We start from the raw sequence: 576,716 nt of genomic DNA on the forward strand, positions 1-576,716 counted from the left end.
GCCAGAGAAATGGAGTAACACTGTTTGGAGAATAATATAACTTTCAAGAGTTTGCTTGTTGTTGATAATGCTCCTGGATTTCCTCCTTTTACTGATAATCTCCATCCTGATATCAAAGTCGCGTTTCTCCCTCCAAAAATTCCCCCTTTGGTCCAATCAGGGAGTTATAGAAGCTGTTAAGGCTTACTGTCCCAGGAAGGCCTTTGTGCAGACTAAGGCTGCAATCAAAGAGGACACTGGAAAGACCTGATGGGGCCCGACTGCTCAGTGCCTGGTGGGTTAAATGTTAGAGCATTGTCCTGTTGTATCAGGGTTGAGGGCTTGATCCCCAGTGGGAGTATATATAGGAGTCAACCAGTGAATGCATGAAAGAATGTAACAGCAAATAAATGTTTCTCTCTCTTCCTCCCTCTCTCTTTTTCTCTCTCTCAAAAACCAACTAAGAAAAAAGAAAACACATGCAATTCTGGAAGAATTACAACATCTGTGACTGTATAAACAGCCTCGCTTGGGCTTGGGGTGATGTCACCAAGGAATGTATAAATGGCATCTGGAAGAAGACACTCAAGGGATTCAGGACTTCAAAGCACTCGCCACGGATGAGGAGGCTGCAAAAAACAACAAGACTGTGGTTGAGAATGCAAACAACTTTATCCTAGGTGTGGATGAGAACGACACTGAGAAGTTTCTGCAGGTGGTTCCAGAGGAAATGACTAATGAGGAGTTGTCAGAACTGGAACAGGAAAGCACAGCTAAAGAAGAGAAGGGAGAGGGAACGGAGAAGGGCCCTAAGAGGAGGGAAGGGCTTAAGCAGTGTTTTCAGACTTTAACAAACTCCTTAAAAAGTTTGAAAACATGGACCACAACACCAAAAGGTTTTCATTAGTAGAGAGCAATGGTTATGTTATCTACTTTCAAGCAAATCTATGATGGGGGAAAAAAATAAAGCAAACCACTATGCTGTACACCTGAAACAAAGATAGTATTAAATGTCAACTCTAATTGAAAAGAAAAGAAACCCTCAAAATTTTTCAAAAAGTTAAAACAGTGATAAAGTTACAGTAAGCTAAGCCTAGTTTGTTATTTTTTATTGAATGAAAATATTTTTAAATTTAATGTAGCTTAAGTGTACAGTGTTTATAAGGTCTACACTATACAGTAACATCCTGCACCTTCACTTTCACTTGCTTCTCACTCACTGACCCACCCAGAGCAACATTCAGTCCTACAATGTCTATTCATGGGAAGTTCCAAATAGAGGTGTATGGTTTTTTAAAGTCTTTTAAACACATTTTTTTTTTACTGTAACTTTTTAATATTTAGATACACAAATACTCACCATTGTGTTACACTTGCCTATAGTATTTAGTACAGACAGGTTTGTGGCCCAGTAGCATTAGGTTAGTCCACAGAGCCCAGGTGTATGGTAGGCTAGACCATCTAGGTTTGCTTCATTGCACTCTGTGATGTTTGCACAATGACAAAGCTGACTGACAATGCATTTCTCAGAATGTATCCCCATCTTTAAGCAACTCTCTATTGTATTTCCAACTTACAGATGGGCACACTGAGGGAATTGACTTGGTAAGATTCAAAGCTGGTAATGGTGGAGAAATTATTTAAATCCAGGTCTGGTCTGTCTCGTATGCTTCTGGTTAATATTCAACCCCAAAGAAGTAAAACTGACAAAAGAGGTGTTGTTTTTTTTTTCAATAGAAAGTATGGTATACATTATGAATGGGTAGAGAAAGAGATAGATATAAAGGGGGAGAGAGAGAAAAAAAAAAAGAGAAACTTTTACTTTTTACCTTCTCTATATAAGTTGTGCTTTTTTCTTCGGCCATGATGGACCCTGGACGGTCCATGACAGGGGTGTTACAATGAAAAAAGCATAAAAATGATCACTGGTTCTGAGCTCTCAGCTATTGAGATAATGTGGCACATGGTTCCTACACCTTCCTTTCCCCCCACTTGGCTCTCTGAGGCCTCACAATCTCTGGGGTTCATTCACATTCTCCCGTGGCCACCATAAGCACTGCTCTACCAGTTCTGCAGCTCCTGGCAGTGAAGATGGGCACTGAACAAGAGAACAACAGAGCAAATAATGACACAGCAGGAACAATGGCAGAATCAAATGAAGGACAGAAATTCTATTGGGAAATGTTGGAACTTTTGCTGTGATGTGTTTGAGATCACACCTCCTCCTTTATACCCTGTTTTTTTTGAAAAAGAAAAAAAAAAAACACAAAAAAACAAAACTCTAAGTAAAACCTAGCTTGTTTTAGTGGATTATTTAGGACAAAAACAGAAAATTCAAAAGTTTGTTAGGAGAGAGGCAGATTATGTAAATGAGAGTAGCAAAGTAGAACCAATGAGGAATGGTAGAGACGGTGGCAAAATGAAGAGTCCAGGGCAAAATCTACACATGCACATCCAACACGGCGCATTAGCAATTGTCCCAAGGCTGAGTTTGTTACTTCAGCTTTAAGGAAACTCAAAGAAGTGCTGAGCAGGACTGCCAGGTAGACGGGAGATGATCACAAAGATAGTGAGCAGAGCAGACCCTGGGCAAAGAGGCAAGTAAAACCAGAATGTCACAGGCATGAGCTCTGAGGAAAGGAAGGTGAGACCTTCAGAAACAGACACTGGTCCTTACACTGCTTCGTTTGTGTCACAGAGAAAAAACTTTATTTTTGAGAGAGGGATGGAGAAAATCACCTTTGGGCTACCCAAATCATCAGTGAAATTTACCAAGTTCACCCTATGGCCACAGGGGTGGGGTGGAGGTGGGATGGGGGGTGGATTTCCTGTGTGGCCAGCAAGGGTCTGAGTATGACTTATCATGTAGCATCCACAGGGGCTCTGGACTCTGCAGAACTGCAATGGGAGGGTTTTAGGTCTTCCCAACTGGTGGGATTGGCTAAGGTCCAAGCCAATAATAGCTACATCTCCAAGGTGAATAGCCAACATCTGGGTTACATTTATAACCCCAATGTTCCAGGAAGATGGAAGCATAAGTTATGTGGGTGCTGAGTGAGAGACCCTCGGAAGGGCACCTGTGTGATGCACTTAAAAAGATTCTCCCTTTCTGGCAGCCAGCCCGTCAGCATGGGAAGCTCAGGGCCATGCCTCTGTCCCACCTCAGGGATGCTTCCTTCTCTGGGGCATTTGGGTGGCTAAGAATCAACCTGCACCCCCCAGGACTTTCCCTATGTGTACACTGGCTGATGGGGTGCAAGTAGATCCTTAGCCACCCAGACACAAAGTCAGTATGCCTGGGAAGTGAGAGGCGGGAGCAAGAACTCTAACTGGGCCTAGAGTTGTCCTCAGGAAGTCAAATCAGCTCCGTGTAGGAATCAGGGGTCAGGGGCCTGCAGGGAATACAGAGGAGGGAGATGGATGACACTGCGGCTTGGGACCTTGATTCTTACTCTGCCTCTCTTGTACACCTACCTGCAGGAGCCAGGCTCCCTCTCTCCTTGTACTCACCTTCAAGAGGCAGCTCTACAGGTCAGGGCTTCCTCGCTGCGAGTGAAGCCTTCTTCAGCTGATCTCAGGTGCCAGGTAAGTTGGGGTGGGGGAGCATGAATGAATTTAAGAAACCTTATTTTTGCTTTGGATTACAGTTCTCAAATGCAGCCAATACGGTATTTCAATTCGCAGCATTTTTCAAAGCGGTGAGAACCCTTAGAGAAGGAGTCTTAACTGGCACCTCTGAAATTCTGAAAAGATATACATACATAGATGTTAAAAAGTCTTAGTTTCAGCATTAAAAATGTGTTATCTGCTGTAATTCAGAAACATTTGAAATGTTGGTTGGGCTGGTTATGTTGTCCGCAAGGAGTCTGTTTGCATGCCAGACAGTGGAGGCTCCTGGGAAATAACTCACCAGAAGTGCGGAAAGCGTGCAGCAGATAGGCTTGGCCTAACAGGGACAGCTTCACTGTAAGGCTGTGAGTCAATGTTTGTGTTTACATCAAAAGAGCCTTCACTGTCTTAGGTTGAAGAACAAAGAAGAGATCCTAATCCTTAAGGAGGAAAAAAGTTGCTAAGCCAATCTGAGCTATTTAAAAAAAAAAAAAAAAGTTGGTAAGATATTCATACATAAGGACCAACTTTTAAAGAGCCAATGATCAAAAGACATGTTGAAGTTGTAACACCCTGAACTTCAGCATATGATCTGATTTTGGAAACAGGGTTGTTGTGGATGTGCTTACTTAAAATGAGGTCACACTGGAGTAGAGTGGACTTCTAAGCCAATATGACTGGTTTAGGAAGAGCAGAGACTAACCAAGAGAAAAATGCCATATGACTACAGAAGCATCGTTGGAGTGAAGTAGCTACAAGGCAAGAAATATCGAGGACTGATAGACACCACCAGAATTTGGGAAGAGGCAAGGGTCATAGGGGAATATGGCCCTCCATTGACCTTGATTTTGGTCTCCTAGCCTCCAGAACTTGAGACAATATATTTTTGTTGTTTTAAGCCATTGTGTCAACTCTAGGAAACTAATACAAGTATCTTCAAGTCTCCTACTTTATCCGATTTGTTGCCCCCACCCCTCAAAAATCTATGTTATAAGCTTAATCATTTTGAGGATTCACTATAGTAAAATTTCCTAGAAGATTTTCATTTGAAAAGAGAACTGATGGGAGATGGCAATAAGTGAGTCTATAATGGTGGAGTTTTGCACGTGGAGGAAGGGCAATAGCAGAGCCCTGTGAGCCTGTAAGTGCACTTTCAAATGATAAGAAAGGTTCCAATACTAAATTTCAGGGTTCCTTTGGGATTTTTAGAGATGTCTCAGGAGCTATTGCAGAAAAGGGGGTGGGTGACAAGAGAAAGGCTGAGGCGCTGGGCTCTGAGAGCCCACTCCAGCTGCAACCAGAATAGCTCTCTTTTATGTTTTGGGATTCCATATAAGATTCATTGGGGAGGGGGGGAAGAGTCCTTGTGTTAAAAGAGATTGGCACTATTTAACTCACACTAGGACTACTCATGATTTTTCCCTTTGCTATTTCTGCAAAATGTGCCCACTTACATATATGTTAACCTATACATGTAAGTTACATATATGTTACATATATGAGAGCTGCCAAGAATCGAAGGAGAGGACACAGGTACACACAGGAGACACCAGCATCATCCCCCTCTTTTGTTTGTAATTATTCCGATGGATGTAAGGGGACAGATAGACTGTTTTTCTTTATCGTCTTCTTTCTAAAACTGAGAATCAAGGTCTTCATGATTCAAAAATCTGCCAAAGACTTTTTAAAGTAAAAGTCAAACTATCTAGTTTATTCAAGTTGTTGATTTATTGGCTGTCTTTCTTGTTGTTTACTTTTTGCCATTGGGTAAACAGAGGATGCTATCAGAAAGTATTTGCATTCATATGATTGAGGCAGAAGCAAGACTTGAATACAAACAAATTTGTGGCTGATGTTGGCGGAGCATATGTGTGGGAAAGAGTGGCTTTTAATTCTCTGCAATTGTAAAAGTATAAATACAATTTTTACACTGTTGTGTCCCTTTACCCTTTCACCTGCATTATCTCATTGGAAACTCATATACATCCTGGGAGGTTTGCAGCCTGGTTTTCCTTTCACCATCCCACAGATGGGCTCAGAAAATCAAATTTTCAGGGCTTGAGGCTGGTTAGTGAGGGGAAGCGGGGACCACCACCCATGTACCCTTGCTCTGTACTGTTAGTAAGTGGTGGGTTTCTTTTCTTTCCCTCTCTTCCTTCCTGTCTCTTTTCATCCCTTCCTTCTTCTTTTCTCTCTTTTTTTTTTTCTTCCTTTCAAGAGGGGTGAGGTTTAGTGAGGAATCTTAAAATAAATATCTAAAAAGGACTTTCAGGCCTACTTTATCTCCACCACTTCTACCATAAAATCATAAGTCAGAGTCTGCTTTTGTCCTGTCTTTGAGATAAGCAACAAGTCCCAGGAAACAAATGGTGAATGCCACCATCAATTCTGCTAAAAAAATTATCCAGTTAAGCATTCGAATCTCAAAATGCTCTCCAAATCATGATAGCTAATCTTTCATCTACCCACTCTCTTCTTTCAGTCAAGAGTCTCAGCCAGTCAACACAAGTGCACGCCGAGCTCGCAAGCACCGCGGAGGGGTAGGAGGGCAGGTGGGTAGCAGCTCAGGGTATCCCAGGAGAACAGATTTTGGAATGCCACAGCCATTTCCTTTCCTTTCTTTCTTCTTCCTTTGTCTTCCCCTCCCCTCAGCCCCCATGGAAACTGCCTTTTCAAGTCCTGGGTCCAGGTTGGACACATTGAAAGGGAACAGATGAACGTGGGCTGGCTGGTGGAGGAAGGAGGGAAATAATTTTTACTAGTATGGGCCGCTTTAAAGAAATCAGGGACAGAGAAACTTTGTAGCTCCCGGAAAACCACCACATCGGAGTCCAGGTTCCAAACCAGGGTGTGTGTGTGTGTGTGTGTGTGTGTGTGTGTGTGTGTCTGTCTTTGCTTTTAGGTCCTTTATAAAGGGGCCCTTGGGGACCGCAAGCTGTGCAGTGGGACTTCCCACTTCCCAGATTTTGGCCCCAAGGGCAGATAGATGAGTTGGGCGGAAAGGAATACCAAAGATCTTCCAAAAGCATCCTCAGGTGATGAGAGAGAGAGAGAAAGGGAGAGAGGGAGAGAGGTTCACGGTTGGCCTTGGAAAATGTAAAAGTAGAGGGGGAGCCTTTGGGGGTGTCCTCAGAGAGGCTTTAAAAGAAAAAAGGGGGCACAAACTGGAAGAGAGAAAAAAAAAGGGGGGAGCGGAGAGGCGGAGTGTGAGCCCAGGGAGCGGGCAGGACGCAGCCCCCGAGGTGGAAGCCGGCGAGGGCGCCCCGGCGGGGCCGCTCGCAGAGGCGGGGAGGGCGGCCGTGACATCACGCCCGGGCCCCCTTCCCCTCGCCGGGTGGGTGGGGCCTCGGCGCGCCGAGCGGGCGGGCGCGGGGTCAAGGAGGGGGAAGAGGAGGAGCGGGCATGAATGTGTCTGTGTGAGCGCCGCGGGGAGAGGCGGAGGAGGCGGAGGAGGCGCAGGGGGGCGGCAGCGCGCGTGGCTGGGCGCCCAGGCTCCCCCCCCCCCCCCCCCCCAAGCCCCCGACCCGGGCCGCCGCCTCCGCGCCAGCACCGCCCGCACCGCGGCAGGAACCCGCTCCGGGCGCGGGGAGGACGAGGCTCGGCCTGGAAGGAGCGAGAAAGCAAAAGTAAGGCGAGCTGCACTCCTAAGTTTTCCCAACTTCGCCCCCCGCGGCGGCGGGCATCCAGCGGCTCCGCAGAAAGAAAGGGACGGGGCGGGGGCCTGGGCGGAGGGAGAGGGAGCGCGGGGGTGAGGGGGAGAGTCCCGCAACATCTGCTCAAACTTGGGGGAGGAGGAGCGCGGGCTGCTGGAGGAGGAGGAGGAGGAGGAGGAGGAGGAGGAGGAGGAGGAGGAGGAGGAGGAGGAGGAGGAGGAGGAGGAGGAGGAGGAGGGAAGGAGAGAGCCGGAGGGAGGGGCGCGCAGAGCCGCCGAGGGACAACTTTTCCGCCGCGTGAGTGAGTAGCGCGGGGCCGGGCCGGGGGCTCCCTCTCCCGCGCGGGGCTCCGGGACGGGACGGGGACGGGACCTTCTCGGAGAAAGTCGATTGGATGCCAGGAGGGGCGCCCGGCGGGGGCTTTTCTTTCTCTCTCTTTTCCCTCCTTCCCGCGGGCTCACCAAATCAGAGCTGTCACTCGGGGCCTGTGAGTCAGGGGGGATCGGGTTACACGAGCCCTGAACCCGATGCCGGCGCGGCGGCGCGGGCGGAGGGAGCGGGCAGGGCTGCTCCTCGGCGCGCTCCACGCTCGCGGTCGCGCACACTCGCCGCCCCGACGACTCGCCCTCCCCGGGCCGCCCGCGCCGCCCCGCCGGCCGCCCGCACCCCCTCCGGGCCCGGCCCCGCCGACCGCTGCGGGAGCCCCGGCGGCCGGCACCCTGCGCCCCGCGGAGCCCGGAGCCCGGCGCCCGGCGCCGGCCGCCCGCGCCCGGGACGCGGGTCCGGGGGAAGTTGGGGGACTTGACAGCCGCCGCCGCCGCAGGTACGTCCCGCCCGAAGTTCTTTGTTCCGCGGGCCCCGCACGGGGGAGCCGGCTCCTCCCGCGGCCGCGCCGGCGCTGCCAGGTCCGGAGGGTCTCCAATCGGGGGACGGGATAGAAGTGAAAATGGCTGTCAAAGGCGCCCAGCTTTACCGAGCAACGGGGAAGGCTCTCCTCCGCTTCCTCCTCCTCCTCCTCGGAGCTCCCTTCTCCAAGGGTCTGACCCCCGGGCCGTCCGGAGACGGACTGGAGGATCGCGCATCCCGGAGGGGGACGAAGTTTGCAGCAGTTGCATGGGCGCTCCTCACCCCCGACTCCCCATCTCAGGGGTGAAAAGGAACCACGTTAGACCCCGAAGCTGGGGCGCCCGGCTGCGCACCGCCTCGCCCCCCTCGGGTGCCCGGCGCGGCGGGCGGGCGGGCGGGCGGCGGGGCGCGTGGGGGGCTCGCGGCGGCTGCGGGGCTCCCTCCCGCCCGCGCCTCCTTCCCGAGGGCGGGGGAGCGGTGTGATAGGGGAAAAGTGAAAGTTGTACCATCTGCAGATGATTTGGGATGCCTTCATTTCTTCTTTTCTCAGGGACAGCGCGCGCACACACACACACACACACACACACACAATAAAAAGAAAGGGAAGAGAGATGAAACTGTTAGAAGCTGCAGGGCGTCAGTGCGGGGTGGCGGGGGGATGCACAGAACCGTGCCCCCTGCAAGAATCACTTAAGCGGCCGCGTTTTCACAGAGTCGCGTGTATGCACCGCTCTGCAGGGGACAGTTACTTTCTGGAGTTAGGAGGGGACATGGGCGGGCGGAGGGAAGAGGGAGTAAATATTTCCCCCAAACTTGGAGACTCCGTGAAGCGACTTGGAAAGCGGATTGCCAGTTGCCAAAGCACCCCTGCACGCCCGGGCCTCTTCCCCTGCCCTGGACTCTGAGCTCCTGGGCCTGGTTGCACCTGCTCCAGGAGATGCCCGGGAGGAGAAGTGGGACTCCCTTGCAGACCCCTCGTAGAAGGAGGATGAGGGAGGCATCCAGCCTCCTTGCAGCTCTCCTGCCTCCCTCCTCCAACTTCTCATCGCCCTGGCGTGCAGTGGCCCACTAGATGCTGGCCTTGGGTACAGTGCTCGTGGCCCTCTGCCAGTTTATATGTACATGTATTTATGTAAAACATTTTCTCCCAGCTCTTTGCCAGCTGTTCCACATTTTCCAGCTGCCATTTCAGTTTGGAAATGATGGACTGTCCACATCTCCGAGTACAAGGGCCCTTTAGTGGGAGCTTTGGGGACAAAGTAGAATTTTTTTCCTCCCACCTTCTACGTGTTCTTCTAGCTGGGCTAACGATCAAACTAACATGAGACAAATTAACAGGGGGCGGGGGATGTCCAAATTTATTACATATGTATATTCAAGGGTGCCATGGGATAGGAGACCCAAGGAGGCACGAGGCAGTGGAGGTTTCTATGCCATTCTGGACAAAGGAGAGGGAGGCAGGGGACCGGAATTTCAAAAGCAAAGCAGGCCATTTACAGGTAGATGAGAAAGAGCCAACATGTGGTAAACAAATTCTTGCTGGGCCACCCAGAGACAATTGGACATAGAGGAATATCCAAAAAACAGGCTTTGCTGTATTTTCCTCTGTCGACCACATTTACTTTATATGATGATGCTACGGTGATGCTTCTATCCCGTAAGCAGGTTTTTCCATCTGAATTCCTTTAGGCAGGCAAGTGGGAGGGTCAAAGGTTTTTTTTTTTTTTTTTTTTTTTTTTCTGGGCCTTTCATTTCTTTGTAACCAACTTAAACATCAATATCCCAAAAGGCATATTTTATAGTGGTAAAACTTTGGTCTCTCTCAGAGGGATGGAGGGCTGGCTACTGGGAAAAGGCAGTGCCATATGCTGGACTGATATTATTAGTTCCAAAAAACACCTTCTGCTTTCCTTTCCTCCTCCCCAATCCGTCTTTCCAGGGCACTTTGCTGGAAAGTCACAATAATTAGGCTTCCCCCCCACCATGTGATTTTGTGCAGAATTTGGATGAAGCCATTTTTTTTTTTTTTTTTTTTTTTTTTTTTTTTTTTTTTTTTAGATTCCTGAAGTATGTGTCTCGTGGAAATAAATTAACTTTTAAAAAGAATTGTAGCTTGAGTGGGTTGGGCATGGCTGATGGGGTGGGGGGGAGGGCAGAGAGCTCTGCCTTGGCTAACTGAAATGATTTCATTTTAGTCTAAGGCAGGAACTATTCATCCTTCCCATGTTGTGCTTATTGTGTTGTTTGATGTCTTAGCATATTATAGACTGAAATTGTCAAGAATTGGCCGAAAGTATTAATTTTGAGTATTTATGTAATTGCTCTGTAATTTGAATAGGTGCCTTATTGATTGATTCCTGTAATTATTTCATTTAGGTTTTAAATTAAAAATTAATAATAGTCTGACAGTTTCTTAATTACATGTGTCAAGATTATTTTGAAAGAGGAAAATGCTATGTTTTAAAGTAGTGAAATAACCTAAAAATCTCTCTTTTTTTTTTTTTTCCTAAGGCATAACAGTATTTCAGTTGTGGGGATGTAAGGCAGTAGTGATCGGTCTTCGTGTAAACTGTGTGAAGTATGGAAATAATTTGTTTATGTTAGGAAATATTGGTCTTAACAACCTGGTATGCAAACACTTTGGCCCCTTGGACTATAGTCAGACCTAAAACAAACATGAAATAATATGTAAATTAGTTGTAACAGCATACGTATAAAGAGAAGAGAATTTATATTATACTAAAAGCTATTTAATTAAAAACTCCCTGCCTAAGGGAGTATCCTTTCAGGGCATATAATTCTTAAAGTCAGCCTAGGGAAGCTTTGGTTTAAGATGCCATAATGAGTTGAATGAATGTGAGAGGTGTCTTATGAAACACTTTAAAAGGTATAGGTTATATTATTATTAATAGTAGGTCCCACTCAGATACCTACCAATTCCCAGTCCCTTTAACGAGTTTGTATTTCTTGATTAAGCCCTGTATAAACACATTTTATTGTATGTCTGGTTTGCAAAAGAACTACACACAGAAATGAGAAAAGGAGTACTGATGAAAAATGACTTTGTTGAGTTATTTCATTACTTCTTGAATGAAAGAGTCATTAATTTATCAGTTTGATCCCCACGCCTAAAAGTTTAACTTTCCTTTGTTTCGAGGCCAGTTTTCTTAAGCATCTGCCTGTTGTAAGGGTTTCAGCCTTCTGTGTTTTCTTAACCAGCGAGAGGTCCTTCCTTCTGTGTAAGGTATCCTACCCTCTAAGATTGGCCTGCCCTCATCTTTTTGAAGTTAGGGTTCGGGAGTTTATGAAAGGAAACAATTTAATAATGATCATTGTTCTGTGCACTCACTCCATCTGGACAGTAATGTGCTAGGAAAAACCAGTCTTGAAGGAGAAGTGAATCAATGAGTCATGAAATCCTCAAGAAAAACCTTAGTAATGGAATGTTAATGCTTTTAGACTATAGTAGATTATCTTAAAAGTCAGACTTTTCTTCTTTATGCAATTGTTGTAAATCCCCGAGCTAAAGAATTCTTTGAAGGCGGTTTTAGTTTTGCTGGCATTCAGAGTCTATAGTCAATCTGATTTGTTTTGGAAGAGTCAAGAAATTTTCTGCCAACTTATATAGGAGAGGCAATTAAAATGCCGAAGTGATAGAGAGGCAGTGTGTATGTATTTCATTTGGTAAGCAAAGGATCCCCTCCAGGTTGTCTTTTAATTAAAGTCGAGCAGAGAAGTCGCTGCCCTTCACTTCATGTTGTCATTTTTTTCCTAGATGAAAATTGATTTGTTCTAAGTTTCAAAGCGAAGAGATGGAGACAGAATAAACAACCAACAACAGGGCAGGGGCCCTGCTGCAAACTTTTTCAAGTACTCTCAGTGTATTTTTCATCTTTACTTTTATTTGATGGGCCTGTGAAATAGAGCTGTAGACCGGTGGAGACTTTAAATGAAATTTCACACTTTGATGATTTTTTTTTTCTCAAACTTTGATATATTGACAGCAAAAGGAGCTGCATGCTTTTATATAACTTGAGCAGTAACGCCAAGCAGCAGTCAAACGTCTCTCTGCATTTGTGTTTAACTGCAGAAGAAAAACATGTCCATGGGCAGCCGAGGTTCTTATCAACCCCTAATCCCAGATCCCAGAAAACCTTAAGGGCATGCCTCAGATCTTGCTGAAATCACTGTAGACTCTCACAGTTTGCAGATTAAATATGCTATGTGTTCCTGGCTCCAGCAACAGTTTTATGAGCTCGCTAAGCTTCCTGTTTTAAGATCCGTTTCTCAAGTTTTTAGGAGCTGCTAAAGGCAATACTGTCTGGAGTAAGTGGTGTTTGTTCATTTAGAGACACTCGAGATGTTTCATCCTTTCTTTAAAAATTGCTGGAATTATTATTTTTTAATTGAAGGGCTTGCTGTGCGCGGATGAGAGAGGGGAGCTGATTGAAAGAAATCAGATGTTAAATATGTTAGTGAGTGCATTTCATTGTAAATGTTACATGGTGCTGTAATTGTCTTAAGGCGCTTTTCCTTTTCCTGGCCCTTAAAATGAGACTTTTTCCACTTGAAATTATAAATGCACCATAGTTTAGTGCCACATTTTTAAGCTACTCATAATCACTTTTAATAATTATTATTATTTTTGCATGTGAAACTATTTTTGTTCTGGGTGTGCCTATTTCCACCAGACAAAACACCCCAGAAAAATCTGTGGCTCTCTAAAGAAAGTGAATGAACAAGCCATTACATAGTTAAAGGTGGAGTTGGAACATTTCAGCACCTCCTGAAAGGTAATATTGTATTGAGCTCCACATCTTCATCTGCAGCACCTATAGTTGTGTCCTAAACGGTGCTTTTGCATTTTGCATAAGAGTCATAATTAAAAAAAAGAAATACTTACATCATCGTCCAACAACATGCCATGTAATTCCCAGGAGAACTGGAGCCAATTTTGTGCTTAAAGGTTATTCAATGAATGAAATTGTGAAAGCCCATTTGTCAAAGTACTGCCCGGGTTCTGTTAGTTTTCAGTCCCCAAATTCATTGTCTGCCCCAGCCCAGCCATTAGTCATCAGTGTATTAGTGCTGCCTCCGGGCCATGCTGCCCAGCACTTCTTCACACCATTATAGCTTTGAAAGTGTACTCTGTTGACTTGTAGAATTACTGCTCTGATTTCCGCTTGGCTGGGTTTGAGGTAAGTCCCCTCCCTACCTTCTAGCTGACTGTAATCCTTGCTTTCTTTTAAAGCTCCTTTCCAGAGATTTAGGGGAAAACTTTCTTAAGGGGCCCGGTTGGCATCACACTGTGGTTTTGTCATGGAATGGACTGTACATATAAATTGTACCTGCAGTAAATTGGATTGATTGCTGGCCTGAAACAGCTAGTGGTTCTTTTCTTTTTTTGGAGGAAGGGGGTGACACTGTGTGTGTGTGTGTGTGTGAGTGAGCGAGTGAGAGAGAGAGAGAGAGAGAGAATGTTTTAAACATAAGCATTTGACTATATTTGAGTAATCTTGATGCCACAAAATTAAATTAAATAATGGGAAATAAGTGTAATTTTATTGGAATACCTTCAGAATGTACTGTGACATCTTATTTCTTATTTTCATGTGAAAGTTTTTAGCATAGCTACTTTGACTTTTCTTGAAGATTACGTAAAATTCCTAACAATATTCCAGAGTGTTTTGCATGATAGACTATTAATTTTTACAAAAAAAAAAAAAAAATAGATGGGAAACTCACAATTTAGATGAACGGTGACTTTGAAATTGCGGTAGTGAAGGAATGAGGCAGTTAACCTTATTATTGATTTCATTTTGTGATTTTTTTTTAAAAGAATAATTTAGTTTCAAGAGAGTTATTTGTAAAAACAGAAGAGAGAGAAAAAAAAGAGTTATCTATGTGTAAAGAAACCTCAGCCAGCTGCTTAAGAACGAAGCCTTAATGAACTAAAATATATGGAAAGCTGAATGGAGTGGCCAGAAGTGTGGACCAGGCCACACCACCGCAGGACAACATCTGCTGTCTGAGCCCTGGCTGTTCAAATGAGATTGCATGCCAAAGTGTTTCATTGGGAGGGTGTGCAGTTTGCTATAGTTTACACTGGCATTTTGTGCAGGACTGGGGGAGGGGTGAAAGAAAAGATAACTGAAGAATTCTGTCTTTGAATAAGCAAAGTTTATAGGCTTAGTAGACCGGAAGTAATTTTTCACTGAATGGGCCTTAATCTAAAATTCTTAAATTTTGAAAAATGTGCTTTTTAAATGGCAACTGAGGTTCAAGAATCACAAGTTTAAATATTGGGATGGTAAAGTATGCGGATAGTACTTAACAGAATAATACCTTAATACATTTGGGATATCTCCAGTTGACTTTAACACCCAGCAGGAATGGTCTAATATCTGTGATGGCTTAAAAGTAAAATTATTAACCATAGAACATGCACTCTACCCCCTTAAGCTCGATTGTAAAAGACACACGTGATTCTAGGAACCAAAAGTTATATGAATAATTTTTAAATTTAGTTTTTTTCCCCTTCTGAACATGTGTGAAAACTTTTAATTCCTGTAAAGTTCAGTGAAATGAGACCTTTGATCCTTCATGGCGGTTTTTTTGATTTGTGGCTCTGCACTGTGATTTCACGAGCTTAGCTGATTTTAGATTGATCACTGACAGAGATCTAATTTTCTGAGTCCAGGATTGTCTCCAGCAAACCCTAAGAAAGTGGGGGTGCCAGCTTGCTCCACGTTACTGCCCGTCCCCTAATGGCACCTGCTGTGCATGGCGCTTCCTGCTAAGCCTAAGAGTACACTGGGCTGGTGGTGTACAGGTTAGCAAAACTTAGAAATGGCAACAACTATTACATACAGACCCCTACTCCCATCAATGTTTCTCCTAAAGTATTCCTGGCAGTAGAGAAAGAGTAGCTGATAATCTTTTTTAATTCCATATAGCAGAAAAGTAACTCTGGCACACAAAATGTCACTTGTGATTTCAATTGTAATAGCAATTACTTCACATCAGCTAAGCTTTTCAGTGGTTGGAGTTCAATATGTGGGTTTCTTAAGAGTTTTGATGTAGTTAATTTACTTAAAACCAAATTTACTTCATCCTTAGCCAGGTAATTATTTCCCCTTCAAGGAATTCCATTTGGGTATTGATCACGAATACTGCTTTATCAAATATCAAAAGCTTCAGAAATGTGGGAAAGATGGAAAACAAAATGCAGCAGATTTGGGAAACTCTCTAGACTACCAAGGCTTTAGGCTTTACTTAATATTGGGGGCGGGGGGGGGGGGAATCAAATATAAAGGAAAATCTTTGTGCATAAAAATAACTGTAGTTACACATTTGTGACAATCTCATTAAGAACTTACCATGTCTTGCAGAAAAGAGAGGCAGTGCAGAGAGGGAAGGGAGAAGAAGCCTCAGAACCTTAGATATCTTAGGAACTGTTGGTGTGTCACAGGGGTTATGCATTACCTAATTGATTTTAAGTTAAAAAATTATTTTCTTTGAGCAGAAGGAACCATCAACCACATGAGACAGCGATAAAAGGTTAACTCTCATGCATGACTGTATTAAATCCACTGAAGTATTTTTAAACTCCCTAAATTTTGTTCATCGAAGCTCAAACTTTCAGAATTGCTCAAAAGTTCCAATCAGCATTGGGTTTGTGCTTTCTTATGTTTAGAAATTTCTCTCCCTAAACGATACGTTGTCTTTAAGAACTGAGCTCTAATAATATAGGATGGTATAACTATCTAACAGAAATTTTACCTGAAGGATTTCTTAAGAGCAGTACCTTGAAGTAGCAGCAAGTCTGTAGTAATAAAGTACGAGTGAAATGTCATTCCTCAGGGATACAGAGAGCGCGCCCCCGCCACCCCCCAACCCCTATCCAATCCTTTCATAGGCTGGTGCCTTCTGGATTTTTAAAGCATCAATACATTCAGCTTATAAGCATGTAGGCAGGTGGAAGTAAGTGTAATTTCTTCCAAACAAAGGCCTTATTCCACTTGAGCAGCAGTTCCCTAAGTTGCACAGAACAATTTCTTACTTCAGGCTCCATCACTGTGCTGTTAAAAGCTCTGCTCTGCCTCCTGGAATGCCTCCTCTTTCTGATCCCTCATTGGCAGTAGTTGTTTTAACCTATCGGAAACTGATCGGGTTACCATTAATCAGGCTTTTAACCTAGTTGTTTTAAGTCTTTAAAAACACATTAAGAAGAAAAAAAATTCAAACAGAGATTTTGCCCAAATTTAAGCAACTTAAAAATAAACCAACCGGCTTAGGGACGTAAATGAAGTAGTCTGCTGTTCACAAAGCATGCACTCATATTTATAATCACTGTCTCATTTCCCCTTAGATTAGAAAGTCATTTTATACGGTGCAAACGTCATTGTAAATGGTGGTTTGAGTCCTGGTGCTTTCTCTTAAAAATCTTAAGCAGGGTAAAGGAATCCAGCTTCGACCTGGATCCCAGGATTCACTGCAGAGACCTGCCAGGCCAGGGGAAAAGGCAGATTTCTGCAACTTTCCAGAATTTGGGTTCTTTTCATTCTCCATATTTACTACTAAAAGCCTCATGATGAAGGTTGGACTTCGGAGAGGCACGGAGGTGTGTGCGTGTGCCTTACCCATTCACTACACCCGAATCTGTTAGAAAAGCTGAAGAAACAGTGTTTGGGAGCCAGGTTAGTGGACGGTGCGTTACAAGTTTAGTGAGTGAAGACTCCAAGCGATCCCAATGTTTTACTGTCCTGCAACACCCGGGGGAGCATGGCAGAGGATCTGGAAAGCTGCACCTCTGTATTCCGCTGGCAAAACAGCTGTGCGAACGGGAGCAGGGCTGCCTGGGATCACTGTCTGCTGGCCACGCCGCCGGGCCCTGATTGGAATATTCCCGCCGAGCAGATAACCGGGGCGATGGGAATGATAAGGGCGGCTTCTTGGGCTGCAGAGGCCCTGCGGGGGTCCGATGGTGCTGCTCTGGTTTGCACAGTCAGGGGACGGCTGCTGGAATGCAGAGGGGAACCCGGCTGGCCGCGCCCGGGGCCCCATCCCCGGCAGCTTCAGGGGAGCCAGGCGTGTGCGCGCTGCGCCGGGCGCGGGGCCTGAGCTGCCGCCCGGGCCGCCCCGCCGCCGGGAACGCAGTGGGGACACCGGGGCGCGGAGCACAGGTCCGTGCGGCCGGGCGCCCGACTCAGACCCGGAGGGCTGGCCGCCGCGGCGGGGCGGTGCCAGGGTGTGAAGATCGGTCTCTAGAACCGCAGGAGGGACCGCACGTGCAGGGAGCCCGCGCTCAGACAAAACCCCCAGCCCCGCAGCCTGAGAAAGGACGTGATCCCAGGGGACTTCTATGCGCACACAAAAGTTTCTGTGTGGGTTCATTCCCCCCCCCCCCCTCTTTCTTTCCCTAGTGGCAGCTCTAAAGAGAGGGCCTCCTTAGGCTTTCTGGGTGAAAGGGGCCCACAAGAATCCACGAGTTTGGAAAATGTTGCTTTGGATGCCTTCTTGTGCAGGAGGGCGAAGCAAGTTCAGATTCACAACTTAGACAAGACCCACCTGCAGGCAGGTTGCTACGAGGAGAAGGATGGGATTTAAAACAGGCTCCGGAATTCACTGTGCCCAGGGTTTAGGCCTTCAGGAAATTACAAAAGGTCCGGGGAGCATTGCGTGGGGGAAAAGCCATGACTGCTTTCAGGAAAAAAGAATCTTCGCCCCTCCATTTCCCTATGAGGCTGCAGGCTTTAGCAGGCATACACTATTAGCACGGTTTTCCTAGGTTGCAGGCTTTTTTTTTTTTTTTTTTTTTTTTTTTTAATAATAGTGGAACTGCTGGGTTTCAACCATTAGCTACAGCTTTCTTTCTTTTTCTTCATCAGCATAAACTATCCAGAGGCATGCCAGCAAACCTTGCACGTAATGTTTCAGCGGTGAAAGGGATTGGAGGAGAACAGTGTGGAGTTGTGAGAAAAGGAACCGTGGTTGGGAGAAGGTCTCATTTCATTCACGTTTAAAAATCTGTTGCATTTTCCTCAGAGGAAGATCTTTGAAGTGAAGCAGAACTGAAATGTTTTTCCTTGATCATTATGTTCTAAATAAATGGTATTTTATTGTTTAGGAAATTCCAGGTTTTAAAAGTAGTACTTTGGGCTATTTCCCCAATTACATATGCTTTAGGATTCCATCAGGAATTTTTACAGGCCACTTCTATACCTCAGGCTTTTGTGTATCAGCTCAGGACTTAGTTTCTCAACTTGGCTAATAATTCTATGGAAAAAAAACCCAAAACAAAACACACCAAAAAACCCACCACTGCAGCTAGAAGCAGATTCTCTTTTCTGCTCACCACGTCTTGGCGCAGAGTGTTGATGCGGTGTCAGAGTCTAGTATGTTAAAACTTTCTCCTTTGTAACTGACAGGGACAAAGTTGTGGTTTTTATCAGTAAAATAAACTGATATAATTTATAGGGACATACAGGAAGCAGCTGTCTGCCTTGGCAAGTTGCCATTTTTATAGCCCCTGTTTCAAACACAAGCCACACTTTTAAATAATTAGTTACTTACTAATGAGATCCAAAAATTAAGTCGTCAAAATAGGAAAAGAAGGTCAACTCTTGAGTGACTACAGGGCCTGTTTTTTAAAAAAAATCTATTTCAGAGGAGGGGTGGAAGGTAGGAATGGGTATTCTGGGGGGACCATTAATTAGTGTGATTTCAGTCAGTGCCTGGGGCTCTACCTCTTCTCCCCGGAGTCCCTCTGTGCAGTGATGAGTATTTGGAGGGTTTATTACTTTGTTAAAATGAAGTCCTTTGCTTGGGGTAAAACCCAACAACTCCAAAAACCAAGTTTGTCAAGGATCTAAAGTGATTGTCTCCTCACTGCTGTTAATTAGCTCTGTCCTCTAAGGCAGAGGCTGATGTCTTACCAGGAATCCCATCTCTTGGAGGGTTTTTCTGGCCCATTGGCTTGTTTCTGTTTGCAAGTTTGAATTGAGTAAACTCCATTCATATTCAACCAATAAAACTGTGTTTCGAGGGGGGAAAATTGTAGTAAATGGCCTGCTTATCCAAAATGATTGAGAATGGAGTGTTTTGACTAATTAAATATTCCTGTTAACATGTTTAGCTTTTGCGTCACTACCAGTTTTCAAAGAAACAGTGGATTAAAGACATATAGTAAACCAGTGGCGTTTGAGATTTAAGACATCAGCTCGGGACTTAGGAACCATCTGTGCCATGGGGTCCTCACTAGATCCTGTATCCACTCAGTACACTTTCTTATGGGTCTGCGGGGCTGGAAAGATGGCCAAGGCTTTCTGTCCTCATGGAGCTTACTGTCTGGAGGCGGGATGGATTTTCAGCAAAAATTCCAGGAGAAGAGTTCATTGTGATGGGTGTTGGCCTAGACTCAAGGAGGATGGCGGCATTCAGTTGGGGTGCAGTTCATTGACTATTTAGCTTATGCAGTCAGCCAGGACTTCAATTGGGACCTATTGCACCGAGTACGTAAGCAGTGAACAAAAGTCTGTAGAGCAGTTTGTTGTCTACAAGCTTGAGTGAGCCTGATCATCACCAGTGCTGGTTAAAATGCAGGCTCCCTGGTGCCACCCTCCCAGGTCTAAGGGATTGGACCTGGCAGTCTGAATGTTTCATAAGCATTGCAGAGGGCAGGTTCCAGTGGCTCTTGTACCACTCTGAGAAACAGTGCTGTGGCTGGGGTTGAATTGTTCTTGTGGGATACTTTAAAGATGATGTTTAAATCAATTTTGGAGGAGTGTTATGAAATTAAAGAATTTGTTAGAGCTAGAGGGGGCCATCAAGAATTTCTCCTTCCGGGATCTTTATCTGGATTCATGGAAAAGTCGGGAGGGTCCGTGTTCCCTGGGAAATTAAGTGTACACTTTCGTGTTTAAGAATATTCTTCTAGGGAGAGGATCCATGACTTAAAATATATATATATTATTGATTTATTGATTTATTTTTATTTATTTATTTTTTTACAGAGAGGAAGGGAGAGGGATAGTTAGAAACATCCATGAGAGAGAAACATCTATCAGCCACCTCATGCACACCCCCTACTGGGTATGTGCCCGCAACCAAGGTGCATGCCCTTGACCGGAATCGAATCTGGGACCCTTGAGTCTGCAGGCTGAGGCTCTATCCACTGAGCCAAACCAGGCAGGGCAAGGATCCATAACTTTTAACATATTCTTAAAGAGGACTGCACCTCCACCCGCAAGGCTAAGTCCTACTCTGTGATCCTGTCATGTGACAGATGGGAAACCAGGCACTGAACAACTCCATTCCAGTAGCCAGTAAGGAGGCCTCACCCTGGACTTGTGCAAAGTGGCAGTCCTGGGAAAGGCCGTTCTGAGCTCCTTCACACTGTTGTACTTTGATGGGGTTTTCTGAGGGCTGTTTCTGAATTTGCAGTGGTTCTTACAGTTGTCATGTAAATTTCACTTTGTACTTTTTTTTTTTTTTATTCCAGAAAAGTTATTCTTGAATATCTTGTGTGTTTTACAATGAATGACATTGGGTAATGAAGGAAAAGAAGTGGAAGTTAGTGGAAAAGCTGGTATGAGGCTCTGAATCTTAAAAGTGTTCTAGTTCCTTGAATTCCAGATTTCTTGTGCAATAAAGAATGTGCAGTTCCCTTGCAAATCTGAGTTCAGGATAACTTACATATATCATCTGCTGTTTTGACTCTTTTCCTTGGTTAGGCAGTTGCTTATTTTATTTCACTAATCATTTTGGCTGATCATTTTTGCTAAATGTAGAAAATAAGCAAGTGACTCAACTGAAGAAATGCCCACCATGAGAGTTACAATCTAGATAGCTGGAAGAAAACATTCTAGAGAATGTTGTCATCTTTTCCTGTATTCTTGTATTTCATGGCTCAGGGGCAAGAAAAAAAGAAAAAAAGAAAGAACATGACACCAAATTGAGTGAAAGTTGATGAATGATGAGTTAGGGCGATTTATCACATGAATGAAGCCAGTGAAAGGCCAACTAACTGAGCTTGCCTTTAGCTGAGTTTTAATATTTCTTAAGTGGTTCCAGTCTTTTCTGTTGGCAGTCTTTTGACTTTCTGTGGGATCGAGAGCGATATTGTTCTATTACCTTTGTTGGTTTTAAAAATATAAAGAACTAAAATGAATTGTAATGGTCTTATGTTTTAAGAAAGCTTAAAGAATATGGTTTACCTAACAAATTGGGATCAAGAAGCATATTGCAATTTAAACATCTCAGTGAGAGGAAGCAAAAATCACTGGCTTCTTGACCCGAATTATCCTCTGATTCAAAACATTGAGTAGGGCTTGGATTTGAGAAATTGCTGCACTGTCTTTAAACACATCTCATTAGTTAAAAGCCTTCCCCTGCTTGGAAAGCTGTCCTAATGCCCCTTCTTATAAAAGTTGGCCACCTGAAGAGACATTTGTAGATGCGGCTTAAAAGAGTAATGTGACACTTGGGTTTCACACTATAAACACAGCTGTAAATGGAGATATTTTGATCATTTAATAACAAATGCCCAGTAGGAATTTGGGGAAAAGTCCCACATTATGGACATTGCCCTCTGTTCTCCTTTTTGCATGTGCAGACAATACGACTGGCTTGTTCATAAAACTTTGATGAATTTTTTTGCAAGAGAACACGTAGGGAAGGCTCATCCATATTTTGAACTTGCTAACACGGTAGGCACCTCCTTCGGAGACGGGCAAAGTGGGCTTCTGAGCGAGTGGTTTCCCCCCTCGTATTTGAAGCTGATGACGCTGTTGTGTCATTCAGGTGTTCCTGGTACCGGAGAGCTGAAGTAATGAGAAGGCACCATGGAGGCCCAGTCCCACAGCTCCCTGACCACTGAGAAGAAGAAAGTGGAGAATTCCGTAGTAAAATGCTCCACTCGAACAGATGTCAGCGAGAAAGCCGTGGCCTCCAGCACTACTTCCAATGGTAAGCAGCCTCGGGGATTACCAGCAGCCAACCCTACCGTCATTTTTATGTTCTCTGCATTCCTTGTGAATTGAGTCTCTGCACCTGGACCAGTGTTTATTCTAGAAGGGGCTAAAGAAAGCAGATGGGATTGAAGAGTGTGTGTGTGTGTGTGTGTGTGTGTGTGTGGAGTGGGTGGGTGGTTGGGTGTGCAGGATGGGCAGGCTTTTGTAATCTCTTATTTTGACACCAAAACAGCATGTTTTCTTTCTAATTTTCTAATTTGAGATGTATAGGTGATGGGTTGTTTATCATAGAAAGTTCCTGTTGGGGCATTTTGGAAATCATCTTAATTCGTCTGGCGGGAGTTCAGGATCCTTTTCATTTCACATGGAAAAGACTACACTCCACAAAAAAGTTAGCAGTTATTACAAAAGACACACAAGTTGCCTTGTCAAAATTAGTGACGGGATCCCCTTACCCTCAACGCTTAAGTGTAGTCTGCTTTCAAGGAGTTTAGAAGTTAATGGTTGAGCCTCACGGTAATATTAATATCTGAGATACAGGTTTTGCTGTTGGCTTATAAAATCAATTTTCCTAATTTGTGTTCAGAGATATAGAATAGAGATCACCGTGTCTACATGCTATATTAATATTTTAAGCTAAGTGTTCAGAGGCATTTCAAGTCAAGCACGGAGCATTGAAAATGAATTCCAGAGCCCCTTCTGGGAAAAACAGGTCAATAGTCACCTTGGCTTTCTTTCCCCGATTTTCCACTTTGGAGGCCATTCCTACCTTTGCAGTTTGGGGAGTTAATAGCTACCCTGGCCTCCCTGAACTGCATGCTGCTTTTCCACATGCCCTGGTTGGCCTGCTCTCCCTTTCTTGGACACCGCATATGTGGGCACACTGATCTGCATGAGCTAACCTGCTACCTTCCTCTCGGTGGGCTTATGTTTTATTGATTCCTAGAAAGATTTTACTAGGCTGATTTACAATATTTTGACATACAATTGGAGAAGTCAGAATCATAGACTCCAAGGGTGGAGATCTGGTGAAAACACTGCACCTTCCTGCCCTGACTGTGGCACTGCCTGAGGTGGCACACCGAGGAGCTTACCCTGCTCTCTGTGTCCGTCCTCGTCCATGGTGAGTAAGTTCTACCCAGGTGTCCTCCTTCGCAGATGCCATCAGTGGGCATGGCTGGCTTGACTGGGTGAGGAGAGGGGCTGGTTGGCTGGTGTTCAACCTGCTGGCCTCTGAGTCCTGCATTGAATTGATCCTTAGGGGGATATACTGATGTCTTTATTAAAATAATGAGTTTACTGTACGTACACATGAAAATACGCCTGCACTTCTCCCTTTATTTTTGGTGTTTCAAATCAGAACTGGAGCTTATTTTAATTGAGCCCGGTATTTGCATTATTCTTCCAATGTAGTTATAGAAAAAAAAAAAAAAAAATCATGTGGCTTTTGTTCCCCCGTGCCCCTCTGGAATTTTTAAAAGTTAGACAAATTTATTATTTCAGAAGTAGCATCAGTCCATGCAGTGCTGCTTATTTGGTAAATTTAATCGTGTTTTTATAGGAATGAGCACTTTCTGTGCTTTACGGGAAACATCGACTTGGGTATCTTTTTTTTTCGGTGGTGGGGGAGGGTTTGATCATCTTTATTTTTCTCTTCCCACGACCAGTTAAAAAAATATAATCAAGGTACAAGGATCTTAGAGTGCAAAGAGGGCCGCAGCCCTGCTCGGGCTTAGCTTTCGTATTTCCAGGGAGGCACGGGCAGGGATAACAGGCTTGTTGAAAAGCCAGCATTACAAAATACAGAGAGTCTTGTTTTCCTTGACATTTCCAAATGAGAGCCCCAAACAAGTCCCGCTACTATTACTACATAACTTTAAAAGTGCTGTACAGGTGCACGGCTATCAATATGGCGTAGAAATGGCTGTTCGTTAGGGAATTGGTATCTACACAGGGAAAGGCTGGTGTGTGTGGGGGGGTGCTTGGTGTGGTGTCCCGGCCTGTCATGATGGAAGTGCTGTGGCATAGCTCCCTCTCCCCGGACCCGGCTGAAGCTTCCTCTTCAGGGAGAACTAGAGGTGAGGAGTGTGGAGGGCAAAGGGGTAAATACAGCTGGAGCTCTAGTAGGCACAGAGGGCATGTGGGGCAAGAAGGAGCACACCCCTTGGACCTACAGACACACACAGACCCTGCTGACACCTGATCTCAAGAGGCAACAGGTGGGTCAAACTCAAAGACTCAGCAGATAAAATGCTTTGACTCGCCAGACCTGCCCAGGTGAGGGGGCCTTGGGAAGAGAGCAAGGCCCATGGCTGTGTCCTCCAAGGCCTCTTGCCCTGAACTGGCCTGCTCTGGGGAGAGGACACCTGGGAGGCAGCTGCTCTGGGTTGCTTGTAGCCAGGCTTTGGTGAAGGAGAATTTTATCACAATGAGAAAAGCATATGTGTGGGCATCTTTGAGAACCTTCCATAAATTCCTCCCTTGGGACTTCAGAAGATATTGTAGTTACCTCTGAGAATACGTCCCATTGGGCAGCTCCTTTGTGTACAGGAGTGGGTGGGTGGGTGGTTGGAGGGGATCTGTTATCTAGCCAGGTGTCATTGTCTAATTCTTTCTGCACCTTCCTGGGAGTGGGAGCCCCAGGGAGCAGGGCATAGCCAGAGCGACCAGGCAGGCTGACACATGCGCAAAGGGGAACCAGAATCAGAGCTGATGTTGATGCCATTTCTCAGCAAAGTGGAGAATGGCCTTGCAGAACCTAGGAGGGAGCAAGGGAGACTTGGGGGCCCTCCTCCTGCCTCAGGGCAGCCCCTACAAGGCAGTGAGGCTGGAGGTGGTGTTTGTGTTCAGGGTGTCCTCTTGGGACTTGGGTAAGGTGACAAGACGTCTGGCTCTTGGGGGGACAGTCCCGATTTTTAACAATTTGTCCCGTGTCTCGCAGAGTTTTAAAAAAGTCCCTATTTTTGGAAAGAATGCACACAAAGCTAGGGAACTGCAGGAGGATGGGAAGGGAATATAGGGTTTTCGGCTGCCATGTGGCTATTTAGACAAGATATGAGTTTTATATTATTTTTGTTAATTTTATGTTAAACTTTAATAATGACAAATAATTGTTGAGAACTGATTATCAAAGTTCATATTGTTGATCAGTTATTAGAAATGAGGAATATGCACTGTCCTTACCAGGAACTAATGCTGAGACTGAAAGCGTTTTTTTTTCTCCTACAGTTAATAAAGTGTGGACATCAGAGAAATCACAATTAAGTGTTGAGACATTGAAAACCATTTTATATGTGAAATATAATTTTACAAATTCTTGTGAAACACTTCATGACCTTTTAAACAACGAATGCAAAACAATAAAATAATACTATACATAATTTTTATTTATATTTGTAAACAGTACTTATGTTGACATTTAAAAAAATATGTTACAATACTATTTTTGCGTTCTATGACAATTTCTGTTGCTCCACATAGACCAAATTTTCAATCAAGAACACCCTCCACCCCCATCAATGGTGTCCGGATTTACCAATGTTACAATCTGTTCACCTTAGACTTGGTGACACCTTCTGGGGCTTCTGGGGCCTCCACGACCACGGAGATGGTACCAAAGGACTCGGGGAACTTGATCTGGGTGTCCTCCTCCTCCTCCTCCTCCTCCTCCGGCTCCTGGCAGCACTTGCTGCAGCGGCAGCAGCAGCAGTTCCTCATGCAACAGCCGGTGGCCAGGGAGATGGCAGCGTCCCAGGGCTTCAGCGAGCGCAGGCACAGGGGCAGGAAGCTCCAGGTCTGGAACACCTCGGGCAGGACGCGGGGGCAGTGGGCCTGCAGGAGCTTGAGCAGCAGCACTAGAAGGATCACGAGGATGCTGGGCACTCCTATCCCCACCAGCGCCGGCCAGCCAGCCAGCGAGAGGCCGAACACGGACAGCGGGAACAGGAAGAACAAGGTGACCAGGTAGAAGACGGCAAACCAGCGGTACTTGGCTGAGATGTCGCCCAGTCCCTTGGCCAGGCGGATGGGCAGGCGGCTGAACGGGATTGGGTACCACAGAAGGATCCCCGTGATGTTGAAGAAAAAGTGGCACAGGGCGATCTGGAGCGAGCTCTTCAAGGTCTTGCCTGGACTGGCCAAGGCGGCCATGATAGCGGTGGTGGTGGTGCCGATGTTGGCCCCCAGCGTGAGTGGGTACGCCCTCTCAATACTGATCACACCCACAGCAATCAGTGGGGTCAGAGTAGACGTGAACACCGAGCTGCTCTGCACGACGAAGGTCATGCCTGCCCCCACTAGGATAGCCAGGTAGCCAGTCAGCCAGGAAAAGGGGAAAGGGAAATCCGTGTTGATGGTCTTCTTGATGACAACAGCTACTTGCCCCTTAAGCACAGAGGACAGGAGCTTGACGATCATGAGCAGACAGCCACAGAGCACCGCCAGGGAGGTGATCAGAAGGAGGATGCCAACAACCACATCTAGGAGGTTGGCATTCACAAAGAGGTGCTGGCACTGGGCGATATTCTCCTGGCTGGTCACGTTCTTGATGGTCCAGGTGTGAAAACCGTCTGTCCAACAGAGGTCGGGCGAGGTGCAGTTCTGGATCGAGGGGACGGTGACATTCATCTGGGTCACGCGGGTCAACGTTTTGCACCAAATCTTGATCAGACTCTTGTTCTTAGCTGCTGGGTCGTTCACGGCAACCTGGTTGATAACCTTCTTATCCAGCTGGATAATTAGCTTTGTGAGGGGTTTCGTGATAACCTTCAGCAGTTCCGGGGCATCTTCTCCACTTTGGAAGTTGAAGGAGTCCACTATCAGGTTGGTCAGGGCCTCCAGGTAGTGGGTGGAGACCTCCACGGGCAGGAGCACCAGCACGGAGAGCCAGTTGAAGAAGTCGTGGATGGTGGCCCCTGCAAAAGCCCTTCTGAACACATCCCGGTCTCCGACCTGCATGAGCGCCACCAGGGTGTTGGTGATCGAGGTCCCGATGTTGGCTCCCATGACGAAGGGGATGGCAGTCCGCACCGACAGCAGTGAGGAGGCCACCATGCTGACAAGGATGGAGGTGGAGGTGCTGGAGCTCTGCACCAAGGCAGTCACCAGCACCCCGATCATCAGTCCCGCCAGGGGGTTGGACATGATGGAGTTGTTGCTGAAGAACGTCCCAGCCATTTTCCCTCCAACCAGCTGGAAGGCACTGCTGAGAACATCCAAGGAGCACACGAACAGGTAGAGGAAGCCCAGGAGCAGAAGGAGCCTCCCGACCCCTTTCAGGATGGACAGAATCTTCCCTTTGGTGTCTCTCTCTGACCACTTGGTCCCCTCAGGCTGAAGCTCGGGCAGGTCCCAGGGGTCTTCGACGTGGGTGGGCTCCTCCCTCTGGGTGGCGGTGGAGTGGTATGGCTGAAGCTCAATCTTGGTTTTCGTGGTCCCTGCGACACCTGGCCAAACAAACAACAAAGGTCAAGGAGAAAGGCGGGGGATCAGCCCGGCCCCTCTTGGGGTGCCCACAAGAGGCCCCTTGGGGTTGGATGAGCGGCACTTACTTTTGTTGGGCTCTTTTCCTTTTCCATCTGTGGGGGGCTGTCGGCTGGTGATGCCTCTGATGTACTCATCTGGGTTGGGCTCGGCCTTTTTCACCTGGGCCCAAGGAGCCATGGTAGTTCTGACCATCTTCCAAGAGGCTGAAATCCTCTCAGTTCTGTTCTCAGTAGAGTCTGGGTCCAGCAGGCCTTGCAGGTTGCAATCTGGAAGAGCTGCTCTCTGAGGAAGGAGAGGCCAGAATGAGACAGGAGATAGTGTTGACCGCACTATGTGAGCCCTTTTATATGTAGTCAGCCCAGCTCCTCCTTAGGGCGGAACTCCCTAAGCCTATTATTGGAGCCCGTCCTAGGGTGGATTTGATCCTCTCCTCAGGCTTAGAAATCTGACTTTGGGGCTAATTTTGGGGCTGTTCATAAGCTCCTCTCTTGCTCTGAGGACCCTATCTGATCAGGCTAGTCTGGCTCACACACATGTGCTATGGGTAAGGTGACCAGATTTTAACATTGGTAAAGCTGGACACCATTGACCGGGAAAGGGGGGTTGGGTGGGTTCTTGATTAAAAATGTCGTCTATTTGGAGCAACAAAAATTGTCATAGAACGGCAAAATAGTATTGTAACATATTTTTTAAAATTTCAATGTAAGTATAATTTACAAATATAATAAATAAATAAAAATTATGTATAGTCATAAGTGTCCCTGTCAAGGCCGGCACTAGATTTTTTTGCTGCCACTATAAAATATAAATAATACGAGTCCTTTCTGCTAAATTCAAGACAATTCTAACACGCATGTGGAGGAATAGTGCCTGAAACCAATCATTGTCTCACTAATAGAAAGATGTAAAAGGCTGGTCAACCTTGAAGCTCTGAAAGGTCAGAGCCAACTATTCCCTATCTAATTGAGACAAGGGTACCTGAGGCAACTTTCCCCATCTTGTAATCATGTAAATCCTTACTGATATGATAATCTGCTTATTACCTGCCTAAGGGCTATGGGTGTTTCCCAAAGCTGCTTAAGGGTAATGGGTGGATCCCATAGCTTCAATAAAAAGGATAGCAAGGCCAGAGCCCAGTTGTAATCTTCCCACTCGAGGTTGACTCCCGCCTGCCCCCCCATTTTTCCAAATTAACTCTTTTCCAGTCTCTCTTCATTTTAGTGTGTGGCTTTCTTCAGAAACCGGACACTGAGTGGGCCCTGAACCAAGTAGGTTGTGTTAAGGGATCCCACAGAATAGAAAAAGCAAGAATAAGGGAAAAAATTCAGAAGAAAGAACTGAGGTGGAACTGGCCCTAAAAGATATTGAAACATACTAAAGGACCACAGTTATCAAAACAGTATGCTGAAAGGGAACAGGAAGGAAAAAGGGGCTGGGAGTGGGGGTGGGGTGGGGAGACAAATCAAACCCAGTAAGACAACAGCCTAAAAGCAACAAGATGGATTAATTGAATAAAATAGCCCAGAAACAGTCCCTGCTAAAATATAATAAAGAAGGCATGTCAGCCCTAGCTGGTTTGGCTCCGTGGACAGAGCATTGGCCTGTGGACTGAAGAGCCCCAGGTTTGATTCCAATTAAGGGCACATATCCAGGTTGTAGGCTGCAGGTGCGGGAGGCAGCTGATCAATGATTTTTCTCATTATTGATGTTTCTGTCTCTCTCTCCCACTCTCTTCCTCTGTGAAATCAATAAAATCATGTTTTTTTTAAAAAGAAGCACAACACTATTTTTACCCTTTGGCCTGGTCATTATACTTACAGAGAGACCCACATCAGGAAAAGATCTAAAATGTCTGTATAAAATATTCATCATAATAATATACGATAATAACCTGAAAGCTTATTGTTTCATAGAAGATCAAATACCTTCCACTGGGAATGCAAGCACCCTTTTCTCTCTTGCGCTGGCTTGGTTATCCTTATAACTTATGTGAGTGAGTGTGAATGTGCATTGAGTGTGAGTGTGCATGAGGGTGTGTGGATGTGTGAGGGAACAGGTGAGAAGGAAGGAGTGTGAGTGGGTGGGGGACGTGGAATGGGCAGCCCCTCTGAACCACTGTTCTTCCTGTGAATTTCAGCAGAGGAACAGCAGCGGTCTGCTCTCCTGAAGGTGCTGTGGCTTCTGCCACTCCTGCACCCACACACTTCCTCAGGACGTGTTTGGTGCTGCCGCCATGGTCTTCAGCCACTCTGGGCAGGGGTTGCCATTAGGAACCCGTGTAGGGTGACGAGGAACAGGATTAGCCCAGCAGTCCTGGGGCAGCCAGGAAAGCACTCACAAGCATTAGCCAAAGAAGGAGCAGTTATGTTTTATAAAGTTAGCCCAATAGTCTGAACTAACCACAGAACTGGTTTCTGAATCCCATGCCACTGGCTTCCCCCTTGACCAGTCTGTACCCTTGAAACACACATGCCCTCCCAAAGGGGTGTAAACCCTATCCCTATTGGCGGCAAATGCTCTTTAGTCATGTTTGCAGGGCACTTACATAAAGGATAGCTGTCCTAGAACTCCTAGTAATTCTTTTTTTTTTTTTAAATACATTTTATTGATTTTTTTTACAGAGAGGAAGGGAGAGGGATAAAGAGTTAGAAACATCGATTCAGCTGCCACCTGCACACTCCCTCCTGGGGATGTGCCTGCAACCAAGGTACACGCCCTTGACCGGAATTGAACCTGGGACCCTTCAGTCCGCAGGCCGTGCTCTAGCCACTGAGCCAAACCAAACCAGTGAGGGCATCCTGGCAATTCTTGCCATTTTTTCAGTGTTCCTGTTTCTTCTAAAGGATTTACTGCTTTTTATATTCGGATGATGTAAAGACCCAATCTAAATAAAAGAAAGATAGTTTTGTTTTTAAGCATGAATTGCAACCCTCCTGGAAAGTTAAAAAAATAACAGCAAAGGAATTTGGTGATGGGAAAAGTAAAATAAAGGAATATAAATCTCTTATCTCTGTGATTGTTTTAGGTAAGCGATTCAGTGACCTTTTTAACAGAGTCCTAGGCAGGTTTCATCTAACTAGCTCAGTCTCTTTACAGCTTAAGCGTTATGCTCATGGGATGGGGTAGCCCAGCCTTTTCTTTGTCTGCAAGCTTCTACCTAGTGCAAACTTTCCTCTGCACCCAGATGTGTGACCCACAGCTAGTGTGTGGGCTTTGGGTCTGTGCCCCGTTTGGGTTTTAGAGCTCATGGGAGGGGACTTTCAAAGGTTGACATACTGTGTGTGTCGCTGGCTGGCGGCTGCCATTGCCATGGACATTGGTCCATCCATCTGTTTGCCTCTGTCTCCCTTTCTGTCTCTCCCCCCCCTCCCCCCCCCCCCCCCCCCCCCCCCCCGCCTCCAGACATCTCAGAAGTGCTTGGATTCCTGTAATAAGATTATTCACAAAAAGGAAATGAAAATGGTTTGGATCCGATAGAGGTAGTTCTGGTTGCTAGTTGCCAGGAGGTTCTTAGGCTTCCTTCACAAAGCTCTGAAATTCAGTAATTTATGATTGAGCTATGAAAAATGAAGTCGGCACCAAGAACCAAACAAATGTATTGTATGAATTTTCTCTCCTATCCACAATTTCATGATGAAAATACAGCAAACAAAAACGTTTGTTATTGGTGCTGTGTTAGGTTGACTTAATTAACTTCCCAGCCTTTATTGTGCTGAAGTTTGTACCTGATTGTGAGCTTTCCAGCCAAACATGCACATTCCAATGCATGTCCTTACAGATCTGTTTTCTTTCTTTTCTCAACTAAGTATCTGCTCTAGAATAACATTCATACAGAGTTTTGTTTAAACACACAGAACCAAAAGGTATGGTTCAAAAACCTTGAACAGCATTTTAAGTAACCATTTGCCTCTTAACAGTGAACTTTAAAATAACACAAAAACTATGTTCCAAGTTTTCTATGGAAAAAAAAAAAGAAGACACATTTGAGTTTTGTATATAAAGCATTTAGTACTCTTACTCAGAAACCAAAATGTGTGATTGATGTGCCATAGTTAGATTTTAAGCTTTACTGTTATTTATTGAGGATAAGTGACAAAAGAGAAGACATTTGATTTTCTGTATGTTTAAGTACGATTGTGATTAAGTGGCCATTTTTGGAATCTAAAATGGTGTCTTTTACATATAAAGTGCACAGTAAGATGTTTAGTGTTATTGGTTACTTAAAAAAATCTGGTAATACCCCAATCTTATAAGTAAAATGCCTTAATAATCTGTTTCTGGTACAGATTTCTAAGCTACATGTTGTGTTTTATAAGGTATAAAAGATTTTTAATATGGATCCTTTAAACATTATCCTATAAAATTTTCTCCAATGTCTTGTAAATATTGACTTTTCAGTTTGAAGTGCTCTGTCTCATTTTTAGCCTATGGATATATTTTGAAGGAGTAAGCTGATATTTTTTATTTCAATTGTACTTAATCAGTAGCATTCAGAATGTTGGCAAAACAGCTGTAATTTTTTTTCACCTACAGACTCTGGTATTCAGTTAACAGAACAACAATTATTTCATAGAAGTTGTATCAGAGAAAACTGAAGGTGAAAGAACTACCATCCCCATATATAATTAATTTGTCTGGGCAACAGTACAGAACCTGGTTTAAATTTCCATGCCAATTTACAACCCCCATATCAGGCAAGGTTAATGCCTATTGAAAATATCGCCAGGACAGGGCTATCTGAAGACACATTTGGTCGTGTGCTAACTATACAAGAAAAGATACTGTACAGTTTAAAAACAAATCTTACACAACCTTACATGTCCGTTTTGTTTTTTTTTCTTTAAAAGGAGTGAATGAGTATGGGGGGGGGGGGCAGGGGGGTGGTTAAATGCTTTATAGACAAGAAAAAAACTGCACCAGAGCCACCTTAGTCTTGGTCATCATCTTCTTCATCTTCACCTTCCTCCTCCTCCTCATCCTTCTTTTTCTTGCTTTTTTTCAGCCTTGATGACTCTCTTTTTGCTGCATCAGGCTCTCCTTTAACTCGCCATGCAGCAGTCTCTTTTCCGTATTTCTCCTTCATCTTAGCGGGCTTCTTTTCGCCGGGCTGCTTGTTACCTGCAGCGGTGGGATTCCTCATCTCTCCCAGCTTCTTGGCAGCATCACCAATGGACAGGCCGGGATGCTCTCCTTTGATTTTTGGGCGATCCTCAGCACAAAACAAGAAAAAGGCCAAAGGAGGCCTTGATGACATTGGGGGATCCTTGAACTTCTTTTTGTTTCTCCTTGAGGGAATGTACATTTTCATTTGCTTCATAACAGGCCTTGTCCTCCTTTGCTATGTTGCCTTCACATTTTCCTCTGTCTTAGCAGACACGGTCTTCCACGTCTCTGAGCACTTCTGAAGACTCTCAAAGGTTGACGAAAGCATCTGGGTGCTGTTTTTTGTGCTCCTTCCCGCAAGTTTGCACAAAGAAAGCAAACGATGACATTTTGCCTCTTGGTTTTTTAGCACCTCCGTTGGCCATGTTTAGTGACTTTTACTCAGTGGGCACAGAGTTGACCAGTACCCGGCTCGCACTTGCCTGGGCGGTCTCTGTGGAGCTCAGTGCACTGCAATGGCTGTGAGAGCTGGAGCCAGACTCAGCCTCCTCACTCTCCTCGCTCTGTCTCATATTTGTTATTTATGATTTCTTTTACAATAGAAAGAAGGAAAATAATAATAAACAGCATGTAGGCCATGGTCTTGGATATCTTTTATCAGATCTGAAAGTTATTGGGAACTATCAACTTAAAGTGATAGACAGCTGAAAGGATTGTCATAATGCAACATGAAACCAAAGTTGATAGATTAATAACAGAGAGGAACTGCCCTGTTCATTTTGATTCTTTCAAAGAAGGACTTGGATTTTCTCTGCTTAAAAATTTTTGAGTTTTTTTTTTCTTTCTAATCCTCACCTGAGGATACATTTTTATTGATTTTGAGAGAGAGAGAGAGAGAGAGAGAGAGAGAGAGAGAGAAACATTGATGTGAAAGAAATGTTAATGTGAAAGAGAAACATCAATTGGCTGCCTCCCACCTGCATTCAGATCAGTTTAGGATTCAATCCCGGGTTTAGGAATGTGCCCTGACTGGGATTGAACCTGCAAGCTTTTGGTGTACGGGATGATGGATGACTCTCCCATCAATTGAACCACCTAGCCAGGGGCTTTTTTTTTTTTTAAGGATTGTAAGGGGAAAGTGGTATGAATGATCTGTAAACAGTAAGAACATAATACTTTGTTTCTCCTTGAACTTCTGATTTGCTTTCAAACTGCCTAATACACAGTTGTTCATTGTGATGGTGATTTCTGTTGGCCTCCAGGCTGGGAGTAAGAAGGCTTAGTTCTGTTGTAGTTCATACCATATAGACAGTAGGTTTTGAGTTTTTGGTTTCTTGTCCCTTTAGGTGTTCAGTCCTTTTTTTTTTTTTTTTTTCTTGCCACATCCCATTTCCTGGCATGTGACAGTTGGATGGAAAGGGCTGTCAGATAAAATAGGTTTCACTCTGTAGGGTCCTGGTTAGGAGCACCCACCGGCTTTGATGTCTGAAAGCTTTGGATTGAGTTCTGGCAACACCCAGGATTAGTTCTGTGAGCCGGGGACATTACCTTCCCACGGTCTTGGTTTCTTCACCTACTTACCAAGGTAAAGAGTTCCACCCACTTCATCAGCTCCAGGAAGATTATGAGGCAATCATTGCCGGTACTATCCTAACAGCACCTCACGTGGTGAGATCTTAGCAAATGTCAGCCACTGTTATGAGGAGAAGTCCTGTGGATAAGTTAAATGTTATAAATCCAAACCAAAAGGATTATGTTTTTTTTTGTGTGTGTGTGTGTTTTTTTTTGTTTTTTTTTTTAAAGGACACATTGGTTTTTAAATTAAGGAAAAATCTTTGGCAAAATTAGTTCTGAATTTGCTGGACTCTGAAAAGTAGTTCAAGATGTTTCACAAATTCCAAACATGACCAGATCTGCATGTCTTCCGAGATGTATCAACATTTCTCTACCTTCTGAATGCCTTTTTAAATCAGAAAATAGGGGAGATAATGTTCAGAGAATTTATTTTTACTTTTTTAACCTTGAAAACTAATGTTGAGTATATGTCTTTGCATTAGAAACAGCACACGCATATCCCTTTTCTTGATTGTTTTTCTGGGGTAAACTGTTTCCTTTCAGGTCAGCGACAACCCTTCACAGAGTGGTTGTGTTGGATTAAAATCAGATTTTATTCTTTTAAAAAGATACTTAACATTTTAAACCAATGAACTGATAATGAATAATCTGCTTTGCCTAAAAATCCTTGCTCTAATAATCTGCTTCACCTAAAAAACCCTTGCTCTCTTGAGCTCCAAACTCCCATGTCCCTGAACCCTGGCAACCTCTGTATTCTTATTTAGGCTGAGTATATGGCCTTTTCTGTGGTCACCCAGCCTTGAAACCGCAGTCACCTTTGACCCCTGCCTCTCATGCTTCCCATGTACGAACCAGTTTTGAGGTCCTGGTAGATTTTTCCTCTGTAATCACCCATGTGTCCCTTAAGGACAGCTACTGCACTGTGCTATTTAAAACCTTACTACCTCATTCCTAGACAATTATGGTAAAGCAACCTTTCTATCCCAGCAATTTTCAACCTTTTTCATCTCATGGCACACATACACGAATTACTAAAATTCCCTGGCACACCAGAAATATATTCTTTGTTGATCTGACAGTGGATTTTGATTCACTGGATAGCTATTGTGTTGGTTATTGTCATTTTTTTATTTGACAATCTAAGGGAAAAAGGTCAGTGCTCCTGACTAAATAGTCAGGTATTGCATGTTTTAAGAATTCTTGCAGCTCAAAGGTTCTCTCCAGTCACCTTGTGTTTGTTCTCTCCTATTCTCTTTGATCACATTTGCCCCTGCCATAGGCATTCTTTTACTATTCTGCTTATGCCACACCCCTTCTCTAGAACCTTCAGTGATGCCCAGCTACTTCCGAAATCTGACCTCGGTCTGACATTGCAGTTTGATATGCTGCCACTAGAATGTTCCATCCATAACCTATTGTTTGCTAACTTGTGGGACTTTTTGCCTTTGTTCATATTGCTCCTATCTAGAACAAGTGTTTTTCCTAACATCAGTGCATGTTTAAATTGTTCTCAAAAGGTAACTATGTCCTCAACCTCTTTTTTTCCATATAGTTTTGGGTCCTTTTGGGACTTACCTAATAACACTTGATTTTTTTTTTTTTTTAATTCTAATTCCTAGATTATTTTTTAGAGAAGTTTTAGGTTTATAGAAAAAAGCAGCAGACATTATAGGGTTCCTATATACCCTTTTCTTCATCCCCACAACCTTTTTCTCTGTTTTGAATGTTTGCGTTAGTGTGGTACATTTTTACAATTGATGAATGAATATGGATACACTATTATTAACTTAAGTCCATAGTTTTCATTAGGGTTCACTCTTTGTGTTGTACATTCTATGGTTTTGACAGATATATAATGTCATGTAGTTGCCATTACACTATCATACAGAATAATTTCACTGCCCTAAAAATTCCCTGTGCTTCATTTATTCATCTCTCTCTCCGTCACAATACTTAATTTTTATATTTTAGGTAGGATTTTTGGAGAGAAGCACTTGGTTTGTCTTTTCCTCATGCCAATTCCTACCTCCCATTCAGTATTTTGTGCTGGGAGGTTCTCAGCAGACACTCAATAAAGCCTGCCAGAACTTGACTCGGCTCAGTGTAGGCAGGTGGCCATGTGGAGCACAGCAGAAGTGTTAAATATTCATGCCAAGGTTTGAATTTTCGCTCTACTGCTTCATTGCTGTGTGGTCTTGGGCTAATGACTTAACATCTCCGAGACTGGTAAAGTGAGTACTCAAGCCCGTTAGCTATTAGTAGTAACTCGGGGCCCAGTGCACTTGCTGATGGTGCTGGCCTGGCTCACACCTGCTGACGGCATAGAGCAATTGGGGCTAGCACCAGCAGCAGGTGGGAGGGGGCCGGCCCTGTCAGTGGTTGTGAATGGCAGGCAGCTGCTGCCCTGATTGCCCCTCAGGAGCAGGGGAGGTGGAGAAGCCCTCAGAAGCGATCGGGCTGGTAGCTGCCACTGCACCCATTGCCAGCCCCAAGCAATCGGGACTGGTGCCAGGTGCCAGCAGCAGGTTTGAGCGGTGGCTCCAAGTGGGGCCAGTGCCAGCAGTGGGTGCAAGTGGTGGCTCTGGCACAGGCAGTGGGTGCAAGCGGGGCTGTCGCCAGCAGTCGATTCGAGAGGTGGCTGCTGGCCCCGATTGCCCCTCAGGAGCAGGGGGAAGAGGAGAACCACTGATGGTACCAAGCAATCTCGGCCAGTGTCAGGAACCAGCAGTGGGTGAAAGTGGGGCCAGCGCTGGCAATAGGTGTAAGTGCTGGATTGGGTGGGATTGCAACGCACGGGAGCAAAGAATTTTCAGTAACCACCCTGATGACAGTGACTGGTGCCCTGCCTTGGTCTGGTGCCCTCACTCACATGCTCCACCATCCAGCCACGGCTAATGCCCACCATGTTCTGCGCACGCCCCCTGGTGGTCAGCGCATGTCATAGTGACCGGTTATTCGGTTGTTCCGCTGTTTGGTCTATTTACATATTAGCCTTTTATTATATAGATAGTAATAACGTCTACTGGATATAATTTGGTATGATTTAATTCACTGATATATTAAATCTCACTCCTTTTGGTACAATATCATTTGTTAACAATCTGTAAGTGATTAAGCTGAAATCTGAGAGAATTAGTGGGGTTGGCTAATAGTCCTTAAAATGTGGCAGTCATCAAGATGTAGTTTAACAGGTAAGTTGATAATAGGAGCTGGGATCAGGAAATAGTACTTCAAACCACTAGCCCTGAAATTAGCATGAGTTTAGATTTAATGATTATTTTTAGGGTGTACTTCCCATTCATTGTCCTTTCAGGTTGAAATCAGTCATTCTTAAGACTCCTTTTTTCTCTTGTATACAGCTATTGTGTTTTTACTCTAAAAATCACTTGTTGGGTGCTCAGATAAATCAGGAAAAAAAAAATATTCCCAAATTTCATTTTCTTATTTTTTTTTTTTTATTGTTGTTGTTAATCCTCACCTGAGGATATTTTTCCATTGATTTTTAGAGAGAGTGGAAGGGAGGGGGAGAGACAGAGAGAGACATCTATGTGAGGGAGGACCATTGGTTAGTTGTAGGGGATTGCGCCTGCAAATGATTTATGAGGTGCATGCCCTTGACCAGAATCGAACCCATGACCGCTTCAGCCTGAGGACTGACACTCTCTTCACTGAGCCAAACCAGCCAGGGCTGTTTCCCAAACTCTGGAGTAAAAAAGAAGCCACAGTCTGATGTGTTCTGTTTGTGGAAAGTTTCTGGGTTGCCCTTGATTGCTTGTGATCATGTGATGTGGGTAATTCATATTTTCAGAAACAAACTGGTCAGAATCAAAAATAGCAACCGAAGAGTGGGAGCCCCGGGGGCAAGATGGTGCTTGTGGGAGGACAGTCTCCCTCCGGGCATGGCCTTCCATCTTTGCACCACTTTGAGCCCCAGGTTCGGAGGGGGGAGGTGGAGCTTGCTCACACCCTAGGGGGCTAAAGTACATGCGGGGAGCACTGGGAAGCATGAGGGTCCCAGGCAGAGGAGAAGAAGGCGAGGCGAGAGCGAAAGCAAAAACCCTCTCATCTTGTTTACATGGAAATCTTTCCCGGTAGATCAGTTGGAATTTTTATTTATTTTAACAGAATTACGAACAACATAATTTATTCTTTTTGGTGTAGAGAGCTATGAGTTTTGACAAATCCAAGAAGGCATGTAACCACCACCACAACCAAACAGAATGGCTTCCAGCACCTCTACAATTTCAGCAAATACTTATTTTTTAAACTCGGTACGGTAATACAGGAAGCATGAGTCACCAGTAATATTAGAAAGCATTAGCACTTCGGTTAGTATCTGACAGTATTGGACTTTGAGTTTTTAAAAAAATTCATGATTTTTTTAGGTCTTACCAGAACTTACTTTCCCCCCTCCTTCCTATTTACATAGTTCCTGTAAATATTACATTACATTACAACTAAAATACACTTGAAACACTGCTTGGAAATATACGATTTAGTGTCTGCCAGCCTGAATCTTTTTTTTGTGTCCAATCAATGTATTGTTGTTTTGTTTTTTTAGGCCAATTTAAAATGCCAGTTTATACTTAAAACTACAAGGCAGCCATATTAATGAGGGCTTTTTTGTTGTTGTTTTGCTACTATGAATTAATTGCACAAGAGGTAGAAATCAGGACGTTTAACGCATCTTAACCTAGAGGAAAGACATCAAAGGTTTAAATCTTCCTTTTTTTTTTTTTTTATAACATTCTTTTCCCCTTTATTTTTATAGACAGGACTTCATTTCAGTTAGGGGACATTTATATATAAAAGTTATTCCTAGTCTGACTTAGGGTGCTGTTTTTTTTCTTTCTTGCCTCCCCCCTCCTTTCTTTGACTCTTCTCTCTTCTATTTTTTTCCCCCTTTAGTGCTAGAAAGTTGAGTTCCATCCCAATTATTAAATCTTAGGAGACCATTCCCACATGGTTCCGTAAATGGTAGCTTCATTCCGGGTTCTTTCATCTCTTCCCCTGCTCTCTGGCTTGACAGTTGAAAAGGTCTGACTGTGCCACACAATGGTCTGATTGGTTTCTCTGGGGGAGACTTTCCCTGCCTCATCATTCGCCAGGCAGGTGGACCAGAAAGTCTCTTGATTCTTTTGTTGCCTCTCAAAGTCCAAGGTCTTTGACTGAATAAATCCGCCGTCATGGGATAATTTGCTAAAAGGGGACTGAAAGATGTGAGAGAAAAGCCTCGCGACTTGGGTGCTGCATTAATGAAATAACTGGGCCTTGGAGTTTGCAATTGAAAAATCACCAGGAATGCGATGGGTGGAGCCGGGCTCCTTTTATTTCCCCTGTAATAAACTTTTAGTTCTGTCATTTAAAGCATGCGTAGCCCTTTGCTCACCGGCTTGGCCTGAGTCTGTTTGCGGTCTGTACCCATGTGTAAGGGGACAGCCCTGTCCGGCGGAGTGCTGTTTGGGGGCTGTATCTAGTTAGTCATTAGATTATTACTAGCGGATGGGAAGAATTCCATATGACAGGACTAAGGTTGAGTTAACACAGGACGAAAAGTAATTTACAGATAGGCTGTCCCCAGCCATCTTTGTAGCCTCTGATAAGGTTTCATTTCAGAATGGATAGGCGACATTTCCACTTACCGGCCCATTCTGAGACACCTGTGATAACAGCTTCTGGATCCTAATTGAAATTGGTTTCAAAATGGATTTTCACTTTTCTCTGTCTGTGGGAAATATTGAACAGACTCGGAGCTGCCACGGAGAACCCTGGACCTTGGAAAATGGAGCGGGAGGCCAGGATCATCTTTCATAACAGTGTCGATGATATGACAGTTTTGTTATCTATCTTATTAATGAAATCATTGATCACCTGATGAGGAGGATAATAAACTACGTCTCACCAGTGTTCACAAAGCTCATTTGGATTCGCATTACAAATAAGGAGGGGGGAAAACCCAAACATCCACAAAACTAAAGTAGTGAAGGTCAATTAAAACTTTTCATTCCCTCAGTGACTATTTCAAATCACAACATTCTGGGTAATGGCAGTCTAAGTATTTTAAAATGATGGAAGCCAGTGTTATATACAAGGACCTATATTTTTTGGCCACGTGGAGTGACTAGCATGGTTAGTAAAGACTCATTCAGTGAATCAGAAGGAGAAGGGGAAGTTCTGAACTGTATAAATGCTTTGTGTTGGGGAGAATGAGAAAAAAATACCCCCAGATTCTCTCTTCCCTCCCATGGTGAAGGGATGGGGGGCTTGCCCTGGTAGGTATGGGGGTGAGGAGTGGGTAAGGAAGACCAAAACGGGAAGAAAAGTAGCACATTGTCTACTCCTCTCTTAAAGTGCTCTGGGAATCCTAGTAAGAGCTGGGTTTGCATTTAAAGAGGTGGCTCTATTGTTTGGTGTTGGGCTGCTCTGGAATGCGCTCTCCACTGCTCTCCAAGGAGAGAAAGAGCTGCTGGTGACCTCTCACGTTTCATGGGGAATTGTATGCCTAGGTGTTTCTCTATTCTCAGTGCCAGCGAGGATCAGCCCAGTCCCATCGGAGCTTTAAAGAGGAGCTGTGATCAAAGGGTCTAATGATGTCACGGATCTCTGGTGATTGATTAGGACTATAAGTTCCGGAGAATTCTGCCTTTCTTATAATGTCACATTCATTGGTGTCCACCATTAGGGTAACTACCGCTTAATCCAAGGAATTATAAAAATAAACACTATACAAAGTACTGTATTTTTCTTCTGGATCGATGTCTATTTTTAAGTTTATTGGAGCCGTGCCTGCATTTTATAAGCAACCTTTCTCTCTAAGTATGTTGTAAAGAAATAAGAAATTTTTTTATATAAACGGGATAAGTATTTTGGAATTCTACATAAAAATTGGGAAAATGTACAGCAGTGAAAACATTTACATTGTTTTCAAAACAATTTAATCATATACAGGTAGTTATGCATTAGGTAATCATTAGATGGATTTAAATGCTGTATTACCTTGGAAATTTATGATTTTAGGACTTTCAAAAACCTTTTAAATTATTTTTATGGAAATTTTTAACATTTTTCCCTTTGCCATTCAAAAATAAAAACAAATATGCTCGGTAACGAGAGGTGACACATCCAACAATCACGGAAGATGCACCTTGGAAGGAAATAATATAAAACAGGAGTGAGCAAAAGATCTCTTTCTGGAAGCACTCTTGACTGCACTGCAACCATTGGCTCACATCCCCTTAGAGTAGGGATTGATTGCAGAAGCATTGGAACAAATTCTGTGTTGGAAGGCACATATCCCAAGAAAGAAAAGCTGAATGGAAAATAGAAAAGGTGAATTATTACATAGTTATTGTTACCTCCTAGGGTTTGCTGTTGGTTGTCAAAGATTATTGCTTCAGGCTTGCTTATAGCTAATTCTTTTCACGGAAAACTTCATTTTGAGAACCGCCCTCTGAGTAGAACTGATAAATGCGATTATAGTGTAGGGTGAGTATCGAAAGGGAGGAGATCATGCAAATGAGCACTTGAGAGAAGATGGTGACGCAATTATGAATACTCGGTTTTAATGGATGCCCAAGAGTCTCCTTTCTCAGAATATTTTTGTTCTATTGGCAGTGATAAGAAAAATAATCCCCGACCCTTTCCTATATCTGGAAAAGAACTTCCAGAAAGAATATACCAATGTCACGGTTAAAATAATGGAACTTCCAGCAAGGAAAACATTGTCGAATATTCAGTTGAAAATTTCTTCCAAGCATTTAAAAACTAGAAAAAACACACAGTGGCCCATTTCACATTAAGTTAAAGTCAAATCTGTCTTAAGAAACTAATGTTTCTAGGCTTGTTTTCAAATGCTGGCAAATTTCAGGGCAATAGAAAAATTCCTCTCCTATAAATGTTGACAGCAGTTCTGGTGGAGGCTAACAGTGTTTTATAAATAGAGTTTACTTAGCAAAAACCATATGTATGCCTAGTGAAATAACCTCACGTTTATTTATGTTTTGATTTATAGGAAACATGTGCCCCTTGACAAAGCCTTTGGGCTCTTTTCCGCAATTAAAAGGAATCATGCTTGAAAAAAAAAAAAAAGCTACCATCTTAATGGGAAACTTTTTCACATAAATTCAAAGCATTTTCTTTGATCAGTTTCACACAAACTGAGAATATTTTCATCTACAGTTTGACTCAACAAAACTGGGTGCATTGAAAAAAAACAACGATGCTTATAAATATGTTCTCTCAAACATGTATCAGCACCTAACATATTGGTTGAAAATTGGGGGGATCCAAGGATTAAAAAGGCTCGGTAATTAATATGTGAGAGGCAGTGTGCAAGTTTTGCAGCAGGACAATTTCTATTGTTGCTTGCCACCAGTGCTGGTGTAGCATGAGGTAGTATTCCTGTTTGGATTGCTGATTTTTTATTTTTTATTTTTATTTTTATTTTTTTTCATTTAGACTGAAGAGGGGGAACATGCCCTATATGTGCCTGTTGCTTCATCTGGCTATCTTGGAAAAATCTATACTTTGATTCTCTTTTCAACAACCACAGATAATAAGAAAAGAGAGATAAGAAGGTTGTTTGCAAATCTCTCCCTTTTTCATTTTTGTTTTTTAGAAGAAAAATTTAGTTAAAAATAACAGCCTTTTGTTTATTACTCTTTCAAAAAGTTTAAGGTTGAGAGAAAGTTGTTGAAAAGAAAAAAATTCTTGCTTACTTTAAGAAAGAAGAGGTGATATTAGCTGGGACCAGGCTACAAAATATTGTCTTCACACTCCTGGGGGGGTGAGTGGATCTAGGGGCAGGGAGCCAGTCATGTTTAAATATATAAACTTCACGCACCATTGGTAAATTAGTGATCCAAGTACAAATCTCACATATATGTGCTAGTATAATTTTATATCTTGTTTTACTGTTTTAGGGGACAATGCTTTTTTTTTTTTTTAAATATATTTTATTGATTTTGTACAGAGAGGAAGGGAGAGAGATAGAGAGCTAGAAACATCGATGAGAGAGAGTCATCAATCAGCTGCCTCTTGCACACCCCCTACTGGGGATGTGCCCACAACCAAGGCACATGCCCTTGACCGGAATCGAACCCTGGGCCCTTCAGTCCCCAAGCCGACGCTCTATCCATTGAGCCAAACCGGTTTCGGCGGACAATGCTTTTTTATTTTTAAATATGAGTAAGAGGTATGTGCTTAAAAAGCAAGAGGGTTCTATTTTTACAGACAATCTTGCTCATGAAGGTGATGTTAGTTTCTAAGCTTTAGAACAGCCTGGCTCCTGCCTCCACGAAGTCAGAACAAGTATCTTTTTCTTTTTAAACTAATAAATTGTTTTCATTTACAGTTGACCTTTAATATTATATTAGTTTTAGGTGTACAGCAGTGATTAGACATTTATATAGCTTAGAAAATGATAAGTCTTGTGCTCACCTGGCACTATACATAGTTATTACAATATTATTGACTATATTCTTCATGCCGTATTTTACATCCTTGTGATTATTTTGTAACTATTACCAATTTGTTTGTTTTGTTTTGTTAATCCTCACCCAAGGATATTTTTCCCATTTACTTACTATTATTATTATTATTATTATTATTATTATTATTATTATTTTAGAGAATGGAAGGGATGGGAGAGAGAGAAAGAAAAAGAGAAATGACATGGACATGGACAATAGGGTGTGAAGGCCTGAGGTAGGGGGGCCCGAGCAGGCCCGAAGAGGTCAATGGGGGAAAAGAGGGGACATATATAATACTTTCGAAAATCAAGATTAAAAAAAAAATAATCGTATGTTATATGCATATATCTATCTTTGGTTAAAAACTACTGAAGATTTTCTTTAGGCCAAAATGTGGTCTTACACTGTTAAGTCAGAAACTTCCCAGGTGTCTGGCTGGTGTGTCTCAGTGATTGAGTGTCAGCCCATGAGTCAAGAGGTCACTGGTTCTATTCCCTCCAACCAGTCTGCTAATGTTTCTCTCTCATTGATGTTCCTAACTCTTTTTCATTCTTCCTTCTTCTCTCTCTGAAAATCAATAAAAACATCCTATATAATAAAAGGCTAATGTGCAAATTGTCCCTTCCACCAGGAGTTTGACCAGGGGCAGAGCCGGCTGGCCAACTGCTTGTTGCCCCTCCTCTCAGGGGCCCAACCCCATGGGCCTGATCAGGGCAGGCTGGCTGGACCCCACTTGTGCATGAATTTGTGCACTGGGCATCTATAATAGTGTGTGTGTGTGTGTGTGTGTGTGTGTGTGTGTGTGTGTGTGTGTATATATATATATATATATATATATATATAGTTTTTATTTATATATATATAGTTTTTATTTTACTTTAAACATTCCAAGTATTTTGGAGGGCAGTCTGTAGCTGTCCATTTCAGATGCAAATGCAGGAAGGTTTTTGCCCAACTTTGACTAAATTGCTGATAATTTCAGGCAGTTGCCACAAAGGCAACAGATTGATTGAAATCTGGGATGTGTGCGTCCTGGATTTGGACCCGGTGTCACACATCGCCAACCTGACTTCTGTACGTGTCTTCTGGGAGTTACGTGGGCATAGGGTGTGTTTGGGACTGCTAGAGGCATTTTGACATTTGTGTGACTAACTCTTCCCAGACCATGGACCTCTTTGAATCTCTTCAACATCCTCATAGAGTGCTCTGCATAGTTTTCCATTTGGCATCTGGTTTGGTGTAGTTATATTTCATCACAACTCCACTGAGAGCGTTTGCAAATTTCTTTGATGCTAATTTAGTTGCTTTAAACTCTTTGGAAGGGAAAAAAAGAAACAAAACCAAGAGTACAATAAACTTTGATGACCAGATTCCTAAACATTGAACTGCTCAAGTAACCCACACTTATCATTAGTTATTGAGAATGGAATTTATAGGAGGAACCTGGGAAGCGGTGTTACTGTTGCTGTTCAGGTACACGGGGAAGGGTGCAGAGCCAGAGGCCAGAGAACCCTTGTGGATTTGGGTGAATGCTGCACCTTCCAGGACATCTTGAGAAGAGGCTGCGATGTTTAAGCAAGATGAGGTGGTTCCTTTTGCAGAAAATTTTAAAATAATGCCATTTAGAAAGCATTTCAGTGAAAAGGGAACCTAAAGGAGTACAAGGCATGAAGTGCACTTCTTCCTTAACCAGCATCAAGACAACCTACTCTCCGTAGTCTGAGACTTTAGAACTACCCATGTTATTTCAGCTTTACTCTCTCGTAAGCTTTTATTTTATTCTTTTTTTTTAAAGTAATTTATGCTCATTGGGAAATTAAGAAATGCATCACGAAAAGCCTGAACATGCCCATGAATCTCACCTCCTAGGGATAACCTTCGTTAAGATTTTGTTATGTATTTAGATGTTCTCTCTCTTCATTTTCTTGCCTACATGTTTAGGTAACCATATGGTGGGAGCATTATCCATATCATGTCCTACTCTTCTCCAACTTCATTTTAATGGTAATGTAATCTATTCAGCCAGTCCTCATTGGACATTTTATGTTTTTCGTTTCTTTTTCCAATTGTAAATAAGGATGTGATGAAAATCCAAAAAGTCCCCCAAGAAACCAAAAACACCTTTGCAACTTAAAGAAATCTTAACATATTAGCTGCAAGAAATGTAGTAATTTATATTTCCATGAGATGTTCATGAGTGTTCATTTTCAGAGATACTTGTCAATATTAGTGATATATTTTGAAGAAAATATGATAGGTGAAAACTGCACCCCGTTTTTAAAATTTTTAATGGAAGTCCTATATAATAAAAGCGTAATATGCTAAGTGTCCGGTCTTCTGCTTGTCCATTCAACCAATCAAAGTATAATATGCTAAGGCTGATCAACACTTGCTGTGATGTGCACTGACCACCAGGAGGCAGACAGTCCAATTGATAGGTTTGCTTGCTGCTGGGGCCAGCTAATCAGGACTGAGCGAGATGGACTGGACTTGCCCTGGAGCCCTCCTGTGGTCCCTCACCCGTTAGCCAATCTCTGGCATTCCTCCCTAGCTTCAATTGTGCACTAGTGGGGTCTCTTGGCCTGGCTTGTGCCCTCTCACAAGCGATCTGGGCTAAGGGGACCCCCCCCCTTCCGCCTCCAGTGCACGAATTTTGTGTACCAGGCCTCTAGTATAATATAGAAAGAGTGCACATAACATATGTGAACAGCTTGATGACTTTTTCTAAAGTGAACACATCATGTAAACAGCAGCCCGATCAAGAAGAAAGCATACTAGTCCCTGGAAAGGCCCTTTCATTCCCTGGCCAGTTACTCCCTCCTGTTCCAGGGCTTGCTCTGTTCATTCTACTACCAATGAGCCTTTGGTGGTTTCCAGTGTTGGCTGTTAACCACCCTACACTGATGATGATTCCTAATAGTTTTAGCTGATGATAATCCCTAATAGTTTCTCCAGGTGGTTGTACAGATTTGCTCCTCATTCTTGTCAACACTAGGTCTTTTCTATTATTTAATTCTGGTTTTAATTTGTCCTTGATGACTAAGTGTATTAAACATCTTTTTAGATACTTATTGATCATTTGGACATACTCCTTTGTGAAGTGTCCATTGAAGTTTTTATATATTTTTTATTTTTGAGTTTTACTTATTTACTTATTTTTGGTTAATATTCACCTGAGGATATTTTTCCATTGATTTTTAGACAGAGTGGAAGGGAGGGGAAAAGACAGAGAGAGACATTTGAGTATGGGGCTAGTGATCGAGCCTGCAACCGAGGTACATGCCCTTGACAGGAATCAAACCTGGGACCCTTTAGTCTGAGGGTAGACCTTCCAACCGTTGAGCAAAAACTGCTAGGGCTATGTTTTTTATTTTTAATGACAGAAACAAACAAACAAACAAAATATAAAACCACAGTTTCTAGAAAGAACCACTCATTCTTGTACCTCTCTTGGGACTCAATCTTGGTCTCCCTTTGGGCCTTGTGTTTTAGAGCAGGCTCTCTGAAGCCATCCTCATTGGTGACAGGTTTGTTCAAGGGGGTTTTCAGCAGAGTACCTGTGGGCATGGGGTGATTATAGGTATAAACTTGGACAGAAGAGTTGATCTTTGACTTCTTGACAATTCCTTTTTTGAGCGTAGGAGTCAATTCTAGCCACCAGATCATGGTTGTGGTTGGTCTGAGGGGCCATTATCAATGTTCTTCAAGACAACCCCTTTGCAACTGGCTGGGGCCAGCACCACCTTCCAGGGTTTCATAAACTTGCTAATTTTAACAGCAGCCACTTGAACCTAAGCAGAAAAGGAAAGAACCATATTTCCTCTAACCTTTCATATCAGGGGAAAGGTAATCTCTGAAGTCTTTTTTTTTTTTTTTTTTTAAGTACAAACACACACACACACACACACACACACACACACACACACACACTAGAGGCCCAGTGAACAAAATTCCTGTGGGATCGAGCCTAAACCGGCAGTCGGACATCCCTTTTGAAATCTCATGCACCCTGCTGACTTACAGAGAATTGTTTGTTTTTTGTGTAGGACCCTCCCCCTCCTCCCGCCCCCAAATCAGAACTTGGGTCTCAGGACACCAAAAAGAATGCCTATTTTTGACACTGCCCTGCCTTCATATATTTTCTAGCTTCTTTTTCTGAACTATTTTATTCTATTGACCTGTCTGTTCTTTAAGCAGTACTATTCTCCATCAGATGTTTTAAACCTACACATTTTATCTGATGGTACACATTGTTTATTAAATGCTCTTTTAAAATGCTCCTTCCCTCTTTTTCAGTTTTTGTCTTCTAGATGAACTTTAGGAATATCTTTCTGCAATTCTGTTGTTTATGAATTCATTTATATGTAGTAAAGGCATAAAAACATGGGTGGATACAAAATTTTCAGTAATAGTGTTTGCCTATAGAGGGATGTAGGAAAGGAATAAAATGGGAGAGCATTCATATGTACCCGTACCATATTCATTAAAGAGAAATATGGCACAATTTAATATGTTAACTCTGGGCAGTGGTTATCTCAATGTCACTTATAATATTCTCTGACATAGGTCATGATTAAAAGATGCCACTTTGGAATTTCGTTTGGAATTATAGTCTGTCAGCTTAACCAGGCCGTATTGTAATTATATTTGCTATAAGAAACAGTCTCAATTGTTTTCTGCCACATTCTCACAAAGTTACTCTCTCCTCAGGCATACATCAAAGTACACACAAATGCACACTCACTTTGGTGTCCTGCGTTCATATTCAGAAGTGATTTAAAAAATAAAAATAAAATCTGTCACTTATAAGAAAATATGTAGGAAATAACGGTGGGGAAGACCTAACAGGTGTTTGCTTTATTTTTACCTTTTATAATTTAACATGTTCTGCAAGCAATTTAGTTTTTTCTTTTGTCTAATCTGTTTTGAATTGAAAGGTTCAAGTACACCAATAAGCAATATAAATACTACCTACATTCTCCCAGGAAAAAAACTCTGCTCTGGCGTCTCTGCATTTTTATCAAGTCCCGGCAGCTGCTCTCCATATTCTTGGATAGCAGTGTCTGTTACGTAGTGGCCTTTTCTACTGAGATAATCAACATGCAAGCGTCAAGAATTAGGAGTGGTTTGAGGGTCTTTGTTATTTGTTTATTTGTTTATTGTTGCTGTTATTAAAGGCCATTGATTGTGACAATAATGGCCAAAGGAATACTGGCTCACACTTTTGTTTTTTTTTAATACTTTAAATTTTTCAAATTCATTTTAGAGAGAGAGAAAAAGGGACAGGGATAGAGAGAAACATTGACAAGAGAAAAAGATCATTGATCCAGCTGATTGGCTGCCTGCTGTGCACCCCGTGCTGGGGATTGAGCCCGAAATCCAGGCATGTACCATGGCTTGGAATCGAACCTTGACCTCTTGGTTCTTACATCAATCAATGCTCAACTACTGAGCCACACAGGCTGGGTGGCACTCTTGTTTTTGATCTTAAGTTACCTTCAAATTGGAGTAACCTTCATTGACTAATAACTTGGAAGCACTGGATTTAAATTGATTCTGGTCTTGGCCAAATGAAAGAGAGGGGTCTGAGAAGGATATGTCTTGGTTCTGTGTGTGGCATATGGCTTATTGCAGGAGTATGAAGTAGAACTCATAAAGATAAAATAATCACAAATGACTTTAAGACTCCAAGTAGCAGAATACACATCCCTTTGAAGACAGGAAGTGTTGCCATCAAAGGTATAATTCTACTAGTTTCTTAAGCCTCAACTTCATACACTTGAAATCATGCCCACAGTCTACTGCCTAAAGCTTTTGGAAATAATTGAGAGACATTTGTTTATTTCCCAAATTTCAGATCATCCAGCATTTTGCTTGCCTTTTGTCCGGGGAGATACACATTCACCATAGCAATGCCAATAAGTACAGAAAATTTGCCAGCTCACAGAGAAATTTGAACTTCCTTCTTTTTCCACAGGAGTGTCTTGGGGAAATTATGCATACAATAGAACTTTTCATGTTTAGACTTTGCCCAGGGTATTTCTGTTTATTAAGAACCTTTTTTTTTTCCCCTCTTAAGTTTACTCAAATGAAACAGAGCTTAGGAAAAGATTGGGGACAGAATGCAGGAGAAGGACGTTTAGAAAACCCTGGATCATTATATTTTTCAATGATTTTCTCTCATCATTGATGTTTCTATCTCTCTCTCCCTCTCCCTTCCTTTCTGAAATCAATAGTGTGTGTGTGTGTGTGTGTGTGTGTGTGTGTGTGTGTGTGTAGAAGTCTAAGTTTCCTTTTTACTGATGTGCTGCCCATAGTCAACAAACACCACCGAGACTCTGCTAAATGTCAGACACTGTATCTGATTCTAAAGATTAATTCATGTGGGGCTTGCTTTCAAGATACTTGCAATGGATGAATAAACCCAAATTACAGTGCACTTGTTAGGTGCAGTATCATAGAAGAGGTAACACTTGAGTTAGACCTTTTTGCTGGGAGTGTGGGGTGGGTTCCCAGGTGGCGATTGGAGGTGCTCCTGCCATGGGGGGAGGGGAGGAGGCATACATGACCAGCTGCAGGGGTAGGCAGCACCTGCCGGGCTGGCCCTCTGCCCTGTTTGGCGAGACAGTGGGCTTGAAGCAGGGGGAGCAGTGGTTGCCCCCCCACGCCCCACTCTGCCCGTGTTGTGGGCTGAGGAAAATTAGAATTCCAACATGCTTTCTGTAAACTTGTTAGGATTAGATATCTTGCTGTTGCCTCTTATTTTTCTTGCATACTAATGTCTATATATTAACAATGGAAAATTTTCATCTGCTCCAAAGCAGGCTGGTGGCCTGAAAATCATTTTCAGAAATTTTAGAAATGTTAGTAACTCAACTTTGTGGTGAATAGTGAAAACCACATCTAACATTTAGACCAAGTTGTACATTTTCAAAGGACTGGCGCTTCTTGCATGTCTCACAGGCTATTTCTAACTCGGTTCTTTGTCTTTGCAGTGTATTCTTTGTGTGTGTGTGTGTGTGTGTGTGTGTGTGTGTGTGTGTGTGTTGTTTTTCTTTTTTGGTTATTTGCTGATTGCTTTATAGATGCCATCTATAGTAAACTTAGGAAAGAAAAAATGCTTTCTCATTCTAATTGGCAATGAGATTGTCCCCAGTCTTTTCCATAGTAAAACAAAACAAAACTAAACAAAACAAAAACAAAAAAAAACTTTCTGAAAGAGGTTTGAGAAATTTAAGCTGTACGTTTTTGATGACAATGATTGTGTTTCATCTGATTGTGTCTGAACTATCATGGTCTCCGGTTTTCTATGCAAAAGACTTAATCTGCCTATGGTGTGTGTGTGTGTGTGTGTGTGTGTGTGTGTGTGTGTGTGTGTGGCATGTCTTAAGGGAGTCTCAAAGTTAGACCAGAGCAATACACTGATTTTTAAATATTTTTAAAGATTTAGATATTATAGTCTTGATATCGTTAAAGAGACTACAGCCATTTGCCTCGAAGGCCATGATTCCATGTTTTGCCAAACCACCATGAATAAGGTAGAGGATTTTTGGAAAACAAACAAAACTTGTCCTGGCCTGTGAGTACAGCAATGCAATCCTCCCACATCCCCAAGTCAGAACCCCCAGGATTGGCACTGCAACTGATGTCTCAGGGCAGCTACTCAGATGGAAAATGGAATTGGCAGGAATGTCAGCCCAGCGGGCGTGGTCCTGACCTGTGCAGGCTTCCTGCTCCCAGTAGTCCAGCCTCAGCTCCCTGCTATCCTCTCCGAGGCCTCTCTCCTGGCCCTTCCTCCCCTTGCTCACATTTCCCATCACATTTCCTTTTTTTTTTCTTCTTCTTCAAAGAACGTATTGCTCTATACAGTTATTTTCCTTTATGTTTGCCTGTTTACTTTCTGTCTCTTCACCAGGATCTAAGAACCAAGAGCCTCTCCTGTCTCCTTCATTCTGAACCTCTGCTCGGAACAGAGGCCAAAACAGTGTGGATCTCAATAAATATGTGTTGATCTGAAAATGACCTTAAGCTGGGGCTGGAGGGATTTGGGAGAATTTTCACTTCTTTTAGAGGATAGAATTCTACAGGTTATGGTGGGTTCCATTTAATTTATGGAGATGTTTGTGCCATACCTTTTGGAAGCTACACCTTTACTTACTAAAATCTCTCCTATTACCTCCTACATCTTATCTTTGCCATCTTGACTAGTTATCTTGGAAATGTCAGTGTAGGCTTCATGACAGTCATTTGGAGCAAAAGCATTCTGTAAACACGGAGTGAGTCTTCAGGAGTCCTTCCAGTTCTGTGACACCCGGTCAGAGATAGTAAAAAATCTGAGTCAGGAGCTCCCTTTCATGGCTGGGATGGTGAAGCCTGATATTGTTGTTAGGCCTACGCGTAGAGCTAGCCTCTTGCCCATGGGAACATTGATGTGGTAAATCTAGAGATGACCAAAGCCCGCATTCTTTCTTCTCTGGCTACTTGGTGCTCCAGTAGCAGAATATTTCTTTTTGCTTTGTTGGGTTTAAGGCTGTCCAGTGGACAAATACCTCTTCTCTCTAGTGAGCTACTAGTTTTAATTTTGGTTGTCTTTGGTTGTCTCCGTTGGTTAGTAGGAGGATTAAAATAAGAAAAGGGCCCCCAGTGTAAGATCCCTTTATTCTCCAGAAAGGAGCTACATCTCAGCAGAAGAATCTTCCTCACTTGGCTACACCTTCCTTTGGTGTAGATGAGGTGCAGCCTGTTGATTGCCAGGTCTGTATGGGTGCATTAGATTAAGCCTAAAAACGGAGTAATGGTTACACAAGCACTCATTCAGCTGCATAGACATTGGATAGTTGCTGATAGGCTGTGAAGATGATTTTCTAGATGAAAGGTCAACTAAACTTTATGACATTAAAGAAGAATGTGTGATGGAGAACTATTGGTATAAATGGGTTCTACTTCCAGCCAGACTTGGATGTAACTGAGTTCAGATCCTGCCATTGGTAGCAGGGACTATGAAGGCCCGAAGAAAGATACTTTGTAGACCTCAGTTTCCATATTTGTAAAGTAGGGATCATGATACTTTCCAGTGGCTGCTATGAGGAGTAAAAGAATGACATGCATTCTCATTAACTATCAACTCCATGTTCAATCCCCTTCTTTTGGAAAATGTTTCTATGGCTTCTTTCCATTTTTGTTCCAATGTTTCCAATCAATGTTAATAGTTTGGTAAAATAGATTTTTTCATTTTTTTCTTTTCTCCAATTCTCCCCCCCCCCCCTTCTATTATTTTTTTCTCCCTCAATTAGAAAGATCCAACATTTTCTGACATCTCATGAGACATGAAGCCACTTCAAGAATGATCTCTTATCTAATCTAGAATACCAGGAGTCTTCAGAGGGAAATTGGAATCTTTGTGTCAGAAGCAACATTGTCATAAGTCGGGGGGCAAAGATGAACCATAGTGTTAACTTGGATTAACAAAGGTCAATTTATATAAATGAGATGTTTACTGCTTTTAGAAGTGAATACTGGCCAGTGCTTTTGAGTAACATACTTCTTTGGTTGCCCCATTTAAACATAGACTTTTTAAAAGGTTTTATAGGGGAGGTACATCTTCTTTAATGAAATATTGATTAAGATTCCTTTGTAGGAAAATATTTAACCTCTTTATAATTGACTTTCCCTTTCCCTCCACAATTTTTGAAACTCTTATTTAATGCTTTGATAATTGTTAGTTAAAATAGGAAGAGCTGGGTCACAGCTATGCTTCTTTACCAGTTCTTGCTGAGATTTACAGTGTGTCTACATTTAGATATAGCTCCTTTTCAAAATATCTCCCTTAACTTTTTAGGATGAGGAAATATCTTCAATCATAACTGCATACATGAGGCAGCATTGTTTTCTGGAACAACTTGGGGACCTGCCTTATCCATATGTGTGTGATTTTGTGTTACTAAGGGTGAGAAACCACTTCTGCTTTTCTAACCATTAATTTTTGTGTTTACCTTTGTTTAGTTTACTAGAGACACTTCTTTACTTGGACAGTCTGGCAATAAAAGCCATGTTGGAAAAAAGATGAAGATAGAAGTAAATTCAGTTACTCCATTCTAGCTAGAAAATGACATTGTGTCTGTTCTCTTGGCCTATGTGTCCTGGAGGACACCAGACTTACTGAATGCCTATTGATGCATCCATCCTTCCATCATCCTTCATCAATCCATCCATGATTAGTTTCTTCAGTAAATAGTTTCCAAAAATGTCCTATATACCAAACACTGTTAAGTACGGAGGGATAAATCACACAAACAATTTCTGCCCTCAGGGAATGTATAGTCTGTGTACAAATGGGTGGTGGCTTAGACTGCATTGTGTAATAGTGGCAGTGGGGGATAAAAGAAGTGGAATGCATTAGAGACCTATTAGATTCAATATGGCAAGTTTAATAATTTACTAGAACTGTGAGGATGAAGAAGGGAGAATCAAGGATGTTTTCTCATCCTCTAGCTTGGTTTCTTGGGTAGATGATGGTGTCCTCCACTGAGACCGGAACCAGGAGCAAGTCTGGAGACTATTACAGCCTTAAAATCGCAGGTTAAGTTTGAGGGCATCCAGGTGATTGGAACCTTAAAAAAGAGGCAGAAAAGAGGCCTGGTTGGAAATGTGAATGGTAATTGGGAAGGCACAAGGTCACAGAAGCTGAGCCAGAAGGGATGGCTGCAGGCCTGAACACCGTGGGGTACAGTGCCTAATGCACAGACCCAGGAAGAAACATTGAATTTCTCAAGGAACTTGGCTAAATGATCCACAGAAAAGATTCACAGTGATTTAGGTTCTTTGCCAATTTTGTATTTCTGAAGAGGGAGGGAGGGAATAAGTGTATCTGGGGCAGGGAATAGGAGACTTCAGGTATATCTGTTTTATTTCCTTAAAACCATCTGAAGCAAATATGGGAACATGTTAAAGAAATTGCTTAAATCTGGGTTGTATGTAAAATAGAGAACTATCACATCATGTTTAGGACTTTTCTGTACAGGTGGCTATTTCATCATTGGACATTTTAAGAAAGGAAGAAAAATAAGATGGGATGTGAATGTGCTGAATACCTATTTAGTTTAGCCCCAGGAATGGATGGAAACCAGATGGAAACACAATGCAGTCTAAGCCACCACCCATTTGTACACAGATGGGTAATAATCACTAGGAATACATTAATAATAAATAAAATGTTTGAAAATAAATAGCAAATTACAAGGGATGGGATGGGCTAGACAGCCAAACACCTATCTGCTTTTGGAAACCTGGCCTTTGGTGGAGCAAGGGCCCAGAGCAAATCCATTCTCAGTGGGGTCTTTACTTTTCACTCACCTTTTGCTACCAATGGAATTCCTGAGTAATTGGAGTCAGGAGCTTTTTGTTTTTCCTTGGAGTGGTGATCAAAGGTGTTTCCATCCCAATGAGAGCAGGATGCTGCTCCTCAGGGGTCACAGACAGGAGAAAGGGGTGAGGGGCACTGTGGGTCCGGGAGATAGACGCTTCCTCCAGGGATTTAAAAAAAAAATCCTTTTGAATGGGCTTATTGTTTATAAGAACAGCTCCTTAATGGAAAAACAAAAAGGCAAGGGTTCTGTAGCACGCTCTCTGCTTTCCTGTGCTGACCTCACTGCTTATTTGATTTATCAAGTCGTGCTCTGCTCTGTGACCTTTCTCTAGCTCTTTCTCTAGGGTATCCATTTACTTTATTTAGAAACATAATATTTTTAAAAAGCTGGAGCTAGTCAAAAAATCCTCACCTTTTTGATGTGGCCATTTCCCCATCGTTTGAAACCTTAAACTTTCCTAGAGCCACAGTGCTGACTTGCAGTGCCCGAATCTATAAGTCTTTCAGGGCCCTGGCTCTTGCTCCCTGATGGGTGGGTGGTCCTCACATGGTGGGGGCGGGGGGGCGGTATATGAAGTTGGGAGGATTGGGGTTGGGGTTGGAGGAGGTTGCGGGAGACAGATCTGCTCCTCCCCAGGCCAGTTTATACACACGTGTCAGAGAACTTGGTGCTGTGTGGTACAGAAGGGACTGCAAAAGGCGCTCAGCTTAAGGAAGGAGGTGATTGGATTGGGGCCAAGGGAAGTGGGGGGCGTGGGAAGGCTGGTGGAGGGGTGGCCCTGGAGTGGGACTGTGTGCATGGCCTGGTGTGGCTACCTGAAGAAATTGAAGAGATGGCAGGGAGGGAATAAAGGTGCCTTGGTGTTGCCCTCTATTTTAATACAGCTGTGGAATTATTCCTGGGCCTTGCTTTTCCACATTCAACATTCTGAATGCATGGTATGCAATCTTTCTAAGAATTTTTTAAAGGTAATTTTTAAATTAGGGTGTTTTTTTTATTTTTTTTTTTATTTTTTTTTTTTATTTTACATTTGTCAGTCTACCTTTCTCTTGCTCTCTCTCTCTCTCTCTCTCTCTCTCTTTTTTTTTTTTTTATAACATGTAATGATACAAAGATTAACTATAGAGTTTAAAGACCAATAAGTGGATACTAGACAATTTCATCACTTTCACGCGTGAGCTATTTAAAGTGTTAGCTTATTTTCTTTAGAATGCCCACCTATCTGTTTTTCTAGGTTTGTGAGTTCGTTTGTAGTTTCTTTATCTTAAAACTCAGTGGCTATCAGAGGTGATCACAGACCTCTTGTTTGGAAAATTGCTTCTAGGAATGTGGAACTGACCAAAGCTTGGAGATGACAATAACAGATATCTTAAAGGGCAGTTTAGTTCCTGCTATTACAATTTCTTGGCTGGATATTCCCTTCTTTTTTCTTTAGAGGAACTTTAGGATCTTGTTATTGAACTTTGCCTCACCCAAGGAAAGCACAACATCAACAGAAGTAATAATACCTCTGTAAATTGTGATTGGAATGACATTAAATCTATTTATTATTTTGGGGCTAGTTAACATTTTTATGAAGTGCAATTTGCCTCTTGTGAAGTATGGTATTGTTTTCAGTGGAAGTGGGATTGTTGGGGTGCCCTGAGGAAAAGAATTTCCTAAGGTCCCGAGGGGGAGGATGGGGTTTTGTGGAAATCTTTATTGATCATGTAAAATTAAGGGGATCCCCCTCCAAGCCATCCTGCCACGGGAAAAGTCCAACCATCTCTTCAGCAGGGCCAGAATTGGGCCTGCAGTTCCGTATTGAAGTCCTGTTCAGTCCAGCATCTGGCTAGCTTGGCCTGTGCTCCCAGCTGCGGTCCATGGCCATGCGGCTGCTTAAGACCACATGGCTGTGGAGAGAACAAGCACATGCCCGGGTGAGTTCGGGTCATGGAACAAGAGTGAGCAAGGGAGGCTGAGAGTGAATGAGAGAACAGGAGAGAGCAAGAAGAGGGAACTCTTCGGATATTTTAATTTCCCAAGATTTCGTGTGGTGGATCCACCCTTCTAGCTAATGTTGTTTTTCCCCAGGCCAGACCCTGACTTGGCTGTGTATGCCTCCCCCTCCCCCTTTAAAGGGTCCCTCCCCCCAGTGATGGGCAGGGAATGGACCAGTGGTTCCTTGGGGAGCCTGAAGCTGTCGCTTTCTGGTGAAGCTGCACGGGGACCACATCTGGCCTCCCCTTGGCTCTTTTTCCATTATTACTATTAGTAAACTAGCTAATCACAAGGGTAAGAACATAAATAGTCAGATGGGATTTTTTTGTGATTGTCAGAAAGCTTTTTATTTTTAATGCCTTCACATAGGTGGCATGTATTTCTTGTGTGTTTATTCTTAGAATGTTTGCTTGAATTAAGAGTGCCCCTTTGCAGTTTAATTGGGAGACAGAGGTGGGATGGAAGTGGACATGAGGACTTTGCACCCAGCTGGCCTGGTTTTCATACTGGCTTCGTCATTTGCTGCCAGTGTGATTTTGGGCAAGATATGTAATCCTTCTGAGTATCTGTTTTCCCTCCTATAAAATGCAGGTAATAATGCTTTCTATTTTTTAGGGTTGTTGTGAAAATTAAATGAGCTAATGTGTTAAGGGCTTACCACCATTTCTGGGAGTTAATATATGTTTAAAATATCTCTTTTTATTAACTAGTAATTGCTGATAAATAGTATATTGATTTCTGGGTTACATCTAGATTAGACTATAATACTATCTGCCGATAATATTTTCTTTCCCTCCCAATTGCTATATACTTGATTTCTGTGTTCTATCACATCAAACTGCCTTCAAATTCCTAGATATTAGTGATTAATTCTGATGATTACTAAATTGGCTGTTACTTTAATAATTTTATTATTATTTTTATCATGTTAGGGAACTGTCTTCCGAGGTTTGTACTTTTTCTTTAATAAAAAAAATGCGTGTTGATTTTTATTGGATAACTTTTCACAATTTTTTGTTTTTGTGATGTATGACTTTTCTCCCTTGACCTACTGATGATCTTTATGTGTTTTCTATATATCTTTTTTTTAAAATTTTTATTTAGATTACTTAAACTCATCTCCCCAGCGCTCTCTGCCTCTGGCAACCACCAATTTGTTCTCCACCTATGCTGTTGGTTTGTTCTTAGATTCCACATATAAGATAGAGCACAAGGTTTTTTACTTTCTCTTTCTGACTTATTTCACTTAGCATAATGCCTTAGAGATTCATCCATATTCTCACAAATGACCAGATTTCATTCTTTTTTAATGGCTGAATAATATTTCATTATATATATTTCTTTATCTATCATCCATAGATGGACACTTAGGTTGTTTTTATATCTTGACTATTGTAAATAATGCTGCAATGAACATGGGGTACATATAGCTTTTTAAGTTTGTGTTTTCATTTTCATTTGATAAATAACCACAATTCCACAACTGGAATTGATTAATCAGATGGTAGTTCTATTTTTATTTTTTTCAGGAACCTCCATATTGTTTTCCATAGTGGCTGCACCAATTTATATTCTCACCAACAGTACATAAGGTTCCCCTTTTCTTTACATTCTTGCCAGCACTTGTTAATTCTTGTCCCTTTGATAATAGCCATTCTAACAAGTGTGAGCTGATAACTCATTGGAGGTTTAATTTGTATTTCCCTACTGGTTGAGTACCTTTTCGTGTACCTATTAGCCATCTGTATGTCTTCTTTGGGAAAGTGTATTTTCAGAGCCTCTGCCTAATTTTTAATCAGTGTTTGTTTGTTTGTTTGTTTTTCCATTGAGTTGTATGAATTCTTTCTATATTTAAAAAATTCATCCTTTATCAAACATATGATTCGCAAATATTTTCTCCATTTGGTGGGTTACCTTTTCATTTTGTTAGTGGTTGCCTTCACTGTGCAGTAGCATGTTAGCTTTTTAGAAGCTTGATGCAGTTTATTGATTGTAGTTGACTCGTTTCTTTTTGCTTTTGGTGTCAGATTTAAAAAATCCTTGCCAAGACTTTTGTTAAGGAGCTTACCACCTGTGTTTTCTTCTAGGAATTTCATGGTTTCAGGTCTTAGGTTCAGGTCTTTAATCCACTTTGAGCTAATTTTTGTGTATGGTTTAAGATAAGGGTCAAGCTTCATTCTCTGGCATGCGGCTCTCCACATATAAATGTTCCCAACACCATTTATTGAAGACTTCCCTTTCTCCAGCATATGTTCTTAGGTACTTTATCATAACATGGCATTACCTTAGCAGTGGCCGAGGACATTTAAAGTATCCTTTCCCCAGTAAATCAAGAGCTTCATTGTCTTTTCTGTAGCTTTTTTGAGAACCTGCCTTGTGCCAGGCCCTGTGCTGGCCACGATTAGGGATGCTAATCGAGATGGAAAGGACAGAGTTTAAAAAAATTCAAACTTGGATTGGGCAACCTTTATAACCAATGTAATGGTGGAGACAGAAGAGAGAATGATCAGTTACTTCATGGGAAGGTATTGTCAGAGGTGCTAAGATTGGACTTTGGTTTCCGATACAAGCTTCTGTAGCATGAAGTCCTAGTTCCAATGCGCCAAGTCAATTGAAGGTGGAATTTCATAACCAGGTGGCTGATGATATGGTTGGGCTTGTCTGATTATTTGCTTAACGCAAGGTGACAGTGAGGCTAAGTTCTTAGTCCCTGCTCCAGTTAGGTTTTGCCAGGAGCACACCAGCCAGCTGTCACCGAAACGGCTGCCATCACCCAGAGAGGAGACAAGCTCAGGGCACCCCAACGGCAGGGAGAAGTCAAGCGCTCCAGAGTGTGTGTGTAGAGATGGTCAGCCCAAGAAAGCATGCCTCACATTCTGTTACCTGAGTATTTTTGTTGTTGTTGTTTTAAATTACAATCTTTCATCCTGGATATGAATTGCCCCATTGCCAGCTGGAGAGCACCACTGCTTGGTCAAAAAGACAGTGCACTTGTGCCCCTGTGGCAGCACATCTGTAACCGCACCAGATTGCGCAAGACAAACTGCAGTGCATTTGGGTGGCTGCAGAAGGGGATGAATAAAGCGTTGGGCTTCCCTAGTGCTGCAAGACAGAAGCTCCTGTGTAGCATCTGAGAAGTACACAGAAAGTACCTCTGAGCATCCTGCTGTAATGATTAGAAAAAGATGGCTTCACGTGTGGGGTTCAAATTACCACTATAAAGGCTTCTGAGCATGTTTCTGAATCATCTCTGAGTGGCTGCCAGAAAAGGATGCGGGAGAACATGTATGAGTAATATGGAATGAGAAAGCAGCCAGAGAGATGGAAGCAGTTCTACATTACTTCCCCTGAGTCTGAAAAAAAAAAAAAAAAAAAAAAAAAAAAAAAATATATATATATATATATATATATATATATATATATATATATATATGGCTGAATTACAACTAGAATACCACTTGTAGGTTTGAAAACGTGTGGATCTCGCTCTCTTAAAACTTCAGATTTGTATATTCAACTACTTAGACATTTCTGTTGCATTATACCAATATAACAGATGTCATCCTAAACATGTCATTGAAGAACTGATGAGATTTCCAGCCTCTTCCAATCTGCTCATCCCACCTTTTCAGTTCATGGAACTGCCATCCTTCCAGCTGTTCAGGCCCAACATCTTGGACCCTTGTGGGCTCTACCTTCCTAAACCTCGGCCCGCTCCTTGTCTTCCTAGGAGCCACCTTCAACTCCTCCTAGGATTTCACCAATAGCTGCCTGCCTCCTGCCTGGATCTTAACTTCCCTACTGTCTCTGTCAACATGGAGCCAGAGGGAGCCTTTAAAATGTAGATTAGATTGTGTCACTCTTCTGCTGTGAACTCACCATTTCACTTGGACCCAAATCCAGGGCCCTGCCTGCTCTCTCTCTCTCCCCCCTCCCCCCCACTCCCTCTGCTTAAGCCACACTCTGCTTTGGGATGTTTTCCAAATACACCAGGAAAGCCCTTGCCTTGGGGCCTCTTGTTCTGGCTGTTCATTCTTCCTCCCTATCTCTTCCAACTCCCTTATCTCCTGCAGTTCTGGGCCCTAATGTCAGTTTTTCAGTGAGTCCACCAGTATCACCTTATTGCCTCCTGCCTTCCTCCCACCTTCCCCCTTTCTCCCCATTGCCTGTCTCTACTTACATCACCCCACTTTTTATTTTTTCGTAGCTCTTGCTACCCTCTCACGGATGTTGCCTGTTTCCTCTGCTGATGGGGGTTTGTGTCTATTTTCTTGCCTGGTATAGTAGCTCAAGTGCCTGAAACAGGGTCTAGTTACTAATTTCTAGTACATAGTAAGAGCTTACTACATATTTGCTGCATGAATGAAGGGGCCCTGATTCAATCAGATGGGGCCCATCTGATTGCTAAAGGAATAGCTCTCCTTTCTTCTTGAGAGGGGAGATGAGTTCCTTGGAGATCAAAGGCAAGGCCTTTTTGTCGTATTGTTTTACCGTAGGTGGTGAGAGCAGGCTGTCTTTTCAAAGACCCATATTCCAGGATGCTCAGTACCTGCCTTCCACAGTGCTGGTAGCTGCCAAAGGGGCTTGCACATGGGACTGTGGAATTAAGCACATGCATCTTAGTCACCTGCAGTTTGACCACTTATCAGTGCTTTGGGTAATACACATTTTTGCCCTGTCTCCTACCAGGCAGTCGGACATCCCTCTCACAATCCAGGACTGCTGGCTCCCAACTGCTTGCCTGCCTGCCTTCCTGATTGCCCCTAACTAATTCTGCCTGCCAGCCTGATCACCCCCTAAGCACTTCCATGCCAGCCTGACTGATGCCTAACTGCTCCCCTGCCAGCCTGTTTGCCCCTAACTGCCCTCCCTTCAGGCCTGGTCACCCCTAATTGCCCCTCCTCTACAGGCCTGGCCCTCCCCAACTGCTCTCCCCTATAGGCCTGGGTACCCCCCAACTGCCCTTCCCTGCAGGCCAAGTCGCCCCCAACTTCCTTCCTCTGCTGGCCTGGTCACTCCAACTACCCTCCCCTGCTGGCCTGATTACCTATAACTGCTCTCCCATGCAGGCCTGGTCCCTCCCAAATGTCCTCCCCTGCTGGCCATCTTGTGGCAGCCATCTTGTGTCCACAGGGGGTCAGTCATCTTTGACCACATGGGGGCAACCATCTTGTGTGTTGGAGTGACAGTCAATTTTCATATTACTCTTTTATTAGATAGGATAGAGCCCTGGTGCACTGGAGGGGGCCAGCTGGTTTGCTCTGAAGGGTGTTCCAGATCAGGGTGGGGGGATTCCCTTGGGATGTGGTGCAGCCTGGGTGAGGGGTCTGTGATGGTTTGCAGGCCAGCCATGCCCTCTGGCAACCCAAGTGGAGGTATTGGTATCTGGGATTTATTTATCTTCTATAATTGAAACTTTGTAGCTTTGAGTGGAAGCCCACTACCAGGTTGTGCAGAAAGCTTGGCTTCCTCCATTGCTGGGGAAACCCAAGCCTCTTGCTCTCTCTGTGGCTGCAGCCATCTTGGTTGGGTTAATTTGCATAGTCACTCCTGATTGGCTGGTGGGCATGGCTTGAGGGTGAAGTGGAGGTGTTGTCAATTTGCATATTACTCTTTTATTAGATAGAATATGCCTGTGTGTTTAAGGGTAGAGAAGAAATTATGTACTTAGGATTCTTAGCTCCATGGACTGGTTTAGATCCTGGATAAGGGTAGAGAAGTTTTAGAAACCTGAGCTGACATCTGTTTTCATGAAGGAGTTTTATGTGATCCATGGGCCTGAACAGTATTTGTCAAGACCTAGGGGCCAAGTAGTGCACAGAATGTGGAGGCGGTCCCTGTACTTCAGCTGGGAACCAGCTCCCTCTGGCACCAGGTGAAACTTGGAGGATATTTTTGGTCAGCACCAACATGTGTGGGGTACAAATAGTGAGGTTTGAATAAATGTTAAATCCAGTTGAAATAGGATTTCATGATGGACTGGTCCGGTCATCTATCCCTTTGCTGGTCTCTGTGCCTGATTTCAATGATCTTGTTGGCTAACCTGTGTGACCATTCTCCTCCATTCTACTGTTGTGACTTGGAGTGCAGTCGGCAAGTTCAGAGCTGCCAGAGTCAGAAGGTGCCTCTGGGCCTGTTCTGTCCAGGGTAGAGTACGTGTGCTGTGGGACTCAGACCTGGGTCTCGTCTGACCCTGCTGTGTGACCTTGGGAGACGCTCTTACCCTCTCTAACCTTTGCTCTTCTCATTGGCAAAATGGAAATAATAAGATTGTGGTGAGGATTTAAGGAAATCAAAAGATGTGAAGGATTGCACAGTGTGACACTTAGTAGCTAATGGTGTTGCTGTTACTATTATCATTTATCCCAGTATGCAAATTAGAATCCACTGACTCCCATGGAGCAGTTTTGCTTTTCTGTAGAAGTTTGTGTAAGGTAACTCATTTCCTGCTCACCAAAGTTTTCTGAGGGAAGCTATTATCGCCTCCATTTTTCTACATGAAGAAACTGAGGCCCAAAGGGGTGCCGTTTGTTTCCTCAGCTCACACAGCTGGACTGAGGTGTGGAAGGTGAGCATTTTGGGGAACTGGTGCAGGGCATTGCATGTCTGCTGGCATCCCTGGTAAATGGTAGCACTTAGAAACATTTACCACTCAGTTGGTTACAGACACACAGGTGCATGGAATGTCACATATGTGGTGTGTTTTTGATCAGCCGGTCTCAGGTCTCTCTAGGAACTTAATGGACTCAAAAAAAAAAAAAATTGCCTGGGGTAGGATCAGCCTCTAAGGTAGGAGGCTGAACCTGATATAAATCAGGCAGGAAAGATGATCCCACATCTGTACAGACATACTGCATGTCAGCATGGGGCGAGCGGTGCTACTGAGCATTAACATCTATAGAACCCTTCTCATGTGTGCCCCTTAATCCTCTCGGCAAGCCCGCTGCCACCGCCGCGCCTCACAGATGAGGAAGCAGCGCCGGGAGTTCAGGGGCTCTGTACTGAGTGTAGTGAGTGAGGGGCCAGGCCTTGAACCCTTGCAGCCAGACTCCACGCCCCGTGCTGTCACCCTCTGTGCGGCCCTGGGGGGCCGGCTGATGAGCACGGTTCATCAAAAACGAGCTGTGAACCGGCAGATGAAAGAAGAGGTCTGTGAAACACGTGGAGGCTCTTTTGTGAACCAGAATGTACTTAAGTTGTTTTCTCTGCGTGTCAGCAAAGAGCCACCAGGAACTGTCTCCCGGGTCGTCTGGCAGGGGCTGATTTAGGGGGATTTGCTCAACTCCACCAGCTGGTGAGCAGCACAGAGCTTTTAACATTTCAGGGGGAGGGAATGAATAAGCAGGTGTTAGGGATGAAGCCAGCCAAGTCCGTGGGATTGGCTGGAAGGTGAATTCTGTCGAAAGAAGTTTTGACATACAGCGCAGACATCTCTAGACCCAATTATGAACCTGAGAGTACCCTGTAAACAAATGTCAGGAAATCAAATTTGTTGGTCAGTTCCCCATTTCTCACAGATAAGACTTGTCAAAAGAAATCTTTATTTGTATTATGGCAGATAAGGGAGGTTACCTGGTTTAGATGGAATAAGTCAGATGGAAAAGAAAAACCAGTTGCCCAGATATTATCAGGGGACAGGCATCCTTCATCGATTTAAAACGTCATAAAATTGTCATCTGGAATGTTTGAACAGTCAGAATGTTTATATTTTATATTATATTGTAACTATTAATGCCTCATACATATTAGTGAATCCGTTATTCCATAAAATACATGAAACCATACTACGCTTAACATTTTTGTTTGTTAACTCTCCAATGCTATCAGGAATCTGCTTTACATTGCCTTTTTTTGTCCTTTGGGAGAAATAGAAAGTAGGGATATTTTTGAAGAATTGACAGAGTAAGGCAAGATTTCTATAATACCTCAGCAAAAGCCAAGTGGCAGTCAGTGGTCAAGTGTGTGTCCCTTATTTCATGACCGAAAATACAAAGTTGTGAGAACGGAAATGAACAAGTGCTGCTTTTTCTCTCAGGTTCTACAGCAGTCACTCCTGTTTCTCATCTCCCCGAGTCACATCTACATGGGCTTGAACACAGCCCCTTCCTGAGAGTCAGTAGTGGCTGTATTTTTTTCTTAAATATATTTTATTGATTTTTTACAGAGAGGAAGGAAGAAGGATAGAGAGCTAGAAATATCGATGAGAGAGAACCATCGACCAGCTGCCTCCTGCACATCCCCTACTGGGGATGTGCCAGCAACCGATGTACATGCCATTGACCCGAATCGAACCTGGGACCTTTCAGTCCGCAGAACGATGCTCTATCCACTGAGCCAAACTAGTTTTGGCTCATTGGCTGTATTTTGGTTGATCATGTCCCTTAAGGATTTCCTGAGGGCTCTCTGCTCTGGGGATCCATGACTCAGAAATCCCGCTGTGCTCCGGAGAGGAGCCTGGCTTGCCATGCCCTTGTCAGTCTTCTGGCAGGCCCAACTTGGAATGCAAATGAGGAAAGGGAGGGAGAACCGGGAGCAAAAGGTTGGAGAACATTGTAATATTTACTTCTAAATCAGAATGAAAGGACAGCGTTCCACAGAAGGGGAAACAGACTGCGAAGTTATCATCCAGCTCCGTGTGGGACACTCAGCCATTCCTGCTGCTAGATTTATTGTAGAGACTGGAAAGTAACATCAGAGCAATTTTTAAACTCCCTTTTCAGAAACTAGAATCACACTCGGGCCATAGCAGTAGTTAACATTGCTTGGGATGTGAGGGAAGACTGGACAGAAAAGCTCTCAGCGTGTGTGTCAGGCTTTTCAGCTGATTCCTCGAGAAGACTGCTCACCTGTGCATCTGCTCGGCCAATCCAGCCTGGAGCTCCTGAAGGTTTCACCTCCCCAGATGAGAGGGGCACCAGGCAATTCCCCAGCACCTACAGGGCCGCTACCCTGCAGCAGGATGCAAAATGAAAATGCAGCTGTTGTCACTTGCAGAGAGACTAACAAGTGGCTGACAGCGGTGTACCCTCCGGAGTGTGAGGTGCGGCCTGGGTCACTACAGGGCTGGAGGGCTGGACTCCTGGGTCAGTCGTCTTGACTCGCTCTGACTGCTGTTTCCTAGCTGTGGGATTTTGAATAAGATGCTTTACCTCTCTGAGCCTCTGTTTCCATGGCTTTAAAATGTGACATAATATTCATAGTTCACAAGGTTGCTGCATGGTGAAGGCAGAGCTCTTGGCAGTGGCCTGTTAAAGACAAGGTTGTGTGTGTGTGTGTGTGTGTGTGTGTGTGTGTGTGTGTGTGTGTGATGGTCTTTGCTGCAGAGAGGAGAAGGAGAAACAAATGAATCCTCACAGGTTCTATTTTGTCTGGGGAATTAGGGTTAAACTGGGTGTGAGCTCACAGAATGTCTCTAACTTCCTTCCCATACCCATGGGGATTCAGAAAGGAAAAAAAAAATACTCAAGCAAATACTTGATTGTGGAAATTGTGGGGAGGGTTCTGGCATCTCCTTTATTTACCACTAACTCATGTGTCAAAAGGCCAAGAGATTTCTAAAGAGTCGGTATGTTCTGTGGAAGAGCTATATACTATTTAAGCATGAAACAGCTCTGAAAAGACACATTTATTTCCAAATTAAACAATTTTAAGACTTTTTAAAAGACAAATGTCAGGCCCTAACTGGTTTGGCTTAGTGGATAGAGCGTCGGCCTGTGGACTGAAAGGTCCCAGATTCGATTCTGGTCAAGGGCATGTACCTTGGTTGCGGGCACATCCCCAGTAGGAGGCATGCAAGCGGCAGCTGATTGATGTTTCTCTCTCGTTGATGTTTCTAGCTCTCTATCCCTCTCCCTTCCTCTCTGTAAAAAATTAATAAAAAATATATTTAAAAAAAGAAAGAAAAATGTCAGAAAATGCAGTTAATAAAAGATAATAAAATATACTCATCATAATCGACTTTCCAGAGATAAGCACTACTGCTAACATTTTGGTATATGCTTTCTCTCCTCTTCCCTCCTAGCCCTTCTCTCTGCTATGTGGATATTATTAATCTCCCATCATTGGTCATTTACAAGCTTTACCCCCTCTATTATAAGTAATGTTTCGGTGAATATCCTTGTAACTAAGTCTTTGCATGGAACCTAAATTCCTTCTTTGGAAATGTACCCAGCAACAGGAGTGTTGGGTAAGCTGGTATATACATTTAAAACCTGTCATACAGGTCACCAAGCTGGTGTACTGATTTGTCTGTGTACAAAATGTACTGCTTTACTCTGCTGATCATATTGTATTTTCCTTTACTCAGCCTTTGCCAACACTTCCTGATTTGGTACCAAGGCAAACAACAACAACAACAAAACCTCCAAAATACCCAGTGTAATATTTCAATTTTCACTTCTTTCACTCTGTAATGAAATAAAAACTAGTTTTCACTTTCTTCTGGCGCATTATTAAATTTCTTCTTCAATGAATTGCCTGTTGATGCCCCATCACCCCTATCTTGGGAATTCTTTTTGTTATAGAGTAACATTTTGTTTCATATTTCAAATATTTAAATAGATTTGTATTTAACCTAAAACACACAGCTGTGAGTTTCCTGTTTAAGAAAAATAATAGCACTTGTGAATGAGAGCATAAGAGACCAATCTGAAGAGGTTGACCTTGAGCAACCGGCTGGAAGCTTTTAGAACTGACACCACATCTTACTGAAGGAAATATGCATGCAGGAAAGTGCACATGTCATAAGTTGTACACTTCCATGAGTTTTATAAACCAAACATATTTATGAAATCAGCATTAAGCTCCAGAAACAGACTATCACTAACAGTTTCAAAGTCACCCCCAGCCCCCAGCCCTTCCCTGGGCAAGGGTACCCGCCTAGGTTAGTTGTGGCTGTTTTTGTACTTTACAAATCCATTCTCCTTTTGTATCTGGCAAACTTCTCTTTTTCTCTACTTTCTGCCTAAGACATTCACCTACATTTTGTGCGGTTATAAGCGTTCATTCTCCTTGCTGTGTGATATCCCACTGTATGAATATGCCACACTTTATGATGGACATTTGTAGTTTCAAATTTTTGGTTGCAAATAGTGCTGCTATAAGGTACCTCTGGTTTTGAGAATAGAACTGACATTTTAGCAAAAGTTCACGTGCCCACAATCTCCTTCTGACCTCTCTCCGAACATCTCTTGAGCCAAGTAAAACACAGCAAGGGCCAGCAGTGCAGTGCAATGCCTGTAATTTGTCTTTCCTTGGTTTTACTTTCAGTAAGGATGAAAGTAATGAAGTTCTCTAAGGGTTTGAGTACTGATTCAGGCCGCACTGTCACGTGAAGAATTGTATTTTACATTATATTTTCTTCTCTATCAGTTCTTGATTCATCCTAATAAATTGAAGGTTCAGATTGTCTTTGGAGGGGTTTATTAACTTAGTGGTTATACAAGCAGCCCTCTTAGGTTTACTAGTTTAATGGAAACCACATCTTTGGGCTAAGGAACTGGATTAAGGCCATATGTGTACGTGAGTTGATGTTGAGAGATGTACCAAATCTGGATCACACTGCTGTATGATTTTTTTGTAGAATTAAAGAAAACGTATTAAAAATTATAGCTGTCTTTTACCAGCTTTATGTCTGATTTTTTTCTTCCTCTCTCTTTGGTTGACATGAGTTTTGAAGTTCTACCCCCTTCACTTATCAGCCTGTGGCAAATGCAGTCCTCACCAGAGTGAAGATGAAAGGCTGAGAGTTAAAAAAAAACGAAAACAAAAAACAAAACAAAACAAAAACAAAAAACATGTGCAACATAAAAATGCTCTATCTGTAAAGAATTGGCAGGGTTACTATTTTCTCTTTCTCTCCTTCTTCATCTCCTTTCTCCCTCCCTACCTCTTTCTGTCCCCCTCCCCTATATGTGTAGGGAAAAGGCTAAATTCTTACATTTGTATTCTTCAATCCATCAAGTGTGTATACATCTATTTAAAAGTCACTAATACTTTCCCAAACATATCTAACCTGATAGTTCATAGTATCAAGGAAGGCCAGATATTTGCTGATACATTTCCAATTTTATTGGTATTTCTGTAAACTGTGGATCACTTTATACTTTGCTCTAAAATAGGCTAAATATTAATCTCCACAGCAACTTCCATGAGGTGAGTATTGAACACATGAAAAGCGTTAACCTATTTGAACAGAGGAAACACAGATGCTGGGAGAGAGGAAGTCTGTGGTGTAGTAGTTCCTGTCCATTTTCCTTGCCCTTTACTTGTTTGCTTATTCTCATTCTCATTGCTTGATTGTCCTTAATATTTTATTTGCCATTAAAGGATAGCAGCCTTAAGTTTATGAATAGGAGGATATATAAATTGCATATTTCAAGATATTTATTAAAAAGTAATTAAATAAAAAGACTCCATGAAAACCCTGATGCTTTTTCAAGTTATTTTAACTCTTAATAACCTTCAAATAGGAACAGTTCACCTTGGATAAGGAAGTGGTATTGGGTGGGACTGGGGCAACCTCAGAGGATGGGAATTTTACTAAAACGTTTGGGAGTTTCAATAAAGCTAAAAGTTTTTGGACCGGTTTGCTATACCTGCCAAGGACTGCAATCTATTGAATAGGTTTTAATTCCTTCATCATTTCATTATTTATTTCTCTTGCACTAATAAAACTGCTCCTGTAATGTACTTTCATTACATAAAAACTAAGCCTTTTTTTGTTTTGTTTAAAGATTCCTTCAGTTGATTGAAACATGGGAATATACAACTATATTAAAACCCCACCTTTGAAACCTTATCTGCTTAGTGCAGGGGTATATACAGGATTGTTTAAATGATTACTTTTCTGCTTGTGTTATTAAATTAAAATTTATATTTGCACACAAACTTTGATTTTTTTATACCCTACAATGAATGTTGAGCTTATCTTGATAGATTTATTAAAAAATAACCACATTTACAAAGGACTGTTTACTCACATTTGGAGCGATTTAAATTTAAACGGTAGAGGCCATTGAATTGGCCAAAACACAATTCTTGGAAACATTACAGACAACTTCAGGAGGTAGGTACAAGCCACACAAGGTCTGGAGAGACACTGGGTCAGAGATCTTAGGAGTTGCTCAATGGTTCTGATGTATACGGAAGAAAGCTGGTGTATTGGATGGAAGTGGTGTTGGTTCAATAAAGGCTTCATTGGAGAAAAGGTAAATCAGAGAGGGGCAGCTGCATGGCACAGGTGAATTGGTGATGGGGATGAGAATTCTTTTCTGGCATTGGAAGAGATGTGATGGTCAAAGTGGGCTGGAAGAGCACTCTCTAATGTGGGGTGGGGTGGGGTGGGGGAAGGAGGAGCAGAATGAAAGGAAATTCAGGTGTGTAGAGATACATGCCTGTCTTGTTTTTATTCCGAATAATTTATGAGGCCCTTAGCCAGGAATATTGGCCTGAATATTGCAGAAAGCGGTTATGGTTGTAAAGAATCAGTGTTTGGATAGAAGATCCATAATTTAGAAATACCATTGTTATTTGACAGGAAAAGACAGGTTTGTGGTGTAGATTTGAAAATTAGGTTGAAAATAGAAAAGAAAAAAAAAGTGTTTATATCTGTCTCTCCTGGACCTTAAGCAAGAGTCAATAATGCACAGGAAGGAAGACACATAAGGATGAGTTTCCTTCACGCACTGCTTTGTGAGTCTGGGCTACTTGAGGGCTAAGGGGCAGCAAAGTCTCTCCGAGGGAGCCAAGAGCGCAGTCTCCATGGTTGCTAATATTCTGCTGAATGAATGGTGAAATGCTTTCTTTTTATAGGGAGAGAGGGAATTGCTCTTGCTATCTGGATCGAACTAGGATTTTTGCCCCTTACACATTAAAGGACTAGATTAAAGAGACCTAATAGAATTAATAAAATTGTCCAGCATAATAAAATTGCCTGGATTATGTGTTTGGGTCGCTGTCTTCTCCAGCTCTTCTTGAGGGCTTTGGAGCTGGACTGGGCAATGAGATGAGTGAGGATGGAAGAATTTTAATGTCTGAATGGCTTGGCAGTAAACTTAAATTTCTTGCCAAGAAATAGGAATTTCTACTTGTGTCAGCAAGATGTGAGTTAAAAAATAAAGAAAAGTTAAAAAAAAAACAACCCACAAAAAACCCCATATGGAAGTCTCAGTTATTAATATTGTGTTGTTGAGTTGAACGAGGTGTTAGGTGAGGGACGATCAATCTCATTAAAAATCTGAATTTGAGGGGACTCACCTAAGACTTTACCAAACTGGATCTTGTCCAAACCTACTCTGTGACTGACTATCTGGTCTACACTCCTGTATTCAACATCTGAAGATGAGCCCTTTGCCTCCCAATAGCCTAATCCCGTGGTCGGCAAACCGCGGCTCGAGAACCACATGAGGCTCGAGAACCACGGTTTGCCGCTCTGTTGACTAATGAGTTTGCCGACCACTGGTCTACTCCAATGTTGACTATTGACGACCCAGTCTTCTGCACCAACCCTGTGATCCATTCTTCCCTTCTCAGCTAGTTTCACATATAGAGAAATTACAGTTATAAGGCCTGGAAGAGCAGCAATCTTTTTGCCGTAACTCCTCTCAGAAAGTCAGATTTGGTGCTAGGACACATGGAAACTTGACATGGTGCATCCATGTGAACCAAGGGTAGAGAATGGCAGACCTGGGTAGTTTGCATTCTCTGTGTTGATTCTGACAGCCTTAATCCTTCTGAGCTCAATTTTTCATCCAAGGCCCAGAAACTCTCTCTTGGAACCCTGACTACATTTGGCCAGGAGAGTCTTGGTTTGGTGGGAAGAGAAAGACTCAAAACTTTAGTCTGGCATCCCTATTAACAAAAATACACGCTGGTCTGGTTCATCCTATCTTCAAACACAGATCTTTTGGGATTCTTCTGGCTCAATGGCCGGCACTTTCCTTGTACTTGAAACGAGGCGCATTGAATAGCCTGCTGTGTGGGAAATGGCCTTTGTCACCTTCAACTTCCAGAGAGCGTGGCACTTTGAACATAAGTGTGTACTTGTTTGTTTTGTGACTGTTCTTAAACAGACAGACAACCCAAACAACTGCAAACACAACCGGAGCTGGATAAGAAGGCAGATCTTTAGTCATGTACTTCGGATTTTATATTTAAATTTTATTATTTACCCTGTGCATAGCACAGAGGAAACAGGAAACATTTTCTACCTCTGAGTAATGATAAAAGCCAAACATTCTCCCCTTGTCACCATATAAATGGGTAGGTTTGAGTTATAAGGAACTGGTTTGATCCCCAACTTAATGATTTCAAACTTTGGGGAAGTTAATTTCGCTAAGTCTGTTTCATCCATAAAATTCAGTGATTTTACTACCTGCTTCACAGTTATCTTAACATTTAGAAGCATCAATACGAAGTACTGTGAAAATGGTGTTGCCTTAATTTTGGTCTATATTTCCCAGGTATGCTTTATTGTTTTAACGATGGGTGTACTTAGCATGTCCTGAGATAGGTAAGTTGAGGATGGCACCCTTTTTGGTAAATATTTACAGCTAATAAATATTTTTGGACTTATGTGGGCCGTTTGGTAACTATTCAACACAGCACTTGAAACAGCCACGGACAATACAAACATGAATGAACTTGGCTATGTTCCAATAAAACTTCATAGACACTGAAATTTGAATTTCATGTACTTTTTATAATTTACGAAATAGTCTTCTTTTGGTTACTTTTCGGCCATTAAAAATGTAAAATCCATTCTCAGCTCATAGACTATACAAAAACAGGCAGTGGCTGTAGATTGCCAACAATCACCCTAGCAGAATTTGCTTAATCTTTTTTTATAGTAAATACTGTTTATGCAGAAATATTAAAATGGATTTCTTGGGAAGATTCAAGTGTCTTAAGTCATTGTAGAAAATCAAGTAGAGGGCAGTTTAATATTGTGCTTATTTCAAGGGGGCATACTTGTCTGGTAAATGCTGTTTATGACTCAAAATAAAGAGGTGGGTGAAAGAGATGACCAGTTGTAATTATAGGTCTTTCGCTTGGATCCTTTTTCTGGTTGTGAAACAGCCGTTATTCTCTCCCAAGCTATCTGGCCTGGTTCTTGGTGAAGATGTACATCCATTCATCCCCTAGAGGATTCAGAGCACTTTTTTCTACATCATCCCATCTTTTTCTAGGACATCAATGAGAATTTGAGTGGAGTACATGATGGATGTCTCATCTTATACAAGAGAAAGCAGCAGCCCAAAGAAATTCTGTGACTTGCCTGAGGTTCAGTCAACATTAGCCATAGGACCAGGCCTGGAAACTCAGCCTTCCGACTTCCGGCCCAGGACACTTGCACCCCACTAGCCTGCTTTGTGTTATTATTAAATAGATGACAATAGTGGTAGTACCTGGCATTCATAAATATAGCGTTTATATCAAAAGATCCTGCCCAGCCTGCCGTGGTTCGGTGGTTGATCATTGACCTGTGAATCAGGAAGTCACCATTTGATTCCTGGTCAGGGCACATGCATGGGTAGTGGGCTCAATCCCTAGCAAGGGGTGTGCACAAGGCAGCTAGTCAATAATTCCCTCTGATCGTTGATGTTTCTATCTTTCTCTCCCGTTCCCTTCCCCTCTAAAATCAATAAAAACATATTTTAAAAAAGGTACTTTTCATAATACTATTTTATTTAATACTCAGAAAATTCTGTCAATAAGAGGGATAAGTTTCATCATCCCCCTGCTACATAAAATGACAATATGGCCAAAATTGGTTTGGCTCAGTGGATAGAGCTTCGGTCTGTGGACTGAAGGGTCCCAGGTCCAATTTCTGTCAGGGGCATGTACATTGGTTGCTGGCATAGCCCCAGTGCGGGGTGTGCAAGAGGCAACTGGTTGATGTTTCTCTCTCATCGATGTTTCTAGCTTTCTATCCCTCTCCCTTCTCTCTGTAAAAAAATCAATAAAATATATTTTTAAAAATAAATAAAATGACAATATGATATAGCTTAAATTACCCTGGGTCATACACCCACTCAATGCTAGAGAGAAGTCTGGGACCTAGGTTTTCAAACTCCTTTTTTATTATACCTTACTGCCTTATAATAAGGAGTGGAGGTGATGTCATTAATACCCAAACATTAAAAAATAAATTGAAAAATAACATGCGGCCCTGTCTCGGCCCCTGGCAGCGATTTTTAGTGGAGATTTGTATTATGGGAATTTTTGCTCTCAAAATGCTGCCTGCGCCTCCTGTAAAGGGTTGAATTAAGTGACTTTATTTTTGGTAAGTGGCCCGTGTAAGTTTATTCTTTATTTATTTTGGTTCTTTTTGCTTCGGCTCCTTTGGCGAAATGAAGCACTGCTGTATTTTTATTGCGTTACCCCACCATTAAAGGGAACGGGAAAGACGCTTGTTATTTTAACATTGCATGGGTAGAAATATATCTGGCACTTTTAGGAACAGTTAACAATTCCTAATAGTGCATTTTAAGAAGTAATCTGGTTTTCTGGTTTTTGTTCTTGAGTGGGGAAAAAAAAGGAGAGAGAGAGAGAAAACTTTGTTCCATTTGCCAAAGTTTGATAATCATCTTCCATGGGGGAGAAGGTTGCTGCTGAGTGGGTTGCTGGTTTTATGGACTCATTCTGCATTCCTTTCCAGCCTGCGGGAGGGGTGCATCCTCCCGGGGCAGCCTGACGGGCCTCTCATTTGTTGGTAAATAATCCTAGCAAAGCTGCTCCCGAGAGCAAGTTTTCTCCCTTTCTCTTTGTGCTTCTTTAACTATTGGACATATGTCCCTTTCAATAAACCCTGTATGGCTTTAACTGTTGGAACTCCAGTTTAATTTGAACACAAACCAAATACTCAGACTGCTTCTTGCATATAAGCCTACAACCCAGTCTCCCAGAAAATAGTGTGAAATACCCTTTGCAAAATGGCTATTCAGAAACTACAAGCAACATACAAAGATTACAGGTAGTGGGAGGGAAGGGTTTGGAGGAGGAGTGGTAAAAAAGTAATTTAGCCTGAGCATGAGCAGTGTTATGTACACGGCAAGATCCTGAACATTACTGAGATCCAAACTTGGCAATAACAACGACTGAAGCAGAATCAGAACTTCAGAGGAGTTTCTAAACCGTGTTTCATAACTCTAGATTAAAGTTTACAATGAAGTTCATTTGAAAACACTTCGCAGTAGCCTTTCCCAATAACCTTTATAGGGAGAGGTAGAGTAATTTTAACAGTGAAGCGAATCTTCACGTACAGAAAAGCACAAGCAAATCAGTGCTCTGCGGGCTTCTGTGCAGGAGATACTTTGCAAGGGTTGCTCGTCATTTATCGTAGATGAGAAAGTGGTGCTGATCAAGTAGGAGTTGAAGCTGGTTGCTTAAACTTGTTCAGCCTCAGGATATTTACCTAAATAACTGGAACCGTGGAGATATTGCATACTTAATAGGCCTGTGAGCATTTGAGTGGATTAGTTAAGACGCATGGAACATAGAGCACACGGCCTGGCATTTAATTGGGTATATGCTCAATAAATACAAGCGATATCCAAGGTATGCTCATGATATTTTCTTATGTAGTTTCCCTCTGAAACCATTCAGGGGTGGTTAGTAAAAGCTGAGTTACCAAGTTTTGTGGGGAGGGAGGTGAGGGAGCCGAGGTATTCCTCTGGGGGAGGCACTTGTGTACAGAGACAAAATAGTTAAAATAACATATGATTTTTAAATAAGAAAATATATTGAAATCTCTACAAAGCCCAGCATCAATGTCAGGTATTCCTAATATGTGTAAAAATAGCCTACCAGGTACTTAGACTTTATAGGGGTGTAATAATTTATAACAAGACTTCAGGATGTAAATTTGTGAGATAAATTTTCAGTTGATGTGTGCTTAATGTGGACTTCTCTAGAGAATCCTTGTAAAGGTCATACTTACCATAACATTAAAATAAAAGTAAGTTAGATAAGCTATTGCTGCAATCTAAAATGATTGGGAAATAGAGAAACAAAGAAAAAGATACAGAAATGTTTTCATGCTATTTTGGAACATTTCTTTAAAGTTCTTCTTTTTTTTAATTTAGGAATTTTGTATAGAAATAATTACATACTTCTCTTTTTCTCACCTTTCCAACCTCCAAAAGTTTGGATCATTAAAAAATTTGGAGGTGTGGTAGTCTAGTGGGTAGGTGAGGGGACTCTGGATTCTAATTCAGGCTCGGCCACTTTCTAGCTGTGTTTGCTTAGACAAGTACATCTTGTATTTATAATGAGGATCACAATCATACTTAGCTCATAGGATTGGCATGTAAGGCTTTAGAACAAACAGTACTTGGCACTCAGCCCAGTTCTTTCCTATGTTCATTAAAATCGTTGAATGTACTATATTTAATGACATTTCATCATATAATATGATAATGGGCATTTATTTTGCTAACTTTTTTTTATTATAAATAACACTGTGATGAACATCTTTGAATATAAATTAGTATCTTTGCTAATTTTTTTTTCTTTAAGATCTATCCTGGAAGTGGAATCATTTGATATACCTAGCCAATTATGGGAATACTTTAATAGTCTAAGCAAGTGACTATCTCTCGGTACTCTCTCTAAAACTCAATTGTTATTTTACAGTTTGCTACTGGTTTTTGTACAGCCCATTAAGAATGATTATTTACGTTTTTAGTTTTATTTTTTAAAAACATATTTTTATTGATTTCAGAGAGAGAGAGAGAAACATCAACGATGATAGAGAATCATTGGCTGCCTCCTGCACCCTCTCCCCCCTCCCCCTCCCCCCCTCACTGGGGATGTGCCCACAACCAAGACACATGCCCTTGACTGGAATGGAACCTGGGACACTTCAGTTCATAGACAGACATTCTACCCATGGAGCCACATCAGCCAGGGCGGTTCTTTACATTTTAAAATGTGACATGAAAATTATGTGAAATTCTAGTTTTAGTGTCTGTAGTGAAAGGTTTGTTAGAACACAGCCATGCTCCTTGGGTTAGGTCTTGCCCTATGGTTGCTTTCAGTTGAAAGCAGCAGAGTTGGGTGGTTGTGAAGTTCACAGACCTGTGTTTTAGGGCATTGACCAAAATTCAAATTCAAATTTATTTAAAAAATTTTTTTATCACTGAGTAGGAAGGGCTGATAGCCAAATATTTAAATGTGGGCTTTAGGGTCTGACTGCCTGGCTTCCATACTTTGCCAGGGAACCAGTGGGGTAAGCTGGATAAGTGACCCAGATTTTCTGTGCCAAAGTTTTCTTCTCTGGCAAATAAGCATAAGGACAATGTTTTTTGAAGTCCTTCTTACCTCATAGTAACTGAACGTTAGCTGTCGTTTATTGGTCCATGGCTAACACATTGAGTTGGCAGGCTTTTGAAAAAAGAGATGGCTAGGAAAATGGCTGAGTCTAAATCACTTGCATGTTAGAAAGGTAGATGAGTTTGGACTTTGGTTTCCACCGTTGCTTTTACCGGGACTCCTTGAAAATCAAAATACATCCACTGGTGTTGGGATGTTAGGTTCTCCTCGATGTGCCTAGGGAGTTGGAACAAGGGCGAAAGAAAGGTCTGGGTGTGTGCTGGTTCCCTGTTTCCCTGCAGGGGAAGGTAGGTGGCTATTGCTGTCCTACCCAGCTGGCCCGGGGAGAGCAGAGCAGCTGGAGTACCAGCGCATCCTGTCTGGGCTGTGACCATGAAGATGGGCTTTTTGGGGAGGTCAGGTTTCGTCGTGGCTCTTCCTGCTTCACTCGTAGACAGTATCTGAGCCATGTTGTGCAAACAGCTTGCAGAGTTGCAGACTTTTGCCATTGTAACTGGAAGAAAGCCATCCCATGCCTTACCTGTATAACATGATGAAGAATCAAAATGTGTGATTGTATGGGTTTCTCAAATGCACATTTCATAGGTGAAAGTGGGTGGTGGCTAGAGGGGTCCCCTGTTGTAGAAACCTGACCAGGCAGCACCCCGTGTTGTCCTGAGCTGAGCCAGCAGATGTGAGCCCCACTCACCAGCTCTAATCCTGTCACCAGCTCATTAGGTACCGTGAGGGTTTGATTTCTATAATGGAATAAGTATAATCTTTAAAACTTAAAAAAATAAAACAAAAACACACACACATCGCTGTATGCTTGGGCTTCCTCATTGCCTAATCGTCTAAAAACAAAAACCATGCCACAGGAACACACCAGCTGAAGCCAGTTTAGTTTGTGTTCCCTCCTGCAATCCAGAACATGGTGGAAAGGCTAGGACATTGGACAGTGATGTGGTGAGGGGAGGGGTGTGAACCCAGGGGCCACCTTTTTTTGAAAGTGATGCCAGCAGAAGCTATTGTCGAGATTTACTCCTGTGTATCTTTAAAGATAGAAAGGGCAGGCTCTTTCCTTCCTCCCTCTGACCCTGAGCTCTGGTAGGTCTCCTCTGAGGATGCCGCAGGCTGCAGCACCCTGGACACCAGCCTTGTGAGGGGACATTTCCGTGTTTCTGTTAAACTGTTGGCTGTAGGTCTGTCTCATTGTGGAATATTAACTGCTCAGGTCTGTGTGCAAAGTGAGGAGGAGAGACTCTTCATTCTCTGCTTACAAAAGACTGAAATTAAGTTCTCAGAGAAATCTCAAATATCAAAATGTTCATGAGGCTGTCATTCACAGATAGGCATAAATGCACTATTAGGCAGACGGGGGAAAAATTTGCCCTCCTGAGAATTTATTGTACTGCCTTTGATGTCACTAATTAACTCACTGTGTAAGCAGTGACTGGTTACTAATAGCAGGCTAATAGAAAAGCTCCATGACAGTTTTTAGAATTCTTAATTCAAGGAAGGGTCTTTCTAAGCTCGGGGGACAAATAGGGGCTATCTCCTCCTATCTTTTACAGGGAAACCTGAAGTCGGGACCCTCAGGGTCCTGTTTCCTCCCTACCCTCACCCCCAAGTACAGGTGGGATTTGCTTTCTGTCTGGGATTTTGAAAGATGGTTGGGTTTGTTCTTGGACTTAAATGCCCTAATGTGTAGGGGAATGTTTGACCAAGCCACAATAATTCTTTGCTGTCCATGTCATCAATGCCCAGAAGCATCCTCTCAAAGGTGGGGGTACAGATGGAAGCAGGGTTGTAGACATCTGATTTGTGAGGGTTCCGAGGCCTAAGGAAAGTAAATGAAAGCCCTACAGGCTGCAGGGCATGCCCGGTGAGGCTGCAGACAAGCAGACAGTGTTATCAATTCCTGATTTTCCAGATGGGCAAGGAGCAGAGCCCTCATGGTATTATCTTTTCAAAAAAGGCAGGAGGCTGCTTGCTCTGCATACCATTACAGCCCTCTGCTTCGGTCCCTGGGGTCACAGCCATTTCGGGTTTTGCATTTGAGTTTATCTAAATTCTCATCTTGCTTTCTCTGCCTCCTCTCTTCTGGTCCCAGGGAACCCCTTTTGAAGTTGAATGGAGCTCTGTAAATTGAGTAGTGGGGAGTGAGCTGAGAAATTAGCCTTGGATCGAGCACTAACCTGAACTTTGGAGCAAATAGTTTCCGGCGAGGGGCCAGTGGGGAATTAGTCTAGACCAGTGGTCGGCAAACTCATTAGAGCCAAATATCAACAGTACAACGATTGCAATTTCTTTTCAGAGCCAGATTTTTTTAAGCTTCTTCTAACTCAACTTCTTCACTTCAAAATATACTCACCCAGGTAGTATTTTGTGGAAGAGCCACACTCAAGGAGCCAAAGAGCCACATGTGGCTTGCAAGTTGCAGTTTGCCAACCACGGGTCTAGATTATATTTGATTCTTTGGCCAAAGAGCTTCAGAAATGTTAAAATAACTAAGATACTCCTAAGACTGAAGAAGGGCGTATTTTTCTGTCCTTTCACCTTCAGACCGCCAGGTGAATGAAAATAGGAAGAGAGTGCCCCGCTGTCATCTTTGAAGGAGGGTTTCCACTTGAATTTCTCCAGAGCTTCAGGTCCTGTTGCAGCCCTCGTGTCCTAGGCTCCTCAGGGTGGTGGAAAGGTTGCAGACAAAGCAAAGTGCTTTTTTCTCAACCCTCGGGACCACGCCCTCTGTCATCAGTCATTGGCAATAGAAGAAGTATGTGTAGCTTCAGAAGGGCCATGTCTCACGCCAAAGTGTTGGAAATGTTCTCAGAGAAAGCATTGCTCCCTATCTCCCTGTGGAAGCCAAGCTCTAGCCTTCCTCGAGTAGCCCCTGGTTTAGGCGTAATTGCAGTCACATGGAAAGAGGCAAGAGTCTTCTTCTAGAAACCACAGGAACTTCATTCCCACTCCCTAGCACAGTTCTACAACGTATTCTCAGTCTCTTCTATTTTTCACTTCTGGTCTCTCTTTGGTTGAAGTTATGAGAATTCTGAATCAGGGAGATGAGAACTTGGATTCCATTTTTTTCTTTTCTTCAAAGAACATCAAAATGTGAAACACCAAAGAAATAAAAGCTGGCAAGATGCAACAAATGAATAATAGGAAGAAGAAAAGAAAAGAAAGAATGCTCTTTGCAAGCACAGCAAGGCAGTTTTCTGGGAAGGAAGCAGAAAAAGGCGAAGGTGGGGCTTCAGGCTTGTGGGGTCACCTTAAGAACTGCAGTAACACTCAGCAGCCATTGGCTGAGCCTCAGTGTGCTGTGGGGCCGGGGTGCAGCCCTGTGTAGAGCAAATGTGTGTCTTCATGTCCCCGAGGATAGGATGCTCTGGGACTGAGATCCTGAGGTTGGATGTCTCACCGTAGATTTATCGTTTGTGCTGGGTGCTTTCCAGGAGTGGACCAAAACTTAATGGGAGAGGATTGGAGTTTTGAAAATGTCTGTGCATATATGTGTAGTTATTCTTGTTTCATGCGTGGTGGAGGTGCTGGTGAAGGCTGGGAATAAAAACTACCTCAGGTGCCATCCCCAAACCTGCCCAGGATCAGACCTCTTGCCCCGTTAACAGGGCTGTGTGGCTTCAGTAAGGCGTGGGTGGCATTCTTCTTGCATCACCTACTTGCCTGGAAGTGGTTACTGGCTTCTGAACGGGGAATTGGACCTAACACCTTGCCCTCCACGGCCTTGGGTTGTGAGGAAGAGAGATGATAATAAATGATTAAACTCTCCATATTGGCAAAGGATTGTTTCTATTTTAAGTGTGTGTGTGTGTGTGTGTGTGTGTGTGTGTGTGAAGCTTGCTGGTGCGGGGTCATGAATAGTCCTCTGCATATCGATAGTCTCAGACCCCTGATTTAATGTATTTAAGATGACTTTATATCATTCAGTTTGGAAATGATTAGGTTTCACAGACTCCGACCTTCCTAAACATGGAAATACTATTTCCCCCCTTACAATTCCATTCGGCTAGAAATCTGAGTATCCCCCCCCCCCCCAAACCCCCACCACTCTTAACATTTTGTTGCCTTCTCCCCACCCCCATTCTCCCTTCATTTTGGCTCACCGAAATCTGAGTGCCACTTTTCTGGGAAAGCCTGATATTCTGACTTCAGTTTTGTAATTTAATGATGGAGAGTTTCCTTAGTAAACCAAATTTAGAGTCCTAGAATGCTTATCTTATATCCAGACCTTGAACATAAAAGGCATTTTATACCCGCAATTGTTCATTTAATGAGCAATTGCAGAGTGCAGGCCGGTTAAGGGATTGAGCTATATGCACTATTATTGCAAGAAGTATTCCGAAATACCAGAAATAGGACGTAAGCTCTGATCAGGGAGACTGCGAGCACAATTACCTTCTTTTCAAATCCTTCTGTGACACTGCGGGAGGAAAAAGGACTTTGAAACTTGAAAGGAAAGAGCTTGCTTTCAACCTCAAAAGCTAGGAGGAAAGGGCTCTGAAATTTGCTCAGAATTCCCAATTCACCATTAGCCTGTTTCTTCCTTTAGCCTCAAGGCATTCTCCGCTTTTTGAAAAGATGTTAAGAAATTCAGTCACAATAGAGAGCCTAGTTTTGAACATGTTTCACTCGGTCCATTGAGGTCTGGGCTCCAGCCTTTGTGTGGGGTGAATTGAGCTGAGCGGTTAGCTGGTAGGAGAGAGGTGAATGAGGAGTCTCTGTGCAGTCGCAAATTCTGGTAAAGAAAGAAGCTCCCCCCCCCTGCTTTATTTTACAATATGCATTCCTGTAATACTCGGCTAGTGGCAATATGTGGAGTTGAGCCCGTTCTTAAGTCAATACTGAGTACTTGGTTTATAGCAACTCTTGTTAAGTTTGTCTTGTAATTGAAGCTGTTGTTGACCTTGCTTGGGGACCATTTGTAAAACCGTTTATTTAGCATAAACTGAAATAATAAACCCTCCTTCTCTCGGGCTGATTGTGATAGGGTGACATTAGTTTGATTTAATGATTAGCCGCCTGACCCTTCTCCTGGAGAGATCGGCTTGAATAGAGAGAGTTCACTTAGAAGCACTCCGAAAGAATACTAATGAGCTTGTTAAATTTAGCATGGCTCCAACCATTTCTAATTCCTCTAATGGGAGAAGCACTGCCCGGGAGTGGAAGAGGGAGGCAGGGAGACACAGCATGTTCCTTAGAGGGTCTGCACAGTCAGAGCAAGCCCGCCAAGAGAAGTTTGCAGAAAGTAGCTAACCAGAGCCTGGGGCCTGAGTTGTAAGTATTGTCGCTTCTCTTACACTCTTGTCTTCTGCATCTTGGGGAAAGAAAGGAGTAAGGGTGTTAAAATGGGGTTTCAGGGATCAGCTTAAAATCCAGGTTAATTTTTAAAAAGGTGAACACTTGTACCGGGAGCTCCTTCCCAATCAGCTAATTTTATTAGGGTGACAGGAGGTGTTCCTAGTTAGTGATGCGGAGCAGGGTTTTATTTTTATGTCGGAAGGATCCTTTGATACTTTTCTCCCGAGTCTTAGGCGAATATGCACTTGTTTCCTGGGTCGCAGTGAGAAATCATGAGGAGTCTGTGAGCAGTGCAGGGGAGGAGCGTGTGTTCTAGACAGGATTACTTTCTTCTGAATCTTTGTTGTCAACAGGCTAAGCAGTGTCTGCAATGGAGCAACTTTGGAGTTCTCAGAGTCTATGGCCCCGAGTGTCTGGCTCGATGTCAGTAGTTGCCTTTGGATGAGTTTGGAAAATCTGGGGCAGTTTCTAAATGTGATGTTTGGGCAGCTCTCCATTTGGGGCAGGAATCAGTTCACTTCCACTTAAGCACGCGTATACAGAAAGAAGGAGGTAAAAGACTGGGATTATGGTGACAGTATTTGAAATAATGTTCCTCCCCGCCCCCCCCCCCCCCCCCCCCAAACTGCATGCTTTGGTGTGAGCCCTGAGCATGCAACAGTTGAACACAGAGAAACCAAACAGCCGCCTTGTGTTTGGCTGCGAAAGTCCATTGGCAGATGCTCCTGGAGCAGGGGGCTGTTTGCTTACATTTCTGCAGCCGACTTCTGCTTGTTGCCATGGTGGACAGTATGTTTCTGTCAATAATTTGGCCTGGTGTGGCTGTCTGCACTGACTCTCAAACTTTATTGAACAGCTCGGTTCAACTGAACGAGATTAGACAGCTTTGGTCTTTTGGCTTGCTGAAGTGGTTGCTAAATTTATAAGAGTAGGCAGCAATATTGCTTGGAAGGCTTCCCTTTCACCGTGGAGAGTGTGCTTTTTAAGTCCCGTCGCTGTTTGTATTCCGGAGCGTGTGTACTGTCAAGTTTTCATCTGAAAGCCCGTCAGAAGCAACTCAGCGCACGAGGTGCACTTCATGAAACAGTTGTCTACTGGAATGTTTTGGAGAGAGAGGGCAGGTAAAAATGCGGTAGCCTTAATGGTTATTGTAAAAGTAAGTCTAGTGAAAATTTCCACATTAAAAAAACTCTTGCCTGATTATTTTTTTATTTAACTGAAGGGAATTAGTTAATTTTTTTCTGCATTAAATATTTGAACATTGCTTATTTCTTTTTATAACTTAATATCCACACATGTTGGCTGAACTCTCATTAAGAAAATAATTCATTTTTATAAAGTTAACTACTTGTGAAAAAAAAGGATCATTTAGCTAAAAAGACACCCTTATTTTCTCTCCCCCTGCAAATTCCTTCTCCCAAGGGGCTGGGGGGAGGGAGGAGGACTCTAAACAGACCATGCCACATTTGCAGTTACTCATGAAGTTGGATTCAAGTCCTCGTCATAAAGGCATGGTTTCTAAAAGGAACGCCCTCAATTTAGCGGTACAGTTTTAAGAGGAGAAGAGTTCATTTCTTCTAGGAAGAGTAAGTCCAGGGAATCCTTTTTAAATCTGGAAGAGATTAGTAGGGCTTGGTTATTCATCTTGCCCAGAGAATGCTAATTAGGAGTCTCAGCCGCTGTTGGTAAGGGCTTTCTAGTTTTCCAAATGAAGGTCCATTCTATAAGCGTCTGCACCTCAGCGTTACAAGTTCAGGTTGAAATTTGAAATAAAGGTTTTATGCAGGCAGAAATTAGTGGAAAATATGACTCAAGCCATTTGTAAGTTATAGAAAATTTCATAAAACTGACGGAGAGTTTTAGTGTTTTTGACACCCTTTTGCTTTTACATGACTGTGAGTCCTTATTCTATAGTTTGCAATTTTACTGCTAACCAAGTACAAGGGTGGATAGTACTAATCAGAAGGAAAAGAAAAATGTAGGATTTTTTTGTAGTTTGTTTTTAAGTAAGCAAAAGCATGGTTTAAATTGCTTTTGTAAAGATCAATGTGTGAGAATGTGGTATTACATCTATTTTTTAGTAGTTATTTGATAGATTAAACTCTTTATTTATCCCCTAATTACAAGGTTCGGGGTGAGGATCTGCACACAATCATGTTTCACAGTTACCCCTTCGTAGTCAGCAAATTCACTGACAACTAAAGTGTACCTCATGGTTTTTATACTGTTTTGCAAGTTATTTGCTATACTGAAAATAATGCATAGCTTATTTCTTAAAGTCCTGGACATAGGCAGAAAGAGTTCTGGCTCGAGGTAGTTTAAGTCCTTACTCAACACAAAACAGTGGTGCTTACTTTAGTTTGTATTCTCGTGCTTGTCTGTGTTGATAACTAGCTGTATTTCCTTCCAAATTTGTATGAAGAACAGACTGCTAAAGCACACTATTGCTGGTTTTAGGGCTTCTCACCTAAACATATTTGCTTTATGAAATACTTTGAAGATAAGTTCAAAATCTGTCCATGTAAAATTTATTATTATTTATATGCAACTATAGCAACTATAGTTTCTTTTTGTTGTTGTTTTTCAAATAGAGTTTCTTACCTTTTTTTTTTTTTTTTCTTTTTCCTTTTTTTTTCATTTCGGGAGTTTTCAGATTAGGCGCCTTAACAGCGCCTGAACAGCTTTGCTTCCACTGTTGGTTAAATGCAGAGCTTGTTTGGTGTATGCCGTTTCAGAGGATGTGTATGGTTCTAGCAGATGAATTGGTTCACTTGTTGAGGGTTCAGATTGCCAGTTTGGTCTCGTTTTATGCCTTGTTTCTTTGATCTGCTATTATGGAAAGGTCATCCAATCACATTTGTAGAGAACCCTACTGGATAGATGGAAAGTTCTTACAGATCAAAGGAAACCAGAAGTATTAGGGAGCTGGGAATCTCTTCGGGCTGTTGTGGTTTTCTTTTTTTCTTTTTTTCATGTTTAAAGCAATGTCTGGACCCCACCAGAGTATGTACATATCAGCGGAATGGGCGCCTCCCTCACGCCTAGAGCCATCTCACACTTGAACTTTCACCTTCATTCCCTTTTCCTTCTAGTTATCAGCTCTGTTCTATGGTTAGATGCGCCATGCATGGGGCCCCGGGGGTTTCCAGGATCGGCACCTTTATCCTTTGGAACAGTGGGTTTTCTGTACCATTTCTGGCTCTATTAAATCTCTCATTGGGTTACAAATCTGACTTAAAAAACGAAAACACAAGAATGTCTGGATCCCTTTCTAACAGGTCATCCTCTGAGGTACAGAGGCTCTTTGACCCCAGGATTACCCAGAGCCTCCGTGGGCATCCAAGCCCCTGTTACCCCAGAGGCCTGGCTAGATGAGGGGAAGCTGTTCACCAAGCATGTCAAACTCACGGCCAGCCCACAGCCCTAGGCTGGCAAAATGTCCAGCTCCGGTGGGACTCGCAGGAGCATTGGCAAGTCCCCAAGGAAGAGCCTCCCTGGCAGACTCCGCGGTGAGCCTGTGATGATAATTTGCTTGCTCTCCCCCCATCTCCATTTAATTAGCTCCTTTCTGGCTCCCCTTCATCCCTCCATTTGTGTTTTGGACCCTCATTCACAAGCAGTTTTGTCTGAAGACCATCCCATCGTGGTGCAGCTTTTCAAAGTTGCCAGGATGAGAAATGGGCTTCTTTTCTGGAGGGAGACCTAAGGGATGACTGTGTTTGAATTGCTCCTTCACATGGTCACAGAGCTTTTGTGTTCCTTCTTTCTGCAGAGGATGAAAGTCCTGGACAGACCTATCACAGAGAGAGAAGAAACGCAGTCACCATGCAGCCGCAGAGCGTCCAGGGGCTTGGCAAGATCAGCGAGGAGCCTGCCACCTCCAGCGACGAGAGGGGCTCGCTGATCAAGAAGGAGATCCATGGGTCCCTGCCCCACCTGGCCGAGCCCTCCATCCCGTACCGCGGGGCTGTGTTCGCCATGGACCCCAGGAACGGTTACATGGAACCTCACTACCGTAAGTGGGTCCTGCCTCATGGCCTGTGGTCCAGAGCCAGGGGTGGCTCTGTGGCTCTGTGTGTGTGTGTGTGTGTGTGTGTGTGTGTGTGTGTGTGCGCGTGCACATGCGCTTTATGAATTATTTGGCTTACCATTGATTTATACAGATGTTTCATTAGCTCCCCACTTGTCTTCTCCCATATCCTTCCCATTCTTTTTTAGGGAGAGTCGTTTCCTTATATCCCCAAGTAACTTCAGGCATCCGTGGGGTGGTCTTCTGGAGGGTGTCCATCTATGGCTCACTCACAGGGACCTTTCTTGGGGACTGGCACCCAACTTTCTTTCCCCAAAGTCTCCTAGACTTTGCAGGAGGAAAATTGGTTGCTGTGGGAGTTATTAAAGTGCGCTGATTAGCTGAAATCTTCAACAGCAGCAGTTCTTGATTTCCGTGAATTTTTGCTTAATTGTTAAGGAGGAACCCACCTCTTTCAACAAATCAGAGAACCAACCTCTTTCAACAAAGCAGATTTCCTTAACATAGAAGATTTTTGTACACGCTCTACTTTCTTCCCTGGCCGTTCCACCAGAAACACCGGCAATTCCCTTTTTCAGCACCAATCAAGTGGACTCTCAACACAGATACACCATGGTTTTCTCCAAAGGCAGACACTGGGAAGGAAAAGACTGTGCTGAGTTTATTTCCGGCCTGTTTCTCGTTAAGAAATATAATTTGGTCGGGGAGTAATGAAGTTAGTATGGAGGTGCCAAAGCTTGCAGCTCCTGATTACAGATTTATCACCTTGCCAGGATGCGGGCTTGCCATTTAACCTTCCCGGCTCCAATTCCAGATGATCCATTGAGCTCCCGAGTGAGGGACTGGTTCTTGTTTCCCCTTTTCCACATCATTCAGAAATTTTAGTGTTTTAAGGCAAAAGGTCATTAGCCAGATGACTGATTATTGAGGACAGCTGATTAGTGCACATTTTCCTGCTCAAGAAAGTGCCCAGGATAAAAGCTAATTCCATCCCTTCGTTAGTTGACTTGCAGTGGAGGGGGACGGTCCCTCATCAGGGTGCAGATCAAAGGGCCTCGCACAACCTGAAGTTTCAGCAACTGCCCTCCCCCAATATTGTTGGTAAAGATGGGAGATACATTTTCCCCCCCTCCCAGTGGAGAGAGGATTTTTTAAAAAGTGGTCAGACGTGTGGGAGAAAAGGTTTTATGGATTCTTAGAAAGTTCACAACTTCTCAGTTTAAAAAGTGCCTGCCAAGCCTATTGCTGCAGTTTTTATGTTCACAGCTTCGGGAGTCGGGAGGGGTGGTGTGCGTGATCCTGTCATTCTTTCATTCAAGGGTTATTTCGTTTCATTTTATTTTAGAAATAACAGTTTGAAATGGTATTGGTAGGGTTTTTATCTGAGCACATTTCTGTTTTATACATTTTTTTTTTGTGTGTGTGTGTGTGTGTGTGTGTGTGTGTGTGTGTGTGTGTTTTAGGGCTTTCTATTAGAGATCATCCATGCGGAAAATGTGAGGGACTCTACAAACTTTCTGCTTTCCACCCCGATAGTGCACTAGATTGTTATGGATAAGTCTGGATTGTTAGCCATAAGCTCCTTGTATTGTTTTTATCCTTATGTGTGAACAAAACTTTCCCCATCTGACGCTTTGTTTTCTGATCCAGATGCCCTCTAATGAGTGTGGTATTAATTGGTCAGGGCAGCTGAGAGAACTGCTTTTTTGGTTGACAGAAGCAGGCAGATGACGTTAACTTTCTCTGTGCCATTCACCTTGCAGCTTGCTCTTGATCCATTTGTTCTAACAGTTTGCCCATTGAATCCTCTCCCCGTCATTTGAGGGTCCAGGAACTCCGCAGACCAGGGAATCTCCTCGCCTCTCAGGGGTCTGTGTGTGCACCCCACCTCCTAAGCCCCCAGGGTAATATTAACTAGCATTGGGCACGGGGCAGCTCGTAGTGGGCTTGGGACCGCTTATTGTCCCTCTGTTTATATGACATAGCATCAATAGGTTGGTTATTCTTTAGCTTTTCCCACAGTATTGTTCAAATCGCTATTAAAATTACATGATAACTTACAAGCACTTGCTATTTTGACCCACCACTGCAATTTACTCTTTAAATTGGTCATAAATTAATGGTATCATTGCATCATTAATATGGACAGGGAGTCCTAGAGATTCCACAGATTGGCTGAGCACTCAGGGGATTTGAGTTTAAGTTCCAGCTTTGCCATTATTGACTGTGTGACCATGGCCAAGTGTGCTGACCTTTCTAGGAATCATTTCCTAACTGTTGATATGTGACTGCCTGCCCTATGGTGTTCTCTTGAGAATTACGTGAGCCAGTGCAAATAAAGTATTTAATAAAATCACTGGCTCATGGTGCCTCAAAAGTATTATGGTAGTTGTCCTGTGTTGGCTCTTCCTCCTCCTCCTTCTTCTTTTTCTCCTCCTCCTCCTCCTTCACCTCTATCTTCTCTACCTATTCCTATTTCCTCCTTCTTCATTTTGTTCCATCATCATCGTCTTCATCTGTGCATGATGAGTTCATTCTCCAAACCAAGTTATTTTTGTCGGTGTTGCAGTTGTGTTTGGTTCAGGGTAGACTGGCTTTTCCCTACCAGACCTGTTCCCCTGCCTCCCTGAGGTCAGTGTCTCCTGTGAACACAGATTAGAGATGGAGTGGTTGGTTTATAAATTTAGGAAAAGGGATGACATGGCCTGAAACTGTGCTCTGTGGCCTTCTGAACATAACCATTCCTCATGCAACTTGAGTAGATTGATTAAAATTTCCCCTCTATTTTTTAAGTAAAGAAGTTTTAAAGCTTTTAAATGCATTTGAGAAGTTTTAACGTGTTAAACTATCAACAGAAAGTGTTTTATGTAACAAACTTAATACATGTGGAAAATGAAAGGAACAATATTATTTATTTATAGTAAACAATTTAAAGATGTCCTAAACTAAGTCTCAAAGAGTGAGGTAAGATATGACTTTACCTTTTCTAGACCCTTGTTGGCTTATTTAATCTTCTACTATTATAAAGAGTATCTTTTAGGTACTTTTTAATAAAGGCTGTTAGATTTTATCTAGACTGAATTATCCAAGTAAAGCTAATAACTAATATGATGCTGCTGAGATTGATACATCACATCTTCTAAGAAACTTTTAGTGTATGAGAAAAGTACCACCTTTTAAAAATGAGATGTAAGCCCTGGCCAGGTGGCTCAGTTGGTCGGAGTGTCATCTTGTACACCAAAAGGTTGCAGGTTCAATTCCCCGTCAGGGCACATACCTAGGTTGCGGGTTTGATTCCTGGTTGGGGTGCATACCGGAGGCAAGCAATTGATGTTTCTCTCTCCCTCCCTCTCTAAAAATCAATGAGAACTTATCCTTGGATAGAGGATTAAAAAAATAACAGATAAATTAAATAACACGAGATATCGAAATTTGATCACGTTTCTTTACCTTGCCTCAGCCCTGCAGCACTGTCCGTAACACAAATTCATTGCAGACCTTCAGCAGCTCCAGGTTCAAAACACCTTTTTGGCCATTCCCTTTTCCTTTGAGTCCTGAGCCAGCTCCACCAGTGCTGTGGGAGAGAAAAGACTTCTCATACAGTGTCGCTGGGTATCTGACCATTCACAGAAATTCCTTCATTTCTCTGTGGTTGGAAAATGCAAACTTTCCAAGATGCCTAATTTGTGCTTCTATATATACACTAACTTTGTATTTCTAATGTGTGGGCAGGATTCCTGTAAGGCCGGAAAAAGGAACATCATTTTTTTTCCCCTCAGAAGGACATCTGTAAAATTTTTATTGCACAGGACTTTATTATACTTGGGCATGCAAAGTTGCATCTTCACAAATTGCACTTAGGTAAGATTCAAAGTATTTTAGGTTTTGTGGGTTTGACTTTAAAAAAGGAAAAGAAAACCCAGGGATAGTGGGTACTTCAAACATTTGCAACATGTGTTTGGAATAAAATCCTTGTGGGGGCATTGGGGGTTATTCTCTCATGAAGGGAGCTGCGGATGGGCTGTATATCAAGGCCAGAAAGTAGACTTTCAGGCTGCGTGGCTGAGACATGGTGTGGTGCTGACAGGCTCACGGCTGCAGGATCACTGGCGCTTGATAATTGGGGAGAGCGTAGGGGGTGGGGGGTGGGAAAGAGGCCCGATTTGTGGGACCTGAGCTGCTTGTATTGGAGTCAGGATAAGGAACCCCATCTCCTTCCCAGGGATTTCCCGGCAGTTGTCTTCTGCTTCTGTTCCATCTGCAGCTAGATATTTCAAATCACCATCGTCCTCTGCTTTCACTTACTGCCATGCATTTATTCTATAAACTTGTGAGGCAGGTGACATAATAGTTAAGGCATTCCCTTACCCTGGGTGACACTGAAGTTTTATACTCCTCCCTGTTACAGGAAACATGTGTTCCACTGTCTTCTGTCTTAACCTAACTGCGAAGAGTAGAGTTTTCTAAAAGTCCCTGCAGGGGTCTTTGTGGGGAGGTTCTTGGATTCACGAGCCATGTCTTCTAGGATCCCTGCTGGTTTTGTTCATGGAGGGGAAGAAAGATGCCCCCTTTCCTAAAATTTCAAGTCTCTCAATTTTATAGTTGTGTGAAGGCTGCTTTTTTACTTCTGCCCCCAACTACTCCCAAGCAGTCATTCCTCCTGGAAAATATGATTCATCCTTCCATGCCAGTGCCGTGATTGAAAACATTCCACTGGTATTCTTGCTTATGCCTCCCAGCTCAGATGACAAAACTTATTAGTGGCTAATTAGCAACACTGGAGGAAGTGGCTTAAAGAAAAGAAACTGGATTTTTAATTGCTTGCATTTATTTTCTGTGGAAAGCTGATGTCCTGAGCCCACTTGCATCCTTACGTGCTTAGGGAAAGTTCATATGAGATCTGTACCCCTACCTATCTGTCTTTATACTAGGTGACTTCCTACACTCCTTAGAAATGCATCTTCTAAATGAGTCGCAGAGAAGATGTGTATTTTACATATTTAATAGGTGCACCTGCTCACATCTCTCTTACTATCAGAGTGTCACGAGGAGACTGAGAGAGACAGAAATGCCTACAAGGCACAGATGAATAGTTTGGTGTTGAGCACACTGCAGAGGCAGTGAGGCATCTCAGCACACAGCTCCGCTCTTACCCGGCTTTCTTTGCTTCTTGGAGAGCAGTTGATGAGCCCATCGGGAGTGTTTTGGCTCCTCTCTCTCCCCGCTCCCCCCCCCCCCCCGCCCCCAACAGGAGACTGTTTAACCTGAAAGACTGATGTTGGATCATACTCTGGGGGCTTTCTAGGTATCTCGCTTCCTCGGTTGTTAGTCTTGACTTGCAGGGGGAACTGGAGTGGGAAATGCAAACAAGTCTCTGAACCTTTGCAAACGTGTTATTTGTGAGCTTAAGAGTAACTCCCTGCTTATTCTTGTCTTTCTCTTAGAAATTTGATATAATAATCCAGGCTTTCTTTCAACAACACTGAGGTAATGTTTAAAGACTAGAAGTAGTGAGCTACTTCCATAAATTTTTTTTTAAAGAATTACAATGCAAGGTAACTGCAAGAAAGTGGAAGAAATTGAGGGATAATTCTTTTAAAAAATATATTTTATTTTATTTTATTTTATTTTATTTATTGATATTTATTTGTTTTTTTTACAGAGAAGAAGGGAGAGGGCTAGAGATTTAGAAACATCGATGAGAGAGAAACATCGATCAGCTGCCTCCTACACACTCTCTACTGGGGATGTGCCCACAACCAAGGTACATGCTCTTGACCAGAATCAAACCTGGGACCCTTCAGTCCACAGGTCGACGCTCTATTCACTGGGCCAAACCGGTTAGGGCTGAAGGATAGTTCTTAGGTTTCCAGTTTACTCTTGCCAGTGAATGTTGACAACCCTTGTACCTACTGTTACTGTGACTGTTCATATTGATCTTGGGAGATAGTAAATGAACTTGGGAACTAAGGGTAAGAAAAGCACAGCAGCATTTGGAAAAAAAAAATAGTTACTGACTTTATCCATTAAACACTGGGGATATATTTAATAGAGAGGGCAAGAGAGAAGCTTGAAGGCCACATTAGGAGAGGAATAGAGAGAAAAAGCTAAGGGAGACCAAGCTCTAGAGAAAATCAGTTGGCCTGTTGGTGCACTGGCCCAGCCTTTTCTTTCACTGCCGCCTAACTCAGTCAGGCTCCCTCTGACAGCTTCTCAGGCCGCCCGGCTCCTCCTGGGGCTTCTTCTAGAATCATCTTTTAACATTCCTCCTCGCCTTCAAACCCTATTAATTCTTCAAGCCCAATCTATACACCATTCCCTTGAATGTTTTCTTTAAGTTCCATTTTACCAGGCTATTTTCTTATCTTGACACCAAGTAGATGTGTAAGTCTCACCTTTAAACATATCATAGCTATGTCCTTGTATGTTGATCTTTAGGTTGTATATTGATCTTTGGTATCATGGGCTTTTAGCAGGAGCGGCGCCAAGGTGTCGCTCCTGCTAAAAGCCCATGATACCAAACCTACCCTGTTTCCCCGAAAATAAGACAGTGTCTTATATTAATTTTTGCTCCCAAAGATGTGTTAGGTCTTATTTTCAGGGGGTGTCATATTTTTCTATGAAGAAGAATGCGGTACACATTTATTGTTAAATGAAAATAAAGGAAATTTATTACCTGTATACGGTACGGTAGTACAGTAGTTGTCAACACAAACCAGACAAACTGTAAATCCTACAGTATCAAGAATTTACTCCTTTATTCAATGACAATCATGTCATCATCTTCTGGAACATCATCATAACAATCCAATTCCTGAATTTCCTGGTGAATTTCTTGTGACTCCATTTCTTTCAGAATCAGTGAACCAAATCTCTCATGTTTAGCCTAGGGGGGGCCTTATTTTCAGGGGGATGCCTTATATTTCACTCAGAAGGAAACCTGTAAGTAGGTCTTATTTTCAGAGGATGTCTTATTTTCGGGGAAACACTGTAGATTTAATACCAGATCTAATCCCAGTTCCAGCTTCTCCGAGAAACGTAATCTTAATTAATTAGTATGGAATATTCTGGTCAAGCAAAGTAAGATAATCTGTCTGGTGAGCCCACTCAATGCCCCATAGAAAGAAGAGACAATCTATATGGTAAAAACCCTTCCCCTTCCCATCTCCCAAAGAAAAGGGGTCCTGGCCCCAAAACTGTCCCCCCCCCTTTTTTTCCTCTTACTAATAGCTCCCTTGCCCCCTATCCATCCCCACTTTTCTTCCTATGAAATTTTTTCATTTTATCCAACTCCGTGGAGCATCCTTTTTGTTTGCAGGGGTCCTCAAACTTTTTAAAGTGGGGGCCAGATCACGGTCCCTCAGAGAGCTGGAGGGCCGGACTATATGAACTACTAATTCCTACTGTAACACCTCGGCTGTGCTCACTGCCCAAAAACCCTGGCGGGCCGGATCAGACTCCTCTGCGGGCCGCATGTGGCCCGCGGGCCATAGTTTGAAGACCCCTGCATGGGATACTGCTCAATTCATTAATTGCTTGACAAAGCCAGTTAGATCTTCCAATGTATTTGGTTGAATCTTGTTTTTAACAGCATACTGTGGTAGTCCAGGGCACTACTGAGCTCTTATATGTCCACCAGGATTCTCAGGGCAGGACCAGGAAGGCACATTTATGCCACCTCAGAGCAGAGAAGGGCAAGCTGCTCGGTTGCTGGACCTCAGTTACACCAGAGAGGAAGTGTGTCCAGAGCCTGCTGGTCAGAGGTGGCTACTTGGTATCTGAAGAGATTGTTGCTTCTGCCTCCATTTGACCAGTTAGTCATTGTATGCAGCCTAGTATCCAAATGCAGTCACTCAGTCCTTTCTAAAAGTAGGCAGGGCTTATAGTATTTATGGCACATTTATGCATTTCTAAACTGTACATTTTAAAACAACAAAAATATTTGCTTGGATGTACATATAGACATTGAACCCTGCTAGGATTCTCACACGTGGTTGACTGTTACTTTGGAGTAAGTCGGCACTTTACTCACAGACATGAATGAGGACCTTCATTTGCGATGTCCTGGGGTTGGGTTAGCACGGGAGGGCCACCTCTTGCCTGTTTTGACACCCATCTGAAATTGAACAGGTAGGTATTTCTCATATAGTTAAGGTGAGCATATTTCTTTCCCTTCTTCCAAATTTTAGTGATTTGTCTTATCTTCAAGGCAATTCAGGAATTTGGTAGTAACTATTCAGCTTGTGAGTGTCCAAGTGTGCAAGGTCACAGGAGACTTCGTCAACAAGTTGATTGGGGATCATGAATCCAGGGGTTTAAATATCCCATGCCACCCTCTTCCTTTCTAATCTGGCACCCACTCAATGCAAGGTGCTTATAGTTTCTTTTCTTTCCCCCATCCCTCTCCTTCTTGTCTTTCTTCCTTCCTTTGTAGACTAAACCTCCAGAAACACAGCACGCTGCTGTTTCATAATCATGTGCTAATAGCTTTCCATCCCATTTTCTAACAGAGGCAACGTTATTCCTGGCTCCTCGTTCTTTTTCTTGTATAATTAAAGAACGTTACCTTTGATGTCTCTGGAAAGCGGCATCTCCGGTCTCACTTGAGCTCTCTTGATCTGTACCCATACATTTGTGCTGTGTTGTCATACTTCTCAGGAAAAGGGCTATACTTTCTCGGTGTCTTTCATAATTTGGTTTAATATAGGGTAACCAATCAAGCACTTTATTGCTCTATTCTTCCTATTTCTTTTTTCCCCCAAACAATATATTTTATTGATTTTTTACAGAGAGGAAGGGAGAGAGGTAGAGAGTTAGAAACATTGATGAGAGAGAAGCATGGATCAGCTGCCTCCTGCATGCCCCATACTGGGGATGTGTCCGCAACCAAAGTACATGCCCCTGAACCGGAACTGAACCTGGGACCCTCCATCCACTGAGCCAAACCTGCCAGGGCTATTCTTCCTATTTCTGATAGAGTTTGGATTCTTTGAAAAGTATTCAACTTCCTCCGTCTTGGTAGCTTTTACACTTGGGTCTCTACTTTGGGTTTCTCCCACCATGAATTGTTCTTATCTTCATGATGTCTTCCTTCCTTTTTGGGGCTCCAGGCTTTTTATTGACCTCAGGTTTTGATAAGTTTCTTCCTCTTGGAACAAAATGAGGAAAAATCTAAATGCATTCAGCCATTCATCTGTCAGTCATTGTTACTTGAGCATGTGCTTACTGAATGTCTTCTAAGTGTCCATCAGTATTGGACAGAAAGAGCGAGGCCCTTGCTTCCATGGACATCCGGGCTGGTGGGACCCTGAGACCTGGAGTGCAAAGGTCCATGTAAAGGCCCAGTCAGAAGAGACGGAAGCAGGGTCCTTTGGGAGCAGGTCGCACATATGCCTGGTTCAGACTCAATGAGTCCAGCGGCTTCCTGGAGGAAGTGACCCCCTGGCAGAGAGGTAGAGAGAGGAATGTTGGCAAAGGCCTGGAGGACAAAGGAAAATCTGACACCTGTGAGGACCTGAGAGGTCTGGGCTCTTTGATGGGAGGGTGGAGCTCAGGGAAGGGAGTGGCAGGAGACAGGATCTTTAATTTTATTTTTAAATATGTGTTGATTGATTTCATAGGAAGGGAGAGGGAGAGAACTATAGATTGGCTACCTCCTTCTTGGGATCGGGCCTGCAACCCAGGTGTGTGCCCTTGATTGGAATCAAACCCAGGACCCTTCAGTCCACAGGCCGTCGACGCTCTCTTCGCTGAGCCAAACCTGCTAGGGCAGGACAGGGTATTTTTTAAAGAATGCAGGCCGGCCTGTTTCAGGGGGAGCGGGTCCTCTTCTGCACCAGTACATGGTGACCCCCGAGATGTGTTCCATGGCTTTGGAATGTTTAAAGCAGATTTTTGCGTAGCTGTTTCCCATCACTGCCCAGAGTTTTTTGTCGCAGAGTTTAATTCACCTCCTTACTCAGATTTGTCACCCACATCCCCTCCGCACATCATTGGCTCTCAGGGGCTGCTGCTTCCCCTGAGTAGCGTGTCACATTTTCCCTGGAAGACAACAAAATCCACTTCTACTTGTCCTCCAACTGCTGAGCTTTTCTGTGAGATCACCCTGACAATCGCTGTATCTTGATTTTGAAATACAAATCCCTAACATGGGAGAATAAATGTGGCTTCATTCCCAATGAATTAAGAGTGTTCTGTATCGAGACACATTTTTAACTCCAAAGTAGAATATTCATGATTTTAAAAACCTTGAGTTTAATCTTATTGGAAAACTCTCAGATGCCCTAACCTTAGTCAAGGCAGAGAAATTGTGCGATGGCCCAAGGGTGAGGTTGTTGCTTGGGACCGGAAACAACAAAGTGAAATTCAGCCGGGAAATCCAGTAGCTGTTACCCTGGGGGGAAGTAGGAACAAAGACTTCCAGTGATGGGATTAGCCCCAAATCTGGCCTGAACTGGAAGAGTCTTAAGGGAGATGGTACTACGCCCCCCAGCCGCAGGAGGAGATATGCCCTCTCTGTGGGGGGCTGCAAAGCTAATCAGCTGATATTGTGCAGGGCCCAGGAGACCCCTCTGGGAAGCTGGGCGTTTACTTGCCCACTGAGTGGGACGCAAATCTGCATGCTGACCTCACTCCTGATTTGTGAGTAGAATAAAAGGAGGTGTGTTTCCTGCTTTAGAGAGGAGCAGAGAAGTGCCCATGGCAGGTGCTAGGAAACAGGACACGACCTCCTTTTTCAGCGTGCTTTTGTGGAATAAACCTGCTTTCCAACTCAGCAAGATTTCACGTTTTCACCCCCATCCCTGTTTTTCCCTTTACGTAAGGAGTGTCATGGGATGTCACTGCCCTGCTCCTCACCCCAAGAGGTCACTGTTTGCCAAGACCAGTCAGGTCCTGTTCTCCTCGGGGACACACAACAATACCGAGGACACACAACAAAACGGGGGCAGAGATGTTCTGGAGGCTGCAGAGCTGGTGGTCTGAGCCTGCTAAACAGATGCTATGCGAGGGATGCTCAGGGAGAGTGAAAGACCTTAGTTAGAATGGGCGGGGAAGGGCATTGCAAAGAGATGTCTTTATAGTCAAGACCCAAGTGACAAAAAGAGCCCATCCTGGGAGGATTCCACTTGAAGAATGTAAATTTTGTTTTTTGAGTGGCCATGCCCAGGAGCAGAGCGAAGGCTAGTTTGATGGGCTGGTGAGGGGGTGAGATCAGGTTGGGGGTAACTTGTGGGCCAATGGAAAGCCAATAGAGTGAGTGCTATGAGTTGATTTTGATTGGAGAAACATCACTGTGTGTGGATTGTTCGGAAGAGTAGAATTAGGGTGGTTACTCACCAGGTTTTTGCAGTAGCCCAGGTGGGAAAGGGTCCTCTTCCAGAAATTGTAGCCAGCAGAAACGAGCCTCTGTTGCCACATACGAAGCTACCCGCTTTGCTCTTGAATTCGTTAAATTCACACACATCTTTATGGGAGATGTCTTGAGGTCCCCCATTGACAGGTGAGGACATGGAGGACCAGTAGGGCTAAGCAAGTTGTCCATTATTTTGTGGTTTAGAAATGACTGAGCCAGTGTTTGAACTCACATAGCTTGGCTCCAGAGCTCAACTTCCTAACCCATGCCCAGAACTGCCGAGACTTCAAAGTGGCGGTCCCCGTCTGTGCAGGGGCTTGGCCATGTGGGCATTGGTTTAAGCTCATTAGGGGGTGAGCTTGGGAACTTGGTGGTAACCGGGTGTTGATGTTCAGTGGTGATGGCAAGGGCTGGGAGGGCCCACGGAGGGCAGGTGCCTGTCGCTCAGGTCTCCAGACATCCATTAGCGGAAGACATGGGTATGCTTGGTGCCACCTCTGCAGTCGCTGTGCCCCAGGCATTGCTCCTTGGGAGGGAAGGAGACAGTGCTTCCAGATTGATGCTCTTAAAGAACTGGAAGTTACCTATGGCTTAGTTACGTGTGAGGAACTTAGTTAAGTGTGTGAGGAAACAGTGCCAGGCGCTGGGCTATTGACCCCATTCCATGATTTCATTTAAACTTTTGCACAAAACCATTTGGCAATTGAGTTAACTGGGCTTAGGGGTGTCAAACTCAATCAGAGAAGGGGCCAAAATCTAAAATCCAGCCTAAATCGCGGTCCGAATGGTTTACTGAACAGTCATAAACTGACAATGTCATAAACTGACAGCGGAGTGCAGTGATGACAGCGAGGTGCGGGCCACATTGCAAGGCCTGGCGGGCTGGATTTGGCCCGCGGGCCTTGTGTTTGACACATGTGCCAGTGTCGGTTTGAGTCTGGATTCCAAGGCCAAGGTTTGGGAGCATGTGAGGGAGGCCTCTTGTGCTTTGCTCTTCTACTTGTCTTGTTAAACTACCCCTCCCTCCATACAGTCACGAGCTTTCACACGTCACCAGCATAATATAGTTTGTGGCCCCAACCTAGCTCTTGTTTGGGGAGAGTGACCCCTCACCTGTTTCTCTCAGTGACATACAGGGCATCAGATAACCTTGCTCCGCACTTCCACCCCGCCAGGGGTAGAATTGGCAGAGACAGAGCACCCCTTTTATTTATAAGTATCTTTGGAATGTTATTGGGGAGCTGGAGGAGGGAATACAAACAGACTTTTTTGCCCAAAAGTATCTTGGCATCCCACTAATATGGGCAGGGCAGTTCCTGGTCTCCAGGCTTTGGTATCTCCGATAAACTGAAAGAACCTTGGGGAGAAGCAGTTAGGCATGATTAAGGGGCTGGAGGCATGATTTATGAGGGAAGATGAAAAAGACTGAATATGAATAACAGGAAGAGTGCAGGCTAAGGAGACACATGGCAACTCTCAACGAATAACTTAAGCCAGCGATTTTTAGCCGGTGTAATGCAAGGATTTTAAAAACACGCAAGACTTGCCCTAACTGGTTTGGCTCAGTGGATAGAGTCTCGGCCTGAAGACTGAAAGGTCCCAGGTTCAATTCCAGTCAAGGGCATGTACCTTGGTTACGGGCACATCCCCAGTAGGGGGTATGCAGGAGGCAGCTGATCTGTGTTTCTAACTCTCTATCCCTCTCCCTTCTTTTCTGTAAAAAATCAGTAAAATAAATAAATTTTTAAAAATTAAAAAAAAAATTAAAAAGAAAACATGTAAGACTTGACTATTTAGTCAGGGACACTTAACCTTTCTCCCTTAGATTGTCAAATAAGATGACAACAACCAACACAACATAACTGTTTGGTGGGAATGAATAAAAATTATACCTATTTTTGTTGTTGTTGGATTTGTTGGTATGCTGCAGAATTTTAGTAATTAGCTTATGTATGCCATGAGATGAAGAAGGCTAAAAATTGCTGACTTAAGGAAGTAGATGCTAAGGAGGGAATGGACAGAAGACAGTCAAGGGACAGACAGTGGGATCCCTTTCTCTCAGGGACCCGCATGAAGGGCTGGTGTTCACTGTAAAGACTGATGTGCACTGTCCCACTCCCTCTGCATACCTTTATCTGACCTGAGATGTGTCGGGATCTGGTTAGGAAGACATAGGTTGTATCAAAGCCCCAGCTGTATCAGAAAAATAGGAAACGTTGATATTGAGACTTTTAAGAGTGATTACAGATCCCCTAAGATATTTATAACTAGAAGAGCCTAAAAGTTATGGAAAGTTATTACAAGGCATTTGGAGAGGGCAGAGGGATGGCTTCTTCGATATGTTTATTGACTCCCCAACATTGACAGTGTCACACACAAGGAGAAACAGAAATTATGACCTTGGCTCCTCATTTTATATTTTAGGGAGAGACTGCACGGAATAACACGTGAAAGCAATTAAGAAACCTATCAACAAGTATGAAGTAACAGGATGAAAGGCATGACCTGGGGCTGGGGAGGGCAGTTTCTGATTCCAAGGGGCTTTTACAATAGGGCTCTGACTCCATGGCGGATTTCAATCCAGTATGAAATTTCTCCTAATTAACATTTCCCTTCTTCTCTCCAAAGAGCAAATTTATGGACTCCCAGAAATTCACAGAACACATCCACCGATGCTGCATTTTCTTTCTGCTTGATCCATTCCAGCTGTTATTAACTTTAATGTCTGACTTTCATTAATTTATGAGGACTTCTGAACTGCAGTCTGAATACTCCTCTTGAGTTTTAGACTCCTGGGGGGCAAATTTCACATCAGTTGATCATGACCCTGGCTAATATTTTGGCCAAGCATGCACATTTATTGCTGTTTCACAATCTTCCCAGGGCCCTCTGGTGATGTGTGCTCGAATGTGCTGTCCTGGCACCTGGCGTGTGCGCAGTTAGGTCAATGCTGACTTCACTGCACTCCTCTCCCCTCTCCCCACCTGATTGATTAAACCTGAGCTACCTCCGCTTGTCTCTTTTGGCGTGTAGTTCCTGCCTGTACAGTTTAAATTCAAACCTCATAATAGATTTTCTGGATTTTCACAGGCCTGTCCTATGATCTAGGGCAGGTAAAAGTTGTGGTATTTTTGTGTACCATAGAGGCTGCTGAAAATTCACTTTTCCTCTCTTCTCTTTCTGCTGATGGTTCACAATAACAAGGAACTGAGTCTGGGGCATGAAACATTCAGGTGCAGTTTTTGTTCATTCATGCTTGATTTTTCTTAGCTGTCTCTCCTTTTCATGTTTACTATCTATCGTATTGATGGCCATGTACTCTTGTTCCTCCGGGAGCACAACAAGAATACTGAAATAGCCCAGTAAAGATGGGAAGGCAGTGGTCAGCACTTGGTACTCTTTACCCAACGGAGGAAACGAGTTTGGAGATCTATCTTACATTTTCCTTTTGGGAATCTACTTCAATAGGACATTCTAAAAAAAAATTCTCTCTTCTTGAAAACAGTGCAACTTTTTTCCTTTGGTGCCAGTCACCTGCTATTAATTTTTAGATTTTTCTGAAGCCCCTCTTTCATAACGGGCTACCAGGTTAGCATGACTCTAAGGGTGTGTTTTTGTTTTTTGTTTTTTTTTGCTGCTGCTTTCTGTCATGAAGATTAAGATTCCAATTAGAAGCTCTGTTAAACAGCTTGATAGCAGAGCTGTGATTGGCCCCTCCTCTAGAAGAGTCAGGATCCTGCAGGGTGATGATGTGTGGAAGTGTGAGCTCTCCTGCCATGTGAATTCCTCCCGATATGAGCGGGTGGATCAAGGTTTGAATTTAGACTGGCTGAGAAACTCTGCAGGCTGTGTTGTGTGATTGAGTTTTAAAATTAAGGAACATGTAGCCATCAGCAATACCAATGATGGTGTGTGGCGTTTCCTTATACTTATCCTTATTTCGCTAGAACTTGACTAAGGTAAACCATTTCAGAGTACCTGCTTTGTTTTGAGTGACAAGGAGCCAAGGTAGAATTGGAAGCATTCCGAGAAGTTGGAGCTTTGCTTTTTTTCCCACCAAGGCATAGGTAATGCTTTCCTGTTGCTATTGCTTTTGTATTTTTAAGGAATTTAATTCTTTAAAATAAATAGTCCTAACATTATTTCCTTTTAGATAAAATTAATATCCAAAGTGGCCTTTTTGTGTTCTGAAATCGTAGGAGAGGCTTTAGGCACCAGGGGTCATGACAGTGGGTCCTGGTGATAGGCACAGAATTAAAGAGGTTGATTCTTGGTAAGATGGTAAGTGAAATTGCCTGTGTTTTTCTTTTTTTTTTTTAAAGCATGTTTTATTATTATTGATTTCAGAGAAGGGAGAGGGAAAGAGAGAGGGAAACATCAATGATGACCCTCACTGGGGATCAAGCCCGCAACCTGGGCATGTGCCCTGACCGGAAATTGAACCATGACCTCCTGGTTCAGAGGTTGATGTTCAACCACTGCCTCTCCTGTGTTCCTTTAGAGCTCCTCCTCCTTTTTGTAGTCTCAGTTAAATGCTTTCCACATTCAACCTGTTACTGTTGGCTCTTCTCTGCCAAGTGATGGCAGGTGTAGATGAACCATTAGAGATAATGCTCTGAGCGTGCCAAAATGGAACAAGTGAAGCTGTGAGCCTCCAACCCACCAAGGGTTCTAGAGGGATTTTACTAGGATTCCACCCCCAGAGGGATATTCCAAACTGGGAAAGCTGGAGCACATGCAAGCACAGTTCTCTCTTTGAAACTGATTTATAAAAACGGATCAGGAAAAACAGATTTGCAAAAGCTGAACCTTCTTTTTATTTATACATGTGGTGATTATTTAGTGACTCATTGGTTATTTTCCTTTGAAGAGTCAAAAAGAAACCTTGAAATTCTCTTTGTAATTTAAGAGTTTCTTGTATTTTTATTGAAGTTATGTGTATGAGAAACACACTCATTTCAGCCGTTCATGAATTTAGTGTAGACAGCTAAAGTCGCTTTGTCCATCGTTCCTGTGTCAGCCCCAGTCCCAAGTATAATTTTCCCTATTTCTGTTTTAGGTTTTGTCTTTTTTTTTTTTTTTTAATAGAAAGTTCAAAATATGCTTATATATTTGTTTCCTGACATATCAAGTCTAGATATTGTTACAATACAATTTATTGACTCTCCAGTATGAGAGTTAACCTTCAGTTTTCTAACACTGTGCCCTCCACTTCTTTCATTATTGATATTATGTTATTATTTGTCTAATGATTATTTTTATCACTTTAAAGTATGTCTTAAAACTCTAAACCTTTTGATTTTTCAGTTCAGAAGACAAGGATATTAGGTCACCCTGCCCATTCCATCTTCTGGAGCCAAGTTTTTCTATTATAGTGTCACAGTTGTTAATATTTCCATGGTATCTTGCAACCAGAACTTCATCAGTCATGTTTCTGTACGTAGGCTGACTCTAAAAGTTAAAAGCACTGAATTCTTAGCATTGAAGTAGAATGTTAGGATCACACCTACTTCTTTGAGGGTCCAGCATTTTAATTCTTAGATCATCCGATGGTGATGGGTCTAGCATTAAGAACAAGTGTTTTATATATTCTTATCCTTTCTTAATTGCTTGCATACCTTCTCAATTGCATTTTTGTAGTTGCTTTGGTTTTTCCTCTATTATTTGCCTTTATACACTTTTTAAAAAATTAATTTTTATTGATTTCAGAGAGCAAGGAAGAGGGAGAGATAGAAACATCCATGATGAGATAGAATCATTGACCAGCTGCGTCCTGCAAACCCCACACTGGGGATCAGGCCGCAACCTGGGCATGTACCCTAAACAGAATAGAACCGTGACCTCTTGCTTCCTAGGTTGACAATCAACCACTGAGCCATGCTTGCTGGGCCCTTTATATTATTGTTATGTATTTTTTTTCTTCCAACTTCCTAACTATATTTTTTACACTTACGGGAAAGCACCCATCTTTCTTGGGCATTTCATTCTCTTAAGCAATCTGGATCTGGTGTCTCAGGACATCCCCTTACCGTCATCCTGACTGGAAATACTGTTTCCTGGATCTTAAATGACTTTGGCATTCTTAGCTTATCTTTTTTCTTTTTTAACTTATCTTTGATGTTGAAAGTATTACAGATGCCCTGTTCCACCCCCCCCTTTTAAATCCCCCCATCCCCTGTCCCAGGCCTTCACCACACTGTGCTTTTTCCTTTTATTCTATTGGAGAACATCAAGTAACTTTCCAACAAGGAAGGAGGTATACTTTCTGAGTTCTTACATATATGATGATATCTTTTTTTAAAAATGTGATAATAGCTTTATTCTGCCCTTGCTTTTGTTTGATAGTTTAGCTAGGAGTCTAGCTTCAAAAAACCACCCTCACCTCAAGATCTTTGAAGACCTTACTACATTTTCTGTTAACATCCAAAATTATAGATGAGATGTCTGATGCCCCTTTGATTTCAATTCCTTTTAGATGGTTCCTTATTTTTCCCCCTGAAAACTTTTGATCCTAAAAGCAATAGGTATTTAAAATTTTATTTTATTTTCATTCATTTTGCTTATCACCTGTGAAGATACATTTTTTTGTCTCTGGGGATGAGTTTTAATTCTATTATATTTTTATCATTTACCTGCCCTGGTTCCTCTGTTCTTCCTTTCTAAGACTTTGCTTCATTGAATATTAGGTCTCCTGGGTTATTCCTCAGTGTCTCTCATCTTTTCTCTCACATTCTTTCCCTGGTTGCTTTTGGTTCTGTGTTCTGGGAAATTTTTGTGAATTCATTTTTTAGTGCTTTTAGTGATATTTTAATTTCAGCAATCATTTTTAATTTTTAGGCATTAAAAAAACCTCTCATATAGCTCCCCCTTTTTTTGGGTGGCATTTGAACATAATACAGTTGACCCATGAACAATTCAGGTGTTAGGGAAGCTGATCCCTCCCAACACAGTTGAAAATCCATGTATAACTTTTGAATTCCCAAAACTTAACTACTTAATAGCCTACCATGGACTAGAAGCCTTACCAATAACATCAACAATTAGCATATATTTTGTATGCTGTATATATTATATACCATATTTTTATAAAAAAAAAAAATAAGCTGGAAGAGAAAATATTATTAAGAGAATCCTAAGGAAGATAAAATACATTTACAGTGTTGAAAAATCTGCATAAAAAGTGGACTTGTGCAGTTCAAACACCTGTTGTTCAAGAGTCAGCTGTATTTTCTCAAAACCTTTCAAAAGTTTCCTTGGGGCCATTTTTTTCCCTCAGGCCTATTTTTTTCTATTTTCTTTTGGTCATACTCATTTATGTCCTCTGTCTCTTTATAAGCCTGGTGATGTTGGGTGTTCATTTATATTAAAGCCGAGAAAAGGTTGCTGTCCTAGGTTTTCCTCTGCTCAGTCTTATGTTTGGTATCCTAACAGAATGTGTTTACTGGCAAGATTTCCTTTAGGGAAATAAGCTGGGGCCCTCCATATGCCAGGAAAAGAATGGCTTGATTCTGGGGAGCAGTGGGAACCAGCATGGCTCAGGCACCAATCAGGGCTTGCACCCACCTGTCAGACATTGGTGGTGAGCACTGGTAAGGCACACATGGTGAATGCCTTTGAGTGAGAAACCTGGGAATGGGTAAAAGTTCCAAATTCCCCGCTCAATTCACTTTTCCAGGGTATGATGATGTTGCTGTGCAGTGGGGCAGGAGACAGGCAACGAGACTGGCATAGAGGTTCCATGTAAATATTTGTCCAGTCCACAGCTTCTTGGGTAGACTTGGTTGATAACTCTTTTTTTGTTCCCTTAAAGAATAGTCTAGTCTGCTGCTTCCCCACATGTTTCAGTTATAAATCAAGTCTTAGCCACTTCACATGGGTTCACATATTTTATTCTGATTTTATTTATTTCATTGACTGTTAAAAGAGTTCAAACTCTGGAGCCAGACTATCTGGGTTCAAATCCTGGTTCTGCCACTTCTAACAATGTGCTCATGGGCAAATTATTTGGCCTTTCTGGGCCTCTGTGTTCTCATTTTTACAATTGGGTAATAGCAGCACCTGCTTTCTAGGCTTGTTTTGAGGATTGAATTATTTAATACAAATTGAGCTCTTAGAAACATCTAGCACAAAGTAAGTACTCGGTATATTTTATTATTTTTGTTGGTATTTTGATCATTACTACACCATCAACTTCCATCATTGTATTTCAGAGAGGTCTGCAGGAGGACGTGAGAAATAGCTCGGCTCAGGCTGCCATCTTGAATTGGAAATGACAAATTGAATAGTTTCCATTTGGGGCATATTCCAGAAAGATTTAGAGTTCATTAAACTGAGAATCCAGTCTCAGCTCTGTTGCTTTCTCACAGTGTGTGTGACCTCCAGCAATCGCCTAACTCTGGTTTCCTCGTCTTTAAAATGGGGGCAGTGATGGCAACCTCACCGGGGAACCAGGAACTGAATGGGAGAACCTGCTAAACCACCCAGCAAATCGGCTTCCCTTCTGTGAATAACCAAGCACTGTCACAGTTCCTTTCACCTCCCTGATGCTTTGCATCTCCTACTGAAGGAAGATACACACACAGGAGAGTGTGGCTTGTGCGCTGCCATTTGCACATTTAGGATGGCTTTGGATGCTGCTAATGCTTCTGTGTAATCTTCCTTACTTTCAGCTTTTAGAATGTAGTTTATTCACTTTATGATTTTATAGATTTGAGAACCTTTGAAAATAATGGAATTTAACCCTAAGAACGAGGAAAAGCCCTACCTGGATAAAAACTAGGTATGGTCGTTGTGTCATATTTTATGGAGTAACATACAAAGACTATGTAGTACAACTTCCAGAAGGCAGCTACCAGCCCAGCCAAAAATATTTACTCCTTCCTGCTCGAAGAGCTAGTCATTCGTCTTTGGAGAAAAGTTTCCCTACTTTATTTTTTTACCCAAGTTTGCTTTTTTTTTTTTTTTTTTAAAGCAACTAGTATAGTGGTTCAGTAGAAATTGAAATTAAGTAGTTCAGCTGTGGCTAATGCATAACAAACAGTTAAAATGGATGATAATGTCCTATGTTTTAAATGGAGTGCCCATTTACTGCAGACTTGCTGCATGGCAACGTTTTCCCATCTATATATGTCTATGTTTGTGTGTGTGTGTGTGTGTGTGTGTGTCTTTAGTTTATTTCTTTTTTTCATTTTAGATATGTTTTAATGAAATTGGCTAATAAACTGTTTTAATTTATTTTTAATATGGTTCATTTGAATGCCCCTGCACTGTTAGAAATTACAAACTTGAAGAAATAAATAGTATTATATAAAACATATATTAATTAGGTTATTTTCAACCTGCCACAAGTATTATTAGGGCTAAAAGATTTTAAGTTGGCGCTGTATTAAATACCTGGACTGTTCCACGGCAGAAGTTGGCTGCGTTTAGGAGATGGGCCTAGAGAATGTGGAGATGCACACGTGCTGTAGAGAAGGCACCGCAGCCTGCAAACAGTTTTACAAGTCAGATCTCGTTGAGAAGAGGGAGGTGAGCAGATTTATGAGCTTTAAATCCACTCTGCCCACCGCCCATGAAGTACATGTCAGAGCGTTCCTTTTTCGAATCACGCACCCCTGAAGAATGTGTAATGGGCTGTAGTGTCAGGGAGAAACATCTTCACCCCAGCTTGGGCAGGAGAGCAGGAGGCAGTGTGTCTGCTCGGAGCCTGGGAACAGTGGTCTACCTCCTGCAGGGCCCCTCGGGCCCATGTTGAAAAGGCTTCTTACCAGAAGGGGCTGCCTGCAATCGCGAACCATGTCAGAAGTGGGAAGATAGGCTGTCGATCAGAGAACAGGACCGTGTGGTGGAAAGCCAGTGAAAAATTGAAAAGCTGAAAATCCAAAGGGAAAGAATTGGAATAGGCCCAGGGTTGCTGAGGCCACACAGCGTTGGGGTGGGGAGTGTCAGGAGATGTGGCTCAAGCTAAGGCTGGCTCTGGACCGATCCTCATCACTGTGTGTGTGTGTGTGTGTGTGTGTGTGTGTGTGTGTGTGTGTGTGATCCTTACTTTTTGGGGGGGCTAGAGGAAGTCCTCTGAGCCAGAACCAAGAAGGCCACAGCTTCTCAGCCCCTCTGACTGACCCTTCCCCTTTTCTGAATGAATGGATTTTGTAGCCCAGACCCGAACACAGACCAGAAGAAAGCTGTAGCGGCAGTTACAGAATTGCAGGCTCATTTCACGTGAGGTGTATTAATCAAGTTCCATGAGATCATTCCTGTGTTTTTAAGTTATCACCGCTATGCAGCTTTTGGGTCTTAGCTCCCAGTGCCATGGAGCCCCATTGTAACGCTCCACCACGTAAATGTGGTCTAGTTACACTCTCAAAAATAAGAGCCTTGTCTCCTGAGGACCCGCTCCATATTACGGGTGGAGTATAATCCTTAACATTGTTTTTCTTTGCTTTCAAATGGCTGGGGACAGTGAGTCCGGAGTGAGAACTCCCTTTGTTTCATGTCGTGTGCATGGCAGGGGAAGAACGTTAGCAGGGCAGAAAATGAAGAAAGACATAAAAGGATCTCAGCTCAAGGAGGTCAGATCCATCAGAGGCTTAGCGTTGCTTTCAAAGATGCCTGGGACAGGTGGCAGTTCGAGACAATCACAGCAGCCGCACCCGCTGGAGCCGAGATAAGGGATTTCTGCGGAAGCCTGCTATCTGGTGCCCGTTGGCTTTGATGTAACTCTGCTTGCGAGACTTTGGGGAGCAGGTGACTGCCTTCCCCTGCGATAGGCTGCTGTTGTTCAGTCCGTTAAGGTCTCATTACAGAGCTCCGGGAGGATTAGTCCTCTTCAGGGTTTACATGGCGTGGTTTTGTCCAGAGGCCCAGCCCGAGACCGTGGGGCCACCTGCACCGCCCCCTGCGTTCCCTCTACCCGGGCCAGGTTGCTGACGTAGAAGCAGCAAACCTTGGCTTCACGTTCTGGTCATGGCTGAGTGTTTGTCCTGCTGCAGCAAACCTGTAGCACGAAGTCGCCTGCTTCTGTTATTCATGCATCCCGCCCATCAGTGTTTTTTAGTGTGTGTGTATATATATATATATATATATATATATATATATATATATATATATATATGCTTTTTTAAAAATATATATTTTATTGATTTTTTACAGAGAGGAAAGGAGAGGGATAGAGAGCTAGAAACACTGATGAGAGAGAAACATCGACCAGCTGCCTTCTGCACACCCCCTACTGGGGATGTGCCCGCAACCAGTGTACATGCCCTTGACCGAAATCTAACCCGGGACCTTTCAGTCCGCAGACCGACGCTTTGTCCACTGAGCCAAACTGGTTTCAGCTATTATATATCCTTTTTCACTGGACTCCCTGTCAACTCTCTCTCTTTAGAAAGAAATAATGATGTCGCTTGGCTGCAGAATGGGTGGGTGAGTTCTTTTAACCCGTTCCTCTTAAAAACAGTTTGTAAGGAAGATTCCACAGGTGCACCCAGGAAAACATCCATGTGCATAAATTGCATATTTTTTGGAGCACTAAATTAAAAATATATTTTTTAATAAGCAAATCAAACTTAAGATTTATTGGATTTGCTGTTTTAAGTAATCCTGTTAGATAAAGGGAAGGTGCTGATTTTTTATATCTGCCTTATTGGACACTACAGCAGTTGCAACAACTGAACACAACTGTCTCCTGAATTTGAGAAATAAACTTTGCCCGGACACTTTAAAGTTTTGGCTGAACAAAGCATTTCGTAGACTCCTAAGTGTCATTTGAAGGGGCAAAGTGGGGAACTTCGAGGCATGCCTTTGAGGAAGCAAGTGAAGGTGTGGCTCTTGGCCCCTTGCAGCTTCCTGTACTGGAGGGTGTGTGCTGGGCTGTAGTGACAGGGAGAAATACCTTCAGTCCAGCGTGGGCAGAATAGCAGTGGTAGTGTGTCCGCTCAGGGTCTGGGAGCAGTGGTCTACCTTTTGAACGGCCCCTCTGGTCTAAGTTGAAAGGCTTCTTACTAGAAGGGCTGCCTGGGAATTAGCAGTGGGACGTGGGGGCTTCTCCTCCCTCAGTCAGGGGTTCAGGGGTTTGTGTCAGTGACTGAAAGGAGTTAACACCCCACTGTGTAGTATCTCTGGTGTGAGTCGAGTTCTTCACAGGAGGGGTACTTGGGTTGGAGCAATCACCGTAACTGGCCATCACTCCAAGAGTAAGCACCGTCCACATGCTAATTTTGTGCAGGTCGGATTCTGCAAATTGGAAATAATTTTTAAAATAGCAACGGAAGCAAGCTAAGCCCCAGCAGTCAACTTAGTGAAGGAAGAGAATCCTATCTAATAAAAGGGTAATATGCAAATTACAAATCACTCCATCACAAAGATGGCAATGCCCAGTCCTCTCAGCCCCGCCAGAATCCCCCAGTCTAGGGGGGAGGCGGGAAGGTGGGGCACAGCGGCTGCTGAGAGCAGGCAGAGTGAGCTGCCTGGTGGAATGCCTCTGGCCAGGCCCAGGTGCAGAACGTTTGTGTAGTTGCCTTGACAATGAGGCAAGTGTTCCACGTCCGGGCATGGATGGGCCTCTGGGCCTCAGAGAGCCTTTGGGCAGTGGCCCAGAGCTGCCGGGCCCTCCAGAGAGCTACTGGTGCACGGATTCATGCGCAGGGCTACTAATGTTGTTGTATGGGCCACCGTATGACAACATGGGGATAAGCATATGCTGTAAGCATTAAACTTCTGCCAGGGACTGTTTTGTTGTGTGTTTATGTTGGTTGCAGTGTACTCGGGGATCAAAAGGAAAGCCACCCCCCAAGACAGTGTTTTCTGGAGGTTGACTGTTTTCCTCTGACAAGTGAGTGTTTAATGGAAGGTGAGACAGTGGGAAGAAGTGGTTTGGGGGTTACACAGAGAATGATGACTTGTGTGGGCTTCAGCACCCTGTCTTTGAGGGTGACTCTTGAAACTGTAGCATCAGAACTAACCGTGTGGTGCTTGTTTGGCTGTGTAGAATCCTGGACTTCACCCAGGACCTCCTGAATTAGAATTTTTGGGAACTAAGTTTGGGATCCTGTGTTTTTAATCAGTTTTTGTACAATAGTGTGTGAGAACACTGCTTTAAGAATTAAAGGTAGATGTCGATCTCAATTCCTTTAAATTGCCAATTGGTAAACACTCAGATTTTTTTTTTTGGTCTCAAAATGAACCTATTAATCTGCACACCTGATTGTTATACATTACATTCCTATTTGAATTACACTTTATTGTTGATAGTTGTTTAAGTAGAAATTCGAATACTTGTGAAATCAACTTCCTTTCCTTATAAGGTAAGGAAGGTGAGATAAATTATTTGATACCAACAGAGAATTTTTATTTATTAGTTCTTCTGTATTGTGTCTAAATTGAATTAGCAATAGGCAGTAAGGATAATTTGTACAATTATGTGTTGTATATCTAAATTTCTGTTTAGGGAATAGAAATATACACTCTTGTATGTATTTATATATATATATATATATATATATATATATATATATATATATAGTTAAATGTATTTTGTCAACAAAACACAGACAGTTCTAGAAAATACCGTCATTTGCTAGAATACCCATCAAACTTATGAATTATTTTGTTGTTGTTTATTTTTTGATTAAGACTTGCATTTGTTTTAAAGAAAGTTCCTAATTTTGAGATTACCAGATTCAGGATGTAGAAATGTGTATTGTCTTGATTATTTCCAGAAATGGGAAAATATAGGCATGGTTGCTGAAAAAAGTTGGTTTGGCCTCTCCCATGAGCCCATGAAAATGGAAGCTGTTAATTGAAGAGCTGATTAATGCATACTCCAGTCATTTATATTTAAAATAAATGCCACAATGGATTTTCCAGTAGATTTTCCTACATAAAAATCAAGAGTGGGGACCCTTTTTTCTGCCAGAGGCCATTTGGATATTTATAACAATTTGGGGGCCACACAAAATTATCCCTAAAAATTAGCCTGCTATATTTAGTAAAACATTTAATTAACTCACCCCTAATGCCTTGGCAGGGCCAGACCAAATGATTTCGCAGGCCTTATATGCTCTCTGGGCTGGGTGTTCCCCACCCCTAATAAATGCTAACGCTTTATTAACATTTGTAATAAACACGTCTGAACAGTAGAGGCGTGAAATAAGAAGTTTGGAATAGTACAAGTTCAGTGTTTAATATCCAAATCTACCCATTTGCCCATTTTGGTTGTAAGGTCTTGGTTGTTCCTAGTACAAATGTTTTCTATTCAGTCATCTCTCTCCCTGCTGCATGTTTCTGCGGAAGGAAATATGGGTGCTGATGATACGGTGGCTTGGAGGGAAAGAAGGTCTGATTTTGGGACCAGAAAGAACAGGATTCAACTTTCAGCTATTTGCTTGTTGGGGTATCTTGTGTAAGTCACTCCATATCTCAGTTTTCTAACTGAGATCAGGTGCCTACTTCAGAGGCTGGTGGGAAGGACAGAGCGGGTCTGCAAGACCTTATTGGTATGAAGCACCTACCATTCCTTAGTGATTACGTTTGTAGATGACAAATACAGTTAACACTGCTGTATGGTGTATGAGGGTAAATCCGGAAAGTTTTCATCACAAGAAAAAAATTGTTTTGTAACTATATGCATAGAGAGATGTTAACAATTATCTCACAATATATGTATGTCAAGATATTATGCAGTACCCCATAAACTTATACAGAACTGTATGTCTATTATCTTAGTAAACCTTAAAAAAAAAAAAAAAAGAAAAGAAAAGAAAAGAAAAGAAAAAGGAGCAGGTTAGTTTCCTGTCCCAGCAGGATTTCTTTTGGCCGGTTTGATCAGATGTACAGACCTTACGTTTTTTCTCTAATAAAAATCATAGAGAACCTGATTTTATGTGGTTGGAAAAAGTATGCAAAAGCCAGGACTTTCTCTATAAAATATTTTAAGTTAAAAAAAAAAAAGACACTCGTGGTATTTTTATGTGGCTTATTTTCATCTAATAGCGTTTTCATTTTGATAGTTTTTTGACGGTCACTAATTTCTTGTCTTTGTGCCATGATGTTGGAGAGAACTTGCGTGCGTGGCTTGAAAGATGCCCGCGTGCAGGAAATACAGCCACGTCCGCGGGCAGCGGGCTTGCCTGCCTGCCCTCTGTTACTGGCCTCACCAACCATCCACTAAACGTGAGTGCTCAGGACCTTTTTATTTGAAGATATGGGCCATATATAAATTACAAACTAACATTCGGAAATCTAAGTTGCCCTGCTGAGTTTCCAGCCTCAGGGAAAAGAAGAGGCACCTGCTGCCTCTGGTGTTGTGTTCTGATTGGACTGGAACGATTGGAATTCTAGCAGGGCCACAGCTAGGATTCAATGAGTATCCCTGTGCTCCCAGATGCTCACGCCCACCTAGGTGTGGGTGACTGTTGGCACAGGAGGAAGAAGCGGAAATGTAGGGTAGTGCAGCCCTTACAATAAGGTGATCAGACATCTTCTTTCCAAATATCTGCCTCGGGACGCGGGACAAATTGTTAAAAATTGGGACTGTCCCACCAAAAGCCGGACGTCTGGTCACCTTACATTAAAAGAGCAGACTTGGAGACCAGAAGCTCTCAGGAAGTTCCCCTTCTTGGATCTATGTGTCCCTCCAAACCCTTCAGAAGGAAGGGAAGGCAGGAGGGGCCGTGGGGATCCATGGAGACTGTGTGTGTCATCAACCATGCATATAAGTGGGTGGCAGTTGGCATTTGTTGACTAAAACAACAGACACTGGTATTACTTTTTATTTCTGTATGGGGAGAGAGGAAAAACGCAATCTGGTTGGCATTATTTGTTGTATTTTGTGTGTGTGTGTGTGTGTGTGTGTGTGTGTGTGTGTGCTTCCTACCTTTTCTACTCTGAGCTTGTGACAACCTACCTGCTGGGCCAGTGGTTCTCAGTGTGTGGTCCCTGGGACCAGCAGCCTCTGCATCCCAGGTAACTTGCTAGAAATACAGATTCTGGGGCCCACGGGTCCATTTTACCAAGTTCTCTAAGTGAGACAGATGCAACTGAAGTTTGAGAATCACTGTGTTCGAGTACATTGTGGAATGATTCGGATCCATCCTAAGATTGGGATCCCAGGAGCAGGGAAAGGGCTGTGATGAGCTTGGGAGGGGGAAGGAGTATCACTTCTCTGGTTTCCTCTGACTGCCTCGGGCCAGATTAAACCCTGCAGTAACTGGTGAGAGGGTGATTCAGAGATGGGAGCCAGTGTTTGCTTAGGTCCCTCCCTTATTAATCGATTTTCTTTCTGATCTGGAGTTGTATATCTTTTGAAATGGGCCTGTTGAGCACTCAAGTTTGCAAGCTGCAATGCAAGAACAACAGCAGAAAGTCCTTAAGAGAAATTGATAATTGTTTATCCTCCAATTATGGATTCATGGAACCTTGTGAATTGAAAAATAAAGTATTTGCAGGATTAAATCAGAACAGCAGATGTAGAGACTGTCTTGAACTCCGAGTTAAGTAAAGGACAATAGCCACTGAGCCTAGGTATCCAATTTCAGTTCTTCCTTACGTTCTTCGAAATACAGTTTTGGCCTCTTAATTTAAAGAAATGAAAGAATCCAGACACTTTGTTTTTCTACAAGGCATCAAGGAGAGAGGGTAATAAACAGTACCTGGCTGATGTATTTTAATAAATACCGGTTTACTGCATGCCGCAACAGAGAGCAAACACATGCAATTACTTGCAAATTTCTTCGGTGTTTGTGCTTATAAATCTCTGCCTAAACCTTCCCAGCTGGGAGCTCAGTTAGTCTTTCTGCTGTGGAACCGGGGCTTTGTTCTGCTGTTCAGCCTCAGCACGGTCTGGAATAATTCAGAAACATATTAGAGAGATTGCTGCTCCCAAAAGGCATAAGGAAATAACCTTCCCTCTCGGCCTTAGGGAAATCAGCCCAATCAGAGTTCGGGCAGATTTCTCGATTAAACAAAGAACTAACTGTGCACAAATTGCACCTTAACAATTTGTAAGGAGTCCACCTTAGAAATGTCTTGCAGATGGAGAGCTGATATTTTTTTAATCAGGGCAGTGGGGCTGCTAAATTCAAAATGTCACCAGCATTTTCCCTCCGCTCAACAATTAGCATCCCCCCCAAATTAAATTGGAAGTTGCATTCATAAGCAGTCTTCAGCTTTGGACCCACTGCCCTGGGTTGTGGAGCACAGATGGAAACCACTCTCTCTGTCCGTGCGAAGGCAGGCTCAGGGCGCGCGTGTGCGTGTCTGTGAGTGTGTCCGTGTGTCTGTGAGTGTGCACGGATGACTCAATCCATCTGGAACACATCCCAGGGAGCTTTGGGCTGTCAATTTCCATTTTGGCGAATTTCGTATTGGGAACCAAAAAGGGGGTAGAAAGTTATTGCACTTAATGTTGTTATGACTTTATGTGCTCCTAGTCAAATTATTCCGAAATCAAAATCAGGCTGCTGTAGTGCTGTGGAGCATTGTTTAGACTAGGTCTTTTTGGAAAATATTGAGAAGATTTTTGCTGATTATAAGAGATGCTTGTGCCAAACCACCACCCTTATTCAATTTTTAGGAAAATGACTGTTTTGGATGGGAAATCTGGGCATATTGGAAGCTCTGCCAGTTCTATATCCATCCTACTTGCAGTTGTTGTTTTTTGTGAAGAGACCCATGTGTAGCTAAAAACTAATAGTCACTCCTAAGCCATAATTCTTATAGTACGGACCTCGCTAACCCCTGTACTGAATTTCAGAAGAGGGCAACACCATTAGGTGAGGTTTGGTGACCTCATCCAGATCCTATGTAGACAGCCCCACCTCCTTAGCCCAGCAGAACCACCAGGGATGCTAATTGGTGTGGTTCACCTGGTTCTGAGTTCTGAGTTCTATTTTTGTGAAAAGAAACTCTACAGCCCATCGATTCCATAGAAACTCTTGAGATTCCCCCACATGAATCAAAAGGCAGTCTGGGAAAAACACTTTGAGTTATGGACTCTTCCTGATTTAGAAATGGTTTTCCTCAAATGTTCCTTTTGGTTTTCTTTCATTTACACAGACATGCAGGCTTTGGGCAGATTCATCAACAAGGCCCCTCTCCTTAATAAAAGTCTGAAGGAAAGAAGCCCGCACAGAAGCCTGAACACCTGGGTGCTGGCCAGCACATGTGTAGAGACCCATGTCTGAGCCTCTCTCGCCTCCTGTCTGAGCCTCTCTCGCCTCCCGAGAGAAGCTGAGAGCAGCCCCGCTTACCTTGTGCCTGTAGGGGGGTCTATTTGAGAGGGCTGATTGGAAGGCCCTTGCAATCCCTGTAAATGGGGGCTGGCCACAGTTGGTTTTGGATGCCAGTTTCCTTTTCAGAGCTTTGGGACACTTTCAGAATGTTGACTTTGCAGTTTTTATTTCAAAGCAGTGGTCAGTTTGGTTTGGATGCATGTCTGCCCCACCCATTGTCAGGGCCTTAAAACAGTGATGACAGTCTGTCAGTCCATGCCCACAATACCAAATGGGGTCGGTTAAACTGGTGAGAACTTCACTGTGGAACTCAGAAGTGCTGGGACCAGGGGTCAGTTTGGGGAGTAGCCGCGGGTGAAGGGGCAGGGATATTTGGCCTGTGCATAGTGAAGCCTCGGTAGAATTTTACAAGGCCCATTTTGAGTCATGTCTCTGTTCGTTCCTGGCTCTGTCATCGTGGATGGTTGATAGGTTTCCTGTAAACTTCAGGTTCATCACCTGGAAATTGGGAAGAAGATGTGTATTGTCCTCCAGGCCTTCTGTGAGGGGTCAGATCCGTGCGGGAGGAGTTAATGGGCCAGATTTCCCAGACACAAGTGGGAATGAGGTTCTTGGGGGTAATGCTGAAACAAGCATTTCAGCAGCCCCGGGAGGGAGGATGGGAGGTGGGAAAGGCTTTGTTTGTGTGACGTTACAGTCCTCGGGTTGCAGTGTCCCATTTCCCCCACGCCAGTCCTGGAAAAGGAGCAGCTGGGTGGCTCAGCAAAGCTGGAGGCAAGGTCAGTGCTCAGAGCTTCTCTTCCATGTTGCAGCTGGGTAGAGTCCAGCGTCCAAGCTCATTAGAGGCCATTAGAGTCTATTGTGGATGTCCACATGGCCAGGAGACACGTGGGCACAGAGGAGCGTGCCCTTGCAACGGAGTCAAAGGAGCCAGTGGCCTGGATCCAAGAGAGCTCGCTTTCTTTGTTTAAAAGTTTGCATGTTTAGGTTTCCAGCACTTGCAGTGGCCATACCCATTCTGATCACTGACTTCCTTCAAGGTGTGATTGACGGGTCAAACCGGTAGGCACCTTCCCAGGTCACTTAGCCCTTACCGGGCATGCATCTAAACCGCCTTGTCCAGTCCCTCCCCCCATCAACCAGCGGGGACCAGACTTGTTTGTTGAATGCAGTGTTTTGGCAAAGCTGTATAAATGGCATGCCTGTATGATTTGGTCTCCCCTTCACTCCTCTCCTCTTAAATAATAGCCAGGTTATTACAACGGCATCAACATGAGATGATGAATAGAAAAGCCTAATCCTTGGACTCCGTGACATAACACTATTGGCAGTGGAAGCTCTTTTGGGGGAAAAGCTGACACATGAAAAAAAAAAAAAAAATAAAATAAAAAGGTGAACGGAACCTTCGGGTGAATATCATTAAGGATATTAAATTTTAGGGGGAATGAAAATATCTGGTCTCAGGTTATACGCATTACCAGAAGTTACTTTCTATAACTGGCAGCTTCAGCCTGACACTTCACTGGCTTCCCTCTCCAGCAGAAACGGGCATCCAGCACGTCCAAACTCCTCTCTGTAATGAGTCCTGCCTGGTGTGTTTTAAAGCTCGAGATTCAGTTGCCTTCTTTCCTGCACCCATTTCATTGCGTCTGCTCGCACCCCTCCGATGGGAAAGCATTCTCATATTTTTGTTAAAACCGAGTAGCAGCTATTAGCGTTCAAGTGGCTTGCTGCTCTTCGAATGTTACTGAAAGGCATTTGGTACTCGGTACTGCAACATGTAAAACTCTACCTGTCAGAGGGCTGACGGCGGCGTTATAAACAAAGGACCCGGCCATATAAGGGTGCACCTATGTGCTGGGAGAGAAAACATTGCTTAAAAAGGCATTCCTGGATCAGAAGGCCCTTCCTCTGGCCGTCCTCTCTCTTTCCGATGCTAGTTGCCTCTCTTCTCTCTCCTCCCTCCTGTCCTGACCACCCTGTGGAGTGCAGTCTGGGCAACCCATGTTCCTAGCCACAGTCATTTTTAAATGCCAACACCAAAATCTAGTATTGCATGGAAGACCTGGGAATCTCTCCAGAATAGGGAACTCTGGTTGGTTGGTTGGTTGGTTGGTTGAGCATCACCCACGATGGAAAATGTGCATCTGCATGTTGGAGCCTTCCTTTCAGCCCTGGAGGAAAACCACTTTTTTTGTTCACAGTGACATCTGTCTGGGGGTGGCCTACCATCGCTCAGGGGGAGAGCCTGGGTAACTTGATAGACTGGTGAGAATTTCTGTCCGTTGATGGAAGAGACTTCCACACAGCACAGTCCCTGCTGCGAGACTGTGGCCGGAACTCTTACTAAATTTGGGGATGTTGAAAGAGATGTTTACCTGTGGTTATGGATTCTGTTAGTGTTTTGATATGTTTTGTATGAATATTCCTGAAGACCTGTGGCAGGATGACCCACCTCACAGACAAGAAACCAAGTTCGGTTTGAAAAATGCGTGGGCCCATCAAGTAGCTGGGGCAGCCTCCCCTGTCTTTCCAGAGACCTGTCTAGCATTTTTACAAGTGTTCATATAATAATGAAAGCAAGCCGGTACATTCTATGAACAGGTTAAAAAAGTACCTGGCATAGTTGGAAAAAGGAAGAAAAACTTCAGTTTAATTCCGTTCTTTGCCAAGCTAAAACTTGAGCCAGATCCCCTGGGCTTTGATGAAGATGTTACGTTTATTTATTTATTTATTCATCTCGTCTCAAAGGCTCAGAATTTCTCAGGATCGGTGTGGTTTACAAGTTCTTCATCTGACACTTGCCCAGTGTCCTTCATGCGTATGAGCCAACACCCACATCTCATCACATCCAGTTAATCCCCGAAGCTTGCGTGTTGCTTTTTCACCTGGTCTGAGAGGTTGTAACTGTCACTTCAGTAGGGGCCTGCACCTGAGGGCGGGTCACGCAGAAGCAGGTCTTACCTGAGCTCTTGGTGCCTGTGACATTTCTGAGACCCTGTGGTTTCTGTGAAGGCAGGCTTTACAGAAACTTGCGTTAAAGAAAAGGATTTCTTTTTTAAAAAAAAAAATTAGATAAGTTTATTGGGGAAACATTAGTTAATATGAAAAGGATTTTTTCCTTTTTCTACCTTGTTGCTTTAGAAAAATTTCAAAACAACTCTTAGGTGTTGGGACAGTGTAACGGTGGTCCCCTCTGCGCTGGCTGTGCCATCAGCGGGAGACTCTTCATTGATAGTGCGTTCTTCCTCAGACATTTTGAGGGGAAACCCCAAACAGCCCACAGCAATCTTTATTTCAGTGCTGTGTTTAATGTAGGAAGAACCTCTGTGCCATGCTCTTCCCACTCTCAGGTGAGATGAGAAATAATTCAGGGCATAAAACTTCCTAAGGTATAACGTGGACCACCAGAAAATGACCCCACTTTTGCGAGGTTGGTTCCCTGGGACTCTCTGCAGGGAGCTGGGGGGCACCTCCACCACACGTGCTTAGCAGCCGTCGGAGGTCTGATGGGGTTCATGCACCATCTCCATCGCCTTCCTTGAACCGCCAGGCACATGGAAGAAAGAGAGAGAAGCTGTATCTATGGCATCCCCTTTGGAGGAATGACATGCAGGATAGTTTGAAGTTTATAAAATGTAGGAAAATTACCTGTGGCCCATTGGAGAAAAGGGGCTTGCATTTTTATCTTAAGCATTTTTTTTCCTATTCTTTCCTATGTATTTCATCATTTAAAACCCTATGTTGTTTCTTAAATTATGCCTCTCTCCAGCACATGGATGCACATCTACACCGATAGATCTCTGAAAAGAGTTAATGCCTTTCAGGCAAGAGCCCCTGGCTGAAACATGACTGTAGGGTCCTTGGGCCTTCACAGTACAGGTGTGTCTCTTAGAGATGGCTGAAGGACACCTTTCTTCTTCTTTAGACCTCTTTGCCCTAATGATCAACTCACTGCTACACACAGCTTTGCAATTCAGAAAGCACTTCCTTATTTCTTATTCATCAAACTGCATACCCATCATTCCTCTGACTCCTTTTTTTTTTTTTTTTTTAACTGAATATCTCTTCTCTCCGGTCCAGGCTGGGGTGCATGAGCTCTGTTTCTCCATCTGTAACATGGGGACAACACCAGTACCCTCTTTCATAGGCTTAACAAGAGCCCTTAGACTCTTCTGGCACTCAGGAAAAGTCAGGCATCGTTCTTCTTCATTGTTATTGGTTGAAAGAATGTTAGCCGGTTAGAATGGTCAGGTCATATAACCAAATAATGCTAACTATTGTAGGTCACTGAGGAACTGAACCCAAGGCTTTTTGTTCCTGAGCAGCTGATGTGCCCTGGTTGACTTCCTTGCCTATGGCAGTAGCAGGCACAGTTTTCTGGTGCTCAGCTTTACTGGTGAGGCATAGTCCATTTGGAGAGAAAAGGCTTGGTTTCCAGAAAAGGTTCATCTCTCCATCGAGGCCAGATGAATGATCAGGCCTGCCAGAGGGAGTGGGGTAACGTTTCTTCGGTCAGTGTTGGTGGCTGTCAGGCTCTGGAGCTCCTTCTCCTCCGCCGTCATCCATGGTGGCTTCACATTCCCTTGTTCCCCTCAGCCTCATATTTCCTGCTCTCCAAGGCATTATGCACCAGAGCCAGTGCTAGGATGGCCATGCTGTGCATCTTACCATTATGTCCTCTATGCCAGTCTATGCCCGTGGTTTACCCGGTTTGCTGATCATGCTGGCAATCGCATTGTGCGCTGTACTCAAACCTGAAACCCAGACCACCTGCTGCCTGCTCTTTTCCCTGGACTCCAGCGTGTGAGCTGCTGAAGGGGCGCAGTGTGGGGGCCTGGGCCAGTGGAGATGCTCCTTAATCCCATGGATACTTAGCGGTGCTCTTGAACTCTGTTTCTTCTTGCTGGGTCTCATGCACCTGACATTGACTTCCAAACATTTTCTACCTTCCTCAGGCCTTCCCTCCTCCCACCGTTAGAAAAACAGAAAGTGTCTTCAAGTGCTCACTTCCATCCTATTTTTGCTTGCATTATGGTAACTGTCTCTGGGCTTTCTATCTCCAGTCTGTCTGGTGCTGCCTTATTAATCTTCTCTAAATGCCCCTCAGAGCATGTTATCCTTCTGCTTGATGACTGTGGCTCCCTGTTGACCCTTCCTCCCAGCTCTTGATCTCACCTCTGACTGCCTGCCATTGGCCCCTGTGGAAACCCTCTGCCTTAATCAGACGTTTCAGCTTGTTCTAGGTCAGCTTCCCCACACCGGTGTGCCCTCCGGTCCTGCTGCCTCAGGTGCACGCCCTGCCCGTGTTGGGCCTCAGGCCAGGATTCCTCCCAGAGCTTTTCCTACAGAGCTTAGTTAGGAAAATAGTCGATGGACCACTAGTGTCATTACTTATTCATTATGTATTTAAGCCAACGATGAGGTGAGTCCTCAGTAATTTTTAATAATCCTTTTCCTACTATGAATAATAGAAAGTAGAGAGGAAAATTGGGGCTTAGAGGTGATAAATTACTTTCCAAAGTTTGCATAATGGGTGGCAGAGCTGAGATTAAAACCCAAGTCTGACTGATTTCCAAAGTTTGTGTTGATCTACCCGCCCTCCACCCCAATCTCACTTGTTACCAGCCGGAAGCTGTCTGGTGAGGAAAATGCTAAGTAAAGCATTCATTGAGTAAACTGATATCACTCTTTAGGAACTCATCTATTAAAACAAACAAAACCTGTCTGTGCTATTATTTATTTATTTAACTGCAAGCCTCCACTCTTCTGTCTGATCACTTAAAGGTGGTAAATGGCTTACTTCTCTGTAAATAAAAATATGTTTTGATTGTAGTTTTAATAATATCCTAAGATAATTGGCAACACTAGCATTCACAAAGCTGATGATTTAGTTTTATGTGCTTTGTAGATATCACGAAAGCAAGCATGTTTGACCTGAGTTTGCTTTGAATTACCTGCTTTACTCTGGCTCTCCCTTCATACTTCACTGGACTTCATACTTTTTTTTTTATTATGTAATTAATTATCTATGTGATGACTTGATGTCTGTCTGTCTTCTAACTGCACGAGGTCAGGGGCCATGTCCCTGCTGCTGTGGCTATGTCGTGAGCATACAGCACAATGCCCAGCACACAGTAGGCATTCAATATGTATTTGCTGACATCTGAATAAATGAATGAATGAATGTATGAATGAGTGGAAGTGCACCTTTATTCAGGTGTCCTTGCAGAACAGTTGGTTGTAAGAGGAATTTTTAAATCACATCCTATGTAATAAAGATGGAATATGCAGATTGGTCATCACTCCAACACACAAGATGGTCACCCCCATGTGATCAAAGATGGCTGGCAGGGGAGGGCAGATGTGGGCAATCAAGCCAGCAGGGGAGGGCTGTTGGGAGGGACCAAGCCTGCAAGGGAGGGCAGTTGGGGGTGATTAGGCCTGCAGGGGAGGGCAGTCAGGGGCAATCAGGCCTGCAGGGGAGGACAGTTAGGGGTGACCAGGCCTGCAGGGGAGGACAGTTATGGGTGACCAGGCCTGCAGGGGAGGACAGTTATGGGTGACCAGGTGGCAGGGGAGGGCAGTTGGGGCAATCGGGAGGGCAGGGGAACAATTAGGTGTTGATCAAGCTGGCAGGGAGTGGTTAGGGGGTGTTCAAGCTGGCAGGCAGAAGCGGTTCGTGGCAATCAGGCAGGCAGACAGGTGAGCGGTTGGAAACCAGCAGTCCTGGGTTGTGAGAGGGGTCCCAGATTGGAGAGGGGGTAGGCTGGGATGAGGGACACTACAACCCCCCCCCCCCCCACACACACACACACACATGCACCAGGCCTCTAGTTGTATTATAAAACTGAACACTGATTTATGAGGAGAAACTTCCAATAAGCTTTGGAAATGTCTGAGGAAAGAATTAAGACAGAGGTTGTTTCCTCTCTTTGTTATAACCTTTTTTTGTGAGATTCTCCCACTGGCCTCTTTATGTTTCCTTGGCCGCCTTCAGGCATCAAATATGGTTCTTGCTGGTCTAAGTAAAACAAGACCATTCATAAGAAATATATACATATTCCTCACATTTAATTCCATTCATAGGAAAACAACTTGGTTTCCAAAATAGGAATATCCAGCATCCTGCAACAAAGTATTCTTAATTTACTGTTTTCTCCCTTAATGTTCCCGCATGTCCAGGTGACATTAAAGTCTTTTTTTTTCAAGTGGAAAAGCTGTTCAGAATGACTGCTAATTCTGCTAATTTTAGAGCACTGTTTCTGTTCAACAATAAGCCACTTAGATCTAGGATATGGGGTTTGCATCTTTATCGCTAGGCATCTCTTCATCTCATTTGTTGATTCTTTATTGCTCTGAAACCTCTTATTCAACAGTGTTAGCTTCAGTTCCAGGAAACAGGTTACTCTGGATAAAATCCATTTCCACTCTGCTGTGTTTTGTTCATTATTTTCACTGTCAGCTCAGAACGCTCCACTGGAAAACTCCAGTGCCCTGTTGGTTTTTCTATCGTCATCTCGGTTTCTAATTTTGTGGATTCAGATGCAGCCCATTATGCTGTTCTTCATTACAGTCTCGAGGCCATTTTCCTCTTGTGGCTCTCTGGTGTGTATCAGCCAAAACATCGGCTAGATCTTGTTACAGCTCGTGGGGTCTGTGTGCGCCTTAAATTTCCCAAGGTGCCAGACTTCCAGAAATTCTGCTTTCCAGGACACGGGATAGCCTGTCCGGGGAAGCAGGTTGTTCCTCGCCTAGCTCTCAGGGGCGCTGCAGTTGCTGTGACAAACCACAGATGTGCTTGTGGACACTGTCAGTTACCTTGGATTGGACCCATGGATGGGATTAAAGCAAGGTGCTGCTTTTATGCTTGGAAAAGAATAGATTGGTGGGGGGGGGGGGAAAGGGAAGAGTGGAGGCAGGATTAGGTGTCTTCAAACACTTAAGGAGCCATCACAAAGGAAATCAGCAGCATTCAATGTAGGTGGTTTCAGAACACGGAGCTAGGACTGGAGGATGGGTAACGGAGCTAGGACTGGAGGATGGGTAACGTTGGAGAGAGGCAACCTTGCCATCATGGAGGGGAGTGAACAGGTTCTTCGGCCACCAGGGTTGGGTGGGTGGCAGGTACTGTGTGAGGGATTCTTGTAAGGCGAGATTGCAGTAAATACTTAGATAACTCTTTAAAAAAAAATTTAAAATCTTTATTGTTTAAAGTATTACATAAATCTCCTTTTTTCCCCCATTGACCTTTTCCCGGCCACTCCCACCCCTGAGCACATACCCTCACCCAGTGTGCCCATGGGCTGTGCTCATATGCATTCATGCAAGTCCTTTGGTTGATCTCTTACCACCATCTCCCCCCCCCGGGGGGCCCCCCCCCCCACTCCCTCTTAGGTTGGACAGTCTGTTCAATGCTTCTGTGTCTCTGGCTCTATTTTTGTTCAGCAGTTTATGTTGATCATTATATTTCCACAAATGAGTGAGAACATGTGCTATTTATATTTCTCCGGCTGGTTATTTTGCTTAGCATAATGCTCTGCAGTTTCATCCATGCTGTTGCAAATGGTAAGAGTTTCCTTCCTTTTTTTTTTTTTTTTTTTTTTTTTACAGCAGTGTAGTGGTCCATTGTGTAGATATACCACAGTTTTTTAACTCTTAAGGTACCTTCCATCTCTGAAATCCCATGATTTTATTACAAGGGTGGGCAAAAGTAGTTTTACAGTTGTGAGTATGTGAAAGACAGTTTATTCTTGTATTATTATTTATCAGTTGTATCATTTTTTATTAGAAACAACTATAAACCTACTTTTCCCCACCCTGTATACTTAGGGAAGTCACTTTAAGACAGTTCCTCCCTCCCTGCCTCCCTCTCTCCCTCTCTCTTCCCTCCCTCCCTCCCTTCCTTCCTTTTTCCCTTCTTTTTTATTTTGTGGAGCAGGGATTGTGGATTATTTTTTTGTCGTCCAAATTAAATGAGAAGTCTTATCATGGGCCATTTCTAGTCAAACTTTAAGTTGTGTGTGTGATGAGGAAAGAATATTTCAGAATTCAATGCACTGTAGGCAAGGTTGGTTATTTTTAAAAACAGCCAACAAAATGAAAACAAAACACCCTTCGGCTTGCTAACACAGAGGAGCAGTTCATTGAGCAGGCAGCCAGAGATGCCACGTGTCCCCAGAGACCGGTGCCCACAGCATTTCTCCGCTCTCAGCGGTGGTGACAGTTCCCTGCTCCTCTGGAATGTACAGGAAATGAAAGCTCCACACCCTCCCATTCACAAAATCCCTGGAAGAGAGCCTCCTGCCCTCCTCTGCGCTCCTTGGCCAGCTCCTGCTCTGTGCCTGGCCCCTCTGCCTCTCTGCTCCCACCTCCCACCCCAGGGCCGTCCTCAGGCTGCAAACTGTGAGGAGCCCCAGGGACCGTGCTCTGCCTGCTGCCTCAGCCCTGTGACTGTCGTTCCATGACCCATTTCTTATGCCAGACTCATTCTCCTGAATCTAATACACTCCGCATTCATGCTCAAGTTCACTCATGACTGGGTGCCACTGCGTTTTTGTTATCCTGATGCTTTTGTGTTTCCTTTGTCTCTTCAGGACGCCTTACTATTTGTTTATCACTATGAGTTAGTAGTTCTCAGATTTTTGGCAGTACGTTAATAAAAAAAAATACCGTGGGAGAGAGGGACCTAGGGATGCCAGATACTTGCCTAAATAAGGACACGGGGGCCAGGGTGATTTGCTGGAAAAATAAAACAATAACAAAAACATCATCTGTTATTGCCATCAGTTCAAAACAAAAGGCGCTTTCCCTCTAGGAAGAACATATTATGGAACAGAAAGTATTCTTTTAAGGAGAATAACTTTAGCTGTGTGGGACAGTCACCTCTTTTATTCTAATTAATCTCATTCAGCTTCTGTTCATCAAACATAAACTTACTTTTCCAACCAGTATTTAGAGGCCACTGCTGCAAAGGATTCTAAAAGCACGAGGTCTTCCTTCCTGCAGCAACGCAAACACAAAACCAACAGGGTAGCCCATCTTCCCGGGCGGGAAGCCCCCCGATGGACGCCTGGGCCCGGGCCTGTGCCTGCTCCTGCGGCCATAAAACCAGAAGCGATTGGGGTCCTGTTGGCTTTCTACCCCTAACCTAACCTTCACCATAACCACTAACCCCGCCCCTTACCTCAGCCCTTTATGGCCCGGCCAGTGTGGTTGAGCATTGACCTATGGACCAGGAGGTCAGGGTTCAGTTTTCAATCAGGGCACATGTCTGGGTTGCAGAGCTGATCAATGATTCTCTCTCATTGTTGATGCTCCAATCTCTCTCTCTCCCACTTCCTTCCTCTCTGAAATAAATAAAAATATATTAAACACACACAAACCGGTTGAGACGGGGGGGTCCTTTTGCTCTGTTGCTGTGGCCTTAGTGGTAGCAGCTTAAGGGACCCAGAAGTTTTGGGACACTGCCTTGTAGATTTTTTGTCAGAGCAGGTCAGGGTTCCTGAGGCCTTAAGGGGCAAGCAGCCCAATTCTGAGGGTCAGTCCACATATCCAGCCTCTGGGTTTTTCTCTCTCAGAGAAGAAGGTACAGATAAGCATGTATAGTTAAGAAGGCGCACTGCAGGATGAAGGGGAAGGTGCTTGCTTGCTGGGCAGTGAGGGAAGCCTGCTCCATTGCAGAACACACTGGATCTGCTGGAAGCAGGGGCTGACGGGGGTGGGGTGGCGTGCTTCCCCTGCCTCCCCAGCTGCTCCCGCCCCGGCCTCCTTTGGCTGTTGAACAATTCAGCCAATTTGGCTGAAAACCAAACGTATAAAGGATAAGAGAAACCTTTAGGGACTAAAAGGAAGGCTCAACGTTTAGGTATGCACTGAGAAATTTGATTTCCTGCTGGGATGTCTGGAACTGCTCGTATGAGCTGATGCACCTTGGGTGTCAGCTCACACCTTGCTCATTAAAATCACTCTCCTATGGCCATGGCCGGTGAGGTGCTCATATACAAGGAGGCAGAGCTTCCTGGAAAATTCATTTCCAGTCAGCAGATGTGGAGTGAGAGCTGGTCACTGCCAAGGTAGCTGAGGGCCGGGCAGGCCGGGCCTCCTGGAAGGGTTCCAGCTTACAAATCCTCCTGTTGGGTTGGTGAGAGGAACTGAGGAATGCCGCTGTTTAATGCAGACAGACGTTTCCTGAAAAGATTTCCTATCATCTGTAATTTACTTTAAGTACAAATTATCTTCCTTTTAATCTTTCCCTGTTTTCTTTCTTTTTCTCCACTGCCTCCCCACCCACACCAATTTTTCTCGTACTTCTTGTCGCTTCTCACTTTCTTCTCTCTCTCTTTTTTTTTTTTGCCAATACTCCCCTCCATGGAGCTTTGCTTTTATACAGTTTACGTTTTTATACATATTGAAACCAAATTTATGCTTCTCAGAGCCAAGTTGCTTTCTGAAAAATAATTTGGAGGATAAAGTGGTGATCCAGTTCCACATGTAGATGTAAAATATGGAGCAGAGAAAGAAAGGACCATTTAGAGACTGATTATCCATTTGCAGAATCAGTTTCCCTCCTGAATTTGCCCACCAGAATTCAGGGTCTGTAGGCAGCAGACACATGGCAGGTTAAGAGTTAAAAATGTATAGTTTCAGGCCGGGCTCTGTAAGTTCTGGGGCAATTTTTTAGTGGCTAAATTTTAGCCTATCTCAATCTGTTTCCTCACCTATAAAATGAAGACAGAATTTTACTCTCTGTTTCTTTTGATAAATCCAGGTCATAATTATTAAAGTTCCTGGCTGTCTCGGTCAGTACAGGCCGCTAAAACAAATTAGCATAGAGCAGATGGCTTATAACAATAGAAATTTACTACTCACAGTTCGGGACTCTGGGGAGTCCAAGATCAGGGAACTGGTAGATCTGATGTCTGGTGAGGCCCGCTTCCTGGTTCATAGATGGTCATCTTTTCATTGTATCCTAACATGGCAGAAACAAAGGACTAGCTAGCTTTGAAGCCTCTTACAAGGGCACTAAATTTCATTCAAAAGGACTCCACTCTCCTCACCAAATTACCTCCCAAAGGCCCACCACCTAATAATATCACATTGGGATTTTATGGGGACACTAGCATTCAGTCCATAACACTGGCAATATCTTATAACTTTAACTTTTTCTCTGAATCCATTCATCTGTAAACAAGGAATCCAGGAATTTGAACCTCAGAAAAAATGGGTGTTTAATAAACGATGGTTTCATAATCTCACACCATTACATGTGATAATCTCAGGGATGGTTAATTCAGTAAGTATTTGGAAATGCCTACTATATTCCCGAATCCCTACTGGGATTCGAAGCTTAGTATGACACCCCCCCCCCCCTTCTGTCTTTTTACCCATTATAAAAGTGGAAAGTGGAAGAGCTAGAACTGATGTGTGACTAAATCAGGACAAGCTTCAGAGAACAAGGGAACATTTCAGTAGGATATTAAAGGATGTTGGGCATTGAGTATCTCTAGCTAAGTTCTATGTGATGCACTGTTGCCTTTTCTACTATCAGTCTTTGGTTTGGACATAATATTGACCATCAAAGAAGTTAAGTTCAAGATGTTACTGAGTACGATGGAATCTCCACCAGTGGTCTAACTGCCAGGCACCATTTAAGTATGTAAGGCTTTCATCCTCTTCAGGTGGAGGAAATCAGCATCCTCACTAACATGGGGGACTGGGCCCTCACAGACATGATGGTGTGAGAAAAGAATGCACAGTAAATACCAACCGTTTAGTCACCTACACCCCTGACTTCATCTGTCATCATTGCAGCATCATTAATGTGATCTACTTATTAATAACTTTGCTCTTACTTATGGGCAATGGTAATGCTTTATCAAGTTGTGGTGCTTTTCTTTCTACTTTTGACTTTTTTCCTGAATCTTTAGTTGTGTCACTTCATCTCTGAAGAGGCAGATTTACAGTCTCAGCCTGGTTGGTTCTGGTGTAACTTTGGACAAGTTTTTAACCTCTTTGGGGCTCAGTGTCCAAGTTGGGAAAAAGAGAGAGAGAGAGAGAGAGAGAGAGAGAGAGAGAGAGAGAGAGAGAGAGAGAGAATTCAAATAACTACTTCATTGGAATTGCCCAAAAGATCTGGTGAGACCATGTACACAGCACTTAGCACAGTGCTTGGCCAAACTGGAGCAGCTGAAAAAATGGAGTCACAGGAAAGTTCGCCAATTATCTTGGGTCAAATGGAGCTGCCATCACAACTCAGATCAAAGCCACGGCTTTTGGCTCCTAGCCCTGCTTCCTCTTTAATAGGATACATTTGATCTTTGAGTCATTTCACTAGATAAATTGGAGACTAGAGAAAGTGCAGCTATTTACGGCACTGTGTGGGTTTACAGACATGTCCACCCACTTTTGATTCTCCTGCCTGAAGAAGTGGGGTTTATTCGTTCCTCTTCCCTTAAGTAGGGGCTGGACTTAGGGACGGTGCTAGCAAACAAGAGGATGGCAGAAGGGATGGATGACACTTCTGACACTGGGTTTTGAAAGGTTTGCAGCCCCTCCTTGGTGGTGGCTCTCTCGCTGCCTCTTGGAGCCCTCACTGGGGAGGAAGAGCACTCACTGCCCTGCCTGAGGCCACACAGGCAGCTGGTGCAGAGGCCTGTGAGGAGAGGCACTGAGCTCGCCAGGAGCTTGGCCAGTGAGCTGGGAGCACCTCCTCCTCAGGCAGGACTGGAGAGGTTGGGCTCATAGTTTGATGACACCCTCATGAGAGTCCCTGGGTCTGAACCACCCAGTGAAGCTGCTCCCATATTCCACATGCACAGAACTTGGGAGACATGTGTGTTGAGTTGAACTGGTAAATGTGAGGTAGTTTATTGTCACCGGCGGATCACCAATGCAGGACCTGCTCTCAGAATGGACTTGGAAGCCTTTGGAGTTGTGGGTGTGATGTACGTTGTAATATGCCTGAGCACTCCTGCAGTGGTATTGTTCACACTGAGTTGCCATTCCCGGTAATATATTCAGGTGGATTTTGGGACTAACTTTCGTATTTAAAAAAAAAAAAAATCTTCATTGTTGAAAGTATTACAGATGTCTCCTTTGTTGGTTTGTGTGTTTTATTTTGTTTTTGTTGTTGGTTTTTGTTTGTTTGTTTTTTTCCCCCATTGACTTCCTCCATCCTGTACCTGCCCCTCCCAGGCCTTCATTACTCTGCAATCTGTACCCATGGGTTATGCATATGTTAAGGTGACCAGACATCCCACTTTTGCTGGGACAGTCTCGATTTTCAACAATTTCTTCCGCGTCCCACGGCGTTTTAAAAAGTCCCAATTTTTCAAAAATCAGGATTTTTTTTTTTTAATGCCTTGGGACGTGCGTGGGACAAATTGTTAAAAATTGGGACTGTCCCGCCAAAAGCGGGACATCTGGTCACCTTAGCATATGTGCATATAAGTTCCCCAGTTAATCACTCCCCTCCCACCCCCTCACCCTGCCTTCCCTCTGAAATTTGTCAGTCTGTTCCATGCTTCTATAATATGTTTTCGGTTCTATTTCATTCATCAGTTTTATTTTGTTCATGAGATCCCACATATGAGTGAGATCATGTGAAATACTATATGCGCCCCTATGCTCATTGCAGCACAATTTACAACAATTGAGATTTGGAAACAGCCCAGGTGCCCATCAGCAGATGAGTGGATAAAAAAAAATATGTGGTATATTTACACCATGGAATACCACGCTGCCGTAAAAAAGAAAGAATTCTTACCATTTGCAACAGCATGCTCAGACTTGGAGAGTACTATGCTAAGTGAAATAAGCCAGTGAGAGAAAAAAGAGGACTAACTTTCAAAGACACCCCGCTAAACATTGGGGCAAGCCAGGCAGGAATGCTCTACTTGCAGTTGAAATCCCCATTTCCAACCCTTCCATAATCCACTTCCTAAGCAGAAACAGTCAGAGCCATAAATAACCTAATTGCAGGCATAGAAAGAGAATCTGGGGTTGCCTGACCGAGAGGCTGCTTCAGCCAGCAAGGAATTATCTTGATGGGACTCTGAAGTGACTTCCCCGCAAGCTGCCGGTCAGCTGCCCTGTGTGGTTTTCTTCGTGAGTCAGTCAGGGCTATTTAATTACAGGCAAGGAAAACTGATTCCACTTCTGGCACGAGCAGGAGCTGCTGGGATGACTTTAGGAGCTCGAAATATCCAAAGATCTAGAGAAGCAGGTTGCTGCAGAGACCGGGAGTGGGAGGAAGGACTCCCGAAAGGGACAGTCAGTCCCTTCTGGGGAAATGAACTCCAGCAGGTCCTTCTTTCTCCCTCCTTTTCTCTCCTAAGACTCCATTTCCCAGAAGACACCTCAGCTGTCAGAGCCTGGTGCCCTGCTGTCCAATGGTGATGGCGAGGCTCATGGCTTTTTTTTTATGTTACTTCCTACAAGGCCTAGATACCATAGAGAAGGAGTAATTTCCCAAAGGAAGTCAGAGTTCTTTGGGAAGAGGAATGGATGCTTCCCAGACAGGAAACTGACAGAGGCCAACTGCACATGCTTCTCTGAGAATTTTGATATTCTTTGTTTCTCGTAAATATTCATCACGGCTGCTGCCCAACAGGAGAGCGGCATGTGGACTCCTCTGCAGAAGCGGCTGATGTGCTGTGGCCTTCCCAGGGCTCCCAAAACAAAGTGCCACAGACGCGGTGGCTTAAAACGACAGGAGGTTATTCTCTCGCAGCTGTGGGGGCTTAAAGTCTGAAATCAAAGTGTTGGCAAGGCCGTGCTCCCTCCGACACCTTGAGGGCAAGGTCCTTCTTGCCTCTTCCGGCTTCTGGTGGCCCCAGGTGCTCCATCTCTCTGGTCTCTGCCTTCCCATGGCTTTCTTCCTGTGCCTCTCTGTGGTCCTGATCTCTTCTCCTTAGAGTGACACTTGTCATAGTGATGGAGGACCCAACCCTACTGACCTCATCCAACCTGATAACTTCTGCAGACCGTTTTCACATGAGCTCACCTCTCAGGGGTCAGTACCTTTTCAGGGGACATGGTTCAGTCCACACCAGGTGTATAGCTCATTATACCCTCGTTCCACAGCATAGGAGGTGGGCACAGGCTGCTGGTTTTCCATAATCATCCTGGGCTTTGTTTTTGCGTTGGATGCACTGGCCATCTCCCACAGCAGTGGCCTGCGCTTCGTGAGAAGATGCTTGGAGGCCCACTGGTTTGCATGGACTCAGCGTGCTAGCTCCTCACTTGCTCATAGAAAGCTGCCTGTGTTCACGCTGGGTGGCATAGCGTGTGAGGATGACACAGGGCTTGAACACAGGATCAGATGAGAAGTTCTTCATTACCAAGACATGTGGATGCTGGTTACAAAGGAAGACCAAGTGGATGTCATGCTTGCGGAGAGGAAGTATTCTGGGATGAGCCTGCCTTTCCCAGGTGATTCCAGAATGTCGGATTCTGTTTTGAAAGCTTAAATTTTGTTTTCAATTTTAAAATATTAAAGTGTTTATGGTAGAAACATTTGAAGTTACAAAGGAAAATGAAGTTAGTAAATAACAACTATCATTACTGTTAAAAAAAAATGATTCCCTGTGACCTGTTTTCGGTATTGATTAAGTAGTGGATTGGTCGTTGGGCTGATTTTCTGTTATAAAACAACATGGGAGATGGTGTTGGATTCAAAGGAAGCAATCATTCCAAGTTAGCATCACAGGGAGAATGCCAGATCCTGACTTGCATTTGTATTTTCTACCCCTGATTGTAGGCAGTAACTGGTTTCTCTAAAAATGGCCTACCTGGTGAGTTCCCTGTGAGGGTAACGTGAAAGTTGGTGAAGGTTGAAGTCTTCTGGGGCAGGGCCTCTCCTGGCCTGACATCACCACCCTGTCCGGGCCACAGGGGCTGGAGGACACCAGGGCATCTTTTTCATGCATGTCTGGCTATTAGGTCCCAGGACGACCTAGCTGTCACCCTGTCTATTCACCCATCCTTGGGTGTTCCAGCCTCAAAACAGGTGACAAGATGAGTAGGAATTGGGATCCATCCTCTTTAGAGCCAGGCGGAATAAAGAAAACTAGGTACTGTCCTCACCTTCAGCATGATATTAGTTTCTGTTTCTCTTGGGGTAGCTGAGCAATCAGACCCATTAGGGAATAAGAGCCATTTAACATTTTTGAATAAAAAGCACTATGAGAAACAAGGCTTTTATCCTAATTCCAGATGATGGAATGGAAGCTACCCTACTAAATCGACAGAGCACTTCCCAGCGTATTCAGCACTTTTATATACATGATCTCACTTCTACTTGGATTTCTGGAATGACCTGGGGGTGGAGTGGGGATGACAGAGTTTATACCTGAGAGGTTGGATGTCCTGAAAAATAGGGTAATCTGCACAAGGTTGTCCCAGGGACTTTTATGGCGCTTTGCTGCTTGGGGTAGCAGTCTGTCAGAGAGCAGGATGGATCGCTCCCCAGTTCTGTAGGTGAGGAAATCGGGACTGACAAATCTCAATAGGAGGCTCCAAAATATTATTCACCAGTAAGTGGGTAAAATGGGGCTAAAACTTAGATCTTTTCCCACTGTATGGATGCACAGAGACTAATAAACAGGGGGCAGGGGGGGGGATATGAATTTTTTTGGGGTGTACACATCTGGACTGGTTAAGCATCTTTTGGATGGCCATTCAGCATGCGTCTTCATTTCCCTGTGGATAGCACCAGGGCCCATGGAAAAATGCTTTAGGGCCCTGAATTCTGGGTTTAAAACCTTACTCTTCCACTTAGGAGCTCTGAGACTCGGGATCTATTGTTCACGCTCTCAGAGCACTAATCTCCTTATCTCTGAAGAGAAGATAATATCACACGCTTCCTAGTATTGTGGGGATTGAATAAGGTAAATAAAGTTCTCAGAAATGTGCTAGGCACACGGTAAACACTCCGTAGATGATTTTCCTTCCCTTGGGTGTCTGGCGTAGGGTATCCTGGGTGAACAGGGCAGGAGCAGAACCAAGACCTTGACTCAGAGCATGTCCTGGAAAAGAATTTAGGGCCATCAACACCAGCTCTGCGCCATCATATCCTTACCCGTTTTAGGGTGGAGAAAATGACACAGACAGAAGGCTTGGGAGAGATATTTTGTTAAAATCTTAATCGATGAACAGAGCCTGCCAAATAACCTTGCCAAGGATCATCTAAGAAGGGAGCTGCCAGCCTTGTCGTGGGACGTGGAAGTCCTCTGTGGGCTGGGCCTGTGCTCCTGGCCGTGGAGGGGGAGGAGGGCCGGCTGCCCGGGTCCAGGGGAGAGCCAAGCTCCGGGCTCAGCACCAGCTCTGGGCCTCACCTGCCGCTCCCTGCAGCAGCTCCCTTCCCTCCTGTGTAATGGCAGCTGGGGCCAGGGCCCGCGGGGCTGAGAGCGCCCGGGGTCTGCTGCCTGCTGCTCGGTGTCTCACATCTTCCACCCATGCCTCTCCATCTTCTGAGGGAAATGACTGTCTCTAACAGGGTGTCTGTGACAGATGCTGTGGGAATTCTGAGTTTGGGATAATGAGCTGTCATATGTCATTTCACTTAAACACAATAATACAAATATTTTGATCAAACATTTTCTCCAGCTGTTGAGCGAAAGCAATAAAAGCAGCGGGGAGTGCCAGTAAATTCACTGTTTCAGAAACGCTTTACCCTCTCGAAGCTGTTGCCTGTTAACTCTTTCTGTCTCTGTCTCCCTTCCTGCACTCTCTCCGGGCCCCTCGGATTCCCCACAGCATGTCCAGGGTCGGAAATAAAGAGACTGAATTCAGCGTTGAGAAAGGGGGCAAAGGTTTTATTGCACCTCCCTTTTGCTGGCCTCAGCTTGCCTGCAGCTGCCGCCACCTTGTAAAATCACCAGGCCGGTCACGGCAACCACCCCCCAGGGTCCCTGCATGCCTCCAGCCCTCTCCTAGGTACTATCCTGAAGCCTAAGGACTCTGGGCTCATGTAGACTTTCAGGCACCACTTTTTGGGGGCACGTAGGTGGAATCTGGTTGGATGATGGATCTCCATTGCTGATTTCTCTGTTCCATCCTGTCTGCTCCCACTGGCTCTAACCTGGCTCCTGGGATCTCTTCCTTCTTTCTGTCTGGGTGCCCACAGAAAGGATCTCCAGGTGGAGGGAGGTACCGTCATGGGAGAGGGAACTGGAGGGGCCCCTGGAGCATTCGTTTTCAGCTGATGGAAGCAGTTCTCTTTGCCAGGAGGAAGGATGTAGGAGTGTGCTCTGAATCCATCCTTCAAGCTGAAACTCCTGAAAGCAATTGCCTACACCCCGCTTTTTTTTTAAACCTGTGGTCTCAATTTTAAAGGAGCCGCCTCTGACTCAGCAGTGCCACTTGGTTAGACATTTTTCACTGGAGCCTGTCTGTTAGGGATTGAAACAGATCAGCCCCTTCCCTTTCTCTTCCATCTCCCTGATGGCTGGGGCGATGGATGGGCTGACCTGCTTCCTGTTCTGGGTTCTAGGAAACCGGACCCACCAGTCCTCTCCTTTCGCTCTGTCTTCCAACCCCTGCTGGAGGTGACTGGTGCCATCCCTTCCACTTGCAATGTGCTCAGATGCTTCCCGTCCGTAAAAAAAGTAAAGACACCACATAGCATGCCTCCTCCCGGATCTTGGATTTTCTCTCGCTGCTGCCTGTCTTCTCTTTCCGCAGCCAAACTCCTGGGGTTGGAGGGGGGGGGCATGCCATAGTCTTCACACACACACACACACACACACACACACACACACACACACCCCTCTCCACTGCACCTTCCACAGCAGTACCTGTGCCCGCCCCCAGGCTGTCTGGGACAGGCCTGTGGCCTCTGTGTTGTCTGCCTGAAGCCACCTCCTCCTCCCTTGGGCTCCTCCGTGGGCCTCTGATATTTCCTCCTCTCACAGCTTTGCTTTCACCTCTTCCTCTGCTTGTCTTTTCACTGTTGGCCGCCCTCCAGGCAGCCTCTTGTTACTCTGTACCCTCACCCTGGATGATTTTACTCACACTGATGGCATCGGCTGCCCCTGTGCTCTCCTCTCCCATCTCCAGGCCAGACTTGGCTCTGGAATTCCAGACTTGACCCCTCCCCTCCCTCAGACATCTACCAGGAACCTTGATGCTACAATCTCCAAACCTCACCCATCCCAGGGTGAACCCATTCTCTGCCTGCTCCCTGGTCCTAGACCCCTGCCTACCTTCCCTCTGTGCTAAGATGAGGCTAATATAGTACCCGGTCAACATACCCTAGCAATCACACCGATATCCTTTCTCTCTCTTTTCACTAATAATTCTTTCATCCTTCTGCACCCAGAGTCTCTCCTCCACTTCTTTATTTCCATTCTCACTGCCCTGCCTGATTTTTGAGCTTTTACTTCTCATCCTCCCACCTCATTTCATCCCTCTCCAACCCCTTCTCCCTATTAATTTGTAATTCTCCCTATTACTAATAAAATAAATATTTCCAAAATGCATGCCTGATCATTTCAGTCCCTGTGTACAATCCTTTCAGCTTTTCTCCCACTTGGAGCTGAAGCTGCTGGAGACACCAGGAGCAGCGGCTCTCCAATGGCAGGGCCCCAGACCAGCAGCACCATCTCACCGGGACCTGTTCACATGCAAGTTGTAGCACCCATGCCGGTCGGTCAGCTCTCCTGGAACCTCATGCATCACCAGACAGACCTGCTGCCTCATGCCCTCCCTCTGCACGTCCTCTCCCTGGGCTCCCGCTCCTCTTTCTGACCCATTTTCCCTCTCCTCACCTTCCCTCTCCCCCTTTTGAGTCTTTTCACTGGGACTGGAGCTAGTGTCCTTATTAGTGGCTTTATGACCCATGAGCCCAGAGCTCCTGTAGGCAGTATTGCAGGTTAGGCTCCCCGTGTTCCCACAGCCCTCACCATGCCTGGGAGCCAACAGTGCTGGTGAGGTCTCTAAAAGGAATCGATTTTTGCTTATGGAGTCCTGAGGTATGTGACTGCCATAGCCCAGGAAGTAATTCCTGGTTCCAGTCCTCCTTGCTAAAATGGAAAGATCAGGGTACGTGAAGAGGCAAGAAGAACACTCTGTTTAGCCATGAAGCGGTTATTTGAAGGGCAAGTACAGTAGACCTTCTTTCAATCCCAAAGCGCCTCCTGGACGGGATCGCTTCCTGTCTCTGTTTTCCTTCTCCTTCCTTCCCTTGTGTTATGTCTTTGGCCCTCAGTCCTGAGTTTGAAAACGTGGACCTTGAATGATTTTTTTCACCCCTGCTTTGAGGACCACTGGTTTTGAATAGGAAAATAGACAAATATTTTGGGACAAATATTTGTCTTAAAGCTCTTGTATGTGAGCATTCTCTTACTCTTGTGATTCTGCATTATCACGTGTGCTTTTCTTTTGTAGATTTATTACATGAGCACTTAATTACTCTTCATGGCAGTGTTACATTTCATGAGTGATTTAGAGTTTTAATAGAGATTTGTGTGATTTATTGCAGTTGGCATTTGAGGTTTACCAACTTTGTAAAAGCCGTGAGTACCAGAATTGCTTAGTCTGACCCTGTCCAGCACAACCACAATATGAGTGAAACCCCAAATTCAAGTATAATAGGGAAGCCTTCACCACCCAGGCCATTTTTGTCTGATGTAACTGTTGTAACATGAATATGTGTGGGGCCGTGTGTTCTTAAATATGAGCCCCAAATGGATTCCTGGCCCTGGATGGATAGGTGAGATGAGGCCCTGAGAAAAAGGGGCAGGTGACGGGACAGGGCTCTCACTCCGTCTGCAAAGGGGCTCAGGGTCCAGGCCTGGAAGCTCCTGGCTGCACGAGGCCAGGGGTGCCGGCTGTCCCCCAGATGGCTTCAGGCTTCAGAGGACCACTGACCCGCCTCCCTTTCAGCAGCTGGAGAAGCACTGACTGGAACCTGCGCTCTGTCTGTCCCCCAGTTTTTTCAGTGTCTCCAGGTCTTTCCTCCTGAGTTGGAATCCTGACGACACACCACAGTCTTCATTCCTGACCGGGTCCCTGTCCTGGGCTTTCTTTCCCTTTGTGCATCCACTGGCTGCTTCCTCCCGCATGTTTTTTCCCCAGGCACGACTTGGTAGCTGTTATTAAAACGAATATCATTTAGATGAGGTGGTAACTTTGCTATTTTGCACTGGGGGTAGCTGCACATTTGGGTGTTTTCCCAGATAAATGTATTGACTTGTGTGTTTTGTTTTGTTTTTGTTTTTTTTTTTGTGTGTGTGTGTGTGTGTGTGTGTGTTTTGTGTGTGTGTGTGTGTGTGTGTGTGTGTTTGTTTGTTTGTTTGTTTTGTTTTAGGAAATAGGTGTGCCCTCCCAGCTCTGCCTTGTCCAGAGCAGCCCAGTAGATAATTCTCTAGGGCCCTCAGCCTCCAGGCAGATAATCTCCTTGGGGTTATCTGTTAATTACCAGTGAATGTGTGAAGTATTTGTTAAGAGGGTTTTGAAGTGATTTCCCAGAGCTATTGCCTGGGCTGGAGCACCAGGCCGCCTCTCCCGGCAGTGGGTCTCAGGCCCAGCCCGGTCCTCTCAAGGGCCGGTATTCTCTTGCTGAGCTGTTTGCCTTTCTAATGGAGTGAACTGTTTGTTTGACTCCGCGGAGGAAGGCATTGAGCTGGGCACTAAAGTAAACTTGGGAGACAGACGCTCAGAAAAGCCTCGCGGATCTGCTTTGTGAAGGGAAGGAAAACAGTTTGGCCTTGCTAACCTCCAGGAAGAGTCCTTAAGGAACTGTTTAAATAATGAACGGGCCCGGGGAGCGGATATTGCCTGGCCAGTTGGGAGCTTTTGTGCAAGCCCGTGGGCCAGGGGATTCCTGTGCCGGGCCGCGGGGGAGGAGATTGCCTCTCCAGTCTCGCAGCCAGTAATTGTGATTTATTTATGTGCAGAGGGACTTCGGCTTCATTCAGTTTTGATTAAAACAAGCCAATTAGCGCTCAGGATGGCTGGCGGGTGGCAGGGCAGTGTTGTTAGCAATGGCAAAGGTAGGCAAGAGAGTGGAATAACGGGGTTCAGCTCCTGTCCTCCCTGTTCAGGCACACGGTGGACCTGCTGCGTGACAGCTGGGCTCCTGTGCCTGGGAGGACTGCTGAAGGTGCTGGGGTGTTATGAGCAAGGGAGCATCCCCAAAAGCAGAGGCATCACCCACATTTGAGTCTTTCCACAAGGCCAGGCTTATGAGAGGAGACCTCCCAGAGAAGCCAGTAGCCACAGGCAGATTATACCCAAAGAGGGGGAGCTTATGTGATAGAAGTGAGCAGAGTAAGCATTCCTTGCAAGGTCCTGGTTCATTGGTGGTGTCCACAGATGGAGAGGCAGGGAGTCTGGCTTTGTCTGGTGAAGTGCAAGTCCGGCAGGGCTCAGAGGGGGACCCGTGGCACAGCCAAGCCTGAGTGTGGAAGGCTGGAGCTCTGAGTTCATATGGCCCATAAGAGGTGGTGGTCCTGCTGACAACACCTCAGCATACCAGCAGACAGCAGCCGTGGGTTGCTGAAGGATGCCCAGGACCAAACCAGAGACAGGCGGACCTGCATTACCGCCATTTGCCCACCAACCAGATCTGAAATATCATGGCTGGCATGTACACATAAGGAACTATCTGGCATTGAAATTGGGACTCAAAAGAACTGTTGGCCCAGAAAGGAACTCACTACGGACTGATTCATTTACCTCTCAGCATAACCATTATGGCTTGTTGCAGTTTAGGTTCTTACAAGGGTATTTCTTGGATCACATGATCTCACACATCTAGAGGAAATAATGAACAACACAAACAGACCCAGAGAAAGAGAACCAGCGATCAGACTCTCAAACCTCAGAGGGAGAGTAAGGGGGGATGGGGGTAAGGGGAAGAAATCAACCAAAGGACTTGTGTGCATACATATGGGCCTAGCCAGTGGCCATGGACAACGGGGGGGGGGGGGGGGGGAATATCTAGGGAGGGGTTTGGGATGGGAATGGGGGGATAAGGACAATTATGTGAGACCATAATCAATTATATATATATAATTTTTAAAAAAAGAGGTGGTGGTCCCATTCCTATCAGTGTCCAGATGGAGTTTTGTTTTTTTTTAATTAATTATTTTTTAAGTTCTTTTTTTTCTTTTTAAAATATATTTTATTGAGTTTTTACAGAGAGGAAGAGAGAGGGATAGAGAGTCAGAAACATTGATGAGAGAAATATAGATCAGCTGCCTCTTGCACACCCCCTACTGGGGATGTGCCCGCAACCAAGGTACATGCCCCTGACCGGAATCGAACCTGAGACCTTTCAGTCCACAGGCCAATGCTGTATCCACTGAGCCAAACCGGTTTCAGCCAGATGGAGTTCTTATCTCAGTGTTTTAGACTTGGGGTTTGGGGCATTCAGGGCCCCTCCCAAGGATGTTCCCATTACACCCTATTACTTCATTTCTGGGCTTCATGCTACTTGACATAGCTGTCACTACTGACAGGGACTCCATACTGGATTGTCAAAAGGTGTCCAGAAAGTCCGCTCTGCTCTTGCTCTAGACGTGGGGCAATTGGACCAGAGGATGCGCAGCTGAGGTGGGGGGAGGGGGGAGGGTGGAAGGCCAGCTCTGTTCCTGTCTCAGGCCCTCAGGGTAAAGGAGGGGCATGAAGGATCAATGGGTTGATGGATGTCAGTGCCTTTTAGATGCTTCTAGCTTTGGTTGTTGGGAAGGGTGAAGCAGGAGGGATGCATGTGAGGAGAAGGATAGCTGTATGCAGGACTGGCTTTGTAATGGTTATTTTTGTGGGACTCACTGTGAAAAGAAGATTTGGAGCCTTTGCTTAAAAATTATTAAGAATTTCAAGATGGCAACAGCAGAATAGGAAACCTTCTGAGTGGGGGCCTGGGTTGCTGTAGCTTTTGGGGCTCTGTAGCCAGGCTGATCCAGATCTGAGGCCAAGCTCTGTCAGTCCTTCCCTGAGTGACTTTTAACTTCTTGTCTGCTTTGATCCATTTTCTCATCTGTGAAACAAGGATAATAACACCTACTTTATTGAGTTTTCACATAGCATAAATAAAAAACTATATGAATAATGTTTAGGGCAATCCTTGGCACATAGTGAATACTCCATAAACAATAGCTATTTATTATTTGAATGTATCTATGGCTGTAATTTCCATCCCCCTGCCCCCCAGGAGTTGAATTGACACAGCGTATGGTTAATTTGCAATTCAGAGGACAGAGTTGGGTCTTTGCCACAGATTTTACATAGAAACAAAGGTACAGAGAACCTTTCGTGGGCCTCATGATCAGTTAAGTGCAAGGAGAAACATGGGCAGAGCAATTTGATTAGGTACAAAGCTGGAGATACGCAGGTAAACTGTTGACTTGTCAGTGTAAGAAACATCCTGTAGAGAATTTTTATGAGTTTATTTGAGCCCAACTGACAACATATGCTAGGGAGATCAAGATCTTAAATGCTTCAGAGACTGGCAGTGTGGGAGAGGATCAAACTTTCCTCTATACTCAAGGTTTTCCTGGCTGGTCTAATAATCAAATAGACAAGAGACAGATTAGCTAGAGAAAATAACCAAATTTAATACATACATATACATGTGAGAGTCAGAGACCCCGGATGCAGGAGTGGTTCAGAGATAGAAAGGGGGACTGAGGTACCGTATACGAGATTTTTCTGAGTTAGGGTTGAGGTAATACAAGGGGGGGGGGGAGGGAGAGTAAGAATCGGGGGGTAGGTCTTCAAAGGGTCATTGTAGGATGACAAGAAACACCTTAATTTTAATACAGTAAATAGAAGATAATTTCCAAAGAAGTTTATCTCTGATAATAGTTTATTATTGGCAAAGCCCCTAATTCAAGTTCTTCCTGGGAGTGAGGTTGAGGGGGAGGCAGAAGTTCCTCCTTAGCCTTTAGTTCAAAGTAATCTGTACACCACCACTGAGGGACATCTTGGGGGCAACTCAATGTGGACCTCCACAGCAGTTTTGTAGCTTATTTTATACATTAGAATCAAAGGAGAAGACAGAAGGAAGGCGCATAAAAGCCATTGGCGGTAGATTAAAGAGGTGGGAGAAAGTATGGTGGAGGAATCTGTAGGATTGGATAAAAGGCAAAATGGAGAAACAAATACATTTTTTTTAACATTGATATTTAATAATTAACATTTACAGCACATGGAGATGGAGTGTGGGGGGGAAGATAACAAAGAGGGGTTCTGTGCTCTCCTGTTCTGGTGGGCTTGTGTTCTGGTGCTGGCTGGCAGTTGTGCCTTTGAGCGGTAGGGAAAGAAAATTACTCTGACATTTCAGAAGTATGCTGAACACTGGACCTCTGAGATCACTTGAGGTCAAAGTTGACCTCTGTTAAAGAAGCTATAGGCCCGGGAGGTTGCTATCCACTATGATTTGCCCCGTTAGAATGCGTGACCAGACCATCCTGGGTGGTTACTTTTGGTCACTGAGCTTGTCAGGTTTATGGCAGAGCTCTCTTTCTTGTTTACACTATCAGTGTCAACGTGGACATCAGTTTTGAGAAAGATGCACTTAGAATTTGCAATAATCCCTTAAATGCAAGTCCTTTGAATTTATGAATCGCCTTCACCTATGTCACTGGGCCCCTTGGTTTTATTGACCTTAAAAATGTTATATTATGATTATAGTCGTTATTGACATTTCTTTCTATGTAATCTGTAAAATATGTTTTAAAATGGGAAGCACTTTCGGCTGCATGGATGATGGAGAGCAGATGATTGCTGTGGGAAGGGCATACCCAGTAGATATTGTCCTGTGAGGGCAGCAACATGCATTATTCAGGGTGCTAAATATTTGGCCTTCTTCTGACTTCAGAAAAGGGGAAACTGATTGGGAATGATGTGTTTTCTAAGGTTTTGTGCTGGGAGCATTATAAATTTTGTGCAAATACTACATACTGGCTGCAAGATGACCAGGAGGTCACCATCAGTTTGATCTACTGCATGGTATCATTTATTAAGCCTAGCTTTGTTTTACTTATTTTTATTTTTTTATCAATATGATTTTATTTATTTCAAGAGAGAGAGAGAAGCATCAATGATGAGATCGGCTGCCTCTTGCACATCCCCTACTGGGGATCTAGCTGCAACTTGGGCATTTGCCCTGACCAGGATTCGAACCAGGGCTACCTGATTCATGGGTCAGTGCTCAAACACTGAGCCATGCTGGCCGGACCCTATGCTTTGTTTTAAATACACTGAGGTTCTCACATTGTCACTCTTTAAGTCTTTATTAACACAAAAGGCCAAGTGTTAGAAGTAGCTTTACTTTTTAGAGATGTGTCTAGACTTCGTTCTCTGACAAGTGGAAGCTCACTGAGAAAGTGCAGCATGAGGTTATCTCGGTAAAGGTGTGTCTGCTATTACCTGGGTGTGCACATCTATGTATTGAGACCATAGTTTCTAGAGTTATCAGTGGACCCATGTGGACCAGGTGGAGATATGGACTCCAGAAGTACACCATGTTTTCTGTCCTCATGGGTCTGTGGGAGCAAAGGGACATCACAGAGTCTAGACATCTACCAAGTGTAGTTTGTGAAGACTGGGTCCCATGCAGTTGGTCTAGAAACCAGGGTAACTTTGGGGAGAGGGAGAAGAAGATCCAGGTGATGATTACAATGAGATTGGGGAGAGTCTGGGCCTTTTTAGACAAGGTGGGTAGCTGCCGAGTGCTGGTGGAAAGTTTTGGGAAGAACCAGCCATGTGGTCACACTCTGATACATAGCTGTCAAGGGTCACTGCAGAAATAGGATAGAAGCAGACGGGGCACAGGCTATCTTTGAGGCATAGGGGAGTGGATAGGAGAGCCTGGTCCTTCCAAAGCATGGCTGGAAGACTCAAAGCCCCTACTCAGTGGAAGTAGCCTCAGGATCATTGGCCTCTCGGGAAGAAGTGTCCCCGGCAGTGCCCAGATGAATAGGCTAGGGTTGATGACCCCCAAAACCATCATCCCTCCCTATCCTGAAGGAGAATGCTGGCAATTTGAATTCCTTTTGGGTATTTCTGAGCAGTTGAGCTTGTCTGAGCTGGAGGAAACATGGGTGGGTAGAGAGAATGACTTGGCTTCTGTCCTCTGTGGGCAGAGTGGGTGGTTGTGCCAACAGCTTGAGGGCCCAGGCAGGGTAGTTTAGACATCCAAGGGCATTACCGTGAGAACAGATGTTCTAAGGCACAGCAGATTAGATATAATCTGAGTTATTCAGCATTCCAAAAGGAATTAGGTGAAGAATCAAGATAGGAAGTCAGATGAGGCAGTGGCTAGGGGAAGAGTGGCCAAGAAGAGAGGAGCCCTAACTGGTTTGGCTCAATGGATAGAGCGTAGGCCTGGGGACTGAGGAGTCCCTGGTTCGATTCTGGTCAAGGGCATGTACCTTGGTTGCAGGCACATCCCAATAGGGGGTGTGCAGGAGGCAGCTGGTCGATGTTTCTCTCTCATCGATGTTTCTAACTCTCTATCCCTCTTACTTCCTCTCTGTAAAAAAATCGATAATATATATATTTGAGACATGGAGCTTGCTGTAGTTCTGGACCAACATGTGGGCCACTGTGGGCTTTTTATCTGCATAACAAGGATCATGTGGGGCAGCAGCAGGATGGAGGACAGGTGTGAGGCTTGCAGCCCGGGGGCTGTGTATGGACAGTGGGGAGGGAGGTGGTCAAGTAAGTTGGAAGACACTGAATGTCAGGGGCTGACAGGTGGCACAGCCAGATGGGCGCCACATTCCAGTATGGGGGAGGGGAAAGTTTAGATGTGACATTATGTCAAAGTTAAACAGGTATTAGTTAATTTCTTTGAGTTCTCTCCTTTCTGGGTCCGTGCTGTCAGGGTAATAATTTGCTAAACTGAACTTTTGAATGCACCAGAGAAAGTCTCAGGCAATGGTCACCTCACCCATTCCTGGTGGGGAATCCATAGGTGCAAAGGCCACACCGAGCCACCAAGGCACCATTCTGAAGCAGAGATCAATTTTCCTCAAATGATAACATGTGATGCACGCTCACATGGCTGATGTCTTGGCGGGTGTGTATAACATGTGTGTCTAGTGACTAATGCAAGATTGCAAGAAAGGGGAAATCTAAGAAAAACGAGGAATGTTTAGGTACTGGCAGTCTTCAGGAGCCAAGAAATATAAAGGAAGTTTCTGCCCCCCTTAGCAACGGCAGGCTCTCTCCTTTCTCTCTGATTTCCTTGCTCATCTTTGTACAGTGTTTCCCAAACTTCTCTCATGATGAGAATCACCTAAAATTGTATATCTAAAATTGTATACCTAACTAGTGCTCTAGTTAGGTATACAATTTTACCTATATGTTCCCAAAAAATTCTAGTTTAGCACTTCTTAGTTGGGATTCAGGAATCTGTATTTTAACAACTCCACCAGGTGATTCTCCTCATGAGAGAAGTTTGGGAAACACTGTTGTAAAGGAATCACTTCGTGCTCTTTATTACTTTACAATCATGGTGGAAGGAGCGCTTAAAATAAACTTTGCTTAAAAGCTTTGTATTTTCCTGCTTCACGATGCTTCGTAGGCAGTGAGAATTCAGAGTTGAAGGGACAGGAAAATGGAGCCTTTCAGTGCTCCCAGTGTGTAATAAATGGGCTGGAATTTCAATGGATTCTAAAGGCGTCACAATAATAGCATTAAGAACAGGCCAGGGCCTTTGATGTTATTGACAAAAAAAAGGGGGGGGGGAGTGGAGGCGGAGGGGGTCCCCTGTCATTTCTGTCATGAGCTTTGAAACTCTTGACCTTCAACCTTTGGTGTCAAAGAGCCTTTTCCATATGGGTGTTAGCAGCCTGCTTAAGCATCCTGAATTGACTGGAGCATCAACATTGCCTTGGTGGGAAAGGACATTCATTGTCCTGGGAAAGGCCCAAGGTGGGGAGCTTATTGCTGAGTGTCCACCACTGCCCACCCTCTCTTAGGAGTGGCGGGGTGGGCCGGGGTGGTGACTTCGCATGCCTACCTGAAATGATTTGTGGCCCAGCGGGAAGCAGGCAGCCTTGCAAGGCTAGGGGGGAAAAAAAGAGCTACGATTTCGCTCAGGCATCTGCTAGGAGTTGGCCCTTGTGTGCGCTGGAAACCCGCACAGGGGCAATTCTGAGGAGCAGGTTGGGCCTCCCTTTGGTGTCCCTGGTTCTGCCTGTTGCTGGAGGCCCATTAGGTGTATGAAGTCCTGCAGTCCCTGGGAGCGAGGCTGGCCTGGTTCACTTTGGCCATTGTGTGGCCTGTTTCCTTTCTTGTTATTCTTCTTCCTCCACCTTTCTTATGGTAAACATTGATTTGAGTTCCTAGAGGGTGTTCAGGTATAACCGAACCTCTTCTGCCTTCATAACCCCAAGTAGTGTGGGAGGGAAAGGAGACCGTTCTGATCTGACCATGTGCCAGGCCAGGGGTTAGTCATCATATTGCCTGGTATGTTAGTGGAACATGGTGAGAATTTGTTTTTCATGTGTGTAATTTGCTTACAGCTCAGTGCATATGCTACTTGTCTTATGATGGGATTTTACCTTTCTAAACCCATTGTCAGTTGAAAATATTATATCTTGAAGTGCATTTAATTCATTTAACCTACCAAACCACCCTTAACCTAGCCATTTTCTACTGTATCACTTTTGCACCATCATAAAATTGGAAATCTTAAGTCAAACCATATTAAGTGAAGTTGGGCACCATGTGTGTTGTGTAAACAGGTATTTGTGTGAGGGACCATGCCTAAGTAGGGACACAGGGTTCTCAGTAAACTTAGTGTAATGAGAGAGGAGATGTGAGGACACAGTGTGGTTGCAAATAGAGCTCCACAAGTTGTCCATGGTGGGCCTCCATAACCCCAGTGATGGAGAGGGGAGGAAGGAGCAAGTATTCCCCCAGGGCCTTAGGGAACCTTGGTTTATGGGGTGGCATTTTCTGAGTCTTGAAGACAGAGTTGCACTTGGGAAAGAGGGACTTTGTTTTTACTGAGGGGACAACCTAAGCCATAACAACGAATGGCTGCCTAAGGGAGCACTGACTCTCCGACAGCAGTATCCCGGATGCAGCTGGGTCGTTGGGGGCCTTGAATGCCATGATAAATTGTGTGCTGGACAGAGAAGACTGTCCTGGGCCACTGCACATTTTGAGAGGGACATGGTTGAGTCTAGGTTTTAGGGATGTAAGTCTAGAGAATGTAGTGTAGATAAGAAATGATAAAATGCCGGTACTTTGACACGCCATGGTAAGAAGTAGTGTCTAAGAGTGCTTGCTGTGAAGAGAAAAAGATACCAGCTTGCCACTCTCCCCACATTTCATTGGACAGGGCCCTTAATCAGTTCCCTTGTCCAGAACAACGGGCATACTCTTAGTGTGCTTACTCCCCACCGTTGTAGGAAGACATAAATTATCCCAGAAAGGTTTAAAGTATTCAGCAGTAAAGTACTCAGTGAATGGTAGGGTAGGCCCCCTTTAACTGAGGTTTTGCTTTCCACAGTTTTAGTTACCCTGGTTAGTTTACGTTGTAAAATATTAAATGGGAAATTCCCCCAATAAACAATAGATAAGTTTTAAATTGCACACTGTCCTGGGTAGCAATCTCACGCCATTGGGCTCCATCTCACTAGCAGTGTAAGGCGCTTTGCCTTGCGTAGCCATGCTTTCTATATGCACAAAGCTGTAAGATAGTGTAAGAGAGAGACCACATCGCATAACATTTTTCTAACGTTATAGTTGCCCTATTATTAGTTATTCTTGTTCATGTCTTATTGTACCTCATCTGTAAATTAAATGTTATTTGTATGTATGTATAGGAAAAAACACAATAGACTATGTATAGGGTTCTGTATGGTCTGTAGTTTCAGGCATTCACTGAGGATCTTGGGATATAATCACTGAGGATAAACGGGATACTGTAATTATACTAGTGATTGTTTTTTAAAAAAATATTAGTTACTACGAATGGGAAAACCTTGGAAGACGTTTAGTTGTTGATGAGCAGGAACTAGAAATAGGGTAGATGGTGGAGATGGAAGGGGAGAGACTTAACAACCTGCTCTCTAACAGCTTCTCATCAGATTTTGAGTGGAATGAACATATGCCTTATTCATTGCTGGTTGGCTATAAAAATACGCCAACAAGCACACTTAATGATCACTGCTGGTTTCCCAGTGCCTTTGAAACATTTTCCAAGGTGGTCTGGAAGGAGTGGCTCTCTGATTCTCTGCTGAGGAACTCTCAAGACTAAAGTGAACTCCCCTGGTGTTCTGAGCCTCAGCCCCGTCAGTCTCCGTCATGTGGTCTGCGTGCGTGCTCCTCCTGCAGAAGCAGGGCTGAGATGGATATGGGGCTCCGGTACTTGTGCTGGAATATGCCCCTGGACAGGGATTGCATCAGGAGTGCCACCTGGCTTATGCAACTTTGGGAAGATCATTTAGCTTTTCTGAGCTGATAGAATTTTCCCTATCTAAATAAAGAGAAATAAGACTTAGGAGAATAATAATAAAAGTTTGAAAATTATGATTTTTGGGTTGTCAAGAAGATCATATGAGGTAATGTACATGAGCTTTATAAAACATAAAGCTTTGTATCCTTTTGTTTTCACATTGCACTAATTTTGCAAAATTAAAAAAAAATGGAAACTCTTTGAATAGATTTATTTTGGATAGGATACAATTTCTAGACTTCATCTTTGATGATGAATGGTTAGTTTACTAACTAAACCATGCAACTTCTGAGTCTAATGTGTCTCCCAGGCTTTGGTAGTTAAATGTGAGGTGCTTTTAAATCTGAACTGTGCTTTCCCTGGAAACATTCCATGCTCTGCTTTCATTTAATCATAAACATTACGGACCCTAATATATAGTTTTGGAAAGATGAATTCAGGTTTTGAATTGTGATGTACAGAAATATGATTCTAGATATAAGAATTTGTTAACCAAAAACCTAGTTCTACCTTTTTAATTTCCAAGGTTACTTATTATCACAGAAATACACCATTAGTATATTTAAAAGTAATGGATTTGTATTGTTGACATGATTTCCCTTGGAGAGTTCTGCAGTTCAGGTATAATGTCTGTAAACATCTTATTTCTTTTTTCCCCCTGTTTTTTTTTTTTTCTTTCTTATCCTGGCAGGGAAGCCAGAAAGAACAAAGATGCCATGGGTGCATATATTTGTGATCATAAACGAGATGTATTCCAGACTGTGGATGGAAGGATTTCGTAGTCAGTCAGCGGGTAGATGTGGTCTATTTCTGCCACCGGAAACTCAATGGCTGTGATTTTTCACTGAGAAACATGCAAAGACTTCTGATAAAAGAAGTTAGAAGGGACCAGAAAAGGGAGCCATCAATTTTTTGCTCACTACCCAGGACACATCTGAGGTGGTAAAGACAGAGATTTGTTTTGTCGATTCATTTGCAAAGGGCTGTTTGCCATTTTCTTGTGGAAATGCATATTTCTGTTTGTTAAGGAACATAACATAGATGAGTTGTGGTATGACAAAACTATTGTGCTGGGTTAGCATTTAGGTCTAAAATATTAATTAAGTGGATTTAATATGCCTATAGACTTGCACAGAAGAAATGACAGCAAGATGGCTCTTTGAGTAGTGGGGAATGCCCACGGAGTTAGGAATGTCAGGCAGTTGCTAAAATCACAGAATAAATGTCCCTTTTCTGAATAATTATTAATAAGGATATTTCTATAATGATATTCTTATGTCGCACAAAATGGCATATAAATTTTCTACACATATAGTGTTATCACTAAACAACTACATATTGATAAGGAAAAATTGATATGTGGCTTTTCTGAAATGTGAAAATTTCAGAAAAGTCACTACTGTAGTATATGAGGACAGGGTCTGTCAAACAGCTTCCTGTAAAGGGCAGAGAGTAAACGTGGGTTTTGTTTTATTTTGCAACTGGCCTACTCTGCTAGTGCAGTGCAAAAGCAGCCAGAGGCAGCCTGTGAACAAAAGACCACACGTGTGTTCCAATAAAAACTTACTTGCCAAAACAGACCTGTGCACAGTAGTTTGTGGATGCTCCCATAACATATGCCATGGTACAAAATGACAAAAGAATAGATTTAAAAAATGGGTTTTTTTTTAAATTGATTTTTAGAGAGAGAGGAAGGGAGAGGGAGAGAGAGAGAGAAACATCTGTGAGAGAGAAATTTTATCAATTGGCTGCCTCCTGGACACCCCCTATTGGGGATTGAGCCTGCAACCCTGGCATGTGCCCTGACCGAGAAACCAACCAGTGATCTCTTGGTTCTTGGGTCTATGCTTAAGTACTGAGCCATACTGGATGGGCCAATAGATTTTTTTTTTAAAAAACTGAATTTATTGGAGTGACATTGGTTCATAAAATCATACTGGTTTCAAGTGTACAACTTAATAAAGCATCACCTGCATACCACATTGTACTCCCATCGCCCCAAACAAAATCTCTTTCCACCCCACTATTTCTCCACTTTGACCACCTCCCCCTAGTCTCTACATGCCTTGCCTTCTGGCCCTCACGATACTGTTGTCTGAGTCTGTGTCTGTGATATATATATATATATATATATTGATATATATATATACACACACACACACACACACACACACACACATATATTTTGGCTACCCACCTCATCTTCCTTCATCCACTCCCCCAACCTCCTCCAATCTGATAGCTGTTAGTCTATTTCATATATTAATGCATCTGATTCTTTTATTCATTATTTTTAAAATATGTTTTTTATTGATTTGAGAGAGAAACATTGATGAGAGAGAAACACTGATCAGCTGCCTCCTGCAAGGGACTGGGGATTGAGCCTGTAACGTGGGCTTGTGCCCTAACTGGGGATCAAACCAGCGACCTCTTGGTGCATGGGACGATACTCAACCAGGGCCTTTGTTTCTATTTTGTTCATTTAATTCCACACATAAGTGAGATTATATGGTATTTGTCTTTCTCTGATGGGCTTGTTTCACTGAGCATTATAATTTGGCCCATCCATGCTGTTTTTTCTCTGTTAATCCTCACCCATGGATATTTTTTCCATAGTCCCCCCCCCCCCCAACTCTATACAACATGCCTGTAAGAGCAGTAGGAGAAATTCTGTTCTTCCATGAGGTGTTCCATGGGTGATTCCACCAGCATGCCCAGCAAGTCCATATAGCTGGTCCCTGTGAGGTGCCACTCCTCAGTGTCTGCTGGGAACTGACCAGAAGGCCACAAACTGCCTTGTTGCTGTACACAATGTTGGGTCAGGCATTCCTGGGCTAGATCAGCTCTTTTCCGGCTCAGTGTCCATAGGCATAGTCCTGTCTGTAGACAGGATGTGTGAAGTAGGGTAGGTAGGTAGGTAGGTTGTCTGGGTATTAGAGTCAGTCCACATGGTGATAACTCCCTTAAGCCACGGATCCCTGGAAAAAGTCTTGCAGGTGCCAAGGTGATGACTAGAAATGCTGGCTTCACCCTTTCACTGGGCTGGTGATGATGGTCTCACTCTTTGTACCCCTCCTCTACCACGTGAGGACTCTTGTTTGATAGGTTTTGGGTAATAATTTTGGTTTTAGCGTAGTGGATGTTGACCACAAGGAGTCTTCATGTTTCTAGCGATGACAGGCAAGTAAGTGAATTTGTGAGAACTGGACATTGTTACAGGCAGGGCTGACCCTGATGACAGGAAAAATAATCTCTAGCTCTGGTCTAGAATAAACTCCGAAGTCAGTGTATAGATAGCTTCAGTATTTAAATAAGCCAGGAGGACCTGTGCACGCCAGGCCGTTTACCCTTGTGGCTTCTGCTGTGTTATTTCCCGTGCACTTGAAGGCCATTCAAGTATCATTTCGAGTATTGCTCCTTCAGGGCACTTACTTAGCCGGCTTTGATCTCTCTTTTTCAATCTACAATATTTGTATGTAAATTTCAAACCTTAAAAGACTGTCCCAGAGTGGCATCCAACAGATCTTATATAGCCTGAGGAGCTAAAACTATTTCTTGAGAGAATGATGCAACGGAAGATAAATCTCCAAGTGTCTTCCTCTGGCTACAGGTTTTACGATCAACCCAGGCTGTTGTGAAGAGACCTAAAAATCAATGCCTCTGGTTCCTAACGAGATCCTTAATGCTCAGCACGACGATGGCAGACAGCATGAAATCGAACACTGACAACTGGACACAGCACAAATATTTTTACTATGCATTTCAATGTAAACAGGTATCTAGCCCATTACGGATTTATAGGGTTTAGACCGTTCCTGCTGGAGCCTCGGATAATACTCGCTCTTCAAAAAACCTCAGTGTAGTACAGAGGAACTTGGTCCAATAGTCAAGCCTCTTGCAAGACGGTAATAAATCATCTTTGCAACCATAAGCATGTACAGTTGACTGGTTACCACTGCTCCACAGACTCAACACCCCCCCCCCCCCCAACCTGGTAGAATTTTAATTCCCTCAGTAAAATTGATTTCACCAGTTCTGCACATTATTCTCCCTGTCTTCCATTTAGCACGTTAGTTTGCTGACAGTAGAGTACACAGCACTTAGCAGCTGGTTTGTGGAACCATCAGTCAGGAAATTGTATGATAAATAGGAGGTAGCTAGGTTTAGTGGCACTTCCTTCTGCTTCAGCAGTTTTAACTGGAGTTTGGAAAAGTCATCATGTGGTGTTTTGTCAAGGGCCAGAACAGGAGATGGCTGCGGGGCCGTGACTTATTACACATGCACTTGAGTTATGATGCGCCACAGCTGCGCTGCTCATGTGTAAATAATAAACCATGAGGTGGATAATTATGGTGGCTGCTGGCGACGTGGGCCTGCTCTTGTCATATGGGTCTTTTTGGACAGTTTCTGGGGCCCGTGATGGAGTATGCGGCTGATCTTCCAGATAGAAACGACAAGCCAGAATGCAAGGGAAGCATTCGGGGTGTGAGGATCAGGCCTTTTTCTGTCTCTCCTCTTCTTTTCCTTCGGCTTCTTGTTATGTGATACAAAAGGACATCCCCGTTCTGCGTTTTATTCTTTGTTTATACTGTGACGTTATGGCCAAGCAGGTCCTCACTTGGATGAGGTGTTCCATTGCATTTTTGCAGAAAGTGGCTTAAGAGGTGTCATTTCCACCGATAAATGACATAAAGTAAATTGTTGTAGATTTTATCAGTCTGGGAGAAGTCATTTTTAAACTAGATCAATAGGGAAATACTTAGAAACAGTAAAATTCTTAAACCTAACACCAGAGGCCTTGGACCAAGTCAGATCATAACCATAACTTTTTGTTGTTTACTTAACATAATTCCAGAATGCAGAATTCATAAATTTCCTTGGGACAGAAGTAAAGACTGTGCAAACAGCGCTGTGCGATGCCTCACAGACTTTCAGTCAGAATTAACTTTTATATTCACAAAACACACTCCATAGTGAGAAATGACTGCAGTAATTGTTTTATATTTTCCTCTCAGGTGTTTTTACAGTGCTTGGTCATTTTCTCTTTCATCCTGAAAAAAGGAAAGAGGGTAGGACAGAGATGTTGAAATAAAATCCCATTAGAATAATTTCTCAAAATTAAAAGATGGAAATGCCTTTTAAATATCCATGATAGAATTGTAAGATTTCCTTGGGATATACTCTCTTGATTTTATAGGAATAACAGGTTTGTTTTCATTCCTATGCACATAATCCCTGTAACTTTATTATAAATACTCATATAATAGATAATGACTGTAAGTTCCTGCATGGATGAGGCATATATTGAATGTGGAACTAATTCACACATTTGAGCCCTGTGTGTTTGACAAATGTGGCCCTAGCTGGTTTGATTCCGTGGATAGAGCGACAGCCTGCAGACTGAAAGGTTCTGGGTTCCATTCTGGTCAAGGCACATGTCCGGGTTGCAGGCTCGATCCCCAGTAGGGAGTGTGCAGGAGGTAGCCGATCAATGATTCTCTCTCATCATAGATGTTTCTGTCTCTCTCTCTCTCCCTCTCCCTTCCTCTCTGAAGTAAATAAAGATGTATTTTAAAAACAAGAGAAAAATGTGGATTTATGCTTTGTCATAATGCACATAGAGAAAGTCAGGTACAGTTAATACCCACTTATTCGGTGGAGAGAATTTAATCAGGCAGAACACAGCCAAGAGTGAAGAAACAAGGAAGTAAAAATACCTTCCAACCCTTGACATAGTTGTCACAATTTACCTCAAAACGGCCATATAAAATGGTACAGAGGAGAAGCTTCTCAAAGGTAGGTTAGACCTTATGAATGCTTACTTTACACACAGTTCTAGCAGGTAGATTCCCTGATTTCCGAGAGCAGATGGCATGTGTTAAGTTGGAAGTCTGCTGGAGGCAAGTGTGTCCTCCTCTGTGGCTGCTGAGAGGAAAGGAAGAGGAAGAAGAGCCGTCTTCTGGCCACCCACCTGACCCCAGACTGGAATCGGATTCACTTGGGCCTGTTTCCAAACTTAAAATCGGGAAACATTCACTGAGTGGGATGTGTCAGACTTTCCAGCTAGTGGGAAAGATTGCTCCACTTCATCTTACACTGTTTTCAGAAGGATGAATGGTTTTTATTGAAAATGGTTAAATAAAGTCGGACATTCTGCTCTGAGTTATGTGGAGCGCGGCCTGTGACAACCGTGGTGGGTAAGCTTTTAAACTTGGCCAGCAAACTACCCAGATTTCCCTGACAAAACACCCAACTCGGACACCTGTTAATAGTAAGTCCTCAGGGGTGCATGTAAAATAGGATTGCTTTTTTTCGTATGCACTCTATAAAATGTGTAACGTGGGATACGTGATCGGGTGGTTAGCTTAGCCCTCACCATTGAATCCCAGCTTGGTTGCACATCCTAATATCTCAGCAGCAATGCTAGGACTATGCCAAGACGGTTCCTTTCCTTCCCCTGAACCGCCCTCTCACCCCTTTATCTGACAAGAAGCACAAAATATGGCGAGTAATTAACATTCTCAGTACAATGGTCTCTTCCCAGCCATGGAAGTTTCCTAGGTTCTAAATCTGGTGGAATCACAACTTTGAATTCTATCTATGCTATGTTAATAGTTTTTCATTGTCCAAAACAAGGGAAATAAGACATAATTTTATTTACTTATTTTTGTAAACTTTATCTTTCAGTGACAGTTTCTAGTTAGTATTATTTTGTATTAGATTCAGGGGCCTAGCCTAGCTATTAGATAATCATATCCTTTAAAAAGGGATCTCCCCAATACTTCAAGTACTCACCTGGCACCATGCACAATTATTACAATATCATTGACTATATTCCTTCTCTGTGCTGTACTTGACATCCTTATGAGCATCTTGTAACTACCAATGTGTAGTTCTTAATCCCTTCACCTTTTCCACCCAGACCCCAAACCCTCTCCCCTCTGGTAACCTCCAGTCTGTTCTCTGCATTTATGAGTCTGTTTCTATTTTATTTGTTGATTTCATATGAAGGGATTTTAATGTCAGAAGAAAAAAAAGAAATAAGCCAGGCAGAGAAAGTCAGATCCCACATGATTTCACTTACATGTGGAATCTAAAGAACAAAATAAATAAACAAAATAGAAAATATATAGTTTTTAAAAGTTGGTTAGGTTTCTATTCTAAAAGATGCTTGTTGAAGATTCGGAAAAGAGAAATGTATGGGGAGGAAAAGGAGAACCACCCGAATTCACCACACAGGCACTCACACCAGCCCTCCACAGGCACTCAGGAGCTCTCCGGGGTGGGGGGAGAGGAGAGAGGGAGCTCCCTTTTCTGTGCCTGGCACAGCACCGTCACCCAGCACACACACTCCGCCCTCAGGTTCTGTGTTGCTTCTTGCAGCCATCATCTGGAACTGCCTGCACCACCTGCTGCCCTCAGGTCCAGGCAGATCTTCAGACTTGTAGGAGTGGCTCTAAGCCCTTAGGAGGCACATTGATGTACACACCAATCCCCGGGAGCAGTGCCAGTTCACGGGCAGCGTGCTGGCTGTGTGCAGGCCCCACTGCGTGGCAGGCGCTATTGAAGAACAAGTCGGGCTTGTTTGCGGTAACATCAGGCATATATAAAGCCCAGGAGGCACATCTCCAGGCTTTGAAGTTCTTCATTTTGCTTCTTGAAACGTGGTAAAAACTCGGAGCGTCCGTGACAAAATACCCCCATAATGCTAATGATAGAATGTAGCAAAACTCCAGTGTTTGCAGTGAATCACTATTTAGGGGAGAAAAGAACTTCCGGATTTGTCAGACATTAGCATAGATTACTACAAATCAGTGGGAGTAGAGGACCTAGTGTTCAGGGTGCACACAGGAACCCAGGAAACGGTGAACCCCAAGCCTGAGCAGAACAAGATGGGAGGCTGGTCTGGATTGAGCCAAGGTGAAAGTGAGGGCTGAAAGGTAGGAAGCCCCCAGTTTGCCCCAAACCGCCCCTTGTAAGTCTGAGGGGTCAGCTCCTCTCCTACAGCGTTTCTGCCTCCAGCCTATGGATTGGCTGCCCCGGTGTCAGGACGGTGGAGGCATAACCAGGCCAAGGAAGGGAGCATGCATTTAAATTACAAAAATGTGTGTTTCTCGTGTGTAGTGTGTGCGTGGTATGTGATGATTGTGTGTGTGTGGGAGAGGGTGGGTATGTGTTGTGTATGTGGTGTATCTGTGGTGTGTATGGATGTGGGATGGATGGGGGGCATGTATTGTGTGTGGTGTGGAATGTGGGGTGTGTGGGGGGTATGTGTTGTGTATGTGGTGCGTTGTATGTCTATATGAGACGTATCTGTGTGGTATGCGTGCATGGTGTCTGTGTGGTATGTGCGTTTTGTGTGGGGGTATGTTGTGTGTGATATATGTATGTGGGATGTTGTATGCATGCCATGGATTCCAGCAGGGACTTTAGAATAGACTCCTTCCCTTAAAAAGCATCATGGGTATAGGATAAATGAAACTAATATTTATATTTGATTTTGGCCTAAAATTCACTTGACAAAGTAATTTAAAATAAATAAGTGCCTCACAATCTGTTTCCTTTGATTCTGTGGCCCAGTCTTTCCATGCTGGCCAGCCTTCCTCTAGGGCAGGCCCTGCTGCCTTTCCTTCCTGCTTTCCTCCGTGGGCTTTGTTCATTCATAGGCTCTGCTTTCTCAGCTGCAGGTGGTTGTGGCGCGGTCGCACATCTGCATTACGGAGCCTCATAATGCACTTTAAAGAGTTCCCCCACAAAGTCTCAGAGGAGGCTCAACATACGCCATGAAGACAGCACAGCAGTGTTGCTTCACGGGTTGGAATTGCGTTCCAAAGTATTCTTTTCATATAGGTCGGACTTTCTTTTTCAGACCCTCCTCACCTGTTTCCTGCATTCCACCCTCCTGTGCCAATCGATGCCAGACATCATGAGGGGCGTTACCATTATGATCCGTCTCCGATTCCTCCACTGCATGTGTAAGTATTAATATCGTACCCAGTAATGAAACAGAACAAAATACCAGCTTCTACTCTCTCTGGACCTTTCGTTTTCAGCATGGCTATTGGGCATTAAAGACGTGATAGACCAGTGGTCGGCAAACTGCTGCTCTCGAGCCACATGGGGCTCTTTGGCCCCTTGAGTATGGCTCTTCCACAAAATACCATGGCCTGGGCGAAGAAGTGGCGTTAGAAGAAGTTTAAATTTTAAAAAATTGGCTCTCGAAAGAAATTTCAATCGTTGTACTGTTGATATTTGGCTCTGTTGACTAATGAGTTTGCTGACCACTGTGACAGACGTTTAGGGTTTACTTTTGAAATGTAGCAAGCCTATCTGTTCCCGGACCCACTGAAACAAATCCCAGTGCTTCCTGAAAAATGCCCATCATACTGCATGCTAGGTAGCGGGCAAGTAATTCCTATCTTGTTTGGTGATGCATGTTCTGTGGCCTGTAAATATTAAATTAAAACACAGAGGACTAATGGAGGAGGATACCACACAGAATATGCATTTGGTTGAGAATGCCTTTGAAGTTCTTCACGCTGAACTTTCTGTTATTGTGAAAGTCTTGTCCCAGGGATCGCATGAATCGTAATGAAATTTCTATGGTAAATTTCATAGCCCCTGTGGTGTGTACACCCACAGTCACTTGATTGATGGGAATGTCACCCAAACAAAATGGCAAATGTGATTGAGCACATGGTTTGCACAAAGATAAAAGGAAGGAATGGTGGTGATCACATACATTAGGAAAGGAAGAAGAAGAAAGTCTTGTGGAAACAAATATTATCTTATTCAATTTGGGGGAAAAGAAATAGTAGACTTACAAACTAAACTGTGTGTGTGTGTGTGTGTTGTATGTGTTTGTATATGTATGTGTTTTTGGTACTGTCTAGATAACTAGAACCCTTTAGAAATGGACACATACACGCAGACATCACGCATTTAGTTATATGTAATCACTCTTCATTCTAGACAGTAAAGTTAGAAAAGCACAAATAATACTTTGAAGAATAATGCTGGTTATTTGGATGGTAGATTGCATCTCCCTGGCTATTAGTTACAGCTGTGTAATTACATATATGCCAAAGAAAAATGAGGTTGTTTTAAAACAAGTCCTCCTCTGTGAACAGAATTAATTGATATTAACAACCCTAACTATGTGCCCAAGTACACATATAATATTTTACCAACTGCTTTTTGGATCCGTTCTCCATTGCTAAATTGTAATTTCAGAGCAGATTTGCCTGGAGGTAAGTAATAAATCTGTGTTGCAGACTTCTATAAGCATTATAGGAGAAGTGAGTATTTATAGAGAGAAAACACAGAAACTAGTGACTTTTTTTTCTCACTTTTCACTGGGACATAAGCATTTCCAGGGTTCTGAAGCTTGCTAGAAATACACTCAAATAAAACCAAGAAGCCAATTTAAAATGCCCTTACAAAGGGAAGGAAATTCCAAATTCAGGCTTAAACCTGCAGTGTAATTCACCCGTTACACAGAGGTTTTGCATGGCTGATTCTCCCAGACTCTACAGTCCTGCGGTGATATAGTAATTTAAATCAGATTTTCTGTGGGATTTCGGAGTTTTTTTTCACTCTTTCAAAAACCATGCTATAGAAGAATTTCAAAAAACACGAGCCTATGTGATTGCATGAACTGGTTCCTCTGGGTTCATGATAGCTTGCCTTAGAATTAAACCCAAATATGAATTTATCAATAAAGTCCCAGGTATTGGTGCTTTGGCAGAATATAACAATAGCAAGCCTTCATATAGCCCACATTCTGTGCCCTGGTCCCCGATTGCTGTGCCAAAAGTGTTAGCTCGCTAAGTGATAAAAACACCACAGGGTTAACTTAGGTGGAGTTTGGAGAATTCTGGGGGAAGGGGTTGCATTTCAGATATGACTGGTGAACTGGGATTTTTTACAGATGTTAGTACTTCCTTCTTTTCCAGCCAAGCTTTAGGATACTTTAGCAGCCGTTGACTAAATTGTCCTTCCAAAGGTTCATAACGTAAGGCTGCTACATAATACTGAGCCTCAAAGGAGAAGTTGGAAGGTTCTGAGAGGAAATGTCAGCCCTGGGAGTGAAGCGCGTGGGGGGAGCCTGGGTCTCTGGCCTCCTGGCAGGGTCCTGGGTGGAGACACTGAATTTATGAAGTAGGCTCTGGATCACTAGTGCCAACCACACCTCTGGGCCTTTATGATACGACATTGTCTCGGCAGGGCCCTCAGTGGCCTTCTGGCTCTGCATGGCAAGGGCCTGCTTACACTCCCCACCCTTTGCTGACTGTTCCTCACAGCACCTTGTGTGAGCCTTTCTTGTAGCACGGAGCCTCCTGCTTGGTCAGTTATTGTGTAGTGGTCACTGTCCCTGTTAGTTTTGTGGTTTCCGCCAGGTACTTTGTAAAAGGTGCTCAGGAGACACCCACGCTGTCTATTCAGGGAAACAGCGGACGAGCAGTCACAGACCATGAATCCGATTCTTGGAGTTCAAAATGCGTGCTATAGAATTATCCTATATAATAAAAGGGTAATATGCAAGTTGACCAAACAGCAGAACAACTGGTTGCTATGATGCACACTGACCACCAGGGGTCATCTTCTGCATTGAGCGCCTGCCCCCTGGTGGTCAGTGCGCTCCCTCACGGGGAGTGCCACCCATAGGGAATGGGCCTACACTGTCAGTCGGACATCCCCCGAGGGCTCCCGAACTGCGAAAGGGCGCAGGCTGGGCTGAGGGACCCTCCCCCACCTCAAGTGCATGAATGTTGTGCACTGGGCCTCTATTATTATAGAAAACGAGACTGAGTGAGCTTACTATAAGCTGTTAGGATAAATAATTATAAGAAGACAAAATTTGTTGATATTCTCATGATTTTATACACAGAATTGTTCTTCTGGTGCCAACTTTAAAATGTCAATTATAAGTCTTGAAGACAGGGTTTGTGTTGCTGATGGAAATGCTCTCAGACCTCTGTTAGGAGGGATGGCAGGGCCTGCAATAATTATGCTGTCATATATTATCATTAAAGGTTCTATTGAAAGAGGCTTATAAATCGCTCTTATTTTTAGATAAACCGCCCTATATTAAGGCATCAGCGATACTGTGCAGAATTAAATTAAAATCTCATAAAGTGAAATATGTTCTGTATTAGCTGTTTGACACTTAATTTGCCTCTGAATGAGTCGAGGAAATCACAAATTAACCTGCCTTTGTTTTTTCAACCATGGCTTATTAGGTGTTAGAACAACTGCAGTTACAGCCTAATAATGGCCATCAAGCCTTATAAATATGTGCGGAAATGTGTCAGTTTGTATTAAAGAACCCAGTGTGTTAGATGGAATGTCTTTAGATTACTCTACTTGCTCTCCATGCTATTTCACCATTTATGGTGAGGCAGTGTAGATAAGCGTATAGAATCTTTTTTTTTTTTTTTTCCAAATACAGTACTGACAATAATAGTAGAATTTATTGGTATTTCCTTTCTCGACTAAAATCATGAATTTAGACTAAGAGTTTATAAGTAGGACATGGAGTATTATCTTTCCCTGAGTTGTCACATAAAGATTGTCACATAAAATGTACAAATCCTGCATTATGTTTATTTAATTCCAGTGGTTTGAAAATTAGGATACACTGGATATGAAGAACTTCCTCTTTTTTTTTTTTTTTTTTTTTTTTGAAAATTCTCCACTGAATTCACCAGGACTTATGCTCTCTCAAATTACTTGCTATGACCACAGATTTGATGCTTTATTAAGCCACATAGAAAAAAATACCAGTGTTTTAGAAAAAATCTTAGTGAATACATTTTATTATATTACTGAGATTATTTGGAGCATAGACAGAAAACGAATCAAATTCACATAGTCAAGGCAGTCACTTCATGTGACTATTTACCTCTTTGTGTACCATACTTTGTTTTGTTTACACCAGGGCTTTTCCTTGCATAGTTCCAGGAAGGGGGATTGTATTCTATGGGAATGGACGATGCTGCAGACTAAACATTACAATTTGTCTTAAAAAATTATTTGGAAATCTAGGCAGTTGGAATATTATATCCCCTCCCCCAAAAGACAGATTTATTTTCAAATGATAATAAAGAATGTTCTTTCTTTTGCATTTTGAGTGTGCATTTTTTAAAACGTAGTGTTAGTACTCATGTAAGCATGCTTCTTTTAATGCATTTGTAGAAACACCGAAATAAAGTTTTAAATTCAACATTCATTTGGGATTTTTTCTTTTGGGAGGGGGAAATATTTTATCTACAACCTTTTTGACCTAAACTTTTCTTATTTATGGACCAATAATGAATTGAATTTCAGACTGTCCATTTTCTTCATCTGAGCTCTGCCATTCATTTTCCAAAGCAGATTCCTTAGTTATTGATCCATTGCAGACACTCAAGCCCCACAGACCTCACCAGTTAAGCTGAGGGCCACCCTCGTCCCAGGCTGTGGGTGTGAAGAGCACTGCACCCCAAGCTGCATCCAATGCCAGCACCCACAGGCGGCTGTCGAAGGTCACCATCCACTCTGCTAATTCATTGTAGAAAACCAGCCTCGTCGTTTCTCTCTCGGGGGAAGGAGGACTCCTATTCTGTTCTACTTGGAGGCTTCTTTTTCTCTTAGTTGAGTCAACGCGGCTCTTTCCAAGGCTGCCTGACTCGCTGAAATTATTCCACCTAAGTAAGAGCTGCTCTCCCTACTAAAAGCGGTTTACTTCCCGGCACCTGCAGAGAGGGCTCAGTACACGATAGGTCATTAATATTAGCAGTGAAATAGAGCACCTTGCAACTGGAAAGGCTTCTCCCCGTGATTATGGCTGCCTTTCAGAAATGAGAGCAGGGAGATGAGTGGCAATTTTGGAGCATGAATAAATACATTTTTTTTTCCCCCAGAGAGAAAAAGCTCTAAGAAAAGATGTATCATTATGGTAAAAGCTTAGAGAGAGAAAGGGTAAGTAGATAGCCCATGATACAACTCAGTTCTCACCCTCGCTTTTTCCCCCTCCCTCCCTGAATTCAGCATCTTGCATGTACTAAGTACTGTGATTTTGGGTGCTCATATAATATATATGAAGAAATAGCCTTTACTCTAGGCCCTTCCTTAAAACTTTGTGATGCTCCCATAATGCATAATAGGGATTTTGTTCTTTCCATTCCCAGGAAAGCCTCCAGGAACATGCAGAGGTGAGCAAAGCCTTCTATGTGTGTTTGGGGCATAACTAGTTTGACATATTTTGATAGTGCAACTTAAAATGAACGAAGGGAATTTCTTTCTCCCCTCCAGTGTTAGTGCTCTGCCATAAACATTATTAAGGCTGGTATAGTGTAATGATATATCACATTACATCGAATACTGTAACCTAACACAGTGTAAACCCATCTCCCCTTCCCCTTTCCTCAAAAAAAAAAAAAAAAAAAAAATGAAGAAGAAGAAGAAGAAGAAGAAGAAGAAGAAGAAGAAGAAAAGAATGAACTAGATTATACTAGATTATAATTATGTCTCTTGAGGGCAATGACAAGACTGTATTTCTTTGCATTTACTAGGCCAAGTCCATGTCTCAAACACAGTAGTTCCTAAATAAATATTATTTTCAGGGATGATAATGGGATGTTTCTTAGGCTACTGCAGGAGGACCGCCATCATCTTATCTGTTCCTTACTTTTGTTAGAATGTGTCCTTTCATGCCAACAAAGCTGGCAGACTTAATACTCAAAATCAAAAGCTTGATTACTACTTAAAATAATATTAAAGGTCAGATACAATCCACTGGCAAATATGAAATCAGTTACTGGGTGTAAAGTAGGGTACTATTTAATGTACATCTATTGCTTCTCTCTATGCCCTTCATGTGGAAATAAAATAGATGAAAATAGCAATCACGAATGGACAACTTAAGAAGAATAACAACATTTCAAAGATAAGGGGAGATAAAAATGAACAGACGAGTCACCCAAAAAAAGAATAATGGCCATAACTGTAATGTGATGTTTTTGAGTACTTAACCATGGTCTAGGCACAGTTTCAGAGACTTCACATAATTATTTAGCAGTTTCAGCAACCCTGTGATTGAGTGGTTATTACTAACCTTGTTTTAAAGACATAGAGATCTTGATACAGAGAAGTTCCATAGCTTAGGAGTAAATAGATCACGCATTATTTTAACCCAGACATCAGGTACTATACTCCTTGCTCCTGAAAATGAGCATTGCTGACTTTGCTGCTCCGGTTCCTACTTCCTGGGTGAGCACAGAGGATCCTAACAGCACACTACAGGAAATTTTCTGTGTTGGTGGCCGTCATTATCTTCTGCAAATGTTTAAGGTGTGCATGCGTATGGCAGTGTGGAGAAGAGCTGTAAAAAGCCTTTAGAACGAATAAGCCTTTCTGTAGCCAAGCAATCCAACATACAACCATGTTTGCTGCTGTAGAATTTGTGACACCAAATAACTGGACAATTTACATGACCAGTTATTACAAGGAATGGTTTGATAACTTGTGATGCGTTGGCTTGGTAGACTATTGAGCAATACTCAATCACATTTGAGACAACCATGTTAAAACATGGGTAAATTGAGGTCAGTGATTATAGCCGCTTACTCAGTAGATCGCAGTCCGTGTTGGGCTAGATCACAGCATGCAGCTGCCTGGAACCTTCTTCCCTCAGATACCCATGGCTTGCTCCCTCGCTGAATACATTTCCCTACACACAGGTCTCCGTACCTGAGAGGTCTTCTATGAAGAACCATCTAACGAACACGGGTTGGCAAACTATGGCCTCTGCACCCAATCCCTCCCCCCTCAATGGCCTGTTCTTGTTAGTGAAGTTTTATTGGAACACCGTGATTGCCACTTGTCCACTGCTGTCCACGGCAGCCTTAGCAGAGCAGCTGAGACACAGAGAATATGATCCCCAACCGCCTAAAATGTTTGCCATCCCCTGATCTAAGGTAGCAGCCCCTTTCCAACTTGCTCTTCATTGCCTTTACTCTGCTTTATTTTTCTTTCTTACAAGCAATTGCCTTTTTATTTTTACTGTACTTTCTCCTTTAAGCTCTCTTACTATTATTTCCCAGCATTGCCATTGCTTATTATATCGGCTCGAAAAAAGAGCATGTCTTATTTTGATAAACTGAAAAAAAAAGGGGTAAGTCCTGTTTACTTTTTAAGAAGTACCTCAGACGGTTTATATCCCTGGGTTGCCGTGCATGCATGCAAATTCGGGTGAGTTCATAATTTCTAAACTTCAAACATTGTAATGAGCTGGCCACATTGGTCCAGACCCAGCTATACATACTTTATTTTGCAATAAGAAACGTGCAATAAATCAGACTCAAAGGACACATGCTTATTTCTTCTGTTTTGCGATATTTCTAATGACTGAAATAATGAAGGTGGTCACCCGTTGCAGATAAAGAAGGTCCTAATTACAGCACGCACCCAGAGTCTGAGCGCCCGTTTCTTGGCTAAAATCTCCGGGTCCTTTGTGCAGGGCTCAGCGCGGGCAGGGAGCAGATAGGGACTGGAGGCATTCAGGGGCACTGAGCCGGAAGCCGCGGGCTCTATAGAGCCTGCTGTCAAACCTGTTGCGGGGTCCTGGAGGTACTGGCCTGTAACAGGCTTTTTTCGCTGAGCACAATGCTTCCACTCATGGTGAGCCTGGCTTCAGAGAAAACGAGAGTTTGCTGCCATCGTTTTTGTTTTTCAAAATACGTGTTCGAGAAAAATTGAACTTGAGCAGAATTTGCCCCAACGGGGAGATACGTTCAGGCTGGTGTATGTGATGACTGCCACCCAAGCGAAGCTGCGGGCAGCTCATCTGATGCAGCCAGCTCTCCTGCACTGAGGTAACAGAGCCCGCTTTTCCCACCTAAACAAAGACATGCTGTTTCCTATAGCCGCACAGCAAGCCGAGTTCATTGCAGACCTTCCCCCAGGGGAACAAAGGCCAGGGACTCAGGCCTGCCTGTCATTCATTCCTGTTTGTTGTGGCATCCCCACCCCTGCCCACAGTGAAATTCATACATCAAAAAAAATGGAATCCCAGCAGATTTGTTTCTAGGGAACTGCCTGCTTACTTTTTGAATCCTAAGGAACATATTAGCTAGAGTTTTGCATCTCTGGGGATCCAGAAACTAAGTACAATGAAAGGAAATAGCAGGAGGAAGGTCGGTTTTGAAAGCCATCCTCTCAGTCCTAAGGCAGGGATGTTTTTGCGGAATATTTCTCGATAACTGTATGGGAAGGATATTTGGGGAAAAAATCTTGACCATTGTTAGTTTTGTTGTGATCTTTGCAAAAGAAATACCGGAACAATAATGGGCATCAGTAGATTGCAGTTGGATAAAATTTAACAAGTTAAATGGCTTATGGGTCCTATGTTTATCTCCTGTAATTCCTAGTGGAATTGGTGGCACTGCATCAATTTTCTTATAACTCTGATGCTCAAAAACGTCATATATAATGTGGTATTTGTATACTGTACCTCTGCCTCTTTCTCTTTACACCACACACACACACACACACACACACACACACACACACAAAATAGGGAGAAAAGAATACAGAGAAAAGTAAGAAGTGGAGGTCAGGAACTGCCTTAAGGCATGAGAGCATTTCCAGTAATGAGCAAAATAAATATAGGTCTGTAATCTAACGCTGTAGATTTTCCTAAAAGCCAATCACCTAATACTGTGAGCCATGCCTCATCTCACATGTTTATAAGTTTTAGATATTTAAGACCTTCTCATACAGCTACAGAGAGATTATAGATCCATTAACAAGTGCTCAGTTGGGACCACTATATGCAATAGGAAGCTTAGACTCTGTCCAAAGATCTAAATGAATCCCAGAATGAGTTATATGTACAGTTGGGATCTTTTAAAGGTTTGCCCGTGAAAGTCCCTCCTTCAGTGCTAGTCATGCCTGCAAACTCTTCCCAGAGAGCCTAATCCTTCCTCCTCAGGCCCTGGACACCCCCTGGTAATGAGAACTCTGCCTAAGGTCAGTTATCTTAATTCAAAGCATTAAGAGATCACTGGGTTTAGAGTATGTATGCTACCACCTGGGAATGAGTTAGGCTAATAACTTTCAACTCATATGCCACAAGAAATATGCAATATCTCACTATTGAGTCAGGAACACTGACTTCCCTTAGATTTTCAAATTTCAAAAAAACAAAAACACATAAAAACAGCTTGGCTGGTATAGCTCAGTGGTTGAGCATTGACCCATGAGCCAAGAGGTCCTGGTTTGATTCCTGGTCATGGCACATGCCCAGGTTGCAGGGGGACATGTGGAGGTAGCCAGTGAATGATGCTCTCTCAACATTGATGTTTCTGTCCCTGTCTCCCTCTCCCTGAAATTAATTTTAAAAATTTTACCCAATCTTTCTTAAAAAAGACAACAGATAACACAGTAGTAGTCCGGTGTGAATGTATCAAAATTAGACCTATTTTTTTGTCAGATTGGCAAAAAAATAGAATATATTCGTTGGTGTGCTGCAGAATTTTAGTAATTAATTTATGTATCATAAAATGAGAAAGGTTGAAAATTGTTGAGTTAGTCCCTAACTAGAGAACACCAATACTCTTATAAGTACATTCACATGATATCCAAATATTGCCTAGTTCATCTAAGTGAATAGTGTCTCTTTATATGGAGAGGTGGGGGAGAGAGAGGCCCTGGCAGTTTAAAGATCTGCCTCATTTGCAAAACAAATCACCACACCCTGTTGCTTGGGTATGATTTACATTTTTAAAACAGAATCCCAAGAAAGCATTCCTAGTTTACTAAAATGCTTCTTACCTCTATTCAAAGCAACCTCTGGCTCCTCTCCAGAACAGAATCCCTAAATTCCCTGTCTGCATTGCTTTCAACTTACACTACCCACACCAGTGAAAGTTTTCAGAAACAAATTCAAAATTGTAAATCATTAGCAAAGGCAATCAGACCTGTAAAGGGGACTCTGATTTTAAAAGGTTTTTCATATTGTAGTGGCCTGGGATACAACAGATTAATTTTAGAATTATATTAAATTATATTAATGTTTGTATTACCTAACATGTTGAAGTTTTTAATTTAAATTAAGTATTTGATGTCTTCTTTATTATTAATACTAGTGGCCTGGTGCATGTATTTGTGCACATTGAAAGGAAATTAATTAGAAGAAATATTTTACTATTGCTATTTGCCCTTTCTTTATAATAGAAATGTCAACCAAATTCACAATGGACAATGACAGATCGAAATTGGCGCCAGTGAGAGCTTTATATGTATCATACATGCTCAGGTCAATGTTTTTTTTAATTTGCAGTGTGTATCATATGTACTGGCTGGTTGATCAATCAGATGGTTGGGCGGAGGAACAATCGGTCACTTATATATGTAGATATAACATTAAAATATATGCACATACACCACTCACTTTTGTCCATGTTCCTTGTGGTAATCTCAGCCTGCCCTTGGATGGGTTAGTAAAAGTTTGCATGATCTTCTTTCTTAACTGAAGTAAGAGAGAGAAAGAAGGTCAGCATAAAGCATTGTAATCTTGTTTGAATGCTCAAAATATGGTGACCTCAGATTTTGGATTTCAGGACTGCAGGATAAATGTAGATACTGGATTGAGAGAAGAGTCCAAGTCCTTATTCCACTGGGAATCGGGTCATTGTGATGTGAGGGTTGAAAGTAGATGTTCCACCTCTTGCATTAAGCTCTACGGAGGGATTCGCTCCTGGTTGAGAATGTCACATGATAGTTATGAGAGAAAATTTGCAGAGTGTAAGTGACTGCGCATCCCACAAGTCTTAGTTGGTGGCAGGCTGTGTGCATCTGACTTGAACATTTGTTTCTTGTACTTGCAACTGATCTGAAGAACACTGAGCAGATACATTAGCCCTTATTTAATCTGGTTAACTTCTCCACATTTCCCCACCTCTTCCCCTGGGCAGACAGACCACTTTTTAGCACAATTTCAGTTATTGTTTGTTGTTTTTCTGTTGGGAGGAGGGAGGTGTGTGGAAGTTGAATTGGGAGGAATGAAAAGCAGATGGCGGCCTCCCTCCCCCCAGTGCACAGAGAGAAACATCCTTTCAGGTCTTTTGGCTTTGCAAGGGTGTCCTTGATGAGGCCTTTGTCTGAGGCCCCGTGAAGTCTCCCTGTACTCAATTTTCAAAAAGGCTATTGGTCCTTCTTTGTTTTCTTTGTTGAACTGTTTATTTTGCTTTCTTCCCACGAGGTTCCCTGGCCTTCCTCTGACAACACTTTTCTGCATGAATTACATTCCTTGGAGGCAAGGTCTCCAGATTCTTGCAGTCCATCTGATTCCGGCCTGTCTGATTAGTCCCAAGATTCAGCCTCCTGTGGGTCTCTGCCAAGCCACGTGCTTGCTAAGTTTCCCTAACATGGAGACCTAAAGACCGTTTGTAACCTCATTAGTGAGAGGGCAGTGCTTCATTCTAGGTGAATAACTTAGCTGCTGTTGAATCATCACTACCTATAAAACCACTGAAGGACACTACCAGTCCTTTGGTTTCCTTTGGACGTGAGTAAGCCTAGTGAAGGAGTGGAGGTCAGGTTTTTATACCTACGCCCCCTTCACTGACATAACCACCTGAGCAGGTTGGGGCAGGAGACCATTAGCTAGCTCCATGTAAGTTAAATTTACATTCAGAAAGAATTTCATAATAATTTGCACAAAATGCATTCCCCTCTGTGTAGAAATCATCAACAGCAATAATGAAAAGTATTCAGATATCTTAATCATAGCCATTCTATTTTCTTGTAACTACGTTTTTATCTACAGTACTATTTATGACTGAGACAGAGATGAACAATTAAACTCGGAAACCTAGTAAATAAAGATGAAATATTTGATTCTTTGATAAATTATACCTTCATTACAGGTATTGGTAAAAACATGTGAGGCCACTAGACAAAATGTAGTTGTTTTGGGGCAAAATTCTATAAGGGATCTGTTCACCTATTTGTACACATTTTTTTTATACATGAGGACCAGCAGGTGGGCTGTACTGTGCTCACTGGATGCCTGCATCTATTGATAGCATGCCTGGAAGTAGTTTTGGCATGGAACTTCCCAAAAAGAGGACCAAAGAGTTTGTTAGAAATGATCGAACGCGAAATCAGTGGTGGAAATGACGTGCTGATGAAATACCTTTTTCTACATGGAAACTCTTCCTAAAAGAAGTGATAAGGCCCAAGCAGTGACAATGGTTTCTTGAGTTCCTCCTGTTTTCTTGCTGGACCTAGTTTGAACTGGCCTCTTGGCATCTGATTGTTGTGAGCCTGGGGCCACAGACTTCCCGTGAGGGCCTCCTGGACAGTGTTCCCTTGGACAAATGAATGCATTCCCTCCGTGGGGTCAAGGTGCTTTCTCACATGAGGAGGATCTGCCTGGAAGATGGGAGTTAAGCCTCCTTTGGCCAGAAGAGGCCCTTCCTCCTTGGAGTGGGCTCTGAACAAGATCGCCCAGGGAGCTGAAGCACAGCTGCCTGGATACTCCCTGTGAACACAGGGGACCATCCTCAGGAGTAGGACTGGACTGCAGCTTTGCTGAATAATCACCCCTGAGCATACCCCCTTCCCACTCAAGATAGTGGTGACGTTAGCCAATATTAATGCCCCCCCTTCCCCCCCCCCCCCGCCCCTGGGTGTCAATGTGTCATTCCAGAAAGTTCAAACATAAGTCTATTGGCACATCGTTTCTGATCAGCCTCTTACAGCCACTTCCTACCTAAGCTGTTTCTGTCACAGATGTGGGCCTCGAATAGTTCCATTCTCAGCTCGGCCACAAATTAACTGGATCCTAACACTTCTCCCTGGCCTCTCTGCACCTCCTTGTTTTCATCTGTGAGATGACATAGTCAGATGAAATGATCTGACTTTTTTAAGATTTCGTAGCATTGCTCAGGTATGGGAAAGTTTAGGTTTGCTCTTTGTGTTTTTCTCCTGTCTATGGATACTTAGAAGAAGAGTCTGTGAAATACTGTGGCCCTACTCCATGCATGCCCATGTACCACTTCCCCTCTGTCCCCTCTTTCCATGTATGAAGATGTGCATCCCTCCCTCATTCCTCCTCACACTTCCCAAGTCAGGCTTTGCACAACCCTCCTTAGCCACTGGTGCATGGAGCTGCTGGGCTCTATCCATGCCATTTCACTGTTGTTCGCATAGGTTCTCACTGGAGTGGAAGGATAACTGGAAAACCAGATCATCTAGTTGTATTAACAGCATCAGTAATGCTAAAATACAATATTTAAGCATATGCAGATTTTTGTATTTGGTTCAAGATAATTTTCCTTTGTGTTTAAAATTACAGGCTGAGTTTGAATCCAGCTTAGGCATTTCCTATCAGATGACTTACTCTGTCCAAGCCTATTTCATTATTCAACCCCATTTTATATCATGAATTCAAAGAATGAGCATATAGATAGATAGCACTTAGCACAATCTGTCATATCACTGGTATTTGATAAATGGCCGAATCACCTAATATGTATTTATTATATTACCATATTTAAGCCATCTGTTTTAAGTTGTGTATCTCTTTTCACCTTTTAACCTCTCTGAAATTGGAATGTATCTCACCATCTGTAGTGTTTTATGATTACTGTTGGTGAAGTGGCAGCTATGGGGAAGTTTCAGGTATCTCTCAATAAAATTATTTTGCTGATATTTCTCTTTGTGTGCAAGTGCTTTGGTGATAATATGATATAACCTATGTCTGAATAAGTCTAAGCGAGTTTTAAAAATGAGTATAAAGTAAACATTGAAAGACACAAGGAAGTATTGTCATTCTTAGTGGTACCTAAAATAATGGTGCATTATTTTTTTAGGTCAGTAGCACCTTAGCTTTGATGAAATATAGTATATAGCATATGGATTGTGTATGTGTAAGTGTATAATCAGCAACAACACACACAAAAAAATGTTTCACTGTCAAGTTTTTCTCCCAAGGGCCAAGCCAATTTTTTCTAAATATTATAGTAATGGACTGAGTTGCAGGACTGTAAAGTTAAAAGGTATTATGAGTGTTTTAAAAAATGCTGTTTTTGCCTAAATCATAAAAAAGGAGGACAACTTCAGTCTGGAACAGTATAAAGAAGGGAAGCATGTGTTGTGTGCTGGCTCGGTTGGTGTATTTGTGCAGATGCATAGCACAGGCTCTCAGAGGGTAAGGCTTCATGATTAATGGTGTTTATTCTTGACAGAAGCCTCCTTTATTTATCTGCAATACAGTTTAGCGATTTTATCAGGCACCTGAATGAAAAATATTCAGTCATACCAATATTGCAGTGTAAATTGAGTAGAGTCACTTTTTATTATATCTTTCCGCCTTATCATCTGCACAGTAATTTTCTAGCAGAGGTTTGATATGGAAAGGCTGGATTTAGCTGTACTTGACACAAAGCCTCTTCAATTTCCCCTAAAAGTTCAGACTGCTCTTAGAAGTATGTGTGTGTGTGTGTGTGTGTGTGTGCACGTGCGTCTGTGTGTGTGTGTATAATATATAAACCCTCTCCCTTATCCAAGCAATTTCGGGATTTGAAAGAATGAAGATAAAATGCACAAACCTGGATGGGAGAAATGCTGTTAATATAAAAACATCTAATAGCTGTGAACTCACTGGTCAAAGCTTCTTTAGTGCTTAAGTTGTAGCTTAGTACGGAGCCTTTTGCATGGCTACATAGCTCCACTTTCTTAGAAACAATTGCCATCCAAATCTAATCAGCATAAAGCCAGACACTTTCCTTTCTTCTGGGAGTAATAGCCAAGTTGGAGTTCAGATGGCCCGGGGGGAACATGAGTTGCTGTGAGGGGGAAAAGAGTTCTCATTTGTAGGATACTCATGTGAGGTGTCACTAAATTTTAAGCAAACTTTATTCAAGGAACAGACTTCATGACATTAATTGTCAAAATGAACCAGTGGGAAAGAGAGCCAAATGGTTTGGAGAGACTGCTACTTAGAAAGGGCCACTATTTTCACCTTCACTAGGAATGGGCCCCTAGCAAACCTTGGTGATTTTATTCTAAAGGAGAGCTATTTAGACAATTGATAATCGTTAGATACTTAATAATGGTTCCTTGATGGACATCGTTATTATCACTTTTTTAAAATTTGATTTAAAGAATGAGGGAAAATATGAGTCAGATGTTTCTTGCCAAGGATCACAAGAGACAACCCAGAAAAGCAGTCTAGTGTAGTCAATAGAACTAATAATAAAAATAATAATAATTATGAGGATTATAAGGATTATGGGGATAGTGAAAGAGTTCCCATCAGCTCCTGGAAGACTGCTGTTGATAAAGTATTTGGTCTATCTAGTTGGTTCTTGAAGTAACATTTACAAAATATTGAAATAGAAGCCTTGTACTTTCTCTGGCTTAGAATCCCAGAAGCACCCTGTCTTTGAAATAAATAATCTCCATACCACCTGTAAGAGGACTCAATCTGAAGCAAGGATTAAACTGTTGGAACCTAACTTACTATTTCTAACTTGAGGCCCAGTTCACAAAACTCGTGCACTGGTAGGGTCCCTAGTGGCTGCTGGCTGGGGCCTCCCTCCCTTCCCCAGCGAGTCCCACACTGGGGATCGAGCCCAAGCATGTGCCCTGACTGGGAATCAAACCCTGACCTTCTGGTTCATAGGTCCACGCTAAACCACCAAGCCATACTGGCTGGGCTACATGCATACTTTCCACCCAATTTGACTATAAACTCTTTGAGATTAGAGACTGAATGACCATATATTATATTTATTGAAATCCTCCTCTCCGTATGCTGAAGTCATAATGGATTCTTAGTAAATGGATTGTCAATAAAGGTCTGTGTAGTTATACATGTAGTTTTTTTAAAAAAATTGAAATCCAACATGGTAAATTTGTAAAAACCCTAAGTCAATTCAAAATTCATGGGGAATATAATTTAGCCACAAAAATGATAAAAATGGGATTTGAAGCTGAACCAACTTATTGGTAAGGGTCCTGGCAGTTTTAAAGAGTGGATATTTACAAAGATGTGAACCAGGTTAAAGGCCCCAAAAGCCCAGCAGCCCCCAGGAGTAGCACAAGTTGGAAGACGTTCCTATCGTTAACCTGAAGGTGCAAACACATTGAGTCATTGAGGGCTGGAGCCCAGGAAGAAGGGTCACACTTCTAGAGCGGTGGCCCTGGGGTGGCCTACAGATCTCCAGCTAAGGAGAGGAAGTGACTGGAACAAATACCCCTGATCCCTCTTCCCTCCACTGCGTTTCCTTAGGAGAATCCAGGGGGGAAATGAGTCAGCTGATCCAGACCTTAAAGACCAGGCTTCCTGGGCATGCAGGGGTTCCCAGGTGAAGGATGGTAAATGGAAAGTAACTGGCAGAGCCCTCTGTGCATGTAAGAGTCCCCTGGTAACGCTGGGCAGAGACTATCCGTGTGCTTACCTTGGATAGAAGAAAACATGAAGTTTAGGGTTGTGCAGGTTTCTGGCAGTGTGTAGTATACTAGCCGGGGACATTTTAATGGTTTCCCTTCACTGTATGGAAAGCAAATTTTTTATTACAAATTTTGGTTTATTAAAACTGCGACTATTGAATAATTAATTAGTTGGTTAAAAATACATTAGAAGGGATAACTCCCTTTGTTCTCTGTTAGGCCACTGCTTGAATATAAAGAGTGTTTACTTGTTACGGGAAGAACAAAGTTAAACAAAAAAATAAATTTGTTATATGAAAAACCTCATTTCATTCTTCTGGTCGTTGGAGTCCTCATGCAAAGATTCGAGGGCTATTATGTACATTTCCAGCGTTCCAGGCAACATGAAAGTAAATTGTAATAATCCAGCATACAAACCTCATTTAATGCTCTCCTAATAAGTCATGCCAGTGATTAAACACTGTGATTTTAATCTTGGCATTTTAGTAACCCAATAAGATAGATGAAAAGGCAGTAACAAATTAGATTATTTAATCATATTTCATTCTAACTAAGAAGGTATTCTCTGCAATGTGTTTTTGTTTTGAAGGCTATCATACGTAGTATAATGCTTAAAACGCTCTAATTAAACAGTCTTTCTTCTATTCTCTTTATTGTAATCTGTTTTCCATGACCTTTTTTAAAAAAAAAGTTTTAACCCAAAGTCAAATAATCTCCACAAACAAACACACAATTTCATATTGCTTTCTTGCTTTTGGGGGGAACATCGAAGCAATCTCCACCTTCCTTCTTGTCTGAAACTGTACATTATGTAGCCATTGGAAAGAAATGGCAGCCACTCATTGGGTCTCTGTGGCCTTGGGCGGACGAATGGGTGAGAGCAATGGAAGGGCACTGTCCCTGACGAGGTAGGCTGGACCCCCATGCCTGAGCCAAGATGCAGAGGTGATGGGACAGTTGTGCCCTCGCAGCCCAGACAGCCCTCTGCAGATGGGGCATCTCTGGTCCCAAGGCTCGAGTGTGACTTAATTCAGAGGGTCACAGGCATATTTCTATGCTCTTTGGAGACAACATAAAAGGCCTGGAATCTCTGTACTTGGAACCGTTCTCAGTTTCAGTGTCCTTTCAAGAATGCTTCTTGTTTTGGCTTTTCTCTCCTTGGTTTGTGCCGTCCTTCAATTATTGAGTCTTGTCCAGCCCCAGAACAGAGAGGGCAGGGAAAGCTCCCTGCAGAGGAAGTCATGGGAAGCCAACAGCAATCTTCAAGTTGTGTATCTACTAAAAATATAAACCAAGAAAGAGACACCTATAATTTTTTTTCCTGGTGCTACTATAATCTTCAAATGAAGATTTTTTGAAAGTTTGACACATATTTACCGGGTCAAGTTTATGATGGTTTGTGAGTTAATATATGTCATTTACATGGGAAATTGTGTGGCTGCCTCCTCACAACTCCCACCGCCTTTCCTTACGGTAGAATTTCCCTCTCTGGACATAATTTTGAATGGCTCTTGCACACAGCAATGCACACACATCTGCCTATTAAATATAAGGAGATTACCTTTCCCTCTCAATCTGCTTTAAAACAAAACAAAACAAAACAAAACAAAAACTCTGACAAATGATCTAACTTCTGGGAATTTGGAAGTGACTCTGGTTAGGTAATGTTAAAAGCAGCTCTCTTGAAAAACGATAATTTATATATCTTTACATCCGTGTCCTGTGGCACTGGAGCCATTGGAGTTCAAGGTTGAGTGCTCAGCCTTGGTGGCTTAGAAACTAATTTATGTCAGGCTTCAGCCCTAGAAGCATGTCATGCTAGCCAACTCCCGGGAGCCTGATGTGGAAACAATTAATCAGTGATCAACGTCCGGGAAGAAACGGAGCAGCCAGGAAAGCAGAACACCATGCAGACCTCTCTTCGCCGAGTTTAGAACAGGGACATCAGCACTCTCTCTGTTTATGAGCGTCAGTGCGGGTCGTCGGCAGCAGCCCTGTGCGGGAGCTATCATTGTTCCATTTCTGTGTTTATCGGGGAACTTCCGCTCAGTGACACAGTCTGTGATGCCTGAATCCAAATCCAGTTCCCTCAGAACTCTTTGTCTCTAATTACTGAGCCCTTGTTCTTAGCACCTTATGTGGTCTTACAATTTTACTAAGAAGGACCTGGGGAGTCCGAGAAGATGCTTCAGGAACACTGTCAGGCAGGAGAGCAAAGCATAAGATTCTCTTTGGAAAGAGGGTTCCAATAGTTCAGTGTTTGAAAATCATTTAATATGCTGTTTATGCCATCCCTAATATGCATGTGTGCGTATGAGTACATATGGCTATATTGTCTATGTATGTAGATTAGGAGTGGAGCATATTAGCATAGTGTAGGATATATATGGCATTCTTAGATACCAGCTCACTACATCAGGCTTTACTCGTACGCACTTGCCAAGGCCCCTACAAGGTAGGTGTCTCCCCTGTGGGATCCTTAAGGACAAGGACAGGGCAGGTGTGGTGGCTGAGGTTGCACCTGAGCCCTCCCATGGGCCACTGCTCTAGGGGTCTGTCTCACCTGTCTCCGGAATTCCTAATGCCCCCTCCCTGGGTAACCCAGACTGAATGTTTTGCTCTTCCTGTTCTGGGAATGGCCAGTTTCTTTCTTTGGGGCAGTGATGAACTTGCAGTTTTCTTATTGGTACTCCAGTCTGAAGGCAGGTCCCACCTCTGTGTTTAGAACTAGATGACCCAGTATCTCCTCAGCATCGTCTCTCTGGAAGTGACGTGGGATTATGACATTCTCAGCGTGGGTTACGTTGCCTGGCTTCACCTCCAGGAGGGATCAGCCCTCTTCTCTGTGTTGCTGCTCCCTGGTGCTCCTGCCAGGGACGATGTGAGCAGGCCTGTATTCCTTCTCAGGGCGATGCTTTTCACAGTTCTCTTCGGTCTTCTTATGGAAACGGGTCCCGTGAACATGAAGGCCTGGGTGCGGACATCAGACGTCCAGACTTGAGAAAACCGCTAACCCTGCCTGGCTTCCTTGCATCTTTGGGTGGTGACTGCCCAGCTCCCACCTCTGTAATTTTCATGCTATTCTAGGTGCGGATCCCACCCCCCCACCCCCACCCCCCCACCATGTGTGCTTCTTCAGAGTGGAATCTAGCCTCTAAAATATTCTTACTACTCTTCTTAATTCTGGAATTTCTAAAAAAAGTTTTAATTTTCGTCTACACTCAAAAACAACAACACAAGTAAGAGATGCTTTTGCCTTCACTGATTTTTGGTTCAGATTGTTCAGACCTAGGAGATGTCACTTCATGGATTTCTTGAAATGTCTTCTTTTCTACATTGCTGCTGCACCAGTCTCATTCTATGTCTACCAATAAGTTTATACTTCGTAATAATTATTTCGAACCAGTTTGGAAGGCTGATTTTCCTTTCTGGTAGAAAATTAGTGGGATGGGTACATCCCCTGAGCTCTAAAGTGACAGCATGTCTAAATGTAGCTTAGACTGTACCAAGGGCGAACTTGCTTTGTGGTGAAGAGCTAACATAGGATACACTAATAGGCGACACAGATTTTTATTTAAAGTAGAAGTAACTTTACTAATTTCTGAGTGGGTATGGACAACCTCAAGTTGTTTTGAAAAGAAAGCTTTCTTTTCCCCCCTGCTGGGGAGTTTTCACTCTTCTTTCATGTAAATTTAGAGAACTGGATTTTTATTTTACTTCACCAAAAGTGGCATCTGAATAACAATAAAAAGCCTCCTTTTTTTTTTCCTTTTTTTTTTTTTAGTTCAAAATGAAAAAGAGAATAACAAGGAGCGAGCGAGAGAAAAATCTCCCCCCTCCCCCCCAATATTCCAGCCTCTTTTATTTTCTACCGAGAGCAAATTCACTATCTGATCTCGGTTTCATTTATTTCCGGGCCTGTGCTGTGCACTTGGTGGAGCCGGCTTCTCCGGAGATTGCGCTCTGACAGGGTGATAGGGGCCAGAGCCCTGCCGTCAATATGCACTTTGCTTTGAGGGGCGTGATGAGAAAACACGTTCCCCCTCCCTTTCATTTTTACACGTAAAGCCAGTGGCATAAGAGGAATCTGCCGTTCTCCGTAGATCCGTCTCTATCTCGGCTTCTCCTTTTTGTGGCCGGGCCCTCCGTCAATGGGAAAACGGAGAGCGCCAGTGTTGAGCCTGTCCGGCCAGTTCACTGGATTATCCACACAAAATGCTTCCCATTGAAGGAGGAACAAGGCAGGGAGGGTGTTGGCCAGTCCCGCTGCTCTTCAGAAATGCCTCTTGCAGGGGCTTTAGGGACGGCTGTGGGGAAGCAGGACCAGGAGGGGATCCGGGTATGGTGGCAGCAGGGTGTGTTCGGGAATTTATTCTCATCCACCAAGTGTCCAATCTGCTTTAGCGCCCCAAAACCAAAGCATGAGCTTGATCACAATTTCATTCTCTCCGACTTTGCAACCCCAGGAGCACTTCATTACTGACTGTTTTCCTGAATGTGGCTGATCAGGATGCCATGCAAAAAGAGAGTGTGAGCAGAAGCTGGCTCTCCCCGCTGCCTTGCAGAGAGGAGGAGCTGCCCTCAGCAAGGGAAGCCCAGATCTGTGAGGCTGGGTTCATTCAGATGCAAGACTTCCCAGTAAAGCCGGAGCAGGGATATGTGGAGTGTCTGATTTCACATTTTTCAGACTTCTTTTGCACTTAGTCACCTTTCTTATTGGTGGGCAGCTCTGCCATGTGCGTGCTCAGATTTCCAGTCTAGACACATTTGCTTTCTTCTCAATGCAGCACCGTGATGAGGAGAGGTGTTTTCAGTGGTGAAAGGAATGATCAGGTCAAATTGAAAGTACAGTCTCAGAAGCTGCTTTAAGCTCAGATGCTGGTTGTTTGGAATTTCTCTTTGTGAAAGCCAGAGGCAGACCTTTGCTTTTCTATATTCAGTGTCATCAACTTTTTCAACGGTCGATTTTCTTTGCCCAAATAATCCTATAGACTACATGCATCATGTCACCATGACTTTAAGGTAAAAGAAATAATATATTCCTGATATTTTTTTCCCCCCCGTAGACACCTTGAGTTCACTTAAAATCTTATGTCTTCTCACAGACAGCCTCTGCCTGTGGCGACACTTGTTTCATGAGTACGTCTTGTACCCGGTGTTCTTTCTCCCCAGGCCTTCTGCCTTATCGAGTAGCCCAACGTATTCGGACCTGCCCTTCATCAGGATCTCCCCACACCGGAACCCTGCCACCGCCTCCGAGTCCCCCTTCAGCCCTCCGCATCCCTACATCAACCCCTACATGGACTACATCCGCTCCCTGCACAGCAGCCCGTCCCTGTCCATGATCTCCGCGGCCCGGGGGCTGAGTCCCACAGATGGTAAGTCTCAGACCGACCGACCCATTCTGCCTCTACCCATCACACCACCTTCTTCCCCCGCCTCCCCTGGGGCATGGTGTCGAGTAGTGTTGTTGATTGAAACACATGCCAGACACTAGGCTGAGTGCTTTACGTTCATGCTTTCCTGTCAATGTAGACACCTCCATCAGGGTGGGGCTATTATCTCCATTTTCAGGTAAAAATAGCAATGTGCAGAGGGGCCAACTAGTTTGCAGCCTGGTGCATTGGCATAGATGACAGAGGTGCATCATCCTTGCTCTTATCCACCTTTCTGTTTTGCATCTTGACAGAAGTTGAGACTGGCCCTGCGCGCATTCTTACAGTGAGCATGTGTAGGAACTGGAGCCTTTTGCTCACTATCCAGTGTTTGCTTTTCTGTTCTGCAGTACATTTATACAGATGTGTCTACTCCAGCGGCTCCTCTCGAACTCCAGTGTGCATATGGATCTCCTGGGATGGGGACAAAATGTGATTCTTTGTTGGGCGGGTCCAGGAGTGGCTGGAGATTCTGCACGTCTGAAAAGCTCTCAGGCGATGTCAGTGCTGCTGGTCCGTGGACCACGCTCTGAGCAGCAGGGTCTCAGAGAATTTGATGGTTCAGAACGGATGCTGCCTTCTATCCTTGATAGTGCCAAACAGAAACTGGAAGAGGGATGTGGTGGGAACAAAAAAGAACTTTGACCTTAATTCGGTAATACCTGATGCTCATGTTAAGCTCTCTCAAGGATCAGATTCTAGTTGGTTCTGTTAGCCTCCAAATTAATTATGTTGACATGAGTCTTTTTCATTGGACTTGTGTATTCTGCACCTGTCAAGTTCTAAACCATTTCTTTGATTCAGGAAGAACATGTTCCATCGCATGCACACGTATACAAACTCACTTGCCCACAATTGCCAGAACCTGAATTAAGGTCCAGAATTGCATAATCCTTATTGATTGCAGGTGGTAGGTTGTGAGTTCTCTGCAGCAGGTCACAAATCCCTGGTGCTTGATGGGGAGCTCAGAGAAACACAGTATGCTCCAATACACTGAGCAGCAGCATCTCTACATAGACCACTCTCCGAGGCTGTCTGTGTGTGGTGGGAATAGTGTGTGGGAAAGCCTCACGAGGTTGCTCAGTAAACATCTACTCAGTTGTGCTTCCAGGAGTAGCAGTGCTCCAGGAACAGCTGCTGGCTCCCTTGTAAGGCACCTAAAGAGAATGAGTTTTGCCATTTGGATAAGATTCACCTTTCCGCCCCAGTTTTATTGAAATATTAGAGGCCAGGTGCTCGAAATTCATGCATGGGGTGCAGAGGGTGGTGTGTCCCTCAAACCAGCCTTCCCCTTCTCCAATCTGAGACTGCTGGCTCCCAACCACTCACCTACCTGCCTGATTACCCCCTAACTACTCCCCTGCCAGCCTGATAGATGCCTAACTGCTCCCCTGCTGGCCAGATTGCCCCTAACTGCCCTCCCCCGCAGGCCTGGTTCCCCCCATCTGCCCTCCCCTTCATGTATAATGTGAAGTGATTACCTCAGTAAGTTTAGTTAACATACATTTTCTCATATAGATAGAAAAAGGGGAAAAAATGTTATCTCCCCTGTGATGAGACAGTTTAGGATTTAATATCTTAACAATTTTCAAATACACCATATAGCAGTGGTTATTATGTGCATAATATTGCACATCTCTAGTTCTTATTTCTCTTATAATTGGAAGTTTGTAAGATTTACATTTTAAAAATAAAGCCATCAGAGAGTCAAACACAATCTACTGGTTAGGATTTGCTCTTAAAATGGGGGAAATGGAAAGTTACCTCCATGGAGTACTTGGGAATTTTTGGAAAGAGACCAGAGGCTGAGAAGGGGAAGGGAGGTCAGCTCACAGTGGACTTGAAGTTGCGCCTGGCTTGTGGAAATTTAGTTGAGTCAAGAGAAATTGGACCTCTAGTTTAAAGGATCTTATCCATACTATTTCATGGTGAGTGTGAATAAGACATTTTTGGTTGGTTGTTCTACCTAACTCTTCTTGCCTCAAGAGTCCAATAATATCCAATAAAATAAAGTCAAGTCACTAATATTTCCTGTGGTCTAAGAATTTTTAATATGTGTCATGTCTTTATCATGTATAAAATGTTTATGGGCATACCATCAGTAGATGAGTGGATAAGAAAGCTGTGGTACATTTATACCATGGAATACTATGCAGCAGTGAAAAATAAAAAAATCTTAGCTTTTGGGACAGCATATGGGGACCTGGATAGTATCACGCTAAGTGAAATAAGTTAGTCAGAGAAAGTCAATTATCACATGATCTCACTCATGTGGAATCTAATTAATAAAATAAATTGATGAAGGGAGTGGGTCCAGAGACATGGAAGCATGGAACAGAGTGTGGAATCTCAGAGGGAAGGTGGGGGAGGGAAGCTGGATAGGAGGTGATCAACCAAACACCTTGTTTGCATATATGCATAACTCATGGACACAGACAGTGGGGTGGTGAGAGTCTGGGGCTGGGGGAGGGGCGGGAGTGGGCTGGAGAGGGTCGATGGGGCAAAAAGGGGATATAGGTAATACTTTCAGCAATAAAGATTTTTAAAGAAAGTCTGTGGGCACAAATGTGAAGCACAAAGCTATTTATAGAGTGCCAGTTTTTCTACATAATAATTGCAACACTAACTTTTAGTGATGGAATGCTATGTGCTAATAGGCACGTACATGCATCCCTGCATTCATGCTCCCAACAACCTCATGGAGCAGCCAGAGGCAGAGCTGGCATTGGTATCCAGATCCTCACGAATCTGGAGACCACCCTCAGAACCTCTGCGGTACCCGTCAGGTTTGCCATAAATTGGCAGGTGGACACTGATCATTATCCCACTCTTACAGAGCTGACTCTTGCCAGTAAATTGCTCCAGATTGGTAGGTATATTTTCTTTTTGATTTTGTAATGAAAAAAAAAAGAGCTTTTAAATTATAGAACACAAAATTGCAGCTTATCATTCAGTCGTGTGTTATTAAAGCTGTGCAGCCTTTCCCCTGGTAAGTGCTGGGTCCTCCAGGTAGTGAGAGCTGACTCAGACACGCCTGTCAGGAAGCTTAGAGAAGTATGTTAAGTATGTCTGGGAAGAAATCATAGATGTCTAAGTTGTCAGCTACTGTAAGGAATGTGAACACACTGGGATTTTTATATAAGAAACAGTTTCATTTTGTAAGGCAGAGGTGGGAATGCGTTATGTGCATCCATACATTTTAATCATTTTAAGTTCTTGAAGATTTCTTTCAACTGTGAGGGTACAAGAAATAATGTTTCTCCCACCTTTTAAGTTCTTCTGGCTGGCTTGTCATTAATAAGAGACAGGTTAACAGGAGAAGATGCCCCAAATTTATTACGGATATACATGCAGAGGTGCCATAAAAATATGGAACCTGAAGATGTATTTGGGGTGTCTATGGCCTTCTGGACAGAGGAGAGGGGTTTCAAAGGGACAGCAGGCAGTGGACAGCAGGCAGGTGAGAAAGAGCAAATGTGCTAACGAATTCTTGCTGGGCCACCTGGAAACAATTGGACACAGAGGGATATTAAAAAAAAAAAAAAAAAAAAAGTTTTTTTAGATTTCACTCTGTCTGCCACACTTAGTTTACATTATGATGTTAAATGATGCTCCCTTATTTATGTCTCAGATACAGTTGGCATTCAATATGATTATATGTTAATTTCAGATGTACAGCCCATGGGTCAGGCAGTTGAATAATTTACAAAGTGATCCCCTGATAATTCTGGTACCCAGATGTTCCTTTCTTGTAAACAGGGCTTTTGTGTGTGTGTGTGAATTCCTGTAGGTGTGTAAGGAAGAGAGTCAGACGTTCTTTCTGAGTCTTTCATGCCTTAAAATCAATACCCCAACATACATCTTTTTTGGGATGGCAGAACTTTGGTCCCTTCAACACTAACCTCAAATATTTTACAATGTATTTTTTATTTTCTCTATTCTTTTCCTTCAGTTTTCTTTCCGAATAAGAGATGTCTGGTAGACGTAAGTGAAAGCACACTGTGTCAAAGGAATCTTACTAGACTGAGCCAGCCATCACAGGAGTTGTCGATGTGGGCTGCATAACAAATGGACTGTTGACCTTCTTTCAACAAGTCCCCATCCTTTTCTCCCTCTTCCCTTCCAGCGCCCCACGCGGGAGTCAGCCCCGCAGAATACTACCATCAGATGGCTCTGTTAGCTGGCCAGCGCAGCCCCTACGCAGACATCCTGCCCACGGCGGCCACCACCGGCGCGGGGGCCATCCACATGGAGTACTTCCATGCCATGGACAGTAAGTGATGGGGCCGCTTTCTGTAGAGGGAAGACGGGGGAGGGGGCGGGGGGGACACACACGCAGATGCTAACTCATGCACTGGAGAGGAAGACACAGAGATTAGGCAATTGTCCAACTTGACAAACCAGAGAAAGAGGAGGAGCCACCGGTACTTGGTGCTCTGGTTCTGCTGGTGTCTTAGGAAGCTGCCAGATAACTGGGCCGCCCCAGGAATCCTTGTATAACTCAGAACGAACTGGGAGGTGCAGGCGATTGTGATTCGGCAGATAAGCAAAACACGGCTCTGTCCTGTCTTGGAAACCTGTTTGATTACATGAGTGTACATAGCCTAGTCATTCCTTGGTTTTATAGATTTTATGACCTTAAAAGTTAATTTTTCAAAAGACCTGTACTTGGTTTGACTTTTTTTTTTTTTTTTATTTGATTTGCCTCATATGTTTTCTTTACATTAAAACTAACATTTCACTAAAACCTTTTATCTAGGAAAAATAAAAAGCATTTCCAAATTAGAAACCTATTTTTGGTACACAGCAGCGGAAGAAAATGGGGTCATTGGATGCATTTTGTATCAGTTGTTTTGGGGATCTTATGATGATTTCTCTTTGTCACTGACCAAGATGGGTAGGAAAAGGAGGCTATGGCTGTGACTTTTCAGAGCATCCAGGAGTTCTCGGCTATGCAGGTTCTTTGAGTCGACATCCATTTATTAGGTAGCAGGAAGTGACTTGGAAGCACCATCCAGGGGGTCACCCATGAAAGCCACTACCCTTTGAATATGACACTAATAAGACTTTGAGGAAAGCATATGCTTGAGATTTTGTTTATACTCCCTAGTAGCAGTGATTCACTTGTTTTCTATATTTGTTATTGATTTCAGTGAGGAAGGGAGAAGGAAAGAGAGATAGAAACTTGGATGATGAGAATCATTGATTGGCTGCCTCCTGTGGGCCCCCCTACTGGGGATCAAGCCCACAACCTGGGCATGTGCCCTGGGACCCTTCAGTCCTCAGGCCAATGCTCTATCCACTGAGCCCAACCAGCTAGGACAACTTGTGTTTTTCCATCACAGTCTATTTGTATTCTTTTGTGAAAAGGGCATACATTTGTCAACTTAGGCACTAGTTAGTAATTCAGTCCCTAGGTCTGGAGAAGGTCCGGGTAGAATCTATAGCTCAGTCTTACTATGATACTTGGCTATGTTACATAGTAACCTACGCTTGCACAGGTTTCCCTTTGAGAGTTTATTACCTCACACAAAGTGAAAGAACTGCATCACATGTTCTGCAGGGCCTTTGTTGTTCTGCTCTGTAGAGTGGAGAGCTTCAATTTCAGATTCATCATAACCACTTTTCAATTAGGAACTGTTGAAAAAAAAAAAGTTTGGCGTTATTATGCAAATTCGTTATTTTAAATCTGCAAATAATTAAAATAATACAGAATCCTTGGAAGGTCAGCCCATATATTGCCTTCTTTATTTGATGAGAATCTGTTTAGTCAGACAGTGGTGGTTTTTATCTAAATAAAGGATGAAGCTATCCTTTTACTTTGTAAAAACTAATTAAGGGATTTTAATTTGCCAAGTATATGGTAAATTGATTATCATTAAGTAGGAATTTAGATGTCCTATCATTCATCATATAAAAAGAAAACTCCTTTTTCTTTGTCAGAATATTTTATTAGAATGGAGAAACAAAACAATTAAGAGAAAGCCAAATCTGTTGGAACAATAAGAATGCTCGAGCTTGTATTTAAGAAGGAAATGGTTTGGCCAGTGAAGACCTGGACCTGTTCTCTTTCAGCTGTTTTGAAAGTGCTCACCTTGTCTCTTCTTTCCTTCCACAGAGGGTCCCAGATCACTGCCTCACAGTGCTGACTTTATCTTGCTTTGCTCGGTTATTAGGGGGTTGGGAAAAGCATAATGAAGGGGTTGGGAAGTGCATACAGTACTAGATTCTTTCTCTCTAAAATACTTGAAATAGCATTTGGTTAAACAGAGCATAAGAAGTGTACCCAGGATTTAGCAGACTTTTCCAATAGCGAAGTTAAACCATTTAAAAAAATTTTGTTAAATATATTTCTTTATTGATTTCAGAGAGAAAGGAAGATGTAGAGAGATATAGAAACGTCAGTGATGAGAGAAAATCACCAATTGGTTTCCTGCATGCCCCCCACTGGGGATTGAGCCTGCAACCCAGGCACATGCCCTTGGCCAGAATCGAACCTGAGACCCCTCAATCTGCAGGCCAACACTCTGTCCACTGAGCCAAACTGGCCAGGGCCCATTTAAAACTTGCAGTGAAAGCACAGCTGCAGTAGCAAAGCCAAACTGGGATCCAGCATGTCACGCAGGCCCGTTGTCACAGATCTGGACTCCTCGGTTGGCAAAAATCACAAGACTGTTTTCAGATGAGCAGCTGATTTTTAAAAAATACATTTTTATTGATTTCTGAGAGGAAGGGAGAGGGCGAGAGAGATAGAAACATCAGTGATAAGAGAGAATCATTGATTGGCTGCCTCCTGCATTGCCCCCTACTGGGGATCGAGCCTGCAACCTAGGCATGGGCCCTTGACCGGAATTGAACCTGGGACCCTTCAGTGTGCAGGTCTACGTTCTATCCACTGAGCCAAACCCACTAGGGCAACACCTGATTTTTAAATGTGCCAATAGTGGGCATAGCTGGGTTCCAGCCAGCTTCAGTATAGAGCATTTTTGTGTTGCATTCTAGAATGAAGTCTGTTTTATGGCTCTCATTCTACCTTTTGAGAGCTGAGTGACCTTAAAGGACAGGAGAGCGAGAGGTATCCCTACAAGGAACATGTTAGAGATGAGGACACCTGAAAAACAACACTGTTGATATTGGCGAAAACTGACTTATATTCCATCTTGGAGGGAAAAACAGATTTCCTGGACCAGCCAGGCCGAGAGCAACCTCAGGGTCCTTGGAGGGATGAAGTCAGGCTCCAACTGTGTCTGTCTGGCTTGGGAAGGTGTGAAGGGAATATAAGGACACTAGAGTTTTATAGCATCAGCTGGTCTCCTTAAGTAGTTAGTGATTTAAATAATTAAAGGCATTTCAGAGATCAGCTCTTTCTAAAATGTCCTGTTACTTCTAACTGTGCCATTGATCCCTGAGTCCCAGTGAGTCCAAGTGAGAAGGTTATCGTTGAGGATTGTCTGGAAGTCGACTTAAGTCCAGTTTGTCCTCGGAAATTTTTTGGAAGTGAAATATATTTCTTCATTGAAAAATTTCTATATGATGAAATTAGCCTCTCGTAGTAAATGTTAAACATCTATATGTAAGGCAGATGCCATAATAAAACACTAAAAGGTATGTACATAGTTGGGATTACTATTTTTGTACTAACGTGCCCTGAATCAGGTAATGAATCTATTCTAAATGAAGAAACTCAATTTTAAATATGCCTGAAAGAAAAATTTGAGTAGGTACCACATTTGTCATTTGAGTTGGTTTTCCAGTTTTATACATGGGTGGTGGTACTAACTTACTAAGTTCCAGTTTGTGATTTATTTTTTGTTTACTATAAAATATATCTCTATTTATTTCTATAATATTATCTGTAGGGCCTTTTTATTCACCTATTCTATGTTATTGCATTAAAGCATGTTGGATTGTGGTCTTGTGTCAAGGTCCATCTCTGATGAGGAAAATACTCCAATGGGTTTTCCAGAGACCAAGTGCCTAGATTTCTTTATATAAAGAAGACTTAGCTTTTACTTATGTTTTCTGGGTGTCATAAAATTGCCTTGTCCATCTAACCAGGAATCTCCATGCTATGACATAGAAATCCTCCATTGTTAGTTCAAAGTAATCATGTTTTATTTGCCATTATCTCCCGATCTTATGTTTTCTTTCTTTCATTAAACTTTATTTTGATGACACTGTAATATAAATGTAATCTTAGAAAAGGCAGGAGCGGGCCTGTGAACCACATGCATAGCTATGCCCTGAGAATTAGATCTCGAATATCTACCAAATTGAAGGTAAATGGGCATTTATTTTTTTTATCTCTCCAGTTAAGAAGGGTTAACAAGTTGGCATGCCTTTACATTGTGACTTGTTCACCTCCAGATTAGAATTTCATGGGTGGGATCTTTTTGAAGGTGAAACATTCTAATGTAGATAATTAATAAGTCCAGAGAATTAAAATAGACTTATCAAATCTCATTATAATGCCTACTGGGGTTGTATAGACAAACTACATCCCAAAATTTTAAACGTTTCTTGGGACTCATGTTGTCGTTAGGCTATAGGGAGTTTAGGGCAGGGTTCCTCGATTTTAGCACTCGTGAGGCCAGACAGTTTATTGTGGGGAGCTGTCCCACACATCACTGGGTGTTCAACAGCATCCCTGGCCTCTTCCCACTAGATGTAAGTTGCACCCCATGAGCTGTGATAAGCAAAATGTCTCCAGATGTTGTCATTTGACCCCTGGGGACAATATTGCCCCCCAATTGAGAAACCATTAATTTGGGTAATATATTTTAGCAGTTGCTTTAAGAAATAAATCAGATAACTACAGGCATTGTGGGGAAACGAGTGTATAACCAAGCTGGATCTTTTATCTTAGGATACTTTAACTCACTTTTCCTTTGGCTCATTGCCTTAAAGTGATGCGTGTTGGGCGGGTGGTGTGTGTTGTGTAGCTGTGGGAACCACTGTCTGTGTTGCTTGTGGTGAATTAATGACGGGAATATCTAAGCAGCCATCAGCTTCATAAATCACTAGAAATGAGAGGGATAACACATAAAAGTCTTTCCCTTTTGTTTAGCAATTTATCATTTTGCCTACACATTAATAAACAGAGCTCCCCTGAGGTAAGCCCTTGGAAGATAAATATTTCTCCCTAATTTCCTCAATTGTAGCCAGTAGATCACAAGTGGGAGGAGAGGTACTTGTCATCGGAAGTTGCCACTTCTTATCCTTCATTTCTTCCACGCAGGCGAGCGGCAATAAATAACAGGTACGGCAGGTAATCGGGTTCTGTTTTGTTTATTAACAGGCACCAGGTTCCCCAGCCCCAGGCTGTCAGCCAGGCCAAACCGAAAACGCACACTGTCTATATCACCACTGTCCGATCATAGCTTTGACCTTCAGACCATGATAAGGACGTCTCCCAACTCCTTGGTCACAATTCTCAATAATTCCCGCAGCAGCTCTTCAGCAAGTGGCTCCTATGGTCACTTATCTGCAAGTGCAATCAGGTATGTATTTTCCTGAAGTGGTTACGTGTTTTCTTTAATAAAACATCAGCTCTGGACTGCACCTGGATTTGCAGTACTGGATGCCGGTGAGGACGGATACAGCAGCAGGACATGAGGCCTGACCCAGGAAGCAGATCAAAGGTCACTATACTGAATTCCAGATCCAATTATTGGGCCCAAAATATTTTTTTTCCTGTAGACTTCTAGTCAGTAGCCCACTATATAGAAATAGTAGTTATTCAGTTATGATGAAATTCATTTCATAAAGACTGTGAATAGGGCAAATCTTTTTATCCCAGCCCCTGTTATTGATTATAGTTCTGTAGTGGAAAAACTGACTCATACCTGGTTATTAGAAATAGTTTTTTCTCTGCTAATTCCTGTCCCTAGAAATTGAACTGCCATTGGAAGAGGTGTTTCAAATGGGTCTCATTTCCTGCAGGGCAAACATAAATAGAATAAAGAAATTAGTAACACACTCATTTCTCACTTTCAGTTTAATGGCTAAAATGAAGATGGTTTCATATCCTTAGTAGTTTTAGGTCTGGCATGGCCAGGATAGAGACCTCAGTGCCATTGAGAGCTCTGTGCCCAGAGCTACATCAAAAGTGGAAGTCAGTGTGGGTTTCTGTTTTCAGCACTGACCAGCTCTGCCTGGTAAGGGGGAGCAGGTTGTGTTTTCTGCTTCATGTAGCATCAATCAGCCCTTTCCAACAACAGGAGTGAGGACATACCTGGCAGGTCCATTGCCACTTCCTGAGGCAGAATAGGAATGAGCTTGGCCTCCAAAGCAAGGTGGTTCTGCACCCTTGCTGTAGTCTACACCTTGTTGTATGTTGAAGAGACAATGCAAAAGTGAGTTGCAGGGGGTGGGGCGGGGGAGGAGATACTGAGTAATAGAGGGATACAGCGCCAAATTACCAATGTCCTCAAAGCTCTCTGAGAACATCTTCTAAGGATCACATGACAACCTTTTCTCCCCCCAGGATCAGTGAAGGTGATAGATCTTAACTAAAAAAGGTAGTTTTCATTTATTCCCAGATGTGGTCATTACTTTCATATATTACTTCATTCAATCAGTTATTTGTTCCCCAAATACTTAACTGCATATTCATCTGTGTGCTTGTCACTGGGCTGGTCGTGGAGGCTACAAACATAAACGAGAGACATGGCTGGCGCTCCCACAGAACCCACAGAAGGGAGGAGCTTCCGGTCAGACATGAATGAGTGAGTGGAGCAGGTGAGGCCCTGAGTGGGAAGTGTGATGGATGAGGGGCCGTCAGCAGCCCAGGGCTTCCGATGGCAGTCAACACAGGGAAGGCTTTACTTACACCAAAACATGCGGCTGGAGGTGGGCAGGGACCAGGCTGTACACTATGCCCTGGACCACAGATCCAGGAACAAGAACAGGAGGCGGCATTGTTTTTGGGGTGAGGGAGCTGATGCTTGGGGAGGTTAGTGGGCTGAAGCAAAGGCACTCAGCTACTTTTGGGGCAGAATCTAATGAATCCAACTTTGAACTTCCTCTTTATTTTTTTTAATTGTTGACACTGTGGCACATGTCCCCCATTCCCCCTCCACCCCTGCCCTTTGCTCATCTCCACCCAGCCCTCCACCTTTCCCCCATCTGGCTATCACCTCACTGTTGTCTGTGCCCATGGGCTGTGCATATTCTGTCGCTAATCTCTCCACCTTCTTTCTTACTGTTCCCCAGGCCATACTTCTCTCTAAACTGAAAGGATTGGCAGGAAACACCATTTACAACAGAGAAATAGTATCTGATGATGTTTTTAAAGATTATGTTATGCTTGTACTAATGTGGTTTTCCTAACCAGTGCTTCAAGGCAGATCTCATTGGAGAAAGTGTCACTGCTCTTTATAATCCTGGAGGGTGTGTCTGCTGGGCTGTTGAGTGGCAAGTAACTTTTAAAGCCTTTAGAACACTCTGCTTATGTAAAACCTAATGAATTTCTATCTAAAGCATCATTCAAAAAGTGTGTGTTTCTCAGTGAAACGTTCGGGTCGTCCTTGTGTTGTGAGCATACAGGCCTTTGTGTGCTCATTATGTCTGTTGAGACTGCCTGTTTTTCTAGGAAATGTTGTGCCTGGTAACTTTCATGGATGGAAGTGGAAGCCTTATTTATTTATTTGTTCTTTTCAGGTATCAGCACATGCACGTCAAGCGTGTCCCTAACTTACCCATACACCAATAATAATAGCTGTCCGCCCATTCTCTGCAAAACTGGAAAGAACTGGCCTTACTTTGAATGGCAGTGGTTGTGCCATAAATTCCACAGCTGTAACCAGAAAGTGGATGGCCTCATTAGTACAAAGCCACAGAGTTGGTTTAGATTAGAATTTTCCTTCTCGTCCCTTCCCCCACCCCCTTCCCCTCTCTACTCCTCTTGAAGTCGGTTTCTTAGATTATGGGGCCCTCATGTTCTCCCGGTGTTGCCTGTTGCCTGATTTCACCTCCGAAGCTGGTTTCATGAGCAAACCATTGGGAGAGAGATGAGATACTGAAAAGTAAATGTTGGCATTGGATCCTTCAGCTTCAGAAAATGGGCTTTTTCTGCAGCATGAAGCTTCTTATCCCATGCCCTGACCTACAGTGATACATCATAAAGGGGTCGCATGAGTTTCTTTTAAGGGTGTTTTAAAAACTCACATCTGAATGAAATTTTAACAACCAGGGCAATTGAAAAAAAAAATTTTTATAGGTAGAGTTGATTTTACATTTAAAACTAGACATTTTTTTAAGACTCCAGAGGGGCCACGTATTCTTTACGCTTCCCCTTGGGTAGGAGATGGCGCCTTCGTGATGGGGCCTTCCCAGTCCCACCTACTTCTGGCTCTGCTGCGGCTTAGCTCTTGGGCCTGGCCAGCTCGGTCGGGCCCACCCTGTCATGTTGGGGTCCCAGAGATGAACCAGCAAACCGATGATCCTCTCTTTTGAAGCAAATATTAAAAAAATGTGGGAGTATTACTCAGTTACCACGGCCTCCCTCACCCTTTCTCCACATGTAGTGCACATTAATGCAAAGGACCCCTAGCACCTCGACTCTGTGGAAGCGAGATCTCCATGGAAACTCTAAGGGGAAAACTATTATCTTAAAGAAGCGTTAAAAATGCCACGTGGATTGAAGTCATTAAACTATAAAATCGAGCCTTTCACCTTTAAGTGTGCAGTGGCTGGGTGATCCAGCCTCTTGCCATCTTTCTTATGGTTGCTCAGTTTGTTTGTTTTTAATTTGTATTTGAAAACAGATCTCTTCAATACTGTAATCAACGCTCTTTACTCTTCCCACATAAAGGGCTGCAGTAGGCCAAATTATGCTGCTGCGGTTCTTGTGCATTAAGTTGCCCAGCATAGTCCCTCCCTTCCTGCCCGCTCCACATATGGAATTCCTAAAGTGATTTTTAAACACGTTATGGTCTTGTTCCATATGCTATTTTAACTGGGTTTTATTTCTTTGACTCTGGATGACTTTGAAGTGCCTAGGTACATAGTAGGGCTGAATAAATGTTTAATTATTTTCTAATATATGAACTGTTAAGTGTCCCCACTTAGATATCATTCTAGGAATTAAATAGAGATTTTATTTACAGATTGACCACAAGGGTTTCTGTACTAATGTTGAACTCACATCACTTCCTTGGTTGGAAAAAAATAATGTTTCTTGTGAAAGTCAAACGTGATTATAGACTTCAAAGTTTTATGTATTGATGTCAATTAATACGTAACTTTCCAGCTACAAATAATTATTTTACAACATGGACATTTAAATGAGATATATGGAAAGTGCTCGATTAAAACTTGCTGAATTAATGAATGATACAGTATGTGGATTTGATGGCATTTGTTGTAGTTACATAGCATCCTTACTTTCTACTTATACCCCAGATTTTAACCTAATTGGGGATAATTGTTGAGATCCCAAGACGGAAATTATCTAGGCAAGTGAGGTGTTACAGTGCTCTTAACTGTGATATTAAGAAATAGAATATATCAAAACTTTCTTAAAGATTCAGAGTTTGGGAATTTGAATTGTAAATCTTTGGAAGTAGAACAACTGGCTCCCACTCTCTTTTAACTAATCTCTGAGCTAAATTTGAAGGGGGAAGTGACTGTGAGTAGTTATCTTGACTTAGATGTGCTCAGAAAGAACTCTGTGCTATGATGCCACAGGCAGTGGGATGCCTCTTTAAAGTATTCTATCAAACAAAAATCTGTAACCATTCATCTGTTCTGAGGGATACAAATTATATTTGGTGATGAGGCTACCACACACATAGTCAGGGATCTGAAATCCACCTTTTTTTTTCTTCTCTAAAAAAAATAAAGGGCAAATTGGCATTTGGGTTAATTTATACTAGCTTTATAAATGTTGTCTCTGAAGAGTGTTTTTCAAAAGGTTTTACAAGGAACACTAGTCTCTAGAAGCTCTTCCAGTATGGCTGTTCAACCTATCTGTGTGGGACATTGGGGGCACGTGTGCACATTATAACGCTCCGCACTCAGGACTGTTGAACCCTAGTTCCTCAGACCTCTCGGAACTTGCCACTTCTTTTACTTTTTCTCCGTAACACTTGCTTTTGGATTGTTATCCTTCGAGGCCTGGGACCATCTTAGTGCATTGTTAGAAAGGTCTGGGCCACCCGACACTTTCTTTCTAGAGATTTTATGGTCTAGACATAGATTAACAGTCATAAGTCACATTCTTACAAATGTTTGTGTTTTTTAAGTTATCCCATCTTTCATGTAGTCATGTAGAAAAGAAGTGAAAACTATAAAAATAGTTTTCTGAATTATACTTTATAGAATGTTGAGTGAAGAGAATTTAGAAGCCAGAATATAAAGTCAATCTGTACTTAAGCGACCCATAAGGAAGAATAGGGTGAGTGGAAGTGCAAGCTCTGATAGACCTACCTGTAGACTAGACTCGGTCCTTCTTTCAAGGAGACAGAGATTTTGACAAATTTTCAACAGTATCAATACTCTATAAATCTAGAGAGAGATGGAATAAGTGCATGAACCCTCTAGGAAAATTTTTTAGGGCTTCTAAAGATATAATTTACTTTTTAAAAATTCTGACCTCTGTAATCAACAAAATTTATATCAGCTGCTGAGGTTCTGTAACAAGAAGTGAATCTAGTCACGAGCTTTGTTTTATGTCATACTGTTTTGCAGACATGCTGTCAAATTGTACTTTTCAGAGAAAAAAAAGTTTTTCTTTGAAACAATTCTGAGTGTGGTAGACAAAATAATGACTTCCAAAGATGTGCATATCTTTTTAAAAAATATATATTTTTATTGACTTTAGAGAGGAAGGAAGAAGAAGGAGAGAGAGAGAGAAACATTAGTGATGAGAGAGAATCATTGATTGGCTGCTTCTTGGATGCCCCACACTGGGGATCGAGCCCGCAATCCAGGCATGTGTCCTGACTGGGAATTGAGCCATGACCTCCTGGTTCATAGGTCAACGCTCAACCACTGAGCCACGTCAGCTGGGCAAGATGTGCTTGTCTTAATCACTGGAACCCATAAACCTTACCTTTGGTGGCAAAAGGAATTTTGTGCGTGCAAAGTTAAGGATTTTGAGATAAGGAGGTTATCCTGGAGTGTTCAGGTTACCCTAATGAAACCAGAAGGATCCTTATAATATGGAGACAGAAGGTGAAGGTCAGCCGAAACCGGTTTGGCTCAATGGATAGAGCGTCGGCCTGCAGACTGAAGGGTCCCAGGTTTGATTCCAGTCAAGGGCATGTACATTGGTTGCAGGCACATCCCCGGTGGGGGGTGTGCAGGAGGCAGTTGGTCGATGTTTCTCTCTCATCGACGTTTCTAGCTCTCTATCCCTCTTCCTTCCTCTCTGTAGAAAATCAATAAAAAATATTTAAAAAAAGAAAAGAAAAAAAAAAAAAGAAGAAGAAGGTGAAGGTCAGAGGGAGAGGAGAAGGTCAAAGCCATATGGGACTACGAGTCCAGGTTGCCAACAGCCTGTGGGAACTGGAAGAGGCAAGGTGCCTATAGACTCCAGAGGAATGAAGCCCTGCCAACCTGTTGGAGACTGACCCCAAAGCTGTGAGATAATAAGCGTGTGTAGTTTTAAGCCACTAAGTTAGCAGAAATTTGTTTTAGTGGCAACTGGATATTAATACGATGTGGAAGCAGTTTAGTCACTCCTCTCAGAGTTGAGTGCCTGCTATGTGCCAGGCAGTGTTCCAGGCACCAGGGGTCACAGGGGTCAGCAGGAAGCAAGACTGACCAGCCGCTAGCCCCACCCCCCACCGCACCTAGACCTTACATTACTATGAGAGTGCCTTGTGCTGCTGTGAGAATGAAAGTGTCAAACAATAGAAAGTGATTGGGCCACGTGCTGCAGAGGGGGGCACTGGTCTCCGGGGGCCTCTCTGAGGAGGTGACATTTAAGCTAAGAGCAGAGTGATCAAAAGGAAGCAGCCATGCTGACTTCCAGGACAGACACAGCAAGTACTGTGTGCAGAGAGACTCAGGAGGCAGAGCTTCTTAGGATGACAGCTCCCCAACAGTTAGGGTCACAGAGCAGGAAGTCCTCGAGGTTCTTTGCATACACATGGGAGGGGGGACCTCCTTGCCCAGCCACTGTCCACCCTCTGCTGCTTCCTAACAGAACTTGATCCAGAACCCCACTGTCTGCTCTGAGAGCAAGAGGAGCCTGGGCTCTCAAAACCGTGCCCTGATGCTGTGACAGTCAACAATTTCTCTTCCATGATCACATTCTAAATAGCCTTTGTAATCTCAGCACCTTGAGGAGCCAACGGCAGCACCGGCCCTTCTGGTCTGAGCCCAGGCCTCCGTATGTGTCTCACGGAGGGGACGTTTTCTGTTGCTGGCTTCTTAAGAATAAGCAGCGAGAGCTGAAAATCACCCGTTCCTTCTGTACGTTCTCTATCTCTTGGAATCTTAACGGTTGACATGGGTTTTAGAGAATGTTTATTCCTGTCACCTGGCTTTACCAGCAAAATAGCAGCCCAGAAAGAGAATGTTGCCCAAATGTGTTGTGAGCTTTTGCATCCCCTTCCTGTGTGTCTTCGGGAGTCCGAGAAGGTGCAGCTCAACACGACTGGCTTTCGTCCTGTTCTTCCGTCTTCTCTGCTGCATCTTTCAAAAAGTAAAACTACTCACCCTGTTCGGCCACTCATTGTAAAATGAGTGCAGTTTCTGCCTTGTGAAATGTATTATTTAATAGTCTTGATTCTTCATTAGGTCCTGACTTTTTGAGCCCCCAAATATCCTGCCTTCTAGAATTAGAATGTAAGTGACTGCAGGGGCCCCATCCCAAGCCTCCTTCCTCCACCCCATCCCCCACCCCCGATAGCATAGGCTCCGGAAACTCTGGACAGGTGTATGGAGATTTCTGCAAAGTCTGTGTTAAATTGGAAATGTATGTATGAAGGGGGCTTTTTGGTTTTGTTTTGTTTTTTTAATGAATAGAGTAAGGTAGTTACACTTGGTAATACCCATTCACCAAAAGGAAAGGGTGTGTGTTAAATCATTGTGTTTTTTGATGAATGGCTTGTACACTGAAAAATAAATTGGACAAACTGGCATAGAGCTCAGTGAACATGAAATCAGCTATTAGAAGAAAGCTTGTGAACAAATTCTGAGGCAGATATGCATCTTTTGATTAACGCCCTATCAATCATCCGCACAGCTACCTTCGCTAAGTCTTGCTGTAATCATTCATGGTTGCTTTCGGAAACACTGGCAGAAACTATAGTGCTGCAGAAACGGAATATTATTACTGATTTCTCCCTAACTTACTGTGAACAATGACTGTTTTCACCATGTTTCTGCTTTCCTTTATTACAGAAATAGAATACAGAATGAAAGGAGAATTCCTCCCAGCCTGGTGAAATTCTCCTAGGGTATTCTTAATGATATTTGGCCTTAAATGGGCAAGCTATTGTAATGTGAGGTTCTCTGAAGGAATAATAGTAATGTAATCCCATTGAAGTCGTCTTTTATAGATTGTAATCAAATAGGCAAAATGTGGAGTCACATTAATGAACAGAGTATATCTTCGAAATTATTGCTTAAAGTTGTTGAAATGGTTTGAATTTTGTTATCGTAATTATTATATTCTCCGTTAATGTGCTTAACAGCAATAGTAATTAACCCACCAGATTGTAAATTTGCATGAATTCTACCTCTGACATTATAAGAAATCCTGATTCTTCCTGAGTATTACACAGCAGGATGGGGGAAATATATATATAGAGAGAGAGATACATATTTTTTTCCACTGATTATTTTTCAAGAAAGACATTTTCATGAATGCACTTATAATTTTTACGTGCTTTTAAGCCATTGACAAAATTCCTCAAGGGCACTTCGTTCTCTTAAGAGGATTTGATTCCTAAACTACACTGGCATGGAAGATAATTTGGCACTGCCTACAAGTCTTTAGGAAATAGCACTGTTTCTGAAAACTACTGCAGCCTGGGAAATCCTGTGGCATAATAAAGCGGTGACAGGCATTAGCATGCATAATGGGCTTTAATAGACATTTAATGCTGTTTAACTGGGAGAGGGAGCTGTTCCCTCCCATTGGAATATTCCTCCATCAGAGCCCATTGATCACCGATTGCGCCCAGGAGAGGTTAATCCATCAGCTTCCGTAACCAGACGGCACTGATGGAAGTCCTTTAGGTGGCATTCTGGATGAACCAAGCTCTCCATCTTTACAAACAAATGAGTGATATGACAAGCGCTGTGTTCAAAACACATTTAACCAATTGATTTTCTTTCCTCTTGTAATAAGATCGGGAGACGTATGAAAGCACACAGCATGAGCCAAGATTAAAGGCGTTGCTCCATGCACTGGAACATATGGGACGGAGAGCCAATAAAAGGACTATAAAGCTTGTAGTCACCCATTCTCTCTCTCTCTCTCTCTCTCTCTCTCTCTCTCTCTCTCTCTCTCTCTCTCTTTTTTATATATATATATAAAGTTTGTTATTGCAATAAATAGCTGTTATTGAGCCCTTGCCTTTTGTTTCGTTTTACTGGATCTTATTTCAGGTCTGTGTGTGTGTGTGTGTGCACACAGGCGTGTCCTGCCATCTTTCTCTTGGAAGTTCTCAAGATGTTTGGCAGCCATTGTTTTCACCTTCTAGTGTAAGCAGACGGACCTGGTATGGTTTGAGGTGGTCCAGCCAGCTGTCCAGGTGTCCACAGGGGCTGCTGCACCGGTCCCCAGGCTCCGTGTAATGGTGGTCTCCCGCTCTTCGTTTCTCCCACGCAGCCCTGCCCTGAGCTTCACCTACCCTTCTGCGCCTGTGTCGCTCCACGTGCACCAGCAGATCTTAAGCCGGCAACAGAGCTTAGGCTCGGCCTTCGGACACAGCCCTCCGCTCATCCATCCTGCCCCAACATTCCCAACACAGAGGCCTATTCCTGGGATCCCCACGGTTCTGAACCCTGTCCAGGTCAGCTCTGGCCCTTCGGAGTCCTCACAGGTGAGAGAGAGACAGCTCGATGAGCTGGTCGGTCTTGGTAATCGTAGAGGAGAGCTGTGCCACCGCGCCGGCTCTTATGGGCACAGGGCCCTGGCCTCCTCAGCACTTCCCTACTCCATGCAGCCTGTCTTGCAAACTCAGGGCTGTGGTCTTCAGGCTGAATGAATATGCGGTGCATGTGCTCCTCCAAAAAACAGCAGCTTCTTCCACCAGTGGAAATGTGGCTGCTTGATGAGGCTTCACTCTGAGCCGGTGCTGTCTGTACCCTCCCCCACCCCATAATAGAAATGCATTCGGGAATGTGTGGCTCTCATTTGGCCACAGTCCACGGGCGCTTAACATTGTGTGATACTCCAGAGCACGAATAAAACTGTTCTTTTCTCCACACGGATCGTGCCGAGAGGCGCAGCTGATTGAAGAACTTGGCAAACAGTTTGTATTGGTTTCCTACCCTCCTCACAGCTTTGTTCCTTTGGAACCTGTTAAAGTTCAGTCCCTAGTTCCATTCTTCTAGCTTTTTTTTTTTTTTTTTTTTTTTTTTTTTTTTTTTTTTACTATTTTTTATTATTATTTTCTTTATATGGTAAGACATCATTGATTTATTTTTTTAATATAGTTTTATTAATTTCAGAGAGGAAGGAAGAGAGAGAGAGAGAGAGAGAGAGAGAGAGAGAGAGAGAGAGAGAGAGAGAAACATCAGTGAAGAGAGAGAATCACATTGATTGGCTGCTTCCTACATGCCCCCCACTGGGGATTGAGCCTGCCAACCAGGGCATGTACCCTTGACTAGAATCAAAAACCTCAGGTCGATGCTCTATCCACTGAGCCAAACTGGCCATGGCTACTCTTCTAGCATTTGAAAGTGTAGGGCTGTGGTCGGCAAACTGCGGCTCGAGAGCCACATGCAGCTCTTTGGCCCCTTGAGTGTGGCTCTTCCACAAAATACCACGGCCTGGGTGAGTCTGTTCTGAAGAGGTGGCATTAGAAGTTTAAGTTTAAAAAATTTGGCTCTCAAAAGAAATTTCAATTGTTGTCCTGTTGATATTTGGCTCTGTTGACTAATGAGTTTGCCGACCGCTGGCCTGCGGAGTTTATACTCATAAAACTAGGAGCTCCCTCCTGAATGTATTTTCTGTTACCACGGTGTTGGAACATCATCAGAGTCGTTGTTCCAGTGCCATACAAGCCTGTTTCTCTCAAGTTGCAGGTGTTAGCAATGGTCCTGCTCATTGATCACAACCTACTTTTTGTCTCTGTTTCTGCAACGGTGACCGGCAGAACAAGCCCACGAGCGAGTCTGCGGTGAGCAGCACTGGCGACCTGATGCACAACAAACGATCCAAGATCAAACCGGCCGAGGACCTCCCCAGCCCGGGGCCACGGGGCCAGCAGGTGAGGCGCCTGGGCTCTGCACTTGGCAGAAGGCCAGCTACAGAAATGCACTCAGTTTGTTTTTCTGGCTCAGAAGCAAACACAACAAGTGCAGGAAGCTGTGTGAGGTATAAACTATGATTCTTCGAGTAAGTGGTTGGGTTTATGTGTTGCTGACCATTGATGTGACCGGGCTTCAGTCCCTAATCTTGATCTTGGGCCTGAATTTTGAGTTCCTGGTCCTAAACCATTACTAGCTGGGCAGAGCTAGTGATGTTCTCTATACCAGTCATGTTTTTATTCTCATTTTGCCACTTCCCACTTGCCAAGAGAGACTGGGAAACAGGGAGGGATCAGGCACAACCAACCTATTCTAAGGCTACTTAGATTCCAGTCCTTTACTCCAATCCTGAAAGGATGGGGTCCTCTGAGCCTCGTTTTAAGATGTGTTTCCCACCTCCTGGGGTCCCCAGGCCTGACACAGGAAAGAGGTCAAGGAATATTGATTCCCAGAAATAGGGGTTGGACAAGAATCTGGACATTCACAGAATCTGGATCTTGCTATGGCCAGGCCGCTTCAGCCCAAACCTCAGGCCAGGTCTTGCAGCCCACATTTTTGTTTTAGTGACAAGCTCTTTGAAAATAGAATGAATGGGTGCCGTTGGTTCTGAAATTCATCCTTTTGCATTTTGCTAGTCAATATCCTTTCTGGTCACACCTCAGTGCTTATGTAGTTTTTCTCATCTAGCCCCAAATTAGAACTCGAATCTACACACCTAATTGTCTCCCAGAATTCTAGAAATTATTTGTATTTAAATTGCTACAAAGCTGCTTAGAAGACCAGGAAAGACTGTACCCATCCCTTCCCCCCCCCCAGTCCCCAAGCATTAGATGCCATGGTTCTGGGGCAGAGAGTGCATCATTGGACATCAGAAGAAGACATTATCCCTATAAAATCCACAAAGTGCCTCTCTTAAGAGCAGCCCCCAAGGACAAGGAAAGCAGAACTAGAATTACTGGTAATCATTTTCCTGGATTCCAAAATATGAGAATAAATAAATTAATATACTGAAAAGAATTTAACCAAAAGAGAAAGACTGATCTTTTGGGTAAAGATGACATCACCTAGTTTAATTGCTTCTCTTATGGGATGACATTTTTGGTTGTGTTTTTTTCACCGTTGTATTCAAGAATAGCGGAATTTGCCTCAACTTCTTATCATCATTATGGTCTGGACTGTTGTCCTTAATCAAAGTGAATAATCTCTGAAGGTGTATTTGATTACTGTGAAAAAATACACAGAAATGATTCCATATGTTTGACTTCTTCCATTCACAAAAACTAGTTAACAGACCCGGGATTGTGTATTTTCACCGAAAAATTTGCATCCGGAGGAAAACATCCAAATCAAGTTTTTGTCTTTTTCTTTTTTCATTGTCTGATTTTTTTTTTTCTTTCTTTCTTCCCCTCGCCTATCAGGATCAGCCGGAAGTAACCACCCTGGTGAAGGAGGAAGGGGACAAAGATGAAAGCAAGCAGGAGCCTGAAGTCATCTATGAGACCAACTGCCACTGGGAAGGCTGCACACGGGAGTTTGACACCCAGGAGCAGCTGGTGCACGTAAGTGAGAGAGAGACTTGCCAACTGGGTTTTCCAACTACGTGACCTTTCTGCGGGATCAGCTTCCCTGACCCTGCCCTGCGTCGAGTTTCTTAGCTAACAGTGTTCCGAACTGGAGAGCCCTTTATGACTTTCTGAGAATAAAGAGAACTCGGAGCCCCGGTGCTTGACCTGTGCAGTCAGCTAAAGCTTAGTGTAAAATCCAATAAAGTCTTCAATAGAGAAGTGTAATGACTCTGATCCTGTAAGTCAGAGAACACTATTTTGAGTTAGTGACTTGGATGATTATTGAGTAATAGTACACTGGACATGAATTATTATTAACCTTTAACTATAATAAGTTTGAGTCTCCTCTCCAAGAGTAACAACAGAAAAAAATTGTAGAAGTGGGGGATTCCTTTTTTTTTTTTCCTTCCCTCCATTCTACTTTCCTCTCCCAACCCCTCAGCACCTCAGGAATCTCCCATTGTTTTATTCAGCAATTAGTACTGTGTGTGAGATAGGTGGATGCTTCGGGCAAGCCATTAGCAATTTCTTGACTTGAGGCCAACCCTTGTAAGCCCAATAATTCCATGGAAAAAGAGATGTGTATTGTGCAATGATGTGGATTGTGCTTAATGATGTCTGCTTTTGAAGCTGTAGCATGGTCCCATTGAGAACTACACCTTCTCTTGCCATCCCAGGCTCTGAAATCTTTTCCTCGTAATTCCCCTGTGTACTGATTGAAATACTGCAGCCCTCCCCACCCAGTTCTCATACCTGATAAGCCACGTGTTCTTTGCCAGTGTTTCATTTTATTTGGCACTTTTCTCTCAGGCCTGCGGAGTCTCCCAGGCAAATGTGACCAGGAGCAATGGAGATGGAAGGGCATTTAGAAAATCAAGGAAAAAAGAAGAGGTAGTGCACATGCTCAGTGCGGAAAGACAGGGCCCCGTGGAGGCATGGAGGATGGTTTACTAAGTGTGGGCAGTTTCCTAAGCTTTTAATCTGATGGGAAATCTGACAGGACAGCTTTTGTTTCGACTCCCTAACCTCCATATGCACACTCACCCTCTTTTCTTTTCTAGTAACTTTTCGTTTTTCAATGATCCATGGCTCCTCCATTTCACCACTGAAATGATCAAATTCCTCACACATCCCACATGCCTGATAGGCGGTACGATGAGCCTTTGAAGTGTGTCTTCTGCACCGTGGCCCGTCCTGGGGAATCTGTTTCACACATTGCAGTTACATTATCGTGTTAAATGTATGATTTGCCGGGTTTGAGATGGGTTATGTACAGATTGTTTTTGGGGATTTAACATGACCTCAGCAGGGTTATTCCCCCTGACCCCCCTGTGTCTTTTTCAATCCTGTCTCCTCGTAATGGTATAGGAAGAATTATAGATTTCTCAGCACAGCAAGAAACCAGAAAAGTCAGATGGTTTTAATTAAGGTATATTTCCAAATTTTTCCATGAACTTCATTTATTTTTTTTTTCTCTTTAATTTGATGCAAGTGTTATTTTTAAGCCAAGCCTGATTTAATGGCCCTTTATTCTTGCTGACTGTTTTTAATGGAAACCACAGACATCGTCATATGAAAGGGGGGAAAGAGGTTTTGAATTTTTATTTTAATGTGGAGAAATATTCCCCAAAAAGAGAGTGTGCCAAGAACACTCTGAGCGATATAATGAGTGCCCGATGTAAATGAGGGGATTGTTCTGGTAACAACTGCCATCAGAACCTAGACACTGGCAGTGCTGGTTAAATAAAATGTCCTTGTGAGAGACGCCGCCGTCTCCTGGCTCCTTGTCTGTGGATAAGTCGCTGTAGTTCTCAAGGAGTGCTGTGACTGTGGGTCAGCCGTTATCAAGTCGAAATGAAATAAGAGCCTACCTTTCAATAGGAGGCGTACATTTAAAGGGAATTGTGGTGGCCCAGCCAGTGTGGCTCAATGGTTGAGGGTCAACCTATGAACCAGGAGGTCGTGGTTCGATTCCAGGACATGGCACATGCCCAGGTTGCGGGCTCGATTCCCAATGTGTGGTGTGCAAGAATCACCTGATCGCCGAGTCTCTCATCATTGCTGTTTCTCTCTCTCTTCCCCCTTCATCTCTGAAATCAATAAAAATATATTAATAAAATGAAATAAAGGGAATTTGTGCTGACTAGAGGCCAGCACAAACTTAAACTTTGTGCTGCCTACTGAACAGGAAGGCTATTTCAAACCAGTGAATATAGCAGGTTTTTGTATTTCATCTCAGTGTTGGAAGGTTTTGGGCAGTGATGCTGTTTCTAACAGATCTGAGTAGTTTTAAGGGAAGGTTGCTTATACTATCAATTAAATGACCACCATGTTTTCTGTTTTATTATAAACACATGAATGAATACAGTAATTTAAAAAAAATTCCAAATAGCTAGAAGAAATTCATCTCAGAATTAGAAGGAAAGTTAATATATTATCTGCGTGACATTAATTTTAGTCTGATAAATTATATGATTAAATAAACTTGTTGAGTAAATTAAAATTGGTAACTGACAACAGCATAAAGATATTAGTTTATATCACTTATTTGCTACCTTTTTACTTGTGATGTGAAGTGTGAAGATTCCAAATCCGTGTCTTTAAACTGATTTTACTTTGCATTACATAAAAGCACCTTCATACTCCTGGGTGTATCTGGTAGCATTTACAGTGGCCTGGTGCATAGAATAGGTGCTTTATTTTTTGTTAAATGAGTAGATACTTCAAGTTTGCCTAATTATGGTACTTTGATGGTAAATGGAAATAATATCGCTTGCAAAAGCCACTTATTTTTATTTTTATTTTATTTTATTTTATTTTATTTTTATAACAGGAAACATTAACAGCTTCCATTCTTATGGCTTCCCTTGGCGAGAGGACATTCTTTGAATTAGTTGAATTTTCATGGTACATACAACCAAGAGGCAAGGTGTTAAACCATTCTGATGCCCTGCCATATTTATAGCCATGGCCCATTCTTTTTCCCCCTCGTACAGTTAATAGAAAGATTCATGATTCTTCATGGTTGTCTATCTAGTGTCTGACAGTCCCGACTGCCTGCTAAAGCAAGTCACTATCTATAATTGATATCCTTCTGTGGAATAGGGTGCCGGCTGCAATTGAAGGGCTTTGCTGAAAGCTCTTAAATCCTGACAAGTTCTCCCCTTGTTCTGGTTCAGTCGCTGAGCTGCACGGTTGGAATTCCAGAGTCATTTGAACTTAGTGCAAAAGGGAGACATATGTTTCACATTAGCAAATCACAGAGTTGAAGGAGAATTAGGGAATTGGCTGACTCTGCCCGCCAGGTAGTCTCATTTCCAGGGTAATGCACTCCATGTTCTCTTGAAAAGATTACCTTGTCCCATTACTGTCCGAACAGATGGGCTAAATATTGCCTTTCCCTTCTCCTCCTCTTTATTTCAAGGCCCTGTCTTTCTCCCAATTGTGTGTGTTTGCTACTTCTGCTGGGGGGTCTTTATCTCTGGATGTTTAATTAATTTCTCTTCCCAGCAAGATCATTATAATTGGGTTTAGTTACTCTCAAACTAGTATTAAAACTGTCATAAATGTACTTCTATGCCCAGAAGCTACAAAGATAGATATATATTTTTATTAACTAGGTTTGTGTTGTAGTTTGTTCCTCTCTTGGTATCAGTTAAAATAGCAGGCAACAAGAATGTAAGAGAGATATACAGAACAAATCTTAATTAATTTAAAGTACCTTTAATTAAGACTGCATTTATTATTGATTTGTTAAGATGCAGGCCCTGTCTCTTCCCTTGACACCTGAAAGCACATATTCTAACATTCCCAAATAAATGGAAAACCCACATTTTTACATCAATTCTAAGTTACGTGGACCCTCTTTTTGCTGTTGTGCATTATATATTACAAAAGTCATGAATCTTACATTTACACTTGTTGAATAAGCTGCTCTCAAAGTATTATTTCTATTTTGTGTGGTTGGGTTGAGCTTTCATTATTCAGCAAAACAACTCAAATCTGTCTTCTGGCCTGGCTTCTCACAGGTGCAAGGGCTTTCTGATTCTTGCCTGTCCCTCTTGTGTTAATCCTGTCCTGCCAGTCAGTGCATCTTGGGTGAACGAGAATCTGAATTGCACACAGCATGCACACACATTAGTCTCAGGTTCTTGGAAACTGGCCTGCTTTGTTTCTGAATGACACTGTGTATATACCCCAGGTGTTTTGAGAGGCTTTTTATAAAGGAGAAAAGGAATAAATTTGAAGAATGTGCACCTCATTGTGGTCACCACTGCTGAGTGGTTAATTATACTTGAAAACATGGGTGCTAGGATCTGAAAGACTAAGAATTGTATAATCACTGTGCCTAATGCCTCCTGTTTGATGCATCGTTGCAATTCCTTGCCCTCTATTTCTAACCCTCTCTATCGGTTTAAGAAATAACAAATTATCCTACCTAATAAGAGAGTAATATGCAAATTGACCATCACGCCAAGACACAAGATGGCCACTGCCATGTCTTCAAAGATGGCTGCCCCCATGTGGACACAAGATGGCCACCACAAGATGGCCTGCAGGGGAGGGCAGTTGTGGGAAATTAGGGGTGACCAGGTCAGCAGAGGAGAGCAGTTGTGGGGGGAACCAGACCTGTAAGAGAGAGCAGTTGGAGCAACCAGGCCTACAGAGGAGGGAATACCAGGCCTGCAGGGGTGGGCAGTTGTGGGCGATCAGGCCAGCAGAGAGGTCAGTTAGGGGTGGTAGGGCCAATAGAGAAGGGAAGTTGGAGGAGACCAGGCCAGTAGGGGAGGGTAGTAAGAGGGGGCGGGGGAACAGTCCTGCAGGGGAGGGCAGTTGGTGGGGACCAGGCCAACAGGGGAGGGAAGCTGGGAGCCAGCAGTCCTGGATTGTGAGAGGGATGTCCGACTGCCCATTTAGGTCGGACATCCCTCAAGGGGTCCCAGATTGGGGAGGGTGCAAGCTGGGCTGAGGGACACCCCTGCCCCATGCATGAATTTCATGTACTGAGCCCCTAGTAAATAAAAATTTCTTTCCAAGGGTCTTTAAAAGGTTAAATTATTTTTTAATAGTTTTATTCACTGCACCATGCCCAGCAGAATGGCTATGGCTATTCCACTGTACAGGTTTGTGTCTCTCAGCAGTGGGGCTGGATGGCAAAGAACGTGAGTTGTGGGTACATCAGCCCCAGCTTGAACTGGCTGGTATTTCGGTCTCTGAATTCCTTCCTCCACTTTCAAGCATGGTGTCAGAATTCACTTTTTTGTACATCGATTAACTACCTACTTGGATTTTAAATGCTTTCATGTGCTGTGAATTTTGACCTCTAAAATCATGCTGAAGTTGCCTTTATTGAAAGAATACAGTTATAATCACCATTGCTACCATTTGAAAGCAAATTCTATTCATTGGCAGCATGAAAATGAAGGGCTTTCTTTTTAATAGCGTAGAGATTCAGATAAATAAAGAGAGCACATCTAATCTGTGAAGAATTGATGCATCCTGACAAACAAGGGGGAAAGTTAAGATGTGGCGAAGACATTATTTTCCTATTAATATCATGATCCTAAATTTGCATTTTAAATGTTTTCCATCTGATTTTGATCCCTGTGTTAAAGTTGCATTGTATATCCTTACCTAAGAGAAAATCGAGTCTAAGATGTGATAGGGGTCTCAGATACGATGCTGAAATTAGTTTTGTGTGCACATAAGATGTAAAACGAATGAGTGGAGATTTTGATCTTATTTTCCCTACGTGGAGTTAATAGTTAATTTACTTCAATTATTTGGAAATACTGCATGTAAAATATAGACTAAGAACTACCAACTTCAAAGCCGTTCTTTGACAATTGTGCCTCAAGGGTCACTTTAAAAAAAACACAAAACTTACGGACTAAATTGCACCTGCAGAAATCGTTCCCATAAAGACACTCGGGAGATTAGACTGAGCAGGGGCCTTGGAGGGCTGTGTGGTCCACCACTGAAAGCCTCCCAGGGCCACGGGAATTCTGAGTGGCAGCTCCCTCTCTGCTCTGACCCTCAGGATGGCCTCCCTGGAACTGTTTGACCCTTTAGAATGTTATTTTCTCACTTATCATACTGTGAAACAGCCGTGAAAATAAATGCTGTCCCCAACATCCAAGGCCAAACAGAGATCACATGCGGCCGGCCTAATGAGAAACAGACAGAGGACCTACGAGACTTCATCTCTTTGTTTTATGTATTTGTGTGTTGCAGGGTTGGGTGAGGGAGGGAAGGGGAGTGGTACTGTTCGGTTTTGTGGCTTCTGCATGTTAGTTTTAAGGTTTGTTTAATAATCATTGTTGCCGGGCTGGGACATGCTCTTAACTGAAGCAGAGGCCCCCATTCTGCTCTCCAGTCTGTGTCTGTCTGATGGGTTTTGGCCAAGGCATTTCACCTCCTTGGTCCTCGGTGTTAGTAAAAGCTAGTGAAGGATTTGAGTTGGATAGTCCTCAGGATAGGGATGGTAAACAGATTTCATCTTAAGGGCCATCTTATTGGCTGGCAGTCACCTGGAGTTCTGTGATGAGCTCCCCTCCCCAACCCACCCCCACTCCATTTCAGCCATGGAGCTGGGGTGGGGATGTGCAGCCAGTAATTGATGGATGCCTCCAGGTAGGGTTATGAAGAGGTAGATATTTGCCATCTCTTTCCCAGGCTCTAGTCCAACCCTGCAGATTAAGTGCCCTCCAGAATAATTGTGGTTAATTTATCTGGGAGGGTGGAGGTGGTATATTAATTACTTTGGGTAATAATTGAATGATTAAAATGTTCCCTTTATAGTGTGCCTTAACACCCTAAATGAAGAGTAACAAATCAATATTTTGAATAAGATATATCTAGTACAGAGTAATTAGTGGCTTAGTTACTTCCTTAAATTTGCGGAGCTGTTTTATACCCCCTGAAATGTTTCATGGTATGTGTCCCCTGAAATATTTAATCAAACTCTTCATCCAAGTAACTTTTTTTGCTATTTGGGGAGGATTTTCCTATCAAAAGCGTATTGATTGGTTCTGAGTGGTACTTTAGGTGAACTTTAAGAATCTGCCAAAATTAGTCCCATTGGATAGTCTTTAAAGACACACTTTATACAAAAGGGATTGGGCTGCATACTTTGTTGACATGTAGCTGCCTATAGCAGATCTGGCTGGCAGGATGTGCTCTCTTGTTTATCAGGAAAAGTATGAGCTGACATTAGTAGATCAGCATTCTCTCAACAACTGCTCACCAGAAGTGAGCCTAGGAGCAGCCTGCATGCTGCCCACTGCCCCAGCTGGAAGGCGGGCACATTGCCAGCAGGACTTAGGCAAGGTGCTCCAGGACCGGTCATTCCCATTGAGAGGGGTGAGAACGAAATATAAAAGTGTAATGAACAGAAGGAGGCAGGATATAATGAAGACAAAAATGTGTAGTTGAGATGCTAGGGGCTCAGAAGAGAGAGTGCATGAGGGTTACCCAAGAAAACTTCTGAGAAACAGGTGGGAAATATGGTTATGGTCAAAGCAAAGCATGGAGGTCAACTTTTGAGGCATGATGATGGTGATAGTGGTGGTGGTGGTGGTGGTGGTGGTGGTGGTGGTGGTGATGGTGGTGGTGGTGGTGGTGGTGATGATGGTGATGATGGTGATTGTGATGGTGATGATTTTGTAAGAAAAAAAATAGCGCCCGATCTGAAAGAATTCCATGACTTACCCCTGTTCTCCCACAGCAACAGTAGAATGTGTTTCAAAGCTGATAGACCTGAGTGCAAGCCCTACTTGTTCACCCTAGACACTGCACATTCCCTCCCTGTGAAATAAGGATATTAATACTACGTACTAGAATACTGACTATTCTTATAAAAGTGAAAAAGTGTAAGGATATTTACCAGTTGCCAGGTTGGTATTTGGGCAGTGTATGGGTTGGCATGTCACCATGAAATTAATAATTACGTCAAGATGCTGTAATTATTAATTATTTAATAATAATTACAGCACCCTTCCTCCTCCCCACCCCCCCTGGCCGGTTCATGAAGCCATGAGAGAGAACGACTGGAGAGGTTCCTTGGGCTTCAGATTGCTCCTTACACTCCCTTGTGCTATGCTGAGCATCAGAGACTCATCCTGTTATGGATTCTATTGTCCTGACATCCTTCTGAGACTTCTGCTTGATAATCGTTCTACACCAAGGCTTCCCACCCTGGGCACATGGGGGCAGGAAATCTTTGTTGTGGGGCCTGTCCATTGTGGGACTATTAGCAGCATTGCTGACCTCTGCCCACTGGAGGCAAGAGTGCCCTCCCGCATCATGACAACCCAGAACGTCTCCAGACATTGTCCAATGTCCCCTGAGGGGCAACATTGCCCCCAGTACTGCCCATACCTTTCCTCTTACAGTGTGAAAAACAACCAACCAAAAAACTATATTTATGATTCAAGATAAGTTTTCTCTTGCTGATGTATACTTTAGATTGATCAGATTTAAGAGAAAAAATATCCTCGTTAAATAGTCTTAGCAAAAGGCTATTTAATATATATGCAGGTGGTGTGCTTTTATGCATGTGTGTATATGTATATCGTACATACTTGTGTGTGCATGCATGTGTGTGTGTAAATTGGCAGAGCTTAAATTTAAAACTGCATTTGCTAAGGTTAGACACTTAGTAGTTCTCAATGAGGCCAAACATCAGCCAGGCCCTAGGTCTCGGTGGAGAAATTCCATCATTTTTTTTTTCCCACAGACCAAGGGAAGTCATTCAGACATCAGCTTCTGAGATCATGGCCAGCAGGACTGGAGATCAGACTCCGGCTTTGACATAAAACAGAGCGCCAGGCACAGAAAGCAATTTTCTATGCAAGGACTTTTTGAAGATTCAGGGACATTTAGGCTTTTCTGAGATTAGCTAAACACTGCCGGAGATGGTTTTTATTTTCATTTCTAGAACAATTAATGTTAGCATGAGAATAGAACTATCAATGGCATAACCTCAAAAGACTAAACTACTTACCCCCACACCTGACCCAAGTACTGGTAAAACTAATATTAATCAGTGATTGGGGTGTGAAGAGAGCATTGGATTATATGTTAGAGGTTTATCTTCTATTCCTGTATCTGCCAATAGCTGTTCCTGACTTTGAGTAAGTTACCCTACAACTTCTGTTGTTAAATTTGATGTTTTTATGAGGACAAAATGAGATCATGTCATGGAAGTGCTTTGTAAAGCTACAGCATTATCTGTATATATAAAAGCCTGAGTGACCAAATGACTGCTGCATGTGCACTGACCACCAGGGGCAGATGCTCAATGCAGGAGCTTCCTGCTGGTGGTCAGAGTGCTCCCACAGCCAACCTCTTGCAGCTGGCCAACCTCCCATGGCTCCTCCAGGCCGAGGGAACCCCACCTGCACGAATTCTAGTTCAAATATAAGGAAGAATGGACTCCACAAGAAGTTGTACTAGTAAACTTAATTAATTGAAGAACATAAAGATTAAGAAGACTTTAAAGGAGTATATATAAGTATGTTTTTCATTCAGTCGTACCCTCTCATCTATAGGCTTATTGATCTTACCTACTGATACAACATCACCACCTCTTGGCCACTATGAAAATTGCAGGCATAGTGCTGAAAGGAAATACGCATGCATATCAGGTCTATGGACTTGGGTTGGGATTGGGGCTGATGGGGAGAATAAAACCTGACACATAGATACTTTGTGTGTGTCCCTTTGCATAAGGGGAACATACTAGTACAGGAGAGGCTATTCAGTGAGATAAAGGGTGGGCTGTTGTGAGGACTAAAGATGTGCAGGCAGAGCTATGGGAAAACAGGTAAGTTGAAGTTGCAAAAGAAGGAATGAGAGGAAGTTCTTGTAGAGATTGCATTTGAACCTGGTCTTTAAAGAAGAGATGGATTTAAATAGGGAAAGACCACTGCAGGGATATGTTGGGGCTGACATATGGAAGTTAAAAGTTAATTAATGCAGAAAGTATAGGAGAATTTTATCTATGATAGTGGCTAATATAGTAAAAGGTTGGTGTTTTTGATACTTTTTTGGCTTAGAAATATAAGTGCGAAATGACCTATCCCAGTGGTCGGCAAACTCATTAGTCAACAGGGCCAAATATCAATAGTACAATGATTGAAATTTCTTTTGAGAGCCAAATTTTTTAAACTTAAACTTCTTCTAACGCCACTTCTTCAAAATAGACTCACCCAGGCTGTGGTATTTTGAAGAGCCACACTCAAGGGGCCAAAGAGCCGCAGTTTGCCGACCACAGACCTATCCTAATCTTTTGGGTTGAAGAGTGGAAAATAGTGGAGTTATGGTAAACCAAAGTGTTTTGGAAGGCAGAGCGTAGTGGAAAATAATATTAAAGGTTAGCATAGCACTGTTTCCTGGGTGACCTGAGTGATAGATTAGGAGTCTGACTTATGTTCCGATGGAGTAAAGGGAATCACTTGTTCCTGATGGAGGAACATGGAGGCAGCATGCATGTTAGAGAGATGGAGTGGGCTCTTGGCAATGCCCTGGAAGCCGTAAGTACCATGTGTTGGAGAGGGGCAGTGATAGACTGAGGTGAGTCAAGATGTGGGACTTGCAGTAGAAATTATTTTTAGAAATAATTGGGAGCATCATTTGGAGATGTTTTACAATTACAGTTTTCACAGCCAATGTGGATGTGGTAGATGTTGTTCAGAGAGCAGTCAGGAGGCTCCAGGTGGCTGGCTGAGGTGGTTTTGCCCCCGGAACCCTTGTTTCTTGTGTGTGTGGCCCAGGCTCCTTACTACCTACAATTCTACTGTTTCTCTTTGAAGTGGAGTGATCTCTGATGACTTGGAAGAGACCTGCTACAGTGCTAGTCACGTTTTTCAGGGCCCAGTTAGAGAGGATTTTATTGTGATGATCACCTTTTGTGTGTGTGTGTGTGTGTGCTATGTGTGCGTGCCTACTCTCAAGTTACCAATAAACCATCTCAGGTTCCTAAAATATCTTCCCAATCAGCAAAACAAAACTGTGCAGCGCCCTCTGTTGGTGAGGTGGTTGGTCTCCTTCCATTCATCCCTGGCTGGGTCTTGTCTCCTCTGCTCCTCCACTTCACCTGCACAGACATGTGCTTCTTTGGGTGCTGCCTCTGTGCCGAGCACACGTGGTGTGTACCTAGGAGCTGAGAGCTCCCTTCACCACAGGTCCACGGAGACTAGGCCATTCCGGTGGCTTCTCCTGGAGGGAGCAAATGTTCTTGAACCTTTCTCGCCGAGCACTTGGTGAGACATGGCGCGGTTTTCCAGCACAAGATAAAGCAGTCACACCAAGTGAAACACTGCACTCACTGCGCTCTGCTTGTGTTTAGAGGAGATAAACTTTCCTGCAGTCTTAGGACGGAGCCATTTGACTTCTGGCAGCAGCTTTAATTGCTAAAATGCAGATTTTTTTTTTTTTTTTTGATCAAGAGGGGATTATTCTTGTTATCAGTCTAGAGCATCTTACTTCAAGATGAAAAGCCTTTACCGAGTTACAGATGCCAACGTTTGTACAAGGCCTTTTGGCGATTGACAACTCAAAGAGGAAGTATGATTTATTAGCCTATAATGGCTAACCCTGAGTGATGGTCTAGGTCCCACTGATTTGTGAAATTGCTTAATGTGAACCGCCTTTTTATGCCACTCAAGCTCCAAGTTACTCAAATAAATGTAGAGCCTACGTTATGTGATATGTTACGGGAGAGGGAAAAAGGAAAGGAGGGGAGAGGAGAAAGGTGACTTCTAAAATCCATCTTGGTGGTGGTGCCTCGTGGCGCCTTTTACAGTAGTTTGGCTGATAAGCCAGGGGAGGAAAGATTAATAACAAGGCTTGGCGCTATCAGTACCTACTTGTCGATTCTCTGTAACAGGGCTGTCTGTTCAGCATGGAAATTATTGATTAAATAAAAATTGCTATTAGATTGTGATGTGATCCATAATCACAAACAATGGTAGACATTCCTCTTTTAGATCCCCGGCCATGCATCAAGTTGTTTCTCTTTTTTTCTCTGTGGCGGTAATTTATATTGCGCTGACACTTGAGCTCATTAGGTTTATTCTTTCTGCTTGGCGGCTGGAAAGCATGGGCAGGAGCAGTGCAGACTAGCTGGAGGGGGTAGGGGGATAAAGGTCACGTGCCTGGCTGATTCATTCACTGGACTGCAGCTGATTTTTTTTTTAACTTCCCTTTTTAAAAAAGTGGTAAAATACACAAAACAGAATTTCAATTTTATTTTATTTTTTCAGCTTTATGGATGAACAAAATTCTTTGTATTTAAAGTGTACAATGTGATGATTCCATCATACGTTGTGAAATGATTAATACCATCAAGAGAATTAGCATATACATTATCTTACTTTTTTTGGTGTGTGTGGTGTGAACACCTAAGAACTCTTAGCAAATTTCAAGTATGTAATATGATACAGAATTAATAACCAGAGTCAGTATGTTGTGCACAGATCCTCAGATCCTTAAAACTGAACCCTTTGTCCTAGCCAGTTTGACTCGGTGGGTAGAGCATCAGCCTGCAGACCAAAGGATCCCAGGTTTGATTCTGGTCAAGGGTATGTACTTTGGTTGCAGGGTCCTCCCCGGCCGGGGCCCTGGTCTGAGTTAGTGCAGGAGGAAACCAATCGATGGGAAATATCTTTGGGTAAGGATTAATCATAAAAACCTTCTGGGTAATTCTACATGTAACTTATTTGAGAAACTGACAAACCTCTGGCAGGTTTTTTTTAGCTGTCTCATACAGGCTCTGCCTTCTCTGGTGGCCTTATCTCTAACCTCATTAGCTCCTTTGAAGTGCTCCATCTGCCTTCCCAAGAACCTCTCCTTCTTCCCTGGAAGGTAGCACAGGCTGGCACTCTGGGGACTTCTCTACAGAGAGCCTTGTGGCACTACTATCTGTGGGTATCACTCAGCAAGTAGTTCCATACATCCATCATTACCACTATTTTTCCAAATGTGCTGGCACTGTTTTGGACAAATGGATTAGGTTAAGAGCGCTATGCCTAATAAAGGAGACAGATAGATTGACCAAAATACATTTCTGAATGGTGAATCAGATGAATGGGGATGCAGTTCAGCATGCATGAACATAACCCCCCAGCATCGAGTTTGTGGATATTAGTTGTGATCACTTTTAATTGTAGAATCTTAAAAATAGCTTAACCTGTCTTTTTTGTAAACCAAGTACCATGTGTTCAGGAAAGGTAAAGAAACTTATTTAAGGCCACTAAACTCATTAATGAGTGGCTTTGCTACTTACTCATAATTAGTTCAGCCATACACAAATCATCTTGCTCTAAATAGCTTGATGCATATGAAGAAGGTTTGGTCTTTGGTCTTCTTTAACTATTAAATGTACGCATTCTATCATTCCCAACTTCACCCACCTCACTCCTTTCCCCAACAGAGTCTTTTTACCTCACGAAGGGAAACTGCTTCAGATTTGATTTTCCCTCACATTTTTTGGAAGTTGGATACTCTTGGAAATAAATGTAACTCTTCACTACAACCTTCAAACCTCTTCATCAAAATCAGATGAGAGTCAGACGCCCATGTAGGATTCAAGCTAACATTCATTCAGAACATGTGTTTGCCTTTTGCATTGAAGGATGTCGAGTACTGATTACATTAAACATATGGTGAAAACAACACTAGGAGAAGGCATAACTTTGGGAGCTTGAAACTCCAAGGCTGGGTGCTCCCATCCCTGACCCTGCTGTTACTTTCTAGTTTTACGTTAAGCTGTAGCCCTTCAAATGGAGAGAGGCAAAAATGAGACTTCTCCAGGGTGGGAATAGCCAGCAGGCCAGCCCTCGATGCCTTACATTGGCAAGAGTATCAACTACAGAGGCACGGGTCAAACCGAGGATCCACATTTCTTGGCGGGCCTGGGTAAAGAACAGGAGACTCTGAAGGGGAAACTACTGCAAGAGAATCAGCAGTCACTAAAGGAAGCCATTCAGATTGAGCAAGCACAGCTTCCCTGAGAAAGCACAAAGGGTGAGAAAGACAGGTCCCAATGGAATTCTTTGCTTCGGTTAGAGTTTAAATCATAAGTATAGACGATGCAAGGAAAGTACACAGCGTGGAGATGAGAAAGGGGTGTGGCATAGACTTACTGATCTGATCCGCATTCAGTGCGTGGGCTGGTGGTCATGCTGATGCCCTCCGAGGGCCATAGGAGGAGCTGGAGAAGGGGAGGCACCTTCCCTGGAACTAATGTTTCAGAGGTGACTTGCAACAGTGAAAGCAAAATGATTCACTTCCAAGTGTGCTTTTGTATTTTTTTAAAAATATTTTATTGATTTTTTTACAAAGATAAAAGGAGAGGGATAGAGAGTTAGAAACATCAATGAAAGAGAAACATCGACCAGCTGCCTCCTGCACACCCCCTACCGGGGATGTGCCTGCAACCAATGTACATGCCCTTGACCAGAATCGAGCCTGGGACCTTTCAGGGCCGACACTCTATCCACTGAGCCAAACCAGTGTCGGCAAGTGTGCTCTTCTATTATGTGTTTATTTGAATGAACATTCATCTGGGACATGGAACTGAGGGTGCAGCAATGACTCAGACAAGCATCCAGGACAGTGGGAAAGCAGGCAAAGAAAGAAGAGTGCCTGTTAACCAGTATGGGGATGAAGATCACAATTGGCAAAGGAGGTTGGAGGCCAATTGAGTGGCAGCATCTTTCCAGGAGATAGGCTTTTCCTATCCCAGGGCAATGAGGTTCCTTCCAAATGTAGCCATGAACCACTATCAGACATTTTCGAGAATCATAAAACATGGGTGAGGAACTGGGAGACTGAAGATGATGAATGTCATTCTGCACTTTCAAAGGGGTCAAGAAAATGAATTCTGAAAATTAACAAGTGAAGAAGATGGAGTCAGTTCTTCAGGAAAGTCTATTTGTGTTCTCATGATGAGATGAAAATAGTAATTACTAAGACCCTCTGGGCTCACCCGGAAGAATGTCATGCTAGACCAGGCCAATGTTTTCTTTGAAATATCGTTAGATTGGTTGATCAGGGAAATGTCGTAAATATGTGTCGGGACCTCAGCAAAACATTTAATGAGCAACTTTGGCCAAGACAGAAGGTGCTGGTTGTGTTAAATAGCAGTTAGGAGATGTAGTCATTGGGTAGAAGATAAGAGATGGCTGTACATCAGTCAGGGGAGCTATTTCTAGAAGATGCTGAGGTTGGCCCCAGGCTCTGTTTTGCTTAACAATTTAGTGTTTGTTTCCTGGATAAAGTCGCTGGTTGCAATTATCATCAAAGTAGTTTATGAGGAATTTTCAAATCCAGTTGAAATGGGGTCCTCAAAAGATCTTGAGAAATCAAAACACTGAAATAGCTCCAAGGAGATTAAAAAATTATGATAATAACACAGGGCCTTTAATTAACTTTTACTGGGCCCTGAGATTTGCCATCAAAACTAGCTAATGGGATTCTCAACTACAAAAATAGAAATGCACTCTAGTACACTCATGCTCAAACTATTTCTGGAAAATCTCTCTTAGCCCTGCACTCTGTATTGTAAAGATAGATGGATTTATTAGCCTTGGATTAAGTAGAAGGAGATCCAAAAATGACTCAAGGGCGGTGGCTAGAAGCAGGGAAGAGAGATTTGGGGGTTCCTGGCTGGCATAGAGAACTGAGGGCATGCTATCTGCCTTCAAATAAGTGTGGGTGGCTCAGCTGCCTTGTGGTAGGTGGATCTGACTTTTCTTAGTGTCAGGGTATAGGCCCAGTATGTGGGAACCCTAGGGAGATAGATTTAGGCTTGATAGAAGAAAAGTGATTTGGCAATGAGAGCTAAGATGCTTCTCCAGGAAAGAGGAGTCCCTGAATTGGACTGTTAGGTGTTTAAATTGGGCACCACTAGTTGTGGGGTATTAGAGGTAATTCAGGGCTTCCCTTGGGTTTGGAACTAGATGGACTTATGTACTTCTCAAATGTGAGAGACATTCTTTTATACTACAGATGTTTCTTGAAGCCAGTTATGTGCTGTATTCAGAAGAGACAGATCAGCGTTTGTTCTTAAGTAAAAATAATTAAAGAAATCATCTCAGTTTTATAACATTTCTAACAACCTAGTCCAAGCTTTTCTTTTCTTTAAAATTTTTGTATTATAGCCCTAGCCAGTTTGGCTCAGTGGATAGAACGTCAGCCCATAGACTGAAGGGTCCCAAGTTTGATCCCCAGCCATGCTTGGAGAGCAAGCAGGAGGCAACCACTTTTGTGTCTTTCACATCGATGTTTCTCTCTTTCTCTGTTTCTCCCCCTTCCTTCCACTTTTAAAAAAAATATCCTTGGGTGAGGATTAATAAAAACTTTTTATTATTATAATACACTAGGCACCTGTTGCAGGAATATTCCTGCAAGACTTCCAGCGGGCTTCTCACTGTGCGCTGCCACCACGGCTGCGCACCTCGACCCGCCCTGCACACGCTGCCAGTGCTTTCCCTCCTGCAGCCGCCTTGCCTTGCCTTCCATTTTCCCTCCCTCTTCCTTCTATGCTGTCTTCACTCCTCCCTCCCTCTGTGTATGCAAATTAACCCAACATTTTTGTTGGGTTAATTTGCATACTCACTCTGGTTGGCTGGTGGGCCTGGCTTTGTAGTGGAGTAGTGGTTAATTTGCATATTACTCTATTATTAGGTTAGAATTATTAGGTTAGATTACTAATGAGTCAATTGAATTAGACTGACACACCATTTGAAAGTGAGCCTCTGAGTTGCCCAGATAACAAACTCAGGATAAGAATTTGGGTGCTGAGAGGCCAGAGTGCCCTTGTTTGCCGGAGCTAACTGTTAATACAGAAACTTCTTGGGTTTTTGTTTTTTTTCTCATTTATTTTGGTGTGAACAGTCCTGCTGTGGTTATTACATATGGAAATTTTCCCTTAAATTTTTCTTTAGAAATTAGCCCGTGTGCTGAGTACTTTCCAATCACATACCTTTTTTTTTTTTTTCTGAGATAATTTCAGATAAAAGTGTTGAGAGGTAAATAATCAAATACTTTTTGAATACTAGGAAAGGAATTTTTTCCTCAAAAAATACTTGTGTTCTCTCTGGGTTTGGACTGTGGATATGTGGTCAAAGTCTTTTGTAATTTGAAGGACATAAAATAGTCTGATTATTCAGTGTTTGCGTCACTTTTTTTTCAGACTGAAGTTGTTATCAGAGTAGTCCCCATCTTGTTTTTGTGTTTATCACAAAAACACATGAGAGATTACATAATAAAATTTTAACTTGTCTGCTCTTTCTCATCCTCTCTGTTGCATAGCAACATGTGGCTCTTGTTGGGTTCTCCTTTCTTTCATTTTTTTTTTTTTTAATTTCCTTCATTAGCCTCATTATACTGAAAATTCATTTCACTCCACTCCCCACGTTCTTAGTAGAGCTAAGATATATGTGGTGATGTTGGTCATTCTTTAATGGCCCTTCTTTCTCCCCTTTTGTGACCCACGGGATAAGGATGGCATCTCATTTGAAGGAATGTTGTGCCTTAGGCACCAGCTGAGCTCAGAACATTTGGTGGATCCTCATCTGCCACATGTGTGACCAGTAACATCTCTGTGCCCTGGGAAATCTGGTAAATGACCTGGCATTCTACCTTCAGTGCCCTTTTCTCCTCAGAAATTTTTGAAATATATTAAGAAATTGAGATGAGTGAAAAGAACCAATTAAAAATGAACTTAAAAAAATACTTTTTATTGATTGATTGATTGATTCCAGAGAGGAAGGGAGAGGGAGAAAGAGATAGAAACATCAACGATGAGAGAGAATCATTGATAGGCTGCTTCCTGCATGCCCCCTCCTAGGGATTGAGCCCGTAAACTGGGTATGTGCCCTTGGCTGGAATCAAACCTGGGACCCTTCAGTCCACAGTCCAACACTCTATCCACTGAGCCAAACTGGCTAGGGGGAAAAAAAAAAAATTTAAACCTTACATACTAAGAAATTACTTTATAAAATGCACTTGCCATTATTTCCTGAACCTCACACTTTAGAGATCTGTTGGGTAATGTTTCCCCTGAGGAACTTGGAGGCTGTCTGCCTGCTCCATGTGAACCAGTGGATGGATGTCTCTTTGGAATAGCACATTCCCAGCTTGGAAATAAATCTACTGACCATAGTCCTCAAAATCTGGACATTTATCCCTACTGGGGATTTTAGGCCTGCCCCCTAATCACTACAAGAATTCAAACAGCTCACATACTATTTATCTAAATATTTAGAAACTTTAAGTCAAGGTAACACACTGTTAAATAAAACATTTTATACTTGACCGTGTCTAAATAGCTTTGTAACAAGTGGGACGGCCAGGTTTGATAGAGAATTCTTAGTTCCCTGCCAGGGACGCTCTTCTCCATGTTCTCTCCCTTCTCCTCCTACTCTGACACTGGAGAGGCCTGGGGACACCCGCCTGCAGGGCCAGGTCCCACCCCCTTCCAACCGCTAGTCATTGGCCTGGGATCACACACCAGGGGCAGTGGCATGGATGTCTTGAGAAGGAAGAACCCCCAAAAGGGTCCTGTCCAGGCACTGGGGGAAAAAGTATGTCCGCTAAACTGAACACTGTGCTTAGTGGGTTGACTATCAGAAACACATGCTTTCTTTCAGTGGCCGGTGCTTGGGGCAGCACTCCTAGAAGCACTGGGCCCATGCGTGGCCTTTCCTGGCGGAGACTAATGACAGAACTGCTCAGTGATTTTGGCTTCTGCTGGCCCCTCAGGCCCTTTCTGGGGTGAGGGTGTATGACATATCCTGTATCTTTCCTTTATTGGGTGCCTTACACCTTCCCTTCCCTGGTAAAATTCTGTAAAAGGGCTGAATTGTTTTCTCTCTCTCACTGGAGTCTTCCCCGGGGCCCCTGCATCGTCGCTTACTGGTGATGAGACCAGGTGTCATCACAGTGAGCCTGGAGACCCACCTGCATCAGTCTCTGCCCGTCCTCAGCCTCCCCCTAGAGCTGATGGGGGACTTGAGAACCTGTGTGTCTAACAAGCTTCAGGTAGCTCCTGTGCTTGCAGAGAGGAGAGAATCCCTGCCCTGCTGCTCCCTGGAGCAGGTGCCTGGGGGCAGGAGAACCTTATCCCAGGCTGTGTGGCCTAGAGCTCCAGTCCGTTACACATCGTAAGTATAGGGGGCTTTGTATTCTAGTTTAAAATCTGTTCTCTGTGTAATTTGCTAAACTTATTTTGGGGTGACACATTCAAGTGAGATATAAGTGGTGAAACAACTACAATTGATCCTTGACAATGGAGGTGGGGTTACGGGCGTCAAACCATGCATAGTTGAAAATTCATGGATAACTTTGACTCTCCCCAAAACTTAACTACCCTTAGTATCCGTGGGGGATTTGTTCCAGGACCCAGGACCCCACTCGGATAGTAAAATCCAGAATACATAAGTCCTCTATAGAAAATGAGCTAGAACAGTGCATACAGTAAGCCCTCTGCTTCCATGAATTCCCAACTGCAGATCAAAAGCACTGCAGTTATTTATTGGAAGGAACAAAAATCTGTGTAAAAGTGGACCCTCACCGTTCAAACCCGTGTTCAAGGCCAACTGTAGATACTTAGTGGCAGACATATGCATGTGGTTTGGCTCTATCAGCATTTCACATAGCTGCCATGCTGAGCTCTGGGTTTTGAGAAGAAAAGTGATATGAGTTACCTAACCCACTTCCCCAGATTGCCCAACTCCTCACCCTTCCTCCCTTTCTTTCCTCAATTCTCCTCACCAACTGGAGCTCCAGCGACATTTGGACTTCCAAGACGGGAGATGAGCAAAAGAAGAGAGAGAAATGGAACAGGAAGCAGAGGAGGGAGTAAAATAAATGTCTTTTGCCTTCCACCCCTCTCCGCTTCCCCTTCCTGGACTGGGTTTAGTTAGGCTGTGGCAGAGCCCCGGTGAAAGGTGTCTGAATAACAGACAAAAGGAGGCCCAGGGTGGAGAGTCAGGGGGCTTTTCCTGGGGCCAGGACTTAGCTGCTTCCCGCCAAGTGTGGTGTGCCTCCCGGCCAGCGCATGGCTCCTGGGATGACTTCTTGACCCCTGTGTGTACGTCCCAGAAACACTCAGGGCGGCGCGGGCACATGAAGGCGCCCCGCTAAGGGCTTGTTAATACAGTGCATAATTACAGAGGATGATGGGGGCTTAGGTCTCCAGCATTTTATTGGGTTTTCAAAGCTCCTTCGCTTCACTCTTCCTTCCCTCGCATGCATGACTTTTTCAGACCTGTAATTTGGCTCTTGGGATTAAGTGCTTTGTCTGTACTCATAAAACGCCATAAAGCCGCTGGACCCTGTGGATGCACGTAAACTCAAAGAATAAGTTGGTTCCAACATGCTGGAAGTCTGCTTCCAAAATTTTTAATTGCAATACAGTGTAACATTTAAGAGGGGCTTGGGAGGGTAATTAAATATGTGCAATTAATGTAGTGTATAATGGCTCTTCCTATTAATTTTTACAGCTCAAATACGGGTTTCCTGCCATATCCTTTCCAGTCCCGTGGGCCTCTTTACTTTCACTTAGACACCGAGGCCCGCCCACCCCAGGACCTTGACACTTGCCGTTTTTACTGCTCTGATGGATCTGACAGAATCCACAGGCTTCCCTCCAGGTCTCAGCTAAGGTTTCCACTGGGTACAAGGTTCTCACTGTATCTGAGTGGCTTCCCCTGACCTGCCTGTGGAACATGACACACGAGTCCCCTTCTCCACTCTCTTTATCCTGCTTTCAATTTTTTTACAGATCTTACAGTCTTATATACCTATATCAAGAAAATGACTCTTTTTATACTCCACTTGAATACTTTTGTCCTAAGGCCTAATTTGCTTTATATTCTGATTACTTTATCTAATATATGTATTATGTCTAATACATCTACCTATTTATTTTTTAACCATTCTCTATAGTTTTGTTTGTAATGACTCTGTCTAAGGTTAACAGTCATGTTTACCAGCTGAGAGATTTTGCCTATAGATTTGAATCATTTATTTTGAATGTGATTTTTTTTTGTTTTTTAAGTTCTCCCCATTATTTCTAGGTGTGCATTACTTCATTTTCCTAATTTCTACCATAGTCAACTTAAAAGTAAGTTTGGTGTTTTAAATATTAATGTGTTTGCATATATATTTATTTAATACGTCATTAAATGTATAACTTCTAATTGCTAAAAAAAAAAAAATAGATACCAAAAGAGACCCTCTTCACAATCACATTATGTTTTTCAGGACAATTCATTTATCATTTTAAAAATGATTTCCCTTCTCTTTCTTTACTTCCTGCTTTTCTCAATTTAATTAAGGCTCATAGACTCACTTATTATTATTACACATCTACGGGTTTTACCATGCAATTCCCCTTGCTTACGGTTTTACATATTTACTTTTATAAGTCTTTTCAACAATCTTTTATACTTTGCTCTGTGCGTCCAGTTGATTTCAATGCTTTGTCCTCTCATGCGATGGCTTTTCCTTGAGATTTTTCCCCCCTTATTTTTGTCAACAGGAAAAACTATCTTCCTACATTAGTAATAATTTAAATGAGCCAAATAGTTTGGAGAGAAAATTTTATTTTTCTCTTACATCCATATAATTCAACATTTTCTAAAATATATCCTTGCAGAATACTAGTACGGCAGGATATTGATAGATGTTCAGTGAAAAGCTATTTCTTGTTGCAGGATGTATCCAAGCCTTTAATATGCCAGTATGCCATTTGTCCCTTCACCTTGAATCCTGTTTCTGATTACTGTGTAGCAAAATTACGGTAACCCGTGTTTTCTTGTATGGAATGATAACTTACATTTTGCTTCTTTTTTTTTTTTCCTGAAAAATTGTAAATGATGCCAAATATATCTAGGTCTTTTTCCTTAAGTTCAGGTCCGCTTTATGCTAAGGATGTTTAGTTTGCTAGGGGTCAGTTTTCCTGTACTTTCTTTATTCCGCTTTTTTCTTTTGGAACATATGTGTTTGAGCTGCACACCGTGATGGGACTTGGTTTGGTTTCTGTGGTTGCTGTAGATTTTGCTTTTAGGGCTGCAAAATCTTTCCCCTCAGCCTGCTTATTTCTGCCCCACTCCAACTGCTCCCCCCCTTCCCCCCCAGTGCTTTGCGTGCAGGCATCATGGCTTCTTTTATCCCATTTGGGAGCAGCAAGCAGATCTCTCTAGTGTTTCCCCTGTTGTATTTCAGTTCAGAATCTACAAACTGTTTTCACTCTGAGTCTCCAGAATGTCATGGCCTCCTGCGAGGGTATTGGTTTGTCAGCGGTCTGGACCGAAAGTGGGTTGCTGGTCCCTATGGTGGTGGCAGGTTTCCCCTCTCAACCCCCATCGTTTTCTAAGTTAATTTGTCACCAGCTCCTTTTTTTCTGGTTTATTTTATATAACTTTAGAGTTTTAAAATAAAATACATTCATGTCCTTTAAAAAAAAAAACCAACCAGAGCTTATAAAAGATAAGGATTGAAAAGTCTTCTTTGTCTCCTGATTCTCGGCTCCCTCTGAACGTCACAACTGTTCTTAATTTCTGTATTTTATGTTACAGGAACATAAGCAAACACAAATACAAATTCTCATTCTCCTCCCTGCTTTTTCTCTCTGGTAGTATAAACAGCTTTCGGGCTGGGCAGGCGTTCACCGCTGTGGGGATCAGGTGGAATGATCCCTCTGCCCGCTTAGGGGAGAGGCTCCTGTTAGCTCTTCTCTCGGGGTGCAGCATGGCATGGTTCTCGTGCCGGTCAGCAGGGAGACACAGCCCGGGATGCACTCAATGTGTTGCTGAACCCGCTTCTTCTGATTCTGTAGAGCCGCGTGACCCACCCGTGTGTCCTGGGGCAGAATAGACAATGCTCACCCGTTTAGAGACTCATGGCATTTTGGCATCCAAGTGTGTAATCAGTGGTTCCTCTCATTGACAGAGTGTAGGCCAATATGGGTGTAAAACTAGGGGTGCGATATCCTAATAATAAAACCCTAATGTGCAAATGGACTGAACTGAACCACCGGTCGCTATGGTGCGCACTGACCACTAGGGGGTAGATGCTCAATGCAGGAGCTGCCCCCTGGTGGTCCATGAGCTCCCACAAGGAAAAGTGCTGCTCAGCTGGGCTCATGGCTGGCAAGCTCAATGGTGGTGGCAGGAGCCTCTCCTGCCTCCAAGGCAAGCAGACATCCACCGAGGGGTCCCGGACTACAAGAGGGCACAGGCTGGGCAGAGGGACCCTTTCCCCAACCCCTGCATGAATGTCGTGCACTAGGCCTCTAGCGCTAGTCTAATAGGACCTGGGACCCCATGTCATCAGCAACAGATGAGGTGGGGGACGCAATGGTTCTTCAACGCAGAGCATGCCTCAGAGTGTAAAGACAGGAGTTAATAAGGTCAGCAAGAACCACTCTGGGTGACTTAAAAGTAATGTGGTTTGTGGGAGGAACTTTTTCCTAATTTTATTGTCAGTGCCGCCCTAATCACCCAGAGGCAAAGGAAGACAGTGAAATTAATTAAAAAAAAAAAGTTCTGTTGTTTTTTCCTTTTTGAACAGTGGTTAGTTTTGGTTCAGAAGACTTACTAAAAGGGCCACGTTACTTATTTCAAGTCAGTAACGAACGTATCAGGCCATGGTCTGGGTTTTTATTGCTGTAGTTAGTTGTTCTCTGTACAATGATGGAAGCAGGTATGCTGGGTCATTTTTGTGTGTCTCACATGTTCATTCAGATGGTTCCATTTTTTTCCTTAATAGTTTTGCCATCAGAAGTTAGACTTTTATATTGATATTAATTTCCTATCATAAAATTATGTCCTATCGAATGTGAAGAGAACTGTACCCTACGTTCTTTCAACAACAAAAACTTCACTTGTCTGAATAGTCTTATTTACATAGTAAAAGTCAAATTCCAACTTTTTAAGTAACTGCCTACTAAATGTAAAATACTTTGGGTATACTTGAGTAAGATTTAATTCCATGGGCCCATCATACTCCATAGAGGCTAAAAAGCCATATGGAAGGAAATTCAGAAAAATAATTGGACATTGAAGTTGATTGGGGTGAAAACAATGCCTTTAGACCGAAGAGAAAGAAACAAAATAATTGAAGATTTAGCTCATATTCACCTCAAAGCTTTATTTAACAGAAAAGTGATTTGACTGTTGATGTTCAAAATTGACGGGTAATTTAGTGAGTAATATAATCTATAGTTTGAACATTAAGTTGGCTCTGTCAGTGTAATTTGTATGAAGCCAATATTATGTTCACACCATTCACAGCCTCTGCCAGTAATATTAAGTACTCTATTGAAATGCTATAATTCATTATTTTACATTTTTTGCTAAAAGTAATTCCTAGTCTGATGAAAGGTGTTAAATGCTAGAAATGGACTTTATTTTTGAGGCATTAATGGAGGGAAAATTATATAACTGACTGGAGGCCTGGTGCATGAAATTCATGCATGGGGGGGTAGTGTCCCTCAGCCCAGCCTACCCCCTCTCCAATCTGGGAACCCTCTCACAACCCTGGACTGCTGGCTCCCAACTGCTTGCCTGCCTGCCTTCCCGATTGCCCCTAACTGCTTCTGCCTGCCAGCCTGATCACCCCCTAACCACTCCCATGCCAGCCTGATTGATGTCTAACTGCTCCCCTGCCAGCCTGTTTGCCCCCAACTTCCCTCCTCTGCCAGCCTGGTCACCCCTAACTGTCCTCCCCTGCTGGCCATCTTGTGGTGGCCATCTTGTGTCCACTTGGGGGCAGGATCTTTGACCACATGGGGGCAGCCAACTTGTGTGTTGGAGTGATGGTCAATCTGCATATTACTCTTTTATTAGATAAGGATGGCTGTGCAATAGGCCCGTTAATGCTTCCTTGCCAGTTTACTTGACATAACCCACATCCTGCCATGGTGAAAAGCACTTGGTTACAGCACATTTTGAGCATCCTTTGAATGTTGTTGTTGTTGTTGTTTTTCAAGTTTTCTGGACACTTCAGTTAAGAAGCAGTAAAGGAACTATTTTTAAAAATATGTATAAAGAGCCGAAACCGGTTTGGCTCAGTGGATAGAGTGTCGGCCTGTGGACTCAAGGGTCCCGGGTTCGATTCCGGTCAAGGGCATGTACCTTGGTTACGGGCACATCCCCGGTAGGGGGTGTGCAAGATGCGGCTGATCGATGTTTCTCTCATCGATGTTTCTGATTTTCTATCCCTCTCCCTTCCTCTCTGTAAAAATCAATAAAATATATTTTAAAAAATAATAATACTTATAAAGAAAATGCAGTATTCTCGGTCACATGCTTGGCATTTGGGCCTGTGATGTGAATGCCTTAGAAGAGGTGCCATGTACTGATTACTTCAACCTTCCCAGTTCACTTACAAAATAAATCAAGACAGTCTTGGCCCCTCTAAGTCCCTGATGACCACTTCCATCATTTACCACCTCTTTCCAAGCTTTACCAGAGAATGACCTGGTGGAGCCAGCCTAATGACAACATCAGAAAGAAAAGGAACTCCTGATCCTTGTCTCTTGCCAAAAAAAAAAAAAAAAAAAGGAGGGGGTGGGGGAGGATCTGCAGCAGGCAAATAGATGTCCTCAGCCTAGAGCATACATTTTCTCTGAAGTACGGCAAGAAAAACAGTCTCAACGTTAGATTGAAAGAACCTTTTAGTGCATCTAGGCGGATGAACAGCCTACTCCAGCTGCCATGAAATATGAGGGGACTGAGATTATTGGATCACATTATGGCTTCACATTTCCCCGGCACCATTTCCTGAGCCCCTACTGTGTGGAGGTCATGGGGAAGGACTGTGGGGCACCGTGATGGATGAGACACAGTCCCTCTCCTGGGGAAGCAGCCTGGAAGGGGCGGGATCTGTGCTCCGGAAAATAAACTTCTCTAAGAAGGCCAGGTGGAAGGTATCGCCCAAGGAAGCTTCGTGTTCGGGAGAGTGAGGGCACACCTCCTGTCCAGACAAGCCACCCACTCTTCCCTTCTCTCCTTTTCTGCTACAATTCCTGTTGTGTTAGCACTCTTTTCCCTTTTGCTCATCTAAGCATATGGATGCAGAGGGCACCAGTGGCTCTGATACTCTGTGATCTGGGTTCATGGTCGGTTCTGCCAGGGACTGTCAATAGCATTCGCTTTCATAAAATGTGAACATGGACAACTCATTGGTCACAGGCAAGCCCGGCATCCTAGTAAACGTGTAAGCCTGCAGGGTCGGCAGTTCAGCCACCACATAGCAGCTTTTAAGGATGTTGTAAAACTCTTTCCATAAATAATGTTAGCAGTGGGGGACGAGGGAGCTGCACTTCTCAGAATGTCAAGTTTCTTGATCAACTTCCAACCGGTGAGGCGAGATGCAATGATTTCCTGAGAGATGGCACCTGAGGCTTAGGTTATACAGCGTATGGAAACATCAGTGGGGGGAAAAACAAAATGTAAGCCCCTGTTTTTTAAACAATATTTTTATGTAGCAGTCAAAGGGAAATGATCAACGCCCACACCCCTCCCCGGTGAGATGAAGGGAGTGTCCCTCCAGCAGCTTTCCAATATGAAGAAATAAAAACCCCTGTCCCTCTGCCCATCGTTTCATGGCCCCGTGCACTTGCACAGGAAATCAAGGGAGATTGTAAAACACTGCATTCCCGGAGCCCGGAGTTTCACTTCGCCACACTTACCACATACAGATGCATCCACTCAAATCGGAACAAGATGTGATCTTGCTGAGAAAGAATCCTTATACTATTATGTTACCTCCCCCTTGAAAATTCCCTCATGCATGTGTAAAACCCAGAAGGCCGAACGTGGAATACGGAAAGAAAGTCTTTAAAAGGCTTGAAAGCAAGCTGCGCTGACTTTCCCTGTGTCGTATTATATATACATATTACAGTCATGTCAGCGATTAAAAGTGCTGTTCTGCTGCATTATGAACTGATTTTGTGTTAAGGATTAGATAACTCTCCCCACAACCCCGCATGACTTCCTTTTATGTCCTAAAGGCAAGTCTTTTCTCTTGGGTCGGGAATGTAATAAGGTAAGTTTTCCTCTCTCTGGGATATTGTGTCTGTCTCGCTGTGTTTAAATTGATACAGAAAGCTTTTCAGAGCAAAATACAGTATTTTCTTTGTGTACGTGCCAGCAGTTGACTAACCCAGGGGGAATTCTCTGTGTTGAACACTTTAAAGGTACAGATTGGGTGTGTTTGAACTGGTGATGCTCGGTGAAGTCCGCCGGGAACGTGGATTGGCCATGGCTCTCTCATGTGGTCCTGAGAGGGAAATCATTGTTCTAGCCAATGATTTCTTAAATGATAAATTCATTCAGAAAATTTACCCAGCTCATTTTAATCATAGCTCAGGGCAGAAATAAAGAGGAATGTTGCAGTATGTGTAAATGTGCTTACATAGAATTTAAAGAAATGTACCTACCCAAAACAACTTTCTTACATTCCCATCCAGTGTATGAAATGAGAGCACGTGCCTTCTGGGAGTTGAGCCACAGACCCTGATATCCACAAAATAGCAAATTCACTATTTGAAGTAAAGGTGAATTTCTCTCCTTCCAGACCACTAGTTGCCAGAGGTCAAGGCTGTTTCTAACCAAGGATAACTTATTTAGCCTTTCAAACTTTGGTTAATGGTTTTGGTAGTAGCGGGGTGTTGGAATGCTTACAAAGCATAAGCAGTACCTCTGTCTGAGTGTGTGCTTGTGTCCCCGTAGGAATGCATGTGTTTCCCTCCCTCCTTCCCTCTCTCCCTCCCTCCCTTCCTTCTTTTGGGCGCAGTTCACCCTGTCTTTTCTGTACACTTTCTGTATTTAATTTAAAAGAACTGAGAAATTCTCTCCCTTCTGGTTAGCCCTCGGGCTCTTTATTTTAACAAAATGCTTTTTAAAAAATTATTTTGGTGCTTACTCTTGAATATATCACTCTTTCCTTAGTTCCATCTATGTGTAAGTAGAAGGTGTTTGGCTCTCAATTCTGTTCTCAGCTATACCATGAACTCATAGTGTACTATGAGATAAGTTTCTGCACCTCTGCACATCAGGAAAACCTCCTCTAGTAGTTAAAGAAGGAGAGGGAATTCAGACAAGTGGAAAGCCATCACACAAGCAGGCCAGGTGCAAGAGCTGACATGAGCAAAGAGACAGTGCATACAGTCTGCACGTCAGATCCCTGGAAACGGACGAGAGAAAACAAAGCAAGAATGATTGTGAATGCTGGCCACCACCCTCCCATGAGCCCGTACAATAGATTTATATTTTTTCATGGGAAGCTCTTAGGTGAAGACAGCCTGGAACCATGATGCCCACCTTGACTGTTTCTCAAAATACTGTGTTGATACTTGTGTTGATGAGTGACCTAAAAAATAAAATGCACAGCCCAGCCAACATAGCTCAGCGGTTGAGCATCGACCCAGCAACCAAGAGGTCACTGTTTCAATTTCCAGTCAGGGCACATGCAGGAAGCAGCCAATCAATGATGTTCCTCTCTCTTCTATGTTTCTATCTCTCTATCCCTCTCCCTTCTTCCATCGATAAAAATCAATAAAAGTATATGAAAAAAAATAAAATGCACAAAGGTCATTTTGCAGATAATGTAGATAACAAGCAAATAGTAGTTTTACTTTAAATATCCAAGTGACAAAATTTGGACCTAACATTGAGTTTTATTTAGCTTCGGTCTTCAGTGTGCTGTGTTTTTGTTTTATTTTTTTGTGGGTTCTTTTTGCAAGTGCATTCGCTGTTTTTTCCAATGGAATGTTGATATTCATAAACTTTTAGCCAGTTTCTGTGCTATTATTCATAGGCAATGTGGAGACAATTATGAGAGCCACCTATATGTTGGCATATGCTTAAAGGATGAAATGAAACTTTTTTTGAAAGTTGCATGATTACTCGTTATATATGGGCCACATTTTTCTTGGAAAACGTGCTTATAAAATATGTTTTATAGAATCAAGTCCCCAAATTAAAAGCATTTTTAGGAATAAATTAACACTTCCTGAGAAATAAAATTTTTACTTTGGTGGAGAGGTGAAAGGCAAAGGGAAAAAAAAAAAAAAGCAGAAATGGCTCAAATTCAAGGAAAGTCACCCGCCCCCAGAGTGATTTCACCCTGTGAAGAATGGCACTTAGCTTGAGGTGGGCTGGCTTCCCAGTCGCTTTTGATTTCTTTTAAAAAATTTTAATGTATTTTTTGTTTTGTTTTTCCAGTTCACTTTTGGAAAGGTTCACAGATTATTTTGTGCACATAGACCCCCTTATTTTTATTTATTTTTTTAATTCTCAACTTTAAACCTGTGTCTCTTTGTAAAGTGCCTTCCTTATTTATTTCTCCAGTTGAAACTCTATAGGAACCAACCTTACATCATGATTTCTGTCTGAACAAACACTTTAGTCATGGTAGGGGGCAAAATTTCCATTACATGAATGAGACTTCCACAAGCAGATTAGAGAGGAAATATGGCCCTCAGTCTTCTGTTACTTAACACTCTCACATTAGGAAGAAATCTGGATAAACTATTGACAAAAAACAGTAGCCAGGGGGCAAAATTTCAGTGAGACAGAATATAGTTTAATCACAAGAGAAACTTGGCCATTTCACCCTCCCCTTCCTTATCTGAAGCTTTATTGGATTATTTCAGGAGAAACCTATAGTAAAGTATAAGATTACTTGCTTTCTATAGACAATGCAACATGAAAGTTAGGATAATCACATATATCCCAGAGTTCTTACTCCAAAATTAATGTCAGCTCAGTGTTGTCATGGGAGGCAAAAATAAATTTTAGAATTTATTTAAAAATAAATTTATGGCCAAAACCAGTTTGGCTCAGTGAATAGAGCGTCAGTCTGCGGATTGAAAGGTCCCAGGTTTGATTCCGGGCAAGGGCATGTACTTTGGTTGCGGGCACATCCCCAGTGAGGGGTGTGCAGGAGGCAGCTGGTCAATGTATCTCTCTCATCAATATTTCTAGCTCTTTATTCCTCTCCCTTTCTCTCTGTGAAAAATCAATAAAATATTTTTTAAAATAAATAAATTTATGAATAGGCCAGACCGGCATGGCTCAGTGGTTGAGCATCGACCTATGAACCAGAAGGTCACAGTTTAATTCCCTAGTTGTGGGCTAGATCCCCAGTGTGGGGCATTCAGAAGACAGCCAATCAATGATTCTCTCTCATCATTGATGTTTCTATTTCTACCTTTCTCTTTGAAATCAATAAAAATATATTTAAAAAAAAATAATAGGAGCCAGCTAAGATAACTCTAAATTATGTCATGATTAGCTCAAAATACCAGTCTACAATCGAAAGATAAAAGGGCAGTTCTACTTGGTTTACCTTAAAGGCATATGTGATGCTGAGGTTTGTCCAGTTGTTGAGAATGGAGTTATCACAGGAAATGGCTTCTGTTTCTTACGCCTTCTGGTTCTCATAGCACAAACCTAAGGCAAGTGGCAGATTGGGAATGTATTGAGACCTAATACCACATTAGCTCTAAATGTAGTCTTTCCGATAACACATTCCTCCAATAAAAATTTACTGAACGCCTACTCTACTGGGTATTGTTCCAGGCACTTGGAATAGATCATTGAACAAACCTGATAAAAATTCCTGCTTGTGTGCAGTTCACATTCTTATGGAGGAGAGCAGACAGCAAATCATAAACGGTCACTGGGTGTAAATTAAAGCATGTTAGACGTGATCCAAGCCCATCAGGGTAAGGGGGGGGGGGGTGTGTGGGTGGAGCTTCCAGGGACCAGGAGGTTGGACTGTAAGTGGGTGAACAGTCTTATTAAGGAGGTCACATTGGAAGGAGATAAAATAATCTTGACTTAGTAGCCACATCTTAGATGTAATCCAAGTGTCTCCAGCTGTGTGTCCAGTTGTCCTGCCTCTGGAGTGGCATTTTCCTTTAAGGCACTGGTCCGGCTCTTCATCTGGTATCCTGTGGGAAGTTGGTGTGCCCGGGTCTCTGTGGTCCTTGAGTCCCCTCGAATTCATCCCATCTTGCTGGGCACTCAGTCCCCAGTGACTGCTCTGTTTCCTTCATGCTGTTGTCCAGACCAAGAGAGGCAGGTAGCAGTCTTCTCCACCTCTGCTGCTGTTCTCCATGAAAAGGTTTAAGCACAGGACTGAATGTTACCAACATCTTGGAGGAAACCAAGAGGATTCAAGCAGAAAACACCTTAAAAATGATTGCTTTTGATTTTTGTTACCTGTTGATTAGCCCCTTCCAGCATGGGAATTAGAAATAGGACAGTTTCCCTTCTTAAGCTGCCATTCTCTGCCATGGTACTGGACAGTGTCTCTCTTTCCCATCTGATCTCCCAGAACTTGCTGGAACTGGGAGCTGTCACTGGCAGAGAACTTAGCTTTTACTGACTTCTGTAGATGTTCTGCCCACAAGTCCTGCAGATACACCCAACAGGATTGATGTGCCCCAGTCCCCGCCATCTTATTTTCCTCGTTTGTTCTCCCCTTTACTTCCTTTTTTGTTTACGTATTTTCTTAAACATTGGTTTTTCTTCATTTCCATTTGCTGTTCTTCTTCATCCTCTTTACCATCTCCCTAAACTAGGGGTTTTCAAATTGGGCTTTGTGCGATCCTTAAAATTCTGTATATTGAGAGCCATGGCCTTTCTTACATTCTTAAATCATGTTCAGACTCATCTTTTCCATGGTATCCCTTTATGGAGATGCCCTGGGACACTTCCAATATGTGATACCCCAGACGGAAACATAGTCAGTCCCAAATCTCCATTGCTGTTATTTTAGATCCTTTCAACTAGAAACTTCAGTATCATCCATTACTCCTCTCTTTATTTAGTTACCATCCACCAATTATTTGAAAATGTCTCCAAATTTAGCTCCTTCTCTCTTTCCTCTTGAGAAGATACTGCCCTAGTTCAAGACCACAGCTCTCTTGGATGATTATAGCAGCTCCCTGAATGGGCTTCCCACCCAGTTCCTACTCAGCTACCTTTTATCATCACATACCTGATCAATGTCCTGTTCAAAACTTAGCTGGTTGCCTGGGGTCTGGGTGCCTTAGGGCATTCAACACCCCTCATGGTTTTGCCCCACCCACCTCTGGCGCTCTCATCCTCCTGACAGCTCCCTCACCTCTCGTAGAGCATGGCTCACACACACTTCCTCCCTTGCACGTGGTGTTACTTACCAACATACCACGCTCTTCCTTGATGGTGGACCCTCTCTCTGGGGTACACTTCCGTTTGTTTCTGGCTCCCTCTCCCTTCTGAGTTCAGCTCATTTACCTGCTCCTGAAGGCTTTCCGGACTTCCTGCCTTTATTGCTACCCTCTCCATTTAATTTTAACCTCTTGTTTCTTGTTTGCTCCATTCAGAGTATCATCTCAGGCACAGTGTCTATGTTTTACTTATATTTGTTTTGCCACAGCAAACGAATGAATCCTATAGCCTAATGTCTGGTCAATGTTCTTTCTATAAACTCTGCGTTATCTACTAACATAAAGAAAACTAGATATGGAAAAATTAGTGCATGTCCATCTATAATAATAAAAGGGTAATATGCTAATTAGACTGGACATCCTTCCTACATCCTTCTGGACATACTTCCTGACGAAACCAGGCCAGAGAGAAGCCAGTCCGGCTGGCAGCCTGGGTAAGGAAGGTCTTCTCTTGCACGAATTTTCATGGCCTCTAGTATCATATAAGAACTTCTACTTTTATATCCTTATACTAGTATACACCAGCAATAAGTAATTACAATGTATAGAAGGGGAAGGTAGCATGTGAATAAGTTGAGTTGTTCAAAAAATGGCAGTTATTCTATAATGCATGTTGAAAAGCTGGCTAAAGCATCGATGTGCAAGGGTTTTCTTTCCATGTTTTTGGTGAGGCAAATCTGAAAAGGCCATGGGCAGGCTAGTTTTCCATGATATGGGATGTGAGGGAAGGAAGAGACTCCTGCGTTCGCCTGGGTAGTTAGTTTACTTTTTAGTTGCAAAGGTATCCATGACGTGAAACTAATTTTTAAACAGTATTCCTTTCTGCATTTTAACAGCCAAATTTGGATAAGATCCAATGGCTATGTCTTATTCAGCCTTGGATCTTCAGTGTTTAGGACAGTAACTGTCATATCATAAGTGAGCACTGAGTTAATAGTGATTGAATAAGTCAGCTGAGTGGGTTTGTGGGCAGATTTCCAAATTGATAATTTTGCCTCCTTGCCTGCCCTGTCTTTTCTTCCAATATTTCTTGAGATTTGCCTGTGTTTCCAACAGCAGCAGACCCTGCCCCTTTGCATGGTCACATGCACACATGTGCTCACTAATCTCTCTCTGACTGCTGAAGGCTCCCAGCACCTTCTGCAGCACCCTCCCTTCGCAATGTGATGGACAGAAAACCTTCAGGCAAAGTCATGCTCAGGGTTGGGACTGGGCAGGCACCACAATAAATCGTTTTTTCTTTTCTTAAAAATATATTTTTATTGATTTCAGATAGGAAGGGACAGGGAGAGAGAGATAGAAACATCAATGATGTGAGAGAATCATTGATTGGCTGCCTCCTACCTGCCCTCTCTCCCCAACTGGAGATTGAGCCCACAATGGGGGCATGTGCTCTGACGGGGAATCAAACCGTGACTCCAGGTTCAAAAGTCAATGCTGAACCACTGGGCCACACCAGCTGGGCCACAATAAATTTTCTATTCCATATCTTTAAAGGAGTTCATTTTTTAAAAAGTTGACTTTTTTTCAAAAATTAAAAAAATAGATAATCATTTGAAATCCAGATACATTTTTGTTATTGTCTTAACAAGTATTATAGTCATCAGAAATATAATATCAAAACCTGTGAAACAGTATGTAGCTTTTAGGGTTGATTAATCACAATGTTCAGAATTATTGTTGAGTAATGTGGAGGACATGAAGGTGCTTTTATAAGGGCTATGTATTAGAAGTGCAAGATGTGCTGTTATATTACTATATCTATTCACCCAAATATTCAAGTTTTATAACAAAAGAAAGCATGATTTTTTAAAATCCTTACCAAGGATATGTTTTAATTGATTTTTAGAGAGGAGGGGGGCCTTGATGAGAAAGAAACATCAATTTGTTGCTTCCTTAATGTTCCTGACCAGGGATCAGGGATCAAACCAACAACCTAGGCATGTGCCTTGACTGGGAATCGAGCCTTTTGGTTACAGGATGATGCTCAACCACCTGTGCCACGGGGCCAGGGCAGCATGTTTTTGAGGGTGTGACTGCTGTACAGATACAAGGTGGACCTAGTATGCATTAATCCTCCTTTCTCTTCATGGCAGAAATCCAAATCCCCAAGGTGGGATGCAATTTGGCTTCTGAAATATTTGACTTGGCAACAAATGCCATTCCTGTAGATGGCAATGCTTTCCAGATACACTGGATACATAGAAATGATCCATACCTGTGAGTGGCCAATCCGTTTCATCCTAGGCAGAGGTAGCGTTTTATGGCTACCTTTCCTGGATCCTCTGACCTCTTGCCCTTCTTCTCAGTCCAGGAGCAGGTGAGGTGCAGGAATGTGGGGTTTTACCTGCTTGTCCTTGGCCTTGGGAGCTAGAGCTAGGATCGCAAAGTTGGCTCTCACTGTGCTTGGTGGATTAGTTCACTGTAGAAATGAAATAGAAGATGTCTTTTTGAAGAATAGTTATCTAAATTATTTTGTTCTGTGATTACACAGTTTTTATCTTGTCTGTCTGAGTTTAGTATAGTTATTCTTATTTCTAAAATGGATACTAATAAATTCTTACTTGTTTAAACTATTAATAGTTTTCTTTGTGGTGACTAGGTCCCCAATCAGTTTGTTTAAGAAGAGTTTGTATTTTCATTTTGGCTTCTTATTTTGATTGATTTCGTTATTTTGGCTAAAGCAAAAGTTGGTATTTTAAAAGCATAAGATAAAAATTAAATATGCCCACATACTTGTAGATACGATGTAAGCAGAATCTTGAAATGTTTGGGGAGTATGATTAAACCGCTTTATATCTATATTTAAAATATCAATGGAATTTAAGGGATTTAAATATTGTCCTTTTCAGAAAAGAAATTCTGAGAAGTTCTTTAACAAGTCACCTTAATACACTGTAAAAGAACCTTCTGAAAAGAGAAAGGTTACATTTACTTTTTAGTAAAGTTAGAATCCAGAGAATAAAACTGTGAGAGAGCAGTTTTACAGTTCTTACAACTGATTATGGGCCCTTAACCCGTTTTCAGTGATGAGGTTGTCTTCTTTTTATCTAAGAAACGTCAATCACATTAATTGATGTTATTTGTTTTTATATTTTGCTTTTAAAATATTATTTTCAAAGACTATAATTTCAGTTTTGGGTCATCTTAATATTCAGCAGCATATTACTGTTCTGTGTTCATGAATTTGAACCAGTAACACATGCCCTTCTTCAGGGGGGAGATAGTGTCAGCTAAATAAATTATATCACAAATTACATAATGTTTACATCTAGTTGTTTTGTAATTCATGGTAACAACCAAACCAAAAATGCAGAGATTCTGAATTAACTGGCCTTGGATTTTTTATGAATTTTTTTTTAGTGAACTTTAGAATGTATAATTCATTAGAAAATAACCAGTTTTTCCAAATCATGTGCTATTTTGTATGAACTTACTTAAATTAATATCAGCCAGCATATAATGTTTTAGGTGTGTTCCAACTCTTTACAAAGTTTACTTTTCTCTATCTTCCCACTCATCTGTACAACTTGAAAGATGAGGAAGGAATATACGGAGAAGTTGTCATTTATGTGCAGTTCCCAGATTGTTAACTCTGAGTTCAGTATGAAATCCACCAGGAAATACTGTGCCATAAAAGTATGTTCTGCTTCAACTCAGTCTATCTGGATATTGTGTGTGTGTGTGTGTGTGTGTGTGTGTAAGTGTGTGAACAAAAGTTCTGATAAAGATGCTTATATAGCCTTCTGCTTCTGTGGGAAGTCATTTGTTAAGCCCAACCCCTAGTCTGTCTGAAGGCTAGATACAGTCCTGGGGAATGTTGGATTTTTTTCCTATTTCTTCCCACAGTCTCCATTGTCACCAGAGTTCATCACCAAGTACATTCCCCTGGTTTCCTTTTTTTGGAGTTGCGGAAGGGTTATATCTGTATTGAGATATAGTTCCTATACCCATTTGAAATATATAGCAATTCAGTGTGTTTTACTTATTCACAGAGTTGTGCAACCAATATCCCAATCCATTTAATAATATGTTTCATTACCCCGTCTCCCAGTCTCTCCTCAGCCACTGGCCATCACTAATCTGCTTTCTTTCTGTATGGATTTGCCTATTCTGGGCATTTGTATGAATGGAATTGTGCAATAGTTGTTCTTTTTGTGTGACTGGTTTCTTTTAAGTATCATGATGTTGTCCAAGTTCATGCAAATTTTAGCACATGCCACTATGTCAGTCCTTTCTGTACACTTTTGTTTCTAAATGTGAATGCTGGAGTTCCATTGCGGGGGAACATATATGTTCAGCTGACTGACTCTGGTGGGGGTGGGGTGGGGGTGAGGGAGGTACTGTGGAGCTCATTGTTTGGACAAAAGCATTTACCTTCTTAAGGAACTTTGCCTTTCTTCCACATGAAAGAAAATAATGTTTGTTACAGATTTGCACTTAGAAACAAAATTTAAATAACTGTACACAAGAAGTATATTTTGTTTGATCTCATCCCAATTCTCAATATTTACAAGTTAGAAATAGGAGAACATTTTATTTTTGTGAAGAGAATGCGGTTTCATAACCTGTGTCTTGAGTCCTCTTGTTTACTGTATAATTTAACAGCAAGCTGAAAGAAATGCAGATATTTTTATTAGGTCGTGTGAATTGAAGCAGTTGTTTATTGAGGTCTGCTTCTGAATGAAGATCCCTCTCGCAGCAAGCTGCTACAGCTTTTTAAACACGCTGGTAGGAAGATTGATGGGTGCCACTGAAACCATTTAAATTATTTTATTTATCTAAAATTAAAGTGCATATTGAGATATAGGGCCTTTTTCAGCCCTGATGTCTGTGCGTCCTGCTTATTTCTGCTCCTGCCTCATGAAGCCTTTAGAAATCCAATCACGGCCTGTCTCTAATGGAATCCATGTCATGACAGTTGTAAAACTTCAAAAATGGTCCATGTATCAAATAATAGATAACACAAGAAAATATATGCCTCATTTCAGGTGGAATGTTTTGAGAGATTCTTGTAGAGAGCTTTCATTGTAGACAAAGCATTTTAATCTATCAAATTATTTTTTTTAATATAAATTAAATGGATTCTAAATTGTTTTTCCTTCTTTCTCCTTTTCAGAAATATCTTTGGACTACTAAGTGAAGAGATAGTAATAGGTTTATTGAAAATTGAGCTTTTCTTAAAATAGTTTACATGTTCATATTCCATCCTCTGCCAAAATAGAAGAGTTTCTTAACGCACTCTTCAGCAAATCTTTAGAAGTTTCAAATTACTGAATTCTGTTAAACATATTCATTAACTCAACTTGGTTTATGAGCTAATGACCTGATAGCCATGTGAAAACATTTATAAAGTATCAACCATTTCCATTTTGATATTCTGAGAAGGAAATGTGTGTTTTCTTTCCTTTTAAAAATCAATCGTGGCATCAAATAGAGGCATGTTAGTGGGTCCAGATGCAGAGAAAGGCAGCAAAGGGATGAATCAGAAATAAAACTGAGCGTCCAACAAGCAGCTCTAGGCTTCAATGTACCTGTAAGCCTATAATGCAGTCCCATTGTCTTGGCTATCCCATCTAATAAAGATGTGATATACAACTTGGCCATCACTCCAACACAAGATGGCCGCCCCTATGTGGACACAAGATGAACACCACAAGAAATGCCGGCAGGGGAGGGCAATTGGGGGCAACCAGGTTGGCAAGGGAGAGAAGTTAGGGGTGACCAAGCTGGCAGGGAAGGACACTTAGGGGTGATCAGGCCAGCCGGGGTGCAGTTAGGCATCAATCAGGCTAGCAGGCAGAAGTGGTTAGGGGCAATCAATCGGCAGGCTAGTGGTTGGGAGCCAGAAAACCTGGATTGTGAGAGGGATATCCGACTGCCTTCAAGGGGTCCCAGATTGGAGAGCGTGCAGACTGGGCTGAGGGACACCACCCATCCCAACCCCCGTGCACAAATTTCGTTTACCGGGCCTCTAGTTCATATATAAAATGCAATGCTTTCTTAGTCTTTATTTCCTTTCCTAATAAAGCAGTCGCAGTATGTGTACCTGAGTGTTTGTGTGTGGAGAGAGATCATATCTACCTGAGTGCTACTATGCTCTTTGCTTTTATAGTTACCTTGTATTGTGGAAAAGACTGGTGTGCAACGTATATGCACAGGGTGCCATATGGTCCTCACTGTTTTTTGGATGTGCTCAACAGCAATATTTTCATCACAACTAGGGAAGAAATTTACCTTCTTGACATTAAGCAGCTGACTAATTTAAAGAGTGAACCACTTGAAACAGCAAGGCATTTGTTGATTAGTGTGTCACCTGGCTGACTGAGTTGAATGGGGATGTGCAGATGTGTCTTTGAGCCATGCTGTTGCTTCCCCTCTGACACATCACCTAAAATGGGAGATGCATCTAGAAAACTGCTTTTTTTTTTTTTAATCCTCAACTGAAGAGTGAGGATATTTTTCCCATTGATTTTAGAGAGCGTGGAGGGGAGGTTGAAGGGAGGAAGAGGGGAAGGAGAAAGAGAGAAACAGATGTGACAGAGACAGAGCTATTGGTTGCCTCCCATACTTGCCCTTACCAGGGGCCAGGATTGGTCCTGCAACCCAGTTACGTGCCCTTGACCAGGAATCAAACCCACAATCTTCCTATATGCAGGCTGGTATCTAACCACTGAGCACCATGATGCTTTCTGAGTGGGACTCTGCAGGGAGTCTGGCTGAAGGAGAGGAAGACAGAAGAAGGGTCACAACCTGCAGGAACAGCAGCTGTATTTGGAGCGCCGGGAACATTTGGACTCTATGAGCTGCAAGCCTGTCCTTCCTCTGAACAAAGGGGTAGGGATCAGACTGAGGAAAAACCGGCAGCTCTGAGCTCAGAGTGAAATGCTGGAGCAGGAAGAGAGCACCCGACTAGCTCAGGGACGCTCATTGAGGGCTTCCTTTGTGCTTCTGGGGGAGAGAAGGCTTCCCTGCCCCGTGTTCCTTCGGGTCTTCCTTCTGGCAGCACCTCAGCCTCTGTGGAGCCACTGAGGACTGGGCTTCCCAGAGAGAACCCTTCAAAGAAAGTAGCCCCTTCAACTGCCTCCATGTCAGGCCAGCCAAGGGATTGTCCACACCTTCCTCTGGCCCTGCGGCCCGTGGAGAGTGGAAGAGTCAGGGACACTGGGTCTCGGCTCATCCAGCCTCTAACAGAGTCGCAGTTGTGAAATCTCAATTCTGTTGGTTTGCTGTGGGCTCCTGAGATATTTGTTTGTTTGTTTGTCTGTTTCATCAGCCAACAGTTTCCTAAGGCAAAAGCCTATAATTAATCCCTGTTGGAAGACTGGCGAAACGGATCCATTGGGAAGTTCAGTGGTAGGACTCAGTCTTTCCCGGGCATTGCCTGGTCCCGGACCCCTGACCTGTTTATTCAGACAGGGTGCGTTCAGAGCGGTCCCACTGAGAGAGTTGGCATCCAACACCGTAATTTACACCATCGATCTCTTTCTGGCGCGTGGGCCTCTGGCAACTCGCAAGACTTTGTGTTGGATTCGTTTGGAATTTAATCATGAATCTATTTTCCCTCCAATTAAATTATTTATGTATTTGATTAACGTTTTCACTGCTAGAAAGTCAAATTTTCAAAGAAAACATGCCCGTTGAACTTCAGGGCGGTTTCTTGGGATCCGCCTGTCTGTGGAATATTAAGAACTCACTGTGTATTCGTCTCCTTCGCTTCCTGGGATTTCGGGGAGCAAAGAATGTGTGCTTTGTCCGCCGGGCCCTAGGAACACGATGCAGAAAGGGGTAAGTCTGTCTGGACTAACCCCTCCCCTCTTATTAGCGCAGGATTCCGACTCTCATCCCTTCCTACTGCCTTTCCTTTTCTCTGGCACTGAAACGTATCTCCTTCAAAGATATGTTTTACTTTTTCGGCTGGAGAGCCACCTTGACGGAGAAAGTCATGGGCCACAAAGGAGGCTTCGAAGTCATCCAGTGGAGGGGGACAAGCCCATGGCCTACAGGCCGCCAGCTTGGTTTTGCACGGCCTGTGAGCTAAGAATGGTTTTTACAGTTTTAAACAATTGGGGGGGGGGGAAACAAACAAAAAAACCCAGTGTTTTGTGTGTGTGTGTGTGTGTGTGTGTGTTTTTAATAATATTTTATTATTGATTTTTTTTACAGAGAGGAAGGGAGAGGGATAGAGTTGAAACATGGATGAAAGAGAGTCATCAATCAGCTGCCTCTTGCACCCCCTACTGGGGATGTGCCCGCAACCAAGGGACATGCCCTTGACCGAAATTGAACCTGGGACCTTTGAGTCTGCACACCGACGCTCTATCCACTGAGCCAAACCGGCATTTAAAAAAATATATTTTTTTTAATATTTCATGACACAGGAAACTTTTGGCGTCCATAGGTAACAGTTGTGCCCATCATTTCTGCGCGGTTATGGCTACTCCCCTGAAACAGTGGAGTTGACATAAGTAAGAAGTCGGAACAGAGACCATTGGCCCAAAAAGCCTGAAATATTTACTACCTGGCTTTTTAACGGAAAACCTTTGCTGACACCTGATCTAGTTTATCATCCTAAAGCAGCTATTTTCAACTTTTTTTCATCTCATGGCACACAAACTAATTACTAAAATCCTGTAGCACACCCAAAAAAATGTTTTTGCAAATATCTCACAAAAAAATAAATAGGTATACTTTTGATTTGTTCACACGGGACAGCTGTTGTTTTGTTGGCTATTGTCATTTTTTTTTAGTTGGCACGCTACGGGAAAAGAGGTCAGTGCCCCCAACTAAATAGTCAGGTATGGCATGCTTTAAAAATTCTTGTAGTCCGACCAACGTGGCTCAGTGGTTGAGCATCGACCTATGAACCAGGAAGTCACAGTTCGATTCCCGATCAGGGCACATGCCTGGGCTGCGAGCTCAATTCCCAGTGTTGGGATTGTAGGAGGCAGCCAATAAATGATTCTCTCTCATCATTGATGTTTCTATCTCTCTCTCCCTCTCCCTTCCGCTCTGAAATCAATAAAAATACATTTTTTTAAATTCTTGTATCACATCAGGTGAAAATTTCTGTCCTAGTTTTACAGATGAGAAAATAAAGTCCCAAATAGGTGGACTGAACTGTCCAAATGCACACAGCTCCTCAGGAATCGGTGTGGATGCATCTTCGGTTGCCCACCCTGCTCTTCCCACTGTAGCGGGAGGTCCGCCCTGAGATGAGCCCGCATGCATGCTCCTTGCAGAGGCCAAAGAAAAGTAAATACTAGGACCTATGGCTGTGTACAGTCTGTGGTTTCTTAGAATTTTAATTTTCACTGGAATCCAGCTCCAGGAGATGTTTGAAGCTTAAAATACTAGTACATTTGAACAACCTGGAGAGACAGAAAGATGCCTCTGTATTTCTTTGTAGTAACTGATGACATCCTAGGCTCAGCGTTTGGACCGTAAACACAAGCAAGATGGACCTGGTCCCTCCTTCTGGCTGAGATCAGAGAACTCATTTCAAGAACAAGAACGTGTGGTCTCCATCCAAACTGGCACTTGAACCGTTTCAAAAATTACAAAAAGCATGTTAGGTGGATTGCAGGCTCCTCTACGGGGGCAGAAAACAGCATTTCCAAGATGCTAATAATGGTTCAGATGGACAGCTAGCAGAATGGTTCAGATGGACAGGGCCTGCCCTGTCCCGGGCATGTGGGGATAACACGGCGTGTGCTTGCTGATTGGCATGGGAGTCCCATCACTGGAATTTTCAGATATTGTCTCAGCTTGGTACCAGTGTCCTTGTAGGTATCTGCAATCTGTCATATTGTATTCTATTCAGCAAAATAGGGCTCACATTTGGATATCTTTCTATTATACTTCTTTTGAATTCTTGAGAGTATGTTATTTTAAAGTAATATAATACCTGATATTAAAATCTTGTGTGGGTACTAGGTAAAATGAGGTTGAAAAGATAAGCAAAAGCATCAGCAGTACAATTTGTTTTGTCCAGCGAAAGTTTTCGTTTATTGAGGCTCTATCAGGTACCAGGAACACTTTTTCACTGAGAATTTGGAACTAAAAGACATGGGTTCCGACCTCAGAGTCACTCAGCCCAAATTCTAATTCAGTTTCCACTTTTAACTTTACTTGCCTCCCCTACTCCTTCCTTCTTTCCTTTTCATGTATATCAACCTACGGAGCTTTATTTCTAGTAACTTGGGGGAGGGGGAGAACTGAACAGAGGATAATTTTTATGGAGTGATTTTGTGTGATCATTAATTTTTTTTTTCTCCCTGGAAAGGAGAATTCATAGAACCCCTCTGTGTTACGTGGGCTTCAGGGCTGGATGTCAGCACACGTTTGGGACGATCCTGGGTGACGTGAATGGTCTGCAGAAGTGTACTTAAGGCACACGTTTAAAGATTGCCTCGCATGTCTGATCTCTTCACATACTTGGGAGACCGGCATGACTTTTAACAAACACCAATACCTAGGGCAGTTGGTTCTTTATAGGAAATTCACACCTGTTTGCCCTGGGGGTTGCTATACTGCTTGAACCTGTGTGATTCTGTGCGGCCTCCTTGTCTTCTGGGCCTTTGAAAGGAGGCTGGCTGCCTCCCTGTGCTCTGTGCTGTATTACCACACCCTTTGTTCCTCAGGATTTCTGGGGGCTGCTCCAGGAGAGGAGGATGAATGGTTAATTGCTTTTCTCTCCCCTCATTCAGTTTTCAGCTCAAGAGACAGCCCGGCTCACTTCCTTGTTTCCTTGCAGCAGCCGGCCGCCTAGTGGAGTAACTGGGAAAGGCAGGCTGTGATGGTGGAGTCTGAGGCTCCAGCCCCCAGAGACTGAGGAGCCTAGGCAGCAAAGTAATTAAACGTTCTGTCACTACTCTGCAGCTCGTGGGACCCGAGGGGAGCTTTCTTTCATGACACCATGTTTTTAGTGATTATATTTCCATGTCTGTGTGAGAAGGTGTTTGCAAAAACCCTACGTTAAGCCCCACAGAACTTGTGGGGTGACTGGAGAATAAAATCCACAGATCAAATTAGTACACACATTTCCCCAGGAATCCATAATTGACACGTTCATTATATCGTAATTAACTTAACTTTGATCCAAATTAAGAACCTTCTCTTCCTCTGGCGCTGCCAAAAGTTTCTTGTGTCTCCCAGCTGTATGGCACATGATGGCAAACTTTGAATTGTTGGGGAATTCGGGGAAATGCATCTTCATTTTAGAAAACCAGGTTAACAGGACTGTGGAACTGGAAGGAATGTTTGAGAACTAGGTCATCCATTTATTTTATACATGCGACCACCGAGATCCTGAGAGCCTGTAGCATTTTGTGGACGATCGCCTGGTTTTCCAGTATCTCAGTTTCCTTCTCTGTGATTCTTATTCTGAAAGAAATCCCACTCATTGTGAACAAAGTGTAGCTTAGAGAAGCGGTTTTGTGTGTGTGTGTGTGTGTGTGTGTGTGTGTGTGTGTTTGTGTGTGTGTTTGGGGGAAGGGTTCTCATTACAGATTGTGTGTGTTTGTGTGCACGCATGCGTGTGTGTCCTTCTTCTGCAGCCAGCTATGGCCCTGACCCATGGCCTGGGTGTGTGAGCGCTGGAGAGGGCCTCAGTGGGCAGTGAACCTTGACCCCCACTTGGTAGATGAACAATAACAGAAACCCAAAGAGCACGTGTGGCTCACCCTGTTTCACAGCTCTGCTCTGCAGATGCCCTGGGACATTAGGCTCCCTCCAAAGAGTGTCCCTTCTGTGAGATAGGAAGTATACACAACACAGTTAATATGAGCAACTTTAAGTAAGAAGTATGCTCACTAGGGCAAAATAACCTGTAATAGGGTAAAGTTATCAGATAGTCTTTAGAGCATTTTTTGCATTGCTGCTTTTTTGCCTTTAGAAATTAGTAATAGATTTTTATTTAATTTCTCACTTTCTTTCTTTTTTTCGACCCCCCAGCATATAAATAACGACCATATTCATGGAGAGAAGAAGGAATTTGTGTGCCGGTGGCTCGATTGCTCCAGGGAGCAGAAGCCCTTCAAAGCCCAGTACATGCTGGTGGTGCATATGAGACGACACACGGGAGAGAAACCTCACAAATGCACTGTGAGTACACAGGCGGGCTGTGAGCCTGGGGGTCCCCCACACCTGTGGGTGTCCGGATCCGGACCATGGATCCTTTGCCATACTCTCAGGGTTGTGCGTGGTGGCTCCAGCTCAGGGGTGGCATGGCTGGGTGGTGGGTGCTGTCTGTGATGAATACAGTGGTTTGTCAAAGTGATTTCTGAAATGGGAGAGAAGCAAAAAATGGAGAAAGAATGCTGGCAGCTGAGCTTTGGGGGACGGTGGACGGGTTCTAGATGGTTGTGTACTGTCGAACACAGTAGCCACAAGCCACATGTACCTCTTGTGCACTTTCTAAATATAAATATAAATATAAATATAAATATAAATATAAATATAAATATAAATATAAATATAAATATAAATATAAATATATATATATATTACTGATTTCAGAGAGGAAGGGAGAGATAAGAAACATTGGTGATGAGATAGAATCATTGATCAGCTGCCTCCTGCACTCCCCCTATTGGGGATCGAGCCCATAACCTGTGGGCTTGTGTCCTGACTGGGAATCAAATTGTAATACTGGCCGGGCTCTTGTGTGCTTTTGAGAGTTGGCTAGAACCAGAGAACTAATTTTTAAAATTTGTTTTTGGGAAATGTAAATATAAATATTCCCCTGTGGCTAGCAGGATGGATAGCGCAGCTCTGCAGAGTGGCGAGTGGGCAGACGGTGACTGGGACATACTGGTGGGCACTGGAAATGAGCACACAGACACAGGGCCTGCCCCAGTGCCCATAGCCATTGTGTCAGAGGACTTGGAGGGCCCAAGCCGGTGCCAGCTATGATTTTAAAAACTTAAGTTGATTTAAAAATACATATATAACTTGTATGGTTGTAGAGTATTTCCTCTCCCTCTCAGTCTGTTCTCATGGCCCAGTATAAACCTACCCACGAGTAGTAGACTGGGACTCCTGGGAGGCTAAGCCTTTTTTCACTGAGGTGCCCGCCAGGCACACTGGGCACCTCTCAGCCCTGATGCTTTACATTTTAAAGGCCCTTTATAAACACACAAAGCCACATAATGAACTTGGTGCTGAATCCGAAATCAGTGGGAATTCAAGGAGATCAATGAGCAGATAATGAAGCCCATTGTCTGCCCTGAGTGGTCTCTTAAGAAAAGATCTCCATGACTTTCACGAGCACCGAAATGCTTTCTCTCGAGCTGCACTAAGTCCCTATAAATGCAGAGTTTAGTGGACTTTTGTTGCTTGGGTTTTGAAAGGCTGCTGACCCTCAAAGACGTCAGTCTTCCGTCAATTGGAGGGAAGGGTAAGCATAAGCTGTTATTGTGTGGAGTAATCCAGATTTACCTGTTGTCTTCAGTTTGAAGGTTGCACAAAAGCCTACTCGAGACTCGAAAACTTGAAAACACACTTGAGATCTCACACTGGAGAGAAACCGTATGTCTGTGAGCACGAAGGCTGCAACAAGGCCTTCTCGAATGCTTCCGATCGTGCCAAGCACCAAAACAGAACACATTCCAATGAGGTAAGGCTTCCCCAGGAGACACACTTGGGGCCCAGAGGTTGTGGGTAGAAACAGTGAACCTTCATGGAGACCATACGTGGAGGGAGAGCTGAGCCCGTTCCATTCTGTGACCATTCCCAGCACGTGAGCACCAATGATGCCGATGAAGGCCTGGGGCCTTGAGCTGGGGCTGAAAGCTGGGCCTGGTTTGGAGAGGAATGCCGATGAAGAGGGAACTTCTTAAAACCACTGGCACACAGGTTCTACTTTTTTTCACAACTGCTACCTACTGGTCAAACAGTAGGAGCATTTAGCTTGGAGTTCCATCCACTTGTTAGGCCCGGAATAGCATGAATCCATGAAAAGGATGACCCTGTGAGCACCAGGCACAGAGTCCAAAGCCACATGTGGACAGCTGGTGGCAGCTTTCCACTAACACAGCCATTTTTATTTGCTTTCTACAGGTGTATTATCTTCCACTGCATTATATTAAAAAAAAAAAAAAAAAAAAAAAAAATTTACAGAGCAACCAGCCTTGGCTAAATGTGATTTCCAGACATCCTGTATTCCAACAGGTCTTGGAAGTTATCCTCAGAAACTCAGAATGGTTTCTAGTCAGTTGTGTAAGGTAACATACTGAGTCTAGCTTCATGGTTGGTGAGTGGGTGTGTCCTGTTGCTGTTATTTTAGGTAGTTATCCCCTCAAAATTTCAGGGAAGCATAGGAAGGAAATGATTTCAGGTTCATTTTGTGTACACACATGCCTGCTTGCACACTCCAGCTTCTTGAAGATCTAGCTCTTTCTGGCTCCACTGTGAACTTTCTCTTGAATGAATCTAGAGAGGAATACAAAGGCTTCCATAGTTTGGGTAGAAATAGGAGAGTTCACTAGAATTTGTTAATAGCTCTGCCCCACAGGTATGCCAGCAGTTTGCTTGAAATACGTGAAAGAAGGAGCATTTTGACATTGGCATGGCTGTCATCTGACCTCCTAAGGTGCTGTGAAGCTCATCCATGATCTTCTGGGTGGAGAGTTGAGAGAGGGAATCTGGTTAAAAACAGAGTGTGCCGTCAGCTCGCTGGCGATGGGCTTTGGTGGCAAAGATGGTCCTCCCTGAGTTTCCTTTCAGCTGAACTGGACGAGCAAAAACACTATCTCTGCCCTAGTCAGTTGGGCTCAATGGATAGAGCATCAGCCTGGGGACTGAAGCATCTTGGGTTGGATTTCAGTCAAGGGCACATGCCTCCGTTGCAGGCTGCATCCCCAGCCTGGTCAGGGCCCATGTGGGAGGCAATCAATCGATGTGTCTCTCTCACATCAATATTTCTCTCTCTTTATCTCTCCTCTTCCCTTCCTCTCTGTCTAAAAAAATCCATGGAAAAATATCCTCGGGTGAGGATCAACAAAAACAGCAGAAAAAACAACAACCCATCTCTAATGAGATCAACCACACTCCCTAAAAAGCACTCACATAAACTCACACGTGCAGGTTCACATACTTACTCTTTGAAAGGTCGTGGTGGAATAAGGAAACGCCACTTGGAATATCTTATTATTGACCAACTGTTTGAGGATGTTTTAGGAAAGATGCTTCATCTCCTTTTTATGTCAAAATGCTTTTACCATGTGCAGTAGTGAGTGTAATCTGCTGTACTAGGTTAGTGGTTGCCAGGCGCCAGCAGGTAGAGGGTTTCTTTTTAGGATGGTGAAAATATTCCATAATTTGATAGTAGCGATGTTTACACAACATTGTGAATGCACTAAATAACACCGAATTATGCATCTTTTAAAAGGTATTTTTTTTAATAGTATGTGAACTATGTCTCTACTTAAAATGTTTTAGGGGATTTGATTAATTGAACTTAGAATTTAATTAATGCATTTAACTACATTTAATATATTTAAATATCATTTTGACTAGGAACTTAGAGGGTATTTATTTCTGTGGATTTTAGGCCAAGGTTCTCTCCTGTTATTCTGGAGAAATTTAAGTAGTGGGTATGTTAGGATTAGCAGTGCATACACATAAACCTACTACCCAGCTTTTTATCTTTTTATGGACTTTAAAACATGTACACATGTAAGTTTGCTGTAATTAAGTATATTATAGTTGAGTTTCTATTCTTTTGTTAGGTAGAAAGAGCCGAGCCCAATAAGAGTTTAATATGCATAATAAGATTAAAAGATATCTTGGTTAATAATACTTTTTACCAAGGATGAACAGTTTTTTAAATAATTTTAAAAAATTGTCCATTTCAGTGGACGTACAATGTTCTATTAGGCGAACCCATAGTGTCCACATGCATATATTTATAGGAAGAACAGCTCTTCAAACATGTCACCCTGACCTGGCTTTGTCCCCCACCTTCCTCCAATCCCCTACACACCTGCCCCAAGCAGCCCAGGCTGTCTGCTGATGGAGCTGCATGCCATCTCCGGGCAGTGAGCATGCATAGGGCCCATGTCAGAGGACTATAAGGTAATGGCCCTAATCATCGAAGCCATTCTTCTGTCCCTAATGCAAAGAGTTTGATGTGTTTATTTCATTATATATATATATATATATATATATATATATATATATGCCCTATATATGCTGCAAATCACAGGAGCTCCTGAATAGAAGTCATTCATAGTTAATGGGATCAGTTCCACCCAGAAGAATCTCAAATTTGGAGGTGAAGTCTCTCAGGATGATTTTCATAATTCTTGCTTCAGTACATTAGGACCTTTCATCATTATCTTAGGCAGCACTCCATCTGTTCTTGGGCTTTTAGTGGAAAAGCATCTTTTAGATGTATACACTCTAAGATAGGGTATCTTTTTAGATATAATGGATGCATTATATTGATCATGCTTTTTATGATTATTGCTTACCTCAAGCTCATCTTCTGGTATGTAGATACAGATTTAAGTATATATTCATATAAGCATGCATGGATATATTTCAAGTCAAGTAAACAAATTCATAATTCCAATATCGGTCATGAATACAGAAATGCCAGCAATTCTGTAATTTGAGTAATATTCAGCAATATGCGCCCATGTAATTTCTGTGACTGTAGCTGTAGACTTGATCACTGGCCCCCATAGAAAATGAAATAACTTATAGACCTTAGTATGCAGGAGCAGAGGCCAGGCCAGGAATCTTCATCTCCAGGACCCCATCTCTTAGCCCTTTTCAGTGTAGGAGTGAGCTTTCATGGAAAGTCTAATAGGGCTTTACGGCTCTGAGGATCAGGAAGGTTCTGGATATTCTGAGCCCTGACCATCCCCACAGAATTGTAATGCTACCCAACGGACAGGATTTTAATGACACCTAACACGGACGAATCTGTAGGCAATTTTTTTTCCTGCCTAAGTGTAAAAAGCACATTTTCAAGGGGGTAGAGTGATATCAGAGCTGAGAACTAGGACATCCATAAGATGTGTTTTTTCACACAAGCTCTCCCAAAAGGCATATAGCATTCTTCTGATTAAATGATGGGTCTCTTTTATGCCTTCCTCTGTCATCATCATCATCAGATAGCTATTCAGAACCTACTGGGACACTACAATACTTCTTCCTGCTCAAAGGATAAATGTTTCTAAGATTATAAATGCAGTTTGTGTGTTCTTCGCTCTCCCTGACCACTCTCTAAAGCGTTAATGTCTTAAAGCTAGATCCTTTAGACTCTGGACAATGTTCAAGTGGCTTTGATTAAACCTCTGTACCATTTAGAGGTATTTGAATACCTCAAAGCTTTGTGGAAGTGCTTTTAAAGAATTAAAAATATAATGAGCAACCGCAAAAGACTGTTGGGCTTGGGCATCATCACGTTCCTAACAATCTGTTATCTCCTTCTCGTGGCATTTGGCAGAAACCATATGTGTGTAAAATCCCAGGCTGCACTAAGCGCTACACAGACCCCAGCTCTCTCCGGAAACACGTGAAGACAGTGCACGGCCCAGAGGCTCATGTCACCAAGAAGCAGCGTGGGGACATCCATCCTCGGCCCCCCCCACCGCGGGATTCTGGCAGCCATTCCCAGTCCAGGTCACCTGGGCGGCAGACTCAGGGAGCCCTTGGTGAGCAGAAGGACCTCAGCAACACTACCTCAAAGCGGGAGGAATGCCTCCAAGTGAAAACGGTCAAGGCGGAGAAGCCCATGGTACGTCATTCACTTTCCTTCTGATCTTAGGTCTTTCACAGGAGCTGGAGAAAGCTCCGAGGGAGAACAGACTGCCCCCATCCTCTCGGCATCGAGCTCTCTGGTTGAAGGAGGTCAAAGCTCAGTGACCTCCGTGACCTGGATTGTTTACTCAGAGTCGCTCCACGGAGAACTCAGTTTAAAAAAAAAAAAAAGAGTTTCTGGGTTTCCTAAATGGTTTTTAGAATAGATCTGCAGCCGTACCACCTTATGGCGGATAGAAAGACACGATTGTCTACATTTTCACTGTAATGTAGAAAATCATTCATTGAGTCTTTCTGTTAACACGTGTTCTGTCTTCTTTGCCCTGGCCATTCCAAGTTATAAGCCAGTGTCTCTATTCTTCAGGGGCTTATAATCCAGTGGGATATGCAGACCAGAGAAACAAATGTAACTCCGTGTGGTGGGGCTTTAGCACACATCTGTGAAAGAACGTGTGAGAGGGGAGCTAACCACCAGTGCAGCTCGAGGATGTGATGGGGAGGCAGAGGGAGAGGTGCTGCCGAGTTCAGCACTCAGACAGGAAAAGGAGCAGCCAGATCCTGGCATAGCAAGCCCCAGCCCTGGGACCTCAGGGCAGTGTGCAGTAGGCACGAGGACATAAGGGATTATGTTTTTCTGCTGAGTTTTTAGAAACGGCAGCTTTAGTGCCATGCTGGAGACTGGAGGCCATTTCACAGAGGTGTCTGAACCAAGGAGGTGGGGAGCAAGAGTGGGGTTGAAAGGCCACCAGCAAATGCCTTTATGGTTTAGTGATGAATGGGATATGTGGATTATGCTACTGTTACAGCTTCTTTCTATCTCCATTTTGCTTTATATAGTTCTGTGCCTTAATAAAACAGCTAAGAGTTCCCAAAAGACAACAAGAAAACTGAAAAAGGTAGCTGTCAGAGGAGCAGCAGTGCACTGGCATTTGGCCACATGTGTAAGGGAGTCAGCTCTGCGAATGTGTTGGATTGTAGTCTGTCCCTTTGGAGGCAGAGGAAAGGTACCAGATAGAAGTCACATGCTTAGACTTCCAGACACATGGAAATGACCCAGCAGGCAACCCTTTACTCAGCTCAAGGAAGCATTTTCTTAAGATTAGAAAAGTGTCCGGCAATTAGATAGACACCCATGAATTCCCGAATGATGTCACGGTGTAGCAGTCCTTATGGGCAGGAGATTATGCACATGAAATTCCAGAATTAATGGAGTAGAAGTCAATGGCTTTTACTGAATTTTAATGACTTAGTGAGTTTGTCTTTGAGGGTTTACGAGTCTTAATGACAGTAACTCTGGTCACACATATTGCAGATAATGCAGGTTTATCATCATTTCCCACTGGGTGCGTGGCTATACATTGCTTTTAAAAAGCACCTTAGTAAAAAGTTTACATCTGTATTAGAACTGATCACTGTACTTTAACCAGGTCATAAACGGTGTTTTATATACTTTTTCTTGGGAGCACATATCAACTTTCTGAAATAAAGTCCGCCTGTGTACCAATTGTGCAGAACACTCCACAGTGTATCCTCAAGTGCTCCAGGAAACAAGGAATGCCAACTTGTGGTCTCTTAGATCATGTCATCGAAAGACACAACTTGCATTGTTAGGAATCCTAAGAACCCAGAGTCTCTTGTACCTTTAATGTGTATTCCTGGCTCAATAAAACTCATCATCTCCTCTCCACACACCCATTATTTGCAATAAGTAGGAATAAATAAGTAGGAATAAAATTAAGAAAATAAGTAGGAATAAAATTTTTACAGCAGTTTGGTCAAGTGGCATCGAGGTATTATGAGATGTAAAATATTTTATAAAGTTACTAAATCTTAGAAACATTAGAACCAGAAGAGAGATTGCAGAGGCTGAGATGAGGCCCCATGTTTTATAGGTCAGGGAACTGAGGTTCCTTGTTATCAATGAATCAATCAGTTCCCACAGGAGACTGTTATGTGTGTATCTATGCACACACTTAGGGATATCAGTAGATATCTTCATAGGCATTTACTAATGCACATGAGATTTGCATTTCTAATAGTCTTTCTGTAAAAGCCTGTCTTTGATTTGATCATCATGCTAAAAATTAAATTCTTTCTTCTTCTTTTCTTACCGATCCGACACCCCTTCTGTGTAATGCTCCTCAATGTGTTGTTCTTACTTCCTAAGGACAGTGGGTAATAAGGTGAGGGAATTTCGGCTTCTCTGCTCTTTTTTGTCCCATTTTCACTTTAACATTTAATTTTTGTTCATTTCCTTTTCCTTTAGTGTTTGTGCTTTGTGACTGCTTTGATAGACAGCATCACTCAGACATGTTTCAAACCTAGAAGCACTGTGTTTTGAACATTTAGCCTGTGGACATGTGGCGTTAGATGGTGAAGTTCATTGTTTCATTTGTCTAGGTTTTCATAATAAATCACACTGGGGCCGACCAAGCAGATGTTCTAAAACACTATTTAATTACCATATCGAGGAGTGTTACTCCAGACCAGACATTCAGCACCTTCTTTGAGGAAGGTCTGGATACATTTTTTTTTTTTTTTTTTTTTTTGCTAGCAGTTTAATCTATAGTTAACTGTTTCAGCCTCTTTAATTGGTTTTCTAATTATAAGTGTACTTGTGTCTTCTCCTGTGCCCCATGTGTCTGCATGTACTTGTGTGCGTTTGCACAGTTTCGCGTACACACACACTCTGACCTGCCAATCCAGAGACAAGGGCACCCAAAACCCGGGCTGCTCCCTCCGAGAACCCGGGGGCAAGAGCAGTTGGTCTAGCATGCCAAGACTGCGGAAGCAAAAACCTAAGAAAGTCTTACTTGTGACCAGATTTGTGTTTCACTCTTGGATCTGCTTGGTGGCCCAGCACAGACTTAGTGGATCATGTGGCACTCATTCGATAAGTGTTCGTCTGCTCGGGTGTGTGTACTCTGGCTGCGGGAAAAGTGTAACCTGTGTCTTAAACCCCCTCCTTACAGCGCTGTGCACTCCACCTGGGACGGCAGGGGTCGGTAGTTAAATGCGTGCAGAGTGGTTCTCTCTCCCCGGAGATCTCTTGCTGTTTGGGAACGTGTAGAAGGAAGGGGAGAGATTACAGATTGTTTGGCAAACCCTCCCTGAATAGCTTGGTGGGGTTCTAGACAGGGAGGGGGTAGTGTGTGCTTATGAGTATGCCTTCCAGGTATATGTTAGCCCAGGTATATAGGAACCCAAGGACTAATACAAACTAGGATAATTATCGCTGCAGCTCTCTGAGCCTATCAGTTCCCATTACCCAGGCTTTTTTTCTTTTTTCTTTTAGTGTGCTCTCAGGGCTTCTCACTTAATTCTCACAACAATCTCTATGATAAATAACATGTCTTTATATTGTAGACTAGAGGCCCAATGCAGGAAATTCGTGCAAGAGTAGGCCTTCCTTCCCCTGGCTGCAGGCATCAGCTTCCCTCTGGCACCTGGGACCCGGGCTTCCCTCGCAGCGCCGGCTTTATCCGGAAGGTTGTCCGAAGGACATCCGGTCTAATTAGTACATTGCGCTTTTATTATTATTATAGATAAGGAAATCTGGGGTTTAGAGTGGCTAAGTCATTTGCCCCAAGCATAAAGTCACAGAAGTGGGACTGGAGCCCAGGCGATGTGTTTGCAGAGCTGGCGTTTGGACAGGGTTCACGGTTGTCACCATGTCAGTCACACCACTTCTAGACCTCCCTGCCATCCGTTGCTCCCCACTGCATCTCCATGGGGTGGCTCATCACTCATTTTGGGTCATTGTAGGCGAGGAAGGTTACCCCCATCTGCCAGAACATAGTGCTCCTTCAACCCATGGCGTGTCCTGCATGCCTTGATCTGCATCATCTCTCATTCTTGGCTCCCTCTCTTTTCCTCTCCAGTAATGTCTCTTCCCTCTTCTCTTGGCCCCGACAGACATCTCAGCCAAGCCCTGGTGGTCAGTCTTCATGCAGCAGCCAACAGTCCCCCATCAGCAACTATCCCAACAGTGGGCTCGACCTTCCTCTGAGCGAAGGAGGTGGCGTGGGGGACCTCGGTGCCATCGACGAAACCCCGATCATGGACTCGACCATCTCCACCGCAACCACAGCCCTCGCTCTGCAAGCCAGGAGAAACCCGGCAGGGACCAAATGGATGGAGCACGTCAAGCTAGAAAGGCTCAAACAAGTGAACGGGATGCTCCCGAGACTGAACCCCGTCCTCCCCCTCAAAGCCCCTGCGGTCTCTCCTCTCATAGGAAACGGTGAGTTCCGGGTCAGACCGTGTTCCTGCTCAGGGTTTTCGATTCTTTTAAGTGCAGCCACAACGCTGTGAGAGGAACCGGCCCTGGGCTTTATGTTTGCTAACTTTCCCAGCAGACTTAAAATCACACTGCAGTCAGACATAGGAATCTATGGGAACCCCATATTTTAAAGGGATAATGCTGACACAAAAAGTAAGCCAGTGTGTGACTCATGCTCTGATGTTGACGTGGTAACGGTGAGACCAGGTGAAGAAATGCCAGCAGCAGAGGCACCTGTGGTCAGTACCTGTCCCTTGTTTCTAAAAGTAGGAGGCTAACAGCCACCTTCCTGGTGTTTGTCCAGTTCAGGGAAAGGCAGGCAACCATTGGCACTGTCCGCCCAGGTCAGTTTTTGCATCTGAGGTAACACTGGATGCCTGGAGCACCCCCAAGGGTGAAGGTTATGTGTTTCGGTTCCATAGGGAGCCCTGAGTGTAGATGTGATGTCCCATAATGCCTTTGGCTTACAGACGTGCCTGTCACCTCAGTGCTGTGTACGTGCCTGAGCTTTGAGCTCTGTCCTTGCATTCGGCCTGTGAGGAATGGAACTGATCCAGGCAGTCCCTACTGTTTGGTCTAACCAAGGGCCCCAGAACTTGCCCGTGAGCTTGTAAATAAAGTTTTATTCGCCTCCAGCCAAACCCACTCCTTTGGGGTGCCTGTGGCTCTTGGTGCAGCCAGGCAGAGGTGGGTGGCTGTGACAGAGGCTGCCTGGCGTGGGGAACTGACAGCAGTTCCCCCCGGGCCCTCTCCCCCTCTGCTGAGTCCCGGATCAAGTCGCCCTGAAATGAAGTCACCTCTCCCACACTCTCTCCTCCGCAGGCACCCAGCCCGGTAACAGCTGCAGCGTGGGCGGTCCCATGACCCTCCTCCCCAACCGCAGCGACCTCTCCTCCGGGGTGGACGTCACCATGCTGAACATGCTCAACCGGAGGGACAGCAGCACCAGCACCATCAGCTCGGCCTACCTGAGCAGCCGCCGCTCCTCGGGCATCTCGCCCTGCTTCTCCAGCCGCAGGTCCAGCGAGGCGTCCCAGGCCGAGGGCCGGCCCCAGAACGTGAGCGTGGCCGACTCCTACGACCCCATCTCCACCGACGCCTCCCGCCGGTCCAGCGAGGCCAGCCAGTGCGACGGGCTGCCCAGCCTGCTCAGCCTCACGCCCGCCCAGCAGTACCGCCTGAAGGCCAAGTACGCGGCCGCCACGGGCGGGCCCCCGCCCACGCCGCTGCCCAACATGGAAAGGATGAGCCTGAAGACCAGGATGGCCCTGCTCGGGGACGGCCGCGAGCCGGCGGGCACCCTGCCGCCCGTCCACCCTCCCCGCAGGTGCAGCGACGGGGGAGCCCACGGCTACTACGGCCGGCGGCCACTGCTGCCCCAGGACGCGCTGGGCCACGGCGTGAGGAGGGCCAGCGACCCGGTGAGGACGGTCTCGGAGGGCCTGTCCCTGCCCAGGGTGCAGCGGTTCAGCAGCCTCAGCAGCTGCGCCCCGACGGCGGCGGCACCACCCCCCTCCCTGGAGAAGCGTAACCTGGTGCTGCAGAACTACACGCGGCCCGAGGCCGGGCCGGCCCGCCAGTTCCGAGCATCCCCCTGCCCCCCGAGCATCGCCGAGCACGTCCCCTTGGAGTCCCTGACCATGGACACCGACGTGGGCCTGAGCGACGAGGACCTTCTGCCCGACGACGTGGTGCAGTACCTGAATGCCCAGAGCCAGGCTGGCTTCGAGCAGCACTTCCAGGGCGCCCTCTCCGACGACGGCAAAGCGCCCCCGGGGCCCGGCGTGGGGGCCGGGCACGGCGACTTCGACCAGCCCGGGCTGCCCGACAGCCACGCCGGCCAGCAGTACCGAGAGCTGGAGCAGCCCTGCCCCGAAGCCAGCAAAGCCGACCTGCCCATCCAGTGGAACGAGGTCAGCTCGGGCAGCGCCGACCTGTCCTCCTCCTCCTCCTCCTCCTCCTCCTCCAGGCTCAAGTGCGGCCAGCGGGCCACAGCGCAGCCGGCACGGGCCTTCGGGGGGTATACCAACATGGGTGCCCACCCGCAGAACCCCCTGGGGAGCGGGGCCGGCCCGGCGGGGGTCTACCCGGGCCCCGGGGAGCACTACGGCACCTACAGCGGGCCCGAGCACCTGGCCGTCCACAGCGGCGGCGGGACCGGCACCAGCAGAACTGTCTTCCACGAACAGCCCTACAAGGTCCCGCAGTACGGGAGCTGCCTCGGCAGGCAGCCCTGTGCCCCCGGCCTGCTCGACGGGGCCAGTGGTGGTGCTGGGATTCCCGCGGCCAAGCTGAGAGGCGCCGCCCTGCAGGGGAATGGGAGCCAGCCAGATTTCAGCCTGCCCATGCTGCCCGGGGAGTCCGCCGGCAGCTCGGTGAATGGCGTGCCAACCCGCTACCCGGTGGGGCAGGGGTACTTGGCCCATCCGATGCTCAGCGACGGCGTGCACCACCAGGGGGCAGGCCGCCCCGGGCAGCCCATGCTGGGGCAGGTTAGCGCTACCTCACACATCAATGTTTATCAAGGGCCAGAGGGCAGCCTGCCAGGGCCTCCCGGCCTCGGGGGCCAGCCGTCCGGCCTGGCAGCCGTCAGGGACTACCAGCCATGCGCAGGCTACGGAGGCGGCAGGCGCCAGGTCGTGCCGAGAGGCAGCCTCGCTCTTCAGCCACCGCCGCCGCCGGGACAGCACGGCGACGCCAGTCAGACCTGCAGGGTCAACGGCATCAAGATGGAGACACAACAAGGGCAGCCCCATCCGCTCTGCTCCAACGTGCAGAGTTACTCCGGTCAGTTCTATGACCACACCGTCGGCTTCGGTCCGCAAGACCTGAAAACTGGCTCGTTCTGCCTCTCCGAAGCCAGCTGCCTGCTGCAGGGGACCGGCACCGAGAGCTCGGAGCTGCTGTCCCCGGGTGCCAACCAGGTGACGAGCACCGTGGACAGCCTCGACGGCCACGACCTGGAAGGGGTGCAGATCGACTTCGACGCCATCATCGACGACGGGGACCACGCCAGCTTGATGTCCGGAGCGCTGAGCCCGAGCATCATCCAGAACCTCTCCCACAGCTCCTCCCGCCTCACCACACCGCGGACGGCCCTGCCGCTGCCCGCGCTGTCCGTGAGCACCACCAACATGGCCATCGGGGACATGAGCTCTCTGCTGACCTCCCTCGCGGAGGAAAGCAAGTTCCTTGCAGTTATGCAGTAGGCGCTGGGGAGAAGGACTGCCAATGGACGTGAAACTTTAGGAGTTTAAGCGGTTACATTGAGTCTTTTTTTTTTTTTTTTGCTGTTGTTTTTTTGTTGTTGTTGTTTTTTTTAGTTCTGTATGTATTTTAGCAATCTCATATCACATCTTGGGATGTGTTTCAAGTATATTCCTTTTATGGAAAAGGACTCTGAAAAACCCTAAAGTATTCTAGGGAGACTGTCTTCCATTTCAGTTTGAATCAGTATTGTGACACTCGAAACATCCCCCCTTTTTAAAAAAAACAAAAACAAAACACAAACAAACCCTGTGAGTCTTCCCCCCTTTATCAGTAAACCAGTATCAATGTGCGATGTGCATGTTCTTCTTTCGTTTCGAAGAGGTCAGACGGAAGGGTGTGACACGTTCCTCTGTGACTCACAGGAAGCGGGAGTGAGTAAGCCTCTGGCCAAAGGCTTGCTTCCACCGTTTAGACTGTCCTTTCCACTTGCCCAGTGTCTGTTTCGTTTCTTGTTGGTTTGTTTGTGTTTGTTTTTAAATTCCCACGTTGGGCACAAGAATGGATAGTGAGTTTAAGAATGAATTGTGGATGAATTGTCGCATAGAATACAGATGTTTTGACATCCCCTTTCCACCCCAATTCAGTTCAGGGCATACTTGTTGACAGTCGCCACAAGTGGAAACTTGGGGCTCCTGGTCAGTCATTTGCTCACAGTTTAGGTTTAAAATTCTTCCTGTCCATCGGGTGCTTGGGAGGGTGGGGGGGCAGGTCTGTAGGCTCAGCTCTCGGTTATCTTCTTTGCCTTTTTCTCTATGAGTGCTCAGTGCCATGCAGCCTCCCAGGAGGGGCCAGAGAGCCGGTGGATGGCAAACAGTCACGCTGCTTCTTTCTTCTGTTCCTGTGAGAAGCTAGGTGGGTTGTAGGTTGGAGCTGTTGCATAGCATTAACTAGTTTGGGGAATATTTGTAGCTTTGCCATACTTGTTGATCAGTCCCATCTCTTTACCGTTATCCTAGATAACTGAGAATGGATTATATGTAGTGCTAAGTACAACCCCACAGCTGGCTGTCCCTAACGTAGGGAAGGACTGCTTCTATTCCAAGCGCCCTATTTCCAGGGATTTATAAAATTTACTTGTAACGGGAAACGCTCACGCACAATGATAATGGGAATAAATTGCTTTGACCATTTTTGGTATTTGAGAGACTAGCAGCTGTGTGGATGCCTTTTTATATCCTGTCGGTCAAATGCTGCGTCCATTTAAGAAATTAAGTGTTCTCTGCAGTGAAGCCTTCCTGTGGGCTCAGTCTGCCCTTTTGTTTTGGGTTAAACCCATGGTCGGAAAACTGTGACTCGTGAGCCACATGCGGCTCTTTGGCCCTTTGAGTGTGGCTCTTCCACAAAATACCACAGCCTGGGCGAGTCTATTTTGAAGAAGTGGCGTTAGAAGAAGGTTAAGTTTAAAAAATTTGGCTCTCAAAAGAAGTTTCAATCCTTATATTGTTGATATTTGGCTCTGTAGACTAATGAGTTTGCCGACCACTGGATTAAATGATTAGAAGAATGTAGCTACTTCCTATGTGCAGTGGAGACACATAAAGAACATACTGTGTGTGCACGGGGCACATGGATGATCCAGCGTTATACTTTTAAAAGTAGGTCAACTATTAAAATGTTAACCCCTGAGACTATCTGCTGTGTTCTTCCCACATTGATCCTGGAGTTGGATTTATCCAAAGTGACTCATGGTTCCGTGGTGTGGCTTTTCCCCTTTATTCCTGCCACTTACATGAGCTTCAGAAAGGCAACATCAGACACAATAATACGTTAGGTAACAGAAGGAAGGTGAGGACCAGTCCGTGTTTCTCATGTTTACGTTCTCTGGTTTGGACCAAGAACCTCAGCGCGGAGGTAAATAAGGCAGCGGGGTTTGCCTTCCCCTGGTGTCCCCAAGACCAGCAGAGGGATGCTGGCCGTATCTTCCCTGCTCTTGTGGTTTCGTCCAATCTCTGTTTTCCTCTGCCTGAGTGCTCTCCTCAGGAGTTGCTGGATGGGACCCCAGTTTCTCAGTTGCCCTACTTCCCCTATCATTTGTGCCTCTGCTTTTTCTTCCGGCTTCCGGTGATTCTCCGGGTTGCCCAGTTTCTGAAAACGTGTTCTCCTTGCTCCTGCCTTGAGGTGTTGCAGGAGACCCATTCCGGTGCAGCATGTGGCTCCTCTCCATCTGGAGATCCCAGAGTGATGGGTCTGTTGTGACCGTCAGTGGCAGGAAGGTCTTCTGGGGCCATGGAGAGGTGTCCTGTCAGGATGTGGATCTCAGTAGGTGTGGCACCTCCAGCCTTCTCTCCGCCGTGTCACTGTTGTCACATCCTCCTTTGTTCTGTAGGCTCCTGCATGGCGTTCCTGTCTCATGTCTCTGTTAAATATGTTCTCACATGTCAAACTATCTTTGTTTTCTAAAGAACGGATTAGAGACTCCTTCAATGTGCCCTGCTCCTCACACGTGGGCTCACCCTCCGAGCCACAGAGTTTTGATTCTTGCGATGTACGTGCCTTATTTTGTGTTCATCGTGTTGATGCCAGGGACCATTTGGTGTTGCCCAAATCAGAATTCAAGGCCGCATGCGCCCCAGCAGCGGAGAGCACACGCCTGTAGCCACGGTAGCGGAGTCTGAGCTGTCTCGTGACCTGGTTCCCCGGGTTGTTCTGAACCGATAGGAGGGTGTTCTCTTCGGACAAGTCACTGTTGTGTATCCCGCAAACGTGTAAGATAAAGTACAAGTTCATTTTTTTCACCTTTTTTAGATTTTTTTAAAAAATAAAATGTGTAATCCTTTTTTAAAAGAAAGACGTGTAAATACATTTAAGTATTGTAGGCATAGCGTCCGGATGTGGTCGGCCCCGGGCCCCCCTGGCATCTGCCCACCTCCAGAGCGATGCCCCACGCCCACCTCCAGCCCGGAGGGCAGCCGCCGCCGATGGACTCGAATTTTGCTTTCAGAACCACTTAGTCCTTTTGTAACAAAGAGAAAGAACCATGTTTCTTACGATGTCAATAAAAAAAACCTCTTTGTACTGAACACGTTAGTGTATTGCCTATTTAATGCACAGATGGATGGAAAGAGTGCTTTCCTTGGGAAAATCCAGACCCCCACACACAGCAAGCCAGGCACCCTGGTGCTCGGAGACCCGGGTCCCTCGTCTCTAGGGCGGAGGAGATGCTGACATTCCTGCTAGTGCGAGTGAGATGTGCGCCTGGACACACCGCTTGTAACCAGGATCGGTTTTTCTTCATGTGATGGTTTGCCAAGCTCTCTGCGGAAGGACCTACGTAAAATGGGATTCAGAGGCCAACAGCTGAATGTGTCTCTCTTTTATATATTATCCTCCCATTTCAAAGGGTCTAAGGTAGGACACTGATCAACAGGAAATCTGACAAGGGATAAGGCCCCTTTTATGCGGCTTTTAATAACTGGCCTCAGGTGAAGGTTAAACTGCTCACCTCATTTGCCTGCTATTTTCCTGTCAGTATTCCTCAAGTTTCTGTAACGGACTCCAAAGGGGCCCTTTCCTCTGTCCAAACAGCAGCAGCTGTCCTTGCGGCCAAGGGCACTGGTGGTATCTCAGGGCCACAGCGATGGCCAGGGCCTCATGCACTCGCCTGCACAGATGGCCTGCACGTGGCCCAGGGAACTGTCCCCTCCCTGACATAGGGACGCTTCACATTATTTTAATCACAAGGGAGAACCTTCTCCCATAGACCCCAAATTCTTTGCTTTTTTAACTAGATCCCTCACATAACGTGTCCAAATGAATTCAGAAAGAAAGAAAGAAAAAAGGAATGTGTGCCCAGCCTTAGATATCAATATTCAGCCTAGGAAGGTGCATGCCATGCAGCAAGTTAAAATAAATAAGAAATGAGACTAATAGAAAGGAAAATGGGGAACGGGTCTGTGAGCAGGCACGCAGGTACAAGTCAGCTTTGCTTAGAAGATGCCTCCTGCGAAGGACAGGAAGGAGGAAGAGTCTGAGACAAAGTGGTGCAGCTGCAATGCCAATGGTATCTCCTAAGGATGTATTTTAGCTCGGCTGATTGGGCTCAGTGGTTGAGCAGTGACCCATGAACCAAGAGGTCGGTCACTGGTTCGATTCCAAGTCAAAGCCCATGCCCTAATTGCAGACTCTATCCCCACCCAGTAGGGGGCGTGCAGGAAGCCGCTGATAGATGATGTTTACCTTTCATCGATGTTTCTGTCTCTATACCTCTCCCTTTCTAAAAGCAATAAAGACACATTGTTAAAAAATAAAGATGTATTTTAAGTAATTTTTGGAATTCAGAGACTATAATAGAAGAATAAAGGGAAAATTTTAACCCACTGCCAAATTGCCATACTTATCCCTTTTTCTGCCAGGGTCTTCTCTTTATTTCATGGTAGTGTTTCCCCTTTGGTTTTACTTTATATTGTATTGATGATTCCAAATATAATCTCGGCTTAACCCCATTGATTACCTAATAGGAAAGAGGGGAGGACAGGAGGCAGCTGGTACTAAGGAAAATGGATCATCTGTCCAGGGACGAGAGAGAGGGGTGGCCGAAACCGGTTTGGCTCAGTGGATAGAGCGTTGGCCTGCGAACTGAAAAGTCTCAGGTTCAATTCCCCTCAAGGGCACATAGCTCAGTGGCAGGCTCGATCCCTGACCCTGGTAGGGGCGCATGTAAGAGACACCCAATCGATGTGTCTCATCCTTGATGTTTCTCTCCCCTCCACCCCTTCCTCTCTGAAATCAATAAAAATACGTATAATTTTTAAAGTAGCTGGTTAATGCCTCAGTCTGATCTCTGCAGTCTCTGGCCATACCTCCCTCCTGCTCCAGGTTCTCTTCTGCGGGCGCCTTCCCAGCCTGGCTGAGCCAGCGGTGACAGGGGGCCTGGCAGGGCTGGGACCAAGCAGCAAGGAGCACCAGCAGCACTCGGGGGCAGTGTGGCTGCCCCCCGCCCCCGCCCACCTTCACCCCTCTCAGAGAGGAGGCCGCGGGCTGGCTGAGCCTTCCCAAGCAGGGCGAGACGCTGCCTGGTTGGCTGTATGTTTTCTCCTGCTCTGCTGGGCCTCACAGGCTTCTTGCTGAAGCTCCATCTACAGAAACACTTCCCGTCACTCCAATTCGAGAAGCTGCCCCAGGACCTGCCCTTGTCTGGTCTTGGAGTGTGTGCTCCGCCTGCCAGTGGGGAGCGGGACATGGAAGTAGACACCCCTCTCCCGGCTCTCTGTGTCTGGACGTTGGGATATCTCCCCCGGAGTGTGTCTGGGACTGTTTGTGGCCCCGTGTGTCACTCCTGCCTGTGCTGAAGCCCTGAGTACCCGCTGGAGAGCTTAGGAGGTAGAGATCTGTCTTCTCTGAGGCCAGGGCGAGAGGAGGGGGGATGAGAACCTAGCGCATATGCCAGGGCTGATCTAGGCGCCTGCGAAGGCCCGGAGAGGGACAGGGAGGCTGCCCCTGCGAGCAGCCCGGTGGCTTGTGGGCTGTGAAGCCGGCGGCCCCGGGTCGGTGTTCTCCCCCTGCAGCTGTGAAGGCCTGCTGATCCTCTCCGGAGGCTGGCTGGCTGCAGCTCCCAGGAGCTGGCGGATGCAGGCCTCCAGCCCTGGGGCTGCCAGGGCCAAGTGCGCGGAGGTGAGATTCACGGCATTCCCAGCGGAGAGGGAGGCAGCCAGCTGGCCCGAGATTACTGAGCAGTCAAGCCAAGGAATGTTGTTGCTGTTTGGAAGGAGACAGGCAGCTCTCTACCTCCCTTCTCCTCCTCCTGCTCCTTCGCCCAAGCGTGGGGACAGAGGTGCCCAGAGAAGCCTCACCCACCGCCAGGATGAGGGGCTGTGTCTCCAGGGCGTCGACTGCATTTTCATTTGAAGATGACTTTGACACCCCGAGATGTTTTACCCAAAACACACCTCCAGGCAGTTTCCAGAGGTACTTTCTAAATACACAGCAAACTCAGTAGGCAGGAAAAATAAAATTGGATAACAAACAAAACAGCCCAGTGGCTATGCCACACTCGGGGATGTCTGCAGTCTCCTGCTTTCCGGGCTTCGTCCCCGGCACCTGGGGTAACAGGCACTCCTCCGGGCGACTGACGAGCAGTTACAGATTCATGGCACAGCCACTCTTTTTTCTATGTTTTTAAAAGTTGTTTACTGTTGATATACAATATTATATTAGATTCAGGGGAACAACATAGTGATTAGACATCTCTATAACTTACAAAGGGATCACCCCAATAAGTCTGGGACCCCCTCAGGCTCCATGTACGGTTATTACAACATTCTTGACTCTATTCCCCATGCTGTGCCTCGCCTCCCCGTGGCCATGCTTATAACTGGCCGCTTACACTTTGTAATTCTTTTCACCCACTCCCCAACCCCTTCCCATCTGGCAAGCATCGCTTTATTCTCTTGACAGAAGACTTCGTTTCTGTTTTGTTTGCTCATTTACTTTGTTTTTAAGATCCCACACATAAGTGATATAGCATATGGTATTGGCCTTTCTGTGTCTGACTTATTTTACTCAGTATCATACTCTCTAGGTCCATTCATGTTGTCACAAATGGCAAGATTTCATTAATTTTTAAGGATGAGTCATATCCCAGTAAATATATATATATATATATATATATATATATATATATATATATATATATATATATATGGCAGGGTCTCTCTTTGCTGAGTCCAGTACGGAAAGACAGATGATCCGGTTCTTCCAGTAGAGGGGCCGGGGATTAAGGAAATATGAAAGAAAGAGAGAGACACAAAATAGAAGGAAAAGGCTAGGAACCAGGTGGACCACTGTCCCCTCCTGAGGGAGAGACAGTGACCCAGAGCCTATACTGTGAGTTTATTTTATTACCTCCAAATCCCAGGAAGTTTCACCAAAAGTCAAGGCAAAGGAGATGATTTGCATTCTGGAGTAGACCCCAGCATTCCTAGTGCTTGACTGGATTTACATATCAAAGCACACTACCCCACACCTGGGCAAAGATAAGAGTTAATGCTGATAACACCCTTATCTTTTTTGGCAATGCTGATAACACCCTTATCTTTTTGGCAAAGCTTGTTCCCAGGGCATGGCTTTACCAGCACCACTGGGTTCAGCTGACAATAATTAAAGAATGTCTATGTGCGTGCCTTCCCAGGCACTGTCCACAATCCTATCTAATAAAAGAGTAATATGCAAATTGACCATCACTCCAACACACAAGATGGCTGCTCCCATGTGGACACAAGATGGCCGCCTACAAGATGTCTGGCAGGGGAAGCCAGTTGTGGGTGATCAGGCCAGCAGGGGAGGGCAGTTGGGAAGGACCAGGCCTGCATGGAAGGGCCATTGGGGAGGACCAGGCCTGCAGGGAGGGCTATTGGGGTGTGGAGGCTATGCCTGCATGGGTGTGGTCCAGCCAGCCTGGCTAGGGGGAGGGGATATGGGCAGTTGGCCAGCCTGCCTGCTGGTTGAACTCTTGGTCCAGGGGACAATTTACATTTTAGCCTTTTATTATATAGGATATATACTGAGTGGCCAGATTATTATGCGTTCAGAGATCATAATTATCTGGCCACTCTTGTGTGTGTGTGTGTGTGTGTGTGTGTGTGTGTATAATCCTTTTTATTCATTTGTGTATTGATGGACACTTAGGTTGCTATTACAAATAATTGCACAGCCACTCTTAAGAAACTGGCTGCTCCTTGTACAAACCCCACCCGCTCCCCCAGCACCTCCCACATGACCTACATCCTTTCGAAGATGAAGTCATGAAGCATCATGATCAAAATATTTCCCCCGCAGTTCATGCAAAGAACAAAGCCCAACGATCCCATCCGAACCCCCTCCCCCTCCCCGAGTGGAGATAAATGTGTCACTGGAGTGAGGTAACTGCTGACCCTTCCTCACCCGCCTCTGCTCCCTCCTCCATCCGCGGGGCGGTGACAAGCACACTTCCCCTGCGCTCCACGGCATGTGGGGAGAGAACAGAGTGTTCCGCTGACCGGAGACAGGAGGCCGGGGAACAGCCTCTCCTCGGGTTGCCTTGACCCGGAGTGTCTTCACTCGCTGTGCCGTTTGAGGCGATTTAGTATCCCTTCCTTCTGTTCCAGCCGAACACCCGGCGGCTTCCAACGTGGCCGCGGCCCAGCTTGTTTGAAACGCTTCCCGAGAGAGGCTGTCCTAAATCAAGTGGACTTACCGTCCGGCCAAGAGGAAGGGTTTTGAAAATAAGCTGCGTGAATCCATCTTTGCCGGCCATGCGGCCATGCACAGCAGGCTCCCAGCTTCATGCGGACACAGGGTTTCCCCTTCCGAGAAGACTGCCCAAAGGGTAAAGGAGCCTGTCCCCCTCCCCAGCTGCTATCTTGCCATTCGGTTTTGGCGTTCACCCAGCCGGCGGCGGCGGTGCTAGCAGGCTCCCAGTGAAGAGCTCAGTCTTCCGTGAGACCGCCCCACTTCAGAAGCCAGCCTCAAGTTCAAGGGGCCCAGGCCACTCGCACTTCTGACCGACCTGCTACAAATCCAGGGGTACCCTCACGTTGATAATTCTCTAGAAGGACTCACCGAACTCCTCAACATGCTACGTGTGCATACACAGTTTTTCATTTGTTTTTTTTAAATATATTTTTATTAATTTTTCAGAGAGGAAGGGAGAGGGAGAGATAGAAACAGCAATGATGAGACGGAATCATTGATTGGCTGCCTCCTGAACATCCCCTACTGGGGATTGGGTCCAAAACCCAAGCATGTGCCCTTGATAGGAATCGAACCTGGGACCCTTCCGTCTGAAGGCCGACGCTCCATCCACTGAGCCAAACCAGCCAAAGCTCACAGGGTTATGATAAAGGATGCAGCTCAGGAACAACCACGTGGAGGACGCGGAGGGCGAGCTCTGGGAGGGTCCTGCCCCTAGAGCTCCTGTGCACCCCCCACCCCTTGTGGCATCCTGTCACCTGCCGACACATCACTGTGTCCCCCAACCAGGCGGCTCCACTGAGTCTCAGTGCCAGAGGCCTCACGGGCCTTTCCTAGGTGGGCAAAATCGACAAGATCACTGTCCGGGTGACGAAATGAAAATGTCAGGCCCTCCCTTCCCAGAAGCCAGGCTGGCTCAGCCTCAGCCCTCTAGGTGTACGGTGGGTTCCTCTGGTGGCCAGCCCCCATTCGGGAGCCACCTCGGGGCCACCGGGAGTTCACCTCGGGAACATAAACGCAGGTGTGATCCAAGGGGCTCACGCATCACCAAGGTACCCCATCCCGGGAGTTTCCAGGGGCTGTTAAATGTCCCCCTCATGTTTATTGTATCACCAGGGCTTCTCCTTGGAAACGTCCAGACTGAGGACAGAGTGGATGGGAACCGGAGGTGGCTGGAGCTACAGGTCCCCGTGAACGGAGAGGAGCTGGCCCCACTGGATCGGGCTGGGCCACCACCTCCTCCGCTCCAAGGGGCAGCTCCCTCGGGCCTCTGGCCTCAGAGTGCCCATCCTCAAAAGTGGCTCCCGTGGTGTCTCCTGGAGCCGCCATGAGGAGGGTGTGGGACTGTGGCTATAAGATGCCTGGCACTGGCAGCACCCACTTCTCTTGTGAGTTTTTCTCCCTCCCTCTCCGGGCGCGGCTCCACATGGCGGGAGAGCAGGGGCAAAGCCCCGTGTGCAGGAAGAGGGGCTGAGCCAGAGCCCCTTACACAGGAGGTGTCTAGGCCAGGCCTGCCTGCCGTGCGACCCTTCAGCACAAAGCACAACGACTGTGCACCTGGGTCACATTCTAGCGGCAAGGACAGAACATGACCGAGATATCTTCCTTTGGACCTGATCACCCCCTAACCACACCCCTGCCAGCTTGATAGATGCCAAACTGCTCCCCTGCCAGCCCGATTGCCCCTAACTGCCCTTCCCTGCCAGCCTGATTGCCCTTAACTGGTTGCTCCTAACTGTCCTCCTCTGTAGGCCTGGTCACTTTCAACTGCCCTCCCCTGCTGGCCTGGTCCCCCCCAACTGCCTCTCCTACAGGCATGGTTCCCCCTCCCCAATAGCCCTTCCCTGCAGGCTTGGTCCCTCCCAGCTGCCCTCCCCCGCTGGCCTGATCACCCACAACTGCCCTCCCCTGCCAGACATCTTGTAGGCAGCCATCTTGTGTCCACATGGGAGCAGCCATGGGGGCAGCCATCTTGTGTGTTGGAGTCAATTTGCATATTACTCTTTTATTAGATAGGATTGTAGCCAGTGCCTGGGAATGCACATAGGCATTCTTTAATTATTGTCAGCTGAACCCAGTGGTGCTGGCAAAGCCATGCCCTGGGAACAAGTTTTGCCAAAAAGATAAGGGTGTTATCAGCATTAACTCTTATCTTTGCCCAGGTGTGGGGTAGTGTGCTTTGATATGTAAATCCAGTCAAGCACCAGGAATGCTGGGGTCTACTCCAGAATGCAAACCATCTCCTTTGCCTTGACTTTTGGTGAAACTTCCTGGTATTTGGGGGTAATAAAATAAACTCACAATATGGGCTCTGGGTCACTGTCTCTCCCTCCGAAGAGGACAGTGGTCCACCTGGTTCCTAGCCTTTTCCTTCTGTTTTGTGTCTCTCTCTTTCTTTGTGAGGTTCCAGAAGGGATCTGCCCCGATGACGGTGCTTCCTGGTTGCCTGTGTCTGTGTGTGCACCTACAGAGGTGGTAATTGATGCCTCTCCCCCCCATCCCCCGCCCCCATTCCCGCCTGCTCGCTTTAACTGTGGAAACTTGGGTGCGTCAGCATCACTGTGCCTGAGTGTCCCCATCTGTAAAACCAGCCGACCTGGGTCAGAGCTTACTGTGGCAGTGAGGATGGGGTGAGCTAACCTTGGGGCAAGGCTGGTGGTACCGGTGGGCATTATTCCCAATGTTTCTGACATCAGGGAAGGGTCCCGAGGACACAGGTGAGATGCCGAGACCAGGTCGGCCGCCTTTCCGATGAGGAGGGGCAGGGGAACGCACAGGCAATAGCGTGAGGAAGGAACAGAGATCCTGGGCGGGTCCCCGGGAGCGGATGGGGGGAGCAAAGAGACAAGTTTGGCTAGAGAAGGGGTTCTAGGGCAAAGACTGGGAGGAGTGAAAACTCACCAGGCCTCAAACACAGACGGACACGTGTTGCCTTGGTCCCAAAGACCAGCCCCTGAGAAGAGACAGCAAGTAAGTGCGAAGTGTGTGCTTCCTGAGAGCATTTCAGGAGAGAAAGGAGGCCCGATCAAGTCAACAATGCTGTCTAGAGGTCATAACTCTGTGACCCAGGCCTGGCCTTAGGGAATTTAGGGCCCGAAGGTAGGGTCTGGTGCACAATGTTGGCAAGAGAAAAATTCCCAAACCTCTCCTGCGCTCTCTAGTTCCCTGCGCCTGTGGGAGCACGGTGCCGTGTATTTCCAGAAGGCTGAGCTATCAGATCCACCTCCTAAGCCGTGGCTGCCACTTTCCTCCTCCCTCCCCACACATCCCCTTCGCCACAGGCTCGGAGGGCCAGGCCCAGCAGCTTGCCTGGATGCCATGGAACAGCGGCTTCTCAGAGGGCGCAGCTCCTTCATCCCGTGCTGCTACTGCCACCCCGTGGCCGAGGCGGGAATAGCATGCCTGTGCGCCTCGGCCCTCTGGGCAGACGGGGAAAGAATTTATGGAAACGTGAGAAACGTTTCCCTTTTAGACAGTGCAGTGCAGAGGATGGAACTAGGGGGAAAGGAAAATAGTGTCTTTGGAAGTGAGAGTCTCCATTCAAACCTTTTTGGTGTTCTAAGTTTTAGGATCCATGTGAAACTTAAACATCTCCGCTGCTGCAGCCCTGGCTTCCTTTGATCCGAACCAAAGACACTCTCACTGCTTTTTACTAAATACAAACAAGAGGGGCTCCCTGGGCCGCCAGGGTGGGGAGGTGCGGGCGGTGCCCCCACACTCCCTGCCGAGCACACCTGCCCCCTGCCCGGACCGTCTCCACCAGCACCGGGCAGCGCTCTCTGCTGGGTCTCAGAGGGACCGCTCCAGCGTCTCCTGGGGTGTCCTCGCATGTGTATCATTTCCCTTTTCTTTTTAAAGCGGTGGCTCCCTTTACTGTGACAGGCACACTTCGGGGCAGGGCACCTGTCACCCTCCGTGCCCAGGGCTGTGAGCAGCTGCAGCCACACCCCTTGTGTGTGAGTCGATGCCCAGGGGGGCCCACCTGTGAACCCCTGTTTCTTCCTCTGTAGGACGGGGATGATCTACACGGAGCAGAGGGTTCCGAGGATAAAGTGAGGTGAGCCTGCATATATTATTATTATTATTGATTTTTTTTAACAGAGAGGAAGAGAGAGATAGAGAGTTAGAAACATCGATGGGAGAGAATCATCCATCAGCTGCCTCTTGCACACCCCGCACCGGGGATGTGCCTGCAACCAAGGTACATGCTCTTGATTGGAATCGAACCTGGGACCTTTCAGTCCGCAGGCCGATGCTCTATATCCACTGAGCCAAACCGGTTTCGGCTGAGTCTGCTTTTGATTCCATCCACCTGGACCGCTGGGGCTGCGGTCCTTCTATGCGAGCCAGGCCCTCTCCCAGCACGGACACCCGGAGGTCTGTCTGCACCACCAGGAGCCTGCACCCTGCCCGCCCTCCGCGAGGAAAGGGCGGGGGCGCTCAGAGGGGTGCCCTCTGTGCCCCTGGAACCCGGAGATGAGAAAAGGAGGGGATCCGAGGAGCCGGGGGGGGGGGGGGGGGTCGGGGGGGAGGGGGGACAGGAGAGATGGAGGCCCATGTCTCAGGCTCCCTACCTGGTCACGACAGAGCTAGGACGGATGCTCAGCATCCGGGGTGAAGGAGGAGCGGTGAGGGGAGGGCAGAGCCCATGGGACTGCCAGGGCATGGGGTTGGGGTCCCCCCCCTCCTCACCCCCCCACCCTCCAACCCCCCGGACAGCAGGTCAGGCCGGGGCGTCAGGACTCCAGGGAGCAGGGCTCCTGGCACGGAGCCTCGCCCGCTGTAGGGAGCGGGACCTGGACCTGCGGGGCAGAGGGGCGGGCGGGGGGCGCGGGGACAGGAGCCGGAGGGAGCGCGGGGCTCGGCCTCGGGGCGGGAGGGAGGCTCCAGGCCACGGGCGCCGGGCGGGGCGCCAGGAGGGGGCGCTGCGTGCAGCGCGCATCCAGCTACAAACGTGCACGTGGGGGATGAGGGCAATTATGTGATACCATAATCCATAAAATTAAATTAAAAAAATAAAAAAGGAGAAAAAAACACACCAAACAAACAAACAAACAAAAAACAAAAAACGTGCACGTGGTCGGGGAGCCGGGCTCCGGCGGGAAGGCACTCCCACTCGGAGTCATCTCTGCCGACCTTGGTCCGTGTCTCCACACACGGACGGCGTGCTGGGGTGAGAGGAAGGAGGCATCCCCTCCCCACGGGCGGTTAGCCATAGGCGGTTGGTTCTTTGGTTCTGGATCCCTATGCCAAGCCCCCGCCGGGAAGGGGACATCTTCCTGGCCCCGAAATGGCTCAGCCTGCAGCTGGGGCGGGCGTTTCTGTCACCACGTTCAGTTTCATCCGGTGGACAGGGGGGCAGAGCCCGGGACGTGGAACGGAACCTGCGTGATGGGGAGAAGCTGTTTGGAGGCGCTGTAGGAAGCGGACCGGGAAGCGGCTGGCACGCACTGCCCCCTGGTGTCCGCGGCGTGAATTGCACTTCGGCTGCCGCCAAAAGCTGGGAAGGGCCGCAGGACCGCTCTGCTGCAGCTCCTCTTTCTCACCTGACAAACCTCCTTGCAGGGAGGGGGTGTTGGGTTCTTACCGGTGTTCTTTCCAGCAGTCAACAATGTCGACCGGTTTCCGTGTTTGCCAACCTGTTTCCACACTGTGGGCCACACAGTCCCCCGGAGGAGATGACCACAGCGGAAGCATGGAAGTGGGGCCTCCTCACCCCCTTCCACGGCAGCCCGCCTGGGAGCTGGTTTTGTCCTTGCAGAGAGATCCAGAACCAAGTCCTGGCACAGCCACCTAGAAACCGTGAGACCCACGGAGTGAACGAGTCACCCAGTCTTCCTACACTTTTTTTTTTTTTTTTAATATTTTTATTGAATTCAGAGAAGAAGGGAGAGGGAGAGAGAAATAGAAACAGATCCAGAGACAGAGAAGCATGGATCAGATGCTCAAACCTCAGAGGGAAGGTATGGGAGGGTGGGGGGGAAGGGGGAGAGATCAACCAAAGGACTTGTATGCATGCATAACCAATGGACACGGACACCAGGGGGGTGAGCGCATGACTGGAGTTGGGGGTGGTGGTGAAGCAATAGGGGGATAAAAACACATATGTAATACCTTAATCAATAAAAAAATATTTTTATTGAATCCAGATAAGAAGGGAGAGGGAGAGAGAGATAGAAACATCAATGATGAAAGAGAATTATTGAGCCGAAACCAGTTTGGCTCAGTGGATAGAGCATCCGCCTGCGAACTGAAAGGTCCCAGGTTCGATCCCGGTCAAGGGCATGTACCTTGGTTGTGGGCATATCCCCAGTAGGGGGTGTGCAAGAGGCAGCTGATCGATGATTCTGTCTCATCATTGATGTTTCTAACTCTCTATCCTCTCTGTAAAAAAAATATATATATATTTTTTTTTAAAAAAGAGAGAGAGAGAGAAAGAATCATTGATTGGCTGCCTCTTGCATGCCCCCTACTGGGGATTGAGCCCACAACCAAGGCATGTGCCTTTGGAATAGAACCTGGAACCCCTCAGTCCGCAGGCCAATGCTCTATCCGCTGAGCCAAACCAGCTAGGACCTTGCTACCCCTTACTTATCCAGTCAGCTGAGCTCTGCACTCACCTTCCACTGTGCTGGAACGTCAGAGTTGAAAAAGAAATGGATTCCAATGTTCAGGAGCGTATAGAGGGCGGAGTACTCTTATCGCAGGGTGGCATGTTTAATGCTGCTCCCGAAGCTTCGGGGCAGGTCAGTGTGGGGGACACTTTATCGCAGGACTGTGAACAGTGACACCTGCCTCCTGAGGGTGGTGTGAAGGTTAAGTGGATAGCTCGGGTAGCCAATCAGTTCGGCGTCTGGCACACAAGTAACAATAAATGATGGTCATCGGATTCTCAAGGGACCATATCAAGTGGTGGCAGCGGTGAGTGTGGGGGCAAGGTTGAGGTGGTATGAGGTGGGAAGGGTTATTTAGACCAGCACCATGCATACCCATGGACTGTGAACCCCAAACGCAAGCCGCAGACGTAGTTCTAACTGTGCTAGCGATCTCATGAAAAAAGTTTCACTAGAGTGAAATTAACTTCATAATGAACTTAACTCCATATATCCAAAATATTGTCAATTCAACATATAAGAAAAGATTGTTAGCGAGCTCTTTCACGTGTTTTTGTTCCCAGCAAGTCTTCACGATCCCTCGTCTGTGCTACACTCACAGCACGTCTCCTCAGGAGCCACTGAATTTCAAGCACCCGATGGTCCCTGAGGCTTCCGTGTCAGACAGCGTAGCATTGCTGGGCCTGAGGGGCCCCTCTGGGCCAGGAGAGGACACGATGCTGAATTGGCTCCTGACCCTGTGGTGGAGCCAGAGCTGCTGCTGCCTGTTTGGCTCAGGGAGACGCGCCGTCTGCATCGGAATCACCTGGGTAGCTGCTTACGCAGAAAACCTGGTTCCTAGCCCCATCCCGCCTGAATTGCCTCAGACCAGGAACCTGCACGTTCAAGTGATGTGGAGGTTCAGCCTCGACTGTCCTTCCCAATGCAGAGAATTGTGTCCTCAGAAAGACAAGTCACGGGATGCAGGCTGCCCTCAAGGAGGGGTCATAACCTTGGGAGAGGTCGTTTTCTCTGGCTGTGGGCAGTTGGAGAGCAGCGCTTACCGCTTACTGGAGAGCCATTACTCCCCACCTCCAATCCCTAAAACTCCCAGCAGCTGGGGGAGGGGGTGCCTGCCGCTACGAGTGGGATCTTGGCAGCACGTCGCGTCTCCAGTTGTCTTTCCCTCGTTCAGATTCATCCATGTCCATCCCCATGCGTGTCCATCCAGTGTGTCCATCCTCGTGGAGAAACATGCTCCAGGACTGTGGTTGGTCTCCTTTCCTAAGGAAACTTAAACGAGGAAGAAATAGAGCTACAACACACCACAGCAGTCTTCAGGTTGCCAGATGTACACATCATCTAAATCCTGTAACACCTGTTCTTGTTTCTCTTCCTCAGCTAGCACCTCTGCTGGTTTTGTAGCTCTCTGGTGTGCATGCAACTCAGACCCCTGTTCTAAAGATGTATGAACCCCTAGTACCATGACATTCTCAACCCATGCCTTCTATGCTTGTCAGTTTTTTGTCAGACATGTGCTGGAGACTACCTAGAGACATCTTACCAAATCTCTTTCTTGTACTCATTGAATAATGCAGCCATATCTCCTCTTAAAGAGGATGGTCAACGTTCCAAAATGGCAGCGGATTAATCGGAAACGTGAAATAAGCCAGTCAGAGAAAGACAAGTATCACATGATCTCACTCATATGTGGAATCTAAAGAAAAAAGTAAACCGGTGAACAAAATAGATCCAGAGACATGGAAGTGGGGGGAGCTGGGGTGGGTGGGTGGGGTGGGGTGGGAAGAGATAAACCAAAGAATTTATATGCTTATATGCATACCCTATGGATGGACACAGACAATAATGTGGCGGAGGCCTAAGGTGGGGATGGCTAGGGATTAGAAGGGGTCAATGGGGAAAAGAGGGGGACATCTGTAATATTTTCAACAATAAAGATTAAAAAAAGATTATGGCCAATTATACCTACAGGCCTGGTGACTCCTTCCTCCGTTGCTGTACTCCTAAAACCAGAGCCTTAAGTTGCCAGGCTTCAGACGCAGTTTAATATTTCATGGGATCCCTGCAATGTTCCTCAGGATCCCGCTCTGGGAAGCAGGACTTCCGGTTATGTTGAGTCTAGAATTTCATGGCTTCTAGGAGAGCACAGATTCCCAAAGTGGGTCTTTGAGAATAACGGTAAGCAAGAGCATGCCTATTTCAACCTGTTGGTCCTTGGACTCTGAGAGAAGAGAACGCATGCGTAAGCTAGAGACACAGGGCTATGAGGTAAGCCACTTCCTATGTCCCTGGTGAATGCTCTGGGTTCTTGAACTCATACACACAGGGCTATGAGGTAAGCCACTTCCTATGTCCCTGGTGAATGCTCTGGGTTCTTGAACTCATACATGACTTAGTGTGTATGTTGCACCTGGAAGCTGCGGTACCATGCTCACAGGGCCTCACCACCAAGATGGCACTACAGCTAGTCATGCCATGGCTCTGTCAGGCTGACAGCTTCTGGGGATATGATATATCACAGGACCATGGCCCCCCTGGCACAGCTCCTTTTGTCACACCTCTCTGTCTGAAGCAATGTTAATAGGAAGGCTATGTCAGTGGATTAAATACTTTGCAAGCATTCGGAGAGTGGCTGAGGCAAGAAAAACAAACCTGTACCTCGGATATCTATTTCTTCCAGTCAATATGAGTCTCTAATTCTTCGAAGATGGAAATGCTCTAGAGTCATCAGCTTGCTACCAAGTAGGCAGTTGGTCCCTTTGAGAAGTGGTGCCGCGTGTGATGGGCATTGGTGTCTATTGCCGTCAGATGGGAGGTATGGTAGCAGTAGCCAGTCAGCCCTGGGGAGTGGGAACCTAGCAGTGGGACCCATGCACAGCCTCCTTCTCTGCTACTAAGCATACACTGGTCCTGAGTCCATTGCATCTATATGAGGTGGCCAATGACAGATTGGCTGTTGTCAATTCCTAGGGTCATTCAGTCTACTTAGTTGTTCACTGGCTTGTCAATGTGGTTGCCTTCTGGTAGGCTTTAAAATGTGATGCAAAATCTTCATACATGGAGCCTGTCCGTGGGCTTGTTGACAGGCCTCTTCCACAGACCGCTGTATTCCTGATCTCCCAATGTTTCTCCTTCCTGGGCCATGACCACCAGCCAAGCCATCCACTGTTTCCCATGAGTCTGGACATAGTCTCCCCTCAGATCACTTGTCATTATACACGATGTGACTGACCATGGGTGCTACCCAAGCTCTGCCCATTGGGGGAACTTAACCTTACCACTGACTCCCAGGGCCATCACCTGAGGCGAGCTGTATCCATTGCATCAGCAGTAGTTGGCATGATGGTCTGAGTCATGTGCCCATGTAACTTATCTGTGCTGACCATCCGTCTTTGTGATAATGCTGTATATGCCACGTCTAACTTAAAATGGATTGTTGATGAGCCCACCTGACCATATAGCAGGGTAGAGCTAACAGAACCCAGCTCAGGATGGACAGTTCTGGCTGCATGGTGGTCACTGGATGTACTATGGTCAAATACTCTAAGAGATGTGAGCAACATGAGCTACTTTTCACCTACGTTATAATTTTGTACTTCAGAAGCCCTTGTTTCAGAACTTCGGGATGTCCATTGTGATTTCCCTATCAGTGGTTGCCAGAAAACCCTATCCTATGTCTTTCCCACCACAGGTACCACTTCAGCCACAGGGTGGTTGGTGTCAGACAGCCCACATAGAAAGACTGCTTGCACTGAAACCTGAGTCTGTTATAAACTGAGCTGTTCTTGGCCCCCTCTCAAAAAGCAATGTTATACTCCACAGAATTGTTACATACGTGAGCCAAAGATGGCTCGGTATGTGAGTCTCTAGGCTGTTGACTCCTCACAGCAACCTGAGACCAATTAGCTCAAAACCCCACTAATGTCAAAGTCAAATTTTCACATATACAATTGTATTACACATAGCTCAAATAATTTTAGCCACGCAGAGTCTGCCTGCTTTGTGCACCCTGCCAAACTACATTTAACATCTGATAGCATAGGTAAGCCTGGAGGTATAAAAACCCAGAGCCCTGCTCTCCTTTGGAGCTCCCTGGCCCAGAACCTCTCTGCTGTACTGATGAGAGACATCAGCTAGACCTGCAAGTCCCTTCACCCACTGCAATTCCCTGGCCTTTCTCCCTCCTACCCATGCAACATAGTTGGATGGTAGATTTTCTGACCTTTTGTAGTACAGCTATGGTAGCATGCACTTCTGTGGGCATTTTGATCCATCTCCACTATTTGACCCAGAAAGTTCTGGCATCTCTACTCCAGTTAGTGTGCCCAAGATTCCAAGAACTAATCTCTTAGCCTGTTAGCATGATCTGTCAAGGGCCTTGCCACAATATTAAATTTTGTAACATAGGAGAGGGCTCTCAGATAGACAAACTCCTTGATTCCCTTGATCAAGCAACCTCAGAATCCAGACCCATACATCCTTTCTGGCTCCTGCTAGGACATATTGACTAGATTCCACAGTCTTCCAGGGCTACTCCAGCTGCCTATTGCTTTCATTATCTCTCCATAGTTCTGGGAATCAACTGGGCTTAGCTAAGAAGTTCTTGCTCTGGGTTGCTCATGTGGTTAGAGTCACACAATGGCTGGGCTGGAGTCATCAAGTCATTCTATTATTTCAGTTGCAAGAAATAATCAGACCAGGAAAAGAAAAGCAGAAAATGGACTAAGGGCTGCTTAGAACTAGGGAAAAAGCAAACTGAAGATGATAGTTGAGGGATACAGGATTTCTTATGGAGGTGATAAAATTTTTAAAAATTGATGTGATGGTTGTATCACTCTGAATATACTAAAACGACTGAATTCTGTACTTTAAATAATTGAATTTTATGGTATGTGAATTATATCTCACCTAGAGGCCTGGTGCATGAATTCATGCACAGATGGGTCCCTTTTCCTGGCCAACAATTGGGGCCGATTAGGGCCAGCTAGCCAGGGGGAGAGGCTGCAGGAGGTTGGCTGTAGGAGTACACAGACCATTAGGGGACAGCTCCTGTGTTAAGCACCTGCCCCCTGGTGGTCAGTGCACATAATAGTGAATGGCCATAATGGTTGCTTAGGTATATATATATATATATATATATATATATATATATATATATATAGATTAGAGGCCCAATGCATGGAATTCGTAGAGTCCCTAGGCCTGGCCAGCGATCAGGGCGGATCTGGGGGGCGACTGGTGGAGCAATCAGGGGGGACTCTGCTGGCACACGCCTTGGCTGGCCTGAGACCTGCAAGCTGGGGGCAGCTTCTGAATCAAGTGTCTTCCCCCTGGTGCTCAGTGTGTGTCATAGCAACCGGTCAATCTGCCATTCAGTTGATTTGCATATTAGGCTTTTATTATATAGGATAAAGTTGTTACAAAAAATAATACAAAGAAAGTGGGGTTAATTCTATGAGTATCTAAATAAATCTTAACTGTAGAAAGGGAAGACTATAGAAAGGATGGAGTTATACTTGATAAAGCAGTCATTGGCAAAGCCACTTATATTTTCCAAGAGGGAGAAGTGCAGTGATTTGTCAGTGACATAATGACCTTGCTTTTGTCTCCCTTTATCATGGTCTCAGCGTGACCTTGTCTGATGTTGGTGGCACTGGCTTTCTGTGAGACGTTCACCGGGAGAATAACGGAGCCGCTGTGACTGCCAGCAAGCCGCTGCCAGGCCGATGGTTGGGGGTCAGGGTCTGCATTTGTCCTTTCTCACACAGATTCATTCAGGAGAGGTTATGGGGCCCGTCCAGTGGGCTGTGAACCCCTGAAATTGTGTGCCACGTTTCAGAATGTGAGCTTATAATACAGAGAACAAGTCCATGGAATTTATTAGATTCTTTGAAGTGGTTTGTAACCAGAAAAATTAAGGAACACTCATCCAACTTAAAAAGTAAAACAAACAAAACAAAAAACAACAAAAAAAAGAGCCCTGAAACTCCAGCTATCTTGGGCACATTTAGGAAGCAGGATGCAGCAGGCACTGGAAGCCACGGTGAGAGAAAGAGGACACTCGTGTGTGACGTGGAGGGCAGCTTGGAGATGGAGCCTGAGCCTGCGTTTTCCAGACAGGCCAGAAGCAGACTGCTTGAGTTCATGAAACATCTTCAGGGTGAGTCATCAGCCCGGGATACTATACCAGGAGAATTTTTATTTAAAAAAAAAAAAAAAAAAAAAAAAAAAAAAAGGCATTCATTTTCCCTTTTCCCTGAACGGTTTAGTCATTGACCTACACAAAATACCTTGCGTTTTTCGGGTGCTTTGGATCTGTGTGTGTGAGGAGTCATATGTCCTTACCCAAAGGCAGGGTCAGGATACAAAGGCCAGTGGTCTCTGTGAGCGACTGAGAAAGCCAGGCAGAGTCTGAGAGCCTCCTCCCAGCCGGTATCCCAGCCCAGCTGCCTGACTCACCCCTTTCATCCTGCAGTGAGCTTGGGAGAGTGACAAAAAATGGAAATTTTAGAAACTCACGACCGAATGTGTTCTGAAGCATTCCTCAGGGGAACAGGATGCTGCACACCTCATAGGTCTGTGTCTCCGGCTTATGAATGTGTTTCCTGCTTTCAGCCACAAAGAATTTGCTCACAGATCAGCTTGACCCGAAAAAAAGCAAGAGGTGGGATTTCCTGAAACAGAGCCGTCTCTCCCCACTCCTCTTCATTCACAATGTGGTCCTCTGTGCTTCCCTGCATTCCCTTCGAGAAAAAGGAGGGAGCAAAGTTAGTACTCTTGTGAATGACTGTATTTGGGTTATTTCCAACACAACGCAGGGGCTCTGATCATGATTAGTGACCAAGATTCCCAGTGGGAAATATGCTACTCGACACTGAATTTTGTTCCTCCGAAAACCCAGAACATTAGAGAGATTCTGTAGAAATAGAGTAATAGCTAATAGGTACTGGCTACTTACTATTTGCTAAATAGTAAACATCAGCTCAAACTGAAGCCTGGATAATTCAATTACTATTTCCTATCCCATATGTAGTATATAACTGTATACTATTATATTGCATTTTACTCACATTCCCAAAGTCACACAGCTGAAGCTCTAAGGGAGAGATAGCTGTTGCATGTTGGGGTCTATGCCTTACTCCTCACAAGCACCACCCAGTTGACCAGTATTAGCCGTTGGTTGAATATAAGAGGCTGAAGATAGCTCCAGCAACGGTGGTGGTGTGCTCTGTCATTTCTGTTTGTCTTTCCAGCCACCAGCATATTTTTGTCTGTGGCTGGATGGAGAAAGGGGACAATCGATGACTTCAGCAGAGTTGTTTGATGTTTAAGGACCTGGAAAAGATTGTTCTTGTGGCAGAGGTGTTTGGTTAGGGAGGTTCCTAGGGTGGAAGGGTCTGGAGGGAGACTGAATTTGCCACGAATTTCTGTTTTGATTCGTGGACATACACAGATGCTTCAAAAATGAAGCATTCAGTGAAGGATGGCATTGCCTCCTGGAGCCCACACACCCAGGAGATACAGAACTGGACTCAGGGTCAGAGATGAGGAAAGGCATGAGGGCCTTTGGCTCTTTGGCCTCTCCCCTTCTCCGATCTCTCCTTCACCCAAGGCCTCACGATCATCAGCCCCATCTTGAGTCCCCTGGGGGCTCATCCTTTTCTCTGCCCGTTGGCAATTCTGTGTCCTCTTCTGGAGAAATATGCTCAGTTGCTCTCACACTGGAAAGGAATGGATGGCAAACCTGCCCTGGCCCCAGTGGCTTGATGGTTAATATCTGTCATCCATAAGATTGGCTCTCAATACTTCCCGTGCCCTAGTTCATTCTCTTCTACAAATCCTAAAAGGTAGTGGTGGTGGTGGGATTCACCAAGGCACATGGGGCCAGGGGCAATTAATGACTTGGGGATGGTGATGGAGAAGAGACTCAATGAGGAGAACAATTGCCATGACTGCAGTGTCTGGGAACATGGCAACTCTGTGAAGACCATGCCTGTCCAAAGCTTTGATCTAGACAAACCCACCGGGCCTTTATTGTTACACAATCTTTGCAGTGCCATCAAGGCAGAAAGCCTTTTTCTTCATCTAAGGTTCTAAGCTGACCCTCTAATCCAAACATGTCTGGCGCGTGTAGGTCCTAGCAATTAAACACTGAACTCGTTTCTTGAGTCAAACACAACATCAGCAACATCAACATCAATAACCACATCACAACCTCACAGCAGCGAATGCCTAAAAAGCACTTGTGACTTGCTAGGCACTACTCCATGCACTTTGAATGCGTTATGACCTTATTGAATCCTGCCACAACCTTAGGAGGCAGGTAAAATTCATACCCCCATTTTATAGTTGAAGAAACTGAAGTTCAGAGAGGTTAAGAAACTTGCCCCAAGTCACATGCTTAGATTGTGTGCTGGGGTCAGAATTTGAGCCTAAGTAGTCTGGCCCTAGAGAGCATGTTTTTTAGGCAAATGTGTGCTTTGAGTATATTTAGGCGTTGTCCAGCCACCTGATAGAATATAACATTTCTGGGCAGCAGTGCACCCTGCACTGTTTCCCTAGGAAGCAAGCTTACAATTTTTGTCAGAGGCCAAGAAGACTATGAGAGCCAATAAACTTTGAATTATAAAATGGAGATTTCATCCTTTGCTCTCCATAGAGTCATATGAAATTCTGGAAGTCATTTTTAATTCTCCTAGTCTCAAATTCCACAAATGGAGATAATAATACATTTCTTGCCTATATCATCAGATTTTGGGAAATAGATGAAACCAGCTTATGAAAGGACTTGGCAAATTGTGAGGGAGTGTGGGGATGTACTGGTAAGTGGTTGTTATGGCTCTGTGGAAACCTCCTATCATGGCATAATGAATGACCAGCAGAGAGTAAGAATATAGTACCATTGTCACTTACAAAGGGCAGCATATTAATTTTTCTACGTCACTGAGAAAATAAAACCAGGATGCATCCCAGCCCTGCCATGGAAGCCTGGAATAACGGGCTTGGTTCAGAGGACCCATTTACCCTGTCCCATTGTAATAACTTAATTAAGTTCTCTTAGGGAAAAGACCATAAAAGGCTAATGTACTTGGGGTAGTGACGACACTACACGGCATGGTGAATGTCCATCATGTTCGTGTTTATTTACTACATTCCTGGCGCTATATCTCAGGAAGCTTCCAAAGTGCAAAGTTGGACTTGGGAGATTTTACTCCTATGACAGGCAGGGTCCCAGACAAAACTTTCTTCTTCCAGAAACCAACATGAGTACCTCAGAACTCAAGGCCACAAGTTTAATTTCAATTCACATCAGTGTGACTAAATCTTCTCCTAATGACTGTTCAAAGGCTGCAGAGGAAGACATCGGTCAAGCTGGGAAGCTCCCAGGAGACACATCAGCTTCAAATCACAGCCACAGCAGACACCGTCTAACTGGCTTGATGATTTTTCAGGAGACACATGGAAGACATAAATCATACAGAGTAAATCTGAGTGAAAAGTAGGAGAAAACATGTTCGGAAGGAAAAAAAAAAACAACAACCCTGAGAAACATTCACTTAAAGACATGCCATTTAAAAAGTTCCAAGCATTGCTGGAGAAGACAAATATTCTGTATTTGTTGAATAGAACGGTTCAGACTAGATCCATTGGGATCTCTACATCTCTGAGACCCATCAATGTAACTGTTCAAAGAATTGCTCTTCTTACTAGTGATGTGTGTAGGTTTGACCTATCAGTCTTTAATTCAATTGTGTTAAATTCTTTGTTGATTTTTTCCCCATATTTTTAAATAATTTTGCTAATTTAGGGTTTCTATATTTTAAGGATTTCTAAATTTTAAGAATTTGGGCATATTCAAATTTATACTTACTATAACTTCATGATGATTTATTATTATACTAGAGGCCCATTGCACAATATCCATGCAAGAATAGGCCTTCCTTTTTCTACCTTCACTCACACACACACACACACACACACACACACACACACCCGGTCAGGAATCGGCAAGTCCCCACTCCCTAGCTGCCCAGAGCCATCAAGTCCTCACTTCTGCCTGGAGCACCACTCCAATAGCTCCCTCAGCTGCCTCCCTCCCCCTCATAGCAGGCTCTGAGCCTGCATATGCAAATTAACCTCCATCTTTATTGGGTTAATCTGCATACTTACTCTGATTGGCTTTCGGCATAGTGGAGTGATGGTTAATTTGCATGTTTCTCTTTTATTAGGTAAGACTAGTGGCCCTGCACTTGAATTCATGCATGAGTAGTTTGCTGCCTCTTGCCTCAGCTGACCGCCCTGCCCATTGCCGCTGTAGTTCTCCCCTGCTTGTGGCTCACTGCCCGGCCCTTCTGATGATTGGTCATTAGGCATCACGGTGTAAAAACCATTTGCATATTACCTCTTTATTATATAGGATATTTCTAATTATCCTTATTGAGATATTTTGCCTTAACCTGGTATCAATATTTCTATATCAGCTTATTTTGGATTATTATTTGCCTAAAATATATGTATCCATCCTTTTCATTATAATTTTTCTGCATATTTTAGTCTTAGATGCATGTCTTGTAAGTGCATTTTGGATCCTGTTTTATTACATAACATGCTAAGTTCTGCATTTAAATTAAGTATAATCCATATCTACTTGTTGTGATTGATGATATATTTGTATTAATTTCAACCATATAGTTTTATATATTCCATGAAACATTTTTTTCTTTGCCCTTTTTTCTTTTTTCCTCATGTTCTGTTGAACTAAAACTTAAAAAAAAAATGCTCTTCTTACTTAGTGTATTGGATTTGAATATATGGATTATATTTTTATTTTCTTCATGGTCACTTTATATTTCTATATTTTTCCCAACAAGCCTAAAATTATTCAGTATCCTCTCTTTTCCTAGCTAGCACTACAAAGACCTTCACACATGTTGTCCTCCTATTCCCCAATCTTGTTATTGTTATCTAGAGTTTAATTTTGCCTTTTAAAATTTAATAAAATAAATTAAATTTAGTACTTTTTAAATTAGAAAGTAATAATAATAAATTAATATGAATAGTGAAATAAAGCAACAAGAATAATAAAAATGGTAAACCCAAAAAATTAAAACAAAAGAGTTTTAAGAAAATATGTGATCACTGTTATTTGTTAAATTGCATTCCATACCACTATTCTTTTTTAAATATGTTTTTATAGAGAGAGAGGAAGGGAGAGGGAGAGAGATAGAAACATCAGTTGGTTGCCTCTTGCTCACTCCCTACTGAGAATTGAGCCCAAAACCAGGCATGTGCCCTGACCAGATATTGAATAGGTGACCAACTTCTTGGTGCATTGTCCGATGCTCATCCATCTGAGCCACACTAGCAGGGCACTATATCTCCATTCTTGCTTTTCTTCTTTCAGAGACAAATTCCCCCAAATTGTTTTTAGGGAACTTTGTGGATGATACACTTCCACAGTTTTTACAAGTGTGAAAATGCCATTATTTTTCTCCCACTCTTTAATAGTTTAGCTGGGTATAAACTCCAAACCTGATGGCTGTTTTCCCTTTACTCTTGGAAGACATCTTTGGGCAGACTACTGTCTAATTTTTATTCCTTTCTAGGTAATTTCTTTTATCAGCCTCAAACTATTTATGATTTTATTTTTATTTGATTTTATTTCCTTTATCTGTTTTATCTTTATATGTTACAATACTTATATTTCTTGGTGTGAGTTCATCTCTATTCTTGGTATTTGAAGTCCCTTTTAAAACTAAAATTATGTTTCTTAATTTATGTCAAATTTTTTTCTAATGCTGCTTTCCTACCATTTATTCTATCCTTTTTATGGAAATCCTTTTAGACATATGCTGAGTATTTAAATTATCCCCTATGCCACTGAACTGGACTTTCTTTCTTTATTATTATTATTATTATTATTATTTTTAAATCTGTGTGTCTTTCTAGCATGTGTGCTTGTTTAAATCCTGTTAGACGCAGAGGGCAGTGCTCTTGTCCCCTTATAAAAATGGCATCAGTGTCCAAAGACTGTGGTGTTTTTCACATGAAAATAAAGCAGATGTCTCCATTGAACAAGTGAAGTCATAAGGTGGAGGTCAAAATCCTTTATTTAAGCAAACATTGCATTACATTTGGGGCTCAAGTGACTCTTTAGCATGCTACACAGCCACCATTCCAATTTGACCTAGGAACTCCAGCCACACTTCTACAACTTGCACACCCTTCCCCCTTTTTAGTGTAAAACAGACATTTTTTTTTTAAATGACATCAAGACTTTTCATTTGCTATTTCTTTCTTTCTGGGGTGCCTGAGCATCTTCTGAGGCCCACTTTAAAACTGACAATTCTGTGGAAACTTTTCCAGTTTCATCAGAATAAACAGTTTTCTCCTTGCCCCCATGAATTCTGTAAAATTACAATATATTGTCATTTTCTGCTTATAAATTTATTTTCCCGGGTAGACTTTAAGAAGCTTTTTGAGGGCAAGATATAACCATTTCTGTATACCTAGCTTTTAGATCATTGCCAGTCAAAAGCTGTCATGGAAAAAAATTTTTTAGATGAGTTTTCAATGACAGAGAAGTCATTCTGGTTTAAAACTAATCTCTCTCATTTTAAAAAAAATTGTATTCTGGACCACCCTCCACAGACAAGTTGAAGCTGCTTTTGATTTTTTACTGCTATTTTTTTTTTTTCCTTCCAGGAGATTGCAGTCACATCTTGCAAAGAGCAACCAGCAAACCCAGTTCTTTCCTCTCATTATTTGGGATCGGACACTCTTTTGCAAATGCCTGGGTTCAGCAAGTTCCCAGCTCTATTCGGCAATGGCACTTCCCCTGCCCCATTTTGATGCCAACATGAAGAGCACAGCCTGTCTGGTTTTGATTGGTTAACACTTAACTCGTCTAAAATGTGTTGTGCAACACAGAGGTCTTGCGAGATTTCCAAAGCTTTTCCCACACACTTTTTCTTCTCACCCTCAAAAAAAGAAAAGGAAAAAAAAAAAAAAAAGAAACAGTGTCTTGCCAAAAAAACAAATTATCCCCATTCTCAAAAAGGGCTGTTCTTGCACAGGAATCTTCAACCCACAAGAGTTCATTTGGGGCCTAATCTTGGCCAACACTGGCTTCCATGAAGCCTGTGCCTCTGGCTCTTAGGAACCAAACTGAGCAGCATCAGCACATCCTCCGCCCTCCAGGATGCAGGCCGGAGTCAGGAGGGAGACAGCCAGGGCCCTGAGTGGGAAACTGGCTCCAGGAAATGCCATAGGATGTGCATCCTGGAAATGCTTCCCCATGGCTGGTGGGGTCAAAACCTCCATTTGCCACAGGGCAGGGGAAGATGGTTTTCTTTTTTAAGCAAAATGGGGACTGGTTGGACTTTACCCTAAGTTTTATCTTGCTTGGAGGAAAAGACAGACACAAAATCCCAGAATAAGGGACTTCGTTTATGAACTACTGGAACAATTTCAGGTAAAACCCAAAGTGTTCAATCAGTAAAATGCCTTCAAAATGGTTTTGTAGAAAGAAAGGGGGCAAAAAGTAAAATTATTTCAAAGGAAAAAAAAAACATATTTGGAAATGTGTATGACTTACAGAAATAGGAAAAGTAACTTAGTAATGATATGAGCTAGTTATGTTTTAAGTGTTATAGTTACGATGCTAAGGGCTTCTTTTTCTTGAGGAAGGTCAAACTGAGGGTAATGTAAAGAGTCTTCCCCGTCACGCCAGGATCCGTGACACTGCCAGAGATGGGTCTTTTCTGGAACATATAAGGGCCTCGCAGAATCGGACACGTACCTTCTCAGAGGCATCATGCCTGCTATTGTCAGAGAACTTTATATAAACTGCAGACCTGCTCGTGCCAGTCTGTTACCAAAACTTTTTAATGGGGTTCCGCTTAAAGTATTTCACCTTGACTTTAAGCGCCCAGGATGACTTGCTATAGATAGCACAGCACTCCACACTCAGCCAACCTACACTCCTTAAAACCCAGGCTAAGGGAAATAGCTTATATGCAAAGTTATTAACAAGTCAGTAAATAGTATTAAAGAACAAAGGAAGGACTACAAATATATGTTAAAAACTGACCATTAAAAATAGACAGGTATTTATAGTACCAGAAATGAAAATAATAGTCATTGAAATGAAGCAGTTTAAATGGCAGAGATCAGTGAGTTGAAGAGGAAGCAGGGGAAGTCACCCAGAGAGCATCACAAAGAGGTGAGGGACTGAGATCTGAGAGATAACGGGAAAGAGACGATTAAACATTTGTCTCGTCACACTTCTCAAAGGAAATAGTATAGTCAGAGAGAAGCAAGTTTGAAGAGATTATGATGGTAGTTTTCCTGAATTGAAGGAATACATACCCGTGTTTCCCCGAAAATAAGAAAATAAGACCTAGCGCAACTTTGGGAGAAAAAATTAATATAAGACACTGTCTTATTTTTGGGGAAACAGGGTAAATCCTGAGCTTGATCAACTGCAGCTTGAAAAACATAAACCCAGGCAAATTAAAAAAAAAATTTTTTTAAACGTGTATCACTGTAACACAACGGTAGAATTACCAAAGAAAAAAATTCTAACAACAATCAGAAGGAGAAGACAGATGATCTTGAAAGGAACAAAAATTAGATTAATGGAAGGCTTCCCACCAACCAATTAAAGAGAAAATGTCTTGAAAGTATGGAGGGGAAATAGTTGTCATTTTAGAATTATGATTTAATGGTAAGGGTAAACAATGTTATTTTTGGACAAAGGGGAATTTACTACTCACAAGTCTATTATTGGATTGATACAGGGAGAAGTAAGATTAATTCTTACGAAGGGATGAAAAGTAGAGATGAACTGGAATGCTATTTTAAGGCTAGGATTCACGTTGCCTCACAGTCAGATTAGAGCTCCCGATGAAGAGAAAATATGTTGTTGGTGGAGTTTATTAGAAGTTCTGGCTTCAATTTCCTCCTATCATTTCAACATTTCCTCAGACAGAAGAAAATATTTATCTAGTTTTGCCACACTAAGTCACTGATTTCTAGAAGGTAGGTGACTTCAATAACATTTTGGAATTTAACTAAACAGACACTTTGTTTCAAAGTAGAACTTGGAGGAACTTTGATTAAATTCTAGAAATGTCTTAGCAGAATCAATTTATGGCAAAAACACGGGTTCTTCATTTTCAGTTCTGTATTCCTGATTTACAATCTACTCCTAAATTTCATAAGAACGACTTTAGGGACCATTTTTATCATTGACAGGAGTGTAGAAAGAGCATGACACAGCATAAGCAAGGCTATTTTTAAGTCCCCACATGCTAGCCAGTTTACAAACTTGGGAAATTATTTAATTTCTATGAACTTAGTTTTTCTCACTTGTAATATGGAGACAATAATCATTTCCTCTCTGAATTATGATAGTGATTAAGGGGACTATGTTATGTGTACTTTTCCCAGCGACATGTCATAGGAGAGAACCCAACACTGCCTCCCAGGGGGATTGCTCCCTGAGACACAGCAGCTCTACCTAACCACAACACTTGTGTGAGTGCACGGCAATCCCCGGTCCTCCCCCCAGCACCCTGCCCATTCCCTCCACCTCTTCCAAAAGCCGGAGACATCAGATCATGGGAAACGTGTCCCAGACCACTTTCCTTGACTCGATGCAATCTAGGTCAGATGCTGTGGTTCCTGAGTGTATCAGAAGGAAGTCCTCATCTAGGATGAGTATTGTCAGGCAATTTCTGCTCATGAGCATCATTCATTCTAAGCTACTGAGTTTCCCAACAGAATGTATCAGAAGTGTGGCTTTCCTCCCCTTTCTGGCCCGTTTCCACCATAGTGTCTGTGACTCATAGAAATAACACAAATGCTCCTCTCATGAGAACTAACGTTTTCCTCATAGCCCTCACCTATACTTTGCCTAACCTAATGATGTATGGATTATCTTTCTGAAGAGAAGCAACTCACATACTAATTTAGTGTCGGAGATAGAAATCCTGTGGCATTGTCTCGCAGTGAAGTGCCCTGTACAATGGGTTCTGTGGCTGATGTATGAATGAGACCTGGGCAGTCCATTAGCCTCCCCAGTTTACTGGCAAGATAAGAGTATTTGTTTATATATTCTTATGATATAAAATGACATGGAGGAAAGAGAGGGAGAAGGAATATAGTGAAGAAACCTTGCATACAGCCTGTGTTAGGAACAGTGGAGATTCTTGCAGGTGTTATCTTATCAGGCTCCCGTTTCACAGATGACGAATCAGCCATTCAAAGAGTATTAATGCTACAAATCCAGTGCTTTTTCTACTATACCATATTGGGATATTAGAATTCATTCAGATCTCAGTTTCTGTTGTAGAAGAAGCTCTGTGAGACACAGTTTGGATACTCAAAGTACATAATCCCTGTCCTTTAGGCACTTATAGCCTAGTAGGAGTCAAATATTATAAGTGCTGATTGGTGAATGGATAACAAGACAGGTGGTTCTCCAAGATGGGCAGCCTGGCCTTTCTAGAACACATTTAGAAATCTTCTCCTTCTGCTTTCTTTTATGGTGCAGGAACGGCCCTCCTTCAAAACAGAATCTACTGTTCCCCTGCAGCTGGGTGCTTCTCACCATCTCAGTGGCTCTGTCTCTTTGAGTCTTCCTCGCTGTCTCTCTCTGATTTTGTCAGGGATCAAACAAATATTCTTCACTGTCTCCCATCTTAGAAAAACAACACCTGACCCCAAATTCCTGGAGGTATAGCCGTACTACACTGAAATGCTTCCTTGATGTAAATGTTATAAAACTACAGGCCACCTTTAAAAAAATAATAATTTGAGAGAGAAAAGAAGGAGAAGAAGAGGAAGGAGAAGAGTAAGGGGAAGGAAAAGAAGAAGAGGAGGAGGAGGAAGAAGAGAAAGAAGAGGAGGAGGAGGAGGAGGAGGAGGAGGAGGAGGAAGGGAGGGAAGGGGAAGGGGAAAAGGAAGGGGAAGAGGAAGAGGAAGGGGGGGAGGAGGAGGAGTGCAATTGCCTCAGACACATCTATTTGTTGTTCCACTAATTTTTCATTGGTTGATTCTTGTATGTGCCCTGACCAGGGATCGAATCCATAATTTAGGTGGATTCTAAGTTGTATCAGGAAAATACTCTAACCAACTGAGCTACCCAGTCAGGGCTCCACAGGCCTTTTTTGTGTCCTTATATAATCAACCTCTCAGTTCAGGCTGCAGGCAGCCTTAGTATACCATAGAAACAGCAGTATCATTTTCTAAATGGGCCATGATATAACAAGTGTTGGGAAGCATCCATCAAGGTGAACAACACGCTTCTCTAGCAGAACGCAAAGCCATCCAGGAAAGAGATAAAGTGTAGTGTTATCTGGGATTCCATCACCAACAGATACCTGGTAACAGGGAGCCCTCAGGGAAACTCCAAGGTCCCATTAGTACCCTTCCACTTCAGACAACAGTCTCATCTCTCCACATGTGCAGTCATCATGATTGACACAATAGTCACCAGCTACTAGTTGGTGTGCTGATTGAAAAGCTATACAAGGATCTAGTCCATAAAAGGAAGTGAAAACTGCAGGATGATATGGAAATGTCTAGCAGCTTGGGTCCTGGTGAAAGCATGGAGGAGAAGGCCAGTAGTTTGGTTCTGGCAAAGTCGAGTCTGGGCTTTGAGAAGGAAAAAGTGAATCAGAGCTTTAAAATTTAGAGCTGGAAGGGAACTTGGTTGTTATCTAGCCCTATATTTCTAAATGTTTCTCAGAATTTCTGTCTCAAGATGCTCAATTATGATAAAAACTCTCTAATCAATCATGTTTGGAAAATATAGAAAACCACATTCCCCTGAGATTTCCCAAACATAACTTGGCCATTAAATGCTACATGTCATCCAACAGATCTAATGTTATGGAGAATTCATTCTAAGAATCAATGATCCAGTTTTATCTCTACATATCACAAAGAGTAAACTGAGGTTCATGAAAACCAGTTTACCCAAGGAGAGATGCAGAGCTAAATTGACTCCCAATTTCAGTGGGTTTTATAAAGTGACCAATATCACAATATAAATTTAAAAAATACTAATAATGATCATGCATAATAGAATTAAAAGTATATATCTAATTATCATTTACTTATCAAAGCATTAAACCTATACACTTGAGAAAACTATTCAACAAAAGGATTTTTAAAAATGCTCAATCAAGTAGCAACTCCCATTACTGATCACATTCTGGGTATTGGTGCTTACTTTTTTCTCTCAATCTATACTTTTAGCATATTTAGTTTTCCATTTGCTTGCTTGTGACATACAATTAATAATAATTTAGCACATATGATGTTCTAGGCACTGGGCGAAGGGGCTTTGTATGCATTTTCTCCATTAATTATAATAATAATTCTGTAAATTAATTGACATTATCACTCCATTTGAAGCTGAAGATGCTGAACCTTAGAGAAGTAAGGAATGTGGCCAAAGTTACAGCTCATAGGTGAAGGAGCTGAGTTTCTGACCCAGGTCTGACTGATTCCAAAGCTCATAGTCTTAACCAGTGTCTTTTAATAATACTCAGGAAGCTATGTGGATTTAGAAGTTTCCACACTGACATCTTAAGTGCTCCAAATCATCAACCCCCAGTAGAAAAAGCAAATGATTCAATGGCTAAAGAATTCACACTGAGGCACTGATATGTTGAGCAAGGCTCCAGACTGTTATTTATCCTACGACTTCTATAAATCATGAAGCCTGAAGAAAGAGGTAGAACTTTATATAGTCAACGTTGAAAAAGACCGCAGAGGCCAGAGTTGCATCATCAGGTTAGGTCTGTGACCGACCACCTACTTTGTCATCAACTTGCCCAACTGAGTAAGACAGTTAGGCGATGAGAGAAAACATCAAGGAGCTACATGCAAACATAAAAGCATGCTATTCTTTGCTTGCCTTTTCTTGGTGAGTCTATGGAATGCTGTGGGAAAACACTCAATTCCTGAAGCTTCATGGACTACTGAGACAAATATAGATATTTGAACTAACTCTTGCTAAGAAATCATAATTCAGAAAGACACAGACCCTAATATAATTGTACTTGTGAATTTAATTTTGTTTTCTTTTATTTTTTCTAAATGCAATTGCCTCAGAAAATTGGAGAGCCATCTCATTTTCCATGGGTAGGATTTATTAGGTATGAAAATAATTCTGCTGTGGCTAACCTTTAAGGGGAATTAATATCAGAATAATTAAAACTCCTATTTGCAGAATGCTCCATCACTGAAAAAATCATGATTGCGTCCATTTCCTCTTTCTGGTCCTCACAAGAGCCTTTGAAAACTGGCAGGGCAGCTAGCATGAGTCCTTTTCATATTCATTCCTCCATCCATCCATCCATCCATCCACCAATTCCCATATTGAGTGTCTATTTTGTTCCCCCTCATAACTGAACCTCACAGGACAGGGCCAGCTGGGCTTTCCCTGTTCCCTTCCCCGCTGCAGGACTTGGAGCAATAGATCAGGGCAGCCCTCTGCTTGGGTTGGCACGGACCCTTGGGAGGGGAGACAGCTGCTTGCCTCCTTCTATCTCTGCAGAGCACAGCCAGAGACCCTGATGGAGGGCTCCAAAGGGGATGCATCGAATGTTTTAGTGCTGAGTCGTGCCCCTTTGCTGCCACAGATATGAGGTCGGCAGGGTGGGGCTAGCAGGATTTGGGAATGGAATCCAATCTGCCCTTTGATTGGGCTGGTTGAGCCCTCAGATCTTGGATCTTGGGAGGGCAGCTAGCTGCTTGCCTTCTTGCTCAGTGTGCTCCCCACTCCTCACCCCCTACCCCTCAGACCCTAAAGGGAGGCTCTGAGGGGGTTGTGCCAGATGTCCCAGTTCTGAGTTGTGTGCCTTTTCTCTTGAGAGGCTGCACCAGCAGGAAGGTGTCAGCAGGGCTTGGAGGAATCGATCAAAACTGCCTCCACCACTGCTTACCTTCGACCCCTGCAGCACACTGCCAGAGGGATCTGATGGAGGGATCTCATAGGGATTTAGCCATTGAATCACTTGCTTTTTCTATTGAGGGTTGGACATTCGCTCCAAATGTCCCCGTTCTGAGTTGCACTTCTTTCTCCATGTGGAATTGCATTTGGCAGGCTGGTGGGAAAAAATTTTAGGAATGCAAATCCAGGCAGCCCTGTTTTTGGGGGGGAGGGGGGTGTGCAGTGCCAGGGGAGGGGTGCAAGTGCATGCCTCCCCCTAGCTCTGCAGCTGCCTGCTGTCTGAGACCCTGACAAGGGAGCCTTCCATTGGGAGTGGTGCCTGCCTAACCTGTGGGAAGGACTGCAAGCCTGGCCCTTGTTCTCAAGCCACTCAGTTCAATGAATGCCTAAGTCTGATTATAGTTTCTCCAGGAAAAACACGTACCTCCGGCCCCTGTTGCGTGCAGCCAATCATCCTTTATGTCACACATGAGCTTGGCTGGATGGTGTCACTAACATTTGGAGGACAGTGTTAGTGCCCTTTCTCCAGCCGGTGCTGTAAGAATAGACGTGCTGGGCTCTGGGAGATGGCACCCGAGGGTGGTATGGGGTGTTGGGTCAGGACCACGACCTCAGAAGCCTGCCTTCCAGATCTCCGAAGCTAAGCCACCTTCTGTTTATGGCTTCTGCATACCCCGAGTCTTCTTTGCTCTACCAGAGCCTCACATGAGTGCCCAAGAGTGAGACCCGGTGCATCAGCCCTTAGGAGATCACCTGGGATCCGAGCACACTCCCTCTTCTTTCCAGTGGACAAAGTTCGCACGTGTTTTTGCTGCCAAATGCTGTGCAGGCTCTTCCTCATAGCCCTGGTGCTCTGGTTCTGAGGTCCCAGCAAGGTTTTGAGACCACTTTCCTTTGGGAGGGACTTTCATAGCTGCAACATTTCTCCACTTTCACAGCCAGTGCCCCTGAGCACAGGGACCAGCCCTTCCCAGTCTCCATCCTTCTTATCTGTGTGGCTTCCTTTGTTCCAATCCTTGGATATGATATTCCTGTTCAGGTGTAATTCTGTTGTTAATTCAGGTTTACTGCTGTATATTTTAGTTTAACTCTGGTTCCTCTATCCTCCTGTTTATTCCTTCTAATTATATTTTATTTTAGCTAAGTCACGTTTCATTTCTGAGTGATTGTTTAACATAATTTATATGTCATTTTTCATGCTGTTGAGTGTTTTTAAAACCATTACTTTATACTGTTTCTGTTAAATTGTTTGCCTCCATTTTATTTACCTCTTTTCTAGAGATTCTTCCTATTCTTTTATTTGGGTTCTGTTTCTTTGTTTCATCATTTTTGTTGTTTGTTTGTTGTTTCTGTGTACTGACTAGGACTGCTATGACTTCCTGTCTTGGAGGGGTGGCCTTCTGTAGTTGGTGTCTCCTGGGACCCAGTGGTGTAGACTCTTTAATCCTCTGAGCTGGGTGCCCTAGAAATGTCCCGTGTGTGGGTAATGTGGGCCCTCCTGTTGTATTTGGGTCTTGATTGCTCTTGTCCCCTCCGTGGGTGGGCTCAGCCCTTGGGCTGGCTGACTCTGAAGCTCAACCCTGACCATATTGTGCCAATTGTTGTACAGGTGCTTACAGAATGAAACAGGACACGACAGAAAACAACACAAAAACAAATACACCAACAACAAAGAAGACTAAAACACACACAAAAGAAGCCCCCCCAAAAAAGACAAGAGACCAAAATATTTTGAGACAAAAACCAAAAAGAGTATATGAAAGAAGAGGGGAAAAAAAGACTAAAAAGAAAATAATAGCAAATGAAACAATAATTTAAATAAGTAGTAATCTATATAAAACCCTAATATCCAAATAGACTGAACTGTAGAACAACCAAACCGGTCGCTATGATATTCATTGACCACCAGGGGGTGCTTGTGGAACATGACTGAAGCTGGTGGGGCAGAGCCTCAAGTAGTTCAGCGGGTGGGGCCCGGAGCCCAGAGGCTGGTTCTGCTTCAGGTCTTGCACCTTGAATGTCACTTCTCTCTCTTCACCTAAGGAACTGGAGTCCTTGGGGATACCTGGGGCCTGGCTGGAATGTTTGGGTGGTTCCTATCGCTTGTAATAGGAGGCACAGGCACTTCCTCTCCTTCCCAGGGAGGCACTGGCTGAACTCACAGGAAGTTTGGCTTCATTCCCCATAGGCAGCCAAATGGCCAAGGACATGACTGTCTCTCCCCTGGACGGAAGCCCACCCCAGAGACACGTTAGCCTCAGCTCTGCCCGGATCCCTGGCACCCCTCCTCACACCCACGGTCACACCAAGTAGGCAGGGTTAAAAAAAATATTAGCCCTACTTGGTACTCAAATATTTCTGAGCAGTCTGCCCCTGCTGGGCAGGGCCTCCATTCAGGCTCCAACCTGGCCAAATGGCCAGCTTCCCTGCACCGTTAGGCCTAGCCATATAGGTGCATTTCCAGCCCAGAGCCGCTCCCCTTTGTCTGGGGTTGCAGCAGACCCAGTGCTCTGCAGGCGGAGAGAGGTGCTGCCCAGCTGCTCCAGGTGGGCAAGACCGCAAGACCGATCCTCTTTCCCAAGCCACACTGCCCCACCCCCTTCTGGCTCTCTGCCCAAAGTCTGTCCAGTGAATGATGGGCCCATCAAATTCACTGCTGGGTGTACCAATCAGACCCCCTCACTGGTCATGAGCTTTACCGTGTGGCCTCTCCCACAGACAGATTGGAGCAAACTTCCCAGGCTTAAAGAAATCCAAGACTCACTGATGTTTTCAATATATTGGTGCTTCAGGTCTTTAAAGCTGATGATATATGGATATACTACATTTATTTATCCATCTATCTATTGATGACATTTTGTTTGTTTCTATTTTTTTTTTAGCTATAAAGAAGACTACTGCTGTGAACAATTGTGTGTAAGTTTTTGTGTGGACACATGGTTTCACTTCTCTTGGGTAGTGATTGGAAGTACTGGGCCATATGGTAACTCTGTTAACTTTTTGAAAGATGGCCAACTTGTCTTGCACAACTGCACCATTTTACATTCGCACAACGGAGCATGAAGATTCCTATTTCTTCATTTCCTCACCAGCGCTTATATTTTCTTTCTTTCTTAAAGAAAAAAAAATTATAGCTATCCTTGTGGATACTTCGTTATGCTATCTCATTTGTGGTATCTCATTGTTTTGATTTGCATTTTCCCAGTGACTAATGATACTGAGCATCCTTTCATGTGCTTACTGGCCATTTTATATCTTTTTTTGGGGGGGAGGAATGAATAAATCTTTTGCCCATTTTAAAATTGGGTTGTCTTTCTTTTCAGTTGTAAGATTTCTCTGTATTCTGGATACGATACCCTGCAGATGCATATGTTGCAAATATTTCCCCCAATTTTGTTCCTTGTTATATGTAAAATTATAAATCTGAACTAACAGTTAAGAATATATATATATTCTACTGTTAGTTCAGATTTAAAATTTTTATAAATTTTTAATTTTATAAAAACTTTATAATTTTAACAATATATATATGTGTCTACACATTGCTTCTTCTTCCTCCTTCTTGACAGTATGCTCCTCTTCTCTTAAATCTGTCCATTTATAGCTAATCATCCTTCATTTTTCCCCCAATGCCCTATGCCCTTGTGTCCAGAATGAACATGTGACCCAAGGTAGGCCAATCAAAATCCATTACATCGTTTTTCACTCTGGTTGGAAGTTAAAGATCCTTTCCTCCTCCCTGGCAAACCTGTGAGTATATAACAACAGAACTACTTTCTTTGTGTTCCCCACATGACAAAATCCTTTTGACAGAAGAGAATGAAATCCACAAGCAGAGAAGCAAAGCAAAGAGGAACAGGACTGTGGCTGTATCAAGATCCCCATTGCATTTGTCCCCAGTTATACCCCCGCCCTTCCTTGTTATGTGAACAAATAAAGTTCTTTTAAATTTTGATTGAATTGGAGTTACATTTCTGTCACTTTAAATTTAATGCTTCCTGACTAATGCAGTTGTACATGACTTATGAAAGACATTACCAGCAAGGTTTGCATAGGAAGGGTTTGTAATACTTAGTCTGTGGGAAGAAATGCAAGGGAAATACAACTGGACCAAAATTGAAAAAATACAGACTAACCCACAGGAAAACATGGGTTGAAAATGATTGAATTTGTGGGAAAGAGGCTTGTAGGAAAAAGAGTCATTACAAATAGTTGCAATGAATAGTAGATGGCAATGAATCATACTATATGAATTGTTTATATGAAATGACAAGTAAAACAATCCAAAGGTATAGAACACATGGAGTCATAGGCGCTCATTTAAACACTAGAGGCCCAGTGCACAAAATTTGTGCCTGAGGGTGTGTGTCCCTCAGGCTAACCCGCACCCTCTCCAATCAGAGGTTCGATTCTGGTTAAGGGCATGTACCTTGGTTTTGTGCACAGGGGATGTGCAAGAGGGAGCTGATTGATGACTCTCTCTCATAGATGTTTCTAACTATCCCTCTCTCTTCCTCTCTGTAAAAAATCAATAAAAAATAAATGAAAATAATTAAAAAAAAAAAAAAATAGACAGGCCCAGATGGAGGCAATGCTTCTGTCTCTTCTCTCATCATCAAAGCCCTCCAAGAACCACCAAGAGACAGAAAGAAGCAAAACAAAACAAAACAAAACAAAACAAAACGAAACCAAACCAAACCAAACCAAACCAAACCAAACAGCAGAAATATCACTTTTGATAAGATTGTCAACGTTGCCTGATAGATGTGGCACCAATCTTTCGCTAGGAAACTCTCTGGAACCATTAAAAAGATCCTAGACACTGCCCAGTCTGTGGTTTGAAATGTTGATGGCTGTCACCTTCATGATCTCTAGAATCATAGATGACATCAATAGTGACATAGTGACACAATGGAATACCCAGCTGATTAAGAACTACTAAGGAAAATATTTCAATTAAAGATTATTTGACAACAACAACAAAAAAGACCTTAACTCCTTGTTTCTAAGCCATAAGTCTCTACAATATTTGGTTTATCAATTTGAGACATTTTCCATTTCCTAATTGCTATAATACATGAGGATCTAGCTCGCTTACACTTCAGCCTTACTTGATTCCTCTGAAATGTCTATGTATTGTAGAAACTTTATTACCAGCATAAGCAGGATTGGCAGTTGACATTTTAACTGAAAAACTGGGTGAAAGCATGTAAAAATTACAGGTAAAATTTCTTAAACATTTTATGTTAACTGAAAGCATCTGATCTTTTCATGTAAGCCCAAGCACTTCTCCTTGAGTATGGATGGCTCTTGAAGAAACAAACCCAGAACATGTCTGTTATGATTAATTTCCAGTTTGGTTTCTTTAAAGTTGTACAAAAAATTAAAAACATTTGCAAGACCAACTGAATAAAAAATGTTCCTAGAGTTGAGATTTCCCCCCCCTAGACATTAATAATTTTCTTTCTTATTTTTCACAATATTTTTAGTGATCTGTCATGATCAAATCTTTCAACTTCACTTCATTAAAAAAGAACTCTTTGCTACACTCTTATTGGATTAGGTTTTGTAATATGAAGAAAAACCAAAGAATCATCATAACAAATATGACCAAACAGATGATAAAAAACGTTTTGTAAAACCTTTTGGGTTTTGGAAAGCATTGACCTCACCAGAGGGAACCTCGGTGCACAGCATTAGATTCTGGCTCCTCGTTCTGCTCCTGTTCTCCTAGTGCCAGGTCCTGCTCTAATGCTCAGATACAGTAACTTATTTGTAACTCATAACAGTCTTAGGACATAAGTTCTAGTATTATCCCTTTAAGAAAAAGCATCTGAAATTTGAAAATACCCAGAAAAGAGAGATTACTGAGTGTTCTTTCAGTACATTATTGAGATTTAATGTTCTGTTAATGAGGCTCTTTTACAACCTTGTAGGGGGAAGAGATTCATTTATAGATTTTTGTCTGATAGAGATGCAAATAATTTATTTTTGAAAGAATAAATAACTCAAAATTTATAGTTTATGACTATGTTGGACATTACCAATTCGTATTTAACTCAGTGTTCTTATTATAATTTTATTCTAATATTCTAATCATTAAATATCTAGTTATCTATAAATTTATATGTAAATATCTTCAAATGCACTTTGAACTGTTTAAATATCTTAGTGTTTTATTTATTACTTAATGAGGAGTTCAATAAAATTTTGATATATGCTTATTTTATACTTTTATGAGAGTCATGATTATGTCTTTTTAAAAATTACTAGTATACTTTAACATCTCCATTTTACAGATAAAGATAGTGAGGTAGATTAAATGGCTAACATTTGTTCAAGGAAACACAGTGTTAGAAAATGATACACTAGGGCTTGTATTCAATATCTATGGGAATCAGTCAGTATAATTTGGAATGGAAAATGCAATTAATATGGCAAGTCAAGTCTATTGAGGTCAGTTAAGAGAATATCTATTATAGCTAAATTAATGTATTAGTTGAATCCATAAATGGTATTTATAGTAATATGAGGATAAAATACTACTTGTTCCAAATTTAATTATATACCTTTGTAATACACAGTTTATTTGCTCTTCTTGGAATTTCTAATTATTTTTCTTTTTTTTTTTTTTTTTACATTGACTCCTATTATTATGTCAATTTATGAACAAATCTTTCTAAGTACCTATTGGGTGCCAGACAGGCAGCAGGAATGTCTCAGTAACCAAAATAAGCAACTATCTGAATTTGTGGAGCTTATACACGAATAGGGGGGAAGCAGACAAAACCATAACAACTAAATATAGTTTGTTCAAAAGTAAAAGTCCTTTAGAGCAGAAAGATAGATCTGCCATTAACTGTGATGAGAAGATTGTAGATAGAAGATTGTAGATAGAGCAGACCTCGACATCAGAAGATTGCCTTTGGACATATTAAGAAATATAATAGGGAGTTGTGCTTCTGTTAATAATGCAATAAATAATTCAAACCAACCTATCATCGAAGATATTTTTTAAAAACTTGACAAAATATTAAAATATGTGTGAAGGCACCAGAGGGAAAATGAGATAATGAAGAATTATTGCCCACCCTCACCCCCCCCGCCAAAAAAAAAGAAAAAAAAAAAGAAAAGAAAAGAATGAGCCTGACTTGGGAGCATTTCCTGAGGACATTTGCTAATTCCAGAATAGGCAACTGGAAGCTGAGAAAGTTTGGATCCTCTCAGAGTTGGTGGGACAGGGATAGCATTCAGATCCCAATGGAGAATCCTGAAGACGGAACGCATAGTTACTTAAAGAGGAAAAATCTTTCATAAATAGTCATCCTGCCTCAACAAACTTTTAGAGGGGGAAATACATATTATAACCTGATTTTTCTTTCATTTTATTTTCTAAACACCTTTGTTGAGATATAATTCACATGTCATACAATTCACCGATTCAATTGGTACAGTTCAATGATTTTTAGTTATCCACTGAGTAGTGTATCCATCATAACATCGATTTTAAAACATATTCATAATCTAAAACTAAAAAAAAAAAAAAAAGCCATATCAATTACTCCCTATTTCCCTCAAGAGGCTTTGTGTGTTTCTGCTTGCTCTGCTGTACCCAAGCTAGCATACTAGTTCAAGAAGAGTAAGAGACATGTAGAGAAAATACAAAACCAACCTGCAGCTAGTCATGTAATTAAATGAGCTCAGCCCAGATCAGCCAACTCTCAGAATGAAAATATTTACAAAACACCAATTAGAAAAGTTTTATTAACCCAGATGATAAAGTTTTAAAGCTCACGTAGATACACAGCTTAACCGCTCCCATGCACACAGGTCCTGCAGAAGCAGCCACAAACTGCAGACTGTGTGGCAGCTCCAGACAGGTAGTCCACGCCAATTACAGGCAGCATCTGATTTGACATTGACCTGTACTGGAGTCCCTCCCAAGAGGCCCCAGAACCAACAAAACCACTGCGGCTTTAGACCACACCAAAGCACAACCCAAGTAGCCATGCAAGTGGTACAAACAAAGGAAGATCCCAGCAGGCACCAGACCCTGGTGGGGCCAATTTCACTTCTGGGGTCAGCCCTCAGCACAGCAGCTCATACACTATAGTTGGGGTTGATTCCCAAAGTCAGTGCGCAGGAGGCAACCAATCAATGATTCTCTCATCACTGATGTTTCTATCTCTCTCTCTGAAATCAATAAAAACATAATTAAACAAACACAAACAAACAAAAACATACCAAGGCTATAACAAGAGACAAAGAAGGTCACGACATAATGATAAATAGAATAATTTAACAATAGGGAATAACCCTTGCATTCATTTATAGACCCAGTGGAGGAGTACTTAAATAAGTAAGGCAAATATTAATAGTTATAAAAGGAGAGATCAACAGTAACACTATCATGGTAGGGGACTTTAATACTCATTGCCAAAAATTCTAGACAAAACATCAACAAAGAATCACGGGCCTTAAGTGACAAATTACACCAGATGGATTTAATTGATATTATTCAAATATTACTCTCTAACACCACAGTATATAACATTTTTTCAAGTGCAGATAAAACATTTCCCAGGATAGACCACATGTTAGGCCATAAAGCCAGCCTTAATAAATTTTAGAAGATTGAAATACTTTTTCTTTATTTTAATTGTTGACACTATTTCAGATTTTATCACACACACTCCCAATCCCCATTTTCATGCTTTCCCCCAGACCAGGTGCAGAAGGCCACCAGGGCAGAAAGCCCCAGGCCCCTAGCAAAGGACAACTGTAGGGTGGGACCTCACTCCCAGAGTGACCTTTCTTCCCCTAGCACAGTGGTCGGCCAACTGCTGCCTCTTTGGCTCCTTGAGTGTGGCTCTTCCACAAAATACCATGGCCTGGGCAAGTCTATTTTGAAGAAGTGGCGTTAGAAGAAGTTTAAGTTTTAAAAATTTGGCTCTCAAAAGAAATTTCAATCTTTGTACTGTTGATATTTGGCTCTGTTGACTAATGAGTTTGCCAACCACTGCCCTAGTATATGGTTAGTCCTAGTTTGGACTCCCTGACCTTCCCTCCCTAGAGACATGTCTAGGCCTCAGTTGTATTTCAGTCCTTGGCCCAGAAAAACAACAAAACCAGGCCAGGGAGCCTGTGGCTGACCTCAGAACCAGCTGCATAGGATAATGACCCCTGCCCAGCATTAACCAATCAATCAGTGGAGACCTGGACCCTGAAAAGACACACATGCAAAGCTTCTGAATATTCTATTGAGATCCTCCTTTGGGACCTCCCCTAAAATCTCCACCCTTAAAACCCTTAGGAAGGATGATTAGAAGCACTAAGCACTTTACCATTACTTCCTCACTCCCCAAATCCAAGGGCCCTTCCTTTACCTCCACTTAGTATATTGTAATTTGTTTTCTAGGCCCATTTCTTTTAGGAATTACTTTTTCTACCTCTGATTTTTCAAATAACTGTTCTCTTATAGTTTGGGTCTTGGCTCTGAATATTTTTCTAGCCAGAACTCAAGTATCAGAATTGCTGAACCCAGGTCCAGTCTAACCCCGTTGGCCTACCACCTGGTGCAGTTCCTGCTGCCTACCACATTAGGACAGACTGCTGCTGCCCTGACTGGGGTCCCTTAGAGTTTAGGAGATGCATACCTGTGGGGAACAAGGTGAGGGGAAGGCCTGGGAGTGCTCCTGGGAGGAAGATGGCGCTTTGGGACCTTCATTTGGAGGGGTTTTAAAGGCTGGGAGTTTGGGGGGGAGAAGGGGGAGAGTCGTTTTAGGAAAGGATTCAATAGAACATTCATCAGTTTTATGCTGCCTTGCAAAAATGAGATTTTTTCCCCTCAATGTTATCTGCCCTTGGGTGTGGTTGGCAAATTGCACTAATTGGATTTCTGCTCTCTGTCTCCCTGAGTTGGGTGATTTAAGCTATTTATTTACCCTCTGGTTTGGAAGGAGAAGTGAAAAACATTTACTCTTCCGTGTTTTAGGATTAGGAAGATAAGATTTTCTAGAGATGGAAGATGAGATTTACTAAACAGCAGTTTGCAGCCATCTAATAAATAAAAAAGACATGTAAAAAAAAAAAAAAAAAAAAAAAAAAAAAGACACGTAAGAGTAAATAGTGTTCACTTCTCCTTCCAAACCAGACAGAGGGTAAATAGCTTCTCTCTTCCAACTTGTCCTGGCTTTCCAGCCTATCTCACCGCGACCCCCTTCCTTTTCCCCAAATCCATGTTTCTAATCCAATCACCAGGTCTGAGGAGTCAACTGTTTTGTCTAACCTGCACCCACTGCACCTCCAATTTCTGACTCCTGTTTGGTGTCTTCCCTCCTCCCCTCCCACCCGTTTGCACTCACCTTCAGCCGAAGTTAACTCTAAGTGTGACTCTAGAGAAAGTGCTTCCATGCTTCCTTTGGTGTGAAGTCAAAGCTTAACAGGCCACAACAGCTCACAAAGGAGAGCTGGCTCTGCTTGCTCCAGCCCAGCTCTGCTTCTCAACCCGTGGCACTCACACCACCAGCTACCTGAAGCCTACTCAGTTTCCCTACCCCTAAATCTGAGCACACACCATCCCTTCCAACCAAACAGTCCTCTCCGTTATTTTTTGGCTCATTCAAATTTATTCTCCAGCTCTCCATTTAAATTTCTAACTTCCTCTAAAAGGCCTTTCTGAATCCCTTATCAATCAATCCCTTTTCAATACCTTTTCCCCTACTCCTTTGGATTCCTCACCTCCTGCTGTCTCTCATAATTGCACAGTTGCTAGGCAGTCATTCCCAAACTCTGAGAGGGCAAGGGCCATGCTTATATCATTCTGTGGGACTTCTAGACTTGAATACAGAGATAAATACATAGTAGGTGTTTTATAAGTATGTCCTGAAAAATGAGGGAGTGGTTACATGCAGTGTCTATAAATCTTCCAGTGACCAGGTGCCATGAGAAAAGCCAGAGCCCTGGTACTTGAGTGCAGCAGTGGAGGGATGTAGTAGTCAGGCTTCTGCAGAAAACAGAAGTCCCTGGAGAGAGAGAAGGAGAGGGAAAGACTGAGATTTATTATAAGGAGTTGGCTCACATGATTGTGGTGGCTGGCACGTCTGAATTCTGGAGGGCAGGCTGGCGACTCAGGGAGGAGCTGATGATGCAGCACGTGTTTGAAGAAGTCTTCTACAGCACGTGTAGAAGAAATTGGCTTAGGAAACAAGTTACGGAGGTAAAGGAAAGACCCTTGGAGCCTGAGAGTGAGAATTTCCTTTGCCTCTGGAAATTTCAGTCTGTTTTCTCTTAAGACCTTCAACTGGTTAGATGAGGCCCACCCACATTCTGGGGTTACTTTGCTTCACTCAAAAGTCTATTGAGTTATATGTTCATCACATCTAACAAACACCTTCCCAGCAATATCCTGGCTGGTGTTGGATGAAATATCTGGATCATGTGGCCTAACCAGATTGATGCATAAAATGATGAATCACATGAGTGATTTAAGTGAATTATTTAATGTCTGCCGTCCACTGGTTACTTAACATTGATAGGGATAATGTAGAGCCTCCCCTGCAGGGTTATGGTGAGAATCAGAGGAGACCTGGTCTGATAAATAGCCATGACACAGCATGGCTCATAGCAGACAACAGTTTCACCTTCTTGCCTCACTCTTATTCCAACCACACTCGAAACAGAGGGAGGCCCAGGTGGTAGCAGAAACCCTAAGTGCTGTGCATTTTCAGCTCCTTCCTCATCTCAGTGGAGGGGAGGATCCTGAGGAGGACAACACTTTTCCCCTGTTCCTAGAGGCTGGCTATTTGTGGCTTCTTCATTCCACTTGAATACCCTGTGAAAAAGGGATATTGCTGAAGGTTGTCAAGTTATATTTGGAAACCTGAGTGGAAGGAGGAGTGAAACCTAGATCGGAACTGGAATTCTGTGCTCCTGGTAGAGAAAGGTGTTTTAGGGGTGAAATAGGCAGGTTTAAGAAATTTTAGAAATGAAGGGGTCCATGGAAAAAGCACAGGATTACAGAGCTGCAAAGGGCACGTTTCCATAAGACAAGGGAGCTGGGACTGACAGAAGTTACATCTCCTTAAGATAAGGGAGCCGAGGGTAGCAGAAGGCACACATTTACAGAATAAAAGGAAGGAAGCCCCTCATTGAAAGAAGGGAGGAAGAAAAGTCCAGAGGGGACAGGGAAACAATACGGGAGAAGAAGGAGGGAACCTCAGGTACTTCAGGAGACTTGAGCTTGGGAGTTGCTATAGTGACCAAATCAAAGGGGAATAGTGACCAATCAAAGGGGATATGGAGGCACAAAAAAAGAAAAGAAAAAATGCAGCCTTTATAAGCTGTGGAAAAAGGGGACTCAGTGGGTCTCTTTCCCCCTCTCTAATGTTGGAGTTTGTACTGTTTCTCAATAAATTTCCACCTTTGGCTATACCATTTTCCTTCTGTGGTTTCATTCTTCAACTTCACTGGACAAAGAGCCCCGGGACCCATCCTGCTCAGGGGAGCACCGTGTGTTCCAGCCCACATTTCCTGCATCGGTAGATTTTGTTTCCGCCTCTGGAATCCTGAAGGCCAGGACGGAACATTTTATTTTCACCAAGGGCCCCCGAGCAACTCCTTCTTGTTCACTAGCTAGCGTATGTGCGCATATGCTGTTGTGTGCTTGGCCTTTGTTCTCATTACCTTGAGATAAAGATAATTTTGGGTGATTAAAAAATGCTTACATGCAAGACCCATAGACCTCCTTCTATTTTAAGTAAAATTTGCTTTTTTTTTCTTGTAAAAAAAAAAAAAAGGAAGAAAAAATATTGCCCATCATGTGTGTGGCCTGAACATAACCCTCCAAACATCTTAAAGGTTATCCATCAAGGTTTTTAAAAAAGGAAGTATATTATTCTTAATTGTTCTTATCTTATTATTATAAAATACTTTTTGGATTTATTTTATAACCTATAATCTTATGCCAGAAGGGGCCATTATAATTTAGGTTTATTTTTATTTGTAGTCGGAAAAAAAAAAATTCAGTTTACCATGTTAAATTTTATTCTCTTTCCTTATTCATTTTCCTTTCAACTCGAAAAGGAGTTTTGTGTCCACGGTGCTCCTTTCCGGCCAATGGGGAATGCCTGTGAGAAGTCCAGGCCAGCAGGCGGCCGTATATTTCTTCCTTAATCCAGTGTGCATGGGCAAAGGTATAAATAAAACGTTCAGACTCCACATATGGTATTTTGAGTTTAAAAATCCTCCAGAAGATTTTTCCGTTCCTATCAGCAGTTTAATTCATTATAGGATATCCAGCAACTCTCCTTTTGGGATTATTCGAGAAGCAGCAAAGGCTTCTTGTGGAAAGAGCATGCTCGCTGTCAGATTCGTGCAAAGATTTAGTGCCTGAGCGAGAGTGCGACCTATATTGCCTATCGGAAATGCTTGGTGGGGTTTCCACTCCCGCAGGCTTTCATGTTCTCTGGCTCACAGACCCTTTGGTAGTGTAGCTCTAATGACTATGTCATCCTTCCATGGGAGCCTCCAGAAGTTATTCCAGTGGCACCCCAAGAACTCCACTTCCACCTATAACAGTTCCACTTATTTATGCGTTCATTGATTGTTTCTCCTGACCATGGAATCAAACCTGCCATTTGGCATATCAGAGGATGCTCTAATCAACTGAGCTACCCAGCCGGAGCTGATCTGTGTTTTTTGTTTTGTTTGTTTGTTTTAATATACTTTATTGATTTTCCACAGAGAGGAAGGGAGAGGGATAGAGAGTTAGAAACATCGATGAGAGAGAGACATCGACCAGCTGCCTCCTGCACAACCCCTACCTGGAATGTGCCCGCAACCAAGGTACATGCCCTTGTGGGAAAATGCGTTCCCCCTTCTGTCTAGTGTGCCAGGATAACATTTAGGGGCCAGCAAGAGGCTTTGCTCCTTCCTGCCTGCATTCAGCAATGCTTTTACTAATTGGAGGCTACAGAGCAGGAGATCAGGACAAAAAGCTGTAATTTCTAAATTTTATGAGACTGACATGCTGCCCACTGTGCTAAGAGGACAGCTTATAATTTCTAAACCTTAAAACTGCATCACGCTCCATTCGTCCAAGAACTGAAGTTACGCCTATCTTTCTTCCTCTGAGTAAGACTGGACTGGGGCCAGGTGGTGGACAAAATATACCTTGGATCAAAGAGAGCCAAAAAAAATATGTGTGTCCCTAGAGGCAGAGGACCTAGCCACATCCTCCTGTGTGGCCTCATTCATAAGAACAAAAAGATCCCATCCTTGTTAAGTTACCACAGGAGCAGTCATCAGAGTGGCTGAGGTTGGCGAAAGTGGTGAGTGAAACTTTAAAATCATGTCCCACAACTCTCCCCTCTGCTTGACAGTAAGCTCTGCCTGGCACAGCCTGACTGGACCTGTGGTGGGGGAATGACACCAGCTGTCTGACAAGTTGGGGTCTGACTAAATCTGGGTTCAGCAACCTCGGTGCTTGGGTTCTGGTTGGGAAAGAATTTAGAGCCAAGACCCAAACTATAAAAGAACCTTTATTTGGTAAATCACAGAGGTAGAATACGTAATTCCTAGAGGAAATGGGATTAGGAAATGAGTTATGGAGATAAAGGAAGGGTCCTAGGAGGGAGCTCGGGAGTGTCTCGGGAGTGTGGCAGCTAAGGAAAATGTGCCTGGGGCAGGGAGTGGGGAGGGGAAGGAAAAGACAAAGGCACAGGCTTGCTCTGGGGAGGGAGACTTTGTTCCTCCTTCCCAAGGGTTTTAAGGGTGGAGATTTTAGGGAAGTGGTCAGCAAACTCATTAGTCAACCTAGCCAAATTTCAAGTACTAAGATTGACATTTCTTTTGAGAGCCGAAAACCGACTTCTGTGCATGGGCCGTGAAGTTTCATGTATGTGCGCGCCCACACATGTTATTTTGTGGAAGAGCCACACTCAAGGGACCACAGAGCTGCATGTGGCTCTTGAGCCACAGTTTGTCGACCACTGTCCTAGGAGAAGATCTCAATCGAACATTCAGCAACTTTCCATGGGTGTCCATTCAGAGTTGTGGTCTCCACTGATGGATTGGCCAGCACCAGGACAGCGGGTCATTATTCAATGCAGCTGGTCAGCTGTGGCTGGTTCTGTTGCTTATCTGGGCCTGGAGCAGAAATACAACTGAGGCCTAGATGTTGTCTCTAGGGAGGAAAGGTCAGAGGGTCCAAACATCCTGACCAGTGATATGCTAGGGGAGGAAAAGTCACTTGGGGACAAGGTCCTACCCTACAATAGATTGTACATTGCTGGGCACCCGGGACTTTGCACCCTGGTGACCTTCTGTACCTGGCCCATGGTCCTTGCTCTGCTTATGTCTGTCTGACTGCCTATTACAAATACTGAATGGTTAGAGAAATCAAGATGGGCAAGCACCAGGTCAGATGATACCACCCTCTTTTCTCTGTTATATTTCATCTTTAATGATCACCAAATCACCCTGGTTTTACCTATTTTTGCTGTTGTTTTGTTTTGTTAGTCCTCACCCAAGGATATTTTTTCCCATTTATTTTTAGAGAGAGTGGAAAGAAACGAATGGGGAAAGAGAGAGAGAGAAAGAGATGTCAATGTGAGAATGACACACCAATCGGTTGCTTCCTACACACACCCTGAATTGGGCAACCCAGTTATCTGCCCTTGAACAGGAATTGAACCTGGACCCTTTGGTCTGTAGGTGATGCTCTCTCTAACCACTGAGCAACTGACCAAGGCTGATTCTACCTATTAATTGCCATTCACATCTGTCTCTTTCTACAACTGTGCTGCTTCTGTAAAGATCATTTGCTGGTTCTCCAGATGGGTGTCTTCAGCTGCGATCAGAGTGCTGTGGTAGATAGGGAGGCCAAGATGGTGCAAGAGGAGGTTCTTACACCCAGGCACCAAAAGCTAGGAAAATAATTGAATAGAAAGAAAGAAAGAAAGAAAGAAAGAAAGAAAGAAAGAAAGAAGGAAGGAAGGAAGGAAGGAAGGAAGGAAGGAAGGAAGGAAGGAAGGAAGAAAGAAAGAAAGAAAGAAAGAAAGAAAGAAAGAAAGAAAGAAAGAAAAAAAGAAAGAAAAAGAAAGAAAAAGAAAGAAAGAAGGCTGCCCTTTCTTATACCTTTAAGAACCACAGCCTGAGCAGAATGGGCCGTAGGTCTTTGTAATAATTTCCAAATGCAGCCGAAACCGGTTTGGCTCAATGGATAGAGCGTCAGCTTGGGGACTGAAGGGACCAGGGTTCGATTCTGGTCAAGGGCATGTACCTTGGTTGCGGGCATATCCCCAGTGAAGGGTGTGCAAGAGGCAGCTGATTGATGACTTTCTCTCATCGATGTTTCTAGCTCTCTATCTCTCTCCCTTCCTCTCTGTACAAAACAATAAAATATATTTTAAAAAATAATAATAATTTTCAAATTCAGTTAAGTTATTGCTAGCTGCCATCCTGATACAGCAATGACTTCTAGCAGCATTCCTCTGGCCCACTGTGCTGATGCACCCAGCGCTGTGGCACGAAGTAAATACGGATGAGATACAACACCAGCTGTTTGTGCAGAGTAAAGGAGAAGCGAAGTTTAAAATGTGCAAGGTAGAAAGCTGGCCTGTGGAAGTTTCTTCCAAACATTTGATGTTTAAAACTGTAAGCAGGACTTTGTTTTTAATAACAACTGGCCAAAACATAGATCTCTGCTTTGGGGAATCTAATATGTGATCCCATTATAAAGGCATCATACCATCTTTTTCTCTTCCAATGAGAATTCTGAAAAACAGGTTAATTGGAAATTCCATGTTTTAATCTGTGTTTGGGGTGTTTTCTTTTTACCATTTTCCGATTTGTATTTTGTTGTAGTTTATTTTATGATTCTAAACAGGTGTCCACTTTTGTAACCAATTACATATATTTTTAATTTTAAGTTTATCTGCTGAATGAGGGCTTCCAGAAGTCTGGATAAGCTACTGACCATCCTCTATATGGCAAGGCAGGCTGGTCTTCTTAAAGCCAAAGTCAGCCCAGGTAATGGCTCTCTAATTTGAACCCTTTAATAACTCTCATCACTTCAACTGTACATCATGCCCCTCTCATCTGCCCTCCTGCCTGGGACTCCCGGCCTTCTGTGCTCCTCACCTCCTTTGACAATGTGGTCCCCTCTAGTCATAATGGCTACTTCCATATTTGTCTTTGTTTGTTGGGTAAACTCCTATTCATTCTTCACCGTGCAGCCAGGCAGAGAATCGTGCAGGTGAATGGGAAGCCTACCAGGACTAGAGTTGGGGAGAGTGGCCTAATGGCTGTCTGGTCTGGATATGGGGCTCATTCAGTTCCTCTCCCTGTCCCTCACTCTCACACACCTACACTTCTTGACATTCCTGTTTTGTCACTTCTTCCAAGGTCAGAGCGATGGAAATAACCGGAAGTCACCTGTTTCTCCATTATTCTTCATTTGTAAAAATTGTCTCATGATTTTGCCCATTTTTAAATAGTTTGCCAAGAAAATGGTGTCTATAAATAGATTTAATCTTATATTTGTGACTAACAGGTCCAAATTGCATGTGGCAAAATGGAGCAGGAAGTGTAGTTATAGATATTCTTTAATTTTATGTTGTTCTTTAATGTTAATGATAATAAAGCAAAGGCTATTGACATTGACTAAAAGCTTTTTAGTCAAGCTCTTATTCATTATTGTGCACTTGAATTAGTCACAGAACTGTTAAACTAAAATAAGCTAGATTTTTCATTAAGGCTTACAAATTATTCTCTGCTCTTTATTTCTTTTCCTGTCATCTGTCTGTGTGAATGTGTCATCCAATCTTTCCTTTAGTATAGGGGTTTATACATAAGGAAGATGGTGCCAAGTTAACTCTACCCCCTCCGCAACACCCCCCAATCCACACTATGTATCCAGAAAAGCTACAAGGGGACTGGGAAACTTCCAGGCCAAATAAATCAAATGTTAAATTTATCATTCTTTAAGCATGCCCTTGGAAAACTTTTCAAAGCTCTTTTGTTTTGTGATTTGCTTTTGGGGGAACAATGAAAACATTTTCCTTTGTATCCCCAAATTTATGTACTTCATTTCTTCTTCTGGGTATTCAAGTGGTCAGTATGAAGCCCTCACCCCCTTACCCTTGACCTGGTCAGGTAAACAAACCTCTCTACCTATCCTAAATCCCAAAAACTGCAAATCTATGTAGATAAATCTTTTCTGATTTGATGTCTCTGATGCTACTTTATTTAGATAAGTGAGGAAAGGAATTACAAGGACAGAGTCCTCAAGAAAAGCAGAAGTTCACCATTGTTCTATCAACTTGACCATGAGAATTAGATAGGAATACTGTCCCCCATATTCCCACTCTTCCACCCTGGCCTTCCTATCCAGATTCAGAGCTTTACAAATGAGATCAGGCTAGAAGTTGAGCCACTTGTTAGGGTTAAGAAGTCCCAAGGACTCATTGGCATTCGTTAAATGCCTATCAGGTGATGGGGGCTTTGGAGCCCCTGGGACTAACTAAGATAGTTGACAATTTCACAAATGTAAGTTCACTCAGCTGGACTTGATCCCTAATGTCAAAAAAAAAACAGAGAATCATAATAACCCAGACAGTTATCAAAAGTAAAATGCTTTCAAGGGCATTTACTGTTATTTCAACAAAAATTCAGTCCAATTTTCAGCTCTACAAAATTCTGATCTTGCTTTCATCTCTTGTAACTAATAAGGGTTACCGTAGGATCAAGAATGCAGGCTGGGAGTGTAAGATAAATGACAAGTATCACAAATTCTGGAAAATACAGAGAAAAGACTATTTATTTCATTCAAAAATTGTTATAACTCTTCCATGTGCTCAGCAGTTGCCCCAACTGGTAAGTAGCTTTCCCCCTCTTTCCTGGCAGATAATTAATAGTTTCTTATCTATCTTTCCCTTGTCTAATCTTTAGTGACAGAATCAAAGAAAAGCATGAACACGTTAATTATAGGATTATCTACATAGTAAAAGAATAACATATTATGGGGTCTTCAAACTACGGCCCGTGGGCCACATGCAGACCGCATAGGAGTCTGATCCAGCACGCCAGGTTTTTTGGGCAGTGAGCACAGCCGAGGTGTTACAGTAGGAATTAGTAGTTCATATAGTCCGGCCCTCCAGCTCTCTGAGGGACCGTGATCTGGCCCCCACTTTTAAAAGTTTGAGGACCCCTGACCCATACCTTCATGATGCCCACCAGCCAATCAGAAGTGAATATGCAAATTAACCCAACAAAGATGGCGGGTTAATTTGCACACACAGGCGCTGAGTGGCCCAGGGCAGGGTAAAACACTTGTGTCATGGGCAGGGTGGGATGCTTGCATCTTTGCTATGGCAAAGATGCAGGCATTCTGCACCACGCCAGCCACTCTGGGGCTCTGGGCAGTGTGGGAAGGCCAAAAGGTGGCTCCGGCCAGAGCAAAGGTGGTGCCAGCAGCCAGGGGAAGGCAGGTCCATTCTTGCCTGAATCTTCATGCATCAGGCATCTAGTAACATTATAAATTATAATCCAAATACAGTGGCATTAAAGATTTTGAAATCTGTGTCCAAAATGAATCATAGAAGGATAGTCACTTAAAAGGTTCAAGACATGACCATTTCTATTTGTCTTTTATTTACTCATTATTTCTGTGAATAGAGCTGGTGTTATTTTTTTACTTTCTCCTACTTATCTACTATTTCAATTTATGTATCAATTGCCTATTCTCTGTGAGAGGAAGGGAGTGGGCACATAACCATGGCATGGATATTATGAGGCTAAGATGTATGTGGTGCTTTAAAAAAAAGAAATAAAGCCCTAGCTGATTTTTCTCAGTGGATAGAGCATCTGCATGCAGACTGAAGGGTCCCAGGTTAGATACCAGTCAAGGGCACATGCCCAGGTTTTGGGCTCTATCTCCAGTGGGGGGCATGCAAGAGGCAGCCGATCAATGATTCCCTCTCATCATTGATGTTTCTACCTGTCTTTCCCTCTCCCTTCCTCTCTGAAACTAATAAAAATATATTTTAAAAAAATCAATAAATATGCCAAACACAAAAATGTACTTGTTGGCACGTGGTTTTAGCATTGGTTGTTTAGTCACTGTCCTGGACTTGGAGGCACAGACAGCCAATGACCAGCCTGTGGAAAGGCTGCCAGGAGAAGCAGACAGAAAACCTTAGCCTGAGTGTTTTTTACTATCTTACCTCTGAGGGAAGGAAGGCTGGATGAAGAGGCATAGGGAGATTTTTTCCTACTTCCAAGTTTTTCAGTAACTTAGCTTGGACTTTAAACCACTTCCTCCCCCAGGTGGAGTAGGCTCTTCTTGTTTTTCTTTCTTTTGGGTTAAATACCTGCCAATGTCTTCAATCCAATCTAATGATTTCATTTTTTTCCTATTTTCAAAAAGAGAAGTTTGAAACAAAGTTTGTATTTCTTATTCATTGGCTTATTTTTATTGCAAATAAATAAACTAAATACAAATAGGCACTCTTCTGCCCACTTTCCAGAGCAAGTCTCCCAATCATAAGTCTTAGAATCAGGAACTGCATGTACACACAGACTTGCAAGCCCTTTCCAGCTCTAGGCCAGTGCCCCTTTCAAAGAACAAGCTGGCACTTGCTCACACCGGGCAGGAGGGGGTGCTGTGGGCTGCGGGTGCAGGTGCAGACTTCAGCTTTCCCAATGCGGCCACAGTATCAGCTGCCTTTGCTGCACATTGACATTTCTCCTCCGGAGCCTTCTCTAAAGCTTTTCTCTGCTCTACTTCACCCTCTCCGCCTCTTTCCTCCCCATCCTCTCTTCTTAGTTTACAACTGTGTTCCAGAATCTTCTACTATGGGCTCAAGTCCCACCTGTATCTGCTACCCAAAGCCGGCCTTCTGCAGAGCTAGCTGACCTGGCTGCACTTTGGGTGTGGCACAATACATACTACATATGATTTTTTCAAATGACTGACCTTGGGCAAGCTCTGTCAATTGCTTTCTCTCTCTCAATTTTCTCTCTGAATTTCTGTGTCTTTTAAGAGGAAATTTAATCTGCATGTTTCTGGTTCATTTGCAAATTACAGTAACTCCTCTGAACCTTGTGTTGTAAGACAAGTTTTTGATGTTCGTGAAGTCTTATGAACTTTTTCATAGTTCTTTAAAAAACATTTTTTTTCCTTGAACCTGGAAGTGGCCTTTGGCCAGCTAGCTATAAACTAACTTCAGCTTGACACTGTGGTTTCCGCTTAAGGCCTAGATTAGCCAAAAGGTGTTCCTCACCCCCATTAAATGATCCTTGAAGTGGACCTGGTTATTGCATCCCCACAGGAAGATATTTAATTAGCATTGCTTGTGCCTGGGGGCCGGGGGAGGAACAGTCTTTCACTGTGTCCACAGTTACCCAGGGGCTGGGGTGAGGTGGGGAGGGAAGCCTCGAGAAGGTGGCTTTCCAGTTTTACCCTTTAATGGTAAATCCTGAACATGAACACGAATAGGAACATACACGTGAAGAATCTCAGATCCAATCATTCCTATATCTGACAGGAAGTCCAACCTTGGGGAAGTTCTTAGACACACACATCCACATCAGCAGAACTGGATGGTGGCACAGATGAGGAATGTGTATAAAGTTGGTCTTCGGGGACAGAAATCACTGTAAGTGGAGCCACCTGTGGAAATGATGTGTAGGAATTCGAGTGAGGCCTGGAGTTTCCATTTAAGAGATGTGAAAATAGTTTTAACAGCTTCTGCTGAGCTTCGGAAGGGAAACTGCGCACAAACTGAAGTGTACACTGGGCTTTGAGGGATCTAAACTCACTGGAAGGACACAGGAAGGGAACTGCTACAGAGGAAGAGTTGGTAGGAAATGTCTTTCTGAGTGTGGTCGGGTTATTGTCTCTAATGGTGCCAAAGCAGCGCACAGCCATGGCACCTCAAACAACCAGGACAGGAGTGGAAACTGGAGGTTGGCTGTTCTGCCCAGATAGTTCTGCTAAGCAGCCAGCATGTCTCAGTAATAGCTGGGGTCAATTCTGATTGGACAATGATCATCCCGTCTCAGTGGTTAATTATCTTTTGCCTTTCTTTCTTGATTTAAACTTTGTAATCTCATTTTATATATAAGCTTATAAAAGCATAGATCGGCCTCCAGAGCCTTGACAAGCAGATGGTTCTTTTGATTACAAGGTGTGTCCAATACGAGGTGTGTTTTCCACCAGACAAAGTTATACAGAGGTTCTGGCAGGAATCACACCAGGAGAAGTTAGGAGAAAAAAACACACCACAACATAATAATAGAGGAGAGATATCCAGTTTTATTCTGGTTAGGAGAGCCACTCTTCATGTACCCAATCTTATTCCACAGCGCTGAGATTTGGATCTCCTGTGGTCAAGCATGATCCTTCTCCTGGGAATAAAGGTCGCTGTGTGTGGCCAACATGATGAAGAAAGAGGGTGTTTGGAAAGCTGTGGACTCCCTCCCAAAGGAAGCAGCACAGCCTATGTCATCATCTGAGCTTTCTCCTTCTTCACCATGATTCTAAATCCTACACACCCCTCCACGTCCAGCGTAAGCCCCATCTTTCCATGACGCCTTCCTTGGTCTTTTCAGTCCATTTGGTGGGTTCATCTTTCTGCCCTGGTCACCCACAGTCCATAACATTTTATTAACATTTCCTTGTTTCACTATTTTCCTATTTATAGATGTCTGTCTGGTGTCCCCCAGTTGCCTTCTGCAGGACTAGGATTGTGTCTGTACCACTTTGGTTTGCTCAGAACATCTAATATGGAACCTCCCTAAATCGACTGGAAAGCTGTGAGGCTCTCTGACAAACCTAGATGCCGTCCTTCTATTTGTAGCTGTAGATCTTCAATTCTGTCCCATGAATCTGTCTTTTCTGGTACCAGGGCAAAATATTGTTACTAAACTTTTTTTTTTACATATTTACAAATTTTTTTTACATTACATATTTTAGATCAAATTTCTCCTACTTCCCCCCCAATATTTTATTTGCTATCCTTGACAACTTGTTCTTCCAAATTGATTTTAGAATTCACTTGTCAAATTATAGGAAAATACATTCTATTTTTATTTTATTTAAATTGAATTCAATTTATAGCTCACTTGGGGCAAACTGATAAATTGATGCAAATATAACACTACTAGTTTAACTAAGAGTAAACAACTCCTTAATTCTTATAATTAAATCTCCTGGCATTCTTTTAATATACTGTTGAAATTAAAATGCAGACTATTTGATTTAGAATTGTTACATATAATTGGCAAATGGGAATAGTTTTAGTTCTTTCTCTCTCTCATTCCTTCCCCTCTCTTTACATCATTGTCAGGTTTTACTATTACCTTGAGAAAATGAATTGAGAATAGTCTCATCTATGCATTAAACATTTCAAATAGCCTGGGCATTATCTGTTCCTTGACACCATCTGACATTGTTTGCCAACTTTTAAAAGGTATTCCATTTTGGTTTGTTTAGTTTTCCTACTTCTTTATGAATCACTTATTTAAGTAATTATAGTCTTAGAAAATTATTTCTTCAATTAAAATTTTCAAAATTATTAGCATAAGATTGAACAGAATTATTTTAGGAGTTGGAGAATGAGTAATTAACTGGAAAGTGGCATTTTTGGAGATCATAAAAATGTAAATGTGTTAAAACTCATTGAAATTTGCACTTAAAATTAGTGCATTTTATTGTATATAAAAGTATATGTCAATCAAGTTGATGTTTAAGATAAATAATAAAGTTGATGTCTTTAAATTTATTTCCAACATGTCAGTCATATAAAACATTTGGTTGTATTTTTCAATCTTACATTTGCTTTTTCCTCTTTCATTTTACTTCTATTTTTTTCTTTCTGGCTATGGTTTCTATTTGCTTCTTTTGTTTCTAGCTCTTACTATACATGTTTTTATAATTTTTATTAGATAATTAGAAGGTATAAAACAAGTTTTCATCTCTACTAATGGATATATGTTGGGGAGCGCACGAGATTTGGTTGGAGAGTTGTAAGGAGGACATTCTGAGAAAAGGGAAGGGTGTGGAAGGCCACCTGCCCTGTTTATTGGAATTCCGACTTAAGGGAGAATTAGGGGAGCTTCGAAGGCAGAGCCCCTGAAAATTCCTTCACCTTTCCAGACCAGTCTGTGTATGTGCAGACCCCCAGGTGTTTACTGGAATCCTTATGCTTAATCCCTGGATGCCCTTGCCAATATAAACAATATAAACACTTGTGTCCTCCCGAGATTACTTACCTGCTGATTGTATCTAAAAGATAAACTTTATCTCAAACTGCTGTTACAATAAAAGGCTATCGAGGCAGGCAATCACTGTCTGGCTCCTTCATCCAGGCCATCCCTTAGCCTTCTCTTTCACAGTGAAACTGTGTTGGGGTAATATGTTCATCCGTTGTTCAGAGGCTGCTGGTCAGTCCCAGAATATACCTTGAAATTAAGGAAAACAAAACAAAACACCTGATTTCCTTAATTACCAATGTCAAGGATTAAGCAGTAGCATCTGTTCTCCCTTATAAAGATAATAACTTCTTTCTACCCTCACCATCATCACTCTCATGATTTAAAGTATAGCTTGCTCAGGGACAGGATATATTTGAATAAATAAATAGTTAGAAAAGAGGCAGATGTAACTAATTAGTTCTCAAATACTATATAAAGTATATATTCATAATGCATAATTTTTGGGTTGATGGTGGGTTTCTCCTCAAGCAAATGGCAAGTCCACTGATGCAATGCACTCTATAGTGCCAGCACTCAGAGTGCAGCATTCGTGCTTATGTAGTGAATACAAATTTTTAATGGGAAAGAACTCTTCCATTTAGTTAGTAGGACATCTGGGAATTTTTCTGAAGAAAACAAAAACACTAATTTGAAAAGCTAAATGCACCCCTATGTTCATTGTAGCATCATTTGCAATAACCAGTATGGGAGCAACCCTTCTGTCCATTGTTAGATGAATGGAGATAAGTATACATATATTTACACACACACACACACACACACACACACACACACACACACACATAATGGAATATTATTCAGCAATTTTAAAAATGAAATCTTAACTATTTGTGACTACATGGATAAACCTAGAAGATATGATGCTAAGTGAAATAAATCAGACAGAGAAAGTGTGATTTTACTTATATGTGGAACTTAAAACAAAACAAAATAAAACAAACAACAAGCAAAACAGAAGCAGACTCATAGATACAGAGAACAAACTAATGGTTGCTAGTGGAGGAAGAATGGGGATGGGTAAAAAAGGTGATGGGTATTAGATATCCTGTGATCACATTGAAAGGTATATAAATGTAGAAGCACTATGCTGAACACCTGGAACTAATATAATATTGTATGCCAATCAATCTTTAACAAAACAATATAAAAAAAAGAAATCTGTTGCACGTTGTGCAGTACAAACAGTAAATGGAAACTTTTAGCCAACCTGATGTTGACTAGGAAGTGTCTGTATTACAAAGTGTGCAGATTAGGAGACACAAAACAATTGTTATATTTAATGTAAAAGAGGAATTGCATTCAGTCTCTTGCCAGGACCTGAGGGATTTCCCAGGATGAGGGGCTTTCAGTGCTAAAACCAGGGAGGTCTCAGGCAAACCAGGGAAGGCCCAGACAAACTGAGAGGAGCTGGTTATTCTGTAGAGCTGAACACGTGTAGCATGTTTATAACAAAGAGTGAACAACCTATTCCATAGCAGTGAAGAAATAATGAGACCCAGCATGAACTTGAAATTTTAGAGACCCACATTATGAACTTTAGTATAGTTTCCACGGCAGATAAAATTTACACATTAAATGATTTCTTAAAAAATGGTGAAGCAGAGTTTTGACAAATGGTTTAATTCTGCCTCACTGGTAATATTTATAGACTTAGAGGACAGGGTGCCCACATTGCTCAGTTTGCCATAGTGATTACCCATCATCACTCAGGCTTATGAGACCATGTTGGAACCTACAAACTCTGTGTGACTCTGCTCTGCTGTCATCAGAAACACCAAACATTTACCAAAAGTGCCAAGTCATTGCACCCATGGGGGTTAGTTCATTGTGAAAACGGAACCGGACTTTCTACCAAGACCCAGAAAAACACTAAAAACATAAAACAACAAGAAAATCTGCGGTGTGTTTGCAAAAACCAAAGACTCTAACCCTGATCTAAACCAGACTGTTTTCCTCCTGGCTCCCTCCCCTTTTTCCTTAATTAAGCTAATTGTAAAAGAAAGGATTTCATCAGACCAAAACGGCAATCTTTCTACCCTAATCTCTAGGACAAAACAGAGAACCTGGTCTGGAATTAAATTTGAAGTATAAAAGAAAAATGACTACCAGCTTAATGCTGTCATTGTTGCTGTTTATTTTTCTTTCTTTTATGTCTGATGTGAAGGAGAAAATAATGTCATCTGCTGGAAATTTAAGCATGCTTGCATTCTGATATAATTAGAATTAATGTTGGAGGGCCAAACTAACACCAAACAATCCCGTGCTTCCCATGTGTGTAAAACATTTTGTAATGACTTTCACTTAATCTGGGGGCCTGGCAGACTGCCGCAAACCACCTAGATCCAGGCGCCAGAGTTTCTTTTTCAAAAAGAACAATTTATACATTGGATGTTAGAAATTAGGGCCTGGGGAAAACGGTTCAGAGCGCTGCAAATTGCTTTATCTGTTTGGACCTTTCTTCCATGTCTGTTTCTTCTTTTCCAGCTTGGAGGGCAATGCTTCTAGCACGCGCAGTGGTGCTCCTTCACCTTGCAGCCATTGTAAAGGCAAGGCTTCCAGAGGAAGGGGAGAAATGAGTTTTCCTGAAGGAGCTGTAACCTCGGGGAACTTGGTGCTGAGCCATCATCTGTGAGATTCATTCAGGGAGAGGCCCAGACACAAAGGTCATTTGTTGTGGGGCAGACAGTAGTTGACAGGGTGTTTGACTTTTCAATAGACTGTTTTGCCAACTGTACACAGAGTCAGTGTGATTTGTGCATAAGAATCTCTTGCATAAAATCTTTCAGTAGCCTCTCAGCACCCACAGGGTAAGTTCCAAAACCCTAAGCCCCTTGATGACAGGAGGCTCAAGATTTTTCTTGCAATGGGTCGTTGTACCCCCTCTAGTTCTGCCCATCCCATATGCAGCAGGTCACAGATATCAGATTCCTAGCAATTTCCTGTGCTGTTCTATATAGGTACTTTCACATGACTTTATCTATTTAGGAAACGTCTATTTAACTTCATGCATAACCGAGCACTAAGCATGTCCTAGGTGCTCAATAGATTTGCTGAATGACTGCATTCCAAAACTCAACTCCGATATCATTTCCTCTGATGCCCAAGATGGAATAAAACCTCCATTCCCTGTGCTTTCAGAATTCCTTGAATGTGCTTCTGGCAAGTGGTTCACAATCAAGCACAATTTTGTTTCCCAGGGCCAATGGACAATGTCTGAAGACCATGTTAGTTGGTAGGTACATTGGCAGGATGCTACGGGCATTCACCGGGTGGAGGTCAGGGATGGTGCTAAACCTTTCATACTACACAGGGCAGTCTCTCGTAGAAAGAACATGACTGCCCAAATAGCAATAGGGCTGAGGCTGAGAAACTCTGTTTAGCAGACCTCGTAGTTTGGACAAGTCATCATGGGGACATCTTTTTACTCCATTAGATAGGAAGCTCCCTGCTGTCAGGGCCTATACTAAATTTTCTTGTCTAGCACAATGCCTGGCATGTACAAGATGCTCAAGAAATGCTGGGTGAAATAAGAAAGGAATGATGCAGAAGTGGTCAGTAATGATCATTCTCCTAGGATTTATAAAAAATAAAGATAGGGCTGTTCCCACTCTAACGTAAGCTAAAAGACGTTGCCCAGTTTTGCGGAATTCACATCTCCCCACTTTTCCCACTCCAAAGGCATTTCTTTTCCATGGTGCATCACCCCACCAGCAGTGCCCTGTTGGAAAGTATCTCTGTCTCAGGAGAAGTAGCTGCTACTAAAAATATCACACTGAGGTTAACGTTGTATTTCTATGCCAGCTCTCAAAAGCGAGGTCTCTTTGTAGTTGGTGTCAGCTACAGCCCTTTGGCATGACTCACAGTGAGCCCCGTCGGGGAGCTTTCTGGAAGTGCTCCTTTAGTTAGTGCCTCTTCCATGCGTATTTCCTTGGACTCCAACCATCTGTCAGAGAAACCGTCGGAAAGCACAATTTGGAAGCTCACCCCCACGATCCTGGCACCTCTTTCTTCGTGTTGATGGTAGTGGAGTAAAACTGTTCTCGTTATGACTTGACCTACCCCTCTGACTAAATAACGAGATGGTTTAGAATAAGAACTTAAAGTGAAATGGTCTAACTGCGAAGTCTGTGTTCCTCAGGAGCCCTTGCGGGAACATCCTCGTTGCGTGGCCACTCCTCTGCAGTTGTGTTTTGTTTGGAAGTGCTGCAAGCAAATTACGGTTACAACTGGCATTTGCCGTAATGAAAATGTGAGGGGTATGATTTCACGTAAGGTTTGTCTCCCCAGGAGCGTTTTCCCAGCAGAATCACCCTGTTTTGCTGAACATTTAAGTTGGGGTTATTCTTACCAACCAAATAAAATCATAAAGGATTCTTTTCAGAGTCCCACAGAATTAAGTTCACTCTACATGGAAATTTTTTTTTTTTCATTTTTTTTTCCAGAGAACTCTACCCAATATTCTTCTTGAAATGTGAATTTATTACATTGAAGACTATGCATTTAACTTCACAAAACAATATATGACCCTTAATAAATATGTTTCTCCATAGCCCTCTTCTTTATTAAAAAAATTAACAAATAATGATTACATTTTATGATATGAAGGCAATAGTTAGGGATTCAAAGAAATTGACTAAGAGGCTTTTATCTGGACCAGGAGGCATAGGGACAAAAGGCCTACACATGAAACCTGGCAGTGAATGGTTGGTAGATGTTATGAAGTGGTAGAGAAATGAAGAGTTCATAACATAAAGAAAATAGGTATAAGTGTGAATTAAAATTCTTAAAGAATCTCCATCAAAGTGGTAGAATAGATATTTTTTTACATCCTCTTCCAGGCCTCATGCTGTTCCTCTATTTTGTACCCTCAGACCTGTCTTGTGCTAGAGTTGTTTGTTGTGTGTCTTCACTGTTCTCTGATACGATCACCTTGCGGGAGGCAGAACACGTGATTAGTTGTTTGCTTAAGAGATTCCGGCAGACATTTGTTGAAGAGAATGTGATAACTCTTCTGATGTTACTTTCGTATGTACCCTGAGGAAAAGTGCCGATGCTCTGACATAACAAAGAAAACCAGGCCGCACACAATGCGCTGTGCGCCGCAGTGTCAAAGAGGAGCCACACTGACCACGGAACTGCAGGTGTAACTCAACAGAGTCTACTTCTTTTCTTCACTGTACCAAAGTCCATCGCTTTGCCCCTTCTGGGGTTATAGAGGATGAAAATTTGACTTGTGTTCCCACTTAAAATAGTTTAGTTCCCACTTAAAATAGTTTATTCTCCAATTGCAATTTCTAACATGACTAAGTTCAAAGTAATTTAAAAGCCACATTAAAAAATAAAATCAAAATCCACAAGTCACTTCCTTCATCTCTTTCTTCATGGCCTAATTCACAATTTCTTTAGAGTCTGGAATTTATTCCAGGGCAATGCTGCAAATATACTATATTCAATTGCAGTCTGTAGTTTTAAATCATTATTCATGCTCATGAATTGTATTGAATTTACACATAAATTTTACTTGTCTAATTTACTAATTACCGAGAAGGAGTAATGTGGCGGCATCATAATCTACGAAAAGCATCTCAAACGCTTCTGCACACGTTTTACATTTGGCATAACCTAAAACACATTTTCCCACAAAACTTTTTCCCTTAACTCTTAAACCCCTGAGTATTTTAATGGAAACACAATACTTTTTATCTGGATTCATTTACACTCTCATTTACTCATCAGCATGGTGTTTTGTAAGAGATATTTAATATTCTCTAAGAGCCCTTTTTTCTTCTGCACATTTCAAAGTTTTCCTGTAGGAAACACTGTGTTCCAAGCCATAAATTGAGTCTGAATCCAGAGAACAGGAGTTGGGGGAAGCCATAAATTCCAAATGAGTTCCAAGTGGTACTGATCTTAACTGCCTGTTATCCATATAATGTGGTTACCAAAATGAGAACTGAGTACCCCGGGCAAGGATGACTTTTTACGTCTGGCGGCATTGACTCTGAATCAGTGCCCCTGCTTAGGAAAGACTAACTGGTACTCTCATTCTCACTTGTTGATTCTGGGAGATCTTCCTTTTCAGAAAACAGGTGTCACAACGGATGAGTTCTCTCTGGGAGGAATTGGCTTTCTAGAGTGACTTTCTCCTCCTGGACGTGAAAGGCCAGCATCATGAGCAAGTTGCCTGCCACAGTGGCCAAAGGACACTCCCACCCATGACCTAACCATTCCTGCAACCGACACAGGCTGAGAGCTAATGCTCCTGTTGGATTTCCTTTTACAGAAAATATTAGAAACCTAATTTATTGAGCTATTTAAAAACTACATTTATTGGAAGGTTATCATGGCATTCCCTATGCAAGGAAAAGTTCAGAGTCCACCTCCTTAAGACATATGGCCAAAAGAACAGTGTAAAGAAACTGCTGGGAGTCCAGTACTATGAGTGGATTAGATAAATCACAGAACACATACCACGAGCAGATGCCCAGATGGTGTTAGCAGTACTAACTGTTACAAAGTTCATTTTAGTTTCGTAGGGTAACAAAGAACCCAACATTTACCTCTCTGTACTTCGATTCTTCCTTCAAATAGCCATTTGAATGGTGTCCCCCAAATTGCACACCTACCTGAAACTTGTGAATGCAACCTTATTTGGAGAGAGTCTTTGCAGATGTTATCAAATTAAGATGAGGTTATACTGCATTAGGATGGGTTCTAAATCCAGTATGACTATTGTCCATATAAGAAGAGAAAACAGACACAGAAAACTCAGAGGGAAGATGGGGCATGTGAAGATGGAGACAGAGGTTGGAGATATTCTGCAACAAACTAAGGAATAAATGACCATTCTGAGTTCTTTATTTCAGAGTAGTTTTTAGACCAGTGAGCCATCCAGTTTCAGTGATTTGTTTCAGCAACCCCAGAACACCAATAAAGTATCTGTGGGGGATATGATTAGAGACCTCAATTGGATGCCTAAAACTACAGATAATACTGAACCCTATATATATTATGGTTTCTTCTATACATACATAGATATGATAAAGTTTAATTTACACATTGAACAGAGTAAATAATTCACAACAACAGCTAACAGTAAGATAGAACATATACTGTAATAGAAGTTATATGAATGTGGTTTCTCTTTCCAAATATCTTATTGCACTAATCCTTCTTCTTGTGATGACGTGAGATAAGTTGAGAACTTTCACCTTTTCACTTACAGGAAGCACTTTTTTGGTATATCTGAATTTTGCCAGCATCACTACTCTTGCAGGTCAGGGCTTCTATTAAGTAAAATAAGGGTTACTGGAACACACACACTGCAATGCTACAATAGTTGAGATGGCTACTAAGGAACTAGAGGTTGGAAAGTGTATACAGAGTTGACATGCTGGACAAAGGGATGGGATTCAATGGGAGTACATGAGATTTTATCATGCTATTCAGAATGGTATACAGTTTAACATTTATGAATTCTTTATTTCTGGAATTTCCCATTTAATATTTTTAGATCACATATGACCACAGGTATTTGAAACCAGGGACTACTGTACATCTGTTCATACAAAGTTCAAAGGCATTTGTCATGGATTATGTAGGCCATCCACTACACGGTATGAGTTGTTTTTTTTTTTTAATTTTAGTTTTTTTTACGGTACCAGTTTTAGACTACAATTCCCTTAGTACAGCAAATCCTTGATTTTGTAGACCTTGACTTGACAAACTTCAGATTTAATGGACAAAATTTCTGGTATATATGTCATATGTGAAAATTAACACCCTGTTAATTTTAAAATGCTTTTAACCAAGATTTTCTTATAATTAAACTAGCAGGTTATTCTTTTGTTATTTAATCACTGTTATTATTATTTTAAATATATATATTTTTATTGATTTAAGAGAGGAAAGGAGAGAGAGAGAGAGAGAGAGAGAGAGAGAGAGAGAGAGAGAAAGAGAGAGAGAGAGAGAGAGAGAGAGAGAGAGAGAGAGAGAGAGAGAGAGAGAGAGAGAGGGAGAGGAAGAAAGAGAAAGAGAGAGAGAAACATCAATGATGGGAGAGAATCATTGATCGGTTGCCTCCTGCAAGTTCCACACTGGGGATCGAGCCTGTAACCTGAGCATGTTCCCTGAGTGAGAATCAAGCCATGACCTTCTGGTTCATAAGTTGATGCTCAACCACTGAGCAACACTGGCTGGGCATCACTGTTATTTTTAACAAAATTTAGCCAACAGGCCAGATGTAGGGAAAAACACTGTAGTGATTTTTGCCTACATAAATAAATATTACATATACACAATATAGTCTACATATTTAAATCCAAGAGTCTCCACTTGTAAACAATGTTCTGAGAATGATTAGCATGTGATACACCCCATTATGCAAAGTAATTGGTTCTGTTGTCCTGTGGAGTGACTTTCTGCAGCAATTATTTTTAAAAACTCATCTGTATTGTTGAAAATATTTCATATGCCCTGCCCCCCCCATCAACCCCACTCCATCCCACTCCTGTCCCCCACCTCAGGCCTTCACCACACTATTGCCTGCAGCTGTTTAACTCATGCAGGCTGATGTTTCTGCCTGTGCTAAGCCTCGCCCCACACGTGTGCATTTGTACCCATATTGACATTCATTTACTAGACCTATTCAGTATCAATTTAAAATTACTGTAATACATATATAAAACTTTCCTGAGAAATTAAGCTTTTCATTCTTACTTAATTTTAATTACACAAGTGTCTATAGAAGTAAAAACAGGTAAACTAACTAATTTGTCAATTTTTTAAACATACTTATTTGGAAAACCTACCTTATTGTGTAATGGACTTTCAGCTTTAAGGTATACCTCCTTTTCCGAATTAGTCCATTATAATGAGGTTTTACTGTAACCTTCATTTTGGCCTAGACACAAAAGTTGGATTTCTGTAATACAAACCATCCTTATTAATTCCTTCAGAAAAGGATATGGAAAAATGAGATCACCTCTAGTATTCTTCCCTGGGAGTCCAGACTTATGTTCTGCCATTGCTCCTCACCACCCTCTCTGAGTCAGATAGGTTTTCCGTCCTAACGAAGCAGAGAACTGCAAAATCCAGAAGGCCTTGGAGAAATGTCATTAGTGAGCAACCTCTGACAACTGGGAATTTCAGGCAAAAAATATTTATTGTTAATTGACCTTGTAGGCAATAAAGAGGGTTTTAGGATTTGCAACTTCCCTATTTGAGCCTCCCCACTGACCTATTTTATAGCTGTTGCAAATAGAACATGATGTGTGAAATGGGTTTCTACTCATGGAAGCATTTTATTCCCATAGGATTTCTCAGTAAATGTCGGACCAAGCATATGTGTTCAGATATAGGTAAGTGTCTGCCTTCATTCATACAGTGTTACAGTAGAATACCAAGGACAATATATTAAAATATAAATAAATATCCACAGAATTTATTGGAAGGAAAGAGCATTGTTTACAAGCAGAAGTAGAGGATGAATGTGAGATTACTGATTGGACATTGGGCTGAATGGAGGGCACTGGATGTGTGCTAACTCACAGAGAAGTGGAAAGGCAAGGTGCATATCAAGCATACAGTAACGACAAACCAAAAATCTACAGGACATATACCAGAAAGAAAAAGAAAAAAGAGAGAGAGAGAGAGAGAGAGAGAGAGAGAGAGAGAGAGAGAGAGAGAAAGGAATCCAAAAACAATACTCAGAAAGTCATCAACATATACCAGAAGAGAGCAACTGAGTCAGAAAGAAACAAAGTAAAACTACAAAAACTATCAGAAAGTAATTAATAAAATGGCAATAACTACATATCTATCAGTAATTACTTTAAATGTAAATGGATTAAATGCTCTAATCAAAAGACAAATGTATAATGAAGATATATTACATATATACGTATAATGGAATATCAGTTGGCTATTTTGCTACTATAAAAAAGAAGGGATTCTTACCATTTGCAACAGCATGGATGGTACTGGGGAGCATTATAGTAAGTGAAATATGCCAGTCAGTGAAAGAAAAATACTGCATGATCTCACTCATTTGTGGATAATAAATAACATTATAAACTGATGAACAAAAATAGATACAGAGGCAGAGAAGCACTGAACAGACTGTCTAATGACAGTGGGAAGGGTGAAGAGTGTTGCGGGATGGAGGGAGGTAAGAGATCAACTGAAGGACTAGTATGCATGCATATAAGCATGACCAGTGGACTCAAGACACTGGAAGGGGGGTGAGGGCATGTGCTGGGGGGGTGGGAGAGGGAGAGGGAGGCTGGGAGAAGGTCAATTGGGAAAATATAAAAAGAGACATATGTACTACTATTTGTAATACTTTAAACAATAAAATAAAATAAAATAAAATAAATTCTTGCCTTTTGCAACAACATGGATAGACCTAGAGGGTATCAGAGTAAGTGAAATAAGTCGGACAGAGAAAGAAAAATACCATGTGTTTTTTAAATATGTGGAATCTAAAGAACAAAATAAATGAACAAGCAAAACAGAAATAAACTCATAGGTACAGAGAACAAATTGATGATTGCAAATGGAATTGGGTTTGGAAGAACGGGTGAAAGACATGAAGGGATTAAGAGGTACAAATTAGCAATTATAAAATAGTCATGAGGATGTCAATATTATAATAACTATATATGGTATCAGGTGGGTGCAAAACTTATTGCGAGAATTATTTTATAAGTTAAATAAATGTGTAACTACTATGATGTAAGCCTGAAGCAAATATAATATTGAATGTCAACTATAATTGAAAAATGGAAAAGCTTCTTTTTTTATTAAATAAAAAGAAATTTTTTCCCTGCCACAATATGGATGCATCTTGAAGACAGTGTTATCAGTGAAATAAGCCAGTTACAAAAGACAAATATTGTATAATCCTAATTATATGATGAACCCAGGGTAGTCAAATTCATAGACACAAAAAGTAGAATGGTGGTTTCAAAGGATTGGGGAGGGCAGAAATGGGAAACATTAGTGTTTAATGGGTACAAATTTTCAGTTTGGGATGATTAGAAAGTTCTTGAGCTGAATATCAGTGATGGTTGTACAATAGTATAAATCTGCTTATTGCTAAGGATTATGCATTTAAAACAATAAATGTTATGTTGTGTATATTTTACTATAATAGGAAAATAGGATGGAAGGCTTTTCTATTCAGAGACAAGGGAGGCAAGAAAAATAGCATCTAGATACACACACACAGACACACACAATCACTACTTGAAGTTAATGGCTTAAAAAATACTAGAAAATTTTAGTTTAAAAATCTGAAGATATAGTCATATCTTCATGTCCTGGAATAAAAGATAAGAGTATTATAAGTGCCAGTTTTTTTTTTTTCCCCTTTCCTGTAAAAACTTTTGTGTTTAATGAAATTCTATTTTAAATGCTAGCAAAGTGAAACCACCATTCATCTAGAAATAAAAAAATAAAATAAAGTAATAGTCAAGAAAGTGTTGAGAAAAAAAGAGAAATTATAGATTTACTCACCTTACTAGTTACAGACTGCACTGTCTTTAAAGCTACAGAAATGAACATAGTGTGATTCTGAGGCATGAGGGGATGATTGGAAGAATGAATAGAATCATGGAAGATAACAACATGGAAAAAGATCCTTAACATACTGTAGAATTACACCTATATAATTGAAAAAATCTATATAATAAAAGGGTAATATGCAAATTGACCCTAATGGTGGAATGACCAGAATGACCGCTTGACCAATTACTATGAGGCCCACTAACCACCTCTTGGTCCCTTCCCTGGGCTGCAGGCTCCCATTGCCCAATGGCGAATGGGAGACCCAGGGTGGGTGGTGACAGAGGGGGGGAGGGCAGGACTGGCTACCAGCAGCTGGGGAAGATGGCTTTGATCACAGGCCAGGCCTAGGGACTGTACCCATGCACGAATTTTGTGTGCCGGAACTCTAGTTTATATATAAAAGAAAGCATAAAGATATTAACAGAAATTATGGGTTGCTTGTGGATTGCTTATGAGTTTCCTATTCATATTTCTTTTGCATATTTCCATTTTATAAATGGTTAGCTACGATCAGTATGGGTTTTAAAATAAAGAAAAGGCATCCTTTCCAAAACAGAAAAGAAAGACAGAATTTTGCCAGCCTAAGAACAGGAGTCTGCTTTTTGGGAGCACCCCTCCATCAGCCTGTCCTGCCCCAATATCCTCTTGTGCCTTTCTTTCCACTTTTGCTCCCACGGTCAACTTGATGTGTGGGCAGAAACAGAATAGGATGCTGCTTTTGAGGAAATGCTATGAGATACTATCGGGGAGATAGGAAGAAGTAATTTTGAATGAGGACAGGAGAACTTGTCAACAAACTGGAGGGAATCCAGAGAAGAACCAAGGAATGACTGAAGACCTGGGGCTGGAGGCCGGACTCATGAGTAGAGATGAAAAGGAAATGTGTTTAACTTGGCTGGGCTCTAAGTAGAGACTAAGTAGAGATTGGAGCACAATCAAACTGCCATTAACAACTGCCAGGCAGATCCCCATCCTAAGTGACCCAGAAAGGTCAAAACAACTTCTTAAAATTTCCAGTGCTTTATAGTTCAACCTGAGGTTAGAGACCATATCTCCCACACAGCACAGATCGCTTTTGCATTATGCCTTGTGTCTGATGTGCAGTAAAGATGCAAATAGTGCGGAGGGGAAGCGGGTCCCTAAGGGCAGCTGAAAAGGGCCCCTGTGACAGCAGATGCTGACAGGGGCCAAGTGGACCTGGGGTTTTCCATGGGTTTGCATGGCACAGTGCTCTAATAAAATGCTTTTATTCTTTCCGTGGTTTATTCTCCTGTTTGTTTGTGTCTCTTTGGGGGAATAGACACTTAGAAAGCGTGATGGCAAAAGGGAGAAACAGAAAAGTGAGGCCAAGCCGAAACCAGTTTGGCTCAGTGGATAGAGCCTGTGGACTGAAGGGTCCCGGGTTCGATTCAGGTCGAGGGCATGTACCTTGGTTGCAGGCACATCCCCAGTAAGGGGTGTGCAAGAGGCAGCTGATTGATGATTCTCTTTCATCGATGTTTCTAACTCTCTATCCTTCTCTCTTCCTCTCTGTAAAAAATCAATAAAATATATTTTTAAAAAATTAAAAAAAAAAAAAAAAGAAAAGAAAAGTGAGGCCAAGAGAATTCCGGAGAGAGGTCCAGGGAGGCACTGAGAGGGAGAGATGGCTGATATGCAGCCAGGAAATTGGAAATTAGATTAGGGCAGAAAGAACAGAACAGGCAGCTAGAAAGCAGAAGAAGGACTGAGTGCACCCAATGGTCTTTCCTGGGGTGGGGAGCAGGTGGAGATCTTGACTCCTCATTTCTTGTCAGACCATTTAAAAGAAAGCAAAGATGCAGGCCAAGGCGGCACTCTTTATTTGTTTATTTATTATTGTCTAAAGGGCACTATTTATTTTTAATATGAAATTGCATTTTGGCCACAGAAAGTAAAAAAGTAAAAGGGACTATCGATGGAGCTCACAAACTCTGCATAGACTCTTGAGTGTCTCTGAGAAAGACCCAATTTGCCATGGCTCGTTTGGCTCAGTGACTAGAGCACCAACTCACAGACTGAAGGGTCTTTTGAGGGTTCAATTCTGGTCAAGGGCACGCACCTCAGTTGCAGGCTTGATCCCTGGCCCTGGTCTAGGCACATGCTGGAGGCAACCAATCGATGTGTTTCTCTCATATTGATGCTTCTCTTTCTCTGTCTCTCCCCTCCCTTCTGCTCTCTCCAGAAATCAATGGAAAACATCTCCTTGAGTGAGGACTAGCAATAACAAAAATACCTCATTGCATCATTGCAAAACGTAGGGGTGCGTCTATATGTTTATGCTAAGTGAAACAAGACAAACAGAGAAAGACAAATAGCACATGACTTCACTTATATGTGGAATCTAAAAAGACAAAGCAAACAAACAAACAAAACAAAACAGAAATAGATTCATAGAAACAGAGAACAAACTGAATTCCCGAGGAGAGAGGTGGGTGTGTGTGTAAAAAGGTGAAGGGAAATAAGAGGTACAAACTTCCAGTTATAATCAATAAGCCACAGGATGTAATGCACAGCACAGAGAATAATATTGTGATATCTTCGCCCATTGACAGATGGTTACTTGACTTATTGTGTTCACATTGTAAGATATATACACGTCAAGTCACTACATTGTGTACCTGAAACTAATGTAGTAGTGTATGTCATCTATCTATAATAAAAGTGTAATATGCTAATTAGACAACATCCTTCTGGACAACCTTCTGGATGAGGCCTGGGCTGCTAGGGAAGCCTGGGTTCTTGGTGCCGGCCAGCGGCCTGAGGGAAGCTGGTGCCAGCAGCTGGGGGAAGGAAGGCCTACTCTTGCACAGACTTCATGCATCGGGCCTCTAGTACTTTAATAATAAAAAGGAAATGCAAACCAAAGGCCTGTGGCTGGGGCTGCTCTTTCTCGTTCCTATTGATAAACTTTTACAGTGGGAAAGACATTGTCAGGCTTTACCAATCAAATCTGGGAAATTATTCCTCTGGTTGCTCCACTCTGAGGCACTCTAACTCTGCCACAAGGGAACATAGGAAACTTTAAATTTAGATTAAAAACTCCTCAACCTTGCCTCACACTTACAGATAGTGCAAGACTCCAAATCTGATGGGCAGATGATCTGATTTCTCCAGCATTGCCCAATGCAGTTTGCAATATGTGCATTCATAGTTTGTCTTGCTTAATTCTTGTCTTGCTTGCTTAAGAACATTCACTAAGTAATAAAGATAAAGTAAGTATTTTTGCATATCTTTCTATGGTTTGATTATAAAATTATAAAAATCTCTTGAGGAAGGTTAAAAATTCCCAAACTTACCTTGGTTGATTCCCTCCCCCCCCATTTAAATAGAAATATTTACATTCCTCTCAGAAATAATACCATGTCAAAATGACAGAGATGCATTGCACAAGAAAACAATGTCAGAGAAAAAATACAGATCTGTGATGTTGACTCTAAGCATAGTATACCCATCCTCTTTATTGGAGATGCCCAGATCTGAAGATCTGCTGATGGTGGTGAATTCATATGGATTAAAACATTATTCTTTCAAAATATGATACAAATATACCTAATTACAATAAAATAAATATACCCACACTAGAGGTGTGCACTCATTGATAGGGGTGAAATATTGAATACTGCTCCTGTAGACTGCAGGATATGACAGGGGGTCTTTGAGCACAGCAGTTAGGAAGAGGAAAGTCAGGGAGGCCAAGGCTAGAATCACGGGAACACTTAAAAGAATGCAGGCTTTTGGGACTGACACCAGGACCATTGAGTAGAAACTGCAGTGTGGGACCCAGGCTAGCATTGTGAAGAGTGGGCTGCAGCCTTTAGATGCTGAATATGTTTTAAGTGTGATTACAGATTTAGCATAAAGAGCTATGCTAGTCAGAGCTAATCACGTCTTTTAGTGGCAACTAAATTGATTTCTCCCACACTGAGATGATTTCTCTTGACATTTGGATCACCAATTCCATCATAACTCTAGAATGTATGCAGCTTGTTAATTTACACAGTAGATTCAACTTAGGGTTTTGTTTGAAAAAAAAAATATGCCACATGGATTCTACTGGTGTTTTTCACCTTGTCAAGTTTAGTAGGGTAAGTTAATATGCAAATGTATCTCATTTTTCAGATGAACATTATTCTAAACATTTATAAAACATGGCACTTCGGCAGCTCTCTTGAGGCCACAAGCTAGTTAGGTTTCATGGCAATTGCTATTGCACAAAAACATATTTGCTAAATTTTCCTCAGTACATTTATTTTAGGGTATTATTAGGTGTTTTGTGACAGGGCAGGGATACGGAAGAAATGAAAAAAAAAAAAAAAAAGAATGGGGAGATGTTCTGGGGGTGGAACATTTTCTAAATAATGCTCCTAGTCAGTGGGCCTAAGTGGGGGTTAGTGCTCAGTCTAGGGGTTGGAAGCAAAGGAAAGACAGCGATTGACTCGTCACCAACTGTGAGTAAGACTCTTGACCTTTTGTGTCTTGGTGAATAAACCCACATGGAAAGAAGCAGTGAGCAAAAGAAACATGGTCAAAATGGCCATGAGGTCTCCTAGGTAAATACATGATGATATTGCAGTTAAAGTTCCTGTGACCTTCTGTGGTTCCTCAGTCTGGGGAGTTATTATATTCTCTGCAGACAGCCCTGTCATTGTTGCTTTGTGGTGAGGAGGAACAAGCCTTTGATGTGTAACTTTGGGATGACTGTGGGAGCTAAGAACAGAGTAGTCATTCTCACTCATCCACCAGGTCCCGTTTTCTCTAGAACAAGCAGCAGAGAAGCTTCCATGCAGGCAATTAAAAAAAAAAAAAATCAATTTTAGCTGAGACCGGATTGGATAGAGCGTCAGCCTGCGGACTGAAAGGTCCCAGGTTCGATTCTGGTCAGGGGCATATGCCTTGGTTGCAGGCATATTTCTGGTGGGGAGTGTGCAAGAGGCAGCTGATTGATGATTCTCTCTCATTGATGTTTCTGACTCTCTATCCCTCTCTCTGCCTCTCTGTAAAAAATCAATAAAATATATTTTAAAAATCAATTTTATTGTACCCATTTAAAATATGCAACTAGAAAAAATTTGACAAACGTATATACCTGTGTAATCACCACCGCAATCAAGATACAGAATCTTCTCCTCCAAAAATTCTCTCGAGCCACTTCCAAGGAGATCTCCCTCTGCTCCCAGCCCCAGGCAACCTTTGATCTGCTTTCTATCACCATCATTTAGATTTGCATTAAGTATAAGATGCAACCACACAGTATGTATTCTTTTATGTCTGATTTTAAAACTCAGCTTAATGGTTTTGAAATTCATCCTGTATGTGGAGAGGTACAAGATGGCAGAGTTGGAGGAAGTTGCACTATATACCTTCTCCCATGATCACATCAAAATTCCAACTACATTATAGAAAAATCAACCTATATATCATCTGAAGACTAGCTAAACAGGAGATTTATGACTCAGGGTATACAGAAGAAGCTACATGGAGGCTGGTAGGAGGGGTGGAGACATGAAATGAGCTGGCCCTACACCCATGAGCATCAGTTGAGAGCGGAGGGCTATCTCACCTGCAGAGGTTCTCTCTGAGGAGCAAGGGATCTCAACCTGACACCAGGCTCCCCAGCCCAGAGCACCAGTGTCCGGAGAGGAGCCCACATAATATCTGACAGTGAAAACCAGCAGGGATTCTGTCTGCCCTAGGGGAGACAGAAGGAGGCTGGAAAGTCGGGCATCCTCTCAAAGGGACAGCACACGAAATCTGTTTGCAGGCACTCACCCTGTGCTTTGGAGGAGGAACGGCAGCTTGGAGGGTGCCAGAGTCATACAGGGAGAGGTTGAGTTGTGTGGCTTTTGGGAGAGAGCTGGAGGGACATCTCCCAATATATCATTCATAGGCCCCATTTTTCCTGGGTTGAGCACTCCCCACCCTTCCCCACCCCCTCCTGAGTATTAGCCAGAGGAGCTACACTAACCCCACCTTGACAACTCCCAGAGGACCTGTCCTACCCAGCTTGCTCAGGACTGTGGACTCCGCTGGACCCTCATAGCAGTCTTTCTCAAAAAACTTACAAGAAATCCTAGGGAAGCTTGGGGGATGCCGGAGATACACAGGGGAAGACACGGTTGTATTGCGTTAGGGCGAGGGCTGTTTTCCATATGTGCCTGGTGGGTGCCATGGTTTCTGTGTGGGGCTCCCTACCCAAGGGTGTTAGGGTGGGGAGCTACACTAGCTCCATTTTGATAACTCCCTTTGGTCCCACTCTCTCCAACTTGTGTACAGCTATAAGAATTTCTAGCAGCAATTACCGTAGGCTCACTTACAGTCTTTCTTAGAAAATTATGAGCGAGCTCTGGGCAGGCTTGGGGGCTTGGAGACAGACACATCAGGAGAGAGTTGTGTGGCTTTAGAGCACGGGCTGTCTTTCTGCATGCCCGAGGGCACCACGGTTCCTGTGCTGAGCCCTCCTTCTACGTGGCCACATCTGAATCTGCTTTAGCTTGGTGAACTCTACTGGCTCCTCCTAAATGGCTCTCTGAGACCCCAATCCAATGCAAAGGTCTGCAGGCCCCGGTGGGTGGTTGTAGCCTCGGTATACCTGAAGACTTTTGCTGAACGGCCTTACACCAGACCTAGCACTGGACTGAGTTTAAATCTGTATTAACTTGGTAAGCACTATTTGCCTTTCCCCGGTGAATCCCTGAGGACCTGCCTCATGCAACTTGCCTACCACCAGAGACTCTTTCAGTGGCTGAGTCTGAAGGACAACCAGTAGGTGATAGCAAGTCTCAGCATGGTGATTACAAGACAGGAAGGGGGTAAGGCAGGTAGAAGAATGTAAAGGGAGGAAAGTGTCCTGGAGTGAAGTCACCTACATTTAAAACAACAAAACAAGGGAAGAACTGCATACTGTGTGATGCCTGTGGCCCCTTCCATGTCAGCAGAGGAAAACAAAGTTCTGCTGACTGTGTTGCTCAGAGTTACCTGGGGCTTACCTTTTGGAATCAGGACATAATGCTGCCACCCCATCCTCCTTGAGCCCTCACCTCTGCTACATCCTTTGCTCACAAGTTCACTTTTTCTCCTCAGATCACTTGGGGCCTTTTAGCAACCTCTTTTCTTCTTCAGCCCTCCCTTTAGTGTGTTGCCTTGAATTCAACTGATAAAAACATTTATTTTTCTTAAAGCAATTCAGTAAGATCTGCTTTGGTTGATCCCTCCCCACAAACCTCATTTTTGAGATGGTTCCTGCTCTGATGGCATAATCTTGGCCTCCTGTGATAGTTGCTGAGAAGCACCGCAGGCTTTCTCTCTCGGATTGAGGCCTTCACCTCCCAGCTGCCAGGCTCCTTGCCTGATGAAGGCTGGCAATTAAGCTCATGCCCTAGAGTTGCCCTCTCATGAAAGGAGCGGCCTTGAGGCTCTCTTCTTGCAGCGCAGGGAATGGAAGGTTGGTACAGGGAATAAAAGGTCATGGCCCTTTTCCTCAATTCAGGAAATCTGTGAAGGGTTATTTCTGCTTTAAGCTTCCTGTGGGATCAGCTGAGGCTGGTATTGCAAATGCATTGGATTTCCCCTTTTCCCTCTGTATGAGTGTGTCTTCCTATGGCTGCAATAATAAATTACCACACATGGGGTTGCTTAAAGCAACAGCAATTTATTCTCTCACAGTTCAGAGGGCCAAAAATCTGAAGTCAAGATGTCGGTAGGGTATGCTCCTTCTGAAAGTTCTGAAGCCAAAATCCTTCCATGCCCATCTCTACCTTCTGGAGTTGCCAGCAGTCCTTGGCCACCCTAGGCTTATAGGTGCATCCCTCCAACCTCTGCCTCTGTGCTCACATCACCTTCTCTTCTGGGAGACCTAAAACCTGTATAATTTTGTTAACCAGTGTCACCCCAATAAATTCAATAAAAAGGAAAAATATTTAAAGGATACTTGTCATTGAATTTAAAGGACACGTCATGGGACACAGGTAATCTAGGATGATTTTTATGAAACCTCTTAACTTATATCTGCAAAGACCCATCTTCCAAATACTGCCACAGTCACTGAAGATAAGTCCTAGGATTTCATTTAAAGGGTAGCAGAGCCCTGGCTGAGAGGCTCAGTTGGTTGGAGTATCCTCCTATATACCAAAAGGTTGTAGGTTCAATTTCTGGTTAGGGCACATACCTAGCTTGTGGGTTGGATCTCTAGCTGGGGATGTGTTGGAGGAAGGCAACTGATGGATGTTTCTCTCTCTAAGAATCAATAAAACACAAAACAAACAAACAGAAAAACATATCCTCAGGTTATGATTAAAAAGAAGAGAGAGAGAGAGAGAGAGTAGTGCCCTGGGGTAGAGCTCTGTTTGGAAGGAGTGTAACTCTGAAGTTTGGTCTTGCACATCCAAGTTAACACATTCAAAATCTTGAATTACCCCAGATTCTTCTAGCACTTTGGGCTTACAGAAACTTCTACTTCTGCCTTTAAATGTCTATACCTTCTTCCTTTGTTTGAAGGTAACATAGAGTCCTCTGTTTAAAAGATAACACTCCCTTCATTTAGGACCAATGTAATCTCCCTTCCTGGCTGCCAGACCAATCACTGGGCTGACATCACAACATGAGGCTGAGGAAGTCCTGGGTACCTTAAAGGAAGAGAGAGACCGTACCTCTAGTGAGCTGCAGGACTAGCCTACAAGATGCTGGAGGGTGTGTATGGGCTGGATGCTGAGGGTATTGACTCAAAGGGGGCACAGTATAAATCTGAGTAAGGTGAGAGTTTCTCAATACAGAAACACTGTCCTGTGACTGGGAGCTTTGTCCCAGCAAGGAATCTAAGAGACAGTGCTAATCTATTGCTATGGTGACTCCCGAGGCTTAAAGAAAGCAATGGCCACACCAAGTAAAGTAGATCCTTTAAAAAAATATTTTTATTGATTTCAGAGAGGAAAGAAGAGGTAGAAACATCAAGATGAGAGAGAATAATTGATAGGCTGCCTTCTGCACGCCCCTCACTGGGGATGGATTCCGCAACCTGGGTATGTGCCCTAACCTGGAATTGAACCATGACTTCCTGGTTCATAGGTCAACGTTCAATCGCTGAACCATGCTGGTCGGGCAAGTAGATTCTTTTTTCATACACATGGACAAAAGAATCAAATATCTCAGAGGAATGGACATGCTGAAGTAACAGAAAACCCAGCCCTTCACCCTGGTCCTTAGGACAATTTGATAAGAGATCAGGAACATGCTGGTGAGAGCAGCACAACATCATTAACAAGCAATAGTGGATGCTGTTACACAACGGATAGCAACGGTGATGGCAGAGTCTTGAAATGATAGAGGACAGGCAGTGAAACTTGATAGTTAGAAGCAAAGTGGCAACCTGAGTGTCATGACATGGCACCTGGCTTCTCAGAGTCTGTGAGAGAGCATGCCAAGGAGAAGCTAGCTTTGTGATGACCCAGCCACAGACACCACTTCTGCAACATTCCATTTGTTAGGAGGGAGTCACCAAATCGGCTATACATCCAAGGGGAGGGAGATTTTGGATTACCTTTTGATGGGATGAATATAAAAATATTTGCAAACATATTTTTAAAACAAGTGAAGGAAAGTTCCTAAGAAAATTTAGGAGTCATGGTTCTCAAACGGCAACAGTTTCACCAAGAGACATTAACCTTCTGTCTGTCCTTGTGTTACCATAGACAAGGGAAAGCATCAGCAACTTGGCCAGGGGCAGAGAGCCCCGTTATGAGGTGGAGAAAGGACTGTTGTTACCAAATAGAAGTAGAATGAGCATAGTACCCACAGGGGGATGTCTTGGTAGTCTTCTGCCTAGTTTTGCCATTCAATGAACAAGTGTAGCAATTGTGGCCTGGGGGCCTAGGTAATACCACCCAGTTAAGTCACCTAGAGTGGGAAGGTGCTAGCCATAAGTCAAGGGAATCTAGAATGGGTAAATACCAGGACAGGCTGAGAGCAGAGACCAGATACTAAAGTAAGGTTGTCTTCCATCCCACTGACACCCCTGTGTCATTTTCCTGGATAAGCAGCCATCCAGGATTATGAAAAAGCTTTGCCCAGTCAGAAAATTTACCACATGAAGGAAGTGCATCCAGGTCATATAGTGGTGGACTGTGGTGGATGCTGGGATCACCCACACATGTAGCTTCTTGGGACTGAGCACGCCTTCCTCCAGCTGCTGGAGTGTTGCCTGCTGTGGCCCACAGCCAAGGCGCTCTCTAGGAACACCCTCTGGCTATTACCTTCCTCACTGGGGACAGCCTACATGTAATCACTGGAATTATGTATTGGTAGAAATCCTGGACCCCTGGCCTCTGTTTGAGGCCTCTTTGAAGGGCCGTCCCAGCTCCATAGCTCACTCTGGTTCATCCAAGGCCCTGCTGAATTTCCACTGCAATCCCTGTCTCCTCCGCACAGCTCTTTGTCCCCACTCCCTTAGAGCGATTGCTCTCAAGTGCACCCCCCAACATATTCCCTGCTTGCTAATACTGATCTCATTGCCTGCTTCCCAGAGAACTCCCTCAACCACTGTGTACGAGATGGTTACTGTGCTATGCTTTACTATATCATTCTCCTAAACCTGCTCAAGAAGTCTATAATGTAGATACTATCAGTACCCACGTTGTACAGATCAGAAATTAGAAATCATCTGTCAAAGTTCACAAATACAATAAATAACAGTCAGATCTGTTTTTAGAACCTTAAGTTTTGAACTCTAGAACTTTAAAAATTTTTATTTTGTGGTCTTGAGACTATGGTATTTATTTAATACCAATATTTTGTCATATTCTAGGGCAGTGGTGGGCAAACTCATTAGTCAACAGAGCCAAATATCAACAGGACAACGATTGAAATTGCTTTTGAGAGTCAAATTTTTAAAACTTAACTTCTTCTAACGCCACTTCTTCAAAATAGACTTGCCCAGTCTGTGGTATTTTGTGGAAGAGCCACACTCAAGGGGCCAAAGAGCTGTATTTGGCTCGTGAGCCGCAGTTTGCCAACCACAGTTCTCAGGTGTAGCTCCTAATTGATAGTAAGATGTAACAGGTGTATGGTTTAGCTTTGCTTCAGTGACAAACAACCCTGAAACTCAATGGTTAACAAAAACAAATATTGATTTCTTGTTCACATTACGTCAGTAGCTCTGAGTGGTCTGTTGTGGCTTTCTTCTACACATCTTCTCATTCTAGGACCCATGCTAAAGGTTAAACCCTTATTTGGGTGTGTCCTTTTTATGGCAGAAGGAAAAGAGCAAGAGAGCTCTTGAAAATTAGTGATGGGATACGTTATGCGGTCACATAAGCACATTACTCTGCACGCCCTGAGAAAGTGATGGTGATGTGTGACTCTCTTACAGGGGGAGGGGAGTGGATGACTATGAACAATAATCCAATCTTTTACAGCAGAAATCCAAACCAGGGCTATAGCAATTAACAATTCATTCTCATCAGTTCAACAATTCAAATTCGGGAATTACTTATGTAATCATAATGAGGGGACATTCCAAGCGCAGAGGAGAGATTGAGTAAGACTAAGCGGAGGCCCTCTGGTGGAGAGGGAACATGGCAAAGGGAGATGCTTTGGAGCTCTTCCAGACCAGCCTTTGTGAGTTTGCAGGAGTTATGTCCTGTAGGTAGGGACCCTTTCCAAGGCCACCAAGAAAGACCTTTCTCCCCCCAGCCAGGATTTGACAGGTGTAAGTGAAGGCAGGATGCCTGGGTTTGCCATTACTAAAGGATGCAAAGAAGCATAGTCAAGCTTTTCATTCTGCAAGAGAGTTCTTTACTTATATTTTTGATGCAAAAAAAAAAAAAAAGGTTATTTGAAAATATCCCTTCTCCCCTGTGCTTTGCTTTCTGTCAAATTTGGTACTACCAAGACCCGACGAACATTATTTGGCAAGCTGCCAAAGTAAACACACCCCAGCCAAGTGCCCAAGAATAAAAAGGAACATGTGGTGGGAAAGCATCTTACGGATGTTTTGTGGAAATAAGCTCATGATGAGGCTGCAAAAACAATCATTTCTTCCTTGCTCCTTAAATCTCAATAAATTAGATTAAATCCACCAGCTTTCTTTTGTTGTGGGGTTGGAAATTTTAATTCCAAATGGTTGGCTCTGACTACTAACATTTTAAGGAGTTAAAAAAAAAAAAGTTTTTCTTTCACAAGGAAGCTCCTGTATTATAAGAAAGTCTCAAAAGACAAGATTTTCTAAAAAAAGAAAAACAAACAAAATCAACAACACCTAATAACTAGCTTCATATTTTTAATTGAGTTTATAAGATATCTAGGTACTGTTGTATAGAAAGTATGAATAATTTAAGTATTATTCACTTGTCTATTTAAAAAAAATAAATCTATCCATGTCAGAGACTTGGAGTAAGGATAGTGACATTCTCAAATTCTCTATTCATTTGACTTAAATAAATACTGTCATTAGTCTGCAGAAATGAGTGTTTCCAATTCTATATTCACACCCAATATCTCTCTGTACAAAGCATGTATGTATTTTGCCTCAGACAAATCTTCCTCAGAAATTAGGGATTATTTACATGGATGTCATTTGTATTTAGGGTCTGACAGAACCAAGAGTAGAATCCATACCAACCAATGCCTTGTTCTCGCTGTAGATATATGTCTGTTTTATCACCCTGTATGGGCTGGCTAGAAATGCATATAATTTGAAATTAAAGTTAAGTAATTACTTTTAAAAACCCCACATAAAGGACAAAATATTTTAGCCTGAGTTAAAAATAAATACAAAAATTGACTTTAAAAAGTACATTTTCTGAAGACTATTTTTTAAAAAGGTTATGGTCAGAAAACACCAAGTTTTGTAAGCTTGGTAACTGGCAAGGGGGAATTCTCTCTATTGTACAGACTTCTTCTTTTATCTATTTGCTATTGATGAGGTAATAGCTCCATTCAAGAGATGGTGAGGCCAACTCCTGGGAGCTGCGTGGAATTTGCACTCATGCACCATGTTGTGTTAAAGGAGGGAAGTCATGAGGCTGACTCATATTCATGATGACCTCATTGGTCAGACAGGCCTACCTAGGAAATCATCACATAGTTCCTGGTGAAAATATTGTTTATGTCAATAGTGATATTAGAAGGAAGAAGAGGTGTTAGCAGTTACAGTAGTCACATGCAAAGTTCATAGACAAAGCAGTTCAAATCTGAGTAGACATAGTTAAAATGAGAACTAAGAAACTGATAATTTGTGGATTTCTAAAGAAATAGTATAAACTAAAAACAGCCAAGTGACAAGAAGTATCACCATGATTTTTTTTTTAAAGAATTTCACATGACACCTCTTTTGAAACATTCCAAACTTCATAATGCTTGAATGATACTTATACTCATTGGTTTTATTTCGGAGTCACCTTTATCCTTGCTTTTCTCTACGGCCATACCAACCTAATGATATACTTTTTTTTTTCAGTCCTCATTTATTATTTACTTATTCAAGAAATATATATATATATTGTACTTACTTTCCACTATGTATCAGGCAATGAGATTCAGTAATAAACCCTTCAGATTTAAGAACTTAATAAGATAATTTTTGGTTGCAAGAAGTGCCATTGAGGAAATAAATAATGATATTAGAGGGGGGCAGAGCTGTTAGCAGTTGCAGTAGGGGAGGCTTGTGTTATAGGGTGATGGGGAAGGCTATACCTGAAGCACAGGAAGAGATTAGCATACAGACAGCCCAGAGGAAAGCATGCAAGTAGAAAGAAGCAGGTGGGAAGGCTCTGAGATGATTAAAGCTTGGCATGTTTTGGGAACATGAGCAATCAGTTTGGCTTAAACGTAGTGAGTAGGAGGAGTTTGGTAAGAAGGTTAGATTCTCCTCTAAGTGCAATGGACACCCCTGAAAGGTTTTAAGTAGGGGAGTAAATAAATCTTAGTTTTATTAAATCAGGATCTTAATAACATTAAAAGACAACTAACTAACTAAATAAATACAGTTTTTTTTTAAATTCACTAGGATAAATAAAAAAATTATCAAGTTCATAATGAATAAAAGTAGTACATAATTTGAAAAAAAAAAAAAAAGACAATAGTTGCTGGCTTTATCGATACCCCTGAAATCATTATTTTTCCACTCCTTACTATGCTCTCTTCTGTATCAAGACCCCTGGAGATCCCTATATGTGCTCCTACATTTCTTGGTTTTGCTATTGTACATTTTAACATTCTCAACACTCACAGAAACATCCCTGATCATATTGGTTTCATCTTTCCTGGCTCAAGATACTCTTATTCCTGGGTTAATGGTATACTTCCTACTTCTTGAGAGAAGCTGTTACATTATCATTTTTTTTTTCATGGCATCACCTCTTTAACTGGCTTGATCAATGTTCTTTTGCTACCTTTCATCAGTTCTCACAAGCAAGAAAAGGACATGCAGTCCTTCCCCTTGTGTTCAAATGGGTTAGGATACAGGGGACAGGTAGGCCTGGCTTACCGGAAAGCCAGTCATGAATGGGGAAATGTGATAGAATACTATGGCACCAAGGGTTGAAGCAATCCCTGGTGTCCATAGCAGATACATCAGAAGCACACACTTCTTAGACTGGAAGTGAGGTAGAATCCAAGAGCACCAGTTTGAGTTCTTATAATTCTAAGACTGCACTTTGAGGATATGCTCAATCTAACTCTTAAAATTTCTGAATCAAAAAGTATATCTGAGAAACTGTTTATAATCCTTGAATATATTGGGGCAGGGATTTGCAGGTGGTGTTAATAAATGTGCTTAGAGATGTCACACAGAATATAGGCAGTCAATGATAGTGATGTCTTGGGTTCTATCCAGGAAGGTGGAAGTCCCAGGAGAAAGCTTCAGTTGTATTTGATGAAAGTTCTGGGAATTCATTGGATGTTGAAGGGTGATCTACAGTGAACTTTGTCACTGCAGACTTAAAAAAACCTAAACAGAATGAAAAAGGAATATTTTGGTTAGAGTTGCCTTAAAAATTATTACAGGGGATTTATGGAAAAATTGCTTTCCAATTTTAGAACTCTAAAGATATCAGGTAGCTATATATAGAATTCTGTTCATAAAGTTGCAGGTCCTAGGATCTGGCTAAGAGTGATTTCTGGGGGTAATGCCTTCTCCCTCTTTTTCTTTATCTTTTTTCAAATTTTCTTCCACAGCCAGTCTGGTAAGCTTCTCCAAGGATGATTATTAAACAAGAATCTTAATTGTTGTCCTAGCACAAGTTGTTACTTAATTGGGAAAACATCCTTGGTGTTAATGAAATTTTCCTCTGAAAAACAACAGCTGAGATCAAAAAGGTAATGTTTTGGAAACTAAAAGAACTCACAAAAACATCTTTTAGAAAATATTTTATAAAGTTTGTGAAAATGAAAGGAAAACCACAATCACCCAATGTTTTTGACATGAATTATAAATATTTCAAGGATTTTGTGTTTTGGACCAAAAGATCTTCATACCCCTAGAAGGGAATTGAGGTTACAGTAAAGTAAAACTTCTCAACTGCAAGAGGTATGAGGCTTGACATTCACTTCTTTTTTAAAAAAAATCTTTATTGTTGAAAGTATTACATTTTTCCCCCTTCATTGACCTCTTCTAGCTTGCCTCCACCCGCCCCTCCCCCACTCCCGCCCTAGCCCTAAATACAATCATTAAAAAGTATTCTTTGGTAATGAAACTTAAATTTTTTTAAACACTTTCTCTAACTGTTGGACTGACAGTTACTGTAAAGACAAGCAATATAGGAAAGCCCAGGGTTGTGCTCATGTGATGCTGTGATGGTTCACTCATTTTCTTACTTTCTCATTACACATCCATACACTTCCAGCTTTTGCTTCTGTTCTAAATACACATACATGCATACACACACACGACACACACATCAGCTTTCCCACTTCTTCTGAAATCATATTGCACAAGTGTGAAAGCTGAAAAATATCCCACTTCCTTACCAGCTGGTTGAAACTTTTCTGACGGCTGTCCAACATGACCACAAGAGGCAATGAGTTAACATTTCAGTTGGGAGGATTTCCCCATTCTCCTCTGTTGTCAACGAAGCATAAGCATCCCAGCTCATTTTTCTCTCTGGTCCTATGATTCCTGGAAACCTGCTTCCAAAGAAGTCTATGAGAAGATGTGAAAGAGAAGGGTACCTGGGCATGGAAGGTGGGGATAGGGGTCGACTGTAGTCTAGTGGTCTCAGGGGACCAATAGTGGGAGTCTGCCGTCTATATTTAAATTCTGCCACATAGTATATCATAGGGATGCAAACCCCCGTGTTCCCAAAATAAAATTACAGAGGAGTTACAGTTCCTCATTAGAAACATTTTGAGCATGAAAATTCCAAGGATTAGCCAAATATATAAAAAAAAATCTCAGCTGACCATAGATTAAAATATAACCCATTATTTCAATAGAAATGGCTTTTGTAAACTTATTATAATATACTAGAAGCCATGTGCACAAATTTGTGCATGGGTGGAGTCCCTTGGTGTGGCTTGTAGGGATTGGGCCAAAACTGGCAGTCCAATGCCCCCTGCTGCTCCTTCCTGCTGGGTGTCTAGTGCTCTGCAATGGTTACCTCTTTACATCATGCTAGATAAAAACGTTAGATTGTTTTGTTTACTTGTTTGTTTGCAATTGCTTAGCATACATTATTTCAGTAAAGAGCCTGTATCATGCTCTATCCTAGGTCCATGCACTTGCAGATTTAAAACACTTCTCTCCTTCATTTCTTCCTGAAAAAAATGTCAGCAGCTGCTATTATTATAAGGAAAATGGTTAGTCTGTCTCTTTGTGTAGGACTTCATTCATTTGTCCTGACTTGTTATCTCTTCTTCCCATTTTAGTGAGATTAAAAGCAGCTTTCAGATTCCTGCTAGTTTTGATTCTCCATAGACACTTCTCCCCTTCCTCCACCCCCAATTTGTAGTGAGCTTGGGCAGCCATGGCCTTTCTTTATCCCAGTCACAATGACTAGCTTGCCATTTTACATTTTAGCATTTCTATGCCCATTGTAGGTAAGAAGTTTCAAACTAACATAATTGCATATATTTGAGTGTTCTTCTTCGCATTACTGGTTGATATTTTCTTGGTTGTTAATAGATATTCAACTAACTTTACAAAGATAATTCAAATATCTTTTCTGGATTCTGATACCTTTTCTCAGCAGCATCTTCTCCTTGAAGCTTTAAAGTGCCCTAATAAGTGATTCAAAGTTGAGTCAGGTACGGGGTAGCATTTTCAAAGCAGAATGCTAGCCTGGTTATGTGTTCTGATAATCCATACAAATAAATCAACCATAGATCCTAAAACTCAACTTGTAATAACAATCACTAATATTTAATAAATCGCGAACTGGTTTGAAAACTTGTTCAAATATTTTGTACCACTCACAAAAGCAGTTTTATAAACTGCTTGGTTATAAAAAATAACATAACATAATTATTAGCATTATCATGTTCATCTGTTCTCTTTCTCTCTTTTTGGAAACAAAATTCTTGGTTTTTAAAAAAAAACAACTTTCCAGTGGAATTTCCTATTCTGAACTGTGATGTTAATTTTAAATAAAAAGATAAACTTGGGTTAGTGATAAAAATTGGACCTTTTTAAAAATAAGAGATCATAAACTATAATTTTAAATGAGTCACTGTTGATTAATATAATACTTTTCATAGGGAATTTTATTGCAATGTGTATAGAAAAGCCACTATGGAAAGCTGTAAAAGTGCTGTGGCTTGTCAAAATTTTAGATTAACATTTTGTAAGAAAAATGCCTTGGAAATGTGTGGGGGAGAATTTGGATTTTAAAAGAAGCCAATGTTCTGACTTATTTATTCTGACCAAATATTTATTCGGATGGCCTAGAAATATTAAAGTTCATGTGCTTCAAATGTTGTTAGAAAAGGATATTTATCACCGCCAAGACTCTTGTCATTATCCCTGTCTATATAGAGGGGGTTTTATTTCAAAAGTTACTCAAAGGCAGTAAATTACTGGTATATATTCAATGGGAATTCTGTTGCATAAAAGGGATTTTGCTCTTCTGATAACCACTGATCTCAGGAAGTCAGCTGTCAAGATTGTAATCCTACCCTGGTCTCACTATCTCAACATCTGGGAATAATAAGTAAGTTATATTGTTGACTCTTTCCCATATAAACTAGATTAAAATCTCAGGCCACTTATGGATAGGATGGTTAGGAGTAGGCCAGTGGCAACAGAGTGCTCATGATGAAGTGGGATGGTGGATTGCCTTGCAACAACATCTATGTAAAACTCATCAAACAAGGGCCACATGGAGATTTCAGCAAGGGGACCCAATGCCTGCCAGATGCAGTGAAAGGTGTGAAAAACACCTCGCACCTCTTAAAGACCTTAAAATTAGTTTCAGCTGTTATATAATTTTTTTTCTTGCTGTGGGGCTGCAAACATTATATATCTTAATTGTGTAGAAGAAAGTTCGACCACAAAGGATGGACAACTTACCAAAAATTTGTGAGAAAATCTAATTAGAACTTTAATGAGGCTTTTCCCATAAATTCATTTTTTACTTTTCCGGGGTCACATGTATTGCTTTGGAATATCTGTTCCAGTTCTGAACAAGAGCAGGTACCAGCATTTCACAGTGTAAATTACCCTATTTTCAGGAGGAGCCTCATGTGTCAGATGATGTGGGTGGCAAACACCTGCAGACAGAGGAAACACACCTGGAAGAAGACAACCATGATTGTTGCAACACTTTACAGTAGGGGTGTCGAACTCAATCAGAGAAGGGGCCAAAATCTAAAATCCAGCCTAAATTGCGGGCCGAATGGTTTACTGAACAGTCATAAACTGACAATGTCATAAACTGACAGCGGAGTGCAGTGATGACAGCGCGGTGCGGGCCACATTGCAAGGCCTGGCGGGCTGGATTTGGCCCGCGGGCCTTGTGTTTGACACATGTGCTTTACAGAGGGGACTTTGTGGTTGACACTCCCCTATCAATTTCATCCTCAGATGACTAGTCGAGCCCTAACAATGAAGATAATTTTCACCTTAGCCAGTGATTGGTTCAGGGATTGTTAGGACTAAACTAACTGGAGCCAATAAAATGTAAAGGGAGTTCAGGAAGCTCAATGAATCTATCTGAGAGAGGAAAATGAGAAAGAGGGAAAGAATAGATACAATGGTTTCCTCCTATCTGTGGTTTTGCTTTCAGTGGTTTCAGTTACCCATGGTCAACCATGATCAAAAAGTATCAAGTGGAAAGTTTCAGAAATGAACTATTCATAAATTTTAAATTGTGCACTGTTCTGAGTGGGGTAAAGGACTCCCCTGCCATCCTGCTCTGTCTCATCAGGATGTGACTCATCACCTTGTCCAGCATCTCCACACTGTACACACTCCTCACCCGCTAGTCACGTAGTAGCTGTATCAGTTATTAGAGGGACTGTCATGGTAACCCTTATTTTACTTAATAATGGCCCAATAGCGCACCAGTAGCAATGCTGGCAATTTGGGTACATCACAGAGAAGGTGTAAAACTTCCATCTTTTCTTTAAATGAAAAGGTGTAAGTTCTTGATTTAATAAGAAAGAGAAAAAAAAATCATATGCCAGATTGCTAAGATCTACCATAAAAACAAAATTTCTATCAGTAAGATTGTGAAGAAGGAAAAAGAAATTTGTGCTAGTTTTGCTCTTGCACCTCAAACTGCAAACACTAAAGCCTTATTAGGTGATAAGTGTTTAGTTAAGATGGAAAAAAGTATTGAATTTGTGGGTGGGAGACATGAACAGAAACGTTGAGTTTGATGGCAACATATTGAGCTAGAAAGGGTTGAGCCTATAGGATGACATCAGCAAGGGACTACCTGAAATGACACCAAGCCACTTACTGCAGGCAAGGAAGGGTTACACAGATCCAGGAATAGGTTTGAAATAAAAAATACAAAAATTATTGTATGAAATTATGTATCAGCACCTGCTGATAAAGAAGCTGCTGCCACATTTCCAGCAGAAGTTGATTAGGATTTGGTACTATGAACAGTTTCAGGCAACTACTGGGCATCTTTAAATATAGGTAAAGGGGGCTACTGTATATCTATACAACTATCAACACAAGCACAGCATCTAAGCTGTTGAGAATGGAGAGGGAACACTTAGAACCTGTTCATTTGCCTCCTTGTATCCTCATTCCTGCTGAACTTCAGACAAGCAAGAAGACATTTTCTTAATTGCTACTGCTAAGCCAGCCTCAGAATACAAGTAAAGTTGACCTTGTTGAGATGAGTACAGCAGGGAGAAGCAAATACTTAGATCTTGATGATAATGTAAAACTACTAAATCAATCTACTGCAAAGCCCTTTAACCTTGGGGCTTCCTGTAATCTGGGTTAATAAAGCTTTCTCATTATATAAACTCATTTGACTTGTGTTTCTATACTTGTATTAGAAATCCTAATCAATGTAACCCAACATTTATTAATTTGATCGACATCATGTTGTGTGTGTGTGTGTGTGTGTGTGTGTGTGTGTGTGTGTGTGTTTTGGGAAGGGGTGCTGGTGAGCCACCCTTCTCCCCACACCTCCATCCTTTATCCGTCTTTCTCTGCACCCCACTTTGGACTGTATCATTTGGGATATACTGCTATCTTGCTTCCAATTAGATTCAGCCAATGGGAGGCAGCAGTAGGATATGGAAGGACAGAGGGAGATATTAGGGTGTTTTGTCAATATTTCCACCATTTGAGAAGCTGCTTTTTTTTGTTGTTGGCTGCTATGCCACTCCAAGACCACACCTCCAAGAGGGGGGCCTTCTCATTGGCCTCAGTAACTCTTTCCTGTCTTGTTTCTTCAGCCTTTCCTTAGCTACCTGCCTCTGGCTGCCCCAACATTTCTTGTTTATTCCTTGAAGTTTGTCTGCAGGAAATTCTGTTTTCCTCCAGAACTTTGACTGATGTAGTTTGCCTTCTGTCTCATTATTTGTTAGAAGCTATGTTATTCTCCAACGCTGAATGACAAATGAAGCTATTCACGGCAGAAATTGGGGTGCAGGGAGGAATATGAAAGCTTTCTCCTGCTTATTGAATGACTTTGGATGAGGGGTTGGCTATTTTTTAATGCAAATATCTTAGGTTTCATAGACTGTGCAGTCTCTGCTGCAACTATCAACTGGGCCACTTTTATTTTTTTAAAATAAATTTTTATTGATTTTAGAGAGGAAGGGAGAGAGAGAGGTAGAAACATCAGTGATGAGAGAATCATTGATAAGCTATCTCCTGTATGCCCCATCCTGGGGATCCAGTCCACAACCAGGCATGTGCTCTGACCAGGAATCAAAACATGACCTCCTGCTTCATAGGTTGATGCTCAACCACTGAGCCATGCTGATTGGGCATCAGCTCAGCCATTTTTTAAAAATAATTTATTTTATTGATTATGGTCTCACATAATTGTCCTTATCCCCCCATTCCCATCCCAACCCCCTCCCTACACATGCTCCCACCCCCCTGTTGTCTATGGCCACTGGCTAGGCCCATATGCATGCACACAAGTCCTTTGGTTGATCTCTTCCCCTTACCCCCACCCTCCCCTACTTTCCCTCTGAGGTTTGAGAGTCTGATCACTGCTTCTCTTTCTCTGGGTCTGTTTTTGTTCATCAGTTTATGTTGTTCATTATTTCCTCTAGGTGTGTGGGATCATGTGATCCAAGAATTACCCTTGTAAGAACCTAAACTGTGACAAGCAATAATGGTTATGCTGAGAGCCAAATGAATCAGTCTGTAGTGAGTTCCTTTCTGTGCCAACAGTTCTTTTGAGTCCCAATTTCAATGTCAAATAGTTCCTTATGTGTACATGTCAGCCATGATATTTCAGATCTGGTTGGTGGACAAATGGTGGTAATGCAGGTCCGATTGTCTCTGGTTTGGTCCTGGGCATCCTTCAGCAATACACAGCTGCTGTCTGCTGGTATGTTGATGCGTCGTCAGCATCTTCCATCTCTGAAGTGTGTCTCTTCTCTCTTCATGACTGGAGCGCTTCTGTCTATTCCTCTCTGTTACAGGATTCCAGATGTTCTTGGAGTTGTTTTCTGAAAATATACAAACATATTCTCGACCAAAAGTTGATAAAGGGATATTTTCTTTAAATTTGACTTGGGATTCTTTTTCATTCCCCCCCCCAAAAAAAAAAAATAATTTCCCCCTGGCTTGTTTTGATACCATGTGTGTATGTGTTATTTCATGGGTACAAATAAATGAGTGTGTATGTGTTCAGATAAATCTTTATTTATACAAACAGGTGGTGGGCCAGATTTGGTCCCTAGGCTACAGTTTGCCCACCTCTGGGTTCATGTGTTTTATGACCTTGAAGTAAAAGAATAAGATGCTAGTCTCCCAGAAAGTTACAGAAAAAATGCTTTGTGAGGCACATTTTTAAAAATTTTATTACAAGGTGTCTCTTGCATATGATAAAACTATTTTGGAGACATAATTTTATGTCAAAGACAGTGTATAGAAGAAAGTCTTTCTCCACCAGCAGAGAGTCACAGCACAGATGCAGTGACCACTAGGATGGGAGCTCCCACGCTTGGCTAGCCCTCCTAAGACTCCTTGGGAGTCTAAACTAGATTGCCAGGTCCAGGGAAAGGCTGCCAGGTTTTATAAGCTGCTTTCTACCACTATATTATGTCAAGCAAGAACAGGAATTAGGCATTCTCCCAGGGTGGTTTCTCAGGCTAAAGGAAAGTTTAGATTGGAAAGCTATTGAAATCTCAGATCTTCCAAGAAGCCTTCTTGGATTTTTCAAGGATAAGACTGCCCCTCCCTCAGTGGTGCTTGGTGTGTGGTAAGCCTGTAGGGCACATCTCTGCCCTCAGCTCTAGGAAGTATGGGCCTGAGGACAGAGATGGTCTCCTGCATCTTTCTGTGTGCCAATGAAACCAAGCACCAGGCCATGCCCATGTTGACTGCTTAATTAATAGAGCTGAATTTAATTCATTAAAAAATTGTAATAAAACTTAAAGGCACACCTTGAACATTGCTGGAGGGAGATAAGAGCATAAATGGAGGCCCATACATCACATGCCTTAGTATGTTACACATCAAACTAAGACTATGGCCTGACTTGTTACCCCCACACACTTCTTTCCCCTCTTGCCTGGCTCTATAGTAGGGGTGTCGAACTCAATCAGAGAAGGGGCCAAAATCTAAAATCCAGCCTAAATCGCGGGCCGAATGGTTTACTGAACAGTCATAAACTGACAATGTCATAAACTGACAGCGGAGTGCAGTGATGACAGCGCGGTGCGGGCCACATTGCAAGGCCTGGCGGGCTGGATTTGGCCCGCGGGCCTTGTGTTTGACACATGTGCTCTATAGTCTACTCATTGGCAATCGTAGTTGAGATATGGAGGCACTGCTCTCCCGGCCTCCAGCCTTACCCTCTTCAGCCTGAGAGGTTGCAGGGACCTCCAGGGGAAAAGCAGAGTGGAGGTAGGCCCAAGCTCAGGATTTCTGGGCTGTCCTGGGGAAACTGGGCTGAGCACTGACCTTATTTCTTGGAGAGACAGGATGAGTGGGGTTCTTCCCTTGTGCTACACTCATCTGACTCAGAACTTCCAGGTCGTTTTAAGGGACTTCTAGAATTATGCCATCTAAGTATAGGGGAACAAGAAAATTAATATCAGGGTAATTGGTCTGCTAGACAGCCACTTTGGGCGATGGAGGGCAGCCAACATAAACAAAAGCAGAAATTCTCTCTGTTCTCCTGGGACAGTGGCTGTGATCATAACCAAGCCTCCCCAGTTCTACATTATCCCCCAACACACACACACACACACACACACACACACACATGTGCATTCTCAACCCTGCTTTATTTGGCCTGAGGGTTTAGTTCAACTCACTGAACCCAATAGTTTTTGTTTGTTTAAGTAATTACTAAACTTTCTAAAAGATTTTAGCACAGACAAGGAACAATTAAGCATCTTGTGTTGTAGATTTTGTTATCCATGGGCCTCACTGGGCATCAACCCTCTTAACCTGGGATGAGAACCTAGAAGGTACACCTGAAGGATAGTGTATGTCTTTCCCAGTGAATCTTCCCACTAAACAAGCCATTTCTGTGAAGCATTTTGCTAAGGTTGGTGCATATCAGTGGTCAGATTCACATGCAGGGCTCAATAAAATACAGCCTGCTGGATCCCATTTTCTGAGCTTCTCAATCAGTAGGTAGGTCTGGGATGAAATCCACCAATTCACACATCTTACAAGTTCCCAGGAAATTCTGTTTTTCTGAGTCCACACTTTGAGAACCACTAGTGACTATGAGAGCATAGTCAGGAAAGACCCCCAAAATAGCCATGGTTCTCATAATTCCACAGACATGCCATGGATTACCCTAGTTGGCACTGGCCCTGAGATATTGTTAGAAATTTATCTTTAGTAGCTGGGAAAAGAAGGAAAACATTTAAAGCTGCAAGCAATTTCTAGTCTCTAAGGGTAGGGACATGAATTTACTTCATGGGCAAATTGTCACTTTTGTTCTGGGAAAACAACTGAGTCTTCCATTTATTTATAAAAATGTAAGTCAAATATTCACCCACTGCTCTAGAGGGAAATGTGAGGTTAGCATTAATCTGAACACAAATGTCTAAGACTGAGAAGTGTTCTATTTGATAATATAGATTTGGGGGAAGATTGTGCCAAACTTCTGTCTGGGAGACATAGTTGTGTGGATGTGGGTGTGGGGTATATGTTCTAACATTTCTGGGCCTTTCTCATTCTGAAGATACTGAGTTCAGTAGTTGTTTGCAGACTTCCAAAGCTAAGACCCAAGGAAAGAGCAGCGTCTGTAGAAAAGCAACTCTACCAGGCAGCTAGTGTGTCTCATATGTGGTTACTTCTGTTACATCCATGTAATAAGGCTTAATTATGATTTTCTGATGTTATTTATTTATTTATTTTCCTGGGGGGTTTCCTCAGGTAGAAAGAAATCTAAAACTGTCAATTTACCTGGGAATAGTCTAAAATGGGGAAAGAGTAGATAATTCAGTGAGTAATGGTAGGGATTCTACTTTCAAGGCCCAACAACAGCTGGGGCTGGATTCTGAGGATCAAAGGTGATAGTGGGAGGAAGATGTGGGAACAAACTGGGAGCTTGACAGGACAAAGCCAGAGAACTGCTTGTAAAGGTCCTTGAAGGCATGACAGGGTGTGTGGATTCTGAAACACACTGCTTCCAGCCTGGGTTGGATTTTCCTTTTCTAATACCCAAGGTTTTGGTGAAGTATTGTTCAAAGTTGGAGTTTGATCTCCTGTTGCATCAGGGTTTGAAAAGGATATGCTACCAGCTTGGAGCTAATTGACCAAGGAGAGGGCAAGGCTCCTGTCTAAGGTCATTTCTCAAGGAGTGTTGGTTTTCTAAGGATTTCTGTAGGTAGACAACAGAGAAACAAGAGGATCCCAACCATGTGTAATATGGTGGGCAGGGGAAAATTTCTTTTTCTTTTTAATTTCATTTTTTACATTTATTGTTGAAAGTATTATAGATGTCCCCTTTGTTGTTTTGTTTCCTGTTGCCCCCCCCTCCACCACACACCTACCTCTCCTAGGCCCTTACCACTTTATTGTCTGTGTCCATGGGCTATGTATATCTCTCTATATAAAAGTCTAATATGCATATTGTCCCCTCGGGAGTTTGACCTGGAGATCAGGAGTTTGATCACTCACTATAAGATGTGCTGATCACCAGGGGGCAGCACAGAATGAAGGAAGGCCTTGGCTGGCAGATGGAAGGTACCAATTAGCCCTAATCACCAGCCAGGCCTAGGGACCTTACCTGTGCATGAATTTTGTGCACTGGGCCTCTAGTATGCATATAAGTTCCCAGTTAATCATTCGACCCCAATCTTCAACTTCCCTCTGAAATTTGTCAGACTGTTACATGCTTCTATGTCTCTGGATCTATTTTGTTCATCAATTTATTTTGTTCATGAGATTCCATATATGAGTAAGACCATATGATACTTACGTTCCTCTGTCTGGTTTATTTCACTTATCACAATACTCTCAAGGTCCATCCATGCTGTTGAAAATGTAAGAGTTCTTTCTTTTTTGCAGTCATATAGTATTCCATTGTGTAAATGTACCATAGCTTTTTTATCCACTCATCTACTAATGGGCACTTGGGCTGTTTCCAAATCTTTGCTATTATAAATTGTGCTGCTATGAACATAGGGGTGCATATATTCTTTCTGATTGGTGTTTCTGTTTTCTTAGGATAAAGGCCTAGAAGTGGGATCACTGGGTCAAATGGCAGTTCCATTTTTATTCTTTTGAGGAAACTCCATGCTGTTCTCTACAGTGGCTGTAACAGTCTTCATTCCCATCAGCAATGCATGAGGTTTCCCTTTTCTTCACATTCTTGCCAACATTTGTTGTTTGTTGATGATAGCCATTTTGACAGGTGTGAGGTGATACCTCATTTTCCTCAGATGCAAATTAAAATGACAATGCTCATTGATTTGAGCATTTTTTCATACGTCTCTTGGCCTTCTATATCTCCATTTTTTGAGAAGTGTCTATTTAGTTCTTTTGCCTATTTTTTTTAAAATTGGATTGTTTGTCTTCCTATATATTTTGGAAATTAACCCCTTATCAGATGTATCATTAGCAAATATGTTCTCCCATGCAGTGGGCTCTCTTTTCATTTTGTGGATGATTTCTTTTGCTATGCAGAAGCTTTGTATTTTGATATAGTCCAATTTGCTTATTTTCTCCTTAGTTTCATTTACCCTAGGAGATGTATCAACAAACATAACTTCTTTATAGGCAAGTTAGAGCTCAGATCAACCATCATTTTGAAGCTGTGATATTATAAGCTTTGAGTTTCAAGTGAAGCATAGTTTTTTTGGTTTGGCTATTAACTAGAGGCAATTTAGGAACAGACATTATATATAAACACCCATACTAAAGATCAGATCTAAGAAGAAAGCATTTCCTTTCTTTAATAGAAAAAGGTAATTCAAGTCTTCATGACAAGTGAAGAGATCCAAATAACTATATCAGCAAGAAAGGGAACTCTTTATCTGTAAATCTGAGCTAGGAAGTAAAGTTTCATTGTATGAGCTTCACAAACTCCCTCTAGTTAGACAAGATGATTTCAATAAACTCTATTAATCTCCCCCAACACACATATAAAAACCCTAATCATAGAAAACCATGTTATAACAACATAAGGAATTAGTATGTACAGAAGTTCACTAAAGCAAATCAATTTCCTTGCAATTTACTTGAGAGCTCCAAAAATAACAAACAAATATCAGTTTAGAACCAGATTCACCCACACTTCATTATAGGTCTCAGGGACCATCATGGACAAAGCCATCCAGAAGGTTGAGCATCTTGACTTTAGCCAAAATAAGCATACTTGTACAGAAAACCAAGATAATGTGGGAAGAAGAAGCCAACATGTAACACATGCTGACTCGGTAAAAAAAAGTGAATTTATATCTCGTACATCAAAGAGTTGGCTCAAGGACATCACAGTGTGGGTGCAAAAGCCTTAGAGTTGATCACCAATAACTTTCACAGGGAGCAAGAAGCTTACACAGAAGGTGGTTGTCTAATGCTTAACAAGAGGGAGTAATTATTTTCTGTGGAAGGAGTTTTTGTATGCCCATTGGCTTCTTGATCTTAATAATCTCAAAAATAAATGAGAGTGTATGACACTCTGTTTTGATGAAAATGGAAGCAATTATTTCCTTCAATATTGGCTAAGCCGAGACCTATGCTCAGAACAATCTTAATGTATGCCTCCGTGTCTCCATTAAAAAAAGATTCACATTTCATCAATACTGTGAAACATATTTTTAAAATTGCCCAATTAACATGAAAAATAGAAATAAATTCTGTTTTGCACTATTATGTTATGGATTAATTGACATTAGACGGGATTTCTTGAAAATAGTCTTTTTCCTGCTTACTTACTTTCCCTGGGAAAATCTGCTGGTATATAATTATCGTTTAACCACACTTCTCTACTAGAAATTTCTGGGAATCTTGCCAATATTTTCCTCTTCATCTCCTGGCCCGAGGCAGTGATTATCCCCCTCCTTTGAACAGGGACTGTTCCCCTCTTTTGAACAGTGGAGACAGTGAAGAGCACACCAGGGAAGTTTGTTCAAGGTCACATGGTAAATCAGCTGGGTAGTCAGGCACTGACTTTTTGGGCTTCACAATCCCAACCTGGATTTATGGCCTTGGTCAATAAGACTGTCCACCTCTGATAAAGTTATCAAATGAGATGAGGGCACTGGCTAGACAGGCTAGATCTGTCCTGATCTGGGGCTTCTCATTTTAATTTTAGAGTGATGATTAAGCCAGACTAAAATAAAAAAATAAATATGGGAAGAGTATGGAATATATCATTTCATAATGGTGAACTTTAGCACAATCCCTGGTGAAAAAATGCAGTCATTCATTAGGTTCTCTTAGTGGATTACCCATGAATCAATGCAAACTTAGTTTTATTGTTTCCTGCCAGGTAGTGTCAAGTGCCTGATCTGAAGCTGACCAAACTCTCTATTTTCAGGGAGTCATGCATGCCCTCAGAGAGTGTGGCTCACTGTCCCTCTGCCATTTAAGTCACCTTCCACAAGCTGGTAACATCCTTTCATGTCTGTGTTGTGGGAAGCTACCTTTCCCCCTGTATTTGCCATTCAAGGTCCCTGAACTCTGCTCATGGAGGTTGGCTCATGGGCTCTCTCCCCACATCCTATTAAGGATTTCAATCTAATCTTTGGCTCCTTGCAGGATATAGCAAGTCCTAGCTGAAGCCCAGCAACTCTGAAACAAAGTTAGATGCTAGAGCCATGCCTCTGGCAAGTCTGGGAGGCTGAGAATCTTTGCCAATTGAATATATTTCATTTTTATTACTGTAAGTATCACAGCAGCAAGGCTAAATGGATCCCAACCAGCTTACCTATTGGATCTCCATTATAGGGCCAGGGGACCAGGAAAATACCCCCTCATACATGGCTGAACACAAAAGACTAGACATTTTGGCAATATTGAGGAATTGGTTTTCTACCCCCACTTAATGAAATTAGAATTGTTTGCCACATAATTACTGTACACAAGATTAGTTATGAAAGACTGACTGAAACAACATCGAACTAAAAAAAAAAAAAGATCAAGCATATGCCATCCCAAATTGAGGTGCTGGCAATGGCAATTAAAGTCAGTGCCAAAGGGCATTTCTTAAAGTTATGTGGTTAATTGCCCACCTTATTGAAAATCTTAAGTAGATACATAAATGTCTATAATACACCTGCTTTAAATTGTCTTAAAACAATATAACATTGTTATGCTTTTTTTTTCCTTATAAGAGAATAAAGGTTAGGAAGTTAGGAGGATGGATATGTGTATGTGCATGTAGATGCATGTGTTCTCACAAGTACACCCTTACCTTGGCTCATGCATATTTGTCATAAAATTTGAAACAAATGCAAGTATTAGCTAGAAAAAAAGCTTTTATTTTTTAATTTCTTTATTGATTAAGGTGTTACATATGTGTCCTTATTCCCCCATTACCCTCCCATCCCCCCAACTCATGCCCTCACCCTCCTGTTGTCTGTGTCCATTGGTTAGGCTTATATGCATGCATACAAGTCCTTTGGTTGACCTCTCCCCCTTCTCCCCACTCTCCCCTACCTTCCCTCTGAGGTTTGATAGTCTGATTGATGTTTTTCTGTCTCTGGATCTATTTTTGTTAATCAGTTTATGTTGTACATTATATTCCATAAATGAATAAGATCATGTAATATTTATATTTCTCTGACTGGCTTATTTCACTCACTAGCATAATGCTCTCCAATTCCATCCATGCTGTTGCAAATGGTAAAAACTTCTTTTTTATTGCAGTGTAGTATTCCATTGTGTAGATGTACCAGTTTTTTTAATCCACTCATCTGCTGATGGGCACTGAGGCTGTTTCCAAATCTTAGCTACTGTAAATTGTGCTACTATGAACATAGGGGTGTGTATACATCTTTTCTAATAGGAGTTTCTAGCTTCTTGGGATATATTCCTGGAAGTGGGATCACTGGGTCAAATGGGAGTTCCATCTTTAGTTTTGTGAGGAAAATCCATACTCTTTTCTACAGTGGCTGCACTAGTCTGCATTCCCACCAGCAGTGCACAAGGGTTCCTTTTTCTCTGCATCCTCCCCAGCACTAGCCATTTGTTGATTTGTCGGCCTAAGAGCAGCATCCAAGGAAAGCTTTTAAACGGCAGAGTTTTAAATCACTTCAAGGAGAGCCCTAGATGATTTTGCTCAATGAATGGAGCAAAAGGGTCCTGGGTTTGATTCCAATCAAGAGCACATATCAGGGTTGGGGGCTTGACCCTCAGTAGGGGGTGTGCAGGAGGCAGCCAATCAATGATTCCCTCTCATTATTGATATTTCCTACTCTTCCCCTCTTCCTTCCTCTCTGAAATCAATAAAAATATAGTATACTTATTTTTAAAAAACTCACTTTAAGGAGTAATGTATCAGCTAAGAGTGGACAGCTCCCTTGTGAAGTGACCACACCAGGCCTGACATTCAAAGAAGTTTGGAGACCAGTCTTGTTTGCCTTCTACACTGGTATAATATGTTCTTGAGGATGCCATGTGAAAAGGCCAAATGGAGTGTTCCTCTGATCAGCATTATCTTTGGATAAAACTAGAAAGCTGTGTTAGGATGCTATAACATATAATATTGAGTATGATGTGATTAAGCAGTTGTATGCTGAGCTACTGTTTGGAGCAGAGCAAAAACAGAAATGCTGTTTATTGTTATACAAATGATGTCTGGCCACCATATTTCTGTTTAATAAAGGATCCCATTGCAGTTATGACTCCTGGCAGTAAGTTATTGCACCTGTGTCCTATGCTTTATAAACTTTCCATTTCCTATAATGAGAACCCTAATCCCAGAGAAAGAAATCAGACACAATTCTCTTAAGCTAGACTTGGAAAGTTATAGCACAGAAGAGTTAAAGCTAAAGTTGATTAAATATAATAGAGATCAACAAAGAAATCCATTGAGAAAGACTCCTCTTTAAGCAATAGATTATATCATCTAGTCTCTGAAGCAAGAAGTAGATTTCCCAGTACACCAGACCTACCAGTCATGAATAATGATGGACACACAATGTCTAGACTAGATAAGCACTCATCTCTAGTCCCCACTTTTACCACCATTTCTTTATTGTAAAGCAGCAATTTCCAACCATTTTGTTGCAAGAATTTTTAAACATGCAATGCCTTACTATTTAGTCAGGGTCATTGACCTCGTTTCCCTTAGATTCTCAAACAAACAAATAAAAAACACACTCCAAAATGACAACAGTAAATGCAATAATAGCTGTCTGATGTGAATGAATCAAAATTATGCCTGTTATTTTTTGTCAGATCAGGAAGAAATACAATAAATTTTTTAGTGTGCTGCTAAATTTTAGTAATTAATTTATGTGTGTCATGAGTTGAAAATTGCTGGTGTAAAGGAACTGGAGACTGATATTAAAAACTGCTGTATCTCTGTTTACCTGATAGAACTATGAAGCATTGATGGTGCAAAAGTTAGAATAAAAACAGAAAAGTTGTGGGATTATAAAAACACTTAATAATTTTTAAAATAAAAAAAATGTATATTGGTTGTAAAAATATGTTTTTTCTTGCCATATCAACTATTTTATGGAAAATTGTATATTTTAAAGTGTTGATTTCTAGAATAAATATGAAGATGTCATAGAAAATTCCAGTAAAAAGCATTTGGATGTTGTTTTCCATCCATCACTAGAAATTCTTGCTGAAGAAACCTCTGTTACCTCCAGGGACAGTGAAAGCCCTTTGGTGTGACATCATCACCAAATGTCAATACACTGCTGTTCCAGAGCTCAAGGCCGGGGTCGCCCCTGTTCTCTGTTGTCAGTGGAGCTGAGAACCTTCATTCAACCTGGAAATGGGATACTCTCCTATTTCTTTTCATCCATGCTTCCCCCCAACAATGCTACCTAGTATTTTCTTTCCTTTATTTCACAGATTAAAAAAAAATAAAAAATAAAAAAACACTAGAAAAATATATACATTCAAGAGAGCAACATCTCAGAAACTGTTTCGTTCATAGTTTTGAAAAGCGTTACTTTCTTCCTTGCTTGATTCCTTTATACAGGTGAATTTTAATATGTAATTTATATACCTAAAATTTACACATAGCTTTTATGTGTCTATAAATCTTAAATAGATAAATAAATGGCTATAATGCTCAATTTGAGTTTTGGATCTATTTTCTAAGTTTTGTCATGTACAAACACCTGGATTAGTAGACTGATTTTCCTGGGCAAGATCCTACTACCCAGAGCAGGTAAAATCAAAATGAGCAGCATCCTTGGCAACCCTTGGTTTATGAGCCGATTTCTGTGTGGTATGCAATGTGCTCAGTGGCTCCACTAGGTAGGACACCTGACTCAGTCAACACCCATCCCACCCCAGCATGCCACCGTGTAGGAGAGAAAGCCACGCAGCAGATGAGGACAAAATGAGGATGTGTCCTCCTTAAACTATAATTGTAGCATCGTGACAATAAGAAGGCGTTTTAGTTTAATAATTTTGAGATGGGGTGGATTTAGATGCCTTGTTAATCATTGGAAGCAGAACCAAAGGCCTATTTCTTTTCCTGGCCTGGAAGAAATGGGCTTATATTCTCACCTAATGGCCCCCTTGCCACTGCCTCAATAATTTCACTAAAGGACACTTTTCCAAAATTAAAAATAAAACCAAGGCTCCTGTTATTGAAGTCTCACTTGCTCTAGCCTGTCATGAATATGCCTGTGACAGTCACTGCAATTCAGAGTCCTTTCCTCTCTTTCCCCTGTTCTCCGCTATCTGACAAGGAATCTTGAATCTGTAAACGGATGAAAGAAGGCATTCCTTCAGTCCGGGCTTCACCTTCTTCTGTTAGCATTTAGCAACATGGAACTTAAAATGCTTGTTGGTAGCAAGGGCTGCAAAAAGGCCCGCCTTGTTCCTATTATGCATGCATTCCCACCATCTAATGTTTCTGCCTCAATAAGTGGTTTCCTTTTTCTTTTTGTTATCAGGAACTGGTCAAAATGCGGGCTGGAGCTATGTAGGGGCACCAGTCATATGTTCAACACATGTAGAGGCTGCAAAATAGATTTCCTCAATGCACTTCCTTTATGTGAATACACTTAAAATTTTAATAATATTTCATTTAGGGAAAAAGTAAGTTGTTCTCTCTCAATGAGGCAGATCATGACTTTTCCTTTGGCTAACGTGGGCATGCGTGCTATCTTTCATAACTCAGATGCTGCAAGCGCCCCAATCAGCAAGATGTGATGTGAGTTATTCTTCTCATAAACAGCACACAGTCTAGTGCTGATCCAGGCATGTTACATCATCCAGACTCCTAGTGTCCAAGAGTGCATATTTGTAAAGTTCCTGGCTTGTTTAGAAATATGGTTTATCTCATATCTTTCCTTTCGTTAAGCTAAATTATTTATTTTAGTCGAATTCCTAGACATTTCATGTTGACACTCTCTATGAAGGAGCAACAAACACTGTGGTTAAGAGTTTGGGCTTTGGAGTCAGAAAGATCTAGATTAGAGGACACTCTCTCAGTGACTTTCTGCAACGTGTATGCTCTGGAGGCCTCAGGTTCCTGCTATGAAAGTGGGATCAACAGTCAAAATTGCCTGAAGAGGTACTTGTCTTTTAGAATACTGGATTCTGTGATGCAGGTTCCTGGCACCTAAGTAGGATTCCTTAAAAGGTAAGCTGTTGCTATAGTCAGCTGATCTCATCTTAAAGAATGGTGTGGAGACACCACCCACAGAGTATTCAGAAGTTTTTAGCTTTTAATATCATCATAACCTCCCAGGAGAATATTCCATTTCTGTCCTTAGACTTGCATGGCACCGTGCCTTGTGGCCTTTCCCCTATATCTTTGGCCTCTCAGTGCCACAATTTTTCTCTCCCAGACATTAAATGTCATCCCTGACGCTGTCTGCTCTCTCCTCCCCTCATCCAAGCTAGCCTCAAGCTCGATGGCCTCGTCCTCTCAAATTTGCTCACTTCTCTCCATATGCACACCGGCTGCCATAGCCTAGGCCACTTCTTACCAAGGTGACTGCAGGAGCCTCCCTACTGGTCTTCCTGTACTCAGCCTCCCTCCTCAGCTCCTTCTCCACACAACAGTGATCTCTCCCTTTAAAAAAAAAAATAAATATTTTATTGATTTTTTTACAGAGAGGAAGGAGAGAGGGATAGAGAATTAGAAACATTAATGAGAGAGAGACATCGAGTAGCTACCTCTTTCACACCCCCTACTGGGGATGTGCCCCCAACCAAGGTACATGCCCTTGACCGGAATTGAACCTGGGACCTTTCAGTCTGCAGGCCGATGCTCTATCCACTGAGCCAAACCGGTTTTGGCAACAGTGATCTCTTAAAAGTGAAATTGGAGCTTCAGGTCTGTGCCCAGGTCACCTTTGGTCATGGTTCCCAGGCATCCATTGGGCAAGGATGCTCTGGTCCAGAGCTGGCTCCTTGGGGAGAAGGACTTGTGAGGTGCAGAGGTAGGGAGCCCGGGATCCAAGCACCGAGGAACAACCCAGTTCCTGAGCCTCGGGAACCTTGGGGCAGATCTGCAACTCCCGATGGGGTCTACCCACTGATAATAATTTCTACACTTTTCCAAGAGCAACAGAAAATGCATGAATCCCAGACACTATGTGGAGAAGACTCCCCCTTGGCTTGTATCTGTGCATCTTCTGAGCTCATCCAAGGGCCTGTCAGGCATTAGAGACTGTAGACTGCATTCAATCTCTTGGCCAGTGATTGACAAGATCATGCTTACATATTGAAACCCCAAGAAAAACTGAGGTCATGAAAGCTTAGAATCTTAGAAGTGCTCCTGGGACAGACAGACATAGCTAATTGAGCTTGTTTAAGAATGTTCTGGGCTCTTTTAGAGGATCTTTCCCTTCCTCCTTTCTGTCATGAGCATCTGTATTGACTTAATGCTGAAAAGTGTAGTCTCCCATGGGCTCAGCGACCTAGAGAAGAGGCACCAGATAGATGCCTCGCCCCTTCCACTGTGTAAGGACATGGCCACAAGTTGGCTGTCTGCAGCACAGAAGACGGTCTTCATAAGAACCTGACCGTGCCAGCACCAGATCTCAGCCTTCCAGCCTCCAGAACTTGGAGAAATAAATATCTGTTGTTGATAAGCAAGGGAAAAAAAAAAGCAATTTGAATAAATTATCATCAGCCAAACCTCTGCCTAAATCCCTTTCTTAGCCTTGTTCTAAGAGCTAGGTCGCTAACCCGATCCTCCAGGACCTGTGAGGTCCAGCTCTGCCTAACTATCTGGCTTCATCCTGTATCACTCTCTTTTTCATTCAGCCACACACACTGGTCTCCTGCTCCCAGCAACCAGAGAGCCTTGACCATGCTTCTTTTCTCTTCTTGCATCTACGTATATATTTATAATCAAGGGAGAAGAATTCAAAGCTTCCTTTTTCTTCCTAAGGGCATAGATACGTTCAATAACTTCAGATTTTCCATAGACTTTTGGAGAGTCTCAGGTAGAAGGGAGACTTCTCAACTGGGAAGGGGCAGAGCTGTGGTTCACACCCTTCTCTGTTCCCTTTGCTCTTGTTTTAGGAAACCGAAAAAATAAAGAAATAAATAAAAAAGTCTGTTCTGAGGCCTGCTCTCCAAAGGCCTGATGGAGTTACCAAGATTTAAGTAACATTTCAAAAGTCAAATAAAAGCACAAGGCAATAAGGTCTCTGTGGAGACAAGGCATGACTAATTAGCATGTGAATTGTACTCATCCTAGATGCCATGAATTAGAGGAAGGAGGGAGGGATGGCCAAGCCCTGAAGCAGACCAGGAAGATTCCATGGAAAGCACCTGACCCTGAACTTTGCCAAGAAGAATAAGCACAACATGGATGGGTGAAGGGGATCTAAAAGTCACATGGGATAATGAAGGCAAACATCCCACATCAAAAGTTGTATTTTTAAAAAAATATGGATTCAAAATAATGAACAAAGCACTGTCCTGAAGCTCAGGCTATTCTTTAGCTCTGAGAAGAATGTGGGATTTTGGGTTAAGCCAGTAGTCCCCCCTCACCCCGCCCCCCACACACATACTTGTTTCTCCAGGTGTAAAATGAAAAGATTCCCTGCCATATCCCTCCCCCATAGAGATATTGAAAGAGTTAAAGGGTTCCGTAAAGCTTTGGGAGTCTCTTTAAAGTAGTTACACAAAGTCACGTTATAATTATCACTGCTGATGGTTTTTATTATCATTATTGTCAAGCTGCTGCTGGGGAAGCATACCTTTTAGTGCAGTCCCAGCCTGCTCACACAATTCACTCTGTTGTGACCACCTCACTGGAAAAGGTCGGGCAGGACCTGGCCTGGCAGATACCTCCTCCAGTGGTTCCCGCTGCTCCAGAAAGTTTTCTGTGGCTGGAACCTGCTTTCCAACTCCCTCTCAGGTACCGCCCTTCCCCACTCCAACTCTTGAAGAACACACAATGTTTTTTAAAAAAATGGATTGATGTTTAAATATGAGAAACTTTCAGATAAAAGGGTACTGACAGGTATAGGGCAAGCTGCTTGCAGCGCCATACAAGAGGAGGAAGGTGCCAGGGCTGGGTCAAGCTGAACATTAGAGGCTTTGCTGCCAGTCCATGGCGACTGAGCCAAAGAGAAAAAGAAGGGTCTGAACTCAGAGCCAGGAAGTCAGGTACTAGGCCTCTGATTGGAGGATAGGAGCTAACAGCAGCAGCTCTGGAGCAGGTTTCAGGAGCCCAAGTGTCTGCCGAAGCATGCCCTTTAATGACACTGTTTATGTCGAGTAGATAGCTTATGCTTCTATAGTATAAACAGTGGGAAATTACATACCTAAATGTCCTCGCACACATGCACACGTACACCCATACTCAAGCCCACGTCCACTGATTCTGATTTTATTATTGGAGTGGGCAAGGGTCGACAGTATCATCTGAAAGCTCCCTGCCACTTCCAGCATGCAATGTGCAGCCAGAGTTAAAAATGACCTCTCTGAGTTGATCTCCTTGGGACACCCTTTTCCTATTCAGTGATCTCAGTCTGACCCCGTCAATTGAACATTCTTTAAATAACTTAGTTCCTTTCCACAAAAACTCCTTCTTTTGAGATTTATACCTTCCTCTTTCAGTTCCTGAGATGGTTGTGTGGGTGGATGAAGGCAGCCTACAGTGTCTCCGGTCTGGGTGGATTCTCTTTGGCTCTTCTCGATGACATCTTTTGTTCTCCTGGTCACTTGCAGCTCAAACTCGTTTCTGATGGAACATGATCTGGCCACCTTCTACGTGGTCTCTTTTCTGACAGCCTTTATGCTAACCTAGCCCCAGTCTGCCTATGTGAGTGCCATGAACCCTTCAGGGCCTTTGCCATGTCCTATGGTAGTCCTCCTCCTCCTCCAGCCCAAGCCATCAATCAGCCAGGCAATCAACCCAGAGGGCTCTGCAATGCTGCACACTGCCTCATGGCAGGGACCCACTGCAGTCCTGCTAGCCTTAGAGTGCCCCTCGGAGCCTGTGCCAACCTGGGCTCTGACCATACCATGAGAAATGTAATTTATTTTTTAAAAAATATATTTTATTGATTTTGTACAGAGAGGAAGGGAGAGAGATAGAGAGTTAGAAACATCGATGAGAGAGAGTCATCAATCAGCTGCCTCTTGCACATCCCCTACTGGGGATATGCCCACAACCAAGGTACATGCCCTTGACCGGAATCGAACCCGGGACCTTTCAGTCCCCAAGCCAATGCTCTATCCATTGAGCCAAACCGGTTTCGGCGAGAAATGTAATTTATATTACACATTATCGAAGTGTAATGGAGCACACAATGTTGGATCATCACTTTAATGGGGTCTGACTTGGGTGGGTGCAGAAGCAGCTGTCACGGGGATATACTCCCAGATTCTCATGAAATTGAAACAAATGCACCCTGCCCTCAGTTTTTCCCATGATCTGCACAGCTCCCCTCTGGTTTTCCAACTTCTACCTCACCTGCCTTTTTCTCCATTTCTCTTCCTGGAATTTTTGTGGCTATCAGGGGCAAATTTACCTACTCTTCCTTTCCAGTCTGTCTAGGATTCTCATGTCACAGCTTCTTTCCTGACTCCAGCCTCATGGAGGCTTCACCAGTGGGAGTCACTGATAAGGAGACCTAACTCAGGAAGATTTCACATGACTGTCCTTGTTACAAATGAAGTTTTACTAATTGTTTTTTCAAATATCCTGGGTTATTCTTATTCATTTAACCCTTCAGGTGAAAGACCAGAAGATTTATAATTATGGGGAACAGTTTCTTACATCTGCTACCCTTGTGGGCAAGAGGTCTCTTAGAGTGACCCAACTCTGTGAGACACACTCCCCTGCAGTGGTATTGAAGACACTGACAAGAGTTCCTTGAAGGTCATAGCTGCTATCACAGAATTTCATATGTGATAGAAATTGATGCAATATTCTGACTCTCCTCTGGATGGAAGAAATCTCCTTCAAATGGTGGAAATTAGGTGTGGCCATGAGATTTGCTTTAGCTGGTAAGATGTGATGGCCAATTGTAACACCCCTTGGTCTTGTTGTTCTCTGCCAATATGCTGGGCTCCATTCCAGGGCCTGGGTGCAGCAGAACCTTACACAAACCCTCCGTGGACATGTGGCTTGAGTGAGAAACAAACTTTTGTTGTTTTAAGCCTCTGAGGGTTGAGGGAGTTTGTTATCACATCATCACAGACCATCTTGAGTAAAGTGAAGAAGCAAGCAAGTGTTGGTGCATATGCAATCAGAAACACAGACCACACCTCCACCCAACGCAAACACTGTTTTTCTCTGCTCTCTCCTTCTCTCTTTTAATTATCTTACTTATACTGAATGACAAATTCATCCTTTTAGAAAACAGATTGCAAGTCCAGATTCACTCTTCTCTATGGAAGAGGCCCAGATTGGTGGTCTGTGCTAAGATTGATGGGGATGTGTTGTTTGCCAACATGTTACCTAAGAAACATGGAGCGAGGGCTGCTCTGGGAACAGACACACTTTCCCTTGAGTGGCACCTCTTGGTACCCTGCCTTCCCTTCCTGCTTCTCATCCCGCCTGGCCTCCTCTCAGACCCCCCAGTGAACAATGTAAAGACCACCCGAGGGTCTCTAATTGCTCTGTCTTTGGGAATATGCACTTCAGAGCAACCGGGCTTCTGTCACTTCTCACTTGGGTTTTCCAACCCAGAGGCTTAGAGGTATTTTTAAGATGCTGCTTTTCCATCATAAAGCTTATGCTTTCTTTAACTAATGTAGCAAAGCAAAGCTACTCATCTTTCCAGTTAAAAAGTCCCAAGCTGAAGTGTTATAGCATCTAAATGTCTTTAGTTATCCTAAATTAATATTCCCCTTTCTTCCAGATCCCACCCATCTGCTTCTAAATCTAGAAGGAGGAAGTCTGCTACAGTGGCCACACTTTTCTAATTTTTAATGAATTGACTCTTCTGCCACTTTGAATTATTTGCTTAATAATAGTATTTAGTAAATAATATTATTTACAAACCTAAAAGGGGACTCAAGGATGAAAAGAAAGATGTGTTTATATTTCTTTTTGTCCCCTTTCTCTTTTTTTCTTCTCAATCCCTCCCCTGACCCCAAGAGCTGTTGGCCTGCTCTCTATGAGTCTGTCTCTATTTTGCTTGTTAGTTCATTTTTGTCATTAGATTCCACATATGAATGAAATCATATGGAGCTTGTCTTTCTCTGTCTGGCTTATTTCACCTAGCACAGTGTTCTCCAGGTCCATTCATGCTGTGGCAAAGGGTAAATTTTCGTTCTTTTTATTGGCTGAGTAGCATTCTATTGTACAAATGTATCATAGTTGTTTTATCCACTCATCTATTGAGGGACACTTGGGCTGCCTCCAAGTCTTGGCTATTGCAAACAATGCTACAGTGCACACAGGGGGCATCTATTCTTTGGAATTAGTGTTTCAATTTCTTCAGATAAATTTCCCAAAGTGGTATCACTGGGTCATAAGGCAGTTCCATTTAAAATTGTTTGAGGTAACCCCATACTGCTTTCCACAGTGGCTGCACCAATCTGCATTTCCACCAACAGTGCATGTGGGTACCCTTTTCTCCACATCCTCGCCAGTACCGTTGTTGTTGATTTATTGATGACAGCTAGCCATTCTGACAGGTGTGAAGTGATATCTAATTGTGGTTTTAATTTGCATTTCTCTAAGAATTAGTGATATTGAGCATCTTTTCATTCATCTGTTGGTCATCCGTATGTCTTCTTTGGAGAAGTCTCTATTCAGGTCTTTTGCCCATTTTTCAAATTGGATTGTTTGTCTTCCTGGTATTGAGTTGTGTAAGTGCTTAAAATTTTAGGACATTAAGCCCTTATCAGATGTGTTAGTGAATATGTTATTCCATTAAATTGGTTGTATTTTCATTTTGTTGTTGGTATTCTTTACTGTGCAAAAAAAATCAATTTGTTTATTTTTCTTTTGTTTTCCTTGCTCGAAGAGATGTATCAGAAAAAATATTGCTATGAACAATTAAAGTTCTGGTTGGAGCTTTTCCCTCTAACTCTGAATAAGTCCTGGAGGGGAGATGGGGTAAATTGTAAAGGTATTTTCTAATTATAACACAGATATATATATTTATTCTGGTTTATATATTTTTTCACAGGGTAAATAAATCTAAAAACAGATAAAAATCACCTCTCTTAAAATTTTACATATACCTGCTGAATTGAACAAATGGAAAAGGAGTGCTGTGAAGAAACTAGAATTCTTATGCATTGCTGATATCTTAAATTTTCCTTCAATCTTTCTTAAAAAAATTACATTCTGGGTATATAATTCTAGTTGGACCTCTTCTTTCTACCTGCCAACACTTTGGAGATATTATTCCACTGGCTTCATTATTACTGATAAGAAGCCTGCTGAAAATTTAGTTATTGTTCCTTAGTTGGTTAACTATTTTTTCTATCTGGCTTCTACTGCTGTTTTTTTTATTATTAATTATTATGATGATTAACCATTCTTTGATGTTTTACCATTTCACTGTAAAGTATCTAGATATTTATTATTTTTAATTTCACTGCTTGGGATTCCTTGTGCTTTTTCTCAGTGTGAATTTTCTTTTTTTCATCTTCTCTAGAAAATTTCTCTCAATATATTTTTCCATATAACCTTTCCTCCATTTCCTTTATTTTTGTCTTCTGTGCTCTAACATATTTGTTTGAACATCTATTTTTCCCCCCTCCAAACCTCTTACTATTCGCCATCTCTTTGTTTCTGAGTGCTATCGTTTGAATAATTTCTTCACATCTGCTTTCCAGTTCAACAATTCTCCTTAATTTTTAAAGCATCTTGTCAAATTAATGAATGTCTTATGATTCCAAAATTTAAACTCCATAAGCATTTACACTTTTTAGCATTGTATATTATTTCTGTTGGTTTCACGCCTGAATTTTTGTTTTCACTTGTGTGTTTGGTTGATCTTAGTTTGTGGAAAGTGGTTTAAATTGAGGATTCTTGTTTCCTGAGAGGGTCTGTGCTGTATTCATCTGGGCACTCCTTCTCTGGGATGACTTTCATCCCTTTGTGTTCTAGGCTTCACCAAAGCACTGCAGAGCCAAAGGCTAATTTTCATATGAGGTTGTTCTGTTTTTCTTTTGGAGGTATCTTTACAATCTGTCAGCCCAACAATGTCAATTTTTAAAAATATAGTATTTATGGTATGAGAGTCACTTAGAGTTCATGTCCTCTGTATTTCTGGTGACAAAAATCTGTATTTTATTTCAGTTTACATTATGCCAACTTTATTTAATCAAGTAAAGGGCCAGACACCAAATAATAGGAAATATTAGATTCCTTAATTCATTTTCCATAAACTGAAATAATTTTAATAACATGAAGAAACAATTGTATCCAGAGACTAACATGAAACTAATTTATCTATGAAAATTCCTTTAATGTAGTCATAGAACTAGAGGCTGGAGTCATTTTCTAAAGCAGGAGCTGAAGTGTTTGCTTTGGAGTTAATAACATCCCATCCTATATATTTGTGTTAAAAGATACATTTTTAAATGGGGTAGATTCTTCAGTCTAAATATGATATAAAATAACCCTCATCAATGAATTTATTTAATTCATTGATTAAATTCATTGATTAATGAGGGGCCAGTAAGATGTCGCAACAGCCTCGCTAAGGAAATAACTGGAGAATCTGAAAAATCCACTAGTCTATTTCCTGCTATTCATCCTTCTGTTACTATGACTCACTATCACTCAGGACCACACAAATGGTCCTGCTCAGTCTGATGTGACTCTTTGCTAACATTGTTGGTTTTGTAGTAATTGCTCAGTGTGTAGTGAGAGTAAGTTAGAGAGAGCAGGTGCTAGATTTTGGTGGTGCAGTTCCTCAAATACAGTACAAGACCATTATCTAAATGGGCCACAATGGTTCCTGAAGTGATGACATTTCACTCCCTGCAAACTGGACTCCAAAAGAAAACATTTGTCAAGGAAGAATGGGAATTCTAGCTCCTTAGTAGAGAGGAGTATTGCGCCTGTTCCTAAGTAGATCTTCTGAAAGTAGGTCAGTGTTCTGGGTAAGTGGCTTCGGGAATCTAAGACGCAGCAAGTTTGGATGCCCAGAACACTTCTCTCCTAATGACATCTTTAATAAGGAGGAGTGCTAATGGCTGCATCATTTATTCATAATTCTATCTGGATATTTATGACATGTCAACGTCTGTCTTCATTGTCCATCCTTCTCAATTCAAGTTGGTCTTCCCCATGAGAAAAAAGTGCTTAGATACATTTAATGTTCACATGTGAGTTAAGCACTGTCATCCTACACAAGATTTCAACGTGCTCTTCAACAATCAGCCAATGGCAGGGAATTCCCAACTTCATTTAAAAAACCTCTTTACTGTTTTTCTCATTCTTTAAAAAATATTTTTTAAGGAAGCAAATCTTATAATGAGAATTGCCTATTCACTCAATTACTTATATTTCCCTTATTTATATCTCATCCAACGTCATAACTGAGCTTGTTTTCCTTTTCTGGTGCCTTTTCCCCCTCCCACTTCTTTATTGCTCTCATTCCCATTGCCAGCGTTCCATTTTCTCAACAGTGCCCTTCAATGAAAGGACAGTTTTATAATTTTTCTCTAAATAACTGCTCTGACCATCGCCCCCATGAGACTTTCTTCGTGTTCTCTACAATTGACCTTTTTCTACTTCAGCTCTATACACCCTTAAAAGAATTACTAATAGAGTCAGTAGGAAGTTCTCTGACATATAAACCTCAGAACATCTCTTTTTTGAGGTCATTATCTGCTGGTAATGTCAGTCTTCTCCACTATATCAGGTATACATTTTATGGTTATATTTTTAAGCTCCTGATCATCTGGGCAATAAGAAACTACAGCCTCCCATTATCCTTTAAGCTGCATATTTTCTCTTACAAAGGAAGAAATGTTAAATGGTTGCATTCTATGCATTTCTGGTTTACTATAGTTACCACTTGGCTGTCTATTGAAAAGCATTTGAGTGTGTGTGTGTCAGGCACTGTTCTAGGCACTTGTGATAAAAAATGGAGATGATACCACCATTGGCTGCTGGGAGATCCTGGTCTAGTGGGTGCTATAAATACATACACACATGTAATATAGTGAGAATTACTAATAGAGTCAGTAGAAAGTTCTCTGACATATAAACTGCTTTCTATTGGGAGACTAGAGGTAGGGAGCATAGGAGGGGTGAGAGAGTCATATGTTTATCCCCCAAGATATCTGAGTAGTGTTTTGAAAGTAGAATATAGGTTCTCTGGGAAGGGCACACAGGGAGGGGGGAAATGCAAGGAAGAACAAAAGCAACAATAGGAAGGGAAGGAGACATGGAGAACCATGACATTTTGAGAGAAAGCCATAGCTGGCTATAGTAGGGACTGTGCCTTGGGGCTTAAGAAGTGAGACAAGGATGGATGGAACTCCTCATATGTGATGCTACTCTTTTCCATTTACTCCGCAGGTAAATAAATGCTATGATATTGAAGACATTAAAATCTCAATTGACTTGAGGACTGAAAACAGCTTGAAGATTTATTACAGGAAAGAAATTTTAGTTTAGGTAAGAGATTAGAGGTCAGTAGGTGTGGCAATGAGAGTACAAAGCTTTTTAAATTAAATTTATTGGGTGGACATTGGTTAATAGGGTCATATAGGTTTCAAGTGTAGATTTCTATGATACACGATATTGTGTATCCACCAGAGTCAAATCATCTTCTGTCATCATCTATTTGGTCCCTTGAATTCTACAAAGCTTTGTTGAGCCCAATCAGCCAGTCTCCATACAACTGAAGAAAACAAAGTGGAGTCTGGAGACAGATTAGGTGTATTGAGGGAAGGGCAAAGAACAGTTAAGGGTCATTGAGAAAGTTTTAACTTGGGGCATCTATGTAAACTATGTAAATTTCAGTGCTGCAAATCAAGATGTAAATTCAGAAGAAGGAAAAATATGGGTGGTGGCAATGTAGGAACTTAGTTCAGTTTTGAACATAACAAAATATGAGTTTATGGATGGTTATCCGAGTAGATTGGGAACGCAAGAGAGAAGACAGTGCAAGAAAGGAAATGGGAAGAGAGAATTAGTTTTTACCTGAGATGCTAAGATCTTTGCTAGATGTTTCATCTTGTAAAGGGGGCTCAATAAGAAGGGATTTCAATCCAACCGCTGTTGCTCAGTAGTTAGGTTAGCTCATGAATCAGGGGGTCACAGTTCAATTCCTGGCAGGGCACATGCCTGGATTGTAGGCTCAATCCCCAGTAGAAGGCAGCAGATCAATGATTCTCATCATTGGTGTTTCTATCTCCCTCTCCCTGCCTCTCTCTAAAATCAATAAAAAATTATTATTTTTTTTAAAAAAAGGGATTTCAACAAGTTAAAAAGGTATTGCCATTCAGGGTTCTGGTAGTTTCCTTTATTGAAGTTTTATTCCTCTTGACTTACAAAATTCACACTGAACCCTCTGATTATATAAAAGCAATGCAAAATTCATTCCGTGATTCTTGGCAAAAAATTTAAAGTCGTTATAAATATAAATGTAAACGTTGTAACCAGAGATGTTAAGTGGTCTGTTTAATCATGTAAATTGGATCGCTCCAGTGCTGAACTATGGCCTTGAAAGGTTAAAGAGAAGTATTCCATGATACCAATTTAAACTGAACCATTGGTATTTTCCACATGGTATTTTTCTAAGACTGACAAATCAAAACTTTGGCAAATTCACAACGGACAATTATGGGCTGTGGAAGACAAGTGAGCACATAGTTGTGGGTGGAACTGGGATGAAGTTGCTCCTGAAAGAACCTGGAAAACAAATGAGACTCACTCTGGTCTCTCAGTAGCCTCTGGTAGAAGCAGACACAAAAATAAAATCCATAGGAACCTGGTGATTTAAGTGAAAGAGACAGAGATTTGATCAGGGCACATGGGAGGCTTACAGGCAATAACCACCCCATAACAGTTGGAGGGATGCAGGGTTATGGTGGAGACCAGAGAAATGCACAAAGGAGTGATGCCTGCTCTGTGTCTCTGATGGTGAGTAGTATTGTAGTTAGCTAGATGAAAGAGTTTATGGAAGATAGTGAAGGAAGAGAAAGTGTTGGAATGGGGGAGGAAGGTTCAGGGGTAAAACAGTAACATGAGTGTGTCAAGGGCTTCATACTTCATTGTCTTGAAGTCTAAAGTGTTAAAAGGAGAGGGGTGAGAAACAAGCTGGAGCAGGAGCAATACAGAGTCTGGAGTGGTACCAGGATAGTGGTAAGAAAATTGGGCTATACCTGCAGGTGGTGATAGAAAGACACTGTATGAATTGAATCAGGGACCAACATGCATTCACAAAAGTAGTGCGGAGGACAGATTAAAGAAGAGCCTGGAAAGGGAAAACTTAACTCTCACAGTAGGTCAGGTGAAAAATGTTGAATGTCTAACTCAAAACACAAGTAAGACAGCTGGAGAAGAGGACAGAGCCAAAATATATATACAAGGGCAGTAGAACTGATTCAGTTAAGACTTTATTGCCATGGACCAAGGTGCATAAAAAAAGGGAGTATGAGAAATAAAGAAATGGGAAGAATATAGGTACATATATTCTAAATTTGAGGTCTCTATGGATATTAAGAGAGATGTCTAGGCTGAAAACAGAGATTCGGGTGATGGTGATGATGATGGAAATGATGGTGGTAAACCTTTTCTGAGCATCTCTTCAATGAGGCATTATACTAACCGTTTCATATTTATTAGGTTATTAATTCTTTCCCTGCTTTATTCTTTAATCACTGTATCATACCAAGTGATTCATTTTTAAAAAAGAGATTTCATCAATTTAAAAAGGTATTGCATCCACGTGTCCTGACTGGGAATCAAACTGTGTTCTCCCAGTTCATAGGTCGATGCTCAACCTCTGAGCCACAGTGAAAATTCAGCTCTTTGACTTGCACTTGATGTTGAACAAAAATGTGTTGTGCATGTGTGTGGTATACATGTGTGTGGTACATATGTAAGTGTGTGTATAGTATATGTGTGTGAGTTATATAGTGTGTGATATTTATGTAGAGGTGTGTGTTTGTATGAGGGATGTATATATGAAGAGGTATAGGAGTGTATGTGGGTATATATATGGAAGAGTGTATGGGTGGGTGAGTGTGTGTTTTTTTTAACTTAGCATTTCTATTATCTTTATTGGCACTAAGCATGTTTGAGTTCCATGTGAGACATACACAATGTCTTTGGAGTAAAGGATTATCTTTTTGGAGGCAGAATTAAAAACTGTAACATTGATATGAGGTATAGGATGGGTTTTACTGGTCAATCTAAGAAACCCATTACTTGGCAGAACTATTGAGGTTTAATAAACTTAATTCTGAGAAAGGTCTAGTGACCATAATTATAAACTACTAAAACTGAGCAAGATGGAAAAACATTGCTGCAATTACATTTAGGCAATCCTCAATTTATAAAATGTTCACAAAGCATAAGGGGGCTGATGTTGAGTAAGTTAGAGAATGACAGAAATTTTGACTTCTTAAAAGACTTCATAATATAAGTTGGGTGTTCCTTGTAATTTGGTGAGGTGAGTTAGAGCTGAACATCATCTTTTTAGGAGCCATATGCTTGACAACATTTATAGTTTACCAATTGCAGAAATGAAGTCAGTGGCAGAGCCAGAATTAAAACTTAGGGCATTAAAGGATCTTGGATAATGCTCTTATCTATTTAGCCACCAAAGAGCGAATTGAGTCACTGGTGCAAAACCTGGAGGAGGGCCCCTAAAATAATTTCTTCTGACTATGCTACACTTCATCTTGCCATATTGTGGGCCCTTGTTATCTTCTACCCAACCATGAGCACTTGTGTGGGAGAAGTGAGGACAGTGAAGTCTGTGGTGTGACTTTGATTGTAATTTGGATGAGAATGTGAGCAGCTCTCTCCTCGTGCCTTGAGGATCTGAATGAGCAGGCCTTTCAGGGTGCATCCCAGCACAAGCACACTGAGAGCGCACCTCCTGCTTCCTTGGCTATAAGCACATATATTTAAAAAATATTTTAAATATATACATATTTTATTAATTTTTTTACAGGGAGGAAGAGAGAGGGATAGAGAGTTAGAAACATCAATGAGAGAGAATCATCGACCAGCTGACTCTTGCACACCCCCTCCTGGGGATGTGCCCGCAACCAAGGTACATGCCCTTGACCGGAATCAAACCTGGGACCTTTCCATCCGCAGGCTGACGCTCCATCCACTGAGCCAAACCAGTTTCGGCTATAAGCACATATTTTTAATAAGGTTTCAGTTGAGTGGCAGAATATTGGATATGGCTTTTAATAGTATTCTGTTTTCCGTAAGCTCTACCTCTTTGCTGCTAAAAAAATAAAAATAAATAAAAAAATCACCACCTTTAGGGGAACGAAGAACTTTCCTTTTTACAGAAAAAATTCTTCACCAGCCTGTGTTGCAAAAATAAGTCTCATGTCTCCTCATATCCAAATCATATAGACTCCAACTCTCTGTCCTACTGAGGCTCTCCCTTAGGAAGTACCTGACAAATGCTTTCTCACTGGAATGGAGTCAATAGTAATTAATAGCTTTTTTTTAAGAAAATATGTATTTTTATTGATTTCAGAGAGGAAGGGAGAGGGAGAGAGAGACAGAAACATCAATGATGAGAATCGTTGACCAGTTGCCTCCTGCATGCCCCCTACTGGGCATTAAGCCTGCAATCCAGGCATGTGCCCTGGCCAGGAATTGAACCATAATCTCCTTATTCATAGGTGGATGTTCAACCACTGAGCCATGCTGGTTGAGCTGTATGTTCATAAGATATTTAGAAAACATATTAGAATTAAAAATTTCAAAATTTTCCAAACAATAGATATTACACTAAATGGATCAAAGTTCATAAAGATATAAAAATGAATTTTACGGCATTTAAAACCCTAATCTCATTAGGTTTTGGTGTGTGTGCACAAACGTGTGTGAATGCATGTGTGCATGTGTGCCTTGGTTTAACATTTAATACGCAGAATTTAAAATGCGCATATATTCGTTTTTCCTTCTTCCTTAATAAGGGAACCTCCACTGTTAGCTGAATATTTAGCCAAACAGAATAAAGATATTTTTTCTACCTTCCCCGTGGCTAGCTTTAGATATGTGATTGCATTCAAGCCACCCAAGTTGTATGCACAACTTCTGATAATTGTGCTTTAGGGGAAGGAAAAGGTCTCTCTATACCACTTCCTTCTTCCTATTGGTTGGGCGGTGGATGGGAGTGTGGGCAACTGTCTTGGGCTCTGGAGCCAAGGATGGCTGAGGAGGATGACTTTCTTCAGCGGCGCTGCGCAGCTTAGGAATTAGAGTGCCCAGGATGTTGTAGAAGAGGCTGCTTGCAGACAATCAAAGGGTCTGTGAAAATAAATGTGTTGATAACAATGTGGTTGCAATAATAAACCATGAAGTCCAGACAAGCTAGGAAATCAATTGAAGTAAGGAAGGATTAAAGAACCTCTTTAAATAGAGACACAGGGTAGATGAGGCCCAGATGCAGGGACAGCAAGGACTGCAGGAGTGAGAATGAAAAAAGGAAACTTGGTGGTGCACCGGAGGCATACAGCAGGTCAGAAGTGGAGCAGAGGCCCAGGCTAAAGCAGAGAGAGGGGGAGATAAGAGCAGAGGGGATCCAACTGAGATACAAAATGTGACGTCCAAATGAAAGTTAAAATCATGCACGGTTTTGAAAGAAGAAAATTGAGGCCAACTTTATGTCAGAGGTCACGGTTATATTATACACTAAAAATGAATAAGAAGACATGCCATCAAGGAGCAGGCCAACCAGCTAAAAAACCTGCAAGATAGGCACCATTAGGTCCATTATATAAATAACTTTTAGAAAAAGTTTTGACCACGGGTAGGTCATTGTGAATGAGACTTGTTGAGTTTGTGCAGTTATTATTATTTTCCCAATAATAACATTATGGTAGTTAGGAAGGAGCCATGCAAGCCTCTGTGCTATTTATATTTTACTTTTTTTTTCCCTCCAGTAGAGGGCACTCAAAGCTCAAATAAATGCATGCCATCATTTTTACAGCAATTACTGTTTTATATAATTAAAGCTCATATTCAAATGAAAAGGAAAAAATCTGATTTAATAAGACAACGATTAGTCATGTGTGTAAATTTCACTGAAATGGAATGAGATCTTACACATGACTAAATGAGGACGTGCTTCTTTCATTTTCAGTCAGGGCACACTAAAAGTAGAAAGGAAATCCTCTTGTCTGAGGAACAAATTGGCTTTCTAAATGCACATCTGCAATGGACACCTGATTCTCTGATTCCATGTTCAGTCCCATCTGACTTTTCTGAGAGGGTTTTTAAATAATTTGGAAATAACCCTTTGGGATACTGGACATATATCCTTCCGTGGAAAAACTCTGAGATAGAGCTAATAAGACAGACCTGACTTTGCAACTAGAGGGGCCTCTCATTGGCAAGTCTGTGCAATAAATGTGTGAGGTCACTAAGAGTGAGGTTGCAGCCACCGTGGCCAGCCCACAAGAGGTTCCCGGTGACATTTCAAGAACTTGTGCTTTAGAGAGCTGGGAATATGCAAATGTTAGCACCAGAGACTATTTTCCAGGCACAAGATTTACGTTGTGTGACTTTGGTTGCCAATTTGGCAGAATTATAGTGGAAGATGTAAACAGTGGTAACTTGGCTGTCAGCATTTCATCAAAGATTTTCCTGTAGGAGTTAGACCCTGGGGCAAATGATTCTATAGCTAAAGTCTTTGCCACAGAGGGGCCGTGAGGACTCAAACATAGCAGCTTTCCTCAATACAGTGGAGTTTTTGGTTTGGCTTGATGTCTTCTGTCAGAGTAAGGGCTATGTGCAGGAAGTGAATGGGAATCACTCCCATTGTTTTGTAATAAGGGATCTATCGATATGAATTAGCTTCTTAGATAGAGTGAAGACTGGTAAAGGAAAAAGAGGATTCTCTCTCTCTCTCAAAAAAAGAGTGTTTTGGGCAGAGATGGTGTACTTGGCATTATGAAGGGTATGTTAAAACTTTATGAGTTACTTACAGGATATTTTTCAAAGCACTTGTTGCAAGACTCTGAAACTTCATGATTTAAACAACTCTCCTGTTTTCCCCTGACCAGATGCATAGCCCTCCCAGCACTCAGAAACCCAGTCCCATCTCCTCCTCTAGCATACCTCAGTGCTGTGGTTCCTCAGTCAGCTCAGATGTGCTCATTCCCTTCTGCTCAGAATGCAAATACCATTTAGGCAAGGTCTGAGGAGACAGGCAAGTGGAATTTTTTTAAAAAGCACTTTTCCTAATACAATGACATTACAACATAAAGGATTTAGAATTTAATACCCCGAGGGCATGCAAGGATCAATAATGAAACTCAAACAACTTTATTATTGTTGAGTTAAATATAGAATATATATTTATGGCTTGGGTGGTGTAATTGCTGAGCATGTCTAGCCTTGCCATATATTATTGACAGATCAGGCGACAGCTGTCTCATTGTTTATTCTTTTTCCCAGCTTTCTGACATTGGCCTGATTTATAGTTGTAGGCAATAAATTATAAGGTTGAGTGTAGTTCCTAACCCTTTGGCTCAAGAGTTCCCATTACCTGGCTAGGCAAGCTAAATAGTTTATTTAAAATGACATCAAAATCATAATAAGAAAATGATTCAAATAAAAGCGAATGCCAGTGGACTTAAAATTAACAAGCAACTCCCTAGATGACAGCATGGTAGGGTAGAAAACACATGAGTCCCGTCAGCAAGTCTAGCGTCTATAATCTAAGCAAGTCACGTCTCTGTGACTGTGCGAGCTACTCCTCCAACACAACCAAACAATCTCCAGATACTGTGCCTCTATGGATGACTTTTGTACCACACAGGATACACTCTGCTGCAAGTAACAAAAGACCAAAAACTAAAAGTAGCTTAAAAAAAATAAAGGCTTGAATGATTTCACCCAAGTGGAAGTCTGGATACTGGGTAGTTCCAGGGAAGTTTGTTTAACAGCTCAGTGACATCAGTTGTCTTGCAATAATCTTGGCTTTTCCTTCTTCAAGGTCACAGAACGACTGCTCTCAGTATCACATCCTCATACAGTGACATTCAGAGACAGAGAAATGGGTATTTTTCTTACTTTCACTTTCTTAAGGGCAAGGAACACTTTTCCAGACGTTACAGACTTTATTCACTGGTCAGAGTTGGGCAATGTGTCCATCCCGTGGAGCAGGCGTGGGGAACCTTTTTTCTGCCAAGGGCCATTTGGATATTTATAACATCATTTGCGTTAAGATTATCAACTTAAGAATTAGCCTGCTATATTTGGGCAAACAGTAAATGAATCTACCTCTAATGCCTTGGCAGGGCCAGACCAAATGATTTCGCTGACCTTATGGGGCCCATGGGCCAGACATTCCCCATCCCCGCCTTAGAGAGTCACCAATCCAGGAATGAGAATGACCATAGTTAGCTTCAACCAATTAGCTCCATCCCCTACAGCCGGAGAGAGTGTCTCAGGCTGCGCTGGAATACAAGATGAGTGTGAAACTCAGTGAGATGATGGTTATGGTGGCTGGAGCTTGGGTAGATGAGGATCAGTGTCTGTCTATCATCTCAAGCTCTATTTGAGTATAAACATGCACACATGGCTAGCTTGTAGGTCTTGGAGTGGCTCTAGAAGCACAGTAAATACCCTAAACAACAAATATTTCTATCAAACAAACACAATTCCACTGTGTTCTCTTTACTCCACAATTAGAAAATCATCTTCTTTGGAACATATTTGTAACTTGTTCAAAGTACTTAGGAGTACATATTAAATTCCTCAAGCAGGATCTCATAAACCTACTGGATTTAATTGAATCCTGATTCCTGTAGCCACTGACTGAGAAAGCAGGACACCCGTGTTCTAAATTATGGAGGAAAACTGCTCTGTGGTGATTACCTCAGCCTTACTAAGCTGTGTGTGTGTGTGTGTGTGGGGGGGGGGGGGAGTGTTGCTGCTAGAACTCATCATGGCCAAATTGTATACTTCATATAATCGGTTTTTACTGTTTTGTGGTTGAATAATTTCCTTCCCAAAAGATCAAGAATCCTCTCTTTACCAGGTATTTCCCCCTGTTTTCATTCCAGAAATTCTTCGATTCAAGATGGTTTTGCTCAATGATCAACAGGATGCCCTGTCTTCCCTTCTCTTTACGTGACACAGATAGAAATGTAATGTAGCTTCTGCTCATTATCCTTTCATCTTCAGTTTCACTACATTTGTCTGAAACTATCCTGTTATGGGGGATGGAGGGAGTAGAGCTTTTCTTATGGGGCAGAATTGGAGTTCCTTCTCATCTACGTCCACCTGAGCTGGGAGGGCTGCCGTGTGGAGTTCTAGGAGATAGAACTTCTGTTAGAAGAGTGACTTTGTTCATAAATGATGACAGCTGAAGTCCCAAATACCAGAAAGCAGATCAGGATGTTCTCAACGTTCGGAGGAGCAGGACAGAGGCTGATGTCAATTGGAAAATGGATTAAAAAAAAATCAAAGTCAGGACAGCGTGAGTGAGAAAGCACATCAGGATAGAAAGCACAGACAGAGAATGGGACTGCAACCCTCAATCAACTTCTCTAAAGACTTCTAGGAAGATTCTTAAATTTGGAATTAAAAGACTTGCTCACTACTTCCTGTTCTTTTCCTTAATAGCCGTGTGGCCTTGAGTAATTCACTGAAGCCTCCTAAAGCCTGGTTACTCATGCATGGGGTGAGGACAGTGATGGTATCCCACTCACTTCATGACAGTGGTGGTGGGAGTGCGAAGGATTGGTGTAAAGCTCAAACAAGATTATCTTTTTGTACATGCTTTGGAAAAATTATAAGCTTTAATCACATTTGATGCATTTTTATTTATTTATTTATTACTGTGATCTTAAGGTGTTGTTATAGAGAAAATTCTACTTACTTCTTAGTTTTTAGGCTTTGGGTCACTTATTTGGGAAAATGCTGACTGTTCATTGCACCAGCCACAGCTATAATCAAATAATCAGCTGTTTAATGCCTAAGTCTTCCTACATGAAAAGTGAAGTTGCTTATTTTACTTGAAGCTCTATAATTAGCACCTGCATTTTAATGTCAGGGCTATTGTCATGTTGAGAGTTACTTGGGCAACTCCTAAAACCTAAAAGAGTATATTTCTCTTAGTCTATATTACTTGTCACTGGAGTAGTTACTTTGGAAAGGGAGGTTTTTTCAGGTTACATAAAAAGTAAACATTTTTAAAAATTAAATTTATTGGAGTAACATTGTTTAATAACATTAAATAATTTTCAGGTGTAGAACATTTTAATTTGACATCTGTACTCTATTGTACTCTCACCTCCCAAAGTCTATTTTCTTTCTGTTAACATATATTTGACCCCTTTTATCCCCCTCACCCTCTCCCTATGCCTTCCCTCTCTGGCACCATTGTTCTGCTGTATGTATCTATGCATTTGTAATGTTAAGTTCATTTATTGCTTTTTGTTTTATGTTCCAAACCGAGTGGAATCATACTATTTTTATTCTTTCCATACGACTTATTTCCCTTAGCATAATACCCTTAATATCTACTCACGTTGTCACAAATGACAATATTTTATTTTTCATGGCTGAGTAGTGTTCCATAGTGTGTGTATGTGTGTGTGTGTGTGTGTGTGTGTGTGTGTGTGTGTGTGTGTGTGTCTTCTTTATCCAAGCATCTGTTGATGGGCCCTTAGGTTCTTTCCATGTCTTGGCTATTGTAAATAATGCTGCACTGAACATAGGGGTACATATGTCTTTACAAATAAATGTTCATATTTTTCTAGTAAATAGTCAAAAGAGGAATTGCTGGATCGCACTGTAGTTCTGTTCTTGAGTTTTTGAGGAACCTCCATACTGTTCTTTAAAGCAGCTGCAATAATCACCTAGCACCTATTAGAATGGCTACTATACAAAAGAGAAGAAAGAACAAGTGTTGGGCAGGATGTGGTGAAGAAAAGGGAACTCTTGGACACTGTTAGTGGGTATGTCAATTAATGCAGGCACTATGGTAATTGGTTCCTGACTCAGGCATCTCATAAAGCTGATCCTACTCAGCTATAAGAGGAAAACTAACTCTACAGAAGTAAGCCCAGGAATGCTGGATAAAATAGATCCTGCTTGATGGGCATTTTAGTGTTTCCCTAAAACACCCACTACCTGTGTACTGCATTGACTCACACACAAGGACATGCTTACTTATCCCCTCTCCGTGGACTCGTGTGCACAAACACATGCCATTGTAGTGGGAACCTCTGAAGAACATGCCCTGGGAAGAGGGTCGTCTCAGCTAATTCTCTTGGAGACCAGTTTGCTATTAGCAGTGATGGTAGCATCCATGCAATCACAGCATCGACAATCTCCGCCTCAGCATAGCTTCAAATATTTAGAAAAAAATAAGTGGAATTTTTTTCCCTAATAATAAATGACACATACCAAACTCAGCTTATACCTAGTATAAAGGAACATCTTCTTGGACTTGGCTGCTTGTCAAATAAGACACCAGAAACATGGTCCTACTACCTTGACTTCCTACCCAGCAGTGCAGTTCAGGGCAGCATTCATGTACAAGAGAGGCACGGGGCTGAGACTTGGAAAAGAAAATGGGAACATTGAAGGTACATGGCAGGAAAATAATTTTTGATTATGCAGCCAATTGAGCAATGGGATAAGTTACTTGGGAAAACATTTATGGGTCCCTAAATAAAGGTTTTAGGATAAAAGTGAGTTAGAATACATATTCCCATTGTCATTATTTTATTTATTTATTTTTAAAAATATATTTTATTGAGTTTTTACAGAGGAAGAGAGAGGGATAGAAAGCTAGAAACATCGATGAGAATGAAACATCTATCAACTGCCTCTTGCACATTCCCAACCAAGGTACATGCCCTTGAGTGGAATCGAACCTGGGACCTTTCAGTCCACAGGCTGATGCTCTATCCACTGAGCCAAACTGGTTTTGGCCCCATTGTCATTATTAAGCAGCATTGAGTGTGGACAGGGCACAAGGTAGCTTTCCAAATGCAGAGCATCCCCAGTTCCTGTGAAAAGTGTCGGGAAGAGGTATAGCAGCTCTGGTTATGCTGGAACTCATGACTCATGAAGATCCTGCTGATCAGCTGAATCTGGGGTTCTGTGGCAAGTTTACAAATTCTGAGGTGCCTCCTGTTCAGAGAACCATGCTCAGGCTAGTTAGAAACATGGAAACATTAATTGTTATAGTGGTCATTAAGGGTAACTCCAATTATTAGTACCCTTAGAATTCTGTGATATTTTACTTGTTACTATATTTTAAAACACTACTAACGAGACATATCTTTTTCCTGGGTATTTGTTGAGGAAATTATACTTGGAAAAATAGCAGCTAAGTCACGGTGTGTACTGACTGTCTCTGAACAATAAATTTTTAAAAGGAGGACTAAAGATTAAACATTTGATAATTGACCTTTTTCAGAATTCAGATTTTCCATCAGAAAAAAAAAAAAGTGTTTTTCTTCCAGAATTGAATAGGTCAATGAGCAATATGATTAACAAATATCTGATGCCTGTGACTTTTTAATTACAATAAATTCATGATATTTTTTTATTCTATTACCTCAGTTATCGATTATAGCTGTATAAACTGTATGCATATATTACCATGATAAAATATGTATTGCCTAAATTAGCTTGTTTTATTGTGCAATTCTGTTAACCTTAGGTTTTATATTTTTCATCTGAAAATCAAGGGCTGAACAATTTGCTATCTAAAATTATTCTTTCTTTAAAATTAAACTTTTTGAGGTGACATTGGTTAACATTAATATTCTAACTTTGTGTTGTTTTTTTCTTTTTTTGTACACTTAAGTATCAAATGTAAGTTATTTTAAGTCTATGAGATTTAAAGAACATTTTGCCTCCACCATTATAATGAAAAATAAATAAATTTTTTTATCTTTCATAAAAAAAGAGAAATTACTGCCTGAGAAATTGATTCAATCAAATTATGATATATGTAAGTTAATAAAAGATGTTATTACACATATTTTAAAGCATTACCTATAGACATATGGTGTGGTACAATTATGAGTTATGATATAATTATGGTACAATTATGAATGAAGGCTGGTAATGAGAGTATTTGTAAAACATATTGTTTCTAAGGTAACTGAAATCATTTTATGACACATTTACTTAAATTCCAAGAAAACCCAAGCAGTTGAAATTTATGGTCTCTATATTTAGAGAAACTAGAATTTAGCTAGATTAAGTTATGTGAATCAAAATCTCACTAATAAAAATAGAATCAGGATTTGTATGTTTGGATTCTTACATACAGAGGACACTAGTTATCAAATTAGCTTTGCCTCTTTTTCCTTTGAGTTAATTTTAGGTAGTTTCTATAGTAAAAATAAGAAGAAAAAAAAAAGAAAAGAAAATTGGCCTGAGAGTTGACCATGCTTTAAAAAACTCATCTTTTCTTTCCCAAGGTTAGGTTAGCGTCTATGTTTCATTAGAAGCTTCCTTTAAATTTCACTTGCTGGGGTTCTTGTCCCAGCCTTATAAAGGGTTCAGCAATCTGGAGAAAGGAGCTGCACGTAGATTCAAGAAGGAGTCTAAAGATGAAAGATAATTTGAAAGGCATTGGGGGTCAGAGGAGCTTCAGCGAAAGGAACTGAAAGACTGCCCCTTGTCTAAGGACCCTGTGCTATTTATTAACACAATTTGTCCTAAGTCAAGATGGATATAATACACTTCAAAGGGTAGGGTACGGAAGTATTGTCAGTTTGGGGACTACCTACAGCTGTTCAGGTGTATGGCCAACAGGAGGCAATAACATGCAGATTTAAGATGCCCTGAGATGTCTGGCAGCAAATTATTATTATTATTATTATTCAGATTTGGGGAAATGCTTTTTAGCCATCCCAGATGATTCAGCCCTGCTGACATGCTGGAATTGGCTTCTAGCATCCACTAACAGTCTTGTCAAGTACAGTATGGAAACAACAACAATGGGGTCTTATTGTTTAGATCCTTAATATGTGCCAAGTACTATTCTAGGCATTAGGGCTTAAGATAGAGAATGAAACGAAATAAAATTATGTGCTCATGTCTCCTAGAGTTAGAGGAGAAGCTTTTTTTTTTTTTGAAAACAGACCTACCTAGACTACTGCAAAGGCCATCCATTCCAGCTTTGGTGACTAATATGCCAGGAATGGTAATTGACATACTTCATCTTAAAGATGAAGAGACAACCTAGGATCACCAGGCAGGAGGAAAACCAAGTGTATGGAAGATGAACAAACAGAAAAAAACTGCTGATGGAGAAAACAAAACTATTTAGGTCACTGAAGGATTCATTTCTAAGGGTACTTCAAAAAGTGTCCTTAGAACTATTTTAGAAGAAATTAAATTCAAAGATAAAAAAGAAATAGAGACACTACAAGAACTTTTACAAATTAAGAATATAAGTTAAAATAAAAGTAAGTGAAGGGTCGAAAGTCAAAATATGAAGAAGTCTCTCTAATCATTGATTTTTCTGTCTTTCTCTTCTCCCTTTCTCTCCAAAGTGAATAAAAACATATTTCAAAAAAGAAGTAATGTAATTATAGAAAAACAAAGTAAGTCCCCTATTCTTACCACCTGTGTGTAGATTAAGATTCATGCCCACTCTTCCTCCAAGCCTTCTGAAATTTTTATTTTTATTTTTATTTTTAAATATATTTTATTATTTTTTTACAGAGAGGAAGGGAGAGAGATAGAAAAGAAGAAACATCGATGAGAGAGAAACATTGACAAGCCGCCTCCTGCACACCCCCTACCAGGGATGTGCCTGCAACCAATGTAAATGCCCTTGACCGGACTCGAACCTGGGACCTTTCACTGAGCCAAACGGGTTTTGGCTGAAATTTTTATTTTTTGTAAAATCCTCATGACAGCAAGTGTAGCAAGAACCAGTTAAATGCTATTATGCAAAGGAGGCACTCCAAAATTTAAAATTTTTAAATCTTTAGTGCTCTTCTAACATCTATAATACATGTAATCATTATATTTGAAAGTTTTCTTATGGCATTAGAAATTGTATTTTATATCATATATATTGTATCAATAATATCATATATATTGTATTTTAAGTATGAAAATTCAAGGTCAATTAATGTTTGCTTGCCAGCCTTTTGCACTATCCCCAACCAAGGCCTTCTAAGAATATGTCCTTTCTAATATCCCCAACCAAGGTCTTCTAAGAATATGTCCTATCCCCAACCAAGGCCTTCTAAGAATATGTCTTTTCCAGTAAATCCCTTCAGAGGGTTCTGTGACATCATTCTTTTTCCTCTGACTGCACCCCTTCCTAATATTCCACTCACTTTGCTTCACCATAAATAAACTACCACTCAGTCTCATTTTTCACCCTCAATGCTTGCTCCACCACCTAATCTTCTCTGACACTGAGTCCTCCATGGGCTCAACCAAGCATGCATGTTTTCCTGCAGCTCTCAGATCCTGGAGAGGATGAGGTGGACAGGAGCCTCAAAGTCAGAGTCTTTGCTTTTGACTGCTGCTCCAAATAAGAAGTCAATAGAGTTTAGAGCTAAAGCATTTGAACTTTAGTGCAAAGCTATTTAAATTAAAATCCTAGCTCAATTGCACCTTCAGTATAAATATTTGGACAAGTTATTTGGTCTTTCAAGGCTTCAGTGGCTTCATCCCTAGATAAGAAAACCAACTTCAAAAGGTTGCTCAAATATTAAATAAGATAATACCAAGCACTTGTTGCGTGCCTAGAAGAGATGAGTGCTTGTTAATTGATAAATAACAATGGCATTATCTTCATCACATTGTGTCCCTCACACAAAGACAAGGTTTTGAGGTGTTGGCTATCCAGTTGTACATGTTGTACGCCTTATACTGCCTCAGCTTTTTATTTTATTTATTTATTTTTAATCTAACCCTCCCTTATAGGCATTTGAATTCCTTAACACCAAGGACTTTAACATCCACTCCACATAACAAATTTATCCATGGGCCATACCTTGCATTTATCACCATTTACAATTGTTTGCCTTTTGAAAGCTTAAACATCAATTATTTCACTCTTTGAGAATCACTCCCTGTCAGCTCTGTGTGTCTCATTCCAAACACAGCATTTTACATCATTAATGTTTCTAATTCCTGGAGGATTATATTTTACACAAATTTATCAGTTGTTTCCTGGAGTCACTTCTTTCTTTATCAAGTTCATCTACCATGTCTTTATTGACTTTTCTATTACTCCTATTTTTTTTTGTTGCCTTTTTATGGCTTTGGCTTTGCCAGAACCTGACTCTGGATTTCTCCACACCCACTGTCCAATGTGGTGACCAGTTACAATAGCCACTTTTCAAATGCCCAAATAGTATACAGCACAGATTATAGAACATTTACATTATCACAGAAAGTTCTACTGGACAGCAATGCTTTATCTAAACAATTAACTTTTTTCTCTTCTACACTTGGGGGTGAAGAATACTGCTGGCTAACACAAAACAACTATGTGGTTGGTGACATTTCAGTGTGGTCCAACTCAATAGTCCTTAAGGCTGCCTGGAGGTGTTATGAATGAGCTTCATCTCCTACCCCTTGCCACCATTTCAAACTTTCAACTATCTTCTCAAACTTATCATCCCACCATGCCCACCACATAAAGGTTCATCGCTGTTAGTAGATGACCTTACCTTCTTTTTCACTGGGAAAATAAATTACAATAGAGGAGAATACAACTGACAAGGAAGTCAGGTGGAGGCTCAGTGTATCAGAGGGATCCCAACCAAGGGGGCCTATGTGGGTGGATTACAGAGTGCAGCATGTAACAGAGAAGAATATGTGATCAGGGACAGAGCCAGACTCTACAGCTTCTTTCTTACCACACTAAGGATTTGAGCGAGTTGAGAAGTGATGGGAGTGCTTCAGAGAAAGGACCTCAACACTCTTACATTTTTTAAAGGGTCACTTTGAATATTGAGTTCTCAGCTCCATGGGGGCAAAGATGAAAGTAGGAAGATCTGCTAGAAAGGAACTACAATAATTCAGGTGTGGTGGAACATTCGAATCAATGGGAGGGTGGTTGACCAAAGTAGCAGTGGTGGAGGTGACAAGACATGGTCTGAATATGGGTCTGTTTTTAAATCAATCTATACTTTCTTATTACTACAGGACACTTGCTTCTCTCTCTTCTCTTGTATTTTCCAGTTCTCTTTGTTTTTGCTGAATCTCCTTAGTTCTCCCACGGAAGTTTGCCCAGAATCATGCAGCTGACCAGGCTGGGCTAGAACCAGCACCAGTTCGAATTGTCAGAGCTACTGAAGGTTTCTGTTTGTGCTGTACTTGATTGTCCTGCATCATTTGACACTTCAAAACTCTCACTTCACTTGGCTTTCTTGAAATTCTCTCTCTTGTTTTTCCCTTTCACATCTGGCTCCTCCTCAGAGTTCTTTCTCCACTCACCTCTTAAATATAAAGCTTCCTAAGACTCTGACCTTCAATTATTATTTCTTGTCTGCTTTGTTTTCTCCTCAGAAGGTAATTTCTGTAAGAAGTATATACCAAGGTACTCTATGATGCCTCAAAATAAATAGAATTTTATTTTTTACTCAAGCAATATTATGAAACAACTGTTCCTAGTTAATTGTTGTTGCTATTTTTAATTGAAATTCTAACTCGAGGGCCAAGATACAAGATTACTATCAGATGCCAGAGTGAGGGTGACGCAGAACTCTGTGGAATAATTTTTAAAGTTTGTATCTGGGAACAGAGTCTGTGATTCTTAAAACCTTTTCCCTAGACCGTCTCCCCATTCCCTCCTCTCTCCCCAGGCCTTCACAGCACTATTATTTATGTCCATGGGTTTTGCATATGTGCATATAAGTTCTTTGGTTAATCTCTTCCCAAAACCTATATAATTTAATTGGCCAATGTCACCCTAATAAATTTGATTGTTTTTAATATATGTATATATTTTAAATATTTTTATTGATTTCAGAGAGGAAGGGAAAGGGAGAGAGAGATAAAAACATTAATGATGAGAGAGAATCACTAATCATCTGCCTCCTGCACAGCCCCCCACTGGGGGATTGAGCCCGCAACCCAGACATGTGCCCTGACTAGGAATCGAACTGTGACCTTCTGGTTCATAGGTCAATGCTCAACCACTGAGCCACACTGGCTAGGCAAAATACGTTTTCATTTATTTCAGAGAGGAAGGGTGAGGAAGAGAGAGATAAAAACATCAATGATTAGAGAGAATCATTGATTAGCTGCCTCCTGCACAGCCCCCACTGGGGATCGAGCTCATAACCTGGGCATGTGCCCTGCAGGGATTGAACTGTGACCTCCTTCCTGGTTCATAGGTTGATGCTCAACCACTGAACCATGCTGGTTGGGCTAAATTTAATTTTATAACACCACAATAGATAGCTTCTCACACCTATTAAAATGGTTTTCATATAAAAAAAATCACAAGAGATAACATTTCTGGGAGAGATGATTATATTAGATTTATATATTTTTGAAATAACAATGTTAATGCTTTATTTTAAATTTCGTATAGTTGCAAATAATACTTTATAAGTCAAAATTACAATCTTTTCACAATAAATTCATCCTATTGCCAATTTTTATTTAGAAAATTATTTTAAAATATATTTTAATTAGATTTACTGGAGTGACATTGTTTAATTAAATTATATTAATTTTCAGTGTACATTTCTATGGTACATCATCTATATATTATATACTGTGTTTGCCACTCAAAGTCAATTTTTTTGTCACCTTATATTGGACTTGCTTGGTCATATGGTAACCCTATTCTTTATATTTTTGAGGAACCTCTATAATGGTTTCCATGGTGGCTATACCCATTTACTATTCCTTTTAACTTTCTACATTTTATTTAAAAGCTGTGTGTTAGTTTTAAAATTAGAATGGATGCCATTCAGAAAGCTATAATTTTGGGAGGGCAAGAAGGTTCCCCTTATTGCTGCCTTTTTCTTTCTGTACTGGTGCACCAGAAGAGAGCACCCCAGCCTCTTCCTACTTGCACAATAGCTTGTTCACCTAGGTCAGTGCTTGGCAAACTCTTTAGTCAACAGAGCCAAATATCAACAGTACAACACTGAAATTTCTTTTGAGAGCCAAATTTTTTAATATTAAACTTCTCCTAATGCCACTTCTTCAAAATAGACTCGCCCAGGCTGGTATTTTGTGGAAGAGCCACACTCAAGGGGTCAAAGAGCCGCAGTTTGCCGACCACTGACCTAGGTCAAGGATGCTCCGTAAGCCAAAAGCATTCTAACTTGAGGTTTCTCACTTTCTCTAATGGGCATATCACTTTCCTAAGTCCCTCCAGACATTTGTATATAAGTAGAATACATAGATTTAAATGCCCAAGTGCTAATTTCCTTTGGTCACACTCTTAACCAACAGCTAGTGTTGATGTCTTTTGCTTGGTAATTCCTTGCCCTGGTCCAGGACTTCCTTTCTTGGAGAAGAGTGGGGCAAAACATCACTCAACCCAGTCACTTGGCTTTACTGACCACAAACAGGTTGATGGAAGTGGTCCCATTTACACCTATAACCTAATACAACCACCAATTCTACCTGAATCCCTACATTGCTTCTTCAAAGTACTTGCTATTCTTCTGGCGTCAGTTAGGGGGCAGCAGATATCCTGGCATCTTTTGCTGTCTAAAGTAAGCTTCCAGTTTGGAGAGATCCTGAAGTGGATACGCGCGTTGTATTAATATTTTACTTACCGTGTCACGTGGTCTGGCAGTTCCTTCCTGCACTAGCTGATCATTTGGGGGAGCCAAAACACTCACCTGCTACAGTGTTTATAATTCAATGCGGAGTAAAGGTGAACCCAAGTAATAAATTACCCTGTGTAATTACTGCGCTGGGCCTGAGCTGAGCCAGTTTCATTACTATCCAAATATTACAAAACCCAGCCTTCTCTTCTGGTCTGCCATCCAGTCTCTCACACACGCCCAAGTCAGCTTTATTTGGACTCCTTAAAGCATCCTCGGAATGGGACTGCACGTAAAGGGATGAATGAAAACATCTATAAAATTGCTTTTGCAAGGGCTGCAAGCTGCTAATTTAAGAGGATGAAAGATAGCTCGGCCTATGGTAAAAACATGTCTTCCTCCTGAGACAAAAGCATTATGGAGATGCTACTTTTTCAGCTACTCATCAGATAGTGAAAAGAATAAATGCTGAGTTTGAATCCAGGTAGTCGGGCTGCAGAATCACACCCTTTAAGCACAGCTTCACATGGGTTCTTCCTATTTCAGACCCTGGGGTGCAGAGCCTGCATCTTGGGAACCACGAGGCCATAGGTAGCTGTGCCCTCCCACGTTATTCAGGGTGTCTTGACATCTTCAACTAGACGCCACCAGGGCCAGAATAAAGCAGGAGTCATTTGGGATGAGACGGTTCTAAGGACTGTCTTCCTTTTAAGTTCAAGGAGGAAGCTGTTCTGAGGAGGACCTGTCTTCTTCGGACAAGGGCCCTTGGTGAAGTTTGGCCTTTGTACGCCTCCATCTGAAAACTGAGGTTTTTTTTTTTTTTCTTTTTAATGAGAATTTGGATTGAAGGTTAGAGATGATTGCTCAGAGGGGGAAAGTGTGAAATGGTAATCGCTTTCATATGACACTTGAGAAATGTTATAATAAAGCTGAGTAAGTTGGAGCATGAGTTAGCCAGTCCTTTGCCTAATGATGTCACCTACTTTCTGCTTCCTCCAGCCTATGATTAATGAAAGGGGGATTATTACAGTAACTCACTCCAAGTGGGCAGCAGTGACATCAGCAGCAGCTGAGCAAACTGACTACATTTAGTCGTGCGTGTGGATGTGGGCATTTTTTTCTTCCCTGTGACTAACATGAAGCTAACAGCATCTAATGAAACAAAAGCTCCTTGAAATTTGGGGAACTTATTGAGTGGACTTTTTTTTTTTTTTTTTCCCCCTACAGGGAGCACCATTTTAATTATTCTTATTTTATAGTTAAATGATGTTAGAACTGGCCAACATTACATGATTGGCTTTCTGCCCCTCTTCATGTAGTCATCACAAATTAACTCTTGATCTTTGGGAAGGAGGTTTTCTGAAGCTTTGGCTTTCTAATAGATTGGTTCTTCCTACATTCATCTTTCTATCTCATTTTTTAAAAGGAAATCAGTGCGTATTAAGAAAAATGACTGTGGCCATAAGTGTTTTTTGTTTGTTTGTTTGTTTGTGTTTTTTTTGTTTGTTTGTTTTTTTGGTGGTGGTGGTGGTGGTGGTATGTGTGTGTTTGAAAGTGTAAGACTAGTTGTAGAATCCAGTGGTTCCAGTTCAACGTTTAGAATATTGGGCTTAATTAGTTTGCTTTGCATAAAAATGAACAGAAGTCCTGCTTGCTATTTCACTTTTACAGACTTGACCGTCCTAAAATTAGAGTGGGGCACCTAGACATATTTACTCACTGAGCTGAGCCTCGGCCAGAGCACACTGTCATGTACAGGAAAGCACACAGAGTCTGGAACAGCGGCGCTCCAGCGTGCGGGCCTGGGCATACCTCAGAGGCTCTTCGACAGAGGGCAGAACCTTTGGACTCTCTCTATCAGCACACAAGGCAAACAGCAATTCACTGATAAAAAAAAATACACACAGGACTGCCCCAGCCTATTCTACCTTCCCCTCTGAAGCTACAATCTGGGAACAGGTCGTGGGATAGCTTTGTGGATAGACAAACCGGGATTTCTGCTCTCTTACCTAAGTCCAATGGAATCTAGATGCTAAACCTATATGTCCTCGAATCAGCAACATGGGACTTATGACCCGAGAGGATCCAGGTGAGAAAAACGCTTACAATAGCTGTTATATGTTCTTTTGTGAGTACCTCTCATAATCTTCTGGGGCAATATAGGGTCAACTGCTGTGGCAGATGTTTGTTGATTGCATTTAGAACTGAGCTATAATATGATAATCAATTTCGAAATGTATGTTGGTCAGGAGATACTTTGAGGACATAGTTATCCTTTTGAGTTAGTGTTAATATTGGTTTCCCCTCCATCCCCCCTTATAGATGTTCTTTTCTAGAGGTCATTTGTGACTATTCCTCTCTACATAGTGAGTTTCTCACAAGTACTCAGTAGTTCTTGGGAAGAAACCCGGGTGTCTCTGAATCATTGGGAGGTTGATTGAAGTGTCTGGTTCCAAAAATGACCATTTACCTGAAGAGCCTCTGATTCACATGCCAGAGTTAATGAGATGGCCTCGGCGTGTCTCATACATCCTCCCCATGGCCTCTCTTCATCTTGCCACAGTCTCTGACCGGCCGTCTCCTTCTGGATGATCCAAATCACTCAGGGACTAAGCGATGAGTCAGGGAAGCTGGCCCAATCACGCAGGGGCTGGCATTTCACATCTAAGCCTGTTGGATCCAGGCAACTTCCCTTTTGTGTGTCTCACCAACGTTTGTTGATGATTATCATGATTTCCCATGATAGGGAGTCCTTCATCACAGCTCCCCCAGTCCTCCCAATAGGGCAACCCCTGCAAGGCCATGGCCTGCCTTCAACAGGCATCCCACCTCCTCTTAAAGAGGAAGTTTAGAGAGTATCATCTTGCTTGGAAGACGCATTAGGATTTAGCAAAGCACCCTGTCTTCTCCCCTTGGACATGGTGTGTCATTCCCTTAATGTATTAAACAAATAAAATCAAGTGACATCCTATCTGTCTGCTCTGGGAGAAAGGCATGGCAATCTGGCCTTTGTGAATTTTGCTTCCGAGGATTCTCTATTGCGTGGATTTATCTGCTACTGAATTGCTCAAATGAGTTACTCAACTCCTCATTCACTTACTCTTTTCCACAAGCCTGTTGCTTCCTAACAACTAGGGTGTTGGCCAACTCATATAATTGTTTTGCTGGTCACCAAGAATCTTTTTTTTGTTTTTTGTTTTTTTGTTAGAACCCAAAGCCAGCAGGAAATGTACCAAGGCCACCTGGAAAATTGGTGGTGGGGGTGGGGAGGGTGGGGATGGGAGGTGGGAGGTGGGGAGGAGACAACAGCCTGTGGGTCTTCATCAATCAGGAAGCACAAATCACAGGAAGAGGCAGAATTGCTTGAATTATTATTTTTTATGGTTGCCAAGGCCCTTTCGGGCATGGATGGGAAAGGAATTTTGTGAGATTTTAAAATTACAACTCAAAATCAGGGTTTCTCAATTTCTGCGGCACCCAACACTTAGCCAGCGGATTTCTCTGTTGTGCAGGCCGGTATGTGCAGATAGGATAGTTAGTAGCATCCCTGGTCTCTGCCCACTAGATGCCAGGGACCTCGCCATCTTGTGAGGCCGAGTAGAAACGTCTGCATTCTCAGAGGACTTCTGGGAAGCAAAACCACCCCCCGTTGAGAACCACTGCTCTAGACTGAAGGATAACAGTTTACATTTTTCCCCTCCCTAATCATTTTAGTTCTAGCATCTGGGTTCCCTCTGTTCCGATAAGGCATTTCCAAATACTCTGAACACAGAGCACTTACACAGAGCACAAGGCCTTGTGGAATAGCCCAGTGATTCTCAGGGAAATGTGAGGTTAGGAAGACAGTTTTGGATTAATTATTTCTGACTCTTGTTTTCCTACTAAATTCTGGAGGAATTTCAATCTCTCTCTCTCTCTCTCTCTCTCTCTCTCTCTCTCTCTCTTTTAATCTGTCTCACTCTCTAGCTCTATTCATTCACTGTTTTAACTTAAAAGCAAACAGATTCCCAGTACACTTTTGAATGTGAAATACTGACCCTTCTTCGTCCCAAAACTCTCTACATACATACATACATACATACATACAGCCGGCTGTACAGGAAACAGGCAGGGTTTGCCAATCCCATATTCCACCAAACGCATTTGATGAGGCTCCCAACATCTCCCTGCAGCAAATATCACCCTGACTCTGCCCACGCTTTCTTGATTCTCAGCTTCCCCTCGAGGGAGTCACCATGCCCACCTAGGGAAGGTTTTCCCCTCCCTGAGCCCAGAATAACACGTCAACTGCCGTGAACACCTCGCGTCCTTTTTTATTTCTCTCCATAGTCACGTATCGTGCTCTGTCTCCCGGAAAGGATGAAGCAGAAATCATGCTTTTTTGGAAACAGATTTTTCATGGGAAGGAACTACAACACCCTGATTTGTCAGCAGCCCAGTCCGTGCTCTGAAGCCCCAGCCTCGTGCTATTTCAGCTGAATCAGAGGACAGCTTCCCAGTCACCTGCCGGGGATGCTCACGGCTCCCGGCGTGTATGTTTCACTGAGTAACAGCAATGCGTGCGCTGCAGCTAAAATAACAGCCCTCCTTTCCCAGGGCCATTTCCTTGTTGCAGAAGCGGTGAGCAAGGAGACCAATTCATAAAGAGCATGGGTGGAAACGGAAGGACATGAGGTTTGCTTGGGAAGAAAAAAAAAAAAAATGAACATTCTTGCTCCTTGCTGGATGCTCACTTTCCCTGGGGACAGCCCCTGCTGCAGGTAAACTCCCCTCCAGGTTCGCTGGTGTGTCACCACGGACCACAGGGAGAAACAGGGATACTGGCCTCTCCCCTCGCTGCCCCATTGAGCCCTTATCCTTAAAGGAACCGTGCTTTTAACCCACTCTCATTGTGATGGAACACACATCAGCTCCTCTCCACCACCCCCCCCCCCCCCCCCCAACAAGGCACAAGCCCTTGGAGTTAGCAGCAAGCAAGACGAGCCCTAATTGCTCCATTTACATAAAAGTAGAAACATGCAACTTCTAAATATAAATCCCTGGCACATCCTGCCTTTTGCAATTACAGTGAAAGAAGGTACCACCGCTTCCCTCCCAGCTCCTTGTTGAGCAGCAAGCTGCTCAGCCGGTTCTCCCAGGGGCAGCTCTGCCCTAGGCCAGAACGGAGCCTTAGCAAACGCTCCAGGGAGAAAGCCGGGCGCTTTGTGGAGCGGCCAATCGGGCCGGCCGGCTGCCCTCGGTGGGCCCCGCGGTGGCAGCGGGCCACGGGCTAGCACAGGAGCTGCTAGGCAGGGCCCAGCGCCACGGGAGGCCGCCAAGCTCCTGGCGCGCCTCCCTCTGCCCAGCAGCCAGCCTGCGGGTCCCCAGCCCGGACCCTGACACTGGGGGCTGTGTGCTTTGGGCCCTGAGCACCGATTCAGACATTCCCAGCTGCGATCACTGAACCCTTATCCCCCCACAACCTCCCTCTCTGAATCCTTTAGCTGCCAAAAGGGGGGCAAAAAAAAAAAAAAAAAATCCAGAGCTGCCCTGAAAAGAGCTTGCCCTTGCTGGTGGGGCTCCGGGTAAAAATAGAGGCGGCCGCTCTGCTCTGCAGGGCTCGGCGGCCGCGCCGCAGCGTGATCCCCGGGAGCTGCCAGCAGGTGCTGCTCAAGGTACAGTAGCAGCAGCAGCGAGCCGCCGGCTGCAGCGGGGCCGGGGGCGGGGAGCTGCGCGGGGAGGGGGCAGGAAGTGAAAGAGAAACCGGGGCGAGGAAGGAAGAGGAGAGATGCTTGACAGGAGCTGGGCTGGCCCCGCTGACGTTGGACCCTGGAGTTTGGAAGGAGAAAAAAAAAAAAAAAAAGATCCCTCCCAGACACCCCCACCCCCCCACCCCCGGAATATTCCAGAGAAGTTATTTTCGCATGCCTGCTTCCCCTGCCACCCCCACCTTCGTTTGCACGGAGGGAGGAGGCATCTCCAGGGTGTCTCAGCTCTGGAGTTTGGGGGATTCAGGTGGATGACATCACAACGGGTGGGCATCGGAGAGCCTACCCGGTGTGAGTCACCCACCCAGGCAGGGTGGCTCCTCCAGGCAGGGCGCTGGATCCCACTCAGGAACGGATCCCACTGTGTGGAAGAGAACACTGAGGCCTCAGTGAGTGCTCAGTAGGCAATGGGGCCTGGGTCTCCTCCAGGTTGGCTGTTGTGGGCCCCCCCAAACTCAAACCCATGGGCTATTTCTGGGTCAGGCAGGCTCTCCCATGGGTGGGGGTGGGGGGAGGTGAGTTCGGACACCTTGCAGGCCATTGCTCTCCATGAGGGGCTCATGCCATAGGGTAGGGAAGCTCCTTTGGGATGAAGAGTCTGAGTCCATCCATGCAAGTCCAAACGGATGGTCCGGTGTGGAGTTAGCCAACACTGCTCCTGTGTCCATGTTTCCTTCTCAGATTCCCCCTGTTCCCGTACAACCTAATGATTAAGTTTCCCACTTTATTTCTGCACATGCAGTTCTTCGAATGCTCCCCACCCCCACATCCAGCTCGGCATCCACACTTTTCTCTGTGTTTGGCCAAGGCGGATCCTCTTACACAGAAAACTGATGGTGTCCTAGAGGAACCAGCTTCGGTTATACACGAGGAGGCCAGAGCCTCTGGATTTTGCTGGTGGGCACAGTGAAAAGTTTATTTTATGCATGTTAACTCCTGCCTGCAAAACAACGTATCTGATCGTCTGGCTTTCATTAGCTCCCAATTTTGCACGTTTTATTCAACTTAGGATGAGGACCCAGCTCATGCTTCAGCTCTACTCCAAACTATCCTTCTCCACCATCCTGGTCTGGAGATTCCTTCCTCCTGTGTGATTTCCGACTTGCTACACACCCCCCCCCCCCACACACACACACATACACACAAAGACAATCCCAACCCACTTAACCCCTATAGGAGAAATGTTAATTTCTTTTCTTTAATCTCTTGTTATGTTTGTAACCATTTAGAAATCATAAGACCTCAAGATCTGATAAAGAAGGATAATATATGAGATTATTGTCGGGGGGGGGGGGGGAGGAAGGAGGATTTTAAAGATTGGGAAGGATACTTAATAATGTTTACCTGTGGAGAATGACTATTTCCAAAGTTGTTGGTGGTAAATGATTTATGAAGCAGGCATTCAATTTCATGATGTAAAATAATAGGGTTGTCAGAGCAGGGGAGACCATCCTCATATAAGTCTACATGCTTTCTTCTTCTTCCCCCCCCCCCCCCAATGGAATATCTTATTTAAAAAGTAAAATTAGAATCCCTATAAAGGGCACTGTGAATGTTCTTGCCTGTAAGAAACAATAAAATACTTTGTAAATAGAGGTAACTTCATGAAGTAACAGATGTTTTATGTGAAGACATAAAACTGAACCTGAATATAATGAGAAGTGTGTGTGTATGTGTGTGTGTGTGTGCAAATAGTAAAAGAAAAGTTGGAAGCTGATACTCAGTGAGATATAACTGATTCCAGTAGTTTTCTTTAAGGTAGTCTAGTCAGCCAGAGGTTTCCTGCCTCGGGGATCACCCCAAAAGCAGCTAAAAAAGTCTTTCCATTAGATAATGATTATGAAATATGCCTCACACTGGAAAACTAGTCATCTGCTGATGTCATGCTGATTCTAACCAATCAAACAAAGCCCCAGCCCTCCTGTTTGAGTGGTACCAATGTGTGAGTGTACAAGTAAGTAGTACAGTATAAAAGTTCAGAGCCAATACCATGAAGAGGAACTCAGACAGCTCTGACCACATGACACAAGAGGCTGCTGGTGAAAGAGAGAGCACCGGAAAGGTAATGCTTTTTAACTCTTCCTTGGGAGCTGCTCATAGTGAGGATGCTTAGAGGGAATTTTACAACTGACTGGCACTCCATGCACAGGATGGTCTGTGCCTTCTTATACCATCCAGGCAGGTTGACACAGCTTGTAATAGGGCAGCAGGCGGATAGATGATGTGTTTGTGCAACCTATTCAGCACATGGAGAGGGATACACATGCCAAAGAGAAAGCTATTTGTGAAGGGTTACATTCACAAACAGCAAAGGTAGGGAACACACACATATCCCCGCAGAGGGAATCCTGATGCTGATAAATTGCACTGTCTAAATGCTGCTTATTAGGACTCTGGTGTCGTTTGGAGTCATTCAACTTCTAGTTCTATGTCAGACTCTATTGTAAAACTTAATTGGACTACAAAATGCTTTGGATACTGCATCTGTAATGCCAAATAGCTTGATTATAGTATGTATTATATTGCAAAGCTATTTTATTAAACAATTATAATGCAAATGTCCCCTTCCCCATTTTTTTTTTTTCCACCACCCCTCACTAAAGCATTAGGCTGGTGAGGGAATGTTGACAGTCTTAACAATATCGGCGGAGTAACTGGCATTCCTGGAGGTGAAACTCCAAAGGTGATAAAGGGCTTGTGGCACAGAAAGTCTTGCCAGTGATTGTTTTTGGAAGGGGGGACAGTGTATGCAATTCAGGAAAACGTTGTTACTTGTGCAAACCGTCATTTTTCACTCAGTGCCACAACTTTCTCACCCTCCTCCCCTGCCCTCCGATCTTATGCATCCAGCCATGGCATTTATTAACTTTCTCCTCCCCTTTTCCGAATTGTCATGCCTGCCTATACTGCTCTGAACACGCTAGGTGTCAGATATAAGCTGACTGTATCTACAGAAACCGAGAGGGCTTATGTGTGGGAAAGAAACCCAGAGGGAAGGAAAGCTTTAACAGATGGACCTCTTAAAGATACTTCTGCAAGATAAAAGCATTAAGACAGAAAATGAAAAAAGGGGCTGGGGCGGGGGCAGGGAGGAGAATAAAAAAAAAACCAAAACACAACAACAACAACCTCAGCGAGGCTTTGTTTAAAAATCCACATTTTTCTTTGACTGGGAACGCTGAAATCCAGGATGATTTCATCTGTGCTGCTCCTTTGAGAGAGAAAGAAGCCGCCCAGGGGCCAGTCCCTGAACACACGGGTCCAGGATGGGGTGGGGGCTGCAATAAACCCCACAAGACAGAAAAAATAACTCGCCAGTGTATTTTAGAGATGTTTCCCCCCACAGGACCAGTAATTCAAGTTGTGAGAGCGTACTATTTGTGTGACATAATGTGGGAAAGGCCAAGTGAATTGTGCATTTTCTCTATGAAGTCAGGGCGAGTGGTGGTGGGCTGTAGTGTGTGTATGTGTGTGTGTGTGTGTGTGTGTGTGTGTGTGTGTGTGTGTGTGTGCAGGGCAGGAGCGGGTGGCTGCCGAGCAGAGGAGCAGAGGGAAAAGTGCTTCAGATGACTGGCACACATAAAATGCTGCCTGCCTGCCTGTGGATCTGCAGAGTGCCCAGCCCAGCGGCATCCTGCAGTTGGGAAAAGTCAGTGGATTAGATGACCCCAAACAAAAGTTCTGTGGCGCTCGCTCCTGTCAGATCGCCTGCCAGCGTGGACGATCCTGAGCGTTTAACTATGAATGAATGGGGAGCCAGCCCGGAAGATCTCTGGGATTCCCTCAAGCTGGAACTCCTGACTGGCCCTGTGCCCCATAGTCCTCTACCCCTCCTCCCGACCTGCCCTGCCTTCCCCCTGACGTCCCGCACCCTGAGCCCACTCTGGAGGCCAGGGAGCTGGGAGCCGGCCAAGGCTGTGGCCAGGAGAGTGGAGGGCGGCGGGGGCAGCCGGTTCAGTGAAGGATTGAGACAGTGTCTTTACTTGGAGTATTTTTTTTTTCCTCTCCAAAAGAGGAAGAAGGTGAAGCAAGGGGACTGGGCAGAGGCAAAAACAATAGTAGAACACAATTAGGAGCACGTCTTTCAGAAGGGAAAGTGGAACTCCCGAGAAGGGAGATATTTGGAGAGGTGTGTGTGAGGGAGCAGTGAGCAGCAGGAGAGCAGCCTGTCAGAAAACGGCTTTCCCTCCCCTTCCTAATCACAGCCTCTACTCCCAAACTCCCTCCCTCTCCCATTCACTCACTCACTTAGGGCCAATCGTCCTCTCTCTCCCTCTCTCCCTCTCTCCTTCTCTCTCTCCCTCCTTCCTTCCCTCCCTCCCTCTCCCCTCTTCTCTCCCTCTCTCTTCTGTCCCCTTCTCTCCGCTCTCCCTGTCTCTCCCTCCCCCCCCCCATCCTCTCTGTCTCTGTCTCCCCCCCACCCTGTCTCTCCCTCCCTCCCTCTTTCCCTCCCTCCCTCCCTTTTTTCTCTCTCTCTCCCTCCCTCTCTCCCTCCCTCCCTCCTTCTCTTACTCGGAGACAGTCAGAACTCTCCTCCCTGACAGCCACAAACCTACAGCACTGACTGCATTCAGAGAGGGAACCTGCAAAGAAAACTTCACAGAAAACTTTTTGTTCTCGTTCCAGAGAATTTGCTGAAGAGGAGAAGGAAAAAAAACCAAACCAAACCAAACCAAACAAAAAACCTGTGCGTGCGGGGGGAGGACAAGCAGGGCCTTTTAAAAAGGCAACCACAACAACTTTTGCTGCCAGGATGCCCTTGCTTTGGCTGCGAGGATTTCTGTTGGCGAGTTGCTGGATTATAGTGAGGAGTTCCCCTACCCCGGGATCCGAGGGGCCCGGGGCGGACCCCGCCTGCCCGTCCTGTGCACTGACCACCCTGCCCAAGGAGGTACCCAGCGCCCAGCCGGAGATGGTGGAGGCCGTCAAAAAGCACATCTTGAACATGCTGCACTTGAAGAAGAGACCCGAGGTCACCCAGCCGGTGCCCAAGGCAGCGCTTCTGAACGCCATCAAAAAGCTCCATGTGGGCAAAGTGGGGGAGCACGGGTACGTGGAGATAGAGGATGACATCGGCAGGAGGGCAGAAATGAATGAACTGATGGAGCAGACCTCCGAGATCATCACGTTTGCGGAATCAGGTGGGTGCTGGCCCGGGGGGCGGGGGGCGGGGGGGGGCGTCTTTCCCTCACTGTCCTAGGAGCAACTTCTTTTCCCTCCAGCTGGACGCCGCCTGGGAGGGTCATCCTAGGAGGTGGAGGTGGCAGGCAGGCAGGCGGAGGGGGGCTCATGAGGGGGGAGAGGACTTCAGAGACGTGGAACTCAGGAGCCTGGCTCGCGATGGCCAGCTTACACTTGCTGTCTTCCCCGGGGGCACCCGGAGGGAGCTCCGGGGCCAAGCTGAAGCTGGAAGCTGGTCTGGGAGAGGTCTCTCTTGCCTGGTCTGGGAAACCAGGTCTGAGCAGCCTGATGGAAGGAAGCTGGGGCATGTCAGGGGGCTGCGGGGGCACTCAGGAGGCTTTGGGGGGCGGGGGGACCCCATCCAAAGTTTGTGTGGGGGCGGGGGCGGGGTGGGGAGTGTAGGATTGGGGTGGGTGGTCCGGCACAGATGAAGTCACTGTCTTAAAACAAACCTTCCCTTTACGAGTCCAATCAGGGGCCATGGCAGAGAAGCAGGGCAACCCTATAGGAGTGACATTCACTTTTACCTCCAGAAAGTCTGTCTATGAGAGTACAGGCGTCTCATTCTAGGCAGCCAAGAGCGACTGACTTCAGGGGACAGTTGCCATTGACCCGGCAGTCACTTTTAAAAACACTGACTTTTGCTTTCTGAGCTGAGAAAGGAAGGAGGAAAAAAAAAGAGTTTTGTTCTCTGTAAAGTTACTAAGCGCTCTCTGCCAAGGAATGCAACCTTGACAAAGTGCTCTCAGATACTACACTGAACTCTCACTCAATCCTTAAGAGGAAGAACTTTAATAAATAGATTCTAATCTTTGGCTCAGGACCTCCCTAACCTGTTGCTGAAGAGAAAATACCTGTCAAAAAAGTGGAGGCGGAGACCTGGAGCCGGGTCACTCTGAGTTCTGTGACACAGATCCTTCTGCATGCCTACCAGCCCATGCAAGCCTGGGCACACGGCTAGGTCCATGCCATGTTAGCCTCATGGTCCGGCCAGGCTGAGGAATCCTATGGCCTGGCACACCTAGGTGGAAGGGACGCCATTGTGTTGTTGGGTAGAGCATATGGCCAGTGAAGTACGTGCAGGGGCTCCCAGCACTTCTGCTGGAAAGTTTGCCGCAGCAGCAGTGTAAACATTAAGGGCAGCACTCAGAATTTCCAGTCCCGAAAACCTGTTGACTCAGAGGTTCTGTTTTCAAGAAAACCCTCCGAGACACGGCATCCTTTTGGGGGAGAACACAGGCCGGTTGGCTTCCTGGCTTCCCCCCCTTGAGGAGCCCTGAGGTCCTGTTAGCTTCCCGGCAGGGTAGGTTAGCTCTCTCATCAGAGCAACATTCTTTTAAAGGTCTTGCTTTCCCTAAAACTCTTTCTGGATAGAGGCCCCCAAGGCCATGATGATTAGGACTTTATTTTTTGAGGCTTTTGGAGGAAAGTCAGTCAGGAGGGGGTTTCAAGTTGCCACCCAGTTTCCCTCCGCCTTTCCTGTGGCCAGCGAGGTGGAAGAGAAAGTGTTTGATGGCGCTGGGTCCTGCGCAGGGAATGGGTTCCAGCAGTCCAGAGGGCTGCTCCCTGGCCTGACGCAGAGGGACCCTGTGAGTTTTTATATGCCAGTTGCCACACAGGATGGCCTTAATTGCAGCTCCTCCTCAATTGCCTTTACCACATCGGATGGCTAAGTATACCGATGCCTTTACGTTAAAACATTGACTACTTTTAATATACACCTGGTGCTAGCAAGATGTCCTGCTTTCTCACTTAGCTGACTTGAATAGCAAGCTGCTCTCTTGGCATTGGAAGATTGTGCAGTGAAAGAATTTGACCTTTTATATATATAATTTTTATTGACTTCATCTCAGTGCCACTCTTTTACTAAGTTATGTGAAATCTTGTCGTTTTTTAAAACTTTTATTTTTTAAATGTTTTTTTAAATTGAGAGAGAGGAACAGAGATGGAGAGAGAGAGAAACATTGATGTGAGAGGAAAACATTGACCCATTGCCTCCCTTATGCACCTCACAACCTGAGTATGTGCCCTGACATGGGATCGAATCAGTGACCTCTTGTTGCATGGGGTGACGCTCAACCAACTGAGACACACCGGCCAGAGCTTAAAACTTTTCTGCTAGGTGTTTAGTTAGAAAGAAATTGAGCTATTTTTTAAAGGTGATTCACTTGGCTCACATGTTGACTAAAGTTTAAGGTTAGTAATGGAAAACTACTTCTGGTTGAGTTTACAACTCAGTTTTGGGTGAGCTGCTGGATTCTAGACAAGGTTGATTGCACTTGCTCATTTTTCCCATCTGAGAAGTTTCACACACCAACTTCAGGTTGTATTAGTATGATTTCGCAGATTTGATGATTGCTATATGCACACCTATTCTCCAAAGAGAGCACCATGTGAGTACTTTGCTGCTGTTTTCCTGGGAAAGAGATTTATCATCTGAATGATTATAGTTAATATCTGAAAACATTTTATTGCTTTTGGAATAATCCAACTTCAATAAAATTCAAAGTATGTCAAAGGTCAAAGACTTTTGGAGAATAGCAAGGGACATGTATTTTTCTTTCCCTTATAAACTATTTGGTATAGCATAGACTCCAGCCAATAAGTGTCACCTGTACGCTTACCTCAGATGCATACCATAGATGCACCTCTCAACTGCAAGATTCCTCATAGTTAGTTGTTGCTCCTAGTCTCTTTGATGGCTGAATAAAGCCAAGACATGGCCACAGCAGTGGAAGAACTGCAAAAGTTCAAGTGCTTAGAACTCTTTGAACTGATTCTGCCCCACTGTGCTCAGGTGGAAAGTGCCCCATTTCTGTAAAACTGATGGGAGTTGTTATTGAGTAGGTGGCTGGGAATCACTCTTAAACTCTCTGAAATGTGTTCCAACCAACAAAAATTATGTTATTTTTATTTATGTCACCCAAGATTGCCCAGCCATTTTTTTGCATGGCTGGCACAGAACCCCCGTGTTTACGTTAAAACTTAAAGGAAAGGAAGATGTCAAGCCAACACTCACTACCATTGTCATTGAAACTAAAGTCAGTGGCCTTCTTGACTGCTATATCTTAGTATCATATTTTGATTTGTGACAATAGCTGGCCAGTCAATGTATCATGACAATCTATCGATGAGTCCCCATATGCTGCCAAATTTATAGGCTGGTTCTGGTAATTAAGTTGGCAATTGATAGCATTTATTGAAGAGAGACAAATGAAACATTAAAGACTAGAAAATGCTTACATAGTCAGGTATGGTTGAAAGCAACATTGATTCTTCCCTTTTGGAGAGTCTAGTTCCAGAAGATGAGTTTCAAAGGTGCACTTCCCAAACAGGGGTCTAACAAGGCTTGCTGGGGTGGCTATTTCCCCCACCCCAAGAAAGCTATCTTAAGGTGGAGTTGATTTCCACCATCATATTCCAGTCTTCTGGACTTTTCTTCGAAAATCCCTTACTGCAGAGTGTTTTTACACACTTTCTTCTCTGAGTAATGGGAAACGATGGGCCACAAGAGGGCGCATTCCAAAGACTTTTTGCTTCTTCCCAGTTAATCTTTTAGGGAAACACAATTTCACCTCCTGGAAGGCCCAGTCTGTAGCACACTAATCACAGTGATTATCCGTTACTGCTCTCTTCCTCTCATCCAGGAAATGTTAGGGTTTTATAGGAAGGGAGGAACATGGCTACCTGGAATACATTAAACAAGACAGAAGGAAAAGTGGTGCCTGTGAACTTTCCCAAGCTCTACGGAAGACAGTGGGATGATAAATTTCAGAAGCAAACAAAACAGTGCATGGAGAAATGTGACCATGAATCATCAGCCATACTGATTTGCTCACACATCTCCCCATAATACGGCTGCCTGGGCTCTTGCAAAAAACTGTCCCCTGATTTTGTTGCCTCATTTGCTTGTCTTATCAATGCTTCTCACACAGGACAAATGATAAGTGGATGTGAACAAGGGGGAAAAGCCTACTTATTTAACGCCTTGTGGGAACATAGTGTGCAGTTTCAGAGGATGTGCTTGTTTCCAAACTGAGCATGTGGAGAGGATGGTGGAGGAAAGAGGAGAGAGAACAGAGGTCGGGCTGTGCACGAGGTGTGTTGAGAGCGGGAGGATGTCAGGGTAGGAACTCAATTGTAACGTTCTGAGACCTGGGAGGAATACCTTCCCAGGCACTTCTCACGAAAACACCGATTTGTCTTGGCCCTTTTTGCTAAAATATACTTGTAGCTTAGAATTCTTTAGCCTGAAATGGGTCCTAGATCTCAAATCAAGAGTAAAGGTTCCCAGGATCTTTGGAAGGAGTTTCCAAAAGTCTGCGAGTTGAACCTTAGCAATTTATTCTTCTTTTAGGGGCCCTAAACCCCTTTCTCTCTAAATATCTAACTGGCTTATTTTTCATCCCTTTTTAAATGAAAGTGCAAGAATGTAGGTGATCATTGAAATTCCATAGCGTGTCCTTAGCACATATATTAAGGCTGAAAAATCAATCAAGACCATGTATGACCAAACGTGCAGTCTTGCTACAGACAGGACCCTTGACTGCAGGTGAAAGGAGGCATAGCGCTCTTGTCCTCACTGGCTGCTTATGCAGAACCCCCTGGGGGCAAAGTTAGTTATGCAGAACCCTCTGGAGGCTTCAGAAAACACACACGCAGTCACTGGTGGCTCTGTCTGCCCCCACCAGTGACTATACCATACCTAGGCACAGTGAAACCCTGGTGAAGAACAGAGCATTACGTTAACAGTCATATTTTACAGGGAGGCTCTTGCCCACAAGATGAGTTCAAATTCTCTATACACAACAAGGCTTTCCACATTCACAATGGACCTAGTACCCACAGATAGAAGGGCGTCATACTTTATACAGGACCCTGGTGAGGAAAACAAAACAAAAAGGAAACACTGAGTGTATTGCTTAATTCATTGGAAATGTTCTTAAGCCCGTCTGCCCACAGATTTGAATTACTGGACATGAAGGATGAGCAGCATCCCAGTGTGGGGGAAGGGAAGAATGTAACCCTTTTGTGATGGGGATATGACAGACATTTGAAAAAATCCTGAAAGCAGAGGACAGTCTGTTGTCAGGTGTCATTACTCCCAGCTTCCCACGCCTTCCCTTTTTCTAACCCCTCCCACCGGCAACATTTCACAGGTGTCCCCTCCCTGTAAGAGGCAAAGTTTAGCTCTTCTCCCATTTTTAGGCATTTTTAAAATATCTCCCTTTGGTATATGTCCATTGAGGTCTAAGTGATGAAATATTATCACCCACAAGGATTTGTGTGGGACTCTCTTGGTGAATTACTCAGGCAGAGCAGGCTGTGTGATATAAGCCTTGCTCACAAGCGTCAGGGAGGAAAAAATAGCACAGAGGCTGGAAAGAGTATCAGCAGAGCAGGTAATGAAAGGTTAGCAAAGCCACCAGCGGCATCTTATTCAATAGGTAATCTTGGAGGAGCCCAGTGTGCACCTGTAGAAACTGAAATGCTGTTACCTGCTCACAAAGCATCATGGGAAGGCTTCCATTTCAGGATCTCACAGCAGGAGATATTTAAGTCAATCCTGAAACCGATCAGTAATTGATCCTAAACACCTAAGTCTTAGGTAACCTCCTTCTATTTTTCAAATTGTTACGCACACAGATTGGAAGAGGGCACCATTCTGAAAGCATCGCTGCAGTATAGCAATCTCTCTCAGGTAACATACACATAAAGGGAATAGAATCAAGAAGCTAGTTCTAGTTCCCATCCCTAAGAAATAGGAAGGCTGTCATTCCTTTCTGAAACCTACAACCTCAACAGATATTCATTTCACCTCAGCTTCTAGCTGTCTCATTCTCCCCACCCCCTTCTGCCATGAAAGCTAAATGTAAAAGAAAAAAAAAAATGCACTGTTCAATAAGTCAGAACACAATAGAACTTTTAAAAATGTACCTGCATACAAGGTAGATTTTAAGAAGACTTGATTCTCTCTCTTCCCCCTGTTCTCCTGAGCATTATGGCAACAGCATTTTCACGAAATGGGATCTCAGTTTTATTTTATTCCTGACAAAATATCGTGCAACATACAAATAGCAGTTCCAGAAATGGACACCAGGAGAAGGAGGCGACAGGCATGTCAATTAGCGAGGGGAAAATCCAAATGTCAGAACTATGGGGGAGAGATGCAGCATGCCGGCAAAGGATGGGAATACAGAGAAGCGTGTTCGGCGCCGTTAATGAAAAACCAGTGCGTAAATCAGCGCCGCTGCGCTCCGCAGTGCCAGGGGGTGCCGTGCAGTGACTTCTCCGCTAGGACCGGGATGAAAGTCATTTTCTGATGACTCTCTGATCCTAATATAACGGCACCTGACAGATTGAGTCCCCTCTAATGAGTACTCTCTTTGTACAATCCTCTCTCAGGAACGCGAAATCATTTGCTTCTGAGTACAGCAGCCTGTGAAGAAGGGGTGGGGCTAGCTCCTGCATTAGAAACCTGATCTTGTGAAAGGAGAGGCTGTCCTGTAGGCTTGCTGCTTGAAGTAAGCAGCCTGGGGCCTTACACATCTATGTGCATATACTGTCACTGGGTCACCTCCAAGGAGCCCTCCCTCTGCCCCCTCCTTCTCTCCCTCTCCCTCTATCACCCATCCCCCAGCTTCTGTAAACATCTCTGCATTTTATTCATGGAAAGTCCAATGTGTGGGTTCAAGTTGCCACCTGTCCCCTCTCTTACCTGAGGGCCATCTACCTTCACCCTAGCCCCTCCAGGCAAGCATGGGGCAGAGCAGAGCAGCACCTGTGGGAATGGGTTATCTGAAACCTAGTGCTCTCATCCCTGGGACAGGTCAGATGCTTCAGTTTCAAACTCATTCCTAGAAAGAGAGAGAGAGAGAGAGAGAGAGAGAGAGAGAGAGAGAGAGAGAGAGAGAAAGAGAGAGAGAGAGAGAGAGGAGAGAGAGAAGGAACAAAAAACACAACCGTGTGCCCTCTGATTCCTCTATTTTCGCAGCTACTATCTCTCTGTCTTTAGAGTGGCATCCTACACAGCTTAGGGTTCAGAAGCTGGCCTGCTTAGAGCAGAAGGGAGAGCATCAGGGGCTTGTGAATGTCCTCCAATAGCAGGACCTGTGGCCTCAGTGGAGCCTGCCGCTCTCATGGGTGGGCTGGTCTTCAGAGGGTGGTAGGCTTTGGCCGCCATTACAACTCTGGTCTTGGGGAAACCCTACCTCCACCTTAAAGCCAGCTGCTGATCTTCTTTTTACATTTAAATGACTACGCTCCCCTTCCTGGAATCTTCTCTTTGCTTTCTTAAAACAACAAAACAAAACTGAACATCAACAACAACAAAAACCCACCAATTTTTAGCAGAGGGGAATACTGGCTTCACTTCTTTTTAAAAGTCAGCATGCTTCCTAAAAAAAAAAAGACAGCTTTACCCTCTAACTGCTCCTCGCTCTGGTGATTGAACCATAAACCCAGCTTTCTGTTCATTTCACCTTCTGCCAGCGACCTGAGGTCAAAGGAGCGCTCCTCACCACCGCCGTCAAGGCCAGGGTCCTAGCATGTTCATACAAAGATACCAGAGAGCCTTTGCTGTGCAGCCCTCCGTGGCCCTGGCCTCAGGGAATTTACCACTATCATAATCACCGTGTGCAGCGTGTGTTAAATTAAGAACAGAATCTGCAGTGCACAATGCACAGAGAAGCTGCCTTCTGCTGCAGGGAACTTGAAACTGTGCCTAGAATTTATGGTGCCGTAAACATCTCAGGGTGGAGAGTGATAAGTACGGCCAGATTTCCGTTAGCTATAGAAGTCCAGGCAGAGGACCCTCCTCGGGAATCGTAAGCTCTGAGAGGAACTTATTTAAAACTGTAATCGGATTTGTACACGGAATGCATGTGTGCTAGGCAGCTCTAAGCAGGTACATGCAGAAGGGGGTCGTGAAAAGAGGGCATGTTTCATATACTACCCAGGGGTGAGGTGGAAGTGAGGAAAAATACTTCTTCAATAAAAAATTCTAGTCTGAACACCTGTCCCTTAGAGTACCCATTGCCCATGAATAAATAGACAGGTGCCAGTGGAAAGAGAAGGAAACAGGTGACTTTCTTATGTTTGAGTTAGGCAAGAACTGAGTGTTTGCAGAATCCAATCACTCCACCCATGTAGGGATTTTCCCTCTGTTAGAGCAGTTGTTATCACTGGTGCTTATTGCGCTGCATTGAAGGAAGGAGACAGAAATGGGGGATTCAGAGTTAGCAGGTAGATCTCTTAATATAAAATAATGATAAGGATGCTGCCACCTACTTTCTGCTAAACACTGTGCACAATAGATAGGACCTCAGACCCGGGCATCCTAGACCGGACTGGCAGGAGATGTTAGAGAAGGCTTCCAGAGTAAGTGGTATCTTCCCTTCTGCAATCTGTTCTTATGAAGGGCAGCCACCAAGGGTTGTGTGTTGGGAGGAGTACTCTAGGCAGAAAGAACTGCAGGCGTGTCACTGCCCAGGGGTAAAAGGATGTATGCGATGTTCACCACGTCAGACGAACACAGAGGGCTGGATCGCAGAGGATGGGATGCAGAGAGCGCTGAGGACGAGGGCAGAAGCAGTCCAGGCAGAGTGCAGTGTTCTGGGTAGTCCCTGTTTTAAACCGAAGGAAATAGAAACTCAGAAAAGGACTGTAAAGAGCGAGGGGCATGATCAGACCCACCCTTGGAAAAGATTATGCTCTCCATTTCCTGGAGCAAAGATTGCAGAGGGCTTGTTCCCCACTGGAGAGGCAGAAGAAAGAGCAAGCAGATGCTGAGACCAGCCAAGAAGAGATGGGGAGGGAAGCAGGTTGTGACGAGGGAGGAGGAGGCTAAAAGCCACACAGACTTCTGAGGCTGGGGGTGGGGTTAAGGGGTTCTCTGCATATTTGTGTGGGAATAATAGACCCATAGCTTGCTGGTGCTTACAGTGTGTTTTTATTTGTGTCATTCCATTGGATCCTCCCAAACCTATCGGAGAATGGGTCAAATGTCAGCTGTGATCCCCACTTGATAGAAGATGAAACTGAGATGAAACAATTAATCAATAGGCGCAGCCCCCTTCAGCCCCTAGACACACTCAGTTCTAGGCCATGCTCTTTCTAGAGCAAGAGCTGAGCTCCTGTAAAAGGCCAGAGAATAAATAATGTTAGCTTTGTGGGCCAGTCTCTGTGGTAGCTACCGACCTTCATATTAAAGTGCAAAAGTAGCTGCAGACAAACCTATAAAGAAATAAGCATAGCTGTGGTCCAATAAAACTTTATTTATTGGCACTGACGTTTACATTATTGAATATAATTTTCACGTGTTATAAAATACAATTTTTCTTCAATCACTTAGAAGTGTCAAAACCTGTGGGCCTTAATTGGCCTGTGGGCCATACTTTGTTGCTCCCCTTTCCAGATGGTCTGTAGCAGACGCCCCACGGCGGTCTGAAATTAGTGAGTAGCCGAAAACACAGAAACTAACATGTACCCCCCTCTCTCTCTTGTGCTGTGTGTTTCATTCTCAGGCGCCACCAGGAAGACGCTGCACTTTGAGATTTCCAAAGAGGGCAGTGACCTGTCAGTGGTGGAGCGTGCAGAAATCTGGCTCTTCCTGAAAGTCCCCAAGGCCAACAGGAACAGGACCAAAGTCACTATCCGTCTCTTTCAGCAGCTGAAGCATCCGCAGGGCAGCTTGGACACGGGGGACGAGGCTGAGGCCGTTGGATTAATGGGGGAGAGGAGTGAACTGTTGATATCGGAAAAGGCAGTGGATGCTCGGAAGAGCACCTGGCACATCTTTCCCGTCTCCAGCAGCATCCAGCGGTTGCTGGACCAGGGCAGGAGCTCCCTGGATATTCGGATTGCCTGTGAACAGTGCCATGAGACTGGTGCCAGCCTCGTGCTCATGGGCAAGAAGAAGAAGAAAGAAGAGGAGGGGGAAGGAAAGAAAAAGGCCGGAGGAGAAGGAGGGGCGGGAGGAGACGAGGAGAAGGAGCAGTCCCATAGACCTTTCCTCATGCTGCAGGCCCGCCAATCGGAAGACCACCCCCATCGGAGACGGCGGCGGGGCTTGGAGTGTGATGGCAAGGTCAACATCTGCTGTAAGAAACAGTTCTTTGTCAGCTTCAAGGACATTGGCTGGAATGACTGGATCATCGCTCCCTCTGGCTATCATGCCAACTACTGTGAGGGTGAGTGCCCGAGCCACATAGCAGGCACGTCGGGGTCATCGCTCTCCTTCCATTCCACCGTCATCAACCACTACCGCATGCGGGGGTACAGCCCCTTCTCCAACCTCAAGTCGTGCTGTGTGCCCACCAAGCTGAGACCCATGTCCATGTTGTACTATGATGACGGGCAGAACATCATCAAGAAGGACATTCAGAACATGATCGTGGAGGAGTGTGGGTGCTCGTAGAGTGCCCAGCCCAGGGGGAACGGGAACAAGGGTTGTCCAAGAGAGGACGGCGGCAAAATGAAGAAATGTTTAAGGTTTCTGAGAAAAAAAACACATATAAGAAATTAAAAACAAAAACTAAAAACTAAACCTGAAACAGATAAAGGAAGATGTGGAGACATTCCCTATCCGGGGCTCCGAGATGAAGCAGTGAAGGAGATGGGAAGTGAGAAGGAGAGGCAGAACGGAGTATCCTTCATTTCTTCTGATATCAGAGTGGTGATATCAGTCGTGTGACCAGGAGCATTGTCCTGTCCTTTTCAGTTCCCTTTCAGGGTGAGCCCGGAAGTCAGCTTGTCTAGTCTGCAGTGACGTGGGCTAGCCCAACCCAAATAGCATCTATAGAAAGCCATGAATTTGGAAGGGCCGGTTATAGGCACTTTCCCACCCAGTTACCCAGGTTGTAAGGTATGTCTGCGTGACCCTCTCTCTGTGTATAGCAGTGTGCTAACCCCCGCCCCATACATACACACATGCACACATGCTACAGACCCTGCACACTCAGACACCCTCCCCAGACACACACACACACACACACACACACACACACACACACACACACCGAGGCATTTCTACACACCAAGATGCATCCATGTACTGATAAAAGAACCATAGTGTGCAGGTGGTCACACTTCCTTTCTCCGCAACAAAACAAAACAACACAAAAGCCAACAACAAAATTGAGAACAAGACTAGAAGAGTAAAAGATCAAGGAAAAAAGAATACCAAGTTATATTTCGTTAAGGTGCTTATGATCCTAGAACTATGCAACCTAATAGGTTTGAAACTGTTTACCTGAGAGAGAAACAAAAAGAGAGACTTTTTTGTATTGGAAGTAACCTGATTAATTTTTATTTTCTTCAAGGAGAGATACTTGAAAGGAATATGTTTGTCCATGTGTTGGATCCAAACATTTCTATATTTTGTAAATGTTGTGTTTCTTTTTTTTTTTTTTTTTATCGTTTACTATTTGCACTACAATGGTGTTTGACCTGTCCAATCCTTATTTAACAAGTATTTTCTTTGGGTGGGGGTGGGAGGGGTAAAAGCTGCACTTAATGTGAGCTATAAAAGAACTGCTACAGCACACAAAAATAGCTATTTTTATTATTATAATTATTATTATTATTTTGTACCTTAAAAATAGACACATACACCAAAGACATTTGTGTGAGCCTTTAAACAGTCTGTCTGTGGTTGGTTATCATTCACCATCAATGAGTCAGGGGTTGAGATATTCAAGGTGGAGTAGGGTAGATTGTGTTCAGGCCTAAAAGACCTGAGAAGTTTGATTTTTGACTCCTTTTATATTCATGAAACAGGACATTTCATACTGGATGTACAGTAGTTGTACACTGTTGGATATCAAGTTTAATCAAATTCATGAAATGCTACATGCTTGTATATGTATATATACATTGCTTGTGCATATGCATATCTGTGTGTATATATACATGTATTCCATCATGTCCATACACATTTTAAGCACTTCAGGCTGTCATTTTTTAATGTTTTTAAAGAAATGAATGTTTGTGTGCAAAACACAGTATTTTTAAAAAGGAGAGGTTATAGTTTTTTCTTTTACTCTGAACGAGGTGGGCACATTTCAAAAAGTTTGATGGGAAAAAGCCTGGAAATTCCAGTGAATATTCAGCAAGGCCCTCTTTCCATGGACAGAGATCCAATCTCCTCCTCTTCCTCGTCCCCCATTCCCAGCCTACAAGTTATTCCCTGCTGGACAAACAGGAAACTCCTGTTCATCAAAGCTCTAGGCTGACTTTACTTTTTTGCAGCTTATATTGATATTTATTATCTTTTGGAATCAATCTTAAATGAGAAGCTTTTCCAGAAAAAAATATTTAACTTTTAGTCCAGAATAAAAGAGTTAAAGAGTTAAGTGCAATTTTTAAAAATGCTTCAGACCTGATTGTGAGAACTATTAGGACTAAGTAATGTTGTTGTCACTCATTAAAAAAGATAAATAATTTGGTAGAGGGTGTTAGAGTAGAATTAAGGAAGAGGATAGTTAAGAAGAGGCAGGAATGCGAGCAGGAGTAAAAACCCCTAGTATTTTAATTTATAGCCCAGATCTTTGATGTATAAGTTGATATGTATTAATTCAAATGCAAATATCAAAGTACATGCTTAAAGCTAAATTCTTACTAGTTTATTTAACAGTATTTAGTTTGCCTAAAACATCTCCAAGTTAATCATTTATGTGCTTTCTAAAATAATACAGAGCCTTATTTTTACTGATTTGTTTGCCAAAATTTTAAAAAAATTCTAATAATTGGGGAAAATTACAGTCATTAATGTTTTGTATAATATCGAGACCTCAGCCCTCTGTCAGTTCATAGGTTTAAAAAAATAATTAGCTGTAAGAAAATAAAATATTAGTGAGAAACCAAATGTTACCAAAGGTGGTTTAGCTGTTGTATTAGATCCGTGTATGGTAACACTAGGCTGTGCTTAGGCAAATCACTTTAATGTCATTATCTGGCAGATATACTTACTACACTGCAGACATTTACTATTTCTTATGCAGGAAACAGCATGTACTGCAGGAGAGTGGATTCTAATTATGAGAAGGAGACTACAATTGGTACTTAACTTCCTCCCTCTTAACCGCTCACCAGGAAATCAGTCAGGTGGGAAAGCTGGGTATGTGAGGAAAGTTTTAAGGAGGGGAGTGGGTGTCAATGTTCATATTTTACGAACTTTTATTTAAAAAAAAAAGTTGAACGTTGAGGGCTTTTGAACTGCCTCTTATTTGGTACTGGATCAAAAATAGAATAGGGAATCAAATGCTAGTTCACTATAAAATAGCAAAGGTGACCAAGGCCATGGATAAAGCAAAAGGTGACAAAAACAGTTGACATAGATGCCATTTCAAATATATATGCCATCTTTTTAAGCCCTGTAAGTCCTCAACATATTGGGGGTGAGAGGGAGTTTTGAACAGTGACAACAATAGTGATAAGCAGAGCAAAATGAAATTCCATGAGAGAATATTTTAATGGGATGATTTATTTTAAATTAATTAGGTTATCACACACTTGTAAACTTTAACCTATTTCATTAAATTTATATGGTCTTGAAATAGAATTATAAATTGCTAATACCTTTAATAATCTTGGAAGATATGCAGCCTTGTGAACCACTGTACTTTTCATGTAGCAGCATGAGACCAAAAGAAAAAGCTTTTAAATTCTACCGTATTGGGTTTTACATAGTATGTTTTCCTTGATCTAATCTTAGCATCTTTCCATTCTTTCTCTAGAGCTAATTTCTATGCTCTTAAAAAAATCTACCCACACCAACTTTAAAAGCTCTGAAAAGCATTTGCCACCAAATAGCTTTGAAGAATGGTAACTATTTGTACGTTGTATCGAAACTTTTGTTCTTTTGCTAAAAAGTAAGACAAGTTTCAGCACACTGAGTTGGAATTTTCTTGTCCCCAAAGACCAATCAATTTCTTATTTATTTAAGATTGATTCCACACTCTGTTTTCAAGGAGATTGCCTGCATTCTCCTCTTACGTAGAGCAAGGGAATTTTTATTTCACCCCCATGGGATTGGACCTTGAGGTGACTCTAAAAAAAAAGAGAGAGAACTAAAATGCCTCAGTTGTACTGAGCTTAGATTCAAATGATCATGTTCACTTGAAAAAAAAATATTTCCTGTGGGCCTTTTGGCAACTTCCCTTTGCAATGTAAAGAAAAACTTAGTCACCCTGAAAACCTACACAATAAATGAAACTTGTAGATGTGGGCAGAAGGTTTGGGGGTGGACATTGTATGTGTTTAAATTAAACCCTTTGTCACTGAGAAGCTGTTGTATGGGTCAGAGAAAATGAATGCTTAGAAGCTGTTCACATCTTCAAGAACAGAAACAAACCACATGTCTCAGCTATATTATTTATTTTTATGCATAGAGTGAATCATTTCTTCTGTATTATTTCCAATGGGTTTTACCCTCTATTTAAATGTTTTGAAAAAACAGTGCAAATGACAATGGGTTGATATTTTTCTTTAAAAGAAAAATATAATTATGAAAGCCAAGATAACCTGAAGCCTGTTTTGTTATAAAAGTTTTTATGTTCTGTGGTTGATGTTGTTTGTTTGTTTGTTTTTATTTTGTTTATTTTTTTGACATACTACATGCAGTTCTTTAACCAATGTCTGTTTGGCTAATGTAATTAAAGTTGTTAATTTATATGAGTGCATTTCAACTATGTCAATGGTTTCTTAATATTTATTGTGTAGAAGTACTGGTAATTTTTTATTTACAATATGTTTAAAGAGATAACAGTTTGATATGTTTTCATGTGTTTATAGCAGAAGTTATTTATTTCTATGGCATTCCAGCGGATATTTTGGTGTTTGCAAGGCATGCAGTCAATATTTTGTACAGTTAGTGGACAGTATTCAGCAACGCCTGATAGCTTCTTTGGCCTTATGTTAAATAAAAAGACCTGTTTGGGATTTATTTTTTATTTTATGTCTTATTGGTTTTCCAAGATCAACTCTGCACACATATTGCTACATCCTCTTCTGGGTTATAATTTTGTTCCTACTGTAACTATATGGAAAGAGTATGAGAAACAGATTGAATGGGAGAGAAAGGACAAAAGCTAAAATGAGAGCTCATATAGAAAAAGAATACATATTGCTATGCAGAGATTTGTAATGGGCTGCAGATGCTTGACCAGCAATGTTTATATTCATTTTGTTAATTTCCCATTTCTCAAACTGGAGTGGCAAGTAACATGAAATAGAGATTTTTTCCCCTCCCTTCTTCCCTCCTACTTTCTTTTCTCCACCTCTTTCTCCCTCCTTCTTCCTTCCTTCCTTCTTTTATTTCTTCCTCATTTCCTTTCTGGCTAGAAATCTGGAATTATACAACAGAGCAACTAAAGCTAGGTAACTGGATACATAGGGGGGAAAGTGCTTGGACCAACAGGACCAATTTGAAATCACAGTAGAGCCTATAATTAATTGATTGGTCAACTTTTCCTTCTCCAGGTTTTTCTCTAGAATTTGTGCCTATCTCAGAGGTTTTTACTGGAAAACTAAATTTATAAATGCTCAGATGAACCAAGCATGTGCCTAGTTTTTCTTCTTTCATATATCATCATTTTTAACTACTCTGAACAGTAAACATTGTTATTCCTCCTTTTACTGATGTATCTGAGGCATGAAGTAACATTAATAGGAACTAGGATTCTAAGTCAGCTCTATATTCAGTCCTAAAGTTAATTTTCTTTTTGCTGTTTCATGCTTCCATTTTGCAATAATTTTCATTTCTACTGAGAAAAAAGGGAGGGGAGGGAGGAGTTGAGTGTTGAACATACTGCTAACTTTTTAACACAAACAGTTTATACTCACCAGATAGTCCATTTGTACTTATCTCCAAGTGAAATGCCAACTTCATATAAATTCATACTAAATCCCTTTTATTTGTTTTAGGTAGGAAAGTTCCAGGGTTAAAAAAGAAAAAGAAAATGGAGTTGCTATAGTTTTGCTTTATATTAATTAACTCTGTTCTATTTTTCTGTTCTTATATTTTGGTAGAAGATACCTTCTGTCCAAAATATTTTACTTTATGGGCCCACTGTGTGTGTGTGTGTGTGTGTGTGTGTGTGTGTGTTGCATGAGCACACAAATTAAAAGTCATTTCCTGCTACGTTTAAAAATGAATGCATTTTAGGAACTGTGTAAAAATTCCACAGAATCACAAATAAGTAATATTATTAGGAAATTTATATGGATGTTATTGTAATTAAGGCAAAAATAACAAAGAAAACAGTTGAGGTCAGGTACAGAAAATTTTATGAATATCTATTTATAATATACAATGTATATCTGTTATATATGTTACATGCCTAACATATATGATATATAGAGAGAATATTTCATCATTTCAAGGAAAATCTAAATCCTCACATAGAGGTTTAATCCTTTCCAAGAAAACATTTGTCTGGGATGTGACCAAACAAAAGGATTAGAGCAGGGCAAAAATTCCTCCTTGCATAAATCAAGTACCAGCTTCTTTAATAGAATTCTGGTGTTTCTGCATTGATCCAATTTTGAGTCTTCTCTTGGTCCATGAAAAGGCAGAATTCATTAGAAATTCATCATTACACCCTTTCAGGCTTTAAATGTCATCTAATTAGTGCCTACAGTAATTAAAATAAGAAAGGCAAATTGTTTATCCACCAGCAAAGAACCAAGAGCTGTTTCAAGACTTCTTAGAGCTGTTTCAAGACCTTTTAGAGCTGTTTCAAGACTTCTTAGATCTGTTTCAAAACTTCTTAGAAATAGACCATCTGCTCCACTTAACTATGCCCACTTTCAAGAAGAGCCTGTACTCCTAGGAGTTCCACCATGACTTTGATTCACTGGAGGGACAACAGAAAAATACTTTTCTTGCCAAAAACTTGGCAGTTAAAAATCTGAAAATGGTTCTGGAAAATATTAGACCAACTAACTAAAAATGATGAATTTTTTTTTAAAAAATCTGATTTCTGGTGGGGGAGAAGCTAGAGGAAATGTTGAGAAGGGCCAGTCACTGTCAGAAAAGAACACTGACAAAGCCACCCAGGGTAAGAGTTAGTCGGTTGCTGTAATTCCTGATGCCATGGTCGTGGAAGTGCCTGCATCACTGTCATGTGGGAGGACATGCTGTAAGACAAATACTGTAATGTGGCAACAAAGTCCCCATCTAATATGTCTTTCATTAAGGAGGTTGTCCCAACACAGTTAGGACCACAGCCTAGGCCATTTGAAAGCTTAGTACTCACATGGGATAAAGGCAGTCATTATGGGGAAACTCTTCTATTGTGAAAGAAAGAAGAAAAGAAAACTGAACACTGCTAATCTATGCCAGAAACAGCAGGCCTAAGGCAGGAGAATGACAAAGCACTGGGCTTCAAAGTGTTTATTGTGCTAGAGCTTCCAAGCACTTTGAAGACAATCATCAAACCCTTCTAAATGGAACCAGGGAGCCTTCTCACCATTGATCTCAGTAACAAATGTTTGTGTTTCATGGTCAATTTATTTATCCCTCAAAGATCCTAAGTCAAATTGTTACTAAGTAGGATATTTTTAAAGATAAAGCTAATTTTTCATTGGAATAGTCATACCCTAAACATGATTAAATTGCCAACTACGTGAAATACCTTGCTATGGTATGCCATAATGCATTTAGTAGCTATTATTATGCCAAATATCATGGGGTTTGCAATTCTGAAATCAACTAACCCTTATGGTCTCAAAATAGTGAATTTTTACTAGTCTCCATAGGATCATAGACTGGCCCATGTTGCCATGAAGTTACAGATTGAAACATGGAGCAAACAAATATAGTCCCTTCCTTTTGGACTTGGGGTAATAAGATATGAATTACATCAAAAACTCTAGTTAATTGGACTCACCTAATCATTTGTTTAGCCACTACATGAAAGCAGAGGACTCAAGAGTTTTCTCCATGCTCAACACTGCCTAGTAGGTAGAATGGCCCTGTGACTCCTTGAAAGATGAGTAAACAGCAAATGCTAGATGGCCCTATCAATGCCCTAGCAAGTCAGATGTGGGCAGGTACAGAGAAGTGAGATAAGCATGCATTTCTTTTCCTAAGAGAGCCAGCTCACGCCCCAGTACCTGGGGCTACTCCAGCTTACTCCTGCGACCAGGCATTGTAGGGTGATCATGCACAGCTTTTATCTTTACACTTGAAACATTTCACAAAACAGGAAATGCAATCATAGATCCATTTTATATGGAATGAGCCCCCAGTTACAATTCTGACTAGATCCTTTCATCATCAGGAAAACTGATTTTCAAAGAACATAGTAAGACCAGAATTGGAAGTACATGGATTAAGCACTGAAATGAAATTGTATGGAAAAGGAATCACTGTAAAATAAAACAAACACCTTCCAGGTGATCAAAAAATGAGGAAAATGTAGATTAAGCCCAGGTGTGGCAAGGGTGAGGTCAGGCGCCTGTCTCTAGCTTCAGCTGTGACTTAGATTTAGCAGGAAGTAATCTAATAAGCGCAGGTACTGGCCTCTGGGAATCAAATTGCTAGAAGTTTCTTTTGGTTGCTTTCCTGAAGGAAGAACAGGTGCCTAGGGGAATCAAGGTGGGAAAAGCCCCACCCTCCACCTGTCAGAAGAACTTGGATCTATATCAGTGGGGAAAACAGCCACAGGCAGGAGCGAAAGAAACCTTTACTATATAAAGGACTCCGTGCAGAGAGAGCACTCCTTTGGTTCTTAAGTAGCACACTGTCACAGTATATGGGAGAAAGAATCATTATTCACAATTATGACTTGAAAACAGCATCATGGGTACTGCATAAAAATGGGTCACCAGTTTGGGAGCCATGAAAAATGGGTCACCAGATGTTGGCATTTGCAAGGAGATCTCTGGAGGCAGTGGCAGTGTGATGGATCCGCATTAGAGCTTGGAAGAACCTAGAGGTCTTGGAGGAACTGAAGCTGACTAAGCACTTTATGGGTGTGTGTGAAATGTCTGAGTTCCCAGCACAACTGAATGAAGTTTAGGGATGGGCAATAGAGTCTACTACTACATTTCATCTTTGAGAAGATGGGGTGAGAGCTAATGAAAATTGGCTTATTTCATTTAGTACAGCCCTCTCTGCTCTCACAGCTTTGTAAGAGTGGAGAAAACACAATTTACATTAGAACTGTAGATGGAGACACGGAAAAGTGTCCACAGGAAATATTTGTACCCAAATTCAAACAAGCCACGAAAGTATTTATCTTACGAATGAAAAAATCTCTAAAAGCAACTTACTTTTGACGAACTGGGACAGATTTTTAAATAAAAAACGAAGCCTATGAAATAATATCTATGACTAACTAGAAGGAAATACTCAGGAAAAGCGAGAGGCAGATTTGGAAATAGTCCTTCTATGCAAGGGTGAGAGAGACTACATATTATGTGAATGGTTTACAGCACACTTAACAAACTCCTAGAAAGGTATTATTTGCTGGGTACAATTTTGAATGGTGTACACCTTATAAGAAGTCTATGAGATAGAACTTTTGCCTCTACCTTTTAGAAGATGGACCACAGTCCCTATTTCAAAGGTAAGAAAACAATGGCACAGAGTAGTTAAATAACTCATCCAAGGTGAGATGCCTAGGGTGCAACAGAGGTAGGGCTCCAACCCAGGGAAGTTCTGCCTCAGCCATTGCACCCTCATCCATATATTTTACTACATTTCCACCGAGAGCACGATTGCTGTTTCTTCATAATTCTACTGGTACCACTCAACTGTCTTCCTTCACTTTCACATATAAATTGCATATTTATAACTGATACAACCAACTACTTTTTTTTTTTTTTTTTAGCTGGAATCCTGCAGAGCAGGTAGTGGAAAAGAAAAGAACTCAGGACCATGAGTAAGGAAATCGAAGCTTTAGCCTGCCTCAGTCACTAAATAATTTTGTCATACTAAGTTACATTTACATCTTTGGGTTTCATTGTGCTAGTCTGTAAAAAGGAATGCGTTAGAATCTCTTAGGTGCATTTCAATGTCAATATTCTAAAATTCAAACTGGCCAAAGAGGTTAGACAAGTATCTTCTGACCAAAGAACCTTCATCTCCCTTAACAGATATTACTGAGGACCTACCTAATCACTGATTTTAGAATATTAATTTTGTGCCCTGCTACTCTTCTGAATTTGTTTATTGATTCTAGTACCTGTTTGGTGGAATATTTAGTGTTTTTTATGTAAAGTATCATGTCATCTGCAGTTTTACTTTTTCCTTTCTAATTTGAATAACATTTATTGTGTCTACTTGTCTGATTACTGTGGCTAGGTCTTACAGAATTGTGTTGAGTAAGAGTGGTGAAAGGAGCCATCCCTATCTTATTCTTTAAGGGGACACTTTTAATTTTTGCCCTTCGAGTATGATAGTGGCTGTAAGTTTGTCATATATGGCCTTTATTACTTTGAGGTATGTTCCCTGCCTTTCCACTTCGCTGAGAGTTTTTGTGCCAAATGAGTACTGGATTTTATTAAATGCTTTTTCTGCATCTATTGGTATGCTCATGTGATTTTTATTTTTTGCTTATATGGAGTATTACATTTATTGATTGGAAGTTATTGCATCCCCAGAATAAATCCCACTTGATCATGGTATACATTCTTTTTATGTATTTCTGGATCTGGTTTGCTAATATTTTGCTGAGGATTTGAGCATTTATGTCCATTTTTTATTTCTTTGTAATGTCTTTATCTGGTTTTAGAATTAGGATAATACTAGCCTCGTAAAATGAGCTTGGGAGTTTTCCCTGCTCCTAAATTTTTTGGAATAGTTTGAGAAGGATAGGTGTCAGTTCTTGGAATGTTTTGTAAAATCATTTGGTCTAGAACTTTCATTGTTGGGAGTTTTTTTAATTCTTATTCTTATTCTTATTCATTGTTGTTGTTGTTTTAATTTCACTAGTTGTAATCTATCTATTCAGATTTTCTGATTCTTTCAAATTCAGCTTTGGAAGATTGTATGTTTCTAGGAATTTGTCCGTTTCACCAAAAGTGTTCAGTTTGTTGGCATATATATGTTCATAGTGTTTTCTTATAATCCTTTGTGTTTCTTCCTTGCCAGTTGTTAGGTTTCTTCTTTCCTTATTCATTTTATTTATTTGGGTCCTTTGTGTTTTTTTGTTGTTGTTGGGTTTTTTTGTTTTTTTGTTTTTTTGTTTTCCTTGATGAATCTGGTTAACAGATTTCAATCTTGTTTATCTTTTCAAAGAACCAGCTTTTTGTTTCATTGATCTTTTCTATTGTGTTTTAGTCTCTATTTGGTTTATTTATGCTCTGATCTTTTTTTTATTATTATTTATTTATTTATTTATTTATTTATTTATTTTTATTAATCCTGACCAGAGAATATTTTTCATTGATTTTTAGAGAGAGTGGAAGGGAGCGGGAGAGACACAGAGAGAAACATTGATGTGTGAGAGAGTTCCTGGATTTCTTGAATTTTATAACTGCTTTTCTTTTCTTTTTTTTCTTTTTTAAAAATATATTTTATTGATTTTGTATAGAGAGGGAGAGAGATAGAGAATTAGAAACATCGATGAGAGAGAATCATCGATCAGCTGCCTCTTGCACACCCCCTAATGGGGATATGCCCGCAACCAAGGTACATGCCCTTGACCGGAATCGAATCCAGGACCTTTCAGTTCCCAAGACGATGCTCTATCCATTGAGCCAAACCGGTTTCGGCTATAACTGTTTTTCTGAATGAGTTTCTCCTCAGTTGTTGTGATGCTAATATCTCTGGTGCTTGTGGTACACAGACATCCAGTGCCTAACTCTGCTATGAGAGGAAATATTGCAGAATACCTCTTAATGGATCACACATAACTGATTCTGGGATTAATGGTTGATCATTATTTCCTGATTTATTGTCTGATGCTCTCAGAATATTAAACACAATAGGTAAGTAGGTCACTCTGTACAATAACTATACATTTTTGCACTCACTGGTCAAGTTATATATTTATTAAGTCTCAAGTGTTTTTGTTCCCAAACCTGCTTATGCCAGTTGTATTTGTCTTTGTATAACATAAACACTTAAAACCTGAGAGTAAAACACACAAGCTAACAAACAAATAAACTGTTTCCATAGAGTTCAAGGAAAATCACTCACTAAAAACATTTGTGGCTAAATTAGCCATGAGAGAGAACTGCAAAAGAGTGAAGAAAAATTATAAAATGTAGGAAGATTCCATATCTATGAAATTTTACAGTAATCAAGTTCTTGTTCTACTTTAGATAATCTCAAACTGGAAATTGTAAAAGATACATTATAAATTTGATTCATAACATAAAATTATGTCAACCTCCAATCAGGAGATCTACTCTTGAAGAAAAGGCCTTGGTCCTATATAAAAAGCGTGATGAATGAATGATAACAATGCACCTTAAGTTAAAACATAGTTAAAAGTATATATCCTTTTGCATAATTGCCCTCTTTAGCCAACTTCTCTTATTAAACATTTATCCCACCTCAGGCAAAAAGGCTTTTTGGGTCTATTAGGATGAGATAGTAATGGTGTGGACATGTACATAATGGAAGGCAGTTTCTAGATTACAGAAGTAAGAATTCTAAATCCTCATCCAGAGTAGCAAGACAATGACCAAAGTTAATGAAAACTCATTAAAATGTACATTGCTTAGCACTTTAGAATAACTACTCAAAAAAATAAAAACTAAAGTGTTAAAAAGCACATATATTTGGAAAGTGGAAGTGTTTTGAGTGGCAAGCACATGTAGGAAGGACACTATGTTTTGCCTTATATGCTTATTACTTCCTATTTTTTTAAATGCCATGCAATTTTACTCTTCTAAATATTAAACTATTAACCGGGAACATCTAGCAGTGGTTTTGTTGGTATGACAGCCAGCCTCCAACACGGCCTTATTGAGCCTTGTTTCCTGCTATTCACACCCTTGTGTAATCCCTTCTCCCATTCCACATGGTATTAGTGTGATCTGGTTGGCCAATAGGTGATAGTATGTCACTTCTGAATAAATTATATAAAAAAATATTTGGTCTCTCTCTCTCTCTCTCTCTCTCTCTCTCTCTCTCTCTCTCTCTCTCATCTTTGGCTATGGAGGAAGCCAACTGCTCTCTCATAAAAAGCACATGTGGTAAGGACCTGAGGTTCCTTTAAGTCTCATTCCTTATTTATAAATTTTAGATAGTAACACATTCTTTGCAAGTTATTGTGGGGTTTATATATAAAACATATAAAGGTCAAGACAAGAAATAATCCTCAATCATAGCTCATCTCATTATTGCTATTGATATAATTATTAAACTTGCCAGAGCCATTCTGCTTATATATGGCACCGATAGGATTCAAAAAGAGACCTATTTACATCATAAACCATTGCCCATGAGTGTAAACAGATGTCCATAGGAAATTTGGATAATTTTTCCTTCTTTTTGTTATACATTTGTGTGGATTGTAGGAATCTGTAATTCTCCTCCAGTGACCTTTGTGAGGAAGGAATCCCCAATGGGGCCAAATGGACGCATTATAATTTAAGACAGAGTACTAAAGGACAAAGCAAGTTCTATGGAATTGCATACTTACATAAAGAGGGGGGGTGGGGAAGAGAAATATAGTGCATATCAACTCAGAGTGAAATGAATGGAGAAAATGCCATGCTAGAAAGGCTTTTGAATAAAGAAGAGGGTAGAGTGATGGGAGGCAGGAAGATGTCATATGAATGAAATTGTATGTATGCATGTATAATCATAGCACATATGTAAAGTTTTGGATTGGCTTTTTTACACTCCACCTCATACTCTGGCAATTTATCCAGGTTATTGTGTGGTCAACAGTTCATTCATTTTTATTTCTGAAGATTGTTCCATTGTGTAGCTATACCACGGTGTTTTAATCATTTACCCATTGAAGCACATTGAATTGTTACTGAGTTTTTATGATCTGTATTCTTTTCTTTTCTTTTCTTTACTTGCCTACGTCATTAGTTGGAACTCCCAGCTCTATGTTGAATTAGAGGTGAATAAAATCAAACATTCTTGTGTGTTACTGATGTTAGGGGAAAGTATCCAGTCACCATTAAATATAATGTTAGCAATAGGTTGTTTAGATATTACTTGACTGAATTCAGTAAGTTCCCACTCTTTTCATATTTTTAGAGGGTTTTATCATGATAGGTGGTGAATTTTGTCAGATGCTTTTTGACATGGCAAAGGTAAAAACCTAGGTGCCTCACTTGGTCTTACCTCACAGCGACGGGGCAGTTTCTTCTGTGGTGATTTATCGGGTGGAGTAGAGCAGTAATTGTCTGAAAGTTACCCAGCTTTCTAGGCTGCCCTTTTCCTGGTTCCTTGATTAGAAAAAGCAAGCTTTTTTGTCTGTTTGTGGTTTCCAGGTTGCCAAATTCTTCTGCTCCAAGTCCGAGATATATGAGGAAACAAAAACCTAATAGCGCGCCCCCATGCTGTTCCTTTCATCCTTAGGTCCTAATAAATCTGTCTTCTTTTTCTTACCTTTAAGAATAAGCATCTAGGATTTTTAGTGCTACTTAGTGAGAAGAATAGGGAAAGACATGTCTACTCCATTTCCCCAGAAGTGGAACTTTGCTCCCTGAACAATGTTTTAAATTTTGTTTTTGCTATTCCCAAATCTAGACTGCTCAAGTAGACTATCCCACTGAGCTCTAAGCAGGTGAGTTCACTTTTCTGAATGTTTTCATTCGCATAGTCCACAGAAACCTAAATTCTACATGAATGTATAATTTCCTCCCCTTTTCCTCAACACCCTTCTTCTTTTATCCTATCCTGCTTATTATCACCACATGGTTGCCCAATCCAAAACCTGGAAACTATTCTTATATGCCTTTCTTTCCCTCACCTGCCATGTCTCAGCTACCCAAATATATAACTCAGGCCTGCCTTTCTCACCCCTTGCCTCTGTGGATATCTCTTTATTTGAGCTCCCAGTAACGCTTAAATTTTATAATGTTCAAAAATAAACATACATGTCATCTTCTGTTCTAATAATATTTCTCTTCCTTATTAGAATTTTAGTTAATGTCACCCTTATTTTCCTATTCCCTATAGTCAATTTTTTTTACCACTTTTTATACACACTTTTGCCCTGTATCTAATAAACCTAAATTTAACAATTGAATGGCACTGATATCTCTCTCATCAACACCTTCCTATAGATTTTCAATGTCACACTTCATTGCCTAAATATTGGTGGAACAAAATTTTCATTCAGGTCTTCGTCTCCTCATGACAGTTGTCTCCTAATGGCTTCTCCTCAGTGCATGGCAATCCTTCATGTACACTGCTTGGTTAATTTTCCCGAAGCCCTGTTTCTTACCTTGGTTCTTGTGATTCAACAGTTTCAATAACTCTCTGTGACTCCTGGGATCATGTTCAATATCCTCCATGCTCACCTCTTTTATTCTGAGTTTCTTCTCTGAGTTTTGTTTATTTCTTTACCCTGGGCCTGGTGGGTTATGAATAGTCACCTCAGCCTATACCACTGCTTTAATTCAACAGCAGCACAAATCATGCTAATCGTTTATTAGTTCTGGACTTCACCGCAAGAGATGTGAGGTGAAGGAGGGAAAGAAAATATAACAAAGCAAAGATGAGTGATGTGAGAAGATGTAAATTTAAAAAAAAATTAACTTGTTGTTGAAGCAATCCTCGGGTAAACAAAGTGCTGGGTAGTTACGCTCCGCAGGCAGAGGAGGGACATGCAGGCTCACAGTGAGCCATTCACATGACTTCAAAGAAAGGAACACATCGGTTGGCAATAAATATTTATAAAATGAGACTTAAGGTATTTAGGCCATTAGCCTGCCACATATTCCTTCCACACAATGAAATATGAAGCTTAAATCATGGTAAAGACAGGCAAGCACAAATAATAGAGGACCTAAATTTAGGCTTGGGTAAATGTTCAGATTTATTTTAAAATATGGGTCTTATAGCACAGGCACTAGAGATAAACCAAATTTTCAAATGGCCACAACTGCTTTTTATTTCTTTCCCCTGGTTTCCTCTATAATTTTTATGAAAGAGAAATTTTTTTTTAATCTCAAATCATAGTATTTTTTCTTTCATCTCATCACACTTCAGCATATCCAATATGACTGGACACCCTATACTTGTTAAGTCATGTAACTCATTTGTTAAATAGAGGAAAGAGGGACTTGAGACTGGTTTCATCCAAACCAACTTTTAAAGTTTCTTCAATGTTTATGCCAAATGACTCTCAGTAAGTGTCCCATGTAGTCTCCTTTCTCCATGGGTTTTCCTATGCATTCATCTCTCACAATCATGAATTAATAAGATTAGAAGTAAGGGGTTGGGTGTGGTTCAGAGTTGATTGCAAATTCTGGCCTTTCTGAGCTTCTTGCTGGTTAAAAATGAAATATGCCATTTTCTATCCTTTGAGACAGCGGGAAGCAGGATAAACTGATTTAAGTTAAGTAGCTCAGGCCTGAGAGGTGATGTGCTGTCTCTTCCAAATGAAAACAATTTCTTTCCCAGGACCCTTGGGATCTCTGCCTTTGATGCATGACTGCTCTGAAGGGTGGTCTCCCATCTGGGTCTCTCTCCAAACCCTGTCATTTAGGTGAGGCTTTCTACACGTAGATGGGGGTGAGATAAACCCCTGTAATCTCCAGAGACTCAGGATATGATATGTAAAAATAAGCACATTATTTAGAATTTAGGTGATAAAAAATTAAATCTAATCTTAATGATCTTGAACCAATTATTTGAAATTTCTGGCCTTTAGAACTCGCACCTAGAAAATGGGAATGGTGCCAAAATCGGTTTGGCTCAGTGGATAGAGCATCGGACTGTGGACTGAAAGGTCCCAGGTTCGATTCCAATCAAGGGCATGTATATTGGTTGTGGGCACATCCCCATTGCGGGGTGTGCAGGAGGCAGCTGGTTGATGTTTCTCTCTAATCAATGTTTCTAGCTCTCTATCCCTCTCCCTTCCTCTCTGTAAAAAAAATCAATAAAATATATACATAAAAAAAATGGGAATGGTACTGGATTCTCAATGATGTGGTGTGGGTTGATGGAGGAAGTCCTATGCTCATTATGACCATTGTCTTACTAAAGGCAAGACAGAGTAAGTAATAGGGGACTTGCTAATAGAGCTAGTCCACTGAAGAGAAGGACAAGTTCAAAACACTGATTTTGGTGTTCTATCATGTCTTACTATTATATCATTCAATAAACTTTTTATCAGATATTTGAATACATGTTCTTCTTGCTTACCTCATTATATCCTTTTAATTGCCTAGTGAGGCCAGGTTAAAAAAAAAAGATAATTCCCCTGTGACTGAAGTATAATGTTAAACATGACAGAAAAGTGTTGCCCAAGGCCACAGTGCTCTTTTCTTTAGAGTTGAGAACCTTCTCTATACAGTGGTTAAGTTCAATAGAATTATAAATTCCTCTTTTTCCATTGAAAAGGGGGAATTAAGAAATCTTCTGGCAGGAAACCTTTGATTATGGCAACCATTAAACACTTCCTAGCCGTAGTCTGAAGTTCACTGTATACCATTTCTACACATCTACACTGGATCCTTTTTAAATGCTCTAAAATATGTATTTTAAGTATGGATATTATGTTTTATCTCTGAATATGATTAAAATTTGCCCTTCATGTAATTATTCCTGCATTATTTTAAGCCTCACTACTAACTTACAAACACAGATTAAAGCAGAAGAGAGTTAAATAACTTGAGCTATAATCTGCCTGCTGCAGTGAAATAATGAACTGGAAGCAAGAGTCACCTGGTTTTGAATCTTGCCTTTGTTACTCCCCATTTCTGTGACCTTGGCCAAGTTATTTGTCTCAACTTCATAAGAGTAAAGATGGTGATGAGTTGGAGGAGGTGGAGGATAATTATATCATAGGAATATTGTGAAAATTAAATGAAGTAGCATTTGAAATTGCTATGTAAGGGACATAATAAATAATAAACACACATTTATTTCTTTTCTTTCCTCCCACATATTGTCTTCAGTATATCTTTCTTTGGAATCAATGTGCCAATTTCTAGTTTTGGTAGAGTCTTAGAAAGCTTAGATTTCCTTCTTTTAAAGTAGTATTTTAACTAACTAGATCTCTAAGTATAGCACCTAATGAATGCACAAGCAATTTGGCTGAATGAAGAATTTGCTGTCACCATTTCTTATAGGAATGATTTTAAAACTTGTGAGTTTTTTCAGAACATTGATGATCTTTTGGAAGCAGGGTTAGTTTGTTGCTTTCTTTATAAAAATACTAATGAAATTTGTAAAGAAAATTTGTATATCTTAGAGACAATCCAAGCATGGGGAAAAAAGATCTGTTGAAAGTCTGTCCAAGAAGAGTAATTGAACTAAAGATCCCTTCTCCTAAGAAATAAGTTATGTGAGAAACTAGAATTGTTTTTTTTAATGGTATTTTAGAGAGGAAAAAATGGGTCCTACCTCCGGAAGAGCCAACAATGTGTAGGATGGTAGCAGCAAGAAAAAAAAAGTATCTTTATGGAAAATATTCTGTGTCCCTAAATTCCACCAAAGTTTATAAAAAGCATATATGTAATTAGGCACTTAAATAATCTAAATCCTAAGATTTTTGAAGATGTAGGGGGAAAAAAACTAAGCTGGCAGTTTTTGTTTCCAATGGGTGGAAATTTAAATTTACCTTTGGGATGCCATATATCTATAGGGTGGGGAAAATGTAGGTTTACAGTTGTGTTTACACAAAATAAAGTTTATTTTTGTATTGTTATTCATCAATTAGTATTATTTTCTACATGAGCAACTGTAAACCTATCTTTGCCCAACCATGTATATATAGTCAAACAACACTAGGGTGTATGTATTAAGCAAACATAATGTAAACATAATGCAACTGCAGCCTTGAAGAAGGCTGGGAAATGCAGGTAAGCATTCTACTTAATAATATAAACTGAGGGCAAATATGTAAGCTACATCTCTGCAAACCACATTACTTTTATGAACTAACCATTGTTTTTCTCTATGTAAATTTAGACTCCTCTATGCCTGTACAGTTATTGCATGTATTGGTATAGTTGTGTCTTCAACAAAAATTCAATACATTCCTCTTTCTCTCTAAAATAAATAAATAAACAAACAAACAAATAAATAAATAAATAAAAACACTTAAAAAAATAAGAGAGCCAGGATGGTATAGCTCAGTGGTTGAACGTTGATCTATGAACCAGGATGTCTCGGTTTATCAGTTTGATTCCTGGTCAGGGCACATGCCTGGGTTGTAGGGGGCATGTAGGAGGCAGCCAATCAATAATTCTCTCTCATCATTGATGTTTCTATCTCTCCCCTCTTTGAAATCAATAAAAATATGTTTTTTTAAAAATTAAGAGAAATTAAAATTAGGCTGGAATAGGGAGAACTAGAAGGAATTGGCTGGTAGTATTCTCCTGGTTTCGGAGCCTGGTTTTTGAGAATGGACTTCAGGAGAAATTCTCATTTTGGAGAAGTACATAGCCTAATCAAAATGATAGACATCTGACGAAACTGGTTTGGCTCAGTGGATAGAGCGTCGGCTTGTGGAAGGAAAGGTCCCAGGTTCTATTCCGGTCAAGGGCATGTGCCTTGGTTGCGGGCACATCCCCAAGAGAGGGTGTGCAAGAGGCAGCTGATCAATGATTTTCTCTCCTTGATGTTTCTAACTCTCTATCCCTCTCTCTTCCTCTCTGTAAAAAAATCAATAAGATATATTTTAAAAAATGATAGACATCTGTGAGCAAGGTAGTGATGTCACCATTCTTAGTCCAGAAGCCACTGGTCATAGTTGCAAATTGTTTGTTGAGTCTTTCTTCTACAATACTTATTTTTCCCCAAATATTAAGTCCCTAAGCTATTGGAATCCAGTCTTTACAATAATTCTGGGGAACTGAAGCAAGGGACTGTTCTCAAACTGGCAACAAAGCAATGTAGAAAAAAATATCTCGAAGGAAGAAATCCAGGCTCAAAGAGGTGACCTGTCCTGACCTTCTTATAAGAAGACCAGAGCATCTATTTGAAGCAAGATATATCCTCAGATAAAAATGACAACAGGATGGAGGCACAGCTCATCCTTGGAGAGGGTAACCCAGGGTAGAGTCTAGAAATCTCATAGTCAATTTGAATGGAAGCTGGTATTCTTGAGTGATGAATGCTCATAAACCAGTGTGTACATTCTAGTCAAGAGGACAGCTGACCTATTTCACAACTAAAGCGAAATAATAGTACGTGACCAAAAATGGAATTGCTTGAACTAAAAAAAAAAAAAAAAAAAAAAAAATCAATATTTCAAAAAAAAATAAACAGAAACAATATGAGCAATAAAACACATGGTGAAATTTGGATTTCCATGCTGAAATTGGTAGACCACCCAGAATGCAGTCCATGAACAGATGCACACAGGATCAGCTATGAAGAGTGTGTGTGTCTATCTCAGGAAACTCTATCTGAAGAAAAAAATCAAGACACCATGTCTATAGCATGCAAGGGCATGGTGACCAGAAGTTGCAATTGATTCAGACTGAAACTTCCAAGGGACAGAAAGCCACAACTTAAATTGAGAAAGAGTAAATGACTTTATGAGTTAAGATATAGATACTGTAAGTAAATATAGAAATACGAGCCTGCCATTTTGAATAAGCTTTATTAATTATGTGAATTAGTATAGCTAGCCAACAATTGTACATTTATAACTTTCATTGGCCAGATGTGTTATAATTTCTTTAGCAGATTTTGACTCAAAGTATGTTCATGTGTGTGTCTGTGTGCTAACATATGCTCATCATTTAGATATCTACAGTGCACTCCTTTTCCTGTAAGAAATAACTTCTGAGTGGCCAAAATTTGAAGCATATGCTGTTGCCATAATAAACTAGGGTACCAAGAAAGAATTTACTAATGTGATTAGCAAAGATCTAGAGGTTTCTAAGCAGTTTGATTATATGTAGATATTTTGGTACAAGAAAATTGATAAATGTTTTTTTTTTTTTAAATTTAGAACTATAATTTTCGAATTATGGAATAGAAATAAGTTATAAATCTATTAAGAAGTAGAATTGGCCAAAACCGGTTTGGCTCAGTGGCTAGAGCGTCGGTCTGCAGACTGAAAGGTTCCAGGTTTGATTCCGGTCAAGGGCATGTACCGTTGGTTGCGGACACATCCCCAGTAGGGGGTATGCAGGAGGCAGCTGGTCGATGTTCCTCTCTCATTGATGTTTCTATCTTTCTATCCCTCTCCCTTCCTCTCAGTAAAAAATCAATAAAATATTGGCAGAATTCATAGGATTTTGAAACATTTAAATCACACTTAAGTATAGTGGATTAGGAATGTACTTTAAGGGACTATAAAGCTATTTAGTTCAAGACACAAGATTTGTACTACTCCCCTCCCATCCACTTGACTTAATTCTGAATAATATTATTGACATACTCTGTACATTGTACTAACTTAGGTCTGCGTTAAACTTGTCATTTAAACCAAGTTTATAAATGAATCTTTGTCATTGCCTGAAATTTACAGTGTAAGTAAAAATGAAAGATACTACCAGTTTTCTTTTATTTTAGAACTAGAAGCCCAGTGCATGAAAATTCATGCACTAGAGAGGGGTGTCCCTAAGACTGGCCTGCAACCTCTCACAGTCTGGGAGCCCTCAGGGGCGGGAGGCAACCCGGTGATCAGGGAAAGGCGATGCCCCATCACACCTCTGCTGCTGCCACTGTCGGCAGCGCGAGCTTCGGCCGGCCCTGGTTACCTGAGCCTCAGGCAGCCCTGGGTGGCTGGGTAGCCACCATCTGAGGCTTGCCTGCACCTCGGGCCAGCCCTATACAGCTGGGGCGCTGAGGGGACTGGGGAACTCTGGAGGCAGACATGAGGAGCAGCCAAGGGGCTGAGGGGCTGAGGGGACAGGGCACTGCCATCCTGTGGCTGTGAGTGCTGCCATCTTTGAGGGTGTGACAGTCAATTAGCATATTCCCTCCTTATTGGCTGTGGGCACTGCCATCTTTGTGATGGTGTGCAAGTTGATTAGCATATCCTCTCTTTATTAGATAGGATGCAGACAACAAGTGGTTGCAAAGCTTCCAAAGAGATTGGAAAGATGCAAAATTAGTGATGGTGTCAGGATTCTTTTAGGAACCAGGCCTATAAAAGTGACCTATAGATTGTGTCTTGAGGGAGCAAGTTGAAGACTGAGGCAGGGTAGAACTCTAGGGTTTAAATTTGCTGGTGCTTATACTTTTCTCTATGAAACTAGCATAACTAGAAAGAAGAGAAGATGGTGGTGAACTAGGCAGATCTTCCTTGTACTTCCTCCCAGGGCCAGACAGGAAACAGACTAAATTGGTTCCCCAATTTAGTCTGTTTCCTGTAATTCCATTTACCTGGAATTACCAACTGAGATTCAGCTGAGGAGGAGACTTATAACAAAGAATGGCAGAAACCATCTGGAGACTGGTAGGAAAAGTTAGGTTTGCTAGCAGGGCTTCCAGTTGCTGGGGAGACCAGAGCTGGTTCAGATAAAAGCCACAGATTATTATTTTTTTTTCTTTAAGCCCAGAACATAGGATTTTTGTTTGCAGCTACTCTCCTGAGGCTTTGGTCAAGAGAGGACAGTGTGGACTAGAGTTGCATGAGGAGAGGCTGGAGTTGGAAACACTGGGGAAAGAAGTGGAAAAATGGGGGATGGGAGACCTCAATAAGTTGTATTTCCCAAAACCGAAGTGGCCATTTTTTTTTCCTGAGAGGCAGAGACCCCTCTCAGCTAGAGATATGGCCGATATGCTACACCAGGTTATCCTCCTACCTTCAGGAATCCCACTTGCCACACCCTGCATCCTAACTTCTATAGAGGAGACAGCAGTAGATGCCAAGCCTACAGATTTGAACAGCCTCAGGGAGTCCCAGTGAGTAGTTGAAGGTGGGGCCATCTGTTCCACTATCCTGGGAACCTGACTGGTACTTTCCTCTCAGGTGAGAGCCTATAGAAACTCCCAGTTTCCAGGAGGTCCCACTAGACTGCATACAAGGATCTCTGCCCAGTTGGGGATAGGGAAATATTCTGGAACATTCTAGAGGAGGAGCTGTGGGATGGAAAAGCACAGCCAACATTGTCTCTGAAATCCTGTCACAGGAGATGGAGAAGTCTCATACTCCTAATTCCACCAAAAACCCTTTCAGAAGCAGCCTTTTCCGTGATTGAGACTGACAGCTGTCCAGCAGGTGAAGGTAGGCGAAGGCAGAACCTGAGGATGTTTTCTGACTTGTTCCTGGGCCCCTCGAATGCACAAACAGGTCCTATGGAGGCAGACACAAACTATGGATCACTTGATGCTTCTAATGGGTTGCTGAGAATCAAATGTGGTTAGCTTCTGACAGTGGCTAACATCAAAGTACCCCATGGGAGGCCCAGAAATGGCAGACAAAACTGTCAGGCTCTCCCTGGAAGCTGAACCCTGGGTTGTTACCATGCTGTATGTCATTGTTGTGTCAGTCTCTACAGACGGAGAAAACACATCCTTCCTATTCAAAGCGAACCTCGGCATCCTTTTCCTTCTGGATAGCTTTGTCATCCTCAATTTACATGAATATATTCATAAATTAAAATTGACCATGCAACCCTTTCTTCTCATCACATAAGTTGAGTTTGGATACTCTGCTGAGTAAGCACCAGGATTTTAGCCTGGAAGTTACACCTCTTCATCAGTAATCACCTGGGCAGGATGTGTCTGCCTGTGTGACTCTATCTTCCAACCAGTGCTCCCCTGTAGGAAAGGAATGTGATACTACGTAGCTATAAAAACTAAGGATCTCTTACCAGTTGAGACAGCATGGACAGACCTGGAGAGTATTATGTTAAGCAAAATAAGCCAGTCAGAGAAAAATAAGTCACATGATCTCACGCATATGTGAAGTCTAAACAACAGAAAAACTGATGGACAAAATAGATCCAGACATCGAAGCATGGAATAAATGGACGAGTCTCAAAGGAAGATGGGATAGGTGGGAAGAGATTAGCCAGGGAATCTATATGCATATATGCATAGTCCATAGATACAGACTATAGAGGAGACATCTATAATACTTTCAACAATAAAGATAAATTTAAGAAACACTAAACAACAACAACAAACACAAAAGGAATGTAATGCTGGCCCTTCACTGTGGTTTGACATGCATGTTCTAGCTGAATGGGGATTGTTACATTTCCACTTATCTGTCCACGTTTAAGTCTGGAAGAACTAAAATATATCCAAGGAAAATTCTTCTTTAAATCTATTAGATTCATGGCTAGTGCCCTATTGAAATAATAATGGAGAAATTGTCCATTAAGTGTCTAGTAGGCTCCTAGGAACTGGCTCTGGTTCTAAGGAATGGGAGTGGGGTTAGGGAAAAAGCCAGTCCTTTCTGCCAAGGAACAGACATGGGTGAACTTTGCAGTAGGCAGATATACTAACTGCCACCATCTCTGCCCAACTGACAGCCCCAGTTTCAGAAATGGCACTATTAGAGTTTAATTCTTTTGGGCCTGGAAATCTTAATCTGCAAATACTTCATATTATCTCTCCCCGCAATAAAATGTAAATATGTAGATACACTCTGGATGATTAGTTCAATGACAGCAAAACTAATAGAAATGGAATTTAGGCTTCCTAAATTATGGATGGATCATTGTTTTTAAATTTTTTTTCTAGTAAAGCTTCTGAATTTATCAAGTTAAGTATGGATTTTAAGATACACTCTTCTGTAAGTCAGGGTACTAATTTATTTTTGTTTTGTTTTTACAATGGCCATGATAGAAATGTTCAGGAGATATTATAAAACTATAAGTAACTCTTGGAATTCTAGAGATGTAAACTTCTATGACAAGTACTTGAACATTTTTAATAATTATCTACATATGGAGTACACTGAAATTCATTTCAAAGTACAGAAATTTTTCTGGCTTAAAAAAACTATTTTGACAATTTTGTTTTATATGGTGAATTTAATTTCAAATTAAAATTGAAATGTGTGTGCTCCTATTCATATGTCACAAGTATTGTCAAAACCCATGCACACATTGGAAAGCGGTCTCAGATAGAACAGAAACAGAAAGAAGCCAACACAAATGATGAATAGTTGGGGTAAAATCGAGGCCTCTTTTTGTTGAGTCAATGCTGGAGTGGTGAAGACAAAAACAAAACAAAACAAAACAAAAACGCAGCTTTGCAAAAATACAAAAATGCAGTGTATAGCCTATTCTTTGGTTTGATTTATGTTTGGTGTTTGAAGCCTACATTTCACGTTATTGATATTTGAAATGTGAAGTTCAATGCTACATTGAACTTGGGCAATAGAGCCTGGATATGGAGACAAAGCAGCACCAGCCAGGTGTCTACTCTCTCCACTTTTCTTCTTTAGTAAATGGTTTGTGCTTGTACCCATGAGGGAATACTTCTGGGCACTTACTTATACATTTGCATGTGGTATGGAATGAAGGGAAATTGCCCTCCTGACCAAGCCGGGGGATTGATAAGCCCAGAAGCCTCCATAGTAGTACTGGGCATATGAATTATGTCTCATGGAAGTGTGCCTGTCAGAAGAGAGGACACTGGTGCCTGTTCTCTGACTTTCAGGCACGGTCTTTCTGGAGTATGTGTTCAGTTCAGAGAAAATGCAGCTACAACTGGAACCCTGAATTCATTCAGAAAATGTGGCAGGGATATCTAAGACATATTCCTGATCCCGAGCCAGCATTGTAGGCACACTAACACCAGGGACATAAAAGTTGGAAATGTGGATTCAATAAGAGTGCTCTCAAGGAAATGTGTGTGTTGGAGGTTACTTCAATCTAAGTGGAGGCTTAAACAGAAATCTACAAAGCCCTAGGATGAATATCCGGGATCTGCATAATGTGAAAGCAATGAATTTAGAAAAAAGCTCATCTTTCTTCGTAAACCATTTTCTTTACTCAGTATCACATGTTGCCAGATATCACAGTTTCTCTGGGAAATCTTGTTTTTACTAAGGGTTTTCCTAGGACAAATTAAAATACAAATATGAAAAAATATTGAACCATGAAAAATTCAACTATAAGTAGCTTTAGATTATATGTAGATAAGAAGTTAAAGTTATTTTACACATGCAAAAACACACACACACATAAAATACAAGTCAATACATAATTTAATTCATTGGAAATAATAATCTAAATCTTCTAGGGGAAAAGTAGAAAATTTTTACATTCAAAAGGATAAATCAGTCCTAGCTAGAGCTAAGTAGTTAGAGCATTGGCCCATGGACCAAAGGGTTACAGGTTCAAGTATGGTCAAGGGCATGTACCTCAGTTGCAGGTTCCATCCCAGCCCCAGTCTGGGCATGTGCAGGAGGTAGCCAATCCCTGTGTCTCTTTCACATCAATGTTTCACTCTGTCTCTCTCCCTCCCTTCCACTTTTTCTAAAAATCAATGGAAAAGAATATCTTTGAGTGATGATTAACAACAACAAAAAGGATATTGTATATAGAGGCAATTTTTAGTTGGCATAGCTCTAATAGCTGTAAAAACAGAAAAACAAAAACAGACAAACAAAAGCCTCCAGATGTTTTTTAGAGATGTATGCCCACAAGGCAGAGCAAGTATTAACAATTTCAATGCAATTGAGATAATTGAGATACAGGCACATACTCTGTCAGATTTCTTGCCATTTTCTGTGAATTTAGGCTTGGCATATACAATCAGAGCACAATGCCTTTGTGTGTGTGTGTGTGTGTGTGTGTGTGTGTGTGTGTGGTGTGGTGTGTGTGTGTGTGTGTGTGTGTGTGTGTGTGTGTGGTGGGGAGAGAGGCTGGTCATAGCTAGGAGTCTGGCACCAGAGGAGCTGGATGTGCTAAACCTTAGAAAAGTTCAGACAGTAAGATTAGTTCCTCTACAACTATTCAAAGGTTTATGGACACAAAGCTCATCTGAACCCTCTAAACCTATAGAGTCAGCCAAGTTGGCTAGAAGCACTGACAGCATTGGGCTTTCTCCCAAGCCTTCCATCACTTCCACTCTGATCCCTGCCAGAAATCAAATAAGAAAAAGCCTTTCTTGTCGTGTTTTGACACTCCTCGCTTTAGTCCCTGCTATAAACTCTGCATCCAAATATTTCAGCATATCAACTGAAGGTTGATAATATACATGGGCAAAGGTTCAAAGGGTGGCTAAAAGCCTGGAACAGGGTCACTCAATGTTACATAAATAACAGACTCCCAGGATAAAGGAGAAAGGGCCTGATTATAGGTCCAGTCATGTAAGCTGCAACTTTTCCTGTTGCCCGAGTGTCTCCAGGAGCACAGCTCTGGGTGTAGTGTCCAGTTCAACAGACATGTGCTAAGGCTACCAAAAATGGGACCTATAATTAAAAATGTCCCTTCTAGGATAAAGGAAAAAAGAACAAAAAAAGAAAAAGAAAAACAGTATCCAGTAACTTAGTTGAGCACAAATATTTATCTAGCTGGGCATGGTCATAGGAAAAGCTAAAGTGTCATTGCTTTCATTCAATTTTTAATCCAACCGATTCACACACATGATTTCCAGTGTGTTCTACTAAGATGTTACTTTATTTTCCACTTCATGTTCAATATCAGCTTATCTAATCTGATAGTTAACACATGGTTTGGGGCTCTACATCTATGAATTACCTGAAGTAAATAATTGCCATAAGTTGCCTCCATCACAAGAATATTAGACTTAACTTTAATATTATTTCACTTATGAAATAATTATGAAGTATTATTAAAAGTGATGGACCTCAGCTTTATCCAAAGGATTATGCACTACGACTGAATATTCTTAGCCATATTGAAATATAGATACATTTTGTGCAAAAATCCTTTTTCAAGTGTTTTTGAAACTACAGTTTGTAACATATATTCCTGAGAAAATGTATTGAATGACAACCAGAACATTAAAAAATGAAATAGGAAAAACTGAACTACAATTGAAAATATCCAATCCATTTTATATAGCATGAATAATAGTATAATCACATAATTATTATTTTTTTTTTTTTTGGTTAGAATGTTTTTATCCCCTGGATCACAGTCATAAAGTTTGGGAGCCATTGATTTAGACATCATCCAGCTATTCCTGCTGTAAATGTTTACTTGTGTCTATTCTCACCATAGCAATCAGAGTGGGACCTTTTCAAAACTAAATCAGACCCTGCCACTTATTTGCTCAAAACCATTCAAAGGCCCAATGCCATTCCACTCTCTCCATCTTTCATTCTGTCCAGGAAGGCTCACTTCCTTTCTGGCCCTCAAACACTGCAGGTGTGTGCTTGCCTCGAGCCTTGCACAGGTTGTTCTCTGCCTGAAATTGTCTATTTCCAGGTATTCCTCATCCCTCACATCCTTCAGATATCTCCTTTACAGAGAGACCTCCCCTCCCCCCATTTGCAGGCCCATTTAAAATTGGAAAAGCTCTCTGAAACCGGTTTGGCTCAGTGGATAGAGCGTCAGTCGGTGGACTGAAAGGTCCCAAGTTCAATTCCGGTCAAGGGCATGTACATTGGTTGTGGGCACATCCCAGGTAGGGGGTGTGCAGGAGGCAGCTGGTAGATGATTCTCTCTCATCAATGTTTCTAGCTATCTATCCCTCTCCCTCTGTGAAAAATCAATAAAATATATTTAAAAAATAAATAAAAAATAAAATAAAATGAAATTGGAAAAGCTCCCCCTCTGGCCCTATGCACTCCACTTCCTCTACTGTATTTTTCTTTGGTGGCACTTAGAACCATTCTACATGATTTACTTATTTGTGACATTGGGTCTCTGTCTCTCCACTAAAATATGAGCCAAGGAAGACAGAGATTTGTTTGTTCTTTTTATGCGTTTAAACCCGTGCATGCTGTGCAGTCAGTGCTGAGTAACCACTTGTGGAATTGACTGCATTTATGAAATAATTGATTCAAATCCGCAAACCAGAGCACTTTTATTTGCCTCTGTGGCAAATGTAGGTGCTTGAGATCTTCAAAAGTCTCTCCAACTATAGACTTCCCACTCTTCTAGGATAGAGGGAAATCCACTGAGTGCTTGCCCGTGGGTTATGCTAAATCGAGGAGATAACTAGGTGAAAGGCACATATCCAAACAAATAAACCCAAATTTCCTAAACACCTACAGTGTCCTTCTGTGACCTACTCCCCACTGACATTCTTAGTCCCATTACTCATTTCTGCTGGCTCCTCACAGACCTGCACATCCAGATCCTGTTTTCTAGACCTACTGGAACTGGTGACCTCTGGATATTTCATTTCAGATGTTCATTCTTTCAGCATATGAAATTCCCACTGCCTGGAGTTTCCCTGCCCTTTAATCATATAGAGAACTCTTACTTATTCTTCTAGAATAAAGATTTGTACATGGCTTGTGAAACATTCTGACTCCTCTTGCCATCTTCTGCCACTCAGGCACTCTTGGTTCTTAGAAGGCAGCATGGGGGAGTAGGTAGAAGACAAGGTAAGACAAACTAAACTTTGCCATTTTCTTCCTATGCAAATACGGGAAAAGGACTTTTGCCGCACTTTTTTACTTATTGTGTGAGGGAAAACGTGTCTGTCTCATGCAGCTGTGTTAAACTTAAAAGATGGCATTATCGAGCCTAATGCCCAAGGCAGCAATGGTGGGTGGGTGTAAATGTCACTCTCCTCAGTCCTCTCCTGAAGCACTGTGTGCATGCAGACTCCTATCAGTTTTAGGCGATTGCTTATTTACTCTGGCCAATGACTTATTCACGCACCTGACTCCCATAAATGACTGACTTTCCACAAGGCCAAAATGATGTTCCAGCATTTTTTATTTTATTTATTTTTTGTATCTTCAGCACCCCGCACAGTCCTAAGCAAGGAACAGGTGCTCAATCAATTTGTAGAAAGATCATAATATTGATATTCATAATTATAAATGGCTGGCATTTAACCCAGCTGGTGTGACTCAGTGGTTGAGCATTGACCTATGCACCAGGAGGTCAAGGTTTGATTCCTGGTCAGGGCACATGCTTGGGTTGCAAGCTTGAGCCCCAGTGTGGGGCATGGAGGAGGCAGCCAATCAATGATTCTCTCTCTCATCATTGATGTTTCTCTCTCTCTCTCTCCCTCTCCCTTTGAAATAAAGAAAAAAAAAATTTTAAAAAGTGGCTCGCATTATTAAGTGCTTATTGAGTTAGCCCGTAACATAAATCATTTCTCGCATTCCTCGCAACACTGTTACGAAGCAGTTTTCTCCATCTTACAAGTGAGTTAATTAATTCTCAGAGAGTTTGAACAACTCGCCCAAAGGCACAGAACTCTGATGAGATAGAGCTGGAGTTTGAAGCCAGTCAGTGCACTGAATATGCTTCAAGCTATAGACCACACCTCTGACTGGAATTTTCTGATTTCAGTGGTAAGCCCTTGGTCAATCCCAATGCTATTTCCATGGTTCCCCACTCTACATACAAAACAATCCTGCCGGACAGGCCCAAACATCTGGCCAATGGGAACTGGACACAGCTCCATCTGGAAGCCATCAGCACCTCTCATGGGTCAGCTGCAGGGGATTTAATTTCAAATGACCCAATATATTTCCTCTGCTTCCCCCTCACAGACAAATTTGTTGGCTGCACTGTTTTGATAGCTGAGAGGTAAAGGGTCCATTTAAATGGCAACTTAGTCTCAAATCAGCGAGTCCCCAAATGGAATTTGCTATTGTTGAAGCTATGCTCCCATTTCCAGCCAAGTCTACATCAGAAATATTCTAATGCATTTGTGGATTCCAGGTATGTGTGAGAGCTCAGACTGGTCCTAATTCTGTAAATATATATTTTTATTCATTTATACAATCCTAAGGTGCACTGTTTCATTTCAAAAACAATCTTACTTTTAAGGCTGATAACTTGAGGGTACATGTTCTCTCTGCTTCCTACAATCTGATCATGAGCCTGAAAGTCAAAGAGTCAGATGGCCACAAATCCCTTAGACAAGATGGATCACATCCTCACACTTTACAGAGAGGCAGAATTTGAGTGGTGGGGCAATTGGAGCCATAACAAGATTTTTTGATTCTGTTCATTGACCTCAATGAACTTAAGCATATATTAATAGTTAGTATATGGCACAATTCTATTACTAGGTATATACCCAAGAGAAAGAAAAGTATAAGTTCACACAAACTCTTATACCCTTATGTTCATAGTAGCATTATTTATAATAGCCCAAAAGTAAAAATAACTCATATGTACATCAATTGATGAATGGATAAATAAAATGTAGTATGTCATACAATGAAATGCAGTATGATTGATACATGTTGCACCTTGAATGAATATTGAAAACAGTATGCTAAGTGAAAAAAAGCCAGACCCAGGAAGTCCTGTATTGTATAATTCCTTTTATATTCAACTAGAGGTCTGGTACACAAAATTTGTACATGGGTAGGGTCCCTAGGCCTGGCTGATCAGGGCCTTCCGGCTGTCGGCCAGGGTCTTCCGGCTGTCGGCCAGGGTCTTCCTCCTACTGCTGGCTGGGGCCTCCCTTCCCTGGCTTCTCACTGTCAACCAGGGCTTCCCTTCATTCCACACCGCCCCCTGGTGATCAGTGCATGTTGTAGTGAGCGATCGGTCTCCAGGTTGAAATCCTATGGGGACAATTTGCATATTAGGCATATAGGTAGGTACGTAGGTAGATAGATAGATAGTTAGATAGATAGATAGATAGATTAGATAGATAGATAGATAGATAGATAGATAGATAGATAGATAGATAGATAGATGTCCAGAATTGGCAAATCTTTAAACAGAAAGTAAATTAGTGATTTCTGGATTTGGGGAATGGAAATAAGGATTATTTATTAGAATATAGAATTTCTGCTGAAACCGGTTTGGCTCAGCGGTAGAGCATCTGTCTGCGGACTGAAAGGTCCCAGGTTCGATTCCGGTCAAGGGCATGTACCTTGGTTGCGGGCACATCCCCAGTAGGGGGTGTGCAAGAGGCAGCTGGTCGATGTTTCTCTCTCATCGACGTTTCTAGCTCTCTATCTCTCACCCTTCCTCTCTGTGAAAAATCAATAAAATATATTTTTTAAAAAAAGAATATAGAATTTCTTTTTTGAGTGATGAAAATATCCCAAATATGATTCTAGTGATACTTTTCACAACTCTATGAATATACTAAAAGCCATTGCATTGTCCATTTTGAATGAGTGAACTGTATGGTATATGAATTATATCTCAATAAAGCTGTTATATTAAGAAAAGAAAAAAATAGAAATTTGGAGAGATTCATTAATTAAACTTAAATTCATTAGTTAAGTAAGACTTGTGGAAAAGGCAGAGCTTGTTTTTCTCTGCTTTGAGTTCCCTGAAAACTAATTTTCCTGTGGAAAAATGAGAATAAAGTTAATAAAAGTTTACATTAGTCAGGTCACTTTATTACATGTGAAAAAAACAAGTCAGATCAACGTGAACCAATCAGTGGGCCTTAGTTTTTACATGCCTTTCCCTTATTTTATGCCTATGTTAAATCATAGCCATAGAGAAGATTAAGGTGGAGTCTCATTACTTTAAGATATATAAAGCCATGTACAATGTACAGTAATCTACATTAAACTTCCACAAGAACAAAATAGAATCAGAGACATGGAAGCATGAAACAGACTGACAAATGTCAGAGGGAAGGAGGAAAGGGGAGGTAGGAGAGATTAACCAAAGACCTTATACGCATGTAATGCATAACCCATGGGCACAGATAATAGTGCCTTCAAGGCCTGGGCCGGGGTGGGAGCAGGGTGCAGGGGGTCAATGGGGGGACATCTGTAATACTTTCACCAATAAAGAAAAATTTTACAAAAACTTCCAGAAGATGTTCAGGAGCCTCAATTGTCAGTACACCTTCTAGCACAAGATAGAGGCCGGAATTTCCCTTTGGGTTTGTGTTAAGTTAGTGACTGCCATATACTAATGACTGCCATATACTAAGTAATGACTGCCATATACTAAGTACTGCCACAACAAGTAATAGTGGATGCTCTATATTTCAATTGAATATTGAATCAGGATTCTTCTAAAGTAGAAAAGGTTTTCCAAACATCTATTTATAGTTCTTTAAGATAGACTTTATTAAGCAGGTAAGTATGATGCTGTAAGGTGCAACGGTACTACAAATTAGGTCCTGTTAAAGGAGATTGCTTCAAAAACACAAAACATGGACTATAGATAGACAATTGGTATGGTCTTAGAATCCTGGGAGGAACTGAGGTCCTCCTAACATTAGGTCAACATTTTTGTGTGTTTTTTTTAAAAACTTATTTTGTACTATTATAAGATAGTGATCGGCAAACTCATTAATCAAAAAAGCCAAATAACAACAGTACAACGATTGAAATTTCTTTTGAGAGCCAATTTTTTTAAACTTAAACTTCTAATGCCACTTTTTCAAAAATAGACTCGCCCAGGCCATGGTATTTTGTGGAAGAGCCACACTCAAGGAGCCAAAGAGCCGCATGTGGCTCATAAGCCACAGTTTGACGACCACTGTTAAAAGACATTGATCTTAAATGAATTTTTCAGTCACTGGCATGAGGTAGGACTTTTGAGCTGGATATTATCCTTGTCAAGACTTCAGTGGGATCTGACTCTAAATTTGAGGCTGAAGTGAGATTCCCTTGAACTGTTCTAGAATTTTTCTTTTTTCTTTATGCTGTTCTTTGAAGAGGAAAAAATGTAAATTGATTTTCTTTATGCCTTAAAGATTTATACAAACACACAGGAAGAAAATATACTATAGTATGGTAAAATATGTGGTCGTCTACAGTTTACAATAACATGTTTTCAAAATGTTCTGCAATGAAGTTTGGTTACATTCAAGTCAGAGAATTAAAATATGTGCCCTTAAATTTATCTAGGAAAGTCAATTGCTTATTTGTTTCTCATTTCAAGATAGCATCTGGAATTCTAGCTGTTCTAATGCCCTGAGTCCTTTCTCATTTATTACAACACAGAGCATGGGTTTTGGAGTCAAACAAACTAGGGTTTAAATCTCTACTTTGGCTGCCAAGAAAAGAACTAATATAAGATGCAGGCTCTTGATGCCAAAACCAACTCTGGAGATGAAGCAAAAACAAGTCAGGAGTTGATTGCTCTCAGATCTTAAAAACTGTGAAAAACTCATAGAGAGTCAAATATGGAAGGGAAAAGAAGCAGCAGGCAGGAGCAGATGGGGACCAAGTACCTGAGGGGAAGAAAATGAACAGGAATTCTACTTCTGAGGGAATTAAAACAATAGCTCTGCTCTGGGGTAAGTCTCAGTATACCACTATAGGTTTTCCACTTGAACTACACCCCACAATGAGACTACCCTACGTAAACTAGACTACAATGGAAGATGTATATTACTAGAGTCCCAGTGCACAAAGTTTGTGCATGGTGTGTGGGGGTGTACCTCAGCCTGGCCTGCACCTTCTCCAATCTAGGACCCCTGCCTGCTTGATCACCCTTAACTGCCAGCTGGATCCCATAATTGCTCTCCCCTGCTGGCCTGATCTTCCCTAAATGCCCTCCCCTGTTGGTCTGATTGCCCCTAACCACCTCTTCCTTGGACCCTGCCACTGTGGCTTTGGAAGGACATCCAGAGGGATGTCCAGAAGATGTCTGATCTAATTAGCATATTTTAATTTTATTAGTCTAGATTACATGCTTATCAAAAGCATGGAATATATAATACCAAGAGTGAAACCTAATGCAAACTATGGGTTTTGGGTGATAATGATGGGTCAGTGATTGTAACAAATATGGTGCAGGGTATCCATGGTTAGGGAGGTTGTGGGCTACACAGAGATGGAGCTATAAGGGGGATATGTACTTTCCACTCAATTTTGCTATATACCTAAACCTGCTATTAAAAAAATTAAGTTTATTAATTAAAAAGAAAGGTTTATCACAATAATTTAAAATAATTTAGTACCAGAAAAATCTATCAATTTGCACTAACTAGATTGGCTCAGTGGATAGAGCATCAGCTTCTGGACTGAAGGGTCCCAGGTTTGATTCCAGTCAAGAGCATGTACCTTGGTTGTGGGTACATCCCCAGTAAGGAGTGTGCAGAAGGTAGCTGATTGATGTTTTTCTCTTATCAGTGTTTCTAAATCTCCCTCTCCCTTTATCTCTATAAAAAAATCAATAAAATATATTTTTAAAAAATAAAATAAAATAAGAAAATCTATTAATTTAATTCATTTTTCATAGAAAAAATGGCCAATGGAGAAAAGTCACCTTATTATATGAATACTTATAGAAAAATATTAGTTTTCAATGCCTACTTATGATAAAATTCTCCAACAAGGACTAAAAGGTTATTTTTATGTCTAATAAACCTATTTTAAAAAGTTATAATAAATATCAATTTAAATTAATAAATATTAGATATATTTATTAATGTAGGGAACCACTTCCTAAAGTTTCTGACCAAAACAATAAGACATAAAGAAAAAGTAAGAGGCTTAAGGATTGAAAAAAAAAAGAGACAGGAATATTTTCTTACAATGTAATTATTTAAATAGAAACCCCAGCAGAATTAAAACACTTATTGGATATTATTAATGTAAATCAAGTCACCAAATATAAGATCAAATTATAAAATTAATAATCCCTTTTATACTAATAATAACTGAGTAGAAAAGTTGACAGAAAATACTATTTGCTTTATAAAAATAACAGCAACTATGAAACACGTAGGAATTAACCTACCGTATTAATAAAGTGTAGGAGAAATTTTAAAAACTGAAGAAAAATATAAAGCCCTGTTAAAAAACCTAAAAGAAGACCTGAATAAATAGATAACTAATGACCATGTCAATAGGTAGGACAATTTAAAATTTATTGATATCAATTATTCTCAAATTAATCTGTGCATTCAATGGAATTCTAGGGAAATTTTAAGCAGAATTTGTTTAAGGAACTTGGAAAAGAAATTTCAAAGTTGATGTAAAAATAAATGTGCTGCTGATATTATCTGCATTTTGAAAAAGAAAACCAAAATGGTCCCAGGTTTGGAGATGGTATGTGCAGCATACTTGTTCTACAAGTTATTAAAAACTACTAAAAAATCAAAATTATTAAAAAATGATGTGTTATTGGCACAAGAATAAACAGAACCCATGCAATAAAATAGAGGACCTGCTATATATGGAAACTGGCACAAAAGTGATACCACAAGTCAGTAAATAAAATATGAATTACTAAGTGAAAATTCTTGGAAAAACTGGCTCACTATATGAAGAAAAGTAGAATTCATCACATAGTGAAATCCTGATGATTAAATGTAGAAGGAAAACTAGAAAACTTAGTAGAATAAAATGCAGAAGAATATCTGCATTTGGGATGAAAATTTATAACCCAGATCCAAAAATCATGAATTTTTCATCATAAAAAATTGATGAATTCCAGTACAGTACAGTACATTTAAAGTAAAGATTCATTTTTAAGGAAGGAATCCTAGACAAAGGTAACAAATGGATAACAGACTAAGACAAAATGTTTGATATATATAAAACATTAATATTGCAATATAAACAAGAAAAAAAAAACTTCATAAAGAAATGGGTACAATTTAAATATAGGCAATACAAAGAAGGAGAAATCCTAGTGGCTATCAAGTGGATGAAGATATGGTTAATATCTATAATAATTAGCAAAGCACAAGTTAATACACTAATTAAATATAACCTTACATCCATCACAATGGCAAAAATGAGAAAGTTTATGATACCAAGTGTTGTGAAGAAATGAGGAAAATGTTAATTCTCATGCTCTGCTAGTGGGAATCTCTATTTTTGTACCATTCTGGAAAACTTTCTAGCAGTAGTTAATCTACACTAATTAAAGAGAAATATGCAAGTTGACCACACATCCACAATGACCATTAGCCAATCAGGCAAGAATATGCAAGGATGGTGGGCTAATTTGCATACAGAGTCATGGAGTGGCCAGTCAGGGCAGGATCCCTGCTATGAGGGGGAGGGCTGGGGGTAAAGGGAGCTACAGGAATGGTACTCTGGCTGGGAGTGAAGACTTGCAAAGGCTCCTGGGTGGCCAAGAATGAAGCCAGGGGAAGGAAAGCCTATTCTTTTTTTAAAAAAATATATATTTTATTGATTTTTTACAGAGAGGAGGGGAGAGAGATAGAGCTAGAAACATCGATGAGAGAGAAACATTGACCAGCTGCCTCCTGCACACCCCCTACCGTGGATGTGCCCGCAACCAATGTACATGCCCTTGACCAGAATTGAACCGGACCCTTCAGTCTGCAGACTGACACTCTACCACTGAGCCAAACCAGTTTCAGCAAGGAAGGCCTATTCTTGTATGAATCTTTGTGTAACAGGCCTCTAGTACATTAATAATGTTGTAACGTGTGATTCAGAAATCTTTTCCTAAAAATAGATCTTTACAAAACCATGGTTATAATATGTTACATACAGGGTTATTTGTGATTTGAAGAAATCTAGGGATATCTGGTAAAGAGTAGCTGATAAGTATGATGAGATAAATTGCAGCTTTTTGTACCAATAAATTATAGCTTCATGATCATGAAAACAGTGTGTGATAAATAAAGTAAGACAGTATGGGATTATATATATCACGATAGTGTTTAGCCAAATTAGAAACATATAGTAGAAAAACTATTTTTTGGGGGGAATATGCATATCTAAGGAGCTATATGAAACACATTAAAATGATGGCTTTATAAAGAGATTAATGGCAGTGGGGTATCGGGAAATGCTAAGATAATGAAATAAAGCACAAGAGAGGCCTTGTTAAACTGATAATCATTGTACCACAAACCGAGCAGTAATATGAATTCAAATCTTTGCTGTAACTGAGGTATAAAAAAAGAATTAAAAAAAAATCAAATTATCACTCCACCCTTTGTGGCTCTCTGTTCCTTGTGGCTGTCACTTAACCCTTCACAGCTTTAGTTTTCTGATCTGAAAAAGGTGATGAAAAATAGCTACCCCATTCTTTAAAATTAGTATTAAATGAGATAAAGTCCATTGAGAGCTTAGCACAGTACTGAAACATGGTAATTGTCAGTGTATGTCAACCTTTGGGAGGTTGTGCCTGTGTCTTACTGGTTTAGGACAGAATCCTTGGAGCCAGGTAGGCCTGCTGTTTTCAGAACCAGTGGTGCCACCAGCCAGCTATGAACTGATCAAGTGATTTATACTCAAGGCACAGGTCTATTCTCTGTACAATGTGCATATAATAAATGTTGTGAGGATCACTGACTTAGTGAGTTCAGGCTGCTGTAACAAAAATATCATAGGCTTCACGTATAAAGAGTAGAAGTTTATTTTTCCCAGATTTCCCTAGAGACTGGGAAGTCCAAGATCAAAGCACCAACTGATTTGGTGTCTGGAGAAAGCCTGCTTCCCAATTCATAGAGGACTGTCTTCTCACTGTGGCCTCATGTGAAGAAAAGGGATGAGGGAACTTCCTGTTTATATGGACACTAATTCCATTTATGAGGCTCCACTCTCATGCTATAATCACCTCCCAAAGGCTTTCACATTAGGGATTAAGATTTAACATATGAATTTGAGGGCAGGGGAAAACAAATATTCAGTTTGTAGGAATCATTCTATATAATAAAAGGCTAATATGCAAATCAACTGAACAACAGGCTGTTATGATGCACACTGACCACCACAAGGCAGACCCTCAATGCAGGAGCTGCCCCGAACCGGTATTGAGTGTGCCCTCTGAGAGGGAGGCAACGGGTGGTGGCAATCAGGGGACTGGGCTGGCCAGTGGATGGTGCCAGATTACAAGCCAAGGTAGGTGCCAGTGAGAGTCCCTGATTGCCCTGCCTGCTGGTAGCTCCACAGATGGTCCTGATCACTGGCCAGGCCTAGGGATCCTACTTTATATATTGGGAACAGTCTTTAAGATTTAAAAATTAAAACCTGGCAAGGCTACTCTAACAGTGAAAAACAGGATGATGCAGTGATGACATGCATAGACTCCAATTTGCATATTTTGTGGTCAGCCCTGATTTTGATGCTTATAACTGTGTGACAAAGCCAGTTACTTCTCTCTGCTTCAGTTTTTTCACCCATAAGATGGGGAAAATGGTACTACTGCCTCAGAAGGATCATGTTATGTACTACTTTTTATAATCAAAGCAAAAAAAAAAATGTAGCTTTCCATACAACAGCAAGATGCCTTTCACCAATATGAAAAGTATGGTCACTGATGCTTGCAGTGTCCTGAATTTCGAAAGGGATGTCTGACTGCTGGTTTAGGCCCAACATTCCCCAAGGGGTCCTGGATTGCAAGAGGACACAGGCCAAATTTCATGCACTGGGCTTCTAGTATACCATACATGTAAACAAAGTTCTTCACTAAGAACTGGCACAAAATAAGTGCCCAATGAACATTTATTATTTTTATTATTTATTATTAAAGGTTTAAAACTTGGAAATTTGATTTACCTAAGCATTTTATTCAGGTGGTAACAAATAAAAACAACAACAAATCAAGGTTTGTTTTTCACTTTTTAATCATTCAATGCAATGGTTCTCAAATTTCTGGTTCTTTTTACATCCTTAAAAATTATCAAGGCCCCCCCCAAAGAATTTTTATGTTGGCAATATCTATCAATATGTACCAAATCAGTGTTTTAAAATAAGACATTGAAAAATATTTACTTATTAATTCAGCTAATATAACAATGAGAATCCATATCATGGTAATAAAATTAGTATTTTATAAAAAATTATTGTATTTAATGAAACAAAAAGCATAGTGAGAAGAAAGGCATTGTTTTACGTTTTTGCAAACCTCTGTGTCTGGCTTAATAGAGAACAAGTGTACTCTTATATCCACTTCTCCATTCAGTCTGTTGTGATATGTTGTTTTGGTTGAAGTGTATAAAAAAAAAATCTAGCCTCACTCAGGAAACATCACCTGAAAACCCTTTAAGTATTGGGAAGCTAGCTGCCTATCTTCCAAAACTCTAATTTTTGATTAAAAGCTCAAATTTTTTCATTACCAAGTATTGTAAGTTATTTTCCTTGAAGTAACAAGTTTATTTTTGAGAGCATGACTACCATGTATCCAAGCCTGAATAACCAATGTTTCTCTTCCAGGCATTCTTTTAAATAAAATGCTATTTCATAAAAACAAGTAGCTGCTTCAGCCACCAATCCATTCACACAAATCCTTTTTCTTAAGACAACCTTTATACCCCAATATGCACCAAAGAGTGCATACTTCCCGTTTTATCACCCAGAATATTATTTATAAAATTATTGGTATTCAAATATTAAGATACATACATTAATAATGTTATTGCATCATCAGGGACATTTTAAATTCATATTTTTCCTTTTATATGGTGGTGAAGAGTACATTTTGGTGCCAGTACTTTAATCCATTGCCAACATTCTTACCGATCACTTATTCTGTGAACCACACTTTGCTTTCATTTAAAAAATAAGTGTGACCTTATGGACCATTGGACCTGACCTTCAGCTCTGTGCATCTACTTTGTTGAAGTTATTATTTCCTTCTCATTTCCCAAGGTGGGATGTCTCCCACCAATGACATCAGATCTGTGCCCATAGTGGCATTGTGAAGGACAACCTAAAGGAGAAAACTATTGAAAGTAGGAAGGTGAGAGAAGAACAGTAAGAAGAAAAACATGTGTGTGCAGGCAGGTAGTCCTAAGGAGGCTCTATCATCCTTCCAAATAAGAAAACTGAGCCTGAAATCCATAAACATGAACGTGAGTTTGGCAAAGTAAGGAAGTATAGCCTGTCCGCAATTCTTGCTCATTTTACATGCCGTGAGCGGTAGGGCCCACAGCAGTTAACCTCTGTTTCAGGCGGCTCTGCCAGGAGCATTGACACTGCAAAAGCATCATGATAGACCTCCAGACCTTCTTCACGGGTAGACCATTGTTCTGTCACTTAAAGCAAAGATTCCGGGAAGGAAATGCATGCATACTCCTTAGGATTTTTTTTTTTATGTCTAAATGTTTATTTCAAATATTATTTTTAAAAGAACATAAAATTCAATTATAATCTTAATTAAATTTATTTGGGTGACATTAGTTAATACAATTATATCGGTTTCAAGTGTGCAATTCTACAATATATCATCTGTATATTGCATTTTGGGTTCACCACCCAAAGCCAAATCTCCTCTTGTCACCAATCATCCATCCCCTTTCCCCTTAGTACTTTTCAATGCTCTATTCATACTTTTCTAACTTGAGATGCCATTTAGGAAATTCTTATTGCCCACAACTATCATCACTAATTACTTTTGTAATTAACGGGTGCCCATTGTCAGGTTCAACATTCCAGATCTCCATATTTTATGAATATATATGTCAGACCTTACATTTATTTTGCTTTCACTCTGTCCTTACTACTATCCCTCCCAGTCTCTGCATTCAACTCTGTCCATTATTAACTGCTTTGGTAATAAGGTTACAAATCATTTTTTATGGCTTCTTCACCATATTTCTGCAAACAGCTACCATACTACATTAATGTTACATTATACACCCCAAAGGGAGGGGTATGACCAAGTGCACACTTTCTTACAGATTAATTGCACAGCCAGACCGCTGGGCCAGTAAACCTATTTATCTTGTAGCACCAAGAGCTTAATATGTCCCACTATCCTAAACCAGCAGTGCTTCAAGAAAATGTCAATGTAGGAAACCCTCCCTGATTGTGAGTAATCAGTTAAAATGTTTGACTTTTTACCAGAGAAGATAATATATTTATCTTGTTGTTTAATCCTCAGGCAATTACAGAACACATTAAAATAAACCCTTTCCTTTACCCCACAACCCCACTTCCCTGCATATACCAGTACACAATAAAGAAAATGCCAAAAGCAGCATCAAGTTCTATCTGCTTTTCTTATCAGTGATTCATGATTTGAGATTTTGGTTCCATTTTTAAACTTGACCTTGAGGTGGATCAAGAAGACACATTGGTGGGCTGAAGCAGTGATCAGTGAGGAAACTGTTATCCAACGGAAAGTAAGATAGAGACTATTTATCTCATTTAATGCAGCTGTTGGGAAGACAAGTATCCGGGGTGTGACTCAGGAAAATCCACACTGAAAGATGAAGGGCTGGCATTTTAGCTGAGAGAATATTCATCAAAGAGAATGTTTGGAAATGTCCATCTCAGAGCATGTAGGGGGGAAAAAATGGACTTGCTCCTAGATCCATTCAAGAAAGGCAACTTGGCCCTCAGACAGAGAAAACTCTGGCAAGACCCTGTGCTATTTTAAATTCAAAACTTCATTTATGTGGTCCAAAGAGTGAGCTTCTGCACTCTGGAACCCTGGGTATAAAGAGACTCCAGAAGATAATGAAGAAGGAGTTAGACAAGTTATAGAAAGTGTCAGAGGGTTTGGGTCTCCTCGCCTCTCTCCGCATTGGACTCTGGGAAATGGCAGTCAACGGTGTGGCTGTTAATCTTCATTATCTTTATAATATGTTTTGTAAATCTTCCATATTTGTTTCTTTCACTGCTTTAATGACCCTCACCTGTGAAATTTCCCAGGGGAATTTGAAGATAATTTAGAAAAAAATCCCAATGAGATTTTTATTTATTGATGAGAGAGAGAGAGAGAGAGAGAGAGAGAGAGAGAGAGAGAGAGAGATTTGTTGTTTTACTTTTTTATGCATTCATGGGTTGATTCTTGTATAACCTGGGATTGGACCACAGCCTTGGGTGTATCAGGTCCACACTGTAACCAGCTGAGGTACCGGCCGGAGCTGAGATCTTGATTACAATTGCATTAAGCCTGTAGAACAACAGGCAAGATTTAGTCTTTCTAGGCACACGTGATGCCTCTCTCTTTATTCAGATCTCCTTAGTAACTTTGCTGTCTCCCCACTCTGCTATAGATACTCTCCTTACCCTGAGGATCCTATGGTCAACCTGACAACAGGATCTCAGCTCTGGAGGAGCTGAAGGTTTCCTGGCTCCCGTAGTTAGCACAGGGACCCAGTGTCCTGTGTCCTCTCTCAGCTGTCTCCTTTCCCTTCCTTCTGCCACCAGCTCCCTTCTCCAGTCACCAATGTTAGTTGAAAAGTTTTATGTGCTTCAAACCAAACTCCTCTCTGGGATATTTGCATTGTGATCAGGTTGTTAGAGATGAAAGAGTATTTCAAGTGATAGCACAATTCCGTACTGGGATTCCAAACAAAGACAAGAAGCCTGGGCCGGAGAAAAAGGCTTTGGCCTGTGAGTCAGGAAGCCCAATCCTGCTGCTATTTTGGGGAAGTCAATTTTGTCTCCCGATGTCAAGTTTCCTCATTAATTAAAATTCCAATCAGCTCTAGTTTTATAGTGGACAGATGTCTAATCCCTACAGCTTTATTTTTTGACAATTCAATTCAACTTCTCTTTTGTGCATTCAATGTTCTGATGGAAATACAATTCAGCTAGTCTTCCTCATCCTTTTTATATCAGGAACATGCTTATGTTGCAGAGTCTTCAGGTCAGTGAGGGTAAGTTATCTTTGATGACTTCATTGATCTTTTAGATTATTCAGCCCCCCAGGGCAAGTTTGTGAAGGGGTCAGGTTACACATTTTTTTGTGTGTGTGTTCTTATAAAGTATCCGTTTCAACATGTAAAAGTACCATTTTGGGGGGGTCAAAATGGTCAAATGTTAGTAATTTTGACTTGACCCAAATAGAATTATGAAACATGGCACAATAAAAACATTAGCAATATCAATCTGAAATCCTCTTTTATGTCTGCAGTCTCTTTCACTTCCCTTCTTTGATGGAGTTGATTGGTCCCAACCTCACTGCCCCAAGGGATGGATGTGAGAGGACAGAGTTCTCTCAAGGCCTTGGTGTTCCCAAGTCTAAGCCCTTAGGCAATGGTTTTCAACTGGAGTGGAAGCAGGAGATCAGTTGTAGCAACTGGGGAAGTGGAGGAAGTGCTCCTAACATCTAGTGGTAAAGGCCAGGGATGCTGCCAAACATCCTACATTAACCAGGACAGTCCCCCTACAAAGAGGTCTCTAGTGCTGAAGTTGGAAATACCTCAGCTCAGAGGAATTTAGGAAACTCTGAAGTAAACAAAATATTCTGGAAAAACATCAAGGAAGGACAGATCCCCTTCTTCCCATGCATCTTTCTTTTTCCACCAAGACTAGAAAAATATTATGTCATACTAGGAGTGAGAGAGACAGGAGACATCTTCTCTGTGAATGTATTCAGAATTTGAGTACAGTGAGCATTAATGAAACTCCAAAATCTGCTGGACACGTTTTGTAAAGCATTTCAAAATAAAGTGTGAAATTAGCTTTTCAGTTTGATTCATTGACATCAAGTAGTTTCCCTAATGCCACTTTCTCTGGGGTTTATGTTGCGATAGACAGGAACCATGTGTCAGGAGAGAGCAGGCATCTAGAAACACTTCCAGCCTTCTAGAATTATCTTGAATATTTCACCTCTGATTTTAACTTGCAATGTTTTCAACTGCTCGTATTTATTTTGACATGTATTTACCTAACATAGATTTAACAAACAGCCCTGTTCACTTATTAATCTAACACCTCAAACTCAGATTATGCACAGCTCTTTCCACTAATCCTCTATCTTTTCATGGCAGCAGCTAAAATAAACTACTCTGGGGAATTGTAATTGCCTTTAAAATTTAATCACACATTAGAAAAGGATCTAAAAGATTTGTGCAAGAAAATTACACATGCAAAAATGATGTGCATACTTTATTAAAATATTCAAACTAATGTGATTTGTATCATTTGCATAAAGGTTTTCATTTTTCTAAAATTAAAAAAATTTTTGAGTGCTCTTAAACTAAAACAAGTTCTTTTCGTGTGTGTGTGTGTGTGTGTGTGTGTGCGCGCGTGTGTTTAAGGGTTTATTTGGGATTGTAGGATGGAAGGAGAGAAAGCAGAAATGGTACAAAATTTGCCCTGAAAATTTTGGTATTTTGTTTTTTTTTAGAGGACGTAAAAATTTTTACCACTTTTCAATTTATATAAAAAAATTGGAAGGGACCAATCCTCTAAATGACTATCTTTAAGGATACTTCTATTTCTATGGAGAGATTCCAGCATAAGACACAGTAACATTAATTATGATGATTAGGCAATGGTGCATCAAATTTAATTTGTTAAATTTTATGAAATTTTGTAAGCTGGTTATTAATTACAGCTATTATTAAAGATTAAATTATTAACTCAGAATTAAATACATGATATTAGAGACAAATGTAATAAATATTCAAAATATATCACTAGTTATTTTGTTTTACTGTTATGCATATTTTATCCTTAGGATAGATATCTTATCTAATAAAGAGAGAATATGCAAATTGACTGTCACACCATTACAAATATGATGGCACCCACAGTGGAGGCAGGGTTTTCGTAACACAAGATGCAACATAAGAAATACATTTTAAGCATAACTTGGTACATGTATGTATATATTTGTGTACATAAATAAAAATAAAACATTTGAATAAAATACCATTTAGCTTTATTGTGTGTAATGCACACAAATATATTTTATTCTATTTTATCTATACTAATAAAAGAGTAATATGCTAATTAGACCAGGAGACCTCCTGGATGTCCTTCTGGACAAAACCATGGTGGTGGGGCTAAGGCAGAGGTGGTTAGGGGCAATCAGGCCAGGAGGGGAGGGCAGTTGGGGGCAAGCAGGCCAGCAGGGGGTGGAGTTGGGGCAATCAGGTTTGCAGGGGGGGCAATTGGGGACCATCAGGCAGGCAGGCAGGTGAGTGGTTAGGAGTCAGTAGTCCTGGATTATGAGAGGGATGTCCAAGGGGTCTTAGTTTAGAGAGGGTGCAGGCCTGGCTAAGGGACAACCCCCATGCATAAATTTTGTGCACTGAGCCACTAGTTTCATTATAAAGTGCTGTTCAAGGCTCTCTAAATTATTGACCCAACAATGAGCCCAAACCCACAAATTAAAAACACACACTCTTCTGTCAGATGAGAAAATATCATTAATGTCTTTTTTCCAGACATATCACATTAATATGAACAATAAACATATAGTTTATAGAAGAAATTAAATGTATAAAAACATTTATAAAACAAACAATAAAAAGAAAACATGAACAATATTCAGTCTAGTCATAGAAAATGATAGCCTACCACCAATACCAATGCAATTCTTCCTCTTTGCCAATATAGTCATTTTTGATGATAAGTCTCTGTTCTTCTCAGGAAAGTCCCAAACCTGGCAGTTTTAGTCAGTAGAATAGTTAGTGCTCTGTCTCTTCATATGAGTGTAATCCACTTGCGTTTACAGTAAGAGCCAGCAGCAATTCTTCACCTAAGGAGCTCCCCAAGATGGCTACCAATTTTTCCTATCATGTTTTCACCTACAACTAAACTTAAACCCAAACCAAAACCACTTCTGGAACTCTAGGATAAGAACATGGAACAAAATTGAGACCAGTGCCCAACATCCTGCTGTCAATACCTAGCACCGGTAGGCTGGTCAGTGGTTGAGCGTTGACCCATGAACCAGGAAGTCACAGTTTCATTCCCAGGCACTTGCTGGGGTTTCCAGCTTTTTTCCCCTGTGAGGGGCATGCAGGAGGCAGCCAATTGCTGATTCTCTCACAGCACTGTTGTTTCTCTCTCCCTCTCCCTTTCTCTCTGAAGTCAATAAAAATATATTTAAAAAAAAATACCTAGCACCAGTGGTTTCTTGGCCAACCTGTAGCACTCTTGAACTACACTGCCTTGGTGAAACCTGACAGAATTTAGGGCACCCTTTACACTTATGAAAATATATGCAATGAAAAAGAAAATTGGTTCATTTCTTCATTGGCTTAGGTCACATAAGTATACATTATCGATGTTGTGAAAGGTAGCTATATATCTAAGGGCAAGGTGGCTTATCTATTTTCATCTCAAACTTGATCAATTCATTGTGACAAATTAATTGTTCAAACTCTGCACCATTAACTCCCTGTGTCTTTCTTTCCAGGTAGCACAATGCTTACTGTTGATTTCTTGGCCTAGTCCCAGGCTCTGCTTTGGATACACCCATGATCCACAGAGAAGATGTTATCAATTCTGACCCATGCTTGGTAATCATCATGTAGAACTTGAGAGTCTTTTGTAAAAGGGACTCAGGATGATTCTGTCAGTAGCCAGTTCTCATCAGAGTCAACAGAACTACAGGAAGTCCTTCCCACTGAGACAGCCAATGATGGCAAAAACTACTGCTCTTTAGGCGTTGCAGTTAAAGACAGCTGATGGAATGACTGCTGTGCTGGAGGCTTTGAGGTTCCAATTCCTAATGAGAGAAAAATGCTTTGATTAGTTATACGATATTATGTCAGTAGGAACTTAGGAACTTGGGAAATACTTCAGGTGGCGCGAAAGCAGGCCTGGAACTTTAAGTAACAAATGCTTGGATGGACTCAAGCATTCCGAGTTTTCCTGTGCTTAATATGTTACATTGCTATGTTGATACGTAATGTCACAGATGGTAATATTAGTCATGAAAGAACAAAGAAGCCAAGTTCATAGCCAAATGAAAGTTAAAAGGAGGGTACAAAAAGTGATCTTACCCCACAGACAGGTTTTTCTTATTGAAAATGTCTTGAACACCATTGAACACCTTCCCAAGATCCATATGTTGGCACAAGCAGATGGGGAAGACTGTAAATCTCCCAACTGGCTTAACTCCCACTCAAAAACTAAAGCAAGGAGTGTAGTGAAATCAAATTCAGCAATGAATGGATGATCCTAATTTAACAATGGGCAGCTTGCCCACAAATTCTCATGCAAACCAGTGGTGGCTTCCTCTTTTTTTAATTAACTACACAGCCTTTCCAACCCGAAGATTTAAATGTTTACTTCTGTTTGCTTTGCGTCATTTGCATTTCTTTTGATTCTAAAAGGAAATTAACCCCTGAGGCCTAAGAGGGCATCCTTTTGAAGAAACAGATAGACCCAATTGGGGAAAAAATACGCAAAGTGAAGCCCTCCATTTACTGAAACTGTTGCTGTCCAGCTAAACAAGAAGGCAGGTATTTTGAATGATAACAATAGTGGAGTAATTATATGCAATAGCCAATGTTCCTTGGAAAGCCAGGAGGTACAGCTCAAAATCTAGATTCAAATAATACTGCAATTACAAAAAATAAATACATTTAAAAAATCTCTAAATTCCTAAGAAGGATGAGCAGTAGATTTTGAGTCACGTAGAGCAGTATGGAAGGTAAAAACCTTTCCCACTTGAGAAATTACACAAGAATTCTTTGCCCTCTCATCTTTCAGATAAAATGTAGGAGGTAAAGAGAAAAGAGGAGTATTTCACCTACTCAGTGTGTCTATTGTTGATTCATTTTGACAGATGCATTCTTCTCATCTTAGGCACCTGGGCTGTGACTAAGAGGGCAAGATAGCTGACTCTGACTTCAGAAGCTATATTTGGAGGCTGTAGCAACAGAGAAGGAGAGGGCTGGCTTTGGTACTCTAAATGGTTGTAGTACAGGATAATTAGATGGAATTGTACACGGAAAAAATTTGTTAGAGTTACCAAAAATAATTCCTAACGAGAAGGCTGTTGTGTTCTGAAGTAGTCAAAGGGATGCAATGAATATTTCATCTCTTAAAACATTTAACAGAGCAAAGAATGCAGGAATAGAAAGTATATCTTAGAGCTATTTTCTGTTGGATAAGAGTGGAGATTATCCATCTTTCTGGCCTTTCTTTCTACCTCAACTAATAGGGTGGAGAGAGGGACAGCACAGAAACCGTAAACCACATAATTGTGAGAGATCACATCTTCAAATGCGAATGATAGAGATAAATCTCATTTGGGTGCCTTATGTAGTGGAAAAACAAATGTTCTTGACTTTTTCTGCTACTTAGTTTCCTTTATCAGATCATTCTGCCTCAAATGCTAAAGTTCTTTCTAGTTCCAGAAAAATAAGCGGAACATTTTGAGTTTATTGATATTGAGTGCAGGTAGTTTATGGACCATAAAGGAATAGGACTCATGAAGTTTTGAGAATGGAAATGATTTAGGGACCTTTTGTCATGGGAAAGGAATACCTAAAAAGAGGGTATCATTCCAGTTGAAGAAGGAGAGCATAGGCTATGTGATCTGGTTCTGTTCAACACCAAAGTCAATTAGTTAAATCAGATTTTATACACAATAATTTATTTGACTATTTTTTTTTTTTTTTTTTTACCTTTTAACTGGTTGTTTGGCTTTTACTTTAATGTTCAGTGACGTGACTACTTCATAAATTATCTAAGCTATCTCTCTGCATATTGCCCAGCACTTTCAAATTTGAATATACATAAGATCACCTATAGAGATGTTGCTAAATTGCAGATTCTGCTTCCGTAGGTGTGGGGATGTAGTCTGAGATTCTGCATTTCCAGCAAGCTCCCATGTGATACTGACACAGCTGATCTGTGGACCACACTTTTTAGTAATAAGATATTACATCACAATCCCACATTCTTCTGTGGATACAAACCAGTAAAAGGTATTTTCCACCCCCCCCCTTTTTTTTTAAATACATGAAGTATAAATTAAATGTCATGTTTCATTATTTTTCATTCTGTTTCACAGTCCTTTTATATTTCCTAGAGTTATATCAAAACTCAGATGGCATATTATAAAATCATTTATATCCACTTGTCCCCAACCCTGTCTACACTTTAGCCTCACCTGCAGGCATTTTGAAAAATACAAATGCCCGGCTCCTATCCAAAGCCAATTCAGAATATCTGAAATAAGATCAAGACATCATTTTCCTCCCTATCTTTTTATTAGAAACCTTTAAAATTTCCAGTGAACTGAAAGAATAGTATACTGATTACTCATATACCCACCATGTTAAAAGAATAGCTTAATAATTACCTAGATACTCATTTACCTAGAGCCAACAACTGTTAACATTTTACCATACTTATTTAACTCTATGCTTTAGCTTTATTTAAATCTGTGGTTCTCAACCACGGTGTGTTTAGTACCTAATATCTGAAAATATTCTTGGTTGCCACAACTTGGGGAGGAAGCCGTTTGTGGTACTGATATCTAGAAGGTAGAGGTGAGGGAGCTGATAGTATTATAATGCACAGGACAATCCCCCACACCCCACTGAAAAGAATTATCTAGACCAAAATATGGGTTGTGGCTAAGTTGAGAAACCTTGATCTGAATATGATTCATACCAAATCATTTGAAAATACCTTGACCACATCATTGTTTTTCACTCCTGAACACTTCAGTATCTCCAAAACGGCTGTTCTCCCACATAAACACATGTCTATATTACACTGAAGAGGATGACCATCTTAACATCTTCTAATAGTGAGTCCATACTCAACTTTTCTCAATTATAACCTAAATCATTTTTATGGTTTTATTGAACCACAATCTAATTTAGATTTGTGTTGCATTTATTATTTTATTTATTTATTTTTACTTTTTTAGTTTTAAAAATCTAGATCAGTCCTCCAATCTTTTTTCTTTTTTCTTTTTTACTTTTCGAAAAGATTAACCTAACTGTCCCACATTATAGGTGTGATTGGATTATCTCCTTTTGTTTTTATTACTTAACTTGCTTTTACTATCCCTTGTATTTCCTGTGAAAATGTTTGGTGTATATAAAAGCTTCATTAGATTCAAATTAAATATATTTAGTAAGAATGTTTAGGGTGACCCTATGTAACTAATATTGCATCATGGCAGGAGCTACATAATTCCTGTCAGATAGTGTTGGTATACTGGATCATTTGGTGCAGGCAATGACCTTTCTCATTTTAAGGCCCATTTGTTATTAGCAAATACTCTTTGGGATAAATCTTTGGCACCTGTGAATATCCTAATTGTTCTGGAACTCACTGATGTTTTTTGCCTGAATCACTGAAGGTTGCATTTCTTTCATTTAATAATGTAATGAATTAGCCCAGATAATTCACTAAATTATAATTTGTTAGATGGCAGATGAATTAAAAGCCACCAAATCGAAATCTATAGCTTCACTTATTGTAAAAAAAAAAAATAATTTTTAAATTCTGTACTCTCCATTTGTTAGCTGGAATTCTCTTACAAAAAGAGGGATTTCTTTTTATCAAATGGAAATCAATTATATTTTCTTCTAAAAAGGATCAATGTTTAATTATTTCCTTTAACTCTCAATTTTCAGGATACATTTCAGACTAAAGAGCTGATGTTATAGTCATTTCTTGATTAGTTATTCATAACATTGATTTTTATGAACCATAAGATATGGCCAAAAATTAGTTGGAAATAGCAGGGGGTATCACAAATTTTCTCCAAACAGAAAAAGTTATAAATTTTATTTTCTTTAGAATCATCATGCACGTTAATATATGATTGTCCCCATTATCGGTCGATTGGATGGCTTTTGATGCTTTTAGATGTGCACCTCTTTTGAATTTTAGAAAAGGAATATATCTTTCACAAATAATTCGTGTGGAATATCAACTGTTAGATGAAAGATGGACAGAAAGTCACCAAATTGAAATCTAGTATTTCATAACTTGGACTATGTTTGAGTAGCCTGTTTAGTCTCTCCTGAATCCATGGGTGGTAAGTGATGTGTGAAAGCCAAACTCTTTTCAGACAACAGTTGAACAAATATTCAGGCAGGTTCTTGGATTAAAAGATTGTTGTGTTTGGAAATCACCATTTTCCAAGAGAGAAAAAATGAACATATTACAGGAAGCAACTGGAGCCAGTTTCACCCCTTTGTTTCAAAGTTCTTTATTTCTGAGCCTTGACTCTCTTATTGGTTGCTTTTCTTTGGGAATAGTAATGTGTATTTAATTAAAACAGCATTTTTTAAATTCACTTTGACATGCTACACTGGATTCTTAGACCAGACCCCAAAACCATACCTGGCGAGATAAAACTTAGTTCCTATAATTCATTGTCTTAGGTCAGCCCGTAATGAAGAAATCTGCTTTCAGGATATAACATGGTCAATTTGTTTTTATGATGAATTAAATAGGCTCTTAGCACCAAAAACGTTCAGGCATCATCCAGATGTCGCCAAAGTTGAAGGAGCACATGGAACTGGTCACACGGAGGCTTCTGTTAACCGAATGCACAATCTGGAAAGAAGATGCATTTTTTTTTTTCAAGGTCTGGAAATTTTAACAGTATCTGGCAGCTCCTTCATTTTCAAGATAATCCTGTCACTGTTTCTGGTTATATGCAGGGGTGGGGGTCGGGTACCGAATGCAAGAATCTGGTGGCTTGCTGAAACTGGGTGGAGATGCTGTCATGTTGGCGCCTGAAGCGTGAGCATAAATAAGCTTCAGAGGAATAAACCTGTGAGTGTGCTACTTTTGGTCACGGAAGGACCCAAGTGGTGCGGGTGTGATGAAAGAGGGGAGGGAGAAAGAAAAAGAGAACGAGAAAATGAGTTCTGTGGACACAAAAGCAATTGGCTCATTCAGTCAGACTTTCACTTCTAAGTACTGGTTTGATCAGGTCCTTCATCCTTAGCCAAATAACTCCCCAAGGACCTATTAACTCATTGTTTTATCCTTTAAAGATGCGCCATCAAAGCGACCATTTCTAAAGTCACAAAACCATCCTCTGAGCCAGCCTGGGCTTGGTCTGGAAGGGTTGGTAAACGGACTACATTGTTGTTCTGACTTGGCCAGGGCTGTGTCCTGTCTCTCCTGCCACTAGCCACTGGTAGCGGAGAAGTAGGCTGTCACCAAATATTCCTTGTCCATGCTCTGAGAAAGCAAAAACCAAACCAAACCAAAACAATAACACACTCCTGAGCACATGAGTTTTCAGCATTATTTCCTTTGAACTGAGAGGTTCCCTTCATTCCTCTTCACAGAACAGGCAGAAGCGAAATAAAGAGGCTACTTCCGGATGGGTTTAACTCCATGACCATTTTGATCATGGTGTTAGCCCCTTCAAAGTCATCCTGTGTTTTAACCTTTTGAAACCTATTTATAAAAGACATGGAAGTATTTTGCCTGAAGAAGAGTCGGCACACGGCACTTCCCATGCCAAACAATTCCAACAAGCCCTGCTCTCGCAGCAACCTTGTGTCCGCGGACCTTCTGAGATTTCCACCTACAAGCAGGCATGTCTAAGGGAGCAGAGAGAGCAATAATTACAGTCACCTCCAGTCAAAAAAACCCCAAGGGCTCCCTGAATTCCTCTCTGTGTTTTAGGAGGTTACATGTTAAAAAAACAGCGAAGGCCCTAGCCAGTTTGGCTCAGTGGATAGAGGGTCTGAGAAGGCTAAAAAGGGCTAATTCCAATGTAACCCTTTTATTTGGGGGATAGTGATTTGATTCCATGCCAGGAAGCTCAGTGTACATTCTGGATGACCTATAATTAAGTCCCTCTCTCCTTCCCAGATATTGGTCTTGCAGAACCTATTTCTGTGAACAGTGCACTGCCCCGGAGGGAGGATTATGAATGCTGGCACCAGGCCAGACCATCAGATATGGCCTGGAGACCCCCAACACCTCGGGGCCTTCTTGCAAGGCCCTCGAAAAGGACCGGAAGCATAATCCATATTTGCGGGACAAAGACCACAAGGAGATATAAAGAAAAGCCCCATGTGTGTTCCTTCACTCAGATTTGGAAAGTTATTTCCTGAGTCCGCCGGTGTATTAAACAATGACCCTCCTCTTCTTTAAAAGAATCACTTGGTTTTTCTTTGGTCTTCTGGTCAAGGGCACTCACCTGGGTTGCAGGCTCCTTGCCAGCCTGGGTTGGAGGTACTGGGCACGTGCAGGAGGCAACCAATCAATGTGTTTCTCTCACATCCATCTCTCTCTCTCTCTCTCTCTCTCTCTCTCTCTCTCTCTCTCTCTCTCTCTTTCTCTCTCTCTCCCTCTCCCTTCCACTCTCTCTAAAAATCAATAGAAAAATATCTTGGGTGAGGATTAAAAACAAACAAACAAACAAATAAATAATTTAAAAAATAGCAAAGAACTTCTTAGTTTAACCTAGACAGGACAACAGTCCACTTCCACTTTAGAGTTGGACATCTTAATTTGTAATGGCTCCTCTGACTGCAAACTGCAAGGGAAGGAAGAAAGGAAGGAAGGAAGGAAGGAAGGAAGGAAGGAAGGAAGGAAGGAAGGAAGGAAGGAAGGAAGGGAAAGAGAAAGAGAGAGGGAGGAAGGGAGGGAGGGAGGGAGGGAAGGAGGGAGGGAAGAAAAAAGGATGAGAGAGACCAAGAACAGATTTATCAAAGATCACAGTACTACTAAATGGCAGACTCTTACCACAACTTAATTCTTTTCACATTTTCAGATACATTTATCAGTTCTCACTCTCTCTATAATGCTCCCATTGCTCTCATATACATTTATTCTGAGGAGACAATGCTCCAATGTTTGGAAGATTTGGGAAAGTCATGTGACTCTACACATAGCCAGTGTTCTCGTTCTTTACAGTATTACTGAGATGATACATATTTTCTAATTATTGGCTTATTGCTTATGCCCCATCTCCAACTTGCCCCACTAGACTGTATGCTTCACATAGGGAGCAGTCTGATTTGTTTGCTAGTGTATTCTAGTTGGTATAAAGGAGTTGCTCAATATATACATTTTGAATGAATAAACGTAAGATAAATGAATAAATAATTTTCATAGTTGTTTTTTAGGAATTTCTTTACTCAATATTTATTGCTAATATTTTTCCCAGTTTCACATTTGCCATATTTTTATGGTATTTTAAGTGGAGCAGTAATTACTTTTTCTGCAATTATTTCTTTCATTTTCTTGGTAAATTCACTTGCCTGAAAAGCACTTAGTGACCCAAACAGTTTTAGACATACCTATGTTTTCTTGAAATATTTTATGATACATTTTTGCCTTTAATCCTTTAGTATATCTGGAATTAGTATATCATTGCTTATGTGACTTACTAGTGTCTAAACAGATTATTTTCTAAAGAAAAAATTATCTGTGTATTATGTATTTAATAGGATTATTGACTAATTTTTACCTACCTTGATCTTTCTATTCATAGATGATTCCAGGTTATTTGCTCCATTTCATGTGTCCTTAGGATACTCTTTTACTTATTACAACTTTAAGAGATGGACTGGGAATGTGGCAAGTCCTTCTGTCTATGAAGGCAGCACCAGCTGGACCTACTTCCTGAATGCTGGGAGACTCTTCTGTTATGTAAGGATGTAAAACCAAACCAAACCTGGAGACCTGAGAAAAAAAGGCTATGGAAGGAGCCATTGATGCTTCATTAATAAACTCTACAGTGATCCATTTTATATGCCTCTGGCAGCAAACAAAGCAGTTCTCCTCTATAAACTGGGAAAAATGAAGATGAGGACTCCATTGAAATGATTTCTGGCCTTTCCCCAAATGATATCTTTCAGAGGCTTTGAAACAATTGGTATCTCAGCAAATGGCAGTTCAATTCTAAATGTTTACATTGAAAATGGAGAAAATAAATTAAGAAGACCTAATATTTCAGATAAAAAGTTTCTCTGAAAAATCTTCCTGAATAACAAATTACAGAAGTTAAAAAGATATACCAACTATCCTCACAAGAGGAAAATACTGGGAAATTGTCGAATGGTATCATTTGTAGAATGTAAACAAAAAATGTTTTGTGAAATGACAAACACTCAAAAATTTCAGCATATAAAAATTATTACTGTTTTACGATGTGGTTAATAATGCTTTTTTATTGAAATCATATGTTTCTTCTTAATTTTAAGGCTAATTCTAGAATTATGATAGCAAACTTCTAAAATGATACTATGGAGACTTTGATGTGTGGAGGGGGAAGGAGGGACTGGGTGGAAGAAGGTAAGGGATTAGCAGAACAAAATATATCCATATAAATGGTTACTTGGTGAAGGTGTTGTCTGCCAGATTTCTCCACTGTTAATTTATAATTTCCCCTTGTAATGTTAGCATCCATTAGTGGATCTTGATTGCAACAGTTATTACTGTGGTACCCTGGTTGCCATTTCCCTCATTCCTTCTACTTTTAGTGATTACAATTCTTCTCTAAAAAGGAATTGTCTCTGTCCAGGCAGGTGTGGTACACAGGTGTGGTACACAAGGTCAAGCCTTGTCCTTGCACCAAAGGGTCACAGGTTTGATTCCTGGTCAAGAACATGTAACTAGGTTGCAGGTTCAATTCTCATCCCAGTCAAAGCATGTGCAGGAGGCAACCAATCTCTCTCTCTCACATATCAATGTTTTTCTCCTTCTCCCCTCCCTTCCACTGTTCCTAAAAAAATCAAAAGAAAAAATATCCTCGTGTGAGGGCTAATAACAACAACAACAAAAGTTGTCTCATCTCTCCCATTTATTGATACTATTATTTATTTATGACAGTAAGGGCTCATGGATATTTACTATAATATTGGATTACAAGCCATATATATATTTAAATTTTGTTTCTAATTTTATTCCAGCTTCTGATGCTGGGACTTCCTCTAGGTTGGCTCCTTGGCTCCTTGTCATGCCTTCATCTTTCTGAGCATGTCCTTACTCTCTGATACCACAGGTACTCCACATTCATCTTATCTTTTTTCATGACCTAGCCCTGGAATTTACCATTTATCCAAAGAAAGATATAGCTAATTCTTAATTGTTTAACATTTGCTAAATAGTTTACAGATTATAATTTATTTTATTATTTTAATTTTTGTTATTTTTTAAAATCCTCACAGGAGGATATTTTTCCATTGATTTTTAGGAAGAGTGAAAGAGAGAAGGAAAGACAGAGAAAAACATTGATGTGAGAGAAACACATTGATTGGTTGCCTCCTGCATGAGCCCTGATCAGGGCCCCGGCCAGGGAGGAACCTGCAACCAAGTACTGGAATCGAACTCAGGTGCCCTTGACTGGAATCGAACCCAAGACCCATTGGTCCACAGACCTATGCTCTATACACTGAACCAAACAAGCTAGGGCTCTTTTTTTTTTTTTTTTTTTTTTTTGCAATATTATTTAGGCTAAAAGAAATGCTAATTAACTTAGGATGACAGGGATAAATAGTTTGGGAGCCAAAAAGAACACCAATTTTTATAATGTCTTTACATGCCTATTTTAAAAACTTGTTTTATTTAATGACAACTTTGGTAAAATCTAACAATGCTTAGAGATTATTTATAATACCAGTGATCCAAGTTGCCAATTTCTATGAACAATCATAAGAATATTCACTGCACAATTTTCTGAGATGTTAATAGCGCAAGGTTTAGTGTTAAACTGACATACTTGCTTATTCTCTCCTTTGTTTGTCTCCTGAGAGATGTGTGACTGATCATACAGATAACAGCATGAAAAGGGTTGTTGGGTGGAGAACCCAAGTTGGGTTCAACAACCAAGCCATTTTTTCATGAACATTTTGGTTGAGAACCTAACTGTTTGAGATGGGAGATGTTCAAGAACGAAGGTTAGATTGCACTGGTCTGCGTCTCAAGCCCTAAAAAACAGAAGTACTGATGATCAGGGGCAGGAGAAAATAGGTGTGTCTGTTCAAACAAAGATAGTGAATTGGCCCATCCTCTCTGCCTTTTTGTCTTACTTGGGCCCTCAACAGATTGGATGATCTTCTTTAGTAGTAAGCCATTTCTAATGCTAATCTCTGTTGGACACACCATTACAAAAATAATATTTTATCAATATCTGGAAATCCCTTAGCCTAGTTAAGTTGGCATTAAGCATCACAGTTAGAGACTAATGGAATGAATGTATTTTGAGAACCTGTCATCTGAGAATGTGTGACATCCAAAGAAGGAAAGAATAGATTCTAAAGTTTAGAAAGTAGAACTTCTAAAAGTTAGTGAAAAGTTTGTATTACTCTATAACATTAAGTTTTGAAAGAAAATATAACTTTAGAAGGTTGGAAAGTTCTCAAAAGATGTAATTATGACTGTATAATCCTATAGATTGAATTGTATGAAGCTACAGAAGGCATGCTTATCAAATATGTAGATGACATGAAGCCTGGCAAGAGAACGAACACATTGTATGTCAGAACCAGAATTGAAATAACAAAAAAATCTTGTCAGTCTGTAGCAATGGGATGAATCTCTAAAAAAGGTAGAAGTATAGGGATTAACATAATATTCCACCTTGGATCCAAAAACCCAACTGCCCAATGAAATTGGAAGTAATGTAGGTAACATAGCACCATGTGATAAAATGACTGTCAAGTTTTAATAAACCAAAAGTTAAAGAGGTACTGTAGTATAATCGAATAATAGAAATGCTAAACATTTCAAAAAGTTTTTTCTGCCATTATCTGTCAGTCAGGTCATATAAGGTAATTGTCTAGTTTTGTATCTGTTATAGGAAAGGGATCATAAAAAAACAAACTATGCTTTTGCTCTTCACTTCTATTGCTAAATAGTAATAAAGCAAAGTTTAAAATATGGGGTGGGTGCTTTGAAATAGAGACAACTCCAAATTAAGGGTGAGGAGGGAATAATAGTCCCCCCCCCCAGCTATTTTATTGAGTTATGAGTCAAATATGTTAGTTTTATTCTAATAGGGTTGAAAGAGTAGGACTAGAATCAGGGAGGAGAAGTCACAGGAAGATAAATTCCAGTTCAATATAAAAAAATTGCAGTCAAAGTTTTCCAAAATTCAGAGGGGCTGCTTGAAGAGTAGGTTCCCCACAATGAAAACATCTGAAGGTAAGTTAAACCAGAATTTGATAGATAATGTTGTAAAACTTGTTCAAACATTGAAAGAAAATGTAGGTCAGATTACCTTACAGTTTTTGATACTATGTCTTAAAACCATTGTGAGAAATAATTACTATATCAGACTTACTTTAATTCATTCTTTACAGGGACAGTATTCATTTGCCAGACAGTATGTCTATGTCATGGTAATAACAAACTATATTATATCAACATGAGAAACCTTCCTAGAAAAGAATTAAAAACATTACCTTTCAGGGAATTTTGGAAGATTTACTTAGTCTTATTATAGCTCTTACTGTTGTTGATACTTATAAAAATGAAAACATTGAATTCATTAGGATCCGGCTCCTCAGAAGACCTGACTAAAATCTTGCTATCTAATTATAAAGGGAAAGAGGCTGACTAGATGGCAAATATTCTCTCCTCATATTGTAATAGTAAATGATTCTCTGACATGCCAAATCCTCCTTTCAGAATCTCCAGCACTGCCCCTTCTATCAAACTATCAAAAGTTCCCAGCTGTGAACTTCCCAGTTGCCAGTGTGCACTGAGGCACCCCAGGCCTTCCAAGCATTTCCTTACTAGTACAGCCCACGAAAGACTTTGTTGGCATTCTTAGATCTATAAATCTTTTTTCACCTTTGAAATACACTGTTAGTTCTTCTCTGAGTTACCACTTTCATCTCTTTCTTTCTACTCTACTTGTTTCATTCTATTGCTCTTCACTTCTATTGCTAAAAAAAAAAACCTCTTACATTCCAAGATAATATATAGAACTTTTTTGTTTCCCCCATCCAAGATCAAAAGAAAAATAAGAAAGAAAAAGGTTAGAGAAAGAGGAAAGAGATGCTTTGAATGTTCGTTCAGGATCTTTCAGGAAAAGGCTAAATTAAGCTATCTCAGAGAGTACTGATGAGATATTAGAGACACATTATACAGACTGTATGTAGGAAAAGTGAGATTGGGGAAATAACATATTTAGATGAAAGAAGAGAGAAACGTTTTAAGAGATTGGCTTTGTGAGTTTGTATATTTTCTTTTAACCAATGTGATGGTTAATTTCATGTGTCAACTTAGGGAGTCCATGGTTCATAGTTTTTGGTCAAACACCAGTCTAAATGTTGCTATGAAGGTATTATTAAAGACATAATTAGCATTTAAATCAGTAGACTATGAGTAAGGCATCGCTGTTTACAATGTGATTGGATCTTAGCAGTAAGATTATAAAAGCCTTTAGAGGTCCTCCCAGGTAGGGGGCATCCTGCCTTCAGGCTCAACACTGCAGCATTAACCCTCCCCTGGGTCTTCAGACTGCTGGTTTGCTCTGTAGATTTCAGACTTGCCAATCTCCAAAACCACATAGGCCATTTTATAAAATAAACTTTTACCTTCATAGAGAGATAGAGAAATGGAAAAAAAACAGAGGTACAGGCAAATATATCTCCAGAGACATATATATTGGGGAAATATATATATATATATAATGTTTATATTTATTCTATTTGTTGTTACTCTGAGAACCATTAATAGCAATGAATTTCTTTAATCTCTTGTCCTACTCATTACATTTCCCCTTTTATTTTTAACCTTGAAATTTACCTTCTTCTGGGGTAAAACATAGTATTCTTCTTTCCAAATTTTCTGTATCAAGCCACTTCTGCCTCTCTTTTCACTTCACAATGATATTTGTGTGACAATATCAGAAAATCTGTATTTAGCACATTTTGATAAACCATTAACTCATGGATATGTATATCTTCCTTTCAAAAAATGGAAATTATGAAAACCTCAACCTGGATTTATTGTAAGGATCATTAGGAACAATATATATGAAACAGCTTTTTAGCTTAAGACTATATCCCATTTTTCTTCATGCCTTTCTTCATTTTCTTTCTAAAAATATTTTAATATATATATATATATATATATATATATATATATATATATATATATATTTATTAATTTCAGAGAGGAATGGAGAGGGAAAGAGAGATAGAAACATGAACAATGTAAGAATAATTGCAGGCCCCACACCAGGGATTGAACCCATAATCTTGATCTGAGCCCTGACCCAGAATCAAACAATTACCTCCTGGTTCATAGATCGACATTCAGCCATGCTGGCCAGCCCTTTCTTCATTTTCAAACTCAAATGTATGCCACCTACCTCATCAAAGAACTCTTCTAGAGTATAGGATACAGATCAATTCAGTAAAATCCAACATATATTCTCTGTGATAATCCTTTTACTATAGAAGCTCACAAACTGTTAGAGGGAGAGTCGTGTAATTATATAACTCCAGGACAGCTAGGTCTGAGAAAGTTGCTCTAAGAGATTAATAAGCAATGGACAGGCTACAGGAGTGTAAAATAAAAACATTTTAATGCTTTCTAGAGAAATTTGAATGGATTTTTGAAGAGGGCAGAATGTGTTGGCCTCAATGGAGAATAAGGAATCAATAACAAATGTTTAAGGAAAGGACATAGTAAACAATTATAATAGTAACTAACATTAACTTATCTTTTATTATATTTGCCTCTAGGATGCTTATACATACAGTGTGTGAGATGTTGTATTAACACTTTACACACATTATCTCATTAAGTTGTAACTCTCAATTAATAGACCCATGTTATAGGTGCAGAAAGTGAGGCCTTGAAAGGTAAGTAAATGGCCCAAGGTCACATACTTAAAGAGTGGCAGAGTAAATACTTGAATTCAGAGCATCTAATTCCAAAGGCCAAGTTCTCAAGTGTCATATATCGATGCCTCTTATATCAAGAAGATTGAAGGAATTGGTAGAGTGGCAAGATGGCTGCAGAGTAGCTGGAGGCTGCATGTACTTGCTCCCAGCCACAGACTGGATTTACAGCTAAAATACAGAGCAATCAATGTGAATACCTGATTGACATGTAGCTGACCTAAAATATATATAGGGAGAACCAAAAAAGTCAGGCAACGCTGGTAAGAGGAGTGGAGACATGAAAAGGGAAAGCCCTCTGCCAGCAGGAGTGGTGGCTGAGAGGCCAGAGGAATATCATGGCTGAGGCTGCCAAACTCCCTCCTTCTGGGACGGTGGAGTCCCAACCCCAAACAAGAATCTCCAGCCCAGAGCAACAGAGACAGGAAGAAGAAGAGCCCTGGGAGCATTGGACAGAGGGAATCAGGGGGATACTGTCTGTCCAGGAGACTGGATCACACCTTCCCAGTGAAGGAGTACCCCTATTTTCAGCAGACCAGCTTGAGAAGTTCATTCTGGACTCCAGCTGCTGGAGATGCTGTGCAACTGTGTTTGGCTCTAGTGGAGGGGTCTGCAAGCTGCACCTAGCAGTTGTCCGGAGGGACCTGCTATGTAGAGACTCAGTCAATGACTAAACTGTGGCTTAGGGCGAAAGGAGTGGTCTCTCCCACCTTGAAAAGGGAGGTAAGAACATACATGGATTAAAAGTAGTCTCTTCGATAAATGGTTTTGGGAAAATTGAACAGTTACATGAAAAAGAAAGAAAGAAAGAAAGAAAGAAAGAAAGAAAGAAAGAAAGAAAGAAAGAAAGAAAGAAAGAAAGAAAGAAACTAGACCATCAACTTACACCATACACAAGAGTAAAATCAAAATGAATAAAAAAACTTTTGTAAGGTGCTAAACTATGAAAATTCTTAAAGGAAACATAGCAAAATCTCAGGCATCTCTTTGCAGAGATATTTTTATTGGTATGTCTCTGAGGGCAAGGGAAACTCAAGAAAAAATAAACAAATGGGGCTATGGTATATCAAAGGAAAAAGCATCTGCACAGAAAAATAAACCATCAACAAACAAAATGAAAAGAGAACACGCTGTATGGGATAACATATTTGCCAATGATACATCTGATAAGGGGTTAATTTACAAAATATATGGACACAGACAATAGTGAAGACAAAGAGGAAGGGAGGTTGGGGCTGAGTGGAGAAGGGCAAAGCAGGGGGGAAGTAAAATGGGGGACATCTGTGATAGTGTCAACAATAAAAACTGTAAATAAAGTAAATAAATAAAAAAAGAAGGATTAGTGGAATCAATGCCTAAAAATGGAAAGATGTCAGATGTATTTTCTTTGTGACTGAGAAACAGCATGCTTATATTTTTATTTAAGGCAGCACGGCAAACCAAATATTCAGAAATATACCTCCTGGTAAAATATACCTAAAATGGTAAACATTTAAAAAAGATGCAAAATAAATGACTAAGGTGATAAAAAATATTTAAAGGATTTCACTAGAAGACAGAAATAATTAATCTGGGAATGTCAGCAATTTGCATCTTTATTGGTCTACACATTTTGGGGATAAGAAGTGAAGCCTTAGGGTGGAGAAGGACAGATAATAGATGAGAAACCTCTATGGGAAAGTAAAACACCTGAAGGATGATGATCAAAATGATTGAACAAGAACAACTACAACATAAATGGTTGAAAAATTTGAAAGTAAGAATGTGTGCTTGTCTTAGACTTGTTTTTAGATGAAATAAGAATAAAAAAAGTATCTCTTGAGAATTCTTAATCAGAAGTATATATTCATGGTTTAATCAGAAGTATATACTCATGGTTTAAAGCTAGAATTAATTCATCTATGAAGGCTAGAAAAGCCAAAGAGCTACTGGATAAATAGTGGCTATGAGGTTGAGAAGCTGAGTGAAGCTTTAAGCAGTTTTGGGAGGCTCACCACTAAAATGGGGAACCCAGAAACATCCAGATTTTGAACTCAGAAACCTAAAATTGGCTTCTGGTCATGATGGCAGAGTAGCTAAACACTGCACTGGCCTCCTCCCATGACCACATCAAAATTATAACTAAACTGCAGAATAACCAATCATTAAGAACTGCCTAATGTCTAGCTGAACAAAAGTCTTATAACTAAGGATATAACTAAGGAAGAAGCCATGATGAGACTGGTGGGAGGGGTGGGAATGCAGAATGGGCTGGTCCCACACACACATGTGTTGGTAAAAATCAGGAAGGATATCTTGGGTGTGGAGGTGCCCCCTGAGGAAGGAGGTGTTCCAGTTCCACACCAGACTCCCCAGCACAGGATTCTAGTGCCAAGAAGAGAAGCACCTCCCCACCCCCACCCCCACCCCCCAGCACACTCCCCAACATCTGACTAGGAAACTAGGGGAATTTCACTGAGACAAACAGCTGTTGGAATCATAGGATTCCTCTTAAATGATCTGAGTATGGGCATATTAATTGATGGTGTCACAGGCTTTGAGCTCCAGCATTTACTCAGCAGTTCAAAAGGCACCAGAGACATACAAGAAGTAACTGAATTGTCTGGCCTCAAGGCAAGGTCTGGAGGGGCAGCTTTCTCAAAATAGAAGTGCTGGCAGAAGCCATTGTTCCTCTGCTGACTCTCCCCCTGCAGGCACAGGCTGGCAACTATTTTAGTCTCCATCAACCTGGCTAACGCTGCCTGCCTGGTAACTCTCTGAGACCCTGCCCCACCCAATTGACAGGCCCACCCAAGACATTTCCATTGGTTTTTCCATATAAACAGCATATTTTGGCTCATGCTGTGGAGTTTCCTAAAATCTCTCAGCAGTTCATAAATCCCAAACATGCAGCTTCTGGTCTCTTCAAACTCAGTAGCTCTTGCTAAGCAGCCCCAAGTTCAAAACTAGTGACAGACAGCCTTAGTTCACAGCTTTATCTCTCCCAGGTACTTCCAGGTCCTGCATAAATGGCAACAATCTACAGATCACATTGTAGCTCATACTAAGTGGCCCCAGGCAGAGCACAGTGCAGCACCTGCCAAGAGCACCCAGAACCAACACACCTGATGGCCAGCTTCAAACAAGACCAGAGCATCACCAACCACCTCCGCAAATGACACACTTAAATGGCACACGCAAATGACACACTCTGCAAACATCGGAGCTTGGCTAAGGCAAATCCTAATCTGTAGAATAAGTCCATGCACAATACCTCTTTCACTATAATCATAGCCAGTCCTCATAACCAATCAGCCTCAGGGTCAACCCCACCATGGAAGTGACAACAGTAATCGAGGCTCAACAATAACAAGAGACACATACAACCTATACAGGTGATACACCTAGGGCACTACCTCAGCTGACTAGGCCTCAAAGAACACCTCCTAGATAAGGCCACTCTACAAGACCAGGAGATATGGCAACTCTACCTAATACATAGAAACAAACAAAGGGAAGCAGCCAAAATGAGGACATAAAAAACATTCTCAAATGAAAGAAGAAAACAAAACTTCAGAAAAACAACTAAACAAAAAGGACACAAGCAATCCATCAGAGATAGAGTTCAAAATACTATTTATGAAGATCTCAGTTGTATCAGTGAGAATTTCAACAAAAATATCAGAGACATAAAAATGGACATTTTTTGAGCTCCAGCATTTACTCAGCAGACATACGGCATTTCTTGTACGTCTCTGGTGCCTTTTGAACTGCTGAGTAAATGCTGGAGCTCCAAAGAGGCCCACACCAAGACACATCATAATTAAAATGGCCACTATTAAAGACAAAAATAGAATCTTGAGAGTAGCAACAGAAAAGCAGTTAGTTATTTGCAAGGAAACTCCAATAAGACTGTCCGCTGATTTCTCAATAGAAACTGTATTGGTCAGAAGGGTATGACATGAAATATTTAAAAAGAAGAAAAACAAGGACCTACTACCAAGATTCTACCCAGCAAAGCTATCATTTAGAATCAAAGGACAGATAAAGAGTTTCCTAGATGAGAAAAAGCTATAGAAGTCAATCACCACCAAACCAGTATTATAAGAAATATAAAGGGACTTTTTAAGAAGAAAAATAGAGATTAAAATATGAATAATAAAATGGCAATAAAGACCTACCTATCTATAATTTCTTTAGATGCAAATGAATTAAGTGTTTTAACCAAAAACATAAGAATGGCTGAATGAATAAGAAAACAAGAACCTTACATATGTTGTCTATAAGGGACTCAGTTCGGATCAATTGCTTGGATGCAATACTTATATCAGACAAAATAGACTTTAAAACAAAGATTATAGCAATTCCACTTCTGGGTATTTATCTGAAGAAATCCCAAATGCAAAATCAAAAAAGACATAAACATCCATATGTTCATAGTCATAGCATGATTTACAATAGCCAAGATATGGAAGCAATCTATGTCCATCAATAAGTGAATAGATAAAGCAGTGGTACATATAACCAATGGAATATGACTCAGCCTTAAAAATGAATGAAATTTTGACCTCTGTAACAACATGTATAGACGTAGAGGGTATTGTGCTGAGTGAAATAAATCAGACACAGAGAGACAAATCCCATATGATTTTATTTAGATGCAGAATCTAAAAAGCAAAATAAACAAACAAGCAAAACAGAAACAGACTCATAGGTACAGAGAACATTTTGAAGGTTTCCAGATGGGAGGAGGCTTGGGGGACTGTGTGAAAAGGTGAAGGATTGTAAGGTGCAAATTGGTAGTTACAGAACAGCGATGAAGATGAAAGCTACAGCATAGGGAATATAGTCAATAATATTGTAATAACTGTATAGTGTCAAATGGGCACCTCATTTATTGGTGTGATTGTTTTGTGAGGTATATAAATGTCTAATGATTGGGTTGTACATTTCAAACTAATACAATATTGTATGTCACTTGTAGTTGAATAACTTAAAAATATTTCAATAAAAACATACAGTAGTTGAATGGAAAAGAAAATAAGTCCCTTGCATATGCTGTTTACAAGAAACTCACTTCAGATGAAAAGAATCACATTACATAGACTAAAAATAAGGGGATAAAAAAAAAGATGTTTTATAAAAATGGCCATAAAAAACAAACAAACTTGAGTAGCAATACTTATACCAGATAAAATACAATGAAAAACAAAGACTTTAATAAGAGACAAATAAGGACCCTATGATTTCACTTCTGGGGATTTATTGTTGGTGATCTAGAACATTAGTTTGAAGGGACATGTGCATCCATATGCTAATTACAGCATTATTTTCAGTGGCTTGGATATGAAGGCAGCCCAGGTATTTGCTGATGGATGAACTGATGCAGAGGAGGTGGTGATGTATGCAGTAGAGTGTGACTCACCCATGGAAGCGAATGGGTTCTTGCTGCCTGCGGTGGTGTGGGTGGACCTAGAGGGTGTTGTACTGGGTGAGGTGAGTCAGACAGAGAGAGAGAGAGAGGTATCGTGTAATTTCACTTATGTGTGGAATGTGGAAGGCAGGAAAAACTGTCAAAGAATTTGTGGAGAGATTTAAAAACTGCCATACTATGTTTCCCACTGAAGAAGCTAAAAAAATGCAACAAGGTAAACACAAAACAGGTACAATAAATAAGTTGACAAAGATGGGTAGGAATTAATAAGAGCAAAGCTATTATTGTCTGGATCATAAGAAAGGCAAAAGAAGGAAATCAGATGACCTAAAAAAATGAAGTGACATATTATTGTGTTCATGGGTTGGAAATTTCATCATAATAAAGGTGTCAACACTCTTTAAATTGGTTTTACAGATTAACATAATTCTAATAAAAATATCAGCAGAAATTGTGATAGCTATATACAGCTCATTCAACAATTTATGTGGAAAGGCAAAGGAAGTAGAATAGCCAAAATTATTTGAAAAAGAAGAATAATGAAGAAAGCACACTACCCAATTTTAATACAGATGGTCCCCAACTGATGATGGATTTTTTAGCTTTATGATGGCACAAAACTATTATACATTCAATACACACCAAGCTTCAGATTCTGAATTTTTATCTTTTCTCAGGCTAGCAATGTGCGATATGATACTCTCTCATGATGCTAGGCAGCAGCAGTGAGGTTGTTTGCCCAACTATAAGCTGATATAAATCTTCGGAGCACATTTAAGGTAGGCTAGGCTAAGCTAGGATGTTCAGTAGGTTAGATGTATTAAATACATTTTTACTTATAATATTTTAAACTTATGATGGGTTTATCGAATTGAGGAGCTTCTGAACTTGATATAAAGCTACAATAATCAAGACAGCCTGGCCTTAGTAAAGGGATAGGCACATAGATCAGTGGAACAGAATAGAGATTCCAGAAATATCCATACAAATATGGCCAATAGATTTTAGTCAAAGGTGCAGAGATAATCCAAGGGTGAAAATAATAGTCTTTTTAAAACTGGTATTGGAATAATTTGGATACCCCTTTTAAAAGTGTAAGCCTTGGCCTATTCCTCATCTATATATATGAAAAGCTAGGGACCAGAACGCTTGTAATGACCGGAACAACCAGTCAATATGATGCCCACTGCAGCCAGGAAATAGGCCCAATCGGGGGGTGGAGCCAGCCGCCAACCTCCTGCGGCCTCTCCCTCCAGTCAGCCCAGCCCTTGATTGGTCTCTTGCACACTTATCAAGGCCGGATGGCAGGCCAAACCCCACCATGGCCCTTCCCCCAAGCATCAGCTCATCCCATCCCAATCGGCCCATGGCCCCTCCCACAAGCCTGTTTTACCCCTGATCAGCCCTTCCCCCACCAATTGGGGGTGGGACTGGCCCGCCCACTGCCCACAGCCCCTACCCACAGCTGGCCTTGCCCCCAATTGGCCCCTCTACCCCAATCAGGGGCGGAGCCCATCAGCCAATTACCCTCAGCTCCTCCCGCAGCTGGCCTGTTTCTGATCAAGCCCAGATCAGGGTGGGCCGGCCAGTCAACCTCCTGCCATCTTCTCTTCCTATCAGTCCTGGCCCTGATCTGTCCGGATTGGGGCTGGGACAGTTGGACCCCATCTGTGCACGAATTCGTGCACTGGGCCTTTGGTAACTTATAAAAAATCAACTCAAAACGAGTAAGTGTAAAACAAAACTACACAAATTTTAGAAGAAAACACGGGAAAAATTTCTATCCTCTTGAAATAGGCAAAGGATTTTTAGACATGACCCCAAACACATAATTGACAAAAAAACAAACAAAAGGTAATTAGGTTTCATCAATATAAAAACAGGTTTGCTTTCTGAAAGACATTATTAAGAAACTAAAAGATAAGTTGCAGACTTGGAGAAAATGTTTAAAGATCACATATCTAACAAAGACTTGTATTCAGAATATATAAAGAACATTTAAGGCTCAAGAGTAAGAGTGGGCAAAGTACTGGAACAGACACTTCATCAAAGATTATATAAGGATGGCAAGCAAGTATGTCAGCCATTAGAAAAATTTAAATTAAAATCACTATGAGATGCCATTATATACCTATTGCAGTGGCCATAATAAAAACTACTGCAAAATACTAAGTGCTGTCAAATGTGGAACAACTGGAATCTTGATTGCTAGTGGGGATTCAAAATAGGAATGCAATATGAGACAGCAATTCCAACTCTGGGTTTTTACTTTAGAGCATGAATACTTACGCTGTTACAAAAATAAATTCATAAATGTTTATAGCAACTCTATTTACTATTATTGAATAATGAAAACAACCCAAATGTTGTATAATGGGCAAATAGTTTAACAAACTGTGTACACTTTTACTGTGAAATACTACTTAATAATAAAATAGAACAAATTATTGATCCACACAATAATGCAGATGAATCTCAAATGCATTATTTTGAGTGAATGAAAACTAGCTTCAAAAAATTATTTAGTGTCAGATTGTATATATATAATATTCTTGAAAAGGTAAAATTATACTAATGTAAGAGAACAGATTAATGGTGGCTAGGGGCTTGGAAAAATACAAAGGATTGGCAAGATAGATTGTATCTTAATTGTTTCTGGCTATATGAATCTATTGATGTGTCAAAATTCATAGAACTTTATACTAGAAGAAAAAGTTAATTTTACTATATGTTAATTTTAAAGTAATATTGAAAACAAAGCAAGGGATAAGTTAATTTTTTGACAAGACAAGTGAAATAAATTGAATTTTAGAGGGAAAGTGGGGGAGGGAGGTGGTGGGTGTAGGGGAGAGATCAACCAAAGAACTTGTATCCTGGGTCCCTGGTACCTGCAGGCAACCTGAGGGTAGCAGCCCCGGGCCTGGGTGCCTGCAGCTGGGGGAGGGAAGCCCTGGTGTTGGAGGGAAGCCGGTGTCAGCACCCAGGGGAAGGAAGGCCTACTCTTGCATGAATTTTTGTGCATTGGGCCTCTAGTACAGTGGTTGGCAAACCATGGCTCATGAGTCACATGCGGCTCTTTGGCCTCTTGAGTGTGGCTCTTCCACAAAATACCACGTGCAGGCGAGCACGTACAGTGCAATTGAAACTTCATGGCCCATACACAGAAGTCGGTTTTTGGCTCTCAAAAGAAATTTCAATCGTTGTACTATTGATATTTGGCTCTGTTGACTAATGAGTTTGCTGACCACTGCCCTAGTACATTAATGAAACAAAAACTGATTTAAAACCTTTTGCTTTCTCTTTTGAAGCAAAAGTATCTTTTACTTAAGTAGCATCTTTTCCCCCCATTTTTTGAACAGCTTTATAGTGATAGGAATATATTAATATCTTGACTCTTCTTTGAAAATAACTTTGCTTTGGATATTTATATACTTATTCTTCTGTATAATAAATTCATTAATTGTAAAAACCAATAGCAAAGTGTGATAAAACAATAAAAACAATAAAAACAATAAAAACAATAAAATATTAGGATCATATACAAAAATATTCAAGATATATACACATATATATGTACATATATATATATATACACACACACACACACACACACACACATATATATATATATATATATATATATATATATATACATATATATATACACATATACTTGCAAGGTCATAAAGGACATTTTAAATAAGTGGAAATTTAGTCCATATTTTTTAATCCTTCTGAATATAAAGATGCAAAACTCCCCCTGAACCATTTGTAAGTTTAATATAATGGAATAAAAACTGCAACAGGATTTTAAAAAACAACGTGACAACTTATGCTAATATCATCTGAAAAGATAGCAGTCGTCAATAAATGAGATAAGTTTCAAAATGAGGCACAAAAGTTTTACCTTTTTTTGAAATACAGAGATTAGTTTTGTCTAATTCAATCTTGTCAATTATATCTTTCACATTCCTTACATTCTCGTTTATTTTGGTTGATTTGATATGCCAAAAGCTTAGAGAGGAGCATTAAAAATCTTTGTCTGCATTTGGGCTTCTGTCAGTTCTTCCTTTTATAGCTCACAGATTGTGCTTTATATACCTTGACTCTTTTACTAAGCACATAAAGATTCAGGAATTATGCTTTCATTATGAATTTGTGTGTATGTCCTATTTAACACACCCTTGCTTTGCTGGGATAAAATTACTTAATGCATTATCTTTTAGAAATTCTTATTTCATATTTGCTAGTCCAGACTTACTTATCAACTTGGCATTTCTTTTTTTAGTGTTTATTTTTGTTGTTTTTGTTTTTTTAATTTTTCAAGTTTGAATAGATTGGAACAGTTTATATTCTTCAATGCATGTCTCCAATGTCTTCAGCAGTAGGGCTCTCCAGCTTTGTGCTACTTATTTGTAATGTTTGTCTTTTTACTGACATGAGTTCACAACTAAAAAAAAGTTTGAAGGTCACTGTTCAACACAAGGGATAAACTTTTAAAAACACATTCTGGTACTACTACTACTACTGCATTAAATACTGCATTACCAAATAGGACTGGGAAAAGTTCATATTTCATCTTTTTTAAAAAAAATCCTGCTCTTGAAATATAATTGATATACCATGGACTTCATCTACCTAAATGTTTTTTTAGTATATTCACAGATGTATGCCACCGCACCACAATCAATTTTACAATTGTTTTATTATCTCAAAAAACAATTCTATGTCCATTTCTCTCACCTCCCTGTCTTCCACTTCCTCCTTGAAGTCCTAAGCAACCACTAATCTCCTTTCTGTCATATATAGTTTCCTATTTTGGACCTTTCGTAGGAATGGATTCGCATAAAATATGGATTTTTGTGACTGAATTTTTCATTTGGCCTCATGACTTCAAAGTTCACCCAAGTTGTAGTGTGTATCAATTAGTATTTCATTCGGGCAAGAGGCAAAATGAAAGAAAGGACACTAGCTCCCCAGTGTCCCACGTTCCCCACAGAACACTCACAATGAGCTGGCGGGGGAATCCTCTCATTAACTAGAAGCTTCCAACATATGGCTCCTTCCTCTTTATGGACATGCCAAGGCAGCAGCACATACTGAGAGGTCTCCCAGAGACCTCTGGGAAACGCCTCCACTGAGGTCCTGATAAAGAGACCTCTCTGGATGGAGGCACCTGGGCCATAAGCATGGCCTACCTGGTCCAGGGGTGGGATTGAGGGAGTCGGGGAGGGAGGCAGAATCCAGACAAGTATGATGCACTGGCTCTGCTCTGAGTGTGGTGTGAGGCCTGGCATGTGCCTGCTGTTGGGCTTGAAAGAGCACGCACAGAATTGTGGCCCACAGCTGGACTTCTCAATGGCAATTGTTTCTTTTGCTTCTTTTCCTCCATTCCTCTGCTAAGAATGGGGCTCTCGCTGCCATCCCAGATAAGGAGGATGAACACGCTATACTAAAGATGGCAGAGAGTTGCACCAGAAGGATCCTGGGTGTCTGGGGGCTTTGTGGAGCAGAACTACCATCTCCGCCCTGGACTGCTGCCTGAGATCTCTCCTTCTGTGACCAAAACACACAAAGTTCTACCAAGTTCTAACTTGCTTAAGCCACAGTTGTTTTTTTGATTTTTTAAAAACATACTTTATTGATTTTTTACAGAAAGGAAGGGAGAAAGATAGAGAGCTAGAAACATCAATGGGAGAGAAACATGGATCAGCTGCCTCCTGCACACTCCCCATTGGGGATGTGCTCACAACCAAGGTACATGCCCTTGACCAGAATCGAACCTGAGCCAAACCAGTTTCGGCTTTTTTTGTTTTTCTAATGGTTAATGAATACAGTGCATTTGAATGCATGGTCTTTGAAAGGTGGGTATATTAACTTTGAACCACTCATTGAACACGTGTCCCTTGGCTTTGTGGAGGGCAGTGACAGCCATGTGTACGGAAAACATTGTTTATACCTGGTAAGAATCATTCGCTTTATTCCCCCCCCCCTTTTTCCCCCTCACCCAGTCAGGGTACAGAGGGGCATGCCCACCACTAGTTGTCTTGTGATTTAACATTTTCTTCAACTCACAGTTTTATTTCAGTTTCCCATTAGACTTCTTCTAGAAAAGGTGTTCTCTCCCTGCCTCTCCCAATTGGGTGTTACAGGTTTCTTCTGTCCAGGTACCATTTTCTGCAATAATTTTCATTCTCCCTGCACCCATTTTGAATTCCTACCAAAATCATCCCTAAATTTCACCAGCTTTCTATCAGTTATTCTGGAGGGACCATTTTTCTTCTATTGACAGCTGTTTCTGGTTAAGAAAATTCATCCTGGAAGTGGATTGATTGTGCTATAAGCTTTTTGGCAGGGCATGTGCCAATTCTGTCTCCGATGCTTCCAACAAATTCTCTGTTCTGACAGCGTTTTTGTTTTTTTTTTTTGTTTTTTTTTTCCTGTCAGAAAAGTAAAGACTGCGGGCTACCAGCTTGTATCCCACATAAGGGACAGTCAAGTGTTTCACATGCACTACTACTAAGGGACTCTCATTGATGCCCTGACAGAACCTGCCACCTTAATGACTCTTATTTGAGAAATCAGTAGTAACAGGTGTGGGCTTGGGTGGGGAATATTGGTGATAGGCCAAGTAGTTGCAATTTAACTTTCCACTCTTAGTTGTTTGCCCCATTCTGTCTAGTAGTATTTAATAACCTGGGACCAGTTGATTGGCATTATTTTCCTATCTTAGGAAAATAGGTCTGATTCTTTTCCTGTTTGTAAACAGCTCCTGGATGATTCTGATTACAGTCTGGTTGCTCCCTTCAGTTTCTGAGTTTCAAGAGCAGGACTTTCATTAAAGGGACCTTTTTTTTATGGGGGAAAACAACCATTGAAGAAAAAAAGTTAATCCAATGCTCATAAAATTAGTGATAGAAGCTTTTTCTAGCAAATTTTTGAGACATTGTTGCTACTTATATCTTGGGAATTTGTTAGCAGACAATAAATATTTTATGCAAAAATTCCTATGAAACTGCTATGAGTGAGTGTACTAAATTCTATCTGAGAATATTACAGCTCACTACAAATTCAAGGTACTCCCATGGAGACAGACAAGAAACAAATAAGTCAGTAACATGTGATAAGCTCTAAAAGACTCATTCAAGGTTGCTGGGGGTGGGAAGTGAAGGTCAGACATGGATTCATAAAGGAGGTTGTTCCTTCAACTTATTAACTGAAGATATTAATGTAAAGACTATTTTCTCAAGTCCTCATTTTGTTAGTCAACAACAATAAATATTCTCACATGCAGCAAATTGAACTGTTCTGTACTTGAAGTCAGCATCATTTTAGGCATTTTAGGATTTATTTTATAATTAAACAGTGCAATCAAAAGCAAATAGACTATAGGTTTTTGGAGGGGAAGAAATCAACCAAAGGGCTTGTATGCATGCATATAAGCATAATCAAAGAACACTGACAACAGGGGGGTGAGGGCATGAGTAGGGGGTGAGGGGGTAATGGGAGGATAAGGACACATACATAATGCCTTCATGGATAAAGAAAAAATAAAATAAAATTATCTGGATGCAAAAACCCCCCACAAAAAAACATATAGTCCAAATATTAAATAGACAACTCAAGCTTTCTATTCAAACACATGAATGTAAGCAAACCAAGAAAAATATTGAAAATTTCCAGGAAAAGAAAGAAATATTTTCATTATAAGAAACAGACTATGTTATTTTCAAGTCAAAAGAAAAAAGAGATGCATATGCTTAGGGATGCCAAGCTACAGAAACAAAAATATTCATACCAGCATTGTTTACAACTGCCCAAATCTGGAAAGATAGATTCATCAAGAAAGGAATGGCTCTCTTCCTCCCTGGCTGCCTAAGAATAGACCACCATCATGAATAGCACAGTCCCTCTCCAGACCAGGAAGTTCATGACTGAAGGACTACTTCCACAAGTGGTCATCATGTCCTTCTCACTGGGAAGCAATAGTACTTAAGGCAGACATACTGGAAAAGTGAGCCAAAATGTACAAGATCACTCCAGTTGTAATGTGTATATGTGTAGTCAGAACCCATTTTGGTGGGTGGCTTTGGCATGATGTATGAGTTCTTGGATTATTCAAATAAAAATGAACATGACCTTAAATACAAAGAAAAAAAAGTGAACCTGATAATTACATATATATTTTATTGTTATTTTTCTCTATTAATTAAGGTATTACATATGTGTCCTTATCCTCCCATTGCCCCCCCCCCCATGCATGTCCTCACCCTCCTGGAGCCGGTGTCCATTGGTTATGCTTATATGCATGCATACAAGTCCTTTGGTTTATCTCTCCCCCTTACCCCTCCCCTCCCCTACCTTCTCTCTGAGGTTTGAAGGTCTGATTAATGCTTCTGAAGGCTTACCAAGTATCAGGAACTTTAAACTCCTAGGACATAAACCCCTTAATCTAAAACACAGGGTGACACAAGAAACACTGTATTTCAGGATTTTCTTTAAATCGATTAAAATTAGATTCCTAGCACTCCACCCTACCTTCTTGGTAGAAAAATGCATTCTTAGTCATTACTATGGTTATCTTGTCTGACAAAAGGCAACTCCCGCCCCCTGTCTTCAAGCTACCTTGGTTACTGCTGAGACCTCCCATTCCTGCAGCTCTGGGCTTTTGACAGTACATCTGGGACTCAGGAATATTTGGTAATGAACAAAGAACTGGATCAGCTGACAGCCCTGCTACCTATTGTACAGCTTTCTCCAGGCACCCTCTGAAGTCTTCCTTAAGTCACTGCCTCACAGCAGCTCACAATTTCTCTTTCACCTTTCAGCCTCCAGTTCTTTCTTTGCCTTTCCTGCTCCTCTCACTATTCTCCACTATAGTGGTCCCTCTTCAGCAATAAAGAAGTGCAGGAGTGTGTTTACTGAGACAAAGAGTTCTTCTTCATGAAACAAAAAGACCTTAACCTAAGGAAATCCACATATTGGATTGTGTATGTGTGTGGGAGAGGAGATGCAGAGAGAAAGTACAAATTAACATCTCAAAAATCAGCCTGCCACACATTTGTTATTTTATGTAATTACTACCCCCATGAACCTGTGGATTAGAGGGGTTAAGTAACCTCCAGAGGCCACAGAGCTTCTTAGTAGACTTGGCCTTGGATTTGTCTACCTTCAGACAGCTGGCTGTTTCCACTAGGCTATACTGTCTTCTTAGTAATTCTTTGGTCTATTGCTAAAGCAGTCCGGCTTCCCCAGGGAAATTTCCTTATTCTGTGTTTGAGTAATCATAGCTCCTAGTAGCTTAGGCTGTCAACAGCAAAGATTTCATCTTCCTCTACATCCAGATAGAAACCTGGTCTCAGGGGTAATTGCTGGCAGAAGAAGCTGGCTTGTGTGGCCATGGATTAGACCAGGAGGGAGATACTCCAATTCTAATATGAAATTCATCAGCTGTTGAGTGTCTCCAAATTTTCCTGTAATAGTCTCATTAGGGATCTGGAACCTGTCTTTAAATAGCAGAATCATTCACCACTGGCTTTTTGAGGGATTAGAGCCTACATAGAGTAGGAATGGTAGCCAAGTGTGGTTACATTCTTAATTTAAGGGGGGAAAAAAAAAAGCAAACTGAGCCCTAGTTATATTTTTCTAAGATAAGGGGAACTATAAAATTGTAGTTGTGCCCAGCCACTGTGGTTCAGACCCATGAACCAGGTCACCATTTAATTCCCTGTCAGGGCATTTGCTTGGGTTTTGGGTTTAATCCCCAGTAGGGGGTGTACAGGAAGCAGCTGATTAAGGATTCTCTCTCATTGATGTTTCTCTTCCTCTCCACTCCTCTCTCTGAAATCAATAAAAAATATTTTGAAAAAGAATTGAATTGGTAATGAACAAAGTAAACTAATATACAAAATAGAAACAGACTCATGGATATGGAGATGGAGAATTAGGGGCTTGGGTGAAAAAAAGCTGAAGGGGTTAAGCAAAGAAAAAAAAAAAAAAAGCACAACAACTCATAGACACAAACAGCAGTATGATGACTACCAGAGGGAAAGGGGAGTGGGAGGAGGTAGAAGAGAGCAAGAGGGGGATAAGCAGTGATGGAAGGAGACTTGACTTGGGGTGGTGAACACACAATACAATATACAGATAATATATCATTGTACACCTGAAATCAATATAATTTTATTAACCAATATCACCCCAATACGTTCAATAAAAATTTTAAAAAGAATTGGGTTTGTTTACAGATAAATTGGTCAAGGTTAAAATTTATTTTATACATATACATATATATATATATATATATATATATATATATATATATATATATTCTGGAGGGATCTTTGCTCAATGTTTGTATTAACATAATGATTTATAGCAATGTCAAAATGCATTAAAATTACATTTTCCATATATTCCTGAAAGAGGGTGCCATATACACTAAGGCATGAAAGTAAAACAATAAGTAAAATATTCAGAGGCTATTTTGTCTGGTGTAGTTCTGGCTAAGGGTTTGTAGATGTGGAGGTATAATTGAAAAAGCAGATTGAAGTCAAATTCTGCAGGACTATATTTTACTCCAAGAATAGTGGAAAGCCATTGATGGTTTCAAAATAGGAGGTAGCATAATAAGTTTTGTATTTTACAAAAAATATGTAACAAATAAAACCTCTTTAGTGAAAATATATAGGTAGGGTAGAACAGAAAACTGAAACTAGGGAAACTAGTTGGGAGAAGGGGCAGTAATCCAGGTGAGAGAGAAAAAGAGTGTAGTAGATATTTAGTGCTCACCGTATATTACACGTGTCTTAATATTTTCCTGCCTTTCTTATAGTTTCATTTGGTGATGTTGAGATTAAGTGATTAATTCTAGACAGTGGCTGCCACTTCTACTTCCACTTCTCATATATGTTACTTCCTAAAAGGCTGTCTCTCTTTTCTCTCTTCTCTTCTGTCAGAGATTACAGAGGCATTTATTGAGATGGCAGAGTCACAAATGAAAGCAGAATGAATCCTGAATGACCACATGGAGGAAAGCCACTTCAGAGATCACTGTATCAGATTTGAATTAGTCCATACCAATACTAGTAACACTGTTTATTTTAAGCCATTAAGGTCTCTAAGTTTGTCTTTCTCTAATTGGGTATTTCATAATGTTCTCTGGGTCCATTCATGCCATCACAAAGCGTAAAATTTACTTTTTACCACAGGGTGGTATTCTATTATGTAAATGTACCACAACTTTTTTATCCACTTATCTATTTATGGACACTTGGGCTGCTTTCAAATCTTGGTTATTGTAAATAACACTGCAATGAACATAGGGGTACATATATTCTTTAGAATTAGTGTTTCAGGTTACTTCTGATACATTACAAGAAGTGGATTCACTGGGTCATAACACATTTCCATTTTTAAGAATTACTTCATACTGCTTTCCACATTAGCTCTACCAATTTGCATTCCCATCAGCAGTGCACAAGGGTTCCCTTTCTCCACATCCCCCCTTATACTTGTTGTTTGTTGACTTGTTAATGATAGTTATTCTGACAGGTGTGAGGTGATATCTCATTGTGGTCTTAATTTGCATTTCTCTGATGATTAGTGATGTTGAGCACCTTCTCATAGGCCTATTAGCCACCTGTATCTCCTCTTTGGAGAAGTGTCTGTTCAGGTTTTTGCCCATTTTTAAATTAGATTCTTTGGGGTGTGTGTGTGTGTGTGTGTGTGTGTGTGTGTGTGTGTTTCGGAGGGGTGTCGACTTTTATAAATTCTTTATAAATTTTAGATATTAACCTCTTATCATATGTATCAATGATGAATATGCTCTCCCATTCAGTGGGGTCACTCATATGTGAAATTTAATGAACAAACTGAATTGCCAAGCCAAATAAAGACAGATTCATAGATCAAGAGCAGGCAGACAACTTGAGTGTGTGTGTGTGTGTGTGTGTGTGTGTGTGTGTGTGTGTGTGTTTGTGTAGGGGTAAAGGAGGAAGGGAGGTTGAGAAAGGGTGGAAGGATTGAGTAAAAAAGGAAAAAATAGAGATATGGACAACAGTGTGGTGATTGTGGGGGGAATGGGGTGTGGATGTGAAAGAGGAAATAGAGGGGATAAATGGTGATGGAAAAATAATAAAAAATAATAAGATTTCTAAGTTTGACAGCAACAGCAGCTAAAGTTAATTATCCTAATGAATACAAAGGACTCAAGACATAAAATAGAATTTGGAAAAAGAAAAATATAACATTAAGAGATAAAGACTACAGGACATCAAGACTGGTGTTAGGAGTAAGAAATAGGGAAAAGAGAATGATGACCCTGAGCTTGAGAGGATGGTAATGCCTTTACTGAGGCAGATGTATAAGAGGGAGGTGGAATAGGTGTTGAGTTTGAAGTGTCTAAAGAACATTTAAGAAGAAGTTTCCAGCTGGCAGAAGAGGATGTGTCTGGCAGTTAGAAAAGGGGTCGCTGTGAAAGTAGTCTTGGGAACCATCCTCCTTGAGCAAGTGGAATGAGAAAAGGAGAGAGCCAAAGAAAAGATCTGAAGGTAAGATGCATGACAAAAATTATTAAAACAAGAGGATGATGAGGAAGGAATGAAAAGAGAATCAGGAGAGTGTAAAGGCAATGCAAAGGGAGGAGAGAATTTTAACAGAGAACTACATGGCAACACTTGCTGTAAGTAGTATTTCCCACAGCCTTAAACTATCTGGCTTATATTAACATTTGCATCATGATTTATGTGAATTAATTGATTCAAATATAAAATTAGATATTAAGAGTTAAAAAATAAAAGAGGTATATGCTTAGGTGCAATAGAGTTATCCATACTCTTTCTTCAAATCTTTCTGCCTAGGCATTAAAAAAATAATTTATTGGTTAGAACCATGATCTATGTGTGAGAAAAATTAGAAACTGTCATCATAAGCATCATTATCAATGAATATTGAAGCTACACATAATTTCAGAGTAGTTCCTGCTATCTAAATATTTTTTCAAGTCCCTGAAATAGATAACACATGTGAAGAAGGACCAAATTGAAATAAGTGCCTGGTAGAGGGTAAGTGCCAACTAATGATTTAAGCAGTAAATTGCTCCAGGTTAAAAACAGGGGCAGATGGGAAAAGCCTTTCCAGAGGAAAAAATATTGGGCTGGAGTTTGACAAGGTAAAGGGAAAATGAATATAAGGAAGAAGTGAAAGGAAGGGAAAGCAGTGAGTAGGCAAAGGCTTGGAGGTAAAAGTGTAGATGGCATGTACTGACCAGGTCATCTGCATTGCACATCACCATGACACAGAGGGGTTCATATTAATAGCAGCTTTTGGGATCTCTCAACACACGGGTCAGTCCAATACCTACATAAATACAAGACATGGGCTGGAGGTGAGGCCAGGTAGCTAAGTGGGGGCCATGCTGTAAAAGACTTTACATGTCATTGTGAAGCATTGTGAAGGCATTTATATTTATTATGAGGAACAACTGGAGATTTTTGAACAGAGGTGAAAAGCAAGAATAATTACATTAGAAAGATTTCTTCAGGAGCAGTGTACTGGGCATCTTAGAAGGTCAAAACAATAAAGATCAAAAGAAGAATTAGAAAAAAATTGCAAGTATCCAGTTGTTACATGGTGAAGTTTTAAGCCTGTGGTTGTAATATTGGGCTTGGAAAGGAAGTAGGTCTAGCCTGTTAGTAGGCTTGTCCAAGGTCAAAACTTAAAAACTTGAATCAGCAAGTAGGAAAATTCAGAGTCAGCCATTATTTGGATAGAAATATGATTGATATTTCTTTAGAAATGCTAACTTGGGAAACGGAGAAGTTTAATAGGAGACATCCAGTTAGAAGTTAGAGATATGGTACTGAAATATGGTGGGTTTTCTTGGGCAGTAGAGGGGTAAGCGGGATACTGAGGGTCCAGAAAATGAAAAGCAGAGTGAAAGATCATCCTGTGGTGTACAATGTTTCAGAGTTTGAGAAGGTAGTGTTGCTGTGGGAGGTGGTTGCTCAAAGTGAGGAGCCCAAAAAGGACACACAATGGTAGACTTGCAGGGAGAGAGGGTTTAGTGTAGGGGTAGGTGGTTACACTGCCCAAGAGCTGGAGAAGATCTCCTGAATTCTCCAATTCTGCCATACTTGGAGCAGTTTCAGAACAGAAGCTTAGATAGATGACAAAGGGTCAGGGCCACCAGGTGCTTCTTTCTGGAAATGCCTTCTGGAGATGGAAAGAAGTGACCTTCAAGCCAGCTCCCTTCAGAACACTGTTCATTATGCTGTGAAGCAGTTAGACATAACGTCCTTGGCTCAGAGCTTCCAGGGAGCTAAGCAGATGGTAGCTCTGTCAACTGCAGCTGCAAACAACTTCATCTTCAGTTTATTTCCAAGAGCCAGAGGAGCTTAGGGATAGTTAACAGCTGTCTACCTGTAGGGACTCAAATGATCTCTAGGCCATCAAATTACCATATACTGAATAGTAACTTAGCAATTTATTCCAATGCTTCCTAGGGGCCTGAAAGAGCTGGTCAAAGGCTTCCTTGATGCTCCCACCTTCAAAATAGGACTTTTTATTTCTGGTTCAAAAGAGTATAGGGTAAATATACCCTTTAATGAAGACCTTTCATGAACAAAGATACTCTATAAAATATGACTGTTTAGTTGTTCTCTCTGAAAGTAAATGAAATGATCATATTTTTAAAGGGTGTGCATTGTTGTTGTTTTTTAATAGCCTCCCTGGGAAATATTTGTTCTTCCCCCTCCCCCCTTTTTAATCTATAGCCTAATTCATGGGGTTTAAAATAAGGAATATTAACCAGAAGCTAGAGTCATTGCCAAGCTCAAGTCTTGCCAGCTATTGTGGAGATTTATAAGTATTTGAAGGCAAACAACTGGCTTGCACATGATGTCACTTCAGGCAGAATGTGTGTAGACATAGGTAGTTAGATAAAAAACATAGAGACAGCTTTATTCTTGAACTCACTCTTGAGTAGTAGTACTGTGTCAGGAGCTAGATTCAAAGTCATCTCTCCTCAACCCAAAAAGATACTTCCAAAAAACCCCCCAAAAAACAAACAAACACAAAAAAAAAACCCACCAAAACCACCACCAACAAAAACCCACCACCACCACCACCACCACCACCAACAACAACAACAACAACACCCCCACAAAAACAGAAGTGTGATTGGCCCTGACCCTGTGTACTCTGTCTCAGCTGCTGCCCTGAAACTTCTCCAAGGGTGGGAATAAGAAGGGTTAATTTAGAGGATTCAGGAGATTATCCCATAGCCTTATTTTCTCTTGAACCCTTACAATCAGCAATGAGAGTCAATATCATTCCCAGTATTTACTGAAAGAAATATATATTGAATACTAGCAGAATGCAAGGTACATGTTATGTACTTGTTCCAGTAAAAGGTAGAATATTTATGATTACAAACCACCCCAACACTTAGCAGCTTAAACAACAATGACTTCACACTTATTGTCATTCTCAGTTGGGCCACCCTTTTACTCCACATGGTGTCAACTAGGGATCATGTTGAACTTAGGGGCTTAGCTGAGGTCAGAGTTCAAAAATGGCTTCATTTATATATCTGACAACTCATCGGGGGTGACTGAAACAACTGGAGATGTAGGTAGTTGCTCCTTTTGCACATTGGCTCAGGGCTACAAGAGAACAAAAAGGAATCTGCTAGTTCTTTTAAGAATTAGGACTCAAACTGGCATGATATCTATTCGTCTAAACTTGTCAAAAGGCTAGTCCAAATTCATAGAGAGGGGAAGTAGATTCTCCCTTTTACCGGAAGGACAGTCATAGGAGAAACTATTGTTGACCATCTTTGGAAACAATCTATAAGGTACTACCTAATGGTTAAATAAATGAAAATTATTTCTTAATATATTTTCCAAGGGCTTAAATGAAGAAAATTCTAGATTAACCCAGGATACAAACCAAATCTTCATACATTTTTTTAAATCACTAAAAACACATGAATACTTCCATGTTAACTCCTGGATAGTCTTGTTGATAAGACATGGTGATGGGCTCAATAATAAGGAATGCTGGGAAAATCATAAGTGAAAAGGAACCAGGACTAAGCAGGGACCTGCTGCTCAGGCAATGAATAGACTTGAGGAGAATTTTCCTACAGAGGTGATTTATGGTGAGGTCTACCTTGTAATCCTTGTGGGTTCACCTTTAAGCTCATGAAAGATTCTGGCCATTATTAATATCTGCAAGCCTACTTTGACAGCCCAATAGGAAATGGGAAGGGTGATATCACAGGCAAAAATACACTTAACAAAGGTAAGTGGAGGTAGTACATTTTGTTGGGAAGTCTTTCTTTTAAGCATGGTTATTGCTAGTGGTTGAGTTGTAGTGATAGATTGCATGTGAAGGAGGATGACAGAAGCCATAGCTAGGGATCAGGGCCCAGTTGCTGCTTAAGTTTCACTTGGAGCATATTGGCGTTATGCTTCAATGAGTAAGAAATCATGGAATTACATAGTGTTATAGAAGATAACCAGACACCAGAAATTTCTCTTTCCCTGGATTGAGTGTTCAAATCTTTCAGAAACTATGTGTGCATAAGGGGGCAGGGGTGTTAAAGGGTAGAAGGTGGTGGTGGTGGGGGGCTGGCATACAAGTACTCAGAAGCTGTAGTTAAACATGTGTGCCAGGGAAGCAAGGTGGAAGGAAGAGAACAAGATGGGTCTGGTTCACATCCTATCACCTCTACTTAATGAAGAAGTTAATTAACCTCCAAAAGTCTTAGATCATCATCAGTAAAAGGGAACAACTGTAATAATAGTTCCTTATGGGACTTTTTTTTTTTAGGAGTAAGGAGCTAAAATTCATATAGTATTTTTGCTTGGCACACATTGGGTCTCAAATATATGAACTATTTTCTTTTCATTCTTTCCCACACCAATCCACCATTATCTGTGAGAATTTTCCTGAACCAAATCCCTTTTGTTCCTGTGAACATTAGCTTAGGAGCTAAGGGGAGCCCATTAGCAGACATATGGTTTTGGAGAGCTAGCTGTGTAAAACAGCTGAAAGACAGTGAAACCAAGTGGGCCAGATTACTGCTCTACAGAAGAGTAAGCCTCTGCAGGGCAAATACATGTGTTTACTACTGGAAATTAGGAAGGAAACCTCTTTTACTCCACTTTGTGTCATTTTTTTGAAGAAGTTCTACTCATTTTCTTCTAACTAAATAAAAACAATGTCATTAGTGTGTTATATTTGACCTTTGCCCATTTGATAATTCTTGACATTTTTTTTCCAACAAAACATTTCAATTTAAAATAAAACTGGTGTTTCAGAATGCCTGTTGCTTGAAGACCTTGGTAGTTCTGGTGGCCAGCCCCCATCCCCTATTCTAAATATTATAGCTAGCTAAACTCACCAGCTTCCAAAATCATGAACTTTTTCCATATTTACCTTTGGAGACTAAGTCAATTGTCACTTGAGTAACCTTTGTTTTCAGATGTCTACTTAAAAATAATGGTAACTCAGCCATCTACTAAACTGTAAGGATCATTTTATTAGATTATTCTGAGAATTAAAAAAACAACTCTCCCACTCTAACAGTATGATTGCATAGACATGGTACTATGATTAATCTTAAATATGGAAAGAATTGAGCTTTTTGTGTGTTATATCTTCAGACATTAGCTTGTAACAGAGTAGGAAACCTACAGATTTGTGAAGAGCCCATCCACAAACAAAACAAGGAACCAGCAACCCCCTTTCCTTAGATGTGTATGGGGAAAAGTATATGTGAGCATAGAGTGTGTTTCCTGCCAAAACTTTGTAAATATCTTACGCCTTGTGCTCAGCAAACCCTAATCACACTGCACATCACTTATGCAACCTCAGCTATTTATGGGGGTTGGAAAGGAAAATATGATTAACTCTGAGCAGTCATTTCTGGCTTCAACCCTCTAAATGATTGCTCTATCCTCAATATTTATTCCCATTAATAAAGAACTGTTTCTATGGAGAAGACACGTACACACAGAAAAGTCTCCATCAATTACTCCCCACCCAAAAGAAAAGTAATGTTTAAACAAAAGAAGTTCACCGCATAATTAAATATAAAATTTTATCTGAGAAGTACACAATGTCCATAATGGAGTGGAAAAACACAAGTGTTGTGAAGTTATATAATGTGTACATATATTTCACTTGAACGTGAGATCCTCAAAAGAAGGTTCACAGGAAGCATTTCCTTTGTGTTGCTCCATGTTACTTGTAAAGCATTTAAGTATAGCAGAATATGCAATAATGAATGTCAGGTGCCTTCTTACTGCAAGTTAGGAAGTAACTGTGCATGAGCCAGGGATGGTCTGTACTTCCTATGTAGATTGTCCCACACTATGTTCCAAAGATTACATTACTTAAGAAAACATATTAATAAAGTATTTTAAATCCTCATGACTTGAGAGTGGGGTGGGAGGCAAACTTGAGATATAGGCAGTACAGGTTGTCCTCCATAATGAAGAGTTTGTTCTGCTCTTCAACTCTTCTCTAACTTATCTCTCTGAAACAAATCACTCGTTCTCAAATGTCAGGATCCTCTAGGATAGTATGTGACTTGCCATAAATAAGACTGGTGGCCACAACAGAGCACTCCCTAATTTTAGTGGTCCAGCCCAACCAAGGCTTATTCCTTGCCTACACAAAGTCCTATGTGGGCCATGTGGGCTTGCCTCCATCATGTAGTGACACCATCTGGCGCACATTAACCCTGAGATTGTCATAATAGGGAAATGCAAACTTGGAGGAGACAAACTGTTTGGGGCTGAAATAGATATTTCTTGCTTCTCACAGTCCACCCATCAGAACTGGTTATATGGCCCTAATTAACCACATGGGAGGCTTGGAAGGAGAGGCAAGCACATTGATATCTGGGAGCACTATGTCTATGGTTTCACTTCCTTGCATAGTAGAAGACCCAGAGCAAAAACTAGTGAGGACCCAGTGGTTGGCCAAGTTCAGCTAGGATGGCAGCTGAAGGAAAATAAGAGGTGGAAAGGAGATTTGATAGCAGAAATTTAAAGTAAAATAAACAGAGAAATACCTCTTATATACACCAAAGCAAGGGGAACAAGAAGTATGGGTGCTTGGATTTAAGTACACCATTTTCAGATTAAGGTTAAAAACAGACAAACAAACAAACAAACAAACAAACAAACAAACAAACATTACAGCTCTTCTTCACCTCTCTCACAAACCAAACTTGTCTGTCTGATGGTGGTTTAAAATTTTTCATCGGAGTCCCCTACATGGGCTATACACCTGTGCCGGCCATTGCCTAATGTGCTGGTTTGTTTAAATGTCATAATGTTACCTTAAACTAATGTGATTAAAACAGAATTCAGTATTTCACTTTTTACAGTGACTCTTTTCCAACTGCCTTGTTTGCTGAGGACATCATGTCCTACGCATTTAGGCTTGAAGCGTAGACAGCTCTTTGACGAATTCCCCTCATCTTCCCTCGCAGCAAGTCATTCTCCAAGTCCTATTTCTGTTCTTGGTTCATTTGGTTGTTGGATTTTAAAAATTGGAACGTGTCTTGAATTTTTCCCTTTTCTCTACTCTCTTTCATCATCTTTACACCTGGCCCTCATCATCTTAGTTATAGATGTTTTTGAAACCTTACAGAGTTCAGTTCCAGTTTCTGCTCACCATGGTCAGATTGACCTCACTTGGCACTGCATATGTAAGGTTGCACTCATATTCAAAACCTCCACATTAAATCTAAATTCAAACCCTGTGATTATTTTGCTCAACACTGCACAGTGAACCTTCTTACATAACCAGCACCCTGCACACCTCTTACATTACTCTCCTTAATATATTCATCTTTGTATGTCTCACAGCATTAGCATTATGCCTGGTATAGAGGCAACTTACTGGGTTGAATTCAGGCACCAGTAGAGTCCCTCAGCCTGGCCTCTGGGGATCAGGATGAATCCATGCACTGGGTATCTGACATCCCCCGAGGGGACCCGGATTGCAAGAGGGTACAGGCCAGGCCAAGGGACCCACCAGTGCAGAAATCTGTGTACCAGACCTCTAGTATGGATATAAGATCTTTGATTAATCTCTTCCTGCCCTCCTCCATCCCCCTTCCCTCTGAGATTCATCAGTCTGTTCCATGTTCTCATGCCTGTGCATTGAGCATCTGCCCCTGGTGGTCAGTGTGCATCACAGTACCCGTCAAATGGTCGAACTGTCACTTAGGCTTCTATATATATGGATTATTGAAACATTAAAAATATAAATAACAATTTCAAAAAACATGCTATTTAAAATTCAGGGAAAGCATAGAAAATTAGGTTTCTTAAAAAAATAGTGTTAGCAACATGCTAGCTTCTGGGTTGATAGACTTTAAAAGTACAATAATCAGCAAATAAATATAGTAAAAACCTACGAATATGAAGCATTATCAACATGGAGCAATATGTTCTAAAAAACAATCCTGATGGTTGTACTCCAGTAAAAAATATTTTTTTAAGTTCCTTGATAAAATAAATGTAGAGAAGGCTACAGATTTTTCTTTCTCTCTTAGATATACACAGTATGCATTAATATATTAACAGCTCTAAGACTTTACAGGGGAGATATAGTTCTGGATGTCTTAACACAGGGTTTCTCAAATTATTTTATCACAAATCTGAGGACTGGGATATTTGTTTGTTCATAAATATATCTGAATAACTAGCACATTGTCATCATAAAATCCATCCAAACTGTTAGAAGAATTTTTTGTTTTAGAAGCTGACTGTTTTTTTGAAGACAGCAGGCAGACTCTGAGAGACCAATGACTATAAGAAAAATGGCAGAAATCCCCTCTCACATGTTCAGAAAAAGTGTAATCCGATGTAATGAGGAATCAAAATTAAAAAACAATGACCATCAACTGGATCAACAACTTCCCTACAAACCTCTGCCAAATGGCACCATGAGGGAGGAAAACCCCTCCCAAGACAATGAATGCGTGCCATCCAAAAAGCGTCAGGGCTGCACAGCAGACTTCTGCTTATGTAAAACCACATCACAACACCTACACCAAAACCCTTGCTTATAAAAAAAAAAATCACTTTGGCTGCCTCACTATGTAAAATATGAAAAGGAAACAAGTCATTTTCTCAATACATGAACTCACAGCTTATCTGAAGTCACTTACACACTGCAAAACACCCTCTTTTACCCCCTGCCTAGTGAGCCCATTAATACACACTGTACATTCACAGCTATGGATTGGGGAACTTTCAGAAAGCATTCTAGGTTGAAATTCTGAAGTAGAGGGTGGCATGAGTCTGGTTAATTTCAGAATATTGAAGTGTTGGAATTACAATGTGATGACAGGATTCATCAGAAGGATTTATTTCTTCAGGACTGTGGCCTAATGAATTGGAAAATATTTTCCTATGTCTTCTCCTTCAACTCTAAATTAAAGTGACACGTTTTATTAAAAAAAATGTCATTTTTACATATTAATGTATGAATTATAGTATTGTGCAGATGACAATAATGTCATCTGGGTGAAACATTCTAGTGATCTCTCACATTGATTTTCATTTCACTTAGAAGTGAGAACATGGAATGAAAAAGTATCTACAGAAAGCTTTATGATGTGTGTATGTTATCCAAAGTGCACTGTGTAAATGTGCAGGGCTTTTATGTGATGGCTCATATATACATCTGAGCTGGGGGATGCGATTGCATGAACTCGTATTGTACTGCAGGGCAAAGAGAGACGAGGAGGAAAATAAAATCTCTTCCATTTTCTGTTCAGAGTCATAGCAATAAACTCGTACAAAATGGCACAGTTACTGGAAATTGCAAGGCAACTGACTGTGGAGACCTGAGTTAATTTTGCGTGAGTCTTAACCAAAGAATGGTGCTGAAAATGTTTTCCACATTCCATTCTCAAATACAATTGGGGATTCTGCTATGGGTCATTTTCAGCACACCATGTCAGAATGACATTGCTACAGTGCCTAGACACATTTTCAATTAAAAGATTGTATAAATAGCATGGGTCACTTTCACCGGATGAATACAGTGAGAATTATTGAGACAAATATGAATTGGAAGTTACCTGATGATGCTAAGCTAATTCTCTTTGCATTAAAAATCCAAAAATGGAAAGGTAGAAAGTAAGTCTTTAGAAGAGACAACTCCTGAAAACTCCTGAAAGATACAAACATTTAATTATATCTACATATACACCTATAATCTGCTTAGCCTATATATCTACATCTATACATCTATGTCCATGTTGGTAATTTTACTATTTCTCTCCTTAACAAATAATTTGGACAGATATTAAGAATATGACTACTATAAAAAGGAGATAACTAGGTTAATATAATATTTCACTAGTATTAGTAATATTAGTTTTATTAATAAAAGCATCAAATATTAGTGGTTGCCTAAACAATAGTCCCTAAGCAAAGGTTTAGACCATTGAACTTTTATTTGTTTCAACAGTCTAATTTATGACTATAAATTAGGTAGCCTAGAATTAATAACTAAAGTTCCAACCTTGGTCCTACCTTCTTCAAGTATGTTCTATTCCTTATGGGTGACCTCATTTATTATATCACCTTCAAGTGGCATGCACACACTTTTGACCCCTAATTCTACACCCATAATTTCTTTCCTGGATTCTCTTCTGCATTGCACATCTATTATGCAATAACACTCCCCCTACTCTGCCACCCCCCCCCCCCCAAATCTGTTCTTCTTGTAGTATTTATGTAGTTAAGGGCATTCATATTTTCATAGCTGCCAAAATCTCACCCCTCCATTAACCTCCACATTCAACAGTTCATTAAGATCTATAATTCTACCTCCTGAAACTATCAAATACATTCCCTCCTTCATCCCCTTGACTGCCTTGGTTCAGCAAAAGTTTCTAATTTTTTAAATCTAGAATATTGCCACAGAATCTTTGCCATATTATTTCTACTTGCTACTATATTAGTCTATACTTCAACTTCCTTCAAATTTTATTTTTCCAAAAGACAAACCCAATGTTGTCACTTTGTTGCTTAAAGTCCTTTGGAGGAAATCTGTTGCAAATCATTTGCAGGCTATCCACCACCTCCATTCCCAGTGCTCTCACCTCCCTCTCCCTCACAAACATCCTAAGCTCCATTCACTCTGAAATGCTTGGACCTTCAGGCTTCCTGACATTTACACACACAGATTCCTTTGCTTGGAATCAGTGTGTCTTTTCCCTTATTCTCTGCCAGGTGAATTTCTCCTCCATCTAATTTAAATACGATCCCCTCTGTGCAATCTTCCTAGACCCTTCTACATAGAGTTAACGACTCCCTCTCCTGAGTTTTTAATAATGTATCTATCATACCTATTGATATATTGATGTTTCTCTCACATCTCCCTCTCTCTCTCTCTCTCTCTCTCTCTCTCTCTCTCTCTCTCTCTCTCTCTCTCTCAGCATGTCCTCAGATGAGGTTTTAAAAAAAAAGCTCAGAGAGGAATGAGAGGAATTTAAATAGCACCAGGTAAGAAGAGAGTCCTGCCCTGATTGGTGTGGTGTGGGTCAGTTGTTTGTAGCATCATCCATACTCCAAAAGTTTGCAGGTTTGGTCAGGGCACATACCTAGGTTGTGGGTTTGATCCTCAGTCCTGGCATGTGCAGGTTGCCTTCCATAAGCTCCTTAACCCGGTATTGGGCTGCAACCCAGACATGTGCCCTGACCAGGAATTGAACCAGCAACTCTTTGGTGCACAGGACAACGCTCAACCAACTGAGCCATTCTGACCCTTCCTTAGCTTTTCAATGCCAATTGTGTCGCTGGCACTATCTTTTATAGGGGTTTATTGGTATGTTCCTTTGAGCTGTCCTTTCCTCTACTTACACATACTCAGTGGTCAGTGACTTCTGAAGCAACTTTAGGACATTATTGCTTTTATTCTCCTTGTTGCAGCAAAAAGCCCTCTTGAACAGTTTTTCAAGGTGAATACAACCACTCTATCCAGGGACAATCTATCGTATTTGCTTTATCCACCGCTTTGTGAATGGTGTAGCTCACCCCTGACTCAGCTTTTATAAAAGAGACCATTTTTTATCCTCTGGTATAGCCCCAGTCTCTGGGGACACACGTTCATCTGTCTGTAACCTCTCAAACTCTGGTCTGGCTGGAGACCTGCCGACATTTGTGCTCAGCAAGTATTCAGCCTGAGGAGACATACAAATCTTCCCTCGCACAGAGCACCCAGCAGCTGCCACAGTACCTGCAGGAGCCCCACTGGGTTAAGGATGGAAAAAAAAAAAGGGGGGGGGGGAATAAGCAAAAAGCCGACATGCTTTGTGTTCTTCTGGATTGTCTTAAAAATGGCTTCCCTCTTTTATGGACTACCCTGGTGATTTGGGAAAAGCATCTGACCTTGTGCCTCCCTTTGGAGTGCAGAGGTACGTGAAAAAGCCATTAGGTTAAAGTCGAGGCTTTAGTTAAAACGCCCAGACAGGAGGAAACATTGCATCCATAACCTATTGCCATGTGCAGGATTTAGACAGCTGCTACTTTCTGCACCGCCGCTTTGTGACCCACCGGCATACCAGCTGACTGAAACGGGACTAGACATCATCTGAGGAGTTGGTGTTTGCTCTCACACACCCTTTCTTCCTTCCTCCTCCAAATAGCTCAGAGAAGCACTAGAAGAGGATGATTCCTGGTTTCAGGGAAGAAAGGCGATTCTGAGCCAGCAAAGTAAAAACCCACTGCAGGGACTTTGTAGCTAATGGCCAGCTAAGAAACCCTTCCACTTTTCCTCAGATGCTAAGTGCTTGTCATTGCCATTAAAATATCCATGCTAGGCAGTTGCTAGGAAAATCTAGAAAATGCTAACTGAGGTTTAGAATGCAGAAAAATAATAACTATCAAGAGTGTTCAGGGGGAAAAAAACAATTGTCCCAATACCAGGTCTCTGGTCACATTCTTAAGCTCACTTTTGAGCTCAGATACCACAGCAAGAATGAATTTGAGCTAAAAAGTAAGAATGTGGAGATGTAGCCCAGCCTTCAATTGCACTACAGGAGCAACTGGAAGAGTCTCTGGCTGCCTCCCTGACCAGAGTCTGGCAATGTAGCAAAAGGTGTTGATGGACACAACTACTCAGACAAGACAGAAAACGTTTCTAAGTGTTTGGGTTTTAAACACAACTTCAACTTTTTGAAGTTATAGTTATGGTTTGTTTTTAAATCTTGGCCAATGTTTCGGTCCAACAACCAATATTTATCCCCCAAAAGGGGAAGAGTAGGGTAATTTGAAAAGTTTAACCGACCAACAAGACAAATAGGCCTTTTGGACCTTACTCATACTATTTAGATGAATTATTTTTAAATTAATAAAAAAACACATTGATTATAATTATTTCATTTCTATCAAAATACTCATGTATCTAAAATCAAAGGAAAATTTGTTTGGTATTTGGTTTTGCCAAGCCCCAAGTATTTACATATGACTGAGAGACACATTTCCTAAACCAACAGAAATGGGCAGCTGTTCCAAATAGTCTATTATGGCAATCAGGCTTAGAGTCTGGAGGCATGGCTTTTCCATCTCTGAGGAGAACTTAGATTTCATGTGCATCTTTCAGAAGCAAACCATGCACACACTGATGAGGAAGCCCAGAGCTTGGTGACTTACCAAGAGCTTTGATTCCCTCCAGTTGGCAAAAACACTGTACTTATGAGCAGCTAAAGTAAACTAAAAAACAAAAAGGAGTTTCACAATCAAATCCAAACATTCAATAAATAAAAAATAAAAATATTCCCCCAAGTGAAGAGCTACAATTTTTGACATAAAATGGGTAAAAGTTTTATTTTATTTTATTAGCAGAGGCCCAATGCATGAAAATTTGTGCAAGAATAGGCCTTCCACCTTTCCGCTTTGCTCCGGCCTGGAGCCACCTTCCTGCTTTCCCATGAAGCCCAGAGGCCTAGAGCGGCTGGGATGGTGCGGAACTATCCCACCCCACCCCCAACCACTCAACACCTGTGTATGCAAATTAACCTTCTAGCTTTGTTGGGTTAATTTGCATACTCACTCCTGATTGGCTGGTGGGCCTTGCAAAAGTACAGTCAATTTGCATCTTCCTCTTTTATTAGTTTAGATTTTTTAAAAAGCCTTTCAGTTGGTATGTTGACTGGTCCATGAAAACTAAAGCATAAAACTGTATCATAACTTACTTCTCAGATCTCAATTTCACTGCTCCTTCAGCCTTCCTGATCTTGGTCACCCTCTTATCAGATACTTTTCTAACATACACCATAGTTATAACATTCTATAATATTTTAAACACAATAGTATAAATGTTGATAGATAAGACAAAAATAAAATCTTAAAGGGCGAACATGCTGGGTTTAATGAGGGCAATAACCAAAAAAAGAGCTGTGAAAAAGCAATTATAAATTGTAATGATTTGACTTTAGGACTTTTATTTTCTCCCTTTTGCATGTAGCTAGTAAAATAGAAATATGAATGATCTAAAAGCCTCTGCCTGCCTGCCTGATCATCCCTAACTGCCTCTGCCTGCCTGCCTGATTTCCTCTAACCATTCATCTGCCTACCTGATCACCCCTAACCTCTACTTTGGCCCCCCGCCATGGTGGCTTCATCCAGAAGGACATCCGGAATGAAGGTCATTCAGCTGTCTGTTCTAATTAGCATATTATGCTTTTATTATTATAGATTATTGGCAGTTAAATATGACATATCTAGGTGTAACATTTTTTTGGTATTTATGTTGCTTGAGTTCTCTAACTTTTCTTCTTATTTTAGTATTCCTGGTGCATATGTTACATGTTATACCATTCATAATTGTCTTATAGTTCTTGGATATTCTGTTCTGTCTTTTTAATTTTTTTTCTTTTTGTATTTTTGAAAGTTTCTGTTGATCTCTCTTTAAGTTCACTGATGCTTTCCTTGGCTGTGTCTATTCTATTATGTGCCCAACAAAAGCATTTTTTATTTCTGTTACAGTGTATAGTTTTCTAGCACTTCCTTATCATTCATTCTTAGAGTTTAAGTCTCTCTATTCATGTATTTTTCATGTGGCCCACTTTTTCCTATCAACATAATTAAAATATTAATCATAGTTGTTTTAATATCCCAGTTTGACATTTCCAACATGAGTTTGGTTCTGATGCTTTTTCTGTCTCTTGAATCTGTATTTACTTCCTATTAGTATGGCTTGTGATTTCTTGTTGTAAGTTTGACATGACATACTGTGTGAAATGAACTGAGTAAACAGTCTTTTAGTGTGAGTTTTTATGTTTATCTGGCTATGAGTTAATCTGTATTTTTTACTTACTGTAGCTGTAGATGTTAGAGACTAAAATCTCCATTGTCCAGTGTTTTATCTCTCATATTGTTTTTGAGTTTAATAAATATAAATTTTAAAAAAGATATATGGAAGCTCTACTATTTTTCAACTTTTCTACAAGTCTAACAGTAGTTAAAAAATAAATGTAGTGCTAGAATCACAAATATAATCATTTTTTTTCAGTATGATAAGGTTGATTTCCTTATTTTTAAAAATACTATAGCTATTACCAACCAAAACCAATATCATGGTTATGGTGAAATATCAAAGGCATTAAAGTTCAGAAAATTATGCCTCTTATTGCCTTCATTACTCATTATTTTTATAAAAGGTCTAGTCACTGAAAAAGACAAAAAATGTCAAAAGAAGTATGTTTGGATGATTTAGTTTGAAATCTATAAAACACAAGTAAATCAACTGAATAGCAATAGAATTAATCATGATTTTTGAAAGGCAGTGAGTTATAAAGTAAACAAATAAAAATCAATTGTTTTTCTATTTTTCAGTTAAAATATTATTGTACAAAATAAAATCAACATCAGACAACATATAAACCACATATAAAAATATTAATGAAGTACTGATGTGAGGAAAACTGAAAACTCTTAGTGTCATAAAATGTGATTCAATTAAATGAAAACATAACGTAATAGGAATGCCAGTTACTAAAATATATAGTTTTTCTAAACTTATTTATTTAATGCAATCTTAAGTGAAATCAGAGTCAAAATACAGTTGAAATTTGAACAGTGAATCTAAACTAAGACAATTTTGAGTAACAAAATTTGCCCCGACCCCGGGGCAACAACAGGGGCGCGCAGGAACCACCTAAGAGAATGAGGCAAACAAGGAACGCGAAAGAATGGAGGCAAGACAAGGTTCTGATCAAGCCTCAATTTTATTCTCTGAAATGGCTGTATTTATACAGCAGAAACAAAGGAGGGCAGGGTTGCTTATGCAGAGGAGTCTTTGGCATCTGGCAACACAGGATTGGCTAACTGACAGGGAGGTGTAACAGTCCAAGGTGCAACATTCCAAGGCTGGGCAATCTAGGGGAGAGGATCAGGAAGGGGAAGTGGCAGGAAGATGCTAAGCTGCAGGTTAATCTTATCTTCTGGCCAAGCCCTCAGGGCACCGCATAACTTCTACTAGAAGGAACTTAATTCTATTTTCTTAAGACTGAGTTGCTTGCCTCAACTCTGCTGGCTCCCAACAAAAATTAATGAGTGAAGTGGTATATTTTTAAATACCAAAATGGAGCATAAAGGTACAATGGAGAAAAGAAAACAATGAAAAAGACATCATTGGGAAAATATAAGTTATTGAATAGATATTTTACCTCATATTATACATAAAAATAGATTCCAGGATGATTATAGAATTAATCTATAGAAGAGATTAAGGGTTAAAAAGTAGTATTTGATTGACAAGAGAATGTTCTAAGGAAGAAATAATAAAGACAGTGTCATTTCTGATTGCATACAATCTATACTTTTTGATATATAAAAGAAAATTAAAAGTAAAAACGAATAATACATATTACAAAAATGTGAGAAAAATGAATTGTCAAACATCTTCAACAAATATAGAGGTTTTATAAATTAATTAGAACAAAGATGAACTCCTCAATAAAATTAGAGGATAAGAAAGCATAAATGATCAAGAAATACTCTATATGGAAATTATACAACCAACTAGAAAACAAAACAATATAAATTGAAATATATAGCAAAAGTCATTATTCAGCTACTATAATGACAAATATATTTTTTTATATTTTAAAAGTGTAAAGAAGTTAATGAGATAGGTATTCCCACACCCTGTTTAACTTATCATAGTCTCCTGGAATATGGCAAATCAGTAGCTTTAAAAATGTTTAAATCCTGGGGCCTAGTAAATTCAACAACCCTAATATCTAGTAATAGGGAATGGGTTGAATTCTTTTTATTACCCATGGAATAATATGTTGTTGTTAAGCATTGCCTCTAGTAGTAGTTCTTAAAATGAGAAAAAGGATTGTACATCAAAATTACCTAAGGTAATCTTTAAAAATACACACCTCTTTATACCCACAACTCATATCTTACTTTTCTGATTTTTCATTTCTGGTACAGGATTTGGGAGTTGGAGTGTTTATATATGTCTCAAATGAAATCTGATGCAAACTGTCTATCACTCAACATGGTTCTAAAATAATATTCAATACTGTTGGGAATTACTCTCAGTATAATGTGAAATTTAAAATACATATTATTTGCTTGCTCTGATTCTAAGTTTAGAGTACATAGAGTATGGTATTATGTGTGTAGTTAGATAAAAAAGAGTGCTTTTCATATTTTTAGTTTTTTTTTTCATGAACATTCCTTAGGAAAAATCACTAATGGTAATATTCCTTTTTTTTTTTTTTTTTTTTTTTTTTTTTTTTTTAAGATTTTTTAAAAGGAGTTACTGTCGTCTCCTTTCCCATTTCTCTTGCTGCCAGAGATACCTATCCACCCTCTACTTGTGCTTACCGAAATATGCCAGGTCCTGGGAGAGCACCTCAAATTTACCCCTAGACAACTATGGCATTATTTCCATGTGAATACTGGAGAAAGAAAGGGAGAGAGAAAAAGTAAAACATTGTGCACCAAGTGAAACGTAGAGTTTAGCTATTATCTAATGAATTTGATCACAGTAGGCAGCCAATCTTGATAATTGTTTTAAAAGATTTTTCCTAAATTTCAGCCCATGGGGGTTGAGTGCAGGTTAGGGTGGATTGTGCAGGACAAAGGTGGTGGTATCAGGGGAGCTAAAACAAAGAAAAAATCTCCGTAGACCTTAGTAACAACAACAAAACTCACATACGCACAACAGAAATCCAAATGGCCTGGGCTCCGCATTTAAAGTAAATAAGACCTGTAAGAAAATTTTGTATTACGTATTTGATCAGTATATTTTAATCCTCTGACTGTTTCTCTATTTTATTTTATGTTCTTCTTCTTCTTTTTTTTTTTTCTACCCTCACCTGAGAATATTTTTCCATTGGTTTTTAGAGAGTGGAAGGAAGTGGGAAAGACAGAGAAAAATATCAATGTGAGAGAAACACATCAATTGGTTGACTCCTACACAAGCCTTGACCAGGGCCTGGGCCTGGGAGGAGCCTGGAACTGAGGTATAAGCCCTTGACTGGGACCCTTCAGTCCACAGGCCAATGCTCTATTTATTGAGCCAAACCGGTTAGGGCTTCTGTAATGTTCTTCAAAAGATCCAAGGCATTTCAAAAAAGGCTTGAAATATATTTTGTAGAGTGAGATATGCACATTTTACCAAATGACAAGTGTAACTCTCAGAATAGAACTCTGCTGACTTAGAAAATAAATTAATTCAAAAGAAGTAATGCTTTAATTAATTTTCTCCATCACCACTTTGTGGGATAGTTGAAACTTATCTGAATATTCGGGAATATATCTGACCTATGCATATGACAGTCTTAAAATTTAATCTGGGGCCCATTTGAGAATTCAAGGGAGTTCTAGTAACATTTCTACTGTATACAAACTGGAATTGTCATGGGCAAATGCAGAAATCTGCTCACTTCTTTTCTGCTTGAGCACACTGAAGGCACAGTGAAATGTGTACTTCTTTGAAGCCAGAAGGTGACACATTTATCTCCAAAGTCAGTAATATGAAAAAGCTAGACAAAAAGTCACAAATAATGCCACCGATGAATGAGCACTTGACTAGTTCTCCTGATGTGTAACAAGTTCAAAAATGCCCTCTTAGATTATTAAGGGTATGCATACAACAGGAAGTAAGATAAATGTGGTCTCAGCTTATAAGGAGTTCATGGTCCAGGTGAAGACACAAACAATTACATTGGGAAAAACAGGCAATAGAGTGTGAAAAGTGGTAGGGCAGGGTAAGTCAGCATATCGTTCATTGCTGGGCACTGGTACTGTTCTAGAATGGAAATATCTTCTCTTGGGGTCAAGGTGTTTAAGCTGAAGAAAATTAAGAGTCCATCAACTGAAGGGGAAGGTAGGTAGAGAGAGGATTATTCCAGATAGAAAATAGATCATCCAAGAATATTCACAGGAGAGGGAATATGGTTTGGTAAGGAACCTGATGGAAGTTGGATTGATTTTTTGAATATGAGGTAATAAGTGGCAAAAGATACAAAAGCCTGGAAAGGCAAACAAGCAGCTAGAAAGAGAAGGACCTTATTACACAGACTTAGAAGCTTGGACTTTGTCTTGAGGGCTAATGAGGGTTTTAAGGAGGGAAGGATAGGGTCAGATTTTCCTTTCATGAGGATCACAGGCTAAAGTAAGGGCTATGGAATGCAGAGTGAAGGGAGATATAGGAAGAATGATAATTTTAGAGAAAAAATATTGGTCTATTTGGTAAAATCAGAAATCTGTGGGTTATGGAGAAATGTAGGCAATAGAACTCATCTGCCTTGTCAGATAAATGGCATTGATAGGAAGGAAGCAGATCAAAGACTCATAATGAGGGGCTGTCTTCAGTTTGAGTATAATATGGATGGCATGGCCACAGACTTCTGAAATATTTCCAGCTCTAGGGTAACTACTGCACTAAATCAATGATGTCCTAGAGACTTCTAATAGGCTCAAGAGGTCTCATGACATTACAGAATTGAGGTAGTGTAAGATTAATTGATCCATCTATCAATGTGTAGAAGTGAGCGGAATATTAAGCTGTTTGACTTACACAATTCTAAACAAATGGTTTAAACTGTGCAATCCAGTGACATGTTTACAAGTGGTTTTGATGTCTCAGACTGGTTTTTAAATAATTTTTCCAGACACTAACGTTTCTGCCAGAACCATAACAAAATGAATGAGATTAGACAGGCTATAAAATATATATTTAGTAAGGGATTTGAGAAAGGGGAGCTAACTTCCTCTCTATTTATTAAAGTGGGCTAGCTAAAAAGGTATAGTTTGGTATAGTTTGGTATATAAGCCAAGAAAACCTGATACAGAAGAATCCCAAATGAAATATTAATGATATGTTTGCCAGCCAGAGGGCATACACATGGTTTGCCCCTAAGTCTCCTGTAAAGCCAGAATTCACCTTCACACCCCTTTTCACGGGACTTTTTATTCCAAGTTCAACTATTTACTCTCCTGTTTTAGGATGTGATTCAAAAAGGTTTGGAGGAAACTCTATTCTAAGGAGTATGAGGCCCAAGAAAGAACAAAATGAAATATTTCTGCAACAACCATCTTTATAGAGAAGATACCAAGAGTGTCTGTTGACAAACATGTCTAAGATGGGACTGTGTTCCAAAACCCAGTCCTAGGCTGAATGGACAATGCAACCGGGAAGAAGAAGAAGAGGAAGAGGAGGCTCCAAAGAAGAAAGCTCCATTGAGAAGATGGCCTTGCAGTTTTTAAAGAAAATTTAGAATATCAGGAGCATATCCAGAGTCAATCAGGTAGTTTTCAGAACAATTGATTAGAAACCAAAGTCTCCAAAAATCTGTCTCCATTCCCTCTCTTCCTTCATCTGATTCTGCCCATGGGAGCCCTGGAGTAAGCTGACGCTGAAGGGAACCAGCCTTGCAGAGCCGGAGCCCTTTGATTGTGTGGCCTGGTCCTGCCCTGTCCCCACTCATATTACAGCCCTGCAGTCTGCGTTGTCCAGACAAAGGAGCAGTGGCTCCCCTCTGAAGACTGCCTGGAGCGCAGCCACCTCGTTGTCTGCCCCAATCCCCAGCCACCTCCTGTTTCTTCCTTGGGCCTTCCCCTCTGGGCTTCTTGAGCAAAACTCTTATAAACCAGCAGTCATCCCTGCAGTGGACTTAGCAGAGCCTCCAGATCTGGATCACCCAGTTTTCCTCCCCTTACCACACCACTGGCTGCCAGGTTTCTATTTCCACCTCTGTGGAGGGTGTGTTCCTGCCCTCTAGAAAGGACTTGGCGAGGCAAAAGAAAAAAGGTGGACATCATTCTTTTCTTTTCTTTTTTTTATAATATATTTTATTGATTTTTTTACGGAGAGGAAGGGAGAGGGATAGAGAGCTAGAAACATCGATGAGAGAGAAACACCTACCAACTGTCTCCTGTACACCCTCTGCTGGGGATGTGCCTGCAACCAAGGTACATGCCCTTGACCAGAATCAAACCTAGGACCCTTCATCTGCAGGCTGATGCTCTATCCACTGAGCCAAATCGGTTTCAGCAGTGGCCATCATTTTTCAGAAGGTTCTTAGATACCTAGTAATATCCTCGAATTTTATTATTATTATTATTATTATTATTATTAATTATTACCATTGGAACTCAGCTATTTTGCCTTTCTAAACAAAGGTTTGTTGAGTGGATGAAGTCAGGCAAACTTAAGAGGTTTTAAATGGTGATGCTCTTTAGATCTTGGAACTAATAAATCAGTTGTTCTTACCTATTAGGCACTGTTTAAAACTTTGTATCTATTTAAACATTTAATCCTTGGGATGACTCCATGAGATGGTGTATTTTTCTCCTCACATCACAGATAAAGAAATATAGGCAGAGAGGTAAAATGCCTTGCTTGGTGTCACACAACTAGTAGGTGTCAGATCTAAGTTTGAACTCAGACCACTGGCCCCAGAGCCTGTTTTTGTAATCGCTACACTGTGGTGTGGATGGGCACATGACTAGAACTTATCAACTGATTGGAAAATTCATGTGTTTTTTTTTTCAGTTGAATTTTCCTTTTGCAGTCATTACTTATTGATTTTCTGACAATTCTAAGAATGCTTTTCCTTTGCCAAGGCTTCCCATTTGAGCTGTAGAAGTTCTACTCACTGGGATTTGGGAAATTGTGAGTGAAGAATGAAGGGCAGGTAGGAGGGAGAGAGAGAGAGAGAGAAGAGAGAGAGAGAGAGAGAGAGAGAGAGAGAGAGAGAGAGAGAGAGAGAGAGAGAGAGAGAGAGAATAAGCATCAAGGCTAAAATAGGCTCCAGTCTATAACAGAATGAAACAGAGAGGCTTTATTTCAATTTCTGTGTTGGTGTACTGTCTTGGCAAAGAGGAGAGAAACGAGGCTTGAAAGCAGGACAACTGAGGGGAAAAATGTAGGCATGATAGTCTTATGTGGTGATAGTGAGGATCCTGGTCTGGCTCTAACAAAATTCATTGGAGATGATGAAAGAGAAAGTCAGGCACGTAAGATGGTGTTAATGAATGGAGTCTGAATAATTGATGCTGAAGACCAGGCTCAACATTTGAATTTCCATAGGCAAGAGGGAGCTACTGCAGAGTTTTCAGCCACAAGATGACAAGATGTAAATATTGGTTTAGAAAGTTTATGAGGAAGTAGCAGTCAGTGTAATCTGAAGATAGGAAAACTGGAGTCAGAGAAGCAGAGGCCTCTTGTAATATTTCTACTCCCGAGGCCAAGAAGAACCTCAGAGTTGGGTCTGGCAAGGAGAAAGCAGAAAGAAGACAGAACCCCCTTCGGCTGCTGCATTTTGTACATCTGACAAGTCCCTTCTCCTTTGGTCCTTGGCCTCTGTGATGCTTTAGCTTCTGCTTTTTCTTTTTTATCCCCTCCTCTTTGTTGTGGTTGTTCTTCTCTTTGGCCCCCTTTGCCGGATCCTTTTCTTTGACTCACCATTAATGTAGGTGTTCTCTGAGAATTCTCCCTTGGTCTTCTTTCTCACCCTAAACTCTATTGGCTTCAGACATAATCTACTACATAAATAAACATTTATCCCAATTGTAGGTCTGCATTCTTGATTTCTATCCAGTTATTCTCTTCTGTATTTCCAAATGCCTATTGAAAATTCCTACCTGAGCATATCACCAACACTTCAAAATTAATGTCTAAAACATTCTATATTACTGCCTAGGTTCAACCACATTTCTGCCTCAGATTCCCCTCCTCTTGCTAATGGAAACAAGATACATCTACTCACAGAAGCTCAGAACATCAGATGCTCATCCAAACTAACTTTTCTTCCTCCTGATTCTGAGGTCAGAGAGGCAGAATAACTTGGCTACCTTTCCTTTGTTTTCATTAGCTGTCTTTGCTTCCTCTCTTTTCCTGTTTTTATGTCTCCACAACGTTCTAGTTCTGACCCTCAGTCCTTCTCACTTGACTCTTTGACATTGTTACCAGAGCACCCCTCTAATCACAGCTCTGCTCTGCTCCACAACTCCCCCAACGAGATATGATTCCATGACAGCCTTTTCAGATTTTTAGGCCACAACTCTCTGGCCTTTTTCCTCTACTGAGCCCATGCCTGACCACCACATTTGCCTCTTCATGCCCCAAATCTCCACAAACATATCCTTTTCTCATGTTTTGTTTTTGGTTTTGTTTTTGTTTTTGTTTTTTAAATCTTTAGCATTGAAAGTATTACATATGTCCCCATCATCGTGCTTCTTCAACATGGAATTTCCATTTCTCCCCCACAATATCCACTTACAGAAATTGTTTCTACCTTGTAAGGACCATTTCTAGTCCTACTTTCTTTATAAGTATTTTCCTGGGGAGACATCTTTCTGTGAACCCCATGGCAATTATATTTTTCAGCTTTATGCTGTTTATTTTTATTCTCATTATAGCTTCTCGTTTAGATTATACATTTCTAGTGGACCAAGATGGTGTCTTAATTATTTCTATTTTTTCTTGTCTCTGCCAGGATGCCTTGTACCCTACATTAATAGGAACAGAAAATAAATGAATCCCAATAATCATACAAAAATTAACAAAATGACATGAAAATTGAAAGTAGCAAAGAAATTGCAACATCATCAGACAATTGGTGCTATTGAGAAGAGGTGGTCATATTCTGGAGCCTAATTTAAAGTAGCTGTAGCACTTTTTAACCTAGTTCGGTGAGTAGGTTAGCCATGAGGCATAGATATAATTGGCATTACATCTAGAAAATATTTCTACTTATACTCTTTGATATTATTCTGTACTTTGACACCAAATATCATAGTTATTGCTTTGTCGTAGATAGCTTACAAGAATTCTTTCTCTCCAATAAACCAAAACAGAAGATTTTACTTCATACTATCCTCAAGACCTTTTGTTTGTTTTATTTTGTGTATGAGGAAATAATGTCAGCATGAGTGGGCATATTTCAAAACATGTGAGTTGAACAGTAATTCTATTTCATTCATCCTAGTGTTCTTTTCCCACTGCTTTGGCTGACTGGAACCAAGGGAAATTTATGACCTTAAGCAGTTCTATGTTTGATTTTTGTACTGGTACCATTCCCTGTCTGCATGGGGCAAATAAAGGCAGAGCTTGTGCTCCTCAGCTTTGCAAGGCCCTATATAATTGTCCAACCTGCCTGTGTTTTTGGTAATAATCTGGCAATCCAAACAATTTGGTTTAAAGGTTGTTCTAAGTTGCCCTGGCTGGTGTGGCTCAGTTGGTTGAGCATTGTCTTGTGCACCAAAAGTTCATAGGTTTGATTCCTGGTCAGGCTACATACCCAGGTTGCAAGTTCAGCCCATCAGGGTGTATGTGGGAAGCAACCAATCAGTGTTTCTTCTTCACATCCATGTTTCCCTCTCTTCCTCACTCTCTAGAATCAATACATTATATATATATAATATAAACTTTATAATATATATATAAACTTTTCTAGGTCATCTTACCCATCTGCCTTAGATAATAGAAACTAAGAAACTGCATCACTGTTATAAAGGTCATGAAGAGCTGAATGCAAATTCAAAACACGTATTTTTATATAGCAGTGGCTTGAGGAATTTTCAAATGTATAAGTATTATTGTTATAGAAAGAATTATTACCTCTCAGATTCTGAGTAGAGCATAACACCGATAGCAAGATGGATGATTTTAAAGCATCGTGACAATACTTAGCTAATTAATCAAGCCTCTTTCCTAAGATTAAGTCATACTTCCTTAAATTTAGCCCTGTAATCCTCACTAATTTCCTAGCACTACTCTTTTCCTAATTTCAGTAGAATTTTCAAAAATAATATTGCTTACCACTTTATCTTAGAGTATACACACATCTTTTATTATAAAAGTCATTGGAGTTTAAGAAATACTACAGACCTCTGAGAAGAAAATAGAGTGACAATACCTTTCAAAAATTTTGTCACTTCAGGATGAGATCATGATTGAAACTCCAAGGAGAGAATAATTAGAAATAGATCAGATTTTACTGGATCAGAATCAACTCACACAAGATGCTTAATGGACTCCAGAGTCCTGCATCTTTTGAAGATCAACCATATATTATTATTATTGTTCATTTTGTAAGTAAATGTTGATTAATTATTTTAAAAATATTTTTATATTGTGAAAATAAGTAAAACATCAAGTAAGGTTTCATAAATAAATGACCATAGTAATAAATTCAAGAGATAGAGTGGGAAATGGGTATAGATGAGAGAAACAAAAAAACAAACAACAACAGAAAACTTAGCAAAAGAATATTCCTGGAGAAGAGATATTCATAAACTATGCTCAACTTAATTCTATTGGATATAATAATATGAAATAGCTCATTTGGAGCCCCTTATCTAGTCTTATATTAAAGTAGAAATTTTACTGAGTTTGGTTAGCTAGAAACAAAAACTCGAGATTCTAAGGAAAGGATGATTGAACTCACATGACTCAGAAAAAAAGACTCTACTTGGTCTCTCTCTGTTTCTATATCTCCTGGATTCTTTTAAATTCTTTGCCTCTCTATCTTCCTCCTCTAGCCTGAGTCTATTATCTTCCTTAAGCCCAGAGCTTCTCCATGCCACCTACCAATGTTGGCCATCCTTCATATTTTAATCAAAGTGACCTCAGGAAAGCCTCCCTTGATATCCACCGCTTATTGGATGTATCAGTGTATATGTTCTCCCATTGAGTGGGTGGTCTTTTTATTTTGTTGATGGTTTCCTTCATTGTGCAAAAGTTTTTTAGTTTTATATAGTCCCATTTGTTTATTTTTCTTTTCTTTTTCTTGCCCAAAGAGATATATCAGGAAAAAATATATATATTGCCAAGAGAAATGTTAGAGAGTTTAATGGCTTGGGGTCTTACCTTGAAATCAAATCAATTTTGAGTTTATTCTTGTATATGGTGTAAGAAAGTGTACTGAGGCTGGATGTCACCAATACCAGACCCGGGGCAGGTCAGCAAAAAGGCCCTGTTGCCACCTAATAGACTCAGCCACTAAAAGAGCCTCAGGCAGCACTCAAGTTGCATAAGGATAAACAACTGAGTTTTATGGTCTAGTCCCTGAAATCAAAGCCAATTTTTGTGAAGAGCTGTAGTTAATGGGATAGGTCATCAAAAATTTACTTATACTTGGAGTGAGAGTCATTGATCAGCTGGTGTGGATTTGTAACAGTAATTGACTTCTGTTCCAATAGAGCAACCTAGAGCTTGGCTTCTAATAGAGGTTGTAACTTAATATCAGTTTCTTTCAATCATTGGTATGAAATATAACTAGTATCTAGGTAGAATTCAACTTATTAAGCACTTTTACATCTTTTTGTTAATTGAATGATTATAAAAATTATTTGAAACAATAATTCTTGAGATAAAAAAACAAAACAAAATTATTTCTTCACAATTTACAAGGGATCTTTAATTTATATTATCTCTCCAAATCTATTTGGTTCCTGAGTTTAGTGAGTGAGAGTTGGTATAGTGAGAGACAGCTATTGCCTACAGGACTTTGCCAATTTCACACTGTAGGATGAATAAATATAGACTTAGAGACAGCAGGTGATTTTCTCTAGGTCACAAATTTATTAAATGGCAAGTCTCATGTTTTGAGCAATTCTACCTCCATATTTAGTTGTGTGACCATTTATTCCTTTTGGCCTCAGTAATCACATTTTACCCCTGAGAAAATAAGCTCAAAGAGGCAATTCATAGCAGAGAGTGATAAAGCTGGAAAAGTAAAGAGGGTATATGTTTTTTGCAGTTTAATTGGTCCTGTGTTTAGGCTTATATAAAATCACTGCCAGTGATTGCCACGGAACACTGGAACCATTGGAAGGGATAGAACTCTGTGTCCTTCTCCCAACTTCATTCAATGCGGTATTGATTTTTTCTATTTTGTATCACATTGGGTCCTCCTTAAAATCTTATTTTAAGAAAAGTCCAACTCCTAAAAACACCAAGTAAAACAAAACACAGTGACATAAGGAAAGCCACATATCGAATTCCCGATTTTAGCGGTAAAGGCACACTGCATCTGTGCAGAGGCTAGACTAAAACTCAAGTCTTTGCATTCCTATTGCTCAGTACAAGGTCTGCCAGGCCTTTTTTCTACCCCTTGTGCCCTCACGGAATGAGTTCCTAGGGAATGGGTTTTCTTGTTGAAGAAAAAGGTCTTCCACATCATCTCTTGCTTATCCCTCACCACAACCTAGAAGCATTAAATCTGGCTAAAAGAAACAATGTCACAGTGGCTGCATTTTTCTGGCCCAAGTTGTAATTTCAAGCTCAGCTGTGTCTTCCCCAGAAAAGTAGACAGAGGGCTACATGAGAATCTGCAGGATTTTCTTCAATTGCCCTAAACCAGGCTTTGTTTTTGATGCATTGAGTAGAGGAAACTTCCAAATAAAAGCACTTCAATCTGGGCTTCTTTGTGTCCTGCAGTTTATTTTCAATGCCAGCTAGTTATAGGACTAGACCAAGGTATCAGGGAAGGCAGCAAACCCTTCTTCCTGCTTTCTCATATGGGAGGATTGTTCTGTAACTATTTTAAGGGACAGAAAGGCCTGACAGAGAAAGCATGGCAGTTAAAACAAGAGGGAAAGGGGGCAGAGGAATTACCAAAGAATTTATATGCATATATGCATAACCCATGGACACAGACAATAGTGTGATAAGCCTGAGGGCGGGCGGGTGTGTGTGTATGTGTGTGTGTATGTGTGTGTGTGTGTGTGTGTGTGTGTGTGTGGGAAGGATATGTATTTGAAGGAAGTCAATTGTGTGTGAGTGGGGGGGTGGGGGGGGAGCTGGGATATTGGCAATACTTTCAACGATAAAGATAAATTAAAAAAAAACAACAAAATACTAACGCGTGTCTTCCTCAGTTCTGAGAATAATCTAGGTAGGCCACATGTATGCTGCTCAGTTAAAATTTGGTTAATATGCTCTGTCTCTTCAAAGGAATGCTAGGGGACTTTCAATGACTTGATATGAGCTTCTTTGAACATCCTTAGAGCAAGTACTCTGTACTGATGATGCGGGACATGTGGTCTTTTCCATAGCTCTTGAGTAATTTATGGCCAGACCCCTACTGAGATTATTTGGCTGTTGTCAGTAAACTCCACTGATAAGCAAAAATTCACACTAATTCTGAGATAGAGCTTTGCTGGAAGCTAATTCCAACATGTCATAAATGCAAGAAGTTTCATCAAAAGGTTGATGGAACCTTGAGGATTGCCTGCTGGAAATGGCTAAGGGCATTTCCCCACATCTAAAGATTTGCATAGATGATTGCTTGCTGCCAGACAGCTGAAGGCATTTCAATCTACATGTTATTGCCTCCTACTGGCCAAACACCTGAATAGCCGTAGGCAGTTCCCCCAATCTGACAATAGATTCTGTATACTAAACCTTGCCTTTGATCTGTATATCTACTTTGCCTTAGGACAATTTGTTTTAATAAAAAGCAAGGGATCCTGAGACAAGGAGAACTTGGTTCCTACAGCCAAGTTCCTCTGGCTCCCCAAAATGCCTTCCAAATTTATGTTTCGTCTCTGGACTCTTTAGTAATTTACACGCAGCCCTTCTCCAGGTTCCTGAACCTTTCTAGATGCTGGACAAGACCCCCAGCAGAACTTCATTAGAAGTTTGTGAGAATATTCTGCGATATTTCTGTTATTGGAAATTGAAACATTCTGGTCTGAAAGACAGGAAGGATATCTGTTTATTTCAATGACAAGAGGTTAAGAAGGCAAGCACAAGGCTTATAGCCAGTGGTCTTGGAAACAGTACACTTTTTGATACTGAGAATACTTTCTATTAAATTTCATACTTGTTAGCATATCCATATTAGAATTAGACTTATTTTTTTAACCTTTTTTGAACTCCCTGCATGTTTATATATGATTCTACTAAAGACTACCAGAAGTGACTTTGCCAATATTTAGGAATTACTGGATTGGGCAGCTAATGAGGAACATTAGAAAACAAATGACAAATGAAGAAACTGGAAAAGTCTGCTCCACTGGACAAAAGTAACAGAACATTTTCTTCTTCATCCTCTTATCACACATACAGTGTTTTTCCCCTGTTGCCCGTCTCACTAAGGAGGGGCAACTATTCTTACAAAAGATCTAACATTTACTTGAAACCAATAGTTTCCAGTAAAGGCTTTTTAGGATAAATACAGCTTACTAGTAAATATTGGTTTAATCTTCAGGGAAAATTAAAAGCTTGTGGTTTGGGACTGACGGCAGAAAGCAGAAGCAAAAGGACCAGGGACTAAAGGGTTGGTAAAATTCCCAAATAACGTCCTCTTTTCCAACTCCAGGCAAAAGAACCAGAGCATACCCATTCATTTTCTCTTAAAGGAAAGAATTATCCCAAACCTACCAGTGCTGAGTAAAATTCAATCAGCCTTTTCAATGCTTTGCTTAGTAGTGCTATATAGTGAGCTCTTCTCATTACTTCCCCACCCAAGGGCCTGTTAGAATAGAAATCATGGTAATCTGTGCTACTTTTTGTGGAGACTGTGTCTTATAAACTGAGCATAATAGCATGCTGTGTGACTCTGTTTATTGCCCAATTATAGCTCATGTGGGTATGTTTAGCTGAGTAGTGTTGCTTTTTTTTCACATACAGCTCTGCTGGAACTTTTCAAAAACATTTTGATGATCGCAACTTAAGACTTGCTCATGCCTTATTCAATTCACTCATTACAAACACGGGTTACCTCATTTCTCATCAGTTCTGATTTCTTCTGTTGTCGCTTCGTTTTTCCTTCTTTTTCTGCACAGCATTTTTCCCCCCCTAAGTGCAAAATAAGACACCAGCAAGCACCGAGCTCTGCCATCTGTATATGTTTTGAAATGGAATTCACCTGTGATGAACCACGGGTGAGGGACAGAAGTTAGGCCTCACAGGTTTCACCCTGCCCTCTCATCTTCCCTCACTGACCTCAGAGGAGAACATCAAATACCCAAAAGATGAGCCCACAGATGCACCATATATGAATTGTAGGGGACCTTTTTCAGCCAGCTACTCAGCCAGAAGAGGTTTTCTCTAACCATTCATCAGAGAGGTCTTGTGGTCAGCATAATGTGTGAGACAACAAAATTTCATAGGGAAGAATTTAATTATCACTGTTGGTGGTTCAATTCATGGCCGTTTCTCTTCTGTGAAAGATTCCACAAGTAAAATGGGTTAAAGTTCATAATGTAATCGCCCCAAAGGCCCATGAAACAATGCCAGGCAGAAATGTCCTTCTTGCGTGTGTTTTGGAGGCTGTGTATTGGTGGACTCTCTAAGGCCTGGGGATCTTCTTTAAAAATATATATTTTATTGATTTTTTACGGAGAGGAAGAGAGAGGTATAGAGAGCTAGAAACATCCATGAGAGAGAAACATCTATCAGCTGCCTCTTGCACACCCCCTACTGGGGATGTGCCCTTGACCAAAATCAAACCTAGGACCTTTCTGCAGGCCAATGCTCTATTCACTGAGCCAAACTGGTTTCGGCAGGCCTGGGGATCTTGCTGTAACTTGGGGTATTTGGGGAATGCCAAAAGGGTGTGTTCTCCCACTGCCAGTGGGTGGAGGGTTCCCTCCAGGTGCAATTCCCAACTGTCACCACACAAAGCAGTTCCTGGCATCTGTACAATGTGGATGGGTATTTCTGCCTTTGAACTTGCCACTTACCTATAGCATGAAAAAATAATATTTTGGAATAGGGAGTAGACAGAACACAATTTTTAAACAAAATAGTTTCTTTGGCTTAATTTTCCTGTGCAATACCAGACTGATGGGAGATATTTTAGGCTATAGTTAACTCCAATACTTTCATAGATTCAGAGAAATGGAACACACAGAATCATTCAAAATTTGATAATTATATTGATATTTGTTTTGCTTTGTTAGCTGAGTTACACATTAATTAGTTATACACTAATTAGTTATACACTAATCTGGTATGGTTGGGTGACCAAATATTCCATTTTTGTCTATCAGAACCTGTTTTTCTCCCTGTCTGACGTCTTAGTTTTTGCCTCAGCAGGACCTTTAACCTAGAAGCTAGACCTCATTCATATCTTTAAGAAAAAAACAAAGAAAAACAAAAACAAAACCTTAACCTCAGCAAGATAAATTCAAGAAAACTTAGCCAGTATTTGACATCCAGTTTTTATATTGTTATCGGCCTTTTGCCTTGATCTTGAGACGTGGTCACCACTACTTTCCCAGACCTGATATTAAGTATTCTCCTTACGCTTTGTGCCAACATCATCTCTTATCTTGGGTTCTGATGACGATTTTGTCCTTCCTGAGTGGGAAACACCGCGGACCTTGCAAGAGATTTTCTTAAGAGCTGCCCCTGAGTTCCCACTGCCATGCTTTGCTGTGTTTCCCCTCATACAATTTCCTAAGGCTTTCCATTTTTCTGAGTATCATTTACTCCTGCACTCCCAATCCTATGTCCACCCCAACTGTGAGGACACCCCTACCTCCAATAGGCTTGGCAACACTGTCATTGCCTGCCTGCTCTAGCTGCACCCTAGATAGTCACTTCCATCTGCTAACTTGGGAGGAAGATGGGAGGAAGTCCCATCTGGGACTTCCTCCCAACACCTGGGCAATGGCTCGAGTTTTAGGACCAACCTAATGCAGGAACTATGTTCTTATCCACCCCTTCTTGCCCTGTAGTTTGCCAACCATGTTCTGAGATGGAATGTGAGGTAGCATCACCTGGAAAGAAACATCATTGTAAAATTGTATAAGAGTGACATCAGTGGTGCTTTAAGTCACAATTTGGAAAGGAGGGAAGGCATGAGATAACCAGCTGCCCCTGGGGCAGGTGACACAGAACTGAGTAGGAAGTTGGCAGAATGCTCCAAATCAGAGTCATCAAGCGAACTCCTTGTTAGGAGAGCCCAGGGTTTCCCAGGCACATATGTATAAATAAGGTAAAGAGAGTCTCCTTCTCCCCTGGAAAATACACTCCCACTTCAAAGTCAAACAGTAAATCCACTGGCGCTGGTGATGAGTATTACAATCTGAAAGGATGTTCATCAAACCTAAAATAAATTCTGCCTATTATCTTATTCCCATTTATGAAGCCAGCATGAAAAAAATCTCTGGATAAAATTATATTGGTCAGATTTAAAAATGATAGTTAGTTGACATTTTCGCTACTAAGGATCTAAGCTAAATGACTTATATGTATTATGTTATTTGATTTTCAAGGTAGATATTATTATACTCCTTGTTTTGATGAAGAAACCAAAATTCAGAGAAATAAACATGTCTCCCAGGGTCACACAGCTGGAGAATGAACATTTTGGGCTTGACCTACTCTAAATGCATTGCAAAGTTGGTACAGGATGTGTTACTAGACCTTGCTGTTTCTATCCAGGATGTTATAATAACATGCTAGCCTAGTATTTTTCAAGATAGTTAAGGTATTTGTCAAGCCAAACACTCTGAATCTTGCTTCTTCTGGATGTATGGCCAACAAAGAGAAGAATCTTAATTATACAAACACCCAGACTTAGGGGAAAGTATGGAGTGTCAGAAATGATAAATAAGAAAAGTAAAAATTAGTTGAAACAGCCTAGTAAGAAAACTTAAATCCTTATTACCATCAAAAAGTAGATACAGGGTTAACATTTTTTTTTTTGCTACAGAGAAATAGTATTTGTGTATTTTTTGTGTACAAATTGTTTTGAGTACAGTGTGCTTTGTGTTTCTATAATGTCCTTTGTTCTTTTGACATTATTTTTGTATATAAGTAAAGCCCCTTGCTTACATTACTGTTTCAGAAGCTTTGGGGTTAGCAAAAAAAAATATTTTTCTTAAATTGATCGACCCTCAAATTATGTAATAGTTAAAACAATAGAATGGAGAGAACAGGGTGGCCCACTCTATTCTGCACAATTTTGACAATAACTGAAAAAAAAAAAAAAGTATGGGTGTAGAAACCAAGAGCATCACAAAGAATCCTCATAGGAAAAATCTTGGTTTTGGTTAAAGTGGCATCCATGGAGAGTATGCCCGTGGGACCAGAGCCCCGAGGTAGAAAAGAGGCCACTTGATAGTTGCCTTTTTGGGGGCATGAGAAGCTGTTTAAGTTAACACAAAAGCTTTGGTGAGATGCCTACCACGGGTTCAATATAGAGTTCTGAGTAAGGCCTTATGAGAAGGTACAATTCACCTCAAGGGCACAAACTCAAGAGAAAGAAAATGTAAGGCCTAGCTAGCCAGTGCGACTCAGTGGTTGAGTGTTGACCTAGGAACCAGGAGGTCACAGTTCAATTCCAGTGAGGGCACATGCTTGGGTTGCAGGCTCAATCCCCAGTGTGGAACATGCAGGAGGCAGCCGATCAATGGTTTTCTCTCATCGTTGATGTTTCTATCTCGTTCTCCCTCTTCCTTCTTCTCTGAGATAAATAAAAATATATTTAAAAAAGAAAGAAAATGGAATAGTAAAATGGAATCCAACTGTGATGCCCACGAAGTGGGGGAGTTTTCTGGAAGGGGGAGATTCCATAGCTCTTAGAGGATGTGTGATAAAGCCAGGGGTTACTCAGCAACTGTGTGTTCTAGACCCTGGCTCAGGGCCTTGATTGTCTGACCTTGCCCTTAAGGCCTTCTCCATGAGGGGAGTACAATTAGCATCCCTCCCCTCCCCCATTTCATAGATAATGACATAAGTTTCAAGACATAAGTAATTTTCCAGATTGCAACAGACTGCAAAGGCCAATTTCAGACTGAGTATTAACCTGCAGTCTTAGCTGTTGCCCTGTACTGCCTCCTATAGAGGGGGATCGGAAGAGGATGGGAGGAGCATGCCTTCAAAAGCAATCACTGTTTACTGAGCATTGCTGTGACCTATAGGTCTTTCTGTGGGCCCACCCATTTGCAGTGTTTTTTGGAGAGAAGTTCTGTTTCAAGATCCCATTCTTAGTGACCCTGCAGAATGCCCAGCTTAGAGCATTCTTAGCAGGAAGGGCAGCCCAGGTGAACAACACCCACCTCTCCTAGAACACCATTTTCAGAGAAGTCCTTCTGTCCTTTGTCATTTTTCTCTTTCCTTGAGCCTACGCCAGGCCTTCTAACTTCCTCGGCACTGAGGGGGCATGGGATATTTGTAATACAATTGTAGAAGGACCTGGGTAAGACATTAAAGATCTATACACAAACTAAAGAACCTAGTCAAAGAAGAGGGATGGTTGTATAGAAATGATCATTTACTGAGATGGGAAATCTAATGCAAATCATAGTTTTGGAGGGTGCGGAATAACCCAGTTTTGAACTTGTTGAGTTCAAATTGCTTATAAGAGACATCTCTGTCCTAGCTGGTTTGGCTCAGTGGATAAAGCATTGGATTGCGTACTGAAGGATTAAGGGTTCAATTCCTGGTTAGGGCACATGCCCAGGTTGCGAGTTTTGATTCCTAGGGGCGGTGAGTAGTGGGGGGGGGGGGGGGGCGCGGGTAAGAGGCAGCCAATCAATAATTCTCTCTTATCTTTGGTGTTTCTATCTCCCTCTCCCATCCTCTCTGAATCAATATATATATATATATATATATATATATATATATATATATATATATATATATATATATGTATTTTTAAAAAGTGACATCTTTTCCCTCTGTCTAGCTGTGCTTTGCTTTCCTCACATCCTTCTTCTGAAACAGAAAATCAGGCTCTGGGACAAATACTACTTTTAAAGGAAAGTCAAGGGGCTTTACTATAAAATCTAGTCAATTTGTCACTACTCCAGCTTCCTTTCAGCATAAAGTTGTTCCTGAGTTTATGCATCCTCATTTTAGACAGCAGATTCTTCCTCCATTGCTCTTTCCTCCTTCCCTCTCCCTCTAGCTCTTTTCCTCTTCTCCTCTCTTCCTCATCCTCCTTCCCTCCCTCCCTCCCTCCTTTCCTTCCTTCCTTCCTTCCTTCCTTCCTTCCTTCCTTCCTTCCTTCCTTCCTTCCTTCCTTCCTTCCTTCCTCTCTTCCCTGTTCCTTTTTTCTCCTCCTTCCAAAATAATTTAACCTTCCCCTTTCTCTCATTCATTTTTTTTAAAATATATATTTTATTGACTTTTCCACAGAGAGGAAAGGAGAGCCAGAAACATCGATGAGAGAGAAATATTGACCAGCTGCCTCCTGCACACCCCCCACTGGGTATGTGCCTGTAACTAATGTATGTGCCCTTGACTGGAATTGAACCTGGGACCTTCCAGTCTGCAGACCGACGCTCCATCCACTGAGCCAAACCGGCTTTGGCTCATTCATTTTTTTTTTATTACACATTATAGATAGGATATTCTGCTAAGTGCTGAATTTATGGAGATGGGAAGAAGTGCTCAGCTGAAACTTCAAAAGCTCTTGGATTTCTTCTTCGCCATAAAGTTAAGAACCCCTTTTGGGAAGGTTTCTGGAGGGAAAGTGCTCACTAGAAAGCTAGCAGCAAATTTTTCTGTCAATCTCAAAGGGAACAGACCATTTTCTATGGCTCTCAGGGGAGGATCTTTCTTCATGTTTGTGAGACAATAAAGGGGTTTGTTAGGAAGTGAGTTCCAAACCTAACTTGCATGAAGTCAAACCCTGACCAGAAAGTCCTCCTACCACTTTGTTTGCCAGATCCACTTGCAAGATAAGAGTGATGCAAAGCAGAAGGTTTGGTCTTTGAAAAGAGTTAAGCCTCACCTGGCCAGTGTGGCTCAATGGTTGACTGTAGACTTATGAACCAGGAGGTCAAGGTTTGATTCCTGGTCAACACACATGCCCAAGTTTGGGCATTGTGGGTTTGATCCCCAGGAGAGGGTGTACAGGAGGAAGCAAATGGATGATTCTCTCTCGTCATTGATATTTCTATCTCTCTCTCCTCTCCCTTCCTCTCTCTGAAATAAATAAATATTTTCAAAAAGAAAAGGACTAAGCATATTATGGAAACTAACTTTTATTAAGGACCAATAAACTCATATTTAATAAGTGAGAGATACCTTGTTGATTCATCCTTAAAAGATTTAGATGTGGGTATTATCCTATGATAAGCAGACAAGCTACTGCACTGAGAGACTAAATGCTCACCCAGGAGAGCACACTAATAAGGTGTAGGGTAGGGACTTGAAAGTGTCTGCACTGCCCTGTCTTCTCCTGATGTCAGGCATTGTCTTATCCAAGGTTCTGTATGTAAGTGCATAACCTTGAAACCATGGATGACAACGCACAGAGATGACTGATTCCTAGGTTCTTAAGTTAACCCTGTCCATGAAGGCTGAGCCCCATCAGTCCCTATTTCAAAGGGGCAGGAGGTGTAAATGTTTAAAATAAGCAGCTGGCTTTAATCTGTTGTAACCAAATTGCTATGAGACTAAGTCCTTCCTTTTAATACATCATTTTTCTCTGTTTATGCCTCCATTCCCTTCCTGTTTGTGTGTGTGTGTACATTTATATAATTGCACTCTCATGCACACTCACACTCATAATGTACAAACCCGCCCGATTCAACAGTTTCCCATGGGAACCCACACTACCTGATCTGCAGCGTGGCTGGTCCATCTAGGGACTGGCATGCCATCCAGGGGTCTTCCAGGGGACGTCAGCTCTGCTTCTGTGCTCTGACACAGCCTGTGCAGAATTTGACAGTTGATAAGCATGAGCTTCTCTACAGGCTCTGCCATCTACTTCGACCTTTTCTTTAAGATAACACTGAAAATGATACAGCCCAATCACGAGAGAGCTCCAGATCTCAGGAGCCCGTAATATTGTGACCTGTACTATTAAAAAACCAGAAGCCACGAAGGTCATTTCACACCCAACATCGTTAGAGGTGGAAGGGAGGCAGGAGGAGGCAGCAAGATCTTTCACCAGCTCCAAGGAGGGTCTCAGGGGTGAGAAGGCTGCTCCCCACCCCCAACGCATGCACTCTCCTTCTGCTCCCCAGAAAGAGAAATACCACTCTTGGCCTAAGAAATGTAGTACATCTGCTTTTGATGCCTGCAAATCAATAAGTAAATTCAAAATACGTTATGGCAAAATATGAGTTTGACTTTTAGATAATCAGTAATTTGGAAACTACTCCAAAATGATTTACTCTAATCTACCAGCTCATACTAGTACTCAGTATTCTTAAAAATCAAAAAGCTGATCTTGGAGAGGGTGAAGGATTTAGATGCTTTAAAAAAATTAAAAAAATAAAGTCATTAATTACATGAAATTAAATTGTTTTATGACAAAATGCTCATAAATACAGTTAAACTGAGAAAAATATTAGCAGTAAATATGGCAAGAATTGATATTTCAATTATACGAAGGTATCTTTAACAAGTAAAGTGTTTACACACATTCCACTAATATTGAGTAAAGAACATGAGCAAGCAACATATACCAAACAAAAATATAAATGTTATACAAATAGGTAACAGTTTCAATCCCACCTCTAATGACAAATTGCAAATAGAACTACAATGCCATTTTCCCATATAATTATCTAGAATTTTTAAAGAAATCATTTTGCTCTGTGCTAGCAAGAGGGTCTTGCAGTGATCATTTTCATACCAGATGGTTGGAATTTAGATTAGCATTTTTGCAATAGTTAATTATGTCTTTAAAAAATTACCCTTAGACCCAGTCAATTCTTTTTGAAATATCTTCCAAAAAAATAAGACACATAAAATTTATATGCAAAGATATTCATTAAAAATTATTTATAATAGAAAGATATTGAAACAACTTAAAGTCCAAGATATAGAAAATGATTAAATAAATAATGGTGCATCCTTAAGATGACACATAAAGCACTCATCAAAGATGGAATTTTTTTTTAGTTTACATTCAATATTATTTTTTATTAGTTTAGTGGTTAGGCAATCATTTACTTTACAAAGTGTTTCCCCCAATATTTCCAGTACCCACCTGGCACCATACATAGTTGTTACAGTATTATTTACCGTATTCCTCATGCTGTACTTTACATCCCTATGACCATTTTATAACAACCCATTTGTACTTTTTAATCCCTTCACCTTTAAAAAAAAGATATATGTTTTTATTTATTTCAGAAAGAAGAGGAAGAGAGACAGGAACATCAATGATGAGAGAGAACCATTGATCAGCTGCCTCCTAGGTGCACCCCAATTGGGGATCGAGCCCACAACTGAGGCATGTGCCCTGACTGGAAATTGAACCGTGACCCCCTGGTTAATAAGTGGATGCTCAACCACTGAACCATGCTGGCCAGATGCTTCACCTTTTTTTAAAGTACATTGATTAAGGTGAAAAACAACAACATCATGATGTGTTAATGGAAAATACATATGTGTCAATAGAAAACATAGCATATGTATTTTATTTCCTATTAAAGATATACAGTTCATTAAAATTTTAAAAAATGTTCTATGAAGTAAAAGATGACTAGAATTGCAAAATACATAGTTTCATTCATATTCCAATTTTAGTAACTCACCCTCAGCAGTGACTTGGAAATTAAATCACTATATATATAATGAATCACCAATACACTTAAAAAATGTGTTTTCTCTTTTCTTCCAGCTCAGCTCAGCTAGATCTTGGCTAAGATGACCATTTTTGTCTTTCTGTGTGCTTTTCTGGAATTAGGCTTTTCTCTGGAGAAGATATTACCTGGAGAACTTGCAGCTTTTTCACCTAGAGTTTCCAAGTATTCGTTGAAAAATGCTCCCTCTGAAGAAGAACGTGATTGAGTGTAACCTGGTGTCCACTTAGCCTACCACAGAGCCATTGCTAGAAGCCTTCCCAAAGTCACTTGTGGAGATTGATTCATTGTCCCCATGAATCTCTCTGGTAATGGGAAGCTCTCTGGCTCACACAGTCCATTCTAACACCGTCTATCTTAGGACCCACATAGGGAATCTTTAGTTCCCTTAAAATTACCTTTAACAGAAAATTACTTTTGGCCATTTTCCATCTCCTCCCCAAAGTGGTCCCTTCTTCACACCTTATCCAATAGTTCCACAATTCTGCTCAACTATCATTTCCCTTTTTCCACTTTGTGACTTCCTAGGATTAAAGGATTAGAATTATGGATCTCACACTGTTGAGCCCAATGAAACCATAGCTTCTCTATATATCTAATATACTCTGATCAGTGGGAAGTAAAATCATGTATTTTTCTCTTAGTAACATGAACCGATAAGAAACAGGGGAAGTTGACTATTTTTGTTCCTAGACACAACTCAAGCAATTTCAATGGCTGCCCCAAATACTTAGGGTGCTTAACTTGGCCTGTGAATGCTAAAATAACAAATTTCCCCAATGATAGAATATAAGAGAAAATAAAAATCTTAGACTTGAACCAACTTTCATAATTCTGTAGAAATTAATAGCTGCATTAAATGTGACTTTGAGATTCTATGCATATTTTTCTCTTAAGATGTAATTCTATGAAAAACAACAACATACCACACCTATAGAAATTCACTTTGGCATGAAAAGTGTTCTCTACAAATGCCCATAATTGCTTATTTATTTCATCATTTTCTCTCATTCCCATTGCTCTATAGTCATTTGGGGAAAAATGGGTAAACTTGAACCACAGGTAGTTTCCACCTTCCTGGTTTTCTTCTCTGAGCAAGTCAGAGGCCAGCAGAGTTACAGTGAGTCAAGGAAAATTCTCTCATTTTCTGAGATGCAAAAAGAACAGTGGAAAGATGTGCATTTTCTCAAAGATAGACACTTTCCAAGAGAAAGGGACCAAGTTGAGTATGTGAGTGACATAAGCAGCATGAAATTTGGCTGGCTGACTCAAGTCCATATTTGTTGACAGGTCTGCTCCACAAAAGGACTTGAGCAATTAGAAGATGGAGTCTCTGAGAAACATTCCAGAACAGATATTTGGAATGCTGGGGGCATCTGGGTACTTTAAACATTCTGAGATGTGACTGCCTGTGTATCAGGAATGAGTTCATAACTAAAGATATTTTGAGTAATTGCCAAGTTGATGGAATTGATAGAGAGCCAGGAATTAGCACTCCTTGAATCGTAGGGCCCAGCATTTGCTAAGCTCAGAAGGCTTTTTCCTTTCTCTGATCTGAAAGGTGGCTTTTAAAAAATGTTAAATGCAAAAGCCAAGAACATACAAGAATGTATTTAAGAACCCTGCAATCATAGTATGATAACTAGAAAGGTGAATTGATTTGATATCTTAGAACAAAGACACCCATGAACCCTATATAATCTGGCACCAGTCAATAAATACTTATTGATCATCCATAGTGTTTTCAGCCAGTGCTAAAATGAGCATTGGATGTAATATTTACATGGAAGATATGACCTCTAAACTCCAGCAATGTAAGTTATAGGTAGGGAGTTAAGGCTTGCACATTTGAGTCCCTACCAAGATTAATAAAACAGAACAATATTTAAATGTTAAACTGTGTAATATAAATTGTTAATGTCATGAACGTTTAAAGAAGGGAGTAATCAATGAGTAGGTCCTGCCTTCTAGGATACTTCAGAGTGCCTAGAGATGGGAAAGTATTTCAAGTAGAAAAAGGGTAGGTGAAGAAAGGCTTGAAGAATGAGAATGGCCTAGATGAGCAGATATGAGATACAAGCTGGATTTTTTGGTCTTTAAGTGATTTTTATCTGAAAAGAAACTTGAGCAAGAGTGTGATGAGGTCAGCAGAACTCCAGCGGATCTGCATTTGGAGAGTCCTACGACACACTTTAAAGAATTTGAGTGCTCACCCCAGCTGGCATGGCTCAGTGTTTGAGCATCAGTTATGAACCAGGAAGTGGCAGTTTGATTCCCAGTTGGGGCACATGCCGTTACAGTCTCAACCTTACGGGGTCCTGACCAGAAGCAGCAGTTCCACAATTCTCTCTCATCATTGATGTTTCTATCTCGGTCTCCTCTCCCATCTTCTCTGAAATCAATAAAAATGTATTTAAAAAAAAAAAAAAGAAAGAAATTTGAGTACCTTCACAATAGAGAATCTTCAGAAGCATGATGAAGAAACTCAGCCTAATGAAGCAGGAAACTGCAAGCCCATAGGTTCCTTAAGCACAAGAGCAAAGCTTTGAAATAAATATTTGGGAAAGGCTAACCTGTGAAATTCTATGAAGTGTGTTCCAGAAAAGGGAGGCTGGGGTCGAGGATGACACCAGAAATCAGTATGAGTTGCTTAACATGGACTGTAAAGGGGTGATGGATAGAAGAAGAGAGAAGTGGAAGACAAAGTATTGTGAAGAAAGCAGAATCTGATGGGGGCATCTGAGGGCAGAGCAAGTCAAGGCTAATTTAAAGTTTTTAAGATTAAGGCCAGGAAGTTGAAGAATAGAGAAAATGATGAATATGGCCTCATGAGTTTAAGAAAAGCCAATAAGACACAGTAAATCATTGGATATGTGGAATTACCATTGGGTAACAGTTCAAAGTGTTTCAGGTTTGCCACTACCTTTTTACAAGTATAGACAAAGAAAAGAATTATTTTCTTGAAACTGAGGTCCCTTTATTCTGCATACAGCTCTTACTATGTCTGTTTTCTAACACATGTGCAAATACATGTATGTATCCATCCATTTATTTTCCAGAGTGGAGCTTTAAAAATGTATTGAAATGAGAAGACAGGGAAGGATTATCTAAGCAAAAAAGGTTGACATTAATAAAGATGTGAAAGTCATGAAATAAGAAGTATAAATGTAGTCTGAGAATGGAACAGGACTAGAAATCCAGCTCAATATTATTAACTTTCTCTTAGGATGTCTTCCCTGATCATCTCAGTCCAGGCAGATGGCTCATTGCTCTGAGTTGTTTTACTCAAATGGTACCTATTTCTTAATTTTTGTGTTAAACATTTAATTTCCCTTTTTAGATAAGGTTTTAGTAGACAAGAATGAGTCTAACCCATCCCTTTGTTTCATAGAACTACATGGTCAATAAAATATTCTTTGAATTTTAAAAAAATGTATTTTTATTCATTTCAAAGAGGAAGGGAGAAGGAGAGAGAGATAGGAACATCAATGATGAGAGAGATAGGAACATCAATCACTGAGCTACACCGGCCAAGCTATTTCTTGATTTTTTTTTTTTAATGGTTTGTTTGGCTTTCCTATTTTTATGTTGTGAGGTAACATTAAAAATGTAAACAGAAAATTATGCTGCTTCTTTCATAAAGCCATTAACATGTGAAGGCAGGCTTGGGGTGCAGTGGATATTTGTCATTATTTTGGCTCCTCATCTTATGTTTGATAAATTTCTGTTTTATGAAGCTGAATTTAACCTTTCACTATAGAAGTTGCAAAGGCAGCATGAACATTTTTCATTCCACCTTACACAATTAGAATATAGGTATGCCAACTGGACATATCTGCAGCGTTTTAATTCTGGAACTACTGACACAATGAGGGGCTAATACCCTGTTTCTCCGAAAATAACACAGTGTCTTATATTAATTTTTTCTCCCAAAGTTGCGCTAGGTCTTATTTTCAGGGGATGTCTTATCTTTCCATGCGCTAGGTCTTATTTTCGGAGGATGTCTTATTTTCGGGGAAACACGGGTAGTACAAAAATTGTTCTGTTTGTAGCAGCCACTTTTCATTTCCAGGAGTAGAAGTGGCATATTAGGTTCTTCCAGCTGGGCTGAGCTGGACAGTGCAAGCTACAGCTTCCCATGTTTAGAGGAAGCAACGGCAGGAGACCCCGGACTGACTTTGTGGCCAGATTTTGGCTCTGACCCAGTGCATAGCTGTAAATAATACAAAAATAAACTCCATGTTTTGCATATTCACAACTGTAAACCTATGTTTGTTCCACCCTGCATTCCCATTCTCCACCTGAGATTCATCAAACTTCACTCTTCTCAAGCAAGAGAAATATAGCTAAATTTGTGATCTAGGAAAGTGTTCACACTGGTCAAGTCTTTGACCTTTAGCAACTTCTTTTTAAGAAGACATAAGTCAATCCTGCTTTCTTCCTTCCTTAGGAATAGAACGAGCTGCCACAGTCTTACGTGTCAACAGCAAGCTAAATGTCAAGGTGGTAATAACACCCCTGATTTACTCAGGGTAGGTTTAACGGAAAATCCCTCACCAGCACTGGACCACAGTAAAACACCCACCATGTGACTGAAATGAGGAAAACTGTGTACAATGAGAGAGAAGGACTTCCTTCTGCCACTAAGAAACATCTGTTTATTCACTGGTGTGTTCATTCTTTCAATAAATATTTATTGGACACTTGCCTACTAGGTAAAGTGGCACATTCCTACAATTATACATTCCTGAGTACGTGGCCTGGCTAAGAAGATTTGAAAGCAGTCACATGAGCACCACTCAATATAGTAATTAATGTAGTGGAGCTAGGAACAAAGTGAAGTGGAAAGGGAAGGAAGACCAAAGTTTACCTGGAGAGGCAATCCATGCTTCAAAACAACGTACTACTACCGTATTTTTCGAACCATAAGACGCACTTTTTTCCCCCCAGAAGTGGGGGGGAAAAGTCCCTGCGTCTTATGGTCCAAATATAGCCTACACATATACTTTAAAAAAAAAGTTTTTTTACTTGCCCTGCTCTGTGTGGTCTCTGTGTGCTTGCCCGGCTCTAAAATGGTTCTAAATGCTGCTGTTTACTTTACAGGGTTGATTACATGTGTTTATGACTGTGATGTTGGGTTTTAATGCACATAAAATATTTTAGGACACTATTTGTTTCAGAATCTTTTTTTTTTCATTTCCCTTCTCTAAAAACTGGTGTGTCTTATGGTCCGGTGCGTCTTATGGTCCGAAAAATACGGTACTTTGTATTGTCAGGTAGACGGGAACCAGTGGGCCATTCTAGGCATTGTGAAAGGTCTGTACAAGGGCCCTGAAGCATGAGGTGAGTCTATGTGTCACTGTGTTCAGAATGTAAGGTATCTGGGAGGGGGAAGTAGGAGATAAGAATTAAGTTTTTATCTTGGATATGATGGGGACCCAGTGAAGGATTTGAGTAGTCACCTCCAATTCCTTTCTTATCCAGATATTACTTCTTTTTTTAAAAAAAAGAAAGCTAAGGTGTTAAATCTGATAGTGTATGCAATGTTGACCACCATCTAGCACACCAGGAACACACTGCATTTAGTAGCTCTTATATAATTTACTAGAGGCCTGGTGCACGGAATTTATGCAGGGGTTGGGGGTGGGTGTCCCTCAGTCCAGTCTGCACCCTCTCTAATCTGGGACCCTCAAGGGATGTCCAACTCCCGTTTAGGCCCAATCCCGGTAGCATCAGGTCTAAACAGTCAGTCAGACATCCCTCTCACAATCCAGGATTGCTGGCTCTCAACTGCTCGCTTGCCTGCCTTCCTGTTTGCCCCTAACTGCTTCTGCCTGCCAGCCTGATCACTGATGGCCTGATCACCCACAACTTCCCTCTCTTGAAGGCCTGGTCCCTCCCAACTGTCCTCCCCTGCTGGTCATCTTGTGGTGGCCATCTTATGTGCACATGGGGGCAGCCATCTTTGACCACATGGGGCAGCCATCTTGTGTGTTGGAGTGATGGTCAATTTGCATATTACTCTTTTATTAAAAAGGATAGAAGGACACATGAGTTGCAGAGCTGTTCTACATTTTCTTATAGCCCATTTTCAGAAAGGCCAGATCTCTGTTCCTCTTATTGGTGTTTGTTGGCTTTCAGCTATGTTTGAGCCCATCCATCTATCCTATAGGACCTCCCTTGGGTTCAGCTTCATTGGGAATAGCAGCACCCAAGTTGTCACTGCATCTTTCATAAGTCCTGCATTCATACAAGACAGTAGAGCTTTGCAGATCATAGATCTTGTCAGGAGCTGGGAATCTTTCCTTTCGTGTGTTGGGAGGTTGGGTGAGGAAGTGTGAGGTGGGGGGGGGGGGTGGCTGAGTGGGCAAAGGAAGATGAAAAGATCTAGCAGAGGCAGGAAAGCTACATAGTCATTTGCTAAAAATTGGGATATTGTGCAAATGAACAAAATATTTTTAAAGGACATTCCTCATCATTGTGTACATCTCCTTCAACAGTTCTTTAAAACCTGCTTCAATGACACTGTCAGTTGTCACTAAGCATGATCAGACTTTAAAGGACCCAAAGGTCCAAAATAACGATTGGAAGACAAATGACAAAGCTTTTAAGGAAAAATAAAACTGCTTTGCATAAATAAATATACAAATTCATTCAGTCACACTACAAAAAAAATTTAAGAGCCATTTCAGACTTTAGTTTTCTCTTCCTCCTCCTCCTCCTCCTCCTCCTCCTCCTCCTCCTCCTCCTCCTCTTCCGTCTTCTTCTCCTTCTCCTTCTTCTTCTCCTTTTGGAGCTGCCCTACAGATACACTCATATTCCAGACTTTATAATGTCACATTCAAAATCACAAATGAGAGAAAGATACTGAAAAGTTAGGAACTACTAGTACCTTGTTCTGGCTGAAGCACAAGATACAGGCCCAGTATCTCAAGTCTAGTACTCCAGAGAAGGATCCTATGTAGTCAGGTCTTTTTGAATGGGTAGAAGCAACTAGGTCATATGATAAGATTCCTAGTCTAGAATGATCATCCCATTAAGTGAGTTGAGCATGCTTGGAGAGAGTCGATCATAGAGATATGGAGGTAATTTACAGGGGATAGATAGAAAACTGGGCCCTCACCAAAGTGGCAACAGTGGAACAGATTTAAATGTACTGACCAAATAGAAGTTGAATAGACAGAGTAAGGGTGGAGGGAAGGTGGTGGATGAAAAAACAAAGTTGTCCATGATACCTCCCAGGATAATGAGGCAAACTATATCACCAATTATCAAAGTGGGGAAAATATAGGGAGTTGAAGATTTGGCAGTAAAAGAAATAATGAATTTCTTCCTGGTCAGGAGCCTTTTAAATATCCCATTTGGGAACCAAACATATTTAGGTAATAACTGAAATCTTATACATTGAATTAAGTTACCCAGAGAGAACCTATGAAGAATAAAGACTGAAAGCACAATTACATGAGACACTATACTTTAGATCCACTAAGGAAAGAAGAATCTACACAGATTCTAAAAAGAAGACAAGAGAGTTAGCAAGTAAATCCAAGGAGAGTGGAAGATGTTCCAGACACAAAATAGGGAAACATCTCATAAATGAAATGGTCAGATGGGCCAGTTGCTGTGAGAGGTCAAGTAAGATAAGGACCAGAAAAATATCCTTCAGATGTGACAGATGTTCTTTAGTAAACAAATTACTCTGCTAAGGACAGCAGTAAAAGGGGGAGATGCTATTGTGGGAAGATAAAAGAGAGATAGTGAGAGCAATCTGTTCTATCAAGGAAAATAGAATGCCTGCAAAAGAAAGACAAAGTGAACTTTCACACTTAGGAGAGACCAGCATATGGTTATTAGCTGATGGGAAAGAACTGATAGAGGACTGGACAGATTCAAGATACAAAGGAAGGAAAGATATTAAAATAATAAACACATTAAGGCAAGAAGAGATGAGAAGATCAGAGCACAGATAAATGGAGGCATTTGATTGAGAGATGGAGTACTTCCTTCTTTGAGGCACCAAGAAATGTGTTAAATGGGGGTTCTCTATTTGCTTATGATTTGTGTAGTCAAAACAGTAAGAATTCCGTGTTTGAGTGGCAAGTTAGATATTTTACAACAGTGCTGCACACTTGCAAAGAGTGATGTGGAGATGAAAGGAAGCAGGTTATAGAAAAGGATTGCTGAAAAAGACTACCACTCAAGCTGAAGTGACCTTGTGAATCCCTAAGAAAATACATAGTAGCTTCTCTATGGAAGCAAGGAAGGCAGGAATTTGAAGTAGTCCAGGTTAGGAGAAATTTCTTCTGTGTCTAGCAATTTCGAAATTGGGGCACCAGGCACATAATAAGCTCTCACTATCCATTTGTAGGGAACATAGGTTTTAATGCATGGAGATAACATGACATATAAGGGAATAACCTGGAAGTAGATACAGATGTAATGTTTAGAATGCCTTTACCCTGTATAATCCTATTAACCGAATTTACACTTTAAAAAAAGGAAAGAGAGATATCAGGTTCCCCAAACAAACCACCAAATAACTTTACAAAGCAAAAGGGTCTTGTTTTTCGATTTCATTGCACTTGTTAAAGTAAACAGATCACTTTGAGGATGGGCTAGATAGACAACTAAGGAGGTGGCCAACTGCTGTCTCAATTATCCTGAGGGACAGGGGTCTGGAAAACTGGTGACTCATTCTTGGTTTAGTAAACCAGCACTCTTGGGAGCCTGGCTGTAAAGTTTCAGGGCATTGATGTGTCTCTGTGTGTGCGTGCGTATGCATGTAAAAAAAAAGCCAGAAAATTAAGTTTCTCTGAGAAATATTCCTTTCATCAGTTTAAGAGATTTTTCAGGATTCAATTAAGCACTGCATAGTTTTTTTGTTGTTTTTGTTTTTTTGTTTTTGTTTTTTTGTTTTTTGCCAGAGATGAAAATCTGGCACATTTTACTTTCTATGTTTCTTTAAGGAAAAAAAAATATCCAGAGCTAAGATTCCACTTGGTAGACTTTTCTTTAAGTTAGACATCCTCTATATGGAACATTATAAACCCAATTCTCCCAGAAAATAAAAAAAGTATTTTGTAACCAACATGGTCCTAGCAAGCTTAAAAGAAGTTGCTAGAATGAATACACCCAAGAAGGTAGGGCCAATTCAATGGTCAGTGGTGGCTGGTTTTTTTTTTTTTTTTTTCCTTTCTTGATGGTAATCTCCTATAGAAGTCTGATAATGTGGTCCATGACTGAGTTTCTTAAAGTTTTATAGATATTTTACTTATTCATGAGATATATCTTCTCATTAGATTCTCTCCTTTTCTACCTTAAAATATCACAGCAAAATCTTATTTCACAGCATTTGAATTTGAGAAATGAAAGAATCTTCCTGATATCTTACAATCATAAAATTAAGAGTGTGAAGGCAAATTTGAAATCCCCTAGACTATTGGCTTTCTACCATAGTGCCAAGACTCACTGTTGACTCATGACTAAAAGAGCAAAACAATCCATTTTAAAAAAGATAAACATAGTTCTACGTAAATAAATTTTAAGTGGTGCAAAAGAAACCATAAACAAAGTTAAAATACAAACTATAAGTTGAGAAAAACATGTTCAATACATATGGCAGAACATTTATGCCTCTAATATACAAAGAACTCTTACAAACAACCTAAAAATGTGCAAATAATTATGAATAGGCTCTTTACAAACAGCAAATTCCAAAGCCAATACACATTAAAAAAAAAGATGGTTAGCTTCATTGCAGGTCCAGATAATGAAAATTAGAATAATAATAAAATATCATTTCTTACCTGCCAAACTGTCAAACACAAAAAAGAGTGGAAACCCATTCTACACTGGGATGTGGAGAAAGGAGTCCATTCATCCATTGCTGGTGGATAGGGGGACAATATGAACATGCCTGTTAAGAGGAAAAGCACATGCAATTTTGACACAATAATTCCAACCTTGTACATGTGGCTACCAATGAAAAGCCATCCCACTGAAGAGTACGGCAATCAAAGAAGGGAAAATCACTCAGGGACAGCCTTTGAATGTTAACTAAATTCAGTTGCAGTAAGTTGGCCTTCTTGGTGGCTCTTAAAGTGGTTATTAGTTTCTAGGATACCACCACTTGAAAAACATTTCCAGTATTGTCATCTTTTTTTTTTTTTTTTAAAGTTCGTTTGTACAACTTTCTATTTAAAGGTCAAGGGCTATTTTTTCCTCTTTCAATGACACATGAGAAGTAGCCACAACCTCAGGCTCCTCTGTCAGTTCTAATAAGTCCAGAGCAGAGGACTCCAGGAAGTAAACCACGGGTTTGTGGGCCGTAAACATTATGAGTACATTGGTGTCTCTGAAGGACCTCTGTGCAATGGGACATAAAGCAAGGGTTATTAATGTAAAGACTCCGTCAAAGTGTAGGCCCTTGTAGCATAGTAGAGACTAGACACACACACATGAAATATTTAATCTATTGTTTATCAGTTAGGGTTGCAAATACTTTTGAACTCTATCTCACTAGTTTTCTCAGGAACCAAGTTATACACCCCATTATGTTGACAGAGGCAAGTGATAGGTAGAAATAAGGTTAGAAAAGATGTTTAGACCTCATGGGGACATTGATATCACTGCTTGATTGTTTCCATTCTAAAACGTGGTCAGATTCTGAAAAACAGCCAGTCACCAGCGACAACCAAGTTTTTGTTTACCACTTGCAAGCAGCCTCTGAGCAGTGCGGTGCCACTTGCATTCTCTGGCTGTTCGTTTTATGGTATAAATTAATGGTTTTCTTGGTTTGGCCGAAAGCATTGAATTCCTCTTCACAGAGTCACTTTTCCATAGTGAGGCAATCATCTCCGACACATCTTCAGTCTTGGACTAGCAAGAAATTAAGCAATGGACATAAAAGCTCAGAGGCTTAGAGAAGAATCTCCTTCAGAGCCTTGGCCCCACTACTCTTGGTGAGGAGAGGTGATAAATATGGCAAGTGTGAAACTAGTACTTGCTTCCTAGAGAGAAATTAATGCCAGGGGGTGAAGGTGACAACATGGGTTTCTGGCTTGCCAGGGTCTCTCCTTCTTTTTCATGTCTCTGGAGTCTCTTTAGTTTGGGATTTTTGTGGCCAGCCATCTCCCATTCCATGGAATAGTGGCCGGAGTCAGTCGCATTCCATTATGCTGGCTCCTTTCCTTTTACTTCAGCTTCACCCACTCACATCCTATTCGCCCGACACTAGCCTCATCCTAATGTCAAGACTCTTCCCTGGAACTCCACTATCCCTCTCCCTCCACCATGGCATTCTCATCTGAAATATCCTTAAAGAATTTTACATCAGATGCAAGCAGTATTGCTGTACATGCAAATAGCCACCATGCCAGACCAAATTTCTACTCATTCTCCTATGGTGTTTTGTGGTCACCCTCTGGCATCTTTTCCCCATTCATGTGTTGGATCTAGAAGGGATCTGAGTAATATTTCCTGTCCATCAGTCCTTCCTCCCCACCCTTCCCATGCATGCCCCCTATGTCACTTTCTCAATTTTAGTTACAACTTTTTAAAGCTAATTTCTTTTGTGAGTAAGGAATATAAACTCCAATGTGTTTCAGCTCAGATGTTAGTTAACAATTTGCTACAGAGAACTGGATTCTGAAAGAAAAAAGGTAGCTGAATTATTTTAATATGCTTGGAATTGACTGAGGACATTGGTTTGAAAATTTACAATATGTGTTTCAAAAGTTATGTCTACTTCTTGACACCCAATGTATTTTCAGTGTGTGCGGAATACAGGCTAATTGTAACATGGAAGCAAATCAAAAGAATAATCAGTAATGCATTATGAATAAAAATAAAAGGGATTAAAAATAACTTATTTATTTAAACATTTGCACCATTAGTCTTTTCCATTACCTAAAAACCCAGAATTGACTCTGCTAGCAAATCTTTAGCCATTCTAATAAATATGTTTACACCATTTTACTGGAAACCAAATGAACTGGATTAAACATAGGCAGGTGTGATTCTGTGGTCTAACATGTGTTCAGTGTGGACAGGAAACTCTCTTTACAAAATTTGCATGCAAAACCTCTATATTAAATTCTAACCCTCCATTTAGCAATACATGGACAAATTTTCAGTTATCCTAAGTAAGAAAGATATTGGATTTTGCCAAAAAGGAAACCAAAATAAACTATTAATTTAATCATTTATTTTATTTATTTATTGAAGATAAATTTATTGAGCAGTTGTCATGTTTCAGAATATTAAGTGCTCAAGACACAGCAATAAAGCCATGTCCTTTCCCTGAAGAAGTTCAACATCATTCACAGTTTACAGCACATGTTCAAATTCCCTCGTATGAACCCAAACAGCAAAAGGCTCCCTTTTCAGATAGTTCTATTCTCTATTATTTAGAGGAGGCTCTGGTTTAAAATCTTGTTCCAAAAAGTGAGAAATTAAATATTTATGGTAATAGGCCAATTTCAGGACTGAAGCTTATCTGCTTTATGAATCCATGGCTTCTCACACCTCTTCCTCCTTCCTTTATACATGAGTATTTTAAACTTTTCTTAATTAGGCTGAACTCCTTTAGTATGTAGCCCAAATTAAAATCCACCAAGGTCAACCCAGCCAGTGTATCTGAGTGGTTGAGTGTAGACCTATGAACTAGGAAGTCATAGTTTGATTCCTGGTCAGGGCATGCAGGAGGCAGCCAATCAATGATTTTCTCCCATCGTTGATGTTTCTCTCTCTCTCTCTCCCCCTTTCATTTCCTCTATTAAAACCCACCAAAGTCTGCTCTAGACTCCATTTCTTTTCTTCTCTGTTAGATGGGGCTATCCTTGTTTTATGCAAGGCCATTTACTCTACTTGAATGCTATCAATAACTTCTACTCTGTCCTGTACATCCAACTGTCTTCTCAACTGTATTATTTCTATTGGTATGAAACATGGTCAGACTTTTCCTATGCTGATTAGTTAATTAATTGACCCTCCCTTATCTATAATTGTGGGTTATATTTCCTCGTCTCCCATAACTCATTCTATTATAATCTGGCTTTATCCCCAGCACACTAGTGAAACAGCTCTTGCTGAGAACATCTATGATTTCCATGTTCCTAATTCCAAAAAATATAATTGTTTCAATTTATTTATTTAAAAATTTCTCAAATCAATTCCTGAGTCCACTTTAAATGTCAAGTTGTAATATGAAAGCACCAGCTATTTCTTCAGAATTTGTAAGGCACAAATCCAATGCCTTCTAGTTCGTACTGTGACTGCTGACAAGTCTGGCATTATTCTGGTCCCTGTTTTCATAATTTTCCTTTCCCCCTCTCTCTGGAAGGTTTAAGTACTTTTCTTAGGCTCTGGTGTTTTGAACTTTTCCAAAAGGTCTTAGTGTGATCTGCTTTTAAGCACTTTTGGGGCATATTCTGGTTCTCCAAATTTAGAAACTCATATTCATTTTCTGGGAAATTTTCTCATATCATTTCTTTGACAAATTTCTTCTGTATTTTCTATATTATCTTTTTTTTCTGTAATTCAGATGATATACGTGTGGCCTCTGTATTAAATCAGTGTTCTCCAGAAAAACAGAATAGGACAAGAGGATACACTTTCTCTCTCTCTCTCTCTCTCTCTCTCTCTCTCTCTCTCTCTCTCTCTCACACACACACACACACACACACACACACACACACACACACACACACACTTACTTAGGAACTGGCTTAAGTGGTATAGAAGATGAGAAGTCCCAAGATTTGCAATTGGCAAGCCAGAGACTAGGAGAGCTGAGTCCAAATACCTGAGAACCAGGAAAGCAGATGGTATGTGTTCTAGTCAAAAGCTGGCAGGCTCAACACCCAAGAAGAGGTAATGTTTCAGTTGGAAGTTGAAGTCAAGAAAACCCCAATGTCTCAGCTCAAGGTAATCATACAGAGTGGTTTATTCTTAACTCAGATTTTTTTTTTGAATGCCACACTCAGCAGCACCCAGTGGAGAAGAGGATTCTCACTTCATCTGATATCAATAATATTGACAGTTAATTTTATTGAATATAACAAGGTCCCTGTGCTGATAGACATTTTTCCCCCCTCTGATGTTTGCTGTTAGTATTTTTAATTTTTTCAGCTTTTAAAAAATCTATTCAGGTCTTTAATTGGTTGAATCAGGCGCACCCACTTTTTAAAATGACCTATTTTACTCAGTGATAGATTCAAATATTAATTTCATTCAGAAACATCCTCACAGTCACAGCCAAATGATATTTGAGCAAATGTCTGGACACGCTGTGGCCTACTTGACACACAAAATTATCTATCACAGCATCTATTTCTTCTTACTTTCTTATTCTCTATCTATTTTTTTGTTTTACTTTCTCAAAGGTTTTCTCAATTTTTATCTTTTATACTTTCTCTAAATATTTTCATGTCTGTCATCATATTTTAAAGCTCTACGAGCTCTGTCTCTTGTTTTATAGACCTTTTTTTTTTTTTAAAGAAATTACTTTCACAGATCTAATATATTCTATAATACTTTTTTCTTTTGAAGTTTTATTTTATTAATTGGCAACAAGTTCTATTTATTTGCCTCCTGATATCTTATAAAATTCTACATAAGCTTTTTCTATCTTCACTGTCAGCACCCTATTTCCAGCCACCATTTCCTATTACATGGACCCCTATAACTGTTGACCATCCTATTGACCCTTCACAAGGTAAGCATAATGATCTATTGCAATGCAAATATGCAAATATCCTCCTATTTCTTCTTTTTTTAAATCCTCAACCAAGGATATTTTTCCATGGATTTTTTAGAGAGTGGGAAGGACAGGGAGAGACACAGAGAAACATCAATGTGAGAAAGACACATCAAATGGTTGCCTTCTGCACACATCCCAACCAGGGCTGGGAATCGAACCTGCAACTGAGGTACATGCCCTTGACCAGAATCAAAACTGGGACCCTTCAGTTTCTGGGCTGACTCTCCATCCACTGAACCAAACTGGCTAGGACTATCCTCCTATTTAAAATTCCTAGAGTTTCTCCCTTTACTGCCATACTTCTCTAGCATCTCTTCATACCAATGTCTATGACTTTGCTGACCAGTAGCCACATATAAAAATAATGAAGTGTCGTAGATTCTTCCATATAAGAATTTTCCAGATACTCCTCCATTTTCCTGGAAAGTTTTACCCACATATAGATACATATACCCCACATATTTTGCCATGTATTTAAAATTTACTAGTCTTTTAGATTTCAATTTATTTGCTCTTTCATAGAAACATTTCTTAATGGTTCATTCAAGATGAGATTGATACATGCTCATAGGACTATATATTTTCTCTGAGAAATTTATTTCAGTATGTTATTCTGAATTCATCAATATGCTTAGTTTTTCCTCAGGAGGTAGAAACCTCTTGAAGGTAGGTGTCATGTTTGTTTTAACTTGTCATTTTATCCACATAATAAATAAAGTCATAGATTCTCTTAGTTGCTTACTCAATATTTATTATCTCATTTTTAAGTGAAGGAAACTCAATTTTATTTGGGTAGGGGATGTGCTCAGATAAATGATAACTTCTCAGAGTCTATTGTAAAGTGCCAATATAACACAGGATTGACCAATGAGATACAGTGGAACTTCAGTTCTCCAACTTAATTCATTTCTTAAGGCTGTTCAAGAAGCAATTTGGTTGAAAACCAAATCATTTTTTTCCCTATTACAAATAATGTAAATTGGATTAATTTGTTTTAGACCCCTACTTAATTTCTTGTTTTAACCTTTCTTATATACACTACATGTCTAATTTATTGTTTAAACTGTAAACACTTTTTTTCTTAAATGTATTGAACCACTCCTTACTAGACTTAAAACAAATCACTTTCAGTGCTTGTTCTAAGTGACTTTCTTTCAGGAAGTCACTTTTTCAACATCTTCACTTTTCATGTATCGTTGCCTCTGAAGTACTGTCACTAGCTAACTGCTGTTTGTCAAAATAAACAACAGTTTTTCTACCTTTTCAATTACCTGTGATCATTGTTTTTGCATTAGTACTCTTTATAGCCTCTTTGTCTTAAAATTATGCTAAGCATCCATTTTGACAGGAATAAAAGCAAAAAAAAAAAAAAAATGGCAAAAATAGTCACAACACAATTTCCTGGGATGTTAACAACACCAGGTTTAGTAGTAAACTGATTTGCATTCCCTCCTTTGTTTGTGGCCTGAGAGATGTTTTTTGTCATGTTGATGCATCAGCATGAAAAGGTTGTCTAACAACTGAAACATTTTTTCTGTTAGCCACTTGGTCAAGAACCCAATTACTTGACATGGGAGATGTTCAAGAACTGAAATTTGGTTGTGTAAGCTAAACTATGATACTTTGATACGGGTCCTGGGAAAGTTTTTGAGGCTTGGCATAGAGTAGTTATCATGCAAACAATGGGGCAATAAGCACAAGGATGATCATTGCATGTTAAGGATGAGTTAGAATAACAGAAGAGCTGGAAATCCTGATAGCATACAGAGCTGGAAATCCTGATAGCATACAGAGTGATAGCTTTTGATGGCCAATTCCAGACTTCCTATGAAAAGAAAATAGTACTTATTTTGTCAACCTACTCTCATTAAGTTTCTGTGCCACAGAGCTGAGCCCAATCTCTGTCAGAAAACATCAGTCTATTATGCCATTCTCATATTTAAATGCATTTATAAAGCTTTTTATGTATACATAAACTCATACTACTTTAAAAAATATTGGAGAGTGAAGACCTGAATTGACCAGACTAAGTGGTTGTTAGAGAAAGCAGGGGTGAAGCTGCAGGGATTAACAGTGGCCTTGCTGGCAGATGGCCTTGTTTCTAATTGTTGTACCTGTTTGGAACAATTCTGAATTCTCATCCCTGTAACAATGACCTCATTAGTCCACCAAAATCTCTGTTTAAATGACCACCTGCACTCCTTCCCTCAGGGATATTTATTGGACACTTCCTATGTGACAGATACTCTGCTAGAGTTGACAATTGTGATTTTGAAGATAATCTCTCTGATTTTCAGTTTCTTTGCAGCCATCTTCAGTCATCAGTGTTAAAATTTGTCATTTAAAGATATCACATAGGAAGATGAACCTATAAGTCATAAAAAGAGAAAGAGAATATAGTACAGAGAAAGAGAGAGAGATTTAAGTTGGAAATAAAGATTGAAGAAACATGAGTGGGTGGGTAGGAGCTGAAGGGAGTTGCTCCCAAGAGGATAGTAGACCAAAGTCATTAGCATCACAACCAACTCACATGCTTTCTTAAAAAACATGGTCCTGGGCAAGTCTCCAAAATTGTGTGGGTGTATTTACTTTTTCCAAATATACTTCTAATTGTATATCTAATGCTTAGGTCCAGATCTATCCAGTAAGAGAGTGAAGGAGATATGCGGAATCTTCATGTTGTTCAAGTACCCAGATAATTCTGAGGTGCATAAATGCCTGAGATCTCTTGAGAAGGGGACCTAAATTCACAGAGGAGACTGGAAAAGGATATCTAGAAGGATGAGGTGAAAACTAGGAGAGTAAGTCACAGAATAAGACCTTTGTTAAAGGAGTATTCAGAAGGATGATGTGCCTTCCATAAGGATGGCAACCAAGGCTAGGAATGAAAGGCTTTCCTTGTATTCAATAAGAGGGAGATTCACAGTGTCATTGGGTAATGCAGAGTCAACTGAGTAGAGGGGGTTTAGGCGATGGAGAAGCAGGGAACACATTCCATTTTCTGACCATTTCAAGAAGCATGGCTGAAGGAAAAGAAAGAGATCAGAGCCAGAACAGCTGGAGGGAAAAGAAGGATTGAGGTCAATGATTTTGTTGTTATTCTTCAATGAGGGGAGGTAAAGAGTGAAGGATTTAAGCAATGTGCTCCAAAAGCTTTAGAATGATGAGCACACGAAAGGAGGATTACGTTGCATGGAAAAAGTAGGTCTTTCATGAAGACAAGAAAGAAGGTGGGAAGGATGACTGTATGAAAAATAGTGGGGGAGGAATGGGGCGAGAAAAGGCACGATTTTCTCCAGTCTTCTTTTAAAACCTTTACAGAAAGGCTTTACTGTCATAAACTCAAAAGAGAAAAGAAATTGAAGATGTGCATCAATTAATGCTAATTGTTGCTATTTAAAGACAGATCCTTGTTGCTTATACAGCAGAGCTAGAAGGCCTGAGTAGTATCTATGGAGAAAAGAAAAAGGTTGCACTTGACTTATTTCTACAATCAAATCTGCTTTATTAAGAAGTCTGGGGTTTTTTGTTTTTTTGTTTTGTGTGTGTGTGTGTGCCTTTTGTTTGTTGTTTTTGTTTTTATTTTTTGTTTTGTTTTTTTTAGTGACTCTGTGGTCCTGAGTAAAAGGGGAAAGAAATAATGAAGAGCTATAGTAAAAGGCTCTATTGTTGGTAACCACTGGAATATCATAACACTAACCAGCTTTTCATTAATCTCTGGGCCATGAAGTGGTTAATAGAACTACCAAAAGTGTCCCACTTCTAACTTAGAAATCTTTTACTTAGGAGACTCTGGCACAAGGCTAAATTCATGGAACATGTTGATTTTCATACCACTTCAAATGGAGCCTAAATCAGCTGTCAGATATTTACAGACATTTTTCCTCATTACGCAGAACTTTCTGTGATTATTATACTTGGGCAATGTTTGCATACAAGCACGTCAAGGTAGGGGAGAAAACTCCCTAAGCTGTGCCAAAACTATGTCAAGGCATTCCAGTATTACTCAAGATTGGATGGGATAAAATAGTGGGTTCTTCCCTAGTGCTTGTCATCACCCTTGCTCAGGTACCTCAGCACACCATTTCCCCCAACAGACTTCCCTTTACATACCCCATAATAAAAAGGCAGAATTCTGCCTGTGCTATTAAAACAAAACAAAAACAAAAACAAAACAAACAAAACAACCCATAAGGTCTTAAGACTTATGCTGGTGTATTTTCCAAGAGGCTCTGAAAATTTCTGCGATCAGGTAATAGGAATGCAAAATTAAATGAACTGAAAAAAGACACCTCCAGTCCAAACATGGGTGACCAGGACCACCAGACTCATGACTAACAGCCATAGTAAGAACTGGTCCTTTGACAGGCTAGGTGAGTCCATGGTAAGGTCTTGACAAATGAGCTAAAAGAAAACAAAAGATGAAAATGTTTGCAACAACTCATCTCTTATTTTATGAACTGTGAAACCTGCTAGCAAAAGAGAGGGTGTGTATACCAACCCATCTTGGCTTGAATTCATGTCTTTCAAGGGCAAAATAAATACATTTGAAGGCAATTTGAGTACAGATGCAGGACAACATAATGTAGTGAAAAAATTGTTCTAGCTTTACAGCCAGACAGATGAGAGTTAAAACTTTGGCTCTGCCACCCACCAGCTACATGACTTCGAAGTTTTTTTAACCTTTAGATCTCAACTCCTTTGTTATTGAAGATTAGCATACAATCACAGATGATGGTGGAGATTATGAGAAAATGTAAGTATGATGAGTAAAAATGGACTATATTGTGGAGGCTTAATAGACTCAATTCAGGAAGTGCACGAGTCACATATATTAACAGTGGATGAGAGACCAGTCTCTGGGCTCCCTCAGCCTGTTCCCAAAGGCCAGTATGTTCAGCATCTGATCTTCATAATGGGACAAGCAGTAAGGATTCAATGAGATGATACTTACAAAGTTCTCAGTACAGTGTCTGACATATGGTTAGCATTCAATAAGTGGAAGCTATGATTAATACGAGAAGATATCACCCTTTATTACTTTCCTTTACACTGTGGTTATCTACAACTCCTTCCATCTCACTGGCCCCTGGCACATTGAGGACTGTCATCTCTTTTTCTGCCCTATTATAAGTGCCCACCACACTTGGATTTAATGAGTCCTTAATAATGTCATGTTGAATATTGAATTAATAAGTGTATAAAGTGCTTGTTACTTAGGAGATAGTAACATAGTGTTTTTTCCTTTTTTGAGATCAGCTATCCTTTCAATGATTTCAATTTGTGATACTGTATATTTTTGGAAAAAAAGGAGAAATTAAATATTTCTATGAATAGTAAAAAGTTTAGTGAAATAAAACTTAAAACCAACACTCTGGTCAAATTATGGGTATAAATTAAGCTAGTTAAACAGCCTTAATCCAAGATATTGGCAAGGTAACTATCATACTCTCACCCTTTAACTTTATTTTTCTCTAAGGTGAGGATATAAAAATTTAACCCAAGACATCAGAGGTTGGAAGGCAGGAGTGGGTGGGTGGGTGGAAGAGATCAACCAAAGAACTTGTGTGCATATACACATTACCTATGGACACAGACAATAGGGTTGTGAAAGTCTGGGGTGGGGGCCAAGGGTGGGATAGAAGGGGTCAATGGAAGAAAAAAGGAGATATGTAATACTTTCAACAATAAAGATTAAAAAGTTCCCACAAAAAAACCCTAGTCCAATGTTATATCCTGGAATTGTTTGCAAACCTCAATAAATATATTTCATATTTTAATTAAAATATGAAAAAATAAAGTAAAAGAATCCATACTAACAGTAAAATAATTCTAAATAGTTCACTGTGGATTGGTATCCAAGAACAGAGCAATGTCTGTCAGCCACCTCTAGGTCCTATACTGCGAACAGATGGTGAACATTTACACAGCTTGGGCCTAGTTTAGGTCAGAGTGAGACTCCCTCCCTGTCACAAGAGGCTCTAATTAGTAGATAGAACATTAGACCACATTAAAATTCCAAGCTAACATCTTATTTGTTAGTTTTAGATTGAACTTATGCCGTAGGGTGACTGATTTTGATTATTGAAACACACATGTGCATGCACACACTAAAGGAGTAACTCCAACTTTCTGATCTATGGGGATCAAAATAAAGATTTTTCAAAGTCTTCTAGAAAAAGGCTCCAAAGATTTGTTGGATATCAAATAGCTCCTTCAAGACAACATTTTGATGAGTTAAGTGTAAATGAATCAGAAACATATGGATTAAGTTTTCCTTGAAATACACAGGGGCTTAAAAATCAAAGAGGAAACAGAGCCTGGCCCAGGGTCTTGCAGGTTGTGCCAAACCCAACACATTTGAAGAGCAGTTCAAGATATTTGAGCGATCCAAAGATGGGGCTAGCCTGACCCATGTCTGGTTCCTACCGTATTGAAATAGAGAACACAAGTCATGCCATTTATATTGCATTATTACTAAAAATCCCTCTTTCCTTGTGATTTGAAAATTAAACAAACCTAGACTTACAAAAGCCCTATAAATGGTGCCTGCAGCACAGAAAGCTCTCTAAAGGCTTGAAGAGCAAGCTGAGAATGTTCTCAGACAGTGTAGCTGTTATTGTCTGACAATGCAATAAAAGTTGAACATCAGCATATCACCAAAGACTGTCGAATAACCATGTAACTGTGGGATTGCACTTGAGAAATTCTCCACAATAGTGCCAAAAAGGATATGTTGGAATAAAGATTATTTCTGAAAATAAGACATACATTAATCAGCATTTCTAATAGCTCCTCTTATTTGCTATAGATAGTGGATTTAAAAATTTTCTAATTGGGTAATCAATTCATGACCATGTGGGAAAGTTATATTTGAATCTCATCACAGGAGAAACATGTCCCAAATAGATTTTATCAATTAAACACATAGATGCTAAGTCTAATTTTAGTTAGCCTGCTTGTATCACTTGTGACCCACTTTGAAGATTTACTAAACACATAACTAAATCTAGAAGTCAGCAAGGAGATATAGACTTATAGGTCTACTAGGAAAATAGAAACAGAATTATTAATATTAAATATATTATTTTAAAAAATTATCAGTAATACATGTTCCCAGAAAATTTAGAAAATATAGAGAAAGCAAAATGTTGGAAAAAGAATCACCAGGAATCTTTTCAAGAAATAATTTTCAACATTATGGTGCCTTTGTATACAGATAGAAAAAAAATGTAAACATTGTAAGTACTGTTTTGTGTTCCAAGTGTTTCAATTAATATATCTCAAACATATTTCCAGCTAATTAAACATATTGCTGCTACATCACTGATTATAGCAGATATTTTTCGCTTCCAACATTTAGCTAACAAACCAAACTGAGATTAGCATGTTTCATAGCTAGTTTTAAGTTTTACCTGAAGATAAATTCCTAGAAGTGCAAGTTCTGGGTACAGACAAGTTGTCCTCTAAGAGGTGACCTGACACAGAGCCTAGTAACTGACTATTTGGTAAGTGATGAAATTACCCCCCAGAAAGGCAATAGCAATGGCTTCTTTATGGGAGGAGATATAAGTGATTCTTTCCTCATTCTCCAGCCAAAATGATGTATGATTGGTCTTTTCAATCTGTGCTCATAAAGTAAAAAAAAAACACCAATATTTTTTAAAATTTAATTTGCCCTTACTTGACACTAGTGAATTTAAACATGAATCCACTTTATTAGCCACTTATATTTCTTCTTTTGTGATTTATAATTTACATGGCTTGTGTTAAGTTCTCCATTGGTATGTTTCCTTCTTATAGATCTGTAGGAGTCCTTTATATTTTAAAATATTAACTCTTTACACATAGTTTATAATGTTGTTTGTGGCATTTAAAGCTATTTAAGTTTTTATTTAAATTGATTCCTCTTTTTTTAAATTATGAATCTAATTTTGGTGTTAATTTTTTCCCAAACCAAAATAATATAAACATTTTATTATATATTTATTAGTTTTTAAATGATTTTTATGTTTAACTTTTTAAGTCATTTGTTTATTTTGGTGAACAATATTTAAAGGAAATATTTAAAATTAATTAATTATTTTAGCAGAAACTTATTAATGTGTTTGGCATTTAGTTAGGTACTGTTTATATAATAATATCTCCTGGAATGTACTAGGTATGGTTGACAGACTCTAAAGTTGTCCTCCTGATCCCCACCTCCTAGGGTTCACATCTAATATAATTTTGTCCCATATGATTTGCTTCTGACCAATAGACTATCTCAAAGGTGGTGGGATGTGTGGGCATCTCTTTATTTGTCCTTCAATATTAAATGATGGCCTTACTGGGTAAAGTTGTAGGCTCTTACTTTTCATTCTCTGAATATTTTATGTCAATCCCTTCTGGTCTGAGAAGTTTCTGTTAAGAAATCAGCTGACAATCTAATGTAAACTCCCTTGTAGGTAACTATTTGCTTTTCTCTTGATGCTTTTAAGATTCTTTATCTTAACTTTGCTATAATAATTATGTGTCTTGGTGTGGGCCTCTTTGGGTTCATCTTGCTTGGGACTCTCTGAGCTTCCTGGACTTATGTATCTTGTTCTTTTAGCAGGTCAGGAAAGTTTGCTGTCATTATTTCTTCAAATAGGTTCTCAAATCCTTGCTCTTTCTCTTCTCCGTCTGGTATACCTTTACTGTGGAGGGTGGCTCTCTTTATATTAGCCCAGAGGACCCTAAACTATATATTTTTTTGCTACCCTAACTGGTGGTTTTTCCTAACTTGTCTTCCAAATTGCTGATTTGATTCCCTGCTTCATCTAATCTTATTAGTCCTTCAGTGTATTTTTTATATCATATATGGTATTCTTTTCCAACTGGTTCTTCTTCATGGTTTATACCGTATGCCCCGTTCCATGCTGTTGTAGTTTTCACTAAGTTCGTTAAACATCCTTAAAACCAATTACTTTGATAAATTAATTATCTCCACTTTTCTGGAGATTGCTTCTGTTTTGTCTGTTTCTTTGTCTTCTCATTTAGATTGTCTTCTTGTGTTTGTTCTTATGTATTAAACTAGAGGCCCAGTGCACAAAATTCATGCAATGGGGTAGGGGGTGGGGTTGTCCCTCAGCCCAACCTCTCCAATCTGGGACATCCCTCTCACAATTCAGGACTGCTGGCTCTCAACTGCTTGCCTGCCTGCCTTTCTGATTGTCCCTAACTGCTTCTTCCTGCCAGCTTAATCACCCCTAACCACTCCCATGCCAGTCTGATTGATGTCTAACTATGACCCTGCCAGCCTGTTTGCCCCCAACTTCCCTTCTCTGCTGGCTTACTCACCCCTAACTGCCCTCTCCTGCAGGCCTGGTCCCTCCCAACTGCCCTCTCCTGATGGCCACCACAAGACACATCTTGTGTCTACATGAGGGTAAAATCTTTGACCACATGGAGAAAGCCATCTTGTGTGTTGGAGTGATGATCGATCTGCATATTAGTCTTTTATTAGATAGAGTAGATCTTCTATTATTCCTAGTCTTTGTGGGGTGGCCTTAAGTAGTAGATGTCTTGTGGGACCCAATGGCATAGTCTCCTTTAGCACCAGAGCTGAGTGCTCCAGGAATGTCTCTTGTGTGGGTTATGTGGTCATTGAGTATTGATTGCTATTGGCCCATTTGTGTATGTGACCAACCGTCAAGCTGGGTAACTGTGATTATGGTGTGTGAGCTGTTGTGCAGGTGCTGACCACATTAAGAAGAATTCACCTTGGCAAGGTTTAGTGCCTGCTGAGATCTCCTTCTGGATATGCTGTTTTTGAAGCTTATTGAATCCTGTTCTAATGTTGTCTGAAGCTGGTCACTCTGTGTGTTGGTTCTGATCCATTAGCAAGGGGCTCTGATGCAGGTCAATATCAGACACAGTCTGTGCCTGTCCTTGACAACCTGTTTTGAGCTATGCACAATCCACAGTTTTTGGCTGCCTCTGCTGGGCTCGGGTGTGCATGAGCAGAACCAAGCTGTGCACCAAGGCCAGCTTTTATCCCCACTGGGTCTGGGGCAGGTCAGCAAAAGTCTTAAGGCACCCCAAGTTCCACCCCCACTCTGCCTCTGCCTGATGGCTGCCTATAAAGCTCAGTCACTTGGGAGCTCAGGTTTTATACTTTGAATTCTATTCCACTGATTGCTTTTAGATCCCATATTATAGGGTTATAATAATTGCAGTGCTATAATATATTTTATTATAGTTCATAGAGTAAATGGTATCCATTCTACAAACCATCAATGCTGCTTCTTTTAAAAAAAATTCTTGGCTACTTTAGCATATTTATTTTTCCAGTTCAACTTCAGATCTCTTTGTCAAGACTCACCCTGCCCCCAAACATCTTTTTGGGATTTTCCACTTCAATTTCTTTAAATTTACCAAGTAACTTGGGAAGAATTGACATATTTACAATGCTAAACCTTCATTTCAAGGAGTGTGGTATTTTTTTTTTTTTTTAGTTCTTTAAACATACTTTTTTCCTCATTAAATTTCTGTAAATGTGCCATGGGTAATGCATATTTCTTGAAAATTTCCTATACTTGCTTTTTCTTTACAGTTGCCAAGATATACTGTTACATAAAGATACACAAACACACATTCACACATATAAATATATTGTTGTTGCTAGTATATAAGACAGCTATTAATTTTCACATGTTTATTTGTTATGAGAAGCTAAATAAACACTCATTAGTTCTTATAAAGTTTTAGGATAATAGGATCTGTGTATTAGTAAAATAATTATATGCAAATATTTATATTTTACTTATTTTATTCTTTTATCTTTTATCTTATTCTTGCTTTCCCAAATTTACTAAATTTACTCAAACTTTTACACAATTAAAAAAGCGAAGTACTAATGAAGGTCATACTTTTGGTATTTCAAATTTTAGTAGATTGCTTTTTGCCAATTCATGTAATGTTGGCTCCTGGCTGATTTGAGATAAATAGTATTTATTATTTTAGGAAGTATTCTCTTTATTGAGACTACTGTATCTTCCACTTAAATTATGTAAGGATGCTGAATTGCATTAAATATATTTTGAAACATAATAATAAGAATTACAATTATAATGGTTATGCTCCATTGTGGATGAACAACTTTTCCTCTTTTTTATGTACCTCTTTTTCACTTGCATATTAGCCTAGACTCTGTGGCTTAAACCTGGTTAACACCAGACATTGGGACCAGGAGTTGCGAAGCCAACTGTAAAATATTGGGCCTTCACATCGGTTTGCAGGAATATGTACAATGACCAGCAAACAAGGGCTAACTAATGGAAGAGAAATTTTCATTTATCTAATGTTATTCCAGGCTTTATTGGGTTTTTCTTCCTTACCCCATCTTTTCTTTCTATCTCCAGTTCATAATATAACAGAAGAAAGACCTTTATTTGTTCATACTTATTAGTGTAAAGGAGGTAATTTATGTGTTTGGGGAAGGGGGTGAAGTGGGTGGTTAACCAAGCCTGTGAGGTGGTTATGTGGTCACTATTCGTTAAAAAAGCCTAACAAGTCTTTTCTTTAACACGTTGGTTTCTGATGCTTAGGCGAGTCAATTTAGTAAAATAACTGTGTCCATCTTTCTGACTACTCTCAGTCTATCTCTATCTCTGTTCCTTTCTTCCACAGCTTTCTCTTAGCAATGAGAAGTGGTCACATTTTTATACTGGGAGAAAAACCAGTACATGAGCTCCACATTTTATAAAATCTTCATTTTTTTTTTTTTTTTTTTTTTTTACATAAGGTGGTGTCTGTTAGGCTTCTTTGCTATAAAGTTCGCACTTCTTTTGTGTTTGTAATTAAAATGTTCCATGGGAAGATACTTTGGAATGATCTAAATATCCTATTTTAACCCATTTTTATTTATTAATTATTTGCTATTTCTATGGGCTGATAGTTTATTCTATTCAGTGGGTTGTAATGTATTTCTACTAGAATTTATTTAAATGTTCAAATTGCATTCATCTCCCAATTTTATAATGAGATTTTTGACACAGTAAGAAATTCCAGCCTTATCTTGTATTTTCCTTGCTCTTCCACTGAATCAGCCATCTCTTCAAGGAGACCATTTAGTGGAAAATGGTATTTAAAAACCAAGATCTGAATGCTAGGCATGCTCTTTACTATTGAGAATTGCCCAAGGTTTCTTATTGGACAGAGCTAGGAAATTTTACACACACACACACACACACACACACACACACACACACACTTTAAAAACTATATATTTTATTGATTTTTTTACAAAGAGGATGAGAGAGGGATAGAGAGTTAGAAACATCGATGAGAGAGAAACATCGATCAGTGCCTCTTGCACACCCTCTACTGGGGATGTGCCCACAACCAAAGTACATGCCCTTGACTGGAATTGAACCTGGGGCCTTTCAGTCCACAGGCCGATGCTCTATCTACTGAACCAAACTGGTTTCAGCATACACACACACACACACACACACACACACACACACACACACACACACATTTTTAATTTGATGATGATGAAATCTTTAACAAAATTCTCTTGGTAGGGGATGAGGAAAAAGGGAAGCCAAGATTTACCTTGTTATAGTGGAGAGCATACCTTAGAAAAGAGCCAGATAGATTGGGAGAGCCACTTTTCTGGGAGGTTTGGACCTTACCAGTTGAGTCTATCTGGGCGCCCCTCCGGGTATTCATGGAAATGTAAAATGTAATCAGTTTTATGAAGGGAGGACCAAGTTGAAAACCAAATCTCTGTGGAAAAGAACAATAATTCGAGAAAAAAAATCATTTAAAAGGATAAACAACAGAGATCTCATGGGAAAAGATAATAAAAAATAAAACAAATAATACAAAGGGACCAAAAAACATTCTCTTGTCCTTCAAGAACCTGAATTTGGATACTTAATATCCATTGATTATCAGCAAAAGAATAAACACAGACCAACACCTTAAAATCCAAGTAAAAATCTTCAACTACTATTAATACTACTAGCTACATACACGTATATTTATTTCTACATATACTCACCGGTACATGATCTCAATACTAGACTCTGGTCCTTAAGCTAGGAAATATTCCTGGTGTCCACCATCTCCTTTGCTGGCTTATGAAGAAGATATGTTGTTTACTGAGGAGGTGTTTCATATCAGCCCTGCTATCCTCTCAAAACTTACAATACCATCTGTAAAATGTCTAGTAGAAATTCTTGAAATTTTCCATTATTAGGAAGTCACTCTTTGCCAGCCTAAAACACTGAGGAAAGTTTGATGATGATCATGATTTTACTCTCCCCTCATGATTAATATTCTTTGGGAAATAATTTATTTTGTAATTGGGAAGGAATGGGTTAAATTCTCTCACATCATCTGATTTCACAGACATCTATTTGATCTTTTTACAATATTTCATTTTAACTCCTCTGATTTCATGAAGAAAATGTCATGGGCCAAGCAATCTAAAAATAGAAGAGTTCTAAGTTTGCTTTTGTTATGCTATCTTTTTCACAACAGATTGGCACCGATCATCGCCCATTTGTAAAGAATTACTCCGTGATGATCAGTGGTCACTGGTTATTTGGTTTAAGTTTCACTAAGGGTGAGCCCTGGACAATGTACTAGGCCTACAAATAAAAACCCCTTGTTTTTCTCTGACCCACTTAGAATGATAGATTTCAAATATTCCCAAGGTGTCAATGGCAGTTTCACTTTACACAATGTTTCTGTTCTTCTTTTAAAAGCTCTGCAAAGTTTTGCTTTGCTTTGTTTTAGTGACAGCACCGTGGTTAATAGGACATTGTTAGGAATAAAAAACAGGACTTGACTTCAAGGCCAAAGGCTGAAATTCTAAGAGCAAAAATCCACCAGAATACCAGATCTCTTAAAAATTGTAATACATCCTTGTGAAAATCCAGATTTCAGAAAGGTTTAAAAATATCTGACTTTCAAAAGCAAGAAAAAGAGGTATATGAAAAAAGTTCTAGAGTTTTCAGCTGTTATTATAGATTGAATAGCTAAGGTTATATGGTTATAGAAAATTTACTATCCCAAGTGTCCAAAATCTTAGTTTGGGGACAGATTTTCATAAATTATTATTTATGTAAAATTTTACAAAATATATAATATTTTATGCCTCACTTTATTCATTTGAGCAACGAAATTTACTTATCTGTCCTGTTTTCTTCACATGATTGTTTTGAGAATCAGACATAATGCAAATTAAGATTCTTTGTAAATTAAAAAAAACAAACACTACATAAATAAGAGATTTTGCTTTACTTCTATTATTATAATAATATATTCCCAAGACTTATGCTGTGATCTATAGTAAATTTCAGCTTATGGGCCTAGACTTTAATTACGTAGTTTTTGAACTGGCAGTTTACCCCAAAGTATTTGCTTCAATCTCAGAAATAGAAAATTATATTTGAAACAAACCGTCCTAAACTTAGTTAAGACATGATGAGATTAGAGTTGGTCATGTAACCCAAAATCAGATAGAGCCAATAATTGAATCAGATTTGGGAAGTGAAGTACTTCTGTGGTCTAAACATTTTAGCTGTGCAAAAGTTCATACAAATGCAACTCACTCAGAAGCCCACTGCCTGAAAGAGATTGCGTTAGTGCCTCTGATGAAGCAATGGGCTCAGAGTAGCCCTTCTTGGTTTCCTCAGCATCTGTGAAAGCTCAGTTTTGAAACCTCTCATCTTCAAAATGCTTTACTTAGCCATGGGATCCTTGCTCAAGTATGCCTCGCATAGAAGCATAGTAACCATATATGGAGTCAATGCTCTGAGGATGCAGTTGTCTATTTGACCTGTGCCTTCCAGTGTACAATAGCTCTGAAGTGAGGGGTTCTGTGGAGAGCAATTTGTGAACAATTGAATCTTGTGAACAATTGAATTTAGTTCACTCTTTCACCCAATTCCAGAATCACTTTTACAGCATTTTTGACTATCTACCATCTATTGTCTAGTGTTTTTTCTCATTCCTTAAAGAGACAGTATGCTCTGATGTTCAACATCCTAGATATTAGAAAATAAATCCTTAGGTGGGCTTGGAAACTTGGTCCCTGCAATGGAGATCTACTGTTTCTAGTTCTGTCATCAGGAACAGCTCAGACGCAGACTTCCCTCTCTTGTTCATGGTTGCTTTCTCCCATCTGTGGAGAGCTCTCATATTCCTTCTGCAGCTCCCTTCACATGCAAACAGCTCTAGTTTCCTAGATTTTTTCCAACCTCTTCACTATCCTAGCTACCTTCTAGGGGATTAACAGTTATTAATCACTATATTTCTTATGATTTGGAACTCAGCCTTGAACCCAACACTCAATATTTGGTTTCCCCAGCACATATTCAGTAGGATTGCTATTCACAAAGTGGAACTTATGTATCATCTACTGAGGCAACTTCCTATAGTTTTGAGTCAGTTTCTAACTGAAAGGAGTTCAATAAACAATGCACTGGACTATGATTTGTTACTAACTGTGGGAAGCCTAATATTATTATAGCAGAATGATGTGATAATATTTCTTACCTATTAATTTATTCCTCTCTAAGTTTCCTTTATTCTTTTGACTCTTCCTATTTTAATTGCTACTAAATTGTCTCTTTGTTCCCCTCCTGATTGATTATCAAGGTGGCCAATTAACCTTACTAGGTGCTGGCATTTTTCACTCTTGATAATCAGATAAAATACAACATTTTATCACTGAATTTTTCATTGACCAATGGGATTTGCCTGAACCCAAATACTTGGTGGAAAAGCCTAAAACCTGTTTAAAGGCATTTTATCATTTTTACAGTTATGCACTCCATCAAAAAACAAACAAACAAACTTTAGAATTTTCAAACTAGGGATTCTTTGCCTTCTACAATATAAGCATGCAATGACCTTCTAGCACCCAAGATAAGGGTATTTTGAACTAATTAAACATTGGAATTAAATTAAACAAGGTAGAAGAGTTTATGAGTATAGTAGCAGCGGAAAGGGTATTAGTTGCTTTTCCTTAAAGGTTCACATATGTAAACATATTTACATTTATTTTAAGCATTCTTCCTTGAGTCTCTGGAATTTGTGAGCTTTCATACACAAAGGAAAAAAAAAAAGAGAAGTAAACAGTTTATGTAGCATGTCAAAAGATGGCTATCTGTCTGGAACTGTGTTTACCCCTTAGGGTGACGATTGAAGTCTTTTACTGAAAACCTGCAACAGCTTGAACAACAGTTAAACCATCGCACTTTTGCAATTGTCTCTGATTTTCCGGATCACACCACGTGGTAATTATAAAACCTCTGAATGGAAATTGTTGCCATCATTTTGAGGTCATTCTGTAATCCCTAACTCATCAGTAGCACTGTCAGCTTCCCATCTTTCCATAATTTTAAATCAACAATTATGTGAATGGCAGAGATAGAGGAGATATCCCCAAATAATAAAATGCAAGAAGGGGATATCTGTCTACCATCTCAGCTAATGTCAGAGTCTTCTTTTTCTCTTTGTTGATCCAGACATCCATCTCTCCATCTAGTCCCCTTCTTGTCAGTCCCAGGAACTATCCTAATGAGGTGGAAGTTATCATGTGACCAAGAGACACATCACTTTATAATGAGTAGCATAATGTGAATAATTAGAATGCACATGCAGTTTTCAGTATGCTTTTCACTATAGCATTTCAATAAGTCAGAAGGAACAAAATCTGTGAAAAACAAATTTGGGGGGTAAAAATATTAAAAATGTTTTTGAAGTTTGTTGATACATTTTTACTTAGTCATCATCAAGAGATGGTTGCATATGTTGAGTAACAACCAAAGCCAAACTGTACTGGTACACGACCTTACTATTTCCTGTGCTTGTATCCAGCATAAATGGACCTGAATTCTGCTTTCTGCCTTTGCTTTTCACAAAAATCAGTTCTATCATCTCATCCTCAGACTTTTTTCTTTGGGAGCCAAAGCAGATAGCCCCCCACTTTTGGGTGAACGGGGCGGGAATTCAATAATGTTTCTCAGGGATACTTGCAAAGATGAAGTATGCGAACTGTCGCTGTGGAAAAGAAGTGTGGAGAGGAAAGTCCCCTTGTCTTACTTAACACTGTCTTTTCAAAACAATCCGGGAACTCTGGCTAGTGATTTGCATAAAAATTATGGGTCCAGACATATGTTTGTATGAACAAGTGGGTTAAACTTACCAAATATTATCTTGAATTATAGTTACCACAGTGGAAAACTTTTAACTAGTTAAACTTATTCATTTATGAGATGCTCTAGAGGGTCTCAGTGTAGAACTCAGAAATGTAGAGGAAAAATTATTTTTCTACCTCTGGAGTTTCTGGCAACACAGATGAAACCTCTCTGGATCCTGCAGAAAAACTGGCAGAAGCTGGTGAAGGGTGAGAATTTTATCAGAACCAGTTCTCTCGGATCTCGACCTACAGTGGCTCCGACAACAGAGGAAGGTAAAATTTCACTTTGTCTTGTGAATTTGGTTTTGGGGTACCCATTGGTTATTAATCCTTTTTCTCTAGGGACAGATATTGATTTCTTATTTGCCTTGTGTTGTGTCCTAAGAACTGGCCTGGCTTTCTGCTGCCTGGGCCAACCAAGCCTGTTGTCAGTTTTTGCATCTGCAGGCAGCTCAACCATCATATGGGGGCCCTGAAAATATGACAGAAATGTGGGTCACATCCATTTTCAGCTAGCATCTACCAGCTGTTGGAAGCCTTCTTTCTTTTGTCTGTCTTGGGCATGCTTCTAGATCTTGGCAGGACCACTATTTTGCACCTTCCTTGGGGATGCCTCTTGCACCCATGGTAAAGCTACAAAAGGCATATTGGTTTTGGTTTCTAGTCACTTCGTAGAGTAGTCCTTTGTTTAAAAAAAAAAAAAAGAGGGAGAAAAAATACAGTTCAATATTGTCAGAAATATTTACTGTTTATCTAGGCTAAAACTTGGCAATAAGATATTTGAAAGGGTCTTTTTAAATGATCAGAAGTTAACAAAATTGGAAGGTAATAATTCAAAGCCTGATAGGAATTTTCTTTTAGACCTTTCCCCCAAGATTAAAATGGACACAGGAATCTTTTTATTTACATTTTATTTGGAAATCCTCTCCCTGATATATAGAAGCAAATTGAAGAAAATGTAATTAAATGGGTGGGTCAGCCCCTTGACATCATTCTGGTTGCAACCCAAGTCTTCAAGGGATTAAAAACAACTGTAATTATCTTACAAATCTAGATGATACATGAATAGAAATGTGATTCTAGAAGCAATTTAAAGCCCACCTCCCCTTTTTATTAATCCCACAACCTCCCCTATTCACCTCAAAATACTTGCAGATATTTTAAAAGATGGGACATTGCAAACTTGGAGAAAACTCACATCTTTTCTCGGTGCCTTTGGGATGTAAATGTTCTTTCACCTGCTCTTCTCTAAGAACCCAGAGTGATCTCTTTGAAATGCAAACTTGAGGGAGATAATTCTCATCAGTAGGAAAAAAGTTATTTGGAAAATAGGGGAATTAAAAGTATTAAAACTCTTCTCCATAATTATTAATGAAAAGTTTAAGCCACCTGAGCAGGTTAACTTAATTCATCTGCCAGAGACACAATTTGGATCCAATTGTTCTTTTATAATCTTGTGAAGTTTGTACTATGACATCTATCTTGACTAAAATTTTAAAACAAAAGCTAGAAGACCTCTCTTTGTATCTGTCTGTATGTTTATATATGTGTATATGTATAATATGCTACTTTTCTACCTTCAAATAGTATTGCTGAATTCAAGTTGTAAAAGAGCTCTATTTAATTGGCTTAAAAAATACATGCTTATATATGCTAAGTGTTTTCTCAAAAATATAGAAACTAACCCAAATATTATTTAAGTTCATCTGATCTCAAATAATCTTCAGTAAATAAAAGCTAATTCAAATTTTGTTGGTTTATTTAAAGCAGGCATATCTTCATAGATATTAAAATTAAGGACAATGCAGATGTGCAAATTTTATTTTATTGGGTTTACTATAGTCAAATAAGCTCATGCTATATCTGTTATAGAATTTGTCAGCAAGAAAAATAACAAGATGGTGATTAGCTGTTTAATGGATAGTGAAATAAATGTTCATAAGCTAGCTAAAAATAATTAAGAACAAGTAAATTAAATGTATGTAATTATAGTAAAAGCTTATAAGTAAGTTTTTCAATAATAATTACGTTTTATATAATGCCACCTTAAAGAGTTTCTAAAATTATTTTCATAATTAGAAATACTAAAGTTATACTAACCTAAGTTAAATGATTTTTTTTGTTTATTTATTTTCTTTATTCCCATCATAATTTATCTCTCCTATATCCTCCTCCACCCTCTCCTCCTCAAAATTACTATTGTTGATATCGATGAGTTTTTTTTTAATCTTTTTTTGCTCAGTTTTACCACCTCCCCAGAACCCTCCCCAACAAGAGCTGTCAACTTGCTCTGTCTCTGTTTTGCTTGTTAGTTCAATTTGTTCGACCACTGTATGAGAGAAGATATTCACCATTGATATATCTGATAAGGGGTTAATATTCAAAATTTATAAAATTCTGGTAAAATGTGACATCAAAAGAACAAACAATCCAATTAAAAAAATGGGCAAAGGACCTGAATAGACACTTCTTCATACAGAGCATACATATGGCCAATAGACATATGAAAAGATGCCCAGTGTCACTACTCATCAGAGAAATGCAAATCAAAAGCACCATGAAATATCACCTTATACCTGTAAGAATGGCTATCATCAATAAATCAACAAACAAGTCTTGGTGAAGATGTGGAAAAAGGAGAACCCTCGTGAACTGTTGGTGGGAGCGCAAGTTGGTGCAGCCACTGAGGAAAGCAGTATGGCAATACATTAAAAAATTAAAAATGGAACTGCCTTATAACTAAGTGATTCCACCTCTGAGAATTTATTTGAAAAAAACCAAAACAATAATTTAACAGAATATATGCACTCCTGTGTTCATTGCAGTGTTATTTATAATAACCAAGTTTTGGAAGCAGCCTAACTGTCCTTCAGTAGATGAGTGAATAAAACAGCTATGGTACATTTATACAGTGGAATACTACTTGGCCATAGGAAAAAAACACACAAAAAAAACAATGTTCCTCTTTGAAACAGCATGGATGGACCTGGAGAACATTTTGTTAAGTGAAATAAGCCAGTCAGAGAAAGAAAACTACCATATGATTTCACTCATATGTGGAATTATGAATAGTTATTGAATATCAAGATCACTTCCAAATAAAAAATACTAAAACATTAATTAATGAATGTAGGTTTATCTATGTTTGGCTTCATATTACAAAATAATTAAATATACTTGGGTCTATTAGTAAACATGTCTTGTGTCACATTGAAAAATTTACTATTAGTAAACATGTCTTGTGTCACATTGAAAAATATATTTCTAGAAATGATGAAGTGTACTTATAAATTTACTAACCCATACAACAGTAGTGTGACATACAGTCCATGATTGCTTAATTTTCAGTTTTCACTAGAAATTAAGGTTTCTGCAGGTTAGGATTCTAATAAGTATATGTAATTTAAACTACTTAAAATAATATGGGTTAAGGAAATAACTGTGTAAGGTAAATATTGATATGTTTTATAAATAAGGAAAGGTATGACAAACATGTTTTTGTTAAGGGAAGAAAAAACAAGTAAATTTTTCCTAAAGCAGAATAACTGGTTGTTTTAGGTTGAGAAAGAGAAAATTTTAGGACAAAACCTGAATGGATATTAAAAGGCTGTAGAAGGTTTGTGAAAAAGAAATCCTGGGAAAGGAATTGTACGTGTGGTCAAGCTGGCTAAGATTGGAATTAATTTATTTAAGAATTTTTACAACTGAACTTTAATTTCAAAAGTTCACTGGGACAAAATTATGATTTGGTTTTCTCTCTGTTCAAAGGACAAAGTTTTCTTGGCCTAATGGTCTGTTTTTGATAAGAGATTGTGAAAGGTTTTTCTTTACTTTTTGGTTAATCTGTTGGAAAGCAAAGATTCTGCCTCTTACCAAAATAATTTCCTGTGCATCGTGTTGTTTTCCTCAGGTCTTTGATTAGTTGGGAGAACTGAGTCTTTCAATCTTTAAAAAAGCTCAGTTTTGTTCACAGCTATATAATCTTCTGTTCTTATCTTTATAATATTCTACTATCACTTTGATTAAATAGATAACAGAATATTATATTTATATTATTATTTTAAAATATGTTTTTTTGATTTTTTTACAGAGAGGAATGGAAAAGAATAGAGAGTTAGAAACATCAATGAGAGAGAAACATCGATAAGCTGCCTCTTGCACACCTTCTATTGGGGATGTGCCTGCAACCAAGGTACATAGCATTGACCAAAATCGAACCTGGGACCCTTCAGACCTCAGGCCAATGTTCTATCCACTGAGCCAAACCAGTTTGGGTGACTACAGAGTATCCTATCTATTGTAATAAAGAGGGAATATGCTAATTGACGATCATGCCCTCACAAACATGGCGGCACCTAAAGCCAATAAGGAAGGAATATTCTAATTGACTGCTACTCCCTCAAAGATAGCAACACCCACAACCACAAGATGGTGGCGCCCAGTTTTCTCGGCCCCCCAGCTGCCCAGACCAGCCCGAGGCACAGGCAAGCCTCAGATGTCAGCTGCCCAGCCACCCAGGGCTGACCAAGGCTTGTGCTGCCAGCAGTGGAAGCAGCAGAGGTATGATGGGGGCATCACCTTCCCTCGATCACTGGGTCACCTCCTGCCCCTGAGGGCTCCCCTACTGTGAGAGGGGGTAGGTCGGGGTGAGGGACTCCCTTCCTGTGCATGTATTTTCTTGTACTGGGCCTCAAGATCTATTTAATCAAATGTTCAAACCCTTTGACATTTTGACAAATGCCCAACATCAATTCTAAATGGAGTCTTTTTTATCTCATACTAACTTTGAGATTTCCCAGAATGATCCTAGGAAAATTTCAAAGAATGTGTCTTTCACCTTATAAATGAGATTTTAAACTAATTAGGTTTATTTAGCATTTTAAATTACATAGGATGCATTACCAAGTAAGAAATGATAATAAAACTTAAATGTATAGATATAGATATAGTCACTAATATAGGTATTTCAGAAATTGAAGTTCATAGAAACTTGTAAATACCCCTAAATTGCTATATGCCACAGAAATAACTAACTTTTCTTACCAAATGAACTTTCATCAGATCTTTAAACATGACCATTTTTAAGTCTTTGTTATTTAAGATAGTTATTATTTTACTTTGATGCTTGCAAAGTGCTTTGTCTTGAGAGATTCATTGAAAGGACTCTGACAAACACTCTAGAATTTAGGTTTCTGATAACTAAGATACCACTGAACTAAGTAAGAATTTTCAGAATTCTAATGGGAAAAAAATGAATTCAAGTGGATCAAGAATTGATAACATGATGGATGGCAAAGGGGGGGAAGAGGACATCTATAATACTCTCAACAATAAAATAAATTTAAAAAATAAAGAATTAATAACATGAGATAGAATAAAGTGATTATTATAATTATAGTTTTAATGATTTTTTGTTTGAAATATTGCTGGTTCTTTAATGTTTTGGTTTCGAAAATTTAAGAAAAAAATTTTATTTTTTATTTTAAGCTATCTATGACTTACAGCAATTTGGTAAAATATAACTTTGTAAACAGAATTTAAACATTTACTTTTTCTTCCTACCTGGTCCTCTCAGGATTTGGAAACTCATTGAGTATTCTTATTTTCAGTGTTCCAAGACCTACCAGGTGGGTAATAGAGGTACTTTCTGGCAGACTCAGAAACATTAGGGAAAACAACAACAACAACAGCAACAACAACAAGAACAACAACAAAAAGGGATGCAGCCAAATCTAGAGATATTCCAGGTGAAGTCAGATGGTGAATCTTTGGTTTGACTTACTAGCTTTGAGTGGTCTTTTAAATGTCCAATCTGTGATTCCTTAAGAAAATTTCTGGCAAAACTAACTTAAAAGAGCCTATATAATCAATTGCCAATCTTGCTGCACTTATATAATCAAGCCAAATTTAATAAAACTATACTTATTTGCAAACCAATTAGTCTTACTTGGATTAACTTTTATCAAAATAAAAGTAACTATAGAAAGAAAAATTTTATTTCAATGGAAAACTATAGTACAGCCTTGTGGGTATTGAATTCTTCTGTTTACTGTCTTTGAGGTTTTGTTATCTACTTCTAAACTCAACTGGATCCAGAATTCTAGTTTTCTTAAATATCTGACTATGGCTCTCCAAACTCATATTTCCAATTTTCATCCACCCTTCTTACGTGGAATCTCTAAGATCAAAGACTGCCCTTGTACCTCATTGAAAAGGACCAAATAGCAGCCTTGAACCTTTGGTCCATCTCTCTCAATTAAAAATGGCTCTTTCAGACTCTTGGAACTGCACATCAGTTGCAGATCTAAAACAAAACTTGATTGGGAGCATTCCTTTCTGGAAGCAGATGACCCTTTGAGATGGATAACATGCCCAAGATCACAGATCAAAATCTTGGTCTCTAATATAAAACCTTTATTCCTTCTGGCTTTTTGCTACTTATTTTCCCTCTCTGTGAATGCACGGGAATGCAATGCCCCTTACCCTGGCAACTGTTTCTGAATGAACCGCTAAGGCTATCGCTGCACAATGAGTTCCTAGGCTGTCTTGCTAAAGTGGTTTTAGGTAATATAATTATTTTAGATTACTGACTGGCTGAACAAGAAGGGGTCTGCGCCATAGCCAGTAGCAAATATAAGACATTAACAAATAATCCACTTGTCTAAAACAGGCTGATGCCCTTTCAGCAAAAAACTGGCATGGTTCATGGCGGGTGCTGCTTCAGTCTCTTGTTATTATCCTCCAGATAGTCATTATTGTCATCTCCCTGGTGTGCTGTCTTCTCTCAAGTGTCTTAAACACATGTTCGCACCCATCAGCAGTGCACCAGATGATCTCACTTTTCTTGAAGAAACAGAAACAAGATGACAAAGATGAATCAAAAAAGCAGTTCTTCCACAGACCGGACATCATAACCGATTGGTTTCACAATGACACAAGAACAGCTTAACTCTGATGGTGACTGAGGGTGGCACTAAGACCCCAATTTTGGTCAAGCTCTTATGTATGAGAGGAGGAGCAAAAAAAGGCAAATGGTTAAGTTAATTAAACAAGGAGGCCATTAGAATGAGGTAGTACTGCCGAAACCGGTTTGGCTCAGTGGTAGAGCATCAGTCTGTGGACTGAAAGGTCTCAGGTTCGATTCTGGTCAAGGGCATGTACATTGGTTGCGGGCACATCCCCGGTAGGGGGTGTGCAAGAGGCAGCTGGTCGATGTTTCTCTCTCATCGACGTTTCTGGCTCTCTATCTCTCTTCCTTCCTCTCTGTAAAAAAAAATCAATAAAATATAAAATAAAAAGAAAAAAGAAAAAGAATGAGGTAGTACTAATGCTTTAGTAGCCTAGTCAAGGAAACCAAAATCTAATCTTGAAATGTCTCAAGACGAAAGAATGAAAACGAAAGAGCAATGGATCACAAACAATTGAGTAGGCTCTCCTAAAATAAGGAAACTGCTTAAGTTATAGCCAATCAGACATGTCCCTGCTTTTCTCCAGCCTCTTCTGTATAAAAGCCTCTCCCCTAACTCTTGTCAGAGGAGTGCTCCTAACCTCCTGACTTAAATCAATTTTTGCTCACATAAACTCTTACATGTTTAATATGACTCAGTTTGTCTTTTAACGAATCTTTTGTTCCCCAGTGATTAGTAGAGGATTAATTTGGGTTACTTGGAGGGCAGAAGTATTGGTGGCCATTGATGGAAGAGGAAAGTGGGCAACAGGTTACCAGAGAGAAGCACTGGGGGAAAGAAGCTTTGAAACAATTTCCTAAGAAGAAAGAGAAAGTGTGAGGCGCCTCAGGCAGTTTCAAGCAATTTGGAAGCAGAACTTTAAAGAGAGCAAAGAAAATGAGTGGGAAGGAAAGTGACCAAGTGTGTCAGAGGAAAAGGAGGACAGGCAGCCCTAGGTTTCACTTGGGGACAACTCTACAGACCTACCTGGTAACATCACCTTTACTGAGTATCTCACAAAGTTTATGTTCATCACTAAGAACAGAGAAGCTGCACGATTTTATAGCCACAACTTCATTGACAGCGGGTGTTATTTTAGTAGACTTATGCCATCATTTTGCAAAAACAACAGTATAGTACAGTTCAGTGCTGAGAAATGGGGTTTTCCAGAAGACCCTCATTTTTGGCAGGGTCGTTTTCTCTGGTATGCAGTAATGGAACAATGGGACATTTGACTGGATTTACTTGGATAATGAATTGTGGCTACTTTCAAAAGGAAAGATGCTGACAACATGAAACGTGCATCTATATCCTCGGTTGAGCAATTTATACCTCATCACCTTTGATACTACAAAGAGGAAATCACTAACCTCTACAGTACTGTGAACTTTTCTTAACTTCTAAATTGTGAAATTTTCTTAACTTCTAAATTGGTTATCTTTGCTCTTTCTGTTAAAACTCCACATAGTCACTCACTTTCCAAAGTTCACTTTGCTGGGAATTAGTTGGAGGACAGAAGTTCCCAGGACAAAGTTTTGTGCTTTATGTAAACAAAACCTCGTTTCTATTATCTTCCCTTTAGCCATGGGCAGTTAAGCTAGAAACACAAATGGGGAGTGTATTTGTGATGACTTTGCACATCCTCTGACAGGAACCTCATTCTCTCTGGGATGAGCAGAACCTCGACTGGCATGCACAGATATCTTTGATGCACTCCTTCATGCTTGCATGATTAATTCATTTGCTAGCTTGATAAAATGCAGTTTGCCAGCACAGGGCTAACTCAATCCTAAATTAACTGTTTTTATCTTAAAAACCAAACAAACCCACATACCTCTGAATGATATTTGCTGGTGCGAGAAACATTATCTGCTCTTCTCCGTATCAAATCCTCTTTGGGATTATTGCTGCACTTGTGTGTGAGAAAAGGGTTGGGGGGGGGGGCAAAGATTTCTTTCCCACTTCTAGTCCAGAACTGCCCTGTCGAAAAATGCCACATGAGATTTGGAAGAAGAAGGAGGGTTCCAGCAGGATATGAGAAGATAATGAAAGAAGAACAAGTGAGGACTATAAATAGATTCATTTTTATTTTTAGTGCCTGAAGGTATGAACAACGTTTCTGCAATAATTTGAAAATACCTGGATTTGAACTGTCACCAGAAAAGACAACATAGAATGCTCTAAAGACTATGTCACTATCTTAAAGAAAGAGATATTGCCTTGTCCTCATCCTCATTAATTCTTTTAAATGTAATTTTTTAAATTTTATTGTTTAAAGTATTACATATAGTAATACATATATCTCATTTTTTCCCCATTGACCTTCCCCCAGCCTCCTCTACCCCCTATTACATGCCCTCATCCCCTCCTCCCCGCCAGAGTCTTGTGCCCATTGGTTGTGCTTATATGCATGCATACAAGTCCTTTGGTTGATCTCTTTCCCTCAATCCACAACACTCCCCAGCCTTCTTGCTGTAATTTGACAGTCTGTTCGGTGCTTTACTGCTTCTGTATCTATCTTTTTGTTCATCAGGTTATACTGTTCTTTATTTTCCATAAATGAGTGAGATCAGGTGGTATTTTATTTATTTATTTATTTATTTTGCCTGGCTTATTTCACTTAGCATAATGGGCTCCAGTTCCATCCATGCTGCTGCAAATGGTAGGAATTTCTTTTTTTTTTTTTTTTTATAGCAGCATAGTATTCCATTGTGTTGATGTACCATAGTTTTCTAATCCACTCATCTGCTGATTGGCATTTAGGCTGTTTCCAAATTTTAGCTATGGTGAATTGTGTTGGTATGAACATAGGGGTGCATATATCCTTTCTGATTGGTGTTTCTAGTTTCTTGGGCTATATTCCTAGAAGTGGGATTGCTGGGTCAAATGGGAGTTCCATTTTTAGTTTTGTGAGGAAACTCCATATTCTTTTCTATAGTGGCTGCACCTGTCTGCATTTCCACCAGCAGTGCACGAGGGTTCCTTTTTCTCTGCATCCTCGCCAGCACTTGTTTGTTGATTTGTTGATGACAGCCATTCTGAGAGGTGTGATATGGTACTGCATTGTCATTTGATTTGCATCTCTCTTCATTAATTCTTTACCTGACTCATATTAACATGACTAAAGAGAAAATATGTCCATCTAGATGGGGTGATGAGAGAATTGATCAGTGAAGAAAAAATGAGTTACTGGAAAATATAGTCTATGCATACTGGAGAAATGAGTGGGGAGATGAATTGGTAACTAGAGAACTTCAAATATTCCAAACCCATTGACAGGGTCACTCTACTGTGTGGGGATAGGTGCAAAATACCCTAACCAATGGAGTTCAAGATTGATGTGCCTTTGGCAAGTCATGTGGTGCAATAGATTAGCTTGAACTTTTCAAACATTCCATTCAAATTACTCTTCTTATGTAGTTCACCCCTTCCTTTCTGTAAAACTCAGCCTGTAGAATAACTGCACTAGCCTATAGACTTTGAGCATGGGAATGCTGGTAGAGTCATTGGCATTTTAAATTAGTGTGCTAGCATTCTCTTCACAATGTTATGTTTTTACAGTAATCTAAATAATACATGTACCAAGTCATAGAGATTACAAGAACACCTTTATCTGTGACATTCTGGTATATATATTGTCAGTATTATCAGCTTGTTTACGGTTACTCTGCCCAAGAGAAGTGAATACATCACCAGGGTGTTTACAAAATCAGGTGTCTCAGTCTAGAAGGTTTGGGCTAGGCCTAGAACATTGGAAAAATTCCTGAGATAATAAACGCCTGCCTCCTAGACTTCTTAGGAAGCAACCTGATGATATCTCACACTGAAAGCAGAGTTAAATTGTATCCACAAAAGGGCTAAAGCATTGTTTCTCCTAATGGACTACATTTCCATAAGTGTGTGGGATACTATATACTTGCAGTCTTTGGCAGAAAAACACCCATTCTACCCATTCTTATCAAATGGTATGACTAATTAACTAATTAATAGATGGTGGTAGCTTATAACTGAAGACCATTTGTCATATGCAAAACATTTCACAAGGTTCTTTATGTACATAATTTCATATATTCCTCAGTGCAGTTACGAGAGAAGGTGGTAGCACTGGCTTACTTTTCAAATGAGAACACCAGGACCCAGGTAAGCTGAGAGCTTTCTCTAAGCCACACAGTAGTGTGGCCAGGGATTGAACATAGCAGGCTGCCTTTCTCCAGAGCCCATGTGCGTACTGAATCTCTTGTTCTAATGACTCATTTATTTTCTTTAAAAAAAAGTCTTTGCTCACAGAATGGTACCATTGAAGCCAGTGGCCTGTGGTCAACCTAACCGGCTAAACTACTCCATACCAGAAGGATGCTGTTTCCTGATCACTGAGTGTAACTGCACTTCAGTTCCCCAGTGCCTGCCAAGGCTCAGAGGAGGCTGCCTCTAAAACAGAACGTGGCTGCCCTGATTGATGCATATTTTATGTGTGAGGCAGAAAGAGAAAAGCAATCTGAGGTCCTACGGGTCTGCCATTTTTACCTCAATGTTAGCCCATAATTTCATTGCCATCAGGGATTTCTTACCTCTACTTTGAGCCTAACTATTCTACAGAGTTTCTAATTTTGTTGCTTTCTCTTTTCATGGAAGTTAAATATTTATCTTCACTTAACAACCATTGCCCTTGTAGACACACTTCTCTCATCTTCATATAACTCAAATTTCTGCTACATTCATTTTATAGATCCCTCCTGGCCTGGATCTCTGGTTTTATACTACATTCTTCACATGCAATTCCAGGGTCCAATGTGTTTCATGCACCTTCAATGAACAATGTGTAGGTTTCCAAATACTGTGTTTCTATGACGCAACTCCAAGGCAGACACCTCTCAGAGCCCACGTGCATAACCAAATCTCCAACACCTGTACAAACGCCCAGGGCATAAATCATAATGATCATTCAATTGATATATGTTGAATAAATTAATGAAACCACATTGTCTCCATAATAAAATATGACATGATCTTTTGAGACAGTGGATTATCAATTTATAAATAAATATAAAGTATTAGTACAAAACACAATGAGTCCACCAGATACTGAACACAGAAATATGGCTTCTTATAACTTATGAGCTTTTCAGTGAGCGATCAGTTCAATTTGAAGCTATCACAAGATTTAAATCTTGGAAATGCATATTTTTCTACAATCCTACATATTGTGGTATATAATGGCATGCATTATAAGCAGAGAGTGATGACAGGTACATTTTCCAACTACCTGCCTTTTTTTAAAAATGGTGGTAAGAATACTTAAAATGAGATCTACCCTCTTAATCAAAATTTTACATGTACAATGCAATATTGTTAACTATAGGTTCCTGGGGACAGTGGGGCAGATGGGTCACCCCCAAGGCCACCACTGACTATCCCTGAGACTGTTCAAACCCATAGGCGTGGCTTCTGCTGCTCTATCTTCTTCAGGGGTCAAGATTCAGGGTGTGGCAAGCAGGGTTCCTGAGGGTGGGGTAAGCTGTATCCCCTAGGATGAGGTGTTTGCCTTTTCCTGAGCTGTGGCTGCTTAGAGAGGCCTGCACAGTTCAGGAAAAGTGGCCACTTTGGTTTGAGGGGATATGGCTGATTGCAGGTCTGCCGACCTGCCTTAGCTTTTCCCA

At 41.6% G+C, this 576,716-nt stretch overlaps 3 protein-coding genes and 1 pseudogene across 8 annotated transcripts; 2 read left to right on the forward strand and 2 right to left on the reverse strand.

The window, feature by feature from the left end:
- Positions 1-6,976: 6,976 nt before the first annotated feature.
- GLI3 (GLI family zinc finger 3) lies at positions 6,977-262,181 on the forward strand. Of its 5 annotated transcripts, none has more exons than XM_084896925.1 (15): positions 6,977-7,214; positions 21,891-22,055; positions 86,443-86,685; positions 157,581-157,686; positions 179,330-179,535; positions 183,719-183,865; positions 188,891-189,092; positions 198,383-198,596; positions 199,875-199,988; positions 201,447-201,587; positions 245,791-245,940; positions 247,289-247,453; positions 251,294-251,584; positions 255,523-255,850; positions 256,712-262,181. In XM_084896925.1, exons 2-15 carry the CDS (start codon positions 21,932-21,934, stop codon positions 259,096-259,098), a joined length of 4,818 nt encoding a protein of 1,605 aa, XP_084753051.1. In that variant the 5' UTR covers positions 6,977-7,214; positions 21,891-21,931; the 3' UTR covers positions 259,099-262,181. The 5 variants fall into 5 exon arrangements, with proteins under 5 accessions (XP_084753051.1, XP_084753053.1, XP_084753054.1 ...); XM_084896927.1 differs by lacking the exon at positions 6,977-7,214 and adding an exon at positions 7,475-7,542; XM_084896928.1 differs by lacking the exon at positions 6,977-7,214 and adding an exon at positions 7,489-7,538.
- On the reverse strand, positions 25,601-27,736 carry LOC311629284 (sodium-dependent phosphate transport protein 2B-like; the record flags this gene model as incomplete). Its single annotated transcript, XM_084897274.1, has 2 exons — positions 25,601-27,504; positions 27,610-27,736. The coding sequence occupies 2 exons, from the start codon at positions 27,734-27,736 to the stop codon at positions 25,601-25,603; spliced, it is 2,031 nt and encodes a 676-aa protein (XP_084753400.1).
- On the reverse strand, positions 32,472-33,088 carry LOC311629285 (high mobility group protein B1-like; annotated as a pseudogene). Its single transcript has one exon. The product of its transcript is annotated as a high mobility group protein B1-like (transcript).
- Positions 262,182-401,023: 138,842 nt separating the features above from the next.
- On the forward strand, positions 401,024-418,917 carry INHBA (inhibin subunit beta A). The gene is made up of 3 exons (XM_084897239.1): positions 401,024-401,117; positions 403,682-404,196; positions 413,761-418,917. Exons 2-3 carry the CDS (start codon positions 403,809-403,811, stop codon positions 414,651-414,653), a joined length of 1,281 nt encoding a protein of 426 aa, XP_084753365.1. The 5' UTR covers positions 401,024-401,117; positions 403,682-403,808; the 3' UTR covers positions 414,654-418,917.
- The last annotated feature ends 157,799 nt before the right edge of the window (positions 418,918-576,716 follow it).

This window comes from Pipistrellus hanaki (assembly GCF_964339955.1).
Source record: "Pipistrellus hanaki genome assembly, chromosome: 10".
NCBI lineage: Eukaryota > Metazoa > Chordata > Mammalia > Chiroptera > Vespertilionidae > Pipistrellus > Pipistrellus hanaki.

Bases quoted from the DNA above. Each gene is read 5' to 3' on its own strand.
- INHBA (XM_084897239.1), top strand. From the start codon at position 403,809: ATGCCCTTGCTTTGGCTGCGAGGATTTCTGTTGGCGAGTTGCTGGATT. The intron at 404,197-413,760 runs GTGGGTGCTGGC...TTTCATTCTCAG, and splicing joins CATCACGTTTGCGGAATCAG to GCGCCACCAGGAAGACGCTG.
- GLI3 (XM_084896925.1), top strand. From the start codon at position 21,932: ATGGAGGCCCAGTCCCACAGCTCCCTGACCACTGAGAAGAAGAAAGTG. The intron at 201,588-245,790 runs GTAAGTGAGAGA...TCGACCCCCCAG, and splicing joins CCCAGGAGCAGCTGGTGCAC to CATATAAATAACGACCATAT. The intron at 245,941-247,288 runs GTGAGTACACAG...TGTTGTCTTCAG, and splicing joins AGAAACCTCACAAATGCACT to TTTGAAGGTTGCACAAAAGC.